The 461,842-nt window shown below is 41.2% G+C and overlaps 9 protein-coding genes and 5 long non-coding RNA genes across 25 annotated transcripts; 5 read left to right on the top strand and 9 right to left on the bottom strand.

The window, feature by feature from the left end:
• The first annotated feature begins 46,856 nt into the window (after positions 1-46,856).
• LOC146436589 (uncharacterized) lies at positions 46,857-51,032 on the top strand. Its single transcript, XR_014852714.1, has 4 exons — positions 46,857-47,856; positions 48,046-48,159; positions 49,671-49,826; positions 49,986-51,032. It is a non-coding gene; the product is annotated as an uncharacterized LOC146436589 (long non-coding RNA).
• A 22,657-nt stretch (positions 51,033-73,689) lies between these two features.
• LOC146436587 (uncharacterized) lies at positions 73,690-99,098 on the bottom strand. 2 transcript variants are annotated; one of them, XR_014852711.1, is made up of 11 exons: positions 98,987-99,098; positions 98,387-98,583; positions 96,315-96,407; positions 92,616-96,128; positions 91,793-92,021; positions 90,237-90,282; positions 90,024-90,122; positions 89,763-89,892; positions 80,088-80,165; positions 77,947-78,042; positions 73,690-76,566 (listed from the first exon to the last, which is right to left on the bottom strand). It is a non-coding gene; the product is annotated as an uncharacterized LOC146436587 (long non-coding RNA). The 2 variants fall into 2 exon arrangements; XR_014852712.1 differs by lacking the exons at positions 77,947-78,042; positions 89,763-89,892; positions 90,024-90,122; ... (2 more) ...; positions 92,616-96,128; positions 96,315-96,407.
• Positions 88,891-95,111, top strand: LOC146436588 (ferritin light chain-like). Its single transcript, XM_085062960.1, has 3 exons — positions 88,891-89,155; positions 91,956-92,102; positions 93,359-95,111. The coding sequence occupies exons 1-3, from the start codon at positions 88,973-88,975 to the stop codon at positions 93,860-93,862; spliced, it is 834 nt and encodes a 277-aa protein (XP_084919086.1). The 5' UTR covers positions 88,891-88,972; the 3' UTR covers positions 93,863-95,111.
• Positions 98,693-102,499, top strand: MYOD1 (myogenic differentiation 1). Its single transcript, XM_085062959.1, has 3 exons — positions 98,693-99,531; positions 100,958-101,036; positions 101,636-102,499. The coding sequence occupies exons 1-3, from the start codon at positions 98,977-98,979 to the stop codon at positions 101,884-101,886; spliced, it is 885 nt and encodes a 294-aa protein (XP_084919085.1). The 5' UTR covers positions 98,693-98,976; the 3' UTR covers positions 101,887-102,499.
• LOC146436585 (uncharacterized) lies at positions 99,584-118,088 on the bottom strand. Its single transcript, XR_014852713.1, has 8 exons — positions 117,518-118,088; positions 114,103-114,727; positions 111,352-113,157; positions 109,807-109,937; positions 107,174-107,965; positions 105,022-105,125; positions 103,508-103,908; positions 99,584-99,727 (listed from the first exon to the last, which is right to left on the bottom strand). It is a non-coding gene; the product is annotated as an uncharacterized LOC146436585 (long non-coding RNA).
• Positions 118,089-118,199: 111 nt separating this feature from the next.
• KCNC1 (potassium voltage-gated channel subfamily C member 1) lies at positions 118,200-243,594 on the top strand. 5 transcript variants are annotated; one of them, XM_085062947.1, is made up of 4 exons: positions 118,202-119,440; positions 204,237-205,170; positions 221,702-221,890; positions 241,515-243,594. In XM_085062947.1, the coding sequence occupies exons 1-4, from the start codon at positions 118,871-118,873 to the stop codon at positions 241,694-241,696; spliced, it is 1,875 nt and encodes a 624-aa protein (XP_084919073.1). In that variant the 5' UTR covers positions 118,202-118,870; the 3' UTR covers positions 241,697-243,594. The 5 variants fall into 5 exon arrangements, with proteins under 5 accessions (XP_084919076.1, XP_084919073.1, XP_084919077.1 ...); XM_085062948.1 differs by lacking the exon at positions 241,515-243,594 and adding an exon at positions 223,886-225,839 and having other exon boundaries at positions 118,204-119,440; XM_085062949.1 differs by lacking the exon at positions 241,515-243,594 and adding an exon at positions 224,705-225,839 and having other exon boundaries at positions 118,205-119,440.
• On the bottom strand, positions 130,119-134,621 carry LOC146436584 (uncharacterized). The gene is made up of 5 exons (XR_014852710.1): positions 134,295-134,621; positions 133,087-133,121; positions 132,399-132,485; positions 130,811-130,893; positions 130,119-130,205 (listed from the first exon to the last, which is right to left on the bottom strand). It is a non-coding gene; the product is annotated as an uncharacterized LOC146436584 (long non-coding RNA).
• On the bottom strand, positions 167,206-193,035 carry LOC146436583 (uncharacterized). Its single transcript, XR_014852709.1, has 3 exons — positions 192,728-193,035; positions 172,365-172,450; positions 167,206-168,244 (listed from the first exon to the last, which is right to left on the bottom strand). It is a non-coding gene; the product is annotated as an uncharacterized LOC146436583 (long non-coding RNA).
• On the bottom strand, positions 233,145-372,824 carry SERGEF (secretion regulating guanine nucleotide exchange factor). 4 transcript variants are annotated; one of them, XR_014852708.1, is made up of 12 exons: positions 372,686-372,824; positions 371,083-371,221; positions 370,226-370,381; positions 368,513-368,607; positions 367,347-367,407; positions 366,148-366,261; positions 365,784-365,846; positions 362,285-362,443; positions 343,824-343,981; positions 295,602-295,638; positions 265,581-265,674; positions 235,125-235,228 (listed from the first exon to the last, which is right to left on the bottom strand). XR_014852708.1 is itself a non-coding variant. In XM_085062956.1 (11 exons), the coding sequence occupies exons 1-11, from the start codon at positions 372,707-372,709 to the stop codon at positions 235,062-235,064; spliced, it is 1,173 nt and encodes a 390-aa protein (XP_084919082.1). In that variant the 5' UTR covers positions 372,710-372,824; the 3' UTR covers positions 233,145-235,061. The 4 variants fall into 4 exon arrangements, 3 of the variants coding, with proteins under 3 accessions (XP_084919082.1, XP_084919083.1, XP_084919084.1); XM_085062956.1 differs by lacking the exon at positions 265,581-265,674 and having other exon boundaries at positions 233,145-235,228; XM_085062957.1 differs by lacking the exon at positions 265,581-265,674 and having other exon boundaries at positions 233,145-235,228; positions 366,148-366,257; positions 368,542-368,607.
• A 60-nt stretch (positions 372,825-372,884) lies between these two features.
• On the bottom strand, positions 372,885-387,244 carry TPH1 (tryptophan hydroxylase 1). 3 transcript variants are annotated; one of them, XM_085062953.1, is made up of 11 exons: positions 387,134-387,244; positions 383,148-383,285; positions 382,181-382,364; positions 380,732-380,832; positions 379,968-380,035; positions 378,528-378,724; positions 377,935-378,070; positions 377,308-377,434; positions 376,112-376,207; positions 375,575-375,708; positions 372,885-375,255 (listed from the first exon to the last, which is right to left on the bottom strand). In XM_085062953.1, the coding sequence occupies exons 2-11, from the start codon at positions 383,265-383,267 to the stop codon at positions 375,081-375,083; spliced, it is 1,338 nt and encodes a 445-aa protein (XP_084919079.1). In that variant the 5' UTR covers positions 383,268-383,285; positions 387,134-387,244; the 3' UTR covers positions 372,885-375,080. The 3 variants fall into 3 exon arrangements, with proteins under 3 accessions (XP_084919079.1, XP_084919078.1, XP_084919081.1); XM_085062952.1 differs by having other exon boundaries at positions 387,156-387,231; XM_085062955.1 differs by lacking the exon at positions 387,134-387,244 and adding an exon at positions 386,914-386,941.
• Positions 387,245-401,469: 14,225 nt separating this feature from the next.
• On the bottom strand, positions 401,470-411,193 carry SAAL1 (serum amyloid A like 1). The gene is made up of 12 exons (XM_085062943.1): positions 411,035-411,193; positions 410,707-410,820; positions 409,684-409,767; positions 407,957-408,036; positions 407,520-407,579; positions 407,140-407,255; positions 405,882-406,065; positions 405,528-405,610; positions 405,195-405,383; positions 404,226-404,422; positions 403,639-403,731; positions 401,470-403,072 (listed from the first exon to the last, which is right to left on the bottom strand). Exons 1-12 carry the CDS (start codon positions 411,149-411,151, stop codon positions 402,980-402,982), a joined length of 1,410 nt encoding a protein of 469 aa, XP_084919069.1. The 5' UTR covers positions 411,152-411,193; the 3' UTR covers positions 401,470-402,979.
• Positions 411,194-411,524: 331 nt separating this feature from the next.
• LOC146436578 (serum amyloid A protein-like) lies at positions 411,525-413,247 on the bottom strand. Its single transcript, XM_085062946.1, has 4 exons — positions 413,106-413,247; positions 412,626-412,790; positions 412,159-412,297; positions 411,525-411,729 (listed from the first exon to the last, which is right to left on the bottom strand). Exons 2-4 carry the CDS (start codon positions 412,762-412,764, stop codon positions 411,588-411,590), a joined length of 420 nt encoding a protein of 139 aa, XP_084919072.1. The 5' UTR covers positions 412,765-412,790; positions 413,106-413,247; the 3' UTR covers positions 411,525-411,587.
• Positions 413,248-415,959: 2,712 nt separating this feature from the next.
• Positions 415,960-439,129, bottom strand: HPS5 (HPS5 biogenesis of lysosomal organelles complex 2 subunit 2). Its single transcript, XM_085062942.1, has 23 exons — positions 438,984-439,129; positions 437,639-437,808; positions 437,112-437,222; positions 436,208-436,272; positions 435,395-435,587; positions 433,774-433,911; positions 432,988-433,199; positions 432,580-432,651; positions 432,256-432,344; positions 431,094-431,272; positions 430,722-430,880; positions 429,501-429,660; positions 427,353-427,476; positions 425,414-425,560; positions 424,829-424,903; positions 423,730-424,337; positions 422,406-422,529; positions 422,054-422,209; positions 421,362-421,481; positions 420,962-421,075; positions 420,524-420,630; positions 419,575-419,860; positions 415,960-419,134 (listed from the first exon to the last, which is right to left on the bottom strand). The coding sequence occupies exons 2-23, from the start codon at positions 437,744-437,746 to the stop codon at positions 419,074-419,076; spliced, it is 3,408 nt and encodes a 1,135-aa protein (XP_084919068.1). The 5' UTR covers positions 437,747-437,808; positions 438,984-439,129; the 3' UTR covers positions 415,960-419,073.
• Positions 439,130-439,217: 88 nt separating this feature from the next.
• Positions 439,218-461,511, top strand: GTF2H1 (general transcription factor IIH subunit 1). Of its 2 annotated transcripts, XM_085062944.1 has the most exons (15): positions 439,218-439,698; positions 443,561-443,729; positions 445,527-445,719; positions 448,148-448,310; positions 450,041-450,134; positions 450,787-450,936; positions 451,712-451,791; positions 453,127-453,257; positions 454,307-454,394; positions 455,702-455,790; positions 456,550-456,667; positions 457,473-457,563; positions 458,965-459,080; positions 459,970-460,062; positions 460,627-461,511. In XM_085062944.1, exons 2-15 carry the CDS (start codon positions 443,576-443,578, stop codon positions 460,711-460,713), a joined length of 1,647 nt encoding a protein of 548 aa, XP_084919070.1. In that variant the 5' UTR covers positions 439,218-439,698; positions 443,561-443,575; the 3' UTR covers positions 460,714-461,511. The 2 variants fall into 2 exon arrangements, with proteins under 2 accessions (XP_084919070.1, XP_084919071.1); XM_085062945.1 differs by lacking the exons at positions 439,218-439,698; positions 459,970-460,062.
• Positions 461,512-461,842: the final 331 nt, after the last annotated feature.

Genomic DNA, 461,842 nt, shown 5'->3' with positions numbered 1-461,842 from the left:
CTTTGGAAATCCAGGGGGAAAAAATTGGTATTTATGAGACACTGAGCAGAGTTAAACCCTTGAAGCCACATGCCTAAAATTCAAGCTTTGGCATTTTCAAAGTAGTTCAACCTTCCTTAGTTTATCAGCTGTCAGATGCCATCCTAGAGGGCAGGAATTAATAAGATGTTTCTTTTGCTCTCAACGAAGATGGTATTTGTAGTGAAGTGCCAATCACCACCATTAGGGACAGAACTAGAGCAGGAATTAGGCCAAAGACCATGTTTCCCTCTGCTGCAGCACAGTCCCTCCTCTTGCTGCTTGAGCAGAGAGCTCAATGTTTCTAGCAGCTCAAGGCAGTAACTCTGAATAGTGTTTGAGATCCAAACTTTCAGCTCTTGGTTGAAGAGAAATGTTAGTGTAGGCAGTGAGAGTAGAAAGCTGACAGTAGTGTATCCAATAACTGTAATCACACGCTGCTGGTGCTGCTACTTCAGCAGTAAAATAATAAACATCGTGATAAGTCCCTCCTTCTGGTTTTGCAAACATCAGGCTTATGCTGGGAGAAACAAGGGGAAAGATTCAGACTGCCTCTGGCTTGGCAGAGGAAGCTACTTTAATCCTGTGTCCATGTTAAATTCCTTCACACATCCTCAACCTGTCCTGGGTGGTTCAAAGCCACCCAGGCCTTTACTATGTATTCACATATCACTGCATTTGCACGAAGCAGCTTAGCTAGAAAAAGATTGTTCCTTCTTTGCAGTTTCACATCTTTGGAAACCAAAGGGACCTCAACGTGGGTTTCATCTGGCCCTTCCTGGCTAGAGATACTTGGGCTGTAACAATTACTGAGTCCTAACAATTTTATTTTCCTTTTATTAAGTCTTTTGCGTGAAACTGACCTGCTTGAAACTGCGGCTTCTTAACATTTTTTTGCAAGACTTGGAACTTTGGTCCACCACTGATAACCCTGTTCTTCTCCCATGTGATTGCATGCATGGAGTTTCTTCACAGAAATGATTCCTAATGTAGAGAGAGAAACATCACTGGCTTGTGTTTCATTAAAGCAAGGAATTAAAACCTTTCTAATGCTAGGTGGTTTTCCATCTTTGTATAAAATGTTTAGTATTGAGTATGGAAACATTGCTTGTTTCTTATGGTGCTGATTGCTCATTTTCATCTCCTCTAAAAACCCACTTTATTTTCATTACCTTAAGCAAGCTTTACCCAGCCTTGATTCACTGGAAAATATAAATGATTTGGCAGCTGAACTCTTGAATATTATGGATATTGGCCCTTGAGAAAGGCCTTAAAAAAATATATAATATCAACTGTGTTTTCTAAATGCTCACTCTCTGGGGTTATTAGTACATGATCTGGACTCAGGATAATGGCCTCTTGAGTAATGCTTCCTCTAATTAGTGATAGTGCTGCCTGGTGGTTTGGTAAATTAATCAGAGATATTGGCATCTGCTGGACTGCAGTTTAACATGAACTATTAGTCACAAGTTAAATAACTTACACCCCCTCAGATGGCTCTCAAATATGCAGCCCATGAAGTCAGACCAAAATAATTCAGAAAATGTTGCCCTCACTCTTATCTCTGCCCACACCATCATCTCTCTCCCCAGTACCAGTGGCTAGCTAGGAATAATTAAAACGAGGTAACAGCTGCTATGCAGATGGTGATTTTTTGAAAAAACCCCTCTTAATGTGATGAAGACATCTAACCTCTTTAGAAACAGTACCTGACAGACTGCCATCCCCTCAGATCTACTTTCTGCATGGACTTCTGACCAAGGCTTTGATCACGTCCATTTACATCAGCTGTTTATAACCCAGATATCTGAAATAACTCAGGTGTCCAGGCTTCATCCATCACCAAAGAGAGCTGCATCCAGAGAGTGACTCAACCTGTTCTAAAATAAGTGTTCAAGATTGACGTGTGGTTTATCCTCCAGATGTATCACCTTTCCTTTTCACTGTGGAGAGAACCTGGATGGCAAATATGGTTTGGCACCTCACTTTTGAACTGTCAAAAGTAGTTGGAATTAATCTTTAATTGTTAAAGAGATCTCAATAGACTCAAAAATCAGCGACACTGATAACAATTATGGCATACCTTATCTGACTACCTCATATGAGGTGAATAATGGTAATATTTGATTTGCATGAAGCTGAATAGAGTGTCTTTGTCTTGTTTGGTTTTCCCTGTATGTCTCAAAGTATACCTATTTTGTATGACAGCTATAAAATTATCCCTATATCTCTACAGCTGAAGACAAGCATCGTCATCAGCCAAACCTTCAAGATGGAAAAGCACAGCTGAATTTGCAAAGACGTGATGTGTTTGTTTCCATGACAATGCCTTCTGTTAGCTGGAAAACTTATATAAGGTGAGTGAATTTTAACACATTTCTGTCTTGGAGACCTTTCATTGTGTACATGTTGGCTTGAGACTTGCAGGTGATTTGTGATCTTGCTTTCTAAGCTTTTGGCTTCCAAGATCTTTAAGGTAATGTGATTTTTCAGAAAGTTGTGAAACCCACCTAGGAAGTATAAATAAATACTTATTGTATCTCCTTGGGAGAACTTTGAATGGAAAAAAAAGCCACTTTTGGTTTAAATCCCTAAAATGTTAAAAATGGTTTTCTGGCACCTTCTTTATTTTCAAATATTTAGTTGAAATACCAGTATCTTAGTTCCCTACTGTCATCTTTTTCATTTTTGCTATGAAAGAGGGGTAGAACGGAGATGAGGGATGATACTTTTAATGAAAACATTTGGAAGTTTTTCTCTTCAAATTGGACTGGCAAGCCAAATTATCATGAAGTTGTTACACAGCAGAAAGTGGGAATCAATACCTAAGGGGGCTAGTTGTGATTTTCAGCACTAAAGGGGGAAAGAAGTCACTCCTTTGATACGGAAGAAAAAGGAACCATATTCTGTGGTTATTGATGGCAATGGGTTTGAGTGCAGCCCTTGTGTAGAATTACTGCAGGTGATAGTTTCTCCCTATCTTATTCATGTGTTGAAGGGCTAAAGGAGTGTGGGACCTTCAGGTAGCTCTAATAATGGGAGTCTTGTAATTGCCTATAATCGACATGAAATGAAAAAAAATATAACCTAGTGCCCTATAAATGCTGTACTTAAGTTGTTCTCTGGAAGGAAATTTACAGCATTTGCACATTTTTTTGTTGGCTCCATGACTGGAGTACAGGGGGAAGGGAAGGTATAATTTTTAGGCTTTAGATTTGGCCATATTGTAGCACTTCCAAATCTTCTGTCAACACTGGCGTGATGTTGCATTCATTAAAAAATGCACAACCTTTTTAAATATCCATCTGTTATATAAATAAAAATAATGCAGCCCTATATTTTTAAGGTATGCTAATCCTGCATGGCCATGGTCTAATTATCAAATGATTTCATGCTACCCTGGTGGCAGGCAACATCCAGACCACTGAACACTTGCTATGGATCTCTCATTAAATCCCTCTTGCACAGTTTCATTCATAAATTTACCATGGCTTTTAATACAAAATAGTTTGATGCTTATACAGCAATATCAAATAAGAGCAGTGTGTTTCCAGAATGCAGCAACATTTTTCAGATGCTCCTCTTCATGCATGACTGAGTAATAGGTGGCAAACTCTCTAATGGGTGCCTTTTACTTTGAGTTGAAGCCTTGCTGCTGGTGTGGAGGGTGTGGTGGTTGTGCTCAGAGGAGATGCCCTGCATGTAACCTTTGTGGATCTTGAATATTCTATTCTCTACACCAAGCTTCATTTTGATAATAAATGTCCTAAATTGGGTATCAACATTCCTGATCCACACCCTGCACCATTCTTGCTACACTGGGGCTAGCACAAAGGTGCTAGGATGCTCATGGCTCTTTTCTTGTCTGGTATTCCTCCAGCACCACCCTGTGTCTCCTCTCTAGTGAATATGGTGCCTTAGAGCTTTGCAGACCTACCACGTAAAAATTGGATAGCCAAAATCCAAAGAAAATTGTGGATTTGTTGGTTAGGTTGTTCTTTATTTGGAAAGGCTTGGAAAGTTACTTGATGGAAGTGGGTAGTGGAAGTGATTGCTTATTTCCATATGGCAATTTTTAACTTTTGAATTCAGTGCAAATGGCATGTTCCCCAGTGACCACATGATTAACTCCATTAACAGTGGAATTATTAGAAACAGAATCAAAGCATTTGTGCAGGTTTATCTTAGACTGCAATTCACCCTAAACAATTTCATGCCATCTGTGCCAACTTAGTGCCATCTGCTCTTTTACAAAACAAGTTTTGCAGCTTGGCAAGAAATCTTCCTTTTGTCTTGTGACTTGGAGTACTCTGGTAGTATTCGGGCTTTCACCACCCTCATTGTATGTTTTTTAAAGCAGTATGAATCCCATCAATCAGTTTCCCTTGATCTCTCAAAGCACTGCTGGGGTGGAAAGTAATAGAATTGTTTCTACCTCTAAGTGAGGGCTGGTAGAGAACCAGGTAGTGGGACATGAGTCATGGTGGTGACAGAGAAGGGCCTGTGACCCACCAAGGACGGATCAAAGCACTGTCAGCAAATTTGCAGATGACATCAAGCTGAGTGGTGAGGTTGACACACCTGAAGGACAGGAGGCCATCCAGAGGGACCTGGAAAAGCTCCAGAAGTGGGCCCAAGGGAATCTCATGAGGTTTAACAGGACCAAGTGCAAGGTCCTGCATGTGGGTCAGGACAATCCCCAGTATCAACTCAGGCCGAGGATGAACAGATGGAGAGCAGCCCTGCCCAGAAGGGCTTGGGAGTGCTGGTGATGAGAGGCTGGACATGACCCAGCCATGTGCACTCACAGCCCAGAAAGCCAAATGTGTCCTGGGCTGTATCCAAAGCAGCATGGGCAGCAGGGAGAGAGAGTGAATTCTGCCCCTCTGCTCTGCTCTGTTGGGACTCCACCTGCAGTGCTGCATCCTTCTCTGGGGTCGCAGCACAAGAAGGACATGGACCTGTTGGAGAGAGTCCAGAGGAGGTGACCAAGATGATCAGAGGGCTGGAGCACCACTCCTGTGAGGAAAGGCTGAGAGAATTTAGTTTGTTCAGCCTGGAAGAGACAGTCCTGAGGTGACCTAATTGTGGTCTTCCTGTACGTAAAGGGAGCCTACAAAAAAGATGGAGAGGGATGAGGGCATGTAGTGACAGGACAAGGGGTAATGGCTTCAATATGAAGGAGAATAAGTTTAGATTAGATATTAGAAAGCAATTCTTTCCTGTGAAGGTGATGAGGCACTAGCACAGGTTGCCTGGAGAAGCTGAGCATGCCCATGCCTGGCAGTGTTCAAGGCCAGGCTGGATGGAGCTCTGAGCAACCTCGTTTAGCAGAAGGTGTCCCTGCCCATGGCAAGAAGGTTGGAATGAGATGATCCCTTCCCATCCAAGCCATTCTGTGATTCAATGATGGCAGCAAACAGCACCAGTGTTCAGGCAGCAGGGGGCTGCCTGAGAAGGGAGAGATGCCTTGTGATTGTGAATTTGGATTAATTTCCCATCCGTGCTTCATTTTTTTCTCTTGCTTAATGAGAGGTTTGTCACTTCCAGTACTTTCATATTCTGGTTCAAATCACCCTGTACAGCTCAAATATTATTACTAGCCTTTTATGTTTGCCCCAAACTGCTTCAAATAAGTACAAAAAAGTACCAGACGAGTAATTTGCATCAATGCACCAGTATCCCTGTCTTCCTGCTGAAGTTTAACAAATTAATTTCCCTCTTCTCTGGTACAGCTAATTATGATATAAGTATTTGTAATAAGTTGGAAATTTCAGTGAGTTGTGTGCTTACTCACCGAAGTATGTGACTTGCTCAGTGCTTACAGAGCTTGTTTTTGTTACCAGGTCATTTGAAGTTCAAAACAGTTGAAGATCTTTGCAGCACACTCTTTGAGATACTGCTGTTCTCTGTACAAGAAAAGCCTTATTCAGAACAAGTGGGAAATTTTTTTTGGATATGGAATCTTCAGTAGCACATACTGCAAATTTAGGGAGGACAATGTCCATTACAGAAAACTCCTGTCCAAATTGTTTGCTTGTCTAAACTGTAAACTTTCAAAATAAGAATTTTTACAAGAGAGGCTTCTGGGTAAATTATTTGGGGGGTGGGCTGCTGCCACCAGCTCTAGAAAATAGTAATGCATGGAGAGTTAATGGATATGCAGCTGAAATCTGTGTTACTTGCTCTCCAGAAAGGTAAGTGGTGGTGGGAGGGACAAGCAGGAGTAAGTGCCAGAACCTATGGCCAAGTTAGCCTGGTACTCCCAATAAACATGTAACAGAAAGTGTTCCTGAAAACAGGGAAACTGAAAAATAAATTTTCATTATTTGATATCCTGGTTGTACTTGAAGTGTATATACACTGTGCATACTCTATGTGCATATGTATTATATAAATGGTAGATGTGATACTGGTGGCCAACAAACAGCACTCAGTGGTCACAGTTGTCTTCTCCTTACACCTGTTGAATATTCCATTAAAGCACTGTTCATTTTGTATATGTATGTTTGTGCAAGTAGGTAAAATCAGATATTGCCATCTAATATGTGTAGGGGTTTTTTATTCAAAGCACTGGTTACTAACTGGATTTTCAGTTCACTGACCTTGTCACATCTCTGCTGAGTTCAAGATGTTAAGAATATTTTCCAAATGGCCAAATCTCATATTTAAAATTCTAATGTATTTTACATAACATAAGAAGTTTTTAGTACCAGAAAAATTCCATTTTCCTCAGTCCAGTTTCAGGTTCCTAACCTGATTTTCTGGGCTTAATCCTCTTCCTGTTGAAATCAATAAGTACATTGTAATATAATGATTCACGTTCAAGGTTCAACCATAGAAAATTAAGGCTACATGCTGATTTTACTGCCATTGTTGAAAGATGATCTCTTAAAATGTGTAAAAGCACAATAAACTCTTTAACTCTTTCAGCCCTAATTTTTTTTCTCTTCAGAGAGTCTAAACACTTAAAAATGGATCTTGTTTAGGACCTAGTGATGGAAAGGAGATAAAAGCTGAGAGATTCTATTTTGATAGGAATTTCTTTTGTGGTTTCAAATGCTTTGTGGTGGGACAGTCCCTTCTTTCCTTAACTAAAGCATGTTAAGCAAGACTAAAAAGAAGTAAAAAGCAAATGGAGCACATTTTATTATTTTGATCTAAAACAATAACATTAACTCTGTGGAGGTGTTGAGCTTTGATCTGTTTAACTCTTTGAGAGATGTGGAGAAGCAGCCCCAGTCAATCTGTCTTGCTGAAATGGACTGGATGTGCTGTGAGGAGCCTCTACCCCTGCTTTCCATCAAAACTGTCTGTGAAGGTCATTAACATCCTGATGCTGTGTGGCTCCTTCCTGGATATAAAAGTCATTATACATTCTATAGCTTCTGCTTCTTACTGTTCCCTGTTAGTGGAACAAATGCACCTAAAGCATGAACTTCAGGCTCTTTGGCACCCAAAAAATAACTGTTTTCTTCTTAACTCCAAAGTCTCTAGGAGAGGGGGAAAAAAATTAATCTCCATCTCTTCCCACTTCCTCACCCCAGAAGACTTTCTTAGGAAGTAAAACCCTTCCATTAGGTTTCCAGTCTCATTCAGGCACAGTGATTTCCCCCAGCTGCTGAAGTCTCATGTCTCTTTCTGCCTTGGCTGGAGGAAATGCTATGTTCCTTGGTGAAATAACAACCTTTCCCCTTCTTGCAGGAGCTTGAGGACATTCTGTCCCTCTCCCTGCTTTTGGGACCTTGTATGGAAATAGAGTTATCTGGAAATGGGAGTCTGTGCCAGCTGTTTGGGAGGCCTTTCTTGTACAGAGGGATAGGGAAACGAGACTGACAGAATGAGACATGGAGGCTTTTTCTAGTATGGAGGCTTGTGGGAAACTGCAGACTGATCAATGAATATTTCTAGCACAAGTGGAAAACATGTATTTTCACAAGTGCAGTATCCAAAAAAACTTAGTCTGAATATACAAGATACAAAGTACACAAAGATTGTACAAAGATTGATTCCAATTCAATTGTGTCCATTATGTTATAAGATTCTACTTCTTTTCTGAATCATCTGATCCACCATGAAAGGACTGCTAGATTGCAGCTATTTCCTCTCCATCCCCAGGTGATGGTGTGTATTGAATCAGTAAGGATAAAACTTTTTTTTTTTTTTCTTGAAAAGCAATGGCTGATCCGTGTTAGACCAATGCAGTTTAACTGAAGAGAAAAAGGCTTTAAAAGGTAAAAGGCAGCACAGATACAGCTTGGTCTCCTTGTAGATGTTCTGCTTTGGTGGTAGAAGAATGGAGCTGGCAGTTTAGGCAAGGGTGAGGGCTACATCTGCTCCAGGACAGAAGATGTTCCCTGTTCCATACTTCTCAGTAAAATGGAAAACTACAAAGTAATGCTAGCAAGGCTGGCACCTCCCATTGTCTTGAATTCATCTAAATGCTGCAGTGAAAAGCAGTGATGAGAAAAATTGAAGACTTTTCTCTAGTTCATATGGGTATAAAAAAATACTGGTACAAATGTGGTTTGTTTTGATTTTGGTTTTTTGGGGTCTGGTTTGGTTTTGGGTTTTTTGGGTTTTTTTAAAGAGACCAAGAAATTATCTGGTCTACTGGTTTCCAGATTGGTTTTTGCAGTCTCTCAAGAGAGAAATTTATATGTAGCCTACAGACACTAAAGACAGCCTCAGATGCTGAGAGGTAGGACTCTGTGATGACATAAAAATAGGCTGAAAATCTAATGTCAGAGGCACAACTGATATTTTATTTTCAAATATGCCTTCAAGTTCATAAGAGCAGTGATTTCTTCTTCCTTCTTTGACAGATTCTGGCTTGTTTGGTAATGTGGAAGGAAGATTGTTTCAAGGAGCTGCTGTGGGTACTTTGCTTTCTGGACCAAAGCAAATTGACTTATTTTTAGACTGGTTTTGATGTGGCTGTGGGCTGCCAGTACACTTCAGGAATTTGTGTTGCATAGCTTTCCCAGCAATATCTAACCCTTGACTCCTAGGAGTGTAATACAATATACATCCTAGATAAAAGCATCACAGTGATAATGCAGCTTGGAATCAGAGCGAAAGTTATGGAACAAATGGAAGCACTTCCTAGAAAGATGCTACAGCTTGTACTTGCAAAAGCTTTGATGAATTAATGTGTGGTAATATCCTTACTTTTATTAGGTAAGATCTTGAAACTATGAGATGTATGCAAATAGCTCAAAGTTCTGGCTAATGAACATTATGAATGCAAGAGTGGCCTAAAACTTAAGCACTGGATTATCTGGCTGTAGGAAGTGTTTGGCTTTACACAGGACAGTCAATGTGTTGCCAAATCACATTGTGCCACTGAACATGGAGGGTCACAAATACTTTTATCAGGGAAGCTTATGATTAAGAATGCTGAAAACAACTTTAGAGGCCTTTTTCCATTAATAAGAAGATGAGTATGGTTGTTTTGGGGTTTGTTTTATAGGTTTTTTGTTTGCTGTTTAAGAAGAAGCTGTCATTAATTTTTGTCTTGACAACTAGAATCAAATTTCAAAGTTTGAGGAGGATATTGCTATTGTGCTTTCTGCATATAAAAAATGTCTTCTTAAACCTATTCTGTACTTGGCTCTCTGTTGGCATCTACGCATGAGATTTTAGCTGTCTATAAAGAATTATAAGACTGATTAATAGGCACACTAACAGGGATGCCTGTGAAGAGATTTGAACATATATTCAATTTAAGGTTTTTTTATTTGCATGGTCTCTCTTATGGTTCAGGGTTTCAATTGAAGTGTGTTTCCAAACCTCTTTATTGGCATCCAGTTGCAAGTGAAGAGCTGGAGAATGCATGAAATTTCCCCTCAATTTCTATTTGAAGTTAGACTGAAGATGCATTTCTTAGTTGCACAAATGTTTGCATCGTTGATGTTAAAAGAGAGAACTCTCTATGGGGGGGATCCTCTTAAGCTCCCTTTCTATTATTTTAATTCTTGGTTTAGCTTTATTTCTTGTAGACTCATGTTTTGTATAATGAGTGTGTTTGTGCATGAGTTAGATATGCCAACTTCTCATCTATTGTGACACTTTAAATAGAGAGGAGAAGAACTTTGAGGGGAGTGAGCCCTCAAAGGACCTTTGCTCTTGAAAATGGATAGGGCTGTTGGTAGTAGCAGAGGATTTGCTGCAGTGTCAAAGTGCAGGAACTGGGTTTAGAAGAGGAGTGAAAAGGTAGTACATAGATCCAAGCCAGAGCCAGGCAAAACAGTTTTACATGAAATACATGTAAAATGCCTCTCTAGGTGGAAAATGCCTGCATTAAAGGAAAACATAAAAGGAGAAAAACAGAAGACTAAAGGAATCGATTTGAAATAGCTGGAATGTAGATCTTGAAGGTTCATAGAGCTATGTCTTCATTTTAACTTAGATTTGTGAAAAGTTGGTAGTCTCATTGGATCTGTTATCAAGAGCTCTGTCTTTCCTTTTCCATTGGCTGGTTCCTCACCTGGTGCTGCTGATGACAGTGCTTGCTGCCTGCACTTACATTTCTTTCTGTAGTTGTAGTGTTGCTGGAGTGATGCTGACAAATTTAGAGATGGAAATGCTTCTTTGGATTGTCTTTGGCTTAAATGATGCTCCTTTGCCTTCTGTAAATGCTAAGATAAGTTTGCTGAGAGCCAAGATGTGCTTGGCATAATTACTGTAGAGATATCTCAATTACGGTGCTGGAAGACATCTGGGAGCTTACTGTAGCAGGATCCAAGAAGGGGAACATGGCAAGAGTGGCTGGAGCCATCAGTTCTGTATGCAGGCAGCCCCATGAGGTACATGCTGTCCCCTAAGGTCAGGTAGGTAGTGGCAGATGTAATTCATGGAAAGAAGTAGTCAAGAAAACCAGCCTGGGAATGTATATGGATGGACCTTCCAAAAAATTATGACCAGGAAGAAATGACTAGTGATATCCCAACTGTGTCCAATACTGAGTTTATAAACACTTTTGGTAAATAAGAGGTTAATAACTCTGTTTATAGTAAGAAAAGACCCCTGCCCTAGGATACACACACTTCACTGTACTCAGATAATCCCTGGAGCAAGGAGGTTTAAGGTAATTTGTGGTGCAGCTGTCCTTTCCTGGAACATGAGCAAATTCTCCTGCACATGGTCAGCTGCAAGAACAAATGTCTATAGCAAATGAAAAAACAAGATGTTCAACCGCAGCCTTGTGCACTTCCAAGAGGGGCACGTGAGCTGGGCTGTTCCTCCTGCCGGAATCAAGCTCCACAGCACGAAAGGGTTTAGCGGGCGGCTTATGGCCAAGTGGAAGCAACGTGTCAGTGGTGAGGGAGGAATGCTGGTGATGGAAACCCAACTGATTGACATACAGTGGCCATAAAGTCATAGTAAATCTATTGTTTTGCCAGAAGGAAGCAGGATTAGAAAATGTATAATCATTACAATCCCTGCACTATACAGCATCAAGTGACGGTTGCTCTCCCGTTGCTGGTGTGGCTCATACTTGGCTTAATCCCAGTGAAGTCTGTACTTGGGTGAAGTCTTCCTATGCTCCATGTGGTTCAAGCCATAGCCATTCCTGTGTCTTAGCCAAGAAATGCCTCTATGGCACTGCAGAATTTAGCTCAGTATTTCCAAGGAGGTACTTTCTCTGTTGTGTTGCTGCAGACACACACCACACTGCAAGTGATAAATTTAAAAACTGTGATCTGGGAACTCATTATCAATAGAATTATTAACAAAAATCTACCTAATCAAGAGAAGAAGAATCCAGTTCTCTGGAACAGTTATCTTTTATTTACGAAGAAGTGAACGTAAAAACAAGGAAGAATGTCATTAATAGCTAGAGGCCAAACTTGTTCCTGATCAAACAGAGCTGAATGAAAAAGTTGCATTTTTCAGAAGTCTGAGTGGCCTGAAGAAGGCTGAGGTTTAAATAGTAGATGCAGCCACACTTACAATTCTGTACTAATTAACAAACAAAACAATGGGGATACCCAAGTCTCATGCATTTTTTTAACTTCTTCTGCAAAACTTCTACTGTATCTGGTTTATATGTTGCCCTAAATACAAGGGTTTAGATTTCTGCCATTTCACTTGCCTTGCAGGATAACCAATGACTCTGACTGACTCTCTTTGCACAGGATGTGCACAGGATACAGAGATCTATGTCAGCACAAATCACATTTCTTCCTCCCAAGCATCTATAATGGATAGAAACTCACAAAGAATTTCTTACTAAGTCACTACAATATTTTCAGAGCTTTTTCTATGAGATGAATGCAAATGTTTGGTGAAATATTAGAGTAGATACAGGATGGATATAACAGGGGATGATGCTTCTCAAAGTAGTGTGCACTGTCTGTGCTGTCATACAGGGTTTGACCTGACAATGACGTTTTGCTGCTGCATTTACTGAAGTTGTTTTGATGATGGCTTTATATTGTAATACAGTGTCTTTTCTATTTGAACTGTGGCCTGTTTTCTTTCTGAATGCTGGTGATATTGAGGGGGTAGAACTGGCCTCTGCATGGACTGATGCTGAGATGGGAGGTGACCTGCCTTATACCTGCCAGAGAACAGCAATGGAGAGTCCATGCTGGTCAATGTTTGGGTTTTCCTTACTTTGGATGCTCAAGAACAGAAAGTGTCCTTTGTTTGTAGGGAGATGCAGACTGCACGAGAGAATGTGAAGTGGTTCCTTCATTAGTGTCTATCGTAGAGTAGAAAGGAAATTTTAAATTCCTTTCTGTTTTACATTTTACTCAGAGCTGAGACAACTGTGAAAAGGGCATTGGCTACCTAAGGACTGCACCTACACTGGAGTACATCCTGGTGTGGGATTGGGAACGTGCTACTGGAATGCAGCCTGCAGCTGCTCAGACTGCCTGACACTGGTGATTCAATCTTTTTTGTGCTAAAAAGGTGGAGGTGTTTGATAAACCACAGGCTTTTGACTAAAATAGTGACATATATACAGTGAAATTACTTCATATCTACTGCTTCCTTTTTTATGAAACAGGATTATTTTTAACTAGATTGCCAAATCTGTAATACTGGTGTTTATGGCTACCCTGTACATAGGGGTCCTTTTTGTTGAAAGCTGCCAGTACTTGCCTTTTACCTAAGCAAGCTAGGGCTGTCACAGATCTTGTGAAGAACGAAAATACTGGGGGTTTGCACAGGATTTTAAGAGTTTGGAAAGTCGCTCTTTCAGTTCAGAGTGAAAAAAAATTAAACTTTCTGTTAAGGAAAACTTTGAGCAAGTTATTAAACCATTTTGTTCTTGGAAAACACCTTTAAAATGTTTATCCTTGAGTTTCCCTTTTTCTGTTCATACTGTCTGGATCAGTAACACTGGAAGTTCCAATATAATTTCAAAGTAAAATTAGGTAATCCTCCTTCTTAGGAAATTAAAACAAGACATTTTGATGTGAATTAATTTTCAGCATGTTAACCCCACTCTGTGTTGTCAGACTTACTTTTTTCCCAAAAGCCTTGACTTCAAAATATCCATGAGTTCAAATGGGAGATACACAAGATGAAGTTTTTTTGAATAAATTCTAGCAACATTTGTTGTTTTTTTTCTCCCTGGAGTGAGAATCTGACAAAATGAGCAGTGCATGACAAGCACATCATGAAGTGATGTATGTGTTATTTTGGCTTTTTATGGTGTGGGAATACAAGTCTTCAAGATAAAGTTGAATTATCTCAGTAGTTTGATTTAGAATAGACCTTGCTTTTGCATTAATTGGTTGTGTTTCATGTATCTTACTTTTGCAGTTTATTTTTCAGGGTTTTTTGTTTCAGTTTGGCATTCATAGCTTGAAAAAAGGAACTCCCCTTAATATTTATTTGAAGGCTGAACTTGAGCAAAACACAGAGCAAGTCCTGTGTTATGCTGAATGAATACCAACATAAATCTGGACCTGAGCTTTTGGAGAATTCACTCGACTTCTCTCCAGTTGTTTGACCACTCTTTAAAATGGAGCCAGGGTTACCTGCTCCACTAGGAAGTTCCCTAACGACTGTGGCTTTTGAGATCCTTGACTAGAAGGTGGAAGGGAAGAATCAGGCTTTAAATTAATTATTCTGATAGGCACGAAAGCCCTGAAATGAGTGAAAAGGCTAAAACGCAGAGAAGGGGAACTGGAAAAAGAGCCATAATGGAACCGTGGGTTTGTGCAAACAGCTCAAGCCGCCGAGGTGATGCCAGGAAGGGTTAACTCAGCAGCAGCTGGCCACCAGCGCTTGGTCCTTATCTCACTCTTATCCTCTGCTATTAACTGGCCACAATTACAGACCGTATCGGTTACTGCCATCTGTTTTTTCATGAGGCGTTGGTGGGACTGCAGCCAGCCCGGGGGATTAGGGGCAGAAAGGCAGGGATGACAAAACGCCTCTGCGGCGCTGCGGAGGGCTCCGCGTGCGGCTGGGCCAGCCAGCAGCCCCAACAGCTGCGCAGAATTAAGCAGAAAGATAAACTGTGAAGGCACTTTCAAAGCTGCTGCACAGGAAATGCATTTCTGCCTGCGGTTGTAATGCAGGGGTTGTGCAGAGAGAGCTGAAGTGTGAGGCGAAGGGGCTCAGTGGTGGGGTGTGTTTTGGGTGGCCTTTAGCTTCCAGTGGGTCTTGCTTGTGGCTGGTGCACTTTGCCCCCACCACTGACAAGCAGCAACAAAAATGTGGACATTGGGTGTGTTGGGTAGGAGGGGAAACCACCTCAGACTGTTGATTGAAATACCCCTTCAGTGATTATTTTTGCTGTAGAAATCCCCATCTGGGCTCACGCGACAATCAGGGACCGCTTCAGTCGCCACAGGGTGTGACCAGGGAAGGCAGCACATTTCAGTCCTGGTTATCAATACTTCTAGAAGAAATAGGACTTTTGATAAATATTAATTGACTGCAAAGCTATCTTTCTGAACTTCGCAAATGTTAGACCATCCTGCAGTAATGCGAGAAAGGAAACATTTTCAGCGTGATACCAGGGATCCAAGAATCATTACAGCTCAACAGCTGTACTTTGATTCCAAATTTTACTAAGACCAGATTAATTAAATTATTCCAAAGTACAACATACTGCCAAAATAAGGCTCTCTGGTATTTATTTTTTTAGGTAAATTAAATTAAGTATAATACAGAATTTAATGTTGGAAAATTATTACTTAACTAATATTTAATATGCTTTCTTAATTTTTAATTAATACATGGTAGTCAATATTATAAGGATTAACATCAATGGAGGAGCAAATCTAATTATTTATAGCACACAAGTTAGAGAAATAACTAGAGGTGCTCTGGTTTTGGAAAGCTTCTCCTCTCCCTTTTTCTCTTCCTGATAAACTTGAGTAACAAATGGTGGATGGGGGAAATCACATTGTTATGCCTTCTGGCTTTTTTATTATTTCAGGTCATTTGATGCTTTTTGGATCAGAGACTGATGCAGCACTGATGCCCTTAATGAGATCTGTGCTCTAGGTTTGGAGACAGGAGGCAATAGGTTTTGAATGTGGGGTTTATTTTCCTCTGTAAATGCCTACAGTTTCATTTAATATTGAGAACAAGAGGTACATAAGAAGTAAATTTAAGTTGATGTTGCAAGTCAGTGGTGTTAATTTGACATGTAACCACCTACTTGTTCTGTATTTAAGTAATGATAGATCATTATTGCAATACTGAGTATTAGCAAATATTCAGACTTACCTGCCTGCAATATTTTAAACTGAAGGATGTAATAGGCTCCTAGGCCTTCACATCAACTTCCTTTCTTGCTTCTATCCTAGTCCAGGTAATTGCTGAAATAATTTGTTTATTTTTATGCTGTAGAATTACATTATTATTATTATTCCTATGCCCAAATGGGATATAAAGTAGCTCAATATTTATATAGAAATGTTCAGGTAGGTTGGGAGTAACCTTTTACACCTTTGTGCATGAGTGAAAGCCAGTGTTGTTGATTCTGGTCCCTTGAGACTCAAGGATAATCTGCCAAGAGAAGTCATAATGTAATGATAATATTTTCCACCTGTTGAAATGAGTTTATTAATTTTAAAAGTTTTTACTTTCTTTTCTTGACTATTTATGCAGAAATACTAGTGTGTCCCTCACTTACTAAAAAGCACACAGAGGAATATTGCCACCATAACCCTTTAGCTCCTGGAATACATATCTCTGTCAGATTTTTTTCCAGCATGATTAAAGGATGTGAAGAGTTGTGCTTGGAAGGTTATATATACACACAAGTGCATTTCTCAGGCTTCTGTTTTATCCAAGATTGAAATTCAGACTCTTCAGTCATTTTTTAATATTCACCTATTTGATCATTGCCCTCTTTATATGCCTCCAGCTATGGAGCTGCATTCCAGAGCTTTGTTGTACAATGGAAATATCAAACTCATGAATGCAAGAAACAACATGACTGTGTGACAGTTCATGGTCTGCCTGACAGTAATGAAATTAAAAGCTGTCCCCTCCTTTGGTGTTTTACTGGAAGATTCACTTATTTTCTTCCCTATGAAAAAAAAAGCCCTGGTTTTAGCTTGTGTGTTATCTTCTACATTACGCAAAGAACTCATGCCCAAGATGTCTATATACCCACACAATGGCATTTCTGCAGGTGGGAGAAGGGAGGTCAAGTCATGGCAGAGTTGTTTGGGGTGGCAGGGTGGAGGGTTGTGCCCTCCCTCCAAGGGCAGAGCAGGGTGGATATGAAGATGCAGCAATGCCCAAAAAAACCCCTGATGGGCATTGAATAAAAAGTAGTTGGAGGTCCTGGTCCAGGTGGGCCAGGCTGAGCTGTGGGGGCTCTCTGGGTATGGGGAGAACTAATTAATGCTCGCACTGCCAGAACTAATTAGTGCCCACACTGCTTCCTGGGTGGCAGCATCCCAGAGCCTGGGGCTCACGGGTAGTGTGAAATGATTTGTGAGTGACTTGAGCATTCAGGGGTGGAAATGATTTGTGAGTGACTCGAGAGTTCAGGGGTGGAAATGATTTGTGAGTGACTGGAGAGTTCCTGGCTCTGGCTGCTCTGCCTCACAAGATGTAACTTAGGGTTGTGTTAATGGGGCTGTGGCTCCTGCAGTGACTCTGCCCAGGGTGAGTGATGGCAGCATCCAGGGGAAATCAACAGCAACGTCATATAGTCTCATTCTTTTATTATTTATGTGTTCTCTTCTATCTCCCTGGTCCTGTAGCAAGAGAGGAGTAAATTTTCTTGCAGGGAAATCAAACCATGGAAGGTGCTGTGGTTCTGGGCACAATTTGTATTGCCATGGCTTACATGAGTGGTGAGCAGAGGTATATTTGCAGGGGAAAGGGGAGCTGAAATAATCTTGAATTGCTTTTCCTGGGAAAGGGCATAGGGCAGCACTGCTTGCAGGGAAAACTTTGTCCTTACCCCATCTCAATATCAGCCTTGCAAGGGAGCTGCAGCCTTGGAGCAGACAGAGAGTGGGGTGCCTGCTGTAAGTCCACGTGGGTCAGGGAGAAGACATCCATGTTTAATAAGGCACTCAGTGCTAGCCAGCCTCCTTCAGCTGTAAGGAAAGACCAGCACTTCCACAAGTCATGGACCAAGAAACGTGATCTCTCCTTGCCCTGGTGAAGGTATCTGGTTACTTTTCCAGAAGATGATATGGACTGATGTTGCACTTTGCTAGATAGATGGGGCTGAGCTGACACCCCCTCACCCCTGCAAATGTTTAATGCCCCTTGACTAAGGAGAGTCACTTCTAAACTGCAGAAGATGTATGGTTGTAGGCTGAAACCAATGGATTTATTTTCAATTTATCCTGTAGGCATGGAAGTACTCCAGACTGTGTTTTCCAGTGGTAGGCAGAAGAAACATAATTTATTTTCTCATCCTATCTTTCAAGACACTTTTTCATTATTCTTTAGATATTTAAAGCAATCTTTGAGTCACAAAAATAAGTTCAATTTGTTTATAAATATTACTGCATTATTAATGACATCAGACAGCAACAGGTATAGAATCTCTTAGTAGTGGGAAAATGGATGTACACTTGTGAAAATTAATGGTAATAATATGGTGTAACAGGATAACTTTGCCTTAACTTTGTCTTTTAAAGGGCTTCTTAAATGTTCATAAATTATGTTTAAACAACAGAAGCAGCAGCTTGAATTCAATATGAAAACTGAAACTGGGTTTCAGACTGAATCTCATTCAGATACTTTTTAATCTTCTCCCATAACTGACTTTGCACTTGAGGAAGAAAGTGAATGTTTATCTTTTTCATTTTGTTTTGGGTTGTTTTTTTTTTCTGAAATACTAATACCAACTAAAATGATGAACTTATTTCATAAAACTGATCTCAGCTCAAGACCTGGCAATTATGTGGCTTTGAGTAAACCACTGCTAAAATTAGGTCACCTTTTTTTGGTTAGAAGTTTGTTTTTCCATGTTTTGTGGTGTGTTTTGGTTTGGGGTTGTATTTTGCTGTCATAGTGAGCAATGGTTGAGGTGAAATGTTAATTATATTGCATTACAAAGCAGTTTCTTCAGCAGGGAACTCAAAGTCAAATGCAGGGAGTGTAGAGAGGGAGTACTTAGAGGCAGTGTGGAGTCTGCCCTGGATGCTCTATTTACATGAGTCTGGTGTGGTAGGTGAGTGTAAGGATGGAGTTGATGCACATGTCATTCAAGCATGTTACTCATCCCATTTTATGGCTTTTTAGATAGCTAAGTTGCTATATTAAAAAGCAATGTAAATCCTTGCTGAAATAAAACTAACTCTGAACAGTGAAGCCTAAAAAAGAAACTGTTTCCCTTTGTTCAATGAGTGTTGACAACTTCAAGACTTTGAAATGAAAGTTCATCCACGCCCACAGCAGAGAGTATGAATTAAACTAATCAAATCCAGCATCCCTTTTTCTGTTGAAAAATGAGCAACTGAAGGCTTTTAATCCAAAAGGATTTAGGTAAAATCAAAGCTTAACTCAAATATTTATTTATATAAAATAAAAATGTTGTTAGAACCATTGCCTTTCAATAGGACAAAAGACTTCACCTGTATATTCCTAGTAATATTGCCAATCAAATGCAAGTCAGCTGTTGTTTCTCTTCTCATTGTTAGCATGACCTTGCATTATTTTTTTTGTGGTAGGAATACCTAACATTTGGAGACTTCTCCCATTTTCTCATGCTTATTTTCTGCCTTGTGCCATATGGCTGCAGCCTGGGCACCCTGTGTGTTTCTAGCACTGATCCTGACTATATAGACTGTATTCAACACTGCTTGTGAGACTACCTGCCTTTAATAACATAGTACCTGGCATTTCTACGTGGCTTATGGGAAATTATAATATTTCTTGCTATGGTGTTTGGTTTTTTTTTTTGCTTGAACTGACACTTTGCATGCTCTTGGCTTGATGTGCTGGGATGAAGTGATAAAGTTAAGAAAAAGAGGAAGACATTTTTTACAATGAAAGTGATGAAACACAGGCACAGGTTTCCCAGAGAGGTGGTAGATGCCTTATCCCCGGAAACATTGAAGGTCAGGTTGGACGGGGCTCTGAGCAACCTGATCTAGTTGAAAATGTCCCTGCTTATTGCAGTGGGGCTGTGCTAGATGAGCTTTAATAGTCCCTTCCACCCAAAATTACTCTATGGGATAGCAGGTCCAGCCTGTGGATGAGAAAAATTCCCTTCACGTGCTTCATCACATCTTCAAACACTTCTATTTCTAGGTGTTAATGAGAGAGCAAACAACGGTATGAACCCAGAAACAGCCCCTTGCAGCTGCCATATTTGTTAGATCCTTGAAAATGCCCTCGGTGCTTGGATACTATGTGCTCTATGCAGTGCTACTTCAGGCAATGCTGCAGACCAAAGCATTTCTGGAGGTCTGAGCAAAAAGAAACCCAGCAGTGGTGCTGCATGAGGAGCTGGTCACTGAGGTGGTGAAGTCTTTGCCCTGGAGAAAGGCTTCACAGTGAACCCCAGTGTGTAAGGATGGGGCTGAAAACAATTCATGGCAACCTTCACCCCTTGAAGGAAAGACATGAAACAAGAATGAGAGGTTGCTATTTTTTTCTTTAATTGAAACTTCAGATGGCAAAACTCTATTACATGTATTAGCCCTTCTGAACAGATCTCAAAAAGAGATCATTGCACCAGATTTAGCAACTCAAGGAGCAGCTGACACACAACATAGTGAAGATGTGTGTTTGGGTTTATGTTTTCTTAAGGTTTTTAACTAAAATGGTGGCCTATGTCATACAGCTTCTTGGCCTGGAGGCAGGGAAGATAAAATACAGACTCAAAAAGCACCAAAGGTCCTGGTTTTATTGTGCCTGTATTGCATGTGCAGTGAGAAGAAACCCTGGCAGGACCAGAGGAGAAACTCCATAAAACACATTTGGCTGTAGGGTGCTCTTCTGGCTCATGACAGCCCAGCTTCACCCAAGGACTGATGTAGTGTGCCACTAAACTGAGTTTTGGGCAACTGCTTGTGCTATCAATGCTACCAAGTGCTCCACAGTTTCTGGATGTGTTCTGTGCTTCAGAGCAGTACAGCAGTGCCCTAAGGGGCCTAAAAGCCCTCACTGAACATGTCTTCTCAGATGGAGAGAAGCATCTTACTGTGGCTCTTGGCAAAAACATTGTCAAGTTAACATTGCAAATGGTTAAAACGTTATTAATTTCAATTTAGGTAATTTCTTAGCTAAACAGTCTGCCAAGTTAAATATAGGCTATGCAGAACACCTTTAAACTTTCATCTTCTTCCCACTGCAAAAGAACTGGGAAGCAACAGTTTCTAAGGTGGGTTTTTCAACTTTTCCTAGGTATGTAGATCTTGGTTGTGCTTAGAGTGAAAAGCCCTAGGGTCTTTCTTATTATAGAATTGGCATAGTAAATTATTTCTATCAATATTAATTATTTCTACCTATGATCAAATTACAAGGATGTTATGAACCAAAACACAAGTAGAAAGCCAGGGTGTAGCCTGCAGAAAGATTGGGAAATGGTTAAGGAAACCCTATCTCTTAAAGGAGATTTCGTTCTCCTGTGCAGGCTTGAAAAGGAGAAACTGTCATAAATAAATAAATGAAAAGCCCCAGACAAAACACCATCTAAAAGTATGGCCATAAGATTTAGTGGCCAACAGTTGCTGTTTTTAGAGATGTGTGGAGTTGAAGCATTTGCTTGCCCAGACAAGTAAAGTGCTGGGGATCTGCTGGTATTAGATGGGTTGACTCCCTGCCACTAAACCCATTATTTATAGTGTGGCACAAGCAAAGGGACTTATTCCAACAGGCACCAAATAGGTGGGTAATATTTTTACACTCTGATGTTTCAGTAGCAAGTAACCAAAGAGGACTCACATTAGTCATGGTCATTTAAAAAAAAATAAAATAATAATCTTTCAACTCTTTCCTCTATTTCATCACTTATATAAGCAACACATTTTTGTGATTAGAGATATAGCTTTTTTCCTTCTAAAGATGTCACATAACTTTCAAAGGGCCCAGTGTTCAGCTTAACAGCTGCTCTTGCTTTTTTAAAACAAGGCTTCTTCATTCATAAGAAATACAAGGGAATATGTCTGTATGGAATCTACTGAAAGTAGTTCCCTGACCCCTTACTGGATAGTAGATGCCACCAGTATTTAGATATATTTTGGAGCCTCTTTTATGCTTTTTGAAGCACATTTCTATATTGTTCCTCCAGTAACTGTTGGATGTTTGAGAGTCCCCAAAATGCCACACCCAGCACATGGACAGCAGAATGACCAGTTACTCTTGCAAGGGCTAAATATTTGCTCTTGGAGCTGTGCACTCAGCTTTTCTGCTGAGTGCACAGAATAAAAACAAAAGCGAAAATGCATTTGTGCATTAGCCTTTGACACCTGAGTGTGGTGAGGAGAGTAAATGTTGGGCAGTAGAGGAGGGAGCTGCCTGCAGGTTCAGGCTTTAAACACTTACAAGGGAGAAATTGGAGGAAATGGCAAATGAGCCAAAAAGTTTTTAAAAGCACAGTGTGGTGTGTCACTGCCTTAACCTGGCTTTAATTTACGCCTTGGTTATAATCAGTAATAATGACACATGTTGCTATCTTCATAAGTGGGATAGCAAAATACCTCAACTCAGGACAGTAATGTTTAGAAAAAATCTTTTCCCATAGGTTATTGCTTGTATTTTTGCCTTTCTGAATTATGTCCAAGAGGAATATAAGTTTTAAACTGAGATATTTTGCATTTGAGCAGGACAGGCGGTGTTACATGTGTTTAACAACTTTTTCACATCTTCATTTTAGTTTACAAGTGTTTTAGTAACCTGGAGTTACAACAGTGTTTTTGTCCTCTGCCACTGCCTTTGGGAACAGGTCTCCCAACTCTCTTCAGAGTGTTAGATATCATCTAAGCTTTTCAGAAGAGGAATAATCACCCCAGGAAAGTGATGTCCCTCACTTCTGAAGAGGCTGTATAATTTTCAGGTCTGTTCTTTCACCAGTTCACAACTCAGGTTCTAAATGATTGTAAAAGTTTTCTCTCTACTGATAGATGGGACTAGCTTTCCTCTTATTCTGAATTGTACTTGAACATATTTGCCAAATATCAGTTGAGTCATGGCAATGTCACTGCTTCTCAATGACATGTCAAAATTTGCCTAATCCACTTTTTTTTTTGGTATTATTATTTTTAAGATGGGGAATGTTATCATGCAAAGATAAAATCCAACAAAATGATTTTTGCATCTTATGGCTGCAGGTGCATCTAAAGGCAAATTCTCAGCTGGTGTCTTGCTACAGTTCTGCTTTTTCCAGTGGATTTCTGACAACCTACCCCAGTGAAGGGCCTGCCCTTTCCTCCACAATTATCGAGTTACATTGACCAAGCATTCTGCCTGCAACAGAAAGGTACAGCAAATTATGATTAGTAACATCAGCTGAATACCAGCTCTGAAAAAAACCCTTCAGTTATATTTTTATGACTTACTTACACTGAATAAGAAATGCATTTAATCAGGTATTTTACTACATCAATTAAGAAAATTAGGCTAGTGTTAAGACTGCTTAAACTGTTAAGCAAGGGCTGAGTGTACCAATGACTTGTGACACAGGGAGCTAAAATTGTGTATTAAATCAGGAAAAAATATCCAAGAAGCTGGAGGAAAGGACTAAAAAAACCCCTGAAAACAAACAAAGTCCAAAACCAACCAATCAATCAAAACCCAACAAACTCAGCCAATTTGATTTCATGCCAGCCTTTGGAATCAGCTGGTCTTTTCCTAAAGATTATGACATAAGCAAAGTGCACAGGAGCTTAGGGAAGAGGTGTCCTTCTGGCTTTGCACCAGGGAAAAGTGATCCTTTGGGGCATCAGAGCCTTGGTCACTTTCTGTTTGGGTGACTGTCTCTGCCTTCAGGCCGACAGGTGACATCCCACTCTCAAGGCACTGCAGAAATGCTATTGATGAGGGGGTTAAAAGTCTGTTGTTTTGGGGGCACTTGTGTGTGGGTTTGTCACAGTTAAGAAAATCGCTTTTTCTTTCTTGGTCCTGGTGTGCCTAACCTGGACTGTCCTTGATTGCACTGTCAGTGGCTTTCTTGGGGAAGGGAAAACTATTAGTGGGGAATTCAGCAGACAAAAGCTTTAAGTATTTCACAGTACAGGGTTTTTTTTCACTGCTTATGTGTGGTGATGAGTGTAACATGAAGAACAATTACAGATCTTATTCTTCCTTCCTCCATGTTTTTAGGGGAGTTTAACTTCTCTAGATGGAATCCTGTATGTTTTAGCATTTGACTAAAGCCAAATCAGTGAGACTCCTTGGTCTTAGTTTTTGTGTTAAGAAGGGAAGGGCTGGATGTTTACAGGTATTTGTGACAGTGCATTTTCTCTTCTCTGCCTTGTCTAAACCCTCTGGCGGTGCTGCCGTTGTTGAGTGGGCTTCTTTTGTGTGCACAACAACAGGTCTGAGAATACAGGCCTGAAAACTCATCTCTAAAACTCAGCCTTCAAGCAATAGGTAATACTCTGTGTGACTGCTGCTGTGGGTAGATGTATTTTGTTTCACATGTTTTTGATAGCGAGTTTTAAGATATACGATTTTTACTGGCTTACAACTTGAGAGCAATTTCCAGAGCTCAGTTTATAAGTCTCTGGGAGGGTTTTGCAATAGCCTTTTTTTTTTTTTTTATGGGGTGGTTTAGGCATTTCAGCTATGATAGGACTGAATTTCATCCTCCTCTTGTATCAGACATTACTACCTAAAATAGTTCCACCCTGCTGTGGGCTGAGGCACCTTTCCTTACGCCACAGTGGACAGCAGCTCACTGGGAGAAGGGCAGTGCAGGGGCACACATGAGCTGCTCAGGAAAAATCCACTCACACAGCCATCTGCAGATGAAAGTTAGGGATTACTCACCAGAAAGATCAGTTGATAATGTTTAATAGAACCTCTTTGACAGAAAAGGCCCATGCTTTCAGCTAACCTATCCTGACTAGGTATTTCTAGCCAAAACAGTCTCTGATAAGAATTTGGACTGTTCCTTTTAGGTTTTTCCTTAAATACTTCACAGTCATCATAGAATGACTTGAGTTGGAAAGGACCTTAAAGATCATCTTGTTCCAACCCCCTGCAATGGGCAGAGACAGCTTCCACTACCCCAGGTTGCTCAGAGCCCATCTAACCTGGCCTTGAGCATTTCCAGGGATGGGCAGCCACAGCTTCTCTGGGCAACCTGTGCCAGTGCCTCACACTACCTAAATTCTTTACCCTCACAGAGAATTTCTCTCTAATGTCTAATCTAAGCCTACTCTCTTTCAATTTGAATCCATTCCCTCTTTTCCTGTCTCTGCATACCCTCATAAATAGTCCTCCTCCATCTTTCTTATAGGATCCCTTCAGGTACTGAAAGGCTGCAATTAGGTCACCCCAAAGTCTTCTCCTTTGCAGGCTGAACAATCCCAATTCTCTCAGGCTTTTCTCGCCTGAGAGGTGCTCCATCCCTTTAATCACCTTGGTAGCCTCCACTGGACTCTCTCCAACAGGTCCATGTCTTTCCTGTGCTGGGGACCCCAGAGCTGACGGAGCACTGCAGGTGGGGTGTCAGGAAGAGAGGGACAGAAGGAAAAAACAAAATAAAAGTGAAGTTAGAGACATTTCAGAGCTGACTGGTACCCATAATATTGTATTTAAAGTCTGTGCACATAACTGATGAGGAAAAAAAGGCAGTGATTTTATTCAACTTACAGCGGACTAAAATATGTGAGTATTTTTAATGCAGATTAAAAAAAAAAAAATGCTGAGACTATGGAACAGCCACAAAATGAACTGCTTCAAACCCACTGATAATGGTACTGCATTTCCAATATATTCTGTGGAAGTTGGATAAAGATTGAGGCTTTGCACTTGGTGAAAGTTATCTAGGCTCAGAGCAGTATGTGGCAAGCAGTTAAAGAGGGTCCACCTCTTTCTACTGATTTCAGGATGACCACTAGCCCAGTGCTGCACATGAAGCATAATCCCTCTCTGGGTGGATAGATCCTCCTCTTCTGTGGGTATTTTTCCTCTAAAACAGAGCCAGCCACATCTTATTGTCAAATGAAGGCTGAAAAGGATAATGAGTGCTGCTCCAAAGCTGATGCATTCCAGATTTATTTCAGGAGTACAAGCTGGAGCTGGGATAGCACCCAGGCTTGTCACTGAGCATGGCCAGGACTATGCAGGGAGCTCCTGGCAGTGTCAGCCAGTGATGGGGAGCACCTTGTGGTATCAGAGATACCCAAGGAGGACACATGGAAAGATACGACCATTAAAAGAAAAAGGAATGTAGCTGTAAACCTACACTGTGAAGAAATTGTTCCAGAAAGATTGTATCTGATTTAATTATATGTACTTGGTTGGATGAAAATGTGCTAAAAAAAATTTAAGTCTCAGTAGTTGAGAGTCAAGCTGCAAATATGAATATCCTCATTACTGCAGACAGCTACATCTAATAAGCTTAACTTTTAGGTATGAAGTTGCTATGAGTTTATGCTGCCCAAAGGGGTTTCATTTGTTCCTAAATGGAACTTACCTAGTTTTCAATCTAATATATATTACTTTTGCTACTCTCCTCTCTATCAAAGATCAAGGCACCATTTTTGTAGGTGCTAAAGAGTGAGATACAATAGTAATAAGAGTATTATTGCAGTGGCTGTACAATGTCAAGGTGGTGGTTGCAAATGGAAGAAAACCCATTCTTTCCTTTTCCCCACCAAACCCCCAGCCAAGACAATGCACTATGGGTAGGTAACTTAAGAGGCACAAACACATTGCCTGTGCCAATGCTGATGCCTTAGCTGCTGTGAAACGAAGGGGAAGAATAATTTATCGAAATCCAAACATGCCTTTGGTGTTTGCTTCAAGTCCCTGCTCCATGGTAGAGTATCAGAGGTTTCACATTGACTTTCCAGATCACGCTGTCTGTATTGTGTTTTCCTACTTTTGTAGTTTTGAACCTGCTTCTTGCCTTTGAGAGTCTTGCACTAGTTTTTAGTTTGGTACAAGGGCTGTGAGTGGGTCTTAAAGGGATTGTTTTTGGAGTATTTAGCCAAACTCAAGTAGAATTGAAATAAGCATTCCAGTGTCAGAGCTGGTCTCTTAAGCACAGTGTGCCTGGCACTGAGAACACCAGCTGTGACGCTGCTTCTAATTCTTCACACTGCCCTTCTGACATATAACTTTTTCTGTATCAGTCTTTGAGGAGGGAAAAACAAAGCCTTGTCGTGAAGGTGACTGCACAACCACAGAGAGCTGTGGTTTTAGCATGCTGCTGGCTGGCTCAGCCAAGGGAGAAAAACCTTCAAGTAATGTTTGCTGCTGTGGTTGGTGACATTATCAAATTTCCCAGTGCAAATACCTTTGAGAGGAGCAAGCCTTCAGTTTTTCTTCTTAGGATCATTTAATGAGTCATTATTTACTTTTGTCACATAGCAATATGGGACTTGATTTCTGGGAAAAAAACTGTAACTCTGCCAAGGTTGTTGCTGAACAGAAGCAGCATATTTACCATAACAAAGTTTAAGCTCATCACATGGGAAGTTTCCAGATATAACTTTCATTGTGGTTTCATATTTTCCACTACGTTCCTGAGGGACAGCAGCTCCTTTTAGATAAGGTCTGCCCAGTAATGAGCTTGAAGGCTGTTTCTGCTTGGAAAGGGGAACTCTGTTACCAACATAGGAAAAGCACCATAAAAAGTCAGGACACAAAGCTGGGAGCATTTCAGTTTGGGTTATGACAGCAGGGATTTTAGGATGTAGTGTGGGAAGCCTCTGCATTGGTGCCCTCCTGCCTCAGGCTGGGACAGGCTGTGCTCCCAGGTTGTGGCCTTGGGCTTTAGTTTCATTACAACCCTTTAAGCCAAGTAGTTCCAAAGGTGTGCATTGCTGTTGTCCTGATGGGGTTTGGAAAACCTGGGGCAAGAAACTCACTTTTGCTTGCTTTAATCTTCACTGGTCTGTTTCCCCCACAGGGTGGGGCTTGTTTTGGGGGTTTTTCTTCCTTTTTTTTAATGCTAAATGAGAAATCACATGGGCTGAGCAAGTTAATAGGGTGTTTTCTAGCTTAATAAGAGTAGGGTGGATCACACTGTGCCCAGTCAAGCCCTGGAGTGATGGGGGTCAAATATACCTGTTGCCTTAGTCAGATCATGCATCAGATGAAAAGGAGACCCTTCTATCTTCAGGCAAGAGTAATTTCTAATCCTCAGAAGGTGTTCTTGCAAGCCTGCAGTGCCAGAGCTGCAGGAGAAATAGGCAAAGGAAGAAGTGATATGTTATCTCCAGCTTAGCCTGGACAGTTTATTACAGTGGCTTAGGAAGAAGTAGGGAGCAATTTTTGCCACCAGGATAGTACGTGAGGTTTGCTTCTGTATCCTCCTTGGCCATGAACTTGTCAGGAGCTGCACATGGGCAGAGCAGGGACTGTGCACGCTGCAGTGCCAGGTCCCTCCTGCTATAAATACAGGCAGCTTCAGTAAAATTGCTGTGATTTATGCCAGTCGGGGGCTTGGCCAAGGTGTCAGCCTAAAGCACTGATACAAGGAAGTCTTTCTGACTTTTATTTTCAAATACTCTACTTTCAGCAGCTCTGCATCCATGTTAGGGCAGCCTCCTTATCTTCACCCCTCCTTCACCCCTCCTTCCTCTCCCTCTAGTCTTGTCCGGTTTTGGTTTGGTTTTTTTTTTTTTGTTCTTTGAAATTTGCTTTGATCAAATTGGATCAAAGCAGAGGTGTTGGAGTTGGGTTTGGTGGGTTTTCTTGATGTTTGTTTGTCCCGGATTTGTTGTTGTTGGGGATTTTCTTTTTTTGTCCCTTACTTTCTTTTCCTTTTGAGTATCCACTCCAGTGGAAATATAAGAAATTTTGGCTTGACTCCTGAGGTGTGAACTGATGGTAGTCTGTTCCTAGGATGTCTTTCTCTTCATCAAAACAGTAATCGATACCTTGCAGCACAAGACTATGAGAAACTTGCAGCAGTTTTCTTCAAAATAGATCTCACTGGGCAGTCAGCAGTCTTGCATGTGTGTCTCCCCAGTTCTTGGACTGCTTGGTTGCAAGCTGGGGTCACCCATGGCATCAGCTCTACTACCTTTTACCCCTAGGGCTGCACCAAGTCTTACATTAAAAATAAAGAAGGAGTGAGAATCACTTTTCATATAGGGAAGCTGCTGAAATTTGCAAACAGAAAAGGAAGGAACTTTGACTCATGGTAATCTTAAAGAGATGCTTCTCAGCCAAAGACTACAATTCCCAAGTGTCATCATGAAATCTTGACTATTTGCCCAAATCCCATTTTCATTCAGGAAGTTTGTGATTAGTAGAATTAAGCTCTAATCATGCAAAGCATAGGAAAGTATGTGAGAATACCCACCTTTTATGGCATGGCATTTGTTTGCATTCTCAGCTTGGTTGTACAGACAAGATTAAAGGATTAGTAAGCAAGCCAGATACTGAACTGGTGCTGCTGAAGTTGTATTTTGCCAGTATATTGATTACAGAGGATTTTTAAAGCCTTCAGAACAATGTCCTGTATCCTTATTTCTATGTTAGCTTGTAACTGCGTATCTTTAACAAAGTGGAGACTTTATTTCATAAGGGTAAGTGTGAGGTGTCCTTTTGCTGAGATGTCATCAGTTTGGTCCATTCCTTTAGCTGTCTGTGTAGTTTTGGTTCTTTTTCCTTTTTTTCCTATGAAGTTTGCTGAGAAAGAAAAGCAGATTTTTGGCAATGTTGACACAAGCAGGGAAACCCATGCTGGGGTCTGGTCTTATACTGAGACAAGAGAAAACTTCAGTCTCCTTTGAAGGATGCTGGCCATACTTGATACTGTCTTCCAGCCAGCCAATTTCTTTCCTGGAAGATGTTCCAGGACAAAGCCCCAAGGCTTGTTCTTCAAATCCCTGCTTAATCACAGAATATGCTGAGTTGGAAGGGACCCATCAGGATCATCGAGTCCAACTCTTGGCCCTGCACAGAACACCCCAAAAATTGTACCATGTGCCTGAGAGAATTGTCCATACACACTTTAATTCTCCTTGTGTCAGAATATATTGTAATGGCTTTGCTTAAACAACAGAGGATTTCAGCATATATTAAAAATTAGCAATATGAATGTAAGGAACTGAATGTTAAGCTTCTGACTTTCCTTTTTGTGTAAGGATGCTTTTCTAAAGGCTCTCAGTCTGGACTGTGGTTTTTTTCACAGCACCAAGCTGGTAGGAAATGCTCCTGATGGACTGAGGTAGCATGAAGGTAGGTTGGAGCAGGACCCAGGCAAGATGGAAATCCAGGCAAGATGTAAATCCAGGCAAACTGCTCCATCAAGTGTTGAAAGGTAAAACTGGCACTGCAGGGCGCTCAAAATGCAGGTCTGCCTTGGGACAGAAGCAAGGTGATCCCCACATGTCTCACACAGACCAAACATGCAAAATCCCTACTGACCTTCACAGGGCCAGATTCCACTCTGAGCTGCAGAACATGTTATGGGATGGCCTTCATTTTAATTTGGTGTTTGCTCCCTTAGAAATATCCACTGTGGTGGCCAGGTAAAGGCTGACCTTTTTTTCTTCCCCAAGAGTTCTAATAAAAGCCAATGTTTTGCACATGTGCAAATCAAATTCAAATGCATGCTTTAAAAGTAAAGCTTTACTTGCTTTCCTCTGAAGCAGAACCATAATTGCAAGATTTGTAGGGAGAGAAAAGTAAGCATTTGTTTTATCTGGAATTTTAAGAGTGTATTTAATTATTCTGTTAAATGTTGACAGATATAAAAGCTATTCTACATGTGAAAATGTCACTGGAATCATTTATAGGCTTGGCTAATTCAGGCTTTCTTGCTTTCACAGTGAAAATTTGAACCCTCCTGACCTGAGCTTGTATTTTTTTTACTTCTTCATTTATAGTATCGGTATTGTTCTTAGAGAAATTTCACCATATATCTGGTAAAGTTTACCATTCACATGTAGACCTTAATTCTTATGTTATTTTTTTCCCCCAAATGAGTCAACTCTTACACAGCTACTTGAATCAAGTAGAGTGGATTTCACCTAAAGTTCTTGGCTTCTAGGGCTTTCCATTGAGAAACTACACTGAAAAGTTATTGAAAAAGAAATTTCATTAGAAAATAAAAAAATTGTGAAAATCTTGGTTGGAAAATCCAACTAGGAAATGCATGGGAATAATGTAATAGAAACTGATTTTCAAGCAAATGCTTTGCTATGAAGAATTGCATTTTTTGTAAAAGGAGGTTAGAGCTTTCAAATGTCATTTCTGCAAAATGTCATTGCTGTTTAGATTTAAAAGCTGCTTATGGAAGAGGTTTTTGTTGTTGTTTTCTATTTTTTTAGTTGAATGAGAGAAAATATGTAAATGGTTTCTTCTAGTATTTTTACATAAAACCATTGAGCTTTCACCTCTTTCTACCTCTTCCCCAGGGCTGTCCTAGGATTTATCATGTCCTGACTCCTACCTTCAGGAACCCCAAAAATTTGTAGCATCATGAAGTCATTTAGATTGCAAAAGACCTTAAAGATCATCGAGTTCAACCATAACTGTTCTGATGTATTTCCTCCATCCCCAAATGCTGAATGAGGATGGGGGACTGTACAAAAGATAAGTATTTTCTTGAAAGCCTCAGAAACAGGTGCCTTATATTCACAAACAGGCACAGATCAGGGTGTGCTTCCTCCTCACTACTCCACCCTGTTTGCAATAACTATAAACAATATATTCTATAAACAACAGAATTTTCATTAAAATATTGTCAAATGCCACACTTTTTTAAAATGTGAGTTAAAAACTCTGTATGAGAGCAACGCAACATGAGCAGCACTGTGCATTTCTTTGCATCTTAAAAATAATGTACATGTTTACCAGCACCTAAGTCTTCCCTGAATTTTGAGTTGGTGAGAGAATGGTTAGTTTATAGAGAAATAAAAACAACAAACCCTAACTTGTTTCAGAAAAGGCATGGAGGGGGAGTTACCAGATTAGAACCTGTTGCCTTCAATGGGGTGCAAAAAATGTGCATTGGATGGCTTCCCTGAATTGTTTGGGTTTGTGTTGAATTTGTCCACATGGCCAAAAAGCAGCCTGAAGGGGAGAGTGGCAATTGCTGGGGGACTTGTGAGCAGAGAGTACAGAAGAGGATGGTGAGTCAAGGCAGAGTGATACTATTTTTCATCTAAAATCCCAAAAATCCCCTCCACTACTACATAGAGTAACAGGTGTAACCACAAGCTTTCCTGGCTCCCTCCCCCAGCTCAAGCTAATTTAGGTTTCTAAGCCTATGGAATGAGTACAACATGATGGAGCCAAAACTTATGAAAAAATATCCATGTTAATATAGGCTGTAAAATAAATGCAAACGAAAGCTGAAGTAAAACAGCTTTTATTCACATGAAAAAACAAACCTGTTAGCTCTGATAATCAATTAAAATATTATAGAATCAAGCAATCACAGATGTAGAAGCTTATCCTCCTTAAAGTCATTATAAATCACATCCTTTCCTAAATCTCTCTATTCCCTTTTATTGCTTACATTATAATCCCTGTCCGGGTATCATTTTCATTGCTAAACACACTGTTTGCCAGTCAGTTTATTAAGGTTTGTCTTGATAGTGCCAAAACAAATGCTCCTTTTCAAAGATAAAAGGAAGGCTAATATTAAAACAATAATTTCACCTCTTTGCTGGCAGAGCCCAATTATTGAAGAAATTGGCACATGAAATCTCTGAGGTGACAGGGAATTAGTGTGTCAATAGGAGCTTGCTTTGAAGTTGACCCACACTGTTCTTGCTGGTGTTGGGTATACCCTGCAATGGGATGTGGGGAAGGAGAACTGTTTGGGGTGGGAAGCAGCTAACAACAAAACTGTTCTTTGCTGTCTTTAACTGATTAAAAGCTTTAGTGAATAAAAGGATGCAACACACTGGAGACGCAAAAATAAAAGCAGAAAAATTATAGATTTGAGACTGTAGTGACAGAACAAGGGGGAACGACTTCAACTGAAAGAGAGCAGGTTTAGGTTCAATATTAGAAAGAAATTCCTTACTGTGAGGCTTGGTGAGGCACTGGAAGAGGTTGCCCAGAGAAGCTGTGGATGGCCCATCCCTGGCAGTGCCCAAGGCCAGTTGGATGAGGTTCTGGGCAACCTGGTCTAGTGAGAGATGTCTCTTCCCATGGTAGGGCTTTGGAGCTACATGGTCTTCAAGGTCCCTTCCAACCCAGGCCACTCTACAGTGACTGGTAAGAACAAAGAGGCTTTAAAGGACCTGAGGCAATTAAGGGAAATGTGTATCTCTTGGTTTTGTACAGGAGGGCTTTGGTGACATCAGGCTTTCAGCAATGATGTCAGAAAAGTGCTCTGAGTAGTGAGGGGGCAGTAGGGCTGAAGAGCATTTCTCATATAATGAGGAGTGCTCTAAGCTACTGCTATGAAAGCAAACCCTTGTATTTCACCCAAAACTGTTACCAGTTGATTGGAAGCCTAACAGCTTAACCTCCCTCCTGATTTATATGCAAAAGCTACTGTGAACAAAAGCAGAGCTCCTAAAACATGATCTAAGCCCAAGCCTGAGAACAGATGAGCTGTAAATGAAGTATGTTTTGTTTTTCTATGGTTTAGTTGGTGGCAGGCAAGCCCAGAGCCAAGGAAAGCTGACAAGCCACACTAGGGCTCAGTGGCTAGGGCTCACTGAGCACTGGGAGACAGAAGCTGCTGCTGGTAGGTGGGAAGGCATTTAAACTCTGAACATTCCATACCATTTGAGCTTGAAATCCTCAAATTTCGTGAGAGCTTGATGAAATAAAATCTAACTAACGTGTCATCCAAATACGTACTTTATATATACAATATATGTATGCAAAGGAACTTGAGGAAATGGCCTGAAGCTGAGTTGGGAGAGGTTTCAGTTGGATATCAGGAAAATGTTCCTCACCCAGAGGGTGGTTGGGCACTGAAACAGGGTCCCCAGGGAAGTGGTCACAGCACCAAGCCTCACAGAGCTCAAGAAGTGTTTGGACAACATTCTGGGACACCTGGTAGGATTCTTAGGGTGCCCTGACCAGGGCCAGGAGTTGGACTCGATGATCCCAATGGGTCCCTTCCAACTCAGCAGATTCTATGATTCTAAATCTGATTGCAACAAGAATAAGACAAGCAATGTCCCCTTTTTGCATGGGTAAGACTATTTAAAATAAGAAACAAAAATGGCTCCAGTTCATGGAAAACAGTTAATGGGTCACTATGGTTGGACATGGATGGTTATCAGAAAAAGTGGCAGTCTCATTTCTAATAGACCAAAACCTAAGGAATAACAGGGCTTGAGATAAAGAAATAGGTCAAGATGAGGTAGCATGGGGAAAACATTTAAAGTAAAAGAAAAATATCTCTCAGCAGTCAAGTGTCTTCCTATGGAGTTGCATTTTGCTTCACATTAATTGTGAAAACTGGATGTTCTTTGATGTTCCAAACTTCCTTTAAAGATGAAGGCAGAGAAATTATTGATGGTTCAAGGGTTTAACCCTGGAATTGTAACACTGGCCTCGGTGGTAGTTTGTCAATAGACACAGGCTGGTAATCTGGACATGGAGATATGGGTCTCCATAGCTCCATAAAGATTTACAGTAGCTCTGAGAATGGCAAGTGTTAAAAATGGAGTGAAAAGGTTGAGTTTAGTGTTTGCATTAATTTAACTGTACTGATTTTGGTGTCATTCTTTCAAATCTTTTAAAGATAAGGTGTCTGTTGGGGTTTATCAGTGGGGAGTTACCAATTTAGCTGAGGGGAAAAGATTTTTAATTTAGAAATCTCTTTTTTTTTCTTAGGACTAAAAATGAAATATAAGAGTTATCATCAGATTTGAGAACCTGGGTTTGCAGTATGGAACTTGGAAAAGAATGCATGATCCTGAAAATTGGGAGGAATTTCTTCATGGACAGAGTTTTCTGGCATTGGAATGGGCTCTCCTGGGAGGTGGTAGAATCACCATCCCTGAAGGTGGTACAAAGAACAACTGGATGTTGTTTAGTGCCATGGTCTAGTTGACAAGGTGGTGATGAGTCAAAGGTTGGACTCAATGATGTCAGCAGTCTTTTCCAACCTGAATTATTCTATGACCCCTGGGACACTCATCCCAGTGTCCCATGGCTTTCTTCTGCTTTGTTGATGTCACCCAGAAGTGATGAGACATTCTAAACTCAGTGTAGATGGATGAGATTTCATGTCTTTTTTAGTCTCCTTCACCTTGGTTACATTTAAAAAACCCAGTTTTTAAAGAAGTGTGACTGGTGGGATTTTTTTTTCGGATTAATTGTCAGATAATTAGTGCAGAGTTGTATTTTGGGACTGCTAATGATTAGTAAGGCAAGAGTAAGCAGAGTTTTTCTGAGATACTGGCCAGGTGTTCCTGGCAGTCCTCTTAACGAAACCCTATTTTTATTAAATTTGAATGATTTAATTTTATTAAATTAGATTGATGGCACTCCAACATCTCCTAACTACAGCCCTGCCTCAAGATAGTAAGTGAGCTTTAAATGCTCAGCTACTTCAGGACTAGGATGAATTGGCTGTAAAGTTTCATATGAAAAGACATTTTTTGTTATTTCATTTTTAGTCACAGTTCTTCCTGCCTATGTGAAGACCCAAGCATCTTGGTGCCCCATTCATTTCATGGAGCCATTGGACGTTCAGTGATACTGAAATCTGGTCCCAAGCTACTTCAAGTGAGTAATTTCAAACACACAATGCAATAAATCTTTCCTAGAATATGTATAAAGAGATCAGTGAGCTACCAGTTCTTTTCTTGAAAATATTAACAATGTGCTTGCTTTGTTGAATTTCTGGAGAAAAGAGAAATGTTTTCTTTAACATTCTATTGACCTGAGAAGTGTTAATTTTTCTGCTTTTAAATTCATCACTGCTGCAGATGGAAGGATATCTGAATTAATAATTCAGTTTGAGATGTTCATGGCAGAGAAGAGTTGGTCTAGTGATGAGCACATGTTCAACACTGAAAATGCTGCTCTGACCTTTTCCTGGCATGCACGCTCTGGACAGAAAGATATTTTGACATTTTTAATGTGATATGAAAGGATATGGATATCCTCTTGTGAAATACAATGAACTTATGTGTTTTATGTCACTCTGCTTTGAGACAGCTGGAGCTGAAAATGGGCTGTAACTATAAACACCATTAGTCCTTTTTTTTTTTCATCTGTATGGAGCACAGCCATCTCTCCTCCTGTGCTTTTAGACCCATAAGAATGACAATCTACCTGCCCCACCTGCACTCTAGAGGGGCATTGAAAGGTGCCAGGTAAACTGAGACACTGGTGGCTGGGCTTTTGTTGTGCTAATATTTCTTGGCTGTGCAAAGAAAATGAGTGTTAATTACTGCCCTAAGATTTTTATGAAAAGCTTATTAGAGTTCCTTCAGGTTACTAAAAAAAAAAAAAAAAAAAAAGAACAAAATAAAAATATGGTTTAGTTGCTCTTTTCAAAGAGATGTGTTGGATCTAACAAACTGTTTCATGAAAACTCTGAGAAAAGCCTATGGGCTTTACTAGGTCAGGTTGGTGCTGTCTGGTCCTAGCAGGAGTTTAACCTCTAGTAATTGATCTCTGTTGAGTGAAGATGAAGTTCAGTGTCTGTTAAGAGTCATTTGGTGTTTAACCTTTTAAAATGTGGTGTAACATGAGCTGCCATGCCAAGGGACAAGGAGCATCTCCAGGGCAGTGAGGAGGAGATGTGCCCTCCAGAGCTATTTGTAGAGGCTGGGATGTCTCTGAGCATCAGGTGCAGTCAGGGGATGGAGACCAGGATGTGGCCAGGGCTGTGGGAAGAGTGATGAAGGGCGAGGGGTCCAAGGTGGACACATGCAGTGTGGTGGAGCAGTTTCCTGGGCTTTCATCACATCAGCAGGATAGGCTGTTGCCTTAACTTATGTGCCATCTGCCCAGCCAGCATAGAGAACACCAACATGACCAGCAGGAGGGTGCTGCAGCCCTTCCAGCAGGTTTTTGAGAGCTGCTGAGAGAACCTATGGCTGGTGGAGAGTGTTCAACATGGGTGCACGGCATCCAGATGAACCCCCAGCTACTTAAAGCACTCCCCAAATTCCCCCCAAAGAAGGGGAGGGATCACCCCAAGGCAGCTTCTAAAAGCATTTTGCAGGCATTAGTGCTGTGCCCTGTGCTGCAAGCTGCCTGCAATGAGCATATCGACATCTCTGCAACGTGCTCACATTTCAAAGGCAGTGCTCCCAACCAGCTGCATCTCAAGAAATCAAGCAATTTTTAAAAAATTTCTTTTTCTTTTCCTTTTTTTGCTTTTTTTTTTTTTGAAGATACCATGCCAAGTCTTTTGAAATGAAAGCTGGGGCAGGCCTAGTGGAGATTAATGTAGGAAAAATGCTGCTGGCTTGATAAGCCACAGATGTCTGTGAGATTTGCGGACGCTGCTGACAGCTCGTGATGGTTTGCAGCTTGCAAGGTCCCCCAGCCCCAGGACCAGAGTGCCAAATCCATGGCTGGTGGGGCAGGGCAGGGTTTGGCCCAGTGTGGTGCTTGGTGAAGGGTTGGAGAAGACCTGGAAGAAAAACTGGTCTGGATCCACACTGTCATTGCAGTTTTCTTAAGTGCTGCTCCTATTTATGCAAAAGAATGACCATGGTTTTTTTTAATAATGTCACTACTGGCAGCTGTTTTTATAATAAATGGGAGACATAAGCTGGTGAAATTCTGTGAAAGAATAAGATGGTGGTGGAAATGCAGGTTATTGCAGCAATCTTGGAAAATTGAAAAGGTGACTTACATTTGTGCAATCATTCCTAGTGGGTGGACAGGAGTTGTTCTTCTGTTAACTCTGCATCCTTAATAAAACCTATGCAACTTTTTTCAGATGAGACCTTCATGGAGTCCTGTTAGGTAGTACCAGTAACACTAATGAATTGACAGAAAATTGTTGCTTGCTCTTTTTAAACTTAAGGTCATCCTTCATGACATCAAGGCCAAATACTTCACTGACTTGTGGACACACATGAAGTTATCCTTCACCTGCTGTCAGTGACTCCTCATGCAGAAATCCCCTGGAAGTTTAATTCTCTGCTCAGATTAAGGTTCTTCCAAAGCTGCAGTCTTTCATGACCTGATACTGTATGCTTAAATTTATTTTAGACAGAAAATTAAATGAAAACTGTTGTTAGTTTTAATTTTGAAGCTATGCTTTTTCATCACCTTAAAATACCTTTATGGGCACTGATGTTTATATTCAGCTTATTGGTACCAATACTGTCCACATCTGGATAACAGGAATTGGTACAACCCTTGTCCACAAATTCTCAGGAAAATGCAGAAAATTGCTTTGCCAAAATATATTGAATGAAAATAGCCTCTGGAGTTTTCTCTTTTTAGGTTTTGTTGTTGTTGTTGTTTTTTCCCCTCAGAACAAGAAGGTTTTCTGTAAAATTTTGGTAAATGTTAGGCGAGGAAGTAAATCACTAAATAGTGATTTAAATGCAAATTTATCTATAATAGGAATCGATGCATGTGCTTGTAAATGAATTAGCAAAATCCAGGCCTCTCTTGTCATCTTTGTAATGCTGTCTTTTTTTCCTACTAGCAGGCTCTGTTGCTTACCCAGGCTGGTACCTTTTGCCTTGTGTCTAATCAGTACCTCTTGTAGAATTCAGAAACAGCTGGTATTTAGTATATATGTTTTTATTGGAAAAACTTGTGCATTGGTAGCTCACATATGTTGACAGAGGTAGCTATGAAATAATTTCCATAAATGATAGGAAAACTTTTATTCCCTGTACCCTCAAAAGTAGAGATAGTTTTAGGTGAATTTGGAAGGAAAATCACAGAATGGTTTGGGTTGGAAGGGACCTTAAAAATCATTTCGTTCCAACCAGCCCCTGGTCAGGGACACCTTCCACTAGAACAGATTGCTCAAAACCTGGCCTTGAACCCTTCTAGGGTTGGGGCATCCACTTCTCTGGGCAGTGCCTTTCCACCCTCACAGTAAAGAGCTTCTTCCAAGAATCTAATTTAAATCTGCCCTCTTTCAGTTTAAAACTATTCCTCCTTGTCCTGTCATCATGTGCCCCTGTAAAACTGCTTTCCCTCTCTTTTAAAAGCTCCCTTTAAGTACTGGAAGGCCACAATGAGGTCTTCCTGGATTTCTCTTCTCTTACACATCCAGACTATGACTTCAGTTACCCAAAATATTTGAGTCTTTGAGGAAGAAAATTTTAAGTTCTTTCATTTCAATTCCTCTATAAAATAAAGAGTTTCAAACGTTTTCTTTGTAGTAGGTGAAAAGGATGGAGACTGGCTATGTTACATAGAATATTATATATAAAATGAGCTTAAGCCTCTTGACCTTTACAATATTCTGTGGTCACAATTTGGGGTGGGAGGGTAGGGGGGATCAAAGGTGGTATAGATCTCGCTCATCTGATCTTTTTGCTCATGAGCACAAAAAACCTGGTATAGCAATCATAAATACCTGCCGTCACCTAGTGCCACCCTGATAATAACAAAGGGATCTCTGATATCTGCATTTGCAGAGGGTGAACACAGATAACGCCCAAGTGAGCCCCAGAGACTTATCTTTTTTTTTTTTGTCAGCTCTTCTGTTTGTTGCTTGTCAGTGCAAAGACATCTTCTGCTCTTGTTCACTTTGCGGCACCTGTGGGGCTCTGGGTAAAGCTTGCACACCAAGTTCCCATCTTAACTCCTGTATCCTTGGGTGGCATTTAGGACAGTAGCCAGAACATTATTTTTCTTTACCCAGAGGAATAAATGATTAGTTTATCAGCTGTAGATTGATGTGTGCCTCTCCAGGGAAATTACACTGCAATAATGTACCTTCAGCTCCAGGAATTCTGCTGTGTGTGGCAAGGTAAAAACGTCTGCCCAATTTGGGATGGGAATGTGCTTCCTCATCTCCAGGCAAGGTTCCTTTTGGTAGCTCATCTGTTGTGCCAAGCCAGCCTGCAGTGGGGATGATTTCAGCAGGGTTCAAGGCTTTACTGTGTGAGTCTGTAGGATAAGATATTAGCACACCTTAAAGTGGATCTAAAAACCGAGATTTTCAACAGAGCGCTGTGCTGTCACTGAACTGTGACTTCTACATAGTGCCTTGAATCTTATCTTCATGCTCTCAATGGTTAGGCTATTTAAATCCATTATTTTTGGGGTGGAATGGGTCTGTAGTCTGAAAATGTCTTAACACAGCAGCTATATTAATAAAATTACTTGTGAAAATTCCTTTGTGCAAATAAGAATAGAGAATTCACCAGATAAAACTGGCAATGCTGCATAAAACCCCTGCAGGATGGGGAGGGGGGACTGTTTGGGGTTTGGGTTTTTTTGTTTTTTTTAAGAATAAGGGAAAAGTGTAATTTATGCCTGGATAATTAGTGGTGTTTTACCACTGAAATGTACACCACTAGGAGGAATAGTCACTGGAGCCTTTCACACCTGCACAGGGTATGAAATTCCAAACAATTCACACAATTAATATTTCCTCCTGAAAAAAGTCTATTGTGCTTTAGCAAAAAAGCATATTGTAGGACTCGTAACAAATGTGGTAAAACAAAATGTGTGATAAATGGAAAATGTGCTGACAAAGACTTTGACACATTTTTCCATTCCCAAAAGTTGATATGAATAACTTTGTGAGCTAGTGTCACTTGGAAAGATGAATTTATTGCAGTATTCTGTGTGAAAGACTTTTGCTTTTCAAGAATTGTAGCAGGGAGGTGTTTGGGGTTTTTTGTTCTGCTAAAAACAAAAGTGTGGTGCCTTTAAGTCTTCTGGTCATGGACTGAAAACAAGTAGTATGGGCTTAAAAGTCATCTTAAAAGTGAAAAACTTGTCTGTATTTCTACTTATCTTCTATCGGAAAGGAACTCTAAAAGGAGAGATACTTCACAATTTATATTAAATATTAGTTAATTGTGTCCTGGCTGTGCTGTGTAGGTGTTCACTCTCTATTTTTCCAAAGGAGGGAAGTCTACAGTGCATCAGTCACTTCATTTTTACACTTCGTGCATTCCATGAATGTCATTAGACTTCTTGTCATCACATTGAAAACATTTTATATGTACCTTGAGAAAGCAAATACTTAGTCTTTTGACTGTTTTAGCTGACAGCTCCAAAATCTCATTCCTGAGTGTTTGTGGCAGTATATTAAAATTATTTCTTTAGAAGAGAAAAGAAGCTCAGTTGTTTCACAGAAAGAGAAAAAAAAATGCATTTAACTTTCATTAGTTAGTGTTTTCATGGTCATCTTTGTAGAGAAATGGTGGAAAAGCATTTAAGAAAATGAAAGTTGCAATCCTCTGCATCCCTGGTGCAAAGCAGGAAGAGCTACCAGCACTCCATGGGCTCTTGGTGCCATTTCTCTCCCAGTTCCCTATTTTTGGAAGGCTCTGTAGAAGGTCAGTGGGAAACATAACTCCTGGCTCCTAAGGCAAAAGCAGCCTGGATTATCATCCATGTGAAACCAAAGACGGGGTGCTAGTAGAGAGCAAATAGTTACTCCTCTTAGTATTTCCTAGATGAATGCAAGCAGCTTAAATTTCAGTTGTTCTAAATTAGCTGCTGAATTAAAAAAATATTTAGCTCTATTTTGTTTCCCCTTGGTGAATCGTTCATTATTTCCATCTAATGCTTGAAACCTAATCACTGTTGTTGAGAAAGTATTTCAGGAAACTGTCTCAACAAAGAATTTTCATGTAAATATTAAGAGAGCAGCTTTTTGTCAATTTGATAAGAATAAATCACATATCATACATTCATAATCACACATCCAAAATATATACTTTGCTCATTTTTAATGTGCAATTGCTGCATTTATATGAGGAAGCAATAAACGCTAATATTGATATTTTGTGTTTTATTAGAAATAGGAATTGAAGGAAGAAATTGTTGGAAGCTGCAGCTCTCCAACAAGCATGTTTCCATGAGTACAACAGCACCAGGGAAGGGTCATGGTTGAGACTGTGGTCGCCAGCACATCCCTGGTTTGGAACTGTGGCTTTGTCCCTCCTGTGCCAACCTGTGGCTGAGACTGTCTTGAGGCAATCACAAGTACACACCTTCTCCAAGAAAAGGTAGGTTTGTGTTGTCTCTTAAAAAATCTTTTAATGCTAGCTAAAAAAATTAAATCTTAAAGTATATTTAGAAGATGCCTTTGAAATGCCAGTCCCTCAGAAGGGGAGAAAGCACCAATTTCACCATTCGATGAATATCACAAGCTGATTTACGGCTTCTGTTGACACTTGTTCACGTGGCAGAGGTAAAGGAGCAGCTGGTAATGCAACCAGTAAAAGTTAAAGACAAGGAAATGCTATATTACAGAAGCAGGGAGATAATTTTAACTCCTGCACTCTGCTAGAGATGATGCTTGGGATGAGAGAAGCTCTTTAGGAGGCCAGAGAAATTTCTCCCAGGCTTTCGGAACTGGTGTTTCCCAGTGGGAGCTGGTCTGGACCAGACTGTGCCACACAGAAATGAGGGCCACAGATGCAGGGAGGTGCTGGATGATCACTGAGTCCAACACTGGCAGTGTATTCTTGCTAAAAAGGATTTCTTCAGTGTGATTGAGTGTGCTGGATAAGAGATAAAGTCATGAGCTGAGGCAGCTTGGGGAAGTAAAACTGAAGCTTTTTCTGTGTGTTGCAATATCAAATTGGGAAGGACCAAGGTGACCCTTCACTTTGTGGGTGGCAAAATACAGACCTGCTGGGCAGACATTGACAGTAACACCTGGATTGCCATGTCTGCAATGCATAGAAAATCATGGCTCCTGTCCTTTACAGCTCTCTGCCATGGGAAACATGGGCCAATCCCTCTCTGAACCTTACCAAGCTCACCCTTCGAGCCTTGAGTCTTGCTCAGTCATCTCTCCTCGAGAAACATGTCCAAGCATAGTATTCTCTGACAGTGCAAGCTCCTTCTGTTTTGCCACACATGTCCCAAGATAAGCCATCAACCCCCTGAGTGGCTGGCAAAGCGTGAGATGCTGTAATGTGCATGAATTTAAATTTTTATAAGAAGTGAAAAGGCAAGAAAAATTAACATTTGTCATATTTAGCTTTAGAAAAACCCAAACAAAGCAAAAACCCCACAACCTCCCATCCCATCTTTCTTAAAACAGAATGTCTTCATGTAGGAAACTACAGAAGGAGCATTTAGAAGGGAAAAAAAGGAAGAATTCAAGCCGTACAAAAAGTACACGATACCAAATGAGGCCAGTTCTGCATCAAGATGGGGTTTTTGTGACCCTTTCCTGCACATATTCCAGATGAAATTCCCCTTTCTTAAATACTGAGTTGAAACATATCTACTTAAGGAGATACTGTTGACACTTACACCGTGGCTTTTTTTCCCCTATTTTTAATCAGCTAGAAGTATCTGTGAACTGGAAAACTTATCATTAATAATTAATGTAGCTTCTTCTGCCTTTCATCTCTGTGTCTGCCAACCTGGATTTATTAAATTTCTTGAGCTTTGCTTCCATCTTAGTTTTGATCATCTCATATCCCCACTGCCATTATTTATATTGCCTTGATCCATCTTGCAAACTTAGGCCAAGTTCGTATTTAAAGCTGTATCTAGATCATCCTTGATCTACATCCTATCATATAACACTTCTTTTTCTTTGCTTCCTTGCTCTTCTCCTCTTATTTGTACACGACAGTCTTGTTGCTGTTTGTTCTGAATTACAACTCTTCTATTTGTAAAATAGTACTTGTTTAAGTTGTGTTTAAATTATAGTCAAAAATAGAATTTTTTTCAGTAGACAGTGAGATATTTTTCATATACCCTAAACTTTCTTATAAATCCATTTTGCAGTTTTTAGAAGGCAAGTGTGGTTTTGTGTCGTGTTAAAAATTGAACTGTTTCATTTATTTCATTTTTAAAAAAAGAGAAAAAAACAACAAAAAAAAAAACCCAAAGAGGAAAAGCAACAGCTTCCAAACTGCAAATTGAAAATTAGCTTGTCCTTAGCAAGTGAGATGGTTTTGGCAGCAATCACACTAAACAGGGATTTTCCAATCTTGGCTGCTAACATGAGATTCCTTGTTTAGGATCACATTGCTTGTAGATTACAGAATTGGCCACAGAATAGACACACTACTCAAATGACAGATTTGTCCAACCTGTGCTGTGTTACAGGAAACGGGGCCATGTTTTGTAAACCAGAGCTAATATTTTCCATCTGTAACCAAGTACAAGACTGATGAAGGATATAAAGAATATTCTGAAATGGAGAACGACTGGAAGAAGAAATACCGAGTCTTTAAAAAAAAAATGCATTTTTGTTTATTTCTTTCTCTTATGAACTTGCAGCCTGTAACTGCAACACATGAATAGCCATCCCAAGGGAAAGGCTCCATGTTACAGACCAGGAACTGGGCTGTGGGGAGGTAGATAGACCTGCTCACCAGTGCTCCCAGGCTTTGCCTCATGGGTATGATGTGTTTCAGTGTCTGCAAGTGGATTAGTGGCAGGTGACCTTATGGCTTTGGATAGATGTTGGTTTGTGAGTCATCTAGTGCTCCTTGTTCCCCTTGGATAAAAAGGTAATGGTGCCAATTGGAGATGTTTTTATGACTTGTCCTTTGTCCTTGCTAGAGGAGAGCTTGCTTGGCAGATGCTGTTGAATTTTCAAAATCGACTTCAAAAGAAGGGGAGGTTCTGGGCTGGGAGCAGAGAGCTGAACTCATCATGTGTGGACCGAGCATGTGGAGACAGGACTTCCCATTTTTAAGACATACTTTAAAAGATGGGGCCAGAGGTGCCAGTGTGAAAGTGAGATCTGTGTAAGACTAAAAGAAAAAAAATCTCATGATGGCTCTCAATGGATGATGATGGAGATGCTCACCAGGCTGGGACTTCAGGCTGCTGAGGTGGTGTTACCCATCAAACTGGCCTTGTGCAGAACAGACAGCCACAGAAGTTTCACAGTTGTGGAAGAGGATTTCTGAAAGGGCACAATTGGGCTCAACGCATTTCTCTGAGGTTGTGGTGACTGCAGCAGCCATCTGGCTGTGTTTTAACCACAGGGTGAAAAATGCTGTGTGTGTAAAGTAAATATTCCTCTGCCCACTTGTATTCAATAGCAATGACTGCACAAAGCCTGTGACTGGCTAATTTTAGTGTGGGTTGGTTTGGGGTTTTTGCCATAAAGACTGTCACTCCTGTAAACCACACACACTTCCACCCTCATTTCCATCTGCTCAGAGTAGCACAGGGATCATCTAGGAATGTGGTGGAAGAGTACAAGTATTTTAAAGTGCTCCTAGATAGTAGGTTTTAGGTATAAAGAGCAGCAAATCACTAGTGGGAAGCACAGCTCAGTTATGTGTTTCAACACAAATAAAGTAGCAGAGATGACTTTTTTCCCCCAGAAAATAGACCCAGCTGTATTTTTTTATATTTGTGATACATAGAGAAACAACTTATTTAACTTCTCAGTGCTTGTAAAATACAAGTATACGTCACTTGAAAGTTTAGTATCAAATAAAATAGTTTTCTTATGCTGAGCAACAAATATTTTTAGGAGAAAACAGATTGTAGTTACAGATGTTACAACCCCAACCTACAGTAGGTTATGTAAGAGAAATATTGGTACCTTCTCAAGTGGAAAAGTATTTGGGTGCATTACTTCAAAGACCCTATTTTGTGTTAGGTAGTAAGTGTTTGTTAAAATAGTGATGAAAATCACTTCAGAGTGCAATTAGAAGGTGGTTCATCATGAGGAATGGGATCCCATTTAAGGTGACTGCTGCTCCAAAGTGGGAGTCTGTGCTGTCTAATTGTAAATTAAGACTTTGAGCAGTGCTCTGGGACATATTTTGTTGTTTGTAACTATAATTTGAGTGTGTGAATACTAACAGTTCAAATTAGTTTTAAAGAGAAAATTTGAGGTGTCTAGTTCTAAGTGTGAACACTGGTATTGTTTTAATGAAATACCTTCTTTTATGAAGCAATAATCATTGATGCTTGTTATTGCTTTTGCTAAGGTCAAGTCTAGAGTTCAAGTTTTGCTTTGGTCTGATTTGAGAAACAGAGAAGCCTCATTATTAACAGCTCACATCAATTACAGGGAGATGAGACAGCAGAGATGACTATCATTTCTCATATCTTCAGCTAAGAGGAATTGAAAGAGCAGCACCTTGGTGGCTGCTGTGTGGGGATGACATTGAGTTTGGAACTGAAGTACTTGCTTCACTTAGACAACAGAGACACAGAGGAACACAACTTCCCAAAACAAGATTTAGTGTTGGAATTGCTAGATGCTGCCTTATTCTTTTTAAAAAGGTCGTGGAAAATTGACTCTCTCTATTCACTGGGTCAGGGTGCTGGTTTTTCCTGGCTGGTCCTAAGTCTGCTGCCTTATGCCAGCTTGGGTCAGTCAGTTTAAGGGCAGATGTTTGCTGTCCCACGCACAGGCTGCTCCCCCTTTCTGCTGCTGATTTTGAGATCAATACCAACTTGGGAAATAGAGCTGTTTCAGAAAAATAGAGGTAGCTGAGCCCATGTAACTGGTGGACATTTTAACATCTGTAGCTAGGTAAAAATGGACTGCCTATGGACTCATCCTGGGGCAGTGCTTGCAGGTGGGATTAATACCAGATTAAATAAAAGGATGGGACCAGAATTAAGTACCTTATTTGTTCAGTTCTTCCCATTTCGGGAAATTTATTTTTCTACCTGTATCAAACTCTCTCAGAAGCTCCTTTTGTGGGTGATAAGTGAATCTTTGGGCACAGCTCTGACCCTTCGTATTTCTTTTCAGTAGTAAATTGTTATTTATAGAAAGGAGTTTGACAGAGGCTGTGGAATTATTGGCTGTATGTTTTATAAAGCAAACCAAACAAGGAATAAAAATAATTTGGGTTCAAATTCCTCCAAGTCCAAACTATGCATTAGATCTGCCAGTACTCATGGGTTCAACTAAAAACCTGCATTACAGCCTTTCAGATTTGTTCAGTTCTTCTTTTATCTTGCAAAAATTTGGCCCCTCAGCCTAATTAAACCCTGGAAAAATAAGAATTTGGTCTAGCTGAACATTTGACAGGCAGACATGGAAGAAGTTGGTGCACAAACTGTTAATTGTTGCCATGTGAGGACACAAACACGAGGATAATTTGGAGCAAAGTGGCACTGTGGCATTACTGTTTGGGAAAAGCTGTTGTTTTGCAAAACATTTCTCTGGATTAGGGAATAACCTGGGATGCCCTGGGGACATACCTGGGCACCAAGTCAGAGTCATGCACAAACACATGGCAGAGCACTGACTTGCACTTGGCCCTGACCATTTGCTTTTCCATTTGCACAGCACAACGGGTCAGTCACCACGCAGGCAAAGCTAGAGGCTGTCACCTCCCTGTGGCACAGCCACCAGCTCCCGAGGCAAGGAAAGTCATTGAGAGGGCAGCCAGAACAGCCAAAGCCAGATGGGATTGCAAGCTGCTGGGAAAACATTCGGGAAGAATAGGGGGAAAGCTGCGATATTTGTAAATATTGTTACGTGCATCGAGTTCAGCATGCCTTGGTGTTGTGAAAAGCTTTGGCAGTGCTTTGCAGCGAATTACGTCTGCAGTGAAATGTGAGCAGATGAAAACTGGTACCAATCATGCTAAACACTCCTGAGGCTTTACCCTTCCAAATGTTTATGTTTATGTGGCTCCTGTTTTGATCACCTGCTTGCTGCCGAGTATTTTCCCTTTCCTCCTTGGGTTTTAAGGGAGCAGCAGACTAATAAAGGGCAGGATTTCTCTTCCTCCTCTGTTCTAATACCCTGTTGGGAAGACAAGTGAAATGTCCTGGAAGCAGATCTGAAGCAGGTCTCTGAGCTTTTGGGACACCTGAGGGTCTCTGTGTTGGGTGTGTCAGGGGGTCTGTCAGAGTAGAAAAGGGAGTTTTGGTGTTGTTAAAATGGGAGGAAAAGAAACTTTTTATTTCCTTTCTTCACAAACACCAAACTTGCTCAGCCCTGCACATTCTGGTGGCCTGTGCTCAGGTCCTTGGTGAGCCTGGACCTTCCCAGTCCATCCCTCATCCTCCAACATATTCCCTGTGCAGTTAGACAGCCTGGGGCTCATGTGCTAAACCAGGACGTGCTGAGGTGCATTTCTCCTCCCTGGTACACATCATCCACACTTTCCTCACCACAGGGGACGCTCCTGGAGGCTGATATTTCATATCACCACGTTGCCATGGCTGCCTATGACAAGGAGAAAATTTTAGTCACTCGCCTCACTGGGTTGCAAACCTTTATGAACACCGCAACTAATAGCCCGGGTAAGTGGAAGATTAATTTCTATACCACCTGGCAGCAAGCTGTGGATTAGGCTGCTGTCCCTCGTGTGGGTTTAATGTTGGAGGAATGGGGCACTCGAGCACCCAGACAATCAGCCTCTTGTTTAAACAATGAGCTTCTCGGTCTTGTTAGCCAGAGCTCTTAAATTTTCATTTTATTCTGGTATGCAGGCTTGTGTGATGTGGAGAATTGCTTCAGCACAGAGAGACTGCAAACCTGTTCAATTAAAGGAAGTGCTCAGATCCAGCTGTTGGAGTCCCATGAATGCCAGCACTCCTCACAGAGTAAGTAAGACTAACGCACTCTGCCCTTGGAACAGAGACGACGATCTGCGCCTTAATTCTCCTGAAAAAAGAGCCTTTGTTGGGAGAGGACGACTGGGGAAAGGAGGAGGAATGCAAAGTGTGGTGCAGAAAATGCCCACTGAGACCAAGTTTTCTGCAGATAACAGGGAGGGCTCTATAGCATGAGCCTGGTAAGGAGGCACCATCAGAAGCACGTACAGTACAGGCTCCTGTTACAGCTATTGAATTGTCTTGTAAATTTTGTAAATGCTTTCCTCTCATGGACAAAACATATGTTGTGGGGTAACTTACCCTATGCTTTCACTTCCAAGAAACAGACTAACAAGCACAGCCATGGTGTGTGACCATAGACTGCACTGTTTGTGCCTGGGCTTTCAGTTGCCTTCGTTTTGGTGACACATTTCTGCACCCATCTGTAGGTGACAGAGATATTGGGGCAGGGCTGGATGCTAACCTAGATATACCAGATATGGTTTTGTACTGATCTTTTAATAAAATATCTTTTATATCTTTTCTGTATATCTACACTTATCAATAGATATATTATTTATCTAAAAATATAATATTATCTATATTTTTAGATATGTATATATAAAGGGCTGTAGCTGCTTCGGTAGGTGCTGAATACACTTCAGCTACAAATGCACAGCAGCTGCTTTAATGTTTGTGTCTTAACCAAGAGCTGAGTTCCTAAGACTGAGGCAGGGGAAGGAAGACATTGGGATAGGACAAACCCCAGGAAGAAATGATGGCTGCTGACCCAGGCTTCAGCTGAGTAGCAGAATCCATCTCCCCACAAGCACCAGGAATCCTCACCCCCAAGCAGGGGCTGGTAACCTCTTGTTTGAGACCAGAAACCATTATATCTCTGGAAATGCAGTTTTCCCCACTCCTGCTGTCTCTTCCCCCTCAATCTCATTTTGTTGCATGTTTAAAAATTGTGACATGGGGACTTTAAAAAGACACTAGGCACGATTTCAACTGCTGAGGTGGAGATGGGTTTCTGATCAGCCCTCAGTGGCAGGCAGGCTGCTGCTGACCCCTAGGCTGCACACTCGTGCCATTTGTCACACAGGCTGAAACAGAAAAGGTTGCAATTTAATTTACTGGCTGGGCCTGTGAGGTGCACAGGATTGCAGCCCAGTGCTGAACTGGACAATAAAGTCTTGGTTGTTTATTGGCTGTTCCAAGTGTATTTTTTAGTCAAATATATGTCCATCTTCCCCTGTACAAATATATACATACACTTATGCAAATATATGTATGTACTTGTGTGAGACTGGGTGTGGGTATATATAAATAAAAATATATATATATATATACACATATATCTATAGATTTATCATTTATGTACATGTTAAAAAAGATATAAAAGCCTGACTTTATTGCCAGGTTGAGAAAGGGCTCTGGGACTTTAAATCAGCGCAGAAGATGAAGCAGCTGTTGGGTCAAATCTTTGCAGCTTTTCTATTGTGTGATTCTTGTTTCAGGCAGCAGCTGAGGCCACAGGCTCTGTGCAAGACATTTTGCTGAAGAAATCCCCTCTGCACGTGGCCAACAGCCCAAATCAGCCTTTTCTAGTGAACTGTGAAACAGTGGAAGACCTTTGAAGGAAATTGCTACCATGGGGTTTGTCTTGCTGTGAGGTATGTATAGCACCCCTTGCCCCTGCTTCATCTAATTGCTCTTACAGTGTATTTTAAATACACATTTCTAGTAACAAATTGAAAGAGCTGCTTTGTGAATCAAAAAATAAATAATTCTAAATGTCTGCATGATACGATGCATATATGGTTTTCTTTCAGGTAAATTAAAATGCAAAACCAGTGAAGAGCTGTGGTCCAGTTGATGAATGTGGTATAAATCAAGAGTTGGGACAGTAAGGTGAATGGGCTAAAAACCAACCCTTAATGCCTCCCTGCACTGTTTCTCTGTGTTTAGGGCAATAGAAAACAGGGTAAACAGTAAAAATATAGCCTCAGAGCCCAAGCTTTACTGAGCTTTTATCTCACTGACTGGTGTAGTTGCTTGCAAGAGCTTTCCCTCAGCAGGCTGGCAGACTGACCCTCCCTTAGAATTACAAACCCAGCCTGTTGTGGTGAGAAATGTCTTTAACTATCATTAATCTTGCTTTAGATTTAAGTTTTTTGCAGATGTGCTTCCCCGAGGATGAAGAGCAGAAGCCATGGTTCCAGGAGCTGCAGTTCTGACCCATCCCACCTGGACATGTTCCTGCAGCCTCAGCATCTCTCCTGCTGCCATGGGGGTGCCTGCATGAGAGCACTGTGCCCTGCCTGCACCTTCACCTGCAGGGCTGTGTCTGCTGGGTGGCTCTTGCAGTCACACAAACCTGTTCCTGTGTCCATGGGCAGTGTTAGGCTACTCTTGACAGGGCTTCAGCTCACACAGAGCCAGGGCTGTGCCGTGAGGGGCAGTGGGACACAGAAAACCCTTCCAGCCTTGGAAAACCAGCAGGACTGCAGGCAGAATGCTGTTGCACAGCAGGCAGACTGGCTGGCACCCCAAGAGGGCACAGCTGCAGCTGGCCATGACAGCAGCCCTGCTGGGCAGAAGGGACACAGTGTGCTGGAGCAGGCTGCAGGGCAGCCCTGGGGGAATGCAGTGGCACCCAGGGGTGCTGTTTTTTGCACTGCACACACCTTTCATGCTGTACATGAGGGACACAAAGCCCTGCATTCCCCACATGTACACCAGCTGGAGACACAAAACACACACCCCTGCTCTCCTGACACACACAAACCCCTCTGCTGCACTGCACCTGCACACTGCACACATGGACAGCAAAGCACACAGGGGGTACAAGCCACATCAGCCACACTCACTGCAGACAGGAACTGTCTGTTCAGGTTTCCCAGCCACTTCCTTTCTTGCACTGGTGGGACTGACAGAAAGCAAAAGCAAAGCACAGCACATTACCCCTTGCTAGCAGAGCAGAGAAGGCAGCATTCACCATCTCCACTCAGATGAAGTGCTTTTCTCTGCCCATCACCTTTAACTAAACACCACATAACATCCATAATATTTGTCTTAGACCATCTCAGCCTTCTGAAAGCACTTATCCTGTTGACCTTCAGTAATACCAGGATGCATTCAAGAATTGCTTGAGGCAATGCTGTGCCTGGTGGTACACACTAAGCCATGCATGGTGCTAAGGACACAGCTGGGTAGCTCAGGAACAGAAGGCTGTCACAAATTGGAGGCTAACACTTATTTTCCCCCAATATTTAATTACAGTGGTTAATTTCAATGTCCCACCTGAGTCACTTGTTTGAAGCCAAGTAACCAAAACCAGCAACAACAACAAAAAAGCTTTTATACCTTAGCATTTTGGTACAGCAACCATCCCTCTTCAGTGTGGGCTTCAAGTTGGTTGACTTAATTCACAACTCTCTGGTCAAGGCTCCACTTTATTTGTCAAGCATATGCACTCTTTCCCAAGTAAAACATTCCATCTCAGCCAGGTAGTTAACAACACACTCTCTTTCCCCTCTCAGGAGAAGCAGCTGCACTCTCCAGCACCCTCAGCAAACATTACCTCCACAGAAACAAGGCAGAGGTAGCCCCCAAACAACTCTGTGCCTGTGCTGTGGCACAGCAGATGCTCAGCTAGGGAAGAGTCAGCCTGCTCCCCTGTGTAACCCAACTCCCCAGGGCCACAGCCTGAGTGTTTCAGCTGTGAATGTGCCTTAGCAGGAATGCTGCAGGACAGAGCTCCTGGCTGCTCAGCATAGCTTTGATGGTCACACATCTTCCTTCTCGCTGGAGGGACATGTGTGCCCAGCAGGCAGAGACCAGCCTTGCTAACAGAACTGCTCCTGGCTGTTAATGAGCCAAGCCTGGAGCAGGAGCTGGATTTTTACTGATCCTGGATAGAGTGCCTCACTAGATTTGCTGTGGTAGAAGTCTGCACCTTGGGGGAAAAAAAAAGAAAAGAAAAAAATTATACCATTAAGCACAACAAGCTGCTGCACGTTCTACCTCAGGGTGCAGGCCTATTCTGGGGCTGAGGAGACCAGGACCCACTGTTTTGGGGTTTTTTAACTGTTTGTTTATTCATGGAGTCAGAAACAGGGTGAGGGCACTCGCCTCCCCTCTGCAGTCCTTCAGCCTGTGAGTGGCACTCACTATGCTCATCAAGAGCCATCCACCCAAAGTCATTCACTCCTGGCTTGAGGCCACCAGGAGCACATGCCCATGAGAGCTCACTGGGGGAGAAGACAACAACTTTACCTGCAGAGCTTATGAAATCTGGAAGCACTGAACAGCTCAGAATTCCCACATAAGGAGTGCACATCTTCAGTGCACGAAACTACCTTCATTAAAACTCCTCTAAGGCACTGTTACCAACTTAATGAGTATTAGCAGTAGAGTGATACAAGGCAGTTTCTCCCAGACCTTGTCAAAGGGAAAAGACACGGGGGATCCGTTGTCATTTCTAAATAAAGGTTTTAAAAGACACATCCAACTCCTATTTTAGAAGGGATTTTGACACCAGTGAGAAAGAATGCTGTCGGTGGAAGGGGTGAGGGGGACCTGCATGCCTTGCTGGTGAAGGGTCACACACTGTGTGACAGGTAACACAACATGTGCAGGTGACTCCTTCCCATCCTAAGACCCAGGAAAATCCACTGAAACCTGCTGGTCATCACAGGAAACCTTGCAAGTGTGGATGAGCTCACTCAGCAAGCAACCAGAGAAACCTAAATCAGGTACAGTCACATCAAACTGTAAGTTCTCACAAAAAAACCCCTAAATTACATTTTATTCAGACTTTGCATGCCTGCAGAGATTAGGTATTGTTACAGCTACAATCTAGAAGAGCATAGCAGCAGCTCATGGTGCCACAAAGTCAAAACAGCTGCTGAACTACCACCACAACTTGAGTTTCTGTGAAGTACTAAAGTTTGACTCTAACCTTGAGTTTAATGCATTTTAAAAGCAAGTTTCCATGTTACACTAATATATTCTGACAAATGTATGCTAAGGTATACAATACTTAATATTTAAACACTTTAGGCACAACAGCAGAGTTGCACAAACTGAGCAAAAGCATCTCTCAGCTGATGAGGCTTGTATGGCAATTACAGCACACGTGCAACCTGACATCAGGGTTTAATGCACACCTTCATTCTCAGGGACTTTACAGACTTTTTGTCAGTCACATTGCAACAGCACCATTTACTTGGGCCCCCTGTTTAAGACCACCTCTAGTCCAGCACTCCACACAGGATGGTTACAGCTAATAAAGGTACTTTTTCTAACCTAGGAATAACTTTAGACCAGCTGCCTTCACTGAAAAAAAGGCCAGAAAGACTTATTTTGCCTTCTTTGTCCCCAGCATGCAGCTACATAATATGTTCTGGAGACTTTGAATATTTGAAACAAGAGATAGTAATTTGTCTTTATGGGCTGCATCAAATGGTGGATTTAAAACAGTTGGGAGCATACAGAGCAAGAGTAGGAATGAGGAAACTTGGTTTGCTTCCTTGGTAACAAAATCTACAGCACAGCAGGAGAACAGAGCATGATAATTAGGGAATTACAGCTGTTAGTCACAGAAAATATGCTGCAGTTGCAGGTCAGGGACCTGAGGTTGTAGCACAGGAAGGAAAACTGTAATTTAGAGTCTGCAAGGAACTCACTGCATGCATTAGACTTCTTGCTACTTATAGCATCTCTACACCTGTTTTCCAGGGCGGAAATCAAACAGACAAGAGCAGAGATCAGCAACAGGCCACCAAGGAAATAGAGTTTCCCTGTCATAGTCAGGACAAGAACTATTTTTAATGAGAAATGGATATTCCATCAACTCTTGTTCATTCCCCCTCTTTCTAAGCAGGACAATGAGAAGTGTGAACTTTAAGATGAGGGAGAGGACAAAACTTGATCCACATAGTTATTCTGGGAGCTAGCAGCTCCCTTAAGAAGCACCAGTTGTTGCAAGGGATGAATAATGCGAGTCCCACTGGAACAGGGCTTGGCTTGGAGACCTCTGTGTATTAACCCAGAGCCTTGGATTAGTTTCCTGCCAGGGGTAGCTTTTCCTGAAGGGAATTGAAGGATACAAAGGGAAATACAAGCTTCAGACTGAAGACAATACCACTTGATTTTCCTAGCCTTCACCCTAAGAATACCAAATTCTAATCAAATCCTCAAGAACAAGTCCAACAGACACCCACAACAGCATCATTAAAGCCACTCTGCCCACAAGCCTTTAAAAGGAGAGAACCAGTTGGTATAGTTTAACCAGTTTGGTATAGTTTCATGTGCTTTACTGTAATCTTTGATCCAGCTAAATCCCCCCTAAGAAATTCCTCACTGCCATTCCACTCAAGAAGAGAATTTTTATTTGTTTGTTGCAACCAATTTCATTCACCTTTTGTTCCACACTGGTCATGTCTGAGTTTTGGAGATAATCTTCCTTTCCAAAACTTCTAGTGTGTGGAAAAGCATCTTTCTTACTCCTCTGTCCTTAAATTAAGTTGGTTCAGAAACACAGAGCTGACTCTTACAGGTGAGAACTGGAGCATAAGGGAACCTGAGGGAACCTAAACTTGCTGAGGAACAGAAGAACCACCCACCACACCCTGAGGCTGACCAAGAGATGACAGCTTCTTTCCTTCAGACCTACATCTGTGCTTCCTGACCACACAGCTCAGATTCAGAGGCCAATATCAGCAGACCTCAAGCCATGAGGCTCAAGGCTCATAGGGCATAATGAGCTCATTCAAGTGATAATAGACAAGACTTCCAGCATTTGTTTGCTGTACCAGCAAGCACCTTAACATCACATCTAAGCCAAACTCATTCTTTCCATGGAAGAGCAGCTATTAATAACTTCCTACCATCCAGTACAGCCTGCTGACCAGTAGCCAGGCCTCCCCAGTTCTCCTTGAAGGCTGGCAGCATGCCATGCAGATCAACTAATTCAAACTGTTTTGGACAGGAAGGTATTTCAGTGTCCTAGACCCTCAAGCTGTCCTAAGCTAGCCTCTGTTTCAAAGGGGTGATTCACTCACTGCTCTCCCTTGTGAGAGGTGTCACAGACAGAGCTCAGAGGTGAGCAAACACCCTGGGGCTCTGGGGTAAAACCCTTCCCTTGGTACTCTACCAGCTCTCTAGAGGTCAAGTTTTCCTGACCTTGTAAGCTCTGAGGACCAGTGGGAAGCACTTACCATCAACCCAAGGGATGAAATACTTCTATTCTTCTGGGTGAGCTGCTCACCCTAGAGCCTGTGCCTCACTCAGAGTGAGCTGCCAGACAGATGGTTTATGCACTTGGAGTCTGGGGTAGTCAGGCCAAATGCTGGTGGAACCTTCCTCCTTGCCCTGCTTCTGGTTAGCAGCTGATTGGCAAAGGCAAGTTGTCTCCCAGTCCCTACTCAGAAGGCAACCTGTATTCTCCACCTTATTGAGACACAACCCCTCAAAGAAGTGGCATTGCTGCCATTTGGAACAGGATTTCTTTACATTTAGAAGAAATAGCAGCTGAGATGCACCTCAGTCCTGTAGCCTTTTCACCAGAGCCACTTAACCATAATAATGTGACATTTGGTTTTAAAGCCTTTCAGAGGAAGATTGCAATTTGCATTTTAGAGCCCCATGCACTGACTTGCCCTAGAGGTACCTCCACCCACTTGCTGGTTCTTGTGCAGCCACTTCTCTAGGGGACACAAGGACTCACCAGGTCTTGGTGCAATGCACCCAATTTGTCTCAGCAAAGTTTCAAGTCCAATCCTGATAATGCCAAGTGCTTGATGCCATTTTTAGAAAGCAGAATAACTAAGTATTTAAGGACAGATCCTTCCCCAAATAGACAAGAAGAGCCAATCAGCAGCTGTTTCTCTGGAAAGATTTTGCCAGCACTACAAATGCTCCATATAGAAGCAGAAAGACGCTACTTCTGAGCATAAATGCATGTTAGATGACATTGCCACTAAATATACCAGGTGACTGTTAGCACAATTGGTTTGCTTCCAGCATAGTTCCCCTCTTTGGTGTGGGCAGCAAGGGCACCTTAAATGAAACAGCCCCAAGATGAATTTAGTTTAATGACTGAATGTGAAGGGGGGGACAGGGAAGAAGGAAGGAGAACCAATATTAAGTGTGGAAACTAATACAAAAAGCTTCTGGGATATTAATAGTGTGCTGAACTAATAAGATGCAGTCAAAGCTATGAAGTTTCTGTAACACCACAGCAGCTGCTACTGTGAAGTAAGGGACTAGAGTGGATCTGTGTATTTACAGCAGTTATCTGAAAGCCTGGGCATGTAATTCCACTCAGAATCCCCACCAACACAAATACATTAAAAGCAGACTGAAAAAGCTCCTCTAAACCCACTAAGCACAATAGCTAAAGTTTCCACAAGAAATAATTCATAGCATTACAGTTATGCCCACAGAGATGGGCTAAGACCCTCTCTGGAGTGGACAGAGAGCAGAAGCTCTGGCTGAGAACAGGCTATACTGTAGTGGCTCAAATACCTCCCAACCCTCTTGATTGCTAAAAACCCCTCTGGGACAGGAACCTGTAACATAAAGAAGTCCCATAGAAGTTAGGCTAGACAGTGACTGATTAAAAAACCTTAGATCCACACTGGGTTTTTTGGGTTTTGTTTGGGTTTTTTTTTTTTTCCTTTTGCATGCACCTATAGACAAGGTTGGTTTGTCTATGACGAGATGAGACAAGGCATCCATTTCTTTCAAGAGTTTGAGAACAGGCCCAGTAAAAGACAAATCCTAGAAACCAGGGTTTGGAGCTAGGGCACAGATCCCAGCACCCACCACACCAGCTGGGAACTCCCTACAGGAGCTGGTAGATGGCAGCAATTTACAGCTCACTAACATCTCTGTGGTGCCTTCTGTATATTCTGAGATATATCTCCACAGCCTCTCCAAAGGCTGGAGAAGGCTACCTGATTGAGAACCCTCATAAAGCACAGGAAAGGCAGTTAATCCCACACAAGTTTGGTTAATCCTACACAAGAGCTGAGAGAGCAACTCAGCACACTGTCCACGTGGCACCTGCCATGCCAGGGGCACACCAGGAAAAGCTGCGACCACAATGGCAGAACAAATTTTGCTATTGCCCAGAAACTACAGCTCTGAGTATGGACCAGAATCCCATCGTGGAAGGAGTGAGTAAGCACAGAACATGAATTTGAGAGTAGATGAACGTGGTCTCTACACAAGAAGAGACTGAGGTCACAAACAGCATCACCACGATCCCCTTGGACTCGTCAAGATAAGCAGTAGCCCTGGGGTATCTAAAATCCTTGCCTGGCTAAGTATTCCAGTCAGAGCTCTCTGAAGGCTGAACAGCAGCCTGATGTTGGATAGCAAGACATTGAGAGAGGAATAAATGCCATTTTGTTAAGGAAACTTTTGAGAAGAGTGACAGTTTCGAAGACTCATTTTAAGCTTTCATCACTGGCAGGAAAGTGGAGAAGTCAGGTTACTTAACTGCTGTTATGACAATTATCAAATGGAAGAGACCAGTGACTTGAAGAGAACATTGCAGTTCATTGCAAAATTCCTCTATGCTTTTCATTAGGTGTGTCCAATTATTTCCAGTATAAATTAGCTAGACCATTGAAAGCAGGTTTGCAGAAAATTAGTTTAATGCTATTATCACGTGGGAAAAAAAGAAAACAAGGAAAGATTTGTTTCCCATGAAACAGTCACAAAAGTCTAAAACTACAATGGAGATCTCTTGGACCCTTGCAGAATCTTTCAGAATTCCTATCTGCTTCACTGACAAGGACTCCAAGACAGCATTAGACGTTAACTCTGAGCAACAGTTCTAGGAATGAAAAGCAAGAACTCACTAGGGTCAGCTCCAGTAAAGCTGACTTCAAAGTGCACTTTCAGGCTGCTGAGCAATTGCAGATGCAGGCAGATGGCTCATAACTATTCTACCAAATTACTCACACAAATTGTTGCTAATAGAGTCATGCAAGCAGTATTACAAACCCTCTCCCCAGTGCCACTGGGCTCAGTGACTAACCATGCTGCAAACTAAGCCAGCATCTTCCATTAGGCCAGAGGACAGGTAAGGTAAACAGGAGTGATACCTTGCAACTCTACCATTGGTAGTGTGGGTTGCAGTTGCCTCTGAAAGTTTAGGCAATCCTGCTGACTCAGACAAGCTTCTCCTAGAAAAACTCACAGTTTTCCATTGAACAGACATGCAGAAAGAGAGCCTCAGCCTGTTTGTGATACCCAGCTCCGACAAAAGCAGAGGTACATACATCACCCTGTTTGAAATAGGGGACTTCAAAAGCAGAACATCCCAAAATCTTGTTGAAAAGATGCTTTTAACATTTCACATATGGTAAAACTGCACTAAGCAGTGCTCCCAATTTGACCATTAGCAGACTGAGCCCCATGCAATTTAGGATTACTCTCTAGAAGCAGAAGAACAGGAGGCTATTCTTTCACTGTCAGAAGGAGAAGGAGAGGGACCTATGTGGGGGGGCAAACAAGAGCTCAAGGCATGTCTATCTCAAGTGCCCTTACTGCCTGCATCTTCCTTTTTCTGAGTGGGATTAAGCCTGGGGAAGGCTTAGTTATTTGGAACAGTGCTGTGACCCCACACTTTGCCTTTTGGTGGTTGGGTGGAACCAGACTGGGAACACAGCAGTGCAGGGTGAGCCAAGCACACATGACTGAGATAGGCAGAGACACTAATGAAACCTGCAGGGTTTTCTCAGACCATCCTGTCATTTGGTATAAGAATCACAGAGGAAACAGCTCCTCCTTACCTGAGCTGGGCACTGAAAATACTCAAGCTCCAACATTCAATGAGCACACACTTGCTCAAGCTTGCTGGTCATGAGTTTAAACCCTAAATATGATAAACTTCAGCTGGGGAGTCACGAACTAAAGTAAGTGTTGAAAGCACAAGTAAAATAAAAGATAAAAATGTTCACAAGGAAATGGGCAGAATTACCAGGCAGGAGAAACTGAAACAAACAGGTCAGAGAAGTGATAGTAGCAGAAATATTTGCAATATTGAGATTACACCTACAGACACTAAAATCAGAAATTGACCCACTCTACAGGCAGGTCAGACACCACATTTCCATTTAGCTCCATCTAATCTCACAAGTATCAATTAGAATTGGGTTAGATGATCATTGTAGGTCCCTTCCAACTTAAATACTCTACTTCTCTTCCACTATAATGATCTCCAGACAAGGGAACCTGGTCAGTGTCACAAGACTGCACAACATCACAGGGTGATTTTCCCCACTTAGAGCTTTCTGGTTTTTTGAAATTTTTGATGTCCCACCAACCAGAAGGTGGCTTTCAAACCCTTATCTAATAGCAAGTTATTTTATTGCTTTAAGCTCCACACAGTGAGGAAGATGTGTGAGCAGAATTGTGCATGGAAAAAAAAGTCTGAGGAATAACAGACTTGAGCATTTAAGTTAACACATAAAGCACAGGCTAAGAGGCAAAGGTGACAATAAGATGTAGTTTACTATTACACTTATTTCTGTACTTTGGATTCCTGTAGTATCTTTCACTTGATTGACTAACAAAGAATCAGAGGAAATCATGAAATTGCATCCCCTAAAAAAAAAAGTAGAGAAGAGCAATCAGCTCCTTTGGTGCTCATTTGGTGTTTTTGCAAACTGCTCCCGTGGTGCAGTGATATCCTAAACAATACCAACCAAGCTCTACCAGATTTTTGGAACTCTTAACTCAAGAGACCTTGCAACACCCCCGTGTGGTTAAAAAAAGGATCTTGGCTCATGCCACCCACCAGTGAAACAGACACCCCTAGGCTGGGATGAAGCAGCTGTATGACACCACGCAGCAACACTTCACAGCATTTTAGGGTAGAAAGCAATTAACCTTTGGCTGAATCCCCTTAGCTCCGAGCTACAAAAGGAGTGTTTGTTCTGTTTTCTTCTCTAGCCCCCAGCTCCCCCAGGGCTGCATGGCTCTGGTGTTCTCATTAGCTCACTGCCCAGGCTGCTCTCTGGACCCTGAAATGGAGAACAACAGTTGTCATCAAATTAATAGGCTGTTTATCCAGATACTAATTTTTGGTTTTTCTTGCTTCTGCTCCAGAGTAGTGGCATCTGATTCCAATAAAATTAGGGTGAGGTTGTAGAGCATTGTTTCTGTTCAGACAGAAAATACACTGGAGCTGAGAGCTACTTGAGGCCTCAGATGTACTTTAAAGCAAGTTAAGAGAATCTGGGCAAGGTGCCCTTTACAGGTATGAAGACAGTAACTACTTCAACTGAGGGAAGATATCTTTCTGCCCACTACTGTTTCTTTCTGTGTCTGACTGAAATTCAACCCTACTTTCTGTACTGACACAGAACCTTCATCCTCAAGTCCCATCCTAAAACAGAGCTTTACAGTATCCAAATATGCCAGTGACATCATGGAAGCCAGGAAATCCCCACAAAGTCAAATATCCCTTAGATTTTTTACTCCTGAATCAACATCCCGTATAGCACAGGCAAAGAGTGAATGATTTTAAAATCTGAAGACAGCTAAGTGAAGACTTGGGAATATAATCTGTGTTTGATCCCCCCACTTCACCCTGAGCACATATTTCCAATTTCATATGTTTATCAGCTTCATCCCATTAGTTTTCCACACTCCTCCATAAAAAAAAGTGTTCCTGAACAGACACAGTTTGCAACTGCACCACTTCAGGCAGTTAAAGAGTCCACCCTGACACTTTCATTTTGGCACATGCCTCTACCATGAATCTTTCCCAGAAATGCTCTGCTCTGAGCCATCAGAAATGGGAAGCTGTGGCTGAGGCTCTGGAGCACTGGGCAAGCACAGCCAGAGCAGCACCAGCCTGTGAACTGCAGCAGGAGGGTGCAGAGCCAGCCTTGACACAGAGCACAGCCTGGTGCTCTGCAAGGCACCTCAGGAGTGGTCATTCAAGCAACCTTCAGGCATCACCACAACCTGCTTGGTCATTGCACCTGCAAGCACACACCCCTCTAAGTGGGCAGGAGGAGCAAGGCCCCTGCAGATCTTCAACCCCAGCCCAAAATCTGGTTTGCTACCCTTTGTTTCCTTCACCTGCATGACAGAAGACCTTTCATCAGCCCTTCCCAAACAAATCTTCTCAGCTGAGGTGCTGTGAGAGTAGATTTGAGCATAACCTGACACCTTCCCACTCCTGTTGTGGGTCTGGTGTTATATTCAAACACGAGTGTTACATTCATCTTTTCCAGTCACTGAAGCCAACCTTTTGCCTCGGTTATCTACAGAAAAGGCAGCTGTAAATGCTCCTTCTGCAGGCAAACAAGAAGTCAGAAAGCAAAATGAGTCAAAGCCATGCTTTCCCTTAGGTCAGTCTCAGCAGAGTGATGCAGGCAGGAAAAGAGAGCCTGCATTAGCAAATACCCTGCTAGCGGGCTTAAAGGGGAAGGAATCCATAAAACCTCCAGGCATTCCAGCAGGCTGGGTACCCGGGATCACTTTCACAGTTTAGGAAACAGTTTCATCTCAACCCCCACAAACTGACCTTGGCAGAACATCGAAAGTTTGCACATAGCAGCCATGTTTGTGCCATGAGTAATCCAGTCTTCTAAGCTAATGCTCCATTTTGCTGGTGGAACAAAGTCTCTTGTTATCATGTGAACTAAATCACATTAAAATTATATTTATGAGAACCTCCTAAGTCCATTTAATGAGATACTTCTACCCATGGAATTTCATAATTTTGTGCATCTTCATGTCTTTCCCACATAATTTTCAGTTTTAGACATTATCACATTTTTCCAGTACAGCAGAAGCAAAGCACACATTCTCAGGCTGAAACAATAACCTGAGCTGGACATTAAATGGGGGAGCATCTTCTTCAGAAATAACCCAACGTGAATCTTTTGATTACTCACAGCCCAGTGAAAGAAGAGATATATACCTATCTCAACAACATATATGGTCTTACAATCCTCCTTTTGCTTTTTCATTTGTTGAGTTTACTGCACATATTCAGAGCTAATCCCATCGATTAGCAGTCCAGGTTAGAGACCCACTAACACTTGAACATGAACATGACAGGACACTATTGCCTGCTGCTGGCCAGCAAGAGAAGGAACAGCACACTGTGACAGCCAGGAGTGGGAAGTGCTGCTTCCACTCTTGCTGTCTTTTCCAGTCAGCTAGGTTAAAAAATGAGAATACTGCATTTTTAGCTAAATTGCATTTCTGTTTTGCCTTCATTTTGTGTTCTAACTAGTTACAGCAACTCTTCAAAAGGAAGAGGCTAAGCTTACACAGACTTAAGCAAGCAGAGAGAAAATTCAGGAGTCTCATCCTGTAAATGCTCCAAGATGGCACATCATTGCTCTGCAAGGCTCACTTTCTTCTCTGGAAGAAAAAGCAACTTCAGCAAGTGATCTATGCCAATTACATGAAATTTAGGTCAGGTGCCTTATGTATATTAGTGCCCTTGTAATCAGTTCAGAAGCCTTCTGAGATATAGCAGTTTCTGGAAATAAGAACTAATGAACTTGGCCTAATAAGCTGTAACTTTGAGGGGTTGGAGCAGAGTGAAATATTTCAAAGCTAATGAGGAGTTTGGATTCAGTGGAAGAGAGATGCCTGCTTTTCTAATAAGTCAGGGTGCCCATTTCTAGTGCAGCTGGACCAGGTAATGTGAACAGTTATAATTCACTTACATTTAAAAGCCTGAATCTAGAGCCAGTGAGAAGCTGGCTTTGCCACAGCTAGATGCTGAAGGAAGCCAAAGCATGAAGGACAGATTTAAGTTGTGGTATGTCTTTGATGTTCTTGGGCCATTTGGCATTAGAAGGATCTACAGACAAAAGGAGAAATAATGCTTTAAGAAGTGTGTGACAGCCAAGTTCATATAGCTCCTGGCTTTGCAAGTTCTCACAGAATTAAGCACATTCACATGCATTAAAGGGTGGATGTAAAAACAGAACATACCTTTGGCTGCACTAACACCATGCTGATTTGTACTGATAATATTCATGAGCAGCCCTTTTCTCTGACCTCTTTCATGCAGATACTCCAATATACTGAGAATTGAATTAAGCAGATCATGGGTAGATGACCAATAGTATCTGAGGCTTTGCTTTCCAAAGCCTCCTTCACTGTGCCGTGAATTCAGAAATGCAGGACCACTTTGCAAAGGATGAGTGCTCTCCCTCACAAGGAATTTGGGATCAATGGGCACAAAGACAGGAGCTGATGTGGTGATGAGAAAGTTAAAGGTGACTGACCTTTTCCCAACATGGGAAACACTCCAGGTAAGGACAAGGTCAGCAGTCCTCAGGCAGTGGATACAGCCTAAAATCATATCCCACTTTATGCTGCCCAAGGCAGACAGAGGGGCAGGCTGTGCTCAGAGGGCTGAGCAGCTGCACACACCACTCTGAGCTTCTGCAGCTTTTAGGCTGACATCATGCAAGTGCAGCTTTTCAGTGTGGAAACAGGATGACTCCCAATGGTTACTCATGTCCAAGCCAACACAAAGAAAAGAAAAAGCATGCTCTATTCTAGTTGTCCCTGACCAAACAGTGAGTGTGGGCATGGATACATGGCTGAAAACCTGGGGCTGAAGAACAGCCCATCAGGACTCCATGCACACCAACTAGAGTAACTAGCACAGAGTGAAGACAAGGCAGGGCAGGGCTGCAGAGGGAATTTACTCCTCTGGACCAAAAAGGAAAGGCATAGCTCAGAGGTATCTGCATACAGGTTCTCCCAAAATGGTGCCACAGCCACTCTGTACTACCTCTGCTCCCAGTGCACACACAGCACACAGGCTCCCCAGCCCTCCCCTCCCAGATACAAACCAGCTTTTTGCTACCGCAATAGAAAGGGGAAAGCAAACTAAGAAGAAATGCACTCAGCCCAGTGTTATCTGGCAATGCTGAGTGAGAGAGCAAGTATGAAGCCTCCACTGCAATCCCAGTGTGCAATAACTGACTGACAAGCCCCTGGAAGCTCTATAAAGTGTCCTTTCATTCTTGCCTGCCCTCAGATGGGCAGGTGCAGGCAGTAAGGCAGGAGTGTAGAAAGAAACTCTTAGCCCTCCAGACAGTATAGTCTCCAAAGCTGATATTTTGGTCAAACAGCACAAGCCATAAGCCAGCCCTTCCCTGTCTGTCATCGTTCCTGCCTTATTGTCCTGGGCTTTGCTTTGTTTGCTGGGAGCAGGCGTGCTCCAGTTCTCAGGCACATGCCAGCAAAGGCACTGGCGCCCTGCCCACCCTAAGTACCGTGCAGGCAGGATGGCGCCTCCGATATTTAAAACAATATTTAATGTTTTACATCATTGCGAGCCTGTCGATTATTTCCTAAAGCCATGAAGCAACAGTGGATCAGCATGTGGTGTGTTAATGCTGCACGAGGAAATAATGCATGAGGAGGAGAGATCAGGAGGGAGCACTTGAAATTACAGTTGGCATTAGCTATAGGATAGCACATAGCATAGCTATTCATCCCAGGCTGCACAGTGCATTTAACAGTGGACTCTGAGAAAGGGACATAGGTAAGGAAGCCTGCCCTAGAAGCAGACAGTTTCACTTTTCTAGTTCTACCCACCCAAACCTTTAAGGAAAAGCTTCTTCAGAAACTACTTGGGGAATAGAAACACTAAAAAACATTGTTTTCAGAACAGAGGGCACAAGTCTAAAGTAAAAACCTCAAATACAAGCCTGCCTCTCATGTACAAGGAAAAAATCAACATGATGGACAGGGAATGACACACTCTGGTTGAGGACATACCACAGACTTCAGAATTATACTTACAAAGCATCAATGGATCATTCTTTCTGCCACTAGTGTTAGAAGTCACCTTAAGGACCTGAGCAAACACCATAGCATTAAGTGATCAAGATAGTGGTATAACATGCAAGAGTTCAAGAATGGTATTACTAAAAAAATATTTTACATTTGTTAATAAGGAAAAAGTTGGCTCAAACCAAGTGAGGATACCTTGACACTGTCAGCCCAGCTATTTTTGCTTGTTCAGTGATCAACTTTGTTATGAAATTAATTTTGCAGGATTAGCGATAAGTTGGTTTTGGTTGCCTTATACTTGTCACTCATGAGGAGACAGCAAGGAGTATAACTTCATTTCCAGAACAGAAGCCTGACAATATAAAAAGAATTTATCCAAGATGAACGGTGAAGTCCACTGCACCTAAGGCTCACATAGATACTGCAGTTAAAAAGCCACCATTTGCACACTAGCTCCTTAGCAGGTACTGAGAGCTGAGACCATCCCACAAAGATGAGGAGCTGGCAAAAAGAGGGGTTAGCTGCTTTGGCACACAAGCAACCCCCTCCAAAATCCAAATGCCTTGGTTCCACTCAGATCACTCAGATCCTAATACAAGTACAAGCTGTTCTTGCCATGGTGACTATCCCTTTTCCATAGAGTCCCTTCAAGAAGACATCGAGGATTTAGCAATGGCTATCGGGTTGCAGTCACTGACCAGAAGTGACCGAGCATGCCATGGACATGAGATCCATCAGGGAGTAACATAGAGTCCTTCCCTGGTAGGGGACACTGGCAGCAGAGAGTATATCTCTGTTTCAGTACCAAAAACCCTTAGGACCAAGCTTCAAAGAAAGTGTAAATGTACTTCAGTGCATTTCAATTCCACAGTTAGCATTTAATTACTTATCTGAACTGATCCTAAACTCAAGCAGTGTTGGGCAAGGTTTGATTAGGAGAGCCTTCCCAGCTTATTTGAGGGTGTCCATCCTGCCCTGACCCCATTGCTCCCTCTCACTGTAAGGAAAGAGAAATATTTTAAAGTTACACATGCATGGGAACACAGATACCGTTCACTACAGTCATTCTTGACAGGTTTTCCATTTTGTATCCTTGATTCAGTGGTCAGAACCATTTTTCAATGCAGAAACTTGAATTCAGACCCTCTTTCTGCTCTGGCAGGCTCACAGGAGAGCCTCAACAGCTTTGTGACATGAATGCTAACCCCACTGGCCAGATGTATACAGGCAGAGATGCCCACACTCCCTCCCCCAGGTATCTTGGTGCTGCATGTGACTTCTGAATTTTGCCTTGTTAATTAAAAATCAAAAAAAACCCCAAACAAAACCCAAAAACAAACAAACAAGACTCCAGATTTCTTGCTGTGTTATTTAGAAAAAAAAAATAAATACCTGGAATTGAAGCAGTGTCTTGGTCTTGGAACACATTAATGCTTTCTTCATTCTCTAAAAGGTTTTCTGGTCCCAAATGATTTTTCCTTGCCTGTACAACCATCAAACTGAAGAAAAATAACCAGTTTCCACACCTTTGATTTTCAGCAAAAGTCTGCTCCAAGAAATCTTCCCCACATACATTTCACACCACTTTTCCTCTTGGAAGAGGACTGAGTACTGCAGTAACCTTCTCTGCTCATTTACAGTAGTGTAGCAAAACACATTTCTGAGTTTACCTGTGCCCTCCTAAGTGTCACATTACCTCACATGCAGTGCAACTGCTTTTCTTTTTACACTGAACTATTCTATTTTACTTAATGGCATTTTCCTGTTACTTCTCTTTGGGGCTGCCAAAGTTTGCTGGATACAAAAATGCATCTAAAAGTTGTGCTCCTGAGACACACACCTCCCTTATGACTCCAAGATTATTTCATCTAAAATTTGATAGGGAGATGTGGACTACTTTGTAGTGTGATCCATTTCAACTGTTCTAGCAAGGTAGGTAATCCTATCCTGTCCCAGTTTTATAAGAACCCAAGCAATTTGAATTAATAGCATAAAAGTATAGCACTTGCCATAAACATGGAACAGTTGCTTTATTGCACTTGTCAAATGCATTCCTCTCTTTGGTCACAGTTATGGTCGAAGAATTTAACAAAAAATTAACAAGCCATTCACAATAAAAAGGAACCCAAAAAGTCAAAGCTGGAGAAAGCATCACATACTCTACATATTTGAACCCTTACGGTTTTTCCAGCCTGGTTCTCACTCTTAGTTCCACAAGTTTCTTATAAGCACCATCCCTTGTTCAGTACAAATTCAAGTGGAAAGGACAGCAGAGAGGTGTCAGCTCTGAGAAAAGTGAGCGGGTGCTGCACTCAGGATAAATATCTGCCCTATTTCTGAAACAGGAACAGAAGCAGTAGCCATGAACAGACAGCCAGACAGCATTGCCCAGGTCATTAACCTAGATGGCTCATCCTGTGCCCAGCCATCTGCCCACAGCTTATCCTACATCCCAGGTATCTGAGGGGAGCCTGCAGGCTGCTGTGCCCACACACAGCATGGCCAGAGCAGACAAATCCTGCAGCACTGCTGGCTACACACCCTCACCCTGCTGCCAAGCCTCACCACCCAGAAAACGCTATTAAAAAAGGTCTAAAAACTTGTATTTTATAGCAGCAAAGAACAACAGTTCACAGAAAGATATCTCTAACACGATATTTGGAAAACAAACCCCTTTATTTTTAAATGTCTGCAAGTGATCTGAGAAATTCAAGTGTCTGCTATGGTGGAACAGCTTGACAGACCCACTATAAAACAAACAATTTACCATTTTGATGTGGCACGGTGGCAGTAGGAAGCATAATTTTATCTGCTTTTACTGCAGTGACCTCTGCCCCTCTGCATCATAATTTGAGAAGCAGCTGTGTACTTAGAGCCCCAACACCCTGCTCATTCCTGTCTGCCGGGCACGGCGAGTGTCACTCCCGTGTCACTCCTGCTGATTAGCACAGCCACCGAGGAGGCTGCCACGGGAAGGCCTGGTGCCCCCTGCCCGAGACAGGTGCACAGCCCTGTCACATCCCACACATGTGTGCTTTGGGCTTGTTACCACTGCTGTCATCAAAGCAGACTATGGTCAGCAAGTGCAACATCACACAAGGGACCCAGCAGTTTGAATTCAACATCTTAGTGGTTGATCAACATCTCAGCCTTGTCAAAGGCTGATTTTCTTCCAGAAGTGTAGTTGGAGCAGTTTAAAGATAAGGCAGTGGGGTCAGAGCAAAAGGTGCTGGAAGAATCTTTGGTCCTCAAACAGAAAAATAAAATATCCTCTTAAACAAAACTAATTTGAAGTCAGCAATAGGGTTTCTTTTCAAGTCTGCCACAGGCCTAATAAAGAACTATTCTTTGTACGCAAAGTATAAACGTCATAAAATAGCAACATCACACGAAAGTTTTGCTGAAAATGAAAAGTTTAAGAACAAAAGTGTCTGATACTTGCCAGTCATGGGTGTATTTCAGTAATCCTGAAGGCCCAGGGGTCCACATGAAGTCCTGAACACTGCAGTTACTTGAGAAAGGGAACCTCCATCACATTAGCATTTTGGCCCCAGTCCAAGAAAGCACTTAAGCATGTGCTTAACTTTAAGCACATGAGTGCTCCCACCCACATAAAAGGACCACTTATTCACTGAAAATTAAGCATCTGCAGAAATACTTTCCTGTATCAGCTTCTTTGCTGAGTATCTTACAGGATTACACCCTATCAAGTGTCTCCCTGGAAAAAAAAAGCCACCACCACCTAAACAGAAGTTGACTTCAGGCAGGGTTGCCAATTGCCAGGGGCTGGCTTAGCACATGTGGCACTGGGCTTTGGAGCCCCACGTCCTCCCCAGCTCTCACAACAGCTGCACAGCAGCGAGGAGCCTCTCCCAAAGCCAGCGCGTGCTCAAGAGCTGCTGCCTTAGCCTTTGCCTGCTGGTTCTAAAAAAAGTCATGTAGAAGCTATTCCCCCTGACCAAAAGCTAGCCTGCTTCACTGAAGGCTGCAACGTGAAACACAGAGCTGCCACAAGGCACTACACTGCCGACGTAAGGTAAGAGGTCCTGCCAGTTAACCAACAAGGTGTTAGGATGAAAACAGCAATCTACTACAGGCTGGTTGCTTTGGATCAAGCCCTAAAGACCTTAAATTACCTATAGAAGGAGGTGATGAGGGGGTAAGGGCAGCTCGGGAATTTATGTATATGGCTAGAGTGTAAGGCAATAAAAACCAAATCTGAGCAGGCAGTGGAAGAAGATTGTGTCATGTCTCCCACATACATTTTCGGAAGATCATCCCAATCACAAATGCTAATTACAGTTCAGGCTGCCACAGCAGGGTAATACTCATCCATCATCCTCAAAAGTTAGAAATCACTCACAGGGATAGAGTAGATATTCCATCCAAGAAGTGCATGCCCAAACCCCCTGAAGCTCTTCTGGGATGTGATTACTTACATCTCCCCCTTGCACGCTGGATCTCCCTCCTTGGGAAAGCAACATGGGTGCTGAAGGCACAACCCCAGTATGAGCAGCTGGGGAACTGCCGGCTCAGTTTTGTGTTTCACAAAAACCTCTCGCCTTAATGCTACAAATTAACCTTAATGTTATCATGATTATTAAAGTATGGAATGGAACTCACCCTGAAGTCAGAGCACAAACAGCACTCAGCCCACTTTACGGGAAAGCAAATCTTCCTAATTCTGCACCAAGTTGTGCAACAGGCTACCCCTGAGCAGAGAATTTGAGTCATTTGTACAATCTGGCCACCCACCACGCAGGTTTCCTACCTGCTGCTGCACACCAAGGCACACCCTGGTGCAGCAGCCAGCACAGGCACCTGTCAGCCCTGTGATTTGTGACCCATCTGACAGGGGCAGCCAGAGATGCTCTTTTACAGCCCGCTGTCACTTTTGGCTGTGTGTGTTCCAGCTGCTGTGGTGGAGAGCACTTTCCTTACCCGTTCAGATCAAAGGCTGTGCCGACACAAACACATGAGTTTTACAAGTCAGTCAGCTGTGTACTATAACAAAGGTGTGCCTGGGATGCTCCTTAATATTTCTCTTACCATGCTCCAAACTGGCATCAGCTTGTGTAAGGATTAAGATCAGTGAGACAGGAACTACCAGGCACATACAGTTGGTACCAGATGAGGGGCTGACTTTAAACAAGGCTTAGGAAGTATTTTGAATGCACACACAAGACCGAGCCATGGTTCTTACTCAGCTTTCTATAGCAGACCGAATGCAAATCGGATTTTTTTTGCTACCTAATCAGATACACAGACTACTGGTATCTGATCCATGAGGCGTGGGATAAAAACCACGCTGAAGTGAATACAACAAAGGCCAAAGTATTGTGCATCATTATTTTCTCATGGCTCCTGGTTTCCAAGTTCTCCAGGGAATATGACAGCCATTTCCACATCTGACTATTTCATTTTGAAAGAAATGTAAGCTAGACTTAACTATTTTCTTTCCATATGTGTCTGGTAGATATATTTATCATCAAGAGATTCTTCTCCTCCTCTTCCCCCCACTTAACAGCTCTTGACTTTGTGTGGCCCCTCCATACCAGCATATTGTTTGTGCTTTTTGCAAGACCCTACTTTAAAGTATGACATGTTTATGTAAGAGGCATTGATGGCTAACACAGGCTTCAGCTCAGTAGGGCATTTGGGATGGTGTCAGCGAGGAATGCTCTCCCCTGATTTATGAGCATGTTATAGTTATTCAGGTGGAGTGGCAGGACCTGGCAGTAAGCACCAGCACACAGATCAAATGTGTTTTAAGTTCACAGATCAGGCTGAGGTGCTGCCAATCGCCACAGGGTTGTGGCAGGGGAAACTAAGCCCTCTGTTTTTAAAAAGCAAGCAGTCTCTGAAGACAAGGAGCTGCCCTCAACCTTAAGCCTTACTAACCAAAATCCTACATTGCTCTTACGAGCCCTGTTCTGCAGTTTCATGGTGGCGTATATGCAGATTCAGAGACAGATGCTTATGGTAGCCTACAAGTCTGATTTACTACACCATTCTTTTTGCAATACAAGTCTGATTTACTTGGCTGTTTCCAGATACTTAAGTACTTAAAGTTCTACTCTTTCCCTTTTAATCTGCTTTATTTAGAATAGGTAGAGGTTGAAGAGATGTTCTTTTGAGGCACGTGACTGAAGTGCTCATATTTATAAGCCCATTCACCCTACACTGTGCCCCCTTAAAAAACCTAGCTTTGGAGCATCACTTGGTTCCCCAGCAGCCAAACCCCACCCACAGTGTTTGCCAGCATCCTTTCTATGCAAGGTGCTTATTTAACATCTTCAGCTCTCAATGAAACCAGTTCCCCTCATTTCCTTCACAGTTTGAATAGCTTTGCAGTTTGCTCACATCTGCAGTTTGCACCTTTAATTAAGATGTTCTACTTAATTATTCCTTCATGCTGTTACACCTTCCTCTGGAATTATCAGTTTGGCAACACAACTGTGTAAACCTATTTGTATACAAAAGCATAGGCTGAATTAATATATCTCGCATGAATAACAGGACTGCAAGTCCTTCAACTTCTTAAGGAGGAGGGGAAGAAAGGCAGAAAAACAAGTTCTCCTCAGCATTTCTCAATCACTAAAGAAATTTGGCAGGCTGAGAGAGTTGGGATTGCTCAGCCTGGAGAAAAGAAGGCTCCAAGGAGACTTTATAGCATCTTCCAGTACCTAAAGGGGGCTTACAAGACTTTTCATTGGGACATGTGATGACATGGGAGGAATGGTTTTAAAATGAAAGAAAGCAGGTTTAGATTAGATATTAAGAAGAAATTCTGTACTGTGAGAGTGGTGAGACATTGGTACAGGTTGCCCAGAGAAGTGTGGATGGCCCACCCCTGGAAGTGTTCAAGGTCAGGTTGGATGGAGCTCTGAGCAACCTTGGTCTAGTAGAAGGTGTCCTGTCATGGCAGAGGGGTTGGAATTAGATGATCTTTAAGGTTACTGCAACCCAGGCCATTCTGCAATTCTAAAACTCCTGGAATTGATTAAATGAAGCCATGTAGGATACTACTTGTTTCTAGGAGAAAGGTATGTACTTTACCCATAAAAGTCCATTTAATAATTATGTGAAACTTTTGCTGCTGCTCTCACAATGCCAGTGAAGGTAACTTGGCACACATGATTTCATGCTAGGGGAATTACTTTTCTCTGCATTGAGCATTGAAGCGATACAACACATTACAAGGAAGTCTTTGATAGTTTCTGCTGTCTTGACCAATTCAAAACTCCCATTCTCTTTCCAAGAAGGAAGAACACACACACACATTAGGGTCAATAAACAGGCTCAGAATTCAAAAACCCCCAAAAACATAGCCAGAAATAGCTCAGTGTACAGTTCTGTACACAGCAGTCACACACGCTGATAGCCACCCATGGCACATTCAACCATTCCCCCCAGGCTTCCAGACAAGCAGTTCATGTTTGCACAAATACAGGAGGATTAACTTCCAGACAGACACCACTCTGGCAACTACAGGGAAATGCCAACGTAGTCAAAACCTGAAAGTAGTGAAGTGTTTCAAACAGATTCATAACGCAAGACCCAGGAGAAGACCCCAATCTTGTAACATACCTGGTTGCTTTTCTGCAGGATCTTCATCTGCTATAGAACAAGTTTTGGAAATTATTTTTAACTTCCTTTTCACCAGCTACAAATCCAGAACAATAAATCAAGTTTCAAGAGTCAGTTACATTATAGGCATAACAGGCACCCATTACCATATTTCCTTATACTCAAAGAAATCCAAACCCACCACCCTCCAAAATAACTCCCACCTCAGCCATACTGCCATTTTATCCTTCAGAAATGACCTTTTACTGTTTATTAAGAAAAAAGCACCTTTTAGAGGCTCACTGCTGCTCTGTTAAGTGTTAATTAAAGAGAAATTCTCCTCTTCCCTCACCCCTAAAAGAAAAATATCAAGAGGCAAAGCCTAGAAAGATATTGGATTGCAGGGATTGTGCTGATTCTGCTGGGATGAGTGGAGTCTTCTCCAGCTTTATTCTGTTTAGTTTGATATGCAAAAATTTGAAATACAAATGAAAAGTCAAGCTTGCCTCCCAGCAATTCTAAATTCTCTAAATATTATCAACCAACAGAGTGAAAGATAAATCAAAGATTAGAAGATAATGAGTAAGAGTATATTTTCTTGAAGAGATACAGAATTCCAATGTTACTTTCAATTTGAAGTTCTTCAAAATAGTCAGTGTTTTTGGTTACACATTTTTCTTTCCTTGCAAATTATTTGTAATAATTATAGAAGTCTGAGCTACTGGAAAAAATAACATGAACCATTTTAGGTAGCTAAAGAAAATTTTAAAAAAAGAAAAAAAAAAGAAAAAGAAAAAGAAAATCTTTAAAACCAGACAACAAGACAATTTAACTACAGTTATTACAACACTGATTGCTGTACAGAGGGGAGTAACTGCTCCCCTTCACCTGCTGCTCCTGCTGCTCACACTTTGCACTGAAGGAAACTGACTGCAAACTATTTGTATGGGCAACTGTATTTGTAAAAGTGACCAGAGAAAATAAGGCCTGTAAAAATCACTGTGTTTGAATATAAGGCTGCATAACTGGGGAGAACATGTACAATATCGCATGCATGTTTCCATTTATTTCTAATAGTCAATGGGTGTGCAAAATTAATGGGGTTTTAAACCTGAGGTTCATGGAATTAAACACACAGTTTCCCTTTTATAAAACATATGTGGTGATATACTACTTTTTAATTAGCATGAAAGAGAATACAATAGTCTGTGTGGCACACCAGACAGCAGTCATCATCAAAATGTCCTTATTTTGGCTAAATATTCTCAGTGCATTATTCAGGTTACATTGCACCAGCATCTAAAGAGACCTAGAAGCTGAACAATTTGGAGAGGCCTGGTGAGCCAGTTACTCCCACAGGACTCACAACTCACCTCCACATGTTCTGCTTCCATTCACCAATGGGTGATTGTGTGGTACATGGCCAGGCCATGTAAGACTGACTGGCAATCCCATTTTGGGTCCAGGCTGCGGGAAAGGAAATCAAAGTTTCCTTTTCTGAACTACTGAAATGCTTTTAGCTCCTTTAGATTTGTCATAACAACAATACACTTAAGGAATAATCTAATGCAGCCTTAAACCTCTCTTCAGTACAGACTGCTAAAAATGCCTTTCTCAATTTGATATGCTACACTGACATATTTCACTTTTCTGTATCTGTTTCATTCCCTCATGGTGGATGAAATTCAAAGGTATTACACAAAGTAATAGCCAGCCCCAAGTGAGGCAGCTAAACCCACAAATCTGGATGCACAATGAATATAATGTAGTCAAAGCTAATTAATTGTTCCATATCCATCATCATTCCGCCATTAGAAAGTTCCTTTCCCTTCCTCTCAAGGGCTTTTCTCCTTCACTCTATAGCATTTCTGACTCCTTTCCACTGATGTACAAAGCTCTGAGCTCTCCTACAAGAACCTGGGCTTCTTCCCCAGGCTAACTGGCATAATTTCCATGCATGTTTGTCTGAATTTCTTGCTGTTTTCTTCCAAAGGATGTGTATCTTGAGTTTAGTCCTGGGGATCTGAATTGAACAGAAGTCCTCAGTACCTCCTGGACATGTCTTTGTTGGTGTCTGCTGCTCTTGCTTCACTCTCCAAGTCCTGTTCTGAGCAAGGCACTGCAACTGCCTTCTCTCAATGTCTCCTCCTGTTTCAGAGAAGGGAAAAGGCTTGAGCCTTCCTCAGGGCCCTTTCCTTCAAGAGCAGAGGCCCAGGCACACCCGCAGAGGCACCACACTAATGGCAGCTGGCACTGTCTGTCTCCCAGCAGCAGGGCATTAATAACCATTAACAAAATGCTATACAGTTCCAACATGATGTCAGTGGTATTAACCTCTGTCATTCCAGTATCAGCACTCGTGAATGACTGGTTTTCCTTTTTTTTCCTTTAAAACATACCTCTGAAATGCTCCATAGCATAAAAACCAACAGCAACTACTTAAAATAACTTACTTTCCAGTTTTGAAAATGAACTCCCAGTTATCAGTACTATGTTAAACGACAGCTGAATTTCTCTCATTCACCTTTTTTTACCAAGCTTTACAAAAAATAAACCAAAGCAAAGCCTTCATGCCCTACAGATTTGTGAGCATTTTTGAGAGGTACTAAGGATTTGCCACCTATTAGAGGAAATAGGTGGGAAGGATTTGGGAGTTTTCTAGAATGGATAGTTTATGAGCAGATTACTCAGAACTGCTGTACTACAGTAAATGTGCTGTTTCTTTCAGGAGTATGAAACATGAGTATCTTTTCTCAGTTCAAACTAGTAACCAGAGCAGAAGCAATTCTTTTTAAATGGTATGCCTGTAAAGCCTCTTACAACCCTACAGTATCTAGGTATGCATTATTTCTCAGCTCAAAACAAAATAAATGCCAACACTATAAACAGATGAGATAAAGTCTGTAGAAAGGGAGAGCTGATATCATTTATTACAGTAATAAAGACAACTGGAACAAGATACAGTTTTCCATGTATTCAACCACATTTATATTCTTAGATCACTAACAGAAACCCTTCTGTTGAATTTCCCTGTGATGATTCAGGATCAATATGCCTTAAGATGATCTGAAAGATTGATGAACTTTCAAAACTGCCCTTGACTTTTTACAGATTAAGAAGGACATATTTCCATTGCTTGTATACATTGTTATTTACTGGCAGACTCCAAGGGGAGTGCCTAATCCAACCTCAGTTTAAGTGCAGTTACATCCCTCCATCTCCACCAATGCTTTAAAATGTACACTCTATTACAGTGAAATCTTTTGCTCTAGAAAACAGGATTGGGGCCCCCAGATAAATGTTTGCATGGCAAACTAGTCTTGCCCATCTCCATGTCTAAGCTCATGCCTAAAAGCTATTAATAGGCATAGGGAGTGGAAGTGCAAGACCAGACTGGGAATGCTTTGTACTCCCATGGTCTGTATCAGTCACACAATGCAGTTGTTTCTCTAACTTGGGTTCAATGTGTGGGGTTTGAGGGGTTTTTTTCCTTTCAGTTTTGGGTTTGTTGCCTTTGGTTTTCTGGTTTTTATTTGGTGTTTTTTCTAAAAAAAAGAAAAAAAAAAAAGAAAAAAATTCTTTACCTCTCAAAAAACCCCAAGAAGTTCATGTGATGAAGAGCTTCAATTGAAAATTAAAAAAGGTTTTAAATTAAAAAATTAAAAAATTTGCCACTTCTGGTTCCTGTGTGTAGAGCAGCTGGTCCCAGCGTAATAAAGGCAAGGATAAAGCCAACTTCTTCATGAATGATACAGCAACAAGGGTAACTGGCACCAAAATCAAAGTCTGCTCTGAAGCAGCTCAGTACAAACCATCCCAAGGAACATGGGTGAGGGAGCTGAGAGCACAGCACAGACACTGCAGTCATGTGGAAGCAGGTGACAGCAGGGAAGGGATGCAGTGTTTGCTGTCCTCCAGCCCTGCTACAGACCTCCAGAGGAAGTGCATGCTTCAGGATAAATCAGGTCTCAGAGACACCCCCTAGCAGGCAGTGAACCAACCAGCAGCACCTCGGTGAGAGGCAAATCCGCATCCCTGTGGAAATGGCAGAACATTGATTAATTTAATTCGACGCCCTTCCTTAGAAAAGATAGCAAGAGACAGTGAGGAGCAAAATTTGTACAAATGTACCAGCTGCTTCTTCCTTCTTTGGCAAAGAAAAGGAGGAGCAGATTCCATATGCCCACCCCTCCCCTATCACAGCATTTAGCAGAAGGGGGGAGAAGGGCTTTTCTTCAGAGCCTGTGCCTTTGAGGCAGCAGCAGGGCAAGAGTTCAGTTTTACGACTCTTGGCCCCAACACAATTTACCATTTACAAACTAATCCTCCTCTGCTGGAGAGCACAAGGCCTGCTAAAGCTCTCATGTCCACTTCTCTGATTCTCCATTGTCCACACTGACAGGGAGAAGCCGAAGACCTAATCGGTGTGTAATTCAATCGCTGTCCAGGCTGTGTCACAGCACAATGCTCTGCTTGTAGAGCCACGGGCAGAGGCAGCCAGCTACTGTTATGCCCCACAGCAGGTGTGAAGAATGTCACTTGCTCTGTGTGCTGCCCCTCTCCCCAGGTCCATTCCTGACACGACATTCACTCACCACTTAAGGCTGGTTTTCCTACTGGCAGCAAGCTAATTGTTGGCTCTCTGGTGAAAGGGCACTCTCAGTATTTCTGACCCTGAACTGGGAATTCCTGCACAGCATAACATGGGCCTCATACAGAGGAAACCCCTTTGCTCTACAGATCCCCAAAACATAGAGGCCTGCTAACAAGCTCTTCACTTCCTTAGTCTTAACCCAGCAGTGAGTAAATTATGAGTTATCACACCCAAACTGTTTCACTTCGTAGTTCCTCACCAGACAGGGCACTGGACATTTCCACACATCCTTTAGGAATTGTTTCAATCAACAAGGGTCCTTACTACCTAATTATATTTTAATCACCAAAAAACAGATGCCTCAAAAAATCCCTATCCACATATAGGTGGTTAAAACATCTGGAATACCAAATTAAACAGTGGCTTTTCCAAGGGATGTGAGAACAGGATGAGTACAGAAACACCCTACTTCTAATACATCTGTTTCCTTTAACAGCCTTGAGAATTTCACTAATGTAGAGTTTCTGCTGCTTTTTTTCCCCAATTCCTTAATTTTCATGTAGAAGCACACTGAATAGCAGGAATACCTGATGGAAGAGCTACATTGGGACAGAAACGGTGCAAGCCTATACAGCAGCTGTTTTTCATCCAAATGAAGAAACAACTGAAGTAAGTTGGATAACCTGACAAACCCAAGAAACAGATAAACCAAAATGGAAACAATTTCCCTGTCACCACACAGGTGATCTTAAATCAATATATTTAGCTGTCTAGATTACTTCTGTGCAATTCTATACATGAATTATGGTTACCAATCTTACCTAATCCTGTAAAGGGATGAAATACTTTGTCACACTTGCAAATTCTGTGAAGGCAGTGAGCAGATGAAGAAAGATGATCCAGCTTCTTACCACTTGCTACAGAAAAGTTCATAATATTCATTATTCAAAATATGAATCGGACATCTGTATTTACAATGTTTAACAAGTCTTGCTTAGTGTCAAAGCCAAGCTCCTCATTTCACCCATACTCATCTACTGTCATCATCGACGGCTGATTTCCAAACATGGCCAGACAGCAGTTTTTATGGCAGGGGTCATGAGACATTCTTGCATCCTGAATCAGGATCCAGCAATGCCATGTGCCAAGCCTTAGAAGCATGTAGAGCATTTACAACTGAGCACCTGCGGAAATCCCATTTCCTGACAAAGAGAGGCCTCCAATATTCATGTTTTCTCCTGCTCTTAGGCTATGCTGTAATGAAATCTGGCCCAAATAGTCCTTTTATAGCTGTAAAAGGAAGTATCCTTGCTTAGCATTTACCCATCCTTATGGAGGTTCAGTGGAAACCTGGTGGAGCAATCAGCAAAGATACACAGAATGAAAAGTCTGGCTAATGGGATATGACAAAAACTATGCACAGGACAGGGACACAAAGTGAGGCTTTCAGAGAAACTGGAAGGACTCTGGTAACTTTAATGAATAAAGGTATGAGGATGGGACCCTAAGGAGTCACATTAAATTTGGCATGAATGCCAACAGTGACATATGCAGACACATCCAGAGAGTGCATGCTCCTGGAAAGGGAGGCCAGGTGCACCGTTGCTAACAGCATGGGAATAATCAGAGAGTACAGGACTGCACAGGAACCACTGCCAGGTCAGTGACAACAGTTGAAGAGGAGTAAGCTGAAGGAATGCGGGAAGGGCTGTTTGTGATGTCAGTGATGGAAATGACTTTGAACAGCTTATCCTGTGAGACTCCTTGCTCCGCAAGGCACTCCCAACCACCTCTTGCTGCAGGTCTAGGTTGTCCCTACTCTAAGCTGCCCTCATCCCTTTGAAGGTTGTGATTCCTTCACTCCACAAAATCTGCATCCTTGTCCTGTCCCTGTCACTCTAACCCTGGGTTGCTGCCGCTTTATCTCTGACACAAGCTATCTATGCCCCCTCCTCAAATTCTGACCTCAAACTCCTAACCATCACATCCCCAGGTCATCTGATCTACCTCCATTTCCCTGGCACTGTTCCCTATAGCTGCTTCATACCCCAGATTATCTCATCTCTGCTTTCATTCTTCTCCCTCTAGCAGTGTGATAGCCCAAGCTATGGTGACAGGCTGCAGGCCATTAGCCTGTGCACTGTTCTGTGCCCAAACTCACTTTTGCTGGGCCACTCACTGGAGCTTTAAACCAGTGACTACAACCAGCCCTGCTGGTCTTTAGAGGTTCCTCAGCCTCTTTTTGGGAACCACAACCCATCATGGTACGGGGCAGGCCCAGTGGATGCGGGGTGACAGCCACTGCTCCCTATTTCCACAAGGAAATGCTAGAACAACTTCTGTCTGCTGGGTATGAAAACCAGGTCTCTGTGGCACACTCCCCCTTTCCTTCCTTCCTGCTGATCAGTCATTCCTCTGGGTCCTCCAGGGGATCTCCCCCCTCCTCTTGGCCACGACAGCGTACATTCAAACAGCTGCTGGGGCTGGATGAAGCACCTGCTCTGGGCAACAGCAGCTGGAGTTCATTTTGGGTCCAAAGGGCCGAGGCCAAGCAGGCTGACCGCATGTGCACTAATCCAGTATCATCACCAACTCCACCAACAACAGGTGCCCTTTGAAGAGGGAGGGAAAAACTATTTGGGGAGGAATCAGAGCTTTATAAAGGACATTATGGGCCAAGTCCTCAGCTGGTACATGCTCAGTTAAAGCATGTACCCTCTTGAAGTTATATGAGTAATGCCCACATACACAACTAAAAGATTTGGCCCACTCTCAGTGCTGCTTCTCTTCTCTTTTTAGTTTTCCTAAGGATTTTTCACCTCCTCTCCTTGCTCTGCATAGATCTTCAATCAGTAAAGAAAAGAAACTTTCCTGCCCCTTGCTTCAGACCAGACAGCTGAAAGTCACATGCCACCCATCCCAGATTTCACCATCCTCCTGAGCACAGGTAACACAACCTTACCATGTGTCACTCAGTCCTGCTCGAGTCCTGGGCTCCAGATCATGAGCCTACAGCAACAGGAACAAGGGCAATCAAACTCTGGAACAAATCAAACCAAAACTTGTCAAGGTCCATTAAGAGAAGTCTTTCAGCACAGGCATCCTAATAATTGCCATGCACTTGCTCAAGCCAGTAGTCCCTGTAGGCCAGTGCACAATTTCAATGTATGACCCTTACAAATGACACAGGAAGAGAAAAAAACCAACAAAAACCCAGAAATAGAAACAACCATTGGCCAAACTGTCTCCAAGGAATGTTTTATTCTCACCTCATTTTGCTGGAAATTTTTATCCAATACATACAAATCTTCTTTTTAAGTCCCTCTTAATGTATTTCTGATAAATACATGTATTAATGAAAGCCTCTGTGTTTTCTTCTTTTCTGAGTCCTGCCATTCTGAGCTCCAGATGCCAGTTCTGTAAATCTGGCCTCACTCATTGCAGTTACTCTTGTGCTTCTTCCTAGAGAATCTAGCAGGTCTCGGGAGCCTGAGATTAGAGCTGGATTGACAAAGATGGCACTGCAGAGCATGGTCAAAAGCACTCTGCTCACACAGCCTGAGTAAAAGCAGGCTTTCCAAATTCCTGTTGATGCACTACCAGAGGAAAATACGACCTTGCTGCAAGTTGCTCATGTGAACCAGTGACAGCCTTCACAACTTTGTAATCCAAAATTTAGTTTCCTGAACTATGTATCTTTTAATTCTTGACTTTCCAAGATTCAGATTTAAGTAACTTTTCCCTTGGGACTGTATCTCAGCTGGGCTACATTACAAAAAGAAGCAAAGTGATGAGAGACAGTTGGATGAGCTAAGCTGGTAGTGAGAACAGCACAAGCAGAAGAAACAGTCTCCATCCATAACAATTCCTGATATCTCACCCACAAGTATGGACAAGTGTAACCTGTGCTGTGTTGGCTTGACCATTTAAATAAGTCTCCAAGAATTTCCCCCGATAAACACCACAGTACAGGTTAGACAATTCCTCACCAAGGATGGGACAGACACTCAACCACACAGGAATCTCCAGTGCTGGAAACATATTCTCAGCTGCTGCAGACTCACACATTCCCTTTGAGGCTTTCACCACAGTTCCAAAGTTGGAAAACACCAAAGCATGTACAAATATACACAGAAGGCAACTGCAACTTGTATAGCAGTTTTGTCCACATCCATGCCCAGGGAAACCACTTTGCACCCATAAAACTGAGCAGTCAGGATACCTACACATTCCTGCCCTTCCCAGCCAAAGCAATAAAACACTGGAACATCTGACAGCACAGAGCTCTCTCCCTATCCCTCTGAATCCTTGCTGCCGCTTGCTGTCATTGGGACATTTCACGCAGGCCAGCTGCACAGGATTTATTCAACCAGTTTTGGAGTATCAAAGCTGACTTTTTTTTTTTGGTCTTTGCCCCAGGCAGGCACTCGGTATGCAGGATTTAAATCAGAGAACAAAATGTTCTGTGAAATTTGTAAATACTCAGCATTGTAATTTCTAAATTCTAAAAAAAAAAAAGAAAAGCAACTGGGGTGTTTAAAAATCAAAAAGTAAAGCATTTCACTGCATCACTGTGAGTAATGCCACTGTGTCCTGAAGATCAGAATAAATGACTTCCCAAGCTTACCAATTAATGGTGTTGACTGCTTTAAGTGATAGGAGCCAAACATACTCTGAGTTCTACCTTATAATTCCAGTGAAATCAGGAGAATGCTAGATTCAACAAGTGCTCTGCATAAAGACACCGAAATTGAAAAAACAAATTGCTTGATCCTTGCAAATTGGCAGAGAAGACTTTGCCTGGGACAAACTGCCACAAACTGACTACAATCTAACAGCTATCGTAGTAAGATTTTTAAAGTGTATTTAAAACCATTAAAATGGAATTGGGCAGAAGAGGATCGGGAAAGAGATATCCCAGGGATTCACAACATTTACACCATGAAGATGGTCTAAAAGAGGTGCTTTGACCAGAAAGCAGCAATAAAGGGTCATTTGTGACTGGAACTAGAAGAGGATTTACTTCATTGGAATTTAGCATTGGCTTTAAGTTCCATGATGTTTGAGTGAAATTATCCACTTCTGCTTTGTCTGATTCACCACTGCAGACTCCATCTTAATACAAAATTTAAAACAAGCATTAAGTTGATTAATGTTCACATTAAAATTTCAAATAACCTTTTCATGTCTTTTTTTCTCAAGCAATTTCACTTAAACTTTGAAAGGATTCTTTTACAAAAATGGTGAAAACGGTTCATTCGTTATTTTTTGGTGACTACAAAAGCCAAAACATTTAGAATCATTTCCTCTTCACCTGCAAGCATTTCACACTCCTCTTACCACAACTGTGGCTTTAACTCCTTCTCTCTCAAGCCAAGCAGCAAGTGGCATCAGTCAAAGCAGTCAACTCCCAGGAGTACCTGTACTTCAGAACTGGGTGCTCTTGGTACTAGCAGGGACTCTTATGAACATTGATTATCAGCAGCATACAGAAGCAAGACAATAAATGGTTTCTGGATTTTCATGCCTTGCCCACAGTTTACTTCTGCTAGCCCAGATATTCTAAGTTTGTACAAAGTGCACTTGCTCATGCTTACCTCAAAGAGGTAGGTCTGATTGTTCCCTCAAGGGCCACCTGGAGCACAGAGTGCACCTAGTGAAGTTTACACTGCCTGGAAGGCATTACCTGGTCACTGATTTGAGATGGCACAGGCTGCACACACACAAAAAAAGGCTCTGCCTTTTTCAACACGTCAAATCTTATTTTCTCATTTGTTCAAGAGTAAGTACAGATTCTTACCCACAGCTGTGGAAAGGAAGGTAGAACAGAAAGGCAAGTACACAAGGCATGCAAATTATGACAGACTTTTAGGCAGTTTGGCATTGCACAACTCCCTTATGCAACACACTGCCTGGGGCAAGCCTCGTGTTTTCAGAAATTACACAGAATCCCCTTAAATATGCTCCAGTGCTGAGGCCCACCAGTGCCTTCCACCTGCAGTTAGTGACTGGACTTATGATATACCATGGACAGATTACATGGATGAGCCTTATGTTTGCTAGCCTATGCTTTTTTAAAATATGACCTGAAATAAGAATTGCAAAATCTCAGAGGCAGATGAACCCTGGCAATTTATACAAACTTACTCCTAAGCACAGCCTCTTTAGAAAAATCAAAGGGTTATTATCAGGCAGTAGCACTTGAAATGAATAATCCACTTAAAACTCAAGTGTATGTGTGAGAACAGAAATGGAGATTGAAGGGCCAATGCTGCTGGCCAGGCTGGAGCTAATTTAGCCAGGCTGCCTGTGCTCTCCAGCCACTGGGCTGGGAGCAGAGACTGCCCCACGGCTCCAGCTCTCCCTGCTGCCTCTGCCCAGTCCCAGCCATGGGCTTCCTGAGTGCTGCCACAGCTTGGGCTCCCAAAGACACGGGTGAGATGATAAACTGAGTCAGCACACATAACGATTTTGTAAATACAAGGAGGAAAGACACAGACAGAACAATTCAGTGTGGGTGATTTGTAAACATTTAAAACTGCAGAGAGAGTGGTAAGTGCTTAAGAGAAAATAGTGACATACAGCTCCTAGACACAAGTGCTTAAGAGAAAATAGTGACATACAGCTCCTAGACACGAGTTAAACAGTGGCCACAGCTCAGTTTGACTTGCAGCCCCACACAAGCAGGCAGTGACACAAACGTGGCCATGTACAGCTGGACTTGAGATGCTATGGGAAAGCTGAAGGTGTCAAACACAAACCAGGCTGGACAAGTCACAGCAAGAGTCTGTTGATGTAGTTGAGATGCACTTATATCTCCTAGGCTTGACTTCAGAGCTACACACAAACCCCAAACCTCCTGTTAGCACAGAGTTTTCCCCAGGGTCCAGAGGAGGGAAAGTGGAGCAAAGGGAGAGGATGAGTCTGTCTGAGCACTGCAATTGGGCAGCAGTGGGAAAGAGTCCAAAGGGAGAGAGAGGAGAAGGGAGGGAAGCCTAGGGAGCAGCAGGAGGGTGAAGGCTGGTGGTACACAGGCAGGATGTGCCCTGAACACCAAAGCCCCAGGGCAGCTCATGGCTGAGAAGCAGCAGAGGCTGTCTGTCTCCAAACTCTGCTCCTGGGACGGTACCATGGTAGAAGCAAGCATTAATTACAGATAATCTAATTTAAACACTGCAGAGAAGAAAATAGCACAGGATTAGAAAACCCTTCTGTATGTATTCTGTGACACAAGGTTAAAGATAAGCTCTGCTTGTATTTCAGAAACTCTTACAAGCTTGTCTCCTATGTTAGCTTTAGACATGGCAGAGATATTTACATGTGGGCTGTGGGCATATTCTGTTTGAAGGACAGATTTCAATCAGTAAAGTTTAAAAAAATTCTATATATTTCACAATGTTTTATGCTATCCATCACTCACAAAGTTCCTTAAGCAAGAACTTCATTGTGAAAGAAGAGAGGCAATGAGCCAACTTCTCACTGTCTGTGCCATGCAGCCTTGTGCCAAGGAAGCCTATGGAAATAAATTGCCCAAGAAAAAAGTTACAGCAGAAGCAAAAAGTGCACTTTATCAAGCTACTGATGCAACATGGAAAAAGTCAATGGAGGCAAAAATACATGGCTGTTTCCAGTGATGGGAACATCCTCAAACATCTCACCTGGCTTCAAACACTGCTGTGATGGATGTTTGGCAAACACAAAAATATCAATGACAGGAAGCAAATCTTTGAGACTGTAGAAGAGGAAAGCAATTGAAAACCAAAGTTTGGAGTATTTGAGGTGAGTGCCAAAAACCGAACTTAAAAATTACTTACAAAATTAAAAGTTAATCCAAGTATTTTTCAAATGGGACTTCATTATGGTACCTCATTTTATTAAACTGAATATATGCAAAATATGTGCATATTTGGCATGGTATAGTAATTTTCAGTACCCATAAACCCAAAATACAGGCTTCTGTCTTCTCAGTTTGATATCAACAAGACTGACTTCAAAGGGACTAGACTTTTTTCTTTTGAGAAATCCATCTCTTGTATCACTAAAACATGCTGATTTCAGAGCACTATAGCAAACTGGACCTTTCCATTTGCTCACTGACAGACAAAAAGCATTTTCCAGATTGTCTACTTTGTAGCCTTGTAACAACACTGCTGCCTCTCCAGGGCCATCTCATGTTTTGCTGATGACCACTTTTACTGAAAGTCAGTTAAAAGAAGTTATTTTGCTATGCTTACTTAAGTAGTAACATCCCAAATTTCAGGCTTCTTTTTTAACTTTATGAGTCATACAGTGCAAAAAGGCAACAAAACAATTTAGAATTCTTGCTGGCTTTTCCTCCGTGGATAAAGGAAGTAAAAAAAGAGTGGGACTGAATAAAATAGTGAAATGAAGCACCTGTTGAGACTAGAAAAGCGTAAGAAAAATGAGTTAAGGGACCTCAAGTCCAATAAAAGCAATCATGAATTCATGGGTGTTCATATGAATCATTCTTAATTTCCTGCCAGAGAGCTTTGGTTTCACTTAATTACAAAACAAAATGATGAATGTAGAAGGCCAGTTCACAGGCATGCATATCACACATGTATTTGTTTATTACTTTTTCCTCACACAGCCCTCTGTTTTCATCATAGCTATTGATAAGCACTGAATGAGAGAAAAGTCTGGCAGCATTAGACAGACTATTTGCAAAGCACATCAAAAATCCATCACAGCTAGAGAGAAGCAAACAGATGGTAGCTGGAGAGAAGCAACAGCCGCAACTCTTACTACCTGTGGTGAAAGAATAAACAATATCAACTCCAGATTACAAAGTGCAGCCTAAAAAGTCTAGCTTTAGATGAGAAAATCAGGGTAGAAAATGGCCAGATACAACTAGGTGTTTGCAAAGTAGGCTCAGCAGAAAGGATATTTTGAGAGCGTTGCTAAAGCCCACTGACACAAACAGTCCTCTCTACTGCTCTCTGCCAAAAAAAAAACAAAAAAGAGAAAGGGGGTGGGGAGGAGTGGGGAAGTTGTGGGTTTGCGTGTAACAGAGTTTATTTTGATGGAATTTTAATTGCAGCTCTGTATACCACACTGTGGTGGTTTGGCTTCTCACTCCACCATACGCTTTCAACATATTAAAACGTGTTGTACCAAAATCATGCCAAATCATAAAAATGAAAATACATATTTCATCAAGGCATGAGTCTGTCACCAACCCTTTCTACAATGACCTAAACTTCTCTGCAGAAGACAATTTGGGAGAGATTACTTTGTAATGGAATTTTTCAACAATACAATTTATAGCAGTACAAATGGTATGCCTTTCCTTTAGTTCTATGAAGTGCAAAGCAAAATAAATTGAAAGGTATTCTCATAAAAGGAGGGGTTAAGGAAAATATGGTGATTAAGGAACTTTAGAGTCAATTTTCAGATCAGCTCCATACATCACAGATGACCCTAAGAACTGCCCTTGTCTCTTAGATGTCCATCACTGAAATGGGATAACTTAATATTGTTTTCCAAGGCTCCAAAGTCCACTAATGCAGATACAAGCTGATATGCTCTGAAATCATCATAATGAATGCCCAATTAACAAAATACAACTACAAACTTTTCCATGGGAACACCAACTAAATTGCTTTCTATTGCTATTCCACACTTCAAGTTATTGAAACCGGCCAAAGAAAGGAGGTCAAGTATTTATTTCATTTGGGATGTCAATGTACACACACACACACAGTTGCTCTTCCTCCTTCTCTGAGGCAGTCAAGAGATTATTCCAGAATAATAAAACACTAGCAATTATTTTACAGGACAAAAAAAGGACAGTTGAAATGGAAGGAGCTAAAAGGTAACTAACAGAAGCACATCTTCCCAGCAAAAGTCCCCAGTGCTACAGTGAAGAAGAGGACACTTACTGAGAACTTCAGAATAAGGTCATATGTTTTTCAAATGTCTTATCAATATGTTGACATTTAATGAATTTAGGTACTTACTTTTGCCTTGTAAACATTACAGTTATACTTTATTCACATGAAATTTTACCCAAATGCTTAAATGTTGTTTTTTTTAAAGCAAAACATCTAATTTAACTACAACATGAAGAATCAGAACTCAAAAACTGATAATTAAAATAAACAAAGAGGGCCAAACATAGGGAGGCACTGAACAAGAATTATTTAAGTTTCTCATGAGCAATATTCTCACATCTCTACATGACTACTCTCAGATGATGCGTGCTCTGCTCGAGGTAGTCAGATCTAATAACAATTAAAACAGGCAATGGAAAACGATTCTGCCCTTAGCATCCTGGGTTTGTGGGGGAGTGATCCTCTAGAAAAATATTCCACAAAACAGCACATAACATTAAGCTTACTAAACAAAGTCACTGAACAGAGAATTATTGATTTTGAAGGGTGTTGAGATTACTCATATTTCCACTCCACTGGTTTGAATCTATTAAAGGTAAAGAAACGCTCAAGAAATGCTGAGCTCCGTCCATATGGTAAAACAGTTGGAAAAGTCACCAATGTGTATTTTGAAGTTACTGTACAAGCTGAAGATTACTGGCTACTAAAACACTGAAGATGGTTTAACCAGCACAGGTAGGACCAGCTAAAAACCAACATTTGTAGCACTAACCAAAAAACCTAAAGAATTTACCCTGTGACTAAGACATCTATAGACACTGCTAAATTCCCAGGAGTTTTAAGAGCTCACTCCCTCCCCAGGATTGCCTCTGCCTGTGTGTTCTCACCAGCCATTCCAGCCTCAGCCCAGCCTGGCAACACTCTGGGATGCTGCTGCTGGAACTGGAGGCGCTGAATGAGACTGCCCAGAAGAGAGCTCAGCTCTTACATTTTGAGTTTTATCCATGGTATGGCTGTCTCATAAAGAGAATGTATTAGAGACAGCAAGCAAAGGAGATCCACCTGCCTACACTGGTTTGAACATTGGCTCTGCACAGCTCCAGTGTTGAGAATGAGAAGCAGCAGCTGGGACTATGCCAAGAACCAAACTGAGGGAGCTACAGCATCTTGATCTGCTGGTGCCCTGGACATGTGTGTGCAATACAGCACAGCTTCTGTCTCTTGGACATACTCTGCACCTGAGTACACATAACTGCATATCAAGCTGTTGGCTTAGAGCCTGCCTAGGAGGGGCAAGCAACAAGTATGTGCTGCACTTCCTAAGTTGTTCTGCTTCTGATTGTCTTCTCTGCTTTCCTCTATTACCCTGCTTAAAAAGGAAGTACTTGGATCTTAGCTGTTTCTCTGTTTGGAAAAAAAAATGAAGAAATGTTAAACACAGAACAAAAGTTTATGTTTTTCTCTTATATTTTAGGGCCATCTTGGGATATTCCAAACCTGTGACGCATGTACACGTGTAATCATAACACACTGAAGTACATACTGGAATGTTTTATTAAGAACATCCATTGTAATATTTGCAGAATCCTTTTCCTCAAGTCATTCATTCCTCTTTCTGTTGACAGCATAGCCAAGATTCAGGGTTTCATAACCAGTTTCTCAGTGCAAGTGTGTGGCGCGACTTCACGTGGAGCCCAAGTTAAAATAGCCGCCAAACTGTAAAGGTAAATCTTTTGTGTCAGTCATTCACCCTTTAGGATGTTCCCTGACGGGCTCCAGCACCGCGCACCTTCTCTGCCATACCCGGAACTGGCCGCGCTCCCGCCGTGCCTCCCCAGCGCCACGCACTCCATGGCTGCCCCCGGCGGCCCCCCCGCATCCGCACCCACATCCTCCTCCTCCTCCTCCTCCGTGGGAGGGCGGGCGGCAGCGCACAAGGTGTGTCGCAGGTGCCCGGCTATATCAGGCGGCGCGGCGGGGGCGCGGCGGCTCCATGGCGGCGCCGGCCATGGCCGAGCCGCGCTCCAAGCGGCCGCGGGTGACGCTGCCCGCCTGCTCCGCGCACCGCCCGCTGCCCGGCAGCCGCGTCCGCCACGGCTTCCCGCCCGCCGTGGAGGAGGCGCTCTGCGGTGTCACCAGCGCCCAGCTGGAGCTGCACTACTGCCTGCAGGCGCTGGTAAGGCGGCGGGACGCGGGGAGGGCACGGCAGGCGGCCGGCACGCTGCGGGTGTCGCCCGGCGCCCTGCACTGGCAGCCACCGGCGGGGTGGGTCCCGGCTGAGGAGGGTTTAGAGTCGGGCAGAGACGACAGAGTGGTGCTTGTGCCCTAAGCCAGGGTGTCTGGGGGCTCTCCGGGCTCCCCGACCCTCCGGCGGCAGCGCTCCTGCGGCCGCACGGCCACAGAAACAACGAGGAAGGTCTGGAACGCGCGGGCCAGGAAACGAGCGCTCGTGTGTTTTGGGTAATTCACAGAGGGACTTATGCCCGGGGAAAAGGGACAGCAGCAGGGAATGTTAAGAGCTGTGGAGTATAACGCTTTAAGTGGGTGTTTTCTCCAAACTTTGTAAATAGTTGCGTGTGGTTAACTAGTCTGTGAACTTCACAGATGGTTGAGGGTTTCTTGCTCCACATGCGTGAACTTTGGACATGAAATTATAAAAGTTATGGCTGATACCATGTAACATTCATGCCAAAATTGCATCTGGCTATATGTCAGATGTTAAGGCAAACATATAACTTAACATAGACATTAAAATAAAAAAAGCAAAATTATCAGTGCCATACCTTCTGATGCCAAGCATCCACTGGGAAGCAACACAAACTATATTCAGCATATCCTGAAGATTCTTCAGTTGCATTTAGTGTCAAGTAAAAGTTCAATAAAAATTTAAGTATGCAGTAAAACCTGTTCAGCCTGTGGAAGAAAAAAAATTGTAGTGATTGGCAGCTGGATGAGATGGAGAAAACTCAGAAATTGACTGTGGATAAATCAAACCTAGATACGTGAACATCCTAAAGAGTGAATAACTGGCATCAAAGATTTACCTTTACAGTTAAGCAGCTGTGTTAACCTTGGCTCCACTTGAAGTCGCACCACACACTTGCACTGAGGAACTGGTTATGAAACACTGAATCTTAGCTATGCTGTCAACAGAAAGAGGAATGAATGACTTGAGGAAAGGATTCTGCAAATATTGCAATGGATGTTCTTAATAAAACATTCCAGTACGTACTTTCTCTTCAGTGGGTTATAGTCACATGTGTGTTTATCTGTGTCACAGGTTTGGAATATCCCAAGATGGCCCTAAAATATAAGAGAAAAATAAACTTGTGTTATGTGTTTAACGCTTAATTTTTTTTCTAAACACAGCAACATAGCTGAAATGAAAGTATTTCCCATTTAAGCAGGGTAATAGAGGAAAGCAGGGAAGACAATCAGAAGCAGAAGAACTTAGGAAATGCAGCACACACTTGTTGCTTGCCCCTCCTAGGCAGGCACCAAGCCAACAGCTTGATATGCAGTTATGTGTACTCTGGTGCAGAGTATGTCCAAGAGACAGAAGCTGTGCTGTATTGCACACACATGTTCAGGGCACCAGTGGATCAAGATGCTGTAGCTCCCTCAGTTTGGTTCTTGGCATAGTCCCAGCTGCTGCTTCTCATTCTCAACATTGGAGCTGTACAGAGCCAGTGTTCAAACCAGTGTAGGCTGGTAGCTCTCCTTTGCTACCTGCCTGTAATACTTCTCTTTGTGAGACAGCCATACCATGGATAAAATATTCTAAATGTATGAGCTATTAGATCTGTTAGCATGGTTAAATATGGCAGTGGTTAAAGTTGTTACTTTCTCCTACAGAACAGAACAAGCCTGCAGGGGATTTGGGTTTGTAATACTTCTGAAATTATCAAATGGTCTAGGTTGGAAAGGCCCTTAAAGATCATCAGGTTTCCATCCTCCTGCAATATGCTGGATGACTTTTCCCAAGGCCAGGGTGCTTGGAGCTCTATTCAGCCTGGCAGTGAACATTTCCAGGGGTGGGGCAGCCAAAGCTTCTCTGGGCAACCTGTGCCACTGTCTTACCACCCTCACAGCAAGGATTTTTTTCTAAATACCTAATCTAAACCTGCTCTTCACGTTTGAAGCCATTTCCCCTTGTCCTGTCACTGTATGCTCTTGTAAATAGTCCCTTTCAATCTTTCTTGCTGGCTCTCTTCAGGTACTGGAAGGCCACAGTTAGGTCACCTCAGGGAGCCTTCTTTTTTCCAGGCTAAACAAACCCAGTTCTCTCAGCCTTTCCTTATAGGAGAGGTGCTCCATCCCTCCAATAACTTTGAGTCCCTCCTCTGGACTCGCTCCAACAGATCCATGTCCTTCCTGACATGCCTTCCCAGGCAATGACTACACATAATATTGAAGGTGTATAGATCAGTAGCAGTATCCATTATTTTGGAATACCATTGTCCCTAATAAAGCTGATTAGCAGATGCAAAGTTGTGCTTGTTCTCTTGTTGGTATTTGCCTCATCTTTCTCATACCTTTGAAAGCTAAGTTTTTACTGGAATGCTGGCCTGCAGGGATAAATTTTATGTTCCCTGTTCTGGGAGTATGCTTAAAAAACAAAACAAAAACCCTTCACAAAATACAATTATAAAACACACACATGCTAACCACTCATAAATAAAATATTCTGAAGATCTCTTAACTGCTACTGCAAGAGTTACATCAGTACTACAGTTGCCTGACCAATATTAAAGGACAGAAGGAGTTCTAGTGGAAGTATAGAAATTCTTAATTTCATACTACAACTACTTACTTCATTTATTGTAGAGATTTGGATTAACGTCTCCAAAGCAATTGTGCTTTGTGAACAAAACACCTTCCATTGGAAGGGTGTCCCAAGTTCTGTTAAAGCCACATTCTCCTGCAAGTGAGTCCCATCTCCAGCAAATCTTAACAAATCTGTTTTGTGTGCTTAGGGTGAATATTTTGATCAGTCACATGTGGCTCTACCAAATATTTCGAAGTTCTTCCTGCATCAAGCTCTGGAAGAGAGAAAAGCCGCAGAGGCATTGATGAAGTATCAGCAAGAAAGAGGAGGCCATTACTGCTCTAAAACCATCCAGGTGGGTTGTAAACAACAAGTTTTCAAGCAGCTGCGATTCATTTAACGTATTGAATTATATTGTTGGTACTTCAGATCTGTACATTCACCTACTATTAGATTTCTGGATATAATTTACCCAACTTGTGTACCCAGTTTTGTTCTTGATTGTGATGCCTAGAAACTGTCAGACATACAGTCCTAACTCTACTTTTGGCTTTCTAGCAAAAAATAATATGGACAGTGTTCCCCTTTTCTTTTACTCAGCTGGACACTGCTGTTTCCAGTATGCTGTAATGAATTATGACTCCTTAAACTGTGCTGAAACAGCCCACTTGTCTTCTTCCCACTGAAGTAGAAGCTTAGACATGATTAGCACCTAAGAAGAGTGGTAAGGAAGAAGAACCATCCAGCCTGGGGCAGTAGTTGATTTGCTAAAGTACAGCTCATGACAGAATTTGAACTACAGATCTAACTTGGGCTTGCACAAGTACAAAAGAATAACTCCAAGTTTTCAGGAAAAAAAATAACCCACCTCATTTGTTTAAGACCAAGGGGCTGATTCTCCTCTCCAAATTAGTTAATACAGAATGCTCCTCTTTGGTCCATCATAGCAGTTGTTAAGCTCTAGAAAGGCAAAAGGCCATCATGAAAATCTTTCTTAATACTCAGTTTGAATCAAGGAAGACCTTGGGACCTCCACTACTTAAAGGGGGCTTACAGGAAACAGGGGGAGGGATTCTTTATCAGGGAATGCAGTGTTAGGATGAGGGATAACAATTTTTAACTGGAAGAGGGCAGATTCAGACTAGATATTAGGAAGACCTTCTTTACTGTGAGGGTGGTGAGACACTGGAACAGGTTGCCCAGAGTAGTGATGGAAGCCCCATCCCTGAGAGTGTTCAAGGCCATGTTGGATGGGCTTTGAGCAGCCTGGTTTAATGGAAAGTGTCCCTGCCCATGGCAGAGGATTGGGATGAGATGATTTCAAGGTCCCTTCCAACCCCAACCATTCTATGATTGGGTTTCCTGGTGTAAGAACACTCCTCAGGCATAGCTGCTGCTATTGAAATCTGTTTGTTGAAGAAGTGCTTGGGTTCTGCCACTTGGTGTGTGTTTACAGCCTGCAAAAAACAATAGATGCTCCAAACTAGAAGCAGTTGTTGCAAAATCCTAATAACTTGTTTAGAGCGCCAGGTTAAGTTGCAGGAAACCACTGACGAATACAGATACATGAGCTGTTCTTCTGAATAAATACAATTCTGTCTTTGTTTTCAGAAACCAAACTGTGATTATGCAGTCGGTCTGATGAAAGCCCTGGAACTAGCAATGGTACAATGGAAAACTATGCTACGATATTTTGAAGAGCTTTATGCCCTGAGTGTTGAAAATGCAGACCCTCATAGTGCAAGCACTATCAAGAAACAGTTTATTGGGCCCAAAATCCGGAAGATCAAGCTGATGGGAGATCTGCTGACCAATGCTCGCAGGCTTGACTGTTCCCAGGATGGCAGAAATAGTCTTGGGGATTACTTTATGGACCGGTTGCAGAAAGAGTTCAGGACCAGCATAGAGCCAGAGTCTAGTGATCACTGCAGCCCCTGCCCACCTCTCCAGCAGTGCTCAGGAGCTGCAGAAGGTCTGAAGCGACCCCAGAGGGATTGCTCCCAGCACAGAAATGGAATAGGGCCAATATATGCAACCATACACTGCACTACGATGCTGCCACAGTGTAACGATGGGACAGGAGCAAAGGTGAAGCAGGGCAGGGAGGGCCTTTAATGCTGAGGATCTGCAGCTACAGGGCAGCTCCTCAGGCAAACCTATCCTGGGGTGGAGCTGGGACCAGAACTCAGCAGACACGATGCTCTGTCACTCCTCCTGCTTTACACCCTGTCCCCCCATCATCTGCTGAGTCACAGCTCAAAATCTAGCCCATACTACTATTTGGTTTAAATGATAGCAAGGTTGCCAGCTAGGTTGTCACATTTATCTATTCAATTCTTCCTAGATGCCAAAAGTTCTTAAGCTTCTTCTCTGTTTTAAATGATTAACAGGATTAGTTAGTGCAAATTATTTTAAGAATATATATAGTTTTTATTAAAACAAGCAAAAAAAAAAAATCCCACTGCACCTTTAGTGCAAGGAAAACTTTTATGTGGCAGAAAATCCAAATATTTAGTTTTATATTATGGAATATTTTATATTACTATTAGGTATTTTAAAGTACTAACAAATGTAGTAATATAATTCTTTTTTAAAAGACTTGTTTGGAAACAAAGTTTTCTTATTTCTATTGTAGTAACGCTTTAAATAAGTAGTCTAATTCATTTACTGATCAGCTATTTCCAGTGGTATACTTCTTCAGGATGAAGGATGCAAACATTTCCTCAACAATGGGAATAAGAGTTATTTCCTAGTTGGCTTTTCTCATCATCAGAAAGCAGATGAGAGAGAAATCAGGAGTTCTCATTAGGTGAGATCCTTACAGGTTCTAGGGCATATTTTGCAAGTGTCACTGAAGACAGTAGCTCCAGGGCTCTGTCCAGACTTAACCTAGGATGATTGTTTTAATTATGATACAGATCCATATCTCAGCTAGCTCAGTAAAGGTATTACTGTGGCACTCCTGCTATTTCTTGCATTCCCTATATGGTCCCAAGTAGGGGCATGAGATGCTAGTGAAAAAACAGCACACTTAATTAGAATTGCATCAGAGAAAATGGCCACTCATTAGCTTTTTCTTTCAATTATGGCAGTGTTAGCCAGCTTGGTTATAGTCCAGAGGTGTCCAAATTCCTCTCATTCATCTGCAACAGGAATGCCTCTCTTTCTGTACCCTAGCTCCCAAGGTCACCTAAGAAGAGCAACTGGCTAGATCAGCTGCCTGCAGTTCGGGGTTTTTTTGTAATTGTATACATCTCCTATGCAGTTGGGGTTTGATTCCTTGAAAGACTGCCTCACACTTTTGTGTAATACTTTAGGCGATACTCCTGTTTTGCTTGAAAATAAATTCAGTTCCATGTTTGCATCTCCATTGTATTCCTCAATTCACCACCCAGGCATGCTGATATTCTTCTCCAAGAGATTTTGCAAATGTATGCTAAACTGCACCAGTATTTTTCTACATCTGAGGAGGTTGTGCATGGTGGAAGAGTATACACCACAGAGTGAAAAGAAATGCCAGAAAACTGCATTACTATAAAAACACTGCAAAATGAAACACTTTCAGTAAACTGATGTTTATACACAGCTGCAGTGTGCAGCAGTTTCTGCAAAGGCCACCTGACTTCGGTTGGTGTTGTAACATGGGACAGAAAATGACAATGTAGATGCTTTCCCAATCTTTCTGTGAATCTGGTTCAGCTTTGGGGTGAGGGGGACACAACCACTTTAAAACAACCCCTGTATTAATCTGTAAAAATACTGCAATGTGCCACAGGAATGGTTCAAAGCACTTTTAGCAACATGCTAGATTTGCCTGTGTTGAGATTGCTGCTCTCTAATACAGCAGGAGTTTAAAAGGTATTTCCATCTGGGCTAGATTCCATCACCCATCCTCATGCTGAGCATACCTTATTCAACAATTAGTTCCACTGACTGCAACTCAACATGAATAAGAGCAATGGAATCTGTCCCTCTCAGTATTAAAATACAGCCCACTAAGTGTGAACAGAGCAAAGCTACTAACTGAATTATAAACTAGTGCCATATAAAACTACTTCATGTACTACTAGTAATGTTTGACCTACTTGTACAACAACCTTCTCCATTTAAAAGTTGATGACCTTCTGAAACATAGTTACAGCCTCCTCCATAGTTTCCAGCACTTAAACTTTTGCCTGAAACAAATTCCAACATAACAAAAGAACCCACTTAAAATTTTTCAGAGCAAGACCTACTTGACTCATTTTTCTGTGAAATACTGCCATGTCTGTTTCTCAGACTTCTTGTGTTCATCTTCTAATCAAATGTATCCACACACTCTCAGAATTTGAGTCTTTCTCTCTTCCTTTTCCTTTGCGAGAACACGTTCTGGGCCCTCTGCCTGAAAAGACAATTCTGTTAATTTTAAATAAACTCCCAATCAGCTGTTTTCCCAGTCTCTATCCTCTGAAAAAGAAAAGAGAAATCAATCAGTTCCTGTAAATAATAAGCTTTTCTTGTCCATATGCTGCTTCTGCTGAGAGGGCACATACGCTTTTGAATATGGTCTCAGATTTGTTAAAAATACCTGTCAGTTGTGTATAGGATGAGTCTGTCCACATTTCTCAATATTGGAAGTGCAATCTGCTTCTGCCTTCCCAGCTTCCTTTTCAATCACATCCTGAAAAAATTAGATCAAGGATGAATGTAGAACAGGTGTAAGGGCAACAGCTCTTATAGAAACTTTGCAACGTCTCTTTCTGTGCTGAATGCTTGTTGATCCACACTGTACTTCCAAAGCAGTGCCCAAACAATCAAACACACAACCTGGGGCAGCTCTGAATAGCTAGTGCAGCACCAGTACCCTAAACACAGCACCCACATTGAAAGCTCTGAGGAGACTCACTCTATACTATAATTATAAGTTACAGCCCCAGAAGCTTGCAAAGAGGTTAAACAATGGAATACTTGTAAACGCTTGGCATAAGCATTGCCTATGGTTGCCTGCTCTCAAAGTGACGAATGCACTTAAAACTCTCCGAGTGGAGATTGTTCTGTCCTTCATCCTCTCCACTGTGGCCACACAAAACTGAGAAGTGTATCTCAGTGCTTGTTCTTTGCAAGGATGTTTTTTCAGGCCCCATTGTACAAGGCAACATCTTTCTGGACAAACCTGTCTTTGGGAATTACACTGGAAAGTGGATGTTACTGGTGGCAGCAGCTGAGAATCACAGAATTGTTAGGGTTGAAAGGGACCTCTGGAAACCAGTATGTCCAAACCCAAAGGAAGGTGTCCTCAAGGGCACTTTCACTGGAAGACCGCTGTGTGGAATTCACTGTGTGGTCACAGCCTTCTCCTGACCTTTTCACTTGGATGGATTCATGCACTTGAGCCCACATTCACAGGCAATTATTGGCAAACTCCCCATAGTGCCTGTCCAAGCCCCACTGTTACCACTTTGCCCAAGGTAACCCCTAGGGTTGCATTCAAGTCCCTGAGTGTCTTCTCCTGGGGTCGCGTATAAGCTACAAACACACACAGGCAGAATAGGCTACAATACTGACTAAATATTAGGTAAAATTACCTTTTCCAAAAATTAGGCCAATGGTCTGGAGAGAGTTTAAGTGTCTTGAGTGGGTCACACTGCCAGCATGAAGCCTTGATATCCCGTTTCACATGTTCAGTTGTTACAGCATAAAACTCTTCCTCATTTATTCTTATTTTATATTATTGTATACCTTGCACTATTTTGAATTCAAATTATTTTTACTTTGTTAGCTGTTCAATAAAGATTTAAACCCAAATATATTTATTCCTTCTAGATCAAAGGACCTCTGTGAAGTGTCTCCACAAGTTTGCCACACTGCCTCTCAGAAACAGCTGGGAGATACATTTCTAAATGTGCAGGGGCGGTCAGTAGCTGATCTCCTTGAGACATACTGCTTTTCAGCATTGGGTACAGAGAAAGACCGAATTTGTACCGAGTCCAAAACATATAGTTTTATCTTTAAGTAAAACTTTTGTCTTTTAGGGATACTGACAGAATTTGACTTACAGTTCTTATTTTGGTCTGTACTCAAGAGATGTTTAGGTAAGTAGAAAAGGGGGACTGCCGGTAAGGCATTTTTGCCAAAAAACAAACCACGGAACAACAAAAGCAGCCACCATCATGACAGCCCGTCCGAGAAGTCACAGGCACAGCGACCGGGGATTGATCACCGATGGATGTTTTTCACCTTTTCACATGCTGTCAGTCAGCTACTTGTCCCACCGGGCGCAGAGCACGGCGGCTCTTCCCGCGGGGACAGGCCCACACCGCCCCCTGCAGGCGCTCCTGGCGCAGCGCCACCGCCACCTGCCCGGCCGCGCCACCATCGCCGCCGCTCCCCGCACCGCCCGGCTCCCCGCGGTGTGCCCGCTCCCCGCACCGCCCGGCTCCCCGCGGTGTGCCCGCTCCCCGCACCGCCCGGCTCCCCGCGGTGTGCCCGCTCCCCGCACCGCCCGGCTCCCCGCGGTGTGCCCGCTCCCCGCGGTGTGCCCGCTCCCCGCACCCTCCGGCTCGCCGTGGTGTCGTAGCTCCCCTGCTCCCCGCACGGTCCCGGCTGCCCGCGATGTCCCCTAGCGCCGCCCGCCCCCGCGAACGCCCCTGCAGTAATTACCCGTGTGGCCGCAGAGCCGCGGCCGCCGCGGACAGACCTGTGCCGGGGCTGGGGGTTTCTTCCCTGCAAGGAAGCAGCGGAGCCGCCGCCGCTGTGCGCCCCGCCGGGCTGTGCGGGGACAGCGGGCGAGCGGCCGGCGGCGCCCGGCACCTTCGGGCATCGCGGTGGCTGCTCTCCCTGGCGCGCGGCAGGGCGAGCTGCTGAGAAGGGGGGGGAAAAAGAGGGAAAATGTAGCCCTGAGCGCATCCGAGCGCCCGGCCTGCCGCTGTCCCAGCGCCCGCGGGACACGGCGGCCCCCCCCGCCGCCCCGGCCCCCGAGCCGCCCGGCCGCGCCCCCCGACCCGCCCTGTCCCGACCCGCCGCGCCGGGGGGCTCAGCCATAAATACGGCCCCGAGTGGCGCTCCCGGACCGGCGCGGCTGGGGAGGGGGTCGGGGCAGCAGCCAGCACTGGTGGCATCGCCTGGGAGAGGCTGCGAGGGTCTCGGCTCCGCGCACCCGCCCGGCCGCAGAGCAGCGCGGTCGAAGGCTCCTCCGTTCTGAGCCCCTCGCTGCCCCCTCTGGCCCAGCCGCTGTCCCCTCTGCCGCTCCCATGGACTTACTGGGCCCCATGGAGATGACGGAGGGCTCCCTCTGCTCCTTCACAGCCGCCGATGACTTCTACGATGACCCGTGCTTCAACACGTCGGACATGCACTTCTTCGAGGACCTGGACCCCCGGCTGGTACACGTCGGCGGTCTGCTGAAGCCCGAGGAGCATCCGCACCACCACGGGCACCACCACGGGCACGAGGAGGAGCACGTCCGAGCGCCCAGCGGGCACCACCAGGCCGGCCGCTGCCTGCTCTGGGCCTGCAAGGCGTGCAAGAGGAAGACCACCAACGCTGACCGCCGTAAGGCCGCCACCATGAGGGAGCGCCGGCGGCTCAGCAAGGTCAACGAGGCCTTCGAGACCCTCAAGCGCTGCACCTCCACCAACCCCAACCAGCGCCTGCCCAAGGTGGAGATCCTGCGCAATGCCATCCGCTACATCGAGAGCCTGCAGGCCCTGCTGCGGGAGCAGGAGGACGCTTATTACCCGGTGCTGGAGCACTACAGCGGGGAATCGGACGCCTCCAGCCCCCGCTCCAACTGCTCCGACGGCATGGTGAGTGCCCCAGGGAGGACTCCCTGCCGCCAAGGTGCCCTGGACGCTGTCGGTCCAAACCTGAGCAGGGCGAGTCGCCTCTTCCTGCCTTTCTTGTAGCAGCTGCCTTCTGTACCTTCCCAGGCAGAAGACAAATTCCTTTCTTGTGCCTTGAGCTCCCACAGCAAAGGGAGGTGGGGTCCCCACATGGCAGGATCTGTGGGAAAGAAGAAGAATCTCTTACACACTGTGTTCCCTGTGAGGAGAAGTTAGGCAGGCTCCCCATGTCCCGGAGAAGCCAGGGGAAAGCTGCTGGGGAGGACTTTGGGAAGCTGCCTGGGACGGGCACTGGGGGGCATGGCCTGTGCTCCCATAGCTCCTGAGACATCTCTGTTTCTGTCTTCTGCTGTATCATTACCATTGAATCCTCTAAGGACAGCAGAGAGGAAGGGCCCCATAGCACATCATAGTTACACAGGAATTGGTAAGAGTCTGGGTTTTGTTTTCTGCCATGCATCAGGACAACAGAAGGATGGTCTAAGCAACAAGAATTGTTTTTCTTGACCGTTTCTCCTGTCACTCATAGATATTTACAAGCAATGGGAAGGAGAATCCAGGTTTTCAGTCCTGTTTTTACATTATGGGCATAGGAGAAGAAGGATGGGTGCCAGAGAGGGTGTCTCATCCCCACATCTTTTGACTGGGGTATAGGTTCATTCTCTGTTCTGACTCTGGGCTGGTGGTATGTGGTGACCAGAGTCCAGGACAGCTCTCTGGATGGGCCATGAACAACAGTTTCAGACCAGAGATTGCTTTTTGTAAGCTGGTGGGGATAATAATTACTGAGTTGAGTATCTGTGATTATGAAATAGTTGACAGATTGGAGAAATTTACACAAATGATTCCTCTTCAAGATACAGCCTCTTTTAATAGAGGAATTTCGTTGTGGGTTAAAGTATTGGAGACAAATATATTAGTCAATGTTCTGGAGCATTTCCTACACTAAATGGAAATGGGAAGAGAAACTGAAGGAAATGCAAAGGGACAATGGTACATAGAGGCTTTTAAAAAGGAATTCATGTTTAGAAAAATCTTCAAAAACTAAATAAAAAGGTCGTAATTCGCCTTTCAGTCTCCCTATTGCAAACTAAAGATATAGGGCTATATCTGATCAAAATGCTGGAAAGTCTCATCTGATCTGTAAAACTGCAACGTTCAAAGCAATAGTGGTAACTTTCCTGTGAAACAGCTGTGCCATATAAAATATTCTGGGGTGGATCCCCTTCTAGCCAAGTTAGGTTCTTCCTCACTAAAAGAATGTACAACTTGATGGCATTTCAGCCAGGACTGGAATGATGGCACAGACTAGGGACTGAAATATGAATTTAGATGGTTACTGGGATTTGGGTAGGAGCCCTGACCTCACCCAGATTTCTCTCCTTCCCAGATGGAGTACAGCGGGCCTCCTTGCAGCTCTCGCAGAAGGAACAGCTATGACAGCAGCTACTACACAGAGTCCCCAAATGGTGAGTACTTGCCCTAATGGTGGTGTGAAGCACTGAGACAGAGGCAGGCAGTGCAGCAACCTCCCTGTGCCTGCCCTGTGTCCAGCTGGGCTGAGAGAGGAACCTGCCTTTCCAGCCAGCAAGCCGTTGTGGCTGTAGAGGCCTTGGATTTCCTCTAGGTGTATTTGGAAATATGGGGATGCGTTATAGCTGCATTTCCTATTTGGCAAATATAACATTTGGATAGAAGTATGTTCTCTGCATTTAATTTTCAGCATTTAACCATATTTTACATGAAGACTCTTCTTACTGTGTCATTGATCCAAACTGGAGTAATTTATGAGTGATTTCAAATCTGCTCTTCTATTTCTATGGACCCACTGAAGCCTTGGATCCTCCCTGCCCCCAGAGCAGCACACTGTGGTTGGGCCTCTCTTCCATTTTGCAATTACAATCTGTTTTCTGATAATTGGTGTCCAACACCAATTATCATATTCTGATATTGGTGAAAAACACCAATATTTATTTCCTCTGAGTCTTCACATGCTCACAAATGTCTACTGCCTACTGATGTTAAGTACCCATTGGATAATCTGAGCACCTTTTTATCTGTTTTTTAGATCCAAAGCATGGGAAGAGTTCTGTTGTTTCCAGTCTTGATTGCCTCTCAAGCATTGTAGAGAGGATTTCCACAGATAATTCCACATGCCCTATACTGCCTCCAGTGGAAACTGTTGCTGAAGGGAGTCCCTGCTCCCCTCCAGAAGGAGTGAATCTGAATGACAGTGGAGCCCAAATTCCTTCCCCCACCAACTGCACCCCACTTCCCCAGGATAACAGCAGCAGCAACCCCATCTACCAAGTGCTATAAGAACCCCTCCAGCTGGACTGCACTGAAAACAATTTGCTCCGTTTGGCCACGCTCAAGACCTGTCTTCTAAGGTTGAAAAGACTTCTTAAGACTTGTTCCAGTTTTAAAGTATCACTGAAAATTCCTTCAAATATATAACTTTTCAAACCTGTATCACTTCAAAATACACATAATTATTTATTGGTTGTTCAACTAAAGTTATTTAATATGTCTAGAGATAAAATTGTATACCATTAAATGGCCAATGTTTAATCTGGGCTGTGGGGAATAGGAACCTGGCTCTTGAATGTGGGGGAAAATAGAAATCTACAGCAGTAGTGGCATGATAGATCCTTCCTATTACTCCTGTTCTGGCCAAAATAAGGTTGTGGACCATTTTTTATAAAACTTTTGTATAATTGTAAATAAGAGTTGCTTTGGGGAAAAAAAAAAGGAAAAAAGAGCAAAATAAATAAATTAAAAAAAAAAAAGCAAAACTTAAAAAAGGAAAAAAATTTAAAATATTTAATATTGCTTGGTTTGTTGTGTCAAACTTTAACTTTATATATTTATACGATGTGGTTGCCAAGAATGTTTTCAACAGTATTCTAAATAAAGACCCTTATTTATAAAATCTGTGGTGTTATCTTGACTTTCTTTAGGGCTTCTAGAATTACTAGTGCATTTAGGAGTGGTATTAGATCTCTGCCTTGGCAGGAAGAAGATACAGGCTCTGATTCAGCAGAGAAATCAAGAACATGCTTCAGTTGCACTACTTTGCATAAATGTGCTGCTGAAAAGGGGTCTACTTCATATTCTGTCATGGTCATTGCTAAACCAAGACCTGAGCATCACAGGTCATTATTAAAGGGATCAGTAAATAAGCATATTTCACCTTCTGCACCCAAAATTCACAATTACATAGTAGAACTTGATTTCACAAAGATGTGTTTAAACTAGGAATCACAAAAAATTAGATTTTCCAAATTCCAATGTAGCTACTGAAACCTGAAGTCATACAATAGTATCTCACAAGACCAGGCACTATATTTTTGGACAAATGTTCACTTTTTTTTGTCAAGTTCTATTTTTCAAGTGCGGGCACCATGTTCATGTATTCTCAGGTATTAGAAGCCAAATGCAAAGGAATTTTTGTCGTAAAGTTCAAGTTACAGATCGCAGTTTTCCTCAAGTTCAAGTTGGAATTTAGGCCAAAGATAGACAGTTTTAATTTGGGTTTGAACTTTATGCATCTCTGGCAGCACTGCTCCAGGGATTTACTTCTTGTTTAGAGCCTCTCTAAAAATAACCAGTGGGCTCTGTTTCATTCAGTATCTATGTGTAACCTTGAAAGCTGGCTGTGCAACTGAAAAATGTTAAGCCCTGAGCTGGTTGCCATTGGAAAGTAACCATCAGGGCATTTCTGTGCATCTGGACAAGAATAACCAGCAACTAGAACCTGTTTCTTATCACATACCTATGATTTGTGGATTTTGTATAAACATCACAGTAAAATAAAAACAAAAAACTACACTGAAAACCAATCTAAGTATTGTCATCATCCCTAAGTACTTTGATGACAGATTAGTCATTGTATTCTCCATTAGGTGACTATTAAAGAGGGAGTTTGTGCAGCTCTTACCTCTTAAGCAGGAAAAAGAAAGAAGGAACAGCTAATTCCAGGCAATGTCTCTAACTTCTTTAATCATGGGTGGCCTTGAAGGGCAGTGTTCTGTGGAGAGGAGAGGAGCAAGGTGCCATGTGTTAAGCAGAGCAATGCAGTTACTTCTCCTTCCTGGGGCAGGCATGCTCCAAGTTTGCTGATTTATCTGAAGGCAGAGGGGCAGGGAAGGTAGCAGCCATGGGTATTCCTTCCTCATCCCTGTGCTTGTGGTCATGGTGGATGATAAATCAGTGAAGAGGCATAGGACAGTTCTGTGAAGCAGGCCAGGCTCCCATGGTTTGGAGGGGACACTGAGGCAGGACTGGCCACTCAGCATCTTCATCCAAGTCCAACTTTGTAAAGGTCTCAAATAAATTTCCCTGTGGGAAGAAAACACTCCAGCTGATAAAGCTTGAGCGTATCCCTTTCATTTTTTCATTAAAAATAAAAATCAAACTAATTTGAGAATGTGCTAATTCATACTAGCACAAATCAGGAATGTGTCTATGAAGGTCGGAAAAATGGCCAAGGTTAGCCGGAAGCCTGTATCCCAAACTTACAAAAGCTAAGGAGAGACAGTTGCGTCACAAATCAGGACCTCACACTTCATCAATATTATTTTCATTGCCTTCAGCAAACACTCCATCAGGCCCAGAATGCAAAAGATTAAAAAAAAATGCTTTTGTGAAATACTAAAGAGCTTGTAATCCCATATTTTGAGGCTGGTAAAAGTATCAATTTTACTGGCGTTAAATGGCAACCAAAAAGTATTTGGCCAGCTCAGGAAGGACAGAGGCTCTGGACATACTGGCAACACAGAGTTCATGCCTGCCTTGCTTGCACCCCACTTCTGAGGAACACAGTGGGGTACCTGGCTGTAGGGCTGGCACGGCAGAGCAGGCACAGGGCACTTGTGCTCAACAATGTACACGCAGTTCCACGTGAAGTCATGTAGATTGCATTTCACTGATTTATTTTAGCCACCCGAGTTTCCACATACTGATGTTAATGTTACAACAGAGAACAGGCATTTAGCACATCCCAAAATAGATGGATGGATGATGAAGAAAAAACATTCATAGGTTTCCTATGCAGAGCCCATCTTTCTCCCATTGATGTCAGTGAGAAAAGTTCACTGGTTAAGGCCAAAGGGCGTCAGCCCTGTAACATGTTTGGGTTACAGATATATTTATTTTTTTACTTAGAGAAGGAAAGTTGTTCCCTGTGCAATTTCTTCTGTTTCTAAGGTAATAAATATATTTAAAACTAATCCCTGTGCATCAACAGGACAGCACATTACTGATAGATATCCCAGTCTATGAGTAACTATTTTGAAGCTAGTAATATTTGGATTCAGATTAGTCCAGTTCTGACAAAGCCAAGGAGCATAGGCAAGATTGATCCAATATTTACAAACTTTGTTTCTTAAATTGGGCTCCTGGAGATGAATTTTGGCATTTAGGGCTGATCCTACAAGATGAAGTGCAGCCTACCTTAGTCCACAGAAACACTCCAGCATGGGCTCCAAACACACATCGATAGTCGGAAAGTTTATATCACACAGGTTCCAGTTCAATATGATGTTTCCTAAGGAACACTACCCACCAAAGGGAAAGTAATCCAGATACAAATAATACAAAGGAAAGCAGCTGTCTTTGAACATAGCAATAAGTGTTCATTTTAGGATTGTTTGATATAGTAACTTAAAGCACTGCATGACAAACCCAGTATTACTGGTTTATTTCATTCAAACCATTGCTACCGTAAACGTGAAGAGGAATAAATTTATACCTCTTATATATACCAAGTGCTCTGATTTTACATTTCATCAGGTCATTTGCAAGTATGAGAATGAAGAGGATCCTTTTCCTGCTTTCAATATTTCACAAGAAAGTGCAACAAAATTGCTGGGTTTTCAAATAACAATGTTAAACACCATTTCCTACATTATCATTGAAATTGCCGCAGAAGTATTTCACATACTGAACATTCAATTTTAGGTAAAAGACATATGAACTATTCCTGGTATATTTTTCCCTTTAAAAGGATTTTATTATCTGTATCCAAATATATTAAAGAACTATTAAATTGGGAGTTGCTTCACACCAGATGCTGCTCTTCTATGATTTGTCATTTTCAACTCAAGATAAAGACCTTAAAAATCCCCCTTGAAAGTGGAAGTAAAAACAGTTCTCATTTTACATCTTATATTTTGCAGAGATACTTGAAAGGCTCAAAGTGTGCAAAGGGCTGAAACTGCTATCTTCAGAAGAACTACATCCAAACCAGACAAGGAAACATTTGTACCTCATACCTCATGAATTTTAATCAGAATAAATTAATATTTCTTTTTTAACGTAAAAACTTCCTTGAAATCAGTAGGAATATTTCCAGCTTCAGCAGGAATATTTTGAGACTACTGCACATAATACTGTCTGGGATGGTGTTCACGTATGAGTGCAAAGCCAGGACAAACTCCCTGCTGTGACCCTTTGCTCGTGCTCTGGTCACTGACCCATTTCTGTCACAACGCTTTCAGATGTGCCGATCCCCCTGAGCACAACCGTCTGAACAAGCTGCCAGGCTTCAGTGCTCACCTGATCTTGAAAGTACAAACCAGAAACTGCCCCCACAATAGTGTGAAAGCCTACAGCCGTTCCTAAATGAGTGGCTGACACAGAGCCTGTGGTAGCAGGAGATGGTATGAAGGTCATTTCACATAACTTGCATGTGGCAATCTTGGCTTCTCAAGCAGCAGGTAAAAAGTTCTTTATAGAGTCAGAGTGCAAATCTCTGACACCATGACCTAGAGATCATCTTGGGAGGCACATCCAAGTACCTCATTAAGCACTATTTACTATCAGCTTGCCCTCCCTCAGTCTTTCAAATCACTTGTTTTCTAGTAAAACTGCTGAACAGCCATGACCTCCTCTCCTTGATGAATGCAGCATGCTCCCTTCTCAACAGCCTTGTTGCACAACTGGGAATGTCATTAAGTGGAGACCTTTCAATGTTTGACATTCCAGGGCTTTTGAGGGAGAGGATGATCCTTAGCATAAATACAGAAGACCCTTCAGATAGCCTTTCCCTCCTAGGACCCACCAGGAATTAGGAACATATCTGACATAGGGCCACTTGGGTTAGGTGGGACCCAGAAATCAACCTTTTGCATACACAGACACTTCTGAATAAAGACCTTTACATTGCAAGTTAATAGTGAAAACTGGCCTATCCTGTAACCATGGGGTGATAGAAATCAGGGGTTTCCCAATAATACAGTCAACGTGGCACTGAACTCACATTTTCTTTCTACAACACCAATAAGTTTCATCATCTACAAACATCTTAGCAACATCAACAAGTGTGCTATTTTATGTTGTACTCAATAACCTCGCATTTATCAATAGGGAAGCAAATATTGTAACATTTTATAAAAAATTTACTAAAAACTCTAACATAAAATAACCCACTCAATCACGTGATTGAAGAAGGTTGCTATTTTGCTTGGGGTGTTGGGTTTTTTTGTTTGGAGTTTGATTCACTCAGAAGTCTGTATCTCAGCACAGTTACCTAGTGCTGCGTGTCCATGGCAGACAAAGAGGGTATCCCAACCTCCACAGTCCTCCCTAACCCACCTGAACTGACCTTGAGTCTTTTCTGGTCCAACAGCCACATCTGCTGGGAAAAATGTAAACTGCAGTTCTTCCTGAAATCGTTGCTTGGTGCACTCCATGTCCTTTTTTATTATCTTTCCATAATGTCAGGTTTCTTGGTGCAGAAACAGCAAAAATATTCACAGTCTTCAGTCAGCACCTGGAGCCCCATACATTAGGAACATCAGGAAAAAAACAAACTCTTCTCTACCAAGAGCCTTCTACAGAAATAGAGAGAAAAAAAAAGTAAGAATAGTATGGCTGGTTAGGTTTTAGCTTTTCTATTGCTAGACAAATTTTGGGGTACCACTCTATTTTTCTTTGTTTCAAATGAAAAATAAAGCCAAAAAGAGGGAGAAAGGGAGGGAGAAATTCTTTGAAGGCATTGTATAGGCTGTGCTGTGAGCAGTGGTTCTGGGGGAGACAGGCTGCTTACCAGAAGGCAGGTGGGGAAGATGCACAGAGACAGCAGATGACAGCAGAACCACGATGTGATTCTCTGGTGACAAAGTCCCTCAGCAGGGCACAAATCTTGGCCACCAGACTGAGGGAACTGATTTTCGCCTCTACGATGCTCCAGTGAGATCCCACTTGGAGCACTGCATCCAGCTCTGGGTCCTCAGCACAGGAGGGATATTGACCAGCTGGAGCAAGTCCAGAGGAGGCCACCAAAATGATGAGAGAGATGGAGCACCTCTCATGTGAGGAAAGGTTGAGACACTTAGGATTGTTCAGCCTGGAAAAGAGAAAGCTTCAGGGTGATCTAATTGCGACCTTCTAGTACCTGAAGGGAAAATACAAGAAAGAAGAAGAGAGACTATTTAAAAGACTGTGTAGTGACAGGACAAGGGGAAATGGCTTCAAACTGGAAGAGAGTAGGTTTAGATTAGCTATCAGGAAGAAATTCTTTACCATGAGAGTGGTGGGGCACAAATGCAGGTTGTCCAGAGAAGTTGTGGCTGCCCCATGCCTGAAAGGGTTCAAGACCAGGCTGGATGGAACTCTGAGCAACCTGGTCCACTGGAAGGTGTCCCTGTCCACAGCAGAGGGGTTGGAATGAGATGATCTTTACAGTCCTTTCCAATCTCCACCTTGCTATGATTCATTTCATACTTTGGCCACACAACATTCCTTTCTCTCACACTGATGCCCTACTACAGAATCCTAAACCAAATAAAGCAAGGCCCTTCTTTTCTGAAATTCTTTACTTGTTTTTATGTCACCTGTGGGTTTCCTGAGGTGGGAACCTAGACAATCCACATTTGAGAGCTGCTGCTTGCTGCAGTGTGAAGGGGAAGTATATCATTGAACCAACAGGGAATGTGTAGGCATTTCTCCAGGCCACCGGAGGGCAGCCTTTCCACGAAAAACAGGACTTTTGACATATTTTCTTTAATGCACACATTCCTTTTTTCCCCCGATAAACTCTCACGTCTAACTCTTTCTCAGCTCAGGCAGAGAGCATCATTTCACACAATGACAACTGAAATCAATGAGCCGAATTCCTACCCAGTGTCAATTCATCAGTCTTGCTGGCAGTTAACACAGTATTGGTACTCTCATCTGTTGGAATTATTACAGCAAATACAAATTTATGGTTTGAGTTTAGATGCTCAAAAATGCGTTTTTATGGAAAAACCACATGTTTTGTGTCTATATGGAAAGCTATCCCTATGTGTGCCCTAAAGATTGGGATGAAGACCATCACAGAGCAAAGCATTTCCACAACAGCTTGTAAAGGGAGACTTGTTCTTCGGCAAGGGCACATGATGCTCCCATTACAGATCCAATACCACAGAAATACAAACGTATGCAGGGGTTCATGTGTCACACATGTTCCTTTGCATGGGGCAGGCCAGACTTACATCCTTTTGTTCCCTTTGGAAAGGAAGTATGGTATGTGCTAGGCACACATGCTCCACACTCACAAAGGCTATCTTCTACAGAACTGCACGCTTGAAACAGCTTGCAGTTGAAAGCCAGCTGCACAAAATGTAGTCCCAAACATGCCTTTCAAGAGCTTCACAAATGCCAATTACATTAAGCGATATGAAAAAAAGCAACCAAGTAATGTGCCTAATTAACAAAGCAAGAGATGGAGCCAGCCACTTGGTTTGAAGTACTTCCAAGAGAGATGTTAAATGCAATGGTCAGGGCAACTCTGGAAGAAATAAATTAACATGCTGGGTTAATATTTCAAGCTCTGTGGGAGTAAAAACTCTGTGCAGTGAGGGGAAACAAAGGTAAAAATATCACAGGGTGCTATTTTGTTTGTTTGTTTGCCAAGGACACTTTAGCTTTTGCCATTTATTATTCTTCATGGTATGTTAGAAATTATGCAAGAAGACATAAAAGTGTCAGCATTGTGTCACTGGATTTCCTAAATTTATCTTTTACCCACCTGTTAAATCTCAGCTCAAGGTCAAGAAAAGCAACTATTTTGAGTGAATGGATTATGAGATAGACACATTAACGAAACATATCTTAGTAGGGTTCTTTTCTCTTTAGTATTATCTGCAACCACAGCTTAAAAGATTCCCCACCACCATAGGACAGCAGCAGGTTTTTTCTCGTCCTCGTAGCTAAGAAATGACTGACAGCTGCCTGGTTCCAAATCTTAGATACCTGTGGTTGGGGAAGCTCAGGCCATCGCAAACTCTCAAGTTCCAGCAAGTAATGTGGCTTGAATCCATTCCAGTACTCATCTGTTGGCAGCTGTTTCCATCTGCTCCTTCTTGAACCATTCTGCTCAGTCCCTAGGGAGGAGCAGGAAGATTGTCACGCAATGAACTCGCTTGTTGTGAGCTGGCTGCTCATGTTTTACCCAAATCTGTCATTTCACCTCATCTGCTCTCTGGCCTTTTTTTGCCATAAGAATTCTGAGTTCTGCTGTGAATCTAAGGGGGGGGGAATAATTAAAAAAAAAAAAAAGCTACTCCTCAAATGTGGGTGCCAAAACATTATTCCTTCTTTTAAGTACAAATACCTATTAATAAAAAGAGATACAGAAAAGATTGATCAGAACACTTAGTCCTCACAGCTGTTAGGTACACAGTGATTCCCACATGTCTGTTTTGTAGCTAAAAGTGTCTGACATACCTTCACTTTGTGATGAAGGAAGGCAGATGCCCTTCAAGCACTCCATGATCATTACCTGTGGCCTTTTTTTGTTTGGTTTTGTGGTAAAACACACAATGAAGAAAGATAAAAAAAAACCCAAAATAACATCTTCTATTTTAGACACCAATGTTTATGTTTCCAGACTTGCCGCTGAGCCTTTAGGAACTTTGGTTGACTGAGCAAATATCTATGTACATAAGGCTCCTCTAATTATTTGTCCCATTGCTATTTATGTACTTGTTAATTTGTTATCTACACATTAACATTAATTGGCCAGAGTAAGCAAAAGATTTTACTTTTTCTTAACCAAGATAATTAGTTTTATATTTTCATCTTTGTAAGTTTTAATTAATACTTTGATACACGAGCTCCAGCCTGATTTCCAACGGGACCGAATAACCCCAAATCTCTTGGGCCTTCAAAACTTTCAGGTGTGCCTGAAAAATGCAAACCTTTGTTCAGAAAGATTTCTTTTTTTAATCCCAAAGTACCTGAAAGTACATCCCCAATTCCTTCTACTGCTGGACTACCTACAGGCAAAAACTATAACAACAAAACCTGGCAGAATCCACAGATGAATCAGACTGAATCAGTAAACAATGACTAAAAGTGCAGCGTCATAGGAACAAGCACATCACCCTACTTCTTCAGCTAAATCATTTAAATACAAACCTGCTGCAAATCTTGCAGGTTACCAGGAATTCCAGCCACAGCCTGGAGAGCTGGTATAGCTCTTTTGCACTGGGATTCCTACAGAAGTCTTTCCCAGGTCCTGGAAACTCTGGGGAGAGTTTCTTGCTGCTTCTGGAGTGCTGAGACCATTCATTATAGTATGTCCCAGGGAAGAAAGGAAGAGGACAAGCTAATAGAGGTGCCATCCCTTCACTATTGCCTTTAATCTAGCTCTCAACACTTCATCTGACTGGAACAAAAGGCTGCTGTTAATGTAAGCCACAGACCCAGGCATGAGACAGGCTAAAGAAACCTGCATTCCCAGCAGCTGGCCCAAGATTTGGGACAGCAAATGGATTTTGCTTTCCATTTACTCACATTTATATTGTATAAATCCTGTCTGTTGACAAAAGAAATGCAGCAGATTTCATCCTTAGTTCCAATTATTTAAGTAGCATCACTGGAACTATTATTCTTTTTATCTCTTCATAGGCAGCATTCAAATAATTACTTCAACAGGATTAAATGTCATATTTCATGGGATGGCTGCGTAAATATTTACAAAGCTAGAGAACAGAAAAGATCTCAGAGTTATTGATTCATGTCAAATATTGAGAAGCTGGGTTAATCAAGGGATTTAAACAATGCTTTAAACCTTTGAGTCAGCATTGTTGAGATTTATTTAAAATACTCTTACCTTTCAACATCTAAAGTTTTACAAATCGTTTATTACAATAAAGACTTACAGGCCATTTTCCCATCTGCTTGTCTGAGAACATTTCAGTTACTATTGTGAACTCAGAGTAGGCTGAAGAAGTAATAACAGCTGTGAAAAGTGAATCATTCAACAAAAATAAAGTTCTCATTTCAGTGAAGAAAAAAAAAGAGAAGAAATAAATGTTCTCATTATTTTGATATATTAGAGAAATAGTCAGCTGATGGGCGAGCACATACATTTTATAAAATGGAGCATATTCTATACTCCTCAGTCAGAAACAGATACTAATTTTTTTTCTTTTTTTTGGTGGTTAAATGAAAAAGATACACTTGCAGCACTGAGAGCTGCATGCCTTTTTCAAGAAAAGACTAGCACCTCCTGTTCTGCATTCTGTATATAGTAGTTGTGAAATACATATGTCTGTATCTATGTGTTTGTGTCTGTTGCTATGTTCATGCACCTGCAAATTGGCTGAGATCTTAAAAACGTAATGACAGCATTAGTAGAGTTTTGTTTTCAGAAAAAGCTGACTAGGCCAGTCTGAGAAAATCAAGGACCTTTCAGGACTCCCCAAAACAAATCAACCAATCAAATAAAGCCCAGTCCCTGGCCCTTTCTGAAACTGTAGCTACAGTACAGGGTAGGAGTTAAACAGTTCTGACCTATGTGTCCTCTGTTGGCAATGCAGATTCAGAGCCCTCTGGATGACTGAGCTCAGCTCACAGTAACACAAGTTTAGCTAACGGTGTTTTTGTTATGTGCTGACAGGAAACTTCCAATTGTGTAAGCTCAATTTTCCTCATTACCAGCTGGTTTTTTTGCTGGATTACACCTAGATCAGCATGAAGAAGACAAGGGACAAATCTATATCCTTCCAAAACTCCGCATTGTAACAAAGTGGTGCATTAGGTATGCCTAATTTCAGGCACCTAAGTAGATTTTGCCATGATTTAGCCCCATAATTTCTCAAGGAAAAATTTTTTCTGTTTTGAGGAATGTCCCATCAAAGACAAATCCTGAAGAAAACTTAACGCTCTTGACTAGAGGATGTGCTCCAAGAGAAGCAGAGTGCCTCACCCAGTAAGAAGCTGGGGTGAGACAGGCAATTCAGCAGTTGTTTGCAGTGCTTATTGCCCTTTGTGCCCAGAAGGGGCAATCTCCTCTTTCCCTACAGGCAAGAGAGTTTGGAAATCTCCCTTGTCCTTCAGCAAGCAGCAGAACACCACTTCCACCATCTCGCCTTATGTGTGTGCACCATCTCCATCATTGTATCTGCTTGGTTCCATCTCCCATAAATTTCCAGCAAAACCAGATGGATTCAGGTGGGAGTTTCTCTTAGTTAATGGAGTGAGTAAAGACCAAAGATGATCTCTAACATGTCACAATATTACTTCCATTTTTTTTCCAGAGCAGCTTCCATTTGTCTCACAGTTTGATGTGCACTTTCTGAAGGGTCCTAAAGGAATCTGCAAATGAAAAAGAACCTTCACTCACAGGTGTCAGCCCAGTACAAATGGATGAAGAACAAATGTAACTCATCAGGCAGAACACAGCAAATGCTTCTCAGCTCAAAGCAAAGCCCATGCAACAGCTGAAAAACATGGTTGGAAATAAAGTACATATTCAAGCAGAACTGAAATAATGAAGAATAAAAAATTCAGCTATAAAAGTGCAGGAACTAGAATTTAGCCATAACTTCTGCTGCTCTGGTTACTCTCATTAAAAGCATCATGACTTCTTTGCATCAGGCTTTGGGCTACACAGCTCTTCAGACATGCAACATCTCTATGACTCCCTCAGTCAACATCAAGCACCGATCCAATTTTCTTCTCCATTCTCATTCTTTCTATGAAAGGCTTTCATACAGTTAATGACAATTCAAAGGGGTAAATCTAGCCTTTCAGAAAAGTAATAACATCTATGCAATTGCAGCTGCTTTATTTTTAAATGATTTTCAAGGACAAAATGAGTACATTGCATGCTGAAGTGCATCACAGCTTTCCATTTGAAGACCTCAAACCAAATGATTTACAAGGATCAATGCTAACAGATAGAGCAATTCACAGCATGATGTAATCTAAAACTGATAAAGAACTGCACTGAAATACTGTTGAGTTGTCATGAATTTAATACAAGAGAGAACATAGGCTGAATTATAGCATTCAAGCATTGCAAAACTGGTCTTCCAACCCTGGCTGCCTTTTCTTTTGAGATTATAGCTCTCACAAATAATTCTCTCTCTCAGCCTCCTCCAGCTTTAAAACATTTCGAATGTACTCTCCAGTTATATTCATAGTTGTGCACAAAGTCACAGGTTCTCTCAACATCTCCTTTCCCTCTTCGTATTGTTACAATGGGTCAATCTTTTTCTTTGAAGATAAACTGACTGATGAACTCAGGTCGAGGCTTACATTTCACGAGTGGGAGCTTCTTTAGCTGTCACCATTGTTGGTATCCTCACTAGAAACCTGAGTGAAGGCAGAGGCTAGAGAGGTGAGTGGAATCAGGTACTCTTGATGCACTACTAAAGCACCAAGCAGACAGCAAAGCTTTCTTATGTGCATTTCTGTGCCTGTACAGCACTGGGATTTGGGTCTGTCAATCCAGCATCTTTGGTAAGTGGCAAAGTATCTTCATACAAAATAAAAATAATTTTTAAAAAGGAAAAGAAAGTTAAAATTTCATTTCAAATTAATGAGTTACTAAGTTTAGGAGTATTAAGGAATATGTGCTCGGTCATCTCCCACACTGAGAAGAAAGCTCCTTTGGATTTAGACATAAATCACTGCAGTTCTCAGCTAAAGAAGTAAGTAGAGAGCAGGAGGATTGACAAAAGAATAGCATGCAAACCCACCAGCTTTTTTTTTAGTTTGCAGACAGAATTTGGAGTTCTGTCTGAAAGACAACCTACCTTCCATTGTATATGATTACCCTGGGGATGCTGAAGTATAGGGCAACAAAGGTGATCCCAATACCCCAGATACAGAGGTGAAAGAAGGACTTACTCTTCCTGTGTCATCAGAACAGTGAGGTCACCTAACACCAGTGATAAAATTAGTAAGGGGATTCACTCTCTAACTCAGCTACACAGCAGTTTAGAAATTTAAAATATATCTATCGCTTAAAGTTATTCTTCCACTATCACCACTAAAAGTTTTGAATTAGAAGAACAGCTAAAATTATAGGTAGACCAACAGTACTGCTCAATGTGCCTACACACTCTCCTGAGTGGTAGCTGTGCCACAAGGGAGGCTTTCAGAGAGACCTTTCTAAACTCTACAGCCTATTTTCCTCACTTGTGCCAGATTTTGATCAGCCCCAGCTCAGCAGAGATGATCATCAAAATCTCCCACCAGTAATGAGAATCAGTTCAGGAAACAAAATGTATTTCCAAGGTGAATGGCTTTTAATGCATTTAAAGAATTTCTGATAACAACACATGCAGCTGGTCCTGCTATACCAAAATCCTTTTCCAAACAGACTGTAAACTATTTGGATAACCTTTTAACTCTGTGCCTCCTACAGAGGTCTCACAGAGTAATTAAAGCTGGTTTAGTACTTTTTGTCATGGAAAACTTAGTAGGATTAATTAATAAATTAACTTAAAATTGACAAGTAATATCACAGAAAAACTAGATAACTCCTGGACTTACACATCTACCTTCACATTAAGTCCTCCTTGAAGATATCAAATATAAACCAGACATTTAAAGACTTAAAGATGTCAAACATAAACCAGAATAAAACCCAGTTATGATAGTGGGGTTTTTTTTTTGGGACTAGGAGGACAGAATGCCACTGTCAAGTTTGGGATTAATCAAAATTCCATAGAATTTTTTTGTCCACAGATGGGAACTTGGAAAATTAGTTGATTTTTTTTTTCTATCATAATCCAAGCATTTCTAATTATTGAAAATTGTTTTTTAAAATTAAACTAGAACTTTATATTGCTATATGGCAAGCTTAAAGCAAAACTTTGGGAAGACACATCAGCTGCCAGACTGTCTTAAAGCTTTCATTCCGTGCAAACCAACAGACACCTATCTGGTGTTATTAACTTTGGCTAATTAAACAAATGCAAATCATGCTATAATCTACCATGCAAAGCCTTAATTTGCAGTTGTTTTTAATTTGCATTGTGCCTTAATATGCAGTTATTTTGTGCCCTGATCCTTGTTAAATAAAGATTATTATTTCTGAACACTTTCCCTCTCAAGCTTCAATACAAACTTCAAACGTGATGTTATCTTTCATTTTCCACATGAAAATAATGTCTAAACTTATGTTCCAATTTATATTTCTAAAGGACCTTCTATTTCAGCAGGTATCTTGCTCTAGATCTCACAGCCTCCCACTCGCCCATCATTCTCTTATTTGGGGCCCTCTCACATCTCTTGAAATATCCAAGTCTTCTGTCTCTACCAACACTCCTTCATCAATTACAGCTTTAATATCTTCAAAGGAACCTTGCAGGTCACTTAAGCATGGCTTCCCCACCTGACCCCATGAAAACTGTCTTTAAACAAGCTTTTTAGCTTTCAAGATATACTCCCTGATGACTTCTAAGGTCCTGCATCACCCTCCTTCCGTTTCCCAGACAAGAAGGGAAACCCAAGCAAGAGAAGCTGCACGATATCCCTTTCATCCCCACAATCACCTTAGATCCCAACACTAAAAGTCCTAAAGAGGAATCACTCACTGGGGGTATGGTAATGTGGAAGGTGGGAGTCGATCTGAGAAAGAGTCTTTACAGTTGAGGATGTGACCAGGAGGACCCACTAGCCTAGGATTCACAGGCCTTTAACATCTTTCCTGGATCACCTGCCCTCCTCAGCCTTCATAACTCTCTCAGAACCTACCCTACAGTGCTTTCACATTGATCCCCAGATCAACTATTATCAAAACTAGACACTAACTATGATTAAAAATAATTTTCACATATATTATTTCTGTCAGTGAGTCAACATCCTCTTTTCCTTTCTTAATGCCAGGCTTGGGCTCACAGCCCTCTTCTCCCTCTGTGTCCTCTGGCTGGCAATTCTCAAGGATTTTAGATAGTGTTTCTGTACTTGTGATTCTCAGATTCTCCCTCTGTCATCAACCTTTTTTGCCTCTGTTCAGTCCCAGTGCTCAAGTTGCTGTCTGGCATCTCTTCCTCAAGATTTTGTCATCAGTTTATGCTAGCTGAAGTACACAGTTGCCTTGATTTAGCCTCACTTTCCCATTTCTCATTCATAGATGATACGAGTAACCTATTCCCATTCCTTCTGTTTTGCCTCCCTTTACCCAAAAGTTGCACAAAAATAGCACCAGCTCCCAGGCCTTCCTTCTACCCCACCACCTTCAAGACCAATCTGTTACCATTTTCACAGACCAATCTGCTGGTTAGAACTCTTTGGAATATCCTACCATGGTTACTGCAAAGTCTTCTTCTCTGCATCCCAACCCTGCAATGCTCTTTGCTAGGAACCTGCAGGTGGCCAGACACCTCCTCTCACAAACCTGAGCACACCAATTGCTCCTTGACAGCTTTCCATTTGTTCTTCACCTGCTGTTCCCACACACCTGAATTTCTGCCATACTTTGAAGTTCAACCTAACTGCATTCCCTTGCTCTGTCCTCTTCTGTGGAGCATCACGTTGTCCTTACCATCAGCATTCCCTAACCACGTACCCTCCAACTGTATGTCTCACCACCCTATCGTGGTGATCGTAACATGACCTCCCATGATCAATCCACAAAGGCTCAGCTCTCCAGGCTCTCCCATGAGCCTGCTCCTTCTGAGATGCTAGCAGCAAATAAAAAATACAGAACATATCTACATACCTCTCTCTTCCACACAACCATCTTCCCGCTGTTCTTCAAGCTCCTTGCAAGACAAGAACTAGGGGTTTTGTGAAACTTCTCCTGTCATTATTTATGAATTAATAATGAAAATAAAAACGAATATACAACACGGACGCAAATTGACAATTCCTACCAACATAGGTGTTAGGAAAAAAAAACGAGTGAACAGTAAGAAAAGCAGAGAAAAGATGGAGAAGTGGTGTAGATGTGTGGGACCAAGTAAAAGCGCGACGTGATAGGAAGTGACAACCCTGGGTAGCCACCTGCTCGTGATGCAAGAAATTGACGCCTGGGGAGATCTTGAATTTTGCCCTTCAGCGAGTCTGGTTCACGCAGGACGGCACAGCCGCGACTCACTTCACTGATGCTCACTCAATGAGTGACTCAATGAGGGTCGCTCAGAGCCCAGCGAGGGGCAGCACCGGGACACCCCCCACTCCCGAAGGGGACCGCCGGCGCGACCGCGGCGGGGCTGCGGGCAGGTGAGCGGGGCGGGAGGCGCTGTCCCCGCAGCCCGGGTCCCGGAGCGGGCCGCGCTGTCCGGCGGCGGGGGAGCGGCGGCGGGAGCCGGGGGGCGCGGCCCGCGCTAGGACCCGGGCGGCAGCGGCGCCTGCGCGGCGGTGCCCGGCGGCGGGCGGGCTGCACCGAGCGGCTCGGCAGCGGCGGAGGCGGCAGCGGGAGGAGCAGCGGGAGGAGCAGAGGCAGCGCCGCGGGTCCCGCCGCCCGCACCGGCAGCGCTCGACCCGGGCCGGCCGGGCGCAGGGGCGGAGGCGGCGGGAGCGCGGCGCTGTCCCTTCAGCACCGGCGGCGCCCCCCGCCCCACACGGCCGGGAGGGGCGCGGGCAGAGCTCCGCGTTCCCCGCGGGGGCTGCAGCCAGCGCCGGCGCCCCGCAGCCCCGCGCACCTGTGGGCAGCGCCGGTGCCGTGATTTTTCTCTCCCCCCCTCCTTTTTTTTTCCCCTTCTTTTTTTTTTTTTCCCCTGTGCTTTTGGCCACGTCCAACCAGGGAAAGGCCCTCCCCCTCCGGCACCGCAGCGCCCGCGCTCCCGGAGCATGGCCCCCCCTGCCCCTGCCCCTCCGCCGCGGCTGCAGCTGCCGCGGACCCCGAGCGTCTGACTCCAGACGGAGGCGGCGCAGCGCCGGCAGCCACCGCCACCGGCATCGCCTCGGAGCGGCCCCGGGGGAGCGGGGCTGGCCGGGGCCCCTCGCCCCCGCGGGCCCGGAGCGGGGCTCGGCTTAGGCACCGACTGCCGCCGAGCAGCCGTCCCCTGACGGGCTTGCTGCCTGCCGTGCTTGCTTGGATGAGTCTGCGACATGCCTAATAAGAGACGAGATGGGCCAGGGCGACGAGAGCGACCGCATTGTGATCAACGTGGGAGGGACTAGGCACCAGACTTACCGCAGCACCCTGCGCACCCTGCCCGGCACGCGGCTGGCCTGGATCGCTGAGCCCGATGCCCACAGCCACTTTGACTATGACCCCCGCACGGATGAGTTTTTCTTTGACCGGCACCCGGGCGTCTTCGCCCACATCCTGAATTACTACCGCACTGGCAAGCTGCACTGCCCCGCGGACGTGTGCGGGCCCCTGTATGAGGAGGAGCTGGCCTTCTGGGGCATCGATGAGACCGATGTGGAGCCCTGCTGTTGGATGACCTACCGGCAGCACCGCGACGCCGAAGAGGCTCTGGACAGCTTTGGTGGGGCGCCCCTGGATAGCAGTGCTGAGGACGGAGACATAGATGGCACCGGAGACTCTGGTGATGGTGAAGATGAGCTGGAGATGACAAAACGCCTAGCACTTAGTGACTCCCCAGATGGCAGGTCTGGGGGCTTCTGGAGACGGTGGCAGCCCCGCATCTGGGCGCTCTTTGAGGATCCCTACTCCTCCAGATATGCAAGGGTAAGCTATGCAATCAGCACTCTCATCAAAACACTCAAACCTCCCAGCATCACCAGGGCTCTCTCCACTGTCAGAGCAGAGCACCCATCCCTGTGTGTGGCCATACAAAAAGCATTTGGGGGCCGTAGGGATGTAACCCACACTTTCAAGCAGGCCCCATGCATGAGGAACAGGTAGACGCCAAGGCCTGAGCTTGTGTACTTGTACACAGGCCTCCAGAGACCCTTATTTTCTAACAGGCTCCTAAAACTCCTAAACCAGCTTGGGGCAGGGTCCTACTCATGGGCCAGAGAGATCTCCATTATACCAGGTAATTTCCCTCCACGCATAGATTTTTACAGTCAGACATCCCCCAATAAAGAGAGGCACCTTGTCCAGCCCTCTTACAAGCTAATGGCTCTCTCCCCTTTATGAGATGCAGAAAGGATTATGGGAGCAGGCAGTCCCAGGGGTACCAGGGGATTTGGAGAGTTTCAGCCTGGACTGGAAAGGGAGTCAGTGCCTTTCTCTTTTCTCATACATACCAAGTTAAATATTTATGAACACACTTCTCTGAAAATGGGTAATTCAGCTGCTCACTTGCCTCTTCACTCTGTGTCTTTTTCCCTTGTGGGAAATGCAAAGTATTAATCAGAGGAAAGGTTTTCATTCATGTAGAAGGGACACTGTGTTTGACAGGTTTCTTGCCTGCTACTGAAGGACAACTCCTCCCCTCCTGGTGCCTGCGGTTGTTTTGGAAAGGGAATGCACACTGGTGCAGTTCACAGCATAGGTGTGGATAAAAATGGTCTGTAACACTCATCAGACTGCTTTAAGTATGCACTTCCTTGTGCTATGTGGATAATTACATTAATTAGGGCCTGATTCTGCTCCTGAAATCAAAAGTAATGAAAACATTTACTTCAGGAATAGCAGCAGGATTAACTCCCAAGATTCTCATATTGATAAGTAGGAAAACAGATAGAGGATAGTGCCTTCACAAAGAATTGCATAGGCTTTACTCTTCTTTTAAATGTACCTTTGTTACAGCTTAATTGCTGCCAGCCCTCGGTAGGGATGAGTGGTGCTTTGGTCGGGGAGGATGATCACTGTTCCTGAGGAGGATCAAAGAAGTGAGATCAGATTAGGGAGACAATTAGATGGATGGAGGAAAGAGAAGTGGAAATTTAAGGAGCAAGGAGAGGGGAGCTGGCCAGGTATGAATGGGTGGTGGAATAGCAGCTGCCAGAGACTTTGGGTCTGAGATCTCCAGGAGGGAGACACCAGGTCTGCAAACTGAATGAATGGGGAAAGCTGGAGCAGAGCCTGGAGTTATATCTTGCTGCATTTCTAAAAATTCTTGTTTGCATACCCTTTGGAGACTTCCTCCTTGAACAAAGGAGTTCATATTTTAAATGAATTCCTTTAAAAAGCAGGGAGGATAAAGGAATAATAAAATATTTACCACAAGATGAAAAGATGATGCTGTTGTATTGCAGCTTTCAAATCCCTGATTTCTGCCAAGGAAACATGGAAATGGAGAGGCAAGGCTGGAGGGTATCCTTCAAAATGCTTGGTTTCCATTAATCAAGTCCAGTGCTGGCAGGCGATTTTTGAATAGGAGTTCTCTCTGGTACCCAGGAATCTGTTGGTAAAACACATTTCAGGTGAAAGTAATGTGCTTGTTCTAGATTTTGGGAAGTGGTTTAAAAGCCAAATAGATAATGTTGTCCCAGTGAAAAGGATACAGAGTCTAAACCACGCTTTTGCATGGAGGCATTAGGATACTTTAGGTGAAGGACAAAAATTTATAAACAATATTAAGTGTCTTTGTGATGCACAGACTGGAATTCTAGGAGGGTAATCCTCTAAGGGGATCTTAATTTAGCAATAGCTGTTTTATAAAATTATTTGTGTTTGTTGAGAAGGGTGGTTTGGAGTGGATGATGTACTACCATTTATTCACAATCACTTGTGCATACCTCTTAGAATTCAACTCCTGATTTACCTCTAACTTGTTCTTTCCTTAAAAGATTGTTAAAACTAGATAAATATGAGTACACTGAATATTTTGTGGGTTAAATATGAATCTTTAACTTGTATCTATGGAGACGTAGGCCACATGCAATAATTAATATTTTGCATGAAGGAAGATGGCTTTCATCAACACATGCACACACTGTCCATTAAGAAGACATTATAAGACACTTAACATTTCCTAATAAAAGCCATATGTTATGGTTATGGTTGTAAAAAGAGATGGGAGTTTGATTTATGCTCCTGTAACCTAACAGAGAGACACTGCAAAAGACCTCAAGCTCACAATAGCTAATTTATAGTAAAATAATTGATAACATCATTAACAAATGAATGGCATATTAAGGCAATCATTGGTAGAGTCAGGCAACAAATCCACTGTTATCCCACTTCTAATTGCATAAGCTACTTTCAGTTACAAACTGTAATTCACTTGTGCAAAAATCTAAATTCACATTGCCATTTTGTAAAAAAAAAAAAAAAAAAAAAATCACAGAATTTTCTCTTCCTAAATGAAGCTGGGACCTGTACTAAGGGTGGTTATTATACACATTTTATGTTTACATATGGCACCAAAACACATGTCAAAATAACATCTCAATGTAAGCATCAGTTTACATAACCATCATAGTGTTACACTTGGGCAAGTAAAAGGAATACAATCTCTGAATATTAAGATTAAATTAAAATCTGCATATCCGTATAAAGCAAGATTCTCTGGACTGTATCTGGTACACTAGATCAGTGAATGTTTAGGAACTGTCTATGGAAAGCTCAACATTTACTCAAATCCAGCCATTCTTGGAGGATTTTGATGGACACGGCTTGCAAATACAAGTACATTTGATTGTTTTGCTTCACCTGCACCTGACTCATACTCAATTACTTCTGATCTTGTTGTAGACGGCCAGAGAATACTGGAAGTGTATTTGTGTATGTCAGGCAAAATCAGCTAGCTCTGCAAATTTTGTGTATTTCTTAACTTACTTTGATTAGGCAAAGCTCCCAGTCACTAATCATTTGTCTTTAGGTACAACACAGTTAAAAATTGCTTCTTAAAACCATAGCGGCTAATTTTAATTAAATTCTAGTTTTCTGCACACCAATTTCTTAAATAATGTAGTTCTTTCTAAAAAGAGGAAACACTTCAAAAATTGCATCATCTTCCATATCTGTAATAAGAAAAGATAGCTTGTTTCAAATGACAGATTTCCTTAGATACCTATCTTAGTAAGATAAATGGGTAATACACTTCTCCTTAACTTAAAGAATCCACATTTGGGTATCAGAGGCAAAGTCTGGTATCTGGACGTCTGAACAGAGTACCAGACAAGGTGATGGAAAAGATCCAGGCATCCAGAGGATCATCAAAAGCATCTGTCCAGACAGCTAAATATCACTGCATACACCTAAAATTGGCAAGATGTTTCTTTGGAGCTCATTAAAACTGTCTTTTTTCGCATCATCAGACAACTTTGTAAATTTCTTTTTCCTAAGTAGGCACAAAGAAGGAAATAGCCACCCAGAAAGCTACAGAGGTACGCTAAAGCAGCACAGTTATGCTGTAGTAGAGTTCCTGCCCTCTGTACTTACTAGACTTCATAGGTCCCTCAGTACACAAATGTGTGAAAAATATTTTCTTGGCATCCTCTTTCCTTTATGTCTGGTCATGCTGTTCTTCCTCTAGCAAAGCTCCTACTGACTTCCTGGAGAGTTTGGCCTGCAGGTATCTAACATATTTATTCCCCTTCCTCCTCCTCCTCCACAGCAGGATAAGGTTGTGTTTGTATTAATTCACATTGCTTGGGTTACTCAGTGTTTGGGGGAATGAGGAGCTTTCAGCTGAGATTCTGCGCTAGTGCTCACATTCATATTGGACAGTTAAGCGTTATTAATGAACCCTCAGGAAAGCTTTTGTAGTCCTTCCAACTAAACATTTTTACTGTTTTTAAATAAAAGTTGGTTGGGGTCCTATGGAAAGTCCTCAACAGCTTGACTTGCAATCCTGGCATATGCTGTACCACTTTGATCTGTAAGAGAAAAAGCAAAACTCTCACTCACCCTTCCCTCATGTTTTCCCTTCACATCCTGCAGAAGAATCTGCTTTTCTCAGTGGGTGACTTTTGAAGGACGAGTTTCTGACACTGAGAAGGAGACAGGAAAAAGGACAGTGGTAAAGAGATGAGAAAAAGGTATTCCCCAGGGATTTCTTCCATCTTCCTTTTTTATATTCAAGAGCATTTCAACCTTGCTGTGTTCATTTAAACAGATTTTTCTGTGTATAAAGTACAACTCTTAGGTATAAAAAGGCTTATGGGATCCTAGTTCCTGAATAACCATGCTTGAGGATTAGAAGCTGGGGCAATTCTGCTCATTCCTTACCCTGGCAACACGGCTAAGCTCAGGAATTGAGGCAGGTATCAGGGAGTGGGAACAGATACTTCTCATCCTGCACAAGGGGAGCTGATCCCACAGATGTCTGATGCAGGACACACTTGGCACAGGAGCGCTCACAGACAGTGGTCTGGGGACTCCCAGCAGGCATGAGCAGACAGGGAGAGCAGGGATGAATGAGACCTACCCCACTTGCTTTCCTCTACCCTCCTCAGGGACAGCTTCAAAGGGGCCTCGATGGAGCTCTCTCCCACCTTGAGCCTTTCTGGAAGGTCTCCCCTGCAGAGGCATATCTAATCCTGCACTGAAGCTGGCTGCAGGAATTCTCACCATATACTTTGACAATTAACAAGACAGCCTAATTTTAACTGCATGCTGCATTACAGCTCTGGAAAAATGAGAATATTTCTACATCAAATGAGGTTACCCTTCCACTTGTAGTGTAATGGAATTACAGACATCTATTAACTACCATTCTGTCATTCATTATTAATATAGCTCCTAAAATTCCATTTTATTCCTATTTTCTCCTATCAAGGAACATGTTATTGCAAATCCTTATATAACCTATTAGTGAGCATGGTAGTTTTCTCTGCATCCTGACCAAAGAAACCTTTGCAATGCCACGTAGTGTTCACTGCTCACACCAAATCCCACATCCAGTCCCTGTCAAGTTGGTCAGGGTGGGAGCAGGTACACAAGTAATTCTGGGGAATTGTCCATGCGACTTCAGAAGGAATATGTTTTTAAACTACCACACACACACAGAGAAAAAAAAATTAAAAGTATCAGAATAGCCATGCAGAATCATGACTTCACCAGTCTGAGCTCTTCGGAAATGCACAGGAAGATATGATGTCTGCCCAGAAGATCTTACAATCTCTTTGAAGTCACGATCTCACAGGGAGATGAGAGGGATGATGTTACCCACCTGACAAATCCATGGCTGCCTAGTACAGACTTAGCAGTTTTGATTCAAGGACCTTTTTTTAAATCTATTTGCCTATTTCCAATTTAATTTCTATTATTCTAAAACCTTAAAAAAGAACAGCATCTGTTGCCATTTTAATTATTTTTTTTTTATCTCACTTAATTTTAATGTTTCTAGGTTACAAAATTTACTTGATTTAGCCAAGGCTATGATTGTATGGATCATACCATCATATGCATACACATATATATGCCTTCCTATTGCTGCCACCTCCTACGATGCTGAGTGGGATTTCCATATGAGGAAGGACTTCAAAATTAAACCACCCCAAAATATTTCTGCAAATGTAACCGTGGTGCCACTGAAATCAATATGAATTTAGTGACTGGGTTCAGAAAGATATTTGGTCCCTTCTCTCTTTAATCCATTCCTATGTGCCTTCAGTTATTTTCTTTGCCCTTCTCCTGACATTTGCTATTTTGGTTTTGGTTAGGGAAAAAAAAGGCAACAAAATACTGGTATTCTCTGTTGGTCTGTCATGAGACAAAGGATAAAAAATCTGTGGATCAATTTTAATATTTCTATTTTAGAACTGCTCACAAAAATGTGGTATATTAGACTATACCTAGGAAAACTATTTTTCCTTCTTGTTCTTCCCTTCTGCTGTGCGGGCTAATGTTTAACAGTATTTGTCTTTCTTATTTGTAAAAAACAGGACTGATCTGTGTATATTTATGGTAGTACTTTAGTAAAGTCTATACATACTGCCTTTCCCTCAACATAAGGAGAGATGTTAGCAAATCAGCAACAGAGGGCCCAGCCTTACTGTTATTGAAACTCAAAGCCAAAATTACCACCAACTTCAAGGATAGAAATAAATTTTCCTGCATTATGGTTCGGGATAACAAATTAATTGCTGTGTACTGCTTCTTTAATAGACATGGTGCATATTTCCATTCCAAAGCACTGAAGTGCAATAGATCTTAACAATTTATTAGGAGCATAAATATTCAAATATATATTTTCGTAATCTTTTAAAAACATGAGCATCTTTAGCACACTGCATCAAAACATGGAGCTTTAGTACTGACAAAGCTCATCATGATCTTATTGGCATTTTTTACTGCAAAGGACTACAGAATGCATCCCCCTTTAAACCACATGACTTCAATTAATGTTCATCTAAATCATATCCATGTGCTGTGTTTCGTAATAGAAAGGGCAAGCAGGGGTATTCAGATTGAAAAATTGGGCCCTAATTGATAATCAAGTGCATAATTCTTTCTCATGCAAATACAGATAGCAAAACTGAGTTTCTATTTTGTATAAGCTTGATTTTATGAAATTCTGGTGCATTCTTGGGGGATAAGACTAATAGAAAAGCCATTTTGAGATCTTTGCAATTGTCTCACATTTAGCTTCTCAGTTACTATGTGCTGAATTTGATCTGAAGAAAGAACAGTTTAGAAGGCTGACTTGGCTTTCTCTACTGAATATTGAATTACATAAATATATGATTCACTCCAAATGGTACACAGAAGCGGTAGCATAGGATGAAATCAGAGAAATCTATGAATCCATGGAGAACCACCTCCTCCCCCTGGAATATAAACCAAATGCTTTCATTTCAAAAATAATTTTTACATCTCTCTCCTGTGCTCAGTAAGTAACCAGATTTTGCTATCTTCACTCCTACTCCTGTAGTGATAGCTTACTCCAGGAATATCCCCGTTTCCTTCAGGCTGAGAACAAGGTACCACCCAACGTGGGTAAAGGTGAAAGGACCAGGCCCTAATTGATTTTAATTTCTTTCTGATAAGATTTATAAAATGTAACAGAGGTGCTAATAAATCATGCAATAAAAATTATGAATAAATCTCAGGCCAAGGCTTTTTGCAGTGATTGCTTATGATGTAAGACCCTTTAATGACAGTAAGTTAAAATTGCACTGTAATGGCCTTTTGTAAATGCAATAAATCTCAGGTTTCAGTGCACTGCAGACAGCCAGCAATGTGTGTGCTGCACATGAGCCACCAACACAGGCACACACTGCTGGCACACACTTACGTAATTATGTTGATACTTCAGGAGCAGCAGTAAATCTCAGCACTGCTAGATTTACTTTGAAGAATCTTGGGTCAGGACCACTGAGGTGTTGTGACTACAAGAAATAGCTTAAAATACCCTATTGGCTTTTTACTTGAAAACCTGCGAAAGAGTGTCCCTTTTAAGAAGCAATAAAATTGATTATTTGGTTTTAAATAACAAAGGCAAAACCTATCGCTACCAAGTCTTATAATTTTCAGAGGCAAATACAAGCTAAAACATACATTTTCATCTAAACAACCAGATCAAATTGATCTTCTTTTCTGAATTTCCTTGATCAGCTACCCATTCACAAATAATTCCGATGTACAGAGAGATACATCAACAGTTACTTAATAACTACTTGTTTCGACTGCAGCACGGTTCCTATTGCTGCCCACGTTTGCCCTCAAAAAACATATTCGTAAATAGAGACAGGTCTGGTCAACTCGGGTTACTTATTTAACATATATCAGAAATTTAGCTGCAGATTTCCCCTGACAATTCATTCCAATAACCCTGTTCTATTTTTCAGTTTGGGCTTCTTGCAGTCTTTTTTACACCAGATCACCTGACAGGTATAGATGGTAAAGGCCAAGTTTTCTGATTTATCCAGTTATTAATTAAATTAAAACCTTCAGTCAGAATGCTTCAGATTTGATAACAAACTTCAAAACAAAATGAATAGGAAGAAATCTCTAAAATACTGAGCACCTACAACCTCCAGCAGAAGGGAGGTCATGTCCTGGAACAGAAAAGGACACAGGCAAGAAGCTAACAAACCATCACTAAAATCCCACTCCACCTTGTAGGGCCACTGTCCCAACTATCATTGATTTTAGTGGGATCCAACCAGAGACCCATGCAGACCTATTTCAGGTAAAATTTTTCAGGACAAGGACAATTGTGTAATTGCCACAACATGTAATGCAAAAGGGCTTGCCTTCACAGCAGCCTTTGATCTCTACTCTAAAAACACCACAACATGATATCAGCCACATTGTGCTATTCCCGTTTCCCTTTTTAGCATGGATCTCCCCTTCACTTCTAGTGTGGAGCTCTGCAAGAAATCTAGTGACAGTACGTCTTAGCACTTCCCGGGAATGTGTCCCGCATAATGCAGAACTGATTTTAACTCAGAGTTTTTCAGTAAAACACTTATAAAGACAAACCAAGAACAACCTGCCTGTGCTGTGATAGCTCAACCAATACCTGGACTGAGGAAATTCCTGTGGGGTGGTGTTTGGTTTTCTGGTTTTGGGGAAGTAGCAGATCAGCTTAGGTCTGAATTTTGCTTAAGTAATATTGAAATTTAGTGTTCAGTTGATAGGAGTTCACTTTCTATCCTACCAAGAAGTCCCTGAGGTGCTAGTGATTTTATTAAAAGACCTAATGTAAATTTCAAAACTGTATAGATTACTTAAAATGTTAGTTATGTCTAAGCAGCAGGAAATCAATAGTGCAAAAGTGCATTCACTGCTCTGAAGCAAGCATCTTTTGGAGAACCTGTTTTGCGAAGCAAAGAAGCTCAGTTTTCACCATGTCAGTGGCATGGACTACCAGCAAATAAAATGGTTGAAATTCAGTAAAAACTCTATAGCATCTTCAACTCCAAACTATAAATTTATCTTCATGTCCATACTACCATCAGCTAAAGGAACTCCTAAAACTGTGCATTTACTGTTGTTAAAGGATATCTTAGTTAGGACAGCAGGGTAATCCTTTGTTCTTACGAGGTGATTTTTAAAATTCATTCAGAACATAACCACATGTCCTCAGACGAGTACACAGACCTACATGGTGGAAATTTACTAGAAAGCAAAAAACAAAACCGGAAAAAAGCCCCCAAACCTGAGATTTGGACAAATGATTGCAAGCAACTGAATTAATGCAGTTTATATGGAGTGAGCATTTGTTTGAAGATCTGACCGAAGTCCTACTTGCTTGCCTATGTTAGCTCTGAAGAATCCTCTCAGGGAAAGCATTTGCAGCATGACAGTAGTGCAATGGCAGGTCACACACCTATAGCTCAGCAAATGTGGCACAAGCACATGAACACCATGTTTTATTAGCTCAGTATGGCACATCATTTGGGCATACTTGAGACTTTTTCATTTTCTGGGAATTTTACTGTGTGTGAAATCATATAAGATGCTTAATCTTGGTTTGTCATTTTCAAAATAGAAAAGCAAAATTACTTGCTTTGCATTTTTTCTTCTCTCCCTTACTATATGTTTATTACAGTAACTAGCACAATAGAGTTATAATTTCTGTGACACCTCTGAATGCTTGTACTATAAAAACAGCAAGCTGACAGCATCTAAGGGAAGACTTTACACTATACTCAGATGTAGTGTTTTCCAAACCAACCTGGACTGCAGCAGAAGATCACCCGAGGCTGTGATCCTTTCAAAGGTGCAGTATGTGCATGAGCTGTGGTGACCAGTGCACAGACAGCAGGGCTTCTCCATCACCACCTTCTCCATCACTGCTGCATCCAGGAAATCTAGCAGTCACTTCCTACATCTTCACTACTGAGGGAAGACTCATTAAAAGGTGTCACCATGTGAGTTCAAGCTTAGAATTCCCAAAACACCAACCCTGCAGTTATAATTTTTAAAAATGCATATTAAAATTTCCCAGTGCCTACAGTATTGTTTCTGCTGTGCCCAGAAATGCCTTGTTACTGTTGACAACTACCTTATATCAAAGCCTTGTTGATGCCCATATTTTTCCTTCACTAAAAGGAAATGTCCTTTAAATGTACTTGCCAAATACGTACTTAATATAAGCTGTTTTCAAAAACATACTCAAATTAAAACAGGAGATATTTGTAGTGTGACACAGTTCCCTTGATGCAATGATCTAGTGGCTACAGTCTTTTCCTTAGATTGTGAAATTTCAAATTTAATACTTTCCTCCAACTGCATGATTTCAAATTTTCATCCATCTTTGCCCAGGAGGCCTCCCCACTTCACAAAGCTGTATAATCTGGGCACTTAGTGAAGTTGATCCAATTTGCACAGCATGAGGAATTCACAAACCAATCTATTGGGGAGATGGCAAAGAAGCATTTCCCAATAATGTGGATATAAGAGGCTGTTCTTCTGTGGTAATTCTGGGCTACTGAATTCAGCAAGATCAATAGCAGAAAACACATATATATAGTGGCATTACCAGAGATGGTCTAATGCTGGCACGTGACAGCACTGGTCATTTTATTTTCCGTCACCCATTTGTTGGAAGCCAGTTCCCGTTAGGAAATAACCATATGTTGTCCTCATGCATTGGACTCCAGGGTGAGCCATGTGCAACGATTTAGGGATCTGTGTGCAGCCCCTATGGAGAAGGAATGGGCAAAATGCACAGAAAAGTAGGAGATGATATGCAGAGTAGATGATATGCAGAATTAGAGAAGACTTTTTCACCCCAGAGTCTGAGCAGTTCTGCCATGCTGCAAAGCAAGCTCCAAAGTCAGTGTGAGGACACATCACATAATTTGTTTTGAAAAGACCTACGTTTCCCAGGGCTATCAATCTGTCACCTTTCAGTCGTGTCATGGAAATATAAGCATTCTTAAAATCTCTGAAGGCTGCTTTTTCATCAATATTTTAACATAAACATTCTTTTAATTTAAATGGAGATTGATCACTTACATTTTATTACTTTTTAATAAAAACATATTATCACCATTAAAGGAAAGTGATCTCAATTAAACTATTGCCAGCATAAATTTAACTTGGAAAAGCATTAGAACAAGTCTTTGCTAGATCAGAACCTTTTACAGCACGTATGCTCTAGTTTTAACAACCAACACAGAAGTGATCAATGGACATTCTAGCTATTACATTCACTGCCTTCATGATACACTTAAAACTAGTTCAAAATCTTACTGGAAACTGTGAAAGGTACATTATTAAATATCCCTCTCTGCTGTGACTTACCTTATATAGGAAGACTTGCCAGGGGCGCTAATGAAGCGGAGACAGTATTGCAGTTTTACCATCTGTTATCAAATCTACTCCTGCTATAACAGAAATACAATTGTGTTGGGATTTAGAAGTGACAAACATTGAAAAAAAAATATTTTCTTTCATTGTTAAAATAGCTCTGCTGTGTAGTCCGAAGAAAAAAATGTTTGGACAATAAATAAAACATTTCAAGACGGCTTTAATTAAAAAACAAGATACAGCAAAGGAATAGTGATAGAGTTGAACATAACCACAACACAACAGAGAGGTATAAATAAGAAGTCACATTATTCCACAGCCTTCGGGTTTAGAATTTAGTTCAGGATAACATGCCATATTTTTATATCCTACAGAAGAAAAAAAAAAGTCACCCCAAAAAAAAAATTTGAAATGTGAATGTCATTGAAAAATTTTAAAAGGCTACATCTACACTAGCTAATATGTGATGATTGTAGAGTGCTTAAGAACTGAATCCTCCTGACCCTCTTTCCGTCCTAAGAAAGGACCTTCAGGGTAAAAAATCCAAAGAACACTACAGTTTAGCTTCACTTATGTGCACTGGACTAAAAATGAACACTTAATATTTATGTGAATCATTGTCAGTGTCAAGTGAGATGAAGCTTATAAAAATAGATCCAAATCAGGGAATGAGTTTTAAGACTCAGTGGGTAAATGCCTCTTTACGTACGGTATTATTTATAGATATTTTTTAATCTGTTCTGTCATCTTGTCTCTTAAATTATTAGAAAGTAAGAAAGAAGGAACTACGGCAAATGCAGATGAAAGAGAAATATTACTGGGAACTGTGGCAGGAATATGAGCAAAAACCAGGAAGTTTAAAGCTGCGCTCCTAAATCCCTTACTTTCTGCATGAAAACAATTCCAGCCTATTTTGCAATTAAACATGTACTTTTTTAAACTGTGCTGTTGAAATAGGAGGAATGGTGTTTTCAAGACTCTCTGTTTGACATCCAAAAGACTTGCTACCACGTCTGAAAACAAGCTAATCACAAGCTGGTTTCAGGCATTGGGCTGAGGCTTGTCTCCGTGGTCTCGCGAAGCCTTTGACATCCTGCATTAAATCAAAGTCCCCTTGAGATATAAATGTTGATAAAACAAAAATTTCGGAGTTGGATCCCAGTTTTTGTAGCTCTCTTAGAAGTCAATGACAACTGCAGAGGGTCTCTAAGTTGATCCCCAAAGGTTCTAAGCATTAAAAACTTGAAATCTCATTGTGGTAGCTTTGTGCATCTATTTATCATCTGATAAGGAGACTGCCAGTACTGATATCACCCTGCATCAACAAGGTTCTGTGCGTCTCAGCCATTTATGAAAATAATTTTAAAAGCTTCTGCAAAAGGACAAACTGTAACCAAAATATGATAAGAATTTGAAGTAAGTATTCAATATTGAAGGGCAAAATACTCAAGACAATTAGGATGAAGGTCACCTTGTAAGAAAATTCAAAGGAAGGGGACATATCCACAAGGCTCCTGCTGCATTCTTGCAAACAGGGGAATGTTATGCTTCATATGTAGGAATCTGGGGAGGTTATACTTACTTTCATTCTGCAGCCAGGTGGAGAACTCTCCTTTGAAGCAATTGAACACATTTCTTCCTTTATTCAGAGACTTACATTACACAGCCTCTATAAGATAGGAAATAAAACTGGGTAAAGCAGGCAGCTACTCTCTTCCCTGGGTCTACACACAGAGTGCTGAACAGGGGCACTGTGTATCCACAGGCTTTTGCTTTGACCATTTGGGTATCATTTTTATAAGCACCAATGTGAAGCGGTTTTTGCTCTCTCTTCATCCAGGTAGGATTTCAACATAGCTATATGTTTGCTGAGAACAACACACAGAGCTGCACTTTGATTTGAAGGCATTTCTTGCAATTATAAGCTTTTCCTGCTCCTGACTTCAGCAGCAAGATCTAATTCAGACCAGTGAGAAATTACATCTAATATTTTTGTTCTAATTTTCCTGAATCTATTTTAGACGTGAGATGTACGTGTGTATGTTTACAGGCACAAGTATTGCAGTAAATTTAAGCAGAGGTCCTAGATGTGAATGTTAGGAATAATTGCCTTTATTTTTATTGCCACGAGGATATCTGAGGATATTGTTCATCCCAGTAGTCAACCAGGTTTTATTTAGCAATGTCAGTCTCACAGATGCAATTTCCACTTACGATAACTGTGGGCACATCATTAATTTTAGTAACAGGAAAACTTATAGTAGAAATACTTTTCTGTGACGTCCCTTGCTCCTCAGTTTGACAACTGCAGAAAACAAAAAATAAAAGAGAGACTTGTGCTATGAGTTTGTATGACCATCCAGATACAGCAGTAGCTTAGTCTAAAGTGCTGTAATGTACACAGAGGCAAAAGGCTCAGAAGTACATCCAGAAATTGTGTGAAAATTATATTCACAAGTCTTGCACTGTGTTTATCAAGAGACCAGAAACTGTATTTTGACAGAAATATCAATAAGGAGCTGGATACAAATGAAAAAAAATATATTCCATTTAGTACCTACACTGCATAGGGTACTAGCTGTAATCAAGAAAAATTTCAGGATGGCATGAAGCTCTCAAACTGCATAATTCCCAATTACAGTCAGTGTAGTCCTGCTATTAAAATGCCCACAAGCCACAAAAATGCTTTTAAGCCAACTCAGTAGCCCAAATTACAAATTCTAGTTAACAAAATCCACCACAGGCTCACAGCTCAGGGTAGAACACATTCTTTTTTTTAAATACATCTGCCTTGATCAAAATGCTTAATGGTCACTCATGGATTTCAATCTCCCATTATGCTGAAGAAGTGATTTTATTATTTTTCTTTTAACACACAGGAAGACATGAGCCAAAAGTAAAGTCACCATGCTGGTCACCAGCCTCTCTAATATTTATTGCACAAGGCTATTTGTTTTTCAAATTCAGCTACTCATGAGAGTTGCAAGGAAGGGAAAAGATTCATGACCTGATCTTTTTGGAGCTTTGCATTTTTGGAAGTTTTGCAGATGACATTTAGGAAGCCTCACAATACACAGACTTTTTGGATAAAAAACAAGATTGTATGTATTCCACAATTTCACATATAGAGCTGGACAAGTAAATGTAGATACATTTTGCCAACAATATATATTTTCCTACCATTTCTCCCTCTCCTCTCAAATAACATTTACTCAAAGTTTTCCCCTTTTCTCCATAAGAGAAACCTCAAATTTCCCCCCCCCTTTCCCCAATATTAGTTTCTTTTTCTACCCTCACACTGACTTAATAAAAAAATGAAAATTAAAATGATAGTCAGAAAAAAGAACAAAGCAGCAAAGTTTAAGCGGGAATGACCAGGAGAGAAATAGGAAATAACTTTCTGCACGGAGTTTGCTAAAATCTTTAGGTAAGAAAAAAGCCTTGCTTGTTTGAGGTCTGAAGGACAAATATTACAAACCTTGTTGAATGTTTTCAAGGAAAAGAGGATCTCCTTTTTTTTCCAAATTGTTTTTATAATTTCCATTGAGTTATTTACAAATACACATCCATCTTCTTGCAGCCCTTTAGCTTGTTTGAGGTGGGTGTTTTTTGTTTGGTTAGTTTTAAATTAGTTGGGAATATAAACAGCTTTCCATGTAGGTCAGAAAAAATATCCTCAAATGATTCTCAACCTAGCACTGTAATTTTTAACCTTTTCTGGACACAAAACCATTCTCCCTTTTAGAAGCATCAACATCTGTTGTCCTTCTGATAGTTCCTGTTTCACCCAGAGGCCGTGGCACCAATTCTGGGTTTTAAACAGTGTTTTAATTCTTGCTGAATAGCTGTTCTCTGGCTCACAGAGCATGGGATGCTATGCAGTGGAGGAACTGCAGTCTCCATCAGACGTGAGGACATTCTTCTGAAGAACCACTGCAGAAAACAGTGGTTGCAATGTAAGCAGTGAGAAGGGAAATGCCTGGAGTAGGATGTATCTCCTAAAAATAGGAGTTGGAAGGGGTGTTCAGAACCAGAAAAACAAATCACTATAGGGAAAGCGAAGTCTCACCCCTCAATGTTCACTCACCCCTCAGAGTTAGGAACCTGGAAAGGGAGCACAGGATGACAAATCAGCAGCTTGACAGTAGAGAAAAGACTGTCAAGAGTTTAAGATCTCAGATTGTGGCCACTTAGAGCAAATCCTTTTTCTGCAAGGTGAGACCAACTTAGTCAGAATAATTCAAATGAGTTAACAATATGCAATACCTTCTGCATGTGCTGCAAGCAAGAAAGCAGCCTTCACAAGAGCCCAGGAGGAAGGGAGATTGCAGTAAGAGATTTTTTGGTCAAAAGAGCAGATTTTGCTGTTGCAAGTTTGCCAAAAAATAATAATAAAAAAAGGTTAGGCTCCACGTGAAAAGCTTCATGTATTATCCCCAGTGCTAATTCTGGAGAAACCTTTGCTGTAAGGACACGTGAGGATTTTGGACAGCGCATTCTGATGCACTCATTTTCTTCTGTGAAGGTAGGACACCTTGATGGCTGGCACAAGAGCTGGGCAGGACAAAAAAAGAGAGAAGGAGGCCAAATCTCATCTCCTTAAGAGCTCGAGAGTGGATATTTCAACATTCCAACCTAGCCAAACCAAGTTCTCCACTCAGGAGTCCTGCACAAGAATGATGTCCTTCACCACACGCACAGACTCTTGTCAGCTGTGATCCAAAACCAAATGGGATTTCAGGAGAAAACAACTGGCTTAAATATATAGGGCACTCTTGGAAGTGAGAGCATGCCACAGGCACCTGCTCTGCCAGGCTAAAAGATGCTGTGCTGGCTTCAGCAGTGATCCTCATATAGGAATTAGTCTGAGGATGATTCTCATTCACTCCTTTGCCCTTGTTTGATCACATTAATTAAAAAAAAAAGGTCTAGAATAAATGAGCAATCTTTAATTGAGAATATTTGCTGTCTAATGAAAAGCTGTGACTTTTTAATGTATTCTGTTCACTGAGGACTCCAATATGAAAATGTGTGTAAGATTCAGTGGCAGATACAGTGATGGAGCTGAAGCAACAAGGAGATAAGGTAGCAAACAGAAGTGTTACAATCTTATGTGGGAAGCCCTGAAATGCACCAGCTCTTAATCTGACTTCAAATGAGACCTCTGGCAAGCCACAACTTGGTAATGATTTACATCTATAATCAGGATAATAGAACGTTATTTGTCTACCTCGTCTGGGTATTGTGGAGACTAACAGTTGCACAGTAATTTAGAGATAAATTGGAGACACTAGATGAATTTCCACTATCGTGTTTTCTCTAAGCAGGTGAAGTGAGGACACCTTGACACAGAGGGAACCAAAGTCTTCTCAAAATAAATCAGAGAGATCAGAAGGCAATTTTATCTTTGCTTCATTCTGATTACTCAGCATTCCTCAATAAGATTGACAGGAAATGAGAAAACAAAGCTTTTGTGGCGCAGGGAGGCAAAATCTAGTAACATTTAACACTGCATCTACAAAACAACAGTTAAGAATACACAAAATTGTTTCTGCTCTTTCAGATGAAAAATTAATGCAAGATGCACCCAGAAGATTGTGCCTAACAGACTATTGACAGATCTAAAAAATAACTTGCAATTACATAATGACAAAATTTAAATGTATATCTCCTCAAATAAGACATTTTAATACAAGAACATATAAAGTTAAACACTAACATGCTTAACCAGACCCTACCTTTTTACTGGTCCTGGTTTGTGGCAACCCCATAAAGCTAGAAAATAGTTTAAGTGAATTAACCCCTTGTTTCCATAAGCTGTGTATTATGACTAGAGGTTTTGAATGGAAGGAGCAAGTCATACCTCAGCCCCGAAGTGCAAAAGAACGAACCTTTGATTTTTATCTTGGCTGTTGTCAAAATACACATCGCCTTCCCAGAGCAGGCAGACTAAGTATGAGCTGAGAGCTGTGTCTAGCAAAGTGGGTCTTTTCCAAGAGACCAACACCCTATGGAATAAAATGCCAGAGCAGATGCTGTATGTGCTGAAGCCTGACACATGCTGTGGCTCCCTGAGCAATCACAGGAGGGCACGAAGCAGAGAGGGAGCAATCACCTTTTTCTCAGCTGGGCTGGCTCTGTCTCCAGGATCATCGCTGTATTACAAGACCTCTGACATAGAGGCATCAGGCAGATATTGAAGATGAGCTAATCACTTCCCAGGGAAACATTCAGCCAGAAGTGGCAGAGGTACTGTTACACATCAGCGGGGAGGCAGAGAAGTCAGGAGACTGACATGGCAGAATGACACTTGAACCTCTTCTGGCAGTATGGTGGGACAAGGAGTAGCCCAGTTATTCCCCTGGAGATTCAGGGAGCAAGCCAGATGATAGAACAGTTGCACATCTGCTTTGCAGATGCCAATGTCTCTGAAAATGCCATTTGATTGGGATGCAGACCAGAGAGTGTATTGCAGATACACAAGCAACACAAGGCTTTCTGCTGTAATAGTCTGGTAATTCTTGCTGTAGGTGAGCAGAAAATGGCTGGGTGCCTTGGGCATTTCTCAGGGGCCATTGTGTTCCTCAAAAATTTATAATGCTTTTGAAGGATTAATTCTACCTCATATTTACCATGGAATTATTCCTTAGGGCACACAGGGATGGCCTGAAATCGCTCATATCACTACCTAATTCAAGGGATCAAAAGTGTCAAATTTGACCTCCCTGTTCATTTTTTTTTTTCTTGAGTAATTCCTGAAGGGACCAGGAATTACTCCTCTTCCAAATGGAATACCAAAAGAAAGCTGCTGGAATTTGAACCAAAAAACAAACAAAAAAAAACCCAACCAAAAGCAAAAATCCAAACCAACAAAACCATCCCTTTCTTCCTCAGTGTTCACTGATTATAATTAATGTGAAGTTAATCAAAACTCAAAGCAGAATCAAAAAAGAGGTCAAAAAGCAATTATATTAGAAATATGTTCCCCAGTCAATTGCTTGGTTTTTAGGCTTTAGCTGTGTGGCAATTTCAGTACTTATGCAACCACCACAGAATTTTCTAGGTCTGAGTTTTACTGGAGAAATAGAAACTTCTCACCAACCAACCCCTTCAGATCCAAGCCCAAGAACCTTTTTGTCATGGGGGTGGGGTTGGGGATGGAGGAATGAGCTTCCTTCACACCCTCAGCCCCCTCAGATGCCACCACTGCATCACGAAGAAGCTATCATGCACCTTCCTGCTTACTGCAGACCGAGTCAAGGACACTTGGAATCGTCCGGGAGACACTGCCTCATAGCACACAGCCCCTGCAGGAAGAAATCCCCTGGGGAAATCAGTTGATGGCAGATTTCATATCATGCCAGGTTAACAGCATATGTATTCCTGTCCTTTTAGCACAGGTTGGAAGGAACAGTATTTGCTAAGGCTACATAGCCAAAAAGCGTACTTTAAAAATACACACTGTAGTCAGATGTCTGCTTGTAACATTTATGACTTGGCAGATTGACTCGCACCTCAGGCACACATTGGATGGTTAATTCTGAGCCCTAATGCAGCAGAGCAGTCTTCTACCTGGCTGGTGTCTATCCTTTTCAAAAGGCAAAGGAGTGCATAAATTAGGTTTAAAAAGAGGGAGGCATTTTCTACCCACAGAGTGGAGTCACTGTAGGTGGATTATTATCCAGGAATACCGAAGAGGCAAGAAGTCTGTGGTTTAACCCATTCTTTGTACTCTCCTTGCCTGCTACTGTTGTTGCTGCTGACAGTCTGAAATTATCCATATGATACAATTTTTCAGGAGGTTCTGCAGCGCAGCAGCTGCATTTCAGACAGTCAGCAGGAGTTAAAGCCCTAAAGAAAGGGTTTTATTCTGAAATAATACCAGCTAAGCCCTCCAAGTTACCTCTCCTGATGCTGGCAACTACGAGGTTGCTCCACTTTACTCCCTCCCTCACCAGGCCCTGCACTACAAATGTCATGTCTTAACAGAACAGAATGAACTCTAAACCACCTGACAGATGACCAACAGGATTTTGAAAACTATTTCTTCTGCACTATCTTTACTACTGGGAAAACAAAAAGCAATAGTTTTCACAGAGCAAACTGAGACATTTCTATATCAGGATACAGGCACGACCTTTATCTAGCACAAACAAGGCATAGAGATATTCAGCTGAATACAGCCACCAGCACTTACTCCAGTTGAGAACCTGGTCTTCAACACTGAGCTTAAAGAAAGCATTGTGAATTGTGATGAAGAAAAATAATCAGCACCACGGCTGAGCATCCCTAAATTTCAGTGATTTGCCTATAAATTGCTGACAGTGAGCATCTTCAGAAATAGGACCTATGGGGATGGCCAAAAAAGAGGAGGATTTTTAAATGTGTAAGATAAGTTTTAGATTATCTTAGGTATCCCCATTCTACTTCAACATTTAATACTAGTATTATATAAAATACTGTAATAGTATTTTCCCTGTCCATAACGACTTCCAAAAATTCGAAATAATTAACAAAAGTTACTTAATCCTTTCAGTATCCCCAGTGAGACATGCAAGTATTCTTTCAATTCTCTCATGAGATGTGTGATCTGCAGTACACAAAGATCCAACTCATTTCTTAAGTTAATCAAAAGAAATAATTAACAAAAATGAGAAGGAAGTCCTACCTCCTCCTGCTTAAAAATTCTTTTTCACCAGACTCACCATTGTCAATAGGTTTAAATGAGTCAAAAGCAATAATACTAAGTCCAGGAGTGTCTCTGCTGTATTTAGTTCCAGTGCATGCTGCTCTAAATCCTGTAATTCTCCCTGAGAAGGGTAGCAAAGGCTCAGTATTTTCTGGGCAGATGGGCAACTGTTACATCATCTTGGTCTTTTTCCATGCATACCCATCTTTGTCCTCTAGCAAACATGGAAATATCTTGGAGTCACTGAGTGCCAGCACTAAGGTGCAGGCAGGGACATGGACTTGCCCCCATCCCCTCCTGACCACACACAAGGAGAAGGTCAAGAGCTGCTGGCCAGTGCAACCTCCAAGAGAAAGACATCAGGCAAGGTGAGCCAGACCCACCTCTTGAGAGGAGATTGGGGAGATATTTGCAGTGAAAAGAAAAGCTGTGCAATGTCAGTCAACAGAGCTGTTCGTGCCTGAGGGCACAAATGAGAGAGGAATCCCGCAAGAGGGAAGGGGAGTGTAGAAACACTTCTCAACAGCAAAATAACTTCTGCCCTTCCCACCTTCCTCCTCACCATCCTCTGCAGATGCTTCCCTTAGTGGCTTGACCATACTGGCTTGCAAGGTGCTCCATTTAAAACTATTGCCAGTCGACTGAAATTCTTATTTGTGTTCTGCACCACAGGGGAACTGGGCAGAGTTTCCATCATAGTCAGATCTCACACACTGTAACAAAGAATACTAAAATATACCAGAACTCCTTCACCTTCTTTCAGCAGCCTGTGCCTGGGATTGCCCAATAGTCCTGTTTTAAATCTCAAACATGCAGGATCCCTTCACGCTCCCACGCTTGCTCATAGCAATTCTTCAGTTAATTAGCTGACCTCAGCCATCATACTGAGAGCTTTAAAGTTCAGGCTCCTTGCTAAACAGAAATCTGGGCAAGGAGCCTGAATTTTCTGACTACCTTAAACTCCTGAAGCAGGACTCTTAAGTAAAGCACTGCTCACCTCTTCTCTTGGAGTTCTTGAGTAGTTTTGTATTGTTTTAATAGTAGACCACAGTACTTGCTGGTATAGTTGAGCTGGAATTCTTAGCTATAATTGTGACGGGGTGAAATTTTTATTTTTTAACAATATTCACTTTCCACCCACCAAAAAAAAAAAGTGGATATCAAGAAAAAAGTATTTTATTTTCCCAATCTTTTGTAACACAAATTTCAGGGAATTATTTTAAGATAGCACATGAATTAGGGGCACCATCATCATAAAACTAAATTCTGTTTCAAGACTGACAAATGGTGCAGCTTAGGAATAGATATAGAGATTTCCAAAAATAACATTTCTACCATGAAAAATTCACACAAAATTCCCACCAAAATCCCCAAAATTATTTTGAAAGCATACTACTGCTTTTATTATTTTATTGTCCTGAGTGTTATTTATTATTTTCTTGGAGGAACACTCAGAGGGCCCCATTACAGAACAAAGCCATGCTACGATAGCTCATTTAAGTAGGGAGACTGAGATAGTTTTCAATGATAATTAGTATGAGCAAAATAACCTTAATTTATATAGATACATACATCCACATATATATTTAAACTCTGAGAACTATTTCCTTTTTTTCTACAAATGTGGAGCTGGAGACTAGGAAAAAGAAAATCTTTCTACAGAAAATAGAGGACATCCTCTCCCAGTATTAATCTCTAAGACCCTAAGTCATTACATTTTTAAATTTAGAAATTCACTGTGATTGTTTAATGAATTATCATACGTATTTTGATCCCTCAAAATACGAACCGACAGCAATCTACTTATTTCTACTAGTGTGACTTATGAATAACCAAATACTCCCTACATATCTGTGAATATTTCTAGAGCATCCATAAAATAGTTTCTAACATACTCCAGAGACATCTGCAACAAGGCCTTTGGCCTCCTATATCAGAGTCCAGCAATCAACCCAGTTGGCCCTTTGCATATTCCCAAGGTTGTGCCCCTCCATGAGACAAGGATACCACCAGTGGAAACAGGAATTTAAATGCTGTCTCTCAATATCTTTAGCTTTTTCTCAGCAGAGTATTTTCCTATCATAAGAAGACAGAAACTAAGGCATTATGTTAACACCCATGCATCCAATTTTAAATCCCATGCTACTCCAACACATTAAAATCAGTTTTCCCAGGGAGAAGGATGGTTTCCCCAAGGATGGCTGTCATCTTGTGTCTCACCAGTTTTCAGATCTCATAGCTGACCTTTTTTTTTTTACCAATACTGCAATTATTACTTTTTAAAATCATCTTTGGTCAAAGTCCAGCCCAAGGAAAAGCAGATTGGGAAGCTGCTGATTTAAGAAGATGAACCAGACAGGGCTAGAGCTTGCTAGGGCATCTGATGAATTGAGGCATGTGCTGCAATGTACCAGACTATTTGTACAGAATTTGATGCCACATTGCTCATGTAGTGCTCACAGATATTGGGACTTTCTCAGGAGACTGACTTTACACAACCCTCATTTGCACATCCTCTGTTAAGTGAAGCAAGTGAGGAAGCACAGCACAGTAAGGTTTTATCTGACTGGAGCAGGACACATTGGCAACAGCAATACTGGGAGATCCTGTGCAGCAGCCTGGATGTTATCCATCTAATATCAGTATCTAATCTCACTAGACACTTATAATCTGACACTCAGTGGTGTGCTCCATCTTAGCTGATAGGGAAATCATTTAATACAAGTGGGTAGCAAAGAAGGTGACAAGCTGATTGATGGCAATATCTTCATTTAAAGCTATATAACACCATCAGACAGAGGTCTAGAGCAGCTTAGGAGTTCTGCCTAAATTTGTTGGTATCCATGCAAGTTTATCATGCCAGAGTGTGGCTTATAAAATCTACTGAATCATTATCCTAAAAAGAACATGAGCTGCCTCAAGCCCATTAAAGCAAAGAATCTCAGCATCTCACAGGATACTCAGCAGTGAGATTACAGTGAGGTTCATCATTTCTCCCTCCTGCCGTCAGAATCTTTTCCACTGCCTTACAGTACCCAGAAGGAATGCTGGCTCCTTGAAGCTACCTTTGCTTCAACTGTGACCTCAAATGCCCCAGCAGCAGAGCTGGTGCTGTTTGACAAGCACCAACACTGCCTGTGCTTGGGGTCACAGCTCTGTCCTGCCCATCCTGCAGTGGGAATCTGACCCTTGGAGGCAAATGTGGTGTCCACCATTTGCTACAAATGGATGAGGGGTCCAGTGAGCACCAGAAGCAGAGATGAAAATATAGCGATACTCCTGCGCATAGGGAGTGGTTTGTGCATATTAAGATGCATAATTAAAGCGTGGGAAAGCCTTTGCCTCTCTATTTCTTCACAGAACTCCTGTTTGGAGAGCCCAGCGGGCAGACTGGATCCCACAGGGAATCCCTAAAAAGTCCACTCTTGATGAGTCTGCAGTCAAAGCCTAAAGGCAGGCTCATGTAAAGGAAAAAGGGGCTGTACTGAGTTTAGGGAGAAGAAATGCTGTTCTTTCCTCTTCTTGAGGGCCTTAAGCACATCAGGTTAATAATCCATGCCTACTTTTCTCCATCCGTTAAGCACAGCTGCTTCCAGGGAAAGCAATGCCAGAAGAGTCCCTGTCCACCCTTGCATTGCCATGGAGACACAACCTGACTACAACTTCTGCAGCCACAAATTCCCTTAAATCCAATGGGTTTTTAAGTCTGTAGCCAACCTATAGTTCTGCCTTAAGGAAAAAGATATGAGAAAATTAGGGTTTTGTCACCTCCATCAGCACTCTCATGGAAACTGAGTCCAGTCTCAAACACACTTTTCAGACCTGGACAAGAGCATCTGAATGCATTTTAATCTATTTTCTGCGGAAAACATCGAAACACCTTCCCCTTAATTCATTAAATAATGTTAGAGGTAGTAGCTAATTCTTTCCAAATTCTTTTATGCTCCATTAGGTTGACATTGTGGGGCTGTTTCTTAATCCAACAGCAGCACAAATACAAGATTTCAGTGAAACCTGCATTGCCCAAGGTGTTCCAACGTCCCTAACCAACAGCATTTCCCTACAAAAGGCTGAATTTACATGGTTTGCAATGAAACTGTGACATACCAGCATTTTACACCCTTTGAACAGCAGGGATAAGATGAAGAGAATTTTATTGCTAGTGATTGCCTTTCTTAATGAAGGAGCTTTGTCTATCCTGGTGCCTTGTGTTGTTGCAGTTTCTGTGGTAACAACTGATTACACAGAGAAAGAAATGGTGGCACAGAAGTCAGTGTAAATTGCTGGCATGTAAACAACAGCTACCTTAGAGTCTGGTTTACATATATACCTTTCCTGACTGTGTTTATGATCCATTTCTGCAAGGTAATTGTTAATGTCTACAGGATTTATTATTTTAATTTGGAAGCCATTGAGCAAATGTCCTATGTGACATACTTTACATGCCATACTTTACCAATACTTAAAAGCAACTTCTAATTTAGGATAAAACCCATCTGATTTTTTTCCACATAGAAAAATTAATTCTTTAGAAAATCAGAACTCTCTCAATGAAAACCACAAACCAGAAAACAAAAATACAGAGTATAAAACATATGCACATATATACTAGCAAATAGAAGATGACATGTGAAAGATAAGAGCAGGCAAAGCTTTTTTACCTGTTTTTATGGAAGAAGTTGTGTATTAATCTCAGGGAGTAAAGCATTTCAAGTGACTGCCATGAAACAACAAAGAAGTCCAGGCTTAATAGTTTTCACTTTAAAAACCAGTTCATATTCAGAGTTAAGATTTCAGTAACCATACGTAAAACCTTTAAAATAACTCAGGAAATGCCTTCAGAAATCAAGACTGCAGTGATTGGTGCCATTTCTTTCACTACCCACATCTACTCACACCCTACTTCTCTAGAAACACATTCTCAAAATGGAAGCAGCTTCTCAAGCACCAAGTTGTGTTTCTGGTTTACTGAATTCCTACAGAGTACTGAAGTTTCATTGAGTAAAAACTAAGGCATCCAGACAAATTTGTTTAGTCATGAAAGGAACAGAAGAATGGAAGACAAACAAGTTGCAAGAATGGAAACTCCTGAACTAGTTTTCTACCGACTTCTCACAATCCACATATGCTTTATGAAATGTGTTTGTGTTGACTAAGATACAGGACTAGCTCCTTAAAAAACAAAAAAGGGCACAGTCATTCACTTCTCTCAGTCCAGCTCTGAAGAATGCTCCTTAACACAGAGGTTTCGGGCTACTCTAACCACAGCATTCCCAACTTAATTACTCTCTTACCTGAAGGATGAAAGAGATACCAAATATTCCACAGAAATAAGTTGACATATACCAATGACATGGTATATGTCAACATCTACCCAAATCCCACTGCAGTCAATAACAGATTTATACTGGTAGACGCAAGATGGAGTTTTTTCTGGAAGTTGCTTGATGTACTGGTTACATGGCTGAAAATAAACAGCCCCAGAACCATATATATTTTGGGCTTGAAAACCCCAGTTTTTCTACTGTTAGGTCTGGCTGTGACAAAGCTGGCTTCACTTGGCTGTGGCACCCAGGAGCCAGGGTAATGGAGGTTTCCAGCTCATCCTGGAGCACTCAGACTCAGCAGAGCTACAGCTGCATTTCCAGCTGTTACAGCACATTCTTTAATATTACATCACTTCAGTTTCCGAGTGGAGATGGACCTTGAGTTGCTTTTCACAGGGGAGTTCTCCGGGGCAGTGCTGCTCTTTGGCTTTTAGCATTTCCTTTCACAACAGGCAAGAGCTATTCCCGTCACCTCCTGGCTGTTTGTCATTGCTCTCCAACATCACATCAGGCTGTCACACCAGGACAGCTACAGAGCTGCAAGCACTTTGAGTCAGCACGGCTTCCCAGCGAGGGGGATGGCCCTGCAAAGGCAGGAGCAGCCTCCCCTCCCAGGGCAACAGCTGCTCCGACAGGGACAACCTCAGGTCACCCGGAGCTGCTCTCACACCACAGGCTCCAAAGGCTGCTCAGCACAATTGCAAAGGCAAGAAGAAAAAAAGCAAAATCCCCAAGGCCACACTAAAGATGTCCCCCCATGGGACATGTTTTAGTCAATCAAAATTACATATCTGCCACATGTCAACAGCTTTCATTTCTCCTTGCTGTAGCCTCTCCTTCATCTTGTAGGAGCTCAGATGGTCAAATCTGGACCCAATCCACTTTCAGTTTGGGCCTGTTCCTACTCAGGATTTTTGGAAAACCCCGTGTTTGAAGGCAATTAGGATCCAATCCATGTCCTTGAAAAAGGACGGTCAGCAGATCCAGAGTTCTGAATCTGAGTGAAGAATTCCATGCTCAATTCAGGCACCCATTTCCATGAAATGTTATTTTCTGTTATTAGATGCTGAAAGGCAATGTTTAAGGCAGCTGATGGATACTGAAGGAGAGTTTTAAACCGTCCTAAAAGTATTCTGTGCTTAAGTTTCCCAAATTTAAGTAATAATTATTTCAAGAGGAACTGGTATCTAAGTTAACAAATTCCATTACAGATTGTCCTTTTGAGAAAGGATTAATCTTTTAGTTAATTTTTCTAGTTAATTTTTTTAATTGCACAACAACTTGAGTTGATATTTTCTAAACAAAGATAGTAATATCTGTTATTTTACAAATGGCCCTCTCTGATTCTACTGAAATCAACTGCATTTTTAAAAAAGAAATTATTGTAATTTCCAGGTTAACTACAAATTTGCTAATTATTTAGCCAGCATTTCAATATATCAAGAGAAATACCACTTCCTGTTTTTATCCAGTTATAAGGAAAATACATTTCATTGCTTGAGTACCTAAACCATCACCTACACTTTGCTTTAGGAGAGAAATATTTTTAAATTATAATTGACTAATATTTAACCTAGAATTAAAACAGTGGTAATATCTATTCTGTTTCTCAGACTTGTATAATAAGACCATTAGCCCAATGCAAGCAAAAGGGAGAATCAAGGTTTGTGCAAAACCATCAGACATTTCAAGATGCTAATTAATATTTCAAGATGCTATGGGTTTAAAAATTTCCCCATATTTAATTACACCGCCCTAGGAGATCAGCAAGCATTTCATTATTAACTGCAATGGGAAGAGAACCTCACCTGTGTTCTGTCCTCCACACTTAACCAAACAATTCATCTGGTATTGACAGATGTCTGAGACAGCAGGACTTTTATGCTGCATTGATGCTAAATACAGCAATTGGCAGCATTGTCTCTGGCCAAGTGAATTTAGGCCATCAGAGACAGTGTTTCTGCAACTCCTCCTGACAGGAAGAATTAATTGTTTTATCATTTTTCCCAGGATTTAAAAACCTGTATTAATAATTTGCATGCCTGTAAACCAAAAGATAAATTGGTGCCAGTGTTTACTTATGGTCTTGCCAGAATCCCATAGCAGTCTAACTTTCCCTTAAAATTTAGATGTTCTTCAGTTTTTTGTGATTTATGAAGATGACATGTCATCTTCATAACATCCCCAAAGCCTTTCTGCTGGTCTCCTCTCCTTCGTAAGATCGGAGTTGTGTAAGGAAGGTCCTCCGACTGGAGCTGGTGAGGAACAGGCTGCTGCCTCAGCTGCCATAATCTGTTCAGTTAACCATCCCTTCCTCAGGTACTCAGTAAGTGACCACCAGAAAAGGATGCTGCCTTCAGGCTGCCTCTGACCACCTGCCCTAAGGAAGCAGTGCCAAGGCACACAGGGACACCCCATGCTCCTGTGGGCAAGTCAATAACAACCACTCAGGTGTACTAGAGACCTGGGATCTGCCTATTCTCCTGTGTGGATGGACACACAGTCCTATCCTGTGCTTCTGGCTTGGGCAACTATTTCTTTCTGAGAACAAAGACATTCAGTGGAACAGCACATTAATGGCCCAGGTTTTGTGTTTCTGTTTATCTGGGAGGATTCTGGCTAGAAACAAGCTTTGGATGCCAAGAGATCTATATAAAGAACATGGCCTTAGTGATTAAGTCCTAGGATGTGGCATGCAAAACACAAACAAACAAACAAGAGCAAGAAACAAAGATGTAGATTTATGAGCCAAACCAAGAATCCAAGAGTACTTGTGGAGATTCCCATAGCAAAGGAAGAGGAATGAGTGAGAACACAAAGTACTACAAAAACTGTCAGTTATTTGAGGCAGAACTGGTAAAAATGAATTGGAAAGTTTCCAAAGAATGCCTTTTTGCTTTATTATTTATAATGGCAACTGCTTTGTATAAACTACATTACACAATTGTTTTTGCCTTCACCCTGATTTATCTTACTTTCCTTGACAGATTCTGCCAGAACTGTTTAAATAATAATTTGATGTGCTACATGCAGATTTTCCTGTCTCCCCTCCGCCCTCACACGCACACAACCCAGCAGTCTCACTGCAAATCATGCAGGGATCCACCATGCAGTTTCTCTACATAAAAGATGTTGCTTTGCTTTCAAACAGAACAGGTTTGACTTTTTTGAATGTCATCAAGAGGCACAGGAAATTAAGGGGGAAAAAGAAATACATTACCACTATGATGCTTAAAGATTCCTTAGGGATACCCTGCATTCCCCATTCGCATTTTCTGCTTCATCTGCATGCAGAGCTCTCACAGACACCAGAAAAAAAGCCAGACAGAGGGAATAGAACTGAGAAGTGGAAAACTGGTTAACAAAGAGGTTTTTGCCATTTGAGTACATTGCCCAATTAAGAAAATGGAAAAAAAATTTGCACACACTCAATGTTTTCTAAAATGCTTTGCAGTGTTTAAAAAATATTTTAAACCAGGGATATTGGAAAGGAATACAACGATATAAAAATTCAATTGAAATATTTGTTCAAATTCAATCTGAAATCAAAAACCAGAAAAGTAAGTACACAGAGGAAGATACAAGTGACAGGAAGTGCAGGAGCTGATAGCAATGAATGGTGTGGAACAGCTGAGACTTAAGTCCATTTTAGGGCAGCCAGAACAGGCGTGGAAATAAACTTTGCTGGAGAGGTTGGAGTAAGACATGAGACAACCTGCCACATATAAGAAAAGAACATAACTGAATCTGTTTGTAATTTTGCTGCAGTTGACAGTAAAAGGAAACCACAAGTTTGTTCTTTTAAACAGGGTGGGCACAGAAGGACCTGTCCAAATGTTACATGCAATTTTTTCAGTTGTGTGTTCAAGTTCCACATGTGTGCTTCCCCCAGTTAACTGAATTAAATTGGTTGGTCAGGGTCTTGATTTGCCCATAGAAAAACACCCAGACGAGGCATTTGATTTTTGCATGATTTTTTGGGGCTGGGTTTGTTGTTTTTTTTCAACTACACTGAATTAAGATTTTCTAGGACGGATGGAAATAAAAGAGATGCCGGATCTCAATGTGGCACTAACTCAAGAAGGACAACAATGGTGCTTTCATACACACCTAAGTTAACTAAAGTCGTTCAAGTTTATGGGTAGGAGTTAGCTACATGACTGTTAACTTGTGTGGTGCTTTGCCACAAAAATCTTCCCTGTGTCCCCTCTGTGAAGCCATGACTTGCAGATGCCTACAAAGTCCCTTCAACTAAGAGCTTTAAGTATACTTGAGACTGCAGCACACTTGAAAGGTCATTATTTATCACCATTCATCAAATAGGAAGCAATTAACTTTTAATGGAAAAATCGAGTCAATACATCAAGAGGGGTTTTGACATGCCACAGCTTTATGAACTGCTGGGAGAAAATGAAGCAGCCTGTAGGGAAGCAGGAAACCTTTTATTTAGTACTGAGGAGAGTCCTAACAAGTCTCTCTTGTGTTGTGGTATGTAAGGTAAAACACAGCCAGATAGTACAGCAACATTTAAAATCATATAGCTCAAATATTTCCCTCTCTTTCATGGCCTAGTTTCCTTTTTTCCAAATATTTGCAGTGAGAGCTCATTTTCCTTCCTGCTTACCCTCTTGCTGAACAAAAATAATGCTAGCAAAAGCACATTGCACACAATCGAAATGGAAAAACAGCTAACAAATATAAAATAGTTGGAATGAACCAGGGTGGTTTAATCTCAGTCTGATTTAACAAGGTTGTTCTGTTTCACAATTATTCTTCGTCCTTTGGAAAAAAACAAAAGCCAGAGCAAGACAGTGCAACCACTCTGCTTCCAAGAAGCAATTTATTTACACAAATCTCCTTTGAATAACATAAGAGGAAGAGACTTGTAGTCTTTCCCCTCTTAGGATATTCCTTGCTAGACAAAGTGCTTTCAGAGGGATCCTAACCTGGAACACAGCCACAAAGTCCTCCTGCCTCGGGCCTGGCCCTCAGGCCTCTAAGTCATTAACGCCTCCAGAGGCAAAAACTCTCCAGGAAGATCATGTTTGTACCAGCTTCTCTTCAGACAGCCCCTACAGCTCACTGTGGGGATGGGGAGAGGAGGAGAGAGGAAAACCCTTCTGCGTGTTGGTCTATCACAGCTGCTGATGCAGATGTGGAGAGACCCTGGCAGCTCAGGGGCTGACTGGTGTGGATGGAGGTGCTGAGCACTCAGCACGTGCTGAACAAAGGGGATGGACCCTGAAAGGTTCCACAAATGCTGTATCAGAGAGAACTGGAGACACTCCAGACTCTGCTGATACTCCCCCAAGACACAAAGTGAAAAGCACATTCCTGCAAATTGGAAATCACACTCCTGATTCCTCCTGGCTGGGGAAGGAGGCAAATACCACACAGAGAGTGAGGAAGTTTTTCCTCTCCTAAAACATCTCTAAAATACCAGAAACTAAAGTATAACAGAAATCCACCAGGTCCCCTCTTACTGATCAGTGAGGGGCTGTGGATCCTGGGTCTGGCAGCCATCCAGAAGGGAAGATGTATATAAACACAAAGTATGAGTCTACCAGCCACCTGGGACCATAGGACAGCAAGGTTCAAAAGTCAGAACCATGGCCCATCAGTGGACAACCACACTCCAGAAGCAGGCACAAGGTTGCCTCTGTAAGGGGGCACAGCTATTATTAGCTGTAACAGAAGAAAATCTTCCCTTCTGCATCTCCCAAATCCAGCTTTCCTACCATCTTTGACACTTTTACCTGTCTGTCTCTCCAGAACAATACTGTCAGGACAAGATGGAAATAACATGATGCTGTATTTTCTAGCCACAAGGACAAAAAGGATGCAGAACTCAGATTAATTCTCACCAGATCATCTAACAAAACATAGCAGCAACAAAACATTTCTTAGTCCCTCTGCATATGTTGCAGAGAACATTTAAATTGGGGGCTGTGCTAATTTTGCTCAGGGTTGACCATTTTGCCACAGAGATCATGGAACAATTTTTTTCCAGAACTTGCTTTGCAAAGGGACAAAATCCTGAAAATACTTTAGGGATAACTTTTTGGCACAAATGGAGAAGAAATTAATTAGGAGTGAGATCTCTCTTCCTTTGAATCTAACAGGAAGTAAAAAAAAACACCTTTGCAGTATTGCATGGATCCCCTGAGTTCTTATAGCAGCTGCAAAGACAGGTAGGCAGATGAGTGTGGAGGAGTGAGTACTAATGGTGATGGCTGGGCCAGCTGGGTATGAACCACAACTGAAAATGCAATTCGCAGTGTTTCAAGCAAACACTATGGTCTCAGCCCTTCTGTAGTGAGTGGAATTAGGAGATAATGGATCTGAGTGTGTTCTCACACCACTATTACCATGGTCACTGCATTAATTTTAGGTTATTGCCTTACTGATTTACAGTGAGTCCCAAGAGATCAAAACCAAACCACTGATCTCCCTTATCCCTCCCTTCTTATATCTTACTGCCAGAGAATCCATAAGAGCTAGTCAGATTTAGCCCTTCCATAATTCTACTAAGTTCTATCTGAAAGCTCTAGTGTAACGTGAAATTTGGTCTTGTTTACTGTATTTAAAATTCTAAAGAGATTATTCTAAGCTTAGTATAAATCACCGTGGAAAAAAGTCTGCCGCAAGAGTAGGGATTTGGAGGCCACTTAATGACTTATCTGTACTCTCTGTTTCTAATGAAATAACGGAAGCGCTCTGACCCTGCAAAATGTCTTCAGTACCAAAGAATCATTATTAAAGATACATAACTGTGATGTTACAAAACCCCAACCCCAACCCTGTGTCCCTTATCTTGCATTTCTAAAACTAACTTCAGTTCAATGTAGGCCATAAACTTCACAAAGTATTGAAAGTCCACCAATGTCCATAGGAAGATTAGTGCTAATTGGTAGTGATCTTCGAAAAGAAATCAGTTCAGTAATGTTAAAAGAAAACTGTATAGTGGCGACTTACCACTTAAGTCCTGGGAAATATCTTTGCTAAGCAGTTGCACTAATTAGAGAGAGTGGAACAAAAAAATATGACCCCAATCTAGCTAAGGGCTCAAATAACTTAAACCCATTTAAACTGGGCATCAAAGTTATTCACTTTTCAGAATTAAACACGTAGTTCTTGCTTAGCTGGACTAAGGCCCAGAAATAGAAGACAACATATCTCTCCTTTTCATCTTGAAAACTCCTTTAATTATGTGCTGGTGATCCAAGTAAGGCTTAATCCTCAGTTCTTTGGAAACAGCCTTCTTTTTTTCTTAGTTTTCCCACTTTAGCCCCATAGTACAAGACATCATGCCTGGTACTTCCTTTAGTTCACTGTATCCCTTTCTTATTTGGTAATTAAAGGAGGATTTTTCCCACTATGCTCATTTTATTGACTATTTTTCCCCTTTCAGAAGGCCTGCAGTGAAAGGCAGCTTTTACTGCAGTAAAGGACAGTACTCAATGATTTGAAGCTGGGTCAATATTTCAATTCACGTCTTCTTGGGGCTAATTTCTAAATTAATGTAAGGAATTTGTAAGGATTGCATGATGGTGTGGCTCCTCTATAGAAACGTGAAAATTCAGGGCTAGGGATAGGCCTGAAACTCTGGTTGTACCCTGGTAATATTTCATACAAAATGCACCCTTTGTTCTCATCTCTAGCACTGAAATATAGCCAACGTCATTTTTCTGCTTATTCTTAAGCACAGGAATATTGGTGCTCTTACGAGAAGATTTCAATATATTTCAACACTGTAAAAATCACTGAAAAGCAATAACATTGTTACACATTTATTGCTTCTAACCAACTCTATAAAATGTAAGCTTTGCTTCCCTCCAAGGGTTTTGGGAGAAAGCCGATCCTCACTCCACAAAGTGTTATTTGCAAAATGCTCCTACCTTGCCAAACCATTAGATGTAAACCTTTTAAAATAGTGTACAGGATATCATAAACCTTAGATAGACTTTGAATGACTCCACATCTCCATTCTTTCCCTTTGGAGTCATACAATTGCTATTTAAACATGATCCATGTTTTAATACACTATCATTACTTCGTATCTTTAGTCAATTACTTCCCAAGCACAACCAAAGTAATCCTTTTCGCTTAACATTAAGGACTTGGAGACAAGGCTGTTACAAAGGAAGAGGATCTGCCTTGAGAATAGCCCAAGATGGTCTAGATAGCCTCAGAGGAAGGATGAGGTGAGCAGTGGGGTCTGCAAGTCAATTAAACCACTTGAAATCCACAGCATTACATTAATTCTAATGTTAAATTGCTGTGCATTAACTGCATTGGGCCACACAATCATTTAGTCCTTATGAGGTATTTTTACCTCATAACTTTAATGACAAAAAGCAAGAAAAGGAGAACGTCAAGTCCAAATCATTTAACTTTTAAAGCTTGACATTTAGCAATATAATTTTGCTTCCATGTTCCACATTTAAAGCTGCAAGGAAGCACACCTACTTTTATCAAGGAAGCCAAGGGATTTATGCTTATTTATGCAAAGCCCTAACACACAAAACACAGCTGGCAGGACTCTAATTTCTATCAAATTCAAATCACAGAGTCCTTCCAGCCTGATTTAGCATCAGTTCCAAGACCTACTTTGAACCCAATCAGGACTACAAAATCAACAACAGCATCTGGTAGGAAACTTGAAAACCCTGCCATTCAAAAGGTAAGAAAAACCCCAGCCAATTTCAAAAAGATTAGGAGAAATATCTTATCAGTAATGTTTTCTTGGCTTTCAAAGAAAACACTCTTCCTGCTCAAAATCCATTCACTTCGCATATCAGAATTGCCTAGATGCAGTTCTCTACTGCATAAACTTTACATTTTTAGTCTCTTTTAATTACTTTGATTTAGACAAAATGAAGCCACTTAAGACCTGGCAGAAAATTACCCAATTAATATTTCCCTTCTCATCAAGTCAAAAGATTAATTATGCATTCTAATAAAGGCTTAAGGACTTGTTTCTAACAGCTGCTGACCATTTTAATCTTAAACCAAAAATGCCTTTAAACACATGCTTAACTTAATTGCCTAAAATGTCCTTCCAGAGTAAATGGTTCTATTGATAGTCCTAGGAGGTTAGGCAGAGGAGATGGCTAGAACCTGAGTGCTTAGAACCTGGCAGAAAAAAAAAAAAAAAGAAAAAAAAGAAAAAGAAAAAAAAAGGAGGGGAAAAACAAGAGAAAATTTTAAAAAGAAAAAACATTTTAAAACCTTGAAAAAAGAAGGAGATTAAAATATCTAACTGGAAAACTTAATAAAGTAGGAAATAATTAATGTTTCTCATGTCTCAATACATTTTAGTATACAACATGAAATCAACGAATTAGCGTAGTTTGTGTTGCTACTAATAGTAAAATAAATTAGCTGGTGGAAAATAGGATAACAACAGAGTAACCAGCCCCAATAAGTATGGCTAAAGACATGAGATTTAGAAAAGGCTTGGGCAAATTAAAATTTAAAGTAATTTTATAGCCATCATTTGAATGAGACTGATGCTTCCTTTAATCTTACTGGCAGCAACTTGTCAAACAAAGAGCATATACAGTCTTCCTTCTAATTTGAACAGAATGAGCAGGACAAGCATATGATGTCCTGCTCAGCCAATAATTCAGGGATTGCATTCCAAGTCCAAAGCTTAAGTACTCTTGTATGCTTTTACAAAAGAGCAACTGGTTAAAAAAACCCAAATAAATAAATAAACAAACCACAATACAAACCCCACAACTTCTGTCAAATGTAGTTTTGCACGAGCTGTTGGCAGGTAGAGAGCAGCTGTAATCCTGACTTTGACTGCCTTCAGCAGATTGCTTAGAAGTGATCCAAGTCAGAAATATGAAACGCCTTCATTTTTTTTCTTTGATATCCCAGCTACAAAATGAGGATAACTAATCCCTGTAGCTTCCCCATTAATAGAGAAGCTAAGGCTTTTAAGCACTTTAAATGTTAGACAATGTCTATGCATTTAAGGAGTGGCAAGATCCATTGAAACAGGGCTGAAACTAACCTGAACCTTGGGATTTTACCAGTGGAGTTCTGAGGCATCCTTAGCCAAGTATGGGACACACAGTGCTACAAGCAACACTGCCGTAAGATGTGCTCTGCCTCCCCCTCCCCTGGTCCCCAGATAAAGACAGTGGAAACCCTCTGTGGTTTTAAGAAAAAAAAGGCAAGCAGGAGCAAGATTACCAGGTGTGTGATTTCACAGAGTAGTTGGTCTGCCTTCAGGAATCGATATGAGGCTTACTGAAATCAAGGGCAGTCCTTAACTCAAACATCGTGACAGCTCTGCCAGGCATGTGCATTTGTGACAGGTATTTTCTGGAAGAACTTTGCACCTTAGTTTGCTGAAGGTATCTGTCAAAAATCTTTTGATAGAAAACATGACACAGCTAATGCTCAAAAAACCACCAAACCCCAGCAAACAACAACAAAAACCCAAGAAAAAATTCCCAACTAAAAAAATGCTCCCCAAAGACAACCAAGCCACTAACCACCCCTCTCCCCAACTAGAATCTGCAGCTTCTATTTTTCACATTTCAACTTGAGAAGCAGTTGGTCACCAGTCAGGGAGAAAGGCCACGGCAGGAGTCCAGGATTATATAAAAACTGCTCACTACAAACTCCAGTACAGATAAGACTAGCTTGATAAAGCCAGAAAAAAAAATTACTAAAATTTATTTCAGAATTCTGCCAATGTAATCACACAAAAACATCATTCAAGAATTATTTTGTAGTGTCTTGATCCAGCCTTATGCTTTCAGTGTTTGTAACACATTTCTTTTTGGTTAGGAAGAAAATAGGTTTCCCTCTGCTACACTGGATTAACTCACTGAGGCTCAATGTGGCATGGGCTAATACAAGGCTCATGGTTTATGCCCTGGTATTTCAATTTGCTGTTGGGTCATTACTTTTTTTTGTGTGTGTGTTCAAATACTGCTCATGGGAAGCAAACTAAATGGAACACAGCAGGGGCCTGAGATATAATAGGGGAAGTTTGCAGAGAAAAAAGCATTCTGCACTGCATGTTCTTTAAGGATCCTAAAACTTGTGGAAACCATTTTGGTTTATGCTAAGACAACATGCTATCCACTGCTCTTAGCAGTAGATGAAGATCTGCCATAATTCCTCAGGAGAGTGTTGCCAGAGAAGGGTTGCAGTTTCTAACTGCTGAAATTCAGAAGTGTTCAGATATGAAGGCTTAATTACAGACCCATATGAAAAGCAGGCATGGGCCACAATATCCAAATCTCCTTTCTTAAGGACCTAAATGGAAAGAATGACAAATCAAACTTGGCATCTCCACACCCATCTTTCACTGGAAAAGTTTTCAGATGAATAAAATTATCCTGTCATGTGACTGGATGCAATCTAAACTTCTTTCCTGGGTTACAGAAAATAGAATATGCGCAGGAAAGGAAAATCATCTGAATTCACTGCAATGACTAAGTCTGGGCTGAGTTCCAGTCTCATTAAAATCAGAAAACCATGGACCAATCCAATATATTGGCAGAGACATATGAGCAATAGAAAAGTTCCTCCCTGCTTTCCTCATCTTGACATTCACACGCAAGGGCAAGGACAAGTGTCGGTATTGCCCCACATATAAACATTGTGAGAGGGACAGCACAAATAGGTTGGCATTAAGATTTGCAACTGATGGTCAAAGAAAGCATCAGGTAGCTCTTCTGCAGGTACATGTAGTTAAAAGCTTGTGTGGCTTGATAGGTTGTTATTCCAGAGGCACACTGTCTCACTGACACACATAGCTTCAGCCTTTTGGGTATGTGGGACTTTTGGTGTTGAGTTTTAGGGGTTTTTTTTCATTTTTATTTACAAAACTATGATACAGTAGGGGAACTTGGGCAGAGTGTGACTTTAAGGAAAACATGAGCCCCTAAGGATGCTTTCTTTCTTTCTCAGCTCAGGAAAATATTGGTGTCCATATAGTATCCTCACCTAGAGGACATTTCCCCACCCCCATCCCACACTTGTATGAAAATAAATGCACTTCAAATTAATGTGATCAAGTGATCAATAGCTACTTTTCCTCCACAAATACCATTGATCTTAAAAGACAACTTCTTTCTCAGTGCCCTGCACTGAGAAAAAAAAAGAACATAAGAAAGTTGGGCATGCTTTGTGCTGCTCCTCTCTAAGTGGAGATCCCTGTCAAATTAGAGAGAATGATTTCTGAGAGATCAATGCTACTGCAACTTGTCTGGTTGTGAAGTTGCTATGGAATATCATCACTTCAAAGAATCTAATACAATTACTATTACTATCCTAATTCACTTTCTTATGACATGGATTTGTAATGCAGAAGAGCTTTTGATAATTGACCTTTAACAAATGTGAAGGAAAAACTGGTTTGCTTAGTGGTTCTCCTTTCATCTGACATTCAGAGCCATCCTCCAACTGCAAACAATACTTTTTAAAAAATAAAATGAAGATGTCAAAGAGTTTCTGATACATGTGAAAAGATCTTTTGAAAGACAATCCTTAGAGAAGTACCTTGCACAGAGCACTTGCCATTAATATCATAGACTTGCAGCTGAAATTAGAAACAGTTTTAACATGCAAAAGGAATCCATAGATCAAACACTACAAAGGAGAAGAACATAATGTATCTTTCAAACAGATGTAGATGGAATTGACAGAGGAGAGGTTAACTTGGGTTAGAAACACAAACTGAGGGGAAGAAAGATCAGACCACACAACTCATGGGGCCTTTTTTAATTAATTTCTTTATCTGGGCTATCTATAAATGATTCTTTTTGTGCTGCTGCTGTAAAAAGAAAGGGAGAGGGAAATATTGCTTGTATGAACACAGTCTTTGATAAAACTCTAGTATATGTTAAAATTATTCAGCTGAAAGTCCAAAATTGTTTTCAAACACCTAAGTAAGTGGTTTGAGCCTATGACACAAATAAGAGATATTGCCCTAATTTTATTGAAGGGGATATACAACTTGGTTGAAATTCAATGACAGAGTTGAGATTAGGGAAACAACCTCTTTTTGGAACAGGGGAGCTGGTAAAAATCACTGGTTTGTCAAGTACATTAGGCTTTAATCTTTCTTAGGGATAGGAAAAATGTCCAAGAGCTAGTCTCATTCTGCTCTCCAGATCAGACCATTTCTAAGTCATGCTGCAATTTTTACCTTTAACGTCTGGGGAGAAATATCCCCAATTCTCATTTTCTCCGTTAATGAAAGATCTCTTGTAGGAATTACAAATATTTGGCCAAAAAGTTCAAAAGCACTCTTTGCATTCTGGAGTGGAACTTTTACCACATTTGCAAGATCTTGATACCACCACCCCCCAAACAGTCCACATGCTGCCAAGACTTGCCTTTGACTAATCCTGTGGTTATAATCAGCAGAAGCAGCTTTAGCACTCAGAGGGTGGAGGCCCATCTTGATCCACATCAATCGTGAAATTTCTCCATGTAGAAAAGCAAGGACAGGGGCAAAAGCATCAAGGTGAAAAAGAACAGTTAGGTGAGAAGTAGTTATAAACTTATCCAGGGGAAAAACCCAGGCATTTATAGGAGAAACAGATGCATTCTCTATTCCTGTAAAGTGGCTTAAGTCCTGACTTTACAGCAATACTTTTGCAGCTCAGCTCCTGTGTTGTTAACTCTGTAAAAATGCTGAAACTGCTACACTTGGGTGACATTAATGGAATTTCTAACCCAATAAAACACAGCTATTTCTGAGGATTTTAGGAGGCACCTTTACTGGGAAGCTCTGGAATATATTGCATGCTGTTAAGTTTAACACTGGGTTTTAAATGAATTTCCTTGATGCCAGCCGAGTGAGTCAAATTCATTCTCAATGCCTCGTGCAATCCTCACTTTGAGGCTCGAACTGGGAGCATAAACAGCCAAACAGAGCAAAGAGAAAAGTGGGAAAACAGTGTAACAATAATGGATAACGGCAAATAGAAAGCAACATTAAAATACTATAGAAATAATTGTACTGGTCTTTTTAATAAAACTTGCTCACTAATTACCCACTTCTCTGAAGTTTTCAGTGGTATCTTTCCTTCAGAACAGCTGTGCAGTATCTCCCCCTCCACCTCTCTGAGGCTGGTTGTTGGCTGTGTCATGAGGCATGGCAGCAAACCCGCTCACCATGTGCCAGCAGCTGTGGGCTGTGTGCTGCCATGGCCAGTCCATCTGCCACCACCGCCCGTGCCAGCACAAAGGGCATCATTATACTGCACTGCACAAAAAGCCAGAGGAAGGAAATACCTCTGGCAGCAAAACATTCCTGCTTTCAGTGCTCCTCTTTGCTTCCTCCTTTTCATCAGTGCTCAGTTCTCCATCTGCTCTCCAGGGGTGCTATGGAGAATGCTGGGGAAAATGAACACAGTGCAACACAAGGGAAACCACTGCCAAAAAGGCATTCTTGGGTCATTTCCACTCTTGCCCTGAGAGAGGAAGGTGAGTCGATGTATTCATTCGTCTGAGGCTTCAGGTCTAAATGAAAGTACACCACAAGAAACATGGGGAGGGCTTGAGGCATGTCCTATTGTCTCAGAATGCAAAGAAGAGCAGCTTTGTCAGAGCTGGAACACAGCAATTCTTCTCTGCCCCAAATTGAGAGAGAGGACACTATTATGGGTTGCATGAACGCATAGAACAGCTTGATTAAAGAGGGGCTGTTGCATAACATGGCAAAAAACCCAAGTAGACTGCAAAAGCAAGAGTCAAAAGAATCACCAGTAGAATTCCCACCAAAAACTGAGTTACCGTATAAAGCCTAATTAATTTTGAACAGATCAGAAGCACTAAACTTCAATTGTTGTTTCTTTGAGAGAAGATTAAAGTATTTCAACGGAATTGAAATTTTCAGGGATAATACAAGGGGGAATAAAAATCAGATTTTCCAGAATATGCAGATTTAATTAACTGAAATCTATTTAAATGGAAAATTCCTGAGTGTTGTCACCCAGCCTGGAACGACAGACACAAATCCTCCACTGCTGCCACTATCAAGCTCCTGCCAACTACATTTTTTGCATAAGGCTGCAGGAAGCAAGGGTCCCTGTTTAATTCTGCCTTCCACTTGCCAGGGCTGCCTCCAGGGCTCAGAGGTAGGCAGCCAAACCTTCTTTGCCTTCCCTATATCACACCTCAGGATAGGACTGTGGAGCAGGAAGTGAAAAGACTCAGTTAACTCACAGCTGATAGTCCTAAGCAATAGCAAATACCTACTCCTAAAACTGCTAATCTGTATTCTCCCTACCAAAAATACTACTTTTACTCCTCCATTAGTAGGACTAGCATGAGTCAACAGACAAATGCATTCTCTTTTTAAGAAAGTCATGACAAATGTAATTTCACCTTTATGTTCCAGATTGCCCCATTTTAAAAAACAGCTTTGTTTTTAAGCTAACTAAGATGAAACATCAACATTACCCTTGGAAACCAAGCCTTCCCTGCCATTGCTGGAGTGAAGCAAATAGGGATTGAGATACAAGCTTGAAAATTCACAAATCACTTCAGCATCAGACAGTTAAGGTATCTAGAGCTGAGGTCAATAGAGCACAGCCAGCTGAAAACAGAAAAACTAGAAAGCCATTGCAATTTATAATGATTAAGGATCTGACTCATTGATTCCAGTTCTTCTTTTCTCCTCATTAATGGAAAGATAGAAGTTGTCTTATGAAAAAAAAGATAGGCATGCAAGCATAATTGAAGAAATGGACCTCTCGTTTCTGGTAAATAACAACCCCTTCTTCAGTACGTGCATTGGCTGAAGTACTGCAAGTTGGCAGTCAGGAAATGAATTCTTTTTGCAGCTACAGCTGGATAAATTCAATGCTTGGGATAAATTGGCCTTGAGCAAACTTATTAAAAAAAAAAAAAGTACTTCCTTGCTAAGTGATCCCAAGAGACATATGTCTCTATAAAACAGTTAAGGGGAAGCTGCTGACTTGCACTCAGTGGGTTCAACAATTCGAAAATGATTAATTTTGTTTTAAATCTTACAGAACCACTTACATAACAGATAGCAAGGAGCGGTTTGGGGTTTTTTTAGGCACTTCCTATTTGAAAGATTAAGAGAGGGAATCAGTGGTACATCACAATGAAATTTTAATTATCAGAAGTTTGGCACCATGATAAATTTCACAGCATTGCTTTGACAGTACACTCTGTCTCACAGAGACTAAACTTCACACCCAGCCTTTAGCTCCAGATCATGCAGTTTGGAGCTTGCCTGTCTACAAGGTGCTCTGTTTTGTAACTGCTGAGAGAGGGAGAAATCATTTGCCATTGATAAAGACCTGCAGGTATCTTTCCCAGTGCAGCTGGGTCAGCCCTCCTGCAGCCACAGGGGAGAGTGACTTGTCTGCCTGGTGACTGTGGGGAGAAGCTCCTGCAGGATGAAGTGAGATGTGCAGCAGGCTCTCTATCCTGACAGAGGCTTTGCATCCCATGCACCCTCTGTGTCCTCTACACGGAAAAGCAGTGGGACAGCAAGTGCGGGAAACAGCTCCAATAGCTCTGTGCCAGCGCATGGCTGCTTTTTGCCAACTGAATTCCCAGATGGCCATTAACACCAGCTATTTGACTTGAATACTTTCAAAGGCCTCGGGGAGCAGCATCTACACTCACGCCAGATCCCTGTGGGGTAACTGCAGCCATACCATGTTCACTTCAGCTCTTCCAGCAGGTTAATTCACAAGTGGAGCAAACATAACAATTTCCAGTCCTTAATTACACTGGCTAACCATATGTCACGTTCATTCCATTTGATTCCAGAGGTGAGAAAATTCACTCATTCACATATCTTATACATGCATATGCTGCATATGGGTATTATATTTATTAGGGTAGAATTCTCAGTTGAGATAAAGCAGAGTACGTTTAGAGGTGCTCTGATTTATGGCAAAAGAATTCTTGGAGATAGAGGCTCTAGGACAAAACACAGCACAGAAGAGACAGGCATTCTTATTTATCTCTGGTTTAGCCCTCACATGCAAAAGAAAATTATGTGGAAGCAATTCAGGAGAAAACACTGCTCTAATAGTAAGGGCTAGAGATTAAGTATACTATTAACCACAAATTATCTGCATCCTCTTTTAGCACCTACTGTGCTGTTCACAATCACTGTCTATTTAGGACAAAGCTCTCCCTGGGAACCCAAGAGTAACCAGAGTTACTTCAAGAATTAACAAACTGCTGGAGGTACATCACACTTCATGGGAATTCCAGTTTTCCCTCAGGTATGAATCAGAGAGACAAAGCCAAGGGCAGCAGTAGGAATGGGGCTGCAAAGGGGCTGACCACAGAGCAGGTAGGATACCAAAAGCATTGTCTCCAGACAAGTTTTTTCTCCAGACCATCTCTGGGGCTTCTGAACTCAGCATCAGGTCAAGTGGATCTCTGGTGTTGAAACTGGGATAGAGAAAGAGCAGAAGGCTGCTTCTGGAGTGGTGGAAAGGGGCTGCCAACCCCGCTGTTAGACTTTGGGTTTAGTTAAGGTAACCTAAAGGGAAGAATAAAAAAATACATAATCCTTCTTCAGGCACCCCACAAAAAATAAATCTGAAGAAAGGACATGGATAGGGTTTGATCTGGAAGGAAGGTACAACTTTCTGCAAGTAAGCAGAGCTGAAGAAATTCACATACTCTTCCTGGATTGCTGGGAGTCAAATAAAATAGGCTGTTATTTTAATAAGGTAAGGCAGGTAACCAGAGAGACTTGGAAAATCACACCCACTCACCTGCAAGAAAGGACAATTTCATACTCAGGCAGGAAATACCACTGTTGTTGACCTCCACAAGAGCTGGAAATAGAATAAGTCAAGTGAATCTGATTGTAGCTTCACAATCTATATAAAGAGAAGCCAGTTTTTCTTTGACTAACATGCTTATATTTAGGATCCTAAATCTGTATTTGGAAACCTAAGGAACTGACCTGATTTTCTGAAGTGTTCAGCAGTCAGTGAATGAGTGGAAACATTTTTAAGTGGCTTCTTCAGGAACTGCTGGATTCAAGAGCTTTGGGTGGGGAGAAGGAAATCAAAGTTTCATTCTATTTCTTAACTTTGTGCTTACAAAACTAAGACTTGCATTTTCAGAATTCATCACTCTGCAGCAGTGTCTGGTTTTGCTTTAACTAGTGTACTGCTAGAACCATTAAGTGTGTGGATTTTAAAAAGCTTTCAGACTATTTCACTATGACTTCAATAAGGATATTCAACACAGAGTAAACACAGACCCACTTGGCTGCCAGGCTAGTTTGAAATCTGAATAAAATAATCCCTACAGCAAAAGCAAAGCTAAATAAACAAAACCATGGCAAAGCCATATGAAAGCCAGGAGTAAACTACATTTGAGAATGCTCACATCATGTAAAATGAAAATTCCTAGTATCTCAGTTGGGGAAAAATGAAGAGTTCTAACAATTTAGCGTACTGTGGGGGCCTGCATGTCCCTGAAAATGGCCTTTCCTCAGCAGATACTAAAGTTTTGAGGCCACTTTGCTTGGTGTCTTAAAATGGCACTGGTATCAGTCTCCCTTCCATTCAAAAACTTACTTATATCCTCTGAAGACCACAAGACTGTATAAACCTATTTAGAAAAGAGATTGTGCCTATATGGCCTAGCCAATCCTTATCAAAAGACAAGGATAAGTCATGAATTACTGCTATATTATTTCCACTAATGGCACTATAGCAGGAAAATCCCAGAATTCACACTACAAAATATTTGCAAGTGCAAACATTTTCTATTGTTACTGCCTTTCTTTAGAAGTTCTGAAAACTGGGAAAAGAAAAACATATATTCTCACTGAATTCTTATTTTATTTCATGATGACCATTTCAAAGTTTTAGTGTAATTCGTAATTTAATTAAGATTTGGATGGAAGCCCACCAAAGAGTCTGAATAGAGTCTGCTCTGCATGCCCTTCACAGTAGCATTGAGGTCTACAAATCTCACAGATCTGTCTGATAAATGAGTTGTACATTAAAGCCACTTTTTAAAAAGCACACACTAAATTAGGCACCTTTCTGCAGAGATAAGATTTACAGGTCAGTGTACTCTTCATAATATAAAAAACACTCATACACACAGCATACCATTATCACAGTTGTGAAGCAAAGATCTTTAAATAAAAAGAAAATTGGAATCTTACTTTTCTCAATGCAGAAAAGTAACTACCCAGAACAAGGAACATATCAAGACTTATTTCCAGCACAGAAATGTCTACAGGCCCCAAAAGCAGCATTGAGAACCCTTTATGACAGGCTCTGCACAAATACCAGCTAGAGGTGGTCATTACCAGCAGTCATTACATTTGTCAATGGACAGACAAAAGGCAAAATGTAGAGCATAACAGAGACTCATCAGATGAGATAAGTGAGGAATTAAACAGATCTCCAGGTCACCCCTCGTGCAACACCAGCAACTTCTAACAGGTCAGATTTAGCCCCCAAATAAGCTTGTGTCCTTCCTGTGTTTTCTGAAAGTGTGTAAATGAAGTGCTCTCACCAGCTGTAACATAAGCAAAGAAACACAACTGATTTTTCTGCAACAAAGCCTTTTTTTGAAGTCTTACCACCTGTTTCCAAATTCACTATTGACCATGGATTGCCACTGTGCCCAGGCAAACAACTTTCCAGACTGTTCTATAGTTCAGGCTCTCCTCTGTCTGAAAGCTTTTCTGTCACTCTGGGGCTAAATTTCCAGCAAGAATTTCAAAGCACTGCAAGGAATACAATCACTTTTTTTTATTTTCCATAGGAAAAAGCACATGAATCAAAGCCTGCCACCGCTCAAAGAGCTCAGGCCAGGATTTCCTTCTAATCCCGCCCAATGTTTACTTGTACAGAGTCTTTGAGTAAGCTTGTCAAGCCTGAATCTCTACTAGATATGCTGTTCATAAAAACATGCAAGAAACCAGATGAGCTGTAAATAATTAAGGTTTTTTTTTTTACTTAGTCAATAGAGTTTTCCTTTAAAACAGCACTAGAAGAAATATATTATTATTCTATCTACAGATCAGTTAATTTATGAGACCAGCCATTCAGTGCTCCTGGAGAGCTAGAACAAAAACACACATTCTAGGGCAGGTGATGTACCAAAACACATGCACTGGCTAGACAGCACAATTACCTTGCAATTACAATGCTGCTCAGGAGTGTGATATTTCCAGTACTAGAGCCTTCAGGCAGTGGAAAGCAGTGATTTAATAGAAAAGCTGGCTATTAACAAACTTAATAGTCTTAAGACGGATGCCAAGTTTCACCATTAGAATTAAGGTCCCAGCTGGGACTGAAAGTTTCTTCCCTGGGAACCATTCAACTCATAATTCAGCAGTGACTGCAGTTTCTGCAGGCAGGAAGGTAGTAAATAGCTCCCCACTACTGCCTCCTGCTCCTCAGAGCAGAGGAGAGCTCTTCTGCAGCCTCACAGACAGGGAATGCCTCAATCCCCCTGCTAAAATCAGTGCAGAAATGAGCACTCCTTAGCAGACCACGTCAAGGGCTGATGCTCCTGCAGCTATCTGAGATCACTGGAGGAGAAGCTTGAAAGGGAAAGGGAGAAGAATAAGAAGGAAGCTTTAATTCCTTGATTTAAAGGCATTTTCTAATGCTATCCCACCAAAGTACAGTAGAGCCCAAACTCTTCTGTCCTCAGGATAACCAGTATGTGCTGCAGAAGAGAAGGAGTCTTGGGGATGTCAAAGTCACACACACAAAGCCCAGAGGAAATGCATCATGTATAGACTGGTGTGTACAGAGCTTATGCAGTACTGATTTGTTCACTGATATTCAGCGAAATTTTCTATTAAATTATTGACTAGAAAGTAACCTGCTAGAAAGGAGGTAGATTTTGGTCTTCAAAGGTGCAAAAGTAAATGACAACACTGCTTAACTGGAGAAACAAATGGATTAGAATCCACACAGCAATGCCCAGAGCTGATCATTTTTCATTCCATCTCTCACATGAAATATCTAGTGAAAGGTACAGAAATAATCACTTTATAATCAGAAACCCAGGGAAACAATAATGATCTAGACTTCAAGTGTCAGCTGCCTGTAATTGTCCTTCTCATCGAATGTCAGCTATTTCCAAATGGACTTCTGAACCAAAGCCCACGAATCCCAGCACAGAAAGGGGACCAGCATGATCTTCAAAGTTCCCCATGGTTGGTAACAAGCCATAGAGTTTGACCTTCTCTGCACTGCAAAGGGGCACTTCGTGGTATTTAAAATGGTTCAGTGAGTCACAGTGTTTCAGACTGAGTATTTGAGTCAAAGGGAACTTCTCTCAGGCAAAACTGCTACAGGATTAAGGTTTGCCTGACTGAAGTAACAGCCTCCTTCTCTCTTGATGGCACAGAATTGCAGTGTAAGAACAAGAGGACACAGTAATTTCATCCTAAAGACACTTCAGTACCGTGAAAGAAGTTGCAAAAAAGGCAGCCAAGTTCCTTTTTCTGCTGGGGTGTATCTGCTCAGGCAGTTCTTTAGGGCACAAAGAGGATTGGCAAAGTCTATGGGGGAACAGCTGACAACAAGGCATTATTCAGGGGAATGCACAGATGTAACAAACACCTACGCTTCACTCCAAAATTAACTTTTTTATTAGCAAACATTTGACGGTCTCAGGTCTGTCTGCCTTAGAACAACAGTCTGCTCTTGAATGCTCATCAGGAAAATGTTACCTATTTGTTCAGGCAATTTGATCTTGGAAAATGCAAATAATATTAACTGGGACAAATGGGTGGAGAGGAAAACAAAGTGGTATTTACCACGTACTCAACACCACTAATTACTTCTTCCCTTGCTTACTACCACTGACCGTAGTCATTTACTGCACATGGTGGTGTGTCCTGGGTGGTTCAGGTACAGGAATGAGGTGGTAAAGCCATTCCTGATGAAATTCTGAAGACAGCCTTCTTGCTACATTTAGTATTTACTTATGATCCCAAAGTTTAGGCTTTCCTGTGCTGCTCTTATGTATCTTGCACTGTCTTCCGGGACATTTGGTCAGACTCTCATCTGATGTAAGTGAACCTGGCAGCGCTGCGGGGAAGAGAATGATTTCCTCTTCCACCGGCTGAGTGTCTGGCACATACTTTCTTCTAATTAGTATTCATCCTTAGGCCTGTTGAATTTATGGGAGGGAGTTAGCTGCCCATGGAAATCCTAATTGTTTAGAAGCTCCATTTCCCTTGTAGCCTGCAACTCTCACTGAGAGCACCTTAATTATTAAAAAAAAACAAGTCTATTATATTAATTTGTCCTCAGTAAGATCATACTATACAAATTACCATTTTACTAACTCAAACAGTTCTGTAAAGATTTAGAATGTTTTCTATAAGCACTGAAATAATGGAAGAGTCATTAGTTTTTAGAAAGTGTCAGACCTCTAGTTCCACAGATGTTCTCTCCACAGAGAAATATAGCCTAGTCTTCTTTAATTTGCTTTTGGATATCTAAGTCATCTGGGCACATTTAATATCTTTAAATGAGATAAACACACACAAAATACTGTAGACTTTCAAAATCAAAGGGAAAAACTATTCATGAATGAAGGAGAATTATGGAAACATGCAGGAGTTCTGTCTGCTCTCTCCCACCTCCTGCCAACATTGTCACATAGTATCTGATCTACAAAAATATTCTACATGTTGATTCTTTAGTCCATAGGCCATTTATTTCCTGTCACAACTTCCATTTCTTTTAGGTCATAATTTACTCTGCCTTTTCTCACTTTTCTTTATTTTTCTCTTTTTGGTTTTTTTTTTTTTTTTTTGTCTCTTTTAGTTCCACTCATGAAAAGAAAAATAATTTCAAAGGCCAAGGACAAAGTCAGGCCATGTATAATCTGGGTGACTTGCACAGCTGCCAGGCACAAATGCCAATTTCAATGACTGCTCAGAGTGGACAACAAAGCTGGAACTGCTACCAGCTTCTTGAGGCTTGGTACTTGATTTTAGACACTCAGCTGTGACTTTTCTCTTTCCTCTCCCTGCCCCAACATTGCACATACTGTGAAATGTGAGTGACATCTTTATTTCCAACTACCCTTCCAGAGGAAGCCACTGAGGCAACACAGAGGATGCAAATTTTAGAAAGTGCCACCAAATGAAATACCAACACAATTTCCAGCACAAAGGCACACCTACATATAGGCAAGAATCTTTATTTTATAGAAGTGAGATTTGGAAGGCAACCAGCCTTTTGAAACTACAGATCTGCAGCTCAGTCTCGATGAATGTATTGGATACCACTGCAAGATAGCACTGGTTTTTAAACTCTGAAAAAAATTCATTTGCTTGCAGTCAAAGAGCTCAAAATAATATGCAACACCAGTCCCCTGCCAAACCTCATATGCTTCTTTAATATTGGATACAATCACATAAAGCTGTAAAAAAAAAAAAGAGGCTGTTAAAAAAAAAAAAGCACATTCACTGTTAGAAAATACTAAGACTGTGAAAAAAAATTACAAGGTAGTAGCTTCCTTCAAGGATTACCTTCATGAAAATCAAGTAATCAAGTTCTTGGTTCACAGGGGAAAATTGGAGTGATTTGTGTGAAATTTTCTTCTGTGAATGACACCTAAGCTCTAATTTTTTTTTTTCTGGGTGAAATAGCTGCTGTACCTTATAGTTAGAACTGATTTTGTTTCTGGATGTCTCCAAATAGAGTGCAATATAATTTACATTAAAAAACTGTAAGTGCAGTGTTTCTATAGTGGTACAGGATGTTGATCTGGTCTAACACCCTGCTCAAGCAGGGTCACCTGGAGCCAGAACCCTGGGAACACATCCAGACAGCTGCTGAGTATCTCCAAGGGAGGACACTCCACAGCCTCTATCAGCAACCTGATCCAGTACTCAGGCAGTGTTTCCTCGTGTTTAAAAAGGAAGTTCTCCCATGTTTCAGTGTGTGGCACTTGCCTCTTGTTCTGTCACTGCACCACCGACAAGAGCCTGGCTGCATCCTCTTGGTATTCTTCCTTCAGGTCTCCATATTCATTAACAACACTCCTGCAGAGTCCTCTCTTCCCCAGGCTAAACAGTCCCAGTTCTCTCAGCCTTTACTTATATGAGAGATTAGCTATTTCCATAATCACGTTTCAGATGAGACATTACACAACACAACTTTTTTTTTTTTCCCTTTTTTTTTTTCCTGGTAAAACTACTAAAATGGCTCACCTGAGCTCCCTAAGCATAGCCTCATAGCCTTTAATTCAAAATCACAGCAGATTATTTCCTCTGAATGATACATAGCCTACACTACTTCGGGGGTGAGCAAGGAAAAACACAAGTTCTACAGGAAAGAGTACTTCAAAACAAATAATCATATTTTGCATGTTTGGTGCCCCCCCTCCCTTCCCAACAGTATTCAAAAGAGAACTTTTAAGCAGAAGACATATACAATTCATTAAATCTATGGTTTGGATACTTGCAATTAAATTGTGAGGATATATTTTTTCATCAGAGCAAAATTATTTTAATAGCCATAATCAACACAATCAAATATAATCAGTCTGACAAGATAATAACATTTTAGAATCATTGACAATAATTTTCTACCTTGCCAGCTCACATCTATATGGAGATGATTACCCCCGGAAAAGATGTGCAACTTCAAAGGTTTCTACCTCTGTTTCAATACAGTGTTATGTATTTTCATTTTTATTCTTCTTTATCCTTACTTCCCCTCTCTCTCTGCTTTTAACTTTTTGAGAGAGGTATTCTTGGTCTCTTCCTTCACTCTCTACATTTTCCTCCTCTTTATGCATATCGAGACCTTTATGCAAGTGATTAGGATAATACATAGACATTTTCAAACAATCTTAAGCATCAAAAACCTCATGAAAAGTGAGGGAAACAGGTTTGCTTCCTAATATATAGTTTTGGGTTTTCCCCCAAATCTGTGTACCAGCATTCCTCATCTATCTTCAACCATGCCCACGACACATGTGTTGGCCAACTTTTCTCTTTCCATTTTATTCCAAACACCCCTCCAGTGCTATTACTTGGAATCTGTCACAACATGGACATCATCTCCTATCTCCTACCCTTCACCTCCTCAATCTCCTTCTGAATTCTGGTCCTGTGTCTTGCTGTCATTTTCACTGCACCCTTCTACTCTCATTTTCTCAACAACTCTTACTTTACTGTTTCACTCCCCTTACTCCTAACCCTGCACGTTAAGCTGCCTCTGTTTTCCACTGGGAAGTAACAACACTGAATTCAAGCTTACTTTTCTTCCTCAAGGCTCTTATTTGGACCCTGTTCATACTCTGCAGAGGCTTCCCTGCCTGCGGCTCAGACCTTTGTCTGTCCTCAGTTTCTCCAAAGCTCCTTCCTTGTCTTTGCTCCTGACACCCCATAAGTCTGTTCTTCTACCTCTGCATTACTCCTCTCTTTTTCAACTAGATCAGCTTGTCTTTCCTAGGTCAAGAAGCACTACCCTTTTTCTTCTTCAATTCTTTAAAATCCTCTCAGGATCCCTTCCTTAGCTTTTCAACATAAAACCAGGGTGTCTTGAATTTATCAATGCCACAATCTCTTTGGAAGGAGCTACTTCCCAATGAAATCTGAGCCCAGACATCTCCAAAAGATGCTTCACACTCCAGCAGGGAGAATGCTCTGCATCTAAACACTGGGTAGACCTTAAGTTAATCTGCAGTAGGGTCATCTTAACATAAGATGGAAAATACATTATTACTATTACAATAAAACATTAATACTACAATTGCAGCTTCATGTTGAGCACTTTTAGAGTAAAAGAGGCAAATTATTCCAAGAAGGCACAATTTCTTACTGCCTCCCATTCACAGGGCATTTCCCAGACTGAGATAAGTTTCCATGAACTAAGCAAAAACACTGAACTCCAAATTAGTTTAGCACTCTGCTGGGCCCCTTCTACATCAGGACAGACTCCAGGTTGCTATTGTTCCCAAAAATCTGTGTTTACATACTTTAAGGAAATTGAGAATTTATGATGTCAACATTTTCCTAGAATAGATTATAAAATCCTGATTTAATTAGGAGCAAAAATTATCTTTTTGCAGTCATGGCTGAAAAAAGAAAAAAAAAAGAAATACCAAGACATTACAATATACAAGATATACTCCTGTACTGAAGATTAAGCTTTATATTTGGTTCTTGAAGCAAATTTAATGGTGCCAACGAGGGGAAAATATATCTGGGTACTCAGTAGCTTTCAAAACAGAAAGTTAAGGAGAGAAAAAAGCCACTGGCTCTTGTTTAAATAATCATGATTGGTGAAGGAAGTGGAACTAGGTTGATTTGCAACCTGCAGGAAGGTGGTCTGTCTTTCCTGCTGTCTGGAGATATTCAACAAAATATGTAGCTGTTTGCCTCACCTTTTGAGCAAAACAATTCTATTCAAAACCATAAGATACAGAGCATGGCTTCATAGCAAGATCACAAGGACTGTAGAAAACAGGAGGCAGGAGTATTCAAAGCCTATGCTGAAGACCAGGGTAGTTGTTCTTCAAGGGAACACCACCATGTTTGTGGTTTATCTGCTGGATCTACTTCTCATGGATATATAATTTCATTAAATTGTTAGACTTACGGAACATAAGTCACAGATCACTCTCAGACCCATATTGTGCTATACTTTTTTTTCTTTTTGAAACACAGAGCCACTAGAAGCAGTTCAAGAAACATGGGCAGTTTTATAGGGTTGTTTGTTATTCTTTGTTATAATAGCCTTTTTTCCTAGTCATTCAATATGCAAAAAAAAAAAAAAACCAAAAAAACCCTTGCATTGCTTGCAAACATTAACACATATTGATTCTCCCCTATGGTGAATGGGAATAAAGAGTATGATAAAAACTGCCTGGATATAAAAACTGATGACAGCAGTTATAATTCTTGGCTATAGTTCCCTTTTTGCTAGAAAGAGTGTTTCTTATGAAATCCTGTTGCCAAGAACAGACCTAAGCTTTCCCTTCAACTGGTTTTAATTTGCAAGAGCATCTGTACTAAAATCTCAAAGCACTACAAGCTAGAAAGGTCTGGACTGATTTTGAGGGCTGTTGATAATGCATCATGAAAATGTAATAATAAGCTTCAGATGTATAACTTTTCAGCATGTAAATCAATTCCATCTACAGGTAGCAGATCCTTTCCTGAGCTCCTTACCTACTTCTTCCTCCTTTGCCATCAATGCTGCTTATGACATGAACCCTTGCCTCTGCCAACATGAATGAAGCATTTTATTGCAATTAGCTGCTGCCTTTATAAGTGACAACATCTTCTCCAGACAGATGATCAATGCACTTATAAGCATAGCAAGACATAGTGAGATATGAACTATATCTAAAGTCTGCATAGGCTTGTCAAAAGGTAAGAAAAACAGAAGTAGTATGAATCACATTTTACCAGTAAGTATTGAAAATAGACCAAGACAGTGCCAGAAGGAAGTTTGTTGCAGAGCTATGAAAAAGCCTTTCCATTATCTGAGTCTTGGCCCAGAACTTTGAGTGACTGTGTACTTACTTCATTAGAGGCTTTTGTGGGTAGGAGGATCTTGAAGTGAGGAGGAGGTAGCATGGAAGAGGACATCATGCATTGCTTCTTGGGCCCTGAGATGAGGCAATTTATAACAGCATTACCTAATCAGAGTTTTTTGGGATTTTTTTATAATTTGTTTGGGTTTTATTTTAAGCGACACAAGAAGATATTACAGTACTCAAGGAGACTCAAAGTACATAGCAGGCAGTCACAGCCCTAACAGTTCCTTTGAACAGGACAGCACAGTAACAGACTGGGTTGCATTCTTTGTAAAATACATATTTCATGTATAGGAAAGGATGGAGACATAGATTTTTTTTAAAGCCACAGAGATCTGGGTCTGTCAGACATTTTACAGACTCAGGCCAATGTCAATGCAGTAGCACAGACTCACATTCTAGATATGGTTGCATTTGGAAGCTATCTTTCATTCCAAGGTATATAGAAGCAAATTTGCAGTCAGTTATAAAAATGCACCTTACCTCCTTTAAGGAAGTAAGATCTTGTTGTTAAATTACAAAGCCAAGAATCAAAACCCCTGTCTTTAGTTCCACTTAATTCATTTCAGTTTATTTACTTACAGCTGTCTTCAGACAGCTTCTGGAAATGGTACTTTTTTCCTTGTGCCTCAGTTTCTTCCTTGAGTCAAGTAATTCATGGGAAGAAGGCAAGGCATGACTTCAAGTGTGTTTCCTTGTTTAAAGAACTCATTTCCTATCATTCTAGGAAGGTTCATTACCAAGGTCATTGCAGTCATTTGGAGACCAAATAAGTAATTAACTTTATGTCCTCAGCCTGGCCGAACGGCTTGACATAAATAACTTGTTAAAATACAGTCTACCTGCAAGTTTATTAGTAGTGACATCCATGCAACGACTTAAAAATACCTTCTGAACTATAAGAATTAAAACCACCATCCAAGATGAAACCTATCAATCCTAGCTTGAATTCTTAATATCCCTCTAGAATATTGAGAATATTCTAGAGGAATATTCAGAATATCAGCTAAAATTGGAAAGGTGCATGTTTACATTCAAACTCATTCTCTGTTGTCACCTCAGCTGCCCAATGTGGCACCTGGCTCCTAATTAGAAAGGCATTTCAGCATGGCCAGCTCCAGTCCTTGCACTACATCTTCTGAAACGTTTAGCAGAGTGTGAACTAGGTGTTAAAAGCCAGGTGAATTCACAGCACTCCTGAAGCTCTTATTTAGCAGCAGCACTTTCTCAAAGCAGGTGGCAAGCAGGGAAGTCTGACTGGCAGCAGAGAGGGAAGGCAACACTATGATCACAAACCCAGGGGACTGGCATGAAACACCCGAGGGAAACCAAGAAAGTGTAGGGAAGGAAAGAGGGTAACAAACACAGGGCAAGCTATGCTGACCACTGTATCTTCATCAAAAGCCAAAAATTCTAGAATAAAAAGAGGCAGCAGGGGGGAACAATAATTTCTCCCCTACTCACTGGAGACTGCAAAAAGAGGAGAGCTCAAACGAGGATGAGATTTCACCAGAAGTTTTCACTGTACTGAGTCAGATTGTCAGCCACTACAAGCAAACACAGAGGAGCTTCACACACACACACACCACAAAACCTCCAAACCACCACAAATAATTCAGTCCTTTCATGCCCTGGCCCCAGCTCAGATTATGAGCTCCTCAAATCCATTACAAAGTCTTTGCCCTCTGAGCAATTTCATTATGAAGGTACACTGGTGTCATCTAGAGATGCCCCATGCACTCTGTCAATATTAAAATTGCCATTCAATACAGCTTAAAAGTTAGGAAAATATAGTAACAAGAATGGTTTTAGTCAGAAAAAGAAAACCTACACGAGTAAATGCTGACTTTCACATATTTGGTTTCACAACAAAAAAATTCTAATTTTCTTTGTACATAATGTGCCTTTCAGTAAAACCTTCAATGTATGTTTCAATTGTTAAAAACCTTTAAAAAAATACATTTCCTGAAGTTAAAAAAAGAGCTTTGATATTTCAAAATGGAATCTGCATTACTAAGATAACCAACCTATTCTTGGTTTAATACTCTAGAATACATCTGTGCATTTATTAGTATCATAAAGGTAGATGCCCTATTGCCAGGGGGGATGGCTTCACAATATGAATTGTGAATTTAAACTGTCACTATAATGTAATTATAACTAAAATTACTTGCACTGGTCCCCAGTCTGCATACTGAAACGAAATACAATGTTTCTGCTTTATTAACAGTAGAAACATTTTGGCTAAAAGCTGCAAAATTCCTTTTCAACTGGGTATGCCCAGCGTGACAATACAAAACAAGGTGAATCTCAAATTTTTGCACATGCTGTACATATTCCTCCTGCCAGTTGGGTGCCTCATCTTGCTGCATGCAAAATCCAGTCCACAGATCTTGGTCTTGTAGCACAGCAGATTCTTAAATGGATTTCTACCTAATGATCATTTGGAAGTTGGAAGTGGAAAGGGCTGTGTGCAACACCACTCTTCAATTTCCAATGAAACCTGTATGGTTGGCAACAATGTTTTTTACAGAGGAAAAATTAGGTTTGAGTCCTTAGCCTTAGCGTGTCTTTATTGTTTTAATACACCAGACTCATTTTTCCATGTAAAAATAGTATCTGTGCTTGCTTGGGAGCTGAGAATGCAAAAGGATAGCTGAGCATTTAAGTCCTTGCACTGCCTGAGCAGACATCAGTTTTGGGAAAGCAACTGAGTGTTCGTGTTACCCTGCAAGAGTTTTAGGCAACCAAATATGAAAATCTGCTTCTAAAATGAAACAGATCTGCTAATTTTGTGAACAGAGTTACTATAAATATTGGAAAAAAGAAGAGTAGAAGTCCAAAATGTGTTCAGCAGATAAGCAATTGCTCAGTTCTTCTGCCCTTTATCAATCTAAGCAAGCATTTAATGCTGAGATGGAATATCAGAGGAGATTAGGTTGAACAGAGATAAACTTGGAGCTAATTAGAAATCATGCTTCATGTTATTCTTCTAGTAACAGCTGTTTTGAAATATTGCTATAGGGATGATCCTACTGCAATGCTGGCTTTTGAATGCATTCCAAATCCTGTAAAATGTATTAATCTGTGACATTCATATGAACAGTGCAGACAAACGAAAGCAATTACTTTCCCCTCTTTGTTCCGATTTGTTATCTTGGTTTGATGTGGAGAGCTTATGCCAAATATCTGTCCCTGATACTCCTATGATTTGATTTCAGATTTATTTCCCTTTAATTATGTGGTCTATTTTGGGGCTTCAGTGAATGGAAAAACAAAGACAACAACTTCACTACGTAGGAAAAAATATAACTTTCTTCCTTCAGTTATCCCTCAGAAACCCTGGATTTGGAGGTTGTTGTTAAGCTAGTTGTTGGAATAAAAAAAATTTTTTAAAAAGGAATGGGAATGAAGGAAAAGGGAGGATGGATGTTTTTCTGAAGTACTGCAAAATCTGCTACCATAGGCAATCTGTGCAAAATTCAGAGGGGAAGGGGAAAACGCTGCATATCATAATTGAGATAGATTTGTAGAAACAGGCAGGAGAACTGCAGTAGAGAGCCTGGCTGCAGAATTTTTCAGCCAATCCAGCGGATATCCTGTCTACTTTGGGTTTTTTACATTGATTAAATGTAATTAAGAAGGAAACTATTATTTCTATCTTGAAAATGCAATACAAACAGTAGCAGGGCTTAGAAATGGAGGGATGAAGGGGAATGGCACCACAGACAGCTCCTGCTCCTTTACAGCAGGAGAATGCTCTCAGAGACATATTAAAGCCACAGCCAATGCTGCTACAGCTCTGCCAAAGCATACAGGGGATGCTTGAAATCCCCAGGAGCCTTGCTAATGTAACCGTATAGCCTGAAGATATTGGTGTACTCTGCCTGGCCATCCCAGCAGGGCTGGGGAGGAGAGAGAAATTAATTGTGCCCAGTCCCACTTGATGATGAAGAGGACATGCAGGCTGCCCCAGGTGCTGCTAACCTGGGAACTGGGTTTTGCTTACCATACCACAACAAGACCTCTCTTCTTTGGGAAGCACTCAGAAAAGCCAGACAAAAATCACCAGCCATATTTTGAAATTATAGAAACAAGAAATATTTCCTAATAAGTGAAAGTGCGAGCAGTTGAGAGGAGAGGACTGTGATAAGGAACGACCTAGAACTAGTCACGGAAAAAGCAGGCTCAGAGCTAGGTCTCAAAAGTCACAGAGCCCAAAGCTTCTCACTTTGCTCCTTATTTTATTCATCCCTTTAAAGCAGCACACTGACCTAGCTGTGATTTGGATGCTAATTTTTTCCTCTCAACATACAAGTTGTTAAGAAAGAAGAAGGGAGAAAATGTTTTGTTTAAAAAGCCTTCTGCCTGCACTGTCCTTGAGAAAACCAACAGTCCTGAGAAATTAGTGCCATCACAGCTACATGGAGTAGTACTTCATAAATACAATTAATCAGTGACCTGAAGCCACACAGTCCCAAACCTCACTGCCAGTTTTTGAAACAGAAAAAATTTGATCCAAAAGGCCAAATGGCTTTGGATCATACCCTAAGCCTGCAGCAGATCTTCTGTCCCTGGCACTTTGAAACAACATGTGAGGGGCAAGGCTTCCAACTGCCCTGGATCAAAATTCAAACAAATGGCAGAAAGGGAAGGGGCAGTCCAGGACAGGAGAATCTGACAGATGCAAGCCTGTTGGGAGTGCTGTTCTCCATGGACACAGCCAAGAAGACAGGAAAGGAGGAGGCATGAGCAGGAAGGAAGAGGAGAGAGCACACCAGCATTAAAAATAAATAGTTGTGTCACATACTGTGTACAAGGCTTAAAGATGAGTGTTTGCTGCTGACAGGGGTTTTAGGGAGGTTTTTTGTTGTGGCTATTTTTTCCCCCTTTTAATGCATACATCACATTACCCCAAAGTGACAACTGCAGTCATCCGTGCTGCCAGAGCGGCAACCCTGCAGATCCCCGTCTGTGTATTCTGCTTGCCTGGGCACCCTGACACTTCCTTCATGACAGCTCTGGGGACCTCAGGACATGATCTTTCCCTAATGCACGCACAAGCTCCCAGTAATGCTGATCATCAGCTATCCAGGCAAATCAAGCCTTGGGTTTTTTTTTTGGTTTTTTTTTGTCCACAGCAGGTATCCTTTCATGAGAAATTGGAATCCCATGTTGCTAAGTCATTCAGTCTTTCACTACGTGCTGGAGAGGATGTCTGATGTTTCTGTCTGCTGGTGCTATTCCTGGCCCAGTTTTCTCACAGAACCTCTAGAAAACGACATCCAAGAAGTAGCTGCTCATAGTCTGCCACAGAAGGCAAGAGCAGATATAGAGGAATAAAATTCATGACTGGATTCTCACATTAGATTCCTGTTTTCCATTATTTCACAACACCTGAATGCATCTATTTGCATTTTGCATAGTTAGGCAGAGTCAGATTTTGCAAGGAATCTTCAGAAATCACATGCCCCATCCCATTTACCTGTGAAGAGTGCTGGGTTCCCAATCCAATTAAATTCACTTAAAAAATCCCACCTAACTCCCTCAAATCTTTTTATCTATTTCTAGGGCTTGTCATCACCTGCAAATTTGGACAAACCCAGAATTTTCTGAATGACTCATCCCTATCAACAGGGAACAGCAAAAACTCATTGCAGGAGAAAAGCTAAGAGTACCCCCTAGTGTTCTGGGTGCAACCTGAAAGTGTGGCCAGAGTGAAACCAGAGACAAGCTCATCTTAGAACATGACCTTTAGTCACTTGGCACCCATTGTTTCCCTCTGCAAAAGGACACCTGTTGCAGTGTGATTATCTGAATGTGCCCCCAAACCAGCATGCTATCACAGCTTGGTGTGTCACCACTTGCAAGTAGAGGAATTAATAACCTCCTTTATGATTTAAATATACTTATGTGGATTTAGACCAGTGAACCCTTCTTTGCACTTGCAATGGTTTCAGGGTGCTCCCAGTCACCTAGAGCTACTCAGTTGACATGCAAAAGCCATTAGGGTTTGGGTAACTCAACAGCTTTTGATGCTTCATGGATCTCCTATGAGAGTCATGCGTCTTAATTAATCTGTCAAGTGCTTCAATATCCACAGAGAGAAGGTGCAGTATAATGCAAGACAAGGTTATTTATAACTCTCCCTCCTTCCTGTGCACAAAGCCACATTACCTCACATTAAATCCTTTTTTAATGACAGCAAAGTTAAAAAAATAGTGCAACTTCTGTTAACTGAATCCATTCCAGACACCTGTTTCTTGCGCTGCCAGGTCAGGAGACCAGCAGGTTCTGCCATTAGCCTCCTGCTGCGAGAGCTCAGCAAATCTTTTCGTTTTTTCTGGGCTTCTTTTCCAGGTCCTGTCTCTAGAGATGTTCTTCCTGTCAGGGTGTATTACCATGTGCATTTACTAAGTAGTAGTAATTATTTCGTCAATAACAAAGGAAGTTTGCCGTTAATCATAACAGCAGTCTTAATATTCTTTGTCTTCCTGGCTTTTTCTGGAATAACAACAACTGGAAGGCAAGTTTAATTTAAATCCCAGGAGACACATGTGGAGTGCAGCACCCAGCAGTATGTATGAAGATAACGTGCTTGAGCAGCCTGGCCAATACAGTCCTTGCAGTAGCCCATCCATCAAGGCTTAAGTTATAGCAGATGATGCAAATTTAATGATTAAATATAAAAGCTTAAAATTCCAGCTACTAGCAGCAGCTTATGGGGGGTAAGGGAGGGCAGTCATGAAAGCCTGTCACCTAAACTTCATCTTACATTGAAAAAGTATCTTCCTGGAGCAAGGCAAGTATATTAATAATGCAGCAGTGCCAGCTGAGGGAAATGGCTGGTTTGTAAAAGCAATTCTGACTGTATGGGTCCAGGAAATGGAATCTCAACAGGACAAGCCACATTTACAAGCTCCTGCTAAGATGGCTCCTTTAGCAAGCCAGAAAATAACTTACAAACAGATCAGTTTGCACTTTGGCATTACAACTTAATACATGCTCAAAGTGCCCTGTCTGGAGGGAAATACACTGTAATTATAGACAGTGCAACTTGTGCAGGCCAGGCCACCTAATGCCCCTTGTGGGTCCTTCAGAGCTTCTAGTTCTGCAGGGCATCAGAGTGGTTTTTATTGCAGACCCTGTAAGATGCAAATTCAGCACTTCCTGTGATTTTTTCTGATTACTGATTTCTGGGATATTTGCTTTTCCCGAGATTGTTTTGCAATTTTTCTGTGATTTCAGTTGGTCCAAATAGATTTGCTATTAAGTTCTCCTTGCCTTTACTTAGACTCTAAGTGCAGCTCTGTGGTGTTTAAAACCAGGAACTGAAATGAAACACGAGACTCTCTGAAGCAACAGAAGATGAGCTGGAACCTTCTGTTTTTCCCTTAATCCAGGGTTCACTGTTGCCCCTCATCTGTTTCCTTTTCCTGGTCTGTCACATGAGGTAACAGCTGTCATCCACCAAACTCAGAAGTAAATTGTAAGGATCAGTTTGTCAACACTCACTTAAATCTGGGGAAATTGCTTCGAGCATAGGAAGCAATAAAATGCTGAACAGCTTCACTGCTGTGGTACCCAACTTTATAAAGTCTTGCCAATCTATAAAGATGCAGACAAGATGAAAGCTCTGTTGCGTTATTTGGGTTTTTTAACAGGCTGCATAAGGATTCTTCTCACCTAACACAACACACAAAATCTCATGGAAAAAAAGTCTCTATGCCTAAACATCTTGAAATACAACTAACCACTCCACAGTGCATAAATGGTCTGCATTGGGTGCTCCCCATTATAATCAAACACAGGAAAGAGAGGGGGAAGGCAAAATCAGTGCATATAAAGACTCCTCTCCAGATTTACCAGGTGGCAATGTCCTAACTGTAGATTTCTCTGGAAAGCTGGATTATCTTTTATTATTTGACTATTTGGGGAGCTTACTTCCCTTTTTAATAGGCCTGTTCCCTGCTTTACTACATGTGGACAGGGTTGGTGTTTTCGTATTGCTGCACACGCTTGAGCATAGCGGCATGGAGCAGCTTTCCAAGGATTAATGGAAGTGTGCTCCAAGGGCTGCCAGGTGTACACACCACAGAGCCTGAACGTGTGTGTCACTGTTCAGGATCACTCAGCCCTGAGAAAAACACAGCCCAGAGCAAAACACAGCCCAGCCACGGTTTGTTTTCCTGTCAGGAAGCTGAACTGAGAACGAACATGAGATTCGCATAAAAAGATAATGCGCCTTTTCTAGCCGTACTAGAAACAAACAAGCGAATGGAACATGTCCCACCATTTACTCACACTCCAATTCCCTTGTGTGTGCCCACTGCTCCAGAGTATATTCACTGATAACCCACCCTTCTCTGCTGCTCCCCACCACAAAATGCACAGAAACTACCTCTTCAATTCCGCACAGAGCCCCTCTGGCTCTTGGTGACCCTCATGCCAAACTCCACACTGCTGGAGGTTCTGCTGTGGCTTCAAGGAACATTAAGGAGAGAAGATTTTTCTTAAATGGAGTCACACAACAATTTATCAAATGCAGAGTTTCTCACATCATTGTGTGACATCAATTTGCTGTGACAATATGTGCAAATATGCAGGATGCTGGGAGGTGGTGGATGGTGTCAGGCAGAAGGTATTTGAAATTATTGAAATTATTTAAAATGAGGTATTTGTGGATCAGGGATAGCTGGTTGAACCTCTGTTTTGAGTGATGGGGTTCAGGAAGTCTTAGGATTTCTGGGGGTTGCTGCATCCACTGTCAAATATTAATTTTTGTGCATACAATTTCAGCAGTTTTGGCCCTGCTTCAATGACCCCTCCTCCTTTCCACACCATCACCAATTCCAATTTCATGGGGATTACCAGCGGTGCAGCATGCTGGGAAAACACAGGACTTCTCCCTGTAACAGCTAGGAGGGATGCCTTACCTTAGACTCAGTGGAAGATCAGTGCAGATGGCTCTTCATTAAAGAAAAGGGATATGTGAGCTCATGAAGAGCTATTAAGCTTACATATTTCTCCTAGTTTATCAAGATGATCAGTACACAGGCAGAGTGTTAGCTGTGAGGTTTCTGCCTTCTGGTACCTGCTGTCAAATGCCCTAGTTTGGCTAGTGTAAAACTAGTGCCAGCTGTACCCTAATAAAGAAAAGGCCTTGGACTTTACATGCATATCCAAAACCCAAATGACACTATAAACCTGCTGTTGTGGCATTTGTTCTCTCAAGGGTGTTACAGTTCAGCATAAACTGGAGGATAACAGAGGAAGATAGAGATATCTTTGTTGCACAGACCTAAAAAGCACATAAAAGCCAGTATTTTGAAGATTAAGTCAACAATGCCAACTTGCTATATGAATTATGAAATGGGAATTGGCTAGCAAGAATTGTATATGTACCTTTGTTTTAACTGTGCTTCTCTTTCCCCTTGCAAAAAAATAAACAACTGCCAACTCCCCACCTCCCTCCCACCAGGAGCTGGCTGCTTTTCTTCATCACTGGCTTTATCCACTCCTGCCTGTGCCCAGGAATTTCACTGCCTGTCTCACTGATGGTATTTCTCAGCAGTCCCTCATGCATATGGGACATCATGTTCTGCCCTCATGAAACCCACAGCATGAGAGTCAGGAATCTATTTTAAAAGGTTAGGTATTCCCCGACCATGAAGGGACAGTGTTTCTGGCTATGTGTACTTGAGTGCATATTCCCTGGCAAAATAGGACAGTGGAAAGGGTGTGAAACTGGCACTTATTTGATATTCTACTCTTCAGGCTTCTTCAAAAAACAAAATATTTGACAATTACTCTTCAGAAGCAAGTGAATTAACCAAGCTGCTAAGTCTGGGTAGTGCTTTAGAAGGATACCTCTGTAATTTTTGCTCTCCTACCCAAAAGAGTGACAGATGGCATTCCCTAGTTCTGTTCTCATAGGATAACCAATTTCCATTTCAACAGAAAGATGTGGGGTCTCCAGAGGTCCCTGCTGCATTTTCAGCTGCAAGAGCTTTGTCTCTATTCCCAAGCACATGTTTATCCCAGATGAGTTGCCTGGTGTTTTCACCCATCACCAACACGCCCCCATGACACAAAGATCTCTCTCCAGCTCTGCAGCAGCTCATATCTTTGGGATTATGTCAATGGCTGCTTCAAAATGTAGTTAATCATTTACAGATAGAAAGGATATATTTTCCAGGCACTGTAAATTCCATGTCAAACACACAACAAGGAAAAAGCTATAGACTGAGTTTTTATGTGTGAGTCTGGCTCAATAATGAAAGGTTCACAGCTGCTCTAATGACTGAAAACAGCTTTGGACAGAACACACAATTCACTGCTCCATGGACATCAGAAGCTGAATTTTCTAACCACTGAAACAAGCCACAAATTATCTACCAATTTCAAAAACAGCATGACTGTGGCCTAGATGGATGTTTTTGCTGAAAGGAGGAAAGTATGGCAAAAATAACAGTCTTGCAGCTAAAGCACTGAACTCCAAGGACTTTCATATAGCTCCTGAGTCTTCAAGGACCTTCTTATTTCACTCAGGCAAATCACTTCAGAGTAAAGTCATCTCCCCTGGAATGCAGCTAAATATATATATATATGTACGTATATATATATATAGAGCAAAAGCCATTATATACATGGCTTTCTTATTAGTCCATGTGAATAGGAATAAATTGACCACAAAACAAAAACAAAGCAATCCTTCAATTGCCTTTGAACGCTTCTAAACACATAGTCCTGTGCAATAAGCAGACAAAATCCACAGTGTTTTTTGTTCAGTCCCTTTGGAGGTAGCTGAATTTTTTTCCCCCCCAGGTTAAAAGATTAAAAAAAAAAAAGTATGCCTGCTGCATTGTAAATATAACCCTCTATGACAAAGAACTCTATTATGATGAATATCTTGATGCCCAAGTTAAAAACACAGCCTGACAAGAAAATTGTGATCACCCAGTTTGCAAAGTCTCTACCTATTTCCAAAAGTTCTATTCTGCACACCAGCAAAACTTGATTTTTTTTCAGAATAGAGCCAGTAAGCAGAATTGTAAACATACCATATGCACATAGAGTTTGTCCTTGCTTTCCCACCAGTCTTGCCACTCATTATTAGCTACCTGGGAATTGGTTTCTTAGGGGGCTAAATTATGCTTTTTTTTCTTTTTGTAATGTTCCTGTTATCTTGCCAACCCCCTTTTTCACCATAATTTAGTCTGATGTGGACATTCTGATTTTAAGGCCAGAGTTGAGAGCTGCACTCTGAATGCAGCCTCAAACACAAAGCTCTTTCCTGAAATCTGCTAGCTTTAGAACCATAATGAGAATAAAAATCAAAGCTGTCTTGACCCACTTCATTGAACAACTATGTCCTTTTGAATAAATCACAAGTCTACACATGAAATTGTGATGTGAAACCTGTATCTTTTACCAATTTCACCAGTTCTTTAAATAATGAGTCAGGGAAAAATAAGGCAGCAAGCCCTATTCTTTTTCAGAGTCATGACATCCCTGGAGGTGCATAAGAGTGCTCTTGTTCCAATTTTAGACCAGCAGGAAATGGAATACAGAACTTTGTTTTCTGAATGACCCTAGACTCAATACATGTCTGACTGGCTAAAGCTACAAAAGACTGATGTTTGCCTTTTCTTTCACAGTTCCATTAAGCTGTACCATTAATGCAGCAAATGAATAGAGGCATCATAAGCCACAGTGCTCCAGTATTTGGATGTTGGCTGGCTCCTGCCCCATTTCTAGTTCTATCTTCACAGAATTTTCAAAGAAACAGACTTAATGAATCATGTTTAGTCATGCCTGAATGCTCACTGACATGGTAGCTTAAAAGCAATACCTGCTCTCAAGGGACATTTTTGCCATATCTACATTCCACACTACATTCTGGATTGTGTCTGTTTATTTCCTAGAAGCACATATACTTTACTAGTGAGCAAATACAATTCCATCTTTGCAGCTCAGTCCTCCCCAACCACAAATGGGGAATTAATGCTAGCCTATCTCTTTTGTAAATAATTTTGAGATCTGCTCATGGGAAAAGCTGTTTAACACAACACTATTAATCTTTGCCACTGATTTCTAGGGTAAAGGGAACAGAGCACCACATTTTTCTTCTCCTCTCCCCAACCACCAGCCATTCCCCCCTTAAATTAAGTCAAAAACCTACAAGTAATTAAGTACAAGAAGTTATTAGTCGAAACTGAAAGGCCAGTTTTGCAGTTTGACTCAACACTGTAGAAATGAGTTCCACTGGACTGGGGTTTGTGTGAGCAGATCAGAATAACATAACAGTGTGTGAGACACAGAGTAAGAGACCTCATTTGTAGGACTCAATACACAGCACTGTGGAACTTCCAGACACAGTGTCTCAAGCTGGGCTTCCATTCAGGACTTCCTCTGCCTCACCACACCTTGCTCCAGGCACAGAAGCCAACAGCCAGAGTGTGACCTTCAGTGCCATCAAGAGAAGGGTCCAGAAGGATCAAACCAGCAGAGCTGCCCCTGCTACATCTGCTGCCAATGTGACTTAACAACTGCAAAACGGATTTCTAGAGAAAAGCACTGAATACCAAAACCTAACACTGGTCGACAGAACATTCAGGAATGCTTTGCTTTCCTCACTAATGCATTGTTTTCCAACCCCTAAGAGTTTTTCTTTAATTTCATTGTAGTTTGGTTGCATTTGATGTTCTTTTCACACAAATGTACACTTGGCATGACCACTTTTTTTTTTCTTTAAAGCAATGAAGCCCATCATAACAGATGAAAAAAGCCACTAGTTTCTGACATCTGGTAGGCAGCCTCACACATCTGAGATTCTACAAAGCATTAACATCAAAGCCTGCCAGAAGTGTGCCTTATGCAGCAGGGATCAGACTTAAAATTAACGTGTCACTTACAAATGGTAAGGGCATAAAACTGACTAATCTAATTCCATGGCACAAGGAACAACTGGATCCGCTGGGGGTAGGTGTGTGAAAGGAGAGCCACACACCCTTCACTGGGGCATCACAGGCAAGGTGGGCTGAGATCAGCTCCAGGCATTCCAGGGAGCCAGGCAGATGCCACCAGGCACGAACCTGGCTGCAGGGAGTCCCTGTAATCCTCTGTATCAGTGGCATGTTCTAGATGGTTATGTGAACCGGTAATGAAGATTTTATTTTAATATGCATTCTACTTTGACAATCTATCATTTTAAGCAAGTTGTATCTAAAATAATAATATTTAATTTCCCATTCTTTTCCAAGTGCCACAGAGCACCTAGTCATTTCTAGCCTGATAGTGTTGATTTTAGGGAGAAAAAAATATGACAGATTTCCCTCTTTTAGATTTATCCGAAAGCTCTGCAAAGAGCTCTCTCTGAGCAAGGTACCTAAAAATATAGATTTCCCCAATTAATTTTACTGGAAAAATGAAAATGAAACAAGCAAACAAATAAGGTTGGGTATCCAAAGACAAGCAAAATTATCATTCTAATGAAATAATATGTATCTAGACATCTCCATCAGTCTGGAAAGGAAAACCACATCTCATGACAGCTTCATTTTGTGCTCAATGCACAACACTTGGTATACTATGAGCATACACCATTTGGAAGTTATATGTTCCCAGAGAAAACATGTCAGGACAGAGAAAATCCCACTCAGATCCTTATTCTTCCATTTATGAGTTGAAGAAAGAGTAAGGAGCAGAGGATGTAAAAAAAAAAAAAAGAAAATTAAAATTAAAAAAAAATTGTGCCAAATCCTAAGTCAGTTCAGCTACCTGCTTTTCCTTTCAGTCTTACTCCTCTTGCTCCCAAGTAGTATTTAGCTGTTGCCAAGCAGCAGAAAGCTAATTAGTGCAATGTCATGTTTCCTTGTTTTCATCTCTTCCCACTTACATGCACACTGCTCCTCAACATTCCCAAAATAAAGGTAAATTGGCTGCAAGAAACAAGAGAATTGAAAGCATAGTTTTGCACTCAGCTTATAGAAACACTGCCTCCCCCAAAGCACTTGCTCTTATTAGTGAAAATGGCCCTGTAAGCTTTGGTCACAGAGCACATTAACATTTCCAGCCAAGCATCTGGCAGGGCTGTGCTGCTCACCTACCCCCAAAGCAGCCAGCTGAAATACAGCAGGTATTCCCACAGGAGATACACTCACTGCAGTACTGGTGAAGCTCCTGTTGAGGGCAATTTAGAGAATTCAGCATTTGTGCTGCAATGCACATGGCAAAATAAAGGCTGTCAGAAAAACATAACCACAGCTTCTGTCAATTCAAGTGCTAGGATGAAAGAGATGCCTTATTCTAAAGCTACCCACTATAAACCATTTAGGTGCACCACCTTCTGCCCCTTTGTATTTCTTTGCTTCCAAACAACAGTAATCTTTTTCTGAGTTGTAGAGAGCAAAAAGATTTTGTCTTCCAAGCTACAAGCTAGCTTTGCATCAGCACTCTTTTTTTAACCCAGTGATACATGGCAAATTCTTCTTAGTAGCATAAGAAGAATTTTTTCCCTTTTCAGAAGACTCCAGTCTATTTCTGTATTTGAAATAGCAGAAGGTCCTTAAAACAGTGACTGCAACCCTTTCACACACAGGCACAGATGAGGAAGGGATCCCAGAATGCAGAAACTGACTGCACATACAAATCTATTAAAGGTAAGGGGGTCAAAATAAGGCAGGCTAGACAATGCCAAGCAGAAACTGACTGCACTGGAGACTGAGATTTTCTACTTACAGCACATTAAGGAGGGGAATTTTCCATCTCTCACAGCCACTATTTGTCACCATTAGCTAAGACACTTGAATTCTCCACTGTGTTTTCCACCCCCAGCACTTTTGCCAATTGCTAGATGGTTGTGATAAACCAGAGGTGCTACCTGAATTTCTGCTTGCAAGACCATGGCCTAAAGTCAGCTCAACAGCCTTTATAACTTAGAAAAAATCCACAGTTATGAAATTCATTGTGTCTGGCATGAAAGCAAACTCCAGTGTTGCCTTTCTGCAGGAGACCAGGAGTTAGTCTCTTTTTCAAAACTGCTGACATATCACCTTCCACTACATGGAGGTTTTGTGAAAAATACAAAGCCAAGTGTTGCAGAATAATACCTCTCTGCTTCTCCATTTTGACCCAATTACCTTCTGTTTTAGCTCTAGCATTAATACCCATGTCATATCCAGGGTCTCTGGCCCATGAGATTAATGACACCAGGCCACTTCCCAAACATCTCCAGAGGAAAGTTCAGCCACGTGGCTACCATGAAACCTAAGCAAGAGCTGGGAAGAGGAACACTCCAGTCAATGTGGAAAATGTTTAATCCTAGAGAGCCAGCCAGAGATTCAAATCCACTTAGAAGGGCATGACACTGTAATAAATGCATTGCATTGAGTTTCTTGCATCCACAAGCCACGGAGTTGCTCTAGATAGTCCAGCTTCCCGAACATAAAGAATATCTCGATACAGATCCCTGTCTGGCAGGGAGGGGAGGGCTGGGTAAGTGCAGTGAATCTGTCACTTGCAGCAGACAAGAACATCTTGTGCTTGAGCTGCTTGTTGAGTAGGTTAGAAAGGCAGACAAACCAGCAGACTAATTAGATTGTTTTTAACGGGGGTAGTGAGAAGTAAGACCCTTATAACAGGCTATTGATTTAAACAGGTCTGTGCAAGATACCTAATTATCCCCATCAATAAGAACAATAATATTTAAGGGTTAATACTGAAAATAATAACATTCCAGTCTAAACTCAGTTTTGGAGAGATCCCGGCATTCCCCATCCTCATTTTTTAGGCAATCGTCACAAAAGACACCTCTGCAGGCTGGAATAGCTGAAACTAAGGAGACAGATTGAGCCAATTCAATACTCTCATCTCTGCTAAGCAACAGACTAGGGAGGTAAAAAACATAGTTTGCAACAATCTGAAGGGCACTTTGACCAAGGAGGAAAATGTTAAGTGAAACAAAGCAGCATGTAAATAGGAATAATGGAATGAAAGCATCACGAGGCTAAATAAAATTCAATTAAATTATTTCACTCTGGAATTCTCCCTTAAAGGAAGAGAAATTAATCCCTTATAATAACCTGAATCACCCTGGAAGGGCCTCCCAGTTGCAGCAGGATGTACAAATACACCTTTTGGCATTTCTCATTTCCAAGATTTGTAAAAATGATGTCACATCTGATATGCCAAAAACCTAGGGGTAAAGCAACACCCAATATGTCTTATTTGCTCATCTTTAGTACTAATGTTAGGTGTGTATGCATGTGAAGAATTAATAGGATTTTCTGAGCAAGGAGAATGACTGCTAATGGTCATTACATGACAACAGAGGGTTGTTCATGCTCCTGAGCAAGCACATGTTGTTCAGGGAAAATAAGCACCTTTAAAATCCAATGGCTGTGTTAAATCTGCCTAAGTATCTACGGGGTTTTAAAAGCAGCTTCTTAACCTTGTCAATCTTACAGCATTGCTGACACCACTATTTAAAATTAGTAGATCTCAGAGAACTTTCTACGACTCAATTTTTCAGACTTTTTACTTGGTTTCAGACTGTAAGCTTTGTGTAACTATTGAAAAATCACAGCTAGAGACACAAGAAATGAAGGCAGCAGGCACTGCATATTTCTGAAGAGCTACATTTTGCTCCCCTCCCAGTGATGTGCCTGCCGCATGTCTCTGAATGAGTCATCAGTGCAGGGGAAATACCTCCAAATTAGCAGATTAGGAGCGGCAGATCCTGCAGACTTGGTCACAGCTATGCTCCTTCCAGATCCAAGCCCTCTATGCACATGCAGCTCTGATGACCTTGGACTGCATGGCCTGGCACACCCTCCTTCCAAGTATCAAGCAGCTCAGAGTGTCAGCACAATGCCCCACCTGGACAAAAAACATTCTCCTACAAGGGTCTACTCTTCCTTGGACACGCAAGTCAGTGGCAAAGTGGGGAATTCCGATAGGGAAGAGGAACACAAATGCACACAGTGCTGGTGAGCTCACCCAACCCTGCAATGCCTTCAGAAGCAGCTCATGCACAGCCATATCAGAACACAGGACTGCAAACCCATTGCATAACTTACACTGAATTATGCAATCCTGAAGTGTTCATTAACAAGCAGAGGCTACCACAAACTAGCAAAAACAATCTAAGAAAGAGAAATCCTGAATAAGCATTACCTGTTTTAATAATAGCCAAACCATGCTTTTGGGCCAAAAAATTGTGCATATTACCCCAGGAATAAAAGTTACTGAGCTTTAAGAAGTAACAGGTTCACTACTAGTATTAAAACAGACAAAACCAGGAATACTCTTGTTTGCATAAGTTGCAGTTGATCTTATTTGGTAAGACTGTAAGTGTCCTAATTTGGTTTTAAAAGTAAAATCAATTGTAAATTTATTTAGACCAATTTACCTGCCTGCCTGTTGTACATCACTGGGCCTGTATTGATTGTTTGAGATGGAACTCATTCCAAATTGTATTGATTTAATTCATTAGCAAATTTTTAGCAAGGCATATTTTGTTGTTTCAGGGCAGAAGTACATAAAGCTCCATTTAGAGACTGCAGGACTGAGCAGGGGAGGTATGGGAGGAGGGGCTAGAATTTCTCAAATGAATAAGATTTACAAGCAGTAATATGAATCATCTGTTTCTGATAAAAGAACCGTGTTCTAAACAATAAATAGCAAAAACTAGGACTGGGAAAAGGCTGGATACATTAATAGGGGGAAAAAATCCAATTGGTGAAATAAGAATGGGGTGAATAATTCATAAATAGTACAGTGTATTGGTCGTTTCAACAGACATTTTGATTTATGGATTTAAGTGCCTAAAATAGCTCAAAAATTTATAAATCATCTTAAAATCAACAGATCGTGAGTAGATTTGTCTGGCTTTATAGCAAGGCAGTCGAGCTGCATTTGTTACCTTGGTAACTGAAGGTACCTCAGTTACCATGGCTACAGCTCCTTTAAAATACGGTTGGCAATTCCTCTCTCCCCAACTTTTGTGACTATTTTGAAAAGGAATTTAAAAAATATAGAAAATAAAAGAAAACCTAGTACTCTGTCAACACTTGCACTGAGACAAAAGGTCTGCAAAATGCAATTTTTCTCAACCCACAAGGCCAGGTCACAGACAAGCTAATTTTCCTGCTGCAACTCTTTAGCTCACTGAAACACTCTGTTGTGAAGAGCTTGGGTCTGGGAATCCACAATCTTGGTTATGAAGAGCTTCATCATCACATACTCATCTCAACATTTCACATCAAAACCTAGCTCTGCTGCTCACTGGAGAAAGTGGTGCAGAAATGGACTCCTACCACATTGTAAATCCTCTGTGTATCAAGGCTTCCCACAAACAGGCAGCTGCCTGCATTGCTTAATGAGATATGGGAAAAACAGGTCAGAAATCTTGGATTCTTGTTCCTGAAGTAGATGAGGTGGCAACAGGGAGTGCATTCACCTCCCCAGACTCCAGTCAGTACCCGAGATGTGCTTCCTGTGTCTGGAAAGGATGGCTTTATGGAGGAAACCATTTACTGCACTCAAATCAGTGTCCTCTGAATTATCCTGAGGTTAGAGTGGCATTTATGTTGCTAAACTACGAGTAATCTGTTTAGGGACATTGCTTGCACCTAATGCACCAAGATGGGAAAAGGCTTTTCCGGCTTTCCAGAAAAATGTGCACCTTAATCTGAGACACAGAGCATTCAAGGAAGAGGTCACAATGCCTCTTTCACCTCATTGAGGTTATACTGTGAGTTAAATATAAAAACACTTCAAGCTCTGATTGAGAAATAAATAATTTTTTAAAAATGATCACAAACTTGGTTTTTAGCATCTCCTGATTCCCAACTAGCTCTGTGCTTTAAAATCACCTTCAACTTTCCCTCCCTAGGAAACAGGTTTTTGTGCTCTCCTACAACATTCAATTGCTCATAGTTGGTCTTACAAGCATGCTTATGGCAGCACACAATTGCCACAAATCTTTCAAGAATTAGAAATGGAGTGAGTGAAAGTAATCCCTTCGAGGTGAATGCTATTTTTCACCCTTGTTTGCTAACAGAATACCTGGCTGGAACACAAGTCCTGACTTTATCCTCTCTTCCCTGACTTCACCCCCAGTCCCCTCTCCATTTCCCTTAAATTTTTATGCAGTTTTGTGCCTATTCTATAGATACTTGCTAGGGAAGATTTCCAGAAGTGATTAATGATTTCTGGCGATTCACAGTTATTGAGTCTCCAAGTCAAAATCTCCTTATGGGCTAAATTTTAATAAGTCATCAGTCTGATCCTGGTAAAATATCTGATAAGAAATCTTAGTGTTGAGGACTTCAAAGTCTCATGACAAAGTATTGAGGAGACTAGAAAGGGCAGTGGAAATGTTTTCACCCTTTTCTTAACCCAGAGTGGCCATTTCCAGAGTCATTGATATCACAAAGAACAAAACTCCAAGAGCATACAGAGATTTGAGCACTGAGCCCCCATTCTTTACACCCCACACACACTATTTGCTGTGTTTTGGACTCACTGCACTGCAAGGTTAAAAGGAAGAACATGGCTCAAGGACTGAGCTGGAATTTCATAACCAGAGAACTTTGAACTCTGCAAACACAAGTTCTGGGGGACCATGTCTTGGCCAACAGACAAAGTACCCTCACAACAGCCCAGCACTCCAAATTCCACAGGCTATCCATCCCTGGGGAAGTTTAGACATTAAGATACAGGTTTTGAACAATATTGCCTAATTTTGCCCCAGTCCAAGATATTAATACTGGTACTTGTGTAGTCAAAGTTAAAACAGCATACTTGAGAAACACAGGCTCTAACCTTTGAGCCCCACAATCACCTTCTCTATGGAATAGAATTAGCACCTAATTGTTTTGCTTTGCAAAATAGTTGCAGAGATTGATTACTATCTTAACATTTCAACAGCACTTCCAATCTATAGAGTTCCACACTGTCAAACGCTATGCAGTATTTTGGATTCTTTGTAGTGCAGGTAGATGCATAACATTCAAACAGAGTTGTTTCAAATGAAAGACATTTCCTTCATGTCTGAGGTTAGAATTCAGAAACTGAGTTGCTTCTTCAGCCACACTTAGCATCATACCTGCATGTGCACTTGAATAAACCTATGAAATGAAAACACACCATAGATGATACAGCCAGAAGACAGTAAACAATAAAAGATGAGAGGATCCTATTATCCCACAAGATGCTGAGTGTACTGCAGAACACAAGCTCAACACAGTTGCATAATATCGCTAGCAAACCTTTCAGAATATTGTACATTCCTTTCACCTTATGCAGAAAGCAAACTTTCTCTAGGTTAAGCCTGTGACTTACCTTGTGATCCTTTCCAAGTACTTCCATCTTTCTTTTGACCTTGATTCCACAAGAGGCTGGTTTTAGAAATGGTTGCTTGTTGCTTATGCAATACACCTCACAGGAGGTGTTCAAAGGGCTCCTCCTGAGGCTTTCAGAGCCCCAGCTAAGAAGGGTTAACAGAGAGATGCATTTAGTGCAGCACCAGAGGAGAGGGTGGCTCTACTGCAAAGGATTGTTGGGAGGCCTTTTCACAAGGCCTAGCAACCAGCTCTGCAGCAGTAGCCCTGGAAATCGTCCCTCTGCAAGGCCTCCACAGCTGCTAACACTGAACTGGTCACCACGTGGAGCTGATGGCAGGGTTGGTGCCACAGGTGCTGGATGTGACTGACCAATTTAGCCTTAAAAACATAACAAGGAGGACAGGGCTTTTTCATTGCTCTACTCCGTGTAAGCACAGAGTTTTTGCATGTCTGTAGGCATGCACTGGTGTGGCTAGATTGGGTACAGCAGGAGAAAATATTGTACCAGGGAAAGCAAGGATGATACAACTTCCTGGTTTAAATCAGAATAGTGTTGTCAGCAAGGGGGGTGGCAGTGTGAACCAACTGCCCTGTGCCACATACCACGATGGGAGTTCATGCCATGGCATGTGCCCTCATTAGTTTGGGTTGTACATGATGCTTTCCATAAATATCATGTATATACTTGCCCACAAAATAGTGGAATCTCGCCACAAAGGAAATGGGCTGTTTTCCATGAATAAGGAAAAAAAAAAAAAAAAAAGATTGGGGAAGCAAAGTGTGTGACTGCCCAAACAGGAGACTGGCACCAAGAGGCCACCCTATGGCTCCAGTTGCTTACTGATGACACATTTAAGCGTGGAGCCACAGAAACACAGGAATAAATATTTTTTTCTTCAGAGAGACAGGAGAACTGATGTTGAAAAAATGCCTTCAATCTCGCTGGTCTGAGTAAAGACAGACTAAACAGAATCCCTTAGGCTGCAAGTGACTTTTAAAGGTGATCTGCTCCAACACCCTGCAATGAGCAGGGATATCTTCAATACATCAGATTGCTCAGAGCCCTGTCTAACCTGACCTTGGATGTTTCCAGGGATGGAACATCTACAACCTCTCTGGGCAACCTGTTCTGGTGTTTCACCACTCTCATAATGAAAAAACTTCTTCCTCATATCTAAGCCTAAATCCCTCATTTAGTTTAAAACCATTAACTCTTGTGTAATTGCAAGAGGCTCTGCTCACATGTCTGTCCCAATCTTTCTTGTATGACAAAGGCTATTTTGGAAGTTGCCTAAAAGAGCTACCAGCACAGTTTTATAAGTTATGTTTTCACTAATTTGGATATCAAAAATGGCTTACAGCCAGTCAAAACCTAAGACTGACAAAGATTGCTGTCAGTGGAAATTTTGTATGCTCCCATCCTGTGCATTATGCTTGCACAAATTAAGGCTGTGCAAGGGCCTCTTCCTAACTATGGAATGAAAACATTTGCTTTCCAAAATACTGCCTAATTTTTAATAGGTTTTGGATTTTTTTTTGTTTGTAATAGTTATAAATAAGGTGGATACACTTTTATATAATTATAGAATAATATTGATATTTGATATTTAGGTTTTGTAGAGCAAAGGCACAAAAGGTCTCAATATTTAGTAACATATTCAGGCCATCTAGGAGTTTAACAGGACTTTTGTGCTACACACTGCCCAAAGGTAGGAAAGAATTGTGGCCTTAATGCTTTAAAAGCACAAACTGATAGCTCCACAGCTATGCAAACAATATGGGAGGAAAAGTGGCTACAACACATTGCTAGTCATAATCTGGAAAACAAAAAAAAAAGAAAAAAAAGAAAAAAAAAGAAAAAAAAGAAAAAAAAAGAAATTATTTCACTGAACTACGTGAAATTACCCAAAATAAAGCAGTCATTGAAATGCCTGAGGTTTAACATCCTTATTTTTAGCCACCTTGTTAAGAACTCTGGCTTTTCAGGGAATACATCATCTGTGACATCCATCCACATAAACTGCGGTGAAAACAGGAAATCCTGAGCTCAACATTTACTGGCACTATAGTGATCCCAGAGCTTCCAGTTTTCCAGGGTGAGGAGTTATTTTGAGTGCCTCCATTCTGAGGCGCTAAACTCAACCATCAGAGGGTAAACACTTCAGCTGCTCCCAGAATTTAAAGCTCCTTGGACCATATCCCACAGAGTCAGAAACTGAGGTTTCAAAATCCATGGTCAAATATGAAATGAGTTGGCTTGTAGAGGAATTCCATCATAATTATTTTTGCTATAGTACTGCTTTGGGAGAGAAATTGGATTAAGGACCCCACCACCCCAGGCACTGCAGACCCAAACTTGTTCATCTTTGGGGTTTGATGTATTCTGGACCTTCCACTTCATCCTGTATAGGAGCTGTCAGCACCATCCTGCAGCCTGCCCCACCCCAGCAGCTCTGTGTGAGTGTGTGAGGAAAGTGTGCAGACAGACAGACCTCCCACCCTGGCTGAGGCTGGTATGGAGCCAGCCCACCCACATGAGAAACTCCCAAAGCTTGGACAGGTACTCCTTTTAATTTGTCTTGAAGCAGAAACATTGTCTCCATAGAAACATGATCTGGAACACACTCCAAACACCTTGGCTTAAAAGCAACAGGGAGAAAAGTTGGCCTTGCATGTTAAAGAGTTCTACATTCAGGGTAAAGCCTCTCAGTGTTTCAGGTGTTTCCTTACGGATTTTGCACTCAATACTCCCACACTTTGGAGGGTTTCCTCTTGCAAAAAACGATAAGTAAGCAGGGCATGCTCTTTCTGAAGGAGCTGGAGACCACCGAGCACTCTCTGCCTCCTTCATACCTGTAACAGTTTCATGCCTCAGGGCTGGTGTCAAGCTGAGGTTGGTGAATCAAACATCACTGACGGTGGACTCCGAAAGGCTGCAGAAATAATGTCTCCAGCTCTATGAAGGGCTTCTAGCACCACTCCAAAAGTAGGTTTGAGAGAGGCTGCACACCATGAAAGCATAAGCATGTGAATTAAGCCACCTTTGGGCAAGTCACAGTGCAGAAGCTGTAACAAAAAGGGGAAAAAAATAGACGAGCAGCAAATTAGAGAGGGAGGAAGTGTGATTTTCTCAGGAGATAAATCCAGAACAAAGGTGGTGAGGTGAGAATCCTGAAAATCCTAACGCATGACACCATCACCATTCATCGCTACAAAACTCTCCTTTTCAGTTTAGAATAGGAACTGTGCAGAGTCCAAAAAATGCTACCTACTGCCTAACAGAAAAATATTGAAACTTCTGCTATTAATAAGCAATTAAAGTTCCCTGTTTTTATTTGCCATATGTTAGTTTATGTTCCATGTATGAGATGTTACATGACTTTCTCAGTTTCTTTTATCCTAAAGTTTTTGACAGCACTGACAGCATAAAAGTATGTGCAATCATCTGAAAATGAAATTAATAATTACAATGAATTTATGCAGCAAAAATATGAGCATATGAAAACAATAGTCTAAGAGTTATGGGACATTTGGATGTTTAGTTTTTGTTAGCTTACAAAAGAAGGAAAACACCTGCAAATTTATAAATGCTTAGCTGACTGTGATGCTTAAGATGAACAAGCTTAAGATGAAGAAAATATTATTTAGGTTAGGCATTAGGAAGAAAAAATATAGATAAAAATGGTAAAATACTGGTATAAATTTCCTGCAGAATTTCTATTATATTTACCAATAGAGATCCTTAAGAATAGTCAGTGTAGCTGTCTTTCAGGAATGATCAAAGGCTGTGCTTTGGGACAGGGAAATGACAATTCTGAAAGGTCCCTATCAAGCATACATTTCTGCAGTCCCTCAGAGATGGAAGGCCTACTTTCACACTTACTGCTCCTTCTGCTGTGTCTCATATGCTCAGCTGCAGGAGTCTTGGGGCCCTTTTGGATCAGGAATCTCTATATATGTTAAGAATTTCCCCCTGAGCCATTGCTGAGCAATATGAAACATTCCCTGGTCCCACCATACTGTTCCCATTTAGTTATCACTACCAGACTGGGGAGTAGCAAGGAAGCTTTGCAAAATAAATTCACTTCTCTTCTGCATCAATATTCCTATTAAATCACAAGACTTAATCTGTCTTAGATGAAGCTGGAAGGCTTGCCTGTGACCTACAAAGAGCCCTTGCCTGGTGACCACCTGGCTGGCCATGTGGCCCCAGAGGAGCACTGTACATACCCCACTTCAGTTCTGATGCAGCCTTGCTTATCCCAGTAACTACCTTGTCAAAGCACATGGCTGCCTGCTAGGACTAACATTTGAGAGATCAGCTTCCAATTTATTTATTGCAATGTCAACACCGAATAACTTAAGCATATTTTCCACAGATGACTGCACATTTTTTTTAACACGCTGTTTCATGTCTGCGTGCCACAAAGCATTCCAAGATTTTTTTGCAAACTGTCATATATTTTTTGGCATTACATAATCATTTTATCCATGAGCTGCTAGTGGACTTTTTATCTGACTCTGGAGCAAGCTCTGTCTATCTGCAAGCTTCCTTTTTCCATTTGTCTCAGCTACGAAACATGAATTTGAATAATCTTGTGAGTGAACCAGCATGTTTGCTGATGTGAGCTTCTCTATCAATTGTTTTATCATCTCACTGAATGACAGATTGCTAAGAGGGTCATCTCTCCCTTCACAAAGAACAGCTCAGTGCTAACATCTGATTGTGCCCTCATATACTTAGATCACACCTACAAAAAAAGAACTGGATTCTTTTCCCATGCAAATAATTTCCTTTTCATGATCATTGCTCACAGCATCATGAAACACCTTCCATTCGGATTCTTAATGAAATATTGCAGAGGTTGCTTTTTGACAGAGTCCCAGCTTTTTCTCACTTCCACAGCATTATCTGGTTGCTAGTATCATGTGCCTACATTTAGTCATCTGATCAGTCATACAGATTCAGTACTACTTTCAAAAATTCAGCAGAATTACTTGCACATTAAAAATGAGTCATTTGTTTGAATCAGGGTCCATATCCCTAAGAAAGCCTGGAAAATTGGTCTTGACATAATAAAGTGTTTATAAAGCTAAATATTTTTAAGCAGCTTTCACTTAACCCATACTTTGGCTGAGCTACAGCAAAAAGATTTGTCTCATTAAACATTTTGGTGACACATTGGACTAAACTAAATTAATTTTAAATTAAGCATGGTTGAAGCACCATTTACAGATTAAAACAAAAACTAGACAAAGCTTTGAGATTCAAGCCACAGATGGGCAAATGTTGGCATTTTCATGGAAGTGCATTAGTTTTGAGAGACAAACCTCAATCAGATGAATTAATGTAAAAGAAAGCTGGTAAAGTACGTGAACAGATACCTTGTAAAGAGAAACACTGGGGCTTTAGGCAGATCTAACACAGGTCTCTGGGTATATTTGAATTACTGATGTTTTGTAGAAAAGCAACTCCTATGTTGCCAGCAGGAATTTGAATCTCTTCAAAGCCTAACCTTTTCCTGCAAATATTTGCCAGTGACAGAAAAAGTGAAAAATTACTAGACTTGGGATGTTTACATTATTCTGCCCATCCATACCCCTCAGCCCTCTTCCACTCCCCTGAAACTAACCCAAACACAGGGGATCTCACTAGAGTCACAATACACTTTTCTGGAAGCTCCACAGTACTAAGAGTACCATCGTTTCTCCTTCAGAGACAAAGTTCTATGGTGACTTGTATGTTCTCACCTCCCATTTCAGTCTTGGCAAGCCCTGGGTTCTCTTAAGAGAGAAGCGGCAAACCTCCTGCTGCTCAGAGGCCCCATTCATACAGACTGAGATGACAACTGCTTAGCTCCTGTTCTTTGCTGGTTCAACAGGACCAGGAGTGTTATCATGTAGTGATTTTAAGATTTTTGTCATCAAGACAAAAACTCACTGGAATAGATCAGTAGAAAGAGATGGTGCCACTTATATGGAAAATTTCCTGATGCTTCAACAGATCTAGTTCAATCAAAATACCACCTTTCTATGCTTTTCATCCAGAGGTTCTGGGAAGGGTATAATTTCCTGAATTTCCCTATAAAAGGATAGGGATTAAAAATCACTTTTAAAAACATTTCTGATAGCAGATGGAAAGGAAAAGGCTGGCAAATCCTCTCTGAGTGCGCTGTGTTTCTTGTCTCCCATCTAGCTTGAGTAGGATTGTTAAATGATTCTGAGCAGTATCAAAGGAGAAGAGCACGTGTCTGCGGCGTGCAGCTGCTACTAACTCGCTCTGAATGTGTGATCTGGAATGAATTATGAATAGCGTGTCGTGTACACCGCTATTTCCTAGAAAACAAACTCTGGAGTTACTGAAACCTGACTTGCAAAAGCCCTGCTGCTTCCACTGCCACCACACACTTTCCTTATTGTCTCTGATCCAAGAGTGCTGCCAAGATTCAGCCAAGGTCTCCCTTCCCAGTTCCCTACTCCAGACATACATTGGTCTGGACACGGAGCAGATATACAGTTGGCAGACAGTTCCAAGCCCCAAAGGTTATTATCTCAATTAAATTTTAAAAAATAGACAAAGGATGGTGTTAAAGAAGCAGACCCACATACATGAAGAGTAAGAATGGTGTCAATGTCAATGTCAATGTCAATGGTGGAGGTTGGAAAAGAGCCTCACTCATCTGATTTCTGTGCCGGTACATCATCACCAGCCTTCACTGCTCATCCACACTGAAATCTGGAAATCCAGGCACCATATCAATGGATTCTAGCAGGTTACCCAGCACAGTTGTTTAGAAACAAGCATAAAAAAGGTTTCTTATCTCCAAGAAGAGAACTATCTCAGACAGGCAAGGTAAAGCGCAGTTTTAGAAAATTACTCCCAGAAGTAAAGAGCAAAACCTGTGTATTTAATGCTGTCTGGTCCAATCATCAGACCTTTTTCCTGAGTGAGCCTAGCCTCCTAATCCTCATGTATTAGAAGGTTTATTTGGATTTTTAAGGCTGTTGGACTTTTATTTTCTTTCCATGCTGAGTGGAAAGACGCTAGCTAATTATTCATGAGTGGCTACATCTGATTCCATTACCTTGCACCTTCTACAGCTATGAAAAGTTGGTGTGAAACACTACTGTTTTGAATTAATTGGTACTTCATATTCCCACTGCATTGGCAAAAATGGCTGGGTAGGACAAGACAGTGGAGAAGCAGGGGGAAGAGATTAGATAGATAGAATCCGAGGCAATGTAAATTAGATTATGAAATTCTCTACCTAGGGGCATGACATCTTTTAGACTCTTTCAGAAGAAACATTAAAATATAGTGGTATTAACAGAAATTATGCAAGAGTGTAATTTCTTCTCTCTCCAGAACGAAAACATTTTATTGTAGCTTATATTTTAATCCAAATCTCCCCCTTTAAGACTCTTCTCTGCCTTCTCTTATGGCTTTTGCAGTTTTGGACAATTTGAGATTTTTCTTTGTTGGTATTAGAGCCAGAAAAAAAAAGTGATAGCAGCAGCATTTCTAGTGAAATAGAAATCATTCACACATCAAAGCAAATAAAAGAATTTTGATCACTTCAAACACTTCACCTAGGTATTTTCTTTAATTATAGAAAATTTTAGATGCTGTTATGTAACTCAACAGCATGTGACATCACTTCTTAAAATCCTCACTCCTTTCCCGCACCCCATTCAGATCCTAGGAAGAAGAGAAACTGCTGTAAAATGAAAGGAGAAAGAAGATTAAGAACCACTAAATTATACAAGAGCAATCCATTGGTTTGATTAGTTTTCAGACCATTATTAGTGAAATAAAAAGAGACAGACTTATTTTCAAAGACAATAGAACATGAGTCCCTAGTTTTCACCAGATTTTATCAGCATTTCCCATCTCTGGATTTGACAAGTTATCATGTTAGGCATGATGGGTAAGCTCTGTTGGCCTTTGATGGTGGGCCAGAGAGAACTCTTTTTTTTTTTTGACACCTTTGGCAAGAATTAATGCTGTCTCCCAAGAAAAGCTTATTCTCTGATTTTTTAGGTATTAGATTATGCTTGCAGTTCACTAAGTCTCACATAATTAACAAAGAAAAATACTCAGAAAAAAAAGGGGTGACAGCAATACAAACTGGATCGGGATCATATGGATCACAAACATAAATCCATGGCAATGATACCTGCAGTAACCTGCTACATTTCTGTGTTCCAAGAAGTTTCAGGAGATAAATCTATCAGAGATGAGTGCCAGTGAACAAATTGTCAGGCCTGACTTTCAGGCATTTCTGCATTTAAATTGGAGGAAAGTTAAATTGGAGAAAAAGTACTGGGATTCTTCCTGTCAATACCATTACTCAGGCATAGTTTTATGAAATCTTGAAAGCAGACCAGTGCTTTCAAAGCCACAAAATGTACCAAAAAATCCCTGGAAAAGGATGCTGTTAAATACAGATAGGAGGAAGCAGCCATTTCACACTCATTTAGGAGGTGCTTCCTGCTCTCCTGAAGTGGGGACTAAAAGCTCTCAATTACCCTCTGAAGCCAAGGTGTGCACACAGTGGCTAAGAACAAGAGAAATCATGGGTGATGTTCTCTACCGATAACACTGCCAGCCTGTGCCACTGCACAGAACTTAAATGCCTGGTCAGAATTGGTTATTTGTTCCCTTTAATATAGCAAAACATCAGTTTCAAGATACTTGCTGTTCAAGGTCAGCCTGAAGGTTTTCCTAAGCAGGAAAAACTCACTCAGGAGATTTATTTGCATACACCAAGGGGAAGATTGCATTTGGAGTCTAGATAAAGAAAGGGTCCATCTTCACAGACCCCTGAAAATGCGAAATGGTTTTATTCCCCTCCCTTTCTTACCTGTGAGTGCTACCTGTCTTAAGGAAGCACCAACAATCCCTTCTGCAGCCTGAATTCTCGGGGCTCTATGACTCTGTGCAACAACCTGCCCCAGGATGGAATAAAGCAGACTTGCTAATCTGCTAGGAATATCTTCCTGACTTCTTGGTGCAAGATACCTTTTGTTTTTCATTTTACTCACATGCAGAAAATTAATCTCTGCATGTTAGTGATATCACACACAAAATTTCTTTGACCATTTAAAAGACTCTTCAGCTATATTTTCAGGGAGACTGCTGATATACTAAAGCCAATAATATTTAGATAAAAGTAAATAGGACCTGCATACATTTATATAGGATCACAAAGCACGTGACCAACACCACCTATTTCACAGATGGAGAAAGGGTGCATGGAGAAATTTCCCTGTTTAACAGGAGAATCTGATAAAAAGATACCTGCAATCCTGCTTCTCAGTTTCCCTAATCTTCATGTTGTTTATATCCCAGATATATTAGGCATTGATTTTAGCACATATCAGCATGTATAGTAGATCCTCACACAACAGTGCTGTGAGAACCTGAAGTGTTTAGGGGAAAATATTGTTTTATTTTCTAAATCTGTGACAAAGGTTCTGATCTCTTTGGCAACAAAACTGAATTTGAAAAGCAGAAGAGCGTGTTTGCTTCTGTATCCTTCCAAGCTTATTTTCTCCTTCTGGCCAAACACTGGCACAGGCTGCCCAGAGAGGCTGTGAGATCTCCAGCCTTGGAGATATTCAGACCTGGACCAGGCAAGAGCAGCCTGATCCAACTTTGAAGTCGTACCAAACAACCTCCAGAGGGCCCTTCCAACCTAAATGGTTTTGTGATTTTATTCTCTTCCATTTTATTCCTATTCTATTAAACAGTTCACCTCAAACTGCGGCAAATCGATGCTTTTGTCTTTGTTTGCTAATACAGAAGGTCAAGTCTAATTCTGCACTAGATCTACCCAGGAAAGCAGACAGGAGGAACTTCTTGATTGCAGGAGAGTTTTGATAGTTTGAAGCATAGGTTATTTTTAATAGGTCTATTCATTTGGCAGCAGTTCTGTTCAGATTACTGCACTGCATTCATTGGCAACACACAGAAGAAGCTAGTTCTTTTTAACCCCTGTGTTGGCTACACTGCTGAAAAAGCGACCCTGTAAATAACAGGAAACTAAAAGAGTATTTGAATAATATTTTAATTATCACAGTTGCTCATACTCATGAAGACAGAGAAATACCTTATATGACATCTCTTGTCAAGGTGACACACAAGACAAACAAGAAGGTAACAGATGTAGGGAGCTGAATGGCTAAAGGTATTACCATGACTGTACTACTCCAACACACAAAGAGACTTAGATACATGCAAATTACTTAATCAATTGAAGGAGGTTTGAGCAGAGAAACTGTGGTTACGAGACTTTGAAATTTTGGCCTGACTGCACTGACTGTACCCCTCAATTATCATGGAATACAACCAAGAGATCTCCTTTGGGCTGAGGAAAGACTGAGAAAAGCTGAAAAAGCTGGAGTTGATCAGCTTGGAGAAGAGAAAGCTCCAGGGAGACCTTGTTGCTGTCAACAAGGTCTCCTTGCCAATACTTAAAGGGGCTTATAAGAAAGATGGGGACTGAATTTTTAGTAGGTCCTTTAGTAGGTGACAGGACCCAAGGTAATAGTTTTAAACTAAGAGAGAGAAGATTCGTACTAGATATAAGGAAGAGACTTTTTTACAATGAAGGTGGTGAAACACAGGCACAGATTTCCCAGAGAGGTGGTGGATGCCCCATCCCTGGAAACATTCAAGGCCAGATTGTAATTGTAACCCAACATCTTCTAAAATAAGATTCATCTAATTCTGGTGCAAGTCTTACACTGTAATGAGAATCTCTTCAAGAAAACTGTGTCTGGTGAAAGCCAATAGATCTGTGTCCTTTAGGATCAGCTGACAGGCTTACCTGAAATGTCTTCTTACCCTCCCTGTCCCCCACTCCCAAAAGATCTTGGGGAAGGGAACTGAGAACAGAGGCATTCGAGAGCTCAGTTTGATATGTGACTCTTCTCAACCTGTGCACAGGGTTTGGCAAGAAAGTCTGATAATGCCAAGGACCCTGCTCCTTGCTGTAGAGCCCACCTGAGACTGCCACCAGTATTTACTAGCACCTTTCTGAGACCTGAAGTACCACAGCTCTCACTAAGGTGGGAGCAGCCACCACATCTCTGACACCATGCTGAGAAAAGTCTCACATGACATTGTCCTGGAAGGTGTGCTCTCTCCTTAAGACAAGGAGGTAACAGGAGACCAAGTTCAGGAAGGTGAAATTTCAACATGTCCTTAACCTTAAGTCCCACAGAAAATCCTGAGATTTAACTGCTTGCTTCAATTTATACTCACACTAAGGTGCTATATGTATAGGAATGGATTTCAGCATGCACTTATATACTGCTTGGCCTCCCAGGCTGAATGCTAGGCTGTCTTTGCAGGTGAGATTTGGCATCTTTAGCACACAGGAAGAAGGCTTGGCATTATCTTTACATTTAATATGGCTCTTGTCTCTCCCTGATGTTTCAGAATGAAAGCCCCAGTACTTAACCTACTGTTTAACAATTTTCTCATTTCTTTCTCTCCACAGTATGTGGCATTTGCCTCCCTGTTCTTCATTCTGGTCTCCATTACCACCTTCTGCCTCGAGACCCACGAGAGATTTAACCCCATTGTGAACAAGACAGAAACTGAATTCATCGGGAATGACACCCAGGTGCGGCACTACAGGGAAGCAGAGACTGAAGCCTTTCTCACCTACATCGAAGGTGTCTGTGTGGTCTGGTTTACATTTGAGTTCTTGATGAGAGTCACTTTCTGCCCAAACAAGGTGGAATTTATCAAAAACTCTTTGAACATCATTGACTTTGTGGCCATACTGCCTTTCTATCTAGAGGTTGGACTCAGTGGCCTGTCTTCCAAAGCTGCTAAGGATGTCCTGGGCTTCCTCCGCGTAGTCCGTTTCGTGCGAATCCTGCGAATTTTCAAGCTCACCCGCCACTTCGTCGGGTTGCGGGTCTTGGGACACACCCTCCGTGCCAGCACAAACGAATTCTTGCTGCTCATCATATTTTTGGCATTGGGAGTCTTAATCTTTGCCACGATGATCTATTATGCCGAGAGAATAGGTGCTAAACCAAATGACCCTAGTGCCAGTGAACACACACACTTTAAAAATATCCCCATCGGCTTTTGGTGGGCTGTTGTCACCATGACGACCCTGGGCTACGGAGACATGTATCCTCAGACTTGGTCAGGCATGCTGGTGGGGGCCCTCTGCGCTCTCGCTGGTGTGCTGACCATTGCCATGCCTGTCCCTGTCATTGTGAACAATTTCGGAATGTATTACTCCTTAGCTATGGCTAAGCAGAAGCTACCAAAGAAAAAAAAGAAGCATATCCCGAGGCCACCCCAGCTGGGATCCCCCAATTATTGTAAATCTGTCGTAAACTCTCCACACCACAGTACTCAGAGCGACACTTGCCCACTGGCCCAAGAAGAAATTTTAGAAATTAACAGAGCAGGTAGGAAACCTCTTAGAGGAATGTCCATCTGACCGTTAACCTCCATCCCGCGTAGTGATTTAAGATTCAGCCAGACTGCTTTCTTAGAGCAATGGGTAGCACATTTATCCATTCTAGTCCCACCATCACACAGTGAATAATATGTGTGAAGTCTAGGTTGCAGGGACAAATGGTACAGTGGAGGCTGATCAGCAAAACTAAGGATGAGAGCACGCTCTAGGAGCCCAAACTTTGGTCCTGGTTAAGGGCATACAAGTCTCAAGATATTTTGGAAAGCTGTTACATCTAGTGGAAGAATTTTGAGAGTTCTACAGCTGTGTTGCTGGACTGCGTAATGCATCTCAGAGGTTCCTGAGAGCTGAATGCTTCATAGAGCAGAGTAGGAGCCAAGTACTCAGCAATTACAGAGCTTTCTGAAAAAACAGGGCTGGAATTTGAAACAGCCAGATGCTTTCTCATTTGTTCCCATTTGGGACCTTTCAGCTGTTTTAAATGGCAGATATTGTACATCTCATTACAGAAACTAGGTGCCTAGTAAGTTGAAGGGACAACTATACCATCATGCATATTCATGAGACAATCCCGTCTCTTTCTGATGATTAACTGCAAAGTAGAACAACAGCTCAAATTCTTGACACTAATGCAAAATGACTCACTCTGAGAGAAGACTAGATGTAAGGATGTTTATTCCATGGCATGCAAATCAATCTATTCTATAATATTCCACTAGAATTTAGCATTTAGAACTATGAACAGTTTTGAACCACATTTCCTAAAACATGCTCCTTTTGCAAGTATGGGTTGGTGAGTTACAGCTCTTTCAACCTTCTAGCAGCAAAGGCCAACTGGAAAAGGTCTGACTGCTCATTACTGGCTGGTTTGGCCTAACCAGTGATTGCCTCATTCTTATTTTTAATTGTACTGATTCATGTTAGCAATAGGTGAAACCAGAGCAAAATTAACCATACTAATTCTACCGGGAAGAGGGGGAGGGAAATGGAAAGAATACTAGTCACCATGGAATATATTATAATATCCCATGGCTAGTGGTTAATTATGGGAATATCTCAGTTCTATGAGACTCCTATAGCACACAAAATTACGGGGCTCCAATTTGACTTTTTAAACCCCATAATCTACCTCTACCCATGGAATATCCCTATTTATTCTATGGAGTAATTAGAAAGTAGATAACCATATTGAAAACAATGCCAACTTCATTTGTGGCAGATGTTCCAGCCAATTTGCATAGTAGACATTCTTCAGCCTTTTCAGAATATCCCCCTGTGTTGTATTAGAAAGGACAGATCGCCAGCCAAGTGATCTTAACTGACACAGAGTTCAAAAGAGGTGTTTTGGAAGAGCTAGCATATACCTATGATGGTCTTGTGTTATCATTTTTTTGCTTTGAAGAAAATTCTGATTTGTTACTCATTGTGAGTGAGATATTTTCTCGTCATCTCATAGCCATGCATGTTGATGTCATTGTGAGAAGCACAAAGAAAGTGAGACTTTCCTTTGTGTGTGACTTCACCAATGCCAATGCTAATTTTGGAGGGGAAGAGCTGGTGGGAATCTTTCTCTTCTATTCTCTTTTCCTTTCTTATTTCTTTTCCCTTTTGTGCAAGTATGTAAAATCCATTCAGAAGGTAAATAGCTTTCATTTTGTTTTTGTTAAAGGCTATTTCCATTGCAACAGGCCAATCACAGTTCACGTGACCGATAGACTGTACCAATTGTATCCTTGGCGCACATAAGCGATGGTTTTATCATCCATTCTCCTCAGGTTGCAAATGCTTATCACAGCTCATGTTCAAGCAGCAAACTTCCTCATAAGCAGATGTCTTTGTGGCATCATGGATCAAGAGGGAAAGAGGGCACAACAATATTGTGTGTCTGCTATCATTAGCAATCTGCCAACTGCCCCATGATAGGGTGCAAGAGATGCCAGACTCTGCGGTAATTCAGCAGTCAGCTGCAGAGTGACTCTGCTCAGAAATCCCTGGCTTTATAAAGTTCCTTCCATTACTACCCTAGTCTCCTCTGGGAACCAGAGGACCAGGAGATCTACGAGTTCAGTGCAATTCTGCACTGGTATCCTGAGAATATGTGTAATTGTGGTTCAATGTGGAACTGTTTCACCACCATCGTGCTCTAAAATCAGCTGTTACCACAATATCCATGAAGTATTGATAGTAGCAGCAACGTATCTATTTCTGCAATAATTAAGAGAGACTATTTTTATATACATATACAAGCATATATATTTTAAGAAGCAACAAAGCACACTTACACTTCAGCTAACAAAATTGTAACACTGTAGCTGGAGTTCTGTTTCTGATAATTATTATGCACCACTAGCAGCAAAAAATATTGCCTGCATCTTTTAGCCTCCGAATAGGGAAAGATCTATATGTGTGCAGGAGAAAAGCAAAAAATAATAAGATCAGAACCAAACTGTTAAGACAAGATCTGCATTGCATTGGATGTTAAGTTTCATTTCTGTAATATGAATCATTCAGAGGCACTGACTTGTTTTTGAAACTATCACCTGCACATTAGATGAAAACAGAGATTTGCAAGCAGTGAATGTTTCCCATACTGTAAAATCTTCAGATTGGTTATCACCTAACTGTAAACAACTAGTTAATATTGCACTAGGAACACAGAATAGGTGCCCAGTGTTCCTGAAATAGTGCCTGAATTGTCCAACATATTTCTTGTAATTTTTGACTGTAAAGCTTCGGTGTGACAGTGTCGTGGTCACATAAGATCATGTGATTTGTATCCAATATATATATACATATTTTTTTTTAAAGCCTGCTTAGCTGCTCAGGTGTAAAGGATATCACATGAAGTTATTAATTCCATATATTATTTGTGGTGGAATGACTGAACACATCACCAAACAGGGCTGAGTATGAAGTAGTTCCACGCAACTCCCTCTCTCATGCACCGAGTCAGCAACTTCACATCTGTTCCTGGTCCATGCCCTCAGGGCCAAGGAGGCTTTACAGAGAGCTCCACACAGCTCTGGCCGGTGCCTCCTCCCAGGATAAGGAGCACTTTCCTGGCACAGACAGGCAAACAGCAGAGCTTTGCCCACAGGCTGCACAGCTGCTGCCAACGATGCTGTGGTCATTTGCAGGCAAAGCAAAGATGCTTTGAATTTAAAGTCTGGCAGGTTTGAATTAAATTTTTTTTATTGCCCCCAACACTCTCAGCAGCTCAGTCCTGGGCTAATCTACACCTGGCAGGAGGGTATCTTTAATTAACAGCACTTGATTTTAATTCAATATAAAGATGTCAGAATTTCATTCTACCATGCCTCCCCTTGCTGCAACAATCCTTCCTGTTTTCCATCTCATCTGATCCCACCAGTGGGTAGCTGGGAAAGCAGCAGAAGGGAGGAAAGGCACTTCAGAGTACAGGATGGCAGAGCTGCTGCTGCTGAAGGTCTGCCTGCAGCAGCATTAAGAAAGTAGAGATTTCCTCTATACAAAACATTGTCTTCAAGGCAGTTTGTGCTGCTCATAAATTTTTAGGATACTACCTAAAGATTGCCTGGGGGAACTGGACCTGATACAAAGCAGCAGATTTCACCTGACCAGTTTGACCAAAACTCCTTGATCTGGGCATATCCCAGACTACAGAGGACCATGTATCCCCTCACTTAACATACACCCCCAGGTTCTTGCATCTCCATGTTAAAGGATTAACTTTGTTATGTTGCAGTGCTGTTTACAGGCCCTGTTCAAGAGCAGGGCTTCATTTAGGCATCATTTTATACAGGACAACCACAATGCTGCAATCAAATATCCAACAGGCTAACTGGATAGCAAAGACAAAATGGAAATAATCCCCAATATTTTCAGTTGGAACAGGGCTTAATTTAATTGAGTAAGATTACTTGAAAGGTCTGTGGTAAAGCCACTGGTTGAATATAGCTAAACAAGCATCAGTCAACCACAGTCTGCTGTGCTTCAGTGTCTTTTATCTCAAGGCTTGAGTATTCTTAACAGTCAATATCATAGCAGAAATTTTAAAAAAATCAAAATTTAAAAAAAAAAAACAACAAAAAACACCCAGAAAAAGTCTCAACCACTTAAACTTGATTTTTGTCCCATTCTTCACACTGTCCTACAGGTATAAGTAATTTCATTCAGTACATAGTGAAATATTTTAACCTGCAAGTTTGTAAGAAAACCTCAAAACATGAAAAACAAATATTTAAAGTTCTCAGTTTTATTTTGAAAGCGTTGCCCAGCCCCTTAGCCCCTCTCTTCCATGAGCTGTGTGCTTACCTGCAGGGCAGGCTGACTGCATGGTTACATCTCACACTGGTCACCAGATGAAGCAGTAAATGCAACTTCCCAACACTGTAAAAGAAATTTAGAACATGAATGGAATTCATAACTTCATTTGATGCTTACAGTGCTGTCTGGTGCCACACAGAAATGGTTTAAAGAATGCATTCATAATATATAAGCCAAGGAGATGGGTTATTTGGGGTCTGTTCAGAGATCTATCCCAACCTTTTATTCTTTTCATGTATATATTTACAACACCAGCACACACACTGTTTATATTGACTTTAACATGGCCAAATTAAGAATTTCTCATCTCTCTGATACCCTCTGCATGCAGCTTCACTTAAGCTATAGTCCAAGGATATATCTTCATACAAATGTATTGTGCAGCCTCTTTCACAGTGTACTGATGGCAAAATTTGCTATTCATTGCATAGCTGTAAAATACAGAAAAAAATAACTAGAACTGAGGCACCTAAGAGGAGAGGGAAAATGTCTGTCATTACTAATACAGACTTCATTTTCAGAAAAGCATTCTGTGGTTCTTTTACTTATCTGCCCCAGAACCAATTTTCAATAACCCACTCCTAGACTATCCTGATGTCTGAATTGTTAAAGTAATCCAAGTCTATCACTGACAGAAGGGAGCTACAAAGTTGCAGTGACTCCAGTGTACTCCATGGTCAGATGAACTGGAACAAGCTGGGATGTTAGGAACCCATTATCTCAATGCAATCTCCCGAGACAGAGCTGATCTCCTTTTAAAGAAATCGTGTGGAATTACCCATTCCAGCTTTATCAGTCATGCTTTCTGAAGGAGCTGCTCTTTTCTCAGGGCTTCATTTTTCATCTCTTCTGTCATCATAACCTAAATAACCTGTATTCCTTGTGCAACACACTGGCTCTAACGTCAGAAGTGTGCTGAGCACTGTAATTCCAATGCCAATGCTCAGTGGGAGCTGGGAACTCTTGGCAGCTCTTTTCAGAGGCCCATTATGCTGCCTAACATTTCACTGTAGATTGTGAACCTCAGTGGCTTTTAAAGAGAGCAAAGCATTGTTAAAGCCATGGGTATGTAGTCACTATGGTGGTCCTTCAAACCACGGGGAAGCAAATTCTCTGATCAAATGTCTTTGAACATGATAAGAAAAAAACCTCATCTAATTTTAGTGTCATAAAACCTTTGCCCCTCTCTGTGAGATGGACAGTAGATGCAAAGTAACTAAGAGTTTAGGTCTGTTTCAGCTCAAAAAGCTCTGGTGTTTAAATATGTTGGACATAAAAAATACTTAAAAGGCAGTGGAAAAGGTAATAGGGAGGTGTTTTTTCTTTCCTCACTATACTTAACCTTCCTAGCCTTTAAAAATCCAAACCTCCTCACTCCAAAATAGCAAATGAGGTAATGATCACATCTTGATATCACTGATGATGGAGTCCTCAGGATCTAATGGAGAAATTGCTAACAGCTCAAAACAAATGCAGCAACAACCAGTTCTCATCGAACTTAAGTTTCATTTGCCTGAGGTCTCCCTTACATTGGAAGAAGAACCAGGCAGCCTCAGAGACTAATTCACTCATTTATGGTCTAAGTTGCCCCCTGGGGGTATCTTTGCCCATAAGAGATCGCAGGTGACCACAGCTCTAACTCAATATTCTCAGTTCTAAGTGCCTACAGTCCTGTGGAAGCACTTTGGATCTATTCCTTGCCCCTGCCCCATGTGGCATTCCTTCAATCTCACAGCTGGGGGTCACATGTAAAGCAGAATTTGTAACTAATATAATGTAATACCTTGTTGTACAATTATTCATCTGTCACTTCCTGTAGAGACAACACCGGTGGGTGTCACTTGTACTATGGTGCTTGTTGACTTTAGAATGTGAGTAAAAAATAACATCCTCCATGCCAAGTAATTTGAAAACAAAGAGGAGGAGCTATGTATTCAAGCACAATGCTTTATGTTTCCTGCTTTTCTCAGGCACTAGGTGAGAGAGGGAAAATAATTAAAAAATTAGAAAATCTCCCCACACAAACCCTGTGGGGCAGAGCCAGGGCTGACTGCCTTTATAGACAGGACTGCACTAAGCTAAAAAACATTTGCAGAACTAAATAATAAATTTTTGGACTTTTCATGCCTTAATAACCTAATGAGCACAAGGCACTTTTAGTCATGGGAAAACACAGATACAAGCACTGCAGCCAAATAAGGCCAACCTGTGCCAATCCTCCAGCACAAAGCAAATGTAAATATGGTAAATCTTTCTCAAGCACATGCCTGCCACTGCAGCTCCCATGACATCCAGAGCAGAATGCATTCCTGGAATATGAAAGAGGTACTCCTGGCATCTCTTCCTTCTGCTGGACTGAGAAAGGTTGGTGTTTGCAGGACAGATACAAGGAAAGGCACCTCTGTGCAACAAGTTCATCTCTGCTGCAATACAATTAAACACACTAGATCACTTACCTGTTATTACAAAAGGCCAGAGGCAAAAAGGTGTAGGGAATGAGGTCCCAGTTCTGTGCCCAGTCCACTTGCTTGTATCCCTCTTGGACTATACTTGCTGGATATTTTCTCCAAGCCTTTTGTTTACTTGCTTGTCTGTTTATAAGCACAAAGCCGAAATAATGAGCACTCTACCATTCCTGCTGTCATTGTTCTCTGTATTCATTCACCCACATTCCATGTCTCAGACACTTTCCATACTGTACAGATCATCATACCGTATTCCTCAGACAGAACAGTAAAATAAGATTGTAACATGACTCACCTGACTGCATTTTCCTGCAACCTCTACCTGACCTGTCAATGAGCCCTCTGGTGTTAGCGAGACTCTCAGATGTTCAGGATAGATATAAGTAAACCCCCAGAAGGATCAGGATGAAACTAGGAAGGATCTTCCAGAGCTCTTTGCAATGCATCATTTCCAGGAGCTACAGTTCTCAGCACTCCATTAAGCACATATCCAATAAAGCCTGTAAATAGCAAGGTGCACTGGATCAACTTTCCTAGAGCTCCTGTGCTTCTCTAGCAGTATCAGTAGGTAGGCAGCCAACATACAGTCACCTCACTTCAAGAAGTAGTACCTCTCAAGGGTGATATTCTCTGGGAGTGACGTTACTATGTTGGCCAAGTTAGTACTGGGAGAGACGGTCACCACCGTCACTGGAGTGCCTTTCCTGGGGGACACGGCTTCCTGGAGGGACCCAGGTCGACACGGTGGTGAGTAAATGTTGAAGAGGTAGGTTGGGTTGGAAGGATTCTGCATAATTCATGTAGCATACTAAATTCTGCTCTTGTGCCAGTGTAAAGTCCTTCAGTGTGATCTACTCAGAAGAGCTTCATAACAACTTTCAAAATATGCAGTATATAAAAGTCAGGAAGCTAATAAAGATACCTAGATAAAGATATTGATTTTAATGGCCTTAGAATATTGGGGTAACTAAAACAAAGTTGTTATATAGGAATCTTAATTCTTTTACATGTTCTTCACATTTCTCTCTTTTTTCTCTTTCTCTCTTTCGCTCTGTTTGTTAACATTTACTTGTTATTACTGTACGTTGCTTGCGACTTGTGTATGTTACAGACTGTCACATTTTATTCTGTGAAGTTTTTCTCCAATTCCCATCAACCTGAGCTCCATGTTGGGCAGCCGAGGAGATTACAGTACAATTCTTTATTGCAAAAGAACAAGGAATGTCACAGACTATAGGTAACTTCAATGAGGTTGTGACACAAAACCTGATGCGAGGTATTAATGCAAAGAGTAAGTACTTGGTATGAAAATAGAGCTCTTTAGTCAAATTACTTTCTTTTTTTTCAGATAGTCTGCATGGGAAAAAATAATTTTCATTACTCTCCAGAAGAAAACACTCCCAAACCTACCAATCTAGGATTCTTGTCATCCTCATTTGAAAACCAGTGGTGCCTATGTCAATTTACCATTGCTCATTTTCAAAAGCCTAAACCCATATTTTCTATGCTGTTCTTCTCTATGCTATACTTCCTTCCGTACACTCGAAGTCATCATTTCATCATTTTGTCATCCTTTGTCTGTGGTTTAATATATCTTCTCCATAATTCTTTATTCTAATTTAATATAGTTATATCCCTTTCACTCTAAGGACCTGATTTAACAGCAACAAAAATGAGTCCGTGCCCATGGGATTCACATTTCTTAATCCTGAGTGAGGCTCTGTAGCCTATAAAATTGATTTCTGTAGCCAAAGATGGTCTGGCACAGAAGCATAATTGTTACTTTGCTGAATGATGTCCTGAGCAAAGCATTTTGTTTTACAATCTTCCCCAATTACTCCCATAAACTATTTTTAAAGAATGGCAAAAAGTAGTTGATAGACATTCTGATAATTTTCTAGATGGACAGCGTGAAGTTTATTGCTTATTCTTAATTGTCAGGGACTCAGAAATCACTATAGCCACGTATCAACTCAAGAAAAGCATATTTTTCTGAGTCTGAAGTTCCTTTACTACCTGATTGGCTATTATACTCTGACCCTTTCTTAATAAGTGAAGAAGCACAGCAGAGTTTCCTTTAAGTCCAACAAAAAGAATAGAGTGATTTATGCTGATGCAATTGATAAGTGGACAATGAATATTAATGCAGAGTAAACACTATCCAGGCAACTACAACAGAAACTTGCTAACAGGAGTGGAATTTGACCTAAAGAGACTCAGGAGAGTTGGGAATTTAACTGTAAGTATTTCTTTTCCATGCAACATCTCAGAGAGAAATCATTGAATAATACAATCCTTTAGGTTGGAAAAGATCTTTAAGATCATCAAGTCCAAACTCTAACCCTGCACTGCAAGCCCACCACTAAACCATGTCCCAAAGTGCCACATCTACACAACTTTTAAATACCCCTGGGGCTGATGACTCAACCACATCCCTGCACAGCCTGTTTTAATGTTGGACAACGCTTTTGGTGAAGAAATGTTTCCTGATACCCACTCTAAACCTCTCCTGGCACAACTTGAGGCTATTTCCTTCTGTCCTATGGCTTGTTACTTGAGAGAAGAGACCAACGCCCACCTGGCTACAACATCCTTTCAGGTACTTGTAGAGAGTGATAAGCCTCCTTTTCTGCAGGCTAAACAAACTCCACTCCCTCAGCCACTCTTCACAGGACTTGTGCTACAGATCCTTCCCCAGCTCCTTTGCCCTTCTTCGGACTTGCTCCAGGCCCACAATGTTTTCCTTGTAGTGAGGTGTCCAGAACTGGACCCAGCAGCACTCAAGGTGTGGCCTCACAGTGCCAAGTACAGGGGGACAATCACTGCCCTGGTCCTGCTGGCCACACTATTGCTGATCCAGGCCAGGATGCACCTTGGCCTTCTTGGCCGCCTGGGCACAGCTGGCTCATGTTCAGCTGCTGTCACCAGCATCCCCAGGTTCTTTTCCACTGTGCAGCTTCCCAGCCACTCTGCCCCAGCCTGTAGCACTGTCTGGGGTTGTTGTGACCAAAGGACCCAGCATTTTGTCTTGTTCAACCTCACACCATTGGCCTCAGTCCGTTGATCCAGCCTGTCCAGATCCCTCTGCAGAGCCTTCTGTCCTCTAGCAGGCCAACACTCCCACCCAACCTGGTGTGTCTGCAAACTGACTGAGGGAGCCCTTGATCCCCTTGTCCAGATCACTGATAAAGATTTTGAACAGGACTGGGCCCAGCACTGAGCCCTGGGGGACACCACTGGTACCAGCTGCCAGCTGGATGGAACCCACTCACCTCCACTCACTGGGCTCAGCCATCCTGACAGTTTTTTACCTAGTGAACAGTGCACTAGTACAAGCTATAAGCACACAATTTCTCTAGGAGAATACTGTGAAAAACCTTTCCCTCATCCACTAAGTGGGTTACCCTTTTATAGAAGGAGATCAGGTTGGTCAAGCAGGACTTGTGTTTCCTAAACCCATGCTGGCTGGGCCTGGTCTCCTGGTTGTCCTTCACATGCCATATGATGGCACTCAGGACAATCTGCTCTGTGACCTTTCCAGGCACCAAGGTCAGGCTGACAGGCCTGTAGCTCCCCAGATCCTCCTTCTGGCCACTCTTGGAACTCAGTGTCACATTTGCCAACCTCCCCAGAGTGCCAGGACTGCTGATAAATGATGGAAAGTGGCTCAGTGAGCAATTCCATGAGCTCCCTCAAATACCCTCAGAGGGATCCCAGCTAGCCCAAAGAAGCAAAGAAGACATTACATAGCTCAGTCTTTTTCTCATCCCCTGTCACTGTATTTCCCCCCCCCACATCCAATCAAGGATGGAGATTCTCCTTAGCCCTTCACATGTTGCTAATGTATTTATAGAAAGATTTTTATTGTCCTTTATGGCAGCAGCCAGATTGACTTCTAGTTGGCCTTTCACCCTTCAAATTTTCTCCCTGCATGGCCTCATGACATCCCTGTAGTGCTTCTGAGCTGCCTGAGCAATCTTCCAAAAGTCATAAACTCACCTTTTTTTTTCCCCCTGAGCTCCAGCCAAAGCTCCCTGTTCAGCCAGGCTGGTCTTCTTGCACCAGCTAATCTTTCAGCACACAGGGACAGCCTGTTCCTGGGCCTTTAGGATTTCCTTATTGAAAAATGTCCAGCCTTCCTGACTTCTTTGCCCTTTAGGATTGCCTTCCAAGGAACTCTGTCAACCAGGCTCCTAACATCTGCCTCTACACATTCAGTGTCGCAGTTCTTCTGACTCCCCCCTTCCTTACTCTCTGAGAATTAAAAGCTCTGTCATTTCATGTTCCCTTGTGCCCAAGACAGCCTGCAACCCTTACATCACCTCCAAGTCTTTCTCTGTTCCCAAACAACAGGTCCAGTGAGGTATCTTCCTTAGTTGACTGACTAGGGAAGTGAAACCTAGGGATATAGAGCCAATTAATATTTTCAGATGACAAGCAGCTCTTAACTCCTCCACAAATCAAAGTAAATATCTTTGAATACTTGGGTTCCTACTCTTAACTTCATCATAAACCTTTGCTTAACTTCATCATAAACCTTTGCTTAGCACAAGAAGTATCAGGCAAAAGCGATGCTGCAAAACCAGGATGCCAAAAGGAATGTAAAATCCTTGCCTTTTTTTTTTTTTTAAGATAAAGACAGCTGGGAAAATCTGTCCTCCAGCAGCCTCACGGCAGCTCTACTTCCCACTTCCAGATAATAGGCTTGTAGCTAAGAAAAGCTAGAGCACAGCAATTCTCCACCCTCACCTCAGCCGTGCCACCCCTGTTCCTGTATCTTTCTGTCACGAGCCCAAGAGCCAGGGAAACCCTTCATCCAAAGAAGAGTTTCCCGTTGCCAGCAGAGTATGACACAGCTAATGTTTGCCACAGTAACAACCATTTTACATAACCAGGAGAGTGTGACAAGACTGAAATACAGAACAGTAATTAGCTCATGGAACACATACCAATACTTTCTTCAGGGAGCCAGCTGGATTAAAGGTCTCTGCTGTCTCCCTAAGGACCTTATGGCGATCCTTCTTCATAAAACACTTCAGGCAGATACTGTGCATGTTACGGTTAGTGACAGGTTTAAAAGAAAAATGACCCTCAAGCTCTGAAAAAGAACCAAAGGACACTCAATTGATCAGGGGTGGGACTACCCACAGACAGTAATAATGGCAGCGCTGGGTTTGAGACCAGGATTGTTAGAGAACAGTTGAGATCTAAAGAAGTGGTAGGTTAATTTTCAGGGGTACATGGGGTGGGGGTGTGGAATGTAACTTTACCCAGACAAGATTTCCCCATCAGCAAGATCTTCATCTTTCAAACAACTTACTTTCTTAGATGTGGCCCTGTTTTGCACTCAGTTGCTCCTGCCGCCTTGCTGCCTGTCAAACCCTTCCCTTGTAACAGTCTGCAAAGCCCTGAAGTCACCCAGTGGCTACTTAGGAAAGTTGTAGGTAGTCAAGATGTATTCTTATCTCTTTCAATCTTTAAACAAGGGTAGGAAGTAGATAGTCTCTGTTCTTCTGGAGGAGATTATCAGTCACCTTATGTGACCATAAAAACAGCACTATGTCTCTTAATTGCTGTTTCTGATCTAGAGCTGTGAAAACCCCATCTTCTTTAGCACAGTGTGGAAGAATCTGTCACAGTCCATGTATTCAGATATTGACTCAAGGGTAACTATGCATGGGTAGCATGCTATGAATTTTGGAGTTTCTCTCAGCCCTGTTTCCATCAAAGGGATCCTGTAAACACTGAAAATGGTCCACTTGGAGAGTACCATTAATCTCATTCAGTCTTTGGAGTGAGTGATCACTGCACAGCTCTGTAGACACATGGTCTACAGAGGTGGGGTCAGGGGGCACAGCTACAATCCCGAGAGGAAGCAGTGGGAATTTCCACTATCCCTGGCATACACATGACTTCTGAAGATATCCACAGTAAGAAGGGTAGACCAGGACCTTGTTTCTTAGTAGAAGAATGGCAGTATTTGCTGAAGCAAAGAGGACTGCGGTTAGTTTCCCTGTGCAGGAACCATTTCAGCACAAGTGCCATATTTCAAGGCATAGACTGAAGTCAATAAATGTATCATACAATCATGTCCACTCATACTCTGAACATAAGATGCAGTTCAAATAGTTGGAGAGCCAGTGTCAGACTCTTGCTAATAATGAAAGGCAGCAGCACTGGTAAAGCCACTGTAACAATTTGCAACCATTTGCTGTGACAAAAGAGATGAGCCACGGAGCAGCAGGTACATGGGCAGCTCTACTGTGCTTCTCCACAATAAGCAGAGTGCACTGATGCAAAATCCAGCAGTTCTCCTAAGCTGGGATATTTTTCAGAATCCCTCCCCCCCTTTTGAAATCCAGCATTTGCTTGGAAACACACCAAGCGTTTAAATATACTTTTCTGCAAATTAAGAGGGATGAGAGAGGAAAAAAAAGTAAGCAGAAAACACACAAATGAGGTAGTTGTGAAACAAACTATTCACCTGGGAAATATGCTGAATACTTTCTTTAGCTTCTCAGCCAGATGTCTGCAGGGGAATGTTTTGAGCTGGTGCAGTTAGCTAGGTATTCACAGATAGGACAATTAGGGTGATAAGGTGCCAAGCTGAGAGTCAGAAGATTTTGTTGTAAATAACCTCTCACATAGCAGTAGACAAGTCACCTCACTGCATGGTAGTTTTACCCATCTGTAAAACAGAGATGATAATGACTTCTCTTCATGGAACAGAACCTAAAGAACAAAAAATGCTTTACAAACCTAATTCAGATTCTGACAGCAGGTATGGAAAGACTCATGTGAATTTGGTAGGGTAGAATCAACCCCTATAAGTTTTAAGCGCCTAGAAATAGTTGTCATTAGTATAACTAAATCATAGTCACCAGACAGCAATGCTTGCATAGTTTTTCTCTATCTGGAGTTCTCTCAAACACAAGGTCAATCTTGGAAAAAGCAAACATGCCAATGGAAACTTGAGATATCAACCTGAAATAATGTAATTTCTTTCTATCTTTAGTCCTTATTCTTAAAATTGTTCAGCATGTCAATCTGCTAGTTAAAACAATGGGAACTTCTAAGTGTGGACTGATGGCATCAGTGATGTTTTCTTCATTCCCATAATAGACTAATCACATACCTCCAGAGAATTAGGTGCTGTAGCCAGTGGTTTGGAACACAACTACTCTGCTTAGCACTTACTTATATATACCAGCAATAGATGCAGTGTTCTGTGCTGGCAGTTTCTCTGCTTCCTAAATATTCACCCAAATTGTCATTGTGAATTAGCATTGCTATCCAGAATATGGTCCCTAAGGCATGGCCCATGACTGTAATGTTCAAGGGACATTAATAGGATAGTTCAGTAATTTGCCCACATCTCCAGCTACTCTGTTCTCTTCCTGTTGAATGGAAATCAAATAACAAGGTTGTGGATTTTTAACAAGCACAGAGGAAAAATCATCAGCGCTAAGGGACCCTGAAGGGGCTGTAAGAGCAAGTTCCAGCTCAAGCTACTAGAGATTTATAATGCAATTTAAGATATTAATTCTAAGAACGTCAATTTTGTTGCCATTCAAGCACAACAGAGCCTGCAAACTGCTTCCAAAAGAACCAATGGCTGTTTCCAGTGAGCAGCCTGACCCACAATCACTCTGCTCAGTTGTATTTTGAGCTCCTGAAATGGACCAATTCACCCTCCACCGCCACCAATTTCATTTGCAAACCTGGGCTCAGGAGCAGCAGTGGGTGTCTCAGAGATTTCAATCCAGAACTCTGCTGACTCAGCTGCCTCCCTCATTTCAGGATTAGAGCCATCAGCTTGTAGCAGTAGAGGCTTATGAAGCAGCCCAGTTCTTTGCTCATCCCCAGGAGGACTGCAGCCCTCCCCAAACACAGTTAAATGATTTTTAAATACATGGCTCAGTACCTGCAGTGTCATGGTTTCTATGGTAGCCAAGCCAGGTTTTTGTGCAGAGTGGTATTAAATAGCAGTGATTATTATGAACAGAAAGGAACTGCAACTCAGTGGAACTTAAAACTTTAGAATGCTATTGAAATTAGTGTACACAAGTATTAAAATGCCCCTATAGCTTTTGCCACATTTTAAAATGTGTTGAGAGACCTAATTATTTCACTGTTCACAGAACAAAACAAAGCATTACTACATCCCTCTCAGGGGAAATAATTGGCTGATGCTGCACAGAGAAAAATGGAGGCAGAGGTGAGATGTGCAGAAAAGACTGTTTATGTTGTGACAAACCAGTGACATCTAAATAGAAGAAAATTAAAGGCCTAGAATGCAATTACTGGTACATGATAGATGCATAGCCTATGTCATATACATGTATGTGTGTGTGTGTGTGTGTGTGTGTGTGCGCAAAGTAACAAACTTGAAAACATCTTTCCCTTCTACTCATCTGTTGTCCATCAGAAGATCAAAATCATACCTCCAAACCCTACCTAATGTATATTCTTTTTCCTTTGGGGCTTGTTTTATTAGTTGGCTTCAAAATAATTGCAAAACAAATGAAAATACTATATAGCATTTAGAACAAGCTAGTACATGAATGTAGAAGAGGCACTGAAATTAAGTCTATCCATTGAGTTTCTTTCCTTAAAGACTTGCAGGATCACCCATTGCCTTACAATGTCTAGGTAATAAGCATTGTGCAACCGAGGTGTAGGATGCTGCCAGTACAACTCAAATAATGTATCTCAAACAACAGCATTTGTGGAGCTTCAGAAAGAACATTTTGACTGTTTTTCCCTCTCTTCAACCAAAATACTCATATCGAGCTGTGCCATATTTCGAGTATATTCTCAATACACTAATTTGCACTTTAAAACCCTTAAACAAATCCTACACTGAATAGCACTTTAAATTGTTTTATAAATGTAAACCAGTCACACAGAGAAAACATACAATTCTCAGTCTATCCTCATGGGAATTTGTGGAGCAAATTGAGCAAATCTGACAACATATTTTCACTATTTACAGCCAAGAGTAAATTTTACTCTATCTAGTTTCCAAATTCATGGCCTGCTGTAGTGTTATGTGTATGTAGTGTCCTGTGCTGGCATTGCAAATACTGTATGTGTTTCAGAGGAGAGCATCAGAAAATGGATTGGGATTTTTTTAAATCCACGTTCTGCTGTCGTATTTCCATACGTAACATACTCTGTGTGTCTAAAACGTGTACAGCCATTCTGCATGACTGATACTGGAAATGCTATAAAACCATCTGGGTAAATTTTGGGGAGGGGAAGAGCAGGAATTTCCCCCTCAGTAATACCACACACAGGTGTAAACCAGCACAAACAGAATATACTCAAATACTAAACCACAACTCTCAGTCCACTGCCTCTCCAGAGCTCCGAGCGACAGTAGGCTCCATGACAAACAGGTCATCCATGCACCATCCGATGTCATGCGAAAACATACTCTGATTTCTAACCGCAGTCTTCTGCTCACAGGACTAGGAACCACTGCACGCCCCTTTCTGAAAGGGCCCCTCAGTGCGGACGTACAGGTGGCTGCTGTCACACCTAACGGGATCACCTTTTGTTTCTCCTCCCACTTAACAGCCTTTATTTTATTTTGGTGCAGTGCACATGAACGCAGTGTCTAGGACAGATGTGCTACCTTTTAGAGTGTCGCTATAGAAGTCTTTAGCTGTGAACCCTTAATTTGCAGCTGGAAGTCTAATAAACAGTGCATAGTGTTTCAATAGCCTTCTGCTTATATGTTTGAAGATTCGAAACTGAATGGTGAGGTGGCCAAGGCGGCGCTGGCAAACGAAGACTGTCCCCACATAGACCAGGCTATTACGCCTGATGAGGGCCTGCCCTTTACCCGCTCTGGCACTCGGGAGAGATATGGACCCTGCTTCCTCTTATCAACCGGGGAATATCCCTGCCCGCCTGATGGAGGAATAAGAAAGGGTATGTAGCTGGGGCCCTGTAACCATGTAGTTAGCAACCGGTTTAAATAACTAAGAGAAAGTCAGCTTAGCTGTAGCACGCGATAGTGCGCTTGCTGTAGCGATGCACGTTTGGGCTGGAAACCACCACCTGATGTCTGCATTTGGAGTTTCTAACCTATTTCTTTCAGAAAGAAAAGCCTGAGGAGCTGTAACTACCCCATGCAGCTATGCTAGGCAGTTGAGTCTTCCACCCCAGCTCGTGCAGGAAGCTTTAGTGGAGGACACTTTACTATGTTCTTAAATTAGCCTATCCCCTAAGGAGAGACCAATTAATGTATCATAGCAATGAAGGTTTGCCACTTGGAAAGCTCACAGAGCTTACCAGACTCTGAGGAGCACAGACTTGGAGGTGGCAGACAGAAAAGATAAAACAAAAAAGCAAACGTCTTCAAGAAATATGAAATGATTATTCAGTGACCTTAACAAAGCACTAAAACAAAATACTTGGATATTCATAGCTGGTTAGTTCAACAGAGAAAGAAAAGCATGAACATCTGTTGGCACAGGTGTCTTAAAACTGGAAAATAATCCACCTAAAATCCTTTCATAAATAAATCATTATTAGTTTTTCCATCTTCTGACAGGTACAAATCTCTCAGAAGTAACTGCGTTTTAATTTGCTAATGGTCAGAATAATGTATTTAGCAACAGAAGTAAAATCACATTTAAAAAGCCTTCCCTTCTTAAAATATACTGTTTTGTTTAAATGATTTAATGTGAGGAAACCATACAAACCCAAAACTAGAGTTACATCTATATGCATCAAAGTTGATAAGGAATGGTAAAATTGGAAAAGAACTCACTGTCTTCAAATCAGTGTTTACCACTGATGTACTGTATATAGTATATGATAGAGTCAATATTTTAAAACTGCAAAGATTGTATGATGTAACCATACACTGAGTATGGAGTATAGAATTCCCATGTGCCATTGTATGATGGGCAATAGTTATAGTAAATGCCAGTTATAGATAGTGTATGTATTTATAAGTCTAAAGCTTATCATCAACAAAGATATAGTAGGACCACAAGACTTTCATATGAAAGTATATCCTCTAAAATTTACCTTTGTAGCAAAGCATTTTACTTGATTCTGTATTGGATAAGCATTGGCCGTGTTCATTCAGCCTGGGCGAGTTCAGGTGGTTCCAGTGGATCAGGGGAACACTCCAAATGGCACATCCTTTGGGATGGGGAATGTATGGTTTTCACGATGCACTGCAACCGCCTCTCGTTCCTGAATGAAACAGAGGCTGGTTGGCTAAAGAGTAATATACGTCAGCATATTGTTGGCCTGTTTGAAACACGTTGAGAGCATCTTAATTGTTGTTCCAACAGAATTTCATCCATAGTTTGTGCAACTCTCTGTACACTTGCTGAGCTGTTTACGTGCATGCCTGAAAAAGAAGGGGGGGAGGGAGGGAGGGGAAACTGAATGCATGCGATTTTGATTTCTTTCTTTTTCTTTTTCTCTTTTTTTTTTAATGCTGAGAACGAAGGAGTAGTATCTCTATAGCAACATATTAAATTCTGTATATTTTGCTCCCTTTTCCCCCTCCTGCCCACAAAGATAGCAGATACCTTAATTTTGCCTGAGGTCACAATGCATGAAGTGGAAGGGAGAGGTATGTGTGAGTGTATGACAGAGGCATAGAAAATCCCTATCCCTCCCACTGACTCTTTTTTTTTTTAGGGTACAACCATGTTGCTGCCTGTAGGATCAATTACATAGCCTGACCATCTTGAGAAATGATGATTTTTATTTTTTTTTTAATGCATACATTTTAAACTTTTTCTATATTTCAACGGCCTTCTGAGTCATGTTGCAAGCGATACTACTCTCGGCATGTCCATGCATGCAGATGCTATTGAACTGGCTACAATGTTGACCTCATTCTTAGTCCATTCTGTCATTGATCCAATGCTGTACTTTGCATTTTTCTTTTAAATGAAGGTTACGAAATGTCACGGAGCCTTAACAGCATAGCTGGCATAAGTGGAAAAGCGATAGGATTATCCTCAGTGTCTGCGCCCTACAGCTCTCCTAGTCCAGTGAGACGTTCTTGGTCTCCCATCCCATCTATTTTGTAGCATGGATCAGTAGCAGAGAATGGTCTAAAAAGCTTTACTTTCAATTAGCCTATGCGATGTTGCATATAGTCCAGGTGACTAAGTCTGAAGATGCAATGTCTCACAGTAGCACCTGCTGGAAACGGTGTTACTTCTGATGCTTAGGTGACAACACTCCTAAATAGCACTCAGATGACAATAGGCAGGCATTGGCGTAGTACTGGTGGGCCATACGTGCTGCATGGTATCAGTACATAGGATGAAGGGTAGATGCACCAGATAGCTTCCTTCCTGGTGCATCCTGCTAGCATATGCTTATTTTGGCTAATGGTGGATCTACTGGCTCTGTATGGAATGGGTTAGGCGTTTAGTCGATGCTGAAACATGCCAACGATGGAAGATTTTGCTTTTCTCAGGATATTTTTGAGCCATAGGAACCCTGCAGGAGTTTGAGCAAACAAGCACAGTAGGATGAAACTTTGCATGGGCACCTATTTTAAGCTGAAAGCAATACTCAGACACACTGTAGAGAGGTCTCAGTCTGGCTGACTGCATGGGAAAAAAATCCTGTTGAAGAAGAATATGGCTGCCTCTGCATGTAGCTATTTCACCTTTTCCTCCTTCCTTTAACACTAAGATGCCGAGCTTGATGTGAAAAGCGCAGGGAAGAAGCTCAAGTACTGATTGTATTCTTTACATGCAGATCTTTGCAAAGAAAGTCCAGTCATTGCTAAATATATGCCAACAGAGGCAGTCAGAGTGACCTGACAAGGCAAGATGGAGATGAACATTGATGGCTAATAAACATCTCTGTGGAACTGTGCAGGCATAGAAGACCTTCTCATTTGGACAAAGTTAACTCGCTCCATGCAGGTTTTATGGATGATTCTTCGTGGTTCTGGAGTTGTACTAGAGATGCAGGCTTTTTCTACGGCCAAAATGTAACAAAACTGTAGAAGATCTTTTTTTTTTTTAATCTATTTTTTTTTCCATAGCATGACTTGCATGAAGAAAAAAATGAAAAGAAAAAAAAAACAACAAACAAAAAACAAAACAACACACACACACAAGAAACACTGCAAATGTATGATTAAGGAGAAAAAAGGAAAAAAAAAAAACAAAGTTATATATTTTCTTTCAAAGCTCTTTACTTTTACATACATTGTTGTAGCCAAAATGTAAAACATTATAAAACTGTACATTTCTTTGCTATGGATCGCTTCTTTTTGTATACAAGATACAGAGTAATGGTTTTAAAAAGTGCAATCAGGCAGTCATCGGTCATATTGACCACGCCTTCACAGTTCATCACACCGACATGGAAATCAAGAACTTTTAATCCAACTAGAAGTGTATAAAAATAAGAAAAACTTTTTCCTGTCTGTTTTTGTTGGCATGCTTGTGACACATGGGACCTTCCTTCGGACCTGACAGTAACAGCTGGTTAATTTTCCAGCTCTGGTTATGTTGTATTTTATTGATGTATAGATCCAACGTAAAGACCCTTCATAAATTGTTCATATTAAGTAATCAGTATGAATTTTAAACAAAAGAGGTGTTATTTTAAAACTGGGACTTATAGTAAAAAATCAGGAAAATACTCAAGTATAAATGGTCTCAAAGTTTAAGAAACAAGACAACAGCATTGTATGCAATTTAGTACTGAGTAAAATGCATGCACAATGTTATGCAAAACAATTCTAGCATGAAAATAAATTTTGTATCATGGTTTCAGTGCCTGCTGTATAGTGTAAAGGGGAATCCTTTTCTGAAGCAATCAGGGGTTTCCAGAGACTTACTTCTAAAATCTTGAATAAATACAGTGTTCTCAACAGAAATGTAGGAGAAAAGCTTGGTATTGCTTTGGTTCTACAATGCTAATTTTGGTTAGTAGATAATAAATGAAGCCTGCAAACACTTGATACAACCAATGTCTAAAGAATTCACACCGTTAGTAATTTTACAAGGGAAGATTAAAAACCCCTATAATTATCTAGGTATCTTCCTTTTCCCTCCCCAACAATAATAAATGTTTGTCTTTTTAGCTGATTAAATGAATTCAGTTTTTCTTACTTCTTTGGGCCCCGTCCTTCACTTGTTCTTCACTGAGCCACACCAGTCCACCTGATAAGAAACTGAAAGAAATCCAGGTGTCCAAGTCGCACTTGATTTGCCACACACAACATGCACCAGTAAGAAGTGAGAGACACAATGGGATTAAGTTTCATTTTAGATGCTACAAATGACAACTATGGACTGTGTGCCAACAGCATTCCAGTTGCCTGAGCATTTTTGGTAAAGTAGTTCTATAAAGGAAGGATACACACCTTTATCCTCACGTGAGAAACTACAAAAGAGCTGGCAACCTTGTAGGCAAGCTACAGCATCTGCAACTGCTGATGGGAATGGAAATGTAAAGTAACAAGTATCCCCATAGTCTGAAGGAAGTAGAAAGATCAAATCCAAAAAAACCCCAGAAGAAACACTCATGGCTCTGGTAAGTGCTAAATAATAAACAAAAAACCCCCAACTGCAGCTGGACCTTGTCATCTCAAAACTCTACTCCAAAAGAAAAACAAGGAAGACCTCAAGCTGTGTTTTAGGAATAGAAGAAAGTCTAACCTGAATTTGTACATAATTAGAAAACTTCTTTGTAGTCCCTGATACAGTATTATGTACTTGATTTCTACTTTAGTTTCTCCCAAGAACTATTTTTCTCACAGTTTCTATGCTGTCATTCTCAGAAGATAAATTTCTTACCTCCAGAGGTAAGATCCAGATTCATCCAGGATTTGCTTAATGAGCAACTTTTCCTCTTATAATATATTAGGAATCCACAAATAGATTTATCTGCCCCATTTTTTATTTAACACTTACTCAAGAGCCCAGTGTTAATTCTCCATTACCATAAGGAATACCAACAATTCAGCCCTGTAAATCCCATGTAGGTCTTCACCTTCCACTGCACTTTGCATATATCTGAGCCTTAAAGAACAGGCTGGGTACAATTCTCATTCTGTGCTACTTTTTACATCCCCCACTCCCATTTTCATTTAGGTTCTCCTCTTTGCTCATTCTGGTTTGAGGTAACAGTGTCTTTTGGGTGCCTTCTATAAACCCTTCAGAAACAGAACCATACTTCCCATCCACTGCCCTTCAGAAGATGGTCTATCTTAAGACCTGTTTGACCCCAGAATTCCCCTTGCACAAGAGTGGCAGAGCTGACAACACAGGTAAAGAGGGAAACAAGAGAAGTGGAAAATCTCAGCTGTTGCACTGAATCCAAAGAGAAATTTACCACATCATCCCAGCTGCCTTGCAGTTAAGGAGCTTTTGCTGGAGTATTATGATTAAAACATTAATTCCTTCAAGCCTGCCCCCTTCTCCCTACAGGAGGTACATATCTTTATTAAAGCATTAAAACTATACATGTGGGTAGATTCTGATTTCAGGCTTTCAGTAATGCCACCAGCTACTTCTGAGTCCACACCACTGTAAGAGCAGAAGCAGTTCAGTTACACTCTGCCTGTTTCCTGCTGACATGAACATCTGTGTTTCCTCCCCTGTAAACTCAGCTTTTGGCAGTGATTTCCCAGCTCTAAGACCCAGTGCTGGCCCTTCATCTGAACCCAGTGGCAATTACCGGCTTATTGCTTACTAACATTTAAAGCACAGCTCAAACACACCTTCTACACATATAGTTTTTCCCCTGACTGCATGAAGGTACTCCTTTTTTTCTGGACCAACCTGATATGCCTGCACAATTACAATTTCAGACAGAAGAAATTTCTGAGAAGAGTTTTCTGCTTTCTCACTCCAAAAAAAAAAAAAAATTAAAAAAAAAAAACCTAGCTAAAACCACTGTGATAATAGTCAAGCGCAGCAGTCATTAATCTGGATAAAGTGATTTTTCATGTAAATTGCCTCCTCTCTCCTTAAAGTTTCAGGGCCAAAAAGAAAATACATCACTGGAACAAATGGCTGCTAGGACAAATGAGCAGATTAAAATACAGGAGAGAGCAAGCAGGACTAAGGCAAGAGTATTCAAAAAGGAACTGTGCACAGAACTGCTTACAAAAAAGATATCCTGAAGATATTACTCTGCCAGTTTGCATTTCCCTTTCATAGTTTCAAAACAAGGCAGCCTACTTCTCTGCTTTCCATATATATCCTGGAAGGAACTTTGCCTCTGAGCTCACACACAAACTACCTTCACTTCATGAAAACATGCTTAAATTATGCAGGTTATTTTTAAGTCACTCACTTACTTGAGTTGGGTATAAAATACCTGTATTTTCAGGAGTCCCAAAGTCTCTGCATTAATCTACAACTGTAAGCGCCTGATTTTTCTCTTCAGGAAATACAAATGTTTATTTGCAAGCAAGAACAATATTTGAATTCAAATTGAACTGAAAGTTAGAAAATGGATCCAGAACTGCATCTCTTGACTTTCTTTATCTGACAAAGCAAATGCTATAAAAAGATATCTTCCCTGTCTCAGCCTGGCAGAGCCAGGTTTTCAACTCTCGGCATTCACTTGAACATTTAAAAAACTTCATGCAAGTACATATATCCAAACGTTTCCAGGTACCAAGTACAAAGAGCACGTGCTCCAAGGCTTCTATTGTTTCTCCTGCTGCCCAGGTTAGAGATTCCTCAGGCAGCAAAAGGCAACATGTTGCAGTTGTGGTAGCTCAGCTGTCACTCTGAGGTACCTGCACTGCCTCTGGACTCAAAGGGCTTAGCAGGGATGACACAGCTTGTGCAGAGGCTGCTGACTGTGAGTCACAGCAGCACAACAGCAGACAAGGCTTGAGCCCAGGGAAAGCAGCTGAGGAGGAGCCACGCTTTGCTGGGGTGGTGTCAGTGCAAGTGGGTGACTGGAGAGAAGGCGGCAGTAGCTCAAGAGGTGGGAAATGAGGAGGACACAGGATGAGTTTGGAAAATGGGTTATGCAAGTAGGAGCAATGGAAACAGCAATCAGCAGTGAGTGGGAGAGAAGAGCAAGGAGAAAGAGTGGCAGTGAGACTTACCCAAAATAATCATCAAGAACCACTAGCCTAGAAGAGAGAGCCCTGGCTTGGGACTCAGGAAATGGGCATTTTATTCTTGACTCCCCTGTGGACATCCCCCCAACATGTGGTTGGGGTAATCCAATTATTTGTGCCCCAACTTCTGTTTCTGTGGCATTATCCTATTTTTAAAGTGTTCTGATATCAAAAGAGGAAAAGCCATATTTAGGATGGACTAGTTATTATAATCTATCTACTCAGACTTAAGGCACCAGAGAAGAGAAGCATATCTTCATTATTTAAAAGATGGCATATTTCCTTGTCTGCAGAAGAACACAATGCCCCTGTAGGAATCCCTTCTTTTGTACTTTAAAGCAGAGGATTATTATGGAAAATTATTAAGCACCCACACAGTTAAAATGACAGAGCATTTTCATTACTGATTGGCAACTCCTCTGCTGCCCTAATTTAGGTACCACGTCTTCATGCATTCAAATCAGTAAAAACAAAACAAAAGTTAAACTCACTTGACATTTGCAGCCAAAAACTAAAGTCATGTCAGAACATTAAAAGTCTCCCAATTCTCAGCCTCACTTCTAAAAAAAACAAACAAAAAACAAAAAACAAAACAAAACAAACAAACAAAAAAAACCATTAGAAGCCAGTCTGACAGCAAATTATTCACATACACTTACAAGAACTATGATGACCAGGGACTACTGGATTAATAATGAATTGAAATTCTGCAATCTCCACTTAACAAAGTCTCAATCCCAATACCTGAAGACAGAACTCACCCCCGAGACTACATAGTATCTTTATAATCAGGTGGTCTACAGGCAAAGGAGCCTGGAAACATATGTGAAAGTTGGAAATGAATTGAGGGAGAGGCTAGCCAACACAGAAATTTGGCTTATACTCGACCCCCCACCAACCTGCAAAGGCTCATCTGGAAATGAGACAAAATCCAACATGACACAAAATAAAAATTCCAGAGAAAATTTTGCAAAATAAATGTCACCCCTGAATTTTCTCATCCCTCAGCCAGCTTTTATTCGGAAATAACTATTTTGTTGCTCTTGCTTCCAATAAGGCTGAAAAATGTGTTCTCCCAATACTCTAAATTTATGCTTCCTCACTCTCCCACAAGGAAACACGTGGTTCATCCAGGCCATGATTCAAACACAGAGACTATTTTCACTGCTGAATATTTTCAGCCACATACTCTATTTCGATGTTTTACAGAGGCACTGATGAGTAAAAACTGCTGCTGCATTAAAAACAGGTGAATGCTGAGACAACTGACTGATGAACCTGAATGAAATGCACAAATAGCTCAAGAATGTACCTGGCTTCAGTCCTTTACATCTAAATGGGTTACAAAACAACAGTGGCTTTACACATGCAGTTTTTCCAAATTAACTTCAAAGGCACGTGTGATACAGACCTACATCTTCAGTTATGCTCACCCAGCAGAAGGCCATTTCCATAAAACCAAAGCATTTAAATTCAACACTATTATTCTTTCCAACGTGGAGCAAAACATGCAAGATCAGCATTCATTGGGAAATAAGAACAGCACAAAAGCGAAAGGAAAAGAACAAAGCATGTACCACCTCTTTTTGGCACATGTATCAAGATACTGATGTGTAAAAAGTTAGTGGCCAATTGTTTTTGTGTCAGCTGGAGTTGTCAGCGAATTCCATGTAAGTGGAATTTCTACTGTGCACATTTTGAACCACAATCAAAACCACACAAGATGATTCTCTACCCCAAGCTGTATCCATTCCAAGCCTTTGAAATTTTCAGCTAGCAGTGAATGGTATAAGCAGGACTCAAATACTGATAAAAAATTCTGGAGTCCTTTCTAAGAAAATATCTTGCTGAAAGAAAAAGTACAAGACTTACCATGCACGATAAAAATATATACATTGCTCAGAGTGACCAAGATCTGTCATTGTCTTGATTTCTAATGCAGGGAAAAAGGACCTGGAAGTCCCAAAATTACTTAAGTGTTGTTTAAATCAGATCCAGAGTTCATGGAATTAAATGGAATAAAATTACTAAGTATTTGGTTAAGTGCTGGACTAGATCACAGGCCTGATCAAAATATTTCCGAGTCTGCAAGGTGAGGACAGATGTTGCTGTTTCAGCTGAGGAGAACTGGAAATTTCAAGACGTGCTACGAATGAGAAAAAAAACAAACACTGCAGGTCAACAATTCCCATTAGTATAAAAAAACAGTGGAAGAGAGGGAACAATAACATCCATGAAATAGAATAGTTTGTCTCTCATCTCACTCCCACCACTCCAGCAGGCTGGAATGCTGCTATGCTGTGAGATTATTCAGTCTTCAGGAGCTGTATCTTGGCTCTGTCTTCCCCCTCCTTTTGCCTACGCTTTAGCTCACTGTATCACATCCTATTGCCATTCCTTTAAATATTTTTCCATGGTTGTCTTTCTCTTGTGCATTCAAACTGATCTCCTTCATCAGTTGTCCATCCTCATCTCTAAGTCTTACAACTCAAAACATGCCATAAAAAGCACAATCAAATCACCTTCTCCCTCCTCTCATCCAATTTCTCTGTGCTCAAAACATGCAGCTGAGCAAAAGCTCCTTCCATTCATTTAGAAGTGACCTTTATGGTGGTTGCATATGGCAAGAATAGTCAGACACCAAAAGGACTGACAACATGCAGCTAGAGAAGCCAGTGTCATAAAAGAAGCGGTGACTGGGCAAACCATCTTTCATCTTTCAGATGAACACATTTCAAATACAGGGCCTGGCATGCTAAGCACAAAGGCATTGAGTCACTCAGAATGCCACGTGGAGTCACATAACATCAGTGACCACCAAGGGGCTCAAACAAATCCCCCATGGGACAGAAACTTCTGACACAACACTCACATTGTCCTACCAATGTTCTTTAAAACGGAACAGGAGAGTCTTGTGCTGGTGCACATGGAGGCTGCATGAGTAAAAATTGCAGATCTCCTAGGACTTCAAACAACAGAAAGGCACAGCAGCTTCCTTCTCCCCCCTCCACCCAAGGGCCTGAAAGTTCTCTGGACTGAAGGTGAACAGTTCACAACTTGTTCTCCCTCATGAATGTCAGCTCACTGGCAGGTTTGTTTATCTTCAGAAAATGGGAGGGGACAGGAACTGCACAGACACTTGCTTAATTTGTTCCAGTGTCTTTCTGTAAACCTATTTCTGAAAACATACATATATATATATATATATATATATAACATTACAAATTTTGTCAGTGTATTTCCATTTTAACCTGAACACAGAATGCTTATGTAACAGGCTTCTTGCTTTGTTTATCACAGAACACCTGTTAGAGAACTCTATGAACTGCACTTCAGTTCATAGAGTCTGCACGGGTCTGCGTTTTGGGTCTGCATTTTGCCTTGCAGAGGCTGACCTTCTCCATCAGGATATCAACAGGCAACAGTCATAAGCTCTGAACACCAGCATGGAAAGGTGTCTTCTTCCACTTGATTAGGAACTTTTCACTGTGTGCTCCCTTCCTCACAGAGAAAGCCACAGCTGATTTTGTACAGTGCAAACAAAGCCACTGACATACAAAACAGGGCACTCATTTCTGAAAAAAATGAGCAGCAACTTGGTTTTGACATTCAGCCATCTACCTTCTACAATGAATTCTCTTCACTCTCTGTACTACAGCAGCATCTAGAAGTCCTGACTGGTGACAAAGCACTCACTACATCAAGACAAGTCATGACTTCCCAAAGTTTTCAAGCTATATAGGCACAACAAAGATAAAAGAAATGCAGTTCCTGCCTTTCAAAGATGAAGATCAGATGCAGATATGAAATACCAGATCAAGACCAGGAAGAAACTGATGTACTCCTTTCTTTCTTCACCTTATCACCCCAAATCATTCTTTCTGTTCCAAAAGTTCATTTGCGTTACAGGTGTGAATATTCGAAAAACATTTCAAATATCCAATTCACATTTATTTGTTACATAATTTATTGGACTTGTCTGCAATGAACTGCAGCAACAGCACACACAGTCAAAAAATGTCCAAACCAGTAACCCTCATGTAAGGCACATATTGGCTGTGATTAATCAAGAACAGACTTATTTAGAGGACTTGATTACCGAAATAAGAGAACAGGTTTATTTGGTACACAGATTTTGGTGGCAAACAAAAGTAGAAACCTCAGACAGGACTGACAAAGAAGTATGAGAAACTGTTCAGTGCATATAATAGAGAAGCTTTGGTATCCAGAAAATGGCATTGAGGACAGTCAATAAATAGCAGCCTAGATAATTAAAAGTGCAAGATGTCACAGCCTAGAATGGTATATTGCCATGAAGAACCACACCTACCACATGGATTAAAAAACCCACTTTACAACAGAAATCTCGAGTCTACACTTTTTGCAGAGGACCCATTTGATTATTCTTTTCGTATCTATAATACTTAAAATGAGCTTCATACTCTGCTCAAGTTTCTCATCTTGAATACAAAAATAAAACACTTCTGAAAATGAAGCCAAGAACTCTAACTGCTGTAAAACCAAGGGTGAAAAAACCCTGCAGCCCATATTATCACCTTAATTCCTTCCTCTTCATGGATACATCATTAGAAAGTCTTCCTGTCCTATTTCCTAAGAGTGTTTCTCTGAGCATTTTGTAATTCTGTAAGGCTTCTTCCCTGGCAAGCTTGCTTTAAAAATTAAACTACTGTTTAGCAACAGTAGGTCTCATTAAAAGGTGCATTTACCACACAGCAGAATTCTCTATATTTAGAACTGGAAATACGTTGAACACCACATGTAAGTATTAATATAAGTATTGTGGGTGGTAAACATCCAGTTTAATGGCATCCACTGTACTTGTGTGGAAAAAACTGGTTATATAAATAGCTTCCAAAATTTTGCTCAACATAGACAGCTAATAATATCCAAAGACATCTCATGTTACACTTTTTCCTTTCTCTACCAAAACAAGTGAGAGGCCTATGTTCCCTGTCAAGCACCCACCTGGAAAAAGTACTGTGGGAATGCTGTGAACAGCAACTCAGTTGGGCTGCAAAACAGAAGTGAGAACCAGCCTGAATTTATCAGAAGCATTCTGGTCTGCCTTTTAGGCTGGAGAACTTCAAAAGTCTTTCTGGTTAGATTTTTATGTCTTCCTATTTGAAGGCAAATGGACACACAGGAGCTATGTTGGATCAAGCTGTCCTCAACAGCCACAACTGACTTACGTCCTTTGATAAGAAGTTTTTGATTGTTTCCAAGAGCTCTTAGAAGTTTTCCTTCCCTAAGCAGTAGCTTCAGAACTTCAGGTTTGGTTTGCAAGTTAATCATAATTCATGCAGAACAGCGTCCCGGTAAATCTATAATAAACTGATGCCTGGCACAGAACATAATCCATGAGAAATACTGCTCCTTTCACAGTTTAATCAAGATAAAGCTAGTTCAAAAGGGCTTCATTTTCCCCTTTTGCCAGCCTTCTAAATTATATTGCTTGCTTTTTTCTTAATCCTAATCTTCTGCTTAAATTGTGTGTATGCATCTAGTCATTTTCACTGGCATTTCCTCATGACACAATTTTCTGAGCTGCTGGGAGCTCACAACTCCAGTAGGAGTTGGCAGGTGCAACATATCATGATGTAAAGATACAATAACAAAAGTCCACCTTCTCAGACCATTTCTTCAGACTGAATTTATACATCAATAAGCCACTAAGCAGTCGGTTTCTTCCTCAAAGGCCTCTCAGAAGAACAAGAAAATGTAAATCTGTCTTCAGTTGTATTGCATCAAGGCAGAATGTTTGTAATTCTATCTGTGGGTAAGAAAGTCAATTCCTGTGGCAAGAACCCAGGAAACAATTTTTAAAATATTACAGCTTTTTATGCATAGCCGTTCCTTTTAGACTTAGGAAAAACATCTGCACTTCCCAACTATTTTGTTAATCATGGGCAATTCTCTTGTAGTGCTTCTGAGCTATACAATCCAAAGATGTCCACCCACATCCATGATGTTATGGTTCCAGGTGTGCTGGGTCTAGTGTGTAGTTTGGCAGAGAGCCATGGAGTGTCCTGCTCCACATCCAATTAAGATCTGTTTTGCACAGCCAAGAGCTTTGACTGGCTCTGGGACACGAACGTTTGCTTCTGTGCCATCACCACACATCCCATGTTCGTTCCATCCCCAAGAGAAGCACTGGCCACCTGTAAAAGAGGACAGAAAATACAGAATAAAGATCACAAAAACATAACAGCTTTGGCTAGTTTTGAGCAGAAGATTTGTCAAGTCATCTCCTATTTAGGTTCTAAGAAATTCTGCTAAGGTCGGAATAATGTTCTGGTCCTCTTGAAAATGTAAATAAACCCACATGAATTATTCTCCACCCTGTTCTGTATTGTTAGCAATGTAAGAGAGATCAAAATAATAAAGATATTCGAAAATCACTTAGTAAATACATAGTTCAGTATTTATGCAGAGCCCACAGAAATCTCTCTGCATTTTAAGAGCCCTCCCTGAAATGGTGTGGAATCCCTGTCTTTCGGGTTTCCCCTTGTAAGCAAAAGTATGATAAATCAAGAGCAGTGACTTTAATCATTCACAGCATGATCTGCAGGACTGGGGAACACATAGTCACAGTTCAGCCAAATTGCATTTCATTCCTAGCTTCAAGCTCACATGTCACCTTTTTCCTTTAAGTACAAGTCTTCAACAGCCTGTCTCATTCTTAGTCATCCTACCTCTTCTGCTTGCTTTGACATCATTTCACTGCTTTTATTATTCTTATTTTCCCTCATTATTATTTATTTTTGTAAGATCTACTCTTTTATATCCCAAATAACAATTCATGTATTATTAGTACCCCATAGTACTCCTTTTTGAAGCACAATTTGCAAATTTCGTTCTATAAATGGCTGGCATAACAAAAAAATCCACCAAAACCTCCTTATTCTGAACTACAAGTGCTATTTCTTCTCTAGTTTCTATTCTTTATTTGGCTGCCAGAGACTGTGTCTGTGACTTTCTGTAATAAAAAAAAAGCCATCCTGCCATAAAATCATATTTGTGATGCCATTGTTATTTTTGAAAACCAGCAGGTATTAAGAGCATGAAGTAGCATTCTGGATTCCAAATAATGAGAAGAACCAAAATTCACAAAATCTAATCCCAGTCACAATGTTACTTTTCAAAATTCAGAAACAAATTATTGCAAAACTAACAGGACCATCTTCCCTGCAAATCCTGTAACGTTCCACTGTCCTCTCTTTACATTATTAATATATCAAAGTTCCCCACTTCTGCAATGAAGTGTAAACATTACTGAGGTCAGATGTCATTTTAAAATGACATTTCATTTTCCTGACAATCTTTAAGGCAATGGAACACAACAAAACACCACCAGAACATCACAGTAGCCAAGACACATCTCACCTGATACAACAGTTCTGTTACTCCTATCTCAGAAGGCACCAGATGTTGCCATGACTGTGCATGTGCAATATTGACAACCCAACCTACACCCCAAATGCACATACATGTGCTGCCAAAAAGTGCCAAAAGCTGAATGTGCAACGTATCTCATTTAATCATCAACACAACATCCTACAGGTTAACAGGACTTTTCTTTTTGGTAAGGTTCCAGGTAAAAATGCTTATGTAAATATTAAAAAGCAGGAAAAAAAGACACCGCAAGCCCACACCAGAGACACATCACAGACTAATTATTCAAGGAAGCTGCACCTAAGAAAAGACATTTCTTGCACAGTTAATATGTGAACCCTGCAGAATGAGCCAAGCTTACAAGTTTAATGAAAGGAGAATATAACATGCCCTTACACTAATAAGATGACTGTGGTAAACTTTTTGTTACTAGACACCAGCAATTACTACAACTTACATGTTTCTGTGAAAAATCACTACCTCTCTTTATCATGTTTCTTATTTCTTTTTTCATCCTGTCCCATCAGGATAAGAGAGAGGAAACTAGAAATTTTCTGATCACTATGTATTACAAGCTGCTCAGAGGAACATTAATGGTATAATAAATATTCAAAGAAACAGTGCATTAGGATATTAAACTCTCAAATTGATAAACATATCTAGTGAAACAGTTTTGAAAAAATGTCATAGAAAAATTTACAAGTTAGGAACCCCCAGACAATAACATCTTCCCTAAATTAAGGATTGTGGAGCCTTTTCCAGCTTTTACTTCTCCAAGCATGTAAAAAGGCCACCAAAGTAGATTTTTCTACGTCATTCCAGTGAGTTCTAAGGTTACTGAAATGGGGCAAGAGTGAAAACTGGCAAAAGAAAAATAGGAAGTAAGTAGGATTTATGAATGGTCTTATACAAAAATGCCTTGTACATCCATGGAGAGCTGGCAGAAATCTGAAGAGATGAAAGGGCAGCTGACAGATATGGAATGGCAAGCCACAAAAACATTTCTCATCACTATCAAGTCAGAAACAGGGAAAAAAAGCTAAAAGGCAGAGAATTTTTGCTCTGAAAATGAAAGATGTACTGTACCACATTTGCCTATAGAAGATTCAGAGAAAGGTTTGTACATAGAAATAGCCAAATTCTTGACTTGGGTCAGACAAAACAGAATTTGCAGAAAACACACCAAGTCCATTTTTTGGCAGTAACACGTTAACAAAACTTGGCGGAGGGCTGGGCAAAATGAGTTTGGTGAAAGTGGCCAGGAGGGAACAAGCAGCTATGTGAATCATTGGCACAGAAGTCAAGTCAGCAAAGATCGAAGGTAATGAAGCATCTACTTAAAAAATTACATAAAAGAAATATCTGCAGAGTTATAGAGAGATCCTAAGAAGAACTAATGGCTAGCCTCTGGACAAAGGGCACCATTTCATAGGTTTTTCTTTCTCCCACATTCCCCTCCCTTCTTTTAATTTTTTCTCCTTGTTTTCTTTTTGATTGCTTCTAATTACAGTTTATTGATGATAAAAACACAGCCCTACATGCCTTCACAAGGAAATTCAATTTCTGTGTCTGTGCCAGACCTTCCCAGGGTGAAAGAGCATTAGAATGATGTGTATTAACATAGCTACATATTTTTTCTAACAAAATTTAGAACAAGCACTGTAGCATGATCTTAAACCAAATGGCTTGTGTTTGGTGAGGTGAAGGAAGGTTACTGCACGTTATGGATTAAGTGAAACCACATAAGATGTTGCATTTACATTTTCTCTTTTAAAGCGTAAGTATTCAAAGTACAAATGAAACCCACAGAACTCACATGGCAACAGAGCATGATCCCTAGGGAATTTCAGTTGCATTCACTGTGACACTAATCAAAGTTTGGAGTAATGCTATGCAGGATTTTTCCTCCAACTTTCAATATACAAGACATGGGAAGAACAAAATCCTTAACAAGCTTGTTTTGGTCAAACAACACAAGAAGGGGCTACTGCCTTCCTTCTGCCTACAATAATTATTTAAGCTTTTCTCAAAGCAACAAGTGACAGCAGCAATCTACAGGCTCATTAAACTGGAGAAAAGTATTTCTAAGTAAAATAAAGCTGTGTCATATTGGACAGGATTCTGGAGAAAGAAGAGAATTTAGAGTCGATTTTCACTGCTGCATGGAATCTTCGGATGGAAGAATTGATGTTAGCAAGTAAGATACTCTGAATGAGATTCACTGCACTTAACTTCAGCCACCTAAAAATCAAGCAACTTAGCTATAGATCATTATCCTCTGTTTTCCTCAAGAGCCAATGGAGACATCTGCACCTCTCCAGCAGAGCGAGAGATTCATCTTATCCCAACACTGGTGTGAAAATCAAGTCTGTCTCACTTTGGGAACGATAAAGGAAGACCAAGTGATTGTCCTAGCCTTGGCATATCAGTTTTATGCAACTGAAAACAGGTTATGTTAAATCACATCTCTACAATTGGTCTGAAGGCAAAGCAAGGAAAACTGGAAACAAGGAAGCTGCAAATATCACTGCAGCCTAGCTTCAGGCTACAAATAGTCTGCTTCTAAAACACCCTGTGCCCTGGAGGCTTATCACTGAAATCTTTAAAACCTTCTCTTTTCTGTTTCTCCTCTCCCACTCTTTCAACCAGCAAATGAACAGAATTTGGCCTTAAAGACAAGCCAAGTATCTTGAAGCCAAGCTATTCAAGGGACAGCTTCACATTTCAGTGAAATGTTAAAATGTTTTAGTACAGCTCTACTATATTGGCTCTGTACTCTTAGCAATACTCCACGGTATTTCAAATTATTATTTCTTTTTGACCTTAAATTAGTGCTACACTAGTAGGCAGGTGATCAGCTCAGAACAAGTCACAAGACTTTAAATGGCATCAGGGCTGGCCCACAGACAAAATTCAGGTGTCTCAGCCAGAATTATTCTCCTTTGATTATTTGAAAGCCTTCAAAACCTCACAATGAACAATGTAACACTACACAGAAGTAGATTTAGACCATATTTCTCCCAGAGAACTGCAAAACACAAATGAATAATTTTTCCTGTTTTTTCAGGCCATCTGGTGGTTCAGGGTGTCACATAAAATAAAAGGCTATAAGCATCCCTCTAAACTTTTGTATTTTAAATAGCAACAATTCTACCATTAGTGCAAAAGATCTGCAATTTTAGATTGTAAGAAACAGGATTGATATCAACTGTTTTCTGCAGAAAAACTTGGAAATGTATTAGCAATTAAAAGGGAAGTCTAGGCATTGTGCAAAATCTCATTAAAGGCAAAACTTGGTAAGTGGAATGTATGATGACATCATCTCAAGACACTGTTGTACTTCCAAAACTAGGAAAGAACTATGAGATCCACATTCCATTTTTATTATGGAGCCACATTTTCAAGGAGCAAGCTGTCATGTGCTCCAGTCAGCCCATCCAATTGCTGTTCAACCCTCAGAAATGTGTGTCTGGCTTTCAAGTGAGTAAGCTGGATAAAAATCAGACACATTGCAGTGCGAACACAATACACAGATAAGAAGCACCATATATTTTTGATATTAAGTACAAAGCCATGGTGCTAAAGGCTTGCTGATTTCAAAGTTAGCCTCCAGTCAACAACCTGCCCTCACTCCACCTTCACATCGTTAGTAGCTCTCCTCAGGCAGTGGACCTAAACCACTCAGACCCCTCCTCAGCAGTGGTTTTACACAATTGGAAAGTCAGCTGACTTCAGGTCATGGATCTGTGGTTCATCCTGGCATCTGGAAAGAACAAATTTCAATATCCTCAAACAACTCATCATAACAAATGCACGGAGCCTGCACTATGTGGATGTCTCTGACTTGGTGCTCTAAACTAATATCTGATGTGAACTATATTTTTTTTCCCAACAGAAGCACTGTTTTGTTAGTAGTTCCTTCTCTCTGGCTGTGTTTTATCTTGTGTAATACAGCAGGGATTTCAAACTGGGTCAGGGCCTCAAGGCCAACTGTCAGAATATCCAGTTACAATCCATAACCACCTACTGAAGAGAATCAGAAAATCAAACTGAGAATACAAGATGCCTAGTATGGGCTTAAGCATGTGCAGTACTGCAAAATGCATCAATAAGGCTACACATCTCCTTTGCAATTAAATTTCAGCTGGGAAAGTCTAATTTCTAGTTTGTGCTTCAATATCAGTGTCTATCCCACAAACAGCAAACAGAAGAGCAGTACAGAACACATCCAATTTTTTCTGTTCTCATTTCCACAGCATGTAAGTAGACAAGAGTTACAAAATGGGAAAGGGAAAGAATCATGTTTATGATAAGATCATTTCCAAGGGCAATGTAGTACATCTGGCACAGCCTGAAAACTGTATGGAGAAGGAGCCCCACATGCAGCAATGCAGAGAAGTGGGGAAAGACACAGTAAGATGTCACTTAGCCAAAAAAGTCGTAGCAGATCCATGCAAGCATGCTGTGCGTTTTCCGGTGCACTGTTTTGAGCATCAGGCAAATAACTGAGCCCACCCCTAGAGGAACTGCTATCTTGCCAAATTACAATGACAATAGAAATTCTGCTCTGTTCTCACAGGGCACTTCAAAGCAGGAGCTGAATGGCTCACTGCACAAATTAATATGTATCTATTTGAAAGAATCACTCCACATTACATCAAATAAAAGTTTTAGGTTACCACCCAGGCTAGTTTATGATTGACAGAATTTATTTTTGTCTTCTCAGTTATGCATTGCCATTTTGAAGAAAAAAAAAAGGGGGAAGAAATTCACAAAACTATATCCTAAGATTTAAAAACAACAGACTTGCAACTACAGATTTCTTGGGCTGCTGCACCCTTGCAGTTTTTGTGGTGGAATCAAAGCCCTGTAAGATGGAGGTGGTTGCTTTGCTATGTGTAGGTAGCAAGGACAGAAATCTACTGCAAGGATTATCTGTTCACATTTCTGTTTCCATGGGGAAACATGAATGGTACTATGTCTAAAGCTCACAGGTGCTGCACAAGGTTTTTCTTTTGGTTTTACTCAAACCTGTCAATTCCTTCCCAACAGGAAAGCATCTCCAACTCAACACAGAACAAAACCTGGGCTCACGACTTTGTGCAAGACTGAACGTAACTGGTCCACTGACAATACATGAGGATTATATCATACACGAAGCAGCTGCAGTACAGAGAGGATTAAGCATTAAAGATGCTTTTTTTTACACCTGTAGAAGACAAGAAAATCTTTGAATTTCGCTCGCTTAAGTACAGGACAAAAACACCTGACAGATATTAATTAATGGAGAGATTTTTCTTGAGGCTCTGAGCGTGGCACTAATGTCTGTTCCACCAGAATATCAGACATGGCAGAGAGTGACATTCATTCAGAACTTACATCCCTGCCTCTCACAGTGACAGGCATTCGATGTGTCACAGTGCTTTAACTTTGTATGACCAGATCTAGACAATCACAGAGCCAGAGACTGCAGTCTCATGACCCTCTGTACTTTTGAAACAGAACATGTAGAAAATACCTTATAACTAGTGCTTAGTAAGGAGGTCATCCATGCAAAGCAGGATGTGAGAGCTCATCTAGAAGAGTGCAAGTCATTCAAGTGTCCCATGGGACCATACAGTGCCACGGCCATTTGTGCCCATGAATTCTAGGTAGAAAAGCATTACCATTCCAAATTTGCACACACTTCAAACTGACATAAGTGATGACACAAAGAAAAGGAGGGGACAGCTGTGATTCATCTGACCCACAACGTTATGTCCAAGATCTATAACTGAAGGGCATCTTCAGCACAGGCCTAGGAACAGATGAACACAGAAGCAAGAATCTGAGAACCCCCTCAAGCGGCATTGCAATCCTACATGTAGCTTTCAAAGCACTAAGCAAATCATAGAGCAGGAGAAAGGACAGTCAGCAAGATGAGCAGATGCATGCAGTTGAAATGGTGCTTCCTCCTACTTTGTTGGCTGAAGTCAGAACAAGAGACCCCACTGGGCTCTCAGGAACTCTCTCATCAAGGAAGAACAGCTAGGTTGGAAAAGGATGTTTTGGAAATGCTTTGGTGCTTAACATATTTCAAACGGCAACCCTTTGTAGAACACTGGTCTATTTACAAGCATGAGCTTTAAGGCACTCACACTGACCAGGCTATAGATGACTGTCAGTCCTTGGCATCTTATAAAAAATACATATGATATAACAAAAGCTGAAGAGATAGTCCATATGGTCATATTTACCTACAATTTCTTCTCTTCTGACTGCTATTCTCTTCCTCTGAAGGGCTGTTTGCACTGAACAAAAGTGAATGTTCTGGGATTTATCTCTGAAGGTGTCCTTTTCTGCAGAATACAATTCTCCAACTCAGAACCAAGAATTGAAATGTGTAAACCTTCCACATGGACATTTTATGTAAAATAGCTTTGTGTTTAAATGGGCTTTAGTTTGAACTTTTTCCCTTTCATTTTCCCTTAGCAATAGCAAGGCTGCATTTTGGTCAAGTTTCAAGACACACAATATGAATGTGCATTACTGTTGAGTGAAGTCTAAAAAAACTGCTTTTATTTCCCCCATGCTTAATAAGTAATCTGAGATGAATTCCAGAAGTCATAAGCTAAAGTGTTATAAATGCAAAGAGAAATATTAAGGAAACAAGTGGTCACTGAGTTGCTCAGTTTCCATCTTACTGATTGAACTGGTGGATTTTCTCACAGCTACGCAAACATTGCCACCAAACAAAAGTAGTTGCAGCTCAGCAGTGATGATATTAGGATGCCTTATTTTGCAAAGTTTCAAGTTGTAATCTTAGCCTATCACAATGGCTCAGATGATGGCACCCCTGCAAGTGTCACAGTGCAGCTGTAACAGTGACAGCACTGTCTTACATGTGCCCCGCCAGAGCTTTAAAATACCTAGCCTGATACAAGCTATAGCATAGCTGTAGTTGGAGAGAGTCCAGGGTGAACTAACCCTCCTTTCTGGGCAGGATTTATGGATTACAAATTTCCTCTGTGCTGCAACTGTTGTACTTGAGCTAACCCACTTGTATCCGGTTCAAGTGTGCCTACACCACACTGTACTGTAGTGCAAGTGCACATCTAATAAAACTCCTGTGGGCCATGTGCCTTGTCTTGTCTGTCTGTCTCAGTCTGTGCCTATTGTTTTAGGAACTCTTACACTCGTCACTGTGTGGGGGTCTAAATGGGGTAACTCTAGTTCCACTCAGACACAACAAAGGTTGGGTCATTTGAGCACCTAGAAACAGAGTAAAAAGTGAATGCCTTGGGAACATCCCCATGTTAACGCTGATGCCATTTGCAGCCGCCATTCCCCTCTGCCTCATACAATATAGTTCTGTGAACTAACAGGACCCCTTTCAAAGAAGAAAACAGACAGCTGACAGAGCTGTGACAAAAGATGAAAGCAAGCAATAAAAAACAGGAAAAAAATCCCATGATTCAGACTTCAAACACAAACCATAGTGAGGTTTATGTCAAGCATGTGTACCAAAGGCAAGTCACGTTTTCTCAGAAGGGCTGATGAATGCTCTTACCCAGGGTCAGCAGTGCAGGGCTGGGCTGGTGTTAACTTTCAATTGCAAGTGAAACAGTTGAATACTGAAGAAAAACAATTGAAAAAAAAAACCCACAACAGAACACTAAACAAACTGCAAAGTATTAACACCACAAACTGCACCCTCAGTCCCATCTACCTGTCTAAGCCATTAGTCTGATCTCTGCAAAGCAGGACCCAGCTGTTCTAGCTCTTCCCATTTCTTAAGGAACCACTTGAAAAGATCAGGAACTTCAGCCACATCACCCTGTCAAGAAACTTATGCAAAGTAATGAACCAAATAATGTGTACCAGATGGGATACATGAATTTTCTTCACAGGTAACCAACAGCTAGGAAGACCAGGATCACAGGAATAACAACTCTATTCTTTTAAGTGTACTTTTAAAGCAAGAGTTCACTAAGTCGTTATATTTCACTAAGAGTTCTGGAAAAAGTAAGCAGATGGTCAATACTGGCTACAAAAGAAAGAGTGGGAGAACAGGCTTTGCCAGCTATAATTGAAGACAAGTACTATACGATAAGAATTAAAAATTGTCAGAAAGAGAATCTAAGCAGACAGCTTCAAAAGAAAAGTGCTTATAATGCAGGATTGGATCTGCTTCTCCAATCATCATTTCAAAATCATACATGACTGTTGAGTGAGGTCTAGAGGAATTGCTTGTTGATATTAAGCAAAGGAAGAGTTCTGCCATCAATATGTATTAAAAGCAAAGGCCAGTTTGCTTAGATAGAAACAGCTTTTGACATCACTTCTGGTGCAGAACAGAGATTCTGAGCAAGACTTAAAGCACAGCTTGCTAACTTTTACCATTTGTTACCTGTATGGCCAGATTTTACTCTATTCTCCTTTACTATTATTCACTGAACTATTTTATTACAAAACCATAATTCTTGTTGAAAAAAAAAACCAGCTGTTAAATTTCAATTCCAAACTGGCAAAATATGAGCACTTCAAGCAATACACAGGGCAAAAGAGATGCCAGCCCTGAGTGTCACGTAGCAGATACAGGTATGCAAACATACCTTTAACACACTCAGGCCAGTTAGTAGGGAAATAACCCTGCTGCAGCACAGCTTCTTCACATTTCTACCTTCACCCTGCTCTGTGGGGCAGATATCTGTACAATTACTCTTCACATCCCTCTTACCTAACCTTCCCTAGGAGTGTACAAGGCAAGGAAAGAGACGTTGGCAGAATTCACAATGCCACTGGGTGCCAAGTGACACCATTTTAGTTGTTCTCATAAGGAAAGGCAAACAACATCCCTGATACATAATGTTCAAGGTATATTTTGGACCCCTCACCACTGTGCCTCCATCACTGTAAGATGCACCTAAATTCTGAATTGGGGTTAGCTCCTTAAGCAGAGGGAATGTATCAAGTCAGTCACTGGAAGAAGTCAAGCACAAAAGAGTGCCCTGAGATTAAAAATTCCTGCAATCACTGCTGTGAGATGTTTTCTGAAAGTTTCTGCTTTGCTACATTTTTTGAGTGCTGGCAAATTAGCCATGGTGAAAACAGCATTCACACATCAGGTGCAGGGATCTGAGGCTGGGAAGTAAAAATGTCTCTTTGGCACAGCGACAGGGAAAACAGCTGATGTGCAGAGGGATTCAGAGGCGCCATGCCAGCTCCAGAAGGTCAGATACCGGAATGGACAATGCAAGCTGGGTCCCTGAGACGCCGTTCAGCACGATCCCATCTGATCCTCTGCATAACCTCAGGGAGAAGAAACTAGCTGGATTGAAGACAAGAATATCTGACACCATTTTGGAAGGACTATGGAATAACAAAGTATTCTTCAGAATAAAAAAGACAAACAAAGCACCTCTATCTCTGAAATAATATTTGATCAAATTAAGAATTCAAGAGCTTTTTTTCTCTTTGGAGGAAACAGAAACATGGAAATATGGGGTCTCCACGTATTGGCCTCACTGTTCTTTCCTGTGTCCATGCAGAAAGCCAGTTTCTTCCATTTTATATTTGGCACTAGACTAATTACACAGCAGGAGCAGCTACAGAAAGCAACATAAAAAGAAAGGTAGACAAAGAAGAAATAGATAAAATTCTAGGCCACATTTGGCCCTGTGACAAATATTTATCATTACTCTCAAAGAAAAAGCAACAGCATGAAAAGCTTTTAAGTTATGGATAATAATACTGAGAAAATAGTAAAAGACTAAAACCCAATAAACCCAAACTTCTGGTAAACCAGCAAGCTTCAGTATGCAGCAACAAAAGCAATAGAAGACATGCACATGTGTCCACAGGATGATGTATATAGCACACAAACAATGCAAAGTGGTTCTCCCTAAACTGCAACAGGAATATGAGAGAAGCTGAATTTATTCTCTACACTGCTGGAAAACAGAACAACTAAATATGAAGATGACAAAGTCAAACAATGTTGAGATGTTTTCTTAAATAACTTTGAAACATTTTTTTCTCTGGTTTTGCCATAACTTAAAGCCTGATCATTAAAATATTCTTTGTACAGTACAGTTAAGAGAGCTTTACTCTTCAGGCTCACATACTACCAGAACCATAGTTCTGTTCATGGGTGAACCAAAATGCCATTCTCTTGATTGTGGAAAATGAACTCCATCTCAGCCAGACCCAATACATAGATTCTTAAATCTATTCAGGAATAGGTGAAGCAAGAATAAGAATTTTAAGCATCCAATCAACCTAGCAGAAGTGAGTCATGTTCACAATTAATCTAAAGATTAAAAAATGATTGGATTTCCTAAATAAGAGCCTTTTCATTTTTCTTTATCATTTCTTCAGGGGGTGGCGGGGGGAGGTGCTTATCAACATTTTAAAGCTCTCTGTATAATTATTCACACAGAAAGGTTAAAAATAAAAGCCATAATCTTTAGTTTAAAATACTGCAAAGGATACAAGAACCACCCAGGTAAAAGGTTTTCAAGATGACCACAGCTACACATGTGTCTTTTTTCTCTTTTTTTTTTTTTTGTTCAAAAAACCAGAGACAAAGATTAAAAAGGATTACAACACAAGTGGCAATACTACACTTAACATTTGTGTTTCCAGAATATTTCTATGTACACATACAGACATGTATTCTACATATAACTAGGGATCTTTGCTTAACAGATTTCATGCCTTCAGACCCTGCACTTGTAGTGACAACACAATCTGTAGCACAACATGATCTCTGCACACATCCCTCTGCAGATGGTCACTGGTGTTTTGGAGTACCTGAGCTTTGGAAATGGGATTCAATTTGCCAAAGCCCAAAACATCCATGGTGTATCTATAGATATGTATGTACCTATGCATGCACCCTCCTGCACCGAGGAACCTAACTCATCTCACTCTCAATTGACAAACAGGCAGTTTCAGGGTGGGATTCATCTCCCTCAAAGCAAATATCTGAAGTCAAAATAATCCTTCTACCACCCTTTTACCCATCTCTTCCTCTCCACTGCCTACAGGTATCTGACTGGCTCAGGCATAGTCTAAAGTTAAAGCAGACAGGCCCTGCCCCAGCTGCCCAGCCCAACCTGCTTTACAAACTTGCTGTCAAGAGACATTGAGCTTTCTGAAAAATAAGATGCTTCACAGGCAAAATCAGAAACCCACTGAGATTTCAACTGTCCCCCAAATCTTTAAACAACTTTGAACATACTTATGTAACCTAATCTTCCAACATGTCATCTATGCACAGAAAAACTCAGAATGTTGTTCACCTAACAAAACCTTCTATAGCAAGATGATGAGCTCTGCATTAGCTGCCACTTCAGTAAGCACCACACTCTGTCTTCCTAGTTTTACTGCATCTTTGGTATCTTGTTCATTCAAATATACACCAAAGGGACTTCCTAAGCTTTTTCAGGTACCTGATGGATTAAGTTTATTACCAATTTCTGCATAAGAATGCCTACTTTTACAGAGGAAAAACATTATACTGGAGTAATTTCTTAGAACATGGAATTGTTCTTAAGTAATAGCTATTGTTTACAACACTTTAAATCACTTTGTTGAAATATAGTTGGAATAATTTCAGTTGCTGTGATTTTCAACACCTTCTCTCCTAGCCAATGTGTCTTGCTGAAAGGTTGCTCATGGAACTGTTTACTTTCTAGCATGAAAGGTTATCCTTTTCAGAAATTTCTTCTTATTAATTAGTCTACAGTTCCCACAGCACTTCATTTAATTCTTTTTTTTTTTTAATTAGGTGTTGTGGGTTTTTTGGCTTGGTTGGGGTTTTTTATTTGTTTTAGAAAGCTCCCAAAGCTCTCACAGGCAGAAATATTTCTTACTTACTCTGCAAGAGATGCTTTTTGGATGCTTTTGCTAGTAAGATTTTTTTTTTTGGCTCTCCAGGGAACAATTAAACAATGACAACATTGTATTCAGCCCAAAGCATAATTCTATTTTTGAAGGTTTCATTTGACTAACATGATACTGACCACCACTTTCCATCCGCAAGGCAATGTAAGTTAAGTTCAGCCTCATGTCACTGTGCACTGGCTCGACCCAAGTCCCAGGAGGTGCAAAAACTACTTAGCTGGCAATGTGATTAGGTAACCAGTTCTCCTTCCAGCTGACTACATGGATGGATTCAAAGCTGCTTCTCCAACTGGTAAGCAGCAAAAGTCTTAAAAGGATTTAAGAAGCAAAGGCAAGCCTTGATGGGAATGGCAAGGGGACCAATTGCTTATCCTTGAAAAGAAGCTACGAGGAAAAAGTTTGAGTGCAATTGAAAGCAAAACCCTGAGTCATGACTAATTCCTTCACTTCCAGCTATCTGTTTCTGTTACAGGCGCTTTGCTCCTTTTAGCCATGTGGCTCTAAACTTTCTCATTATAGACTGAGAATTACCCTGCACAAAGCAAAAATATAATCCTCCTTCCTGAGCTCTGAACAGATCTGGTCAGACCTTCTCTCTAACAAATGGCAGAAACCATCACAAGAAGCAGCAGAGAGCAGGGGTCTAAACCTCTGAGTGCTGCATTACTGACTAAAAGCTACTCACTGACTGTGCTCTTTCTATATTTTTTCATCTCCTTTTGACTACTTTAGCTATTTTATATTGTTATCTCTTTAGGCCAAGGGTCTACTGCATGGTCTGACCTCACCTTGAGCCCATGGAAGTTGTGTAATGAAAATAAATAATAAAAACTCTAAAAGTATCTGTTGTAATTAATCATCCATGGGGTTAGCTCTGGAAATCTGGAACTTGACTCACAGTGCTCTGTAAATCCGGAACTTGAGAAAAGAAGTGAATAAAACCCCTGAAGTGAAGGTGTTACTTGATTCATCTGTGTATTTAGAATACACTTGAAAAATGAACAGTCAAATTTAACGTAAGATGAGCCATCATGCACTTTGTTAACTGTCCTTTCTCACACTGCGACTGATATGAAATAAACTCATATTACTTTATTCAGTTATAAAAAGAACTTAAGGAAGGAATCATGAAGGCAAAGGTGACTTTTAAAGGCCTGTTTAAAGACAGATTTCCTAGGAAAAGGTTCCTCAGAGCTTTTTTCCCCCACCTGCAGTCCAGGGACGTTCGGCTATCCCAGGGAACATTTTAAAAGTTCACGGTTTACAGCAGTAACTCATACAACATCCTTAAATTAATGGCCATTCAGGAAAGACAAAAGAAAATAATACAGAGTGAAAGCAAAACTCAGTTAAGTAAGTTCAGTATAGAGAAGCCATGCTAAAAGCCATTTGAGGGTTCCTGTGTGCATATGGGATCTGTTGAGACAAAAAGCTACTCCTAGTAGTCAGTGTTGATTTCCACATTTGTGCTGTACAGACCCTGAGCATTAAGTTAAGCACTGAATTCCAGAGTCAGGAGAACAGCAGCATCCTGTGAGCGTGACATTTCTGCCTCTGTGCAGGGCTACGACTCACAGGGCTGTAAAAGGCAACTTAGTCCTTTTTTTATGGGGCAAATATAATCTATGAACTGAAATTATTTTTAATTCGTTTTTGTACTTATTTCTTATCTCCCATTTTCTGTGTCCAGCACCTATTTTCCCCTAAAAAAAGATGTCTTTTGTCCCCTCTCCCTGCAGTATTCATCCACACAGCACTTCTGCAGACCTCGGCATGAAGACAGCATTAGCTGCAAGGGTATCAGTGCAACACAGATATGTACCTGCTCACCAGTAGTGCCTCTCTCAATCTTTCTCTGCCAATAAAGGATTTTAGGAGATTGCAGTAGGTTTACTTTCTGTGCAGGAGGCTAAGAGCTGCACCATGTAACTATAGCGACAACTACTGTGAAAACTCTCAATTTTTATTGACATGCCTCGCAACACCCCATGGAAAAATTTGTACAATTAGAGAAACGGAAAATTAAACATCCTAAAGGCCAAAGGAAAATATTGTGATGATCTGCATCTTTATGCATTGCTTAAATACTTCCTCGTGGTAATTTGCTTCTTTTACTGTATAGTGGCAACATTAAAATAACATTTTAAAATTCACAGTTTGAACAGTGATTTAAGCCTCCACAATGCCAAAACAGAAGATACACTTGCAATCAGCTCAGAAAACACTGTAGCACGTTGCTGTATTTGACAAAGATTCATCACTGGGAAACTGACACTACATAAATGGAGAGAAGAATAGGGTGCACACATTTTTTCACAGAGAGTAACAAACATTTGCATAGGGATATACTGAATTATTCATCTCTTACAGACAAGACAAAAGATGGATCCTTCTAAAAGGTGTTTCTCTATCCAAAGGATATGCATTTAAAAGGATTTTCCTGTGCTCATAGCAGCTGAGAACTGTGTGAAAATTACACTGAGATGCTTTGTCGCAGTCTTAGACTTCTATGACTTGATAGACAAGTTTGACATTCCAAATCCAATAGAACAGTTTCAAGCTCGCAGCAAAATATGAATATGCTGCAGTCTGAAATTGCCTCGAATATCCTGGAAAGTTACCAAATCACTTACATTGAGCTTGAAAATGCCACCTCTAAATGTGCTTCCAAGGCCATGATCCACAGTGCTGGAAAATTGATCCTTGCTAATGGCCACCATTTATAGCCTTAACCTTTACTACATTGCTTCAGTTCTCTCCAACAGCTTAAACAACATGAATCAAAAACACTTCCAAAGATTTTAACAACTACCACCAGACCAAGAACTAGATCTACAAAAATCTTGACCTTATTGACAAAGTGGACTTGCATGGTTGCAGGAATTGCCAGTTTTGCAGACAAGGAATAGGACCAACACACTTCACCCCCAGTTGCCAGTTCTCATTTCTCAATCTGTTGCCATGATTTATTTCTCTAAAAAAGCACAATAATCACAACTATTTTATTTATTTTAATCATCATCCAAAACAAAAGTATTTAATGGCAAGGTTTAGGAAAAATATTGAACTGTTAATACAGCTCTTCTGAATCTAATACTCTTGCAGTACACAATGCAATCCAGGCAGCCTGGAAAGGATGGAAATGATGTGTTGCTATGGAAACAGGAAGGCACATGTTTAGGTTGCTCATCCCTGAAGAGCTGCCCCACCAATATCTTTAAAGTCTACTAATAAAATTTTGATCAATGATTAGAATAAAGTGAATTTCACCTCCTGTTGGACACCAGAATCTTGGTTTACATACTGTCAAGGTCTTATAATGTTCCCTGCATCCAACTATGCCCCACAACATTAAGAATGAATTTATACACAAACAGAATGTCAACATGCACTTTTCTAATTCAGCTGCATAAAATTATTATTCCACAAAGCAATAGATACCAGCTTCTCAATTTAAAGTGTTATGCACGTAGGAATGTCCTTTTTAATTTGTTAATTGATATGCCATACCTCCCGCTTCAAAAAAAGCCCCATACCAACTCAACAAATCAGGTCTTTGGTTATTACTGGCTTAAGACTATCAGCCAGGGATGTGCCCATCGAGAATGTGCCAATTAACCCAGTGCCAGTGTTGTCACTCACCAAACACCCTAAACATCTGTTATTTCCTAGAAATTATAGCTTCCATCTTACCATGACATACCTGCAGACAGATCTTTCAAAACACTGGAGCTTACGAAGTAAAAATGCATTTCCAGACAGCCAAACAGAAAACAGGCCAAGTTATTTGCTGGCAAAACTCCACTTATTTCACTATTATCATAGCAGAGCATCTGGCTCCAAACATGCAGCCATTAATTATCTGTACAGTTAACTATGTCAGTACACTTATTTGTTATTATACTGGGAAATCAATAAGGAAGACTTGGTTAATACTATTACTAATCTATTAAATCATTCTTTATAAATAACTAAGTACAAAATTAAGACTACCAGTGCTGTAATAAACAGTTAACAAACTCTGTATTCTGGGTCACAAAACAGTAAAGCAAAGCTGAAAAGACAAGAAATCCATACTGTGAACAAACAGGTGCATTTTTTTAAATGGAGTTGTGGTTTAACTCAGCAGGCAGCAAAACACCACACAGCCATTCCCTCACTGCCCCCCAGTGGGATGGGAAAGTGTATCGGGAAAAGGTAAAATTCATGGGTTGAGATAAAGACAGTTTGATATGACAAAAAAGGAGGAAGGAATAATAATAACAATGATAGAAGAACACACAAAAACAAGTGATGCACAATGAAACTACTCATCACCCCACAACTGATGCCCAGCCAGCTCCCCTCCCAAGTGTTTGCTCAGAATGATGCCATATGGTATGGAATATCCTTGTGGCCAGTTTGGGTTGGCTATCCTGGCCATGTCCCATCCCAGCTCCTTGTGCCCCCTCTCTCAGCCTGCTCACAACAGCTAAATCATCAGTGTGTTATTAACATTTTTCTCATCCAAAATCTGAAACATAGCACTTCACCAGCTACTAGAAGAAAATTCAGTATCCCAGCTAAAACCAGGACAAGACTCATACATTATAAATTATTATCTTGAAATTTTAATTAATTTCCATTCATGTATAGAATATTGCTCTCTTTCAGTATTCCTGGTAGAAGGACTCCAGTGGTCCATTCAGACAAGTCATTCAGGAAGAAAATCAACTCTCAGACCTACCAACCATAAATCTTTACTGCACTGAGATCTTGAATCAGAATATTAGAAGTGCCAATGTCAGAAGAGATATGAGTGACAGCAGGAACAATATGTCCTTTAAAGAGGCCAGACTTATCTGGTTTCAGCTTCAGAGATATCGAGTAGAGGTGATTTTCCACACTGATTCCAGAACACACCAGCTCTTTCAAGAATATGGCAGTCTCTCTATCCACTGTTATATTTAGGATTGAAGTTTTCTAAAAAAACCCTGACACTAATCTCCTGATCAACTGTACAAGATTTTTAAGGTGTTGGTTATTTTTAAATTAAACTTGAAATACACTGATTTCCTCCAACAACACTCCCATTTCCTTTTCCTGGCTTTGTAATTAACATGAAGACATAATAACTGCAGGCACAACCCTCCTCCAAACCAGGATCCCACTGTGTAAGCATTACGCAGTAGCTATATTTTTTCTTCCCCTAAGGTATCCACTGTGATATTTTAAAAGATTTATTTGCTTACAGCTAAACAGATGATATTTACTCACATTACAAAACTCCTGTCATGCAACCCCAGCATTATTTAACCACCTTCTCTTAGGAGACATACCAAGGACAGCAGGTCAGGATAGTCACACGCTGTCTGGAAAGGCTCACAACAAAGTACGCATGCATTGTTCCTTCTCCAACCACACAAAAATAACCTGAACAAAATCATTATCCCGTTTCATCAGCAGTACAATATAAAACCAAATTTCTGAGTATTTTGCTAAATAAGTATGTTCATTTACCCCTTCAGCAATAAAAACCAGGATCTCAGCAATACAATTCCCCTTGGCTCAGAAGGTCAATATGACAATGCTTCATTCCTGCTACTTTTTAAGAGTTTGGCTGCTGCCCGGGCATCTGCATTGACTACCAAACTATTTCCAAATGTCCTTCCATCCAGGCATCTGTCTCTCCAAAGTTTCGGAGAAAAACAGCTTACGGTAAACTGAGAAGGACATAGTGACATTAGGAGTACAGTGCCCCCAGCCTCTCTTCCTCATGAAGGGCTCCCTTTAGTCATGACACTTTAGCTAATTCATATGACTTTTATTACCTAAAAGCCAGAGTGTGGCCTCACTACTCCCCTTTTTTTCATGTCTGTATTTTTAGCCAAACTTACTGTCCAGAACTTTCATGGATCCCAGGCAAGAACAGCTTCAGGACATGGAATAATTTAGTCTGGACCTCCAGAGACCGTCTGCTTAACCTCTCTGTTTGACTGCCTACTACTCCAACTACTCCCATGCCTTGAAATTTCTGCACTGCTGTCTTACACTTTGCACCAGACACAGTATCCAGAGAGACTGCTGGATGCAACTGGGTACTCTGAGGCAGCTTAATGTTTGCTCATCTCAACCAAATTTCCCATTTTTCCAAACTCGTAGGATGTCCCTTTTCCTCCACTCGCACTTCTCTCCAGACAACAATCCTCATTCTTTGCTGAGAAATTCAATGTCATTCTGCAAAAAAATCCTAGGCACTAGCCAGCTCCAAAATTGTGTCATTTTCAAAAAGAGTTGGGTTTTTAGCTCTTTTTTCCTTTACTTTAAAAAGCATATATGAACCTAATTTCTGCAGATGGAGTAAAATGTACCACGTGAATGAGGCAGATTGGCTTTCTCATTGGACACTGAAGGGTTGCTATGATTCAGGCATTATGCTTTAATTTTTAAATTTCCACAAGCTGCAGATATGCTGATATAAGAACAAACGTCAGAAGGCTGATCTATTCTGAGATCCATCTCAGAAAAAGGTCGACAACACACTCTGAAATCAGGTTCTGTTTCTGTCTATTGGAATTTGACAGATTTCAGTCACTTGAGTACGAAAAGATTGCCAAAGAGGAATCCAACAGAACAGCGCAGCTTTCAAACACTCATGAGTAGACACTATCCTGTCATTTCCTTTGTCCTTAGTGGAAGATGGAAGAAATAGTAAATTGCTTTATTTGTATACATTGGGCCTCTTGGTCCTCATTTTTCTTTCTGAAGTCCTCTTTTTACAAGATTCACATTTACTTACTGCTTGAATTTTGCAATAATACTGTACACCTCTTGACTCCACCCAGGAAATTTACTCTGCGGTGTTATTTTTGCCTTCTCTAAAATTTGGCAGACCTGTCAAACAGGGAGATTTGACAAGCCCCCTACAGCTCAGGACATCAGAACCACAAGGCCTCAGCATATCTGGATTTGGTTTGGTTTGGGGTTGGTTATTTTTCCTTTCTTTCTTGATGAAGGAAACCTTTATGCTGATTCCAGCCTTAAAGACTGCATCCTGAGCGGCGCGACAACTGGGGAAAACAAGATCTACAGTGTCAGCCACTTACATGTGTTCTCACGTAGTCACCATCTGTTTGGTAGTCCCAGAAGTCAGCAGCTCGTATCACAAAAAGCACTGTCATATTAAACACCCTGCTGACACAGAGACCACAGAGTGAGGGACTGAGCTTCCTGGCTGCTGAGCCATCAGGTTATGGCCTCAAAATGTACCAGCACAGAACCACTAAATGATAGTCCTTCAAGGTCTTTTGCTCCTCTTCCTTCTCCCAACTACAGGCTGTGCACTGATGATGAAACTGCTGCAGTTCACACTGTATAAATCTGCTAAATAATTGCAATTTTACAAATTTGCAAGTCCGCAAATGTCTCTTATTGCACGTGTTTGCAAGATATGTTGAGGGGATGAAAAAAAGGGTAAAACAAAGATTAGAAAGGTTACAGCTCTTGTCAAAATAAGCCATTTGTCCTTCATTAAGCAAAGTGCCTATTGGTTAAGTGAGTTAAACAGGACTAGGGAACCATTTTGAAAGGCTCAAGCTCAAAAGGGATAACCTGCTCACTCCTACATATTTACACACTTATATAAAACATGTAAGTATAGGTTTAAATCAAAATACGGATGTATCAAACCATACTCCTTGGTAAAACATCTTATTTGCCTTAAAAGAAACTAGAAATCCTTCACATCTATGTTATTTGTGAGATTTTAGGCCTAATCTTATTGTGTCAATTTGTTTACCAGGACCAAAAATCCTGACAACCTCCAGCTTCATGCTTGGGTTGATCTTGCCTGCAAAGACGATGATGACGATGTAGCATTTGCATTCTGTAATTCCCTTCAGCAGATAAGTAGATTTCTGTTTTTACAGAAATACACCAATTATTTTAATGCTATGTACACATATGCATTTTTTCTAAGGCTGGTTCTGAAACACATAAATCTGCTCATAAATGTAGAATGAAAATTCTTCTAGGCACACAGTTCGTGTTCTAGCAACTACTATTCAAAAGCTGAATTGTGAAGTCTCCTTCTTCCTGCCTCTCTTTCCAGCCTCATAGAGCATGGTAGAGGACTCTGCTCATGGAGGTATCACTGAATGTAATTGTTTCAGTACAAGAGCCTTGTTTCCCAAAAAAAGTAGCCCAGCAACCGAAGTGTCAGCATGGAGACACAAGCAGAGAATCCTGGAAAAGCCTCCAAGATTGTTTTGCCAAGTTACACACTTTGATCACCGAGCTCACAGCTCCCAAGATGACGACGAGAGAAAACTCCAGCCAGTCCCAATCTACTGTGACCTAAAGGTCATATCAGAACAGTACTAACAATATTTCTCTTCTCAGGTATCAAAAGGGCCCCTGATAGGAACATCATACACTGTCCTGCCCTATGTTCCCAACACCCTGTTATTCAATACAATCAATAAAAACTGCATACTAATTGAGAATCCACTTCTTTGTTAATACAGCAAGAAAGGCTTGTGTCACTTCCCACTGACACAAGGGCTGGGCTGCTCGGGCCAGATGGAGCCCACCAGAGGAACTGGGTCATGTTTCTCCAGAGAGCAGCCCTTTGACACAAGATCTGTCACTGCCTCAAGCACTGCCCTTCCCTCTACACATTGCTGCATTCCCCTAAGGTAAATCCAGCCTCGTTCTTGGAACTACTTTCTGGGTTACACAAAGAAACACCATCGGAGACTGCCAAACCCAAAGGAGATGAGGCAACCCAAGGGTAAGCAGACAGCCACGGGCATTGCAGGATTAGGGGCAGAGCAGCAACACACTTAGACCTCTCTGGCTGGAGAGAGACCCACACAGGACTGACTGTGAGCAAGAGGCAGTTTAACAATGTAGTATCAGCTCAGAGAAGCAGCAGGAGATGAGCAGTCTTCCTTCAGACCACAGGGGATCAGAGATAATTCAGAAAAGGGAGACAGATGCAATTTAACACAGCAAATTAAAGGGAAACCAAGAGAAAAAATTGGGTCAATCTGGTATGCACATGGCATTCTCATTGACAAAACAAGTAGACAACAAGATTTTTACATTTCAGAGGTCTCCAGAAATGAGCAGCACCCAGAAGCTCAGCAGATGGCCTTGAAAAAATGGCCTGTTCACTTCAGAGTCCCAGTGGGAGCTGAGCCCTTTCAAAATAACTGGAACAGTCTCTAGATATCAAGCAACCACCAGCAAAGGAGGTGAATTTGCTTTCACAGCATTTCCTCTGGTTCATTCCAAGTTTTCCCTGCTCATTTGTGTACTTCCAATTAAAATACCATTCCTAGGTTCCTAACTGGTTCCTCAGTTAGCAGCAGGGAACGAAAAGAGTAGAAACAAAAGCTCTCAGTAATACAGCCTCAGAAAGGCATCTGAATGTGCAGCTCCAGGGCTCTGACACAGCAGCCCTGAACAAACTGCTGCTTCCCCTGACATCTCAAGGACAGGGGGGCACATTGGGCTGTGCATTTGTATTCCCTGCCACTGCCTCGGCCTGGCCTTTCTCTTCGCTCCCCCAAGCACAGACATCATCTCATCATTGGAGAGATGACCTGTGAGCAAACTGCATTGCAGCCTGCACTGCCTGGGCACAGAGCCCAAGGTGAGGGAAACAACACGGAGCAAAGCTGCACGAACACCAGACATGTTCAGCTCTTGACATGCCTGGCTGTGGAGACACATATTCTGCTGCTCTAAGGACTCACCAGCAGATGCATGATGCTGCTGCAGCCTCCAGAAACACCCTTTGTCTCTGCTGGGTATGTAGAGTCAGAGTCCCGGCTCATTTTTACTTTAAAAAAAAAAAACCAAAAAAAACCAAACAAAAAAAAAAAAACCCTAAGGAAGAGAAACAGATGTATTTGCAGTAGGCACAGCAAAATATTTTCCTGTGCCTACTGCAAATCCGGTATCTCCCACTGACCACAAATACTGAAAAGAAGGTATCTGGGTGAGAAGAGACAAGGCTTTGCTAACAGTCTAATATTCATTTGGAAGTGAAGGGAGCCCTCGTTGAGAAAAAAGGCAGATGAGATAAAAATCAGAGATGGTGAAAGCACATTCATAAAGGGCACAAGAAAAAGGGGGGAGGAAATCAATCACAAGAACAGACAAGATCAAACAGCAGTATACCAGTAACAGCCGTATTTCCTTGGGAAAAAAAGCTGCAGGATGAAGAGGCAGCACAGCACCATGCTGCGAGGAGTGCTGCTCTCCTCACCCACTGCATAGAGAGAGTTGTTCTCCATAGCAACAAGATACTTAAAAGCCAGTCTGGAGACTGAAGACCAGCTCAGAAACAAAACACAACATGTATCGATTTATTATCACTATTTTAAGCCTCAGCTGGAAAGTACACAGGATAGCATTTGTTTAGCCCGAGGAAGCATCTTCATGGAAAGCTCTCTCCTCCCTTTATACCTCCCTGCCTCAGAAGCGACCCTTGGTGTGAAGCAAACTGTGGCACTTTACACATCCCCTGCTCTTGGGTAATGCCAAAGACATCAGGCACAAATACAGCCTGAGGCACTCGTAGCTGAAGCCCATCCACCACAGCCTTTTGCAGAGACTCCAGGGAGGCAACCATACCTCGAAACTCTTCTCACAGAACTCTGGGAGTGGGGGGGAAGAAGGAGGAGTTGCAGCCTTTTGCTCAAAAAAACCAAAACCAACCAACCAAACAAAACAAAACAGCCCAAAACCAACCAAACAACAACAAAAAACCCCAAAACCCAATAAATATAATAATAAACAAGCAAAACTCCCAAACTTGCTGTTTAGTAGTTACCAGCTCAAGTCACTGATTACAAGGGCTCAGGATATGCTCATATCCTGTCCTTGAAGTCTGCCTGTACCTGCTTGGAAAGAGCTCTGCTCAGGCACCTGAATGACTTCAATAAAGCCACTATGCTGACTGCACTGGCAGAGCTCTGGTAACATTACAGACCTCTCACTTCGTTCTCAAAGGCACCAATGGAGCCTGCACAGCACATTCTGGAGTGCATCAGGATTATTTAAGAAGCCCATCAAGTTTTGGGCGAATGGACCGTGCCGAAAAAGCTGCAGAGCAGCTGGGCTTTCAGTGCTGGCCTCACTTTAGCTTGGCTGCTGGAATGAGCTTGCCCTACTCCCTTCCTGCAGAGAACAAGCATGCAGCAGCACCAGAGTGATCCAGAAGGAACACAGCTGAACACAACCCAGAGCAGCACTGTCTGTGCTGGACACACAGGGAGGTGCAAACAAGGCCACTCTGGTGGCCACTGTCCCTCGGGGTGTGATGGCACTGCAAGCTGCCGAGGACAAGGCAGTGCAGAGAGGTGAAGTGTTTACACAGCACCTAAGCAGGGAGGCTTTTGCCCAGTGGAAAAACAAAAACATGCTGAGGGTTGAGAAAAAGCAAGCTGAGACTCCCAACTGGCACTGAATACTGGAGAACTGGTGGGAATTGGGTATGAGGTGGCAAATAGAGCAAACGCAGAAAGTTGGTGATTATGTACAAGCACGCCAAAAATATGGTCCAGTGCGCCAATTCTGTTTGTTCTAAAGTTTCCTTCACTGCAAAAATTTTACTGTTTGAAGTACCACAGAATATTCAGGAGGAAAGAAAAGCCTGGTTTAAGATTATCCACAGATGTATTTCCAGTGTCTGCCATGAAAGCCATCATTTGAATTTCATATCAGTATTAAACATAGTTCTGGTTTAGATTCACCCATGAGTCATAAGTTTAAAAAAAAAAAAAAAAGCACTGTACTCAGCAACTTTGCCTTGGCTCAGCACTATTATCTTACAGACTTCATCTGTACATCTGCTAAATCAAGAACTCCAGAAAAAAATCCAATCCACATACACTGAACATCCATCTGTCTAACCATTTCTCCTATGGCTAATGTATATTTTGGATGTCAAATACAGAAACTTTCAATCGGCCAATCCTTAACCACTATATTTATTATGGGTCTTGATTTTTCATTTCCTCATGCAGCATTTTATTCAGGAATAAAACATTAATTTTCAAGCCACTGAGTCAATTTACTGTTACTTTTGAAAAAAATTACTTTATCTTACTATGAAATATTTCTAAACAAGCAGCATGGAAAGCATAAGAGTAATATTCATCTGCATAGATTATGAAGTAGAAGGAAAAGCATGAATCAGCTTGTCCTCATAAAAACACATTTGCCAACCAAAGTCTGTTTTCCTACACAATTAGTTAGAAGTGCAGAAATATTTCTTTTAATAAGTGGTTTCAAAGGTTGCCAGGAGCAAATCTCTGTGGAATGCATACAAAGTTGTTCAGTTTTTTTCCTGCGTAGGTTACCTTACTGAACTCAAAATGGAGGTATCCAAAGTGCTTTTTAGGAGCTTAGGGAGCAACACAGCTAAAATATATGAAATATATGGCACTTTTTCTTTGGTTTTTTCCCCCCACAACTGGAGTGGAAAATAACAATATTTATGAGTCTTTAACTCAGAGCTTACAGCAGCTCCAGAAAAGTCCTGCTTTCCATGCAGCCAGGTTTTCCCCCAGCTATGGCTTCAGCCCCAGCCAGCCCTACATCTCTCCCACCAGTGAGCCAGGTTGGGGGTAGCACTGTGACCAGACACAGCATTTTGCAGTGTGCCCTCTCAAAGCTGATGTCACTCCTGCATGAATTTCCAGCACAGAACAAAAAAATCACAAGGCACAGGCTGTAAATCACAAGGGCTTAGTTTGTTCCATCTTAGGAAGTTAATTATCCTGATGATGTTATCTTAATTAAATGGTAGCTAATCTAAGTTTATATTTAAGCCTGAAATGTGAATATATTTTAAAAACTCTTGATGATAGCAAATCTGAAGAGACAGAGGAAGGAAAGGAAAAATACCAGAGAAAGTAGGGCTGGTTGAATAGGATAAGCAACCATATTTCTAAATACAGGCAATTATAACTCAGGTATTTCCTCCTTCAGGGTTGTCTTAAGTGAGTCAGATTTCTAAGGGGAAATGTGAGGGTGTCCAAACAAAATCTGAAAGCAGATATGCAAAATAAAAATGATAAAATTGACAGTCTGAGAAAAAAACCCCAATATCTGAAGCCAGAGGTTAGCAGAGAATCTTTGAAGAGTCCTGCTGTGTGAATAGTTATTTACACTTCTCTAGCTCACTGAAAACAGTGGTGGTCTTGTAAAAAAATTTACAGCAAGATAGCAAGGTGCCACGTATACAAGTCAGCAGCTGCTTGAGAGAGTTTATGGGCAATGATAACATTTCCAAAGTAGGAAAAAAAAGCTAGTCATTTAGGAAATTGTTCCTTTTTCTTCAAGGACAAGGGAAATTTAAATGGCCAGCAGAGAAAAAGTAAAAACCAGGAATTATAGCTGCAACTGAACAGAGAGGACTCTACTAAAGGCTGATACCAACATCTCAGCATCTGAACAGCGAGAGACACTAGATGTCCTAATCCTTCAATCCATACTCCTCCATCACCATTCCCATTTGTTTCCTACCCAAATCCCCTCAAATTGAGGGATCTTTTGTCCTTTATATCTGAAGGATTTAGCTAAAGCAATTACCCTCAAATATTACCATAAGGAAAGGTAAAACACAACCGTCTTTCCCTTTTCCAGGCTGGTTTCTATCTGAACACCTACATTTTGCAACCAGCATGCTCAGCTTTGACTCCCCTTTTACAAGCAGGTGGGCTGTTCACAGTCTCCTTTCCTTCTGAGCAGAGCTGGAAGACCCCCATACCCTCACATGCCTATCAGTAATCTGCACTGAGTTTTACAAGGTCATATCCTGCATCACTCTAAATTGAATTCCAGCCTTCCAATCAGAGAAGCAAATGCACCTATAACCTTTGCAAGCAATTAAATGTACTGCCCCTGCTAACTTTGGTGATTTCTCCAATACTTGAATCTCAAGAATTCAGTAATTACTTCTGCTGGCCTTTGTTCTGCCATGAGCTTGAGACAGTGAGTTTCACTTTCAATGTGTGTCAGAATCAGTTATCAAAAAATAAGTCTTTTTTAAAGAGAGATTCAATAAAAACAATCATGCTCCTGCTTTTCCCTTTTGGCAGTAGAGGAAAACCTTTACAAAACTGAGATCTGGCTTCAGTGACCTCCACACTCGTTGACCCTTTTGTCAATCTTGTGTGCTAGCTTCCTTATTCCCATTTTAGACAGGTCTCAGTTTGCCTCTGGCTATTACGGAAAGTATTTCTTTACATACCAGGATGATGTCCAAGTGGAAAATTTGATCCTTGAATCTAGACAAAAAATAATTCTACAACATTCTGGAACACCTTATCAACATACAGCACTGTAATGAGGCCCACAGACAGGGGACAATATAACAAGGGACATATTTTTGCCTTGGTACTAACTGTCTTAAATCTGAGCTAGAAAAAGTTAGACTTTACACTGAAGTACCCAAAGAAGTGCACTTAACTTTTATACAAATATTCCAACTAAAGTCAGCAACTAAGGGTTTGCAAAAACAAGTATCATTCCAAAATGAAAACCAGAAAAGGGAGATTCAAAATCAGGTTATCTCTTTATAGGCCATATAAAATATTACCTTACTGTTGAATTACATTAGTCCATGAAGCTAATGGAACAGTAAAGAACTGGAACAGTAAAGAATAGGTGTTGTCCTGCAGGTGTATCATACTAGTAGGCAAACCACATTGGGAGTGCAAAACATGCAGTTTATAAAATTGAAGGACAAACCTCTTTATCTTCACTTGTGTCTTTGAAAACAGAAATACCATAACTAAACACAGGAAAAGGAACTCAAATACAGGATGCTACAAATGCCTAATAAATAAGTCCATTTCTATGAAGAAGTGTCATGGAGAGATATGACTTGCGTTGACCCACATGTGTGCATGAAAGGCAGTACACAAAGAAATGCCTGATTTGAGTTCAGAATTAGATGCAGCCAGAGTCAAATGCGCATTTAAAAGAGGAATAAATTATTCCTGGTGAGACTCAGTAAAGGATTACAGATTTAGGACAGACCTTCCTGCCCTCTGAAATCAGGTATCCTCATTGCCCATTACTAACTCTTGTAACCAAAACCTAAGGGATTCCCAGTCCTGTTAATCACTTCTGGGAAAAATGACCTTATGAAAGAATAAAGCAAGCCAAATGCAGCTTGTAAACAGGGAGCTACTAGCAATGTTATTACATTTTGTTTTCTTGTTATTCTCATCCAGTCAGACATTATCTCCAATTAAGAGGGCATATTTGGTTTTGGGGACACAGCAACACGCAGTCATCTAAGATAATTACCTGAGATCTGTAAAACCTTGGAGGTTCCTCTAGAAGCATGCACTGGGTTCTTGCATTAACTTGCTGGATGGACACAACTGAAGCCATACAAGAAGGTGCAGCACAAGTGAGAAAAGGCAAATCTAAATCAAATGGTGATGATCAATATGCTGTGGCTGCTAATGTCCCAAGAGGGAGATGTGTGGGAGAGTAGGAAATGCCGCTAAGACTCCAATACAGCTAAAATACTTAGGCTCACATAAAGAAAATCAGTGGCAAGACTGAGTGCAATTACAGAGCAGACACTCTTTGTTAATCCCCTGCAAGCATTAACTTGGGATATTTAATTATTATCATTGTGTGCTGTCTCTGACATTAAGCTTTTGCCTATTCAAGGACATGTTGCTTATTCCAGCTGACTTGGAGGCAATTGTGATCTCTCCCTCCTTTCCCCTCCATACACTTGCAGGACAAACTGAAAGGCAACACTATGTTAAATCTTCATCATTTTTGTTGAGAGGGTTCTTCATGAAAATTGCATGGAACCCATAACATAACCATTTGAAAGCGTGCTGCAGCTCCAGTTTAAAAACTAAAAGCACGGGAGAGAACAAAGCTGTAGCTGTTACACACTGAAACACAATAATGAATCTCTGAAGTCCAAAATGAGCATAGAGTGAATGGGCTTCCACACCAGGGACACACCATTGTTTGGCCTATTTAAAGCCTGCAAATAAATTTCTTACAGATTTCAAACCTGTCTGTAGAAATGCAGAGACTGCCACAAGTGGTCACCACAAGAAGACTGTTTAATAGTGTAGTCTCATTCTTCACGGTATATTTTGTTCCTGCTACCCTACAATTTTAACAACTAAAAATCAAAGGTCATTTTAGGTAACAGTCTGAGTTCCTCCTTGTTCTTCCTCCCTTTGGTCCTCTTATCACTCTACCTAAGTTCCCTTGATGATGCAAGCTGTGCCTTGAGTTTTGGGAACACAAGACCAGAGCTGTCACCATTCTGGACTCACCACTGAGCACCACTGGCTGCAATCCAGCCCTCCTGGAGCAGTCAGCATGTAGTTTGTGTGTTCCTACCTGCCTCAGAAGAGAGAGATCCCTGTGTCTGCAGTTTTCCTGGAGGGAAATCCAGTAACAGCAGCACTAAACTATCCAAACATGCAGCCTTGCCCAGGAACTTCAGCAAAGGAAGAGGAAAGAGAGCCAAAACAGGAGTCCTTTCTAAAACCTATCACTTACAGCATGCAGCAGGGGATTTTGGAGTTTTTTCCACTAGTTTTAAAATAAAGGTTAACAACTTATTTTGGAGTATAAGAAGACAGATCATAGCAGAAACGCCAATTAAAAAATACCAACAAACAAAACATGATAAATCTGACTTACCTCCCACAAACACAAAGCAAACTGTCATTTAGCTACCCCTCTATGCACAGGAATTGAAGTCAAGCCCAGGCTCTCTCCTTTTTCACACAGGATTAGGTGATAAGTTATCGAGAAACAATCCAAAAGAGCTCCAAAACTATTCCTTATACGGCAGATATTTTTGAAGGCTCCATTCTGTCACTGATTTTGGCAGTTGTGAAGATAATCTGTCCCAATTTTCCATATCATTTTTCCTTACAGTACTCTGACTTTGAGGGGGTGCAGCTCTCCTAACTTCATAACAAACCTTGGAAGTCAAGGCTTTATGCCAAGGCCCACATCTTTACCATTTCTACAGATTCCCCAGTATGATGATATTAAGAAAAAAAGCCTCATAAGCAGTCCAAAATTACAAACAGCCTCCAACTGAAAAAATATTAAAAAAAGAACTGACATCAAAAGTTACTCAACAGGAGGGAACTGTATGTAGTGACATGCTGCAGTTGCAGTGAAGAGGAGGAAATAACTAAACTTCTGCTATCCTTGGTGCTGACTCACCATTCTGGCGGCAGAATATGACATCCTGAAAGATGCTTGAGTTTCTTGAGATGTCCCTAATGCAGTCAAGTGTCTCACTGCACAAATACATCGCCTAGAAATGAGACAAAATTTTGAGTTCTTAAGATCATGGCTGATATCCTTCAGGATGTCAAGACTGGTATTTGGAGAAGAGTGGAAAATAACAGACATTAAACAGGGCTTTTTGTTGTTAAGGGCCAATTCTGGTTGTATCGATACTGAGCTATAGAATATGATGAATCTGTCCAACCTCCTCATCTTCTGTCTTTGCTGGACTGAAAGCCATGTTCTCTTGCTAATATCCTTCTCCTTCACCCCAAACCAGCAATCAACCACTTCTCAGCAAACAAACAGCCAGAGGCCTGGGTAACAGAGGCAGCAGCTGGGAACAGGAGGGGCGTGTGCCCCTTGCTGCTGTGTTCCAGCATTGCTCCAAGCCAGAGGCATCGAGGGATGACAGGGGCATTGTGTTGAAAGGAAGATCTCAGCTCAGGTTATACAGAGAAAAGACAGTCAGGAACAGCAGAGTATTCATCTATAATGAAGCCAAATGAGTACTTAAAAAAAAAACCAAAAAAAAAAAAAAAAACCACCAAAACCAACCATATCCTAGATCTTACAAATTTGAGCTTGCTTTATGTGTGTATATGCATCTGTGTTTGTAAGTTATATGCACACACAGAGATATATTCATAAACAGGCTAAATATGTTCCCCAAAAGAAGATGTGACATTTCCAGCCTTTATCCTGCCACCCAGAACAGAGAAATTTGCACGATCTTCAAGGCCAACTGCTGGGTTCATCTGCCAAAACTAACTTTACATGATACATTTATTTGCTAGGAGGACAATACTGTTTTGACTCAAATTTACCCTGATTAGCCCTATGACAGTGAGAGTCATTCCTGTGTTTGTTCAAATTAGCATGCCTCCTAAATTATGGAGAGAAGGTCACTTCACAGATCCTGGAGCGGGAAGAAGCTCTGGACAAAAATAGGATGGCACTGTCATGGTATTTATCAGCCAGGTTCAGATCAGTTTGATCCTTAATGTCTCTGCTATATTTTGCTACCTAAGTACAAGATCTCCAAGGTAAAGCTTATTTAATCCACCTGAAAATTATAAATACTACAAATCATCTGATGACTTTAGAAACAAAGCAATATACAAATCTCACCCTTTCCACTACTGAGTTTATCCTTACGCATAATAAACTATCCACAGACATCACATACATAGAAATAATCTAGAGATTATTCACTAGAGAGCTCTCTCTACAGTCAGTATCCCCAGAGTGACTGTCAGAGGACCATGGGCTATTATTCCAATTTTGGACAGCAGGTGTAAATGAGAGTTTGACATTACAGACATGTATCAGTATTGCAAAAATAAAGAAAAAATAAACCATGTAAGACATCAATAATTACAACTTGCTCATATTGAATTGGACTAAGCCAAACAGCAGGAAGAATGTTTCCTACCCAGGCTCCTGCCCACCACATCCATATGTCTATAGGAGGGTAAGAGTTATCTCATTCACCTTTTCTCACAAGACCTTTTTTTTTGTATTACATAGTCAGAGATTATTCTCACAGAATACACATGAAGCGATATTGGGAGTGTCAGAGCCCACAGGCAAGAACAGATTTGTCAGAATATCACAGCAGCATTTTCTGCCACAAAGCCAATTTGGGGATTCACCCACTCCATCTGCTACACAATTACAGGCTGAGGGGTCAGCATTAAGCCAAAACTGAGGGGGAAAGAAGGGATGACATAGTCCTCACTCTGCATTCTTTAACAGCTTTGCCTTCTACTTGCAGACACAAAACCTGAACATGGGGGCTAAGAAAGAAAAGGAAAAACATGAGGACTTCCCTGCGCTCCCTTTTTTCTCACTTTAAGGAGAACACTTGAGAATGAAATTAATTCCTAATAGCTATATCCTACACCAATGCTCTTATGGACCCAGGGCCCATACAGAGACTGCTGCTCTCTGGCTGGAAGGGCCAGCAAGGCCACAGAGGTTCAGCTGAGCTGCCTTCCAGGAGATGCGCCATTCCCTGGAACAGCAGCCTTAGCTGCAGACAGTGGTGATGTTATATGCTTCTTGAAGCGCTTCTTCTTCACGTAGATAAAAGCACTAAGAACCTTGAAGAGAAGAGTGTTTGCAGACCATACTGTTTGCAAGCTGTCCAGGAAATGAGTCTTTCTATAAAAAAAAAGTGTTCAAACTACAAGTGAAGATGTTCAAGATTTTTCCCCTAAGTCGTGTGATTTCTTACAAATGTTACCTATCCTTACCTCCCACTGAGCTGCATATCCAGACCCCTCATTCCACAAATGTAGTTAGAGTGGTGTTTGAATGCTGAGTGCTTTATATACGTCTTAAGTGTTTCAGAAGCAAATGGAACACCATTCTTCACCATCTCATTCTTCACCATCTAATTAAAAAAGAGGGTTTCTAGTTCCACACCACTATTTTGAAAATTTTAACATGGAACATGGCATATATTGCAATAAGAGGAAATCTTTTGGTGTTCAAGTAATGAGCACAAAACCTAAGGTATTGCAGCCTAAGTGAATTTTTGTGCAGTTTGTAAAACCATAGTACGTAAAACACCGATATAAAAAGGGAGGGCTGAGCGTCCTTAACATTTTCATGTATTTAATTTTGGATGATAAGAACATCCCTAGGAAAAGCTCATTCAGTAATGAAATCTGAAATGAAAAATGACCACCCAGAAGTAAAAGTAGTCATACACAATTAATGAATCCATTCAGCCAGCCAATAAATCAAACAGCAAACCAGACTCTCTTAATCATGCAGAAAAACACTTTTCAGTGCTTCTTATACTGTACTTTGCTCAAGGCCTATATTACCGATTGGTTGTTTCATTAGTTCTTAACTATTTAAAATATAATGTTATTTTAAATTTAAGTGCCATCCAAGAATACAGTGTAAGAACATACTATTCTTTCCAGATTTCTAATCCTCAAAGGAATTCATATCAGCAAATTTACCTTATGGGTTGAAAAAGCCTGTGAGCATTCAGCAATTTATTAGTGCATAGATAACTATAACTTTCCAGAAAGGGTCCTAGTTCTTCCCTCTTTGGGTAAAACTACAGACATGCAAAAAGTTATCACTGCCTGAAGCTTTCACACTTGCTTTCCACCAGGGACTCAAGGGGTATACCCTTGGGTTGAAGACAAGAATAACTTCTTGATGTTTTGGCAAAGACATTTTGAAAATTTTCACTTACTATTCAATTTTCTGTGCAACAATGAACTAAATTAAACAGTAACTCTGGAAAAGCTCAAAGCAAGTGACTATTGAGAAAAGAGCAGCTTCACTGAAGCCTGGAAAACCAAGTCAAACTTCTTTGCCTTTCAGTTGCATGTGTCTTTTTTCTCCAAAACTCAGCCACTAATTCCCAAGAGTTCTCTCATCTCCCTCCAGTTTTCAAAAAAATTTAGGAAGAACCAGATCATGCTTCTGTTGAACTTTGCAAATGCATCAAATGCATGCTTCAATGCAAGAGCTGCATGTGTTCTTCACAGAACCCCATCATCAAATTTACATGAAAGAGACAAAAGCCAAGACTGTTCTCCTAAGAGTGGATTCTCTGCAAAATCCAAAGGATGGTCATGCTCAAAACTTTTGAAATCTATAGGGCCACTGAAGGACAAAGCTGCCTGACAGTCCCTGGCATTCTCACTTCTATCACACTCTTTCATGCTGAAATCATGTTTATTGGTTTGCTTTTTTCCCTTTGGATACAACTTCCACACACCTGTGACCTAAACTAGCACCAACTGAGCACAAAGGACTGTGCTTATTCTCCAGGCTTTTTCCAACAGCAGGGTCTAGGTTGTGCCAATTTCTACTGCCAGCTTGGTACTGACAGGTCACACAAATTCCTCTCTTCCAAATTTCCACTTGCTCAAGGAGGGCAGTGAAGACAGCCTCAACAAGGTGACTCACCAGCAAAACCCTGCCTGTAATTACAATTATTGCAGCTAGGATTCCTGAGTGAGCTTATTAATCGAAGTCTCTGCACAATAGAGACATTTAATTTTACATAAATCCTTTCAAGTCACCTCCAAACCTGGCAATAAAACAAATTTTCCTCCTCCCAAATAGTTCTAACAATAGCCAAGACCTGCCCTGCATGCAACAAAATGCACATGTACTCTCAGTTGTAACTGCTACACCATTTCTGAGCCAAATTTTCACAAGGTGGTTTACACCTGCACACAGAGACTGCTGTGATCAGATCTTTAGCCCACACTCGCCCAACGTTCATCAGAACTGCATGACAGCACCTACGAATCCAAATAGGAGCACAGACCCTAATTCAAACTTCTCCTGGGAGGATGGAGGATGGTGAACAGCAGCTTGGAGTGTCGTGCCTGGCTGCTGCTAGCTCTGCTTGGCCAGGCAGATCAGCAGAGCAGTAGGCAGGAGAGTAGGAAGAGTCCACTAAAGGACACAGTCCTGCTCTTGCCAAAAAAAAAAAAAAACCAAAACCAAAAAAAACCCCCTAACATCCTCAATTCATCTGGCCCTGTACCAGAACAGTAGGAATTAAAGTGATGAAATATGATGAAATAAAGTTGGGGGGAACAAGGAGAGAAACCTGCAACAATTATTATTTTATTAAACACTTTATGTTAAGCAAGTCAGAAAGCTTGCTGCACCATTAGAGCCTGCCCTGTGTATTTTGACCCTAGCAATGGCTGCACCTTTGCAGACACCCTGCTCCCCACAGACAGTGACCTGCCCTTAGTCCAGGTGCCAGTTGTTCTCCAAAATGCCTCAAATATAAGCAAATCCAGCTGCATCTGCCTTGCAGTTCAGCACAGAATTTCTTAGCTTAGGCACAGCGAGAAACAAGTTCTAAGGGTCCTCTCAGGACACTTGACTTTGCTGGGAGGCCACAGTCTGCTGCCCTTTGCAGCTCACCTGTTTCTTACACAGCCTGCCTCCTTTAGGCGATACACCAAGGAGTGACATGCAACACCAGAGATGCTTCTTTGCAGGCACTGCTTTGCCATGAGAAGAGCCAGAGCCTAAAGGAAGAACAGGGATACATTTTGTACCTTCCAGCTAGCATATTAATTTTGCAGGTCCTGTCACGCTACTAACAATGCTTGTGCCACCCAGTGGGGCTGTGCTTCCTCTCTCTCCTGACACTACATACCCAGTGACTGTAACACAATGGCAAGGGATAGGTCATGGGCATCCCAGCACACACAGTCCCTGCATAAAAGAGCTGAAAAAGCAGCAAATATAGGAGAGATATGGGGACAAAAAATATCTGTGACTTGACATAAAACTCATTCCAAGTATTCCTGCTGAACTACAGTGTGTAACAGACAGATTTCTGTGCCTCAGTTTCCCCACTGCTCAAGTTCGTATGCATGCATATAAAGCAAAATAAAAGAAAGCTGTTGAAGTATGAGCTGGCTTTGGTCATACCTAGAGTGAAAATCATGTGTTTTCCACCTCTAGATTACACTCACATTCTTCAAGTAAACTTTGGAGCTCATTGTTCTGGGAAACCTTTGAGCTGAAAGAAGCCTGGTATTTTCAGAGTGATGACAAATGTCTTTTTTCACTCCTAGGTTTTTGGCTGAAAATATATCTAGAATACAGAAAGCCAGGATTTTCCTTTAGATGAGCACACAGTCAGACCAAACCACATGGCTCCTCTTGCACCTCTCCAGGCCAAGGCCAGTCCAGAAACTTCCCATGAAAACCTTACTTTGGAAAGATTTAGATTAAAAGCTTAGAGATGATGAATATATATCCCTCCCTGAAGCCCTGATGGAGACCATGTATCATCATCTTCATTTTTCAAATGACACATGATGGAGGACATTTACCTCATGTCAGCTAAAATACCAGTCATGGCAGCACGAGCAGGATCTTCTTCTCCCATATCTGAGCCTACTGGTTCTCCAAGTGTTGATTGGATAATCTAAATAGACACACAGAGTACTGTCACAGAATCACTGGTGACTTTGTCACCAGACCTTCCACTGTCATACTGTCAGACACTGCAGCTCATGTCTCCCCGCCAGGCTCATGCCCCCACAACAAGCACAAAATACATGCAGGAGCAAGGGCACTGTCAAACACTGCACACAAACACACCCATGATACCTACACCAAATATTATTTCACAGGAGAGAAAGACAGCCATTTTCCCAGCTCAGTGTTTTGGCACAAAGGGGTTTTTCATTCAGTCATGCTGAGAAAACACAAGGAAATACAGAAAAGCAAGAGTTTTCAAAAATCAATTAAAATAAATTAGTTCCTAATAGAGAGAAAAAGTCTCCCTCTAAATATAAACCCACCATTAAATGCTAGTAGCAAAAGAATGATCCCAGTTACCTTTTAAATGCAAGTTTTTCACTCTGTGATATTTAAAGAATAGAGTATAGCATACCAGATATTGGACAGGCCAGTAATCCATGGGGTGGGTGAAGATGAGGAGGGTCGACTGCAGTGTTCCAAACTCTTAAGAAGAAAAAGTGAGTATTTGTGGATTTCTCCCCTTGCATGCCTAATAAATGAGCTCCTGGCTGAGTGTGCTCTGCTCACCTGAGCTGACCCACATGTGTGCAGTGAGCAGGCTGTGAACTGTCATGAAATTCCAGCTCCCACAATGAGCAGAGGGGACAGAAACACCGAACACGTTTCTATTCAATGACATTGTCAAGCTTCCTTTTGCAAAAACAGGCTAACAAGAAAAAAAAAAAACCACAAAAACACTGGCCTTTTCTTTAGAAAGGCAAGCGTGGGGCAATGTATTCATACTAAAAGATGTCCCTAGAAGAACATTAAACTACACTGATTATGGAACATGAACAAAAGCCCCCTCAAGTTTCTCAGTGTTGCTGAAAACAATTCCACTGTATTGATCCCACTGGAAGTCTTTTTGTATTTTTCCCATGGCTATTTATTGGTTATCTGAGGTATGCAATGTTTATTTGCAATACAGAAGCAGACCTTGTGTGCACAAAAATACAGAAGTTAGAAATTCAAATCATTTACCAGTTTATTAATTTTTTTATATTAGAGGATGATTCATAACTAACTTGCAATCTTAAAAAATAAAAAGGGCCAAGGACAGTCTGATTTTATAATTTTTATGCTAGTGATCAGTGTTTAGCTTACTGTCCTTATAAATATGATATCAAAGTGATATTATCCAAGGACTTTTAAGCCCTTTAAAAACTCTGCTAGATGATATTTCATCATGGTCGTAACTAGACCATGAAAATTAAACACATTTTGCTAGAAGGGGATATAAAATTAGGAAAAGTTTAAGGGCATCTCTCCCCCATGTCCTCCACCCGTATCTGTGCTTCACAGCACAGTGTACTGCAGGAATGGGCAAATGAGCACCAGCACAGGCACGTAATTCATACAACATTAAGCAGCCCCAGGGGGAGATATCTGCTTCGTTCCAAAGCAGGAGAACTGGGCATCCCAATGCATCTCACCAGGGCTCATTAGGGCTCATTAACTCCTGGAGATAGCTCCAGCAACAGCCTGAGAATCCTGTGACTGTACTTCTCACATAGTGTGACACACTGATACCGATGCAGCTACAGCCAGGAGTGAAGATCACTTTCTTCCTGCTAAGCATTCTTTTTCCAGGGTTAAAAAAAAAGATTTAGGGCCAAAGTTACCGTTTTTCCGCTGTTTATATGGCATGAAGACACACTGCTCCATGACTAGAGTTTATGGGGACTTTGCCACACTGGAAATTACCAGCAGCATAGTTTATAAAGGCACAAACTGGCAAGAGGCATTTTCCAAGTTTGCTCTGAAATAGAATTTCAAGGAGACCAAAGAAGTGCAGAAATGCAAAAATCAAGTACCATAAAACTAAAAAGAGACTTGGGCTGCTCTGTGTCATAAGAACTGGCTGAACAGATCCTTTGCAAGCTTCCTGCAAGAGCCCAGAGATTCAAAGGAATAGGATAAAGCTGTGTTTCATCTTTGCCATCCTGAGAGGAAGAAGCTAACACTCATCTGCATAAATCACTGAGAAAGCAAACTGGAAGCAGAAGCAAGCTAAAAAAGCACATAAGAACAGCCAGTAGAAGGAAAAAAGGCAGCAAGAACAACTTGTCACATGGACAACAACTGCAAAATATGATCTCCAGCAGTGCTAAGACCAGCCTTGAGAAATTACTTCAAAACACCCTGCTCCCTAGTTGGCTTTGCCTTCCATGAATCCCTAAGCAAAGTAGCTACTTGTATTCTTTCTTCACTAAAATAAAACTTAGCACTTTCCTGTGATTGCTTCACAACAAAAAAAACCTCTAACGACTAATCACGTGAGAACATTGACTCTCATTTCCCCATAACAGAGCTTCAACACTAGAGAACAAAAACATGCCCCACAAGTGGAAGGGAAGACTGTTCATTTATCAGTCTGCACTACCACATCCCCTGACCTATTTTATTACTAAAAATAATCCCTCTTAGGTCACTGCTGCAAATTGAATTCTGCTGCTTCATTGCCCACTGCAATCTCACAGAACTGCATGCTGCCTACACACAAAACACTAAGTAGGTTAACTTATTCACTGCCAGGGATGCAGCCAGTCTTCTCATATGGATAAAAAGACACAGACAATTTCGCCTAAAATGAGTGAAATATTTCTTGCATTGCAGTTTAAGTCGACACCCAGTCATTTATATTGCATCATGAATATAAATGCCTGGCTTCCAATTTGCCTGCACTTACAATATGTTTTTCAATATTATTCTTGCAAGATATGCTCTCAAAGGATTTAATGTTACAAGTGATTCAATAGCAGCCTGAATTATCTCTATTGACAAAACAGCCTAGTCTTTCTTGTTTAGCCCCCTCACTAGGATAAGTCTGGGAAAGCAGGAGACAAGTTAAAAAGACATCCAAGTTAAAAAGACATCTTCTTTCAAAAGATCCTTACAAAAGGTTCTTACAAAAGTATTTGTAATTTCCAACCCAAAGCATCTCATGACTATCATACCATGAAGAGAGCTGGCAAATCTAGACCTAGCAGCAACAGACTACTTAAAAGAGAGAGGAAGAGGAAGGCATGAACTTTACAGAGCAAGAACTTATTAGAGAATCCTAAGCAGGTGATTGAAATAGGTATTATCGATCACTTCATGCTAGATAGTGAACAACATAAAGAATATGCTATGTCCTTGCTGTTTTATTTGAGCTAGACAGAAAAAGACTAGCATATTTCCCTGGGCTATTACTGCGTCTTCATTTCATTACTTCAATAGCTTCCCAATCTTAAACAAACACACCCCAAAACCTAGCAAAGATCAAAGACAACTGACTTCATGTCAGCTTTCTGCTTAAATCATTGCAAATTCTTTTGGGAATTTCTTAGTATGCAGCCGATGCACACAGAGCTGAACCATTCAGATGATTCACGGGCTCATTAACCTAACTTTAATGTTATTTAGTTATGAAACCAAGTTTCTCACTTCCTGCTATTCTAAGAATAACATCTGCCAAATCTGGGCTTGCTTGACAGCAGGAAAATCCAATGTCTTCAGGGGACAAAACAGTCTCAGCTCTGCCTGAGTTTCAGCTGGTGTCATCCACTGAGATGCTGGAGGCACCATAGGTCACAACTTGTGTGAAAAATCCAGGGTCTTCCCAGCTGAGAAAGATGAACTCAAATGTATCACCACAAGGGGAACCACACAGTCTCTTATCAAGGATATATGAAATGTGCTCACAGAAGGAAGTGGGAACAGGCTTTGCCAGCCAAGGTGCAGATTCCATTCATTGAAAAGTCATGAAATACACACTGCAAAGCAACCTGGCTCTGCATTTCTGACCATCCTGAGCTCCAGATGTGCTACATCTTGCTAGGGACTGACTATGGATTTAAAATAAAACACAAAAAAATACCTAAAGAAAAAAGAAATAAAAAACCAAGTAGATACCATTTTCTTATTACTAACCAGTAGGTCAAGGTACAGTTGGTCTGTTGATATACATTTTTCATGTATATATTTGAAAGGTATAACAAATATATACTTCAAAGGTGTATTATCCACTTCAGCATCATCAAGTCATAGGGCACAAGTGACACACTGGAGATGCCTAGCATATGTGGACAGTCCTTAAATGAACACGTTATTTTCTGAAAAGCCTGTTACTCACCTGAGTGCAAGAGAGATGGGTTTTGAGATCCTTACACAACGCAGACATGGAGTCCTCTTTATTTTTACAAGATTAAGCATGTTCCACAGTTTTAGACTACATAACTAATGAGTTCTCTCAACAGGATGTCCTTTTAGGCCTTAGTTTCTCCAAGATGTTATAGCATTAACTGCCTTTTTATTTCTTAGGAGATCAAAAAAGTGTTATGTTGGAACACTTTAATGCAGTCACTGCACTTCAAAGACACATTACTTCATCCTCTTTTTGAACTCTCCTAGCAATGCTTCTGCTTAATAAAACCTTCCACTATTAGAAACCCTATTTATAGGTGCGTGTCTGTGTCTGTTCTCAGAGAGATATGATCAACATACTCTGAGGTCATGCAACAGACTATTCAATAGGTCAGGTAACTAACAGGAATGTCAGCAAGGTAATTAATAACAGTAACCAAGCAATGATGTTCAACACAAGTGAAAATAAACTACTTGCACCACTTTGCTGTGATCATTGCACATGAAACCAAGAGATCATTTGCAAAAGTATTGAACTACCTAATTAACACTGTGGTCAAAAGTGGAAGTATCTGAACCCTCCTAACTATTTTTTTATAGTTAATATCACACTTTAAAAGTCAAAATTTAGTCTAAGTTTGCAAACCAACAAAATGAAAAAAACATAACTACATTCATGAAGCTCTAAAGTTGTCAAAGACCTAGACAAATTGTTCTTTCTGAATCACTAAGAAAATCCATGCAGCTTTCCAAGTGCCTGGATCCACTAACATGGATTTAAAAGTTCAGTGCAAACACACATGCCCCACTTGTTCTGAATTCTTGGCAAAAGAGTAGGTAACACGTAATGCATTTTGAGTTAAAGGTCAAAGACAAAATGAAAGTAGGTAAGATTTTTCAAAATATATTTCAATCCCAAAACACAGAATTTACCATTTAAAATTTCAACCACTTAATCATCTAGGCTCGGTTCTGCACATCACTATCTTCTGACTGTGGGGAGCTGTAAAATACAGGCTTTTGTGTTTCAGCATCTAAGAAAATTTAGCACTGTTACCAACCACCTATTAAGCCCACACCGGTCAGAGGTACTAACTAAATGCACTGCCATATCTTAATTTCTATTGCAGTAAACAATAAATTACAGTAATATTGGCACAAAGACAAAAGAGGAACTTTGAGGCCTGAACAAGGTTAGGTGAAGTAAGGTCAATAAATAATGTTTACACTCACACAACTGTGCTTCCCATGCCTGCCCACTTTTGCAAGTGGTGGGCAGCAAAGTTCACCTGGCTGAATGCCCATATCAACCTAGGTACAGGTCACTGCAACACTTACAGAATACACAATATGCTGTGGATTCTGCAGTTTGTTTTTCAACTCGGAGTTGTGATGCCGGTTTTGAAACAGGGGTCAAGGCTGGGAAGAACACAAGTTGCTCTTCATGGCCAAAAAGTCACACTACCTTGTCTTCCAGGAAAGAAAAATCCTTGAGGCTGAGGACCACTGGAGCTCACACTGCTCAGAATACACAGGAGAGTGGGTGAGGCTGTCAGCTCATATTCACACTTGGTGAAAAAACAATCAGCTGGCACCTCACACTCTTTTCTGAACATCTGCAAACAAATGCTAAATCAGCAGGATACCTCCCTTCTGCTACCCGTGTTTTGCCTCATGCTCTCTCTGTCTCTTCTTCCAGAAGTGCTGCTTCAGTGAAGAGACCCCTTGGAAACCCCCACATTTCCTGACACCTCTGAGAGCACTTGTAAAGTGGCCCTGTGATAACAGGGGCCAAGTCTTCAGCTGCAAATCTGCCTCATCTGCCTCAGTCTCCAGCAGCTGCAAAATTAAAAATAGCTGCCATAGGCAAACCACCACTGAAGATGAGAACGTTTGTTCCTTTATTTCAGGCTGATAATAGTGTCACTGTTGACATGTTTGGGCTCTGAAAGGAGCACTAATGAGGAAATGGACAAAATTATAAAGGCAGAATAAGGAACATTTTAAAATAGAAATGGGAAAATTATCCTCCTTTTAAATTTACACGGAAAATTTGACTAGCCACGACAAAATTATATGCTTATTTGGCGCTTTGGGATGATTTTCTTGCTAACTGCAAGCAGAGCAATCATTTAAAGCAGCCTTCTCAGCTCTTAAAATTGATTCTCACCCTGACCAAGTGAGACAATTTTACTTGTTATCAAAATTATATGCCATCATTGTCTCCTCATGACTTGAGGAAAGACATGGTCACTAAGGAACGGAACCTTATTATTGAAGAATTTACTTCCCAGCTTTTGGCCACTTTCTGGCAAACCCCAACATTTACAGGATATTTTTAGTTCCCAGAAAAGGAACCTTCTGCAAGAATGAGAAATTACTTTTCATCCAGTGTAGCAGCAGTACTACCTATGTGGGTATATTACCTATACCCCGTGTATTTTTGCTTATATGGTCTACAAAACCACTAAAATGTAATTCTAATTTTATGAGCCAAATGAGGGGTGGGGAGTGTGCACAAAGACTGCTGTGGAATCCACTTGCTTCATTCACACAAAACAGCAGTAGTTGCTGCCTGACCAAATGTTCCAAGTGAGCTGTTTGGGAATGAGAAGGTGTTCTTTTCATTAGGTGAATCCCTGTGCATTAGTCACATATTTGCCAGATTTCCTCTATCACTAATTAACCATGTAGTCAAACCTTAGGTAACCCAAGGTCAGTCCTGCCTCTTGGGGCTGCAAGCCAGGTTTCTTTAAAACTCAGCATGGTAAAGAGCCATCAGCACCACTGAAATTTCAAAATAATTTCTGAGCTACAGCTTCCACCCCTGTGCCACAGGGAACAGCTAGCTCTGAAAGGGCCAGGTTCAATGAAAGGCTACCTGACATCCAGGAGCAGGAAAACTGCCAACTTGCAATTATCTGCATCCAACCATGATAGGCATCTCTGGAGGCCTTTGGATAAACATACTTCTAAAATATGTAAAATTAGATGCTGCTAAACAGAAAAGCATCTGTTTAAGGCACTGTTTAAGTTGATCTACATACTCACAGATACATTTAAGGATATAATAATGAGGCATTGGACAATGGCAGTGGCTGTTGACAATGTGCTCCTTCAAATGGGATCCCTGTCTGGTCTGCAAAGAGCCCAAACACAGATTCAGCTGTGGATTGTGGAGGGGAAATTCTCCCACTAGCCAGAGATGGCAGCCCTCGGGGCTGTGCCCTCTGTGCACAGAGCAAAACCAGTGCACAGTCTGCACTCAAGCTCAAATTTAAACTGAAATGATAAATACAAACCTTAAATATGAAACTACACTTTTATTTTGGACATTGCTACACCCCAGGATAACCCCAGAATTGGCACTTGGACCACAGCATAACACAGATGATTGATTAAATAAAAACTTGTCACTGAATCCTTTTTTCAGTCACTTCTGAGATGTTCTTTTTAGTTTCATCATTGCACACCTAAATTGCATTTGGGGAGCAGATATACTTCTAACACAGGTGAGAAATAAGGGAGATCATCAGGAAGACACACTCAGTGTTCAGAGTTTAAGGAGCACCTTGGTTTAAGATGAGAAGTCCTTTAAGATACAAGACTTTTGGTCTAGTCTGTCTCTCCTTTGCTGATTACATTTGGGTACAACTGCCCCAGAAGCAAGAAGCTATGTAAGAATGAATTCTAAGAGCTTTATGGAGAATAACCAAGATTTGCATGCACTGCCTGAGTTTTCACACAAATATTCCTCGTTTTCAGGATTATAAAATGCACACTGGCAACCTGGCTATTTCCAGCTCTTAGAAATTACATATCCCACTTCTCTATCCAGAATAAAGCGTTTTCACCTATCACATTTACACAAAGTTTTTACATATTTAGACATGAAGGCAGTACATTTCCCCCTTCTTTGGTCATTCTTTATGATGCCTGTTTCAACCTCCTGTGATAAAGACAGAATGCAGAACAAATTTGGCAGGAGCATTCTCTGAGAAATGTCTTACTTATTCATGAGGAAAGTGAAGCACTTTCTGTGCTTTTTACAAACCTGTTCCCCACTTCTCCTTTGTTGCAGCTGTTGTGAACCAGCCCACTGAGAAAGACAGAGGCTCTGCGCATGCTGGAGTCTTTTTACTTATTTACAGACCACTGCTCCTTTTGTGCAATGCAGCTTGCGGTGCTCTGAGGGAACATTCACTGCTCTGAATTATTGCAGACTCCATCCCCTTTCTGTTGAGCACTGACTTGCACAAGGCAGAGTTGTTCCAGTTTGGTTACCATGAAGAACAGCAGCACCAATGCATGACAGGAAAGCTGAGAGTACCCTTAAGATGACTTTGTTTTACCAAAACAAACATGGCAAAATGCCAGTCTATGATGGAAAAGAAAGCACAAACCCTGAAGAGCAAGAGATGCTGAGCTTTAAGAAGGCATCCAGTCAATGTTAATATAAAACAAAAGCAGGTTTGGGAGAACACAAATAAAGACACTGAGAAAAAGACAGGAAATTCATAAGGATCAGACTGGATGGGTTATAAAGTAATGCCTGATTACCACTGCCCTCACAAAAACATTAGAGAAACTAACTGCTTAACATTCAGATCAAAGGCTCAGCTGTACGTCTACTGAAATTATTAATTGGGCCATCTCATACCCTCTGCAAAGGCATTTATCAGAACCTCAGATTGTTCCTTCTGCCCTGCAGAGAAATCTGCTCCCCCTCTATTCAGAAGTGATCCATCTTACTGCAACTCATCTGTCACCAAAGGGTTTCATAGAAACAGCTGTATCAAGTTCCCTGTCACTTCTCTGCCACTCTGCCTGTCCAAATTCCACAGAATAATGCACCTAAACTTTTTAACAGTGAATCACACTGACAAAACTTGGAAGATCATCAAATTCAGCTACACTCAAGACTTTTCAATGAGCAGTAGTGTGGACATTACAGAGCACAGGAAAGCTGAAGTTATTTAGAAGTTCCCTTGGAGCCCCACATTAAAAATGGCCTTGAGAATCTCTCTTACTTTGAGCATCCTGCAGATTCTTCAGAAAAAAGCAAAAGGGAGTAAGACAACTAAAAACTATTTTACACCCTCCTTAAAATGGCTACCCATGGAGGAATCTCAGAATCAGACCCAGAAATACTTAAAAATACTTTCTATTATATTCTAGACTAGCAGCCTAGCCTTCTAGTGAAAGGGGATTTAACATTATTTTAACTATTAATACTTTAAATTATTGTAATATGAAGAGAAAAAAAACTGAGTTATTGCACTGTAGTCCTGGAACATGAATGAAAAATAGCGAAATAACTTTTAGATGCCACTCCTGTACATCTGTTTTCACATCTTTGAGACATATCAATGTGTATGTAAATGGTCCCACAAACCTCGGTGAATACATCATACGTATGTACAAGCTTACTCAGTTGCTTCCTCTAAGGGTTGAAGTACTAAATGCCTGTATCTGCCTGATTCTGACATGAGAATTTACAACTCTGCAATGAAAGGGATGCAATCTGGATGGAAACTAAGAAGCAATTGAGTACTACCAATATAATCATCCTGCATCAACAGAATATGAAGCCAGGAAAAATCTGAAAAGGAATACTCAAAGACAGTGATCATTCTGACACACCAGTGAGCCTGATTATCATCCACAGTGATTAAATTCAGCCTCCCTTAAGAAGCCAAGAAGTTGGATGCCCAAAGATGTGTGTGTACAAAAGATGAATTATCTTAAAGCAACTAAAAAAATCTTGGCTGAAATCACTCAAATTCCACACAAGTGTCACGTATTTCATTTACCAGGGAAGTGTACACCAGAAACATTCCAGAGCAGTAAAATGACACAGGTTCACTAGTGAAAGAGATCAGTATTGAACTCATATGTACATTATAAATTGATGGTAGCTGACTAGACTAGAAGTGAGTGAAGCTTATTTCCAGGGAAACTTACCTGTCACAGTTCCATGGGGGCTTTTTGGATATTGTGCTTGCTAGGCACAGCCTAACAGCTGAACTGCAGCTCTTCCAAGCCATGGCATGGCTTTTAATAAAATAAATAATTTTTTTAAATGCCAAGACAGATAGATCATTGCACCATGGAATACAAACTTAACTCTCCCACTGTATCCTAATATATCACATGGTTTTCCATTTCCTTCAGCAGAGTTTCTCTATATTTAAGGATAGAGAATGTACCTATTAGATTGGCTTCAAGCTGAGCCGGAAAATGTAATTAGATGGAAGCAACTTCTGTTTAACATTTGTTTGCTTAAATTAAGAGAACAAAACTAATGTTTTTAACTTCTGCATCTCAAAACGCCTTTCATTTTTGCATATCATGTACAGAATACCAAATGGAGGCGTGTTATACTACAGAAGGCATTTATCCACCAAGTTATAGCCTTGCAGTACTGCAGCATCATCAACATTTTACTGTTTTGGCCAGGTGTTTAACAACCTAAAATGTGATTCAAACCCAACTTCAAGTTTAATTCTTCTAGCCAACACTAATGCAGCTTAGTAGACTATTTTACAGTGCTGTATAACAGACTGGAAATCAGCTGTTCACAGGATAAAATACTTGCTTTGTGCCTTGCAATTTTTTGTGGAGCCAGTACAGTCATTCCACTGGATAAAGCAGCAAAACTGGAGTTCAGACAGGTTGTATCTACACAGTCCTTATCTATATAATCTCTTTCTTACCTGTCATATGCTTTTGCAAGGAGATCACAAAATTCTGACTTAGAATTTTTGCTTAGGTTTTAGGGTTGATGAGAGAAGCACATACCCTAAGACTTTACACTGACCAGTAAGGCAAACTTTCAGACAGCCAAGGAACAGGATTTAGAAAAACCTGTTAACAGAGGAAATGAAAAACATCTACTTCATGGGCACATGGACTCCAACAAATGAAGGATGAGGGTCATCTGGAGTGACCAAAGCAGCAGGGAGTGAGGTATGGGGACTCAAGCAGGATCTTATGGCTTTAGTTCCCTTGGATATTCAGCACTCTGAGCTGTGGAGCCTGAAGTCTCAGCAGACAAAGCCCTGTTGATTTCTGCTGCCTTTGCCCCAAACAGCCAAATGAATCCCAGCTATAAAGAAAGCATAAGCACATTTACTACCATTATTTTTTGGGTGACTGCACATCAAGCCAAACTAACAAAAACAGTCCAGGAGTTTTCTAATCCTTAGCTCTCCCAGGCAAAGATCACCAGCTGTGGACATAAGGGTGAAACTCGGCATGTTCGTTTCCAGCCAGGCCAATTACCAATTTTGAGCTCCAGCCCTGGGGACTTAAATGAATGCACAAAGTCCCTGTAATAATACAAGTTTATGGTTCTTAAGGCTTTAGCTGCTCACACTGAATTTGCAAATCAGCATCAGGCAGAAGCAATCACAAGACCTTTGCAGAGGTGAACAATCCTCAAAGTCAAGAAGCAATAGCTTCACAAAGCATAAGAAAACCAGTAACTGGGAATATACAGAAATGCACAGTCTCTGAATCAGGATGTTTCAAAATGAGATGCATTTCTTACTTCAGAAGACTTAAAGAGCATCCATTACAATTATGATACTTCACTGGTAGCTACCCTAATTACCTCGAGAGGGAAAAAACCACTAACCCCACTCTTGTTCGATTTCTGGCATTTAATTCACTTGCCGGGGAATCTCTTTGCTTAATAGGTATTTATGCTATTTTCCTTGCAAAGCACATGTTGCCATGGAGCCACTGATCACAGCCAGAAGTAAGTGATTCTACCTTTTTGAACCACACAGCCTTCACTTGAGGGACTCTATCTTACTACGTGTCAGCCTTAACCTTTTGCTAAGTACACAGGGCAAAACTAGAGTGAGCTGTGGTTATATTTGTTTTGATTTTAGTGAATGGTCTCATCCAAAAGCTACTCTTAAAAGTCTTCCCCATTTTTCACTGGCGCTTTGCTTTGACAGAATGGAGTTTCCTTTCCTTAGAGTGAGAAGGTGGCAGATGGGAGAAGGAGGAGGATCCAAGCAGACAGAGAAGTATTGCACAAGACACATGCTGAACTTGTCAACAGAACAAGATTTCTTTACTACAGTGCTTATAAAAAATTGAAGTGCCTGCTTCTTTACTCAACAAATCTACAGAGCTATACAATAGCGTTCAGGTTTTTTTATTTTAGGGTATGCAGAATTTACCTAGGACGAATCTTGCCTCACAGTTAACTTGATCAACAGTGTAGTAGCAAGACTGAAGGAATCTGAGTGACAGCAAACCATCATACTACTTCTGCTATAAATGGCAGGCAATACAAGGTTTGGATGTAAGCAGAATACATTTGGATTCCTGCCTCCTTTCATTGGTAGGTGGCAAGATGAGTCTTGGGGCCAGAAAACAAAGCTTAAAAATAGGGTGCGTGGTCTCAGAACAGCAAGGATATCAAATCCCGATACTTCTAACATTTCTTTCTCTTTTGGGCCTATAGAAAAAAAATTCACATGAGCTTTAAGGTTATGGCTGGCCAGATGCACCCAAACAAGCAGCATAGACTAACAACCCTGATCCTGTCTCCAAGCTGGCACAGGGAGACTCACAGCTGGCTGCTTCCTGCCTGGCATTTCTGTATGGGAGAGGAACAGAACTACACTACTGGGACTAAAGGAAGATTCCAGGTTCAACAAACATATCTAAAAGTTGCCTCCAGTATGAAACCTTTCACTGTGCACCAAGAAGTCCCATAATTAAGGATACTAAAGTCATATTCAGTGACCACAAATCAGATGGTGAGTCCAACAACTCATGGCAGAGCACAGACACTACGGAGGCTTTTCCCCTCCTCTATACAGAAGTAACGCAAATAAAGTAATTACTTTTCTTGCCTAAGCAAGTGTCTGCTTCTCAGAAAAGGCCAGAACCTTCCATGCACTGGGTCTGCATCACAGAGAACCAGTGAGTGCTACAAATTTGTCACACATCACACATTATCCTGCACACTCAGTGTGAAACACACATTAACATGATGAACTCATATGCAACTGGTATTTCTGAAACAATCCCTTTTGGAGGCCTCAGTAACAGAGCTTCCCTTGAAGTAAAGGTCACAGATTTGATCTACTACCAGCAGGGAACAGTAACAAATTATGAATTATTCCCATCAAAACTAGGGAACAATTTATTTTACAGGAATTGCAAGCAAGCATTTATTAAGTCAATATCACAAAAAATACACATCTTGAAAAATGTAACAGCTACCAAGATTCTGTTAATAGAACAAAATTCAGCAGGCTACACTGGAAAAAAATTCTTACCCCTTGAGCATACATACATCTTTCACCACTACCACATAACACACCAAGTGTCCCATGTGCTCATTTAGAAGCACAACATGTTGCAGGCTTTAAGAGATACACCTTTCATCTCATTCAATTTTAAAAGACTTTGAAATGTTCATTACTTAAAAAAAAAAAGTACAAGAAAAAGCACATGGGAGGAAACAGTTCAGGGGGAAAAAATAGGAAGTTTGAAAGCCAAAGCAAACTATCTTTCAAGGCAAGTGAGCTTCCTACTCAGAATTATATGATTTGTGTTGCTTGTCATCCTGCCTATTTTCTGAGATGTCTCAACTCAGCAAGATAGCAGCTGGTGTCACTGAAAACCAAAGGCATAGGGAAGCCAACCTCCAGTTTAATATCTTAGACATTCACAGCAAAGCAGCTGCTTATTTGTTCAATCTCTTGGCAACTCAGATTTGTCACCAAGGTCATGGCAGGTCAATTATTTTTTTAAAGTAATAATAAAATGCCTAAAGGAGGGGAAGGAGAGATGATTAAAGATGTATCCTGATAAAATCATTTTCCCATGTTTGCCTGAATTATTGTTCTGAGCATCATCCACAAGAAAAAAAAAAGGAAACTCATCAAGTTCAGAATCCTTTCTATTCAAAATTCTTAACTGACAAAAATTCTTTCCTACTGAGAAAAAATGGAAACTGCAATCTTCTAGCCATATACACCCTTTGTTCATCAAAAAAGGATTTTGTCTGGCATTACAGGACATGTCATGGGCAGTGCCACTCTGGGGATTCAGAACAGCCCAATTCTCTTCTACAGGGTGAATAACAGGAGACCTGTGAACAGCTTATATGGTTTTGATTTACTAGCACTGCAGGTCACACATCAAAACTGAGAATGTGCTACATCTCTGCAAAATTCCCCAGAGGAACAGGGGTTTGCAAAGGCCAAAGGTGGGCCATAAAGAACATTGTAGGTCATTCTCACAGCTGGGATAAGCACTGGAAATTTCATTGTGGTACAGCATCCCCTGAGCTGCTCAAAGTATTTTAAAAAAAGGTGTACAAAAGAGCAAATATGGTTGTCAGGCTCCCTGAGTGTAGCCTCACACTCACTGAACAACTCGCATGAAAAACAAATAACAAGTTAATATGACCCATGAATAAGAGCAGAGTTAAAACTGGATTTCATGTCCATTACCAGCTCATTTGGAAGTTTCACCTCTTCCACATTCTGCCCTGGGTTAGTGCTCCCCATCGTAATCACTTCACAGTAATCTAGTAATTTGTTCCAATACAAGGCTACAGAGCATGGATATAATGAGATGCTAAATCTGAACAAAGAAAGATACAGCCTATAACATGAATTCCTAGCATCAAGTGAAGGTCCTCCTAGACAACATTTAATTTAGCAAATCAGTGCTAGAATAAATACAAATGAAGGTTATATCAGGATCAATATGTTGTATAACACCTTCTCAAAGTAATTATTCCATTGGATTTGTAGAGGGGAGGAGAATGTAGGCCAGAACTAAGCTGGGGAAAATGTCACTATCTCATCTGAAAAATCTACCAGGAAGGACTCAGCATACTGTTTTTAAAAATCATTACAGTTTGTATGTGTGTGTTGTTACTGCTGGTGGTGGTTGGTTTTCTTTGGTTTTGAGAACACTGACAGATGTGCTGCCATCTTTAGAGTTCAGAGCTATCAAATACACAGGTAAAACAGGCATATTGCTCCTTAAAGACAGATGGGCATCAAAACCTTTGTATGTAGTAGTAGTCTCTCACTTCACTCAGCTTCCTGCTAAACATGGTTCTGTTTGAAGCCTTGCCATAAACAAGGGTAACACACTTGAGTCCTGTGTGATTTACTTGATCACCAGGAACATATCAACCCTTCTCACTGCTCCATGAGAAATGTTAAACGTTCTATGCTAAACATCTCTTAAAATCCTGTTCATATAGCTTTCAGTCCTTTACATTTTCTCACAGTTCCAATAAGCCAAACAATCCAAAAATAAAATGATGTGACGACATTTCTCAGAAATAATAGAAGTCCCAGTTTAGCCTGGTTGCTCCTCAGAGACTCAAAAAAAACAAAACCCCCCAAAAAATAAAAAACCAAAACCAAAAAACCCAAAAAAACAACCCACAGGAAAAAGCACAATAGCAAAATGAGTCTCAATAGCACTTTTTATTTTAATTACTTTGTTACTTCCCTTCCATAAAGAAGCACTTGAGTGAAACAAGTTCAAAAAGCAAGGACAAGTAAAGGGTAATTTTTATAAATATACCAACTTTTAATCTCTTTTCATTTGACTTTTTTCCCCTAATATTCTTCTAACATACTTATCTCTCTAAGGCCAACGATTTTCAGTAAAATGCTTTATTTATACCCTGAAAGCTTGCTCTAGGCTTGCAAGCTTGAACAGCTTCTTCTTTGTTATTAGTAGGTAAAATAATCTTGCCTGCCAGCTAATACCTCAAGATTTTCTCCACTGCAATTTCCACTACCTTCAAATTCCATGTCCTGACTCCTTAAGTGGAAAAAGGGGATATGCTCTTATGGAAAGGTATAGAAACAATTCCCCATCCCACCTTGGTTTACAAAAGCTTCAGGAAGCCTGCTTTGATGTGTGCACTCAGTCCTGTGCAGTTACAGCCAAACTGAGCAGTGTTGGCCCAGAAGTGTCCCAGTTTCACCATCAGCCTGGCAATATTCCCCATGTCTCCCTTACAACATCATTTCTCAGATGTTATGTCACTGTCAGCATCCCTGCCTTCAGCTTTGGTTCTTAAAAGATTTTTCTGACCTTCCTAACTGAAAGAGAATAGTAGAACCATATAACCAAAACACATTGCAAAATCCAAAAACTGGGCAAAGATGACTTTGAAATGTGCATTTGTGAAAAAACCCAACTCACAATCAAGCCAATCTCTGAAAATCCCTGCTTCAGACCTTTGTATTATGCAGAAAGCTACTGAGAGTATTTAAGATGGTGTTAGTAAAACACACACACATAAAAAATATCAAAAGGAAAAAGCTTCAGAGATTATTCACTTAAAGCATATAACAAACTAAGCTGGTCACAAATATCTACTTGTGTGCTGACAGAAAAATTTCTCAGTGCTCCGTAAAGGATCTGAATAGTGACTACACACAAACACAGGGGTGTCAACCCAAAGTTCTGTAGCAAGATATTCCCTCCTGGAGAGCCACAAATCTCACAGCATGGTCAGGGCACTCCTCACGCCAGCTTTCTAAATATAAACCACCTTGCCCTCCTGCCAGCCAGCCAGCCATTTAGCTGCAAAATTGCTACTCAGTGATACACTTAAGTGTTGAGGTTGCTGCATGTATAGAACCCAGAATTACCAGCACAGCTCACTGCAGAGCTGCTGAGTAGAAGGGCACCAAAGCCTTAATTTGTTGCCCTTCCAAGTCTGTTGAGCTCCTTTGCTGGCCTCGAGTGAGCATCTTGGGTGAGCATCTTTCCTACATGCTCTAGATGACTCCCTGAAGCCAGACATTTATCCTTCCCTTTATTTCATTTTATAGCCACCGAATGCTTAATCTCTCTTTGGTGAGCAAGGGTGCTTATTTTTGTGACTCCTGTTTGCTTCCTTGAAAATTCAGATAAATATGCCTTAGATATATTAGATGTATTTTTCTTCTACTTTAAAGTAATTGCTCTGCTTAGAGCCTGCAAGCAAACAAATACGATAAAATCTGATTTGTTTTCTAAACACTCAGTATCCATCCAGTGAACCCTCTAACAAAGGACTGCATGCACCTGTACTACAGCCCCCACTCTTAAGAGTGTTCTTGCCCTCCACGATTTTCTAAAACCAGGTGGAACGACTTTTCCTTTCCACAAATACCTGCAAGGAAAGGTTCCCTACTCATTCTGCTTCAAGCAGAATTCTTGCTGGGTAGCGTTTGCTGGTTGTTTGCTGTCTTCCCATGACAATTATCTCCTCTAGCTGCCACTCACAGTTCCAGCTGGATGGGCTTAGCTGTCACCAGAGGTTAATATTGCTCGCTTGCCTCTTCCCCATGTTTGGGAGAGTTCTTGACGCAGCAGATTTATCCCTGTGGATGTGATGCAGAGTCTCGCAGGGAACAGACTGACAGCGCACAGGAGCTCAACTCCAGACAAACTCCTAGCTGACACCACAGTGGTATGTAAAGTTCAGTGAAAAATTTTACAAGAACTGTGAGCTTTTCATACATAAAAAAAATAACAGCTTTTATCTTCAGGGCCTAAGCAGCTCTGCATCTGGTAACAGCAGGAAACCACGCTATAAACAATATGACAAGCACTGCATTATTACCTGTTTATATGCTAAATGATATAAATTGAGACAGAGACACACACACCAAGACTAATTATATTTTAAAATTACCTCTCTGAGGGAAAGGGAAGTGATTGCAACTATTATTAGTTGCAATGCAATTCTAAAAAAAATAAAAATCAGGTCCAATTACTCTACGTAGTTCTAAAATACACTAAGAGGCAGTTTTTATTCCAAAGATTTCACAACCGAAATTGACAAGCCACACAGAGAAAAGAGGAAGCTGAACACAGCATTCCAGAGAGTTAAGTCACCCAAAATATGCATCAATACAGTGACAAAGCCCACAAGAGAAGGTAGCTGTAAAATATGGACTTCATTTCAGATTCACATCTTATCCTGAACTCTGGAGTTTCTTTCTTGGGAATCAATGCAATCCCATTTTTTCTAGTGAATCTAATTAGCTTTTCACAGCAAAACATCCATTCTTTCCTATAGCCAGCAGCCACTAACTTCAGACAATTCAGTTGATACAAAGTTATTTTTAGCTTCATCAGAAGGCTTTTCCAAATGCTCAAATTAGCATTTCCTCATTTCTCTCCTCATCACCTTACACCCACAAATTCATGAGATAGTTGGCAACTTGACTTTCCATTAGCCCTTGGAAAAGAAACACTAAGAGATCAGAGGATCAGATTTTGGGAGTATAACTTGGTGAAAATAACAAAAAAGTCAGACTTCTGAAATTTGAAATTCAATTTCCGCTTCCATCTTACCAGAGGAACAATTAGTTTGCCTGGAGCACAAACAGTCTATGGAAAAGAAACACGAAGTGAAAAGATACTTGAACAACACTGTTAGGGCTTGCTGTATCTAACCATGACAGGAAAACTGTGATGTCAAATCTGTACCCAGATATGTCCAAAGCACTCAATCAGGTGCTCAGGTAATGACGACAACGAGGCTGCTTTTTTCCAACAAATATAACCAAAGCAGCTTATATTTTGAAGAGCTATTTTAACAGGCAAAGCCACATTAAGAGCTAAATTACATACGAAATGGCTCTGCCAGAGAATAAATTTAGAAGGTCGACATATAACCCGCACGAAAATGACAACAGTGATGGTTACTCGAAGTCCTGCCAGGTGCCCTTTAATAAGCAGAGAATGTGATTAGTGCTGCAATGCAAAGAGACAGCATGCTGCAACATGACTCCATGCTGGTCTGCCAGGAAACCTTTACAATACAGTCCCTGGCTGCACTGGGATTTTTCATGCATTATAAATAAAGCAACAGACTAGCAGGCTCAGGCTCCTTGCTGAACACCAGTGCCCTCCACTGTGTATGCTGAGGATTCCTCCAAATACAACGGCAATAGAGAGAATTTATGATTTTTCTCCTCATGACAGACTGCTGAGTCCCCCGGGACCAAATGTCAGACACATGACTCTATCTGCTGCTTCGTAGGGCGGCTGTGAACATCTAAATAATACTGTCAGCATAACGCAGGGATCCGTCCATCAGCCTGCACAGCCTCCTCTCCTCATTGGTGCTCACTCTGCCAGAGAAATAGATCTTTCAGAATCTGTTACAGCACTTTCTCGACTGATGCTTTATACAATAATTCAGTTGGAATCATGGAACTTTACTAAAAGTACGAAACATCACTAATTAAGAGGTAGTGGCTCCCATGTAGGAACCCTTCAGCTTCCTTATTAAAAAACATGGAACCAAAGTGTTTGGGATGGCGTTAATAGCACCACCATTTTAGGACATGTATCACTATCTCCCTAAGCTTTGATCACTTTGATCACATTTGTTTTCCAGCTCATAATTGCTATGTTCTTCCAGGACAGGAATATAAAAAGAAAATCTTAACAGAGCATGGAATAACAACACTTCTACTGCCCCTCTAGCACTATTGCATACTTTAATTCAGACCATTTGTGGCATGAGCTGCCATTTGAGTGGAGGGATGTTTTATCCTGATATCCTCTACAAAGACTATTCTTTCATTAAATTTAATATTGCTGTTTACTCTCCAACTGCAGCTTCAGAAGGATGTGAATGCCCATGTTGCGATATTTACAGCTGTGACTGCACATGAACCATGGAAGACAGAATCTTCAAGCTTGCTCTAAATCACACAAAACAAAAAAGGCAATGGGAGACAAAGCTAACTGTCTTATGGAAGGGCCCATGATTTAGCAAAAAGTTAAGACGTGATTTTAAAACTGTTTCATGATAATGCTGTTGCACTGAACACACTGAAACACCCAGCCAGGGCTTTGTCTCCTCATATGTCACCTGTGCTTCCATGTGCAAAACATATTTATGGTTGGGTGGCCAGCTTGGGCATTTGAGGTTTGCTTTTATTGTTTTAACATTAATTACACGGTACCCTTTCCACTGCCATTAATCAAGGGGGAAAAGCAGTGCTGAGTAAGTAACCTGAATAGGAAAAAAAGCCAAAGGAGACAGAGACAAGTATCAAATGAGTAACTGCTCAATGACATTAATCACAAAGCCCAGTTTCTCCTTGTGAACATCACTGCACCACCACCGCCTCTACTGGCAGTGCCTCTGTGGTGTGGGTCACTACACAGTAGTGTCCAAGTCAGGATTTGGGGACTACGTCCATGCAAGGAAACGAGCAGAAGTTAGAATTCACTGTGCTGACTATGAAAGTGCAAAAAGCTTTTTCTTGCACTATCTGAAGTAGCCACATGTCCCAACACTTATCCCCTTCAAAACACCACACCGGAAAATGTTAACTTGAAAGATCCACATCTTTCTCTTCCAAACAAACAAATTCCCCTTTGAAGATTCCTTTAAAGTTGGACTTCAATGGAAATTAATTAGCTTTTAAAACAAGCACTTCTCCCTACATATCCTCCAGTATCTTTTGTTTAAAAGATTTTCATTAGTTTATACAGGTTGAGAAGATGACTAAAAGCAAGACCAAAAAGGGATATTATGCATTACCAAGGCTTTGGGGAGACAGACTATAGAACCATCATCCTTGTAATGATTTTTTTTTTTTAACTATCCCCAAGAGGTTTGAATAAAATTTCAGGGTCTAATTTTTACTAAAATAAGACATTTGCACTTGGAGGTTCTTCACAGCATTCTGTCCTGTGCTCTGTGGTTGCAGCAAACTCAAGGCATTGCTGCATTTTATAGCATCTCTACTCCTGCACAGTTAGTATTGCTTGATTATTTAAGTTGCAGCACTGCATGAGCTGCATGTGGTATGCTAAGTGTTCTCTAAAAGGACAACTATTCTCTTTTTCAAAAAAGGAGAATCAAAGTCTTATTGGAGAGTGGGTAGGAGCCTGATAAGAGCCTTCTCCATAAATACTGTTTTTAAACATAAGCTTTTTAGGGTAAGAATCAAACCTCCTTACCTTTTCAGTGTGGAAACACTATAGACTCCCAAACCTGGAAAAAACTCAGCTTTGTCATGGTGATTTAGTTCCATTACACATTTCAGTCATTCAAAGCCTGTCTCAGTATCACATAGTTCAGCACTAACATTGCAGCTATCATATTCAAGTAGAAAAGCCACTTTTCTGGTACTCAGTAAGTACACACACAGTTTTCAGTGTTGCAAGATGTTTTGCAGATATGTTATACAACTTTTCTTAAATAACTACCCATTTCTTTCATTACAAAAATAGGCTAGCTCCAAAGATGATTAATCCTTGATTGAGGTGAAAAGTGCAAGGTCTTTTCTTACTAGGCAGAAATTTTTGTTCTCAAGTGAAAAGTCACACAAGCATAAAAAATATTACAACACTTAGAAATTTTAGGATTAGTATCACAGTACAACCACAAATGAAGATTAAAATGTGTTGTCACAAAGGGCTGGGAGTGAAGATATTTACACTTTTTCATATACTAATAGCAACTTTTAACTCATTTTTAGAAAAGCAGGCACATTTCAAGACAACCAACATCTCATTCACCTTTTTATCAAACATTTACCGCATGAACAAATGAAAACTGAAATACTACCAACACAGCCACAAAAACAGGAGTATGTGCCATCACAGTGAAGAGAACAGATTTTGTAATGACTTCAGTAGAAGAAAGTAAGAAAAGAGAAATCAAATAACTGAACTGTACAAATGGATGCAGACCATATAAAGTAACATGAAGAAACCTAACTGCTTGCTAGCCCTACAAATCAAACAGTTTGTATCACCAGCAAGATTACTGGAACACTACTTCAGCATTTGTGGAATGAATCATAAATCCAGCCTTTCCGTCCTAAAAATGTTTCTATTTAAAAGATGATGCAACAAAAAAAGGACAAGTACATTTGTAAATACAACCACAAATAGTGACTTGAATATTACACTGTTAAAGGCTTTTCAGTTTACCTGTCATACTGAACTTGAATTATTTCAGTTTAAAAGTCAATCACTCAAGCATTGAGTAATTAAGAAAGACATGGATGATATAGTTGTTATAAATGAGCCCTGCTTGAATGATAAGTTATTAGAAAATTGTACCATCAAGTAGACATATTTACGGAAATCCATCTAATATCTTTTAAAGACTGTACCAGCTGACAGCTTTGAACCAGGACTAGTGATCAGAGAAATTCTACCACAGAATGTTCCAAAAAGTCAACCCTTTAAAAGCATATGTAAAAATTCTATTCAGGGAAAATTGTATCTTAGCTCTTTAGTTCAAAAAATTTGCAACATCACATTTCTGTTGTCCCTAAAATAAAATTGACTGGCTTCCAGCACTGATAATTTCCCCATTGAATTCAATGAGTGTAGCACAGAGCTTAGATAGGCATATGATGTTCTTTACATATGCAAAGTTCTTCATTTGTTGTAACTTTCTTCTAGAATTTCTTTCCCCTACCCATTTTTTCCAGAGATTTCTGCCTAGAAGGCAGAAAGCTTAAAAGGACATAAGCAGAGAGAAGGTTGTTCAAACTCAATGCTTTGCTTTCATGCTCACTGGAGGAATCTGCCAGCAGTACACTTTTACTTCATCAATTCAGCAAGAAACAAGATTGCTCTTCAGTCGACATTCAGAAGCACCAGCCTGACAATTAATACAGGCATGTGACACTGAACAAGCAGGGAGAAGGCAAAGGGAAAAATCTTTCCTTAAATCCAGCCAGAAACTTAATAGAACTTAACAAGTTCACTACAAGGTTTAACCAGGGAAGGACAATTAGAAAATATACCACAGCACAAATGGAAATACAGAAAATGCCACTTCTGTGGCCACTTGACAAAACCTACAAAATTAGAGCATGGAATTGCAAGCTGGATACCAAAAAGCTGCTTTTCTCTACCTCTGTCAAACCACACTTAACAAAAGTAAGGAAATTCTTTACTTGACATCTCAACGCATCAGTCATGGCAATCAAAAACATCCATGTGGATGGAGCACTGTTTCATTTCCAGCTCTCATTAGCATAGAATTCCTTTCTTCATCTGTCTTGCCCTGTCTATTAATGGGGATAATTATGCTGACCTCCTTTACAAAGCACTTGAAAATCTACAGTTAAAAATGTTCCTAAACAAGTAATTCTATATAATAGCAATCATGTATCAAGCTTCAGTTATCAACTCATCACATGAAAGCAAGAATCTGATTGTTCCTGGAATTAGTACACAAAATTCAATTTCTCCACCAACATTAGCTTCCTAGTACTTCCATCATTATTACAACAGCTGCATTATACTAAAACGCACTAAAGAACCTGTCTACCAATGACTGACATTTTGAAGATTTTCCAAGCTTCAAACAACAAAAGACCCAGGACTTTTTTTCACTGGTAATTTCCATGTTAATAATTTCCATCTTGTTAAACAAAGATACTTTTGACCAGCTTCAAGCTTAGATGCTGTTCTGAATCTGCAGCCTGAATTGTTGCAATGGCTCTGATCTAAAACAGCCTGTAGCACTTTGCAAATGTATTTTCCTGTTACATCCATCAACCCCTCTCTCCTTATATGGGTTGGTCTGCAAGGACACATTATTATCATCATCACTTATTGTCACCAGTTTCTCTTCTTCTTTCTTCTATATCTATATGTTATTTTCCTCCTTCCAGCAGCACACAATGCCCTTAATCATTCAGTATGTTTGATGTGCACATCTTTCCTTTATCTTGTGCTACTAAAAATGAAAAAAGGTGAGAGGCTTTGTTATAAAATTAAGCTACTTACCAACTATTGCCAGATTATGCTCTGAGCCACATGCAATCTGAAAAAGAAATATGAATGACTAAATCAGAACCTGCTTACCAGTAGAGAGACAGCCACAATTATGACAGGAAATTAAAAATTAACCTGAAACAAACAATTACAGTTTGTAGGATGCAAAATCAAGGTTGAAGTGCTCACATTCTTAAATAGAATTTCATTTGTAGCCTCACTTAGGCGCTTAGTGGCAGGGGTGCATGTTTATTTGTTCTCTTAATAAAGATGTATTTTCTTTTCAAAATGCAGTCACCAATGACATTTCAATCCTTTCAAGCAAGACTGGCCACAATTCTGCAAAAACATCACACCCTTGACAACACCCACTGGATCCAAGAGGAGGCACAGAGCAAACACAGGTTAAGCCGTACAGAGACAGCTGGGAATCAAAAGGGTGATGAAGATCTCCATATCTCTTATCTATACGGCTTTTCCTTCTGACCCCTGAAGAGCAGCTCAGAGTATAAAGGCTCAGTGTGCTAAACCTGGCATGATATGATCCCTATGGTCATTTGCCTAGAATGGAGAAAAACTACCCTAGAACTCCACTCTTCTATTATCTCATTAATGATGGAAATCAGTTACAAATTTCTTTTCAAAGCAAACTTATAGTCAACGTATTTTGCATCCTTGTTTGCAGCTGCTGTGAACATGTCTGATGTTTAAGTTGCTTTAGTGTACTGAGTTTTTGTAAGTTCTCCACAAGCAATGGTAGCACAAGCACCAAGAGCAGTCCCCTGTCCTACTGCAAGGGCTTGTCTTTCCCACTGATTCTTTTCCAAGGTCACCACCAGCATAATTGCCTGATGTAACAGACTTCACTTCACACAAGGTTACTCAGCTGAGTGTCCTCAAGTTTTTAATTTAAATAAAAGCAACCCACTCAAAATCTTGTATCTGGTTCACTGTCTTGCAACTACTTGTCCATAACATATACAGCTGAGCTAGAGAAAATTAATAAGCACCTTTTTCCTCATATATATTTGCAATAGCAAAATACTAAACAGAAGTATATGCTCAATTTTATTAAACAATAGAAATCCATACCATCAAAAGTTTATATGGTTCTGTGCATGCATAACTTTATAGCTTTTACAGGCAGAGAAACAGCTATAATCACCTCCATGTCTGCAGAACATAAAACCATAGAAGTTAATAAAACAGATATTGTGCTCAGCTCACTGTACTTTAGTATTTACTGGTGAAGAGACACCCAAGACTGACACACTGAGTAGCTTGAGCACTTGTGTTACAAATGAACACTACAATCACTACTACTCAACATCTACGTGTGTCACAACTGTTACATGAAAATATTTGGGCAGAGCCATCCCAACACAACAATGGCAAGGAAGGAGGAAAAGACTCTTTAGGATAAGGGTGCTTAAACAACATATTAAAGCATTTGGGAAAACAGAATAAGAAAAATAATTCCCAGCACACTCCAGCATGGCCTCATCATGAGAAAAATCAAGAAAAAACAACAGGAAAAGCAATTCATTTGCAAGAGCAACGGCAGGACTGCATCGAGCCTTTTATTCCACAATACTGCAGACAAGAAAAGGTCTAAGTCTCGACCATTAAAATACATAAATCATTGCCATATCCCACAGCACTGTCCCCACCACAAGACAGAGCCCTACACAGGAGCAGGGCTGGCTCCTAATGCCTATTCACTGGCTAATGCTCCCACCTGTGCTTCTCAAGCTTAAAAGCTGATGCCATGGAAACAAGATCCACACATGGAAACACATGCAAAGGTTTTCTAGCAAAAAAAGCAAATTCTCATCTTCACCAAGTGCTGTAAATTGGATACACCAAAGTTGTTGCTAATAAAACAAATAATTTTTATCCGAGGCGTGAATAATCTTGGCTAATTCCCTAGGAAATACGCTGACACAGGCAGAGATTCAAAAGCATCATCACAAAAGAACTGCTCAGGCTGGCGGCTGACACTGCCAGCACCCGCTCCAGAAACACAACATTAAAAAAGCGGGGGGAGAAAAGAAGCCCCACACGGACAAGGTGTTATTTAGATTGTAAAAAACCTTCCATGACAAAGAAGCATTTTTTTCCTACATCCAATAGCAGCAGGTACAGAGCCTGCAAACCAGAAAAAAGAATGCTGGCGATCTCAAACAGCTTTGCACTGTAGCTGTTACTCTGGCCACCGTTCAGAGTCACCCACTAGCCAGCTATCAGGCTGTGAGGGAGTCAGTCTAAGCAGGACAGGAATTCCTGTGTTACACAGACTGGCCAGGGCTGGGGAGCTGCCCCCTGGCAGCCACTCATGGCCAACACATCGAAGCTCTGGGACTCATGGGCTATGAGCTACTGCAAAGCACAAAAACACCTCTTCTGGAAAGGAGGGGGGGGTAAAAGCCACCACAGTGGAAGTGCCAGATTTGCTAACAACAACTGAAACCAAGCAAAATCCCAAGCTGCTGAAGGCAGTGGCCTGGATTCACCCTCAACAGCCCAGAGCAAGGGCAGCACACACCGTGTACCAGCAGCACCTTTGTGCTTCAAAGTAGAATTTGCTCAATTTAGAGCAGAAGGCTCACCACACCTCTGCCTTATCACAGGGTGTCACCATTTGACAACACAGACTGACTTTGTAGGAACCCCCAAATAAAAAAACACCCTTAGAGTACTCTAAATTTAGCTTCCTACAGAACACCGTGTTCATCATCCACGCTCCCTGCTACAGGCTATACCATCCACCCACAGGATTCCTGCTGGCCTGCACACCTATGCCTCTGGAGTTCAGGAGGGACCACACCACTTCATAAGGTTGCCACTGCTTAATAACACTGAAGCCTTGCAGGTACTTCATGATGTCTTTCTTACAATAAATTTTAAAATATGGTACCCCTTTTCTCTGTGACTACCCACAACAGGCAACAATCAGCCAAGAACGATTGATTTGCTGGTACAAATACAGACCTGCCAGAGAACAGCATTGCTGAACAGATGTTTTATGCTTACATTAGATGTAATAAGCTCTGCAGTCAGTGCAGGTCACTGGGAGAAGCCTAGTATTTACTGCAGCAACTATAATTTTCTGGCTACTTCTCTTCTGTCCCCACCCCCAACGTGCTGCAGAGAAATTAAATTCTAGCAGACATCTGCATGCTTCCAGTGGGTAAGTACATCCAGGGATACTTATAAACACACAATAATGCTTTCTAATTAGGCAATAATTTTACATTATGTTTTAACTGAAAAAAAATCACTAATCTTAATGACAAATCAGAGAGATTGTTACTGAGCAAAGCACTCTGTGAGCTTAAGAAATACAACCCCCTACACGGAAAACATTTCACACTAAAGTTCTCAGTTTGGAGGGAAATTTGAGAAGAGTTGTGAAGGATATTGTGATCTCTATATAAATGATCTCAAAGCACTTGACAAATGTCTATAAGACAGGCAAAGAATGCTTAGGGACCGCTTCACCCAGAACTTATTTACCTTATTATCTGTGCTCTTTCAACCATACATAAATTGTTTGTTTCTTCCCTTAAATTGTGTGCTAGCAAGCTGTTTTCTACCTAGCAATGGCTGTGGTTCAGATCCATCCATCCAGATTTAACACATGTGGTGCAAGCAGCCAAGGGACCAGCATTTTATTAATCATAAATAGTATGATAAACAGCATAATCACAGACATCAGCTGCATGGATGGTGAGGAAAGACCTTAGCACAGCAACCACAAACTCTGGGTAAAACACCAAGATCTTTCTGCAGCCTACCTATATGGTTCTGGCCCAGTCCTAACAAAAATTAATTGACTGAATGTAAAATCAGTGGGTTATGCAAAGTAGAGAAAATATTTCACTTAAGATTAAAATATTTTTCTATCTTATAAACACTGCATGAAGAAGTAAAATAATGTTTAATACATATTATATAAACATTCCTATACATACATGTGGGTGCATATATATATATTTATATAAAAGACTATATATATGCATATTAGGAAGAGAAGGTTATCTACTAAAGAAGATTCTTATGAGGAAAGAAAGTTCAGACAGAGTACAACCTTTTCCATCTGGGATAGAGATCTCACCTTTGCAGACAGCAAACAAGCACATAGAGGATAAAACTCCTGTGGATATTCAGACATACAGCCTCCCTTGGATTTCAAAGGGTAATTAAGAGACAAAAATACCTTGTGTCAACCATCCCCTAAGGGACTTCCAAGCACTATAACAAAACAAGTCTGACAAAGTGTATAAAAATCCGAGTTTCAGGATAGTACCATGACCACAAGGCTCTTCTTTCTTTTCCCTCTGTAACCCCAGGGCTTTGACTGAGGATCTGTTGTGCAACCTCCCAGGAAAAAGAAGGAATCAGAATTGCAGGCAAAGTCAACCTCTCACTGCAGCAGAGGGGAAGGGACAGTACAGTGGAGAGTGCAAGGAAGAGGCACAGGGAACTGGACTCACAAGAGGCATTACAGAATGAAAAATCACAAGCATTTAAACATCAGGGTGTTCAGCTAGAACAACAGAAAAACCTCAGTGGCATTTATTTTTGTTTCACCACCCTATAAATGCATGTTAATTCCCTTCAGTGCAATTATTTCCCAAAACATGAAAGGCTGTGGAGGCTTCCATCACTTCTTAGACATGAAAGCATGATATAAAAAGATTTTCAAGGATGAATGAAGATAGGATGTTTAAACTGCATGCAGATTCTCGTTTGTCTTTTTAATTGCACCAAGGCATAGCTCTTTTGCAGGGGGAGAGAGGACAGGGGGCAAGGGAAGGAAACCTTCAGAAGGGTGAGCACATAAGTACTTTTATCCAGGACTTTAGACATAGTATCTCGTGTCTTTTGACAAATTTCACTTTAAGGAAATTGCCAGAAGATGGCAAATTTTATTCCTTCTAAGATCAGAAGTCCTAATGGAAGGAGAAGAGGTGACTGAGAGACTGCAGATCAAAGCTTACGTAAGACAAGGGAATCTTCTCTCCCAGAGCTGTTCTTCCATGTCCTTGATTAATGTATCGTAACAACAATTTGTACTGTTTGACACACTCGGTGCAACTACATTTGTATGCAGAATTCTATTGATGTGTAAAAATAAAATAAAGTAAAAGGAATCTAATTAGCAAAGCTGTCCTGCTTCCAATGATCCTTTACTAGGAACTCTGTGTTCCTCTTCTGGATCATTTGACTCCTGATTGATAAGAAAGCAGCTTGCTAACCTAGTCACATTCCTTGGCGAGCACAAGACTAAGTTCAGTTTAATGCAGAACATGTTCCTAGCTGTTGGCTGCAGCAGGTGAAAAGAGGCCCAGTGTCCAGTAGTTCACAAGACATTTTTCATTTTTTATACATCTAATAATCTTGTTTTCTGCTTAACGCAGGTTTTTTTGGTGGTTGTGTGATTGGCTTTTTAGTCTCTATGTAGTTTTACTTTCCACTACAACAAGAAAATTCACAATAGAATTTAAACTGAACTCACCCAGTAAGGTCTGGAAGAAAACATTCCACCTCAAGACACAACTGACCAAAAGCTAATGTGCCATGTAAGCGGACCTTTACGAGCATGAAGGAAGAGAGGAAGCATTAAGACGTTGCCAGGATGAACTAAGCTTTCAAAGAAAGATTTTACAGCTCTCTAGAGCTTCCAGAGTTATGATCTATGCCCTCCCTGCCTGAAAGTAATTCCAAGCCTGCGTCACTTGTAGCACAAGACACAAAATGCTTTTCCCCCATGCAGCATTTCCCTTGCTTCTTCACTGTTTTCAGAGTCCCATCTCCCATCATTCAATGCACTGCCCTGCCAATTGCCTTACAGTCACCAAAAGGCCAGAGCTTGCCTTTACACCCTCCATGCCATATGTGACATATAGATATGGCCCTGAACACATTCCCTCTCTATGACACTGACCAAACATGAGAAATTGCTCTGCTCTCCTCTGACTGAGCACCACGCCTCCAGGAATGCCTTCTTGTGGTCAACAGGGTGCAGTTGCACTTCTGTGATTCAGTTGGTGCACCTTGGGCCTCAAGTCCTTGCACACATGCACAAAACCCCCTCAATCAGCCAAAATAAAACCACATACCAAAAAAACAACTAATCTTTTAGTATCAGATAGGAAACACCCCAACCCCAAACCCCCCTCATTAGTGATCTGGCACAAGCAATTAAAATAAAAGATAGAAAGAAAACCCAGTTTTTAAAACAGTCAACATTTTCATGGAAGGTTTCCATCACAGCAACCCATGTGCACCTCCCTAAGTCTGCTTCGAGGCATGTGAGGTCACATTGAAAAAATGAAATATGGACTGTTTGCCTTAAGTTGAGGATGGAAAGACTGAGGGTGTCAACACAAAGTAAGATCTGTGTCCACCTATAAGAAACCCTCATCTTTAGATGACTCCAGAACAATACAAAAGTTGCTGAGATCTCAGTAAGAACACTCAGTGGGATTAGGTTTTGTAGAATGACAAGAATGTAGCCAAAACAAGTGTGATGTAAAAATTTTTACAAGTCAGCAAGGTCAGCTGGCTCTTCTCTCTTGCCTGAAGATTTTCCAATTAGTTCTTGTATCCTTCTTCAGGCATTTCTCTTCCTTCCTTGGGGTTCAGAAAGCATTATCATCTTTCATTCCAGGAAAATCAAGCTCTGCCACTTTCATATCCCTTAGCCTCACCGGTCCATCAAAATTTTCCATTTTGTAATCAAGACCTCAGCCACAAACCAATTTTTGTCTGTCCTTTCATCGTTTTTAAAATAAACCGTGTCATGGTCATTCAGTTTCAGTTTGTTTCCTGTAACAAGCTCTCCATTCAGTCTTCATTATATTGTGAAAATTAAGACTAAAGTATCCCTCCTGATTGATAAAGAAATCATTCATCACAGCAGCTCTGTTAATGTGTACATGCTCCTAAACCTATGACTATGCAGTGCAAATCCCACAAGGCCAAAATCCTCACTAACATTACAGACATCCAGATATGAGCTAGAGGAATGGGGTCTTCAGCAAATGCACAGTTTTACCTTAGGGAACTTCTTCACCATTTGTCTCAAAATTACTTTGATTTAGATTGTTTCATGCACAATTCCCAGCTCCTTGCAGTCTCACTGCCACTCTCTCCTAAGCTCAATGAGAGGCAGTAAGATGAATGCCTTACAACCTATTTGGGTTTGCTTTTGGGACTGCAACTGGCTTTCTCATTATTTGAGGCCACAAACACTATTTCGGCATAAGAAATTAAAGAAACCAAGACCACAGAAACACAAAGTTTCAAAACCTCCTTATACACTGATTTGTCTGTACCATCAACACACAGATCCTTATGATCAGATTATTCTGATGTTTTCAGGTCAAGAATTGTGGTTTGGAGCTTCCAAAAAACCCACTTGGTATCTGTCTTTGCTTTCTGTGCTATTGCACACAAAAACAGCAAAAAGACAAAAGTTCATTACAGCATATAAATGTCATCATTATCTAACTGAATGTGCTAATTTCTAGTACTCTGAAATTAATGAAATGGTTCTGTTAAACAATGATTACAGACAAAAATTCTGTCGAAGTATATATCATTATCAATCATTTTACAGGCTTAGAATAAAAGTCATGACAGCATGTATTATCTGGCAACAAAACATCGAATGCCACTTAAAAAACATTGTCCTTTTGCGGATGTATAACTGCAGTTTTAAGTTTTTCAACAGAATCTGGGTTTCTGTTCTCTTTCCTTGTAGCAAAACAGTCCACCATTTTTAAAGCATTTGGAATCTTTTCTGGAATATTCAGTGCAGCTGGGGAGAATCAGAGAGCAATCAAACACACATATCATGGGCACTGAGCTCTCTCAGGAACTCAGCGCTCCTTTAACTGTGCTGTAACTGCAAGACCTGTCGCTACAATTCTTCTTCACAACAAACACATTGCAGTGAACTCGGGACACACAGCCTGCAGGATTACACAATAGCACAAAGCCTGCTGTTTTTTTAGAACTCACAGGAAAAACAGCACTTCTTATAAAGTTCATACCCTCAAACAACTGACTGTCAGGCTAGTCTAACTGGATGCTATGAAGAGGCAGACAGTGTCCCTAAAATACCCCCTTAATGAGGGTAAGTGCTGTAGTGTGGCTGTGGCTGGGGCCAGACAGCAGCCACTTCACCAGGCCCAGAGGGAACTGACCCCACCAATGTCAGGGCTGGCTTTGCTCACCCTCCAGAACCCTTCTTTTCTAGCATGTGGGGGTTTTTGAACATCCTTACCATATTTTCTTTTCTTCATTCACGTGCTTTTTCACCCATGCTATTCTTCATGAAAAATTGCATCCAAAACTCCTGGCAGTATTATCAGAAGACTACCACTGATGATGTCATCATGGAATACTTCCTTATTTTATAGTGCAGAGGCTTTTTTGCTTCTTCCAGCAGTAAACCCAAATTTATGATAGAATTTTAAATGTCTCAGTTCAACTTCCAGCCCTGGGATGTGGGAAGACTAATTTTCAGGGAAATTACTAAATGTTCAAGGAAGCTCTCATGCAAAATGGGATTGAGCTTTCATTTCTGTGCTAGCCCTGCCAACCTTAGTGTGTACTGCTGCTTGTATAAACAAGCACTACACAAGTACAGTGTCACTAAAGGAAACAAAAAAAACTACTTAATTTCCAAAACATTCTATGCTATTTGAAAGAAATGAGCAGGTTATTTAAAGTACAGAATTATTACTGTGTAGTATCATTAGAACCATCCCTTATTGGACCCAATGCCTTTGAGACACATTATTCGAGATAAATAGCAGCTGTTCAAGAATGCAAATCTTTGCCTGATTTCCAGAATGACACTCACTGACCTCTCCCTCCCCCACAAACATGCACATAAAAACAAAAATGTTATCAACTTAACTCATAGCAAAAAAAACCACCAGCACATTAAGAACTTCTCCTAAAATACGACGTAATAAATAACAGAGGAAAACAAAAACATTTTTCATACACCAACTACCTCAACTTGAGGACAGAATTTTCTTGGTTCATTTACTTTCCAGAAGAGCTGCAGGCATGCAGCTTCTATATCCTTGTACAAAAATACCAAGCCATGAATTTTGCTGACTGTCCGCTCCTTTACCACTCAAAATAAATGGTGCTTATGTCTTTAGGGTATCATGTAACTCTGCTCTTCAATGTCGGATTCTCTGTTTCTGTAGTACTTACTAACAGCACAGCTCCCTAAAGCAAGCTTGCTGGAAATAAATAAAATGTAAACTAGCTAAGAGTCCAATGAAAAAATTAATAGGAAAGCGCTTCTGAATAAATAAGAATGCCATTTGAAAGGACTCAAATAGAGACTGAGCATTAATGCTAGAGACAAAGGAATAATTAGGAAAAAAAACATGTCTGAAGTGACTCTACACAGCTGATAAAAAGGCATTTTTATTAAAAAGCTGTATTATAGAATCATAGAACCATTTCAATTCAAAACGATGTTTGAGAACATCGATAAAGATATTGAACAGGACTGGGCCCAACACTGGGCCCTGAGGAACACCACCTGTGACCAGACACCTGCTGGATTTAACTCCCATTTCCCACCACTCTCTGGCCCAACCATCCACCCAGTTTTTTACCCACCAAAGAGTGCACCAGTCCAGACCACAGCCTGCCAACTTCTCCAGGAGAACACTGTGGGAAACGGTGTTAAAGGCTTTACTAAAGTCCTGGCAGACAACGTCCACAGCCTCTTCCTCATGCACCAAGCAGGTCACCTTGTCAGAGGAAATCAGGTTGGCCGAGCAGTACCTGCCTTTCATGAACCCATGTCTGATCCCCTGGTTGTCCTGTACATGCCACGTGATGGCACTCGGGATGATCAGCTCCATGACCTTTCCAGGCACCAAGGTCAGGCTGACAGGCCTGTAGCTCCCCAGATCCTCCTTCTAGCCACTCTTGGAACTCAGTGTCACATTTGCCAACTTCCCCAGAGTGCCAGGACTGCTGATAAATGATGGAAAGTGGCTCGGTGAGCAATTCCATAAGCTCCCTCAGTACCCTCAGGTGGACCTCTCTGGCCTGAAAACTTGTATGTGTCTAAGTGGTCAGTGGCCATTTCCCTTTGGATTATGGGGGCTTCATTCTGCTCCCCATTTCTGTCTTCCAGCTGAGAGGATTGGTACCTGGAAAACAACTGTCCTTACTATTAAACACTGTGGCAAAGAAGACATTACATAGCTCAGCCTTTTTCTCATCCCCTGTCACTGTATCTTCCCCCCACATCCAATCAAGGATGGAGATTCTCCTTAGCCCTTCACTTGTTGCTAATGTATTTATAGGAAGATTTTTATTGTCTTTTATGGCAGCAGCCAGATTGAATTCAAGTTGACCTTTCACTCTTCAAATTTTCTCCCTGCATGACCTCATGACATCCCTGTAGTGCTTCTGAGCTGCCCGTCCCATCTTCCAAAAGTCATAAACTCACCTTTTTTTTTCCCCTGAGCTCCAGCCAAAGCTCCCTGTTCAGCCAGGCTGGTCTTCTTGCACCAGCTCATCTTTCAGCACACAGGGACAGCCTGTTCCTGTGCCTTTAGGATTTCCTTATTGAAAAATGTCCAGCCTTCCTGACTTCTTTGCCCTTTAGAATTGCCTCCCAAAGGAACTCTGTCAACCAGGCTCCTAAACAGGCCAATGGCTGCCCTCTGGAAGTCCAAGGTAACAATTCTGCTGACTCCCTTCCTTACTTCTCTTACTTCATTTCCTACAAAGAAACAGGGTAGCAAAGGATGGGTACAGGATGGGCAGCAAAGATTGTGCAATGTGCATTCACTAAGAGTTCCTGAATCAAAACTCCAGAAGTTCATAAAGCTTGATAAATGGGCAAGACTGAGACAGACAAAATTTACCGTGGTCAGGTACAGCATAATAAATCTTTCTGGATACCAAAAATAGTCATTTAGAGTGTTCACATATACAGACAGATTCTAAACTGGTTGGAACGTCTCAGGGGAACTATATAGCATCACTGTGTACAATTCACCAGAACTATCCATTCAATGTGTAACTGCAACACAAAAAGCAAGAAATTAGATTAGTTTAGTACTAAGCAGACAAACAGTCCAGGTCATTTTTTAATACCAGTGACTCCACTAGAAGCACATATTTGATAAAGACTTCAATTTACAGTGATATTTCTAGGATCTCTCAGAGCCAATTTATAATTTTCTTACGGCTTTTTCATTTGTTATTGTAATTGTGTATCTTTATAATTTCCTGATCAGGACGCAATACACAGTCCAGGCAACTGCCTGACAGAAATCCAAGTATATTACACCTGCATTTAACATTGACACATTTATCAAACTATTATCTCATAAAAAATAGGTATCACATTAGTCTGACAAGATACATTTTCCATAGTCACCTACTCACTGCAAGCAACTACATCATCATCCTTTAAACTTTCATTGATCCAAATTCATGTCAGCCACACCATTACTTAGCCAAGGCAAATACCAGGCTGACAAGCCTAAAATTATTTGAGTCATTTCACTGAGTTCTTTAAAATACTGGCAGGGCATTGTCTTTTAACCAGTCTTCTGAAACTTACCTGACATTCTAGGAAAAATTATTAACATCAACAACCTGTACAGCACTTGGGTCATCGCTCCTTAAATTCTGAAAAGTTTCAGCCTTGATTTTTAAAATTCTAACTCTAGAGGCTGAAAAAAATGCTGGTAAAGAGAATCTCATCCCTTTATGATACTTCAGTTTCTTCCCCCAAAAGCAAAAAAGAAAATACTACTGACAAAAAATTTGCCTTCCCAGGGTTTTGCCAATAGACGTAGTTAATATTTTTTAGTATTGACAGTGCATAGGCTCTTGCATTTGCCCCAGAGCAAACTCACCCACAGTATGACAGCTCCTTTCCTATCCCTCTTAGATGGAGCTGATCATTCTCTGCTGTGGTAGCTCATAGGCCAGGCTACAACCAGTGCCTTATGCTTTATTTCAGGGGAGTGGAAAGGATTTCCACCTGCTGGATACCATTTAAAACTTCTTATTTCCACCTTGTTAGTGACTGAGAAACAGGTAAAGCAGTTTTTAATATAAAATGCCCCTTTTGCTCCTATGAACACATTTGATTCTTCCTGAATAAATTGTAACCACAGACAATAACATTGTGATCAACCTTTTCTGTAAGATTTTATACCTTATAGATTTTCATATTTATGAAATTTTTTGTAGCATCATGGCTTGAAGGAGAGCATTTTGTTCTTTGATAGAGACTAGAAGGGAGTTGGCTAACCTAACCAAGGTGAGGAGGGCAGAGATATTGTCAGTGATTTCCTGCATTGATCCATCTTCCTGCTGCTCAGAAAGATTACAACATTCCCATGTGCACAGAAGTCAGGCTCCTATCCTCCTACTGTTAAATCACATTTTTCCTTTTGCTCTCACAGGGTGGCTCTGTAACAGCGCACAGGAATCATCAAGACAGACAAGACAATTTTTCAAATATCATTTCATGAGCAGTGCTACATACTCATTATAAAAAGGAATCAATGCTTTAAAATAACTCCTGAAGACAGGAACATATTCATTAATACAAATAGAGAGTCATTGTGAAATATACTGATCAGAAATCCCTTCACAATACCTATTTTCCTCTCAATTTACAAAATATTAGTTAAATAACACGTGGTTTTAAAATTCGAGCTCCATCTGATACAACAGTATGCCACTTGACAGAATACAAAATATAGAAACTCTGAAGAATGGAGTTTGAGTATCTATTGTTAAAGTAGCAGCACTTTTGTAACAGATGAAAAGTACTGTAGGTTATATTAAAGTCAACAGCCCACCAGACTTCACCACTGATTACAAAACACACCCACCTCTTGTGCATTTGGAATTCCAAGTGGCATCACTGTTCAGCTGGAAACCAAGAGGCAGCAATTCTCCCTATTTCAGAACCTTCCAGGCATGGTGAACTCATTTAACCTAAAGCCAAATATGCAGCCCAGCTAAGAATAAAAACAAAAGGAAACCCCTTCCTGAATATTCTTGAACCTAATTAAACTGAAGAAGCACTGCATAACACAAAAACCCACCTCATCTGCATTGAGTTCCCAGTCAATCAACTTCAGAAGGGATTTACTCTCACACAGGTCATCATGTACAAAAGGTTAAGAACTACTGCTCAAGTGTCCCATGCAGGAGGTGAACTGTGTGTTCTCCTGCCCACATGTGATGTTTACACATCAGCAAATACCAGGAGTGTTGGAGTCTGTCACTAACCAGAGTTTTTGCCATTTTGACTTGAGCACTCTCTGGCCAGCACACCACTTCTGGACACAGAACACTTAAGAGCTAGAAGACACATTACCAGTCCACTGATGCACGTGAGCTTTAACATTTACTTCTTTGCCCAGACTCTCCAATACCCACGCTAAATAAAAGCTACATCCTCTTAATGGAGGTGGTCTCTGCATAGCACAGCTGCCCTACTATTACCATTTCAAATAACAATGGCAATTGAAGTCCATCACTTCCAATCACTTCAGAACACATTTCACCACTGCAGACAGAAAAAAAAAAGACCAATACCTGATTTTCCAACTATTTCAGTATATTAGATTATCACCTTCTGTAGCAGATTTCACCTCAAAAATATCTGAGGTGTTCCAAAGTACAAAGTAGCACTTCATTCCCAACTACTTGGCAAAAAAAACCCTGAAATAGCAGTTTTAAGCAACTTGCCTTTCCAACCTAGTGCTGAAACACTGTGGCACTTATTGGATAGGGGACAGTTTGGTTGCCATAACACCTTTAGAATCACACAATCTGAAAAATATTTGGATTAATTGGCTTACTCTTAACTTGAATGTTGTATTATCTGAGAAAATGCTTTCTACCTGTGAGGGAATTTCCGTTACATTTCATGTCTTTTTGAATCTTTTACATGTTTGTCATATTTGCACACAGCATGCAACTATTTTTCTTATAAAATGCCTGAAAAACATTCTTGGAGTTTTTTTAAGAGCTTGCACCTCTCCAGTTGCTCAAAGAGTGTTTCACAGGACTACTGCAGGAGATGGAAGGAATCCATTCTGTAATTCAACTGCTGAGCATCATTTGTCACACATGTCGTATGATTCTGGCCATTCATTCACTGCTGAATTCTTCACATCAGTTGTGTGAGGTGAATCAAACCATCTGCTAATGTCACACAGACTTCTTTTCCTGGACTACTTCTCCTTTTCCTATTCATCCTCTCTTTTCACCTCTGCAGTCTCCTACTTTCTTGTCTTTCTGCGTGCACATAAAGGACATCCTACATTGCCTGGTAGGTATTGCAACCCACAAGTAAAAGAACAGCTGAGCTAAGTTATTGGGGAAAAAGAGCTAATAGATGAGCAAATGGTGTGTGAAGATATTTCAGATCACTTGAAAGTGAGAACAAGGCAGTAAAATATTCTGCAGATTCTCCTGGTGAACTTTACTCTGTAATCTCCCAGCATAAAATGATCTCCTAAAACACAAAGGGAACAAGGACTGAAAGTCAAGGGGAGTGCAAAGTTTCTCTTTTCCCCTCGCACCTTAGAAAATTATCAGGCTTTTTAAAATTTCACTGTTTCCCCATTTTTCCTATCCTCAGTTCTTCACCAAAGAGCAACCAACCTTGTATACAAGGGAAAACAGACTACTACTGCTAATTTACCCATACAGAGTAACATATTTAGCATAACCCAAAATTTATCATTATTAGGAACATATATAAGCCCATATTTAGAAACTAAATTTCTATTTTGGACCTGAGAACAGAAGGCACTGCTAATTTTAAAACAAACAGAAATAAGAACAAGCTCAAAATTATGCTGCACCTTTAAAAAGAGTAATTTCAGTTTAAGACTATGATCTACAAAGTGCAAAAATTTTGCTTCTTAAAATAATTTTTAACTGAATGATTTTTTCACATGCTTTTTTTATGCGGGCTCCATCTTACTAAAAGGAAGGTAACAAACATCAAAGGCTAAATTGTTCATGAGACTGCCTGAAGAAAAAGGTTCTTTCAGGTTAGGATGAAGGGCAGCAACATTCACCTCAGCCTTAGCAATTAAGAAAATTGTTTCCATCTCTAAAGGCATCAGTCTCTTGGAAACTGAAGGAACAAGGTATTCAACACAAACATGAATGAAACGTTGACCAGACAGAAAAAAAGGCTAAAAATATACTTGGATAACAAAAGACTCCTTTGGAGGGGGAAAAATGAGTAGCTAGGCAATCCATTAAAATTATTTCCCTGGCATCCATTCAGATGCTGTCCAAGCACAGCTTCATTGTTTGGCACGTCACTTGCATCTCCTCACGTCACCTTCATTCTCTCACTCAGATAACCTCAGATAAAAATATACAGAGCTCTATTCTAGGATTCAGCAACATTAAACCAGTAGCCAGCAGCAAAAAATGGGGCTTTCTTAATTCATAAAGAATTTTTAAAGCCCCTGTGAACTACAGAGCGCAGGGAGGGTGAAAGCTTACATCAAACTGAGGCATAGGACTCTTTCAGGTTCACTTACAAAGCAGGACGTGTTTGTTATCCATGCTGAGAGGGACATCCAGTTACTGCATCTGCACATTCCCACAGGAAGGTAGTGCAACCGAGGGAAGTGAATGATGAATCTGACATCCATTTCATCAGCCTAATGAATTTTAGATTAATTACAGAAAATTATTTCCCACTTTGCTTCCACATCAACAGCTTTTTTTTTGCTTCTCAAGCCTCTTCAGGGCACAATATTAGTACCCTTCAGTCATCTGCCACTAAAGCACTGCCAGCACAAAACAGGACTGCACACACACCTAACTGTTCTGCAGAATATATATGAGGAAAGAAAAAAATATTTATCCAGGTGAAATTGCAGAAGGTGATTCTGGTTGATGGACACCATCTCCCCCCCACCAGCACCCTCTCAAAATAGCAGAAAACTGCATCACCATCAAGCATATGGGGATATCATCATTATTAATATTTTATTGTTATTGTTGTTGTTATTGTTATTATTATTATTATTTTGATTTAAGAAATGCTGACATTTTATGGTTATAAATCAGGAATAGCCAGCTCACTGCCCAGTGAGCACAAATTAGGGCTCCTGCTGATGAATGGTCTTTTCAGCCCACCTTTCCGGCATCCCTTGTGTGCTCCTCTCCACTCTCCACTGTGCAGCACACATCTTTTCCAGTCCTCTTCCACTGCTCACAACTGCCGCCTCACTGTCACAGACAAAAGGCTCCTCTCCCTCTGCAGAGCAAGAAAGGGGACATACTCTGCCCTGTTGCTGTGTTGCTGCCTTGCCTCTGCAAATCATCCTGGATTATCACCACAGAGCAACAGAGAGACTGAGCTGCAGCCAGACATCAGCAGCCCTTCCATTTCCAGCATGGTTCTGTCTTATTAGGCAGTAAGCCTAAACTAGTAGCAAGACTAAAAAGCAAAACGGGAAGGATGAGTTTGATAAGGGAGGCCTTATCAGCCTTTGCTGCCGTCAAACCTACCAGAAATGGGGGAAGGGAGACACTTCTAAAGGCAATGCTTTTCCACACTGCAGTATCCAGGAGCCAGACTCGGCTGAGCACACACACAATAGACACAGTTGCCGTAGCAACAGCATCACAGGGAAATTTTTCAGTAAAGCTTCTCGCATTTCACCAAGGTTACTTTCAGATTACCACTTTGCACAGGGATCTGCATGGACCAGACAACATCTTGCATCTGTCTGGAGCATGCCTGCATTTTCATGCTGGATGTGATGGCCACGCCACAGGGAAGAATAAGGCACTCCACAAGTAAAGCAGGGAACTGGACTCTCAGGCCACCCAGCACACCATCTGACAGCAACAGCTTGCAAGCTAATATATTGTCACCTCACAGCAGACTAGAAGTGTGATCTGTTGGAATCAAATATGCTTTCGTCTTTTGTTTCCTTAAAAATTACTAGCTTTCAATAAGGATCTGCAGCACATTTCTGCAACAAGGGACTTCCATTTCTAATACCAATCACCACCTCAAAAAAAACATTCCCCGAGAAGAAGAAAAAGAAAATAAAACCAGGGAACATCTAAGCTGCTTGTTTTTACATGTACTTTTATCATTCCACTAATGCTGTTAAAAGGCATCGTAAAGGAAAGTATATCGTGCAGCATGTGTCTTGAGAAAAAAATGGTCACAAAAAAGATCACGTAAATAATTTGCAAGCTTAAACTGTACCAGTGAGTTATTTACCTTGTTTCATTTGATCCTCTTAGTTTTTCAGATAAACAAAACCACATCAATCTTTTCTCCCTGAAATGCAAGATTTTTTTTTTTTTTTTACACAATCATTTAAGCTGTGATCAATTGTCACACACAAAAAATAAAGAATAAGGACTTGTTCAAAACATAAACAAACACCACTTGAGAAAACACGTTATCAGCTCTTTCTGCTTAAGGGAGTTTTAAACTTTGGCATTTTCAAGTTTTTGGCATGAAATCTCTTGACTGGAAAGCTGCAAAAGTAACCCCCACATAATCAAATGGCACAAGAGAACTGCTTTGCAACTTGCTCACAGGATACTAACATCCAAAAAGACTGGAAGTTGGCAAAGAATCAAAACTTATCAAATTAAATAGGACTGTTCCTGCATTTATGTCTTGCTATCTATAAAGATAACAGCGTGTTCCTGAAATACATCTTTATGACAAACAATAGGTAATTTCAGCATCAATTGTGTATATATAGTTCCAAGCAAATGGCTGTCACACCACACCAGAGAGCTTCATTAGAGAAGAGTGCTTCAGGCTCCTCTAGAAGACAGGCAGTTCAGAAACTGTCTGCTACAAGAGCTGCAGAGACACAATTATACACCCAAGTCTTGACAGTTCAGGGAAAAGAATCACATTAACTCTGATGAGTTGTAGAAAACCTTCAAATTTCTTGGCCCTCTGTTAATAAAGGACATTGCAGCACAACAGATATTAACTTCAACTCTGGAAGAACAGGCAAGCACAAGACAAAAGAAGCTACTGCAACAACTTAAACAGGAACTGGCTGAGTCCTCCACCATATAAAGTCATAACTGGGTGTCTCAAGGGAGATGCCATCACATAAAAAAAATATTCCTGTTGCAGTCTCCAGCTTGAATTAAGAAAATATGACTATATAATTACTATTGTTCTTGTGCTCTTAAAAACTTCACACATACAGCAGCACAGTAGAACCACATATCAGAAGCCAGGGATTTGCATATTAAGTTATCTACTGCATTTAAATCTGTATATTAGAAATTATCTTCTGAAAGAAGAGAACAAGTAGCTTGATTCCCCTTCTACTCACTGAGTCCTCACTCAGACCAAGGTTTAGGACTGACTGGAAGTCCTTTGCCTCTACCCTAAATAAGATAATGTTCCTTATCACTCAAACACATATCCTAAAAGCAAAATACAAGGAAAAGAAATGTTAGCTTGTAACAGAAGTCTGCCACTCCTACTCACATATTTATAGCACCAGGGTTGAGCATAAGGGTTGTAGAATTTAAAATAACAGTAAGGATATTAAGGACTCTGAAGACAAGTAATCGTATGTGGTAGCACAGGAGGCACAAGGAGAAATGCAGTCTAACAGTAATATCCCACTGGGAAAGCCATCTACAGGTTAATAAAGCATTCCAGGCAAATGATGATCAGGTACTGATGATACAGCTTAAAACAGCAGTTTTGAAGAGCTCCCATCCAAAACCAGAGGAGCAAGGGTTGCACATTAGTTATGGGAGAAATTCCAAGTCTGTGGGGCCTGAAATTAGGAATTACATTAGAATTTGTAATTGGCCATACAACTTTCCAAAGAGACTGTTTTAGTTGCAAGGTCACAAACACCAAGGACAGAACACCTAAAGCACTGGGAACATCATCTCCATTAGTAACTGAAGTTAAATTACTCTAAGATATTCTTGGCCAACACGGTGTTGTGATAAGCATTCTTATGACAAGTTTCTGCTGAGAGGAGGGGTTTGCATCTCTGAACTCAAACTTTGAAAAGCTTCTTTAGTAAATTATTGGTTTTAATATGAATTTTTCAATTTTTTGATTGGTGGTCTTTAAGACAACAGCTAGCAATTTTTTTAAAGATGCAAAAATAAGTACATTTTGTGAAACATCCCATCTTTTACTACAATAAGAAAAGCAAGGGAGAAATTTGCTTAATCCAGCCTACAAGCACAATGGAAAACTAAAAGCCAATTGCAAACTCAGAAAAGACAGAGAATAGGCCAGCCTCTCTCCTTACAGGTGACATGGAGCTGACAGGACTGATCAGGATGAAAACATTGTCTGCCCCCATGGCAAGCCTGAAGAGGTTAATTTTTTTAAAAAGCCACAAAAATCCCTACATCTCCTCAAAAGACTCAGAGTTCTGAAGAACCCCTCTACAGGCCTGTCTGCAGTATTGTCAAAGGATTTAGTCATTCCACAGGGAGACCCAAAGATTTTCTATTTTTTTTAAATGAGATCTGATTAAAATTTAACACAGTTAAATAACATATCCAGGAGTTTAAATATCCTACTTCTAAAAATGATGGCAAGTGGAAATTGCAAGACAAGCAGGATCTTTGAAAATCAGCTGCTTTATGTGTCTGAAACAGCAGAGTATGACTTAAATCAGAGCTAAAAAAACTTTGGGCTACTACCTGCTCATTCCTTTCCAGACTGTCACAACACACTGCACAAGTGTGATGAGGTTTGGGTGCCTTCCATTACAACAGTCCTATTTTAAAACAAAACTTCTGTTCAAAAGAGTTAGACCCCAGAGTGCTTTGCAGCCCTTCAGAAGGATCTTGACAGGCTGGAGAGATGGGCACAGCAGAACTGTCTGAAATTCTACGAAGACAAATGTAGAGTCCTGCACCTGGGGAGGAACACCCCCATGGAACAACCAGGACAGGCTGAGGGCTGACCTGCAGGGAAGCAGCTCTGTGGAGAATGACCTGGGGGTCCTGGTGAACAACATGCTGTCCATGAGCCAGCAGTGTGCCCTTGTGGCCAGGAAGGCCAATGGCATCCTGGGGTGCATTGGGAAGAACATGGCCAGCACGTCAAGGGAGGTGATTCTGTTCCTCTGCTCAGCCCTGGTGAGGCACATCTGGAGTGCTGTGTCCAGCTCTGGGCTCCTCAATACAAGAGATTTGGGGTTCCTGGAGTGGGTCCAGCAGCTGGGGGGGGCTACAAAGATGATTACGGGTCTGGAGCATCTCTCTTATAAGGAAAGGCTGAGGGAGCTGGGCCTGTTCAGGCTGAAGAAGAGAAGACTGAAAGGGTGCCCCATCAATGTCTGTCAGTGTCTGAAAGGAAGGTGTTAGGAGAATGGAACCAGGCTCCGCTTGGTGGTGCCAACCAAGAGGACAAGAGGCAATGGGCAGAAACTGACGCACAGGAGGTTCCACCCGAACATGAGGAAGAACTTCTTTACCGTGCCAGTGACTGAGTGCTGGAACAGATTGCCCAGAGAGGTTGTAAAGTCTCCTTCCCTGGAGATATTCAAAAGCCATCTGGACACAAACCTGACTAATGTGCCTGAGCAGGGAGGTTGGACTAGATGACCTCCAGTGGACCTTTCCAACCTTAACCATGCTGTGATTTTGTGATCAAGCTAGCATTCACATTCAGGAAAATTCTGCTCAGGAGAAAAACTACTTCAAAGGTGATATAACTACAGGCCTAGAACAATGCAGCACAAGCAAAGACCAGAAAGTAAGCAATGACCACGTAGTTTTACCTTCTTTTGTTATCACATTAACTCCATATCCATGATTAAATGCAAAATAATGAACAACTACGAAGAGCCTTGATAACTTAGCAAGACCTTTACTTGGTATTTAAACATAAATAGCACATAAGACACTACGTGATCTTGTCCACAGTCTGTAGTACACGCTGTAAATTGTCTTTTTAGGAACTGAAGTCATTTCCCTTTGGAGTGAAAGCCAAGGAATGCCGTCACTGCTACTGTTGGCACATGTTTGCTTACCCCTATATGTTTATGCTCCCTGTGTCAAGGCTTGTGAGCTGGAACAGCTTACAGCACTATACAAATGCAGCATAGAGAGGTCAGAAAAATCTGCTTAATGCAACATGTGGAGGCAGGGCAGAACATGAACCATGAGATAGTCAATGAATTCTCAGAGCAGCTGACTCTGAAAAGCAGAAGTGACACAGAGCATTGTCCATTTCAGTAACCTGCACTGGGAATTTCACAGGATTTATCAGCAGTAACAGTAGTAAGGAAGAAAGTTCTTTTTTGTTTTGATTACTCTGCTGAATTATCACAGTAAAGCTGCTCTCAGGTTTAAACATAAAACTAATGCTGCTAGCATCCATGAATTTTAATATATTCAGTTCTCTTAACTGTCTATGCTACTACAGCAACTGAAGATGTCTCAGCAGTCTGAGGCATTTATTCTCCTGTCTCTGAAATGCTACTAATGTTATCATTCATTTATTATACAGTCTGGAAATTATGACACTGAGGATGTCTCTTCTTTTGAGTATCCAAGTTGCTTACAAACCAAAGCCTTGTTTTCAAAGGCATTTTTTCAATATCATTCTACATGCACCACAAAATGAAACAGAAGACTCTTCAGTGGTCTGAGAGCTCCACACAACTGGTTTCCCTACAGTCAGGATGAGGAAGAGTTACAGGCAGAATGGTCATCTGCCCTGTCCACGCTGTACCAGTGTGGATGTTCTGTTCTGCATAAGAATTCAAGCCAACATTAATGAAAGCAGGTTGAAGACACATAATTGTGCCCTCTGAACTGCCCTGCTTTTCTTAGTACAAAATAGCTGCGTCCCATCTCCTGCTCTCATCATGTCTCCGAGATCCAAAGCTTAAGACAAACAGGGTAGCAAGTATCAAGCTACCTTATTTCTCATTAAATTTTTATTTTAACCTAATCAATGGTAATCCATCTGCTTAAGTCAACAAATGTTTGGATTTACACCATTTATCAAGGCAGTGGAAGCTTCAGTGGAAGCTGAGAACATAAGAATCTTGCAGGCTTTGACACCTAAAGTCTGACAGCCTCTGAACACAATCCTCTTTCTTTTTCTGGATTAGTAATAGATTCATACTCCAAAAGATTCCTGAAAGACATTCCTTTTTAATATTAACCTTTCCCAACTGAAAAACAGACAACTGCCTTTCTGTCTTTCTTTCCTACTCTTAGGTCTCAAATATGAAGTAAATTTTGTGAGTGAAACATATTCCTTCTCAAATAAATTCAGTTTAATGACAACAAGGTCTATGGCTATGTCTAAGGCTAAAAATTATTGTGGTTTTTTTAGTCTATTATCATCCCCTGCTTTAGATGTCCTCTTTAGGTTAGGACACAGATGAGCACACAGTATACCAGAAGACTTACAAAAAAGGACTATTTTGAGCCACAACAATTAAGCTCCACAGTGACAAAGGCAGTCAGCAGAGGAAACAGAAGAACTTCAAAATTATCTTTTTTGGTTCCTTTCACCATTTCCTCTTACACTTGAGCAAAAATTCTTATAATGGCTCTTCTGGGAATTTTTTTCTCCCTTTCTTTTGTAGTTTCCACTTCTCTGATAATTTGGGCATGTCCAACTGGTTGCTTAGAGATGCTTCAGTTTTTATTGCTCTTTTTCCATTTGTACTGTAATTTTATTCTGAATGTCACCTCTAGCAAGACTAGTTTTTCAAGTGAAGCAATAAACGCTTGAAAAAGCCTTTTTAAACAACCCCACTGAGGTCCACAGAGCAGCATCCTACCTCCCTTTTTCTCTCCTACATCCAAAAGTGTAGGAAAGAGCCCTTAGCAACATTTAACACTGTCTCACATGAAACAGCAAACAAGTCTCTAGCAGTCTGTCTTACAGGACAGGACAGAATACTTTTGACCCCTGGCAGTGAAAGAATGTCTTAATGGAAAGAAAGAAAAAAATAAAGTGAGCACTGCTAAAACCACCCAGCAAAGCAAGTGTATAAAGTAGAGGAGAAAAGGGAGGATAAAAGCAGCAGCATCTCCAGCTCCCAGACATGCCCACTATCCTATCCTAACCATTTGCTGAGCCCCTCTGCTCCGTGATGTTTTGTAAGACAGTGCCATGCTGTGGACACTCTGCTCCGCTGCTGCTGCACTCTGCAGTCTCTGCAGGTACAGTAGGCCTGTTTCCTGACCCACTTTCCTCACCAATCTCTATTTAGCTCTACGCTAGTGATGCTCCTGGCATGACAATCAGATACTGCAGCCTGCAGTGCAGTTCGTTACAACACATTCGCAAGCTCCGAGTAAATCCAGTGGAAAAGTACTGTATCAGCAGAGCCTAATTACACTGAAGTCATTTTCATAAACTTACGTCAAACCCAACAACAGCACTAAAGTGTTCAAGAGATTTAAAAGATGCCTTTTTATTTTAAATCTACTATATCTGCCAGGCATAAAGTCAATCCAAAAAGATCTTTTCTACTCACGGGCTGCAAATGGCAAAAGCTATTAGAGCTAGTACCTTTTCTCTGGATTAACTAATCAATGTTATAACTTGTGCCACGTAAAACATGACGTAATTCCTTCCACCATCATTTATTCTTAACTAGAGAGGGACTCTACACCTTAATGTCCAGTAAAACTGTTAACTAAATATCACTACAGCCATTAAAATTATCTTCTTATGTGCAAGAAACAAATTTCTCCAAATTTCTCCAAATTTCTCCTTCAGACACAGTCACGTAGAATTAACTTCAAATCCTACTTGCACTTGCAGTTAACTTCAGATTTTACTTGCACATACATGTGTAAGGGATAAATTTGTTTTGGAATATTCATGATTAAGACAGCTAGGACTGTTCTGGCTCCAAAGTTAAGATGTAGTAGGTGAATACCTCTGAGATCAAGAAATTGGAGTTTGGTCATATTTCATTTATCTGCAAAAAAACCCAGGCATCTCCCTTCTCTTATAGGGAAATATTGTAAAAAATTACCATAACCTGGGCTTCAGTTAAGAAATCCAATTGCCAAGTCCCTAAGTTTTATGGTAGTAATTCACTATATTACAAATCTATACTTCCTTTGTGGGCACTGAAGTTTACTGTAGAGTTCTGCAGTTAATACAGTGCAGGAATACCATACATTGCTAATATTTTGCATGTAGAAGGCACTGAAATATGAAACATTTAAGGGTCTTGCCAACTCTCTCTTTGGCAAGACAATTTTTCTATTCAGTGGTATATTTCTGTACTTAAAAAACTCAGGTCCTTATCAAAAAAAGTTTTGAGAGTTATTCAGAATCACTATACCAAAACACCTTAAGTAACTTTAGATTAGAAATACCAATTTTGAAACACTTAAACCAGCACAGACTTATTGACTGATGATAAATAAAAGCAGCAGTAGAAAGTTAAGTACTGCAACATATCCTGTTGGGCAATGAGTGCCTTACAGGTGTGGATCATTTATAGACGGTATTATGTACAGGAAGAGCATGAGGAACAATTATTCACAAAGCAGTCCCATTGTGCCCTCTGTACAAGCATAAGTTCAATCCTTTGCAGGAGAAGTATGTGCAATATCACCAGTTTTGGTGGTGAGCAAGAACTATTACAAAAAAAATTTTAGTAGCTTGGCAGATGCCACAAACTGATGGCATGATGGGAATTTTTTTTTTTTTTTTTTTTTGCATTTGCACTCCCATAATCACACTAATTTACTAAATAAACTGAAGATGCCCAAAAACGAATCCCAAAGTGCTTATGTAAAATCCCTGCAACAAGAAGTCTGACTATCCATTAAGTGGAATGATACCAGCCAACAGCAAGAGAAAACAAAATTAAACATCCATCAGAATGTGCAATTCATCCAAATTTCATACCACAGGCACCTATAAATATATGAGTCATTATTATAATGTACAAGGTAATTATATTTCATCACTCATTACCTTGACCCAAGGAGGACCTCTCATCTTCAGATGGAAGATGCAATCCAGACTTGCATTTTTATGACTAAGGAACCCTGTGAGAAGCACAGCTTACATAAAGCAGCACCCTTAGACCAGCAGCTGTGCAAACACAGAAGAAACTCAACATCAAAAAACTACCACAGACTTAATCTTTTACCCACCAGTGCCCTCACACCAAGTATTTCACATCTAAACCCAAGACAAGCAGACAGAATCACACGGGGCTGTGCAGGAAGGACACAGTTGGGACAGTTGTTAATGACAGATCTATCATAGCTCATAGACACCTGGCAAACGAAGAAGGTATTTAGAGGCACAGAGCTTCTTTGTTCTTACCTACAGATGGGATCAACAACACCAATAAGAGATTATTTTGCTGCCTTGTAATTTATTGAAGATAAGATCACCCTCAGGGCAGTCCCAGGGCAAAGAGCCTGGTAAAGCAGAGATCCTCTTGACAGTTTTTCCTCAGGACTAAATTTTACAGCTCATTTGATTTTAGCTTACTGAGCCATGCAACACAATACTAAACCTAGACCTTCAGAAGTCGCTTCTCTAACCTCACACCTACTCAATTCAAGTAGAGAATACCCAGTGAGGCCTTGGAGTTTAGGAAGAGCAAATAAATTACTATACTGGATCAGCCCACTCCAGTGACAAGTGTTTCACCAGCACATAACAGAAACCCTCACTAGACAGTTACACAATAACATACAAAGTCTATTTTTAGGGTCCGTAAAAGTTTATATCTTTTCAAGAGACTGTAGAGATCTTTGTTTGCTTCTTTAATGTGAACTTGGAAATGCCCAGTATTGGCATCCAAACATCCACTGAGCTCTATGATATACTTCCTTCTCCAAAGCATTTGTTATTGTTTTTAATCAAAGAAAAACTGTCTAGGAATCCAAGGTTCTAATCGGAATTGTTACTGCTTGAACATCTGTTAAAAAATTCTGGCTGCAAAAGTAAAATGGATTCTGGTTTACATGGAAAACTACATAAGAAATATCTGGCAAATCAAAAAAGCACTTTAGGGGATATAATCTAAGATGCAATCATTAAACTGTTTCTTAGTCCAGGAGTATGGAGTCAGAGTAAGAGAAAAACCACAGAATAAACATTGGTTTTGATGGTTACTTTCAGTGTTACTGTGCTTAGCAGGCTGACTCCTGGTTGATTTGCAAATCCACACATGCCCATGGGAGTGGGATTTCAGATCGTTTAGCATCATGGCAGATTTCCAGTTCTTGGCAGGAGGGTTGTTTTTCTCCATGAATCAGCAACTGTCCATCACACTAGAATCTGTGAAGTGAAAAACCCACCTCATCACCATAAACTATATGCATGTATGTGTGTATACATCCCAGAGGACTTCTTGGTCTCTCTACAGCCCACATGTGAGGAGTGCCATTTGCACAAACACATACATGCCTCTGAAAGCCAACCACACAAGGAATTGATTTATCTCACCTTCTGCAGTCCTGTAATGCTTTGATAACACATCATCTGCATGGTAAGACTTTAAATGTCATAGTAAAGAAAATAAACAACAACCCATCCTATTTACTGCTTTCTCCTATCAATGGGAAACTCCAGAGCCAACCCCACTGTGGTCAGCTGCAGAACAGCCTATGCTTGCTGCTGGAGAGTAAGGAACATCTTCATTGTCAGATAATGCTTACCAGTAAATGCATTCTAAACACCCATCAGCAAGGAAAACAAGATCAAAAAAGTTACATTTGAAACATCTTCCTGAAACGTGCTCCAGAATTTTAACAGCCCTCTATAATACAGATGATGCTTCTAAAAAATTATAGCAAATGAGCTGAATGCTGCCCCAGTAAAGTGAACTTATTCTCAGAAATACGCTGACAAGCAAATCATGCATTTTGGAGATGTATTACAGAAAAGCATGTACTAATAATTCCTCATTTTATTCTTCCTGTGTCTGTCTCTTCCTGATACACAAGAGATTGCAGTATTCCTATTGTATGGCATCACTGTGCTAAGATTAAATAACAACAGATTTGCTGGCTGCCCAAAAATGAAATTTTTTAAAGGAGGCAGGGAAAAAACTACTATAATCAGAAATTCACTCTGAAAATTCAGGAATCAGCCACTCCCACCCCCCATGATTTCACACTCCTAGAAAAACTATAACCTGATCTACCAGATGAAGCAGTTCAGCAGAATGTCTGGGTGTTCACTGTTTCCTCTGTTTGAATTATATGTCCAGGGCACTGCAAAATTCACCCAAATTTATCTTTTCCCCTAGAATCCAATCATAAAACATGCACTTCAGGGATATAGAGTCACAATTTGAGACTAAGCATAAATTCACTCAGTAAAATGTTTTTGTTTCTTGCAGCATTAATTTGCACATGAACTGAAGATCATCAAATACAGAACAGCCAAGTTATCAAACTGCAGCAATGCTGTCAAAAGGAAAGCTTTTTTTTTTTAATGCAAATATGTATTTTATTATTAGCTGCATAAGGGTGATCTATGTTTACACAGCTCAGAGCTGGATTTGAAACCAATTTTAACAGCCAACTGTTTCAACTTGCATGTAAACAAACATACTGCATTTCTTCATTAGCTGGAATTTGCTGCAGTCTGTCAGCCATCTGTACTGTCTTGCATTCTGTTCTCTATTCAGAGCACCACGATCAAATGTTGGTGATATAGTATTGCTCTCTTTGGAGACATCATGACTACACTATAAATAGTTTAGAGACCTAAACCACTATTTCTAACAGTTGTCTTAATATCTGCTTTCTCAGAATGCATTAGGTTGTTCTATTTCTCATCTAGTTTTGGTTCTCTGTACCTTTTTCTGTCAACACAAGGAAAAAAGATTTTATTTTGGCTCTCTCAGAGGTACAGAGCAAAAACTGCAACCCGAGCAAGACTTCATTCAACTTCTGCACCCCCCAAATCCTGGCTGCAGAGACCAAACCCCAGAACATAACCCTGCAAATATCTGCAGTGCAGTACAAGGGTGACTGCACAGTTTAAGGCTGTCCTTAAACCAACTAGTTTGGGTGCTAGAGCCAGCCTTGGAGCACCTGCACAGAGAGCTGAGCCACACACTCACTGAAGTCACATCCAAACAAACCCAGCCTGGAATCTTGCACTGTGCTGGTGCAGCTCTGTGCTGGAGCTCAGGACCTCCCAGAGCCTTGCAGAGCCCCAGCTCACTCCAGCCAGCTCAAACATCAGCACAGCCCCCAGCTCTAGCAGCAGGGACCACAGCACAGCCTGGCTGGTGCCAGGTGTCCCCAGCCTTTCCCTGGGGTCACAGTGCCTGCAGATACAGCCTTGAGCAGCCTCCCAGCTCCGAGTTTTGCATGCCAGAGGCTTTCCCGATGGCAGCACTGCTCCCCAGACGCTGGGGCTGTCAGAAGGCTCCCAGAAGCCAGTGCTGGCACCATGAGTCCCCTCCAGCCTGCAGTCAGACCCTGGGCTATTGGGCTGCTCTAAACTGCTCCAGCTCTCTCAAGCGATTCCAAGGGGACTGCAGCTCAGCTGAGGACACCATCCAGACAGTTTCACTACTGCTCTGAGCAGCGTGCACTAGTTCCAAACTTCAGAGGGCAGGTGATAGTATCTTTAGAACATAGATCAAAAACCCAAGCACTTAATAAGGGGCTTTTGTAGGCTGCCAAGTCATCCTCTCTTTTAGAAAGCGAGGAGAACTGGCAGTGAAACAGGAAACCTGAAACACACCTTAAACCCCAATTTTCCCTCTTCTAGGGACAGCAGAGAACTCAAATATTACTTGCATAACCAGTATCACTTGGCAAGTGCTGCAACCACAAACCACAAAGTCACTTGATATCCATGTTAGCTTTTCAAAGCAAAAGATGCCTCTTCAAATATGGCTTTTTAGTTCACCCAGTGGATGAATTAAAAACTTTCCAGGAAGAACTTGATGCTCTGCCTTTAACTTGACTCCCCGACTTACATCATACTTCTGATTTCAGACCTGCAGTGCTATAAGCCCATCTTCTTCCAACAGAACAAATTTGCTGCCCTCCAGGAACAGACTCATGGCATATTCGTGCAACACCAGAGCTGTCCCTGAGCAGAGGTGTCAGAACTCTGAAAGCTGATTTTGGTGGTAAAATTACCAAGAAGTGAGCATGCCTTATTCTGAGAGATCCATTTCAGCTTCAATTCTCAGTTTCTGACTGAGGAAAGAGTAGTGAAAAGATCTAATTTTATTATCCTGTCAGCCATATGCAAAGGAGAGCAGGACTCACTGACATGAGAGTGAAAGTTTGCTGTCCAGTACTCCCTGACTAAAACAGATACTTTAACTGGCAACTCAGCAGAAAAGTTCTGTAGATTTCTAACCCTCTGGATAAGTCTGGGGCTTTTTTTACAGCCTAATAAATCTGCCACTGGAAATCTTTTCCTCTTCCCAGCTTGCGCCTCTTTTTCTGGAACAGCAGCAACAAAAATGCCTACACCCTTGTGTCCAGATCATTTTCAGCAGAATTTTTTTGTGTAGAATTAAACAAGCCAAGTTGCAGGCGTGAAAGCAAGCTGCCAGAGAGGCTCACAGCCACAGAGTGCTCCTACAGAGCTGCAGTACCACTGTTACAACATGAGCAAAATAAACCCTGACATGGAACCATTTAGGGGGACAAGATACAAAACAATTCCTTCTTCCCTTTCAATGCCTACAGTTATCAAGCAGTAGGTTCAAAGGAGGGCTGGGGGTGTAAGAAAACACAGGTCTGTTTCCTTCAGGTCTGTTTCCTCCTGTGACTGAAAGAATGAAAAAAAATGCAGTACCACTGTCAAAATTTTCCAGCTCTATTTTGGCACATCATCTCTCAAAACCAGCCTGATCTAAAAATTTCAAGCATGTTTAACTCAAGAGCCCTTGACAACATCTAATGCACAGGCTATTTATCATAAATTGAGGTGTTTATTTTTGGACTTCACCTTGAAACAGCAAAGAATGTCTGTTTTGTCAGTACCAGAAAAGTTTATAAATCCTGCCAAATGTATCAATATTACGTATTTCAATAGTATTTTACATATACTGCAGAGATATCAACAACTCTGAAAAATTCATTCAGCATTACAGACCTTCATACTCTGAACTCAATATGAAATCAGATCACGTTGGGAACCACTATGACTTGTCCTCTCTATATGAACAGTCTATATGACTGGATTTAGCATTTTTAAGTAACTAGTGTGATCTCTAATGTACTTCTGACATGTAAAAAAAAAGTGTAACTTCTTCCTTAACATTTCTGCCTTAGCCATTACACATTTTTTACACACACACAAAGATACTACTAACTGCAATAACCCTCTGGAACTTTCCAACTACAGAGAATTTTGAGAAGTTTGCAAACCTGCAAGAGACATCCTTTGTAGTGCTAAGTTTTATGTATGAAAAGACAGCAATTTCACACTTTATAACTTGCCCCAAACATTGCTGTTATACAGAAATTCAAATTAATAGGTATCATAGGGAATTAAAGGTTCAATGGCAAGCTGCTTTCAGAAAAGCCTTTTTACTGTCTTTGCCTTTTAACCATCTCAAACTTTTTCAAGCACTTCAAACCATCTCAGTCCACCATGGCATCCTTTCAATGCCTTCAACTAAATTGATAAGGCACATTTCCAGCTACATGCGTGGTGTGTATCACTTCAGTGCTGTTCAGATTTGTGGCTTCAGAGCACACAGCACCAGCAGCCACCATCTCTGCTACCAGCACTGAAAGAAGGAACACCTTGGACTGTTCACATGTGGAAGTGGTGCTGAACCTGCTATGACATTCCAGGAAAGCCTCCAATAAAGCAGCTTTAAAGCAGTTTCCCCAGTCAAACTCATAGGTTGGTATCTTCACTAGCAGTGAGCCACCCACCTGAATACTTTGCCACTTGCTCTATACACATAGCAGACCCTTCTTCTCCCTGTCCATGTTTGAACCAAAACACATGTGCAGAAGGTACCCAAGCACTCCCACAAAAGTGCTTTACCTGCCATGAAAAACTATCAAGTGCTCTCCCATTGCTTATCCTCCTCTGCATGGGGAAACTACTAGGAAGTAAATGTCAGCTATTCACCATGCATTAAGCCTTGAAAAGCTAATCCAGCTTGTAGCAAAAGACTGGTGCTTTAGGTGATGTGCAAATATACAGCCCTTCAAACCCCAGTGGTTTCATCATGCCATAACCAGACCCACAAGCAACATGGTCTAGAAGAACAGAAGCTCTGCTGCTCTTGGAAAGAATTGAAAATGTTTCTTGTAGCTGTCTTGCATATTTCAAAGAAAAATAAAACCTTGGGCTATGTGCTGTTTTTCCTCAAAATTGATTGTCAGGCCTTTAATTTGAACCCAAAGTAGAAAGTCCAGGCATCTGTAGAAAATAAATAAAAGGAAAAACACAAGCCTTATTTCTAGCAGAGTTATTTGTGGATAAAGCTGACTTAACATGTCAAGAGTAATTGAGGTGAAAAAGTTAGCTATGTGCTTAAAGGTTCACATACCTCTGTAAGAAAGAAGAAAAATAAAGGGAACTTCTTCAGACAAGCAAAGATCCTTAAAAAGAACTGCAGACAGCATACATGATTCCAGATGACTAATACTGCAACTCATAAGAAACACTCAAATAAAAAAGATTCTCATGAATCAGGACAGTCTTTTTCAAGAAACATTTTAATGATGACAAAGTCACATCTGTGTCACCTCTAAGCTCCTCTGTCTCATTTTCTGTTTACCCTTGCAGAAGAACACAACATTGCAGACATCAGGTTTTTTAATTTTCTGAAGAGCAGAGCCTGTTTTTAGCGAACTAATTTCAATAGCCTATCTGTCACACAGCCTGTGCATCTATTGCTACTCAAAAGAAAACAGAGGACAGTGAGAAGGACACAGAATTAGACTTACTCTAATAAATTTAGAGAAAAACTGTCAGCATAAACCAATTTGACATAATTTTATATGACCAAAGAGCAATTTATGCAAGAAGATGGCACATAACTAGAGAAACTGCAGACTAAGTGTTGAAAATCAAAATTATCATTTTAAGCCCCGAGATCAACGGGGGCTGATTTTCACTGCATGGATAGTTAAACTGCAGAGTAGCTTCTCAACTTATTTTCTACTTTGCAAACTCTGGAGTACAAGGAAAATAAGAACAAAGAGGAGAGGACAGCTAATTTTAGTGTTTCTGAGCTAAAACAAAATAACAACAAAGAACTACTGAACCATGAAGCAGTTTTTCCACGCTGCTATTTCAGTTACAGCCCTTCTTTTCCCAAGCCAGTACTGGAAAGAAGATGCCAGCTTCTACCCTATCAGAGTAATACAAGCACCTTATTTTATCCAGAGGGGCACATTGAGAGCTCTGAACTGCTTGCATAATGCTTCTATACATTTTGCTGCACCCAGAAATGTATTATAGCTGACAGGAAAAAAACAGCATGATTTCTTCAATTTCCTTCTCTCTCACTGGTTGCCCCTAGTAAGAAGCATTGCTCCTGCAAACTGAACTTCAGTCTTGCCCATTACATTTTAACAACTACCCTGAAAACTCATCCCTCTGACAGCTTATTATTACAACACTGGACTGAAGCTTCATAATTCTCAATCTCAAGCATGCATGGAAACAGTTTTGAGGACAAAACCAAGACCTTAGCATCACAGGATTATCCAGGGTCAAAGCAACCTCAGGAGGTTCAGTCCAACCTCCTGCTCCCAAGCAAATCAGCCATGAGATCTTTTCCATTCCATAAGGCTCACATGGTACAACCTCCCCAGGCAGCCTGTTCCTCTGCTTGATTGTCCTCGTGGTGAAAAAGGTTTTCCTTACATTAAGTCCAAACCTCGTGTTTCTATTTGTGTCTTTTGTTTCTCCAAGTTCATCTTCTCAATGAACCTCCTTGTAGGTACTGGCAGGCTGCTGCTCTGTACCCTTGAAACTTTCTCTTCTCCCTGTTGAAAAGCCCTAGTAAGATTTTTATCATGAGATTTTCATCCATCAGTTTCAGTTAAAAGTAAACAAGGTACCTCCTCAAAACAACCCCCCAGATTTTCAGGTCTTAAAATATGTATGTGACCTTCAAAGAAACAGTGATCATTTCACAAGTGTGGACTTTTGAACGCTGATTTTTCTAAGGAAAGTTCCCTTTCCTGCAAGTATTTACTCAGAAAATCCATCTTATGTTTTCAGCATCATCAATACTACTCTGGGGCTGAAAAAGTCTCCTACAATTTAAGGACAAATGGATTAGTTTTAGTCACTGTTTCAAAATTAAACCAAACTAAGAACAGAGGGTGAACACTGAAATTTCTCTCCTGAGTAGAAATTACTGCGATAAATTTGGGCAACCAAACAGAAAGCTAGAATAGAAAATGCTGTGCTGCCTTCATACACAGCAGCATTAAACTGGGTTAGGTTCAAAATGTTGCTGTTAAAGTTCTCTCTTCTCTAAGGATCTATGTGCTATTACTCTGCAAACCTTCACAAGAATAAATTATGCTTTCCAAGCATTAAAAACACATTAACATGACACAGGGCATGGAAAATTCAAACTTCAAATACTTACTGAATCCAATAGATCATAAACCAAATCAGTATTAGAAAAGAGAAGAGGGTCACATCAACTAAAATAAAGCTCTCTGAAATAATGAAGTGATTTTTCAGCCACTGTGATAACACATATTCCAATGGTTTAGATATCAGTGAAAGAGTCATTTAGACACAATTTCACTTTTAGTCATTTACTGGAACTCATAACCCTCTGGCCCAATTCCAGAAGATTTCTCAAATCCAATATAAAAAAATTTCAAGTCAGCCTGAGCAGCCACTAAAAACCTACACTATGCCACATGAACTGTAAGCTGCTTTGAGACACAGAGAGCAATACAGCCACACATTTTAAAACTGTTTTCATTTTTCAGTGCTCTTCAATTATGTTAAAGAAAAAAAAGACAACAAACATTAACTTCTCTCACCATTTCACTGACCACGTTATTAGCAGAATCATTCACTTGTCCCCCATAAGAGACAAAGTATGTTTATTCTTGCTCATAAATAAATGTTTCATTTCTCAAAAACATTTGCATGGAGCTAAAATCTGTTACACTTAATCATCTCCAGCTTTACCTTACTTCTCAAATCAATAGGCCTAATTAAATATTCTCTGCATAGCTGAATGTAAAACTGAACATTTCTCAAACAACAACTATAATATTTTTATCCAAAAACATTTTAGAAACTCAGTTGAAATGACAACTGTACTGAGAAGCTAAATTAAAAACAAGATTTTTTTTTTAACAGACAACATGAGGCTGCAATCTTGCTATTCTACTTTGGTATTAGAACCTGAAATTTCAAGTTTTCAGGATTTTTTAAAAAAAGACTTTCAATACATTTTTCTTCCCAAACCCATTTCAGGTACCACAAGACTTCCAAGAAAAAGTTGCCTTAACACACATACTCAGCTTCTCACAGACAATCACTGTCATCACTACCTTAAATGAATCTCGGGTATACATCTTTTGTATCATTAGTCTTTATGACAGCCACCAGAAACTGAGCAATCTTATGGCTTTACAACAGAGTGGGCAACTCCACTGGGTACTGCAGAGTTCCACTGACTTGAGTGCACCTCTCTGTATCCACACTGGACCTGACCCAGAACTGCTGCATTTCAGGTGTCCTGTCAAGAGTTCTGCAGAGCTGAGTGTTGTCAGCAAAAGTGCATCAATGGGTTCTACACAGGAGACTTACTACGTAGAGTTACACTGCACATAGGAATGCTTGCTGGATTTTTCCTCATGCCTTTTATTCTCCTCTGTCCATCAGACACTGAAGTGCTCTATTTAACCATGTGGGTTTTACCCATCTTCCTTTTGCTGCTGTTTTCCAAAGATAAGCTCTGAACTATGTCGCTGTTCCAAGCCAGCTCACCTGCAAAGATTGTTTGAGAACTGTGCCCACTGGGACATGACTCAGAGCAGAAGGCAGGTACACAATGCTTTCTGATTTTAGCACGGCAATGAGACAGGAGCAGCAGTACAAACAGTACTTTGCAATTTCTAGATGGGGAGATGCAGTTGGGCTTATGCACACTAAGCTGACAAAATAATTTGGTGGTCATGTAAATCCACTGGTGCCTTCCTTCTGTTCCCCCAGGACAGTGAGGTTTGCCTTGTTATGACTGGCAACGTGCTGGTCTTCAAGTCTTCACACATGTCCATCCCATAATGGCAGGTTTGAACTGTCTTACAAAGACAGAAAGATAGGAAAGAAACATTTGGGGATTTTTCTACATGTAGCAGTGCTTAAGCTTTGAGAAAGAGGTGGAGAATGCAACTATTGACCACTAAGTCTTTTATTCATTTCAGCATCTCTGGTAGCAGAATCTGCCAGGGGATGATGGGGGCAATGTGTTGCTGCATAGCCAGAGCAAGAAAAAGACTATTTAAAGTTCAGGTCAGCTCTAAAACTCGGATGAAAAGTTTGATACTGAGCCAGGGGAAATAAAAGTACTACTGCATCTCACCTCAAAGTTCTGCCTTTATCTGAAAAAAAGAATGAGTAAGAAGCCATACCTTCAGGTTTCTACAGTATAGAAGTGTCTTCTTTCCAAAAACAGGAGAATGTATAGTATATAGTGTCCTTGAGATAGTGACTGGAAGGCCTGAATGCTATCTCCCTGAAGGTCCAAACTCACTGAAGACCTGGAAGAGCTTTCAAATGCTAAGGACACCTGCTTATAGCCACTTAAAAACTTTGAAGGAAGTCTTTTCTCTGAAGAAATAATGCACTGAAGCATCCAAAAGTTTATGGCCAAACACACATTTTCAAAAGAGGTTCCAATGCTGTCTCTGCAGACCGTCCCTTCCAGGTGCAGGTCCAGCACGATGACAAATGTGAACAGTGTGACAGGCTTGTTCAGGTGTTCAGCTCTGGCTTCCCAGCAGGCACACCAGATGGCTCTCAGCAGGTCTACACAACAACAACAATTCTCTTGGGCAAGAGAGCAAGGGAAAGAAACAGAGGAAAAAGTACAGCAGCAAAATATCTCATGAGGAAGTTCCAGCTAAGGCCTGTGTAATGATTATGGTCCTGCATGGGAGATCTTTGTCAAATAAATTACAAGTGAAAGCAAATTACCTGAAATGTTGGGAGGTGCAACTTGGACAAATATGACAATCACGGCTTTTCTAATCCCAGTTCTCTAAAATAGAAGTAATCCTCTTCAATTATACCTAGGTATATGTAAATTACATGTAACAACACAAACACTGCATCTCTGTCTTACCATGAATTTAATTAAAAAATTACTAAGTGAATGACATAAAAACAGTCTCATCGAGGAGCTAAGCTAGAATTCATAAATTTACTTTTGCAAGCTCAAACGTAAAACTAATTTAGCATCGCTGTTCCAAGTGTTTTAATGTTTTTGATTTCTCTTCTCACTGAGTATCAGCCAACATACAGCACTGAATAAGAGTTAGATGGAATCCAAATATGAGTATTATTTGGTATATTAAACATTTCTCTTAAGAAATGTATAAGCATACAATGCAAGTGCATCACAATCATATTTATCTAATGTGAATAAAAGTTTTTTGGACTTTGGTCCCAGTTCCTCAAGCTATCCAAATGGAGTGCTTAGCCCCATCAGAGAATGTTTGTGAAGCATGTTACCTGTAGCCAAAAAGATAATAAACAGCAGTATAATTTGAAATACCTGAATTAGCACAAGTTATTTAACACAAGTTGTCAGTAAGTAAAGCAAAAGGGGGAGACTACAGGCAAAAAAAAGGCTGAAAGGGCAACCTGGAATGTGTATTTAATTTCAGCAGAGGTACATTAGTTGTCCCTCACATACTTAGCATTCCTAAATTTGAACTCCTCAGATAAAATGACTTTATTAGAATTCTCTCTGGCATGGCATGCTGAGCACAAACTCGACATAAGTTAATAAATGCTCCTTTCTCACTGGCTTTCTGCCAATCTGCCTGCAAAAGAGAGGCCTCACACAAAACTAGCCATCCTTGAAGACCCTGAATACCAGCAGTGCACTCCTAACTCATTTGGCCACAAGACAGCGTAGATGTCTCCATGTACCATTCAGGAAAGCAAAACAGAACACTACTCTGTCCTCATTTGTTAAAGAGATGGGTATGGGGCACTTTATCTCTCAAACATGAAAGGCATTAAAACCACATCAAATCCTATTTCATATTTCTGAACAGCTTGTCAGCTAAGTTAAAACATTTGTATCTTAAGATTATTAAATACCATAACTGTAATTCACAAATACCATCTTAATGGTTCTAAGTAAAAAGACACAAGCATTTTGCTTTTCATGCTTCTCAAGCAGTCTGCATTTCAGACTTGCTGTGGCAAGGAAAACCAGAGACAGCAAATTAATCCTGTAAGACTTAATGTAAACAAATGAACCAAGAGAGAGCCTCTGTTCCAAGTACTTGCTCATTTTCAGATGTTGCAAATCTCAACATTATGTTTTGTTTAGGAGATTTATGTCTAACATGTAAACCGAACAAAAAAATTCCTTACAAAGTTTTACAACTGACTACGTAAATGCATTTCTACAAGTCACTACATTTTTCTTAGCCTCAATTCTGTGTGACAGAGGCCCCAGATAAAAATACTGAGTAGAATCATCAGTATCAAAGAGGAAAAAGTCATAGGAATATGCAGTAAGACTTTAAAAGTGACTGTCATCACAGATTTCCATTATCTCATTTGTTTAAGGTTACTTGGTAGAGTAACCATGAAATAATATTTTGTATTCTTTTAAAACAGAACTAGGAATCAAAGAACAACAGGTGCCATGAAACAGCAAAAACAAGATTGTGAATTTTTGGTTTCTGAAGATTGACAACATCCCCTCCCACCACAACCTGTGACTTGCATTCCCAGTAAAAACATTAGATTCACTGTGAAGCGAAAAAATCAATCTGTGTGTTCTAAAGAACCTGGCATGCACTTTCAAAGTAATCCTTTCAGACATGGAAAATTCAAATTTTCAAAAGACAAGCTGACACCTACTAGCCCAAGATAAGATCACTGGTAATAAAACTTAGGCTCTCAAATACCCCTGTTTTCAACACTGATAAGAATTGTTTTAATAAATGTTCTCCTTGCCCAATAATCCACTCAAGAAGATGAAACAAAGGGTAGGATCAAGTAGAGGCTTCAGACTTGGATCACTTCTTCATACAAGTACTTAAGGCAGACCAGTAAAGGTGAAAAGACTGTCTTTTGTCAGCTGCTCTAAATGTAAGATGTTGAGACAGAGATCTGTCTCACAAATTCAAAGCAGAATCCCTTATATATATACACCTGTATACTGTATTAAGCAAAGTGGTCTAAGAGCAGCCAGTGGGAACTTTGAACAAGCTGCAAGTAGCCAACATGGAAAGTTACTGCAATATTTTCCAAACTTCAATGAAAGAACATTTCTACCACTTCCACCTTTGAGCCAGACCCACAGCACCTTCCCCAGCTGTGGACTGTAATGCTAAACTGCAAACTGGACAGGATTTTTACAAATACAGTTTTGCAGAGCTTTAATACATGACAACCCCAGATGAAGAATCAAGATAACACCTCTGCTCTCCAGCAAACAACATTTATTTCACTTGTATTTCTCACCCACTGAGTTTTCAAGGTGTTCTGAAAGCAATGACGGAGCATTGCTAATATGTTGAACTCACCACCACAGCTACAACACCTGAGCCCAAAGTATTATATTCCCCCGGAGAGAAGGCTAATGGCAGGACTTGCAGGCTCCCATCATGCCTCAAACATTGCTCTACATCAGCAGGCTTGTATGCAGCCAGATGGAAAACTTCTGCTTGCATGGTACTACAGCAGCCTCAATGATCTAATCCACTGGGAAGACTTCAGGGACACAAACTGGAGAAGAGCCATCCCCCTACATGGTTTTCACGGTAAGGAAGAAACACATTTAAACCAAGAATTTGAAACACCCACAATAATTAAAAACCTTGTAGTGCTTTCTGTCACTTCCTGTCCTTATTTTCTCGCAAAATTTTGAAAAAAATTTGTAACCGCACTCCCAAAAGTCACAAAGTCGGATTTTTTTTTAATAATCATAAACAAATTATTGTCTAAATGTCATAGAATCAGAGCTATTTACCCTAAAAGTGGGTGCTCCTTTTTCATTTTAACTGCATTACCACAGTTAGCAATACATCTTAAAAAAACAAATTAGGATGCCTTTGTAGTGGTTAAATCCTAAAAAGGGAACAGTAGCAGATCAAGATGTCAAAGAAAAAAAAAAAAAATCAATTCTATTTCTGGAAATTACTGTTGTGCATTTAAGTTATAAACCCTTTCCCAAAAGTACCAAAGAAAAAGGATTTTCCTTCATCCACACATTTAAATAAAAACAAAACCCACACCACAAAACCATGAGAAATCAAAACAGGGGGCCAAACAGAGAAGACATGAGAAGGGAACAAGATCAAGAAGCAAAAGTCATATCCTATACTTGCATCAGAACAGAAAACAACACAAAGTACAACATCCTGGCATATACAAAAGCAATAAAGGAATTGCATAGTTATAAACAGCAATATATCTTGTTGTAACACTTAATCAAATCCTAGACACTATAATATCATTGTCTAATCTGTTAGAGATTTTTAAATGGCTTTCTTCCCTTCTCCTCAGTATTCTCTTGTGAGGCCCAGCAGAGCCTAGCTTTTTATAATTGGGGGTTTTTTTCTTTCTGTAGAAATGAACCTTGGTCTTGGATTTCCAAGGTTTTAAATGGGTTCACACCTTTGAAATCAACTAACAGTGGAGGCTGCAGGAAAACCTTGACAACTTTAAAAAAAAAAATAAAGCTGGACAGAAGGGATTTCCACTGAAGCAATCACCAGTAAGAAATCTGGCTATTTAATTCTTGTTAATTTAACACTTCAGAGAACATTATGTCAAACAATGTTCTGGAAAACCAAACACATCCTTAAAACTCCTTACTGCATCCTGATGCACTTGTTACCAAGGAAGGGATTGTTTACATTAGTTTTACACCTGGGAGGAGAAGGAGGAATTGTGAAAACGGGAGCTAAAGTGGCAAACTGTAGAAGGAGGCACTTTCAAAACCATACTTCTAAGGAACTATCAATTTTTGTTTCTCTGAAAATGACATTTTAAAAAAAATCTTTGTAAGGTTTTTATTGATTTTTTTTCTATGACAAAACTGCAAGGCATAGGTTTTTTCAGTCTTTGCTGGCATCTGATTACATGCAAAATCCACTGAATTTATGGAGACCTCAGCAATCAACTGTCAGGAGACCAAGAAAAAGCCCTTAGGCAGGTTTTAAAACAGGAGACAGTTTAGCATTTTTGTCCTCACAGGACTAGATGAATCACGTTTACTTTTCTTCCTCTTCCCCCTCTTCCTTCCACAAAAAAGTTCTGTTGGTTGAAAGCTGGGGCAAAGGCACAGACTGTATTAGACCATCTAAAAAACACTGACAGAGTCCAGAAGTAGCTTCTGCTTTTGGCAACTTTAGTTTAAATTAGAGAAAGGCAGTTAACAGGCAAAGGAGATGAGCCACCAGGTGGGAAGATGAACAGGTCCCTGCTACTGAGCAGGCTATCCGGTACAGCTGCCTTGCAACCTGCTGTGTGCCATGGCACAGCAACGCCCTCAGCATCACAGCAGAAACACAAGTTTCTCTTTGCTGCATCTTTCATTGAACAAGAGCTTTACAATAACTTATAACCTGAACACAAAGGCCAGAAAGACTGGCAGGGCCCACAGTTTGAGTGACTCATTGGTAAGCGGAAGCTGGAAACATCAGCCAAATACAAACAAGCACCATCAGCGGCATAAAAGTAGAAGTACAACCCAAGTTCCAACCAAATCCAAAAGCCCTAAATCAAAAGCAGGGAGAAGCAGTCTGTGTGTTGGCACTGCCTTGGTGAGTTTATGGCCCCACAGTGACAAATGGGTTTGAAAGGAGCAATGTTACAACACAATGAACAGGTAGAGTTGGCACCATTAGGATGTCTCCCCTCTCATTCACCTGCAGTAACCTACCCTGTAGCACAGTATATTCTCTACCTACAGACTGTGCACCACCTATTAAACAGTAACTTTTCAGAAGTAACGTTCTTCTTAAGAAAAGGAGACAGAAAAACAATGAACAGCTAACGAAGCCACTTTCACTAATACAAAAGAGTACACCATTAAAAAGACTGTTTGATCAAATTCCTATGAGGCTAACTTAAATGATGTATTTCTCCTTGACCATTTTTCCGTAAGATTCCTCTCTTACAGAACCTGCCAATAAAATTCATCAACACAACTGAAATAGGAAAGATAAGAAGCATTTACGCCAGAAGTTTCTTGACCTAAAGTTCTGGGGTCAGCCAGGTAAAAAACAATTACTCTAACCTTAAATCATCACTTTGGCATTATTTTCCCATCCATAAAAGGAGGTATAGATGAGATTTCTTTGCAGAGAACGCTGCAAATTGATAGCTTTGTTCCAGTTCACTACAGTTTCTTATTGATTTTCTCTCGTTTTAGCCTACATTGATTTGTTAATCCCTTCTCTGTAACAGTCCTAATGACAAATTGAGAATGAAAAACTGCATGCTTTAGGGCCTTTTCCACTAACCTCTAGTTTCAAACCATATTTTCACTTGCACTTGGAACGTGTCCATGCACTTACCCTAGGTTAGATCTGACTCACCTCAAACTAGGTTGGGTGCATTTTACACTGAAACCTTTCTGTTCAGGCTTCTCATGGATGAACCAGGCAACCAAAATCGTATCAGTGAGGTAAACTGGAGTTCTGTGCTAACACTTGTCACCTTCCAAGGCTGCTGCTCACAGAGACTTTGTCTTAAAACCAAGTACATTTGTTAAGCAATTGTGCAGCGCTGCCCATGGTTGATTAGCAGCTATTAACTGCATCATGCATCTGAAGGGCATTACTGACCATTTATGGCATTTTTTGGTGCAAATAAATCCTTCAGGGGAGCAAAAAGCTGGATCACAAGCTGTCTCTAAGCTCAGAGCTGCAGTCATGGTGCACTATTACTAGAACAGTCCATTCAGAAGGATGGGACCCAGCCAGTATTTTTAAGGAATATAGTATGAGCATGAAGAAATCAGAGAGTTACAACTAAGCAACTTAGATTAGTAATTTTGCTATTAATAAGCTCATGAAATAGAGCTGTCGATTTGGTGTCATTGTTAGGGCCTCACTACTGACAGCTGATGCCTATCTGCACAAGCCATGACTACTGCTGGAAATAGTTTTAGTCTCTTTTCATTACCCTGCTACTTTCAGAGATCTCCGAGTGGGGTACTCATTTGGAATTCTAACTGCAACACACCACCAAATTGAAAATTAACTTATGACTTATGAAGATTAAGGCTTGCCCACAGTCACATTTGTAACACCTCAGTCGTCACATGCTAGGCAGGTCTCCACCTCCTGACTTCACCCCATGTCAGTGCTCTCCTACACCACCCCATCTGTCAGGAAATCGACCTTTCCTGGTCTCCCATACAGATTACAGAGCAGCCTGGCCCTGGCTGCCACCTCACTGCTGCAGCACAACCTCAGCAGACCAATTTTGGTCATTTTAAACCAACCCTCATCTGCAAAAGTGATATTTGGAAAGCCTCTAGTTTGTACCCACACAGCATGTGCTCCCTGGCACGCAAAGGCAGCGCAGGAGCTCTCCTTTGCCATTCACTTGGTGTGACTTTGGTTTCCCATCTCCCTCTGTGCAATGCCAGCTGCAGGGAAGTTGGTAGGGGTGGCAGGAAGCACAGTGCTGGGAACCAGTATCACCTCCTCTTTGCTTTCCAAAAATTACAGCCCCAAAGCTGGTGAGCTAGGCTCTGCTCATAACACGCTGCTATTCTTAACTTGCAGAAATGACTTTGCTATGAATGTTAAATGTCTCTCTACCCAGGCCATAAGAGAGATACTCTTTACAAACCGCAGTCATATCTTGATGGGATAAGAAAAGCACAGAGTAAGTGGGATGGCTACCTAGGCAAAAAGTGGCATTTGGTTCCAGCAGTTTGGGATTGCTCTCAATTTCCTGCTTAGGAGAATGGCAGGGAGAACTGACTTACCAAAGAAATAAATCCTGTTTCCTCATTGCCTGTGACATGACTGTAAACTCTCAGTGCTCTTGCAGTGCTGCCAAGATTAGTGTTACTCTCCTACACAGGGCATGCAGAGCACACAAACACACCTAATCAAACACAGACTTGCTGCATTTTGTATGCAGACTGTAGTTTCAATCTTCTGTAACACATCCTGTTTGGGTTTTTCCCCCCTAATAATAATTTCAACAATTTGGTCTCTGATTTTCATCCTTAATTGCTCCTTGTCATTCGCACAGTGAACTGTACTTGGAACCCACTTCTCCATGGCCTTTATTGTCACTTAAAATTAATTGATAAGCCAAGAGCTCAATGCAAGAATATTAAAGGGACCATCTCTATACGAAAATTTTCATCATTGCATCTCTAAAACAGCACAACAAAATCAATCAAGGAAAATTCAACAATGCCATTTCTCAAAAGATATGGATCAAGACCAACTTGTAAAAGACACCAATCCACGATGGAAACAAAATCTCAAACCAAAAAACTCACAACACATGCCAATGAACTAAATGCTTACTCAGTGAGAAACTCCATATCACTTCAACTTGTTTTGCATTTACCTCCTTCCCTAACACTCAAAGTAGGTTTTTTTAAGCAGCTTAGTGGATCAGTCACTACACACATATTCTCAAACTTTGAGCAGTAAAATGTGGTCTAGGAAAGTTCAACTCATTTCTCTCCCACACAAGTACAAAACCTCTCATTCTGAACATTCAAAATAAAAACATTTACAGTAGCCAGTCCAACAACCAAGTATTCCAAAGCCACACACAGAGCATAGAGATGATATATAATAATATCAGGTTTTTTCTTTTGATTGCCTTTAAAGTCTAAACTATAGGTTTACTTCCAAAGAGGCCTCTAATGAATTTCCCAGATAAGTCAAAAACAGTTGTCATTTTTTAAAAAACCAAAAGGTTCCATTTTCAATATTACCTTAACGTATAGTCACAATAATAATGTGTATGCATTAATGTATCAGTTATACAAGCAATTCATTATCATACAGATATCTTAGATTTGTCTTGTAGGCAGCTACTTATATAGTTTGCAACATGAATGGGGAAATGGAAAAAAACAAGAATATGCTAAAACCAATGCTACCTTTCAAACACTTAATCAAAAATGGCATATTACCACAACTGCACTGAAAAGAACAGCAATAAACTTTGACTGCAAAGGGCCATGAGAACGTGGGTATTCATGATGTCATTCCCTGAAAAAAGGAACTATTCAGAGGATCCAAAGCAATCTGTATTGCACAGGATGAATTGGAACCATGGGCTACAGTAGGATCAGGATAAACACAGTAGGCACATGTTCTCACAAGCCTATCAGTTATTTTCATTCCCTGACACAACTAGTCCCTACATCCATCATCAAGATTCAAGTTGATGATGGTTATTTTTTAATTTCCTAACTGAAACATCAGAGATCCCTCCTCAGAAAACTGTGATCTAGCACAGTTTGCATTAATAAGTAGAAAAGGCCACTATGAAAACATGGCTCCATGTGAAGCCATGCACATCCAAAATAACTGCAGCCCTTCCTTCCATCCAGCATAGCAAGAAACATTCAGCACTGCACAGACACTTCTCACTTGTTATTGCTGCAGCAAATGTTTGCTGCAATGTGAATGACATGCTGAACATACCACAAACAGTAGAACGATAGCTATTAAAGCCAAAAATATCAAACAGACTGGAAAAGCATTTTGACAAGGAGGAAACATTAAACCAGGTCTTTGTAGCATTTGCTAAATACAGAGACTCATCATATTTCGGGCCATTTGTATTTAATTGTCCTTTCATCTGAAGAGCGGCGGATGAATGCGCATCAGGCAGCAGATGAGTCAGATGTTCTGAAGAGGTCCCATCAAGGACGCCCCACAACACAAGAGCACTGCATGCAAAATGCCTCACAAAACTTCTCAGTGCCTTGGCCTATTCCATGGTGGTTATGCACTGAAGCACTGAGAAGGAAACAGCAAATAGTCCTGCAGTGACAAAATGCAAGAACAATCAACACCACGAAGCTCCACACAATCTTTGAAAGCCGCCAGGAAGACACATTCAGATTAGTGGATAATTATCTAAAATGCAGGCTTTTGTTCTTCCTTTGCTTCAGTTTAAAGGGAAAAAGTGCTCTTATTTCTCAAGGTCAGTGTTTTCAGTTGAAGTCAAACTCACAATGGAATAGGTCACTCACAACACTTCAAAAATCAGGTTTTGAAGTGGCAGACACAGACATTATAACAGTGTCAGTTCAAAGAAAGGAGAATCCCTGGTCTTTGGTGGAGAAAATAGGCAAGCCATGGGCATGGAGACAAGGAACAACACAGGAGGTTAAATCCACTGTGCTGTGCTTGAGGTAAACTCATGTATCTTTTATACTGTCCTCTAATCCTTAGATTAATTTCTCCTTTGGCTTTAACAATATTAACTGAAGTGCAGAAGCAATCAGCAGACCACAGCTTTGCCAAAAATTCAGTTGAATCATTAAAAGTGATTTATAAAAATAGACCATGAATAAAAATCATCAGTCGTAATCCTCAACTGTTAAACTGTCTCTTTGCATTAAACATAAAAATTGGAATTGTTAATTCAAGGTAAACACGGAAAAGAACTCATCTTCTCTATATTCCTTTCACTTCAGCTCTCAAATCAAATCCCATCTCCATATGACAACAAATGGAAAAAGGGGTAGATAGTGTATTAACAAAGAACAGCTCACTCTACATAGCCTACATACTGCAATTTAATGCATTTTCAAGTATAAATTCTAGCTTTGGCATTATTTTGTAATCTTGAAGTGAAACAATTTAAGTCCTTATTATCTGTTTGTTTTCTTTTTCATCAACACAGCTCCTCCTAGGATGCAGATGATCCTCTTTAAATCATCTTTGTGCCATTATCTCTGCAAAGAATGATGTCTGCTCCAGAACACTGCCATTGCTAATCACTGAAATCAGGTCTCTCACAGGTCTGTAAGAAGGAACAGCACTGAGGGCAGCAGAATAAATATGAGATTGTTGTTTCTTTTCAAGGAATGTATCTGAATACATCCCTTCACTTTCATGGATCACTTGTCCTGCCAAGGAGAAGTTTCCCTGCACAAAAGCTGCAGATGCCTTGGCTTTGTATTGTTTGAGAAACAACAGAACGTGCTTGAGACACTGCACAAAGCACAGATGAAAAACAGTGTGAAGCAGATTCAGAAATGGAGTTTTCTGTAGAGAACTAATGACAAGAAGTAGGGACACCCATGTCAAAGTGGGTAAGAAAGCTGTCTGAGACTGCGAGTTAAAACTGACCAAACACAGTGCAGCATCATGGGTTCTGGAGCCCCAGTCAGGGCCCCTCAGGATGGCATCCCTTCCCTCCAGCATGTCATCCACACGGCACAGCTTGGTGTTACTGGCAAACTTGCTGAGGGTGCCCTCGATCCCACTGTCCATGTCACTGACAAACAGCACTGGTCCCAATACCAGCGCCTGAGGAACACCACTCCTCACAGGTCTCCAGCTGGACATCAAGACACTGATCTCAACTCCTTGACTGCTAAGACACAGCCACTTTCTTATCCACTGAGTCATCCACACATCAAATCCACATCTCTCCAGTTTATACACAGGATGTCACGTGGGAAAGTGTTAAATGCTTTGCACAAGTCCACGTAGATGATGTCAGTTGCTCTCCCTTCATCCACCAATGCTGAAACCCCCACATAGAAGGCCGAATTTGTCAGGCTGGCGGCCAAATTTTCCCTGGTGAAGCCATGTTGGCTGTCTCCAATCACCCCCTTATTTTCCACGTGCCTTAGAAGAGTTTCCAGGAGGATCTGCTCCATGATCTTGACAGGTACAGAAGTGAGACGAACCAATCTGTAGTTCTCCAGGTCTTCCTTATTTCCCTTTTTTAAAATGCAGCTTATGTTTCCCTTTTTCCAGTGGGAAATTCACTAAACTGCCACGATTTCCCAAGTAGGATGGATGGTGGCCTAGCCAACTGCTCTGTCAGTTCCCTCAGGACCCATGGATATATCACATCAGGTCCCGTGGACTTCTGCACCTTAAAGTTCCTTAAATGGTCTCAAACCTAGTCTTTGAGAGTAGACAGTGCTTCACTCTCCTTTTCCCTGCCTTTGCCCTCTGCAGCTTGGGCCATGTGGCCAGAGAACTTCCTGGCTGGTTGGTTTTAACTCCTCAGCCTTTCTTTAAACAAGGTCCCTCTTCAGAAGTTTCACAGGTTTTCTTTAATCCCTTGTTAGAGTTTACTGCCCTGGATGACTACACTCTGAGAGTGGCACCTGGACAGATCATTAATCTGATTTTAAGCCAATAATGTTAACAAAGTCCACCTTTGTTAAGGTGGACTTTGCTTTCCTGAATGTGCCTCTTCTTCAACTCATCCTACAATTCAAACTGGAGATTTCTCAAGGAGCACAAGAGATCAAGAGTGAGCATAGTGGGCAGAAGTTCTGGATCAGCCATCAACCACATGTCTCAAACACATCACAACTTTTTGCTCCTGCCCCCACAGAACTGGGAATTTCCACTCTCCTCAGCTGCAATACAAGCTATGAGAACTGTTTATGTAGCTGTTCAAGCCTCTCCCCTGGCTCAGAGGGACCACCAGTTGTGATTGGCAGGGTGCTGGTCTCAGATTTCAGACTAAAGTAGTGCTGCAACTGGGAAAAGTCCCACCTCCTCTGTTCAGCTGCACTGCAGGCACAACCTTCTCCTCCACACATTGATACCAGAGAGAACTTGGCATCTTTTGCTAATGGTAAAGCTGATTCCACTAAGGAAAAGTCAGTTCCTGAATGCAAAAGCCTTATAAAAGAAATAATTGAATTTTATTAATTCCTGAGCTTACAGGAAGAGCAAGCAAGGGCTTGTGCTGCAGCATTTGAAATGGCTCTATTAGGAAACTGTCCTGATTATTTTAATGCACCAAAAAAAAAAGGGGGGGGTGGAAATGGTAATTTTCTTCTTTACCTGAGATGCTCCATTTAGGCAAGGAACCAAAACAGGGGTGTTACACAACAGCTCCAAGCACTGTTCAGACGCTGTGCTCTCATGCCCACCGGGAACCACCGTGTGCCTTCCAAGCTGCCCGTAGTCTGCTCTGCCCCAGGTGAACACCTTGCCAGCTTCTAAACACAAAACACATTTCAAGATAATTTATTCACCAAGTTCCTGAAACATGTGGATGCCAACTCAAAACCAGAATTTTTTAATGCATCTTACCTACAGCTTCAAAAGCCTAATGAAAACTTATTTCTGGAAGCACAAACAAAACCACTTATTCTGACACATAAAAGTTTACAGAAAAGATCATTACTTTATATTCCCATTCTTTGCCATAGACAACTCATTGCATGACCTGCATTTAACAGAATTTATGTATTCCTGATAGAAGCTACTTTCTGTCTCTACTATTGTTAGCAGAGCAGTAGCCCTCAAGAGACAGCTGGTTAGTCAGGGACACAACACCACAACTGTCATTAAGCATTGGAAATGCACTGGTTTGCCTTCACAGGAATCACACTTTGGCCAAGGAAAGGTAACTTTAAATGAAGTCAGCACGATCTGGCTCACCATTCTCTCCAAGGATTGTTATACCAAGTTCACTGCTGCAGGACTGACACCAAAAACACCATTCTCCAGCATGGATAACATCCATAAAGCAAAGCTTCTTACCTTTGGTTGAATTAATTGAAAAAAAAAAAATCATAATAAGTGACAGCTTTATTTTCCTGATGAAATTACTAGATCTCTGTAGACAAGTCATGAAAAGCTGTCCCTTCTGGGCTTCCAATTAAAGAAGTTAAAGTCCTCAGCTTGTTTTTAACTACAAGCATCAACCCACATTTTGGCCCAGAAAGAAATCTGCAATGACCTTGAGTTATTTACACGCTTCAGCCAAGCCTCAAACTGCTTTCCAGAGCTGAACCCAAGTCATCAAGTTTATAAGCCAAAAGACATGGATATGGGGAAAATACCATCCAGTCCAGCAAGTCAGCTTGAACATGGACACCTCTCCCTGTCAGTCAGTACATACACACCTTACACAGGGGTCAGGTTCAGGAGTTATGGTCACACCACCCAAAGGTCACAACTGAGGGGTTTCTAAACAGATGCCATAACACAAACCCTTGGAAACATGATCACCCCCCTTTTCCTTAGGGTGTTGTTAAACTGTCTTGAAACAGACACAGGTGAGCACTGCTGGTCTGTGGGGTTTGGGTGATAATGTATTTTGTAAATAAACTGAAAACCTCAAGTCATATACATGAGAAATATATGCATTTTCCTTGGAAATCTGCTGGCAGTGGAATCTTTCACTCCAATCACTGCAAGTTTTTCAGATGCATTCCCTCACTTCACTGATAATGCTTCCCCTAAAATAATTAAGTGATAAAATTAGTTGTCCTTCTATCTCAAGGGCACAAAGCTTTTCTTCCTTTGCAGTTTCCTAGCAGTTCAGGGAAAAGCTGAAACCAGTCACACACTACATTTGATGCAAGTGAGGTGTTTTAACATAGTAGCCACACCTTGTTAGGTTAAAGGATTAAAATAAATTTCATGAAGAGTACTAGTAGTCTATCTTAGATTAGGAAGATAATTTGAGGTTTAAAAAACATGCTTGGTCTGAAGTTAGTATATTTACTTTGCAATTTATATAGATCTCTGCTAGGAACATCTGCAGATGCAAAAACGTACATAGCAAATTTAAATATAGACTAAGCTTCAGGCTTTTACATCAGCCCAGCTTACTGCACTTCCACAGAACCCTATTAGTGGACTAGGAAAGGATAGGCAGGCTGCTCTATTTTATACTAACTACAGGAACTGAACCTGAGTTTTATAAAATATAAAGCCAAAAAGAATGTCTGCAACATCTAGTTAGATCATTAATATACCACAGGCTCTCAAGACCTACCGAGACATTGCTGTATTGATCCCAAGGACTATAGTTGAATTAAAGCATTTCAGCTCTCAGAAGCCAAAAGTACCAAGTGCCACAGTCAAAAACATCAGCAAGCAGCAAGGCCTCTGAAAAGGCAAGCAGTGAATTGATAATACAGACCCAGACCCTCACACACTGTCTACAACACCATCCTGTACACAGAGGCAACAAAGGTTTGTCTCAACTCTACGTTTTGTGGGGGAAAAAATCCTTCCTCAAACAAATCTGGTGCTCTGTCTGGAGCCAGACATGAATAAGAAACACCAGCCATGCATATAACAAAAATGAACCTTTGCACCATCCCATCAGGGTAGTGCTCCAGTGGCACTGAAGACTGCAAGCATATGTGAAGGAGTAAAACAGCAACAATGCTTAGCTACAAGAAAACACCTTCCATCCACAGATTCTGTTTCCTTTCACTGGACAAGCCAGCAAAGAATCACTTACACATGCAAAACCAAACAGAACCCTTAGGAGAATGTAAACAGTTTCTGTAAAATGTGAATGTAAAATGTTTCTGATTACAAACACAGACCACTGCAATTAACTTTTTCTTTTTTGCCACTACTAGGGAAACAAGCTTCAGGTGGTTATTAGTACTCAAACATGAGAAAATTCATTTAAAAATATTAAAGACAGATAAATTAATTTTTGCTTTTAGGAAGAATTTCTTGAATGCCCAAAGATTAGGTAAGCAACCAGTTCCTTCTTAGTGCTCTTCAGTGCAGCTCTCACTTCTTTATTGAGAGAAATGTCTTCCCCAGAGTTGTTCCTGTTTGATGAGCATTCCCCACCCCATGCTCAGTCTCCTGCTAACAGTCAATCATCTCTATTTTTCAGCCAAAAACATCTGCCTAGGGATCCTTTAAAAAAAACCAAACCCAAAGCACATAAATCTGTCTTTTCTGTGAGAGAAACTAACAGAAGCTGATTTAGATGTGCCTTTTCTATGAAATACTGATTATACTTTCAGCAAACAAAAAAAAGCCCAGTCTCAAGTGGAAATTTCAGGCTGAGGCAAACACCAATGCATGGAAAATTCCGCCAAAGGTTAAAGTCTCGTCAAAATCCTAAGGAAAAGAAAGCACTGAGCTATGACAGAAAGCGGTGAGCAATTGTAATGAGAGGTATTGCTACTGTGCTGCTTATAAAATAGATGGTATTTTAAAATGTTCTAAGAATATTTGAGAAAAAGACATTAGTCATACAGAGTAAGGAGGTTGCAGGATGAATTACTTAAGAATGAAGGGTGATATAACAAGGAGTGTTGGTCTAATATTAGACTAGGACAGATTTTAATTAGAAGTCAAGAAAACATACACAGTGATGAGTCAACTGGACAGAGTACATCAGCCATGGAAGTGGCTGAGACATCAGAAAATGTGATATTTCATACCAGACTCTGTGCAGGAAGAGGGCACACAAAAGACAGGAGTTATTTCTACAACTTGTGTGAAAGAAAGAAGCGTACAATATTGAAAAGCTCTTCCAGTTCTTCTAAGATACTAACAATGCTTCCTAAGACATGGATCTTGTCATGTTCTGAGCATGGAGGCTCCAATTCCAAAAGGCACTTCAAGTCCTCTATTGTGAATATCCACATTGTCCCAGATGACTTTATAGCTACTGTTTATTTTTTCACCAGGCAAATGCTACATCAAATAAAGTCCGGAGGGTTCAACACCATTTGAAATTAAGGAGTAATACACATAAATTCATGCATCCTGTGTTATTCCAGTTTACAACCTGAATTAACCACATAGTACAGGAGTTCAGAAAGCTGGGGGGGGAAAAAAAGACAAAGGGGAGAAGATTTTCAAGAAAAACTTTCTGACAGCTCCTTAAGTAAACAACATATACAACAGTATGCTACATTGTTTTGAGATTCTACATGATCATGCAGATCTGGTTTGCTTGTGCTCTTTGAACTGTAGGCACAGCAGTCTGCATCAGTGTACACACAGCAGCAAATCACCCAAAACACATGCTCACATCCCTCACAGAACACAGATGAAGGTGCATACATATTCAAGGACTGGAATACAAACCGCTATCTGAAAGGTTCCTCTGCATTTTCTTCACATCACCCTCCTGTCCTCATGTATAACAAAGCACAGACAGTTGAGATTGTCCTCAAAATTACAAGTTCACAGCCTTCAGAGTACTGCAAATCCAGCAACATTGCATAAAGCACTTCTAGTTGCTTCCTGCCTGACACTGTAGCTTTTCCTGTGCTGTTTTAGGCTGCTACTGATGCTGGAGAGCATGCCATTTTTCCCTTTTACAACTTTTTTAATCAATCTGCTCAGCCACATAAATGGAAAGAATTAGCCATAAAAAACAGTACGTTAGTTTTAAAAACAGGTTGGTTTTTTCTCAGTAAAACACAACAGACAAATAGGCACATTAAAATTTACTTATTTTCACTAGACTCAGATTTATCTTTATATCAATTTTCCTGTTTTAAGATAATATCGTGATTGCACTAGTGTTCTCTCCTTGAAGTCTCTATTTGGTACCCAGGCAAGCTTTGAACTATCCTTCATAAATACTAGATGAAAGAGTTCATCTAGGCTATCTCAGTTCATGGCTGCATTAATGATTACTTTTCAAATGAACTCTGGATATTCACACTGAATGCTTAATCTCAGACCTTGAAATGGGAAGTTCTATATAAAATTCTTAATGCCTCCTTTCACATGAAAATTCACAGGAGCAGGCATTAAAAATTGACATTTAGAGGCTGCCTCTTGTCTCCTCCCTGCCCTACACAGAGCAACACTTCTCCCACATCTACAGATCTCTGCTGTCCTTCACAAAATCCTGATGTCCTTCAACCATTCTGAGAAACTTCCTCATCTACCTAAAAACAGCCTTTGTGCAGGGCAACCTAACAGAAAAACATTCATCCCTACATCCTTAATTCTTTCTTGGCCAAAGACAGCTTTAATTCAGCAGCTGGAAACCAGACATTACCACACCTGCAGACCAACACCTGTACCTGTGCATGGTTTCAGTGCAAAGCAGGATTATCTCCTCCGACAAAGACCTAAATGGCCCCTTGATCCTCTCACACAGGAGTTCAGTATACCAGGACTGTCCCCATCTCTTCATACATCTTCTTTCTATGATCTCCTTACAAACTTCTGTGACTTCATATAATAGGGTGTGCTTCTGAACCTCCTTCCATATTCATTCATAACACCTATTAAGAAGTATCACTAAAACACAAATCTGTGCACAGTATTGAGGTCATGCCTCATCAGGGAAGTTCAAACAAAGCAGCAAAAGCATTTCAGGGATGACAGCAACAGAAAACTGGAGACATTTCCATTGCCACTTTCAAACATCTGCAGTCACAGGCTGCAAAACACAGCTGGTTCAGAATAGTCCACAGAGCATCCACACAACAAGCTGCAGCTCACAAGGGTTTTCAAATACCCCACAAAGAGGTTTAAACCTGCAACAGAAGGCCACAAGTGCCACAGGAAGAGAATCACTAGGACATCACCAGTCCTCCTGTAATAACTACGAATTTGCCAATTAAAGCTCCTATACTCATCAAGTGGGCCAAAAATTTCTGCCATTCCAAGCTACATCAGATGCCTCCAAATCTGGTGATCAATTTAGTCACAGCCATGTGGGCAAGACAAATCAGTAAGGGAATTCACATCACTCCAATCAGAGGCACACCTGTGATCCAGCAAACAACTGGCTTCTCACTGTGACCCATTCCAACTGCTACAGAAAAAAAGAGAAAATCATGCAGTCTCCTTTCAAAGCCTCGTGGTGATATCAAAATATTGAACATCCAAGGACTTGTATGAACACATGATATAATGGAAAATACTTGGCTAGCTAGGTGAAGCTTTGAGGATGTATGAGACTCACCAAGAGAAGACACCAGGACTGTGACAGTCTTTTAACACAGACTAAATGTTCAAAGCACAAAATAATAATTACTTATGCAAAGTTTACACCAAGAAACTTAAGACCCAAACAGCTGTTCTCCCCACTAGGCCACCATACTTCATTGTGCTTGAACTAATTGTGACAGGGAAGGTAAACCAAGCCAAGGACTTGATCAGGTTGAAAAATAGCCTTGGGAAATGGGCGCTTGGCTACAGCAAATGTTGCTGAAGGCAATGCTGTATTAAATCAATTTTATATTCCATATGATAAGACTAGACATAACTTGCAATTTCCATGACATGCTAAGTTTGTCATGCACTTTACTAACAGATCCATCTTTACCAGCACTTTGGACATTTTTAAACATCTAAACAGCTTTGACTTTCATTCATTAAAAAACAGGCATACTCGTTCATTTTGCTTCCATAGTTACACCAAGTTATGTCTCAAGATGGGCAGTGCTCAGTTAATGGGATTATTCATATACTTAACAGCATGCTTCACTGCTTTGAAAGACTGAACAGTAACTTTGAATATGGCAAATTGCACGACTTTCCACATGCCTTGGAAGTCTTGTCTCTGGTTCAGGTTTTAGATGGGATAAAGGCCATTCTCCTTTCAGAGAAGAGATTGGAAACATGAAGTACCACAGAAAACTCTGAATAAACCAGAGGAAAAACTAAAATGCAACAACTTAAATTCATGTGAAGTTGTGTTCAGATGGCTGATATCAAATAGATACATGATCTTGGCTGAAAAAAAAATAGGGGGAGAAATGAAATCTGTGCAATCATGAAACAAAGCTGGAGAAGGGGGGTGGTGGCAAGGGTAGATTTTACAGCACCTGTAAGACTGCATTCATCCTGCAAGGTGAGAAAATTCCCTCCTTATTTCCCTCCACTCATGATTAGAGAGTCATGACTGCCTCACCAGCTGTGCCTCTGGCTTATTTTAAATTCAAACTACGATACATATCTCACTTTTAGACTTTTAATAGCAATGCCTTAAAATGCAGATTGCTGGCTAAATTTAGTTACATGATTAAAAACAAATCTAACTCATCTCTACCCAGCAAACAGAACTGCTGCATTCAAGGTTCAATAGAGGACTTAACTCTTCAACTAAAAACAAAGTCCTAACAAAAAGAAGAAAAAAAAAGAAAATCAAAGCACAATTTGGTGATGTCTCCAAAAAAGCAAGATGCATAAAACATTAACCAGCTATGGAAAACTATCTGCAAATGCATCATAGTATACCATAGGGTTTTTGTTCTGTACTTCTGCAAATAAATTCTGCACTATGCTACTACAGCAGTATGAGTCATACACTTTTACTGACATTCTATATTTATATCTCCATGCCCTTCTGCACTGTTATATGCTTTCTTCCATATAGGCCTCTCCTAACCTGGAATTTCCTTCCTTCTGAAGCTGAGCATCTCTTCCTCTCACATACCCCAGAAAACTGAATAGATATTCAGTTCTTTCTGGACACCATTTTGGAAAATCAACACCCTTAAACTATTGCAATACGATTCATGTGTTTTTATTTGTTTCAAATTATTTTCTTGTGTCTGATTTCCCAATCTTTTGTCTGTAAAAGGACTGCTTAGGTGTTTATCCCCTTTGAGGCAAGGTACAGGTCCTGTTTCATTAGACTGAACACAGTACAGTGCTACAGAAAATCTTAACCAGAGATTACAAATTACAACATAGGCATGTTTTCTAGATCATTTTATGAAAAGCATTCCCTCTAGCTCCAATGCTGCAAACATCTGTGAATCTGCCTAATTTGGGGAAGGCAAGCGATTCTGCTACTCTCAATATTCCATTGCCACCTGAGCCTCAGAAGGAACAGGCATGTGTGTATAAGAGATAAACAAAAGGAAGGTAATTAAGTTCCCAGTGCTAATATTTACCTTGTCAAAAGACTCGAGGGCATGCTGTGGAAAGGCAGAAACAGAAATAGCAAAAGAAATGCTTTGGAATGGTAGCCTGTAGGAGAATTGGGCTTTCTCACTGTTGCCCACAAGATGCATTCCCAATAATCAGAGACCAATTGCCTGAGAGATTTCACTAGATAACAAGCCTCAGACACGCATGATTCTGAGGAGTCACAATGTCCAAAAAGAAATAGAAAGCATTATAGAGATAAAGTGTTAGAAGAGCAGTCCTGGGATTTGCTGAGCGGCTTTAACTTCCTCAGTCACTCCAGAAGCAGTGGAGTTCTACATCCAATGGAGTTCAACCCTAACTATACGCTGTTCTTAAAAAAATAAAGTACAAAGAACAGAACAGTACCACAAACCCAACAATGGCACCTCCAGAGCCTCCCAGGAGATCACCCGCCTTGTTCAGAGTCAGAATCATTAGAACAGCAACAATTGACTAAGACAGAGTGGGCTGTGCACCTCAAATAATGAGCAGCATTCCCGCTGACAGGAGGAACAAAACAGTCTAAAAGAGGACGGGAAGGAAAAATCATACCCTTTGAAGTCAAAAGATGAATAATGAGCAATAAGGTGATGTATTCTCTCTGGAATATCATCCCAATTTCTCCCTCCACCCACAAGAAAGTTTAAGAGTTGGGCAAGGGGGTGGAGGAAGAAATAAAAGCACAATACAAGATTCCACCTGTGTATGGCAAAGTGCTTAACATCAAGGAGACTGCAGGGAAAGAGTGGACAAAGCTGTAAATGGTTGCATAATGGTGAAAGCATCCCAATGCCACTTATGCCCTGAAAAAATTCCATCATATACAAGGGGACACTATCCAGCTAGCAGAGTTCCCTTTGACTCCTGACTTCTTGTTCCAGCTCAGACCTCTAACTCATTAGAGTTCACATACTAAAAGACTGACTGTGTCTACATCTCTTAACATGGTGATGTGTTTTCAGCATTGCAGAGCTACAGGCACAGAGCATGGGACAAGTCTAACCATTTAGAAACATTTTAGAAATGTTACCGATGAATGAAATGCAAGTCTGTCCTGTAAAAGAATCTGAAATTCCCTGCCAAGAGGGAATGACGCTAGTGAGATTTACTTCTGCTTACCCAATGAAGCAATAGCTGTCCACAACTACCTCTATATAGTTACAATATCTGTATTTGCTTGCAGTGCCAGCACATCTATGTTTAAGGATTACCTAAGTGTGTTTATGAACAGGGTGGTAATATAAGTATCAATGTGCGATGCTGCCTGTTACTAAGAGAGGTTTAGGTTTTAAAGTGAGAGAGAGGAGAAATTAGAGAACTTTTGCCATTAGGCATAAGGAGCAGACAGCAATGAAGAACAAAAAGCTCCTGTTTTTTCAATACCTTCTTTTCTCTGATGTTACAATGGATATTGATCAAAAGAAACAGTACCCTCCTATTCATGCTTCACAGAATTCAATGAGATAGGGCAGCTTCTAAAGAAACCATGCGTTTTTTCCTGTGCTAAAACAGGTGGGCAGGTTTTCATGAACTTTGTTTCAATACCACTCTGGTAAATTAGAGGAATTTTAAATAACTACCCAATTTTTTTAATCACTCACATCAGAAGTTTTATGTATTTCAACTATCAGCTTCTACCTGTGTGCATGCCTATAGCTTTTTGGGTTCGTTTGGCATTGTGTGCTCTCTTTATCTCTAGCAAACTGAGCAAGCAAGATGAGACAAACAGAAAAGGATTTAACACCCTCCTTTGTACTGCGTGACTTGTCAGGATGATTCTTCAACCCACATGAATATCTAGTAATCCACACTGCCGCCCTTTTATTGCCCCCATAGCCTGACCTTCACTTCTGGATGTTTTATTGCCCATTTTCTCTTCAGTGAACAGCTTCAGCTCCAGGCAGCTGTGTCATTAGCAGGCACAAGCCTGAAAGAAAACATTTGTGTACAGGCAAATTCCTACAAAATATCCATCAGCTACAAGGTCCAAAATTCAAGATGAGAAATGCCAAACTGATTTTCAGTTTGCTTTCTGTTTTGGGGTGGACAAGTAGGAAAACATACTCCTAAAGGAATTTCTGTATCTTTATTTTAGGCAGATCTGTAAAGGTAAATTTTTGGAAATGCTAGAAAAATAAGATCTCTTGTATTCATGATAAAAAGATCTTAGCAAAACTGACATAAAGCGCTGTCCCTGAATAGACCTTTGACTGCACAGTGTTTTTTAGATAGCTTCTTTTAGTTAAATGATAGCAAGTAAAACAGAGAATGAGTCACCTAAGGAAATCCTGCCCCTCCTAGGGTTTCTCTTCTGCATGAATCAGATGCCAATACCAACTACTCATCCGGGTCTTTGTCCCCAAAAAATTAACCACTGTGATTAATCTATTCTTATTACATACTATGAGCCCCATAATACTGGACAGAGAAGAAAGCAGACCTGAACCACACAAGCTCTTAAATCCAGCAGAACATCCCAAAAACCCAAAGTGTATCCTAAGCAACACAGGAAACATAACTCCCCTTCATCTGCACAGCTCAGTGTCAGTTGTTTTGGATCCATACAGAATATATGTAACAACACACTCATACTGAAGTCTAAACAGAAACAACAAAAACATAGGGAGTTCACCCTGAGTTTCAATGACCACACCACGGACTGAGCTAGAGATAGCTCCTTCTCTTCCTACGTAAAAGAGGGCTACAAAAAACAAAGATTGAAAAAAAGCTTGCAAATACCCTTTCAAAATTTTCCTTGGAGTAGGAATAATCTGTTTGTACAAACAATGTAAATCCTGTGTAACAAGTACCTGTGGCAAACTGGAATCTTTCAGCACACACTTGTGTTTGATTGTTCTGTAGTTCCTCGCATCTGGAATAATTCAAAGAATAAAAGCCACCAACAAGTGGATAGACCCTCCTAGGAGATCTCATCATATTTCCCAAGTATCAGAGCCATTCTACAAGACTACAGATTTGGTACTGAAAATTCACAGCTGTTGATATATTTCCTTTCTCTTATAGTATCTTACATCAACTTAATTATTTGAAAATTAGTTCAAGGTAATAATGAAAAGAACAATCTAGATAGGTTTTACACATTTTTTTTCCTGTTTGCTTCTTGTTTTTAAAGAAAAAAAAAATTCCTGAAAAGTACTATTTTTCAGAAGTACTGAACTGCTTCTAAGCTCTTAAAAAGCACATTACCTATGTTCAAATAGTAAGACTCATTAGTGAGCATTAAACCTGAATAATTAATTACTAAACAGGAAATGTCATTTAAAGATTATGAAAACAAGTATTTAATGGCCTTAAAATGCTACTAAGGTTAAATAAGATCAATGCACTTTCACGCATAGATCGTGCACACATAGACAGCTGCTTTCAGAAGCTGAACTTAGAAATGCTCAGCTTAGTAAATGCTTAACTTTAAATGAAGTTATTTGAAAATGCAGTAGCCTCTTCTCAAAGACCAATAAAACTAAGAGGGCACAACAAATATACCTTGTTATTGGCAATTAGTTACCATACAGATTAATTCAGCTATCAGGTAATGATTGATTCCAGCCTTGTTACTCTATACAAAGTGAGTGCAAAGCACTTGTGGCTTAGTAAGGATCAGAACTGTTTGTCTGAGACTAGGTTATATCCACTTTGCATAACAGCAGAAATTCTGATGTGCAAATTCTCAGTTTGTTGTGTGCTTCACATCAATTCTCTACACTAAGGGCTCTGAGTTACCAAAATTTCAATCAATCCCATCATCCTTTCACTACATGCAAACTATATCATATGATAACACCCAAAATGAAATGGTAATTTTTTTGCCCCCCACTCAGCTCTCACAGCTGGAAAAGGGTGTAGGGAAGAACCCCCCAGCCTAGTTTTCCAGTCCATGCTCTTTTTGCTGGATAACAGGTCTGGTAAAGAAGCATCACTGGGGATGGCTGCTGGGACCCACAGCATGTGGGAGTCTAGTAGCTGAATTAAAAGCTGAGAGGCAAAAACGAGGTGAGTTACATAGTGTCTGGCCCAGCAGCGACAAAACAATAGCGACGACCAAACAAAAGTGGTCCTGTGAGCTCCACATTTGGAACTCCCCCTTGTGAGTTCCACATTTGGATCTTTCTCTATTAATACCTATGAATATGGAACTTGGAGGAAGCTTGTGACAAAAGTTAAGAGAACAGTGAATTTTCTCATGCCTTTTCCTTTGCTTCTTTTCAGCTTCAAATAGGTGAATTGACAAAGACCTACGTACAATGTAAACGATTTCAGTATGATTCAGGAAGAAGAGTTTGACATAAAGCAGAAACAGTCAAACAGAAGAGCAAGTGGCTTAGATAGTGCCAGCAGTTCCAGCTGCGAGTAGTCAGAAGAACTAGAAAGACAGGAACACTTATGGTCAGATTTTCCTTCTTCCAAGGAAATTTGTATCAGCTTTGTACCCTGATTTCACAGTAGTTGTGAGAGGGGAGGTGTCTTCAGTGGAATTATCATCATTACCATTTCAACAGTTTCATTTGCTTTAAGAGAAAAAGAGTAAGAAAAATAAACCCCCAAGGAACAGCTCAGAGACAACCCGCCTTTCTCAGCCCACAAAACTATAGCTCCTCTTGCACAGTTGCTCTGGCGCTGGAGGGTACTGAAAACAAAACAAACACCAAATTTACAGAGTTCCTGCACACAAGCACATATTTGTTAATATGTCTGACCTTGTTTATTACATTTGCTAAATATATGGGTAGCCATGAACTGCAGCAATCCAACCACAGAAACCAGAGGGAAAGAAAAAAAAAAGAGAAAGGAAAATTAGCAAAGAAATTAATCCCTTATCTCACCTACTTATGACTTGAGCAAAATCTATATCAGATCCACATTTTAAGGGTTCATTTTTTCTGGAAGCTTTCTAAAGATGAAAGTTCTGTCAAGTTGGGACAGTCACATTATTTAGGTCCACAACAATCACTGTTCCCAACAGTAAAAGAGAGGATATGACACACAAAAAAAAAAAAAGCAGGGGGGGAGAAATTCAATGTAATAGTCCCTCTTTCCACACATGTGGTCTAAAGCCCCAAAACATAATGTTGAACGATGACTGAGTCATTTTCCAAACTCTTCCAATCATGGAATACTTAGTAAAATACATCTGGACAGGACTAAGCAAGTGTGAATCACAGAATCATTATGGTTGGAAAAGAATTCTAAGATCATCACGTCCAACTGTCAGCCCAGCACCAACACCATGTTCACCACTAAAACATGTCCTCAAGTGTCATATCCACAGGTTTTTGAATACTTCCAGGGATGGTGACCCCCACTGCCCTGTGCAGCCTGCTCCAAGGAAGGAGCAGGCCCTTCCATGAAAGGAAGTCATAGCCAGAAGATCCAGGACAGACCAGCCTTATGCACTTTATCTTCCCCTTCCACTATAGGAAGGGCACTCTATGGGCCACCTCACATGTACAAGGAGCAGAATAGACATAGAATTTTCTTGACAGCTGTTTTCCTCCTGTTGAGCTCATTTTAACCCATGAGCTAAACTTAACAAAACTCCATTTAAATCCTACTCTTCCCAGGCCATCTGAATCTCCATTTGCCAATATAACATCATAGCTCACAAAGGGAATTTCAAATACTGAGATAAGTTTCTTTGTCCCTAATGCCAATCACTGTTTCTATTTTACAATGAGTACCTTCAATCAAAATTAGTGACAGTTTAGCATCTTCCTGACACCTCTCTTTTCACACAGAAATGAGACAATAATACATGTACAGCTATTTACTGTACAACTGCAAGTTCCTCTTGTCTGCCATGTCTAGAAAGAGACAAGGAGATTATATATATACATATATATGCACAAATTAGTATTTGCTGTCCTAGGGAGCTGCTGAAAAATCCAAGGGAGAGAAAGTTTGCTTTCCAGAGGAAGGCTGCAGAGCATGGATTCAAGAGCAAACTGGAAAGGACCTCTAGTGGGCTGAGGCTGTTCTGCTCGGGTGCCAGACACGTCCTTCCCCTTCCTCTCCCTGCAGCTGCACAACTTGCCAGCAAAGCCCAATAGCTTTACCTTGTGACTGCCATCAGAAAAGGCACCCAGAAGAGCAACTACAGCCTCTGTGAAAGACTGAAATGTTAAAGGTTAATGACTCAAACAAGATCATTAGAAACATTCTCTCATTCTGCTCTCGGTGTTTGGAGGGACACACTGTCATTTGCTTCAGAAAAAACAGAAATGGTTTCTATTTTACCTCGTAGGTCACTAACATTGTCAAACCACTTCAGAGCGGTTTTATGTGGCCTAAATGACATGACATCAAGGGACATTCAAAGACACACAAATTCAGATGCACATTTGGAATGAGGATTCAGAATATTATTCAGACTATGTCACAGCATTCTGTTCTTCCAAGACTTTTTAGCTGTAGGCAGTTTTGCACAGGCAGCAGAAACACAATTTTAACTGCATTTTTGAAGTAACTTTCTGAGTGAAAGAGCTCGGAATTCTTTATCTGAGCTCAAACAAAGCATAACTTCATGTGACACTATGTGACAAACAGATAAGTGAATGTATTCAGGAGAATACACAGATAATAAACCAGGCTAGATTAAGGATATTAGGCATTCCAGTTAAAAAGAAAATATCTTGTTTTGAATGGAAGTTGGTGATTCACCTCAAAGTCTCTAAAATACCTCTCTTGCTATATTTAGGTTTGCCTTCAAGTCATATTGGTTCTATCATTCCCCAAAGTAGACTAATTTACATCTTCAATGTTACAGGCCACAGCTTCTCTCTCTTTTAAATTACCTAAGCAATAACCTCTCTTTCAGCAGTTACCCTCAAAGCATTTGCAATAACTTGAGAGGTACCACCAATTAAAGCTGACATTGTTAAGCAGAGCAACGCAAGACAACTGCTCATTATTACTCAGAAATAATGTCACCTATACCGCAGTGGTGCTCCTCGGGCTGTTAACAAAAGTGCTGGAGAGGAAGCAAACCTTTTACAGAGTGGTTGTCTAAAGAGACTAGCACTTGTACTTGGAGTCCAAGACCAGAAAAATGCACCTGGTCTGTCCTTCACATGGAGCAGTAACAGCACTGGCCTGTCATCAGTGAAAAACATTTCTGAGAGTCACTTGACACAAGCATTCACATGGAAAATATTAACTAAACCAAAGACACCAGCAAGTTCACATTTTATCATCAGAGACCTGATCAAAGAGCAAGCAGGGCTTCTCAGCCTTCATCCTTTTGGACCAACCATCACCAACTAGGACCACCTCCACTACCAGAATAATATAACTTACTTTGAAAGAGCACTAGTGATGCCAGAAAGTCTAATTGTGCTTCTCTCCTTGTAGGAAACAGTAATCAAGGCAGGGAAAAAAAGCACTTGTCTTTCTTGAAGGGTTCTGTGAGTTATTTTACAGTAAGAGTGTGTACAGTGGAAATAGCCCCAAAATAATACCTCTGTAATAAAAAGAATAAGGAATTGGAGCTGATGAGGATCAGTTAAAGGTAAGGATTAAAAACACAACATCTCATGAAAACATTCCTTAAGACCTTTAAGCCAAGCAATTCATTTCTCAGGAATTAGTATCTTGAATCCAAACTGCTTTGTGATATAAACAACAGCAAATGAAAAGAGAGTTGATCAAACTCTAAAAAGAAATGACACAAAACATCTGCTGAATGAGGTAGAATGTAGGATATGAAAGAGATGCAGGTATTAAAGTGATTTCAGGTGCAATTAAAACCCCTTTTAAAGAGAGAATGGGGAAGAAATGAAAAGTTGTGCATTTTGCTTTACGTTACAGTACAAAAATTTGCCAGCAGCATGAAAAAAAACAAAGCAAGTCTTAAAACAGGCCAGCTTACATAAGAGGGAAAGACAGAAGACAAAAATATTTATGCTGTGTTCCTTTTCCTGATAACAAAGTTGATAACTTGCTTGGACTCACTTTAAAATTGTCAAACCACTGCAACCATGAAACTGGCAACTATTCCTCCAGATGGTTGCTTTTAAGAACATCACTCTCTCATTTACTTTTCACTCTTCCATTAGTTCTGCAGCCAAGCACTGCTTACCTGGCATATAAAGATCAAAATGTCATTTTGAAATGGCAGCATCCGTGAATTTATGCATTGCATGTCCAGTGTTTATCCAGCCAGTTCCTTCCTGTGTCTTTCCAGTAAAAAAAGTTTTCAGTTGATGTCAAGACAGCTACAGTAACAAGTTTTTTATTATTAATACTCTGACCAGGATTAACTTTCTGGGAAAACAAACAGAACTCTTATTTGTAATGGCCTCTTAAAATTCAACTATCCTTTGCAGTTGAGATTCAAATACTACATGAGATTCAAATACAGCAACAAACTTTAAACTATTAAATTTTGCATTGTGGTGAGATTATTGATTAGAAAAAACTTACTCATTCTTTCATGCAGCAAAATCCCTGTACACTGCAATGTCTTTCCAAAGTATTTTGCTATCTTCCACAACGAACAGACAAGGATCATACTACAATATCCCTTGCTTCCATTTTCCTGTGTCCAAAAATCATTCTGTTTTGCCTTCTTTCCACTAATTGTGGAACCCCCCAGAGTAAAGCAAGCAGGAAATTTTTATATCAGTATCTCTAAAGTGAAGTGCACGCAGCCCTAGGTATTCACAAGACAATCCACTGGAGGGCAGGATGCAAGTTATATATAAATATTTTAATTTATAAATAAATTATTGATGGTTTTAATTATTTAAGTTAATAAAGTAATATTTTAAGTAGTGTTTATCTTATCCTTTGTCAAATTTCTATTATACATGTTTTATAGTTTGTATATTACAGCATTTCATGTCTAGAATTTATAAATAAATAAGTATAAATATATTGAGGCCTGCACGCTTAAAAAAAATTTTACTGATCTGTAACATTTGGGGATCACTGGTTTATGACTTCAGCACCAAGAAACTGAAGCAGCATTTGCTTTTTTCTACAAGGAGGTAAAAATACTGGTGGAAGAACTGCATGCAGGGGAAAGTTCTCAAGTGGGCTGCATTTTTCAGTTATTCAGCTGCAAGTTTAACGCAGCGAATGATTTTTCAGAAAGAGTTAAGTGCTTGGCTCTCGCTATACCTAGTAGTTGAACAACCCTTGAAATTCCCATGAGATACTGATCGGTATCTGGAGGCTGCCAAAGGCCATTCAAAATCTTATTCCAGATGATTTAGGTTCAGGTCCATTGCTCTTCAAAGAGATTTAAAATTCTAAATACATAAAATATAGTTTCAGCAATAACTTATGCCACTGCATCACTTGGCCAGTTTTCTAATGCAGATGTAGAAAGTCAGCCTATTTTTACATACATTCTTTTCAAACATTCACAAGCAAAACACCCCTGTTAGTCACTTGACATATATTTTGTTGTTGTAAAAAAAACACCGACTGAAATACTCCATGTCTGTAATGGCCACAGATAAGTATCAATTAAGTGAAACACTGAAGTTACTAAAACTTTAGAGAGGCTTTATTTAGTGGGTATGCTCTATTAAGAAATTGTGAAGGAAAGCAAAACCAAGCTGACAAGACTCACTCTCTAAAAATTAGGTTATCCTGACTAATGGCTTTTTTCTACAATTTCTATTCCTATTAGGATGACATTAGGCAGTTTATTCAAGAACTACACATTTTGAGATAAATTTCTTTACTCCACCTGAAAACTTTCCAAGCAGCTTGTAGCACTGATTTCAGCTTTGAAATTTTCAGTATAGCATCTTCTAAAAATCAGAGTTCAGACATTTCTTTTAAATAGCTAAAAAAGCAGCTGATGCAGGTTTTTTACACGACATTTCTCTCACTCACTTTGATGTCAAATAATGAATGCTACGAAACAGAAAACAACCAATTTGTTTTTCTAGTCACACATCACAGCTCTGGCTGTGCCTTTTGCTCTGTGGAAGACTTCCACTCTCTTGTTAGCCTCAACTATGGCACTACACCCTGTGCAACAGGAGAAGCAAACAGCACAGCCTGGTCACAGAGAAACACCACAAAATAGCTTCAGATTCCTGTCTTGCCTTTCCATCTCATCTACCTTTCCCTCCTGCCTTTGAGTTTTACACTCGGATGAACTTCATCAGCTCAACCATCCCTTTACACATGAATATCACTGTTACATAACCTTCCTCTTATCTCTTCCTAGGTAAGAATCTAACCCTACAGCCCTCCCCACGTGGCAGCTTTCACACTGTCCTCATTGCAAAGGTTCCCAGGAAAGTACAGCTTCAACATTAAATCTTGCTTTCATTTTCATCTTCAGCAGATGCTCTTTGAGTGTAACAATGCCTCTTTTTACCTGTTTTTTCCAAATATTTGCTGGGTTTGACCACAAACACACATAAGCCAGCTTATTTTAGTTTATTGATTATCTTCTGAACACATTATTTATATGCCCTTAAAACCCTACTAAAAGAGCAGCCAAAGGATGTCTGTCCTCATCATTTTTTAAGAGACAACAACTGCTGGGGTGAAACTGCAACACTGTGTGTCCAGCCACTATCAGTGAGAAAGAACACTACTTGCCTGCACAAAGACAATTTACTGTTTGGGTGCCACATGTCACTGCTTTTTAGATATCCTACCTGTCTGTGCCACCAGGTGGGTCCAGCCACTCCAAACTGCTCCAATCTTTTCATGTGAGAAACACTGAGTGTCAATCTTCCTGGGCTCAGCAAGGAAGATGTCTCTGCTCACCAGCTGCCCATGTTTGTTGCTGCCCCAGACATACAGGTGTCCTTCATCTACAACAGATAGAGAAGTAAAATCTGTTAAAAGGGATATAGATCTAAGACCACCAGATTCAGGCTGTCTCAGTTCAGCAATGCTGAGGAAAGAACATTTCATTGCATGTGTGTTCTTACTGTATGCTTTTTCCTGCCATTCTTTACCACTGGAACTAGGATATCAGAAATATATATTTCTGATATCCTAGTTCCAGTGGGCCATATCCTAGTATCCAAGGGCCATATCCAGTGTATCCAAGGGCCATAACAGCACAGCCTGTTTTCTGAGGGCTACAGAGACTCCCTGAAGCAACCCAAGCTTTCAGGTCAAACTGCCTATACCCCATTTGTACTGTGAGCCTCTCAAAGAAGACTGAAATATGCTTATAACAAAGACTAATTTTTATCAAAAAAACTAACCACAGTAATCAATTTCTCTGAGTAAAAGAAAATCTAAGCATCTTGGAGACATTCACTGAGCAGTTCCTCTCAGTCCACCCTCTCCCTTGCAGACCAGCCTTTATTTCCACTCCAAAGCTTTGATTACATCCAGTAAATAACTTTCTGGATTGCAGCAAATAATTCAAAGCCTGGCTGGCTGCTCCTGCTCTGCTTTACAGTCTGCTGGCCTCTCTACAAGAGCTAGACTCCCAGCTCGGCTCATACCAATTCTGCCTTCTTCAGCTTGAACAAATTCAGTAAATCCCCCAAAGCAGGGACTGTCCAGTGCTCCTTTTCTCACCTTGCACAGTCACTTCCTAAAGGAACTGGACAACTATGAACACAGAACTAAAGCAGACACCACCCATCCCAAGGCAAAAATAAAACATCATCATGCCTCAAAACAACACCAGACAGCACCTGAGAAACTTCTGGAAGTGGTCACTTGCCTTCCACACCCCTTTTCTAAAACAAGCATTTGTTTAAATGCACACACCAGGATCCCAATCACAGGGATAATTCTTTTTATGGAAACACCCAGAGTACTTAATATCAATGCAAGCTGGAGTTGCTCACAGCCTAACAACCAATGGACACCAACACAATGACTGCTCAGATGAGTCCTTCTGCAGACATGACATACCATAAGTTCCATCTTTTCAGCACAAAAACATTTCTCCCAAGTCCTAGGCCTCCACAGCAAAAAAAAAAAAAAAAAAAAAAATTCCACAAAAAACACTTAAGAGAACATGAGCTGCCAGGCCTCCCTGAAGTCTTTGCCAGCCTGCACAAGCTGGAAGTGTAAGAAATAAATCCTGCACACATTATCTTGTATATTATTGTGTTCCCAGAAAGACTGGAAGCCATGTAAGTTCCAACACTGTGGCCATTCATGTTCTCCATTAACATGCACCGCCTCTGGCACCTTGTTGTCTTCTCCAGAAGGTGTATTTGCTTTACCCTGGGAAATGTCACATGCTCAACCCTTAATCTCATTTCTTGAGTAGGTGTGAACAAAATCTTAGACACTAAGACTTAGCACCATATTCTCACCACTGAAGGGCTCAGGCCAGTTTGGATACTGGTAGACTCTACTATCCTTTTTTCCAAGAAACCACCATTCATGTTTGCAACAACCCACAGCAACAGTTGTGTCCCAAACCTGCCTGAGTGTAGGTATTTGATATCCCACCAGCAGGTGACTCATGGAACAGAGGCAAAGAAAACGGCACCACAGTGCAAGGCATTCCTAGAAAAAAGGCCCATTTAAATACTACACCCCTGCATCCTTAAAATACAAAGTATCTGAAGTAATAACTATCTTGCAGGCCAAAGGGCAGCAACAGCATCACATTATAAAAGTCTTTGGCACTTACTTTTGTCAGTCTTGGTTCCCCTGCTGCCAAATAGACCGCTCTCTTAAATAGAAAGCAAAAGCATGAAAGAATAATCTGTTCACTGTCTACATACAGAGTGCCAATTATCTAAAGTAGATTTTATTTGTTCTTACAGTTTGTCTTCACTAATCATGCATACACTTTGCATCTCTGAATTCAATACAATTTGCATCTTGGAACATCTCCCCATACAACTAAATCTCTATAGATCTGCATAAGCAAATACTCCAGTGCTCCTTTAATGATGACAGAGGTACCAGATGGCTGCAGATTTGCTAAGAACTTGTTCCTGTGAAGTTTGGCAAAGACTTGTCTTCATAAGGTTCAATATATTTTACACACTTCAAAACTGTAAGATTACAGCATGAAAGCTATTCTGTTTTCCCATTCTCCCAATCTGTCAAAATAAAAAGAAATCTTTATTAGACTCTCATTACTGGATACTCAGTACTCCAGCATGGGAGCACTGCCTGAGGATCACAGAACAAATGGCAGACATTATGGAAGTGCCTAACCAATTAAAGCAACTTCCTACTCTTCAAATGAGCTTTGTGCTCTCACACCACAGATCTGCACATGGTCACAGTGGAGCCTAAGACACCTCAGACATCTCCAGGCCTTCTCACATCCCTGCACAGCACATGCACTGCTGTGCCTATCCTGCTTCTGCTGCCTTTCCTGGGACAACCCCCAGCACATCCCTTCTCCCTGGACAAAGGGTTGCACTGGCTCCAGCAGAAACCAGTGAGCCAACAGGGCATCCTGCTGCAGCTCCAGAGATTCACCCAACAAATCCTTTTGATGCCTTAATAATTCCTAGTTTTTTACTCTTCATGTACCTGTAACTTGGTGTAGTTCTGCGCTTCTTTTAAAGTGCTCAAAACCTCTGTTCCCAGCTCCTTTAGCCAAAACAAATCCCTCTGAATAGAGGTCCAAGGACACATTAGCTGCCCTAGGGCCCAAAAATACTTTAACAACTGTGAGTTGGGGGGAAGTGGGCCTGGGGTTAATATCATCACCTAAGGGAGTCATTGGAGAATTAGGGGGCAATATGCTAATAGGACAGAACTTATAAAATGTGAAGAGCTCGTGACCTGGGGTCCATTTTGGGTGTAGTCCCCCAAGGGGGACTTTGCTTGCCTGAATGTACCTTGAAGGCCTTGAATAAATTTGTCTGCTTTTTATATTTCTAATTTGTCTTGGCTTGAGTTTCAGGTAGCCTGGTTTTAGGCATCACTTTCAGAGTTTCCAGCCAGAAATTCAGAGCCCAGACCCTGGATTACATAAGGGCTAAGTCACACCTGACCCCAAGAAAAACACACAGAATTCAGAGAATTCGAAACACGAAGCCAGCTCTCAAAGCAAAAGGAAATTTCTGAGAGTCCAAAACCATCACAAAACAATTACCAGCACTAACTAGGCCAGACCAAATCTCACCAGTTTAACAAAAATGACAAACGTTTCAAAAGCAGAGAAACCTTTGCAGGGTGAGGAGTTTCACCTCCATACCTGAGGCCTACCTGTGAGGGACATCGAATGATAGGAGCCTGCAGCAACTATCTTCACCTTCACATCTTCCAGGCCTAGGAAAAATTTAGCCACATAAAATTTCCACAGCAGGTGCAATTTCACACACAGGCATGCATACTGGATGTAACAGGATGGTGATGACTTTTACAACAAAAGGTTCTGCCTTTGGGCCACAGACTTTGCAAGACTCTCATTTTCCCCACAGATTATGAACTTGTGTAACCATTCTGTCCTTCAGGCACTCCACTACATGTTTATAATACCACGTGGTGTTGTAAAAAGGAAGGCACAGACCACTCCAGATTATATTTCTGCTCTATCTACCCATACAAAGGAAGCAGATTCCTGGATTACCTGTCACTTCACAGGGCTCCTTTGCTGTTAAGAATGGGGGAAGAGCTTTTCCTTGGCTTGCACGTTTTGCCCGAGATGCCATCCCAGTTCCCCACTGCAGCACCAAACCACTGGCTTTTCAGAGCAAACACAGATAAAAGAGATTAAAACGCACCAACCACCAACAAAAAATCATTTCACAGGTCAATGAACCTGTGAAATTCAAGTCACTTTCACTGATTCAAACTACACTTTAAAAGAGCTTTATGCCAAAAACCATTCAGATAATCCTGGTGAAGTCAACAAGCACAGTTTCATTATGCAGGTAAGAAAACTAAGAAAGTAGGAACTATTGGAGACTCAGAAATCCCATGGCTGCAGTACCACAGGAATGGATACAAAGCTCTTGCATTTTCTCATCCGCTTCCCTCTCTTGATGCCAATTTGTGTGGTACAGCACACGGAATCTCAATTCCCACTACTCATAAGAGCACCAGAAATCCCACTATTCTTCCAAGCATCTCCTTTGCACCTTCTGCTCCACTACCTGGAATCCATACTAAAGTTCATGCAAAACTAAAATAAATACAAAAGAAGGCACAGCTTGTTGTTCCTCAGTTTTAACACAACCATGCCAAAAGGAAGGGTTTGATTTCTACTGTTATACTATGAACAAACTCAGAGTCTGTAATAAAGCAGAAGAAATATTTCATTTCATTCTTGTGATTCTCCAGGTGTCAATTTCAATGACATCATTAAAAAAGCCACATTTTATGTGCAGTTCCATTTTGAAGCATCTCATTTAAACTTAAATTACTTTGCCTACTATAATGAATTTAAATCCTAAGAAGATATTTTGACTGACCAGAAACATTTTTTTCCTGAAAAAAACTCATTCTATGTTTTGCTTCAGAAGAGAAGGAAAGAAATCAGTATGTTTTCCACCCATGAGAAAATTAACTTGTTGATAAACCATCGCTCTGAGTTCCTGGAGAAAGTTCTTCACCATGATTTTCCAGGAAGATGTTTCCAGCACAGCTCATGTTAATTTGTACCAAAATCTTACAGTACTTGACTTTCAAGCATATTTTCCCTGCAATATTTAAAATAAATAGTAGCTAAGATAACTTTCATCTTCTTTTTCTCCCTCTCCCCCACCAGGCCATTAAAATTCCATTTCATTTGTTACTGAAAAGATGTTAAAATTATGACAAATTTACCTGTAACAGCAAGGGCATGTCTCAGTCCTGCCGCAACATTCACCACCTTCTCTTTGAGAGACTATTCAAATAAAAGAAAAATATATTTTAGTTCCATTTTGCATTTAGTGCTTCTAAAAACAAAATAGGCCAAACAGGAGTGAAACACTATGAAAATAGTTCTCGCAATTCCAGCCTTCATGTTTTGGAATTACAAAGTAAATTTTGTCCAATTAAAATTAGTGAGAACATCTTCAAAAAATAAAAAAATAAATCAAGCAAAGCAACTAGATGCACAGCTTTGTGACAATAAATAAAAAAACACAGCCAAAATATTCACATGAAAGAAGAAACCTTGGTGACAAAAATACTTTTATTTCTTAATTTTAACTCAGTGTTCCTCAAGAATAACACCAAAATCTCCACAGTAAACACTGGTGACAGGCAGTACTGTGTTCCATCAGTCCTGCCAAGTTACAGGTGGAATTTTTTTTTCCACTGAAGAAAAACCTTAAAGTTTCCCTCCACAGCAACAGATGTCAGGAATCATGTGGAAGTTTCCCTTTTCTGTTACCTCCCATCCCATCCTGTCTTGCTGTTACAGGGTTTTGCAAACCCTCTGGATATCCTTGGTGTATTTAAAAAAGCAGCAGGTGTATTTAAAATAGGTGGTATCAAGCCCAAGCATTTAAGGGATACCAACCCAAAGAGCAAATATTCCACACAAATAGCCTGTGTGGTGAGGGATGAGAGAGATTCAAATCAGCATTGTCAATACTACCAAATTTTAAGGCAACATATTGCAATGAATGCTCTCAGAAAATATCAAGGGCAGAGAAACGTCAAGTGAATTAACTCCTACTCACTAGAGGTCACCCAAGGGATCACCCGTCCTCCTTCTCCTACATTAAAAAAGCAACAAAGGAATAGCTGGCACAAGCCATGATGCTAAATTTCTTGTCTGAGAAGTGAAAGAGAAAACTTTCTGTTAAAAGTGGGAAACTTCCTCACGCAACAAGAAAAGCAGTCACAGCTTTTCACTTCTAGGTCGATGACCACCTTTGGGGCTTTACTTTGTAAGGTTATCTGTGATAGATAGGCACTATAAAAATTAGTTGGAGTCTGGTCAGATGACCTCTGTAAGCAGCTGGAAGCAATATAAAGCACAACACCTTTTAAATCTTTACCTCAATCTTTTGTGGAATCAAGCACGGACCTGAAATTTGAGGAAGTCCCAGTTGTCCAAAAGAGTTTGACCCACAGGACAGCACTAGGCCAGATCCTGCAAGAAATGAGGTGTTAGAGCAGGATCAGGAATCTGCAAGCAATAGCATAGTAACATTATGACAAGCAAAATAACACAGCCAAGTAGCTCAAGAAATGACCTAACATGTCCCCTTACAAAGCCCCTGAGGCCAAAGGCTTCTGGTCTTACACATCATGTCCAGAAAAGGTCTCAAGTTCACTGGGACACACAGAACACTGAGTGATTTAGCTTGCAAGGCAAGTAGATTAAAACCTGTGAGTACCAGCACATGGAATCATAGAACAGTTTGGGTTGGACCTAAAGGTCATCCAGTTCCAACTCTGTGCCACGGACAGGGATACCTTCCACTAGACCAGGCTGCTCAGAGCATCATCCAACCTGGCCTTGACCACTGCCAGGGTTCGGGCGTCCTCAACTCCTCTGGGCAACCTGTGCCAGTGCCTCACCACCCTCCCAGGAAAGCGATTCTTCCTCATAACTAATATAAACCTGCCATTTTTCAGTTTAAAGCCTTCACCCTTTGTCTCATCACTACATGCCCTTGCAAAGTTCCTCTGCAGCTTTCCTGTGGCTCCTTTAAGGTTCTGAAAGGTTGCAATAAGGTCACCCCATCACAGATGTCTCAGGGCAGGTGCAGCCTTTATTTTATGATGGGGCTGTGCTGCTGTGTGACCACAATGAACAGTACAATACAAAGCAGTATAATTACACAGGTGGTGGTTCCTTCACTAAATCTCTGTCTGATGTGCAAAATACAGAAAACCATGCACACAGTCATGCCATTTTTAATCAAAGTAGGTAGTACCTTACTATTCACCCTGCTCTACTGATATCAAAGGGATTTCTCATGTGGATGGGATTACTCAAGTAAGGTGCCACAAAGATTGATTACAGATGTCATGGGTACTTGATAATGGGCTGCAAACAAATTCTGAATCCATTACTCTTAGAGAACTTCTGAATGTGATCATCAGTAGCATTTGCTATGAAGTGAAAGCCGTCTTTCAAGTGTCATGTTTCAGAGAATGGCTAAATCCTGAATTCATTGCTAAACCAAATTTCATATAAGGTTAAGAGAATTTATCCAAGCCTAGGACCTTCTCCAAGCTGAACAGCCCCAACTCTCTCAGCCTTTCCTCACAGGAGGGGTGCTCCAGCCCTCTGATCATCTTTGTGGCCTCCTTTGGACTCTCTCCAACAGGTCCATGCCCTTCCTGTGCTGGGATCCCAGAGAAGGATGCAGCACTGCAGGTGGGGTCTCAGGAGAGCAGAATAGAGAGAGTGAAGAATCCCCTCCCTCCCCTGCTGCCCACAATGCTCTGGATGCAGCCCAGGACATGTTTGGCTTTCTGGGTTGTGAGTGCACATGGCTGGGTCATGTCCAGCCTCTCATCACCAGCACCCCCAAGCCCTTTTGGGCAGGGCTGCTCTCCATCTGTTCATCCTCAGCCTGTGTTGATACTGGGGCTTGTCCTGACCCACATGCAGGACATTGCACTTGGTTTGTTGAATTTTCTGAGGTTCCCATGGGCTTGTCCAGGTCCCTCACATCACACAAGAAATAGCATTGTGGAATTTTCAGCATGTTCTCTACATTAAGATATTTCTTCAGTTCTCAGAGAGACAGATTTACCTGCTAATATGATTGTAAAATCCCAGCCACATGCAACTTGTTTTACACAAAAGCCAGACAAGGCAGTGCACAAAGTAAAACGCAGCACATCCTCTGTGTGATTCAACCCTAACTGCCCATCTTTGTTGTGGCCACATACAAAGAGTTGTCCTGCACCTAGAACAAAAAAAAAAAATTAAAAAAAAGAATTCATTTTCAACTTGACAGACTAAAAAGAGAAACATACACCTGTGAGATCCTGTAACAAACAAGAACAATGATTATGTGTCACTTTCAGCACTGCAATTAAGTAAAAAGTAAGAGAGGCAGACGTTTCAGATGCATCAGAAACATCTCTGAATAACTACAGCTATGGAGAGCTATGTCAGTCAAGGCAGACAATCCATATGGCAAGACAGACACTTCTCACAGCAAGATGCATGACAAAAAAAGTCTATCTTGTCCACATCTGTCTGTATTCCTTCTTTTCCACAATTAGCTGTGGCATACAGCAGAACCTTTCAAAGCCCCGACGTTATCTCCGGCTCCCTACCTTAACATTTCTTAAGATTGAATAACCTCTGAATCCTCCTTTCCACTCCCCCATCCTCAATACAGAAATTTTGGCTTCGTTGTGTGAAAAGAAAGAGCTGAAGAAACAGTCCTTACACAGCCACAAAGCAACCACACAATATATGAAAAACAGGAATTTCACCCATTCCCCCAGTTACTGAGTTCATTGGCAGAGGAGGAAGCTGTTTTACAACTACGGATTGTACTTGCTCAGAAACAGCAGCCACAGAGAGGTGGCAGTACCAAACCAACAGGGAAATAACAGAAAAAAAAAAGTGATTAAAAGCCATACACTCTGTGTTTACCAGTGGTAACTGCAGAATGTCCCCCTCCTCCAGCAATGCTTGCAATGTCTTGACATGTGCAGGAAACATCTGTCAGTGCCTGGGGAACCAACACGTCCTCTTTATGACCAAGACCAAGTTGTCCATAGCTGTTTGCACCCTTCAAATGCACATAAAAAAATAACACATTTTTTTGAAAGTTAGCAAAAGAGGCACACATATGCTCCCAAGGACAAACAAGCATATTTGGCATATGACACAGGTTAACCTGCTCCTGAAAACCCCCTAATACATTACATAGAATTCCCAGGATTACAGACCAGGACTGTCCTAACTTTGCTGTCATTAAGGGTGCCCATGCAGCCCCAGTATTTTAAAAAGCACCCTGGAATGCAACCTGTTAAGGCTTCAACTGCAGACTCACAGTTACTAAGGTGGAAAACCTTTCTATCAGGATGATTACCACATGTTTAATTTTAATGCTAATGATTCTCACTCATCACTAAGATTTTATTCATGCCACTGCTTTCTGACAGGCTACCTCCAAAATGAGTACAGAAGGACATGCTACCTTGTTCTGGAACCTAAACAAGTAAATCAGAAACACCTACACCTCATTAACTAAGTCTTATAAATTAAAGAGGTCCAAATGGAAATATGCCAATAATAGGTAGTACAAAATTACAGCTATTCAACCCACCATGGAAAGCAGCAATTGTCAACATGGTAACAAGTCAGTGAATTTCTCAGTCAATTTAAGCCCTGTGTCCAACAGTTCAGCCTTCATTCACAAAAAGGGGATACCATTAACCTTCCCCATCCCACACACTGCAGTAACAGCAACACTCCACACCCCCAACACTCCCAGCTTTCCCAGGGAATACCTTCCCTACCTCACCTGTGCTCCCCCTGCCCATCTGCTCTCAGTTTATCCTCCACCACTCCCGAAAGATGCAGCACCTGGTGAATGTTAGAAGGCCGCATTCAGCAATAAACATGTTGTCCCTACACAAACACCGGCAGCTCACACAAAACCACCAGGCTGCTCGGCCCAGCCCGGAGCCAACAGGTGGGTGAGATGTCGGGATGGAGCTGCACGGGCGGATCAAATTGTAGTCTTATTGTCACAACTGGTGACATCCAGTTTAGAGCGTGTCACTAAACAGACGCGATGCTTTTTAGAAGGTGTGTCACAAGCTCCCATTTTAGCCTGTAACTCGCAATGAAATCTCAAGTCTCCCGTAACCGGCAAGCCGCGATGAGGTGCAGAAAGACCTGCGAGCCACCCGCGGGTATCCCAGCATCACTCCAGGATCCAGCCGCCCTACCCCGACGGGGGAGCCGGCACCAGCCACGGCCCCGGCACCAGCCACGGCCCCCGCCGAGCAAATGGAGCTGCCCAGGCTGAAGGCTGCCCTTCCACGGCTCTCAGACCCCCCGTGCCCGGCAGGTGAAGCCTGCGGTTGTTTCCCTGCGGGGCGGGAGCAGCGCGGCCCCGCTCCCCCGGGCCGGCGGCCGCGGCACCCCGGGAGGGCAGACAGCGGCCCTGCCGCCCTCCCACCGCCCGGGCAGCAGGAGATCCCGGCCCGCCCGGCTCCCGGGGCCGTGCCGAGCGCCCACTCACCCAGGCGAAGAGCTGCGGCTCCATGGCGAGCGGCCGGCGGCTCCGGCGCTTCCCGCCGCCCCGGGCCGGGCAGGAAGAGGCGGGCACGGGGCGGATCGCGGGCGGGCAGAGCCTGAGCCGCACGGGGAGCGGAACCTCGCAGCCACGGGCGAGAGGTTTGTGCTTATTGCTGCTGTGCCGAAGTAAAGGGCTCTGCTGATTCTGATCATTACAGCAACTCGTTTATTTCGTTGACGTTTAAGCCTCCACAGTGGTTTAATGTACTTAGATTGTCACCGCTTTACAGAAGGTTCGGATGGGTGAAACCAAACATACACGTTGTTAGTGTCGTGGAAGTGCATCTTCTCCGTATTACTTGTAGTAGTTTACCTTTTTTTTTTTTTTTTTACTACGCAAGCACAAATAAAGAGACAACTGCTGTTTTAACAAAGTATTTGAGAGTAGGTGCTAATTTAACAAGTTTAAGAATTCCTACTTGAAACGTATACATAGTTCAGACAAGGCTTGAAGTAACAGACCTATGTATATTTCAACAACGTTAGAATTCCGATGTTGTTAAAACTGTAGCTGAATATTAGCTATTATTACAGAAGCAGACAGAACAGATCCTCTCTTACTACTCACTCAGAAGAACGTTTCTTCTGTAGAAAGACAAAGTTCCTAAAATCTATTTTTAAATGAAGTGCAGCGTAAGCCATAAATGTTGTAGACCATAATTCTACATCTTAAATGCTCTTTAAAACAAAGTTATGGTGGGTTAGTAGCCACAATAGAAACTGTCTAGTCTTGATTTAAACAGTGAATATCTTGGGAGGGATAGCTGGCAATTGATTATGGAGCAGAGGTGTCCTACAAGAAAGCATATGAAACTCGAGCTAATTTTCAAGCACAGAGGTTCAAGAAAGTCTCTCAAGCTCTCAAAATCCTGGATTAGCATCTCCAGTGTATTTAAGATTTCAGACCATTCTCCCAGTGCACCTTCTGGATTTCCTGATAAAGCTCTACCTATGAAACAAACAGTGCCTAGGGTGTTATTAAATACACCCTGCACATCACAGATCCCCCACGCAAATGTCTCAGATCCTGCACACATGTCCGTGCTAGACCACGGGTGACAGAAGCTTTGTACAGCTATGCAGGATAGCTGTACTATCCTGCATAGTGGGACCCTCAATACATGCAAGTTTGCTGCTGTGAAATGCAGACAATTCAGCAGGATGCTGCTTCCCAACACTTTTAAAGTGCTCCTTGGAATTAGGTATACTTTACACTACGAAGTAGTTTGTTGCCTTCATAGCCACAGAATTCCTATGAAATGCTTGGGCCTTTCAGCTGTAGTATGATGGATAGGACATGAAGGCGTTCAGGCCATGTAAAGAAGAAACTAAACTTATCTTTGCGCAGCTTGTGCAGGTCAAAAAACTGACTGAGCAATCAACAGGATATTTATCATTGATAAAATCATTGAACACTGATAAAGCATAGTGTTCTGCGGACTCTGGGTGTAATTTTAAACTTTGATGTTATTTTAGAGACTATTAAGCTATTTTGAATATTAAGTTGCAATTTGGAAATGGTTTTAGGCTTTATGCAAAATCAGTGCTTGATGGCTTGCTATATTTTTTTTTCTAAATTAATTCAATCAGGAAAAAGGCAAATGGTATCTCTGTAAGGAAAGGTCTTCCCTCAGGTGCAGTATCAAGGACAGCAACAAAAATCCTGCCTCTTAGCCAATAGCAGATATCTTAAAATAAACACACTTAGGATTTCATACAGCAGCTGTATCTCTGCCTTATATTAGAAGCATGCCAAAGAGCATGTTTGCAACTTTTTGTGGCAAGAATAATCCCTTTGCAAGCAAGATTTGACCCCTCCCTTTTATCATGTTGAACCGCCAGCTATTTGTGTCCTGATGCCTGCATTGTAATCATTCAAGTTTCAAATGTAGTAGCACAGACTTGGAAGTACTGATTAGCACAGCTTCTATGCTGCCAAGTCTTCAGTGCTGTAGAATCAGCAGCATAGACTGCTGGAGTTGGAAATGGACATCTCACTGTGGTGAATTATTCCATTTTTGCCTAATAAGCCACCTCCTGCAGCCTCTGACCCCAGCCCTGATCCACAGACCACAGTTTTTCTCCAATCCAGCAATTTCTTTACTCCCCTAAAAGCTTCTAAAAGGCAAGTCTGGACCTTTTTTATCTAAGAGGGATGGAGGAATGCATTTATGTGAGGGACTTGACAGAGAGCAACAAGATAAAATTGTTATTCTTATGGGCCATTCACTCTTCCATGTGTAAAGGAGAGAGTTCTGCATACAACACATTATGTGCCTAGAAAGAAATCAGTGGGGAAAAGGGAAGAATTGGATTGCACCACACAATTTGACAGGGTGTTAAACTTCCAGCTGTTTGCCCATCTTGCTGAGGGCATCGCTGACAATGTCCAGCTCATGGCGCAGCTCGTTCACCACGCTGGCAATGCTTTTCGTGTCTTTCAGGATCTGCACACTCTGAGTATAGGGATTGTACTTCACCCCAAAGGGGCGCTTGATGGTTTTTGCAAACTCTCTATTGAGGTAAAAAAAAAGAAAAAGGGGTATGTTATAACCAAAACAGAGTGTTAAAAACAAGACATAAACCACAAATGCATTCTCCGTATGCAGTATCAATAATCACTTTTCTAAACCACTTAAAAATAGTTCTAATTGTTATATATCTCCCACCCAGTACATGAAAGACCAAGAAAATACTAACCAAAATTCCAATACTGTGAAAAATAGTTACAAAACTGTGATAAGAATAAAAGGATTTTGTGCTGCTACAGAGAGATGTGTAAAATCAAATCTGCTTTTATAAAACAAAGGGGGAGGGAGAGCGGAATCTGTACCTCATCTTTTCCTTTGCTTCTTCAAAACTTTCAGAAACAAAGTAAACCTCCTGGAAAGTTGTAATGAGACATTCTTGCTTGCAGGCGACCTTTGGATCAAAAGGCTTGACTTTGGCGCTGCCAGAGAGTGAGTGCTGGTAATGTGTTACCATGGGTCAGAGGAACATCACCATCCAAAGAATCCAGGAGGAAATTACATTGATAAAGTGAATAAAAAAAGATTGTGATTATTGTAATGCATTTCCTCTTAATATTTTTGTCTGCAGATGAACAGTGATTAAAACTTAACAAACTGAATTATTTTGAATGGTTGTATTCTACCAGTCTGGGTGAGAAAAGGGATTCCACAGACACAAGGCTCATGCGTAAACAAGAGCAATATTTTCAGAATCTAGTTAAACCAATCAAGCTTTAATCTGAAAATAGTTACTTGGTCTGTAACATCAAAGAATTATACTTCATAAAAAGCAGGGCAAAACAGTGGCAATAGTAATGAGGTACAAAGAAACGAGGCAAATAAGCAATAGCCATTCTTACCTTGAGCTCACTAATCGAAGAGAGCAAGCCAGCCCCATAAACTCGTAGCTGTCCCTCTTGTTTGCACAAGCCAAACTCTACTGTGAAGAAGTAGCACTGAAAAAGAGAAGGAAGTAAAACAATTCAGCCTTCAGCAAAGATACTGTTGTGAACTAGATGAGAGCTTTTCTATTTGTAGGTAGCATCAAATAGTTGCAAATATCAGATAGCCATCACTCAGCTATCCTCTTCAGATATTTAAAGAGGAGGAAAGCCAGAATGGAAGAGTGAAGAAGCACAGGATGGCACATTTCTCATAAGAAAGGTGGATGTTATAGACTACCCAGCTAGGCTAGAAGCTGCTAATGTGAGTGGGAACATTGGGGTGTAAATCTGTTTTGAGAAATACTGACATGAAATCACAGCCTCAGCTTAAAAGAAGCACTGGAGAGAAAGGATCTCTGAGTGAATGAAAACAGCCCACTACAGTTTGTTTCTCATTTGCTTAGTGTCCTGTAAAATTAAAGATGTTCAGTTCATTGTATTTCAGGATTTCTGCAGCTATACAGAAAGGAACCCTATTTTCATAGATGGCTTAGTTCTGCTCCCAGTGAAGGTAGTGGAAGTTTTACCACTAGCTACAAGAGGTGGGAAATTTTAAAAATCAGCAAACTAGTTCTTGTATAACTGGCACCAATTATTTTTCATCTAAATTTACTTTTAACCTTAAAATACTTTTGCCAAGGCATCCAGACACTGATATCAAGAAAATTAGTTTAGTTTATATTATTTTAATTTCTTGACTGAAAAGTATCTAATGCTCACACTCACCACATTCAATACCATATAACTTTAATTCATTCCAAACATTAAAGAAATAGAACACTTTCAAATCATTTAATCATGTTCCCAGAAGTAAGAAGACTTTGTCTGAAAGTAGACCATAAAATTTCAGTCTGCAAGAAGTAATCTACCACCAGAAGTTGAACTGTTACTTGACAGTTGAGTGAAGAAAAATAACAGTCCTATCAACTTTAAAGTCTGTTTTTTTCCTAGCATGGAAAATTTTTACATGTTTTAAAATCCAGGGACCAGTGAAACACGGATCTAGCAGCTGGTGTGGCTAATAATATTGACATGAAACTCAAAATTTATTCAGTGGAGTGGGATCAGCCTAATAAAGCACAAAGGTTTTGATGGAATCCCCAAACACGTACTGTTGCCAGTTTTTGGACAGCCTCATCTGATGCCCCAAGTGATGCAAGACCAATTTCCTGGGAGAACTGAGCAAAACTGGGTTCAGCCAAAAGAGGGACATGGCCTAGGAGCTCATGGCAGGTATCACTGGAAAAGGAAACAAAACAAGAAATCTCATGATTTGCCTTTGTGGCAAAGGAAAAAAGCAGCACCACTGAACAGATACTTTAATATCCAAAATAACTGGATATTGAACTTTAATATCCAAAAGACAGAAAAGTGTCATTTATCTGAAAGTGACTCAGAAGGTCAAACCAACTCTATGTAAGTGCATAAAATCAGATTTTCAAATGAAGTTGCCTAAAATTAAGATCTGAGCTCCCCATTTACAAGGCAACTGGATATTAAACTGCACACAATGACACCAGCAAGAGATCTCCAATAACATGCTGTACTTTAGAAAATCCTGCACTTAAGAAGATGGCACTTCAGCATGCTGTAACTTCATTACATTCAGCATGAAGGCTGAGTCTTCAGCACCTTAATCAGTTTTACGCTGGTGCTCTTGAACAGCTTTTAAGTAACTTGGCTCTGGGCAGCAAGATTCAAAACTTTCTCAAGTTCTACCACAAGATTAAATGACTCACGGCTCTGGTGTGTAGAGAGGGTCTGAGCTGTGTCTGACATATTGAGTGCAGTGAAAAACTCGGAATGCTAATCCTGCCAAGAAGTCTCTGGGTGACAGATATCCAGCAACAGGGCGGATGGTGAAGCCTGTACGCTCTGAAATTGAACAGAGAAACTGTACATTAATTTAGCATGGGATGCACAATGTTGTCAGCTTTCCTGCTGTAACTGAGGTAAAAGCCACAGCACTGCCTTGGCTCAAAATGGGCACAATTAGAAAAACTAGGCTTAGGCTTGAGAATGAGCAACATTTATTAAAAACGGCCCTACCTCCTGCCAATGGATTTCCTAGGATTCCATGCCTAAAGTCAGCAATACAGCCAGGTATCACCTTAGCGAATCCTAACAATCTTTTCAGACACTGCCCCTCAAATATCTCTGTATGCATTGATGACACAATATATTAAACAACAGATGCCCAAAAGGCCTCTTAAAGGACCAGAATGAATACAAGTCACCAAGGACATTTCCTTATGCCCACAAAATAGTGTGATTTGCTATGGATCTCAGTTTATTTTGAAAATTAGAAAATTTTAGAAAATTAGCACGTTACCTCTCAGGAAGCGGGACACATCTTCCAGCTGGGGGATGTTGTCTTCCCTGTACCCACAGTGTTTGGTGAGCAAAGGTAGGTTTTTAAGGTATTCTCTGCAGGCGTGAGTTGGGTAAAGATTTTTAAGCTCTCGGTACACAGTCCCCCAAGTCTTGATCTCCTCCTCAGTGAATTCAATCTTGGGAATTGGGTCACCACTGCAAGCAGAAGAGGAAGAAAGGACATTCCTTGGTAAATGGCTAATAAGGCGTGATTCATTTATCTACTATTAGCATTTAACACCTATATGACTGTGACAGCTGGCATTAGACATTGTCAAATAAACGGTGAGATCTGGTCTGTGTCCTGGAAAGCTTTTAGTCTAAGGACTTGCCCTTTTTTTCACTTTAACCAGTTGTCAGGAATCTTTGCATTGACCTCCTATAAAACTTTGGTTCTGTAAACAGTTTCTTAGTCGTTTAATGGCAAGAGTAAAGTTTAAAATACCTGCAAAATCTCTTCTTCACAGCTTCAGGAACTGATAACACATCCTTTTCCCTGCTGGATTTCTAAGTCTGCAATTATTTTTAATTTGTTTTAGGAAAGGAGAGTTCTCTAAATTAACAACATGTTGGGTGACAGCAGCTAAATATACACATCAGGTAAAAATCATACCTCTGTGCAGAGGAGACAAGTGCCTGTGTGAGCATATTAATTTTAGTCTCTCTTTCCTATTTAGTCCTCAGGACCTTGAATAAATTGGATTATGGCAAGGGCACTGTTACACTGCGTTTCCATGCTAGGGAGCTGGTATGGAAAATGCTTTCCCAAGGGAATCTCTGTCAACCACACATTTACAGTAATCAGCTGGAGTAACCAGTTGCATTAAACACACTGTAATAGAGCTCTAAATACACACCTTTTCTAGGTCGTTTCCAATTGAGGAAGTTTACACCCAAATTCAATCAGGCCACATCAACATGAAAATCATGTTTAGAAAGAATTTAAAGCACTGAATTATGAAACTCTTACTGCTTTAAGAGCTCCCTCCCCCCAAGCAGCATCTCTAAAGACAGAAGCTCTTGGAATTTCTTTTCACAGAAAACTTCTTATCTACACATCACACACACTAGTTTGAACCGGGAAAGAAAATTCAAGAGTTAACACTGGCCCAGAAAGTTTACTCTCAGTGGTCACTGGGCTGTATATTGGGATTTGCCTCCCCTCCCTCTCCTTTGCAGAGCAGCCGCCCAATCCACTTGCCCTCAGGCTGACCAGAGCTGCCTCGATCCACCTTCTTATCTTGTCTTACATCTCACTTCCTTTCACCCCCTTGGCGCTGATTCCCGAGCTCAATGTGTCTCAGCCTGATCTGAGCCCAGGAAGGTGAGCTCTTCACAGTCCACTCTGCTATTATTTCAAAGCACCCAGAAGGCTCCTTCTGGAAGAATTCAAGCTTACTGTTTGTAGTTCATAGCCAGGTCTGCAAAATACTTCCGCCTCTTGCGATAGACATTGTCTTTGAAACCCTGGTGGGGAGAAGGAGGACAACACAGTTCAGTGAGTTTCCAAGCTGTAATAAATAAATCCATTTAATACAGGACACTTGACATTTCTTCAGTTGGGGGATATAAAAGTGTGATGTGTAAGAGTGAAAGGAGAGAGCAGGGAACTCATAGCTGTAGTCTGAAATGTTTAATAGATGTGAACTAAACAACAATTACTCCAAAGTAAGGATCAGTTGTTTTATGCATGCAACTATAAATTCCATAGACAAGGATTCACTTTAGTCATATCAGTATTTATAGAAAGTTTGTTACTTGCTTGACTATTCTAAGTTACAGAACAAATTTCCCACTTGCACAACCCAAATACCAGTTTGGTTGCTCCAGTAAGGAAGAAAGAAAGAGGAGGAAGTAAGCCTGCCTCAAAATAGCTTTTTACTTTTTATCAGTTTTTTTAATTTTTGTGTGACCACTCAGGGCCCAGACCTGGAGCTCTTGCACACATAAGCCCCGCAGGAAAGCACATGAACTGAATTCAGTCAGTCTTCCCGGAACTAAGAAAGAGACAAGAAATCCCCAAGAGAAAATTCTCAGACCCCCAGAGGCACCATTGAAGGAGAGGAGAGGAAAGTGAGGAGGAAAAGTGGCAATATTTTCCAGTCAGCTCCACAAAGTATGTTTTTGACTATGGACTGGGTGTCTGGAGGGAAAAGTACTTACGGGATGGTCAGCATCCAAGTCAGAGCCGTACATCAGCACCCGGTTTGCACACTTATCCAAATCTGAGATCTTCTTCGGAAACCAGGGAACATTCTCCATGTCTAGGGAACGCATGAAATCCACAAGATTATTAATAACACCGAGCACACTGAGGGAGGAAACGCTACTTTTGAGTATGGCTATGGCGGTTACAGCTCGATCTATAAATTAAAGGGGCATGAATAAGACAAGGGAGTCCTCTGCCTATCTGGCACCAGCCTCCAGCTCACACTTCCTCCTCGGTCACTGCCACAGTCTGCCTGCAGAGCACAGCCAGCTCCAGAGCCTCCGGGAAGGAAGCAGTTACCGTGGGTTTCTCTGGCCCTTCACTATTGTTAGAGTAGCATGTAGAGAATCCCATGGAGATGAGGTCTCCTACACAGCCCAGGGATCTTGTAGGGCACGAAGTGTGCAAAGGGGAGCAGAAGTGATTTGCCTGTAGCCTGTGGGCAGAATGGGAGCAGGTCAGAGTCTTCCTGTGCTGCCTTAATGACCACTGGAAATGGATGTTTCTCCGTGGTTATGTACCTCGGAAACATCCAGCTTTGCCTTGAGGGGTTTGGGGGGGAAGAGAGAAGGAGACCCTGCAGCCTGAGAGAGGTACACCATTACAGTTTTGCTACCAACTACTTTGGGGTTATTTTTAGCCTAAGAGGGTTTTTTGCCAAGCTCTTGGCAGAGCAGCTAATACTCTGGTTTTCTGCCTCGATGCTCTTGAGTTTACTGTCAGAACATCATTTAGATTGAATTTCCCCTTACTTAGGACTAAAGTAAGCCTGTCCAAGAGCACCAGATCTCTCCTTCCCAAGCACAATGCCTGAAAAATACATGGGGCCAGCTTCCCACTTTCCTGGACTTTGGGCATCTCTTTAATTAGAAGTAAAGGTGAACACGATATGGAGTATCTAAAGGTAAAAGGCACCTCTTTCATCCTAATATGAGCAGCCAGTTATTATTAAAAGTGGGTAAAAACGATAATGAAATCAAGAGCTACATGAAGAAATTGCAGGATCCATCTTCCACTCTCTCCAGTGTCTTAATTGAGCTGGGATCTGTCAGTATTACACCTCTGCTATCGTCGTGTACACAGCCCTGCAGTCAGACTTTGCCTACAGGCCAGCCTGCATTGACCTGCAGGGATGCAGGACTCCCACTGGTGCCAGCTGGGCTGTGCTAGGAAGGGCCAGGAGCACAGACAGCAGACACACAATTTGCAGCAGCCTGACACAGCCTGTGCTCGCAGGGGACAGCAGCCAACACAGCCCTGCCACACTACACCCACCCACAGCACAGCAGCAGGTAGCAGCTGCCTGAAGACACTACACAAGTGCAGATGTGGACAACCATAAAAAGATTTCAAACCAACACTTTCGGACTTGCATTTTCATCAGAGCTGCCTTTTGTACCTACCATCTTCCTGGACATTGAAATGCTCCGTTGAGCTCACAGAGACAACGTTGACATGGGATTTCAGGAGCTGGAAGATCTCATTCAGTTGTTCCCTGTTACTGTCACAGTCCACAAAGATCTCAAACTCAGAATTTCGTCTCTTGGACTTCCGTGACTCAATGTGTACCAGATTTACATGCTTCTCCTGTTTAGTAAGGAGTTATATTTGCAAAGAGATAGACTAAAAACAATTGACTAAAAATTAAAATAGTTTTTCAAACTAATATTCTACTGTCATGGACTATTCACCACCTCTATGAAGCTATTTTAGTTAATTGGACCTCTTGATAGCAATTTGCTTATTGGAGAGGGGGAAAGGTTTGATTTTCAAGTCAGAAAAAAATGAAAGCAAACCTGTATTCTTTCAGTTTTATTTACATTCAGGAAGCACATAAAGACACAGTCAGGAGGTTTAAATTCATAGACCTTTTTCTTTCATCCTTCCCATAGGAAGCTGATTAGCAAAATTGACCAAAATGCCAATCAATTCACCATGTAATTATCTCACAAGCAAGCAAGGGATTTAAAAGCAGTACTTTGCAGGGCATAAATTTCACTTCTCTTTAATCTGAAAAATTATTTAATCATGTGTTTTGTATTAGGAACGTTGAGAAAACCCCAGGCTAAGACATGCAGGGCCACACGCCAGACCACAGTGGCACTGCACATATTCCTCACATCATACCTGCCCAGGAGTTCTGCAATTGCAGCTCCTCTGTCACCTTCAGTCTGGCTGGGCAGTGTGACAAGGGCACTGCACTCAACACAGTACAGAAAATTTGCCTTCATGGGTAATTTTGGGTGCAAAGTGGGAGCCAGTTTAAGAATCACGTTCTTAATAAATAGATGTAATTAATACTAGTGCGTTCCCAAAACTACCCTTACAACTTAAAAATGCAGAGTAGCAGTATGGTTATAACGTACACACCTGAAAGAGTTTTAATGCTTTTACAAGTCCTCCAACTTCATTCTTCAAGGAAAAAATGATGGCTGTCCTTCCCCTTTCATTTGCATGGTCTTCATTCTCTTTATTATCTTCAATCATCATGTAAGTTGACTTGCTTAACTAGATGCAAACAAACAAAATTTGTTAGAATGGATAGTAGTGCAAGAAGTGTAAGGTTTTACATTTCACATTGTCTTGGGGTAATGCTGTACTTTGATTGATCAACCACAGAAGGAAAATCATGAATTTAATCATTACACAATAACAGGCATAAAGTTAGGGACGTGGAGAATCTGTGAGAGATTGAAATACCAATGAATCAGGATTCAGTAGATCAGAACTGAAAAATCACTGCATTTCTCTCATTATGTAACTGTAAAATACTGTTTTCATAGACTGAGGAGACAAGCCTAAGGAGGTAAAATGTTTTGCTGACCAGAATGTTTTGGCTATAGAGACAGTCCCAATCTGATCAACCACAACCAAGCTGCTCCATCTGCCATGTCCCCTAATTCATATGTCAAACCCTTGGCATAATCACCCAAATCACACACTAAAAATTCAGACATCCCACACTGTCAGACCATGTGGTTTTGTACCTTACTAGTGATCACACGCCTCACTGTGGAAATCAGCAGATATCACAGACCATATTCTTAGCTACATGTAGCCAGGCCATAAATAGAGATAATAATGAAACAGTTAAGAACTGGGAAAATGCAAAGTAAAGAAAAAATGCAAGGTCTATAAGCAGAGGCTCTGTCTCATATGTCTTCAAACCTTGCAAAAAAACAAGGAATAAAAGGTGAGGTTTCTGAATGAGTCAGCGAGAAAGAGGAGAGGAACAATGAAGGCACATTACTGCTTTTTGGAATTATTTTTTGATCTGACACAGCTTTTAAACATATGGCTATATTGAGAAATTTTCAGAAATTAAAAGAGCAAAACAAAAATGCAATCAAAACACACCAGTTCCACTGATTCCCTTCTACAGTCACTTCAGCCTCAACCTCTTTAAAACGGACAATGGTGAGCAGTTAAATGTTTCCACCCATAACTCAGAAGTTCAAAAATAAAAAACAGATTTTTCCCATCTCTTATCAAAATGTTCTCATTCACCTTTCAGATTAAGATGATAATCTGCCTCACAAAATATTACATTACTTTCATCTTAGATTGAATGATTTACAATGAGGCAGACATTTGATGCTGCTCTAAGGTTTTAAGCAGGTTGTTAGATATGAGCTCTTTGGGATTCCAAAGTTGTGTCCTATGGAAAAGGTCCAGGCTCACTGATGCTAGTGAAAATATCCAGATTTCTGTCAGGGTTCCCACCTCTAATGAGTTGCCATTATATGATGAGCCTGGACAACAGTGTCAGACCACCACACCAAAGTCACTGATCTCCATCAGCCTGAGTCCAGACATCAAATTCTCTGCTGAAAGTGTGTTGTAGGCCCAGTCTGGGTTCAGCTGAGCAGCCTGCAGCTTTCACATCTCAATTCAGTGTCAGATCATGCTTACAGGAGCCAGGAACAGGCAACTGAGCAAAGGTACTTCAAGCAGGAAAGAAAAAGCTATGAACGCCACGATTACATACAGGTCACTGGTTGTTTCTCAAGTGCAGAGAGGCCATTTGTGTGAGTCAAATCCCATTCAGATGATGCTGCTGTAGGAGAAGCTGGGTGCAAAGAAGTCTCCATCACAAGTAGAGTTAGATGGTTGTCTTTGAAGGCAATAAATGGTTTACATAAATGTCTAATATGCAGCGTGTTTGCTTGACTCCACATTTAGGATGGTTGACTTAAGCCCAGATCAGCCTTTATGAGATTTGGCACAGTTGCATGCAATGTTATAAGGTGCACAGCTGGGACAGACTACCTGCTCCAAAAACTAATGTTCTTCTTTCGTGTTGTGCTGCTGCAACTAACCTTGTGTCTAGGACCAGATAACAATATCTATAAAGTCATATGTTTAAGAGATCAATGCAGAAAATGCAACAAAACAGAGAATATTCTTATATTAAGCTCTAGAAATTACCTCTAACCTACACATTACAAATTGGACAAGAGAAATTGAGATGTTTACAATGCCAAATGCACACCATTTATGTATTTAACCCTACACCAAAGCTAGTCTTTTGCTTTCAATTAAAAAATGAACTGAAGACAGTAATGCAGCAACCATTTGGGTGCAAGGCACAAAGATAAAATGGTAATGCAAAAACAATTCCTCTCCTCCAATGCCTGCACCTTCATTTGTATTTTATCCTCTATCAGTAACTCAGCTCTAATAAAATCTGACACTTTTCCTTTGCATGGTAACACATTTGAGCTTCTTGGAAGGTGAAAGGGGAATTAATATTGCATTGATGTTTTTTATTAATTATGTAAATCATTAACTGACTTTCCATGAGCCTGACTCAGTCTTGATGAAAACATACAAACACAGGGGTAATCTAAAGTCTTTATTTAGATCGATAATTAGGTGTTGTCTGGTTAAAGATCACACTTTTTGGAACCCATAGCAATTATCTTCCCTTTGTCCCTCTCCCCAAAAGATATTCACTGAGAGAGGGTTATTTGAGGGTGCATATTTTGTGCTTTAATTCTTTATATTAAGGGACAACCAAGATTTTAAATTATCCAAACATATTTACCTTTTAAAAAAATTACATTCTAGAGCCATAAATTGAAGAAAAAAAATATTTTCAAAAGATTTGATACTGATTGACATTAATCATGATTAATATAAAGTGTCAATGGGCATTTTATATTCTCCTCCCTTTAAGTAGCTGTTTACTTTGTCACTGTCCTTTTGACACACTTCTAGGGAAGGGTGAAGACATCAGATTAAGGAGTAACATGACAAGATATCACGTTTCATTTTCCAGCCACACCAAAGTTCTTCCTCAGATTTAGCTCTCAGACACCAAATCGAAAGCTGTGCTGAACAGCTGATTTGGCTTCCAAGTATCTGAGGGATACAGCAAAGCAATGTTTTTGTGAAACTTTACTCCATTACGGTCAGCTTTCTTGTCTTCTCAAGGAATTTAACAGACTTTATCAACTGCACAGTATCAGTAACTGCAGTCAATGAATGAGTGTGGATTTTTTTCTGGTCTTTAGTCTGATGCACTAAGCACATTCCCACTGTAATGTGGAATAACCTAGGAGTGAGTTTTTCTGTGCTATATCACACCCTCTGTCTCCTAAGCAATCATGGACCAAAAGTTGCTTTTGTCTACCTTAACTTCATGTGCTCGTATTTACACTTGGAGACTTTTCCCCTCTTCTATCCAGAAATAGCCATCCCATCCCAATCCCCGCGGCGCTGAACGCTGCCACCGGCGCCAGAGGAGCTGCACCCCAGAGCTCTCCAGCTACAGCTCTCCAAGTAACCGGGGCCGGAAAGCTCCCGTTTTTCCCAAATCCCCGCTCTGAGAACCGCGACAGCGAAGTGCCCGAGCTGCGACTCCACAAAAGCGGCGTTTAGTCCGCAAGTCAGGACCGATCCCGGAGCCGGCCGGCGAGGATCCCATCCCGCTCCTCCCGTGCCCATCCTGCTCCTCCCTTGTGCATCCCGCACCCCTCACCTGTGCCCATCCCTCGATTCCCGTGCCATGGCTGTCCCCTCACCTGTGCCCATCCCGCAATTCCCGTGCCATGGCTGTCCCCTCACCTGTGCCCAACCCGCTGCTCCCGTGCAATCCCTGTCCCCTCACCTGTGCCCATCCCTGTCCCCTCACCTGTGCCCATCCCGCTGCTCACCTGCCCATCCCTGTCCCCTCACCTGTGCCCATCCCGCTGCTCACCTGCCCATCCCTGTCCCCTCACCTGTGCCCATCCCGCTGCTCACCTGCCCATCCCTGTCCCCTCACCTGTGCCCATCCCGCTGCTCACCTGCCCATCCCTGTCCCCTCACCTGTGCCCATCCCGCTGCTCACCTGCCCATCCCTGTCCCCTCACCTGTGCCCATCCCGCTGCTCACCTGCCCGGCGGGGTCCCGCGGGCTCGGCGCTGCCTCCAGGGATGCGCCGCGGCGGGGCGCGGGGTGCATGGCCGGGGCAGGCTCAAGGCGGGCTCAGGGCAGGCTCAGGGCAGCGCCCGGCCCCGCCGGCTTTATGGAGGGGCGAGAGCCGCCCCTGAGCGAGGGGAGGGATGCAGGGGGCGGGGGAAGCGCTGCCCGGCCCAGCTGGGGAAGGGGCGCGTTGACCTCTGCACGATGTTGGCTCCGTTTGCAGAGCAGCTGTGCCAAGATGCAGCCACAACATTCTCCCCGTCACTGCACCCCGGAAAAACCCTCACAAGAAGGGGAGTTTTCCCTCCTGAGTTGCACCTTAGTCACCCGTACCGGGTCACTCAAGAGGGGTCACAGAACACCGACTTTTTGTGGGTAGATCAGTGGGTTTTGCAGGTAACACAGATTTGCACCCCGTGGGACTGAGGGGAGTGAGCATCTGGATGGTGAGAGTTCTTCCTGCGTCGTGTCCACACAGCAACTTCCCAACACTTGAGCACTCCCTGCAAAAAGCTCTGTATGCTGCCTGTAGGGAAGGGAAGGCAAACTGCATCAGAAATGAGAGGTGGTCTCATAGCAGAGGGGCTTTGAGCAAAGTTGCCTCCAAGGCTGCGGGGGACTCAGCAGTGAGGGACTCACCTAAATTCTCGACTGCAAACAGTGCAGGTTGTGGGCTCAAAGAGGAGCACGGTGGGCAGAAGTATTGAACTTTTCACTAAAAGCAGCAGTGCACTTGCTGCTGTGAAAATAAACTGCAGCGTATTGCTTCTTTTCTCGAAACCTCCTGCACATACAGGAAGAATAATTACATTTCTATTAGCAGGAAATTTATGTTGTCATTTATTTTCTGTGTACATGTAGGCATGTTTATCATATGAAAACTCATGGTTTTTAGACTCCAGTAATCCCAGTCCTCACTGTCTCCTCTACGGTCAGACTTGGCAACTTTAAGATAAGGGGATTTGTGATCCATAGCAGGAGAAGCCAAAACATTCCCCAGGAACATAATCTCTTGGAGGTGTTAGGGGTCTCTTGGGGAGGAGAGATTGATTATTTTGTGTTTGGGCTGTCCAAAAACAAAGACTCTGATCTTTTTTTATATTCTTTTCAAATCAACTTTTCAAAGAAACGCTCAAAATCAGCAGCAACTCGTTTTACTCTAATATACTCAGGTGTCTGAAAAAATACCCAGTATTTTTCTCTTCAATGCCTAAAATATTGAAACCTTGATTCCAGCTAGATCCTTCAGACCCTGGTGTGACACACATGACAAATCATAGTGATGAAGCCAGTGTACAGGGTGACACCAGGCAGGCACTGTCACACTTGCACCAACAGCTGCAATGATATCAGAGTCTTCCTTCTTCCTAGAAGGCATTGAACTTCAAAAATCCTGTTTCTAAGAGGACTGAGGGTGACTAGCCCAGCCCTTCAGACACAGCACAGGATTGAAAGAGCATGGCTGTAAGTGATGTCATAGCTGGAGAAGCCTTTTTTTTTTTCAGTTTGCTAATGGGATATATTTTGTGACCAGGTGCTTCAATTTTCCCTGCAGAAAGAAATGGATGCATTATTTATCAATATATGTCTTACTTCTACAACAGGCATTTCACTTCCTTCTTGAAGAATAGATCTCCCCATCAAACAAGCTGACTCAGAAAGCAATTTGTGGGATCTTTACCCAGACTCCTAAGCATGTGAGAGCCTGATGATAATGACAAATCTGTAAACACGGGCACAGTAAGACATTTATGATAGAATGTGACTAATCTGTCCATTTTTCGTAGCTCAAATGGAGCAATAACAAGAACTAACATGTCATTCTGCATGTAATTTTTTTTTTAATTACTCACAGGGTAGCCCTATTGAAGCTCTTGCATAGCAAGTGAGCATCTCAGTTGGAAATCTGGGCTACTTCCTGGAGGAAGCCAGGAGGAAATTCCCCTTCTTTCTTTTCAGTCAAAATGTTATTCTTGTCCTTGATAAAATTTGAAAGAAAGCACAAAACATGATTCTCACTCACATTTCCTCAGGCATCAGAGGACAGCTGAGTTCAGGTTCACTTTAACTGTGAATGAAGGATTTTTTTTTCTCACTTTTACCGTGATGTGCCTTTCCATCTCCTTCAGAGGCTATAAGCTTTCACAAAGTACACCGGGAAAGGCAGTTTATTCTTGGTGTACAAATAGAGGGTTTTCTAGTGTTAGGGGCACAGGACAGTCCAAGGGGCCACACTGAGACAGAAATGGTGAAGCTGAGTTCAGAAGAGGCACATGAGCTCCACAGCACCTGAGCCATGGCCAGGACATAAACTGAGCTGCCAGCTATGCCAGAGCTAAGGGCACTTCCTAGCTCTGAGGGCCCAGGCTGATGAGCTGACAGGAGTGTTCCTGCCTCCCACCCTCACCCTGTCATTTCCAACTGGAGCTGGAGCTTTCTGGGGCACTGGTCATCCCTCTCTTCATGCCCAGCTGGGGAGCCCACAGGCAGCTTGGCCTATAACTGCTGAAACAATGGGAATGAGGTCAGGAATGGCCAAGGAAATTTAACCTAATATGAAATTAATTCGTTACATAACGAGGTAACTGGGGTGCCCGGAGTTTTGGGGAGCAGATTAAAGCCAATTCACTAGTTTAGTAAGAAGTGCTTGTTCACCACAGCCAATGCCCAGTGGTCTGAAAGGGCAGAACCACAAAGCATGAACAGACTCAATTACAGCCTGTTTCCACTGGTTGCTCGCTGGAGCCTGCTCTGCTCCTCTCCACACAGGGTTTCCAGCTCCAGGAATCTGTGGATGGCTTTATTGGAGAGCTAAATAAAAGGTTTTGTCCGAAAGCTGAATCTTCACAGTTCTGGGGTTGCTGGGTTTCAGAAAGTCCTCACTCTGTCATGAGCACAACTGGTGCTTTGGGTTTTCACAGACAGAGGGACACTTCTACATTTTCTCAAAAGCTGGTAGTATATCCTACCATTTAAGAATGGTGGCTTGGGCCCCTCACCACAGAAGAGAGCAACATGGCACAGCAGTCAGGTATGGAGCACAACACAAACAGGGCAGCAAAATGCACAGGAGTTACTCTGCTCATCCCAGGAGGAGACAGCACCCAGAAAAAGTCTGAAATGTGACCTCGTTGGTCTGCAGGAGCTCCAAGGCAAAGAGAGGCCAAAAATTTTCAAAGGGACATCAGAAATCTACAGAGACCCTGAGGTGGTAAGGAACAGTGAAGGATAGAGACAACTGGGGCATCAACACCATAGGGAAAGAGGCCTCCCCTTATGCCAGGAAGATAAGGCAATGCAGTGATTAATTTTTCTCTAAAGCCTGCAGGAGATTTCTCACATATAGCCTCTCATGTACAGACAAAGCCCTCCAGACAGATAATCAGCACCTGAGGATGGAGCACAGGTCTGACCCTGCTCAAAAGTGGGTCAAGCTGATCACGTTTTGCAGGATGGGGCTTTGCCATGTGCAGCTGCCACAAAACCTCTCTCACTGGCACAGAGCAACCATGGCAGCCACCATGAAGGCTACAAGAGTGGCTTTCAATTATATTACCCCTCATAATTCCTCATGAAATGAGTTCTCCTCTGCCACAGCCACATTCAGATCCAAGTGAGAGGGTGGTGTCAGACTGAAGTCCCATGTTTTCTCAGTCCTTTGCTGGAATAGCTCCAAGGAACATCAAGCAGCTCCAGAAGAGCCCACAAGTCTATTCCTCCTTCCCATCTGCTGACTCAGAGGTGACTCTGCTTTGGTATTCGGAGAGTTTCTGTTTTGTTCTCCAAAGCAGAAACTGGACAGCAGAGTTTGCAATCCAACAGTGATTCTGACACTTGGTGCTACACATTTGTACATAAATGCTCTGGTGGTTTTTAGGCCAAAAAGTATTAAAACCAAGCTGTCACACCTGCAGATCTTCCCCTCCCTAGAGAGCCACATGGTAAACAGACCCTTTTTGCTGTCTGAAACACAACCCAAAAATTCTGCCCCACCTCTCCTCTTCCTCACACTCTGAGAGAGTTTGCTTTTCATGGGTCATGGGTTAAACATGTAGGGACTCAACTAATCTGGCACATCTTTCCAGACATGGCACAAGCCTTGTATTTACTAACAGTCTGAGGAACCTGGTCTGGAGGGGAGGGAAAAAAAAGGTGGAAAAAGGAAAATCAGGCCCTCCCAGGGGTTCCACACTGTGGGAGAGGCAGAGTCAGAGGGTGATTTTGTTGAACTGGTGAGGCAAGAACCATGGAAAAGCAGGTTGGGAATGATCTATAAGGATATTAATCCTCTGCTGAAAGATAAGATGATCTACCTAAATGCAGCAAGACTGAAGGAGAAAGTCAGTCAGTACTAAAGTCTTCTCAATCCCATCAAGGCCATCAGTGGGAATTACCTGATCTCCCCACGTGATAGGAGAAAGTGCTCTAATCTCCAATAAGGCAATTGCACAACTTCAGTTTGAGCTATAAACCCCCATGGACTTTATTTGGCTCAGCCATCTGCCTTTCCAAGCAGGACCATTTGTCTGAAGCAAAATCGTCACTTGAAACTTTTCCAGAAAAAGGTATGAAGTGTTAACTCCCTGAACAAAACAGGTTTAATACAACTTAATACCAAGTCTGTTCTAATCATAATTACTTTCTCCAGAATAGACAACTGAAAATTCTAATCACAGCCCTCTGCCTTTCTGTTAATTAACTGCTGCAGACAAGTCATGCCTTAGGAATCTCATGGCACTTAGGGAAGCACTATAGAAGTTAGAGAAAACAGTGAAAATGAACATCATGCAGCCCTCTGCACAGTTTGTATTCCAGTATAAGCTTTACAGATCTTCATATTCTGATTGAATTTTTTAATGCCCTTGCATACTGATGCCCAAAAACCAGCTAGTCTGAAAATCTGACTAATTTTCTTCTACTGATTTTTAATATTTCTAAAGCATTTATTGTAACAACACCTAAGCAGCAGCATTCACTTCCAATCACTTTCTAACCTTCATTCTCCCATCCTTTGACTTCTCTCACTGAAAGGAGGCAACCTGTCATCGTGGCTTGGGTCATGTACCTAAATGTGGGGAGCTAAAAAGCTCCAAATACAAAGCTTGCAAATTTTCTAAGAAATGTATGGCTCTGAAATCCTTGGCTTTCTACAGGGAACTCTTCAATTTTCTCCCATCTTCTGTAAACTACAGCTCTCCCAACAAACACTTCCCAGAGCAATTCACCCAGCCTTTCACCGGCATGAGGCTGTGACAGTGTCACACCCTGAACTCGGATTAAACTCCGAGAAATGTCTGGACATCTCAGCCCCTGAGAAGGGAGCCACATCCCCATGAGGGTGGTTTAGCAGTCAGTTAACTATTCATGCTACTGAATACGTGTTGATTAATAAATCATTTAATTGATAAGCAGTTAATATGCAACAAAAGAAAAAGGGGAATTTAAATTATGTAATTATTTAAAACATTTGCAAATATCTTTTTCCAATGAAAAGTGCAAGAACCAATGAGGCAGATTACCCTCTCAGTGTGACTCAGCCAGCTGTAGTATCAACAGCCTTCAAGCACACTTGCTTTGAAAAGCCAGAGCTGCTGTGTAAACCTACTGAAGCACATCCAGCCAACAGACCATTCACTGTCCGTATATTTGCTTTGGACTATTTAAAGAATTAATATTAGCCATTTCATCTGAGGAGGGAAATATTTTCCATTTCATAAAAGCTAAATAAAATCATGAGTGACATGAGTTACTCGCTGCTCTGAGCAAACAAATTGTGGTTTTTCCTAACAACACCTTTGCAAATTTTTTACAAAAGGTTAGTTTAGATACTGCTTGGACTAAAGAGAAACCAGGCTCTGATTTGTTTTCTCTAGTGAATATGATACCAAAAACAGAGTATCAATCAGCTACGTTTCAGACCAAACTGAAATGGGAAAACAAAGTCCTGAAAGGGCTCTTTGCTCCAGTTACTCCGGAGTTAGTGGGTGAAGAAGTGCCAGTTACAACTTTCTTTTATTTCCTTTTTTGTTCAGTGTCAGTCAAGTCACCTCAAGTTAAATGTGGTCCCCCACCAGTCAGCAAAGATTTCCTGTGGTACTAGAGCAAACAGGATTCAGTCCAGCCAGAACCATCAACCAGGGGTTGGGAAAACCAAGTGGAAAACTCAACAAACTGATACACCTGCTGCCTGGAAAAACAGTGCAACCTAGAGAGGACAAGGGAATATTGCATTTCCATCAGCTCTACCTGAGCCTTGCAAACACTGCTCTGCTCAAGCTTGCACCCCAATCCCTGTAGCTCAGGCAGGGCTGTAGGGGAGGCTCACAGCTGATTTCACAGCAGTCTGAGCCGAGGTCACAACTCGGCACTGCACCAGTCCTATCCATCAGCCCCAGAGCCCTGGCAAGGGGAGGGAGGCTGAGAAGCTGCTTAGTGCTGATGACTCTGGCACCAGGTACAAGGGGCAAAATGCCCAACCTGAATCTGAAAAGCAAAGCATCCAAAAAGAGGACAACAGTGTGCAAGAGCCTTAGGCAACCTCAGCCACCCACACTGAAAACAGCCACTCATGGCATCCAGGGATTACTTCCGACCAGGTCCTGATACTTCTCCATCCCTTAAGCACAAAGTGTGGTAGAAGTGAACACCATTGGCTGAGGAACCACCTGGTACCATTATTTCTTCTACATTATCATCACAAAAACTCAGGGATTATCCAGTGCTTTCACATCACAGACAAACATAAAGCAAAATAGTCAAATGCATAAATAAGCCTGCTGATAAGAGCAGTCATGGAGTGTTTGTTAACCTCAGCCCGTTGGCCTGATTAGCAGAAGAGCAACATATTGTGCATTCAGTGAGGTGGGGGAGAGAACAAAGGAGAAAGCTTTGTACTCACTAATGATATGAGTAAGCAGAGTTCAGAAAACGATCCAGCAGACTTTGATCCATTCAGGAAAGAGAACAAGAGCTCTCCAGGTACTTCTGACACAGCCTCACCCTGGGCTTACACTAGTAATCAGCCTCTGTCGCATTAATATTGCTTTGGAAAGTGTATCCGACATTAGATTTGCTGAATGTAAGAAGCAGGAAGACTGTATGTGATGTGTTTCACACACCCTAAACATAGCCAGGCCAAGAGAAATCAAGAGCTGACTCTAAGGCCCAAACAATCACAAAAGACATTGGGTTTCCCTGTTACAGCAGATTTTTGGTGTGATTCACCTCTGTGCTGTAGATGATCAGCCTTTCTGAAACAGAGGACATGGTCATATTTTTCATTGCTAGCCAGTGTGTTAAATTCCCTCAGGAGTTCACAACAAAGTGAGCTCAGAGTGAGCTCATTCTCTGTTCACAGATTTCAGACACCCCTCATCCACTGAAGTCCTGAAATCACAGAGCGAAACAGATGACAGAGGGCAGGCAGCCTCTGGTCTAGACACTGGCCATTGACCAGCATGAGCAACATAAATTAAATCACAGTCACTTTTTGCTCTAAGGATGAAAACCAGCAATGTAAACCCATCAATTCACAGCAGCAACTTTAAAAACACTGGCAATTGTAAAATATCCAGCCTCAGAGCTGTGAAACACATCATCATTTCCAAGACTGGCAAAAGCTGTTCATCTTGCTGTGTTCTCATGACAGATTTTTTTTTCCCCTCTGAGTTTCTTTTATCTTATTAGATTTTAGCTCCCATTATAGTTAGGACAATTTTGTATTGGGGCAAAATTAATTAGTTTGCATCAAAGAAAAGCTCCTTGAAATGTAACAGTAATGAGTCTCATCTGCCTGATTAGAGGGCTTTGCTTATTAGGAAAACTTGGTACAAAATTTTATTTCAGAGAAATACAACATTATAAGATTATTTAAGGTTGAAAGCATTAACTAAACAGTAACCAGGATCGTGGATAAAAGATTAGGGTGGCAAACTGTGAGCAGACATACAACTGACAAGAAGATGCAAGTGTAGACCAAAACAGGGTAATGAGGATTTGTCAAAGAGGTGCAAGCAGAGCTCAGTACAATTCATAACAATATATTCAGTGAACAAAGACTGTGCCTCCCATCTATTCACAATTCTTTTCACCTATTCACATGCTTTTAGGGACTAAATGGAAAAGTGTTACAGATTGGAAAACACACTATCAATTTGTAGAAAGAAAATATGGGAAAAATGTTTGTTCTGGAGGAGTCAAACTGATCTTTAATTACTCTGGCAAACTACCTGAACAAAATATTTGCTTATTTTAAAACCTGATTTTAATCAAGAACAAGTTGTGTTTAATCAGCGTTGGCTTTGATTGATGTAAGAGTTACTCCAGAGAATAGAGAACAAAGGGGGTTAAACAGATTGGGTATTTCTCATTTCTATCAAGCTTCTTCACCCCACCCACTTTCTCTTACCCCATTAGTACAAACAATTCAAAAAATACAATCTAGAATTAACTTCCTGAAAGACTGGTGCAAATTCACCTGAAAAATCACATGGTAAATGTAGTTATCAGAGGTTTTCTGGTAAATTTAGCATAGCACTCTATAAATGACATCTGCACAGCCACATGCTGGGTCATTTGTGAAGGACAAGCACATGACATAAGCACATGCAGTAGAATATAAGGGAATCATCTTTCCTGTGATTACATCTCCCTCCACAAACCTCTCCAGCACAGACACAAGACTAGGAATGAAGATGTGGTGTTCAGAGAGGTCCCAGCTGCCAGCAGAAACAGCTCCATGTGAGAGGAGGCAGAAAGCCCACGTTTGCACAAGGATATGCTTTTACACAATGCCCTCCTTCTGTGGCCAAGGGAAGCACTGTAAATTTGTGGCTGTGCTCTCAAAGCCACCCAGGCAGACCCTGAGCAGTACAACTGAAGAGGCAGCACCTGTGGCTGCTGGAAAACCATCCAGAGCTGCTGTGGAATCACATCACTAGGCACCGAGGGCTTACACAGCTCAAGGCAGTTTCACACAAAAAGCTTTTGGATAAACCGAGAGCTGAATTCAAACCTCTTTTATCTCTTTCCTCTGTTTTGATAAGGTTTCAACTCAAACGTTACCACTTTTTGTCAAAATGATCTTCACCTGCATCAGGCAACACCAAAACCTTTTATCCTTTTGCCAACCTAACACTGGAAGTCAAATTTTAAGAGACTCATTTCAAACACCCATGTGTCATCTTTTCCTCATGCCATGCATACTGCACCTGTGCATAATATTCCTCCTGCCAGCCTTCTGCATTAGGACAACAACAAAGACAACTGTGCCTGTTATTCATAAGCTCTTTGTTATCTCACGGAAGAAGCAAAAGGGCCCAGAGCATGTGTGGGAAGGAAAGACCTTTGTTTAATTTAATTATATTTACTTCTTTCAAGTCTAAGTAAACTCAGGGATAAGCAGAGCAGAACTGGTTAATTAAATCATGACAGCACTTCCTTTATCCTGTGTGGGCAATCACATCATGCTGTGTCACATTCAGCAGGTTCTTCCAACAAAGCACCCTCCACCTTTACACTGTGGGCCTGAAATAAGTGTGCCTCCCTGATGGCACTGCAGTATTACGAGCTTTTCTAATGCAAAAGATGACAGCTGTGGAGTAGCACTGTGATTATTTTCAGTACTTCCATCTTGGGGGTTGATTCCAGACCTGTTGATTAAAGTTACTGATAACACTGCAATAAAAGATCTGGTTCTGAGCCTTTTGTTCATCACTGAGTGCTGGACAAGAGGGAAGTGAGCAGGGTGGGCTCAAAAGCACATCTGCACAAATGCTATCCCAACACACTGCTGGATGCTGTCCTCACCCACCTGCTCTGGTGTCCAGAAAGGCTGAAGAAGCAAGAAAGCTGCAAGAAGTTTGCCTCTCAGGGTTACCCCTGGCTGCTCTTGCTTGTATCCGCAAGCAGATGGACTGTGCAGGAATTGGCCTGCACAACTCCTACCCCTCTCCAGAGCAAATCGATGCCACTATCTTTTGCATCTATCTCCCACCTCCTTTTAGGAGTTGTGAGAACCTCTCCAATACGGGAAGAGGGGAAAGGACAAATCTTCCCTTCATTTGGGCTTGGGACTTTCCCACGAGAGCAGCTCACATTGCACGGTGCCAATATATTTAGGTCCCTTGAAGATATTCCTTGGACCTACATAATTTGTCAGCTCATAGGCAATTTCCTGTGTTTCTTTTTGTCTCCTCATACATGCCTTCCATCTACAGAGCTCACAAACCCAGACTCCTCCCTTGCTCTTCCACGTTTTCTCCATTCATTTTTCCCTTTCCTATTATTCCAGCCTTTTCTGTCCACTACTGCTCTTCCTTCCATTCAACCATTTGAGTAGCTTGATCCCCAGTGACAAAATGGAGTAATTTTGCAGTTCTGTTTATTCCCACCTAAGCTGGGGTGTTTCTCCTTCTTTTCTACTCTCTTAACTCATTGAATCAAAGTCTTTCCTAATCAGGCTGGCATAAACTCAAAATGTGTTCCCATGGTTCCTGTGTCCAGCCTTCCCACCTGACTAATGAGGAAACTCTCTGATGTTGAATAAAAGAGCTTGTGCACTAGAAAGAATTTTTAATGGAAAATGAAACCTTCTGACATCACTGGCTAATTATAAGGCAGCACTGTCTCTATATTGCCGGGCAGGATAAAAGTGTACACGTATTTTCCTGTATGTTTCATTATCCTCCTATTGACAGAAGATAGGGTGATTGGTCTTCCAACTGGAGACCAGGAAATTATTTTTCTGATTTCACTGGAGTAATTGACAAAAGCATTTCCTTTCTATGTAAGGTTAACAGATGGCTTGTTAAAGTTACAACTTCTTTAAACAGGGGCGTAACCAAAAATTACATACATGACAACAAATATAATATTGATACAAACTCACTGCAAAATTAAAATTAAGTTTGCATAACCTAAAGCACAGAATAAATAACTGCCACTCTTGCAACCCAGAATACCAAGGTGCATTTGCTTCTCTAAGATTTCCTTGGAAACTGGATGAAGGGACATAACCTGGGGAAGTGTCAACATGGGACTTAAGTTCCCACAGGCACAAAGATGCAGTCAGTCACTGTGCCTATGCCAGGAGCAGGCTGCTACAGACCAGCAGGCAACAGGAGCATCAGCCCTGCAGGACTCTGCTTTCACATCTTGCTTCTGTTCAAGACCTGTGCAAGGCAAGGGCTTGCAACACATGACTGCCTCACCTCCATCATGATTTAGCTCCCTGATGCCTCACCCAGCCAGCAAAAAACAAGGGGGAGAGTGGGTGAATTAAAAAAAAAGAAATTTAAAAAATCCAGCAGTACTCATTTGCCCACCTGCTGTGGTTTTTAAGACCTCATGTTCACCTCGAGTTTGTTTCATTTCCATAGGAACAGGAGAAACTGCAAAGAAGATTCAGCTTTGAAAACAGAAAATGTAATCAGTGTTACAGTTTTGATAGGTCGCTGCACACAGGTCTAGAAAGCTAACACAGTAACTGATATTTAATACTTTTCTCCTTCAATATCACACTTATTTGTCCTCTTTGTCATAATTCTTCCAGGTTTTTCCCTATTTTTCTTCTTTCTCCAGTATCTTCTCTTTGCTTTTTCTAGTATTACTGCCTTCTCTTCACAGTCTCCTACCACTGTTACCTTTTCTTTGTGAGCTCTTTCACAGTACCCTTTGTATAAAATTCAGCACTCAGACTTTACTGAGCCATCACTAAGACATGGAGCTCACATGCAATAATGTGGGAGAAAGAAAAGTGGAATCACATTGGTTTTCCCTCAGTTCATTAATTTTCTTCACAGTAACAACTGGCAAGAGAACAGGTTTGCTTCTGAATCTTACATATCAGCTCCTTGCATTATAAAACCGAATTTCTTTTTGCAGAAGAAGTGAATCAGGGAGACAAACAAAAGGAGGTGCAGGAGCAGTACTTCCCATTGCAAAACCTCTGTGGATAGCTATTGGCAATAACCTGGTTTGTTTTGCCATGCTGGTGATGTCAGGATCGCTCAGCTCACACTCTGTTGGCTCTGACTGAGGGGCTTCGCTCACTGCAGGGCTGACACAGGTGGGCAGCAGAGCACAGCCACTCACTGCCTTGGCTTGCCTTCACATGAAGGGGTTTTGGGAAATTGTATAACATCACAGCAGACTGCTCCTTGCCCCAGGTGTAGCAGGTTCTTCCTCTCTCATTGACTTTGGCAGAGCATGTGAATCTCATCATCATCGCCAACAAAATAAAAAGTAATCAGCAAGTATTAGAAAAGGATATCTAATTTTGGGGAAGAAAAAAGGATACATTAGGGAACTGCTGTGACCAAAATATTCTGCTCTAGAAAAAAAAAAAAGGCAAATTCTTCAGTGAAAAATAGAAGAAATACTCTGCTTTTGTAACTCCTGGTAGCAGCCAAAAAAGGGCTAATGAGAAAGAACACAGATTTTGATGGCAAACAAAACCACAGTAACACCTCCATACATTTTAATGCCAACATGATAAACTGTGAAGATACTTCACTTAAAAATAAAGATTATCTTATTATTCTTTCTGGATTCAGCTTCGTTTCAGTGAAAAGTGTTCATAATAGGACAGTTTCATCTTACAGAGAAAGAGATCACCACAGCACTCAGGAAAAATATGAACTAAAATATTAGTGACAGAAAATTAAGCAAGCAGAGTGACATGGATATGGAGAAGCACAGGAAAGAGCTTTTTAGGTTCCATGCTTTAGCCTACCAGAAAGGACAAATTTGCAACACAAACACTGGACAAGCATCAGGATATTAGCAGCCACCTCCTTGCACTGCCAAAGAAGCAGATAAAGCATTCTAGTGCCACTGGTTTTTTTTCCATATCCCAAATTTGTTTGGTTTTCTGGTGCTTTGTCCCATCAGGAGAAAGTTACAATGTGGGATAAAGATGCCAAATGTGCATAAAAGTCAACAAAATGTTAGAACCCTGTCTTTGAATGAAATTGTTATATGTATCTATTATGTCCAGTTTAAAATAAGGCCTTCCAGTCTGCTTTCTGCCTCAATTTTCCAGGTGTTCTCATGCCACAAGTCACATCCAGCTCTGTCCAAGCAGAACTGAGTTCCTGCTGCTTCAGTTCAATGTTTCAGATACCCACTTTTGTTCAGAGCTCTGCACAGACCAGTGACAAGTACTTCTCATTTTTCCCCAAAGGAGAATGTTCTGGAGTTAATCAGATCTTTGGACTGGAAGAAAGCTGCTCATCTGCTTATAGACTGACAGATAACCATTCTGAATCAGCTGACCTAGAGAGTTCTGGCTTGCCAGGGGATGTGAAAACAGGTCTAGGAGAGGGAATTAAAAAAAAATACCAAACACCTCCCAAACTCTCCCTGCCCCTCCGCAGAAAAACCCCCACCCCACCAAAACCCCAAACACGTGCTCCTCACAAAGCACAGGCCAAGGGAGGTCCCTGCTGGCAGGAAGATGAAGCACACATGCACCATTTCCAAACACATAATCTACCTGCTCCCACTAATAGTTTCTTCCCCCTGTGAACCCCAAAACCACAGCAGTTCCCTTGCATTTACCCTGGCACCTCTTGTGCCCAAAGGCAGCACAGCACCCACTGCACAAAGGCAGCCGCCTGGTGGGGCAAAGGGGGAATCCCAGGCTCCAGTTCACCATGTTTATTGAGGATAAAAATTCCCAGCATACCTGAAGTATCATTCTGCTGAAGCAAGGCTGACTGATCATTCCTGCAGCTTCTTCTGTTGCAGATGAGCAGGAGGATGGGACCCACCTGGGTTCCCACATGACACTGGTAATTTTTCCTATCGTGTGACAGGCATCAGATATCAGTAACACTTAACAGCTCATTAGCCAATACTGTATATTGGTGTACTGAAAAGAAGAAGAAACAAAATAAAACAAGAGATCTCGTCTCGGGGTTTTTTTTTGTATTTTACATTACATGGCTACTGCAGAATTTCAACCACAATGACTTTCAGGAGATGCACACCAGAAATAATTCTTCACTATGGTGCAAGACACTTATGATAAAGCTGGGGACAAACTAAACTCAAAAAATGTTTATGAGATGAGACACATGTTAACTTCCAGACCATGAAAATGACTGTGTAAAGAAAGCAAGGGTTAAAATGAATATCCAATGAAGGCAAACATATTTTACAGCATACAGACATTATGAAGAGGTTCAATTCTCTCACAGCTGACACACTTGTGAGTAACACACATTTCCAGTGGCTCAGAACACAGATTTAATTGACACTAGAATGAAGGAAAGCATACAGGTTTTGTTTTTTTTAAAGAAGCTTTATTACAAATCTGTAGGTTTAAGAAAATATCCAAAAACTGTCATAGTATGAAAAATGCTGTCATCTGATTCACAGTCACCAGTTTTCTCCAACAAACATAGCATACAAAAATTTATATAAACCCTGGCAATTCTTTTTGGTGACACAAGTCAGATATTTGTAATTCCAAATTCCCTGCTGACATCTAAGATGCTGCTGGCAGGGGGATGATTAAATTGCACTGGTTTGGAAAACTGGAAGTTGGGATGGAAAGGTTATATACACATATACACATACTGTATTTTACCACATGTCCAGGTAACTCAGGGCAAACACAACATGGCCCAGCACAACACTAAGGTCTGTAAAACCTGGAGAGCCAGGGAATGTGTGCAAGTGACATTAAGTTATTCTCTATGCTCTGGTTCCCATTTGCTTTTACATCACAAACCTAATAAAGACCAATTGTTTTCCACTCTCATTTACAGAAACAGTGAAGTTGATGTGCTGCTGCACTGTCTCTTCAGACTCAGAACATGTCAGGTGCACTGCATGCAGACACAGGATCTAAAAATGCAATGCAGGTAAAACATTGTAAAATTAAAGTGGGAGTTTCAGGAGATTGTACACTGAATTTCCTGCAAGTGACCTAACACCTTAAGCCCCCCCTATGGAAAACATGGCATTTCTCATGCTATTCAGGAGTAAATCACACAACAAATGAAGAAGGAAAGAACTCATATATGTTACACTCCTTAACTGATGCAGAGAGTGCTGCAAAAAAAACAGGTCTGCAAGTATGCCAGGGATTAAATCCAGATCTACCCTACAACTCTAAACTGTGGGTAGTTACCTGCAATGGTTGGAAGCTGCAGCACAGACCACTGCTAACAATATTCTCAAATCCTTTGAACTGCACAGGACTGAGACACCACAGCTCAGAGCTGCAGTGAAGATGAGGCTTCAGTAGAAGTGTGAAGATTTGAAAGGAGCATGATGAAACATTTCTGTTACAGTACCTGCTCAAGGTATTGATATGATCTAAAAAAATCCCTGAACAACTCTATAATTTAACTGTTTTTATCAGGTGCTTGAAGGGGATTTTCTATTGAGCAATCCTCCTTTTGCCAACAGCAACTTGAAAGAAACCAGCACCATGTTAATAAACTACTCAGTGCATTTCATTCATTTTGCTGTATCAACTTCAGTTGAAAAGCACAGAATTGAGAGTTACTCTGCAGGAGAGCAATTAGAAATCTACAGTGTCTCATTACCGGAGCAAACAGGATGGAAGATGCAGAACTGATTTACAGTAATTTCCTTCCCCATGCAGGCCAGATTAACCCTAGGTTAATCAGGGCTACCTAGAACATTTCTTAAAAGCTACCTCTGCTGGTAAAGAGGTTGCCTCATTCTCCTGCATTTACTGAAAACTTGATTTCTGAAATGCTGTAATGAAACAGTCCAAAATCTTCATTCCAAAGAAGGAAAATACTTCCTGTATATCCTTAGGTGGGAACCTTCAGGCTTGGGAAACGTTTTTCTAGATTGTCAGCAAGTGTCTGATCAGCCTCACGAAGGACTTCAAGGAAACTCTCCACCTGGAAATAAAAAGCACATACACAAGAAGAAAAAAAAAAAACTTGCATGGAACAGAGTTCTTATACTGGCCCAGGGATTCTTCCTATTTCTGTACCTTCCAAGTAAGAGCAGCCAGCAGCAGCCACTGCAATGAGTAATGCAAAATGCTTCACAGTAGCTACTTTTCTCCTAAACCCCACAATTTCAGTTGGTCTAAATTTTGAAACATTACCACTTTCCTCAAACCCTTACCTTCCTGTTTAAAAGTACACAGAGAAAATCTTCCAAAGAAAAATATTTAGAATAATTCTTCTATAAAAATACACAGGACAAATTTTCAGCTAGGATAAATTTTCAGACATCCATTCATGTCAGCACAGTCTGGTCCTGGCATCAGCTGATGATCTCAGCAAAGTTCTGGCTGAAGTAAGGCAGAACAGACAGAAGGGGTAAGACTGTCTGGCACTGGAATGGAGTTTTACCTGTGCCTGAGCAATTCTGTCCTGCTTGTACATCAGACTTGAAAAGGTCTTGCCACCTAAGGAGCATTTTTTCAGCTGTGTCACAGACCTTGTCACATACTCACCGATGCAAAATACAGAGGTAAGAGGTTCTGAAAAGCACAGGAACATGTCTGCTCAGTCAAGTGTCCCTGATGCAGTCCTTCTAAGGTATTCTCCTGGAAAATGAGAAATACAACCAGCACAAACTTCAAATTGGGCACAGCACATCTACAGAATGTGCTTTGTTCCCATAAATGGATAAAACAACCAGAACTTCCAGGTCTCAGAGAAAGCCAGACACACCTGATAGAAAAAGGTGTGAAAGCTCACACATCACAAGTTTCTTGTCCTGAATGCTTCCATAATTAAAAAGAAGAAGGTGAGTTTATATACTGACAGTACTTCCTTTTCTTAAATAAACTGACTTTCAGTTGAAAGAAAGGGCAATATACATCTACAGAATTTATCATACAGAATCCTGGCCCTGAAGGCACACACCTCAGAAAACCTGTGTCCCTCCCATCTCCCACACACGCTGCTACTTCTGGTTGATTCTCTAATGAATTCCCAGTAAGCAACTGCACTTGCACAGAAAAATGCACATTAATAGCAAAGACTTTTTTCTCACCTACCCCGCAAAAATCCCTTCTAGAATTTTGTTTATTCTTACCTTGGTTAGTTCTTGAAGCATATTGGAAAGTAATTCACAGCAAATATCCTTCAAAATTTTTAAATGGAAATCTTCCTCATTTACATCAGTCCTTGGAGTCTCCTCTTGCTCGGACTCCTTGGAGTTATCAACAGCTCTCTTCCCACAGCCCTCCATGTATTGTAAAATACGAATCAAGCTCCCAATCAGTGGCATATCTGAATACAAAGTAACAAGAACCAGCGGAATTTTAACACTGAAAATTCTTCCCCATCTGTTGAAGGCATTAGAATTTTGAAACACACCACTAGATTTTACACAAAACCCATAGGAAGGTATATTCTGACAGTGCTGTGTTTTGTTACTCAAAGACAGTTTTAAAGAAGCAAGTGGAAACGTAGTAGAAAACCCAAACCATTTTTCCACAAGCTGGCCTGTATCTATAAAAAGTATACGCCAGTGGTAAGGAATATGAGAAAGAAACTGTCTTTAGTAGTATTCAGTGAGGGCAGTGTGTTAAATTTGCATCCAGACAATCCTGACAAACCAAACTGCACAGTATCTATCTGCTGCAGGTGACCCTGACTCACATTCCCAAGACAGGCTTTGAATTCTAAAGACTTGTCCATGGATTGAAAAGTAAGAAATGATAAATGGATTTAGGTAAGTGCAGAATCTCCCTATACTAAAAAAAAAAAAAAAATTAAAAAAAAATACTGTATATAAATATTTCAGCAAAGATAAATTCTACAATTTCCACTAATTTACCCAATGGAGAAGACTGATCAGAATCTGCAGATTCTGGTACTGCAACTCCTCAGAATTTACAGTTCATCCAGTAACTGAACTTTGGGCTAGCTGTGATTTTGAGTAACCAGGAAAGAGTCTTACTGTATGCAATGGCACTGAACTGAACCACCTTTCACCCCCACAGAAATCAATTGTGAATATTAACTAAAAAAAAAAAGAACAGAAAAAAGCACAACTTGCTTTTCCTCATCCTGGTGTATTCCTGCTCTGTCTGTGAAGCAAACATAGCAGACAGCACAGACAAAATAGAGGCCAGCACAGTCTTCTGCTCCTGCACAATGATGGGTGGATCATCTGGCTGGCAAAGCTCCTGGCAAACGAGGTCATAAAGCAAACTCCAAGTCTCTTTTCCTCCATCAGGAGCCTGCACTTGAGAAAGAAAGAAAGAGAACCCCCCAACCCAAGAAATTTAATCCAGGTACAAGAATTCCTTTTCTCCCCAGTAAATGTCTGATGATCCAGAAGTTACAGCCTCTCTTGGTTCCCTCACACATAGCAATTCCAGTGTCTTACCAATAGCCTGGATACCCTCATCCACTGTGGTCAGGAGCTGCAGGATATGCATATAAACATCCAGTCCTTCTGGGTTATCTGATCTACACAGAAAAAACATTAAAAAAGACAAATTAAAGTGCTGGTTACTGAGCTTATATTTGGTGGTTTGGTCATAGAGAAGCCTCTCAGCAATCACTAACATTCTCCTTGCTAACAAACAAGTTGACTAATTTCAAACTCTAAGTCCAAGAAAACATATCCCAGCGGTCTTCAAACTGTGCTGCTCCCACTAAAAGCAGGATGTTTGGACACAGGCCTTATATGGTTATAGGAATCTCCCCAGCTAGGAAAAAACAAAGAAATCTCCCATACCGGACTTGCTTGGCTGCTTCAAGTATGCAAGGCACAATCTTAAAGTCTGGAAGCTCCTCAGGGGAATCATCTACAGATGGTCCCACAGAGCGACAAGTGCCGTTTTTGATCCAGTTCAACATCAGCTCTTCATCCAGATCAAAGAGCTTGTCCACCACCTCACCCACTTTCACCAGCAAGTCAACTGCACAAGAGAGAATGATCTTTTTATTTCAACGAGACTAAAAACAAAAAGCAAAAATTAGCTCACAAAATGCAAGTATAGACAAGTATTCAGAGTCAGCTGAGGACTGAAACACATTAATTGTCTTCATGACCTACTACAGGTTGCTATGTTTAATTTCTTTATGTGGCATAGATCACATAAATATAAATAATAAATAGGGATGGTTGGAAAGCCCACTTACACCTTCTACCGTGTCATGCCATATGTGAAGCAGTAATTTTATTCTGCAAAGAGACTTCATGTTCCTGAAAAGTCCTAACTTGTGCATCTGAAGTAAAACTTTCCAAGATTTGTTCCTAGATATGCAGTTTTATGCTAATCCTCCACCTGCCAATCTGTATTTTACTTAAATAGATCTGTTATTTCAATTGGATGGAGCAGGATTTCTGAGAACTGCCATTAAAAAAAGTAATAAAAAATTGAAAAAGCTAAATTGTTAGGATTCCTTGACAAATGACAACTGCTGTTACAACTGAGCTGGATGTTAAACATAAATGTTATTAAAAATATTTCCATTTTTAGATGATTGGAGTGATTTTTGCTAAATTAGTGCTAAAAGAGATTTGTGTAGTACTGCCTGCACAGTATTCAGCTGCCAGAGTAACTGAATCATTCCTCCAGCTCACATTCCACAGATATGGTTGTTTTAAAAATAGAAAATCCATATCTGACTTGAAAAAAAGAAATTAAATGAGGTCTTTTTTCAAGGTTCAAAAATGACGAATATATATGCCTGAATGAGGACTATGTCCTGTCTTTTATTGTGGAAAATAACAATTTCTTCAATTAAACATATACTGATTCCCCCCCAGAGCTTTCTTCTTCCTCTATGAATGTTTTTCTGGTTGGTTTTAACTATGTTCATAAACCTGCAAAGGCAGGTAAAGTTTATTTTGGTGTCCTTTAAACTCACGAGGTTTCCTTTAAAGAAATTATCCCAACTGAAAATATCTGTCTTTGAAATGGCAAACTTCAGTTCTTATTTTTCTTCTGCAAACACCCACTAAATCCCAGCTTGTTTTGGCAACTTACCATTTGTAGAGCTGGACATGATAAAGCAAACACAGTCGTACACAGAAGGATTTTCTCGGATCCTCTCCACCCAGACATTGGCCACCTCAGGGTGGGAGAGGCAAGTTAACAACAACCTAGGCAAGAATTCCCCATTTAACAAATTAGAAGCCAATTCACTCCTTTTAGCTGTACAAGTGTAAATAATCCAAAACAATGAGAAGGATGTGACAGAAACAGGAATCTAACTCACAGCAAAGTGATTCCAGAACAACGCAGAAACAATAAAAGGATAGGATGAGAGGACAATAAAATAGTGAGCCCACTTGTCAGTTTTCTCCCCAGGCCTCAGAGCACAGCAGAACTACACTAATGATGTATTAATTTCTGGGATGTCCTACCTGCTTGTTTCCAGAAGAGTTGGGGAGTCTGAATCACACAAACGCTGCAGTAACACTTGGCTTTAAGAGAAAATGCAGGGGAAAAAAGTTAATAAAATCCATCTTTATGTTTCAAAAAGGTATAAAAATGTTAATTTCAAACCTGCAGCCAATGTTCTGAGATTAAAGCCTGTTTTTTCTAACTATGCATGCATTTTTGGTGTCTCAAGACTCCAAACTTAGAAACTCATTTGACTGGTGATTAAAACCTCCCCAAAAACAGAGGTCTATATCCTTTTTTCCTTTCCTGAGCACTTCCCCAGAAATATGGTCAGCCAAAAGTTATGAATGAAGATGAGGCTTGGCAGGCAAGCTTCGATCCTTCTCTAGCATGCATTTCCTGACTGTGAGTCTAGACTAGCAGTACCTGCAAGTGTCCAAAGCACATAGACACTTACCCAAGGTTCTCATCTTTGCTAATGGACATACAGATGTCCTGGAAACAGGCCATGTTTCCTAATATTCCCACACAGATTTCCTGGAAAGTCAAAACACAGTATAATGAGACAACTGTGACATAGTCCACAACTTCACTTCCCGACCCCTAAGACAAAAGTAAGAGTGGTTCAAAGAAAGATGTTTTCCAGTTTGATTTTCAAGCTTTTACAACTCATTGATTTCATGACAAAGACACATTTTTTTCACAGATTCTATACAGATTTTTCTGTTCTATCAGACTAGCCTAAAATACAGTCAGGTACTCTTTAGATATTTAGGTGTTAAGATGTTCCATAAAAGCAAATATGTCTTGAAATCAGCTCTGCTTGCATATTCTACATATACTGTTTGAAGATAATCTGGCAGCCCTGTTATTAAAGCAAAAGAGTTCTAAAACAAAAATATCACTACATGAGCATGACCCTCATGGATATTCACTTGCTCACAAAAGAAAGGGATCTTAATACAAGCCTACACAAAGCTGATTTTCTGATTAAATAGATCTAATAGAAAATAAAATAAAAAACAAACCCCAAAGCAGTGCATCCCATCGGGATATTCATGCCAAGATAATCACTAAAAGGATACACTCTTGTGTAAAAGGGACCATGAGAGCTCTGAAATACCTGCAGGTGACTGGTGCTAAAACAAAGTGAGTCATTAGTCTGCAGCAACTTAAAGTTAAGAAATCCACTCTCTCCACTAAGGTTGTCTTCTTAATTATTAACATGCTATTACCTCTGCTAAATTACAGCAGGCACTTCAGCAGACACTATTTCATGAAAGTAGCTGTGGCAGCTAATTGGCACTCACTTCCAAATTCTGGTTGTACTTTCCAAACACAAAGTAGTGAACTTTCAAATCTATATGTGTCTCTACTCATCTCCTGGAGTAAAGCATCCAGTAACTTCTGAGAAAGAGGATTTACATCAACACTGAATACCTTTGAAAATCCTGTCTTGAATACTGCAGTGCACTGTGTAGCACAAGCTGCAAATCAGTGACATCGAAACAAGTGGAAAATTAAAAAAGATCATTAAGTACTGGTGTCTTAACAATTCCAAAGATTATTCTTGGTAATCTTTTTGTGTTTATTTCTCATTATCTCGTTCTGATTTGATTGGTAATAAGTTAATTTCCCCAAGTGGAGGCTGTTTTGCCCATGACAGTAACTGGTGAGTGATCTCTCCCTGCCCTTATCTTGACTCATGAGTCTTTTGCTGTGTTTTCTCTCTCCTGTCCATTTGAGGAGGGGAGTGATAGAGCAGCTTTGGTGGGCACCTGGCCTCCAGCCAGGGTCAAACCACCACACTTCTGTAGGTCTGACTAAACAAATTCACGACCATTTCTGTTCAGTGATCATAAAACATGTCAGGTGAAAAAAAGGCTACACTGCTGTTTTTTAGAGAAGATAACTAGTTTTGATAAACACAGTCCTCCACCAGTTTACACTGATGAGGATGTGTGAGCAGCCAAGTACCAGCTTCAGCATCACCAAAATTCCTACTGATTAGACAATTCTAAAAACACAGCGAAAAAGCATTTTCAAATTTCATTTTCATTTTCTCCTGGTTCCTCTCAATGTATTACACATGCAATGGGAATAGGCAGGTAAGTGCAAATGCATGTACAGAGCCATCTACTACTACTATTAACACAGGACAGCTTTTTGACAGCCCATACTCACAGTTAGGCGAGGGCATTTGGACTTGGCAAAAACTCCCATGAATATATCGGGGGCGTTGAACTCCTGAAGAAACAAAGCAACATCCTGTGGAGAAAGTGAATGGAGAAGTAAATGGACCTCCACAGTTTCCAAATGCAAAATCCAATGTGTTCCCACAGCACAAGGACTAGATCAAAGAGATGACAAACTCAGTGCAAGAAATTTGTAATTTGCCAGCCAATAATCTTAATGAGAGAAGGCCAGCAAGCCCCTCTGGTGATTCGGTATGCCAGTGATTTGCTGTATGAGGAGCCAAAAAGTCACATTTGCAAGAAAATGCAAATTGCTCCCTATCTCAACAGAAACAGCAGAATCCAGTAAGTACCATGTTTGAAGGCATGACATCACCACAAGTGACGGGATTGCCATTAGCACTTGATCAGAACACTCAAGAGAGAAAATCTCCTCTTTATTTTACCACACTAAAACACAGGATTAGTGCTCTACTGGGGCGTAAAGGACCTATATTCCACGTTTATTTAAAAAACATTAACAAGCTAGGGAATAAAATAATAATACTTAAAATTATATATAAATATATATATACACACACACACATACATCTCTTGAGAATTTGTTCCAGCATTAGAGAATGCTGAGAAAACCACCAAGAAGCTGTGCCACATTGCCACTGCAAGACTGCAGCTAAACTTTGAAGGGCTGTTTATCTATCAGCGAAAGCTATGTTTACCAGCAGGACGTATTACAACTGCGAAAGGAAAATATGCTTATTTAGAGACGACACCAATACTATGCCCATAATCCAAGCGCTGAAGACACATGCCGTGCGCTGGAGTTAATTGCAGCGGCAGAGCCACCGCAGCTGTCCTGCCTCGCCCTGCCCGCCGCACCAGGGCAGGAGCAGCACCAGCAGGACGAGTAGCTGACCGAGCCCGGCTCATTCCCTGCCTTCTCCCCTTTCCAGCAGGACTATGACGGAGCACTCGGGGCAGACGAGCTCGGAGCGCCGCGCGATGTTCCTACCTGGTCCATGGACATGTCCCACACCTTGCAGATGTCGTTCTCCATCTCCTCGTCCAGCTCCGTGCGCGCTCGCTCGGGGCTGCCGGCGGGATCCGGCTCCGCGGGGGCGATGACCTGCGGCACAGCGGGGCGGGGGGAAAACGAGCCGGCTGAACGTGCCGCACCGCCAGAGAGCCGCTGGGTTCCCGGGTGAGTCCCCGCTGTGTCCCCGGGTTTGTCCCCTGTGGTCCCCGCTAAGTCCCCCCGGCCCTGCGAGCCATCGCGTCGCACCCCCCGGGCGCTGCCCGCCACCGGGCCCGCCACCCGCTCCCTGCCGGCGGCCGCGCACCTCGATGAGGCGGGTGAGGACGCTGAAGAGCCAGTGCTTGCTGTACACCGTGTTGCCCACCGCGTCCCCCTCCTCCTCCTCCGCATCGCTGCACGGCGGTGAAGGGTTGCGGTCCATGGCGGCCCACAGCCGTGCGGGGCAGCGAGCCGGCGGCGCGGCCAGAGCGGCGCCCGCGGCCCCACAGCGCCCCCTGCCGACCCGGCGGCCCCTGCCGCTCGCACCGTCCGGCCAGCACCGGGATCGCACCGGAACCGTGCCGGGATCGCACCGGAACCGTGCCGGAACCGTGCCGGGATCGTGCCGGGATCGCACCGGAACCGTGCCGGGATCGTGCCGGGATCGCACCGGGACCGTGCCGGGACCCGCCCGCCCAGGGCCGCCCATCCCGGATCACCCGAGGGTGCCAAGCGGGACCCTTTGTCAGCCCCCGTGATGCCCCGACAGCGCCCCGCAGCCCCGGGAGGATGGATGCTGGCAGCGAAGGGAACAGTTTTCAGGAGGATTTCTTTATTCGGCTGTATAAAGAGAGGTGTGACAGGAGCGGACTACAGCGCTAGTACTTGCTGGGCAGCCCGGCGGGCCGGTAGCGGTTCGGGTTCCCGCCGCTCCGGCCCCAAGCATTCGCCTCCTGGTCCGCCCGGGTGTCCTCGGCGCCTCTGCCGCTCACGCCGCTCTGCCAGCCCTCCCGGGCGTCGCTGTGGGGAAGGAGAAAGGCCACCTGAACAGACTGCATCTAACTCAGCCTTGTGTTGGTTTCCTCACTCCCGGGAAACAGCTTTACCGCAGGGATTCTCAAGGTGAGATGCAAGCACATGCTCAGTCCTTGTCTGAGAGCCCGCAGTGGAATCCTTAACTGGCCAGGAAATGAACCAGCAAGGAAAGAAACCTCCATATCAGAAATGCAGAGTAAGGAATCTGCCTTCTCAAGAGGATAAGAAAAAAAGGCTCACGCTCATGGGGCACCATTCCTATAGATACTGGCTGTCCAGATGGGAACTACTTCCCCTCCCCTCTGCTGTCCTTCTAGGTTCAAAGTTGAGTACAAGTCAAAAAGGACTTCACTCCAGCTGGAATGCCTGGATCCCTAATTACTCACTGTTAACAAGACAAGCACACTGCATTACCTGATCACTCTGGCGGCCCAAGCACCCCCAGGTCCTCTCCGGGCAGCATCATAATTCCCACGGGCATGGAAATATTTGTCAGCACCTTTGTAATTTGCCTCGCGCATGTCCTGGTATGCTCTGTACATATCCTTTGCCCCTGAAGAAGGCAGAGAAATGGAGATGATGGTGACTTGAAAGAGTTGCACCAGAAAGAATTCAGCACCACTTCAGCCATGAGCTGAAAGGCCAAGGAGCAGTAACAGAGAGAGGCACTGCTCCACGTCAGCCTCTGCACAGGGCTGTGCCCACAGAAAGCACCTGTGGCTGTTGATCAAGGCCCTCGACCCGCAGGAGAAACCAGCAGGGTCTCTAATGTGGAGCTGTGGATGGATCTCCCAGCTCCAAGGGCTACACCCCTGACTGCTGGTAACCTGTGTTTGGGGAGGGTGTTCCCGAGGGAAGGGTCCCTGGTGACAGCAGCTTACCTCCCGCCGCATCCCGGACAAAGTGTGCAGCTCCGACCACTTTATCCCGGACATACTGCCCAGCTCGGACTATTGCTGGTCTGTCGGCACTTGCACACAGAATAGTGGAGAGCAATGCAATGCAGACCCAGAGCCTCATGGTTCCTGGCCAAGCCTGACACAGAGCTGTGAGACAGGAAGAGAGATGAGCAATTCTGGAGCACCTCTGAGCACCCACCACACCCCCAGCTGTCCCCAGGCTGCTGAGAGCTCACCCAGGAGCCCCTTCTCCCCCTGCAAGGAGTGGTGCCCTCTGTGTGACCACAAGCTCAGCTAAGGACTCCACAACAGAGGCACATGCACATGAGAATCTTGCATTTTAGCACTCTCTGCTGCTCCTGTCATAAGTACAAAGAAGCCCCACATCCCAAAGCATCAGTCCTGCTCCCAAATACTGCTCAAAACACTGCACATAGCTCACAAATTCAGAATGTCACTCACCACTGCAGAAAGGCAAAGCCAGAGGAGATGGAGATTGTCTTGTGTGCTCTCAGACTCAGTGAGGGTATTTATAAGCAATTCAAACCCCTTAAAAGAGGAAATTGGAAAGGAGACCCACAGCTGGGAAATCCCCACCAGCACTCCCAACACAGAAATCATTACTGGAAACCTGTCCTTGTTCTTACCAAAGGTTCACTGCTCCTGTTACGCAACCTTTTAGGAACTATGAGGTGCTTCTTCAGCTGTCTTGGGACTATTTGCTCCTCATAACAACCAGACTGAGAAACTGCCTTGAGAGCTGAAGAGTTCCATGCGCTTGAAGTTTTACACTTGGCTTAAGGGTGACACTTTTTGGATCGTGGGCTGGACAGAGCTCTGAGGGGAAGGTGTCTGTGCACAAGGAACAGTGAGCTGCATTACCAGCCAGAAGGGCTGCAGGAACTGCTAAATGGAATTCCCACACATGCTGGGATTGCCAGATGAATCCCAGAGTTAAGGCAATCTAAAATGTGAAGTGTCACTCTTAATTCCATTGCAAAGGAAACCACACATACCTACAGTCCTGCTGATAATACTCTAAGACAGCACAGACACACACACACACCATAAAGAGGGTCTGAATGGTTCATTTTGCCTTGGCTTGCTCTCACAGACCCCCCTCGAGGGACTTCCAGTGATCCTGCTGCAACAGTGGCTCTGTGGGGCTCAGGTGGAGAGTTTAGGATGCAGCAGTAAACATTTTACCTAAGGGGAAGTTCAGATCCATACAGCCATAACTCTGCTAGATTTTTAATTAGCTATTGGCATGGTTCACTGAGTACCCGCTGTGATCTCCCTGCTTAGTGCCTGCTTGCTTCCCTTGGCTAACAACTCAACACAACCTTTTCCCCCGCAGAAAGCTCCAGAGTTGAGTGCAGTCACACTGTAGAGTGAATGTGCAGAGTCTCCCTGTTGTGGTCTCATACATGATTTAACAAGTCTGAGAGAGCACTTTATATTTCACTCAGAAAGAGTTACATAGAGATAGCAGCCCTACTCACAACTCTGCCACTGCAAACGTTTTACTGCTGGACTTGCAGGGCAGAGGCGAGTCCAAAGAGGTGAAACAAAGCAATAAAGTGTCAACAGTAACTTCCTTGGGCGTCACCAGACTTCCGTCAAAAAATTTAGCTTAAGGGGAGAGGAAACAGTTTCCACAGACAGGCCTGGAGCAGCAGGACGGATACAACGTAATTACAGAGTATCTCAGAATGCAACAATTCACAACAAGAATCAAAACCCTAACCCAATGGACTAGGAAACCTTGCAAAAACCAGGGAGCAGACAGAGATTTTTGTCCCCTGCCACCCATGAACCTGATTCTTCACAATGTAACAGCTCAGCTAGAGCAGGAACTGGAGTGCTGTGTTCTGCTGCAACTCTGTTCACATTCTGGTGATGACCTACATCCTTGCAGTACATGGCAGCTCAAGCGCTTCTCTGCTGTCTGCAAATCGCCCTGTCTGTCACCTTTCTGGCTTCTAAAAATCTGGAAAATTCCTCCTTAATTTGGGGTATAGGCATGTGGTGTTTCATGCAGGGATCTAGAACAAAGCCTTGCCTTCAAAACTGACGTAAGGAACTTTTTGCCTACAAGAGTTCAGCTTTGGACCACAGAGGATACTTTGAGTCTTACGCTGTTTTGCATTCTCTCCAAACCAACATTTTCTGCAAAACATGAACATAATTATAAGGCAGGTGCTGGAGGGGTTCTTTAGAAGATCTCAGAGTGCAGCCCCTTGTGTCCAGCAAGGAGAACAGCAGCAGTGAGAGCAATGCTGGAGCTCCCTATGGAACTGAGATAAAGCTCCAGCTTGGGGCTCCAGCAGGGAACAAAACACTCTGAGCTCTGCTTTCCGGAATCCTCTTGGCCTGCACGCCAGGTCACGACCCTTGGCTTACAGAAAAGAGCTGCAGCCAAAACTGCTGCTTTCGCAACAGAAAGGGGAAAAGCTGCCTCCAAGTGTGGAGGAAGGTTTGAACTGAGTTTTTCTTCCTAGCCTAGCAATAAAACACTGGCAGCGTGTGCACACTGGGAAACACAACACTTTGAGGGGGGCCTGGAAACCATTTTCTGTGTTTGTACACTCTGATGCAGTTAAGAGAAAAAGCAACCTGATACTGGTTGCCCTCTAACTGTAAATATCTGTAGATGCAACCTATGTTCTACAAACATTCCACAATTTTGCAATCTAAGAAAGTCAGACCAAAAAAGGGGATGAGGTGAATTCCCAGCTCAGGCACTGTAATAGTTGCTGTTATTTCTTAATCTGGGAAAAACAGTACCTTATTTAAGTTTAAATAGCTCACTTCAGGAGTTTTGCCAAGTATGGAATATATACTACCACCGACCTCGGTCTTGTAGACATGGAGAACAACTGCAAACTTGTCTCCTTTCAAGAAGCAGATTGAAAATGCTATTTATCTGAAGTAAAATTGTTTTACCCATAGGTTTCTAATAATGAAAAAAAAATGTGAAATTAAGGTATGATACTTTTTTGGAAAAAAAAACAACCACTACCATCAGAGCTTCTATTTAAAGCTGCTTCAGGCTAAACTCCCTTTATTCATCTCTTCTTCTTAAGAGTCTCTCCCACCACCAGTCACCCACAAAAACCATAGCTGAGCTGCAGCTCATCTCCCCAGTGGGGCTGGTTGAGCTGTCAGCAGGGTGTGCTCAGCTGGCTGACAGGAGCTTTGCTCTGTGCAGCTGTAATTTCTGAACAGAAGACCTTCTCACATACAGTCTCTTCACCTTACGCATATGAGATGAAAACAAACTCACCCGGAATACGAAACGTTCATTTTCCAACTCCAGACAGTAAACTCTCACTCTTTATTGACAGCCATGTTAGTTGAAATCATAAACACAAGCTCACTTCAGACACAAAATCTGAACAAATGCTTCCCATTATGTTACCTGTATTATCCTTCTGACACAATTTTTTTTTAAAAAGGCTCTAACTGGAATTATGATGTACTGTAAAAAAACCAAAAAGCCCCAACCCTCAGTCAAAGTCAACCAAGTGTACAAAACACTCCCAGAAGTAAGAAAGAGACTGATGTGTACACAAAATACACCAAGCAAAGTGGAACGATATGGAGGCAAGCCAGGCACATTCTCGGAAATCCAGGAATTCCTCTAAGGAAGGCAAGGGGAACACTCAGCTATATCTCACACACTGCATAAGCCGAGGTAGGCAACTGTGGCAGCCCCTGAGGCAGCAGCAGGCTCATCTGGCAGGGAAGAGAACAGGCACCAGCACCATCTGGTAGGTGCCTGCCTCCCATTCCCAGTCTTAGTGTGAGAGCATGGGGTATTCCTGATGGCACAGATCCTTCTGTTTCCAATGGCAGAATCTAAACCCCAGAAGACTTGAAGTTTTGTGCTTTAGAAATAGTTCTGTATTGGCTTTTCCACAAGCAACACTGAATGGATGAAAGCCTGCCACTCATAGTCTCCCTGGAACTTCACTTCCTCTAGCAAAGCAACCAACCCTCTACACCCAAGTTTTTCTCGCAATGAAGTTGAAATAGTCTGCAGAGCACATCTCTCAAAAGGCTGAAAGTTGTACTAAGTCCTATTTTGGTGAAAAATATTAGTTGGCAGCACTACAAGTGCTGCAAGACTACATAAAAAGATTCCTTATAAAGCAGTATTTTCAAGTAATTTCACAACAAAATTATCCATTTAAATTAAATTTCATTCCAATGAATGCATTTTTATTTAAATGACATTTGTGAAAATCAAATATTGATCAGATGCTGTGGTCTTCTACTTAAAATGTGAGTCAGACAGTGAAGAGGGTCGAAACTAGAAGCCTAAAAATAAACTTCTTCAAAGATTTATTAAGCTCAGAAGGAGTGCTGGTACAAAGCATAGTTCTGTAAATGAGATATAAAATCCAAGTGAGTTTGAGAATCTTCATACAACCAGATATGTAAAAAGACTTCTTTCTTGACAGCGTCCATCTAAAAATACTTATGTAAACCTTCAGCTTTTAAGACTATTATTAAAAAAAAATCTTCTCACTTTCCAAAATGTCAGAATTAATTGTGGAATTACCAAAGTTGACCTGAACTTCAGTAAAACTTTTTGACACTGTTTCCCACAATGTTCTCCTGGAGAAATGAGCTGCTTATGGCTTGGACACAAGAACTGTTCACCAAGCAAAAAACTGGCTGGATGGCCAGGCCAAGAGACTGGTGGGAAATGGGAGTTAAATCCAAATGGTGGCCAGCCCCAAGTGCTCCTCCCCAGGGCTCAGTCCTGTTTAATCTCTTTACTGATGATCTGCACAAGGGCATCGAGGGCTCCCTCAGTCAGTCTGCAGACACACCAAGTTGGGTGGGAGTGTTGGTCTGCTGGAGGACAGAAGGCTCTGCAGAGGGATCTGGAGAGGCTGGATCGATGGACTGAGGCCAATGGTGTGAGGTTGAACAAGACAAAATGCTGGGTCCTTTGGTCACAACAACCCCAGACAGTGCTACAGGCTGGGGCAGAGTGGCTGGGAAGCTGCACAGTGGAAAAGAACCTGGGGATGCTGGTGGCAGCAGCTGAACATGAGCCAGCTGTGCCCAGGTGGCCAAGAAGGTCAAGGGCATCCTGGCCTGGATCAGCAATAGTGTGGCCAGCAGGACCAGGGCAGTGATTGTCCCCTGTACTTGGCACTGTGAGGCCACACCTCAAGTGCTATTGGGTCCAGTTCTGGACATCTCACAAGGAGGACACTGAAGGGCTGGAGTGAGTCCAGAGAAGGGAAATGGAGCTGGTGAAGAGTCTGGAGCACAAGTTCTGTGAGGAGTGGCTGAGGGAGCTGGGGGTGTTTGGCCTGGAGAAAAGGCAGCTCAAGGGGCACCTTATCACTCTGCAACTGCCTGAAAGGAGGGTGTAGCCAGCAGGGGGGTGGTTTCTCCTTCCCAAGTAACAAGGGATAGGACAAGAAGAACTGGCCTCACGATGTTCCAGGAGACTTTTTGACTGGATACCAGGAAACATTTCTTCACAAAAGGGTTGTCCAGCACTGGAACAGGCTGTCCAGGGAAGTGGTGGAGTCACCATCCCCGGAGGCATTTAAAAGCCACATAGACATGGCACTTTGGGAGGTGGCTGAGTGGTGGATTTGGCAGTGCTAGGCTGAAGGTGGAAGGTTGGATCTTCAGGGTCTTTTGCAACTTCAGTGACTGATTCTAATTCCACTGTCCTGAGGTTTGTTGGAGTATCACAACTGATATCTATGGTCACATTGCACAAACAGGTATGGGCAGTTTAGAAATATCGTGCTTGTAGTTTAACAGCAAGTTCATTTAACAAGTTTGTCTGTTAATCAGCAATTTTAACCACAAATCCCCTACTTAAAAATATTTCCCTCCCATTTTAAGACTTGGCTTGGTTAATGCATTTCAAATAGGCAAGATCTGTCCATATAATTTAAGAGGGGAAAAAAAACCAAAGGGTACCTTAATAAACACTTCTACAGCAACAGGAGGGTAAGTGTCATGTACAGGAAAGTTGAACAAGTGTAGGCTTAGACACTTCCCAGGAATGGTTTCTCATGTTTGCAAACAAAGAACCAAAAGAATTTTATACACCATAATTTAATACTTAGGGGCTCATATCCCTAAACACTTAAGTTATAGACTTAAAATAAATTCAGCAATTTTCATCTTAGAAATCTGTGATCTTAATTTCAAGATATATCCTGGCTTGTTTTGATCTATGTTCTACAGTCCAAAGCTCATCTCCAAAGGAATAAGGAAGAACTGTCACCATTTCCAGGTCAGATACCTGCCAGATGGAGACTAGCTCAGTATAACTGAACTTTTAGACAGGAGTTTGTTATTTTTAAGGGCCTGTGAAATGGAAGAGGCACTTTAATATACAGTCATTACAATATAAAATGTTCCCAAAGTTTTCCCAAGTTGTTTTCTATGCTTGCTGAGACCACAAAAACCGGTCACATCTTTCCAACATGGACTGAATCAGTGCTCTGCAATTAAAGCAAAGGGAAAAAAAAAAAAGTCAAACAGTAAGAACACTAAGAACAGAAAGAACAACAGAGTTTGGATTTGATTTTTTAAAGAAAACTTTGCAAAAAATGTAATTGCATTTCAGAAGTAGCATCCTGACATCAGCATGCATACCTTCTCTGGAATGGATAGGCATGATCAGAGTCTGTAGGACAGACCTCGTTCAGAGAATCTCCTTCACCTACACCTTTAATGTATGATTTCCTGTTTACACATTTTCAATTTTAATATGCCTACATTGCAAAACACATAGTTCTTAAATAGGAAAGCTTTCACTTGAGTCTAAAACAGAAGGTAAAAATGTGAAGCACTTTATCTTCTTGTAAACTGAAAAGAAAGTTTAAAGCACCAAGGAGATCCAAAAAGAATAGTGTGCACCTTCTGCTAACACATCTCTTACCTCTGCCTTTTTTCAGCAATTCTCAGTATCTCACAGACACCAGTAAATCTCTCAGACAATTCCAGTGTCAAGCCACACTCCTGCAAGAGAGGCAAGGCACGATTTGGGCCGATGGCCTTGGCCAGCAGTAGAGCAACATTTTCTACAGTGATGCAGTCTGGGCAGCTCAGGCCTCCATTGCTGACAGCATTCCCATTCTGTGGGCTGTGGTGGTGGAAAGCTGTGCTGTGATTCTGAGCAAGATGTAGAAGAAACTTCCATTCTTCTATGGTCTCTGGAATGGAACCTAGATGTAAAATGAGTTTGTTACATTCTTTGTAAGACAAAGATTATTCTAAACCTACTGTTTAAACTATATCTGTACATAAAAAGGAAACTAGCTATTCTGTTTTACTCCAAAGATTTTAGGAAACCAAGCATCATCAACAAGCAAATTGTGCACAAAAATGTACTGCCCTGACTGATTCAGTGTAAAGATTTAGTGGTGAAAGCTTCACAATAGCTCAGTATTCAAGGCTTTAGATTAAGTCAAGAGACGAAGTTTTGTCCATCTTAGGGCTGGAGTGAATTTCCTTCTAAGTTCTGCCTTGTGGTACAATGCTTTGCTCACCCTAACTTCGGGTGTGTGCACATGTAGTGGGAGAGCTTTGAGCTGCACAGGAAGGTTTCCTATTCCTCTGTCTTCAACAAGAAGCTTTTACTCCAAACCGATGAAGAAATCAAGATTGTTCAACTTGCAAGCATTTTCCAGCACAAGTGATTTCACAAAACACAGCATGAAGATACAAGAGTGCAACACCAGTTTATGCATTTCAAATATGCTGTACTACACACAGGGCTACAAAAGCACTTAAAACAATAAAAGTTTAACTCAACATTGGGCATACCACTATATAAGGGCAGTTCCTACATCACGGAAGTATGTTTACACAGCTTAAGAATTACTAACCATCTTCTCCATTCAACAGGCTCAAATCATCCAAATAAACAATATTAGTAAAGGCTTCTATTCTTCTATCCAGCTCCAGACAGAGAAAAAGGTATCCAGGCCAAAATCTTGAATAAGAGAGTAAAGATTTCCAGGAATCAAATACTCAGTTCAAACTAAAGCCAAGAACAATTACATACTCATTTAAGTAATCAGTAAAGAAAAAGCAAGTAAACTTATTGAATATCAGAAATAGAGCAGGGACATGAGGAATACCACTCAACCAGAAGGGGTATTTGGTAGATTAAATTGGACATTCAATACTCATCCTCATAAAAGGAAAATTTTTCAAATAAACCCTGTCCAAACAAGAAGCAGACAGGTCATTTTCATTCGAATCTTCTCAGGGTTAGAAAACCAACTAACCAAGTATCAAGAATTAGCATGTTTTCTCCTTACCCATGTGATTTACAGATGTCAGCCATCTTCTCTTTCATAACAAAATCAGCTGGGAGTTTAATCAAAAGCAGAATGAGCTGGCTGTAGCCCCAAGTAAACAAATGTGATCGTGGCCTGGAAGATGAGGAATTAATTTTTAAAGTATTATTGATTTTCTTCAGAACATCATGGCAGATTTATGAAAAGAGAGGAGGAAAAATGAATGAAACACCATGTACAGTCTCAGTAGAACAATCAATCTGGAAGGCATTACAGATAAAAGTTATCCAATCCTTTGGCTGTTTGTGATGAACTCTGCAATGTGCTCCCAGGAGTCAGTGATCCCAACTGTCATACAAAATCGAACCTGAAAGCAGACCTGTCTACTGCACTCCCTGGACCTTGGCGAAACCCACTTTACCTGGGATTTCCTTCCTCATCCACAGTGTTTGTCCTTTGTGGAGCATCATGAGAAACTGCTAAGCACAACCAATCCAACCGTACAGATTCTGGCTGCAGAAGAGACCTAAGGAGAAATGGCCTGGAAAACAAAGCACACATTAAAAAAAAAAATCCTACCAGTTTTAAATAAACCAGATATAGAGAAGCAGAAATTATGTGTGGACAAACTAACAAAGGAAAAAAAAAAAGGGAGGGAAACGTAAAATTAAATGTGGAAAAGCCTAAAACAATTTATGCTTCTAGAAACTGAGGCAAGTACAGAAAATCAAGTCTGCAGGTTATGTATCCCCAGATTTGGTTTGGGGTCTTTTTGGGCTTTTTTTTTTTTAGGTTTGGTTTGCCTGGGATTTTTTTAAATGCCATCTAACCCTGGTACACTCAACTGCAGACATGGGAACAAAAAAAAGGTCAATTTCATGAAAAGTATTATTTAGGAAAACCCTTCTAAAACTAGAATATAAACCTAAAAAAAACTCCAGTCTAAGACCAAATAAAACTGGCAGAATCACTTGGAACCTAGTGCTAAAGAACACCAAGCATGCAGATACAGAAACACTAAACAAGTCCCCAAAAGCCAAAATGAGAAAAAGCTCCACACAGCTACATGATGAAGAGAGCAGACAGATGAAAAGGATTCTATATTCCACTTACCTTTTATCCTCTGGCTTTGATTTCACCAGACTATCTAAATATGCTAAAAAGTGAGCTGGATAATTCCTGCAGAGCTGTTTAATATCAGAAGGCAAAATAGAGGGGTGGAACTTGATCAAGGGCCGAAGAGCTGTCTCCCCAAATTTTTCATAAAGCCTGGAGAGAGAATACAAACTATTTTTAGTACCAAACAGCAGAATGGTAATTTTTTCAAGATCTCTTGCAAGTTCAAGATAGTACTGAAAGGTAACCTCTCTAAGAGATTGCAGAAATCTTTATGACATGCTAAGTGAAGCAATTCCTGCCAGGAAGTTACCAACACTGAAGAGAAAAAGAGGATTTGGGTACAAACCTTTGGGCATGTGCCAGTAACAATGGGCTGTCATCCCATGGCCCCAGGTCATGCAGCAGCTTCAGTATTTTCAACATATCTTCACTTTCCATTGCTAAAGCCACTGGACTGTGACAAGTTAGTTCTGAAATAAATCAGTGCATGAGTTCCAAATTATGGGCAAGTTTTTTTCCTTAATACACCCTGCCCCTCCTTTTGTCCTTCTGCTGAACAACAGCTGTCACTGCTTTCACAGGAAGTTCAACACCCACCTCAATGCTGATAAAATGCATTTATTAACCTACAGGAACAAGTGCAGTCCAACTAAGGACAAACTGGGAATGCTTACACTATGTTCACTTCTAGGGCTCTCAGAATCCAAACAGTGAAGAGATTCCCAGAAACACAAATACCAGATACCAACCCTCAAAGCAAGATTCTGTTGTTTAACTAATCTCTGTTGTCTAATCTCCGAATCAATGCTAAGGCTTTAATTCACTCTTGAAAGAAATATATAAGGCAGAAAAATGCAGAGAATGTTCTCTGAATGCAGAGAACAGATAAGTTCTGTTTTCCAATATAATCAAGAAGCATTGGTTCAATAAAACTAAAGAGGCATCAAAAAGATCAGAAAGTATTTCAGGGAACAGGGAAGAGTAAGGTGATCACAAGCCACTCATCTGTATGGAACTATCCACTCCATTCAGTTTTGTTTCATGTTAATCATATTCCTCTACAAGTTGAATCTTCCAGTGCAAGTGCTGAAGCCCCTCCCCTCCCTTTTGCCTTGTTTCTACAGACTTATGACCCTAATTAATACACTTTTACTCTCAGAAGCACAAATGCTTGTTTGTAACTTGGCTGTGATCACTACAGTGTTCAGTCAGCAAGGTCCATGCAAACTAACAGGGTCAAAGTTGCAAAGTGGGCAAAGGGGAGAACAATCTCTCCAAGCACCCAGCAGGTTTTTTTTTTGAAGAAAACACAAATTATTCTCAGTTGGAAGGGACCCACAAGGATCCTCAAGTCCAACTCTTAAGTGAATGGTCCGTACAGGGCTTAGACCCACATCATTAGCACTATGCTCTAACCCACTGGGCTAAGTTCTTCCTAAGGGAAGTATTTGAGGGAAAAACAAACAACCAAACAACCCAAAAATGGAACAAACACTTCCACACACCAACCATCCTCCCCCTGCCACACTACACTGGCAGAAGCAAGAGCTGCAGACACAATAAGGAAAATCTGCAGACACAATTAAGAGTGTTTTCAAGGCTTTTTTCTTTTTTACCTCCCAGACAGTCTTATTTTCAGTTTAAGAAGTAGTACAGTGTTCATTACTTACCTTTCAATCCTGCAATGTATATTTCCCATACATCAGGGCTGGTTGCACATGTGGTTATAATACACTGCTTTACTCTCTTTAAGTCCAAAAGAAAGAAGTAGCTTTGCATAAACCTACAAGCCAAAGTCCCTGAAGCTGCTGGTGGCAGACTTCCATCATTGCTCTCCTCAGCCTCACCACTTCCACAAGAAAAGACACGCAGCTCAAAGCACAGAGTTGTCAACTCCACGAGATCCTTCAGAACATCTGGTTCGATGACACATGGAGGAGACACCTGAAAGCCGCAGCCCAGAGGTCCCACCAAATCAGTACCATTTCCACACATGGTTTTGCTTACACAGGTTTCATCAGTGTTCTCCTTTTCAATGCAGTCTTCCAAAACATCACTCTGTTCCTTGTCTACTGGGTCTCTGTCAGTTGGAGTCAGTTGAAGGTTTTCTTCCAGGACTGGCCTCTGTTCTTCAGCACACACAGTCTTGCTTTTCTTAGCTGACAAAGCAGAATGCTCTTTGCTGCTGAATTTTTCTTCTAGATAGACAAGCCATTCCTGTAAGACCCTTCTCATACACTGAGGTTCTAACAAAACCAGGGGATCCTGGAGTTTGGCTCTGCAGCATAAAAAGGAAGTTTGCTAAGTTTAACAGTTACAAGATGCAAGTGAAGTTTCAAATATGCTTCAAAGTATACTCCTACATTTGACTTAGAGTCAGTTGTTGATTTTTCTGGAATTTTGAGAGCATCAAACAGAATTTAGGCTACTTCATACTGTCTACATTTTATCTTAGTACATTTTGAGCTCCCCAGGATTTCTTTTAGAATGAATTTTTGTTCGCAATTTTGATTTTTTTTTAAACTATGCCTGTAATTAAGACAAAGGGATAATGCTAGAGTACCTAAATAAGCTTTTAGTGGGTTTTGCTTGGATTGAAAAAGAGGAATCAAATCATTCACCAAATGAGATCTTTTCAGGCTGTGCTAGTAGACACTTAGATCATCACTCTTACGTGCATGTAATGAATGGGGAAAAAAGCCAAACAACCCAATCATTTTTTCTAACAAAGTCCAATCTATCTATACAGTAAAAAGTTTCTCTGCTTACATAGTTTCTGCTGTTGCAGCCTTGAGATCTCTCAGACGGTCCTCCTCAGGAAGTTGGCAGTTCTGGGGTTCTGACCTAGAAAACCACATTCATTTCAGTCTTATCTGAAGTATTAACTTAAATTATTTAAGTGAGGATTTCCTCACAAATTTCCTCAACAACATTAATTTCTTTATTAAATTCAAAGCTTTCATTTGTAAGAAGGAACAGCTCAACAGAAATCATGGATAAATTTGGCAAGAAAAGCAACAGAAAATACTATTTTTGTGGCCTTCTATGATGGTTCTACTCCAGCTATAGTACATTTCTGCAGGTACTGAAAAAAAACAGTACCATACCACTGTATGAAAGTCCAAAATAGTAAATTAGCACTGGAATATGAAGTAATTTAGCACTGTGTTCATTTCCTCATCAGCTCTAGCAAAGGAATTGGGAAGACCCAGTGAAACCCACCATAGCAATGAAGGCAGCTGGAAAAACCTAATACCAAGTTCCTCATTCCGCTTTAAAGAGCTTTCCTTTAGGTTGCTATCCTCAGGACATCCAGCAAATACAACTGCTAAGAAAATGTGATTTTGCACTCACTCTCTCTCTTCCTGGGGAGATGCTACTGGATTAACAGTTAGCTCTGGCAGCTGCTCCTCATCCTTCACTTCATGCTTCCCTCGAGATTCAGGACTTATATGAAGTGTGCCAATTTTTTCCGTGGTTTTGCGTACAAAGCTGGAAACACTAGGAATCAGAAGTTCAAACATTTGAAATCAGAAGTTCAGAAGTGATCAAACCAAGCACTCTTCACTTAAGCCATCATTTCAGAAGCTTAATAATCTGAAGAACTCTTGAGAAAAGGATGACAGCAGTGCTGACCAACAGGAAAAAAGCTTACTAAGAATCTGCTCAAAATTCATACTTCAGTCATGTTCTATATTTTCATCACAGCATAGAAACCTGAAGTATTTAAAACTCCTGCTGGGCAAGCAGGATCACATACCAACATTAGCTGTAGTTTTTGACATGCATTTGAAATTGGTATGCAAATAAATGCAGATTGGCTACGCTGCATTTTAAAGCTTTTAAAAACAAAGCACCTTTAGGAAATTATGTCCCTCTTGGTGGTAAAAAACCACTTTACAATGCTTCAAATTAATTCTTCAGATTACAAAGCTCACAAAAATGTCCTTTTCACTTAGCACTCCCCATCCCTTTAGATATTTTATTGAAAAGAAAGTTCAATGAACATACCAGAACTCAATTACTTCTAGCACTGCCATGAAGAGAACTACATCAAGATTTGAACAGAAAAATTTGCTTTCTGCTCCAAAAAAAAAAACCAAAAAAACCAAACCACCAAAAACAAGCACAGTGCAAAAGAAATTAAAAAAAAAACCCAAAAAACAAAACCAAAAAAACCCCAACCCAGCATCTTTTACTATAACAAAATATAGCAAAAATTAAAGGTTGCTGAAGAAGGCAGAAAATATTCAAATTTAGTAAAACAAATGGACTTTAGTGTATAGAAGGCTTAAAGCTAAACTTTTAAAAATCTACTGCAAATATGACAGTATTGTATTTAATGATTACTTGCACACAGTGAATACTTGAAAACTTAGCTCTCATTATTAGCAGAAACACTTAAAACTAGTAAATTGCTCAAGACTGATTACAGTTTAGAAAACTCTAAACATTGTATGTACTTCTGATGTTTATTCTGAGATTCTCACACCACTGATAGCAGCTACAATTCTTTGTTGCAAGACATGATTTACATACTGAAGTGATCAAGGGAAGGCTATGCAATTTTTCAGACCATTGCCAGGCCAGAGACATTTTAGCTAAGTAATTAACATACAGCACTTTAACCAAAACTTTAGGTTATGTATTTAACACTATATTCTTTATATATGTATGCCCATCCCCTCATCCCCCATTGTTTTTAACACAAGTTTTAAAACAGTAATGTGATTTCCACATAAAATGGACAGAGATCTACTTGTACCAGGCATAAGCTACCATTATTCCATTGGGAAATTGATTAGATTCACTCAAGAGTTCATGTGGGGATAGGACAGACCACTTTGCAAGTGTGTTTTAGCCATATCTATTTGCTTTGAATATTTTAATGTTCATCCCCAAGCAACATAGGAAGCCTTCCCTCTTTCTTAAGAAATCTAAGTTCCAGAAAGGCAAAATCCCAAAACAATATTTAGTTTTCCTTTGAATACAAACCACAACTACAGTTTACAGGACAACAGTAAACATTCTTAGACATTTAACAATTATTAACTGTTTAAAAACTGAGGTTGAAGTCTTGGCTCCACTGAAGTTACCAGCAGCTCTCTGTATCTTCACTAGAGCCAAGATAAAGATTTAAATTGCCAAGCAAACCCCACTGAATCTCTGGTGTTCCAGTTCAGGCGTTATATGCCCACAGAACAGAGTATGAACTGAACCACACAATGCTACAAATTCAGGGGACAGAAGAGGGAAAGATGTAATGGATGAGTGAACCTGCTGCATGTTTTACCTTTCTTTGACAGCTTGGAGAGAGACGAGAGGAGATGGGGAACGGAATGACAAAGGAATACTGAATGGGAGAAATGTCTCATTCCGGTCAGCCTCAACCACCACAGATGCATGAGATACGTTCTCTAACAAATGGAATTGAAATAAAAAGTCATGAAACAATGGCCTGGCAAAAAAATGGAACAGTGAAAGGAACTGCAAGTCAATAACTCATTAATGGATAAGCTGCCCACCATATTTTCTTTTTTAATACTCAAGAAGGTGTGGAGCCAGGTTTAAAGGGCCATTTTACTGCTGACTTTGAACCTAGTAAGTCTGCTTTATTAATAGTGTTTTGGCTCTGCAGCAAGGCAAATGACGATCAACAACTGTATGAAAACTATCTTCTAAAAGTAGACTTACAGTCCATTTAGGGGACACAATCTTGACTTAATCCACTGACAGTTATTTACACATCTACGAAAATTAAGTATTGTGGCATACATCAATTCACATCACATGATTTCCAAAATCTAAGTCACATGTGAACAGAGAGACACATAAACCATGATTAGGGTATAAATCACCTTCTTATTTGAATGGGCTTAAAAATCTAAGTGAGCCCACAGCTCTCTGGCTTTTGATAAGAATCACAGGAAATACAGAATCACCATTTCCTTTTCTCTCCTACATCCCTAACAGTATCTACAATGTGTTTTGCTTAACCATTTCCTGGTACGAACACACTGTATCCTTAAGTGATGTCAGCAAGAAAAAAGGGATCATTTTAAGCCAGGATGACACTGCATTTTGCAACAGTCAGCCGCAACCACAATGTTGAGAGGAAAAGACGCTGTGCTGTTACAGAAAATCTACCATCAGAATCTACAGTCCCTCTTGACAATGCCTAAAGGTCACAACTGACTTTCCAATTGGTTTAAATAAAGCCACTTTTGTTCATTATGCAGACTAGAAACCTAAAAACTTACTACATCTTATGTCAATGTCAGCAGGGAAACATTATATCCATTTGTTTCAAATACCAAATTGCGTACTCATGCTTCAAGAAGCATCTAGAACTTCTCTATCTGGAAATAATCAGCAAATTTGTTCTCTCTTGTGAAACATACAGAACTTTTCCACCTTCTGACATTTAAAAATTAAGTAATTTCAACTTTGAGTTTTAATGTTGGAAATCATGCACTTCCAAGTTTCCTCACCTGTTTTTATGGTGATGTAGGTAAAGAGATAAATGTAAACATAGGCTACAAAACGGGTGCGGCTTAGTCAGCAGGACAACACTACTGGCAAGGAGGTGAGTAAATACCAATTTCTGCACTCTCCTTCCCCAGTGTGGTTTTCTCCAACAACGCATCCAAATTCTCTCCATCCTCAACTGGCAACTAGTCCTTGCAAAAGCTAAAAAGTAGCCTTTTTATTGGAAAGCCCCTCTACCATACCTAGAACTAAGCCAGGTCCTCATCATCCCAGGTTTCTGCATGCCCTCCCAATCCCAACCAGAGCAGAGAACAAGACCATTACAGTCTCACTCCAGCTTTAGTCTTGTGACAGACATTTGTCAGGAAATAAAAAAGCTCCCTGCATGGGCTAAATGTAAGTTATTAACAATTCTAGCACCCCTACAGTAACATTCATATGTGTAAGAGATGATCCCTTGTAAGAAGGAAACCTTGCAAGAAATTCAAGAGCACTTATCAGAATCCTTCTACTTTCCCTAAAGAAATATAAGCCAGAGTCCAGGTAAAAAAATTCTTTCCTGGAACAAATATTACAAAAGCATATTGGCAGCAAACAAATCTTGTTGGAAGCTCAATTGACACTGGCATAGACAGCTGAAGATATCTTAGCATTAATATTGGATTACACATGGAGAGGGAGAAATTGGAGTGAAGCCCATGCTTGATAAAAGCCCTCAACCTTTTGTTTTGTTTCTCTGGGTTTTGCTTGCTTTTAAGCTTGGATTTCTGTGGAGCCAGCTTTTCAACCCAATGTTTCAGGAAGGATTTTGACTGGAAGGTGGAGTGCCTGCCTGTGCAGGTATTAATAATGAATAAGTTGATAGTGGAAAATAAGAGCACAGAGCCAACCCAGCTGAATTCTTGTAAAATTAACAAAACACATTCAACACACTTTCTTTAAGGAACATTACCAAGTTCTAGCTGCTCATCTTCATGGTGTGCAGGAAATTCTTTAAGTCTCTCATCTTCTGAGAATGTCTGACTGTGGAGGGAACATGAGTCTTCATCTGACTGACTACCCCTTCGACTGATAACACGGTATATTCCCGAGTCTAGGACACTGAAGCTTTCCTGTCAGACCAGGGAGAGGAGTTAGACATTGTGTGAGTTGTACTTCCTTATTAAACTTTCTGCAATGAACTCAACCAACTGTACCCACACAAATAACCTCATAGCATTTCATAATTCACCACCTGGAAAACTCCTATTGAACTGTGTAATTTTATCATATCCAGAATGGAAAAGGACACAGGCGCCAACAAGTGTGCAGTCCAGTGAGTTTAAAAAGATGTGTATGGTGAAATTGCCTTTAGGAAAGCAGCCTGTGGAACAACTCGTGTTCTCAGTGCAAGGCAAAATCCACCTCAGCTTTAGTCCTGCAGCCAAGATTGTCACTTCACTCCTTTGTTGCTGCAAACCCAAGAGTTTGTATTCTTTCTGCTGGTTAGCCATACCCAGCTAGCACAATTACAGACCCTGCAAAACTATTTAGTTTCAGGACAAACACACCACCTTTTGCCCATGATCAGTCTACACAGTTTACTTTCCCATTGCTAATGAAAAAAACTTGCCTACCACATCGAGATAATATTTACATTACTTGGCTTTTTAAACTTTACTTTTAAACATTGTTAACATGAAAGCAGGAGCGGATATTGTATTAACCATGAAATATTTCCCCTTTTATGAAAAGCAGCTCTATGCTTATCAGGAATATGCTTTTTTTCCTTAGGGCTTTCCGCTTAGCTTCATGGAGTATGACAATTTTTTTAATAGGGCTAAGAGATTTCAGAACCCAGACATTAATTTTTCACCTCATAAAACTAGAGTTACAACTAAGACTATCTTTACTGAAGCATGTGGAAAAAGTCATCTTTGTATCAATCTTTGTCCACACCTCAAACATTAGCCCTAAAATAATATGGGAAAGAGGCAGAGGTTTGAGAATTTACAGAATGCAAGTAGTGGTGTTTCATACCTCTTCACCCCACCTAGTTTTAGAATGCAGCATTATAAGCTGTAATAGACAGAGTAGAAATGAAAGCCTTATCTTCAAAGTAAGCAACGAGGTGACTTTAAGCCATAAAGATAAAACCTGTAGATAACATTTTTGGCACTACCAATACACATACATGAGATGAAATACTGCTCCTTCTACTGCTGCATGCAGAATCTAGAGGTTCCAGCTTTGAAATAAGTTCTTCCAGTTGCACAGTGAGATCTTGTTGGGTTGAGGCATCCAGCTGAGACTTCAAGTGCTCCAGCTTGTCTAGAGGCAAATTTTTTCTTGCCTATAAGTACCCAGTGAAACAGACATTATTATTTCTAATACACATATGAAAAACAAAAGACACCATATATGCAGGATTATTTTCACCAATGTTTAGATGACTTTTTACGAAGTCCAACAAAACAAATCTCAGTAACTAGGAAACTTAATGGATGGTGGGGACAGGAAAGACAGGGAAGTTTTATTGCTCATTTCCAAAGAGGTATTTACTTACCCTGCAAGAAATAATTGAATTTTGGAAGAGACAAGAGACCCTGGCAGCAAGGGTCCAGAACCCTCTTCTCATCAGGCGTTCTATGCAGCGATCAACCAGCAGAAGGGAGAGGTGCACAACTTTCCCATTTGTATGCAGACAGAACAACTCATTCTTGTAAACTGCAATATCCTGAATATCTGCAAAACAAGATGCACAGTACCTGAAGGACTGAAGTTGTTAACATTCCTTTCTGTTCCTGAAAGAAGGTGAAAGATATTTCCATCTGACTGCAAATGAGTGCAAACCATGAGGGGCATGGGGAAAACAAACATGGAAGAGTGCTGACCTAGCATCTAACTGCTACAAAACACAAAGTGTCAACACTTTCCAGAGTTGCTTTTCTAGAAAACATTCCAAAAATCCACTCAAGTTGCCAAAAAGTTTCCTTTTGCTCTGAGGGGAGATGAAAAATTAAAGCCTGACAAAGATGACAAATACATCATTGTTAGCTTGGAAACAGAAGGAAAACATTCACTGACAGAAAAAAAACTTTGGCCTGCAAGCAGTTTTCAAATGCCATAGTTATGCTGTATGCAAACATTCTACAACAAAGGTATTGCAAACTTAACACCAAAACCAGGAGAGAGAAGGGGAAAGACTGACTGACAAAAACTACTGTAGGACTCTGCTTGTAACTATACACACATAACAGTTTATCAGGATTCATTCATCTGCCAAATAAATATTCCCTGGATGCAATTTAGACAGGTGCTAGGAAAAAAAAAAAAAAACCCCACTATGTTTTAAGCTTACAGCAACCAGATTACCCTTCATAGGACACCTGACAATGAGCCCGAATAAAGAGAAAAGAGGAAAGGATACTGCAGGTTAATCACCTGCATTTTGACTACTGTATTATATGACTCAATCTACACCACATTTTGTTTCTCAAGAAGCATGTTTACAGAGCTATGGAAGGAAGGGCTGACTGGAGGAGGCAGGGAGATAGTTAATATTCAAGGATATACCTGACAGATGACAGGCAAAGTTTTTTGATAAATGTTCTGCAATCGAGCTGCAGAAATTGAGATGGAAAAGGCTCTATTTTAGACAAGGACTTCAGGAATGACCAGTCTAACAGACAATGCTACAAAGCAAAGTTTAAGAAACTTTAGTTTACCTTTAACTTCACTCCAGAGTAAGACTTGAACACTTTGGGGAAGAAAAATATAAATGCCTTTTTCTGTCCAGGTCACCACACAGTGCTCACTGCAAGCAAAGCAGACATTAATGGAGCAACAATCAATTGTGGTAAAATTTTAAAAAATTGTAAAATAGGCAGGGATGGCAGTGGCTTGAGCATAGCAAGCAAGATGTGAGAAAGTTGTTTAGCATGATACTTAAATTCTTACACAAAAAGCTGAAGATGGTAATATAAATTAGGAGAACATATAAATTTTTAAGCCTACTTTATCAACAGAAAGCTATGCTGTCAAATACTTACGTCAAATAGAGCAGCTTGGGGAAAGATAAAGATTGTGGAGAGCAGCGGGAACCAGTATAATGAGGATCCTGCCTGCAAAATAAAATTATTATCAATTACAAGCATAACTTCAATAACATCACTTTCTAAAATTCTTAATCCTGTAAATACTTGGCTGGATTAAATAAATACAGTCTCATGACAGCAGCATTCACACAGATGTAAGTGTGAGCATTCATTGTGCTCACACTGACATCTGCAGAATTAAGGTTTTGGCATTTTTGATGATTACTGGCTACACTTCTTAGAGGAGAGTGTATTAAGATGACAGCTAGGATAAACACTTGACTGCAATAGGAGTTTACTTAGTTTTCTCAGTGTTAAGGAAGTCCCAGGCAAGTTTCCTACTGATAACACTCATGTTTCTACCTGAGAGTAACAACAGGGAGAGGTGGTGATGAGAGCAGCTGCTTGAACTGATGTGTGCTTTGCACTTCCCCATCGAAGTTCACCTCCCACATCCTTGAGCCAGGTCGAGCACAGTATATTAATGGCTGCTGATTCCCACTGTTTTTTCCAACAGGGAAGAAACATGCTCCAAATTCTCCATCTCTCTCTTTATTACCAATTTTCCAAAACTTCTCTCTAGCGGGGAAAAGAATGCATTTATTAAAGTAAGGGAGCATTAATACAGGTCCTGATTAATTTTATGTTTTTCTTGAATAATAAAAAATACTCAATCCCAGTTGCTAAATTGGTTTCAGTACTTAAAAAAATCTGTAATGAACATTATAAAGCCTGCACAAAGTTTATAAAGACAGGGGGCAGAAATATTCATTAGTTAAAAACCCTTTGATCAGAGCATTCATTTCTTCAGCAGAACCAGTTGTTCAACCTGGTGATGGGAAGGTGTGAACATTCCCAGAAATCATTTCCAATCACATGAAAAATAAGACAGTGATTATGAATATTCAGCATCAATTTATGAAAGGGAAATCATGTTAACAGCCCTCAACAACAGAATTACTGGCTGGGTAGTTGAGGGGAGAACAGCAGACGTTGTTTATCTTGACTTCAGTAAAACTTTTGACACTACCCTGCCAGCATCTTCACAGACAGACTGAGGGAGCATGGGTGATGTAAACAGACATTGATGTAAGTTCAGAAACTGTGTGTGACCCTATGAAGTGCAGTATTTCAGAGATAAAACAGAACTTGCCTCTCAGTATCACACAAATAAGTGCGGGTAAGGGAAGATATGAGCAGTCTCCCATCCAAATAATCAAGCTGAACAACCCGAGAATCTACAGTGGTTATAATCTGGACAGGAAACATCACAAAAGTAGCAGCAGCCTACAGTTAAAAAAGAAAAAAAGAAAGAAAACATGCTGGTCTTCAGTTCAAAGTAAAGACTGTTTCATTATATTAAAATTGCAAAATTCAGAAAAACCTCATGCATGTCATGAATACACAGCGTAAGACAGAGCAGCTTCTTTCTTCTCCATCTTTACAAAGCAAGGCTTCAATGCTCACAGGCACAGGAGTCTAAATCCTCCTTTCCCCAAAACCATTATTGAAGATTTAAGAAAAAAAAATCATATCCCTGCAGCATCCTGATATTTTTTTATAAAGGGTGTTTTTTCTTTAACATTAAGAGACGGTTTTATTCCTGCTATTCTAACCTTCCTGCTTTTTTCCCCAATTTTCCCCACAGTACTTTGAGTTAGCAGTTTTATGGAAAAAGATCTGAGGAATTAATTGATACAAAAACCAACTCCTCTCCGATTTAGATCGTTTACATAAACTCACCTTCTCTGCTACCCTGGCACAAATTATCCACATACTATTTATCATACCAATGTCTCAGTTTGCATGGGTGGCTGGACAGTCTCAGATGGACTTACGGATAAGCAAACTACTGGGAACTGCATTTAAATTTGCTGTCAGATAGTCACTATTTTTGCCAGCTTAGAGTTATTTTCCCTTCTTAGGAATGTGATAAAGTGCATTATATGAGAAATCAAACAGTGCCATTTCTTTAACAGGCCTGAGGAGACAGATCCTGTGGGCCTTGCCCTTCTTTCCTCCCTCTCTTCCCACAGTTGACTTTTCCAACCCTCTTTCTTTAAATGTAATGAACGGTCTTGCTACTTCTAAGTCAACATTGTATCAAAATCTTCCAAGAGGGCCAGAAAGAGCCCAGATAAACACAACTATTTCCAGGTTCTGCTCCTTTTTACCAATTAAAAGGAGAAACAAAGGACCTAGTAGTGGTAAAACCTAACGAACACTCAAGGGCTGGAAATCAGGCTGCTGTCAATAACAGGTGTGTCCTTTGCACAAAATATAATGGATGTAGGCTTGATGACATCTACCAATTATTTCATCTAATCCAGATGTTTAAGAATGAGAGCATCCAGACAAAGCCAAGTAAAACCAGAGTCTGGGACTGCTCTCTCAGACCAATAGCTGAACTGAGGACTAAAACAGCTGAACCTGTAGCTGGAGTCTAAGGAATCCAACAGGCTCAGAAACCAAGATCCTTAACTTAGATATCTGTAAATTCCAAGAAGCAGCAGACTGACCAATTTTAAATTCTGAATATTTGAAAGCATTTTCATGTTGCATTACTAAAAGAGATAGAAGTGGGATGGGGGAAGTTCATGGGTCAGGATTTCTATTGTTGTCTCAAGAGACTGGTTCTTCATCCCAACAGTTCAAGCGACCAGAACTTCATCAGCTGCCAAATCCTGCTCTGTTCCACTTTACTAAAATAAACAAAGAGATTCCACACATCACCCACAGTAAATTAAGCTCAAAGTATGCAACACTTTACCTTCCCTTGTTTCGATGTGTTAATCTTGATGGCTGATACTTTTCCCACATGATCTCCTACAAAAACTCGAAGGGCAGCTGTATCCCAACACAGAGCTGTGACTTTTCTGCCCTTATGCTCAGATGAAACATAAATCCGTTCTGGCTTCCCACGACGTTCCTGATTCAGCTCCCAGACTACTACAAGACCTTGGCTACAACAATTTAGAAAGAGTATACAGTTTGAAATAAAGTCTTCTAATGTTTTATCAGTTGATAAAAATGCGTTTTTCCAAAGAAAGAGGGAACCCAAGTGAAGCAGCACTCCTCAGAGCTGGTTTTGTTTGAGGCTGCATGCTTTCACATTCTTAATTCTGGAGAAGAGTAAGTGTCCTTTTTTGCACTACAGTGCATAAGCAGCTTTGGAAGGCTATTCCTATATTTATTACACTTGCCAGTGAGAACATAGAAAAATATTTAAATGGATTTTAAGAAATAAGTGGAATTAACTGCCAATCTCACTCTCACATGTTCATGAAAATGCTTCTTTTGATGCCAGAAGTTCTCAAAGACATGAATCATCATAATTTTACATGTATAAGCTCTGCCACAGATGTTCTGTGGCACAAATAATACCTAATCTAGAACAATTATTCCAGAAAAAAAAACCAAACCAAACTTAAGTAAACCATCTGTGCAGAGAATTATCCTGTAGCAGTGTCTACCAGGTAATTCCCTGCCCAGCTGCAAGTTCTCAGCAGCTGTCCAAGTCTGAAACTTAGAAGCTTCTTAAAAATATTTATCCAGTGCTCAAGTCTGAGAGTATATCACTCACCTGGTGGCAACAGCAACATAGTCTTCATCATGCAAACAACAAGCCACCTGGGAAATGGCACCTTCCTGAGAACAAGCACAGGAGTAAGAACAGGTAAAAGTTGTTGCTCTACTGCCTCTACCACTGTGCAGCTTTTATCTTTAGATAGAGACATAAACTAGATTCATGTCAACAGATGCTGCCACACTGTTGTGATGTGGTTGGTGTTTACTGTTTGGGTTTTGTTTGCAAATCCTGAGCTTATTCCAACATGCAGCTGACAACAACATGCCAACACCAAGGGCAAGGACTTCAGTGCATTCTTTGATTTGGAAAACACAGAAATGATTCTGCTGTCCTCACACCTTTGGCAGTTGTTTTGCCAGAATTAAGTGCTCCCAACCTTAAAACAATGGCTGCATTCACGCTATGCTGGAAGCAGCAGTGGCTCCCAGGAAATAGCACCTGGCAGTAGAAACAATAGTCGCTGTTTCCTGACCTCTTCCAGCAAAAGCAAGTTGGTCTATCTTTCCTTTACTTATCCAGATACATCACAGTTTGGACATTCAAACACTGGCAGTTATCTACTTGTGAGTAGTTCTGGTTTCATATTCAAAATTTTCTTCTAATCCTTAAATACTCAGGTGACTGTATTGCTGCTGTTAAAAGTAAGGATTTGAAAAACAAACGTCTGACACTCTGAAGTAATGTTTTTCACACCTCGTGAAATCTGTTATACCACACACTCTGAGGATACACTCCAGAAGCACAACCTATTCTAAACACAGCAGCCAAAACTTCATCCTCTTTGGACAATCCAGCAAGCTGAAGATGCCTGTTGACTCTTAATAAATAGTAACCTGAAATAATGTCTCTTTCCCAGCCTCATTTCCAGAAATTTTCATTTAACATTCTTTACCCTTACCTTGTGAGTGAGAAACAGTCTTTGCTTCCAACCATCTTTCTGGATGAGGTTCAGTCCTCCTCCTGAGCTGCCTAGAGCAAGCCATCTCTTTGACACATCTATACACGTGCACTGAAGGAATAAAAATCATAATGCATAACCTGGGAAGTTCTAATCACAGCATCTTCTTGCATTATTATGTTTTGGGGTTTTTTTAAAGGCTTCATTGTTTACCAGCTGTGTGTACCACTCCTGAACCACTGGGGGTGAAGATTATTAAACAGCACATTCTGCAGTTGGAGCAAACAGCATAAGCTGTGTCAGGCTGTGTTATGTACCCACAGCTGCATTAATAAAACACAGAGTAACAGGATCCTTTATCTTCACTCTTTCTTCCCAAAATACTCCCCCCCACAAGCTGGCATACACACACCCAAAAACAATTAGATTAATCCTACGGTTTAATCAAACAGTTGCCCAAATGGGGTCATTACTTGAATTTTAAAAAATTTTAAAAACTGAAAAAAGCCAAGCAACAAAAAACTCACCTTAAGACGACTGGAATCCAGCCTGAGTGCAGAAAGCAATGGATCCAAACACTCCAACTCTGCCAAGACATGGTTGTAGGAGTCGGGAATTACTGGCACAGAGGCCATGGATGCACAGGACTAGTGCTGCTCACTCATGGGTGTGTTACAGCTTCAGCTTTTAGCTGCACCTGCCAAAAATAAAGTCCTTGATTAGCTCAATTTTTAGTATTATATCTGGTTTTCTTTGCTTAAAGAAACACCAAGTGTTTTCCTACTCAAAAAGCATCCATTTGCCAAAAAGAGGCCCAAGGGCTGCAAAATTAGACCCCTGCTTCATTTATGAAGTTTTTGTTCCAAGCTCATCTCTGAAAATTTAACCTATCAGATAACCCACCTGGAAACAGTTAAACTGTTGTTATATTTACATATGCCTGTAAAATAAGTTATGTCTACCTATGGAAAAAGTCTTATTTTATAGAAAAATGCACTTTTCCCCACAGCATGCACCTTTGATTTGAAACTAATCTGAAGGAAAACATTTAGCATTGACATTTTACACCTACATCATATTCTCGCCCAAAACGAAATTTAAGGAGTATAATTCTCAAGTTATACCCAATTTAGAATTAGCTGCAATTGTGCATTTTAATGCAGCCATGAACTATCCTCTCCACAGTGCCTCTCTTACAGCACACAAGACAGACAACACAGAGCGAAAACCAAGAATCAAATAGCTATCGAAGTCACAACCTCACATTTCTCCTAAGCACCACATACTTTAAAATGACTTCTTGTTGAGTTTAAAGCCTAAACCTATGCATTGTTTAACAAAACCTCGAACCTGTTACACTGCACGGTCAAGTCCGGGATTCCTAAGTAACCTTTAGTGTGCGATCCCATAAATTAAGGAACTCCCTCCCAGACAAGCCGTCACGGGGAAAGTTACGTTTCCTCAAAAGAAAAGTGAGAGCTCGCTTTCACCACGCACTAGGAAAAGGGAAGAGGCACATTTAGCTACACGAAACTGAAAGCTTATTTCTTCAAAATCCTCAAAAAGTCTTAAAAATCTTCATGGTCGCTTCTACCCTCTCCCTCCTGCGCCCCAGCCCGCTGTGTGGCCCTGAGGTGCCGGCTGGAGGTGAACCGCGACACCAGGGCACTTCCCTTCCCGTACGCGGAGTAAGGAGAAGGAGCGCAGAAGGAGCTCCTCAAGCCCTTCAGAAACCGCGGGCAGGGGGCGAGAGTCGAGCCCCAGCTGGGCACAGCCGCCAGCCCGCGGGGCAGGCACGGGCTCGGGGCAGCCGTAGTGCCCGGAAGCACCTCTCGCCCCTTCTCCGTCGCTCCGTGTCTCCCGGTGCCTCACCGCGCTCCCCGGCCGGTCGGTCGGTCGGTCGCTCCCTCCCGGTGCCGCTCACGCCGCCTCCAAACAGCGCGCTCACGTGACCCGCGGGGGGCGGGCCGGGGGCGCGCGCCCGCCGCATCACGCGCCGCCCGCGCGGGAGGAGGAGGAGAGGGGGAGGAGGAAGCGGCGTCACGCGCGCGCCCGCCCCTGCCCCCGGGCACGTGACGCCGTGACGCGCGCGGCGCCCCCTCCCTCCCGGCGCGCGGGCCGGGGCCGAGGGCAGGCCCCTCCCCCGCAGCGAGGCGGCGCCGCCGACCCGGGAGCGGAGCAGGACGGGCCGCCGGGGCCGATGGCGCGGGACGAGCGAGGCCCGCGGGGACGGGTGACGGCGGGGGACGGGCCGGGACGGGCGCGGCGGGGAGGTGGGCGGGGGGGCGGCGGCGGCGCCGTTTTACCGCCGCGTCACTGCCCCCTCCGCCCGCCGCCGTCATGGCGACGGGGGAGCGGCCGCCACGTGACCGGGGCGGGGGGCGGGAGGGGCGCCCGCGCCACGTGACCGCCGGGGACGCGCGGCGTGTGCGTCGCTCCCCGTCACGTGGTGCGGGCCCCGCCCCCGGCGCCCCGCGGCCCGTTCCGGTCACGTGCCCGCCCCGCCCGCCCCATGGCCCCGGCGGCGGCCGCGGCCCGACCCCCGTAGCGCCGCTCCCGCCCGGAGCAGCTCAGCGCCGCCCGCACGGTAAGAGCCGCCTGCGCGGGGCGCGGGGGAACGGCGGTGCCGGGCGGGCGGCGGGGCCAGATCCACCCCGCGGCCGCGCCGCCCCGGTTCCGGCGATCCGTCCCCGGGGGCGGCGGGAACGCGTCGCGATGGTGCCGCGGCGGCCTTTGGCCTTTCGCGCTTCCTCCCTGCCCGGCGGACGCGTGACGGTGGCCGGGCCGGAGCCGCGGTGAAGGAAGGGATGAAACGGGCGGCGGAACCGGCGATCTGCGCTCCCCGGGGCCGCGGGGGGTGGCGGGGAGATGGCAGCGCTGCGCCGGCGGCTCCGCGGCCGGGGGCACCGGCTTCGCCCCGGCGCTTGTGCCGGGTGCGGGCGGCAGACAAAGAGGTGCCCCGGCGGTGCCTTCCCCGCCTGCTGCCAGGCAGAGCCCGCCGGGACCGTGCGGGTGCCCTCGGGCGCGTCTCGCTGCAGGCTGACGTTCCTCCCGGAGCGTGGGTGATGCGGCTCGGGGGAAGGCCGGGCTGGCCCCTCGGGCGGGCTCAGGACCGCGGATCCCCCCCCGCCGTGCCCCGGACACGCGGCACTGCTGCCACCTCTCCGTCCAGCCGAGCTGTGACCCGCTGACAGACCCCTGCCACCCCTCGGGGTGCTGCTCTGCCCGCTCCCGGACCTGGCAGCGTCCCCGTGCCGCTGCGGGTCAGGCTGGGCCATTGGCACAGATATTCCATGATTCTGCTGTTGCCTGCGGGGAGCGGAAGCCTGGCAGCAGCAAGGCCTGCATTGATCTGTCAGAGCTCGCCTGCCAGCCCATGCCCACCCTGGCCAAGTCAGGATTAATAAAACGTGTAAACGTTTCTTTTATTTCTGCTCAGAACTCGACAAAATCATATGAGAAGTGACTGGAGTGAAATGCTGGTAATGAGAGTGTTCAGGTGTTTCACAGAGCAGAAATGAGAGGTACCTGGTCTTAAAAGTGGTTAGGAAGATTCACTGTGATGGAGGAAAGATAGCTGTTGGAATTTGATGGTATTTTCAGAAGCTGTGTTTTCTTCCACAGAGCTAGGAAGGGAGGTCTTAGAAGGGGGTAAGCAAACAGAAGGCTTTTTCTGGTCTGTGCCAACACTGAAGCTTCTGGATAGACCGTGCCCATTGTAAACTGCAGCTGAAATTAACATCCTCAAGACAGGCTTGATGACAAGCTGTATCTCATGGTTAGGGCTTCTGGTTCATTCAAGTGCTTTTAGAACTGTTGACCAAACTCTGCTGCTGGGGAATTGAAAATAAACTGTCTGACCTTCCTATTCTGGAAGATACTTGAACCAGCAGCTGAAGAACACTAGTGCTGCAGCAGGTTAAAATTATCACTTAGAGCTGCAAAATGACAGTCTTTCTCTGTGTGCATGTGGCTGTTCTTCCCCCTTGGAGCAGCAGTGTCATCATCCACAGTACTGATTCCTGGAAACTTCAGGTGTTAAATGTAGAGGTTTTGAGATTTGGGCAGACACAAGTAGATCATTGATGACTCTCACTCTGCTGCATAGTAGGCCTTACATGTCCAAAACAAAAAAGGGAACCTGAGCTGTGCAGTGTGTGTGCTTAGTGAGGATGTAGCCTTCCCCATAGGAGACAGGGAAGGGAATCCTCAAGAAAGATTCCTATTTTAGAATTTTTCCTGTACTTATTGTAACAAGAAGCCATTTTGTTTTCATTGGTGACAGACGGTAACCTTCCTAAATCCTGACTATTAATAGATTTTTTTATTCTTTCTGATGTACTCTTCAAAAGACAGCTCAGGGTTTTCTCCATTTTGGGTAATGCTTACTGTGCTTATGAATTGTATCATCCCACTGCTGCTGTAAATTACTTCAGGAAAAAGGAAGCACAGCAGTGACAGAAAGAAGAACAGCATGAGCCAGTGTACTCACCCTCCCAGAAGGTGGAATGAGCCACTTGTGGGATAATTGTGCTCTCACAGATTGCACACTGCAGGGTACTAGAAGAGCTCTAAAGGAGAAGTTGGTAGCTGCTGATCCTTTGCTTCTGTAGTTGAAAGACTGGGTGTAGGTAGGTGAAATGGCATGGTAGAAAAGCAAAGCAACTGGCATCAGAAGGAGCCTGACTGTGGAAATGCTTTCCTTTTTCTTGCTATTGTGTGCAGGTTTAATTCCTTTGAATTCTGTGGCTTTGGCTCCACTGCACTGGATAATAATGACCTTAAAGTAGTATAAAGCAACAAAGGGAGAAAAACATCAAAATCCCTAGTCTTGCACATGGTGAGGTTTCCAGTTTCTGGGAGTCTGTGGCTAGCTGCCTTTTTCCAGTAAGGATGAGGTGCTGATGACACTGCATACCTGCAACAGGAAACTACATTAAATGGTTGTGTGAATAGCTCTGAAAGGGAATAATGCTGCTAGGAGACTGTAATGGATTATGCTAGGGAACAGTCCTGAAATCATGCTATGCAGTTTTCTTTGAGAAAGAAGGATTACCAAGGATGCTCTGAATGTGGCACAGTGCATTCTAGTGACTGCTGCAGTGGTGCTGATGTGAAACCCCACATTCAGCTCAGCATGATTGAACTCTTTGGCAAAGCTTTGGATGGCTGGAATGGTGAAGGAGTGAAGTATAAGTGCAGAGCCCTTTTACCATTAAGTCTTTCCATCTTGTATTTTACTTAAATCATTTACCCAGAACCTTGGAAGACTTCTGCTGAAGAGGATGCTGTTCTACTGTCCAAATTGTCAGAATAAAATATCCTATCTTGCTGCTGGTTGGTGTTTTATTGGTTTTTTTGGGACTTTTTATGGGAAAAAAAAAAGAAGCATGTGAATTTAAATGCTTAGAACTACCATTTTGTGATACCTACCTGGTTATGTGATAGCTGATGCAGGTTGCAATCTGAAGTTTGGTGTGGGTCCTAGCAATTATTACGTGTATTCTAAAGCACATGAAACATCCATATCAGCATTGAAAAATACTATTTTGCATATCAGTAGTAAAGTTTATGATACACAAAATACAGCAATTGGACATACTAAACATTTTCAGCAAACTTACTAAAGATGTACGTGTTTGATAAGCGTGCAGCAGTCTGTTTGACAGTGTAGTAATACTTGCCATATCCTTAATCTCTTGAAAAATTGAAGGCTGTAGGGTGAACCTGGAGAGAGGAATGATAGTGACTGCTGGGGAGAGCAATGCCAAAAGTATCAAAAGGCGTGTTGGTTTGAGACTGCTTACAGAATTGTCATTGTCCTGTAGTATGTGTAACATTGGTTCCTCAGACTTGGGAGGAGAGGGACTGGCCAGCTGCCATCAAATGTACAAAATATTGTTCAAGCCTTGGGCAAAACCCACCACAATAAGAGCAGCTCAGTTTTAGTGGGCTACCTTATCTTTAGCACAGGAAACTGACAATCCATGATTTTTCACATACCTTGTATCCTTCCCTTTTCTGAAATGACTTAGCATCTGCCATTCCCACTGAAGAAGGGAATTGCTGCCAGTGCCAGAGGAGATTTGGAATTTGTGTCATTGCTCAGCTTCAGTATTCTTCTGAACTAGAAAAACCAGTAAAGGAACAGCAAAACAGGAAAATTTAGTTACCAATTTAAATGTAAGGTTTGTGGGTCTTTTTTTGGAGCAAAGGCAGTATCAGCAATATAAGTAGATTAATTATTTAGGTAGCTGGGAGTATTTTGTTTAAATAAACAGTACTGATTGTGTTGAAAGAGGGGAGCATGTTTATCTGAAATACTCCCAAAATGATACAGGCATGAACAAGTAAATGGGGGCTGTAAAACTTCAATATGGCTGAGAGTTGTGAAAGAGTTGCAGCAAAAATAATTGCAGCTAATCAGCTGAACTGTCTGTTTTTAATAGCTCGTTGTAGCCACAATGGCAACATCATCTGAAGAAGTGTTGCTGATCGTGAAGAAGGTGCGCCAGAAGAAGCAGGATGGAGCTCTGTACCTGATGGCCGAACGCATTGCGTGGGCACCTGAGGGCAAGGACCGCTTCACCGTCAGCCACATGTATGCAGACATCAAATGTGAGTGAGCCCTGCTCCTGCTGCAGGGAGCAGCATAGCCACGGATATCTAAATATAACAGAAAGCTCTTGTGCCATGTAATGCTAGGTATATATAACTGGGGAAGGCTGCAAGGGTCTGGAGCTTTGGCCAGGCTGCTCTGTGGCAGCAGAGATCAGGGCTGAGGTGAAGTATCACCAGCTTAAGGATGCTACCACAGAACTTCTGTAGTCTTCAGATGTTTAACTTGCACTGCAGTTAATATTAACTTTTGATCAACTTCTGCAATAAATTGAACAGAAAAATAATCTATGCCATATGTTTGTAGAGGGAAGGATGGGAGGAGGATCAGGGAAGCATATAGAATTTTCTGTTAACACTGAAACTATCTGGCATATCATCTGTTGAACTCGGTATCTAAAGCTGTTTCGATTTTCATATGAAATGAACGCTGTTTTATTTTCATCCAACAGACCACAGCTTCAGAAGTGTCAGCTTCTGTAGTTTGGCCTAGCTGGTAACATTCTGAATAAGCATTTGCTGTTGCAACAGCAGAGTACTTGCAAGTCAAAACTAAACAGTAAATGTCTATAGCATGCTGCCTTTCTGTCTCCAATTAGTGCTCATATTTCATGTGCTGTAATGCCAAAGAAGGAATAAAAAGTAAATTGTGTGCGTCCCTTGGTAATGGTTTAGTGATTATTGCTGTTTAAAGTCACATACAAGCACTGCAGCATGATGAAAAGTGTGTGATGAATCAGAACTAAAATGCTCTTTTCTTAAATACGGATGTCATAAGAAGTTTAAAAGCCCTGTTCACCTACAATAATCAACTTTGTGAAGGTTTTATTTAGCTATTAAATTACACTTAAGCAGCTTGTATTTTAAATGTGTACATATATAGGCATCGAAGTATTTTTAACTTAGATGAAAGATGTGCTTTTTGTCATCTGAAGTTAAAAAAAAGGCTGGGATGTATTTGTAAATTTGTAATAGAGAAGGTGATTTAGTGTTGATATCTGGTTCCTGTCTCCTACTTGCACTGGAGAAAAGGCTGATATTAAGAGTTAGGTTAGTGCCATTTGCACTGCTTCACTGAAGTCAGTATAGCACAACAGTCCATAAGCATAGCTGTCCCAGCCTCTGCTCCCTCTGGTTATGAGGATGGAAGCAGGAATTAGGTTTTTCTTATGAGTCATGAGGGTGTAGTAGTGCCTTGGAGGCACTGGTGATTGACTTGGGGAGCAATAATGGCTAACTGCACTTAGCTCACCTCTGCAAGCTGGGATCCACCCTGCCTCTGCTTTCTTACCTCTGTCCTTCCATGGGAGCTGGGATAGCTGGAAAAACATGAGTGAGTACTTTTCAGTGGATCAGTTCCTTGGTTCAGTTTGCTGCACAAACACTGGGAATCATACAAGAAATGCAGCAGGAAGAAGTGGAAAGGGGGAATGAGGTCACCTTTCAGCAGCAGCCTGGACTGGTTCCAGGTTAAAGTGTCCAGGTGATGACAACCTCATTTGCAGCAGTTTTCTAATGGATGCTGTGGGGAATGCAAAGATGAATCAGGACTCCTGAGCAGGAGCTGAAGGGTATTAAGCAACAGGCTGCTACTGTCTGTGTCTTGTATTTTAGAGTGAACAAGGTGGAGAGTTCAAACTAATTCAAGGGGAAAACTGACTGTTCCATTTTCATGGCTGCAATTCAGACACAGGATAATGGTATTTAATTGGATGATGAGGATAACTGCTTATAAGCAAATACTCTAGGGAAGACAGTTTCTTGTATAAGCTTACTGTCTGTCTCTCTGCAATCTAGGCCAGAAAATCAGTCCAGAAGGTAAAGCTAAAATTCAGCTGCAGCTGGTATTGCATGCAGGGGACACAACCAACTTCCACTTCTCCAATGAAAGCACAGCAGTGAAGGAGCGAGATGCGGTCAAGGATCTTCTTCAACAACTGTTGCCCAAGTTCAAAAGGAAAGCTAATAAAGAACTTGAGGAGAAGAACAGGTAAAGGGAAAGCAGCCTAAAAATTTGTTGTTTTTTTCCCCTTCTAATTGTTAGCTAACTGTCATGTATTTCTGTTAGCAGTTGCTATTTCAACATCATGAATGATACAGCATTTGTTTCCCTAGTAAAAATCTCCCTGCTTTCAGTTTTGAGACAGATCCTTGAGACTTGCATAACTGTCACATGTTGAGACTACACTTGTGTGCTTAGTGACACGTTCTTGAGGTGTAAAGGCAGCCAGTCTGGCTGCCACCCGGTCTTTCTTATCCATAGCTATGAGAGGAGAGCACCCAACTGGCAGTCTGTCTCTTCAGTCTTCTTAAATACATACGTATCAGTTAGAAAAGCTGGTTGGAAGATTTAGTTTTTTTCCTTTTACCAAAGTTTTGTGGCGCCTAGTGATTTTTTTTTTTCCTCCCCATAGAGCCTCTTCCCCCTCAAATTTTTTCTGGTCTTTTACAGACTACTAAATTGTTTGGTATTTTCATGCATCTTACTTGAGATGCTGCAGTTTTCTTGGCATACAGGATGTTTATTCTAAGAAATGTTTTGAGAAGATGTTGAGGACGTAAGTCCTTTTCCCAAATGGGCTCTTGAGATACATTTCCGTTCCTTTAAAATGTTTGTGTTAAGCCAGTCCCTGTGGCCACAGAGCTCCCTGCTCTGCATCTCCCCAGATGAGTTTCACTTCATTCTAGTGTCTGCTGTGAGTCCTGTGTCTACTGGCTTCCATTTCCAAAGACTGTTATAGCTTTGAACTTAGCTAAGTTAAAGCTAGATTTTTCAGAACATGAGAGCGATGCCTGTTATGGGACAGACTGGATCTTAATGAGATTCCCCAGCAGAAAGGCAAGAGCCCTTGTGCTGCAGCTGTGACACATTCAGAATTAACTGGTTCCAGTACTGCAGCAACCACTAGGGTCTGCAGCAGTGCAGCCTGTTTTGGCACTGTTCCCATACTCGTTTCTTTATGCTATGTGCTTTATTTCTGACAGTATTGGTGCTGAGAACACAGGCAGTCTTAGCTCTGGATCTTTGCATCCTTAAATGGAGTTTTACAGCATCATACCGTGCAGTATAAAGAGCCTTTCTAGTTACTGAAAAGCCAGAATCTCTGCATGTACTCAGCCATAGTGTGTTCTCTTGATTTGGAGTCCAAGTCTAGTGATGGGGCTTCATTAGCTTAATTGCAACAGATAAGGCAAAAAAGATTCAGCCTATTCTGGAAGGGTACAACATTCAGAGTCCCTATGTCACTTCCATTTATTGATAAGTGGGAGTTGGGTACGTACCAAAATTCCAAGATTTAATGAAATAACCAGAATAACAGACTGCTTTCTGCTGCACTAATTTGTAAGAATTGCCACTAATCCGTACTTGTGACAATAAGAAAAACTGGAGAAACCTCGCTGGTTAAAACATTGGGGGATGTCCTGCCACAAAGCTTTCACTTCCACCTCACCTTTCTTTGTCCTTAGAGCAGCTAAAGACTTTCATTGTGTGCAGACTGCAGTTTTTCCATGTTCTTCCATAGACCATGTACTATGTATCCACAAGACTCCTGATATTTTTCGTTGTTTGCAATTGATCAAGACGCTGAGGTACATGGTAAAGATTGGTGAGGTTGTTAGCAGATTGTGAACACACATGCATGTTTCCCTGAAAATAGCCCAGTGGGTTTCAAGTAAGGTACACCAGCTGTAAGAACAGCTGCTTAAACATGAGTGAACTGAAGATTCAGGTGCACAGTCTTTGCATTTTGGGTAGTAAGTGTGATACTTGATGTGTGGATGATAACTCCTGTAAACATTGCTCCCTGGTGGAAGTAGTGACACTGAATGTGTCTCACAGTTGTGCTGTGTGTGATTAAGGGATGAAGATCCTACTGTCACCACAGAAACATAAATGAACAACCATCTTGGTGTAATGTGTCTTAAGGGATCTTATCCCATACATATTTTGTGATCTGTACTCTTGCACTAAAACGGAGATCTGTAGCTACTGAATTTTAAGATCTTGAAGCAAGAATTGGGCAGTGCTGAAGTCTCCTTTCCCCACCCCCCCATCATACTTTTGTTATGGAAGATCAAGAAAATTCATTGTGCTTTTACAGTTCAGGAGACTCCAATCCTGGATATGCAAAGGCACAAAAGCACCACAGAATATTTTAGGTCAAGACATGAATCCCATGTTAACTTTTTCTTAGGCATTACTGTTTTCTAACATTCAGTGTTAACATCCATTTCTTAAGTCTTTTGAGACAAATAGTGCTGTTGACATTGGTTGTTTACACAGTCTTGGTAAAAAATGCACAGCATTTTGAAAGAAAAGTTGGTTTCTGTTCCTTTTGTGAGCTCATGTTAGTTGTGGAAATACTAGTGATTTATTCTGCAGTGTTTCAATTCTATTCAATACATTCTTTTACCAGAATGCTGCAAGAAGATCCTGTTTTGTTTCAGCTCTATAAAGACCTTGTTGTGAGCCAAGTAATCAGTGCTGAAGAATTCTGGGCCAACCGTTTAAGCCTGAATGCAGGGGATAATTCTGCAGCACCTAGTAAGCAGGATGTGGGCATCTCTGCAGCATTCCTGGTATGTTGAATCTCTAACTTAAAGGCTTTTAGAGCAAACACATTGGGGAAAGTGAGAGTTCTGCTCATGCACTGTATTCCCATATACATGAATGTTGTTGTTCCCTGGTTCCTCAGCTTAACATCTCTCTGCTACTCCAAGTGTAAAGGAGAAAAAATAAAGTTTTCTGCTAATCTGCAACCTCAAAATCTTGTCAGTTTAAGATGGCAAATTAATTTGAACTTTAAATTGCCAATAGGCAGATGATGTTTGTACTGCTGCTCTGCCTCCCATAAAATGGGAGTGATGTGATTGTATGGTGACTAGATGAGAGTGTATGAGCTCAATAAATTAAAAAGCATACCTGTGGCAGTATTGATGTACATAAATGAATCTTTCCAAATAAGGGTTTTATTCCCTCCCCAATTTTTTAAACCAGTACATGCTTCCAGCTACTTGAAGAACAACTTGTGTATCTGAAAACATTTTCTTGCTCTTTTTCTCTTAACTTTCAGTTAGTTTACCCATTTGTAGAAACCACACTTCAGTAATTTCAGTGCAGTGTAAAAGTAATCTAGGTGCAACTTCAGATTCCATCACACAGAGACATGTTTCTACTTATGCAACAAAATTCATAGATAGGACTCTTCAGATGGAATCCCACTCCAACTCTGCAATGATTGTATACACAGTGGGTTTGGGAGGGAAAGAGGAAGTAGTTTTAATTTAGCTGCTGTACAAATATGTGGTTCCCCCTGCTTCCCTCCACTTCTGGAAATACCTGAATCAGTTGCCAAACAAATTTGATGGCTCTGATTTCCTGTCTCCCATTATTCCTATACCTTAATGTTAACTGAAAAAAAAAATTACAATGAAAAGTAAACCCTTCAAAACTGAAGTTTTCTTAAACTAACTGGTTATGTTTGTGTCCTCTGCATTTGTGCAGAAGAAACCTTCAGATATTTGTGTGTCCTGGTTCAAGTTAAAGTAACTCTCTGGCTCTGCTCAGAATGAGTGTTTCCCTAGGAAGAAGATGGTATAAAAGCTAGGCTTGAGGTACACAGGAAAAGGAGGAAAAGGCAGCAGTCCCTGCAATCATGTACTTTTCCTGTTTCTGAGAACTGGACAGAGCACTCACCTCCTCCAGAGCTTCCTAAAGAGATCACTGAGATCTAAGTTCAAAGTTCTGACTAAGGCTAACCCTCAAGTTTTAAATTCAATGTAATTTATCATTAATAATATATAAATATCATTAATAATATATAAATAACTATTTATCAGTTATACTAAGATACTGTTATTGTATAAGGAAATAATATATAAGAGCTGTAAATCCTTTTTTGTCACTTCATTATAGCCACTGATTATTCACTAGCTGAATTATTGAGTGAACAGTAAAACACGAGGCATATACAGTACACTTAGCTATTTTTACTTTGAAACAAGCATAAGCATAAATTAATTAAGCACATCTTGTTTTGGCTGATGGAGTGCTCATTGCTTTCTAAAGCCTGCAGTCTGCTTGTTGAATTGTCCCTTAAGTGGCAAGTACAATAAAGTAATTAATGTTTGCTCTTTCATTTCTTATTCTGAAATACTATGTATGATCAAATATGCTATGGAATACCGGAGGAAGATGATTATTTTACCTGCAGCAGAACTTGCTTGCGAGATGCTGGTTTTTTTTCCTTCTCCAGTTAGAGAAAGCATCCAGACATGACTGCTTTTTCTCCCTGTGTGCTTTTCCTTAGGCTGATGTACGGCCTCAGACAGATGGCTGCAATGGGCTGAGGTACAACTTGACTTCGGATATTATTGAATCCATATTTCGGACATACCCTGCAGGTGAGAGCAGTGCTTTACATACCGAACACATCCATTTAATATTGGTCTTTTTACTCTCATTACTGTGGAAAGACTAAAGTGGTAGTCTGAGCCTGGAAGGGACTCTATCTTCCAGTCTTCTGGATGATTTTCCCTGACTCATTAGAGGGGTGGGAAGAAGCATATCATATGTTTCATAAAAGCATAAAACCATGCTTTTGAGATGAAAACTTGATTTCATTAAATGAAAATATTTTAACTTGTGTTGACTTTTTGTTTTTTTTAAATTGTAAGTAGATGTTTGAGTCCCATGATACTCTCCTACTTACTGTTCCAATTAATTGTTATTTTTCATGAAATCACCTTTGGGAAGAAAAGAACCTGATTTCCATCAGTCCCCTGCACTATAACGAACATAGACACTGATTGATTTTGGCCTCTAGTGTGGAGGCAATTCAAGTGTTCAGGCCACTCTTACATGCAGTTCTTTTCAAAGCTTTGCAGGCATAAATGAGTACCTGTTTGCTCATGCTTAACTATTGCAGTCCCTTCCATTTAACAGGCATGAATGGAGGCAGCCAGAAAGCAAGGAAGCCAGCAATGAAATGTTGACATATAATGCCATGTTAAGAGTAGTGGAACAGTTTGTAATCGTTCTGGGTTTTGTTCACAGTAAAAATGAAATATGCAGAGAATGTTCCGCATAACATGACCGAGAGGGAATTCTGGACACGATTTTTTCAGTCTCATTATTTTCATCGGGACAGGCTCAATACAGGCTCAAAAGACCTCTTTGCAGAATGTGCCAAACTGGATGAGAAAGGTAAGTTTCTTACCTTTCTGGTAAAAGGTAAGAAAGCTGAAAGCTGGTTGTTTCTGTATGCTACAGATGGTCATGGAAAGTTAGCTCAGCTTTGCCATTCTGAGCATGTTTCATAGTGGGAGCATTTCTTGGAACAAATTAGCCTTTGGAAAGTGGCAGCACTAGAAATAAGCTGTACTGCAAATTCCATAATATGCCATCCTGGTAGATTGATTATGTGCCACCTGAAATTCTAAAATATTATCTGACTTAAGTTTTTAATGAAGTTTTGAGATGGGTTTGGGATGACACAGAAAGGTGGGGAGTTGGGATCACCTACCACCAATCCATAATATGTATTCCGGCTAATGAAAGCATTCTATTAGGAATGCAAAACACTTCACCAGTCAAAGCTATCACCAGATACAAACTGTCATACTACCCAGGCAGGGGAGCAAAACAGTGCCAAAATTAGAAGAAAAAACACGGTTGAGGCTTCCCGATTTCCACTAATATAACTACATCTCAATTGATTTTTTTAATCAGTGTTCAGTGATGTGTTGAAGTTTGTGAAAACCAGGCTAATTAGTAGGAAGATGTTTTAGAGTAACTTCCCAAATTTATGGCTAGTTTTAAATGGAACTTCAAAAAGCTTATGAAGTTTTAGTCCCAGTGTTATTTAGGCCTGTGCAGAGCCTTCGTCTTCTTTTAAAAATTAAATATAACCTAATGATGCCACAATTACTCCATTTCTTTAGATACAGTTTTTCATTGTTTTTTTCTTTGTTTCACACAGGGTTAAAAGCAATGGTGTCTCAAGGAGTGAAAAACCCTCTAATAGATTTAACAGCTTTGGAAGATAAAACATTAGATGAAGTAAGTACTTGGGGGAAAAAAACAGAAAACAAACAAAAATCCAAAAGAAAACCATACCACTTCCTTAGTTTCATTTAAGGAGTAAGTGGATCCTTCTTTTAAAATCACTACAAATGCTAATTCTAAAACAGATCCCTTACTAGGCAGCTGCAGTGTTTGGGTACTCAACATTCCTTCTGGTGTGTGTGTGTGTGTAGGGAAATGGCAACTGTGCCCAGGGACCTGTGTGTCTCACATCTGCCTTGGTGTGCAGGGTGCAAATGCAGGACTTCCCTTCTTTAAAGAATTACTTTTTCATTCGGCTTTTTTGTCTGAAGTGGATTCTTTCCTTTTTTCTGCCTTTTAGAATCTGCGACAATGTACAAAAGAGTGGCACGAATAGGAAAAAGTCTTTGATTTGTTCCTGCTTTGAACATTGCTACTTGATATGGCCTAACTGAAGGACACTTTAGAGTTTTCTTTGTTTAGCTTTAAATACCCTTTTTTTGCTAAAATTATGACTAACTTGAACTATTACTGCCTCCAAGCACAAGTTAAAACAAGTGATAACAGTGGTGTACCATGATGTGAAGTAACTTAGAAACGTGTTTTTCTGCAGTTGATTTAACTAAAACTGTTGAATTGTAATTAATAATGAAACTGCATTTCTAAGTGTTTTGGTGGGTTTTTTGGGTTTTCTTTTTTAAATTTCTTTTTGTGGGAGTTGTCCAAAGCTAGCAGTCTGAAACTGGACCATGAGTTTAGGGTAGGTGTGTTTGATGTGCTTTGCAAACTGCCCTGGTTTGCTTTTGAGTTAACCACAAGCATAAATCTGCCCATGGGGTAAAGTGAGTTGCCTTCAGCCACCTGGCAAGTGGGGAACTCTGCCAGCATTAAGGCTTGAGGGTTTTTGAATTTTCTAGAGGTATCACATCCTCCTGACAGGTGTCATTTAGCCTGTGGGCTGCTAGTGTCCCAACTAGATGTTATAAAGAGGTCAGTAAAACAATTGCTATCTCTTTCTTGCCATCAATGCCTGTGTGTTACACAGTGATCCTTAGTTGTTTTTTTTTTAAACTAGTCCTGGGTTCTTTTTCTTATATCATGGTCTTGTAAAATCATCCGTGTAAGACTTGTCACCTTCTCTCTGACACCTCTAAATTGCCGAGTGTTAGCAGAATAAAATAGTCACTGGATATTTTCAAAGTACATGAGGTGATGGTTGGCCAATGGTATGAAAATGATGTTCTGGATGATGGAGAGGAGGTGGCATGCAGGCTTCCTGACTCAAGAGAAAACAGAATTGTCCTGCTGCTCTGGGGGCAGGAGGGAATTAAAATGTTGTTTTCTTTGTAGGGCTATGGTGTTGCTTCTGTGGCCTCTACATCAAATGCCTCAAAGTCTGCTAGAGAAAGCAGCAATGCTGCCATCATAAAACGCTTTAATCATCATAGTGCCATGGTCCTTGCAGCTGGCCTCAGGAAACAGTAAGTTTCGGTGTTGTGTAAAAGATTTTTTGTAGTAAATTTTAAGGAATTTCCAAAACAAAAGCACATCTTCAGTTATTCATCCAACCTTTTCTTTTAATTTTTATTAATGAATTATTTTGCTCTAGAAATGAAAATACCTCTAGGTTTCATTTTACCTTATAGAAGTTTTTCAGAGCTGTTTGAAATGATGACTGCTATTTTTAGCTGAGTTACTGTATAAGGCAGATTAAAAAGGAAGGAATGTTTCTGCCTTAAATTTTGAGCCCTGGTAAAGGCTGCAGAAGCAGTGTTGTGTGTGCTGTGTGGAGGTGAGGTGTGTTGCAGGGAGTTCCTGTTGTCTGCCTTCAGGAGCAGGTCTGCTGGGGCAACCTACAGTGTGGCATAGGTGGATCAGATGAAAGACTCCTCAGGTGCAGTACCCTGCCCCTGACCAAAAACATCCATTAGGACATCTGCTCTACAACTCCTTCATGGACAGCCAGCAAGGATTACTACTCCACCCAAATCCTACAGACCTTAACTGTGAGAGGTCTTAGTTAATACTTCCTTCTGTTTAGCTGGGCTCCCTCAGATTGTTTTTTGCTTTTGCACAAATTAAACACTGTACCTTAAACAATCTCTTCTGGGCAATGTGTGTTTCTGTTTCTCAGTTCAGAAAGGGACAACAGGACAGCTCTCCTGGAGCAGTTGTATTTCAGGGCTCCCAGAGCTCTGCTAATACCTGGTTGCATAACTGTGTATATACAAAGTGTTTCTAATTTAGCCATGATTTTGCTGTGTCCCACATGCACGGTTGGCATGCTGCTATTTCTGAAGAGAGGGACAGGCACCTTCCCCTGCTGTTGAATTTCCCTTGTAACAAACAGGGTTAATGTGGAGTTGGTTCCTTCTGTTTACATCAACTGCTAGAAATAAGGATGTAAGGGGAAAAAGTATGTGAACATGCATATAAAGGTTTTGAAACAGATGTATTTACTTTGTCTCTAGCTTGTATCTTAAGTTTCCTGTGAGGTGAATTCTTCTTAATGCTGTTTCTCTATTTTAAGAGAAGCACAAAATGACCATTACAGTGAGACCAGCAGTACGGATGGAAACTCCAGGGATTCAGATTTCTTTCAGCCACCACTGAAAAAGGTATAAAGTTAGCTGATGTGATTCTAATTGAATGGAACTGGAAGCTCTGTCTCTCGAAAATTGCTGAAAGTTCCTTACTTGTTTTATGACACATCTGAAGTGAAACTTTTTTAGCCTTATTTAGAAGCATATAGAATTACAACCCGATAGTCTGTAAGCAGCCTTGTACCTCTGGTAGTAAACACAAATAAGCTACACATTGAACTACTGTTTATCTCTTCAGTAGTGCCCAATGAAAGTAAAGAATTCTAAGTTGCTTCAGATTGGACCCAGAAGTCTGGTTCTTTCCATTTGCTGCAGTTCTATTTTTGGCCCCCTCCCTTTTGTTTTTCTTTCAAATGCCTGAAAACTTCTAGAGAACATCCATCAGAAAAGGATATTGGTGTTCAAGCACCAATATTAACCTGTCAAGTGTGTTGTTTGTAGAGGAGATGATAAAACTGGCACATGGCAGCCTTCATCTTAGCCAGAAGCTGAAGTGAGGTTGAACTGAAAGTGAAGTGACACCTGGTGCAAAGAAATACAGGGCAACAGCCTGGTCTAGACTAACCAGAGCAGCTCACTAAGTGGAAGAGAGTACTGTAATTGCTAAAAAACTGAATTGGATACTCTTCCTGGAGTTGACAGCCTAGACAGAAAATGTCAGAGAGACTCAAAACTTTGCTGCATTATGAGAAAACCTTGTAGAATACACATGTTGTTAAATGTTGGGGTAGTTTTCGACTTTCCCCAAAAGCTGCAAGTTTTACTGAGCAGAAAATGATATAGCAAGACTAGAAGAAACGTGCTGAAAAGGAGAGGGAAAGAGTTGAAGGAGGATAAGAGACTTCAAAAATAGTTTTCTCATTGTATGAAGTCTGGTATCACTGTGCTGTTACCTCTCACTGGTAATACACCACAGCTCTGCTGTCACCAGGTAGCTTGGGTAGTTACTGTGGTTTTAGTCTTAGACTTCTGTACACCAGCTACTAAATCATTACTGTTTCTGCTAATCTGGAATTAGATGGACATAAATAGAGAGCACAAATGGTTATCTGTGTACAGCAGAATACTTTTTGGAAGTGGCAAGGACTGCTAGTTTTAGCCAGAATCTGGAGAAAAAATGATGGTGCCAAAACTTCCAAATAGTACATCCTGAACAACATTGGGCATGACTCCCTGAGGCTAGGCATGAGTCATTCCACACCTGGGTTTTCTTTAAGGTTTTAGTAACCCTTCAGCTCAAACTCAGTGAACTGGAAGCAAGCACTGGATATATGGAATTGTGCCTTCATTAGTAATGTGTATTATTATTTGGCTCATTTTAGGTAAAACTGCAGGAGGCCATTGAATATGAAGATTTATCAAAGAATAATAGCGTTAAAACTATTGCACTAAACTTAAAGAAGTCTGATAGGTAAGTCAAAATATGCACAGCTATTTCAGCATAGCCAGCTTATCAGTGCATTCATCACAGGCCACCAGGACAAGCTGATTTCATCCCTACTGTGCCACACTCAGGTGTGTTACAACTAAGTTTACAAACATAATATGAGCTTTTGCATAAACCAGTTTCCAAGTAATTCAAAACCTAACAGACCTCTAATCACAGTCCAGCCCTTCATTTTGCAGCTTTCAGTGGAAAAATACGTTACATATGAAAAGACATAGAATTCCAAAACAAATCCCCTCCCAGGCAAAAAAATGCAATTGGAATAGTTTGGACTGCTCACTGGTCTAGGATCTTTCTAGTAGTAGTTCTCTTATTTTCTAGACTTTTGAGTTTGAGAACCATAGATGTAACTAGAGAAAAGGAGTGATACTGCAGGAAAGAGAACAGTTCCATATGTGCACCTAACTTCATTTAGCTTAGTTTCAGTTGACAGTGAATGAAATATCCATTCTGATGATATTTCCAGAATTTGGTGGCAGGGGTAGCTTTTCATTGTCAAAGTTATCACAGATTCAGCAATAGAAGCTCTTCCTTTGCTGCCATACCACCCCTAACCCAACCTCTTCCCATGTGGCAATATATTGTACTTTATCAATAAATAATGTCAACAGTTCAAAGTGTCTAAAATTATAAACATTTGAAGAACTGTCCAGGAGTTGGCTCTCTTGTTTTGCCAACACTCTTACTAATAACTCTTCTCTCTTCCCTTTTCTTACCTCACAGGTATTATCATGGTCCAACTCCAATTCAATCACAGCAATATGCAACCAGTCAGGATATAATTAATTCTTTTCATAGTATTAGACAAGAAATGGAAGCATATGTACCCAAACTAACTCAGGTATGGAAAAATATTTTTTAAATGCCCCTCTTGATCTTAGCTTAGCATTTTGCTTTCTGTACAGTTTTGTGTCTCATGTCTTTTGGAATTTTAACTTTTCATGTTAAATTATCTCCAATAGTTTTCTGTTAACTGATTTTTTTACATGTTTAGGTGATACCTTTTGAGCTGTTAAGTTTAAAATCTACACCATAGGAAACTGAGTCATTGCTGATGCTCAGTTATATTCTTGTGTTCCTGCTTTCTCTTGAGGAAATGGTAAAGGTGTAAGGTAGTAAAGCAGGACAGTCATGAACAGGCCAGTGTATTGATCCCACCCTCAGAAGTTTAAGATGTGATGGTCTTAGGAGGTTACAGTGAGCAGGATTTTAACTGAACTGATCTTTTGCTCCTAAATGCACTTGGGTTGTCAGTGCTGTGGGCTGCACAGAAGCTCTGTGCTGGCACCTGGAGGGCAGCAGAGCCCCATGGTCAGTCTCCCCAGCCAGTATCTGAACTTCTCTGTTAGTAAACCTAGATTTGGCCCTAAGGAAAGCAGCCACAGCTCTGCTACCGTTCTGCATAGTAATTCTCATGTTTCAGAGTAAGTGCACAGCCAGTTCAAGGTCTAGGTAAAGGAAAGGGTTGTTTTTCCATAATTAATTGGAGAGTTTTCACTGCAGATGAGCTACAGCACTTAAAACACTGTGCCTAATTCTGGACAAGAGCAGAACCTGAACTTCCATTGTATCTGTTCAACTAATCTTATTTCACAAAGAATTTATTGGAAAAAGTGACCTGAAATACTTGTTCCCTGTCTCTCCAGGTTCTTTCAAGTGGTGATGCTGCCAGCACTATTGCAGTCCTGTCACCTGGAGGAGCACTTATGCAGGGTGGAACACAGCAAGCCATAAACCGTAAGGATTTAGGATCTCTAACGATTTAATTGTATCCTGTTGCATTGCACAGCACTAGCTGGCTTGCTGTTTCATCTCTCCCTTGAAATATGTTACAGTGATAAAGGAAATTATGGAAACATGTAGCTGGAGTAGTACTGGGTTACAGCAACAAAAGAAAAGCAACAACCCAGCCACACCATGGGGGTGGTAATGGCTACACTGGTGCTGAGGCAAGTGAACGAGAGAATATTGTACACACTAAGTAATGAAGGAAACACCTGATAGATGCTAAATTCTCTTACAGATATTTGGTTTTACTTGTTCAGCATTTCTGATTTTTTTTTCCAGATTGTAGAAAACAAAGACATACTCTGTGAAAACTTCTAAGGAAGCAAGGCCTAGATAATTGTCTGAGACAAGGTTTTTTGCAGCCTGCATTTAAGATCCACAGCTTACTGTGAAAAAAGGCAACTTCCTGCAAGGGCAAATCAGACAGCCTCTCCTTCTCACACCTCCATTCAAACACCCCTTTCCCTGTTGTCACATTCCTGCCAGTTTGAGTTCCTGTCTCTTTAGTCTCACAGCAGTTGAATCCCTGTTCTCAGGATTTATAACAGTTTTCCAGTTTATCTTCTGTTACTTAGTTTGAAAAGCAGCAGAAATTAATTCAGACAGCTGAAAAAGCAAGTATGAGTTTTTTTAGGGTGCTGAAAGAAAAGGAGTCAGCAAGCAGTGGTGAAGCTTTCTTACCCATCCTGGTTTACATACTGGGTACTCCACTTCTTCTTGGAGCCTGATTAGCACTTTTTTTTTTTAACAGCCTCATCCTAAAATTTGATATTCACTGTTCAGTTCACCGTGCTCATCCTCAGTGACTACTTGTACTTTTTGTTTGGGTTTTTACAACTGTGGTTCTTTCCTTGTTCTTGAACCCTGTCATGCTTTCTTCTTTAAGAGTACCTGGGATACAGTTCTTTTTTCCTGTCTGGATTTTTCATTTTCTGCATGCTATAACCATATTCTCATTGCCAATGTCAGATAGAGGGAAAAACTTGCAGTGTCCAGAATTCTTAGCACTGTGTTGTGAGGACAACACGGTGCTGGTGCAAGCAGCAGCACTGCCACGCTGTTAGAACAATACAAATACACTGCTTCTAATCCTGGATTAAGTTTGGTGTCCGTTCTTTGCCTGGCATGGATCTTCCTTTAAAATACACAGGCTTCCACGTGTAGAGCCATAAATAGCAGCTGACCTGATCTAATTGCTGCTGAGGTGTGAGGCACCTCAGTGTTCCCTCTCAGCCAGCCTTTCTGTCATTGTAGTGGAAGTGTACATTGCCAACCTCCTTTGCTAGCCTTAGTTCTCATTTTACATTTGATAGTTTGAGTGATGTGAAAAAACCCTTTTTCCTCTTGCAGAGATGGTGCCAAATGACATTCAGTCTGAACTAAAACACTTGTATGTGGCAGTAGGGGAACTGCTACGACACTTCTGGTCCTGCTTCCCTGTTAACACACCATTCCTAGAAGAAAAGGTAAGGCAGAGCTTCCTCTTACAGCCCTGGTTATGATGTGGCCAGCCATGGTTTAGAATGGCTGTCATTATTGAAGTATAGAGCTAATACACATGCCTTAAATTTATCCCTAGAAATGAAGATCACAAAATAAAATCTTATTTTTTTCAGCAGTTCTGCTGGTGCTATTAATTAAAATCATCCTTGTCCCTACCTCCCTGTTAGCTACCTTTAGGAGCAGTTGCTGTAAGCCAGTTTCACACAGAATGGTCAGTCTGTTGCAGCTGCAGGGTTCTCATTCCTGTTTAAAACACAAAAGTCTAAAGCCTCCCTTCCCCAGCTCCAAGAAATAACCTCTGCAGTAACAGATACCAGCAAGTTTTCCTTATTCTTCTATCTATTGTGAAAATCACTGTCACACCTTCAGAACAAACACTGCTTTTCAGAACTAAGTTGCTTTCCAAGAGAGATGTTTGTCTGCAGCCAGGTCTATGATTGAATTTTTCTGTTGCTTTTGACCTCACATGGAATACAAAGATAAAAATTTACATTCAGATACATTCGTATGCCTGCTGCAAAATGCGGCCTGAAAATCCAGTCTTTGCTTGAAGCAAAAAACCATTTTGTGAATAACTTTTATCTATTTATAGTGTTTGTTAATGAAGCAATAATCAGTGGCACACTGCACTTCCAGTCATACTGCAATTACATCAAAAATAAATACATACTCGAGAAGTGTGATAGAAGACTGATGTTTGAGGAAGGAAAGTTATTCAAATTACACATACTTGAAGTAGCCCCCAGAATGAATTACAAGGGGTTTTGTTGGAGAACAGTTTGTTAAAGGAAATGAAACTTCTGTCTTAGTATAATTTTTCAGTATTGTAATATTGGTTTCTGTCTCTCTCAGGTTGTGAAAATGAGGAGCAACTTGGAAAGATTTCAGGTTACAAAGCTCTGCCCATTCCAAGAAAAGATTCGGAGACAGTATTTAAGCACAAATGTAAGGGGAAAGTACTGTTTATTATGTGGGTGCATATTAATAATTTCAGTCTTAACTATCAGAGGATGGTAGCTTTGTTACTTCTTAGCCTAGGCCATTTCAAGTTTTTGTTGACTACAAAATGGGCAGAGGGAAATTGGGTACACAGTTAAGCAGTCATCTCTCCCTGTCTAACTTGCTGAGTGATACCAGCAACTGACTAGAACTATAAATTGAAATTACCCGAGTGATAGAACAGAAAGGGGAAGTCACATTCCATTTTTCACTTCCACCATGAAGCAGAACTTAAGCAACTTCAAAACTCCCCCCATGTCAGATTTGAAGTGGTCACATTGTAAACAGAACAGACAGCACAATGAGGTGTCACTTCCCTGTGACCTTTCAGCTCAGCAGCTTTTTGCACTGCTCCCTCTATGGATAGTTTGCTAGAGCCTCAAGGTCCTTTCTCTGGCATACTCTGATTTTAGTGAGATTACTCATAGTGAATAGAAGGAAGAATCCCCTGGAAGGGAGGGGATCTGTTTCCAGCAGTTAGGACAACGTTTTTCCTTCTTGCTGTTTCAGTTGATAAGTCATATAGAAGAGATGCTGCAGACAGCCTACAATAAGTTCCACACGTGGCAGTCCCGGCGCATGCTGAAGAAGACGTGAGGGCACATCCTGTACAGGTCTGAGAGCAAAGCCTGCAATAGGGTAGGACTACAGCCTAGGTATGTGCAGATCTTAGAGTTGTTGCAGGAAGGCCTGCAAGCTGTGGACTTCTGGAAACGATGCTAACTGAACTTGCACATTTTTGAAAAAGAACTGAGATTAAACTTGAAAACTTGGGAGAAAAACAAGGAAGAACCAAAACGGAAGAGCTGAGGCGCAAAAATATTTAAAAGACACTGTTTACTGCAGTTACTCAGGAACTGCTTTTGATTTGCATAAAGAGCTGCTTTCAGAAATAAAAAATTTAAAGAGGGTGTATTAATAAAATTTGTTTTTCCTGTCTAATTTTTTTTTAAGAAGTGTATGGCACAGGGTAGATCTCAAAAGTTTTTCTTCACTGGATTCTGACATTTTATTGAATTCTGTTTGTACTTTCTGCAACAGTTTAACAATGGTATTTTAAAATACAGCTGAGACTGTTTTTGCTTCAAACATCTGGGAGAGTGTAGCTGTTAGAAGACTAGCTCCTGCCATGTGTTTCCCCACCAAGTGGAAGCAAGAGACATTGCACTGAAAGCTGTCTATGGTCTGGGGTCCCTAAAGGTACACAGGGGCAAACTTTTGCCTGAAGTCTTCGATTTTTATGCAAAATTTTTTCAGCCATCAGTTTTGCATGTTTCCTTTTGAGTGCAAGTGTGTGCTACTGCAGTCTTTTTTTTTTATGGTGGCATTTGTTCTGAGGAGAGAGAATGCATTTTTAAAAATGAAGTTAAATAAAGTTTCTTACAAAAGAAGTAATTTATTTTCTATTAGGCATTTTTTATTTCTTCTCCTAAATCTGTTTTCCTTCACTCTTCCCTTTTGACTATTACACTGTTTTTGGCGAATTGATAATCATTGCAAAGAGAAAAATGTGTTATTTACACAATGTCCATAGATATTGGGAATCTGTGCCATACTTTGTTCCAAATAGAATGAGTTCACAGTTTCAGACTAACTTGTCTTGTATTAAATGTGACTTAAATGCAAAGTAACCCCCTTTTCTAGAATATATGCAGTTTAATGACAACCTTGTATTTTTTTGTCACTTTGGCTGGACAAAAGCCTAGTATGGGCTACTGAACCTTTT

Source organism: Lichenostomus cassidix, chromosome 5 (genome assembly GCF_008360975.1).
Source record: "Lichenostomus cassidix isolate B80296 chromosome 5, HeHo_3.0, whole genome shotgun sequence".
NCBI classification, from domain to species: Eukaryota; Metazoa; Chordata; class Aves; order Passeriformes; family Meliphagidae; genus Lichenostomus; species Lichenostomus cassidix.
This window is presented reverse-complemented; position numbering and strand designations above follow the sequence as displayed.

Bases quoted from the DNA above. Each gene is read 5' to 3' on its own strand.
- LOC146436588 (XM_085062960.1), top strand. From the start codon at position 88,973: ATGGCGGCGCCGGCCATGGCCGAGCCGCGCTCCAAGCGGCCGCGGGTG. The intron at 89,156-91,955 runs GTAAGGCGGCGG...TTGTGTGCTTAG, and splicing joins ACTACTGCCTGCAGGCGCTG to GGTGAATATTTTGATCAGTC. The intron at 92,103-93,358 runs GTGGGTTGTAAA...CTTTGTTTTCAG, and splicing joins ACTGCTCTAAAACCATCCAG to AAACCAAACTGTGATTATGC.
- MYOD1 (XM_085062959.1), top strand. From the start codon at position 98,977: ATGGACTTACTGGGCCCCATGGAGATGACGGAGGGCTCCCTCTGCTCC. The intron at 99,532-100,957 runs GTGAGTGCCCCA...TCTCCTTCCCAG, and splicing joins CCAACTGCTCCGACGGCATG to ATGGAGTACAGCGGGCCTCC. The intron at 101,037-101,635 runs GTGAGTACTTGC...TCTGTTTTTTAG, and splicing joins CTACACAGAGTCCCCAAATG to ATCCAAAGCATGGGAAGAGT.
- KCNC1 (XM_085062947.1), top strand. From the start codon at position 118,871: ATGGGCCAGGGCGACGAGAGCGACCGCATTGTGATCAACGTGGGAGGG. The intron at 119,441-204,236 runs GTAAGCTATGCA...TTCTCTCCACAG, and splicing joins ACTCCTCCAGATATGCAAGG to TATGTGGCATTTGCCTCCCT. The intron at 205,171-221,701 runs GTAGGAAACCTC...ATATGTTTGAAG, and splicing joins TTTAGAAATTAACAGAGCAG to ATTCGAAACTGAATGGTGAG.
- SERGEF (XM_085062956.1), bottom strand. From the start codon at position 372,709: ATGGAGCCGCAGCTCTTCGCCTGG. The intron at 371,222-372,685 runs GTGAGTGGGCGC...GTGCATTTGAAG, and splicing joins AGCCGCAGCTCTTCGCCTGG to GGTGCAAACAGCTATGGACA. The intron at 362,444-365,783 runs GTAGGCCTCAGG...TATCTGTTGTAG, and splicing joins TCATTCGATGTCCCTCACAG to ATGAAGGACACCTGTATGTC.
- TPH1 (XM_085062952.1), bottom strand. From the start codon at position 387,224: ATGCACCCCGCGCCCCGCCGCGGCGCATCCCTGGAGGCAGCGCCGAGC. The intron at 382,365-383,147 runs GTGTGTACGTTA...CTTACTAAACAG, and splicing joins AAGCATTAAAACTCTTTCAG to GAGAAGCATGTAAATCTGGT. The intron at 378,725-379,967 runs GTAAGCTTGAAT...TTCTGCTTGCAG, and splicing joins CTGGCTATGAACTACAAACA to TGGTGACCCAATTCCCAAGA.
- SAAL1 (XM_085062943.1), bottom strand. From the start codon at position 411,151: ATGGACCGCAACCCTTCACCGCCGTGCAGCGATGCGGAGGAGGAGGAG. The intron at 408,037-409,683 runs GTGAGTATGGGC...TTGACTTTCCAG, and splicing joins CCAAATGCCCTCGCCTAACT to GAAATCTGTGTGGGAATATT. The intron at 403,073-403,638 runs GTGAGTATGTGA...TTTTATTTCCAG, and splicing joins TACCTCTGTATTTTGCATCG to GTGGAGAGTTTCCTTGAAGT.
- LOC146436578 (XM_085062946.1), bottom strand. From the start codon at position 412,764: ATGAGGCTCTGGGTCTGCATTGCATTGCTCTCCACTATTCTGTGTGCA. The intron at 412,298-412,625 runs GTAAGCTGCTGT...TGCCTTCTTCAG, and splicing joins TGTCCGGGATGCGGCGGGAG to GGGCAAAGGATATGTACAGA. The intron at 411,730-412,158 runs GTAATGCAGTGT...CCTTCCCCACAG, and splicing joins TGGGCCGCCAGAGTGATCAG to CGACGCCCGGGAGGGCTGGC.
- HPS5 (XM_085062942.1), bottom strand. From the start codon at position 437,746: ATGGCCTCTGTGCCAGTAATTCCCGACTCCTACAACCATGTCTTGGCA. The intron at 422,530-423,729 runs GTAAGTAATGAA...GATTTATTTCAG, and splicing joins ATACATTGCAGGATTGAAAG to AACTAACTTGTCACAGTCCA. The intron at 422,210-422,405 runs GTTTGTACCCAA...TTCTCTCTCCAG, and splicing joins TTACTGGCACATGCCCAAAG to GCTTTATGAAAAATTTGGGG.
- GTF2H1 (XM_085062944.1), top strand. From the start codon at position 443,576: ATGGCAACATCATCTGAAGAAGTGTTGCTGATCGTGAAGAAGGTGCGC. The intron at 445,720-448,147 runs GTAAAGGGAAAG...TTCTTTTACCAG, and splicing joins GAACTTGAGGAGAAGAACAG to AATGCTGCAAGAAGATCCTG. The intron at 454,395-455,701 runs GTATAAAGTTAG...GGCTCATTTTAG, and splicing joins TTCAGCCACCACTGAAAAAG to GTAAAACTGCAGGAGGCCAT.